The sequence below is a fragment of the Saimiri boliviensis genome, chromosome 8 (genome assembly GCF_048565385.1).
Source record: "Saimiri boliviensis isolate mSaiBol1 chromosome 8, mSaiBol1.pri, whole genome shotgun sequence".
NCBI classification, from domain to species: domain Eukaryota; kingdom Metazoa; phylum Chordata; class Mammalia; order Primates; family Cebidae; genus Saimiri; species Saimiri boliviensis.
Window position 1 is genome coordinate 120639655 of NC_133456.1, and position 576716 is coordinate 121216370.

A 576716-nucleotide genomic window follows, 5' to 3' on the forward strand; every position below is an offset into this window, starting at 1 on the left:
CTCGCATTCACTTTCAGAAGCTAGACATTTTTTGAAAGAAACCAGTCATCTTCCGTGCACGTCATCTCGATAATAGCAAAAGAACATTGACTACAAAAAGCAGAAGGATCAGAGAAAACCTTGCGAACTAAAGAGACTGGAAGATCAAAGAATATCTATTTAAAATTCTTTCCACCTTAAACCCCTCTCAAATTGGAATAGCCATCAGTCATCCATTACTAACAGAGCATGCTGTATTCCCTCAATGTCCTGGGGGAGAATAAAGCCTAAAAAAGAACAGTGTCACCAAAAACTTACAAAGAATTAAGACTGTCAGTCATAAATAGCCAAAAATAAATGTAACAACAGCAACAACAAAAAACTCATACAAAAACTAGCAAAATAGAGTACTCACACAGTATGGGGTAGCAAAACAATGGTGTGATCATCCATACCTACGTTTTCTGAAAGCTGAGGGTGTTTTCACTGGCTTTGACATTTTTCTAGCAAGACCAGAGTTTTCTGTGATGCCATTTCACAAAAATAAGCCAAAAATGGACCTTTAATTTCAACTTCTCATTTGGTTACTCTAAAATTACTACATTTCTGGTGTTTAAGAATAAAAAAAAAATTAAAAAGAAGAATTAATATTCCTACTTAGAAATATACAAGACAATCTTAACGTTAATTTTCTCTAAAATGGTACCGTTGCCTTTCTTCAATGCATTTATTAACCATAAAAACAGAAGCCCCAAGTTTTCCTCCTAGCAAGTGCGTGGTAAAGAAACGATCCTTCCTTTCCAACATTCATACGGTTCTTTCTGCTGTTTTACCTGTTGCTTTTTTTCACTCCTGGGATCACTATTGCTTCAAGAACATTTTAAAATCTGAGAATATGGTAGAAGCTTCCTCTAACAATACTGCAACAGCAATATGTTTATTCACTTCCTGTCACTGTCATAATCTGTGGTTTCTAGATGTATTTTTAATGCCTGATGAAACAAAGCTAAATGGTGACTTTAGCATTAGAAATCTTTACTGTTGAAAGCTAAGGGATTTCCTCTATTATTTACATTACAATTTTTAGTTGACATTAATACCATGTCCTTGTTCTTCGCATTATCGTCTTTTAGAAAGAAACTCCTTTGAAAAGTCATGATGAATTGTTGCTTTACAAAACCTTAAAATTCTCAGAAGGGCTTTATCTTTTTATCAGAGTATCTATCCCTCATAGGATTTTCATTCTGCACAGGCTTTTCATTTCATACAAATAATTTATGTTTAATTCAATTAAGTTTATGATCTTGAAATCATGACAAACATATCCAGTATCTAATATTTTTCAATAAAACTTCCTTGATTGCTTTTGTAAAGCATTAACTGAGATTGTCAGTTTATGGCACTGATGAATACAAAGCAATTTTTCTGGCGAGTGTTACAATACTTGGGACAGTGAGTTCCCAAACATTTCAGCACACTGAGCTTACATATGTGATTCTTCTAAGTGGGCTCTAATGTTTCTATAACCTGATAAAATGCTATTAGTTTTTTTGTAGCCACCTTTTAAAAAGTACTTCGTGTGCTGAAAACAAGTTCAGAAATTCAAAGCAATTTTATGTGAAGTCATGTTATCCTTACATCAGTATCAATTAATTGCTTTCAAGAAAATGTTGGTAAATCTCTGTGAGATATAAAACATAATTGTTTATGCTCTGTAAATCCAAGGGTTAAAAAAACCTCATTGCTTATGTTCGTGTGATTTGCATTATCTGGTACAGTGACAGTTACATATTGTCCTTTCAGATGTTTGCTAATATTTAGGAGAAATTTGGGATGACCTTGGGATGATCTCTCTCAGTCCAGCTGCTTAACTCTAAATTCTATTTAATAGCAGTTTGTGAAATCAGCACATCTCCTCGGAACTCTCCCGTGGGTTGCAAGTGATCAAACAGACAAAGCCATAATGACAGGATGGTTAGATTGGTTTAACAGAAAGGGAATTGTAGAGACATTCATGAACAACCATGAAACTACACATTGGAAAGGCCGTATCCTTTATTAAAACCACCACAAATACAAAAGCATCACTGCACTATATATGTATACTGTATATGTATATTCTCAAATTCTCAGAAACTTATCACAGATTTACTGGCTTTCCACCTTATTACATGTCATATCCCTCAAACATTAAATAGAAGCAAAAGTCTCCATGCAATTTTCAGATGAAAAACATCCTGTGTGTTTTCAATTTGTGTGTTTTCATTTAGACGGTTGAAAGGATTTGCTAATAAATGTTTCCCAATTTAGGCTTCCTGGTCATGGGAGTGACATGTCCTGTGCCATGTAGAATTTGGTAGCTTGTAATGTCCATTTAAAGTTCAAGTGTATCTTGCCTTCTCGGTAGCAAGAGCCAGCCTGCGGATATTGGATATACAACCAGCTGCAGCTTCCTGGAGATCCTGGTCAGGGGACCCAACCATATCCAGCAGAAGCTGTCACACATAAGGAGGAGGAAAAAGGACACAGGAACACAAGCATTAATCTAAAGACATAACGTTAGGCTCTGAAAATAATTTTCATTAGTAAATATTTTTTAAAGCCACCAAAAAGCATAAGAAATTCCATTTGAGCAAATGCAAATGCAAACGGTGCTTAATCAGATGCAGGAATTCCTCATGCACTTCTTACTTTTCTGGAGCTGAATTAGACTCCTTCCTCCCCAGTTTCTTTGGGTATCTAACTGCTATTTTGGGGTCCCGCTTCTGAAATTTCTCTGGCATCCTTTCTGGCTTTTCCAGCAATCAGAACAAGCCAACAGCATACCATGCTTAGACTAGTAGGACACCCACTTACGTTTAATCTCTCTGAGTTCCAATCTGCCTGATCATGTCACAACCTCAATTTACCAGTCACTTACTAGGGACTTTTAGTGACTTCCAGTGCCAACTACCTAGAGCTGATCTATTAACTGGTGCTTGAGCGTTTGTGCCCTCTGGCTTCAATACCTTTGTAGCTACTCATCTTTCTCCTCTTCTCCAAGATCATACTTTCCCATTTCTCTTGACTTTATTGGTGCTATCCCCTTTCTAAAATGCCTTCGCATCCCCTTCTCTGGCTTGGTAAATTTTATTCATCTTTCAAAACAGACCTAGCCAACTTTTCCTCAAAGCCTCCATGATTTCCATTAAAATGCCATTTATTCCCCATCAGGCTCTCAGTAGCAGTTTACTCAAATGTCTGTCGCTACACATATTTTTCCTTTTTTAACAGATCTTTGGCTTAATGCTTTCTGTCCTTCTTTAGATAGTAAGTGCTTAAAGAAACTTACCGAATCTAATGCATAGAAGACAAATAAATGAATTAGAACATTTAAAATCTACCAATTATGATTCTAATTAATAGTCCTGGTAAAAGACTTTTTAAAAGTAAATTTGAATTACATATTTTTCTGCACGGTAGCATTTGAATGCAAATGTGATAACGCCAGAAAATGAGGATGATTTGATAAGCAAAGAAATCTTAGAAAAATATCACGAAATGTCTTACGTATGCCAAGCTTAGGGTGTGGCTTTTACTCTGTAGGTAATAAAAAGAAGTTATTTAAGAACTTTAATCAGGGGAGTGACATAGTCATATTTGTAATTTAGAAAGGTAATTTTTACAGCAAATTATAAAGTATGGACTGTAGAGAAAAGAGGTGGAAGGGGACTGTATATTACTTCATGCAGAGGTGACAGGAAAGAATAAAAGACAAGGATCACGAGGAAGGAACAAATTCAAGGGATATTTTGGAATGAAATAACTGTTCAATAAATGGCCCCAGAACACCTGCTTATACAATAGAAGAAAACAGAAATGGTAATCTCACATCATACTTAAATATCAATTCCAATCCTACATTAATGATGCTGTAGGACTCTCTTCTTAGTTCAGCTAAAGACAGGGTCCTTGTCCCAAGGCCATGAAAAATTAGGCTCACAGACAATTTGAAGGGGGAGAAAAATGGAATTTATTGGGCAAAACAGGGGGAAAAATAGAAACAGGGACACTGCAAAGCCAGAGTCCCTGCTGGTGTGCTTCCTGCTTCGAAGATTGAATCCCAGTTATCACCCAGAAGAAGGAGGGGCTGGGCTCTCCCTGCTGCAAACAGCAGGAGCTTCTCTGGCTCCACCCCAGTGAGCATTCCTCTCAGTGCTCAGGCCATCTGAAGTTTCTCTGGGGACCCCTTCCCACCTGGCTGTCTCAATAAGATTAGATAAGAAAGAGATAATGCAAAACATTGAGAAGGTTGTATATAAGAATATCTTGTTGTTCAAATTGGGGCAGTGAGGAATGTCTGCCCTCTCAGTTCCTTGACCTCCCATTGTCACTGATCTTCACACTTCAGCCCTCCACTTTCAGGGTCACACCTGGGTCCTGATTTTTCATCACTTTTATTTTTATTTATTTATTTATTTATTTATTTATTTATTTATTTATTTTGAGATAGAGTCTTGCTCTGTCACCAGGCTGGAGTGCAGTGGCACAATCTCAGCTCACTGCAACCTCTGCCTCCTGGCTTCAAGCGATTCTTCTACTTCAGCCTCCTGAGTAGCTGGGACCACAGGCGCGTGCCACCACACCTGGCTAATTTTTGTATTTTTAGTAGAGATGGGGTTTCACCATGTTGGCCAGGATGGTCTCGATCTCTTGACCTTGTGATCTACCCAGCTCGGCCTCCCAAAGTGCTGGGATTACAGGTGGGAGCCACCGCACCCAGCCTTTTCATCACTTTTTTTTTTTTTTTTTTTTTTTTTTGAGACGGAGTTTCGCTCTTGTTACCCAGGCTGGAGTGCAATGGCACGATCTCGGCTCACTGCAACCTCTGCCTCCTGGGTTCAGGCAATTCTCCTGCCTCAGCCTCCTGAGTAGCTGGGATTACAGGCACGCGCCACCATGCCCAGCTGATTTTTTTGTATTTTCAGTAGGGACGGGGTTTCACCATGTTGACCAGGATGGTCTCGATCTCTCGACCTCGTGATCCACCTGCCTCGGCCTCCCAAAGTGCTGGGATTACAGGCTTGAGCCACCGCGCCCGGCTGCCTTTTCATCACTTTTAACAATTTGACCTCCAAACTCTGCAACCACAATGTCTCCTCCCACGATTTGGCTATGCAACCAACATCTTACTTGTTTGTTCTCATCATGATCTCTTCTTCATGGGCTTATACACTTTTTCTTTAACCATCTTCTGTCTTCATTTCCTCCAACCAGCTTAGATGGCACAGTCCATCTTTTGAATCATTCTCATTACCAGTTTCTTAAACCTCCTTACGACATCCATCCAGGAAAGCCGTAAGTGTCCGTAAATCCAACTCTGTTCTTCCCTGTGCCTTCACCAATAACTGAGCCCGTGGAGGGCTGTATGTCAACAAGGCAAATCAGTCCACTATCAGTTCAACCTCAACTGGATTCTCATTCACTGCCCAGGAATCAAAATTTGTGTCTCTCTCATTAGGTTACTTTCCCTTTCCAATGCCTCTTTTAAATCTTCCTTCTTCTTCAATCTCCCATTCTTCCTTCCAGCCCCCATTTCCAGAAGATGACCAACAAGGTCTCCTCCATAAACTCAGTAGAAGCCATTAGATAGAAACTACTCTTCCTAAAACTGCAACTATGCCAGCATCTGAGCAGATCTTTTTATCCTAACTTCCAGTTACAATGGCTTTCTCCTATCCAAGGCCCACAATCCACTTGTATTCATCCATTCTTATTCTTAGGACATTTTACTACCAAATACTCCCTGTCTCTCTTCTACTTCAGCTTTCACCTCTTCCTTTCTAATGATTCCATTATTGAAACACATGTCTTACACATTAAAAATAAAACAAAACAAAAAGACACCACTTTGACCCCATTTTCTTCTCTTTCTAGCCAAATTTCTTTAGAGTTGTTGTCTGGAATTCCTATCTCCAGTCTGAAATTCCATCCCACTCACTCCACGCTGCTTTCTGCCTTCGCCTCCTCTGAAATGACTCTCTCAGAGGATGTCGGTAACTTCCTTCCATGTGGCCAGCAGTAGTGGACACTTAGGAGTTCTCATCTTATCTGACCCCTTAACAGCACTTGATATCATTGGCCACTTCCTCCTTCTCTACCGTGCTCCCCCGCTTTTCCTCCTATCCATTCATTCTCATCTTCTCAATCTGTATCGATGGCTCTTTCTGTTTCTTCCAAACAAAAATTGCGAGAGTTCATCAGCACAAATTCCTCTTCTGTTTTCACTCTGTTCTCCTTCCCTAGATGACATCTTTCACTACCTGAATTCAAATGGCATTCATATGGAACCAGCTACTAAATTTCTACCTTCACCCCAGAACCTTCTTCGGAATGGAAAACTTCATATCCAACACTTCTTAGCCTTCTCCACTTGAAAGTCTCACAGCTACCTCAAGCTTAACAGATTCCAAATGGAATTTTTAATTTTTTCTATATAAACATGAATCTCTTTCCAAGTATTTTCCTGTAGCGATAATAGATGTTATCACTTAGTTGTTCAAGACGGAAATCTCCCTGCCTCACACTCACTCCCACCCTCATCTCCCTGTGCTGCATCCAACTGATTATCATATTCTTGTGATTCATCTGCCTACACATCTTTCAAAGTCATTCACTTCTCTTCATTACCGTTGTCATTCATCCCAGCAAAGCCTACAACAGCTTCCCGCTGTCCTTGCACCCTGTCTTGTCCCTGTCTGATTAACTCTTCATGCTGAATCTAGAGTAATTGCCTCAACTGGGAAATTTACTAATAAGAGACAATGTTTTTGAGAAACAGGAGGGAACAAGACATGATCCATCTTCTGAGATTCAAGAGAAAGATTCTTTTCTGCATGAGGGAAACAGGGACATTTGAAGGGGCTCATGCCTCGAGAGTTTTGTATTATTATTTTTCTCCAGCATCATTCAATATCCCCGGAATAAGACAGAGGAAATAGATTATAGGAGTGTGATTCATTTGAACAGCCATATGGTCTGTGCTGGGCTGGAAGGGAAGTGAAAACAGGAGGCTACTGATTGCTGGGAGAATTAGGAAGTGAGGCCTCAACGATGCAGGAAAACAGTTTGGTGGGATCAAAGCATAGGAAAAGGGCGAAAACAAGACATTCTAGTCAGCAAATGAGATATCTGGAGATTTTACAGATAAAGTTGCTTTGAGTATTGACAGGATCCAGGCCATGGCCATGGAAATGTAGGTCAGTATAAGATTGTTATGCAGTTTTGTTTTTGTTTTTTTGAGACAGAGTCTCGCTCTTTCACCCAGGTTGGAGTGAAGTGGCGCGATTTTGTCTCACTGCAACTTCTGCCCCTGGGTTCAAGGGATTCTTCTGCCTCAGCCTCCCAAGCTGGGATTACAGGCATGCAGTACCACGCCCAGCTAAGTTTGTATTTCTTAGTCGAGACAGAGTTTTGCCACGTTGGCCAGACTAGTCTCGAACTCTTGACCTCAGGTGATCCACCCGCCTCCGCCTCTCAAAGTGCTTGGATTACAGGCTTGAGCCACCACACCCGGCCTGTTACACAGTTTTATACATACACACAGATGGATGCGTGTACCCATACACACTTAAATATTCTCATTCTCTCTCTCTGTGTGTAGGAAAGGGAAATAATGGAAAAATAATGGGCGGGAAGAACAGAGTAGCCACTCTCTTTGGTTATCCTCACACATAGCTTAGATGTCTTCGTATAGCTATTCACACTTAAATCCCTTTCCTAGCTTGTAACTTTTAACTCATGATCTATAGTTCAGAATTTTTATTAACCTCTTTTTTTATACCTCAATTTGCTATATAGTCAGTTAAAGTTATTTTTTAAAAATTTGTATCTATTTAGAGGGTACAAGTGCAGATTTATACTCTTCCTCCCATTTCCCATCTTTTGGAGTCTCCAATGTTTATTATTCCATGTGTACCCACTTTTTGGCTCCCACTAATAAGTGAGAACATGCGGTTTTGACTTTCTGTTTCTGAGTGATTTCACTTAGGATAATGGCCTCCAGTTCAATTTATGTTGCTGCCAAAGACATGATTCATTCTTTTTTATGACTGAGTAGGCATTCCATGGCAAATATATACCACATTTAAAAAAATCCAATCCTCTACGGACAGGCACTTAGGTTGATTCCATATCTTTATTATTGTGAATAGCGCTGCAATACACACACAAGGCAGGTGTCTTTTTGACAAAGTAATTTCTTTTCCTCTAGGTGTATATCCAGTAGTGGGATTGCTGGTCCAAATGGCTGTTTATAGACAGTCTTTAAGGCAGATCTAACTTTATAAAATTTAGGCGATTTCTTCTACGTACATACTTCACACCATTCAGACACCATTTTTCGTACTCACACAGATTTTACTGACCTCCTTATTGCCCATATCCACCATGGTCACCTTTGTTATCCTGGAGTATGACGTGCCAGCTGTAAGCCTGGAGATTTCACTCCTCCACACCACCACTAAATCATTGAATGTGAGTGCTGCCAGCCTGGGTCCCAACGGATCCTGATATTCACAAGTCTCTGTGCCCAATGGGCCTGTTATTTTCCTCACTTCTGCTTTCTGATCTTTATTTCTTATATCAAAGCAAAACGTTCCAACTAATTTCTTGGTAAATTATATAATCAAGGGATTGACCTGATCCCTCGATTACGTAATTGTACAACCCCTTGATTATAGGATTTTAAAAAGTTATTAATTTCCCTTTACATGACTTATTTTCTCACTTCTTTTCCCAAGTAGATGGTTCATAAGGCTTCATGAGTCCCTGTGTTGACTTCACTGTTATACAAAATATAGTACAAAAACTCTCCCAACAGTCAATCACTTTACTAGACAAGAATGATTACTTTATGAATTTTGTCATTATAGCCAGGTCATCACAACGAATAATGCCAGTTACCTGTAGGTGTTTCTGGGTCCCAGATTAGAGGACCTAATGCTACACTAAAAGCTTGATTTACACAGTGAATGAAATTTAGAAAAAAAATCCAGTCTACAATTGCCCTATATTTGTTGTTTAGGTAATGGGAAGAAAATAGATTGCTAGCTATAGCAATTCCGTCTCCCTCCCACAGCCACCTGCCTTGCTTCCGTTCCAGTCCCTGGCCTCCCCTCTCACACGTCTTGTCATTGTGGCTTTTTAAATCCAGAAAGAAGTGAAATAGAGTCCTAGCTTCGAACCCCAACTACCTGAGAAGGAATCTAGATGCCTTATGGTGTTCACTCCTTCCCAGAAAAATCAGTATCAAACTGTAGTCAAAGGTATGGGTTTTGAGGTCAAAGCATCTTGGATCTGTACCCTGACTCTCCCAGTTACTGGGCACATTAGTGAAACCCTTAACCCAACCTTCTCATATGTGTAAAGAGATCACCTACCTCTGAGTGTCATTGCAAAGATGAATTAAACATATAACTTCGATAGATGTTTAAACACCTGTATTCACAGCCTCTTCCTGTCTTTATGTCCTTTGGTCTTTCCCCTTCTCATGTCATCTGATGATTTCCCCCAGCCTGCTGTAAACCCAAGTCTGCAGTGTGTGAGACAAGCATGGAGGAGCACAGGTGGGGGAAATTTACACTGGCAAGGGCAGAGGACTCCTTATGGGACAGAAAAGAGCAACCGAAGGAGAAGGAATGAGAAAGGGAGAAAGAGAGAACTTTTGTCCTGTTTCAAAGAGTTTGAGGGGCTTGAAGCAGAAAGGTTGCTTTAGAAGCAACTCTGAGGTGAGAGAAATATACTGAGTATAAGAAAGATTAAGGTCTTAAAGTTTAATAGTACATGATTGTACACTATCTTCAAGAGAGAGTGAAACTAGGATTCAAATTACTTTCAGGCCAGGTGCCGCCTATAATCCCAGTGCACTGGAAGGCCAAGGTGGGAAAATGGCTTGAGGCCAGAAGTTCAAGATCATCTTGGGCAACACAGCGAGACCCTGCCTCTATCCAAAGGAAAAAAAAAAAAAAATTAACCAGGCATGGGTGTGGTCAGGTCCACCTGTAGTCCAAGTAGCTGGGTGGGTCTGAAAGGCTGAGGCAGGAGGATTGCTTGAGCCTAGGTCTTTAAAGCTGCAGTGAGCTAAGATTGTACCACTGCAATCTAGCCTGGGTGATACGAGACCTGGTCTCTTAAAAAAATATATTTTCAGTTGCTATTGGGTTTCTAGGCTTTCGTTTCTCTGACTGCATTTTCAGGTCACGACTGGACCGTGAGGCAGCCTGGCTTCATATGGGTCATACATTTCAATCACATAGTTCATTGCCCAGTACAAAGCAAATGCTCCATGAATGCTACTCATGTTCATGGTGATTATTTTGCCGGTTCAGAAGTCTGGTTCTGGCATTTATTTCCTGGAGGGTTGGGCTGGTTAGTCTGGAAGAAAGGAGGAATTTTGGCCCTGAGGTCAGTCTAGCTTCTGTCAGCACCTGCTCCAGGCCCTGCCTTGTCGCTGGTTGACCTCCATGGATACCGATGGCCCAGGCTCCACGTGGCACTGGCTGCTGCCACCCTGTACAGCTCCCTTGGAAAGGAAACCCTTGATCTGATGTCTGTCAAAATCTAGCCTGCATTTTGCCCATCCTCTTTTAAACCTGGTCATTGTTCTGCAGTCTCTGCTTGGGCTTTCCAAGAGTCGGTTATATTTATTCCCAAACTCTTGATCCAGTTATATAATTTCACATTGCATAAACCAATGGACTGTGAGTGTCGAGTGTCTGAGTCATAATGTTTGGCATACAGAAAGCTGCTGTGCGGTGGCTATTCTCAGAGCCAACCAGATAAGGATTGCTGGAGAGAGCATCTCCTGTGTGTTCACAGGACTTAGTGAGAAGAAAACATTAAATCCAAGCAGGTACATTTTTTGACTCTACTCTATAAATAATTTTTTTTTTTAAATTTGAGTAACTTCTAGTCCTGAGTATACCAAGAGGGCTACTCTTTGCTGGGGAATTTATTTTGCCTTAAGTTTCTTACGTTAACCACAAGGCTTCATGCTATATCCCATATGCTGGTTGGTTGAATTTTAGCTTAAAAATTAAACCAATGTTCAACACCCGCCTATGAGTGAGAATATACGGTGTTTGATTTTCTGCTCTTGTGTCAGTTTGCTGAGAATGATGGTTTCCAGGTTCATCCATGTCCCTACAAAGGACGTGAACTCATCGTTTTTGATGGCTGCATAATATTCCATGGTGTATATGTACCACATTTTCCCTATCCAGTCGGGTGTTGAACAATGAGAACACATGGACACAGGGAGGGGAACACTACACACTGGGGTCCGTTGGGGGGAAATGGGGGAGGGACGGGGGGTGGGGAGGTGGGAAGAGATAGCATGGGGAGAAATGACAGATACAGGTGAGGGGATGGAAGACAGCAAACCACACTGCCATGTGTGTACCTATGCAACAATCTTGCATGTTCTTCACATGTACCCCAAAACCTAAAATGCAATTAAAAAAAAAGAAAAAAAATTAAACCAATGAAATCCAGCAGCCAACTATTTTTTTTTTTTTTTTTGAGATGGAGCTTTGCTCTTGTTGCCCAGGCTGGAGTGCAGTGGCATGATCTCCACTCACTGCAACCTCTGCTTCCCAGGTTCAAGCCATTCTCCTGTCTCAACCTCCCAAGTAGTCAGGATTACAGGCGTGTGCCACCACACCCGGCTAATTTTGTATTTTTAGTAGAGACAGGGTTTCGCTGCGTTGGTCAGGCAGGTCTCGAGCTTGTGACCTCAGGTGATCCGCCTGACTTGGACTCCCAAAGTGCTAGGATTATAGGCATGAGCCACTGTGTCCGGCCAGTAGCCTACTATTTTAAAGAATTATAGGGCCACGCGAGATGGCTCATGCCTATAACTCCAGCACTTTGGGAGGCTGAGGCAGGCAGATTACTTGAGGTCAGGAGTTCAAGACCAGCCTGAGCAAAATGATGGAATCCCCATCTCTAGTAAAAATACAAGAATTAGCCAGCTGTAGTGGTGCACACCTGTAGTCCCAGCTACTCAGGAGATTGAGGCAGGAGAATTGCTTGAACCCAGGAGGTGGAGGTTGCAGTGAGCCAAGAAGTTGCCACTGCACTCCAGCCTGGGCAACAGAGTAAGACTCCATTTAGAAAAAAAAAAAAAAGAAAGAAAGAAAGAAAAGAAAAAAATTATAGGATGGGCAAGATTGAATTTTAAAAAAAAATAAAGAGAGGAAACGTGTGGCTTAGAATGGTATATGAGAGTTGCTTCCTTAAATTTACCTTGAGTGACTCATTAATGTCAAGCCCACAGGTTACCTAGCATTTGCATAACATGAAATGATTTCATTAGCTACCAAGCTTACTATGTGCCAGGCACTATGATTTATTCTCTACTGCTGAATTTAGCCTGCTTTATTTTACTTAGTTAAGTACAGGCTCAATCAAAGGTATAATTGGAAGTCAGAATTTTCTGTGTGCTCAGGGTCTGAATGGCTTAATATTGAGAAGTACCCCCATGACCCTCTTTGAGTTTTGCTGCTAGCTCACTGTATTGTTTTTTCCTGAGTTTTACTTTATTGTCAGTGAATGTTACTCATTGCTTTGTTATACACCCAGAGGCTATGCATCTAATGCTGTTTTACAAATTGAATAAGGTTATGCTACTGTCCCAAACCACCATCTGAAAAATATGTAACATATACGTGTCTTGGTTTTGAATTGGGCTCAGAAATATGTTTCTATTTTCCTAAGAGGCTCACAAGCAAACTAAGGCATTAATTTCTTTAAACTAAGGCACTAGTTTCTTTAAAACTAATAGAAATACTAGCAAAACAGAAACCCAGTACAAAATCCTGAATTTGATGTACCACTGACAGAAATGAAAGTACAGTGTGTGTTTTCAAATCACTAACACACGGAGCAAGGTGAGGGTGGTTTCTTATCTTTTGGTCATAATTACATAAAAGGAATCATTTTCTTAGGAATGTGAGATACAAATTTGGTACAAATGAGTATGAAATTGGTATACTTTTTTGGTATCTGTTTTTTGATCTATAGACTTCCTTTCCAACAATACAGACATTTTAAATATTCTAAGGGGCTTACCTTTTTGAAGTCCTTGTTCCTTTCAAATGTTTCTCTTTTTAATGCTCCACCTCCCCTAAAACACACCCGAGGACTTTAAATTTATTGGGAGTTTCATATATACATGGAAGGAAAACTAGTCCCCATGCTTTTGAAAATTTAATTGCACAGAGCACTTTAAAACATCTTTCAAACAAATAACTTTTTACAATGTTGGAGCGAATGAGAACGTGGGGACAGGCATAAGGAGTGGTTTGTAGATTGGGTTAACACCAATGCTTCCTCTGGTGTAAAGGGCTTTGATCTTAAGGTTCATGCCCTCGGCATGCAGCTGCGACCCACAGTTCACATCTCCTGGAAGGTGTGGCAAAGGTAGCATGGGAATCGGGTCTGCATTCAATTTTTACATTTCCCTTGAACAGTTTATGATTTTATATAAGATTTCAGTTGCATGAAAAATATGTACCAATTTGAGTGATAACAGATTTTCTTGTGGTTTGACTTGACATTGTTTGGGTGAACATAGCCTGGAAATAGGAGTTTTAATTAGAGCCGGATGAGCTCTGGAATACCAGCCTACATACCAGGCTGAGGAGTTTTCCCAAAAGATCTTAAGTGCCCAGAGCTGATTTGAACTGCGAGCCCTTCTGACATTCTCCTGTTTACAAGGCTTTGTGATGATGTCATAGCACTCATGCACCACCCCATAACAAGAAATGATTGTGTCTACCTACAGAATGGCTTCCCAACTATTCGGGTTGGCTGGAGTTCTGCTCTAATGGAGACTCCACTGCAGTTTCTTGCACATCCAGACTGAGCCTTAGTAATTCATTTCATATGACAGCTCACCAGAGCCAGAGGCCTCAAAGCAGAGTTAACATTTGCTGGTTGGGGCAAAACCTTTGGTTCTGTCGGTCAGTGAAGGGATTCAAGGGTCTTGCCTTTATTGGTGTCTGTCCTCCTCAAGGTGATAGGTGTGCATGTGATCTGAGGTCCATGTCTGCACAACTTGGATCTGCTTATTTGATCCAGTGCTATGTGCAGACATTCATAAGTGTATCCTCTGGGTTTTCTTCCATGTTTCTTCATGAATTTTCCACCAGAGAGCTATTGTGCCCAAGCAGACAGACAGGAGATTCACACATTGGGTTTATAGCACTGGGAGCAGAAATGGGATAAATAAGAGAGAGAACCTTATTGACTTTCTTCCAAAAATGCTAGAAATGGAGAACGACTTGATGACTGGCTGGGTCAGGAGATTGTGGGATATTGCTCAGTACCCTATATCAGAGGAAAAGGAAGTGACAAGTTTCTGCCTGCCCAGGGAAGAAGCTGATGGTATCATCTGGAATGGCTTCAAGTTGCTCTTGGATTTTTATTCCTATTAAATACAAAGAATATCTGTGCACACAGGGGCTTCTTATATAAGAATGCTAAAGAAATAATAGGATAAGGCTGGATTAAAAACACCTATGTGGACAAGGTTGTTTAGAATTGCATTTTGCTATTGGCTAGATCAAAGTGTATACGACAATTTTCTGTTCTCATAGACTATGCAGTAAAGTGGCTATGAGTTTACGCTTTGAGTTCAGACTCTGAATTTGAATCCTGACTTTACGTCCTCCTAACTGTATGCAACCTGAGGTAACTCTCTCTAAACTTCAGTTTTCTTATTAATAAAATTAGGATTTTTAATGGTACTTTCCTAATAAGATAGATGTGGGATTAAATGGGAAACTTAATGTAAAGTGCTCATGCTATGTGCCTCTAAATTATGGCTGCTATTATTATTGTTATTGTTATTTTGAGTTGAAGATTGTTGTTGACCAGAGACATTAATATTTGCTGATAGCTCGTTTTCTCTGCTATAGTTCCTATTGGATTGATCCAAATAAGCATAATTTTAATCTAGTATGTTGAAAATGAATACATTAACAGAAGGTTTGTGGGTCCTGTTAGATGGTCAAAAACAAAAGTCAAGGCATTAGAAATAACACATCCCTATGTTTATTAAAAGAGATCAATAAGTTCTTATTCAAATTACTGTTTTCTCCTGTATCAGTCTCTAGGCTAGGAGAACGTCAAATCCTGCTATGGATTGAATGTATGTTCCCTTCTAAACTCATGCTGAAATTTAATTGCTAATGTAACAGTATTAAGAAGTGGGGCCTTTAAGAAGTGAATAAGTCCAGAGGGCTCTTCTCTTATGAATGGATTAATGCTGTTACAGAGGGATTGGGCTCCCAATAAATGGGTAACTTTGTCCCCCATCTGCTCTCTGTCTCATGTACTTGCTCCCACCTACTGTACCTTCTGCCATGGGATAACTCCAGATGCTGGTACCATGATCTTGAACTTCCCAGCCTCCAGACTGTGATAAATAATTTTTTCCTTATTAATTACCCAGACTGTATTTGGTTGTAACAGCAGAAAACGGACTAAAACTCCACTAGTAAACAAAGACATGAATTAAATTATATGGAACAATTCATAGATCTCCTTATTTGGAACAATCCATAGGTTTCCTCCAGATTCTAAGAAAATTGGCATCTTGATATAAACTCAGAATACAGTCTCTGGATTTAACTGGGATTATCTTCCATTGGTATGAGATTGAAAATCTGTGGGCTGTCTGTATTATATTGTTAGATCCATTTTCTGAGAGACTATTTGGAAATAAATTTCTTGGGTAAACAGTCAAACAGTGGAACAAGCTGGATTTCACTGTCACTTCTCTAGAATTCTAAGTCTCCAGCCCTAACGTGATCTCTAAGCCATTCAGCTTCCTACTTGACATTTCCACTTGGATATAAAAATGCACTGCAAAAGGGACAGAGCTGAATTCCTGATCCTCTTTTTTCAAGCCTTATTTCTCACAGCCTCCCCTACTTAGCTAGTTGGTTGGGCTGAAAATCTTGGCATATCCTTGACTCCTCTCTTTCTCTCATAGCCTTAATCCAAGCCATGAACAAAATTCGTTGACTCTACCTTCAGAATAAACCCAGAATCTGTGGTTATATCTTCTCATTACCTTCACCGATCTCACCAACTACTCTCTCTTGAAATGAATTTAATAATTAGACCAAGTTTTCAATATGCCAAAAGACCTAGAGCTGACTTTCAACGTGCAGCCTAGATAAAACAAAAATGCTCAGATTCAGAATGTAATAAAACCTTTCTTTCTCTTCAAGGGGAGACAGCAGAGAAGAGAAAAGACAGCTTATCAATCTGGGCAAATAGTAGCCATGAGTCTTTTTAAGAACTGACATGCTTAATACTCAACTTGAAAGTTCCTGGAATTGCTGCAACATATATTTCATTCCAGCACTCCAAAACTTTGACTATTTTTGCTTTGCACACAATGACCTTATGAAAATGTTTTGATTTGGTTATTGTCTTCATGACTAGGCCATTAATGAGGAGGACAGGTAAAAAGAGTTGAGTTCCAAATCTAGGTCAGCTTCACATAGGATAGGGACGACATGTGTACAGGAGCAAGACGATCCATAGCCTGGGTCAGGTTATCAGAAGCTGAGATGTCTGTGGCAATATTTGGAATCCTTCACAAATTAGACTTTGCCCAGGGTATGGAAAGCAAAAGGTGACTTAAGTCAATGTTTCCTACACAGTAAGTGGAATAGCAGCCCTTGTTAACACCTGAACCACTGAATGTATGTTTTTCTAAAATATGAATAAAATCATGGCTAAAAATGACACCTCATCCCCATAGGAAACAAACAAGACCAAAACGTTTTCATCCAATCAGTAACCTCTACTCTAACATCGGACCTTGACCTCCTCAACTCCATCGATCTTCACTTCAATTTCACGTTAATTAATCAACCATTCTTATGGTCACACCCGGACCTTAGTGATACCAATGACTGCTTCACCTCTGCCTCTCATTGCTGTCTATCATAAATTCCAGATTCTGGAGGAGGCAGAATGGGATCAAGAAAATGGGAGGCACTGATCTACCAGTGCAGTCTCCCGACTCTGGTCTACCATGTCACCTGCTTTTCTGTCACCAGGTTTAACTCTCTGTTCTCTATCATTCTTCTCCTATAGTGACATTACGAGTTGAAATCCTGGCTCTGAATCAGGCTTCTGGATCATGTACATCCACTGCAGCAATGGCACACACCTTATGATCTCCGATTTCCATTGGTTCTCCATGCTGCCCCGCCATCCACCCAGGTGTCTCTCTCATCAACTTTCTCCACACCAGCTATTTAAAACCATCTCCACTCTCCTCAAATTACCTAACCCACCACTTCAGTTCCCTCACTTTCAAGCATATGTCTTTGCCTCCTACTTAGTGGGGAAAATAGAAATCACGAAAAGGGAAGTGGCCCAACTGACTGCCACCACACGCACAGATTCCTGCTGCAAGTGCACCCATCCCTTCCTCCTCCCATCTGTCATGTGGAAGAGGTTTCTCCTCCTTCCCAGGCTCATCTCCTTGCCCTCATGCTCCGCATCCACCTGCCTCCCTCTCCACTTCCTCTGGAAGCTGTCTGCACCATTAGCCCCCAGCTTTCCGGTATCTTCACTGTTTCTTCCACCCTCCTTCCTGCTCTTGCCAGTTAGCATTTAAACATCTCTGCTGTCTCAGAACAGAAACATAACAAACAATGGAAAACCACCAAGAACTCCTTTACCTCCTCTGCCAGCTAGCATCCTCACTCCTTCTCAGCCAAACTTTTCCAAGGGTGACCTCCATTTGCTGCCTCTATTTCCTTACTTCTTATTCAAGGTCATCCATATTCGCTTTGTTATGCATCCAGGGGACATTTTTGGTTCTTGTCTTATATTACTTTTCAATAACACTTGTCCCATTGGTCATGCTCTTGTGCTTAAAATATTCTTTTCTTTTGACTTTGTGAAAATAACACTTTCCTGATTGTTTGTATTTTCATCTCTTTAATACTTTAATTGCTTCTTTTTTGGAGTCCTCTTTCTTAGCCCATTTTGATATGACTCAGGACATCATGGTATGTCTTTCAACTTCCTCATTTTTTGTCCATACACCCTCCAAAGGAACTGTCCTTCACTCTCATTATTTCATGAACTACTGCTCTCAAATTTGTGTCTTTAAGGACATATACACAGAGCAAGCACACACACACAATATATACATATATATATATGTGTATATATATATATATATATATATATATATATATATATATATTCCATATCTCTACATTGTTTTCCAAGATATTCAAGGCCATTGTGTCCCAAATGAGCTCTCATTTCTCCCCACAAGCAGATTTCTTCTATGTCCTTAAATCCTGTTGTCCAAGCCAGACATTTAGACATCAACACTCTGCTTTCTTCCCCAGGCATCACATCCAAAAAGTCACAAACCCCTGTTGTTTTTATTTCTCAATTATCTCTTGAATCCACCCATTTCTCTTCATCTCCAAGGATATCGTCTTAGTTGCAACCACCATTCTCTCTCCCTAAACTACTGCCGAACTCATCTTCCAGCACTGTGCCCATCCACTCTCAAATCAGAGTAACTTCTAAAGGGCCAATGGGACCCACTGATTCTCTAGCTCAAAATATTTTAATGGCTCCCCAATGCCAAATTTTAATTCCCCAAAAGGGTTCACCGGAGTTTTCAGCAGGCTCCAGTTGATATTGCCCTCTTCTGTTCATCTTGAGCTTCTATTCTTTTTTCTGTGACTATATATTACTCGTGCTACTTTAAAAGTTCTAACAAGTATATTGGCCAGGAGGAGACGCAGAGGAGATGAGAAGTCATCAGAGAGGAAGGGGAGGACAAGGAGGTCATGAAATCATAGAAACCAGTGAAGGGCCACATTTAAAGGAAACGGAGATGTCAATATTATACTCTTTCTTGGGGAGGTTAAGTTCCTTGAAGGTTGAAAAGAGTCTCTTGGAATCATGGATTGGGAAATCTCCGGTTTCTAAGGCAAAAGCCAGAAGACAGTGAGCCGAAGAGCCAGGAGCAGCTGGGACAAGGAGGCTCTTCAGAGGATACTACATCTCTGATATGGTGATTTTCACAGTGGGTGTGATCAGTTGATAGGGAGTTAGGAGCTGAGCAAGTAGGCAAAGGAAGATTAAGAGTAAATATGCAGAAGTGAGAGGGAATAGCCAATGTCAGAACTTCCAGCTTCTGGAGAAGTCAAAATGATATCACCATTACAGAGGATGGAAGAGGCCAGGAGAAGGACCGGCGGGAAGATGTTTAGACTGAAGGTAACTACGGGTAAGTCTGTACGTATGGGACAGGAAGTTGAGGTATTTTCTGCCTTTAACTTCATTTTTTTAAATATCAAAGGCAAGTTCATGTGAGTAATATCCCTACTTAATGCAGACATAGGGTTATTGTTCATAATTTAACATGGAAGTATTTAAAAAGTAACAAAAGATATGCAACATTTATTAGAAAGTAATTACCTTAATTACACAAATAAGTTTTTCACGGAATAATTTTGTTTTGGTTTATAGCTTTACACTAGGAAATGCTAAGAATTTGTATAATCTGATGCAAAACTGTCAAATTAAATCTTACCAAGTAAGAAAAATTCAAAATTCTTTAATATAAGAAAAACACCAAACTGAGAATTATCTAAATTATATACATATTTAAAATGAAAAATTAGTTCCACAGTATTCCTTAACATTAGAAAAAGTATAAGTTTTTGATGTTATATTTGCCTTTATATTTATCTGTCTTCCAAAATGGACACATGATTAGAAGAAATTCAAAACCAAAGACAAGGCAATATTTAAAATACATGATGGAATATAGAATTCATCCTCCATGTGGTTAAAGAAAGAATAGGTAATATCCAGAAGAGAGGGAGCCAAATAATTAAAAAGGAATAAAAAAGGAACAAAATCCTTTTGTTAGGCTATTTTCCCAATTTTATTTTGATTTTGGTTCAGCTTTCAAAAGTAGATTAATATAGAAAAAATAAAGTACAAGGCTGGAAAGAAGAGTACAATTTTTCTTCTTCGATGTCAAAGAAATAGCTTTCCCTGCTCCTACTAAATTGGAACTAAGCTCATAAGGATGAAAATAAATGACTAATTTCTTGGGAAATAACCTTAAGTGAAAGATTCATTTGATCCAATAACTGCTTTTTTCAAACTCCCGTTGACTTAACCTCATTCTCAAGGCCTCCTCGGCCTATCCTTCCTTTGTACGCTGTTGATATCGAGTGTACCTTAAGAGTCTGTCTTGTTATTTGCTACCAATTTGAGGAATGTTTTCCTTGTCTCATGTAATTTTTTGGAAGGCTTATGTCAAATGTGGTTATTTCTTTTTTAAAACTTATTTCTAATAGAACTTGTCTAAGACCTTTAAAAACGAAACCTATAAAATATTACAGTAAAATCTCACAAAGCAATGTTTCTACCCACTCTGAAAAAGTCCCGATAATCTCCTAAACATTTTTAATAAGCAACTAGTTATTAATTTTAGTCTTTTTGCTAAAGTGATATAAAATGATGCCTTTCAATTTCATCTATACAAGAGTTTCACATTTCAGTGAAGAAACAGAACTGTAGAACAGAATGATCCTTCTTCCTCTCTGGCAAAGACTTGCGTTCATTTCAGAGCCTGTCTTACATGATTTTTGCCAGCTTAGGTTTTCAGAATTTCAGGGCTGGCCCTAAGCAAGGTATTCAGGCAGTGATAAAAATATTTTTTCTTTAAACAGTGGAACCCGTTTTTTTCCCCAGATAAAAGTTAATTTTTCTATGAAATCCATATATATGTGAATACACGTATGCAAGATAAAATGGAACATCTGAACAGAAAGTAGAGCACAGGGTCTTGGAACTTTGCTGTTCCTTCTTGTTCTCCCTGGAGATCCTTGAAGTACTTTCTCCAACTCCGCGATACTCTAAAAACTGTTTATCTGCATAATAGGAGCATGGCCTAATCCTTGGTCTCTACACCTCCTGGTTTCCTGGATAGTCTTTCTCACCACATAGCACCTCCCCTTTCTGCTCACTCCTACCTGGTGATGGTAGCTTCCTCATGTTCCATTCATTCCACACAGATGCTCAATCCGTACTTACTCTTCTAACAATTGCCTCAAACTACTGCACCACAGTCCCCAAAGCTCTCATTCTCTCAGAGAGTCTCAACTCATGTTTGGAAGAACACAGCTTAAACACATTCCTACTGAGTTTTAAGTGGCTGATAGATAGCCTCCTTAATCTTCCCAGATTTAAAATGTATATTTACAAATTTTAGAGAAGATAGTTTTTCAGCCAAATCTTTAATTTATGAAATTTCAAATTATGTGGCAATATAATATGTACATTTCAGGCAGCCCAGTGAAATAGTTCTATTTAGGAAGGTCTTTTAGGGTCCCCTAAAATGATATATGCAGAGCATAGTTTTTATGTTATACTGACTCTTCTTAATATCCTCCCTGTAGCATTGGAGTGGATTGCATCTCTAAGCCTTTTCCGGAACCAACCCAGAGTGCCTAATGGAGATTTAATAAAGTCATTCTTTTGATGGTGATCTTACTTTAATATCAGTTTGGATCTGGGGCACAGAAATGGCTTATTTATGCCAATAGTTATTTTGCGTTAACATAGCTGTCTTCAGTGCACATATTATTCATCTGGCAAGATTCTTTAAGAATTTTTTTTTCTTTAGTGCATCTTTTGGATAAGTCGGGCTGGTGGGCAGGTCCTTGTTTCATTTGTTCCATCAGGTAACAAGATGCAATGTTAAAGTCACTAAGAAAAACACTGTCTAGCCCTAGAGAAGTGGATTGGGGAGCGAAGAGTCATGAGGTGGGATCTGGAGGCCAGTGGCCCAGGGCACAGTGCTCCCAGAAGTTCATCTGCCTTTTGCTTGGATGCATCTTTACCTCTGCAGATAATGCTACCTCTGCCTGCAACATTGATGGACTCTAGTCTATCACAACAATTCCTTGTTCTTTTCTGATACTAATTCAAATGTTCTATGCATTGGAGGTAACATTTACAAAATATTAAATCTGTACATTTTTTCATCATCTCCCAAAATGACATTCCCCTGCCCAAATCCACCATTAAAGACCCAGGAAAGGCACAGGGGATAGAACCTTCAAGAATGAAGAGGATAATAGGAACAGTAGCTAACACTTCCACAGCAAGTGCATACCATGTATCAGGCACTACTTGAGGTGCCTTATACGATACTGATTCATTTGAAGTTCTCAACAAACCTAGCTAAATTTAATTATTAACATTCCAATGTATAGATGAAGAAACTGCTGCATAGAAAGATTAAGCAATTTGTCCAAAGTTTCAGAGCTTGGCAAAATCAGGATCTGAACTCAAGCCCTAGATGCCATGTTCTTATCTTCATGCAGATGGCCTCCTTTGGCATAGGTGCCCACACAGAAGCAGCTGGTCTGGCCTGGTTCCTGGATGCCTGGTGTTGGCATTTTCTGAGGCATAGCTGGTCCTCCCTGGCCCTTTGGCCATCATGCTCATACTCTGTAGTCCCAGCCATTTGCCTTCATGTTTGCAATTGTTCCACTCAATGGAGCCTGTTTGTTTCTGCAAACTCTCCCTGTGGGTCCATGGGTATACGTGGTTCCCCTTTCCCCTGCATACCATATGCAGCCAATGAGGGCACCAGGACCTACCTGAGGCTCACCCCTCTAGGTGCCTGCCTTGACCCACAGTGCGTCACTGCTCCTGCATCATATTGGACTCATAGTCAAGCACAGTCATGGCTTCCCCTTAAGGTTGGACCCCATACTTTCATCTTTGCATCTTCAGGGGCCAACGCAGAGATAACTCAATAAACATGATTTTGAAGTTCAGATGCTTGGCATATTTCAACTGCAGCAACAAATGAGACTGAGAAGATTTAAAAACCACTCATCGGAAACCTTCCACTGATTTCAATTCAGAATCCTTAAAAAATATCCTTGAATAATTCTCTGGTACACAATAAAGCTTATTAGCCATTCTTTTGCCTGGACACAATGTTTCTGGGTCTCTCTGGTTTGTTTCTCACAGCCTACTTGTACACAGACTTGATTTCATCATGTATGCCCTCTTTCAAATATCTTTAACTTCTTCAGTAAGATAATTCCTAGTGCTGACCCTAGAAGCATACTGTCAAGGAATATGCCACATGCTGCTAGCTGACTACTTTCTCTCTTGTCCCTTGTAGCACAGCCAGGTTCTCTAATTATCCACAGCTCAACTTTTTCCACCTTCTTTCCTCATGTTGTACACACACACACACACACACACACACACACACACATACATTTCTTTTCAATTACTTTGGTATAGAACTTTGTCAAACACATCCTGGAAATCTACATAATGATCTGACTGGCTCCTTCTGGTGTTACAGCATAGGCTACCTGTTAGCACATTTCCTGTATTACCAGAGCACACATGACTAGGAATGCTATTTTTTTCCCCTTAAACTTTATTGCTCAACACATATGGCAAAAGAACTTAATGTTGCATTTCAGCAGGATACACTCACAATGCATATCTTATTTATTATGATCCCACAGTATGCTAAGGCTCTCATAGGTTAGAACTAAAGATCTCTTTTTCAGCATATCAATTTACTTTGACATAAGCAGCTACTGAGAAAATTATCCTACTTATCATGAAAGGAATAAGTAATGAGAATAATTTTTTTTTCAAATTATTTCAGTAAAGTTAAAAGGTATATGAAGAAAATATCAGTACAATATGGCTTTTCAAACTTGGCAGGGGCAGGTGGAATCTATGATGAAATTGTTACCTTAACAGATTGGCTCTCTCCCTTGCCTGGCCACACTTTTTGAAGTTTTTCACATACCACAAAATACATGATAAAGAGTAGTTCAATTTACTCTGAACCCTAGCTACATGGCCACGACATATTTAGAGGTGAATCCAGGGTGCATTCTCAAACACGGTGCATGCTTTCCAAATTTACAGTCTGATTTACTGCTGCCAGTTATGACTGCCAAATGCTTCTGACAGTGTGGCCAGTTTGTGGTGTCCCTAAAAATCATCAGCAATTTGAAAACATTAGCACCCGGCAATAGTCATACTTTGCAATGATTGTCTGTATTTATCACCTTACTTTTCCAGGGTACAAACTGAAAAAAAAAATCAAGGAGAGAAATTGAACTTCTCTAGCAGCAGAGAAAATACAGCACTGGAAATAAAATGTATTGTAGGAACTCAGCTCCTCCCTGTAGTATTTAAAAATTAAAATAAACAATTTAAACTCTGTGGCTTACGTGGCTACAGAGAAGAAAAATATTGTAAGTATGTATCTCTCCTCAAATACTTTTTATTTTGTCTTCACATTTTAAGAGTATTTTGATATGAGGATATTATGGTTATATGTGGGACAAAAAAATGGAGAGAACAGTTCATTGCTTCATTCAACAAATATTTGTGATGTTCTGCTCCGTGCTGGGCCCTGAACTAGTTCCTGGAAATGCAGGAGTAGACAAGAAAGGCTTGACTTCCACAGGGGTCTTGCAGTTTACTGAGATGCACGAGTATGGTGTTACAATTGGGGAGAAGAGATGTGCGTTTCCTACAGACAGCAAAGCAAAAGTAGGCGTCCCTGGAGAGCAAGAGCGAATCTGAAACCTGAAAGATGGTTATGAACAAAGTACTGTGTAACATGGGGATGCGGAGAACATTCCAAGCCGAGGAAGAACAGTGGTAAAGGTTCCACATGGTGCCATCTTACAGGGATTTGCAGTGTGTGCAGCACCAAGGTGCTGTCCAGAAAGGTGGCATCCAGACTCTGCTCTGCTCTCCAGCTTGGACATCCTGGCATGTCACTAACACCCCACCAAAAGACACAAAAGGAGCAGATGATTGCCGAGACAAGTCCTATGAATGCATTGATTTGAGTCCCAGATAAACTATTTTAACCTAAATACTCCAAAATGCAGTGATTGAAATAATCTGGAAGTTTGTTTTCCCTGGTGTAACATTATATGTGCATGTGGTCTAGGGCTGGTAGCATCACTCTGCCACCTTCATTGTGTTGGCCAATCTCAATGAGTCCAAAGCTGCTCCAAAGGCACTATCCCTCAGCCTTCTGGAATAGAGATGGAACCAATGAAGACACAGGCCTCACTTATATAGGGCAAAATACACAAAAAGCACACGCCACTTCTTCTCACTTCCCATTGGTGAGAACCTAATCACATGACCACACCAAGACTCAGGGGAAGCCAAGAAGCATCTTCTCCAGCTGGTTGCCATGTGCTATCATCAAAGAGGGGAAGATGAAGGTTGATGGATATCCAGGAAGTTGTGCAGTGAGGAAGGATAGGGGGCAAGGAGTGAGATAATGACGGAGAAGCAGGCAGGGGACAGATCATGAAAGAGCTTGTTTAAAGCAAAGGGAAACCATGCTAGTGTTTTCAAAAGAGCATTGATTTATGGGGATATACTTGCAGAAAAGGCTAGTACAGAGAAGGCTTGATTAGGGTAGATACAAGCTGAGGCTTCTCAGTGATTCTCTCATTTAATTCTCAGATGTCCTTGTTTACCAACAGTCCAAATTCTGCATGCAGATGACACTTATCTAAGTCACAGGGTCTCCAAAGAAATTGCCTGAAAGCTCTGATTAATGGAAAGTTCTTCTGTAGTTGTGGATGGAAACCTGATATATCCTATACTGTGCAACTTTACACTGTCAGTGACCTTGTGACATGGCTCTGAGTTTTCACAAGATCACTCAGGTCCCAACAGAACACATCTGTGCTTGTAGACATTGCACGTCCCTGCATCCTGGCCAAGCCACAGAGGACGGCACAGCCCCACCAGCATGCCCTTGGAGAAGCATCAGATCCCGTCACGGACACAGGGTCCATCTACATGGCCTCTTGGCTCTGAGGAGATGGGCTACTGAAGCCAGCACCTGCAATTCTGTCTATAGTGGAAAACAGAGAGGCCGAGGACTGAGTAACTGCTGTCTGAGTTGGTTCAATGGGACTTTAATCCAGGGAGGTTAGATGTGAGAAGGAACAACTTAGAAAGTCACCCATCTCACACTTTAGCCTGAACTTGACAATTCTACTCCTGTAACAACAACAGCTGCAGCAACATTTCAGGTGCCACCACTGTGAGGCAGCTGTGTTCTCTCTCTCTCTGTACAGTCAATCTTTGAACAATGTGAGGGTTAGGGCACCACACCCTTATGCAGTCAGAAACCCACATGACACTTTTGACTGCCCCCAAACCTAATGACTAATAGCCTTCTGTTGCCCAGAAGCCTTACCAATAACATAAATGGTCGATTAACACCTGATTTGTGTATCGTGTATATTACATACTGTATTCTTAAAACAAAAGAAGTTACAGAGAAGAAAATGTTACTAAGAAAATCATAAGGAAGAACCAGCCTGTCCAACATGGCGAAACTCCATCTATACTACAAATACAAATTAGCCAGGTGCTGGCAGGCACTGGTAATCCCAGCTACTCGGGAGGCTGAGGCAGGAGAATCACTTGAGCCCGGGATGCAGGGGTTGCAGTGAGCCGAGATTGCACTACTGCACCCCAGCCTGGGTGATAAGAGTGAAACTCCCATCTCATAAAAAAAAGAGAGAGAGAGAGAGAAAGAGAAAGAAAGAAAAAGAAAAATGAAAGAAAATAATAAGAGAAAATACATTTATTATACATTAAGTGGAAGTGGATCATCATAAAGGTCTTAATCCTTGTCATCTTCCCATTATTGAGTGGGCTGAAGAGGAGGAAGAAGGAGAGGAGCTGGTCTTGCTGCCTGAGGGGTGGCAGAGGCAGAAGGAAATCTGCATAAAATTGGATTCATGCAGTTCAAACTCCTGTTGTTCAAGAGTCAACTACATATAAATGCTGAATATATAATATACAGTTGAATACATATGTATGTATGTATGTATACAGAAAGGTATTTCATCTTTCCTATAACTCTTTAAGGAAAATACTATCATCCTTATAGAAGTGATAAGGACACAGAGCCCAGGAGAGCTGGGTGACCTGACAGCAGCACTGGTGGCCAGAATCCAAACCCAGATCTGCTAACACCAGCACACACTCACTTCCCTGCATCCTGTCTTTTTTACTTCATTAAATAAAAAAGATTTATCAGTTTTCTAAACTTGATCAATGAGAGAGTTTTGGGACATCTTCCTAAATTACACTAATATGTAAACATGTATCTATACCATCTAAAGTTATTATTTGCAAAGTCCATCTAAATTTGCAAACAAGTCATTGCTACATCCTATAAAAAGTATATTAAAAACCTCTAATGTTCTTATTCTTGAAAAATGGCCTGTGGCAGCTTTAGTGCTGATGAGCTGCAGGGTTCTTACCTTTATGGGTCACTCTCAAATCATTTGTTTTCTGGTAGGACATAATTTCTCTTACGATTTAAAAGAATGTGAAAAAATAGAGTTAAGTCATATTAGTGGTTTTGACTTAAATAATTATAATAATTACTATAAATGATTGATTAACAGCGTTGGTTAATAATCTTAATTATTTATTTAACTCAATAATTATCAGAGCAAAAACTTGAAATGGTGTTGAAACACAGAGGGCTGATTTCATAAACATCAAACCTAAAGAGTATAGCTCATCAGTTTAAAACTAAGCCTCAAAGATATAAATCAAGACTTGCCCTGACTTTGCAGGGAATGTCGCTTAAGTCAGGCTCTTCAGTTGCCTTTCCAGATTCTAAACTGCCCACTGTGCGGATTTCTGGGATACGTAGGAACATAACTGAAGACAAATTTTGATGCAAGAAAGGTCGTATTCATCCCGAGGGAAAACTTGTTGCCCACACTATTCCACTGTAAAAGACACCAGCATCTCTGCTGCCTTTCTGGGTCACAGCGAGGAGGCTCCCATCCCCATCTACGCTGTCCTGTGACCACATGGTTCCATGCTGGTCTCACTCAGTGAGACCTATCATGGTGCCATCTTGGCCACACATCTTAGATGAGTGTCTCTGTGCCTCTTTGGCAAAGACAGTTAATTCCCAAGGAGGCTTTTGTTTTTACTTCTCTGCATGCAAAATGGAATGAAAGGAAGGATTAGGCTGACATTCTGGCAAGTAGTTTCCTAGGCAAGTGATCGTCTAAGAAAAATACCTTAGAAATTTATTTTCACAGAAATTTGATCAGATTTCCACACTCAGAAAATCATGGGTCTAGAGAAAATACCAGCATTTTCAGTCCTTAGTGTGTATATTTCATGTTCTTACAATAAGCAGAGGTATAAATACAGACTGTAAATACAGACTAAGGCATCAAACTGAACGATGGTTTTCATTGCTGTAAACGGAACATTAGGGTGCTTTTCTAATTCCCCCTCTCTATTGGGATTCAGAATTTAAATGTGAGTCATAAAGAATGATAATAAAATTCACAAATATTTTTCTTACTTTTGCCCATGGGTAAACAAAGACGTAGAGAATAAAGTACTTTTCCCACAAGCATGTTGTAAACTAGCATAGCATGAACAAGCCCTGACTTGTTGGCCGTAAGGGTAAGCCACTGTGCTTGATCACTCGTGAACATCTATAGTTGCTCTGATTGACATTTGCATAAGCTGTAATTAATTTGATTTTTAATGTAACCTTTTTTAGTTCCGTTACTTTTATTTCTGAAGACATTTCAAAGAGGGACATCTTACCCCACAAAGATGGGTTGAGAAACAGAGAACGAAGCTCCTAAAAATCTAAGATTTTTGTATTATTTTTAAACAACAAAAATGGATTAATCCTGAAGAAACTGGAGAAAAAAAAAAGGAGTCTTAGAAGGAAATGTTAATGTATGCATATTTTTGGTACATTAAAAACTCCAACATACTAATTCAAGCACTGTTTACTTTTTGTATATAACAGGATTGCTGCTTTCAAGGGAAAAACAGAAGGTATTTTCTTAGTGCCAGAAACGACTTACTCATGAAGTTTGAAATACCATTATTATTAGTTGTAATTCTTACATTTAGCATCTGTGAATAACTTATTATATGAGAACACTATTTTGGGTCAGCTGAAGGCTAAAAATAATGAGTTGGCTTTCTGCCTTCGTGTGTTGAGTCCAATAGCTGCCAATTAATATAATGGATTTTTTTTGTTCCTATGATAAATTTCAGCAAATGAGAACAAACAGTCGTTGGTGTGTTTCATAAATTTCCAATGGAAAGAATATGTTTCTCACAAGTTTAAAGACTGACTGCACTCTAAGTAACCAAACAATTACAAGAAGCTGCCGGTGTATTTCTGTGGTTTAGCTAAAGGGCCAAGTCGGAAGGGAAAGACATTCCCAGCATTTTCTAGAGCTAGATAAATACAGAAACGAAATATAGATGAAAGATGGAACTGCTCTCTATAGCATCTGCCAGATTCCCCAACTTTTTGGCATACTGATTGAATTTGGCAAAGGTATCCAGTAGCAATCTTTTCCATTAAAAGGAGCAGCATATACTTTATTTTACCATACTGTTTGTGTATTTTTGACCCTCCAAAACTCTCTTTTTTTAGAAGGCAATTATTTCTGCAGACTTGGCTGCAATTACATTTATTTGGAACGGATGATTTATCAACGAAAAAAGCTGCAGGGCATAGCTACTGTTGAACAGATCCAATAGACCTACTGCTCGGCAAGAAAGCGTCTTTCTCTGAAACCAAAAGATGCTTTAACATGTGCCAGCATCATCTTACGCCAATCTAACACTTTTGATATCCAAACCTATTTAAATTTGAGGAATCCTGGACTGTTCAATTTAGGCAAGATAAGCTACCCAGCACTGTCGTTTTCTTCTATTTGTGACCAGAAAAACCGTAATGTAGTCCAACATTCCTAATTTTGGTAACGTGATGATGTTAAGAAAAGGAATAACTCTCCAGTCCAAAATCAAATTTTTGTGGAATCCAATACTTCTTAACCCTGAATTTTTTTCTGAGCTGGCAGTGAATCTATAGTAAGCTTTTGAGGATATATAAGTAACAATCTCTAAAAATATGACATGCAGCAGCAAGTAGGAAGGCAATGATTTCTGGCTTCACTCAACTCAGGAAAGAGAAGCTCACACTTGATGAGCTTTTTATGTAACTCAGAGGGAAATTATATTTTGTTTTCAGATTTTATTGGTTTCTTCCAAACCAAACAAAAGCAAAAGATGAGGGATGCTCACCTGTTGCTATGACTTTTTGAGTGCAACATTATGGTCAGATGTTTGTATTTTAAACAGCCCCAAATTGAGGCAGACTGTATAGTTGACAGCGACTTGGATATATTATTGTTACTAATGTTATTTGCCATCTAATGCACTCTTTCTTAATAATTAAGTAGCAACTAATTTAAAGCAATGGAAGAGTATTGGCTTCCTGTGAGTGCCAGAAAAACGCTGTGGTTTCAACATCAAGTTGGGAGCCAACAGCGACAGATATAAAATATCAAGATGTATAATTTGCCAAGTTTAAAATCCCAAAACCAACATGAGAATGCTTCACAGGTTTATATGTGCATAAAGTGAAGACTGTTTTGCACAGATTTAAAACGGTGAAGGAGTGTATCTTTTCTCAAACTTAGGTTGACAGTATAATAGTACACCTCATATAATCACAAAGTATTTGACAAAAAAGAGCCAACTGTTATTCTGTTTAAATTTCAGTAAACTAAATCCATACCAGCAGTTGGCAGTAGTGGAGTCTGGAATATTTTCAAAAATTATGAATAATTACCTTTCACATTTATAATTTACATGGATTTAACTCACAAAGAATGCCTTATGAAAGAGTTCTTTAATGAAAATAAAACAATAATAATAAATAAAACTAGCCAAAGCTGTCAGCAAGAATTTGTCATTTTCACAAATGAGGCAGAATATTCTACAAGTTAAATATTTGGTAAAATATCCTCTGCACATCTTTTTTTTTATTTTTGTTGATCTATTTGTACATATTTATGTACATCTTTAAAACAATTGCAGCAACAATCTCATGATAAAAGCATATATTTGACTCTAAAACAGCCTAAATAACAGTATTTCAAAAGCTCGTGAATATCAACTGACCTAATAATTTCTCAGGTCAGTTGGTTCAGAAATTTAAATTCTGATTTGTCACATTCGTGGAAATCTTTTGGAGTGCCTTTCCAGAGAATCATAAATGTCCTTGACTGTCCTTGTGCTCCACTGCCAATGGCAAGTCTTGGAAGCCGTCTTGTAAAGCATCACGTTTTCTTGTCCACCACTGATTGGACAAGGGGCAGGTACTTTTCCTAAACTGGGTCAATCAGCTTTCCTTCTCTGAAATTTTTGAACTGAATTTGGGGGTGGGGAAAATAAGTGGCCTCTTTGGGTGGCTGGATGCGTAAATCCAGAAGTAGTAAACAGTGGAAAAGAAGAAAGGAGGAGAGATGGCAGATGGAAAAAAGATGCTAAAGGCTTTGGAGTGCCTTGTCTCAGCACCTTCTTCGGGCTCTGCTGCTTTCTTTCCCATGGGAATTCTCTTTGCTCCGTAAGTTTGAGTTATGTTGCTCAAATATGGGTTATGAAGCAATTTATTGATATCTAGCAGATACTGCATTGTATCCATGGGACTTTGGATGCAGGACTTAGACTTTTGAGCTAAAGCTTCCCAGTCTTTAAAATAGGAGGATAATAATGGTTATAGTGAATATTAAGTAAAATAAGAAATAAAGCACATAGCCCAGGGGTGAATGCTCAGTAATTGATGGTTATTCTTTTTTAAATAGATCAACCTGAAATACACATTTTGTAACATACATATCAGCTATATATATTAACTATTTGCTAATGTAATTATTAAGCCTAATACTGGATAATCATTCAATATTAATAATTATCACTTAATTAAGTGATAATTATTAAGCAATAAGTAATAATTATCACTTAACGTGATAATTATTAAGTGATAATTAATAATTAAGTAATAATTATCACTTAATTATTGTAATATTAATAAGTAATTAGCACTTAACAGATGATTCCAAATTAATAAAATTTAAAAGAAAAATAGGCATGCTAGCAACTGTTATTACTATGATTATTTCTCTCTTTGTAGTAGAAAAAAGGTTTGTGAATGGATTTTTAATTCTTCATGCTCCCTTAATCTCTCATTTAATCTGTAATCAAGCCTTGTCTGGACCACCATGTCTCATGTGCTTACAGCATACCAGCCTTATAGACAGATCAGCTTCTAGTTTTTCTTTTCTTTTTTCCTTTTCTTTTTTTTTTCTTTTCTTTTCTTTTTTTTTTTTTTTTTTTTTTTTGAGATGGAGTCTTTCTCTGTCACCCAGGCTGGAATGCACTGGCACAATCTCAGCTCACTGCAACCTCCACCTCCCTGGTTCAAACGATTCTCCTGCTTCAGCCTCCCAAGTGGCTGGGAATACAAGTGCCTGCCACCATGCCCAGCTCGCCCAGATAATTTTGTATTTTTAGTAGAGACAGGGTTTCACCATGTTGGCTAGGCTGGTCTTGAACTCCTGACCTCTGGTGATCTGCCTGCCTTGGCCTCCCAAACTGCTGGGATTACAGGCATGAGCCACCACACCTGGCGGATCTGCTTCCAGTCTTTCTGATCCTCTCCCTACACGCCTCCAAGAATGATCTTCTATTTTTGTTTGTTTTTTGGTTGTTGTTGTTTAGAGAAAGAATCTTGCTCTGTCACTCAGCCTGGAGTATGGGGGTGCATTCACAGCTCACTGCAGCCTTGAGCCCCCAGACTCAAATGATCCTCCCACCTGACCCTCCTGAGTAGCTGGGACTGCAGTTATGCACCACCATGCCCGGCTTACCTACTTTTATTTTTGTTACAGATGGGGTCTCCCTATGTTGCCTAGGTTAGTCAACAGAAAATCTAGGCACATTCCTACCCTATGGCTGCCGAACAAACACTTTCCCTCTGGCTGCCAATTCTTCTTACTTCATCCTTCTTAGTTAAGCTGCATCTCCTCAAATATGCCTTCTCTGACTTCCCTGTCAATAGTGGGTTGTCCCTTCATTAGTCTTCATTTGACCCCCTTTGTTTCCTTTAGCACTCAGCACACTTTGTCATTATTTTGTCCATTTACACGTTTTTGACCAGTCTCTTCTTATAACTGTTGAGAGAGTTATGAGACCTTTGGGCTTGCTCTCTCCTCCTGAATTCTAGGGATGGTGAATAGCAGAACAGCTCCTGCCCATGTGGAGGATATCTACCCTGTATCTTTATTTCATTCCTTTAACAAAATGGTACCTTTGTGAAGAATGTCATTTTCTGGATAGACACTAAACATGATCATTCTTGACCATACTTTTCAAGAGATTGTGTATCCAATTAGCAAAACATATTTTCCTCTGATTACAATAAATTAATAATCAACATATGGGAATGGAGTGGATAACTATTTTTCACAAATAGTTGTCAATATTCTACCATTTGAAAGATGAATTTGTTAAACAGAAAATTCAAAAGTATATAAAATTGTTTTTAAGAAGCTTCCATAAAGCCATGGGTCATGTCCAGATCAACTAAAAGTAGAAGCCAAAAATAATTCCCTGTAGTAAAATCTTTAAATTTAAATAAGCTGAAAGAAAAAGTCAAGTCAGTTGATTGATTAAAATTCTGAACAAACAAAAATATTTATCCAGGTTTTATACCTGAACTCTCATCTGGCATGAAAGCAATGGAGTAAAAATAATAATTTAATAATAATTACTAAAGCTAATTGTACATATACCCTTGATCCAGCAATTCTGCTCCTGGGGATATACCCAACATCAGTCAATGCTTATATGTACAAACATACATGTCCAGAATGCTCATAGGAGCACTATTTGTAATAGACCCTTTTAATATGTAGAGGGTCCTAAAACAAAAGTTTCGTGTTCAAATTATCCTTCATAAATTTCTCAAGATGTTGGATAAGTGTTGTATGATTTGTAAACAATGTCTGTGATTACACTTAAGGCAATATGTTATATATTCCCTAGAATAAACTAGAAACTGCTATCTAAAATAAATTAGAAAACCGTATCTGGGACAAATTAGAAACTGGTGTCATTGTTCATTTTAAAAAATAGGCTGAAGTCACTTACTGTGGAGTACAAAATCTTAAAATAAGAACAGCCTATCTGCAACAAATCTGTGCATGAAAATCCTGAAGGTTTATAAAAGATTGAGCTGAATCAATAGTAATGTACAAAGCATTCCAGTGATCTATAAAAATATACAAGGCTTGCATACAATTGTAGCGGATGCTGTAGCGTGCTATGGGTAGAAAAGCAACTGGCTAATGCAGAGTGGCTCTACATATTCATGATTACCTGAGAGGTAACTGTAAAACTTAGCAGTGAGGGCTAGGGATAGTGGCTCATACCTGTAATCCCAGCATTTTGGGAAGCCGACGCAGGTGGATCATTTGAGGTCAGGAGTTCAAGACCTGCCTGGCCAATATGGTAAAACACCTTCTATACTAAAAATACAAAAAAATTAGCTGAGAATGGTGGCACGTGCCTGTAATCCCAGCTACTTTGGAAGCTGAGGCAAAAGAATCACTTGAGCCTGGGAGGCAGAGGTTGCAATGAGCCAAGATCACGCCACTGCACTCCAGCCTGGGTGACAGAGCGATACTGTCTCAAAACAAAACAAAACAAAAAACTTAGCATTGAAAATTAAGAATATTAATAGCCTGAATATGTAATAGACATAAATATAAAGATTTATTTTGTTAAAAAATCACAAAAGCATCTGGTTTTAACTTCATATACTATAACCGTTGCTAGTAGCAATGTTTAATTCTGCCCAACATACTCAGACCTGTAATCCCAGCACATTGGGAAGCTGAAGTGGGAGGATCACTTGAGGATGAGTTCAAGACTGGCCTGGGCAACACAGCAAGACCCTATCTCTACAAGCAATAAAAAAAATTAGCCAGGTATGGTGACATGCACCTGCAGTCCCAGCTACTGGAGAGGCTTAGGCAGGAGGATCACTTGACAGGAGTTAAAGGCTTCAGTGACCTATGACCATGTCACTTTACTCCCACCTGGACAACAGAGCAAGACCCTGTCTCGAACCAAAAAAAGTTTAATTGTGTATATTCTTAATGTATATTAAGAATTAATGAATTAAAAGCTTGTGTATAAGAATATACACAAGCTGCAAGGGCAGCAAAGGAGATTGGAAAATTGTTAAAACTAATGAGAGAAATGGAGTCTTTGGGATGGATTTTCAGAAGAGGATGTGAGAGTTGCAACAGGAAAGGTAGACATCATTCCTCCATAAAGCAAGCAACCTCCCTGCCATGTCCCCTTCCTTTTTGTGCTCTATCCTGTAAAGCAGAGTTTCTCAACCAGGCTCAGTCCTTCAGAAACAACCACAAGCATACGAGTCCCCACATACATGTGCATTGGGCACTTCAGCTTTCCCTTCCGATGGCGGTTCAGAGAGCAGCCTCTAAACCCACGTTTCCTAAGTCCTTTCCTTATGATCTGGGTCATTCGGGAAAAGTTATTTAATCTTTATGAGACTCAGCTTCTTTATCTGTAAGATAATAACAATTTCCAACTCCATAGGTTATAAAGAAGATTGACTCAGTGTCAATGTGCTTTTAGAATAATGTCTGGCAGGTAAGAAGCTGGAAAAACAAAAATGATATGACTTTCATTATTATCTAGCTCTTTTTCCTACACTTAACAGGCTTTTCTTTTTCATTTTTTCTCACTTGTAGCTCTAAGAAGGGAGGAACATTTATTTGGCTAGCAATGGGGTGGTGGGAAGGAATTGGATTGGACTTAGCAGAAGCAAGGTAGATCCATTACAGTGAAGCAGAGCTTGCTTGGATGAAGAAGACAAGTATTCTATTAGCTCAGCCGCTCCTAGGCACATTCAATTTTTCCCAAGTGCTCCTGGATACTTTAGAAGTCAGCTGAATCACCTCAGAGGCAAAAGCATTGCCTAGAGCTCCCCAAGGAAAACTTAACAAGCGAGGGAAAAAAGTGGCTTTAAAACATCCTGTTGTATAAAAATCAAGATGAGAATTCTTAATTCCTATTGAAGAGAATGTGTTTTTGCAAACTTCTCCATCATAGAGAAGCAAAGTGCTAAATAAATGTGAAAAAACCAGCTCCTAATGGGTTTCATAAACAGAACTATTAAAGGGCAGCATGGCCAAGTGCTGCAATTTTCAATTCCTTTTAAAGTTGCAAAAGCTACTCTAAAATTTGAGCTTGTACACAATTCTAATGTGTAAAATAGAAAACGTAGCTGCTCTAATCACAGTAGGTAAACCACACACAACAGATCTCAGTACTAGCCCCTGATCTCGGTTAGAGGGACCCAAAGTTCCATGAGTCACGGTTTGAAATCTACTAATCAAATGGACACAGAACTAAACTGAACATTACAATAATTTATGATATTACATCTTATATTGATTGTGTAGGTTCAGATATTTCACTTATTTGGGCCTTAGTTTCCTCATCAGCAAACTGTGTGTTTAACATGAAAACATTTGCTGGGCATGGTGGCTCACACCTGTAATCCCAACATGTTGGGAGGCCAAGGCAGATGAATCACTTGAGGTCAGGAGTTTGAGACCAGGCTGGCCATCATAGTGAAATGCTGTCTCTATCAAAAACACAAAAATTAGCCGGGCGTACTGGCAGACACCTGTAATCCCAGTTACTCGGGAGGCTAAGGCATAAGAATTGCTTGAACCAGGGAGACAGATGTTGCACTGAGCTGAGATTGCATCACTGCACTCCAGCCTGGGTGACAAAGCAAGACTCTGGCTCAATAAATAAATAAATGCCTACATAAATAAATAAATAAAATGGAAACCTTGGCTTTGCCAGCTCTTTCTATAAATTTATTCTCTAAACGAAAATATCAGAAGACAAGACTGCTTCATGTTACGATGGAGTAACAGGGTCTTGATTTACCTTCCTGTCTAAAATAATTTAAAAAAGAAAACATATGTGAAACAATAACTTTCAAAACATTGGAAATCAGACAACAAAAAGACAATGATTCTTGAGAGAAGGAAAACAAAAAGGTAAGCCCTAAGACTGACCTAGACTCACTCGAAGGAGAATGTTTATAGGCTACAGCACAGGAGGGAGAGCCCAGACAAAGCTTGACAGTCTCTCTGAGTTGAGGAGACAGAGCTGGAAGTCTGGGAGAAACACAACCATGGGAATCTTCACGGCAGATAATGGAAATTGGGGAGCAGAACAGAGAGCCCAGGATCTGCAGAAGGTTCCTCTTGAATCTTTGGCTCAGTACTGATTAGCACTTGTATGAGAAGAAACTGTTTGAGGGCAGGAAAAGAACCACCTGAAAAGATTAGATGGAATAATCTTCTAAACTCCTACAAGGGGAGGGACAGTGTCAGTCTACCACTCAGAGTGGAAGACTTCATAATGCACAGGGATCAGATAGAGTAGCTAGAGACCTTGCCTCAGTAGTGAGAAAAAATTATCCTTACTCTAGCCTTGCTGCTAACAAAGCATAAAAGTAAGAACTGAAAGGATCAAATTGTTTCAAAATAGCGATCTATATCCTAGAACAAAGCTTGGAAATATTTATAGATATCCTGTTTCCCCCGAAAATTAGCACTTAACATGTTAATGTTCAAGGAATTGAAAGCAACCCAGAAATGATATTAGAATTGGATTACATATGAAATTAGAGAAAAGAATTAACATGTCAAGTAGAGATATGAAAGATGTAAAAGGAGATCCAAATCAAACTTTGATATCATTGCAGATGTAAAACACACTAGATAACAATGCAGGCAAATTAAACATTGCATAAAAAAATATTAGTGAACTTGAAGACCGAGAAAAAAAGTCCTAATTTAAAAAATAAAGAGAGAAGAAACTGAACAACATAAACAAAGTCTCAGGGAGCTGTGGGAAAACTTTCAGTAGCTCAGTGAGCTGTGAAAAAACTTTCACCAGTATTTTCACCAAAGATAAGTGAAAGTGGAGTTTAAAAAGATAGTAAAAAGAGAAGAGGATGGAAACATATTTGAAGAAATAATGGCTGAAAAAATTCTAAATTTGATGAAAACCATAAGCCCACAGATCTCAGAAGCTTAGCAAACTCCAAGCCCAAGAAACATGAAGGAAACTACATGAGGCCCATCATAATTAAATTTCTCAAAACCAGTGAAAGTGAAAAGATCTTAAAAACAGCCGAAGAAAAAGATACATGACAAATAGAGGAACTAACATAAGGATGATAACAGATTTCTTCTCAAAAACAATGCAAGTGAGAATAAAATGGAGCACCATCTTTAAAGTTGGGAAAGAAAAAAAGTCGACATAAAATTCTATACCCAGCAAAAATATTTTTCTAAAACAAATACAAAATGAAAAATCTTTTTAAGACATATAAGACCTTAAATAATTCATCATAAACAGAATTGCACTATCAGGAATGTTAAAAGTCTTTTAGGCAGAAGGAAAATGCCTAACAAGAAAATCCGCATTTACAGAAGGAAATAAATAGCACTAGAAACAATAATTATAAAGGTAAATATAAAAGACATTTTCCCATTTATTTAAATCTCTGGGAAAGACAGTTGTTTCCAGTCAAAAACAAAAACAATACAGTTGAGCTTATAACACTTGTAGTAATCAAATGTATGATAAAAATAGCATAAAAGTGAGGCAGGCAAAAAAGGAAGCATATGGTCATGCAATTCTTAAGTTATATGTTTATATGTATAACATTACTAGAAGGTAAATTATAATGAATTAAATACATATGCTATGAATTCTAAATCAACCACTAACTGATAACAAAGAATAATGACTAATAAGCCAAAAATGAGATAAAATTAAGTGATAAAATATTCAATTAATCCAAGAGGAGACAGAAAAAGAGGAGTAAAGAGCAAACGGGAAAAATAGAAAACAAGAAGATGGTATGTTTAAAGCTAACTGTGTTAACATCACATTAAATGTAAATAGTGTAAACATTTCCCTTTCCAATAAAGACAGAGGTTGTATAAAAGGTTGAATAAAAAAGTAAGCCCTAACTATCTGCTGCTTACAATTATCCACTTTAGATAAAAAGACACAAATATGGTTAAAGGATTGCAAAAGCTATAAAACTATAGTATGCCAATATTAGTACCCCTCAAAAAACAAAAACAAAAACAAAAAAACCCACAAAAAAAACAAGGGTGTCTGTATTAGTATCAGAAAAAGATTTCAAAACAAAGAATATGACCAGGAATAAAGATTACCATTTTATAACAATAAGGAGAGAGCATAATATTTCTAAGTACATATGCACCTAATAAAATAGCTTTAAATTATATAAAGAAAAAACTGTTATAACTGCAAAGAGAAATGGACAAATCCACACTAATTGACAGAACAAGTAGGAAATCAATGAAGATGTAGAATGATTGAACAATATCAACCAACTCAATCTTAATAAACTTCACAGAACACTGTACCCAACCATATCAGAATACTCATTCTTTTTCAAGTATATGTTGAACATTAACAAGATAAATAATGTTCCAGGCCATAGAACACATTTAGAAAAATTTTTAAATATTCAAGTAATACAATGCATGTTTTCCAACTATAATGTAATTAAATAAACCAACAGCAGAAATGTCACTGGAAAATCTCCAAATGTTTGGAAAGTAAATGACACAGTTTTAAAAAACATACTTCTAAATAATTCATGGGTCAAAGAAGAAATCAAACAGGAAATTATAAAGTATTTTAACTGATTGAAAGTGAAACACAACATATAAAATGCAATAGCCTATCAAAAAGCTTATCCATCATCATCAAGTAGGCTTCATCCTGGGGATGAAAGGCTGGTTCAACATATGCAAATCTAAAACATAATCCAGCCATAAACAGAACCAAGACAAACACCACATGGTCATCTCAATAGATGCAAAGAAGACCTTCGACAAAAATTCAACAGCCCTTTATGCTAAAAACTGTCAATAAACTCGGTATTGATGGAACGTATCTGAAAATAATAAAAGCTATTTACAACAAACCCACAGCCAATATCATACTGAATGGACAAAAACTGGAAGCATTCCCTTTGAAAACTGGCATTAAACAAGGGTGCCCTCTCTCACCATTCCTATTCAACATAGTATTGGAAGTTCTAGACAGAGCAATCAGGCAAGAGAAAGAAATAAAGGGTATTCAATTAGGAAAAAAGGAAGTCAAATTGTCTCTATTTGCAGACAACATGATTGTATATTCAGAAGACCCCATCATCTCACCCCAAATCTCCTTTAGCTGATAAGCAACTTCAGCAAAATCTCAGGATACAAAATAAATGTGCAAAAATCACAAGCATTTCTATGCACCAATAACAAACAAAGAGTCAAATCATGAGCAAACGCTTATTCACAATTGTTACAAAGAGAATAAAATATCTAGGAATACAACTAACAAAGGACGTAAAGGACCTCTTCAAGGAGAACTACAAACCACTGCTCAAGGAAATAAGAGAGGACACAAACAGACGGAAAAATATTCCATGCTCATGGTTAGGAAGAATCAGTATCGTGAAAATGGCCATACTACCCAAAGTAATTTATAGATTCAATGCCAACCCCATCAATCTACCATTGACCTTCTTCACAGAATTGGAAAAAAACACCTTAAACTTCATATGGAATCAAAAAAGAGCCCGCATAGCCAAGACAATCCTAAGCAAAAAGAACAAAGCTGGAGGTATCATGCTACCTGACTTCAAGCTACACTACAGGGCTACAGTAATTAAAACAGCATGGTACTGGTATTAAAACAGAGATATCGACCAATGGAACAGGAGAGAGGCCTTGGAAGTAATGCCTCACATCTACAACCATCTGGTCTTTGACAAAACTTACAAAAGCAAGTAATGGGGAAAGGATTCCCTGTTTAAACCTGGCTAGCCATGTGCAGCAAGCTAAAACTGGACCCCTTCCTTACACCTTATACAAAAATTAACTCCAGATGAATTAAAGATTTAAACAGAAGACCTAACACCATAGAAACCCTAGAAGACACCTAGACAATACCATTCAGGACATAGGCATAGGCAAAGACTTCATTGCAATGGCAATGGCAGCAAAAGCCAAAATAGACAAATGGGATTTAATTAAACTTGAGAGCTTTTGTACAGCAAAAGCAACAATAATTATCATGGAGGTGAGACATGAGTCTAAACACAAAACTCATTTATGTTTATATGCACCTTATACACACCTAGCCTGAAGGTAACTTGGTACAGTATTTTAAATAATTTTTTGTGTGAAACAAACTCTGACTGTGTTTTGACTACAATCAGTCACACGACATCATGTGTGGAATCTTCCCATTGTGGCATCACACTGTCACTCAAAAATCTCAGATTTTGGAGCATTTTGGATTTCAAATTTTTAGATTAGGGATGTCCAACCCTTAAGAGTTTCCAGCCAGTGCAATCTGGCAAGAAAAATAATTAAAAGTTATTCAGGTTGAGAAAGAAGAAGAAAAACTGTTTATTCACAGATGACATGATTGCTTATGTGACACACTGAGAAACTACAATGTGTTTTTGTATAGCTCACAAAATGAAGAGTGGCTTTTACATTTTTGTGCTGCATAAATAATAATACAAATAACAACAGTAGAAATAAAACAAAGAAGAATCTGCAACAGAGATTCTATTGATCTATAAAACCTAAAATATTTATTATTTGGCCTTTTAGAGAAAAAGTTTGTTGATTCCTGGACTAAGTATAAAATTTGATGGAATCTCTAAAGACCTACTAGAATAAGTGAGTTTAGCAAGATTAGAGAATACGAAATTAACATACATATTCTATTTCTACACCATACCAATAAACAATCAGAAACTGAAATGTTAAAAATACCATTTACAGTAGCATCAAAATGTTAAATATATGTGGATAAATCTGACAAAGATTTGAATGACCTGTACACTCTAAAATATAAAATGTTACTGAAAGGTAAGACCTGAATTAATGGAAATATCCCTTGTTCATGATTCAGGAAAGTCAATATTGTTAAGATGGTGATATTCCCCCTAAAATATATCAATTCAACACCATTCCAATCAAAATCCAAGAAAGCATTTCCTGTATAAATTGGCAAACTGATTTTAAAATTTCTATGGAAATGTAAAGGCACCAGAGTAACCCAAACAACTTTGAAAAAATAATTAGGTAGGAAAACTTATCCTACCTAATTTTACTTTTGTAAAGCCACAGTAATTAAAACTGTGTGGTGCTGGCATAAATATAGACAAATATGACAATGAAACAAAACATATATCAAATTGATTTTTATTTTCGTTAATTAATTTTTCACTCTGTCACCAAGGTTGGAATGCAGTCGTGTGATCACAGCTCACTACAGCCTAAACTTCCCAGGCTCAGGTGATCCCTCCACTTCAGCCTTCCTGGTAGCTGGGACTACAAGTGCATATCACCATGCCTGGCTAATATTTTTATTTTTTGTAGGGATGGGGTCTTGCTATGTTGCCCAGGCTGGTCTCAAACTCCTAAGTTTAAGCAATCCTCCTGCCTTGGTTTCCCAAAGTGCTGGGATGACAAGTATGAGCCACTGAGCATGGCCCAGTTTTTTTTTTTTTCCATTGCAAAAAAAATACAGTGAGAAAAGGGCAAAGTTTTTTAAATAAATGATGCTAATATGCCTTCCAAATGAACTTATATTCATAATTAGCATCATAGAAAGTTTACTCAAAATGGATCATAGACCAAAAGTGTAAAACCAAAAATTATAAAACTCCAGAAGAAGGCATGAAATCCTTGTCACCATGTGTCAAGGAATAATTCTTGGATATGCAACCGAAAGCACAATTCATAAAAAAAAAATAAATTGGACTTCCTCAACATTAAAAATTTCTGCTTCTCAAAAGACACAGTTAAGAGAATGAAAGACTAGCTACAGACTGGAAGAAAATATTTGCAAATTACACATCTGGTAAGCAACCAGAATGTATAAAGAACTCTCAGAACTCAATTAAAAAAACAAACAAACCAATTAAAAGTGGTCAAAACAGGTGAACACTTTGCCCAAGAAGTCATACAGCTGATATACAAGCACATAAGAAGATGTCCACATCATTAATCATTAAGAAAATTGAAATAGAAATTATAAGACACCGTGACATACCTATTAGAATATCTAAAATCAAAAACACTGATCATGCCAAGTGTTGGCAAGGATGCTGTCCTATACAGCTGGTGGAATGCAAAAATAGCACACTTTGGAAAACAGTTTGGCAATTTTTAAAAAAGTTAAAGGTGCACATACCATATGACCCAGCCATTCACTCCTAGGTATTTATTTGAGAGAAGAGGAAGCAAATGTCCACCCAGTGACTTGTACATGAATGTTATAGCAGCTTTATCTGTAACAACCCACGTTGGAAATAACCAAAATTTTCATTAACAAATGAAAGGAGGTTCGATACAGTGGCTTATACCTGTAGTCTCAGCACTTTGGGAGGATGAGGCGGGCAGATCACTTGAGGTCAAACGTTCAAGACCAGCCTGACCAACGCAGCAAAATCCCGTCTCTACTAAAAATACAAAAATTAGCCTGGTATGGTGGTGCACGTCTATAACCCCAGCTACTTGGGAAGCTGAGGCATGAGAATTGCTTCAGCCGAGGAGGTGGAGGTTGCAGTGAGCCCAGATCGTGCCACCACGCTCCAGCCTGGGCCACAGAGAGAGACTCTGTCACAAAACAAAACTAAACAAAACAAAAACAGAAAGGATAACCAAATTATGATATATCCATACAACAGACTACCACTCAGCAATAAAAGAGTTAATTAATCCACATAAGAATATGAATGAATATGAAAATAAGTAAGCTGAGTGAAGGAAGTCAAACATAAAACCGAGCACTTATGGTAGGTACCCATTGTTCTTAAGTTTTAGAAAATGCAAACTTATCTATGTTGATAGAAAGCAGACCGTGATTGGCCTAGGCCAATGGGGTAGGAGAGAGGAATTATAAAAGGATACCAGGAAACTCTGGGGGATCATCAGTTTGGTTTGGTAATAGTTTCATGTGTATGCGTGGGTGTATGCATATGTCAAAACGTATCAAACTGTACAATTCAATATGCACATAGTTATGTCAATTATCCCTTAAAGTTGTCAAAATTTCTAAAAATTAAAAAAAATTGAAATAAGAAAAACCCATTTGATTTACATATAATATTAACGTTAAACATGATGAATTAAACTCTAACTTACTGGACCCCTTAAGTAATCATGAACTACTTTCTCACTTTACAGGAGAAATACAAATAAAAATAAAAAAGCCAATCAGAGACAAGTCGGTTTATTACTCTATATCCAGCAAATATTAATCGATACCAATTAGTTCTATTAAGTTGTTTAATAGCATATCACCTAGTAAACTCTTCTCAGTACTCCAAGGAATGTCTGGAATGGGAGAAAAGTACTCAAAACTACAGTGATATTAAGAGTTTTAATTAACAAAAAATGTATTTAGATAAAACATTAAGTATATAGGCGCTTAGTGAGTGTTCCTACGTGACCTTAGTCTCTAAAATCCATTTACTTGACTCACAAACATTAGCAGTACTTTTTTTTCCTGTGCTAGGCTTCAAAAACGATGGGTGTGTTTGCCTCTGGGTTCATCTTTCTGGCTCCCTGGAATGCCAGTACATGTACTGAGCTTAGGAGGCAGCTAGCCTGTTGGCTGTACCAATTCAGCAGTTCCAATTGAACTGCTCTCCGCTCACTCTGCCAATGCTGGACATACTTCTGGTTTCATTTGTCTGCAATCTCCTCAATTTCCTGCCTTTCTGAAAGTTATAAGCCATAATGTAGCTTTCACTTGCCTGGTATAGACATTTACAAAAACAAATCCAATGTCACCATGGGGAAAGAAAGAAGCTTGATGCCTTTTATAGGTGCTCATCAGTTTGCTACTTAATCACTTTTTCTTGCCTAGGAAAGGGCTTGCCTTGATGATTTTTTTTCCTGCAATTTATTCTTCTTCATTACTCTCCTATGTTACAGTTTCATTATAACTAAAAATTAACTTAGGTATCTCTTAGACTTCTCATATAGTTTGCAACAAATCTGCATTTATATTCACAAGATTTTGTAATGGTACAAATCCCTGGGCTGATGCATTTGAAAAGGATGTCTGTGCAAAATCATAAAGAGAATGGGATTAAATATTCCTATCACACTATATTGTAGGGGATTGATTAACACATTTAGAAGAGATTCTTACCTCTTCTAAAACACAAGATGATTTTTCAACATAATTGGATCAGGAAACCCTTGTTGACCTCTTAGCGTTACTTAAACACAAACCCTTTTGAAAGTTGCTCTTTTTTTGGCTTCTAGAACTCCTGGTTAACCTCTTAACTTCTCCAGTCTAGTCTGACAGCTCTTCTTCCTAATTTACGTGACCCGAAAGTGAAAATGTATGTATTTCCTGGGCCTCTATAAACTTTCTGCCAAAAATGTCATCCACCCTCATTAATGGCTTAATACCCCCTGCTGATAATTTCCAAATCTCTCCACCCTCCTCTCTGGAATTATACGGTCCTGCAAGGAAAACACTAGCCACTAGTGAGCACTTAAAATGTGGCTTGCACAAACTGAGATATACTGAAAACACACAACAGATTTTGAACAGTTGGGTACAAAGGCGGAGGTAGGTGGATCACCTGAGGTTGGGTGTTCAAGACCAGCCTGGCCAACGTGGTGAAACCCCGTCTCTATTGAAAATACAAGAATTAGCCGGTTGGAATGGTGGGTGCCTGTAATCCCAGCTACTCAGGAGGCTGAGGCAGGAGAATCACTTAAACCCAGGAGGCGGAGATTGCAGTGAGCCAAGATTGCGCCACTGCACTCTAGCCTGGGCAATAAGACCAAAACTAGGTCTCAAAAATAAATAAACAATGATAATAATATAAAGTATCTTTTAAGTAATTTTTATATTGATTATATGTTGAAATAACAATATTTTGGGTATACACAGTTTACCCTCGAACAACAGAAGTTTAAACTGCAAGAGTCCACTTATATGTGGATTTTCTTCTGCCTCTGCCACTCCTGAGACAGCAAGACCAATCCATCTTCTTCCTCCTCCTCTTAAGCCTACATGAAGATGACAAGGATGACCTTTTGACGCTCCACTTCCACTTAACAAGCAGTAAATATATTTTCCTTATGTTCTCTTAACATTTTTCTTCCTCTAATTTTACTGTACTAATACATAAAACATATGAAATACGTATTAATCAACTGTTGATGTAGGCTATTAGTAGTTAAGTTCTGAGGCAGTCAAAAGTTATATGTGGATTTTGATAGTGTAGTGGGTCATTACCCCTAACCACTGCATTGTTCAAGGGTCAAGTATATCGGGTTAAATATATTACTAACATTAATTTCACCTGTTTTCTTTTATCTTTTCTTAAAATGTGACTGCTGGAAAATTTAGTATTACATACGTGGCTCATGTGACATTTCTGCTGGGCAGCACTGCTCTACACTTAAAATTCAAACTGACTACTCAAACCGAACACATTAGAAACTGAACTCATTATATTCCAGATCCTGCTCCTTCACTCAGGACAGAATAAACCTCAGCCTTTGGGAGACAGATACACTGCATTACATTGGCCATTGCTGTTGAGGAAATTGTCTAACAAAGCAGCTAACCATAGGATCAATCGCTTACGAATAGGTGACAGGGTGACTCTGGTTGTTGTGAAAGAGCCTGTCAACATTCACTCACTGGCAGCTGCAGCAGGAATGTTTGTACGACGGGAAAATAACACAACAAGCGTTTGACTAGAAGCGGGCAGCAGCAGTAAGGAACAAAGACAGCCAGGGTTTTGCCAAAATACTGTATAAAGTTTACATGCATTCAAAGTCAGAAATGTTAGAAGTCACACATTTAGTTGTGACACATTCTCTGCAGGTAATTGAACCACCCCGATGTGCCAACATTTTTTTTTTTTTCGTTACCTGGCTCATGAACTCTTCGTCTTCATCTAGGTTGAAATCTGGAATAATTTTTTACTAGGCTTTCCTTTATTCCCATGTCCAAGCAACTATCAAATTCTGATTCTACCAACACCCAATATGCCACATTTACATTTTTTTTTCTCCTTAAAGAAAACTAGAGAAAGGAAACAGAGGTTCTTACGCTTCCCTCATGACCTCATGAGTTCTGGGGCTCAGAAAAGTAGGAAAAAAAGGTTGAGAGAAGCAATTTCCACGTTGCATATTTTTGCTGATAACACACCATGGCAAGGGCTGCTATGTTACTGCCAAGTAATTTACCAAAAAAAAGTGCCCTGTTCTTACAGTTATTCTCCAATAGAAGTAACAAGTGGTTTGAAATGCAGACTAAATAGAAAAGTCTCCAAGAAACCCAAAAATAACCCAAGAAAGGCTCTAGAACATGACCGAAACAATCTTCCTTCTTTGCTTTTTTCTTTTCTGTCCTTCACCTTAATCTTTCTTACTGCTTTTCTTTTTCTAATTCTAAAGTTTCTCTTTACAGAAACTTTCCTAACTGTGTGGGTGGGTGAACACAGTTTCATCACTTTACAAGGTACAATAATATTCATAAATGATTTTGGATTGTCTATTAGTTTACATCAGAAGAAATAATTGCAAGTTGCATATATACCAGGCATTTATGTCAACTGAACCATTACAAGTACACTTGAATACATTTTAAAACTTTTTGAGCTTAAACTAACTGGCAATTGTCTTATGCATATGCTATATGTCAGACCTTTTTCCTGGCTGCTTAAATTTTACAGTTTCTTTTTTATTCTTTTTTTTTTTTAAGGTTGTATACTTAGGTTGTGCAAGTCCCTGTTCAATAAAAGTATGTATAATTTTAAATTAGAAATACCTTCTTTTTTGAAAGGGGAACACAGTCATCTTGAGATGATGGCATTTTTGTCATTCCCGAACAACTGGAAGTTAATATTCCAATATATTTTTTATAATTTACTTTTAAAAATTGTTACTTAGTTTAAAAGATTCTTTTTTTTTCTCCAGAATTTTGCTTGAAGAAACTAATCTGGCCTAATTTACATGCCATAAAAACAGATTTACAATGGAAAAGTTGACACATTCAAACATAAATTGAGTTTAATTTCAGAAAAATTAACATCATATTCTTCCACTGGAATAGATTTCAAGAATTAATTAAAAATAATTGCCTCAAAAATTACCAATTGGTATTTTAAGAGTACTATTCCTCCTAAGATGTTTCATATCTGGTATATCTAGATTTGACTAGATATGACTAACTGGGATTTTTAACTCTTAGCTAAAACAACAAGTCTATTTTGGGCATATATTTTAAGATGTAAATACATCTGGTTGTCATAGGCTCCAAATGAAGGTAATAAACAGTAAAATTATATTGTACAAGGAAACAGGCTATAGAAAAGAACTAATATTTTTAATGAATTTTTCCTAATACATGTAAGCTGTTCATGTACTGTAAGTATTTTTATATTGCCAGTAAAATATTCTAGGCAGTTTGCAATGTGTAGATAAGTTAGAATCTCTTTACAGAAACTTTCCTAATGGTCCCCTGATGCTCAGATTTAAACAAACAAACAAATAAACATGTCTTGGAATCTATCCATTGTTGTTATGGTTTAGCCTGTAAAGCTCCGTCTAGTTACTGTTTCAGCCAGTTCCTTTGGTGTTTAGTTGGTGCCTATGGTTGTCTCTATCCTTTATTATTTACGTGTTAAGTAAACACTATAGCCAATAGAATTATGAATACTACTTCTTGTTCATGTGCTGTACATTTTCTTTCATCAAAACCAAATTATGGAATGATTGTTTTACTAACTACGTTTCCATCCTTTAATTTAGAAAAATTCTGTCTCCATATAACTTTTCTGCAGCATAAATCATTGCAACATACGGGCATGGTGGCTCACTCCTGTAATCCCAACACTTTGGGCGAGGCTGAAGTGGGAGAATCACTTGAGGCAAGGATTTCAAGACCAGCCAGGGCAGCGTGGTGAGACCTGTCTCCATACAAAATTAAAAGAATTAGCCAGGTATGGTGGCATGCACCTGTTGTCCTGGCTACTTGGGAGGGTGAGGCAGAAGATCACTTGAGCCCAGGAGTTCAAGGCTGCAGTGAACTGTGACTGCACCATTACACTCCATCCCTGGGGAACACAATAAGACCTTGCTAAAAAAATTCACAATAACACACGGCTTGAATGTAGCTGTGACACAGCAGGCTGGCGCTTCTGTGTGTCCGAATACCTCCTTTAGCAAAATCTTAGTGATGCCTAAGTTTCTTTCCAGGCTACATCAAGCAAACTTGGACTAAACCACGAAGTCATTCAACTGTACCTTTACTGCACCATTTTCATGCATGGTGATGCAGTTATCAGCATCTTCTGAGAGTTGGTACAAGGCCTGAGCTGTCGCCCGATGGACGTTGGTGTCATTCGATTTCAGGTAACGCACTAATGGAGCCACTGCTTTGTGTTCACCAAAGGCCACTCTATTCCTGCCCCACATACAACAACGTGAAATAGCTTCTGCTAGATGATGCCTCAGTTTATTGTTATTCTGTGCAAAGAAAAATGAATCAGGATCTGTGCATCACAATGACCCTGCGAGATCATGTCTATAAGCACTTTATGTTTATTAACCATTTCGACACCACTGAGTCTAGAGAGAAGGGCCAGCTGGCTGGTCACTGAGGTGACGTCTTGAAGGAACTAGTCTTTTTTAGATGGAATCTCACTCTGTTGCCTAGGCCTGAGTGCAGTGGCACAATCTTAGCTCACTGCAACCTCTGCCTCCTGGGTTCAAATGATTCTCATGACTCAGCTTCCCAAGTAGCTGAGATTACAGGCGCCCACTACTACACCTGGCTAATTTTTGTATTTTTAGTAGAGATGAGGTTTCACCATGTTGGCCAGGCTGGTCTCAAACTTTTGGCCTCAAGTGATCTGCTCACCTTAGTCTCCCAAAGTCCTGGGATTACAGGCGTGAGCCACTGCACCCGGCTGAAGGAACTAGATTTTTGGTGGGTTACCAATTGACAAACATTCAATCTTGAGTTTTTTTGTTATGAAATGAATGTAATGAGTGCACTGAAAGGCAACCAGGCATCAGTCATTTGCTCAAGGCTAGCTTTTCTTTCGAGTAAGTCTACTAGACAACACAAAATTACAGATCAGCAAGCTGTTTTGGAATGCAAATATTTAAAGAATATTGGATATTCTTAAAGGGATACTGCACTTAACTGGGATAAGTAGATTGACTTGATTTTTCCACCCTAGGAATACCTCTATATATCATTAATACACCTTGGTTCCCTTGACTCTTAAGAAAGAGAAGAGAGTACAGCAAATACAATGACACATTTTGGGTCTTCCATTTTCCGTTCTGTATTTTTTGATGCAGACTATATCCTTCTTCATATATGTAGTTGCCTTGCATAGGCATACTATAACTCCATCGGATGGTTTTGTGCTTATTAAGAGTACTGTTCTTTTGATTCAGGCAATAACTTGGTGTCCTTAACTGAATCTGACAGATACTCTTAGCAACTTGAAGTCTGCTAGTCCAAGCATCCTTCCAGTGTTTGAATTTCTGCTCTACTACTTTTCTGCCAAGTGGTAGTCCAAGCTATGCTCAAATACCTCTGGTCATGGTGAAGTCATTGTCTCTCAAGGCTGCTTATACTGTCTGGCACCGCTCTGGATAAACAACACAATGATTGCCAAAGTCTTCTAGCTCAAGAATGCCATCGATCGAAGCTTGCTAAGCTGGGGAGGCACATTTGACTTCTAACGTTGGCATGAAAAACCAGCAAGAATCATAACCACGATGCTGGTAGTGAAGATGATAGTTAACACTTACATAATAGCGTCTGTATTTGCCACTTCGCTTGCCAGTGGCAAATAAAGAACAGCTTCTATTTTATAAGGATCTTGCAATATTAACATTTTATAGTTTAAAATATACTTTCACATATATTAGTCCCAGAGAAACTAAATGAGTTGACCAAATCTCATACCTCATAAGCAATGGGTATTAAACTTGAATCCAGGTTTCTGGACTAAAAACGCATTGTTTTCATCATGACACCATGATATTTTACGACAATAGGCATTTAAAACAAAAAGATATGTTACTTACTGTATTTGCCAGCTTGGACAATAGAGGAACAACTCCATGATCTGTAATAACAGCTAAATTTTCTTGATCTTTTGCTATGTTGGTAATGGCAGCACATACACTTGCCAAAACTTCTTTGTTATCTGATTTCAGTAAATTGACAATAAGTTCCAAACCACCAACAAAGGAACGAACCATTTCCCCAGCATCCTAGACAAAAATAAAAATAAAGATGCTATCAAAACTAAGCCCACGTTTAGGCATTTTTTAAAGAGGCAGAATGTAACAATACAGCTGGTGAGGTACATCTTTGGCATGAAAGACAACTTTAGCTTAATTTATTTCTATATTACATATTATTTCTACATATATGTATAAAGCATGTGTGTGAACATATATATATGTCTATATAAATATATAACATACAAAAATTCTGTTTCAACAAATATTTATTGATTAACAATTACATGAGAATCACTGTGTTAGCTACTGAGGATAGCAAAGTTATTAAAGTACAGTTGAGGTCTTAATATTTGCAGTAGTCTTGTTCTATAAAGGAACTGTAAACACTGAATTAGCCAATACTAAACGGTTTCTCTTAGGAGAAAAATAGGATTAGGTTCCTGCAAGCCTCTAGCTACAAATTTTCATCAGCTGATGGATACATAACCTTGTTTTATGTGTATTTCTGTTTGAAGACACCTTATTTCATATATATGGTTCATTCTTTCACATCGAACTCATGACCAAGAGCATATAACTCATGAATGGAACTTATTTAACACAGATATTTTCTCTTTCAGGCACTCCACAGCCTTCTTGCACTTACAAAGCACAGGTAGCACTTCAGCATCACACCTGGGGGACATTGAAAACAGTGAAATAACCAACAAAAAGCACAAAAATGCAAAAATTATGACATTAAATGGACCAAAAAATGGACCCTTGCTTACAGTATGAGAACTGAAACAAGAAGGCAGAGAATCGACTTCATCAACCTCAGCTGAGAACATGTGCATTGGAAGACTCAAATTTTTCACTTCTCTGTGCATGTCCAAGAATGACTGTATTGATTAGGGGGTTACAAGTAAACTTGAACAAGTAGGCAAATTCCCAAGGAGAATCTGTGAATAATGTGGATCGACTCTATATATTCTTTTGCCACCATGTTGCTTACAACTGGTGGAGAAGATGGGGCATTAAGAAGTTACAAATATAACAAATAGCACTAGAAGGGGGGGGAGATGAAGAGACTACAAATCCATAAATGAAGGAACCTCAACTAATATAAAGGTTCAAGGGCTGATTCCCCAAGGCCTAAGGGACAAAGAGTTATCTAGTGTGAAAGGGATTCTCGTTGGACAAATCATCATGTTGCATAGATCTGGGAGTGAGAGAGAAGGTGACTTTTTTTTTTTTTTTTCTAGTTCAGAATGACTGGAGCATCAAATAAGAAAGGCAGCATGGGAGAAAGAGAGACTTAAGAGGTGAGAGCTTGAAGGATCTTACCTTTAAGATCCTTCAGGAAGCATCTTGGTAAAGAGTTTGGAGTTCATTTTTAAGGGCGTTAGAAAGCCCCCTTAAGAGGCTGAAGTGTTGTGGGGGAGGAATTTTTATCAATTTTGTATCTTAGGAGATTTCTCAGAATTACAGGGTGCAGGGTTGGGGTGGGCGCAAAGAATGGTATAGGAAACACAGAGGCTATTTCACTAGTCCTCATGGGAAGAAGTGGTGATGGTCTGTATGAGGGTGGTGGTGGTGGTGTATGCCTGGAAAGAAGAGTGTGGATTTGGGAAGCCTGATTGGAGAAGACAGGAATGAGTGATTCAAGATGATTCCTATGTCTCTGGCTTAACTTAGTAGGGCTAATGTTGGAGAAGGGGGTTTGGTTTGGCTTAGTTTGGTTTTCTTGGGGTGGTATATGGTATTAGAAGACCTAATTTGAATGAAGTATCCATAGACATTTAAATGAAACTATCTAGGTTGCAGATGAATGTATGGATTTGGAGCTTACCAAAAAAAAAAAAAAAACAAAAAAAAAAAAACAGTCTGGAGTGGAGATTTGGAAGTCATCAGGATGAAGACTGCAACTAAAGCCATGCAAATTAGAGAGTGGGGAGTGAGATAAGAGTGGGCTCTTTCTGGTGTCCCAGGTGTGGGCCAAGAAAAAGGATTTGTTAGAAGATTCTGGAACCAGATCTCCTCCTTCTCTGAGGTTGTATGGCAGTCAGTGTGTAATGTCCATCAATTATTTGGCTCTACCACTTTCTCAAATAATAGTAATTCACATCTTTTGAGTTCCAACAGTGTATCAGGCATGGTACTATGTACTTCATATAAGTTATCTCAGTTAAACCTCACAGGAACCATGCAAAGTAGGTATTATTTCCATTTTAGATTTTTAAAACTGAGGCTTAAAGAGGTTGAACCTTATAAATTAGATTGTATCCCCCATGAAGGTAGGCACTATGTCTTACTCAACTGAGTGATCTTTAGAAACCAAAAATCTGATGAGCTCATCTCCGTACTCAACAAATTCTTCCACAGCTCCCCCAGCCCTTAGGATAAAATTCAAACTCCATAACGTTGTTTGCAGACCCTTCAAGGTGCACCCCTGCTTCATCTCTCCAGCCTCAACTTCCCTGCCCTTGACACCTCTTCTCCAACCTCCCCCCGACACACCCTGAGCCAGTGGCTCCCTATATGAGCTAATAATAAGAATCCTGGGACTCATTCCCTGAGAATGTGATTCATTAAGTTTGGCGTGGGCTTCCTTAAAATATTTATATTTTTAAAAACTCTCCAGGCAGTATTGGGAACATTACTTTATGAATTAGTCCTTCAGGTTTCATGTCCTCAAATGTGCGTGTCTCCACAACTCTGCAAAAACCTTTTCTCTCTATCTTCCTCTTAGCTTGGGAATTCCTACACATCTTTAGCTACCAACTAAGATATAATTTTCTTCAGGAAACCTTTCCTGAACCTCATGTCCGAGTTAAGCAGCATCTTCCATATTACCTGGTTCTTCTGTATTACAGCACCTATCACTCCAGGTAGTTGTGGTTTCTTTGTTTGCCTTTGACCCTGAACTGTAAGTTCCAAGAGGGTGAGGACTCTTTTTGTCTTGTTCATTGTTGCATGCCTTGTACCTGTGCCAGTTTCTAGCAGTTAGTAGATGCTCAATAACATTCCTTAAATTTGATTGTTTGCAAACTCACGGACTTAAAAGGAAGCCTTCACTGTGGGTACAACAAATCAATCCAAACTCTTAATAAGTAATGAAAGCAGGACATAAGTCAGGTTCTACGCAAGTGTGAGGACAAAGCCACCTTCTCTCCATAATGCATTGCCTTACCTGATTGCTGTGAATAGTGACAGCAGCAATATTGGTGACCTGGTTCTTAATACTAAATCTAAATACAATTTCTGATAGTTAGGACATACTTTTAAATTCTGATGTGTTCATAAACTTATTTGGAAAATATTTAATTGACATTCTTTGTAAAAATTTTTATGTAATGTTAAAGAAATGATTGTAGAGTGGGACTTTCAAGATGGCCGCCTAAGAACAGCTCAGGACTTCAGCTCCCAGTGAAAGTGCAGAGGGTGAGTGGACGCCGCATTTCCAGACGAACTCTTATTGCCCACAGCCCAGGAGATACCCAGGCAGAGGGGTCGCCAGCGTCGCAGTCCCAGCCGGTGCGGCTGTTTTGGCCCCCGTGGGGCTGATTCCGCCCGCGCGGCTGCTGTGACCACTCCCTGTTGCTGCAGTTCTCCGTACAAAAGCCACTGGGCTGGGAGCCCTCTTAGCTGGCGAGCAGAGCCCTGAGACGGCAGAGTTGCCCATTCATCTGAAATAGTGAGTCAGGCCAGGAGATTCCTAGGCAAAAAATCCGCCAGGAGCCGGCGCCGCGGTTCGAGCCGACTCCGTGAGTCGCAGCACGGGAGATCCCGGCGCCTTTTCAACAAGCGACCGGAACGCGGGGTCGTTCAACTTAAAAGAAAAGACTCTGAGTCAGGGAGCCAGGTGATCAGGCTCGGTTGGTCCCACCCCTCCACCCCCAACAACAACGAAAACAAAAACAGTAACTGGAAACCCTCTGGGTTGAGCCCTTCAAACCAAGCACAGCTGAACCGGGACTGTCCGGCTCCGTGGGGGAGGGGCTTCCGCCATTACTGAGACTCTCCACCGCTACGGAGGCAGGCTGCCGTTGCCGAGGCAACCCGCTGTTGCCGAGGCAACCTGCCACAACAGAGAGAGTCCGCCATAACAGAGGCGGGGCCACCATTGCCCAGACAGTTCTAACTACGCCCATATAAAAAGGACTACAGGGAAGAGCTCAGGGCAGCTGGGCGGAGCCCAAAGCAGCTCAGCAAAGCCCCTGCGGGCAGGCAGAGGCTAGGCGTGCTGCTAGCTGGGCGGGTCCGACCTGAAAAAAAAAAAAAAAAAAAAAATCAAAAAAGGCAGTAGTGCAACGGAAACTCATAAAGCTCCAACTCCCTGGGACAGAGACAGACAACAGGTGGATAAACCCACAAAAATGGGTAGAAACCAGCGTAAAAAGGATGAAAACTCCCGAAACCAGAACACCTCTCCTCCTAAAAGTGATCACAACTCCTCACCAGCAAGGGAACCAGACCGGATGGAGAAGGAGGGTGATGAAATGACAGAATCAGACTTCAGAAGATGGGTAGTAAGAAACTACAATGAGCTAAAAGAACATGTTCTAACCCATCGCAAAGAAAATAGGAACCTTGAAAAAAGATTGGACGAACTGCTGACGAGAATGGACAGCATAGAGAGGAGAATAAGTGAATTGATGGAGCTGAAAAACGCAACACGAGAACTTCGTGAAGCATGCACAAGCTTCAACAGCCGAATTGACCAAGCAGAAGAAAGGATATCAGAGGTCGAAGACCAACTCAATGAAATAAAAAGAGAAGGCAAGAACAGAGAAAAAAGCGCAAAAAGGAATGAACAAAATCTTCAAGAAATGTGGGACTATGTGAAAAGACCTAATCTACGTCTGATAGGTGTACCTGAATGTGATGAAGAGAATGAATCCAAGCTGGAAAATACTCTTCAGGATATTATCCAGGAAAACTTCCCCAACCTAGCAAGGCAGACCAATATTCAAATCCAGGAAATACAGAGAACACCACAGAGATATTCCTCAAGAAGAGCAACCCCAAAGCACATAATCGTCAGATTCACCAGGGTTGAAATGAAAGAGAAAATGCTAAGGGCAGCCAGAGAGAAAGGTCGGGTTACCCACAAAGGGAAGCCCATTAGACTCACAGCAGATCTCTCAGCAGAAACCCTACAAGCCAGAAGAGACTGGAGGCCAATATTCAACATCCTTAAAGAAAAGAACTTTCAACCCAGAATCTCCTATCCAGCCAAACTCAGCTTCATAAGTGAAGGAAAAATAAAATCCTTTGTGAACAAGCAAGCACTCAGAGATTTCATCACCACCAAACCTGCTCTACAAGAACTCCTGAAAGAGGCTCTACACATATAAAGGAACAACCAGTACCAGCCACTCCAAAAACACACCAAATGGTAAAAAAGCAGCAACACAATCAAGAATCTGCATCAACTAACCAACAAAACAGCCAGGTAGCATCAAAATGACAGCATCAAATTCACACATAACAATACTATCCCTAAATGTCAATGGACTAAATGCCCCAATCAAAAGACACAGACTGGCAAATTGGATAAAAAGCCAAAACCCATCAGTGTGCTGTATCCAGGAAACCCATCTTACATGCAAGGATACACAAAGGCTCAAAATAAAGGGATGGAGGAAGATCTACCAAGCAAATGGAGAGCAAAAAAAGGCAGGAGTTGCAATTCTCATCTCTGATAAAATAGACTTTAAAGCAACAAAGATCAAAAGAGACAAAGAAGGACATTACATAATGGTAAAAGGATCACTGCAACAAGAAGAGCTAACGATCCTAAATATATATGCACCCAATACAGGAGCACCCAGATACATAAGGCAAGTTCTTAATGACTTACAAAGAGACTTAGACTCCCACACAATAATAGTGGGAGACTTTAACACCCCATTGTCAATATTAGACAGATCAACCAGACAGAAAATCAACAAGGATATCCAGGACCTGAACACAGACCTGGAACGAGCAAACCTAATAGACATTTACAGAACTCTCCACCCCAAATCCACAGAATATACATTCTTCTCAGCACCACATCACACCTACTCTAAAATTGACCACATAATTGGCAATAAATCACTCCTCAGCAAATGCAAAAGAACAGAAATCATAACAAACAGTCTCTCAGACCACAGTGCAATCGAGTTAGAACTCAGAATGCAGAAACTAACTCAGAACCGCACAGCTTCATGGAAACTGAACAACTTGCTCTTGAATGTCGACTGGATAAACAATGAAATGAAGGCAGAAATAAAGATGTTCTTCGAAACCAATGAGAACGAAGACACAACATACCAGAATCTCTGGGACACATTTAAAGCAGTCTCTAGAGGAAAATATATAGCAATGAGTGCCCACATGAGAAGAAAGGAGAGATCTAAAATTGACACCCTATCATCAAAATTGAAAGAGCTAGAGGAGCAAGATCAAAAAAACTCAAAACCTAGCAGAAGACAGGAAATAACTAAGATCAGAGCAGAACTGAAGGAAATAGAGACACAAAAAACTCTTCAAAAAATCAATAAATCCAGGAGCTGGTTTTTTGAAAAGATCAACAAAATAGACAGACCACTAGCCAGATTAATAAAAAAGAAAAGAGAGAATAACCAAATTGATGCAATAAAAAACGATAAAGGGGATATCACCACAGATTCCACAGAAATCCAAACCATCATCAGAGATTATTACAAACAACTCTATGCACATAAACTAGTAAACCTGGAAGAAATGGATAAATTCCTGGACACCTGCAACCTCCCAAGCCTAAACCTGGAAGAAGCCGAAACCCTGAATAGACCAATAACATGGTCTGAAGTCGAGGCAGCAATAAAGAGCCTACCACCCAAAAAAAGCCCAGGTCCAGATGGGTTCACAGCTGAATTCTACCAGACATACAAGGAGGAGCTGATACCATTCCTTCTGAAACTATTCCAGACAATCCAAAAAGAGGGAATCCTTCCCAAATCATTTTACGAGACAAACATCATCCTGATACCAAAACCCGGCAGAGACTCAACAAGAAAAGAAAATCTCAGGCCAATATCCATGATGAACATAGATGCAAAAATCTTCAATAAAATACTGGCAAACCGATTGCAACAGCATATCAAAAAGCTCATCCACCATGATCAAGTAGGATTCATCCCGGGGATGCAAGGCTGGTTCAACATACACAAGTCCATAAACGTAATTCACCACATAAACAGAACCAAAGACAAAAACCACATGATTATCTCGATTGATGCAGAGAAGGCTTTTGACAAAATTCAACAACCCTTTATGCTAAAAACCCTCAATAAACTAGGTATTGACGGAACGTATCTCAAAACAATAAAAGCTATTTACGACAAACCAACAGCCAATATCATACTGAATGGGCAAAAACTGGAAGCATTCCCTTTGAAATCTGGCACTAGACAAGGATGCCCTCTCTCACCACTCCTATTCAATATAGTACTGGAAGTTCTAGCCAGAGCAATCAGGCAAGAAAAAGAAATAAAGGGTATCCAAATTGGAAAGGAGGAAATCAAATTGTCTCTATTTGCAGATGACATGATTGTATATCTGGAAGACCCCATCATCTCAGCCCAAAATCTCCTGAAACTGATAAACAACTTCAGCAAAGTCTCAGGATACAAAATCAACGTGCAAAAATCACAAGCATTCCTATACACCAGTAATAGACTTCAAGAGAGCCAAATCAAGAACGAACTGCCATTCACAATTGCTACAAAGAGAATAAAGTACCTAGGAATACAACTAACAAGGAACGTAAAGGACCTCTTCAAGGAGAACTACAAGCCATTGCTCAACGAAATAAGAGAGGATACAAACAGATGGAGAAACATTCCATGTTCATGGTTAGGAAGAATCAACATCGTGAAAATGGCCATACTGCCCAAAGTAATTTACAGATTCAATGCTATTCCCATCAAGCTACCAATGACCTTCTTCACAGAACTGGAAAAAAACACCTTAAACTTCATATGGAACCAAAAGAGAGCCCGCATAGCCAAGTCAATTCTAAGCAAAAAGAACAAAGCAGGAGGCATCACACTACCGGACTTCAAACTATACTACAAGGCTACAGTAATCAAAACAGCATGGTACTGGTACCAAAACAGAGATATAGACCAATGGAACAGAACAGAGGCCTCACAGGAAATACAACATACCCACAACCATCTGATCTTCGACAAACCTGACAAAAACAAGCAATGGGGAAAGGACTCCCTGTTTAATAAATGGTGTTGGGAAAACTGGCTAGCCATGTGCAGAAAGCAGAAACAGGACCCCTTCCTGACACCTTACACCAAAATTAACTCCAGATGGATTAAAGACTTAAACATCAGACCTAATACCATAAAAACCTTAGAAGAAAATCTAGGCAAAACCATTCAGGACATAGGTGTAGGCAAGGACTTCATGACCAAAATGCCAAAAGCAATGGCAACAAAAGCCAAAATAGACAAATGGGACCTAATCAAACTCCACAGCTTCTGCACGGCAAAAGAAACAGTCAGTAGAGTGAATCGGCAACCAACGGAATGGGAAAAAATTTTTGCAGTCTACCCATCTGACAAGGGGCTGATATCCAGAATTTACAAAGAACTAAAGCAGATCTACAAGAAAAAAACAAACAAGCCCATTCAAAAATGGGCAAAGGATATGAACAGATACTTTACAAAAGAAGACATACAGGAGGCCAACAAACATATGAAAAAATGCTCATCATCTCTGGTCATCAGAGAAATGCAAATCAAAACCACATTGAGATACCATCTCACACCAGTTAGAATGGCGATCATTAAAAAATCGGGAAACAACAGATGCTGGAGAGGATGTGGAGAAATAGGAACACTTTTACACTGTTGGTGGGAATGTAAATTAATTCAACCATTGTGGAAGACAGTGTGGCGATTCCTCAAGGACTTAAAAATAGAAATCCCATTTGACCCAGCAATCCCATTACTGGGTATACATCCAAAGGATTATAAATCATTCTACTACAAGGACACGTGCACACGAATGTTCATTGCAGCACTGTTTACAATAGCAAAGACCTGGAACCAACCCAAATGCCCAACGATGATAGACTGGATAGGGAAAATGTGGTACATATACACCATGGAATATTATGCAGCCATCAAAAACGATGAGTTCACGTCCTTTATAGGGACATGGATGAACCTGGAAACCATCATTCTCAGCAAACTGACACAAGAGCAGAAAATCAAACACCGTATATTCTCGCTCATAGGCGGGTGTTGAACAATGAGAACACATGGACACAGGGAGGGGAGCACTACACACTGGGGTCTGTTGGGGGGAAATGGGGGAGGGGTGGGGGGTGGGGAGGTGGGAAGAGATAGCATGGGGAGAAATGACAGATACAGGTGAGGGGACGGAAGGCAGCAAAGCACACTGCCATGTGTGTACCTATGCAACAATCTTGCATGTTCATCACATGTACCCCAAAACCTAAAATGCAATAAAAAAAAAAAAAAAAGAAATGATTGTATTTTCAGTTGTCTTCTACAATGTTACGCTTCTATGCATTAGCGTGCTCTCAAATTAAAATATTATAAACAGGAATGTATTAACCTTAAAATATCCAACATTATTTAATCCTAATTACCCTTTGAGGCAGTTAGTGGTGGTAATTGGAGCAGTAGTTGCATGTCATAGATGAAGAAAATGCAGAGGAATAAATTAATATGTAAAAGGTAAAATGACAGAGTGGTAGAAGCAGGATTTGATTCCAGAGGTCTGACCCCAGAGCCCCTTCACAATTCTGTGATTTGCAAATCTTAACCATATACTTGGCTTAAATGCAGGTGTCAATTCAAAAGCAAAAACAGTGGCTCTTAGAATTTCAGGGGACTTCAAAAGCCTAGCCCCAAAGCTCAACTTTTCCAAGGATCATCTTGGTCCATTTGTGTTGCTGTAAAGGAATACCGGAGGCTGGGTACTTTATAAAGAAGAGATGTTGATTTGGCTCATGGTTCTGCGGGCTGCACAAGAAACATGGTGCCAGCATCTGCTTCTGGCGAGGGTCTCAGGAAGCTTCCACTCACGGTAGAAGGTGAAAGGGAGTAGGTAACATAGGGTGAAAGGAAGGAAGCAAGAGGGGGGGGGAGGTGACAGACTTTTAAAAAGACTTTTAACAATCAGTTCTGGGTGGGTGGGGGAAGCTAATAGAGCAAGAACTCACTTGTTACAAAGATGGTACCAAGGTATTCATAAGAGATCAGCTCCCATGACCCAAATTCCTCCCATTAGGCCCCACTCTAACATTGGGGATCAAATTTCAACATGAGAGTTAGAGGAGAAAATATCTGAACAATCTCAGTGATCTTATAGGTGTCAATAGTCTCATACGTTTGTCAATAACAAAACCACAGAACTTTTTTTTTTTTTCAAGAAAAACAGGAGAAATTCTGGACAGATGATAGTGGCAAAGTATTTGAATTTTACTCTCCCTATGAAAACAGCGCAGACAGTAGAGCAAAACAAGAACAAAAAACTTGTTGTTGTTGTTATTGTTGTTTGAGACGGAGTTTTACTCTTTTGCCCAGACTGGAGTGAAGTGGTGCGATCTCAGCTCATTGCAACCTCCACTCCCCAGATTCAAGCAATTCTCCTGCCTCAGCCTCCCGAGTAGCTGGGATTACAGGCACATGCCACTATGCCCAGCTAATTTTTGTATTTTTAGTAGAGATGGAGTTTCACCATGTTGGGCAGGTGGGTCCTGAACTCTTGACCTTGGGTGATTCACCTGCCTCAGATTCCCAAAGTGCTAGGATTACAGGTATGGGCCACCATGCCTGGCTAAGCAAGGCACTTCTAAGGGAAAGAATAAGACATTATCATTAGACTTTCCAATAGTGATCTTTTATGATGAGAAAAAAGGAGTGATACCTCTAAGCTACTCAAGGACAGAAAATGCAAATCAACATTCTAATATTGAATTAAAATGACTTTCAAAGTAAAAAAAAAAAAGTATAGCTCAAAGTATAAAACTTTTGTAAACATGGAGGGTTTCCAGGAATGATGTTAACACAGGCCCTTCACTTGAGAACAAATGTCAGATCTCCAAAAAGACTAGAAGCACATTGACAAAAAGGCTGTCAGTGTCTTAAAATCCTATATTGGCTTCATTTTCCTTCAGAATAACCATTAGCATGACATTCAGGCATTTTCCCAATCTGACCTAGCCTCACTCTCTTCTTTCCCAGTCTTCTCTTTGGCATAATCTACACTTCAGCCTCCTGGGATACTGTATCCTACAGTGCCATGTACCTGTACACCTTTGAATCTGTTATTTTCTTTACTGGGAAGGACTTTCAAACTCCCACAAACTCCTACTTAATCCTGCAAACTCGAACTCAACTTTTAATAGCAGCCAATTATTTGCTTAGGGCCTAATTATGGCCAATGAGGTCTGAGATGATGTCTCTTAGGAATCCTCTGGGAGTTCTCCTACTTAAGAGGCAGGAATCATCATGGGTCACACCAAGGAATGGCAAAAATAGAAAGGAAAATAGTGGGGGTCAGCTACACTTTGGTTTGTCCAAGCATACTTTCCAGTACACTTACCATGTTACAACTTATCTCCTCTATACGAAGTGTTCCCTGATGACCCTGTTGAGCTGCGGAATTGATTAACCTAAAATCTGATGTGGTCATTCACAGCTAAAGGCATCTGTAGCCTTTTGTTGTTTATAATGTAATAATTTTCTTACAGATACTTCCCCCATTAATTCAGGAGCTCTTCTAGGACAAAGATACCCAGTCTTCTTATTCTTTGATTTTTCCCTGGGGATATAGGCTCCTGTCTATCACTCAGTGAACATTCAATAAATATTTGTTGAATTGTGAAAAATAAAAAAGGGGGTTTTAACTTTAAGATACTTAGCCATAGTTATAAACACTTAAAAGGAACAGAGTATTAACGATGTCTGATGGAATATAAATTGATGAGATCAGTTCAACAGGCCAAATTCCAAATCAGTTTTGCTCCTCTGGAGTTGGCCTCACAGTGTCTAAAGACTTCCCGATTCTCCGGTTGCTTCATCAGCAGGGACAGTCAGCCACAGCTCTGGGGCTGTACTGGGAAAAATGACAAAAGTGATCACATCTACCTCCGATCCAAGAACTTCCTAAGGTGCATGGTATGAGATACCAGGAGCCAAAGTCCCAATGAGATCATGGGGACATCTCATCAGGGTCCCATAAGGTTCCTAAAGGTTCCTAATCTGTGGGACAGGAAAACGTTAGGCTCAAAAGCCTGCAGGTCCCTCCAAAGTTTATTTGTTTTGAAGGTGAGATTTCTTTCTTTTCTTTTCTTTTCTTTTTAGATTTAAAGATTTTAAACATATGATGTCTTGCCTCGCATAGTTTCTATGGAAAGGGAGGCAGTATATTTGAGGATGGAAAAAGTAATTATTCTGCCAAAACTGTCTTTCACTAATGCTGAACGACTGGGCAAATTCACCACATTTTCCACCTTCTCACATGTCTTAGAAACCAAGTCTTTGCCAGTTTCACCACTGGTACAATATTGGTTATGCACAATTCAAATGTTCATCTGTAATGACAAAACCCTTAATAATAACAATGATAGTAAAAACAACAGGCTATTTTTTTTGCAATTTATAAAGGACTTCCACATGCATTATCTCATACAATCTTCACAAAGTTGTCTTAAAGAGGCATGGTATTTTTGCTCTATAGACACAAAGGCTTCAGATTCATGAATAGTGGCAAAACAAAAAACTGACCTTAAATTTTTGGAAATCTTGTTTAACATTTTTTTCTCTACACTGTGCACTTAAGACTTGGAAGCACCCACAACTATTTATTAGATTAAACCTAGTTCATTGAGTATCAAAAGAACCTTCACTACTTAGGAGAGTAATAATTTTTTAAAAGATGAAGTTATTTTACCAATATTATTCCCTAAGACAAATAAAAACAGTCATTGAGAAAAAGAATATGAAACGCCTTCATAATGCTACTAAAGTAAAGGTTGGATGGTTAAATAAGTCGGAAAAGGTGTCAAGTTCGAAGTAAACAAAATCAAGTAGAATACACAAATAAGATGAAAAACAGAAAACAGCAAAATACGTTTGGTTAAAATTCAGCTAGTGGAAAATATTAAGACATTATTTATAGATTAATGAATAAAACAGAAAACTGGGTGTTTTGACATAGAGCAATTAAATTAATGGGTATGAAATTCCTTCTCTTGCCTCCAGTGAAAAGCACTGGCAGTTTTCTGATGAGGTGAGATATACATAATGCAACTTTAAAACGCATACAAGGAAAGCGTAACATGACTCAAGACAAAAATTTTTAACCAGAAGAGCTATAAAAACACCGCTCTGGGCCATATAGAACACAGTATGCATAATACAGTATTTTTAAAAGATTTTAAAATAGCACATCACATATGAAAAAATTTTTTAATCCTGCTCTCACATTAGAATAGCATGTCAGAAAAGTGAAAACTGGACAGGCAAATCTTGTCCTCGAAAGTATGTTTAATAAACTAAATCCTTTAAAATTCTCAGTACAGCCTATATATCCTCAAGCACACAGAGCTTGTTTGTGTTTCTCTATCACAATAAGATCCTTGTTCTATTCCCAGCAGTTAACAAGTTCAACAACTTTAAAAAAAAATATTGCTGATTTAGACTTACCTTACCCTATCAAATGCAGTACTTCAAAAATCAAAATTGGAATATCAATTGTGACCCTTGCCCTTGTGAACCAAAGGAAATGAAAATTAGCTTGGGTAAAAGAAATGACATAGCCATTACAGTCTAGATACATAGCAAAAATGCATTACATGTTGAGAGTAGCTTTATTCAACTGAATCATGAGAAAAACAACAACAACAAAAATAAATGGAATGATTCTGATTCGTTTCTGCTTCCCTAGACTGATTCAAGATAATTTTCTTAGATTTCACAGATAACTGTGATTTTTCTATTTTACCATGCCCTGTGTTGATTCTGCTTTAGATGCAATATTCCATTAATGAGGAGGTCTAAATTGTGAGGTACCATTGAGTAACCAGAGGCTTACAGAGTTAATTACATGACATTCTTAACCAATGATGTATTTCAAAGAACTTTATAACAAGTATAAGGTGTTAAACAAATGTAAGTCATATATTATCATAAAATAGCAATTATTTATAAAGCAATGTGTGTATATCTATGCATAGGTCTTTTATATAGGAATTTATGTATATATTAAAGAGTTTTAAATGTACATATTTAAATGTTTTTCCTGCTTATACTCAGTAACTCATAGATTAAGAAGAGTAAAGTAATTTCCTCTTCAGATTCAGACAGATGCTTCTAAACAGTGAGTTGTATGGATCAGGCTAAGAACAACAATTGAAATCATAATTACAAGAAAAAAAAATCTAACTGTATAATGTATTATACTCCAAAAACAAGGAGTCTTCAATTTACAAAGAGATTGCTTTCCAAAATTTTACTTGTTGGATCTGTTACATAATATTTTTCTGTAGATATGTGGTTAGCTTCTGAACTTGGTAGATAAGAGTCTACTAACTTACAAGAAATGTAAACTATAACATGATATTAACTGTAACTAATCTTTGTCTTTATGAATGCTTTCCTAATATTGGAAGCCAGCTGTCTCTTCTCCCTCATCCTTTCTGCTGTGTACCTTTAACCAATTTTCATATTAAATAGTTTGCATAGGCCTACTCTCTCATTTATCAAAGTTCCTCCAAAAATAAACCCAGAGTTTAATATGGAATTCCAGATGTGGTCAGACTAGAGCCAAGTGTAGTGGAGTTCTTATCTTCTGTAATCTAGACATGGTACTCCTGCTGGTGTGGCAAACTCCATGAGCTATTTCAGTGGTCATGTTACTCTATTTGCTCACATTAAGCTTTAAAGTCAGCTGAAATCCCTGTATCTTTTACAAATGAATTACTATAATTGAGACCAGCCTGGGCAACATAGCAAGACTGCTGCTTCCTTAAAAAATTAAAAATTAACTGGGCATGGTGGGCACCTGTAGTCCCATTTACTTGGGAGGCTGAGGTAGGAGGATCACTTGAGCCCAGGAGTTTGAGGCTGCAGTGAGCTATAATCATACCGTTGCACTCCAACCTGGGCAACAGAACAAAATTCTGTCTGCAAAATAAAAATAAAAATACTAAGAAGAATGAGTTGGCGAAACATCCAGAGCACAGTGTAGCTGAAGTTCTAAGCATGTTGAGTTTAGGTCCAGAAACAGACAAAGCAGCATTTAGTTTAGATTTTACAGGACAATAAAACAGAAGTGTTTCAGGCAGGGGAGCCAAATCTAGTTCACTTCCTGAAAACAGGTATACAAAGGAGCTTCCACATTCATGAAAGGAGACAGAAAAACATATTACTAAAGGTTGCCTGTGGCTATTTCTCATATGAAGCTGTGTGCCTAGAGAGGTCAAATTGGACCCAAACTTTCAACCAGAAACTGAGCAAGGAATAAGGAATATTTCACACTTGGGGCAGTTGCTAAAGCTGGGGCTTGCTGGGTAGAGAAGCAAGCATGCTGGAGAAGGACAGTCTGCCTGAGAGAAGAGAAAACAGCCAGACTTGGATAGACACAGCATATCAAATTTGAATCAGAATAATTCCCAAGCACAGAGATAATCATCATGAATGATTCTCTCACACAGGAATTTTGCTCAGTAAGAAACCCGGGGGCCAGGCTGGAAAATGGAGAAGTATCTTCCAATCCCACTGTCTCTTAGTCTTATGATCTCATGGGTTCTTTACTGGTGGTGTTGAAGCTCCACAACCTCAAAATCTCTGCTGTCCCACATTTTGGTGTGCTCTCAGTCCCACTATCCCATATTCCGATCTCACAGTCTCACATTGACACTCCCACACTCTTCAAGTCTCCCAGCCCTGAGTGCTCAAAGATGATTGCAGCTTTGCAATAATGCATTCTCACACTCTCATGGTTAAGCAGTCCCCTGGTCTCAGTTATGTTGGCCAATTTGAAATTGGTGATCACGGGTTGATAATGATGGTATCTGGCCCAATTACATGATTTTCTTCTGCAACATTCACCTGCCAGACTATAGTCATGAACAAAATGGATGAATGCTCCTTCCAGGGTTGAGAATTCATTAGGCAGATTCCAGGGAAAGAAAGAGAGTAGATGGACTTGAAGGTATTTAAAATGCAGTGCGTGCTGTGCAATATATCTTTGGAACACAACTGCACTTGATCCCCTTGCATTTACACAAACAAAAAAAATGCATATCCAAAAATATGGAGTAAGTATAATGATAGATCATGGAACTAATGTGTGCAATAAGGGAACTGAAGATAACAAAAGGCTGGTGGATAGAAAGAACAGTGAGATCAATGGGCAGGGAGCCAGGTGGGGTCACAGTGCAAGTGGATTGGAAGAAGAGGCCATCTGGGATCCCAGTCAGCGTCTGAGACAATGAATTTTGAGACGGCACAGTTTCTGTTCATGACAGAGAGCATTGTTTGATGCTAGGCATTCTTGGCTGAGGTGAATATAATGATATGATTCCTTTAAAAGATGAAGTTATTCATTTAATAAGTAACTAATAACCAACTGTGTTTTCAAAATGAAGTGGTTAAGTGGTTTCATAAGTAGCTAGTGGCTGGTCCATAATTTTGTACATTCCTGGCCCATTGGGCAGCTGAAGTTAAACAGGGGGTGATGTCAAATTCCTGTTCTGTTTGATCAGCTGTGTTCTGTCACACCTGTGGTCAGGAAGTTGGCCTCATCCATACTCAGTCCTGCTTTTCATTGTAAGCTATCATTTTGTACACTGTGTTACCCTTCTGTCAATGTAATCCCTTGGTAGACGAGCAGCCTCCATCGTAGCTCTTTGTGGAGTAGGGAATGGGAGGGCAGTAGTGGGGAGATGGTGAGGAGGGAGGAAAGTGATAGATTTTAGCTATGGCCAGTGATTCTTTCAGCTGTGCTCTGAGGACAGGCTTTTTAACGTCCTGACTTTTGTTTGGACCCCTCATGTCCCCACTTGAAAATCTAGTATACAAAAAACCTTGTATTATAGTTTGTTACTCTAATCCTTTAGAATTTTAGGATCTGGGGGCCAGATGGGGTACATGCATAGAACTATATGGTGACTGAAAATGACCACTGACCTCAAACAGGCAGGCAGAACACAAACACGAATTACATTTTAAAGATGTTTTGGATTTAGGGGGGGGAAAAGTTGATTCTTTGGCACCATGTCGGACAGCAATACATTTGACGGCCCAAAACATGGCTAAATTGGAGCTTGTGTTTACAGCAGTATTCCTGGTATGAAACTAAACCCCTCCACAAGCCTTCTTCTCAAAGTTCTCGCTGGCTTCCTGAATGGGCATGGCCCGTTGGGCAGCTGAAGTTAAACAGGGGGTGATGTCAAATTCCTGTTCTGTTTGATCAGCTGTGTTCTGTCACACCTGTGGTTAGGAAGTTGGCCTCATCCATACTCAGTCCTCAACATTCCTGGCGAAATTGGCCAGGCATGTATTCCAACCTCACAGAAATTAACTTTTCTTCTCTTTTGGGGAATCATTCTCAAATTTCTGATTGGCTTCTCAGTTTGGAGCAGAACTCTAGGTCACTGGTTTTGAAACTACTAGTTTCTTTTTTTCTTTTTCCTTCAAGATCAAAACCAGAAATTGTCTAAACAAGTAACAAAATTAAGTTTAGGAAGGTTACAAGGCCAAATGAGATCATGGAGATATATTACTGATTTGGAAGACATATTGAGTTTTTTCCTAATACAACAACTGACTTATTATACATTCAGAATATTTATTCTAAAATAAGAATACCTGTTTCCTATCTAATTCATAAGGAAATGTTGATCATACATTAATATGAATTACACTAATCACTTCTTATGAAAATGCAAATATAGCTGAATGTCTTTTTTCTTAATAAAAAGTTTTAAAAAGTTATTAATGAAAGGAGACAGAATTAAGGAAATTAGTCACTATCTTGTGATATTCACAAAACAAATAATATTAAAAATGCAGTGATTAAGAAAAAATGATTCTTATAAATGTTAGCAAAAGGTATGAAAATAATTGTGTGATATGAGACAACTATATCTTTATATAAATTTTCATATTTTTCAGTATCTTCATAAAGCACAAATTTGAGTTTACTTTCTGCAGCAGAGAGTTTTGCTTCTTAAGAACAAAGAATTTAATACATGGATTTTTGCCAGATTCAGATGTATCCTTTACATCACACCTGTTCAACTACCCTTTTTCTCCAAAAATGTGTTTGATCATTCAGCTTGAAAGAAACAGCTTTTCACTTCCATTTACAAATCTCTCACATTTTTCACAAAGAAGTTATTTGTCTGCAACTACACTTACAGCTCTTGAAATTTACTGCATAACATCACTACAGAGGTCAAATCTTAGGATCTCTGTCCTTTTTAACAATCTTAACAGGGAAAAAGAGTTTTTCTTAGACTTTAATCCAGAAAAAAACTGGTAAATGCTCAAATAAAACTTCTCAAAAATATGCAGATCATTTTTTATGATTAGTTCACTTTACTTTGACCTTTTGTTCTTGGGTTCTTGATAGACTAAAAAAGATCGTGTGGCTTTCTAAGTGAAGATGCTTATTTTCTGTCTCAAATTCTTTCGAGTTTTATAAAGATCATGAAACAGACTCACATTTCACGCTCCGATTTTCCAATCAGATAATGAATGGACAGATAATTTTTAAGTTGGAAAAACATATCTGTTTCACCTAGGACATTTTATTTATCAACAATAAGCTATCAATAACAATTACATACTTACTTTCTCCAAAATGAAGTCAAGTTTTAAACTTTTTAAACTGAAACACTAATCTACTACCAAAAAGGTCACTATTTCTTATTACAAAAATCCTACAGTTCATTTGTTTTATGCATTTAATAAAAAAAAAATTTCAATGCACATGCAGAGCCAACTTGTGAATCTTTATTTCTCTCAATTATCACATAATTCGTTACTGAAGTCTTTGATTCTGCTACTTGGTTGCCTAGCTCAATCACTGGTAGGTAGCTTTAAATGTTTCCCAGCAAGAAAAAATATACCAGGGCTGAGTGTGGCAACTCACGCCTGTAATCCCAGCACTTTGGGAGGCCAAGGCGGGCAGATCACTTCAGGTCAGGAGTTCGAGACCAGCCTGACCATCATGGCAAAACCCCATCTTCACTAAAAATATAAGAATTAGCCGGGTGTGGTGGCACATGTTGGTAATCACAGCTACTCAGGAGGCTAAGGCAGGAGAGAATCATTTGAATTTGGGAGGCGGAAATTTCAGTGAGCCAAAATCTAGCTACTGCACTCCAGCCTGGGCAACAGAACCAGACTCTGTCTCAAAAAAAAAGAAAAGAAAAAAGAAAGGCTGGGCACGGTGGCTCAAGCCTGTAATCCCAGCACTTTGGAAGGCCGAGGCGGGTGGATCACGAGGTCGAGAGATTGAGACCATCCTGGTCAACATGGTGAAACCCCGTCTCTACTAAAAATACAAAAAATTACCTGGGCATGGTGGCACGCGCCTGTAGTCCCAGCTACTCAGGAGGCTGAGGCAGTAGAATTGCTTGAACCCAGGTGGCGGAGGTTGCAGTGAGCTAAGATCGCGCCATTGCACTCCAGCCTGGGTAACAAGAGTGAAACTCCGTCTCAAAAAAAAAAAAAAAAAAAAAAAAAGAAAAGAAAAAAGAAAAGATGTACCACATTCACTAGAAGCAACTTTCACAATCTTTTTTTTTTAAAACAGATACATCTGAAACATGTGTCCTAATGCGTATGATAACAATATAAAAAAAATGGATAACATCTGTTTTTGAACAGTTGACATTTCAGCATGTCCACAGCACACGGACACATATACACATGGCGTACTTAGGTTTCATGATGCCTGATAGACGTGGCAGGGGCCCTGAAGTAGCAGTAATTTGTCTAAAGGCATTAACTGGTGCTTTCTTCCCTTTCATGTGGCTCTCAGCTATAATTAACGATGGCCGGTTCCTGCAGCATTATTGCCAGTGCCATTAATCCACACGAAGATGTCATTTATTCCAAAATGATGCCAAATCCTATGACTCATAAGTTAACAAGTCTAAAGTTACTTGCAAAAGCATTGTATGTGAAAACAATGTAGAAATGCTTCCGTACAAAATAAAAGGCAATTCCTTCCTAGAAAGCTGAGTCATTAACTTACCTAAACAGGAAAGGGGCAGTGACAGGGAGAAAGAAAGGGCTATACTATTAGGTATGATCTCGTCTTCTAGTTCCGCTGTTTTATTGCAAGCTGGATGCTCCAAGATATTCAAAAAACATTTCCCATCCCTACTCTCCCTCAGAATTTATAACCTTATTAGAAGGCTAGGTGTGGTGGCCCAGGCCTGTAATCGCAATGCTTTTGGAGGCCAAGGTGGGAGTATCACCTGGAGCCAGGAGTTTGAGACCATCCGGGGCAACAGAGCAAGACCCTATATTGATCTGAAAAAATTAGCCAGGCATGGTAGCTCAGGCCTGCAGTCCTACCTACTCTGGAGGCTGAGGCAGTAGGATTGCTTGAGCCCAGGAAATTGACATGGCAGTGAGCAAATATGCCACTGTGCTCCAGCCTGGGCCACAGAGTGAGACCCTGTCTCCAAGAAACACATATATGAACAAACTTATTAGAAAACAATTTTAATGTATCTAAAAATAATAGAACATACAAAATATTCATTGAAAATGCTAAATTTAATATAACCAAGTGGGAAAAGTTTTGGACAGGAATATAAACACAAGACCATTAAAAAATTCCAAGTATACATAACCTCCATGGATATACATTTACGTGTATTTTTGGCCATATTATTTTCCACTAATCCAAAAGGCAGTTGGTTGTAAAATAAACTATTATTTTATGTACCACCAAGAAAATTGCCACTGATTAACCTATGAATAATGTTACTGATAAAACAAATCCTTGAGGAGCTATGCTAAAATTTCTACCAAAGGGTTAGAGATAACTATTTTCTCTCCCTATGTGAAAGAACATTTTAGAAAGGCTTAAGTAGATTCATTTTGAGATAGGGTCTTGCTCCGTTGCCCAGGCTAGAGTGCAGTGATGCAATCACGGCTCACTGCAGCGATGCAATCACGGCTCACTGCAGCGATGCAATCACGGCTCACTGCAGCCTCAACCTCCCAGGCTCAAGCAATCCTTCCACCTCAGTCTCCAGAGTAGCTGGAACTACAGGCATGCACATTTTTTAAAAAAAACCATTTGCGGTAGATAAGGGGTCTTCCTATGATCCCCCAGCTAACCTCAAAATCCTGAGCTAAGGCAATCTTCCCTGCTTGGCCTCCCTAGTGCTGGGATCACAGATGTGAGCCACTTTGCCCAGTTTTGAATGAAATTTTTGTTTCACGCAACCTCATTGTTTCTTAACACTGGAAACTTAATTGCATAAATTATGATATATCCATAGAATATAATACTATATAGCCAAAGAAAACTAGAAAGGGATATGGAAAGACAATATAGAGAGAATTAGAGAGAGACTCACTAGTCATTGGTAGGAAGAAGGAGGAGGAGGAGGAGGAGGAAGAGGAGGAGGAGGAGGATGAGAAGAAAAACAACTTTTGGCTCTTAATAGCAGTTATCCAAGTGCTGAAATTATAGTGATTTTTCTTTGGTTTTCTTTAGTTTCTAAAACTTACATAATGAATATGTAAGCACACACAAGCTCATTTAATTCTTGAGGTTTACAACTTTTTGTAGCAGATGCCTTTACAAAAACAACTCTCTGTTACTTGCATTTCTCAAACCTGGGCACTAGCCACTAAGCACATGTAACTATTTAAACTCTTTTTATTTTTTATTTTTTATTTGAGACAGAGTCTCTCTCTGTCTCCAGTGAGTGGAGAAATCTTGGCTCGCTACAACTGCAACCTCCTGGGTTCAAATGATTCTCGTGCCTCAGCCTCCCGAGTAGCTGGGATTACAGGTGTGCACCACCATTCCTGGCTAATTTTTGTATTTTGCAGAAATAGGGTTTTGCCATGTTGGCCAGGCTGGTCTTGAACTCCTGGCTTCAAGCTATCTACTTGCCTCGGCCTCCCAAAGTGCTGGGATTACAGGTGTGAGCCACCACACCTGGCCTAAACTATAAAAATTCAGTTCTTTGGCCCTACTAGTCACATTTCAAGCACTGAGCAGCCACATGTGGGTAGTTGTTGCTATAACTAAACAATACCTATTCATCATCATGCAAAGTGCTGTTAGAAAGAGTTGCCCTAACCATGGTTTGACTGGGATCTGTGTAATGAGATGCTATTCATAAACATTATAAATGTGCTTTCTTTCCTCTTGCCTTTCTGAGCACATGATCTCCATCATATTCTACTCCTGAAGTACCCTCTGCCTTGAAAGAATGAGATTTGTTGTAGAAGGATGCAAGGTGGGAGACGAATATAATATTCAGCTTCTGACCCTGGAAAACAGGATTTTTTTTTTTAACAATAAAGAGCCTTGCAAATCAGGCCACTTTCTTAAGGAAAGATGCTTTAAATTTCCCTCACTCTCATTTCAAGCATTTACTAGACAAGTGTCTTCAACATTTTGCTCACATATCCCAATGCACTTTTGAAAAGCTGTGTATCTTCTTTGCCTATTTTGAATTGGCATCTAAAAATGTTCATCATAAATTTAGCCTCAAAGATTTACTTTCTGATATTAAACATATCAACAAAATTTTGACCCTGCATATTTAGTTCATTCACTATATGGAAATGTCTTTCTTACTACCTAATCAGAAAAGCCAGTGCTCATTGTTAAAATAATCAGTCAAATTAGTAATCTGCTAGGAAAAATCCAACTTTGACTTTTAAAAATTTATATCCAGGTATTAATCAGGATCCCTTTGATAACTTTCTCACTTCTGGATTCAAATTCAAAGATATCAGTGGGTAGGTAATATTCAAATTCAAAGATATAGATTGATAGGTAATAGATGGATGACTGATTGAAAGATAGATAGACAGACAAGCAGACCATGTGTTTTTTTGTCTGAATGAAACAAAGAGGTGCCTCTTTCAGTATTCCTTTCTATTCTTGTTCTTCTAGTTTTGTTCTTTCTGGACTCACCCTCAGGAATTATGCATTCTAGAACCATCCTTTTATTTAGCACTCTAGAAATCTTTTACTGTACAGTACTAAGAGTAATGTGCTTAAAGGATTAAGGAGCAGTGAGAGCCATGCCTGTCTTTTCTTCTCCATCTGTGCTTGTGTGTGTGCACTCTCTCTAGACAGATATAGGTATAGAGATACAGAGATATACATACCTACACGCACACAATCACATACACATACCTCTTCCATATTTATCATTTCCTAAACTTGAGCTATCTTCTGGATTTCATAATAGCCTCCTTCTCTTAATAGCTGAGCTTCTAAAAAAAAACTTTCTCTACTTCCTCCCCTCAATTCATTTCTCACTCCACTGCCATCCAGCTTACACTCTCATCCCTCAGTGGAAATGGCTATAACCATGATCAACTAATTTCTGTATTTAATGTACTCTTTTCACTTTTCAAGGGAAATTTTCCTCTTAGGGGTAAATAATACTGTTGAACATTCTCCCTCTCCCTTGATTTCTCTCCTTTCTTCGTTTTTTTTTGTAATCAAGTTCCCCTGGTTTTCCCTCCCCACCTGTCCACCTTCCTCCTTTACTTCACTCTGTCATGGGGGGGTCTCCTCTCGTTCCACTTCCTCTCCCTTCCATTTACTCTCAGACCTCCACTACCTCCTGCAGACTGACAAGCCCTAAACATATATCTCCATCCAGAATTCTCTCCTGACATCCAGATTCATATATTCAGATGACTGGACATCTCTACCTGGATGAAGGCAACTCTACCATGTTTTCTCCAGACCATGTTATTCCCATGTTTGGTAAAAATTCTATCATGTTCCTAGCTGTCAATGTTAAAGAAAAAAAAAACCCAAAATTCAAACATCCAATCACTCACCAATTCCTGATTCTACTTTTCAGTTGTTTCTTACATTCTCTCTTCTCTCCATCTACACTCCTACAGTGTTAAGTCAAATTTCAATCATTTTCATCTGAACTACTGTAATAGCTGAATTTACCACCCACTCTTAGATGGTTAATTTTCTAATTAGCCATGTGGCTCACATCATTTCCTTGTTGAAGATTCTTCAAAAGTTCATGTTTCCTCAATGATAAATGCATAGGAGACAGGGAAGTTCTTAATGAGAGATGTGATCAAGCAGAGATCGTCTGCAGGAGCTTGTCTTTCCCTCAAGACAAGTAAAAAGAAGGCTGGAGTCAAGGAGTATTCAGAGGGCGGGTGAAGTTCAAGAGAAATGGAACAGGAAGAGCTCTTTTGGGAGCCTTGGATCTAGTTTAGACCTTGGGGCCAAGGACAAAGAGAGAGATGGGCTGGGTTATGTTTTAGGGTGCTTGCATAGGAGACCAGCCAGATAGATATTCAGGAAAGAAAGTTTATGTGAGAATAAATATAAAAATACTGAAAAATCTTTTAAGCCCAATAATAATTAGAGAGATTTGGAGTTGAAATCCACAGCAAGACAAGACATACTTCATATATAATAACAGCACTAAGTAGAAACAGTATCTATCAAAATGGCTCACCAGTATCAGAACTCACCAGTGATAATATTAAATTCTACATTTAAATATAGATTTTTCAATGACTATTGAGAGTTAATCAGTACCTATAGCATCCTTTTCTAGGAAAGAGAAAAGGTCTATAGTTATGATTATATTAGTTACAACTATTTAGCAATATTCATCTTAGTATTCATCATTTCTACCAAATTTGTTGATTTGCCAAATATCTTCTCAATTTCCAAAAAATACTTTTTAAGCCTATGAATTTTTAATAACAGTTTATGTAAATGCTTAGGTGTTTCTGAGAGTATTAATTTTTAAAATGTTATGTGATATTTCATTCCTTACATTATCTCTGTTTAAGTCAGTTCTGCTAGTTCATGTGGGTGTGTGTCTTTAAGATGGTTAGTATTCCTTAAATATTTAGTGATCTTTGATTGTTTAAATTTGTGAATGAAGGACTGGGCTGATTAGTTGAAGCAACTGATGGAGATTATCCTTCAAGGATTTGTAGCAATCTTTCCCCAGTTGGCTTCTTTCTTTCTTTCTAAACAATATTATTTACATTTTGTACTTTAAAAAATATATTTGAACTTTAATAAAAATTGTATATCTATTTCTGCAAGTTTTTATTTTGTTCAATATATTTGTGATATGTATTGATAGTGATGAATACATTGCCAAAATACATTGATTTTTTTTCACTGCTGCATTGTATAACATAGTGTGATTCCTGTAGATTGACATTTGAGATCTTTTAAATTTTTTTGCTGTGATAAATTATTAATGAGTTTATAATAGGTCTCCTTTATTCCAAACACATATTAAAATTTACTTTTTAAAAAATACTATATTTAGGATGGTATTTAGAGTCCAGTTAAATTTGTTATAGAACTGTCCTTTATATAAAAATATACGACAGGACCTGGGCAAGATGGCCAAATAGGAACAGCTCCAGTAGGCAGCTACCAGCTAGATGAACGCAAAAGGCAGATGATTTCTGCATTTCCAACTGAGGTACCCAGCTCATCTCATTGGGACTGGTTAGACGGTGGGTGCAGCCCGCAGAGGGCAAATAGAAGCAGGGTGTTGCCTCACCCAGGAAGTGCCAGGGGTTGGGGAACCCCCTCCCCTAGCCAAGGGAAGCCGTGAGGAACTCTGCCCTGAAGAACCCTGCAGTGCACTCTGGCCCAGATACTATGCTTTTCCCATAGTCTTCACAACAGGAAGACCGGAAGATTCCCTTGGGTGTCTACACCATCAGGGTCCTGAGTTTCAAGTACAAAACTCAGTAGCCATTTGGGCAGACAGTGAACTAGCTGCAGGAGATTTGATTCTGTTTTTTCATCCCCCAGTGGTGTCTGGAATACCAGCAAGACAGAACCCTTCACTTCCCTGGAAAGCGGGCTGAAGCCAGGGAGCTAAGTGGTCTAGCTCAGCGGATCCCACCCCCACAGAGCCCAGCAAGCTGGGCTTGAAATTCTCACTACCAGCCCAGCAGTCTGAAGTTGACCAGGGATGCTCAAGCTTGGTGGGGGGAGGGGCATCCACCATTACTGAGGCTTGAGTAAGCTGTTTTTCCCTCACAGTGTAGATAAAGCCACCTGAAAGTCTGAACTGGGCGGAGCCCACCACAGGTTAGCAATAAAACAGTCATGTTTCCCCCATGGCTGCACTCTTTCTACAGAGCAGGCAAATGCAGACAGTTTTCTTATCCCTCAAGAGACAAGAACAGTCAACTTGTCCTCACTTTGATTTACCTGAGGTGTTTGCTTCAATTGTACCGAACAGTTAGAACTTGGTAAGCACTGCCATCTTCGACTACTTTTGCTTGGCAGTTTAAAACTAACCAGAAGAAAGGCGTTGCTCCAAAATTATTTTGGCATAAACACTGTGCACCACTCTCTCCCACCAGATAAATCTGACTTTCAATAAATCAACAGCAATTAGTAACCTGTGGTGGCATTTTTCAGTATAGTATTAGAGACTCTAGAAGAGATGGACTTGCCGTCTGTTCTTACCTTGGCATTTTCGATGCATGGACAAAGCGCCCACGCTGCGCTGGCCTTCACGTCTGGGTGAGGATTTTTCAGCAGGGACCACAACAAACGGACTCCATCTAAGCGATCAATTATCCTGTTGTGGAGCCCAAAATCATGATACAAACTGTCATTAGTGTGTGAAGACAAACATTTGAATGACCCACTTATTTACACAATTCTAATTATTTTTTCTCCCTTCGATATTTTGCTTAGTATTATTATTATTATTATTATTATTATTATTGCAAAACTTCATCAACAGTAGGGAGGTAACATGCTGTTAAATTGTCAGGCCTCTGATTTCAGTTTTAAATCCATTACACAGAAAACAAGTTGCATGATGATTGCGATTCACATAAACTGAAAATCAAGCCACGTAATTTTTAATTAGCTGTACACAGACTGTTACCTAAATGTAAAAATACTGGTTTCTTTCATATAGTAACATCTAAATACTTTCCAAAACAAATATTTATGCCTCAAAACTGTGCAGTTCCCTTTTTTATTTGGTCTATGTTTAATTGACTTACCTTACTGTATGACATACTTTAAACGCTTTCAGTCCTAATCTAGCATTAGGAATTAAAATCATTACACCACAGTGCATCCTTTGTTGGGCATGAATAACACGTAACTTGTTTTCCATGTGCAGCCTTCCCAGCAAGACTAACATTGCAGACTGTGTTATAATTACTTAAACACACTGTAATCAAAATATCTTCATGACTAGCTGAAAAATGAATTATCATCAGAGCCATCTCTACACCATCTGTCTTCTGTTTATATATCAATCAGTCCAGAAGCATAACCTCGCAGTAAGGTCCACTGGGTACTCACAGTGGAGAAGAAGGCCAAACAAAATTTAATAACCTTTACAAACATGGCTTTGTTCGGAAAGGTATATTAAACTCAAAGCAGATGAAAAAAGATAAAGGCCATCAAAATTCCTTTGATTTTTTAATCTCAAGTTGAATTAAACACATGTAGTATTGAGCCACAGACAGAATAAATACAAGCTTAAAATGCCATTCAAATTCTTCCTTGAAAATCGACATAAAAACATCTACATGTCTTGATTACCTTAGATGAGTTTACCAGTGGGGAAAATGTATTATTCCAAAGTTTTCAAGTAGGATATCAGTTTTGCATAACCTTATAAAATTGGTGATGTTGAAAGAGCATTGAAAAAAAATGGTGAGGCAGATAGCCTATAGCAGGATAAAAACTGTCTAAAAAAGGACTTCTAACAAGAAAAAAAATACCTGTGAAAACTATTTTAAAGCAAATCTTAAGTAAATAGATCTTCAAACCTTAAACTTTCATACCATGCTGAGAGAAAACAAAGTTTTATTTCTCAATTTATGGAAACTCTAAAGAAACATACTGGCACTTCACAATGAGGGATTTGCTTTTCAAGTTTAAATTAAAAAGGCATAGTGCCTTCCGTATGCTACTTAAAATATAACTAATGCCAATCTCTGAGTCTGGTTTTTTTTTCATATAAAATTTCACAATGAACAACAGTGAATAATAGTCTGCCCCATCTTCTTGCAATTTCGCAGCACATTTGGCATTAGTAATATTTAACTGTATACTGCTGGCTAGAAATAACTCATCATTATAGTGGAAGTCATTTGGATGGCACAAATTTGCAATAAAAATATTATCATTCAATCTTGGACAAAATTTCACAATTAACTTTAAAACAAGTTCCAGACAAAATTTCACAATTAACTATAAAAATTCACTATAATTGTTAAAATTAGATCTATCATTTCCCATTTCCACCCAAACCTAGGCAATTCATCAGCGACTTAGTTATAATGAGTGAAGTTTTTGATCCCATTACTGGTGTCTTAAAAGAAGACTCAGAGGCAGGGCCCAGTGACTCACCCCTGTAAGACCAACACTTTGGGAGGCCAAGGCAGACAGATCACTTGAAGTCAGAAGTTCAAGACCAGTCTGGCCAATGTGGTAAAATCCTGACTCTACTAAAAATACAAAAATTAGTCAGGCATGGTGGCATGCGCCTGTAGTCCCAGATACTCAGGAGGCTGAGATAGGAGAATCGCTTGAACCTGGGAGATCACACCACTGCACTCTAGCCTTGGTGACAGAGTGAGACTCCATCTCAAAAAGAAAAAAAAAAAAGAAAACAAAACAAAACAAAAAAAACTCAGAACAGTACAAAGTGATAACTTCCTATGAGGAGAACATGACTGAAAAAAATTTGCAAACATAAGAACCAACAAACTCAGGAGTAGTAAACTTCAGAGTTAAACTTTATCCCTTCCATCTCCCTTGTGCCCTGCATGAATTCATTTGTCACTGATTTTTACTTCACAATAACTCAAATATCTGTCCATTTCCCTCTTTTCTATTTTAGCACCCAAATCCCAGTCTTTACCATTTAATATCAAGATCGTTGTGTGGGTGCATAACTTCATTTTGTGCCTTAAATTTTTCTCAATTTCAATCCATTTTACAAACCCCTGCAAAATTAATCTTCCCAAAGACACTTTTAGAGTTTCTGCCATGACTCCTTGAGAGCAGAGTGCCAGGGATATTCATTCTGTTCATAACACTAGCTAGCATATTCAATCAGACTTGTTAAACAATTTACAACTCAAAGATCACCCCTAGGGAAAAAATTCTCCAGTGGCTTCCTGTTGCCTTCATGGTATTAAACCTGCAATTCAAGAGCTCGGTATTTAAATTTTTTAGGGAGCTGGAATTTCTCATAAGACTCCTTAACTATCTACTAAACACTAAGTACTAGGCATACAGATACAAATAACAGATACACTTGGGCTGGGCACAGTGGCTCACACTTGTAATCCTAGCACTTTGGGAGGCCAAGGTAGGTGGATTGCATGAGCTCAGGAGTTCGAGACTAGCCCAGGCAACAAAGGATCCTGTCTCTACAAAACAAAAACAAAAACAAAAACAAAAACAAAAACAAAACAAAACAAAAACAGAAAAATTAGCTAGGTATGATGGCACATGCCTCTAATCTCAGCTACTTGGGAGGCTGAGGCAGGAGGATGGCTTGAGCCCAGAAAGCAGAGGTTGCAGTAAGCAGAGATTGTGCCACTGCACTCCAGCCTGGATGAAAGACTCCATCTCAATCAATCAGTCAATCAATCAATCAATCAAAAAAACAGATACAGTCAATTCTCATCAGGGGAAGTTATGTTCTATCAAGTCACTGCAAACCTTAGGTGAACAAATACGGAACCGCTCTCCCAGGGGAAATACAAAGTGAGTTTCCATGAGCCTCTGGTCAGAATGTTTTCATCAACCCATCAACATATAATGTGGTTTCACATGTATTTCTCTTTAAAGACACCTTAAACCTTATTTAATATAGATTGTTGAATCATGAATATTGGACCTACAGCCAATAGTTCTATAACTTGTGCCTGAATGGCGTTTAGAGAATACACAGATTTTTTCCAAAAGTAACATCACAACCTTCCTGCACTTAGGAACACTGGGCAGCATGTCAGTACTATGCTTAGGGACCAAATTAAAACAGCAAAATCACCATCCCAGAGCACAAATGGTAAAAAACATGTCACTAAACAGACTGCCAAATGGACGACCTGTTCGCTGTGTGAGAGCTGGAATGAAACGTCAGAATGTCACCTTTGTGGACTTCAGCGGAGAACATGTGCACCAGGTGACTCAAAATGTGTCCCTGCTCTGCACGTGTCCAGGAATGACAGTGCAAGTGATGTGAGTATTGATTTGGGAGTAATAAATAAAGTTTAGAGACTGTATGAATTCATCAACTCAGAATCTGCAAATAATGAAGACTGACTGTATTTTAATTAACCATTGGGAAACTGCAGTCTCGTGAGGGTGATAAACAGACCATTATAATCTGTAATAAATGCGCAATAAATGTGAGCGTGGGGTTTCTCATGAACACAGAGAGAAGACACCGGTTTACTCATAGACCACAGAGGCTCTCCCCTGTCACGCACTTTCCAACTGTAGCTGTTTCCCAGCCATGTCCGTATTTTACTATAATAATCCATCACTTAAGGTCTACAACAAAACCTCTGTCACAAATCCTCTGGCATCCTCCTCCTTTAAGCTCCTTTTTAATTTTGCTCTCCCTTTTCCTGCCCCTCACACCATGTTACTTTGCCTTGTAGTCATGTGTTGTGTGCTTCTTATCTCCCCAATTACCATGTAATCTCCTTGACAGCAGGAATTCTGTATTTCCCACCACACTCCCGGCAGGCTACCACACCAATGAATATTGGTGAACTGGATCTGAAACAAGACAGCCTTTGCTTACTCTTTTTCAATGAATTAAAAATCTCTCCCAACACAAGTACATTCCTCCTTAAACCTCATACTTGCAAAATACATGTTCAAATGCTAATTCTAAGCAGTAAAGTTTTCATTTGAAGTTGTCTCTAAGTGGAAGGTGTATTTTCCTAGATTTCTTGACAATTTCATTGCTTTCTGCATATACAGTGATGGGCTTACAGGTGGTGTTGATTTATAGCACTGTTGATTTTCAACAAGTCTATCCCTTTTATATGGTTCTTTAATTTGATTAGCATCTTGCTCTGAATTCATTTCCAGCTACAGTATGGTAGCTTTTCTCATTTTGGATGTTAATAGAACCCTACATTAATTTCTTGAAATTATAAAAACAAAACTGAATTACATTTTGTTTTTTTTTTTTTTTTGAGACAGAGTCTCCCTCTGTCACCAGGCTGGAGTGCAATGGTGTGATCTCGGCTCACTGCAACCTCCACCTCTTCGGTTCAAGCGGTTCTCCTGTCTCAGCCTCCCAAGTATCTGGGACTACAGGCACATGCCACCATGCCCAGCTAATTTTTGTATTTTTAGTTAAAGACAGGGGTTTACCATGTTGGCCGGAATGGTCTCTATCTCTTGACCTTGTGATCCACCCACCTCAGCCTCCCAAAGTACTGGATTTACAGGTAACCACACCTGGCCTGAATTAGATGCTTTCGAGATCTTCAACTTTATCCCAGAAATCAAACTGCCTGGCTGGCAAAATAACAGCTCTAGAAACATGAATACATGTACATATTTTGACTATTAAAAAAAGTAAACAAACCAAAAAGATGCAGCTGCTTGCTATGTTTCTCAGGCTCTTGTTATATTAACATTTTCCAGGACTGCTATGAAGTTTGGCTGGCTCGCCTGCCCTTTGAGGCCACGTATATGAACAAATGTGAACAGTCTGTGCCCATACTGTGGGCACAGGCAAGGTTGTAGGGTTTCTTTCTGGCAATATCAACATATCTATTTTGAAACCATAATTTTGCATGTTTTCTAAAAACTTCACAGTATTTGCTGAAAATTACACTGATAAATACTATTGTATGACAGTGGCTCATACTAAGTGTGGTTAGCTTAAAAGAACATGACGTTCTTAAACCACAACACTAAAAGATGAGACTGTCATCTACAAGTTTTGAAACCAAGTTGGCAATTTAGTAAAATGGGAAACATTAACATATGTTAGAATTGAAACGATCATCCCTGGGAAAAACAGATTAGAAGAGAATTTTACCTTTTAAAAAATTCTCGAAGTTTTTACATTTCTACCTCTATGTATTATTCTAAACAGGCTATAAGACAACAAATTTGGAGAAAAGATATGAATATGGCAGTCTTGGGAAAAGTATGTCAAAAATTCTTTGGGCTTTGGAAAGCAGGAGGATAGTCTATACTTTTTTTTTTTTTTTTGTGAGATGGCAGTGGTGCGATTTCAGCTCACTACAACCTCTACCTCCCAGGTTCAAGCGATTCTCCTGCCTCAGCCTCCGAAGTAGCTGGGACTACAGGCACGCACCACCATGTCCAGCTATTTTATTTTTATTTTTATTTTTAGTAGAAATGGGGTTTCACCATGTTGCTAGGATAGACTCCATCTCTTGACCTTGTGATCTGCCTGTCTCAGCCTCCCAAAGAGCTGGGATCACAGAAATGAACCACTGCATCTGGCCCATCTATGCTTTTATAGATGGCATAAACAATATGATTAGAAAGACTCTAGAAACTGTTTTTTGTCAGAAAAATTATTCATCCTACAGTAAACATTTTTTTCTTTATTTTTCTAAACTTTTATTTTTGTTTCAGGGGTACATGTGCAGGTTTGTTATACAGGTAAATTACATGTCATGGGGGTTTGGCGTACAGATTATTTGGTTACCCAGATAATAAGCATGGTATGTGATAGGTAGTTTTTTAATCTTCACCCTCCTCCCACCCTCCACCTTCAAGTAGGCCTGGAGTCTATTGTTTCCTTCGTTGTGTCCATGTGTACTCAGTGTTTGCTTCCCACTTATAAGTGAGAACATGTGGTATTTGGTTTTCTATCCCAGCATTAATTTGCTTAGGGTAATGATCCCCAGCTCTATCCATGTTGCTACAAAAACATTATAGCAAAATTAAAATGGACAAATGAGACCTAATTAAACCAAAGAGAGCTTCTGCACAGCAAAAGAAACTATCCACAGAGTAAACAGATAAACCCACAGAATAGGGGAAAACATAAGCAAACTATGCATCTGACAAAAGTCTCATATCCATGATCTATAAGGAACTTAAATTAACAAGCAAAAACTGAAAAACCCCATTAAAAAGTGGTCAAAGGACATGAACAGATACTTCTCCAAAGAGTCTTCTTTTGAACATAGCCAACAAGAATATTAGAAAATGTTCAAAATCAGTGATCATTAGAGAACCGCAAATCAAAAACACAAGGAGATACCATCTCACATCAGTCATTTGATTATGCTGGTCACCACCAGATCTTTCCATTGTAAAGATGTCATTTTTTCTTTTCACTGTATAACCATCTGTGGGGTCATATTACACTGCCTTTATGGAGGAACTCTAACCGAGCTCTAGCTATTGAAAGAAAAGCTCTTCTTCATAGAATAATGCCAACTAACAAATTGAGAAGATGAACAGAATTAGAAAAATCACTATTTTACAACTCCAAATAAAATAATTATTTTAGGAAAAGATAATTAATGGATGCTAAAACTTAAAGTAGGGAATGATTGTTGGAACAGGACTTTCTCAGGGTAGTGTAATATGACCCCACAGATTGTTATACAGTGAAAAGAAAAAATGACATCTTTACAATGGAAAGATCTGGTGGTGACCAGCATAATCAAATGGCCAAACTCAGCATTGCTAAAAGTTGGACAACTAGATATTTTGCCCCTCTCAACGTGTTGCAATGCCTTGAATGTAATAGGATCTCACTGATATTTATTGTATGATCTCATTCGTTTCTATGGCTGCATAGTACTTCATGGTGTATATGTACATTTTCTTATCCAGTCTACCATTCTTGGGCATTTAGGATGATTCTGTGTCTTTGCTACTGTGAATATTGCTGCAATAAACATATGCATGCATGTATCTTTATGGTAGAATGATTTATATTCCTTTAGGTATATATTTTATACCTAAAGGTATATATTTTATACCTTGTATATATATAAAATATATTTATTATAAATATATGTATAAATATAGCATTTACATTATATATTATATAATATAAATATATATTATATAACATAAATATATATCATATATAATATATAATTATATATATATCACACACACATACTATATATATATATATATATATATATATATATATATATATGGTAAATGCTATATTTCTCCCTTGCCTACAGAGGGACAATGAATGAATAAATGAATATATAACACATACATACATATAAAAATATATACATATAAATATATGTATACACATTATTTATATATGTATATATGTGTTATATATATATAAAAAACACACATACATATATAAATAATATATGTGTTATATATGTATATATATTTATGTGTGTGATATATAATATATATTATTATATGTGTGATATATATATTTATATATTGTGTGTGATAAAGATATAATATATATATCACACACTATATATATTATTATATATTATATAATATATAATACATATAATTACATAATCACAAACATACATATATACATATGTAACACATACATACATTATTTATATATGTGTTTTTTATATATATATAACACATACATATATAAATAATGTGTATATATATGCATACGTATATATTTATATATGTATATATGCATTATATATTCATTTATACAGTTGACCCTTGAATAACATGGATTTGAACTGTGTGAGACCATTTATGCGTGGATTTTCTTTCATCTCTGCCACCCCTGAGACAGCAAAGCCAACACCTCTTCTTCCTCCTCTTCCTCAGCCTGCTCAACATGAAGACAACCAAGATGAAGACTTTTATGATGATTCACTTGCACTTAATGAACTATTTTTTCTTCCTTAGGATTTTCTTAATAACATTTCTTTTCCTCTAGCTTGCATTATTGTAAGAAATCAGTATGTAACATACAAAATATGTGCTAATTGCTTATGTTATTGGTAAGGCTTCTGGTCAACAGTAGGCTATTAGTAGCTAAGTTTTGGGGAAGCTAAAAGTTATAAACAGATTTTCAAATTCATGGAGGGTTAGCATCTCTAACCTCTATGTTGTTCAAGAGACAGCTCTAGGGAGAAAAAAATAGAAACAAATTTACAACTATGATTGAAAATTTTCACACCCCTTTCTCAGGAGTTGATAAAATAAAATTTAAAAACTGGTAAAGATAGAAAAGACTGAAAAACACACTTAACCAGCTTGACTTACTCAACATCTTAAAAGCATTGCATGCAACTACTGCAGAATACACATTTATTTCTCTCAGTGCAAATAGAATATTGACAAATACAGACCAGATGACTGAGTCATAAGCCAAATATGAAAGAACTGAAATCACATATAATATGTTCCCTAACCGTGTGGTTTTAAACTACAAATCAGTAACAATATCGGATCTGGAAAATAACCAGTTTTGGAAATTAGGTAGCACTTGTAAATAATCCCTGGGCCCAAGGTAAATCACACAAAAAATAGAAACTATTTTGAATTAAATAAAAATGAAAACATAACTTATATTTGTGGGATGAGGCTAAAACAGTGCTTAGAGAAGAGTGTATGCCAGGTATCCCCAAACTATGGCCCGCGGGCCGCATGCAGCCCCCTGAGGCCATTTATCCGGCCCCCCGCCGCACTTCAGGAAGGGGCACCTCTTTCACTGGTGGTCAGTGAGAGGAGCACAGTATGTGGTGGCCCTCCAAAGGTCTGAGGGACAGTGAACTGGCCCCCTGTGTAAAAAGTTTGGGGACGCCTGGTGTATACCTTTAAATAGTTATATAAGAAAATAATTTGCCTATAATACCAATGAACACAGCTTTTACCTTAAGAAGCTAGAAAAAGAAGCAAAAGTTAAACACAAATAAGTATAATAAATAAAATTTAAAATAAAGGCTGATATTAATGAAATAGAGAATGGACAAAAATAGAGAATATAAAGTCAAAAGTTAGTTCATTTGAAAGATGAATAAAAATGGTAAACCACTAAAGAAAGGTTGGCAAACCTTTCCTGTAAAGGTCCAGATAGTAACTATTTTAGGCTTTGGAGGTAACATAAGCTCTATTGTATAGTCTTCTTCTTTTTTTTTTTTTTTTTTTTTTTTTTTTTTTTTTTTTTTTACCTCTATTGCATAGTATTGTTTTGTGAAACCAACTGAAAATGTAAAAATCATTTTTAGTTCACAGATTATTTTTTAATGGACCATGATCCTTCCATAATTGAGATTGATGGAGAGAAAGAAAAATGAGAATTTCTATCATTACAGAATCTACAAAGATTAAAAGAATAATATAATGGATAATATAAGGATATTACAAATAATTTTAGGCTAACAAATAAAATAAAATGAACATATTTGTTGAGAAACACAAATTACCAAAACTGACCCAAGAGGGAGTAGAAAACCTACATAGTGGCATATCTTTAAAGAAATTGAATTTGTAATTTTAAAAACCAATTAAACAGGGATCCTTTTCACAAAGAAAATTCCAAACCTAGAAAATTTTGCTAAGTAAATTATATCAATATTTAAGAAAAAATAATCCTACGCGAATTCTATCAGAAAACAAAGAGAAAAAGTAATTTCTCAACTTATAAGGCCTGCATAACCACGATACTAACACTTGACAAAGATATTACAAGGAAACTACAAACCAATATAGCTCATGAACATAAACACAAAATACAAAATACCAGCAAGATGAATGCAAGAATTCATGAAAAAGGTAATACAACACGATCAGAGTGATTTTATCTAAGGAATGGAAGGTTGGCTCATACTTTCAAAACAAATCATGGTAAGTCACTTTATTAATAGAATAAAAGAAAAATCATCTGATCACCTCACTAGTATACAAAAGCATCATATAAAATTCAAAAAAATCCATTTTTTATTAAAATACAACTCTTACAGCAAACTAGGAATAGAAGGAAACTTTTCCAATCTGATAAAGCATCTACAAAAAATCTAAGACTAACATCACACTTAACCGTGAAAAATTGAATGCTTTCTCCCCAAGATTAGGTACAGAACATACATGTTTGCACTCATTTGATTGTAACAGAGGTCTTGGCCTGCTTAATAAAGCACACACACAAAAGAAATAATAGGCATAAGGATTGTGGGGCAAAGTAAACTGTCATTATTTGCAGATTATGTAATTCTACACATAGAAAACTCTATGGTATCTACAAAAAAATTATTAGAAAAAATAAAGTTAGCAATTTTGCCAGCATACATAAAAGTATATTTGAATATACAAAGGTACATTCAAAAATTAATTATATATCAATTACTTGTAATAAACAACTGGAAAAAATAAAAAATAATTATCAATTATAAAACCATAAATAAGTAGATAACTAGAAAAAGTATAATGCAAAATGTGCAATAGTCTACATTGCAACTATAAGGTATTGCTGAGAGAAATGTAAGACCCAAATAAATGGTTATACATACCTTATTAACGTATTGGCAGTCTCAATATCATTGAGATTTCCATTTTCCTTAAATTAGTTCAGAAATAGACCCATTCATTTACAGTCAATTTAATTGCAACTGAGATACCAAGATAAGGAAATGAAAAATAATGTTTTCAATAAATGATACTGGGACAAATGGATACTGTATGAAAAAATCAATTTTGACCCCCTTTCATTCCATACTTAAAAACTAGTTTGATCACAGACAGGACAGAAACCCACGAACCTTAAAGGACAACTGAAAAATTGACCTTCCTCAGATTAAAGATTTCTTCTCAAAAGGCAGTCTTAATGCTTATTGGGGAACAATTACTCCACAGCACATATATCTAATAATGCATATGTATTCAGCATAGGTAAAGGATTTCAACAAAAGAGAAACAATCCAATTGAAATGGGCAAAAGACTTTAACGGGCCACAGAACAATATATACAAATACGAAAAGTCATTCAATACCATTAATTACTGAACATGAAAATGAAATCTACAATGACCTACCATTTCATCCTATTAGAATAAATTAAAAAAAAAAAAGACTGACTACACTAAGTATTGGCACTGGTAGGAGTGTAAAACTATACAATCCCTTTTGTGTACTATTTGGAAGTTTCTGGTAAAGTTAAACACATATTCTATGATGATTCAAAAATTCCAATGCAAGATATGCACTACTAATCTAGTGATGGAAATAAAAAAGTGGTTGCTTAGAATGGGCATGAAAATTGATTGAAACATAACATGAGTAAACTTTCCTGGATGACGGACATGTTTTATAATTACTTTTGGCTGCTGGTTATATGGCTGTATACAATTATGAAAACTCACCAAACTAAACAATTAAGTGTAAAAATAACCCATAATTTAGAACAAAAACATCAGACAAAACATTCTTTACTTAATTCAGATACATTCCAAGTAGAAACAAAACTAAGCTATAGTTTAGAGGGATGCATTCTCAAAATTATGAAAATGAAGCAGAGTCCTAATTACTATAAAAGGCAAAAAAGAAGCTATCTCCAGAGTAAAAAGAGGTGGCATTGAGTGGGCTGTGAGGACTGACAGCCAGGGGGGTTTATAGTAATGACAGAATTCTACTTCTTGACTTGGATGGCAGTTACATAAGTGTTTCCCTTCCAATAATTTAATAATGTGTTAATTTTCATTATGGACTTCCTTTATGTATATTTTACAAATTAAAAAAAATGTAAAGGCTTTTTACTTTATTGTGAACACACATACAAATATGCACTCTCACAGTAAATAGTACTGAGAAACCCATTCTTTCAGCTATTAATATGAGCACAAATCACCACTGGCTGGAGGAGATACAGAATGTGGAAAAATAAAACCCACATAATCCTCAAATTAAAAAATCCTTAGAGGCTGTTTTAAAATGAGAAAACCAAGATTCGGAAGATTAAATGATTCACATAATTACTCTCCATTGACATTTTTATAATCTCAGTTAAATCTACATGCTTGTAAAAGTATGCAGATGAAAAACAAAAATGAAAACGTGAAAGAAAAGAAAATGTTCTTGTTGATATAAACATATAAAACATATATTCTATGTTTTGCCTAAACCCTGAAAGGTCACAAAGACTGGTTCTGTGGCAAAATAAATATCTGGGCAGCCACAGAGAGATTAAATCTCTTCTGTATACAAACAAGCATGGCTTTACTTTTTTCCCTCTTTTTACAAAGAACAAATAAACCCAATGTAAAAGCTGAAAAAAAAAAGTATGTAAATGCAACATAATTATGTTTAAACCACAGGAGAGAGGAAATTTAGAGTTACAGATTCCATGGTAAGTTTTAATTCTATCCTTGTGTATATGAAAGAGTCTTTCATTACACGATCACGTAACACTAAGCCATGTAACAATCAGTCCAACAAATGTTTACTTTACAACGTGTGGAAGGAAAATATTTTATAAGAGAAATTGTAGGAAATTAGTATATTATTTATGTAAATTGTTAGGTAACGTTTCTTAGAATCCTGGGCATTTGCAAAGTATTAATAAAAATACCTGTTCTTTAATTTCCATGATCTAAGGAACATTAAATTTGGAGGATCACTTAAGCCCAGGAGTTAAGCTGCAGTGACCCCTCATCATGCCACTGCACTTTAGCCTAGGTGACAGAGTGAGACCCCACCTCCAATGAGGAAAAAAAAAAAAAAAAAAAAGGGAACATGAAATTTATAGGTAGGCACTTACTTATGTTGAAAGCTAACCTTTAAATTTTAAGGCTATTTTGGAGTAATGGAAAATTTAGAGCATTAGACTTTTAGTATGTTTTGAATCATGTATACGGGGTAATTTGTATAAAAAAAAAAAAAAAAGCAGAGACTGAGTAACTCATGAAGATCCATGAATTCAAATAATTTAAAAAACCCACAACAGTCCTTATCAGCCTTGGAGTTTGCTGGGATTCCTGACAACTCATATATCTATAAGTATATATAAATGAATTTTTTTAAAAAAAGGAATCAATTATTTATCCTGCCTTATTTGTATGAGTTATACTTCAGCTTAACAAACAGCAATTAATTCTGAGACAAATCTAGCAAAATTATTACATTACAAAGGTTAAGAAAAAAATCCCCATACCAAAAAAGAAATCAAGTAATTTACAAAGGCAAAATAATTAGATTAGCATCAGACTTTTCAAAAACATGTTATGAAGCAAGGCAATAGAGCAGTATTTTTCTTTTTAATTTAATGAAAGAATGTGAGAATCGAGAATTTTGGGCTGGGCATGGTGGCTTATGTCTGCAATCCTAGTACTTTGGGAGGCCAAGGAGGCTGGATTGCTTGAGCTCGGAGGTTTGAGACCAGCATGGGCAACATGGCAAAACCTTGTCTCTACGAAAACTACAAAAATTAGCTGGGCTTGGTGGCATTAGCCTGTAGTCTGAGCTACTTGTTAGGCTGAGGTGGGATGATCACTTGACCTCTGACAAAAAAAAAAAAAAAAAAAAAGGAAAAGAAACAACGACAATAAAAGAACTTTATATCTAGCAAGGCTGTCCATTGAGCATTTTGGGAAAGTTTTAACATGTAAGAATTTAGGGAATTCTGCACCCATGAGCGCTTTTTGAAGATTCTCCTAGAGGATGAGCTCCAAACTAAAAGACTATAGAACATAAGCTAACTGAATCACATATGCATAGATCATATAGACAAATATATATGTAACTGTTGATCTACGTTTGAAACAAAGGCAGTGTCAATGGTGGAATAATAGTGTCTGATGTTATATATAACAAAACAGAAATAATGCACTTTGAAATTGGGAGGAAAAGAGAGAAAAAGAAAAATAGAATGATCCCATTGATTTCCATACAGGCAATAGGTGAGAATTAAAAGAAATCAATAAAAACCAAGAAACTAAATAGTGAATGGGCTGGGCAAGGTGGCTCATGCCTGTAATCCCAGCACTTTGGAAGGCTGAGGTGGGTGGATCACTTGAGGTCAGGAGTTCGAGACCAGCCTGGCCAACATGGTGAAATCCTTTCTCTACTAAAAATAAAAAAAAAAATAGCTGGGCATGGTGGCAAGTGCCTGCAATCCCAGCTAGAATGGTGACTGAGGCAGAAGAATCATTTGAACCCAGGAGGGAGAAGTTACAGTAAGCCAAGATCACACTTTGCACTCCAGCCTGGGTGATGAAGTGAGACTCTGTGTTTAAAAAAAAAAAAAAAAAAAAGGAAAGGGAAAAAAAATAAAAATGCAAACCTTTCTAAAGAACAGGAAATTAAAGAGCAAGCAATAACAAATTAAAGAACAAAGACTACAATCTTTTAGCAAATTATAACTATGAAATATGACATTGTTGAAACTAAACATTATTCATATCAATGAATGTGAATAGGTTTAATTCACCAAAATAAAAACTATTTTTAATTGGCTCACAAAGCAAGACCCAATTTATATACTGTGTTCAAGGGCACATCTAAAACAATGTGATTCAGAAAGACTAAAAGACTATAAAGACTATCTATCTATCTATCTATCTATCTATCTATCTATCTATCTATCTACAGAGAAAACAATATTATTTAAGAACAATAAAACAGTATATATGTTCTATCATTCTATTGTTCTTAAATTGTCTTTTCTTCCTAATTAGACAATAAGGAGTAACACCATCACTTAAAATCCTTCTCTCTTCCCTTCATCAGTTCACAGTTCTTGCTAGGTGCTCAAAATACGTTTGCTGAATAGGTGAGAAACAAGACGACGACTATTATGAGAATATGCCTGTAACTCTCTAGAAGCCTAGTTAGATAGATGTGTAATACTTCCCTAGGAGACAGAGAAAAGTATTGTTGATTGAATAAAGGTTTCCACCTGAGAAATTGATTACTGTGTATTGTAAATCCTTCCGATATGCCCAACTTAGCCTTTCATCTCATATAAGGCAACATTTTGGCTCTGTAAGTCATGATTTAATAAACTTATGATTATTTATATGACACATTGTATTTTTTCATCATTTGTGCACATCAATTATAAATGATGACACTATTCTGTGACCTCCCAAGTGTTTTCCCTAACACTTATATAAAATCTTTCCACTTCCAGGGCCACTTACATCATACTTTCAGGTTCTACTGCACAAGCACCAACTGCTTTTGTAACATTCACAAGAAGAGCTTGGTTTATTCCAACAAGGAGGTTCACAAGTGGTTGAATGCCACCACATTTCCGGATAATGACTCGATTTTCATGTTCTTGGCAGCATTCTCCTAAGGCCCCAACCACATTCACAAGTACTTCTTCAGGCTGATCTGTTAAAAGTCCCACCAAGGTTTCAATGGCTTTATATTCCCGAAACCTAAGTCCATCATAAGAAAGACAGAGAGAATTGTGTTTTGTGTGAGGTTAGCTAAAAATTACTAAATATTCATTCAATCCTTACAACAACCCAATGATGCAGCTATTATTCAATCCCCATTATTGGATGGCTAATCTGAAGCTTGGTAAATAGCAGAGCTGACGTCTACACCCAGCCATCTGTTCCAGACCTTCACCCTTAATCACCATGCAGTACAGTCTCTAAGAAAACCACAGCCTCTTCTAAACCTGAGCCTCTAATATTCCACTTTGTTAGGGCTTTTCCCCCTATCTTACAGAGACTACTTTACCTGAATGAAGTCTTCTAAATGTTTAATAAAAATAAATTATAAGTTATATATTTTTGTTTTTAAACACATCAAATATGGCTCTATTGTACCTATTTGTGTTTAGGTGGTTCCTTAAAAGGAGTAGTAACTTGTGCTACTTAGATTTTTTAAAAGTCACTCTTGGGTAGCTTCCATATTAACCACTAATACATTTGAGCATCTCTCTTGTTATAAAATTTCACTCTGATATATATATGTATATGCATATGTGTGCATATATACACACACAAATACATACACACACACATAAAGGTAAATATCTGAAAATTACTAGTTTCTATACAAAACATTTTTCCCTTTCTAATACATTTCGGCAGTATTTAAGTACAATGATGCAGCAGAGTTTTTAATTAAGATGAAAGTTCCATTAGCCAAGGTTACTTTTAAGCTAGTCATGACTTCACTTTGCCTTATTTATTAAGTAAACTTATTTTGTGTTAGATGGTCGGAGATGTGAATTTCTTGTTAAAGGCAGTAATCAGATGGAGTCTAGGAGAAATTGCCTCAGAATACCCATCACTGAGAATGGAAACTCTAAAAAATATGAAGAGATAGATTTGAAAATTAAGATAAATCAAATGATTGTAAAGTTTATAAATACTTTAAAATCAAACCAAATCATATTTTTAAATGACCACTCTTTAAAGAGTAACTGGTTAGTTGACATTTAGCTGATTCATCTTGTTTCTCTTCAGAAAAGAAAAAAGAATAAAATCACTCCCATATCTAAAGATTCCATGGGAAATCCACCCAATCACCTTGATAGGTCCCCACGGAAAATGTCAGAGATATTTCTAATTCAAATGGCTGCCATGATATGATCTCTCTATGTAAAGTAGAGAGATCATGTCGGCAAGCGTCTTAGTGCCATTGAGGCACAGAAAAAGTCATTACCAGGTAGTGGACAATTTCTATTCTATTCTATCCTACCTAAGAATCCCGTCATTCCACTAACTTCATCCAGAATGTACCTCCACCACTAACATTAGAATCGACTCCTTCCTAGAATGACATTAAACGACAAGAAGGTGTTTCAGAAGCCATATCTTCATTTCAGAATATTGAGCTCCTTCTCTTACTTGGTCACATTCTCTTTGCTGATGGAACATTTCCATATTGCCCCTGTGACGGCGGCTAACCGCTCTTTATTGTCAGTCTTATTGAGTAGACTGGCCAAGGGTTTAAGTCCTCCATGCAGCCTAACGAGGTCTCGGGTTTCCTCATCTTCAGCACACTGCACAGAAAGTCAAATCAGAGGCTGTCAGTGATCAAGGAATACCAAGCTTTCGATGATTGCTAAAAAGGCTGCCACTCTAGTAGCTATGAAACTTCTTTCTAGAGAGATCATTTTCTGAAGGTGCCTCAAAGTAAAATATAATCCATCTCTCTACTGGTAGGTTTTTGACAGTATGTCTCTCTCCTTACATGGCTTTGGGAACAGATAGCAGTTTCTACATACTCGGCAATTCTCCCGAACCAGTTTTGAGATAGCCTGGGCATCTCCTGAGGCAAAGGTCAGTGAGAAACTTACAACTCCACATGCAGGGATGGAGAATTTCTGCAGTGATGCAACTCAGAATTTTGGGGAAACGTAGAAGAGAAGACAGATTAGTGATAGGGATTTGGTCAGCTCTTCAATGGCCCCTGAAATCTAGAGACAAATGTATTTTCTTTTCTTTTTCTTTTTCTTTTTCTTTTTGAGACAGAGTCTCACTCTGTCGCCCAAGCTGGAGGGTAGTGGCACGATCACGGCTCAGTACAACCTCCACCTCCTAGGTTCAAGTGATTAGAGACAAAGAATTTCTCCAAGTCTTCATGCCCAGAGCAGTGGGTGATATCAATAGTACCTGACATTTTATTCAAACATGCTTATCTATGTTTGTGTCATCCTTTGAAGTAAATCTTTACTGCACAGATGGTCTCAACTGATCATTCTTCCCGGGCTCTAGAGATGATACAGATGTATCATCAACAGACGATACAGTTAGCAGAGACTTGGCTATTACCCCAAGTACACAGTTGTTTTTTGATGTCATGTGGTGTAGATATGTGTCATGTATCACCCATGGAGGCCATGGAAGAAATCCTTATCACAAAGCACCAGATAGGTACCTGCCATGTTTATCTTCTGCATGTGATTTTCAATTCTGGATTAGAGGTAACTTCTAAAAATGAATCCCTATTTCTAATCAACTCAATGGTTACTCCAGTGAGGCATATATACAAGTCGGGGCTATATACCATTGTTATGGGCCAAATTGTGTCCCCTCAAAATTTATATATGGATGTTTTTTGTTTTTTAGATGGAGTCTGTCTGTTACCCAGGCTGGAGTATACTGGCACAATCTCAGCTCACTGCAACCTCTACCTCCTGGGTTCCAGCAATTCTTGTGCCTCCACCTCTGGAGTAGCTGGGATTACAGGTGTGCACCACCACACCCAGGTAATTGTTTTTGTATTGTTAGTAGAGACAGGGTTTTGCCATGTTGGCCAGGCTAGTCTCAAACTCCTGACCTCAGGTGATCCAGCCACCTCGGCCTCCCAAAATACTGGGATTACAAGCATGAGCCATTGCCCCCAGCCCATATACTGAAGTCTTAATTCCCAGTTCCTCAGAATGTGACTGTATTTGGAGACAGAGCTTTTAAAGAGGTCATTCAGGCTAAATGACCTTTTAAAATTACTTGGGTGGGCCCTGCTCCAACAGGACTGCAGTCCAAGAAGAGATGAGGAGGCTGGGGTACACCCAGGAGACGGTGGGAGGACACAAGCTGAGGAGAGAGGCCTCAGAAGAAACTACTTCTAGTCTCAGACTTAGAGTCTCCAGGGCTGTGAAGAAATAAATTTCGGCTGCTCAAGCCACCCAGTCTGTGGTATTTTGTTACAGCAGCCCTCCCTCACAACCTAATACAACCCTCTACTGAAATGAATCCCTTGATCTTTTTGTTGATGTTTTTGCTTGTTTGTTTTTGAGATGGAGTCTCACTGTCACCCAGGCTGGAGTGCAGTGATGCAATCTCGGCTCACTGCAACCTCCAACTCCCAGGTTCAAGCGATTCTCCTACCTCGGCCTCTTGAGTAGCAGAGATTACAGGCACATGCCACCATGCCCAGCTAATTTTTGTATTTTTAGTAGAGATGGGGTTTCACTATGTTGGCCAGGATCATCTTGAACCTCTGATCTCCAGTGATCTGCCTGTCTTGGCCTCTCAAAGTGTTGGGATTACAGGTCTGAGCCACCGTGCCCGGCCCTTTGTATCTTTTTGACATACTCTCTGACTACACATCTTAAGTGCATTCCTCCAGCAAATCTTCTCTGATTAGGTAGAAGCTAATGTGCACAGTAACCAGCCATTCACTACCTTGTCAAGGCCATTTTTCTCCCTTTACCATTCTAATCTGTTTTCTGATATACTATAAAATGTATAATACACAAAAAGTTAGTGTAGACTACAATAAGTAAACCAGTAAAAAGATAAACCAGAAACACACACACACCCATTCCTCTGGCTAGCCTTGGTAGGCGATAAATGCCCCAAGATTATTTGAACAGGATATATTAAAAGCAATATAGAAGCACTCATCTACTTATTTATCTACTTTATACTAAGTACATGATTTTAGGAAACAAAGATGCATAAATGTCTTCTAGAAACAAATAGTCACAGATGTCAAAGCAGGTTTCTCTGACCTATACACCTTCTCTCTCATTACCACAGGACAATGGTTCTTAGACCTAACTGTGTATAAAAATCCAATGTGTTACTTGTTAAAAATGCAGACTGGGCACAGTGGCTCATGCCTGTAATCCCAGCACTTCAGGAGGCTGAGGAGGGAGGACCACTTGAAGCCAGGAGCTCGAGACCAGCCTGGGAAACATAGTGAGGCCACTGTCTCTGAAAAAACAAAAATAAAGAATATTAGCCAGGCATGGTGGTAAATGGCTGAAGTGCCAGCTTCTTGGGAAGCAGATATGCGAGGATCACTTCAGCCTGGGAGACTGAAGTTACGGTGAGCTATGATTGTGCCATTGCCCTCCAGCCTGGACAACACAGCAAGATCCTATCTCTAAAAAAAATAAATAAAACTTAAAAAATAAAATAAAATGCAGATTCCTGATTATAAATAAAACTTAAAAAAATAAATAAAATGCAGATTTCACAGGAGGAAAATACATGGTTAGAAAACTGCCTTAAACAACATGAGAAAGAGCTGACACCTGCTAAGAGAGTTCATCGCACCTGGTAAATGGCCATGGCGCAGTGCTCCTGCAGCTGCTCGTTCTGACTACTTAGGTTCTTGACGAGGCTTTCAATGATCCTTCCTGCTTTGATTGCAGCCCGGTAGTTTTCCTAGGAATAAAAACTTACATATTTATGTGTCTAAGGCATGAATATAAGTATCTGTTTACATTTATTAATAAACATGCTAAACAAACTTTCTTAGGAAATAATCACCAAAGTTCTAGCTTGACATATCCCCACATCACTAAGAGAATCAACTGAGTAATATATAGGTATGTGTGTGTATATATACATATATATAGTATGTATATATGAATATCAGTATATATATGTGATTATAGATAAAATGTGAGTATATATATGATATATATATGTCACTGTCCTATGAACTGATAGGACACTGATTAAATCAGTACCTGTGTGATATATATATATAAAATACACAGTAATCAGTGTACAGGTACTGATTAAATCAGTGATTAAATCAGTACCTGTGTGATATATATATACCTGTGTGATATATAGATATATATAGTATCTGTGTGATATATATATATGTATATATAGTATAATACACACACATTATATATATATATATATATATATATATATATATAAAGAGAGAGAGAGAGAGTACACAGTAATCAGTACACAGATACTGATTTAACTAGTGTCCTATCAGTTGGACCTCTCTTTCTCATAGAATGCTGACTTCTTGGAAAATAAAATAAAATAAAATAAACTCCTTGAGCCATCATGATAACCTTAAAAACAATTTTTGAGCTAAAGAAAGTCAAGTTAAGAAGTCAAGGGAGGCAGAACTAGCGTGGGTACCTCTGATGCACATTCTTGCAATGTCCCCACCACTGGAATCAGCATATTTTCATAAGAAGTCTTCAGCAGCCGAGCCAGCAGAGGAAAGCCCCCCGCTTTGCGGATGGCTTCTTTATTCGCGTGACTCTTACTGCAGCTCCACAGGGCCAGTGCCCCACAGCGAGCCACTTCCACATCTCTGGCCTCATACAGGCTCAGCTGGGTGGGTTCTGTGGAATCATGTGCACAGTCTAGTAGAGCAACCTACAAGAATAGATAAATCCGGTGTTCATGGAAATCTTAAAAATCTTAGGCATTCTTCAATAGCTACCAAGGTTGCTTACCAAGCTCACCTCCATCAAAAACAAGAACATTTTAAAAAATCAATTTTCATACTCCATAGCAGCCAGGGAAAGCAAACAAAATCCTACAAAAAGTCTTCCTTCAGATTAGGGAGCTTATACATTTCCTTTTCATAAGAAATGTAAGCCCACCAAGATAGTATTTTCTTAACATGGCTCTAATATTTACATCAATAATATTTGTAAACCACATCCTCAGCCCAAACATCTCAAAAAACTAGCCCCCCCAAACATTAGCACTTTCTAAGGAGAACAGAATGGACTTTGTACTCTTAAAGCCACAAGCCTGACCAGGAACAGTGGCTCATGCCTGTAATCCCAACACTTTAGGAGGCCGAGGTGGGAGGATCACTTGAGGCCAGGAATTAGAGATCAGCCTGGATAACACAGCAAGATCAAGATCCTATTTCTAACCAAAAACAAACAAACAAACAAAAAAAGCTGGATGTGGTGGTGCACACCTGTAGACCCAGCTACTCCAGAGGCAGAGGTGAGGTGGGAGGATTGTTTGGGCCCAAGAGTTCAAGCCTGCAGTGAGTTACAATCACTCCACTACACTCTAGCCTGGGCAACAAAGCAAGACCCTGCCTGAAAAAAAAAAAAAAAAAACCAGAAAACAAAAACCATGAGACCTCTTTGGAGGACATAGCCTTCCTCGTGTGCTACTGAAGCCCACAAAACCAGACAGCACAACTGGCAGCATCCACTTTTTTCTTTGAAATAACTAAAATCACTGAAGATCTTAAGGGAAAGGCAATTTACCATAAGGATTAAGCAGGATGTCAGGTTGCCCGATGGAGGAAGGGAAGCCAGACCTCCTGAGAGTTGTGATTGGTTGTCAACCACCCTTCCAGGCTCACTGTCTCTGTCGGGGGCTTAGGAGACAACATCTATGCATGTCTGCTCCAATTCTTCTCTCCCTGATGGTCAAATTCCGCAGATGCTGCCCATAACCACCAATCTCACATTTAGGAGGGAATAATAGCCCAGGCTAAGTAGAGTCTCTCAATCCCAATTCCAGGTTCCTGGGAGAGAGGTCAAGTGGGACTGGCTTGAATCAGGTGGACAGTCCTGGTCTAATTAGATATGAACCCAGGAAAAATGGGGAGGAGGGAATGGAGGCTTCCAGGTGCTGACTGTGGTGGGATAGCCATGTAGGAGAAATTTGAAGACCATGGGATTGAACACAGATGCACAACAACAAATGGTGTGGTATGGAAGTGCTCAGAAAGCCCACAGCATTTGTGACTGTTTTGGAACTGCCTGGTGGTTAGGAGATGCTCCTCACAATCTTTGCCTTGCGAAAATTTATTCCTTGATTTAACCCATTGCCACCATGTCCAGCACTATTGGCTGATTCACCAAAGATTGATTAAATAATTGTCTTACTTGTTTTAATTAATCTTTCTTAAATGTGTGTATAAGTCATAGTTATTTCCATTTTTAATGTTGGTAGTGTTGGGGTCTTCATTTAGAAGTCATATTTTTGTGACCAGAAATATGCCATAGGAACTTAATTCTTGTTTATGTCAGTAAGTCTAGAGGAAAACTGGTTTTGTTACATGTTTTTTTGCTTAAAGTCACAATTTTTGAGAAGCTGTTGATGATATTAAATGAGGACCTACTGCACTAGATTCTTGAATGTGATGCATAAAACATATTTTAATTTTATGTTACATTATCCATTATTACAGTTTAATGGGAGTGGTGTCAGTAGACAGTCACATCAACCTGCCAAATTATTTCATTATTTAAGCAGAATAATGATAATCATAGTAATAACTACATTTTCTCTGGCATTTTTAATGAAAATTTTCAAACAGAAAATCTTAAAGAATTTTACAGTGATTACACAACAGACTTCCCTACATCCACCATCTACAGTCAATAATTAACATTCTGCCACTTCATTTTATTACGCATCTCACCAACTAGTCATGCTTCTATCCAGTCATGATTCTATCTTATTTTTGAAACAAATACATTTATAATGCTTTAAAGATGACAAGTGAAAACACAGAATGTCTTTTGGCAAATTTCTGAACACATTTCTCAGTGTACATATTTATATTAAAATCCATATTCACCCAATAGATACGTATTAACCCTTAATATGGGTAAGGAACGGGGCTACATGATGTGAAAGACACAAGGATGAGTAAGTCCTGTCACTTAAAGTGCAGAAGTGGAAACAATACAGTAAGATAATACTTCTGGGGGAGACACAGATCTACTGATCCTTACTAAGAAGGTGAAAACATGTTTACTTTTAAAAATTCTTTCCTAATGATGGCAAAGGTGGTAAGCAGGATTCTGGTATTTTTATTTTGATTCTAGCTATTGAGAAAATTACTTTTTCTGATTATAAGAGCAAGACTTAGACATAGAAGACAAATTGGCAAATGTAGAAAAGTAGGCAGAAAAATTAGTCATCACTTCAGAGAAAACCCTTGAGAGCAATTTGTGTGTTTATTTCTAATGGTTATTTCTAAAAATTGGGATCATAGATAGCAACAGTTTTTAATCTTGCCATGATTTTATACAATATTAAATATTATGCATTTTATTTCTTGCTATTAAGTTTACTTTCAGGCTGTGTGTGGTGCCTCACGACTGTAATCCCAGGACTTTGGGAGGGCAAGGTGGGTGGATTGTGTGAGCTCTGAGTTCGAGACCAGACTGACTGATAGAGTTAAATCCTGTCTCTACTAAAAATACGAATATTAGCCAGGCTTGGTGGCATGCACCTGTAGTCTCAGCTACTCGGGAGGCTGAGACAGAAAAATTCCTTGAATCTGGGAGGCAGAGGTTGCAGTGAACTGAGATCACAGCACTGCACTCTAGCCTGGGTGACAGAGCGAGACTCCATCTCAAAATAATAAATAAACTTTCAACACAATAGTGATAGCTGTCTCAGTAGCTATTTCTTGTGGATACACTGCAGACCGTTTTACTGAGCACACACTGCTAAACACCCAGGCTGTTTTCAGCTCTCAGTCTTCTAACAATGAGATGAACAAGAGCCTGCAGATCTGACTGTCCACTTGGAAGAGCATTTTCCCAGTAAGGTCACCACATCAGAGGCCATGGGCCACCAGTAAGACTTACACATCACAGGCAAATTGGCAAATGCAGAAAAATAGGAAGAAAAATCAGTCATCACTTCCGAGAACAATTTTTTTGTGTTTATTTCTAGTGGGTTTGCTCTCTATAATGGTGGGTAAATCTTTACAATCTATTGGTGGCATCATAGGCTGGGCATGGTGGCTCATGCCTGTAATCCCAACACTTTCGGAAGCCAAGGCTGGTGGATCATTTGCAGTCAGGAGTTTGAGACTAGCCTGGCTAACATGGTGAAATTCTGTTTCTACTAAAAATACAGAAATTAGCCAGGCATAGTGGCAGGTGCCTGTAATCCCAGCTACTTGGGAGGCTGAGGCAGGAGAATGGCTTGAACTTGGGAAGCAGAGGTTGCAATGAGCCAAGATCACACCACTACACTCCAGCCTGAGCCACAGAAGTGAGATCCTGTTTCAAAAAAAAACAAACAAACAAAAAAAAAAACACCAAAAAACAATGGCATCATCGACGTCAACAGCTTTTCAAGTTGTAAAGCTTTTTATGTTTTAAAGTTTTCAGCTTTCCACTGAGCAGCAGGTCTCACCATGTCTTACATCTATACGTGAATCTATACACGAATGCATCCCTACCAATGTACCATAGGTGGTGACCATTACATCTGCTTTAAACATTTTCTATTTCTTTGAAAAATAAGTTTGAACATGTTTTTATTTTGGACACTCAGTAATATAAGTATGCAAAAATAATTCTTAAGGACAAGTGATACAGAAGGCTCCTGGAGCACGCTCTCATGGCTGTGGAATGTCCAGCGTGGCCAGGAAGGACAGCTAGGAGCTGTGTGTGGTGTGGCTGGCGCTCGATGGCGATGATGATGTCAGGGCTACTCACCAGTTTGGTGATCCCCCCGTACTGCCTCACCACCCGCTGTGCTCTTTTAAACTTGGCGACATTCGCGATGGTCTCAGCTGCCAAACACTTCAGAATCTTGTGTGGAGAATCAAGTATATTCACCATAATTGGTAAGCCCCCAAGGTCAACAATATTACGTCTGATTTGCGGATTATGACTGATTTCCTTCAGTATTTTTAATGAACCAATCTGCATGAGAAAAAAAGAAAAAAGATGAGTAGTGAATATGTAACCCACGCTATGTTTTTAAAAATTCCAAGTGTACCTAAAATCCTTCCCCAGTTAAGTTTTGCAAGAAATAGTTTCCATTCCCAGAGGTTACACACATCCTGCATATTCTCTTTCATTTATGTAAACAATCCTCATTCAGGAAGCATGAGAGATGAATGGAGAAGAGCAAAAGAAAGAAGAAAAGCAGGGAAAAGAGAAAGTGCAGTGAACAGAATTAGCAGGTCATCAGCAATAATAGCAGATAAAGAACCAGGCAGCAAAGGAATGGCAGACACCTAGAGCTAAGAAGAGAGCCCCGGGAAGGTGGGAACAAGACTCCGCATCCATTGTGACCGAGCCACTCACCTTACATTTGACTTCATCGGTTTCAAGCAAATTTATCAGCACTTCTAGGCCTCCAACATCTCTGATGGCCAACTGGCAGGTTTCTTGAGCTAAGTTGAAATCCCTCATTGAACACAACGCAATCACTGTAGCTGTCTGATTTCCTCCCTATAAAGATGCAATGCCAGAGAAAGGTTAAGTAAGACCATGTTCCCATAGAAATGCACTAAATAGTTACGAATCCATGAACTAGGAAACGTGTCTCTGAGTAGGCTAGAATTTGTTAAATGGATCAGGTAGAGTTAAAGCATGGAAAAGCTGTACAGAGCATCGTAAAACATTGCTCCAATTAAAAGTCAACATTAAAGGTGGGCTGTCTCCTTTAAACAGCCATAACATCAGGCAGTATTCATCTACTAAAGAGAGTCATGGGGCCAGCCTTAAGAGGCTGACTGAGGAATGGAAGACGTACATGGAGCTAAGAGATGGTCCCCCCAGTTCTTGAACATGGTATTGCGTGATGCAAAGCACGTCTGAAAATTATTCCTACAGATGTGCATAGAACACCCTGGAATAGGGAGAACCCAGAGAAAAGGAAACCATGCAGGAAGCAGCACTGCACTCCATACTGGAACCTAGAGTAGGTGGTGTGAGGGACGTGCAGTTGGGAAAAGAGAAGCAATTCCAATCGGACCTGGAAATCAATGGGATGGGCAGGACAAAGAATAAAGAACGCATCAATGTGGTGAGCAAAATCCTGGCCCAACACAGAGTCTTGCAAGCCAATGTCTTCTTTGTGAATCACTGTATGTAAAGAGTAGTGGTGAGATGCTCCTTCGGGATTCAAAAAAAGAAAAAAATCTGAAAGATTAAAAACAAAACAGAATGATTGACCAGTGAACCAGATCTGCCAGAGATTAAAATCAGAATTCACTGCAGGAATTCTTAGACAACGTCCACGGGTCATTTCTGCTTTGAAAATCTTCTAAGGAGTAGTACATAGTATTGCTACTGCTACTCAGCTGGTTGATAAACAGGAGTTCTGACGTCGGCACTGAAGTAGCTCATCACACACAAAAGCAAGATTGCTGTTCATTTTTGCAAAGGTATTGGTAATAGACAAGCCTTTGATTCCTGCTTCAAAACATAGTAATGATGTGTTAAGGGAATACACCTTCAAATTATGTTTATTTCCTTTTATTAAGCATTATAATATACTGCCATTATTTATCTGTATATATATAATTATGTATATAGATTATATATACATAGTAAATAAGGTAAACATCTATTTTATAAATTTATATATTATCTATTATACATTACCTATTTTATAATTTTAAAATATATAAATATATAAAATTTATACATTATGTTTATATATAAATTTAACATTTTAAATACATTATACATAATAAATAAATATAAATATAAAAATGTAACATTGAGATACCATCTCACGCCAGTTAGAATGGCGATCATTAAAAAATCAGGACACAACAGATGCTGGAGAGGATGTGGAGAAATAGGAATGCTTTTACACTGTTGGCAGGAGTGTAAATTAGTTCAACCATTGTGAAAGACAGTGTGGTAATTCCTCAAGGATCTAGAAACGGAAATTCCATTTGACCCAGCAATCCCATTCCTGGATATATACTCAAAGCATTATAAATCATTCTATTATAAAGACACATGCACATGTATGTTTATTGTGGTACTGTTCACAATAGCAAAGACTTGGAACCAACCCAAATGCCCATCAATGATAGACTGGATAAAGACAATGTGGCATATATATATATATATATATATATATATATATATATATATATACACACACACACACACACACACACACACACACACACACACACGACATGGAATACTATGCAGCCATAAAAAAGGATGAGTTCATGTCCTTTGCAGGGACATGGATAAAGCTGGAAACCATCATTCCCAGCAAACTGACACAAGAACAGAAAACCAAACACCACATGTTCTCACTCATAAGTGCGTGTTGAACAATGAAAACACATGGACACAAGGAGGGGAAGAACATCACGCACTGGGGACTGTTGAGGGGTGAAGGGGTAAGGGAGGGATAGCAGGGGGTGGAGGGACAGGAAAGCGATAGGATTAGGAGAAATACCTAACGTAGGTAACAGGGTGATGGATGCAGTAAACCACCATGGCACGTGTATACCTATGTAACAAACCTGCACATTCTGCACATGTACCCCAGAACGTAAAGTATAATAAAAAAAGAGAAAAAAGTATATTTCTATACATAAAATAGATAATATATAATAGACTTAGCACAGACCATGGAAATTACATACCAGCTGCCAAACTCCCTCCTCCCTAGCACAAGATTGTGCGTACACAAATCTTCTTGTGAATTCAATATAATAGGTTATTTTTAAAAATATCTTTAAATTTATATATAATAGTTGTATGTATTTTGAGACTACATGTAATAATCCTATGTATGTATAAAATGTGTAGAGACCAAATCAGGATAATTGAGATATTTATCACCTCACACACTTTTGTTTGTGGTGGGAACTTTACAATTCCTCCCTTCTAGCTATTTTGAAATATACAATAAATTATTCTTAACTATAATTTCTTTACTATAATAGGGAATAAACTTAGTTGTACTATCTCACTTATTGTTGTACCTCTTAACAAATTTATCTTCATCTCTTCATGCCTGTGTCTTAAGGTTAACACAAAAAATGGAAATTACATACAAGCTGCCCACACCCCTCCTCCTTCATATCACACATGTACACATATGCAGATCCTCTTGTGAATTCAACACAAGACTTTTAGAATAAGAATCCAAAATAGGATTACCAAGGATCCAAAGTGAAAACAGAAAGGTTGAGATGTCAGCCTTTTTTCTTACTCCTTTTAAGAAAATTCCTTCCATGCCTCTAGAAATGTTCTCAACAACTACCCCGTGAAGATGTCACTGACAATTTTCATTTTCCACATGAATGCTCCCCGTGGATGCACCAGGCTGTCTTCTACATTCACAATTTAGAATGACTAGAGTTTTAGTTTTACTATTTACACTTAAAATAAGTCATGTTCTTACAGCTTTTCGTGTCTTTTCTACTTCCTATCAAGGAGAAAAGTAACCAGCACCAATATCACCAATTTTCACACATTAGTTTTGACATATGAAATTTAAAAATCCTCTCTATAACTGTCACATTCATAAACTCCCATATTTGGGTGCACAAGACTCCCATAAGCCAATACTTCCATTTCCTCTTTAGAAAAACAAAAGGCAGATATTTTATAAGCCATAAAGAAGAATCTAGTCTGAGTGTGCACGCATGCACCTGTAATCCCAGCTACTTAGAAGGCTGAGGTAGAAGGATTGCTTGAGCCTAGGAGTTGGAGGCTGAAGTGAGCTTTGATCACACCACTGCACTCCAGGCTGGGCTGAACAGAGTGAGACCCTGTCTCTAGAAACAAATTTTTTAAAATAATAATAAAGGAGACTCTAAATGCTAACCATAATTAAAGGAAATTAAATCATGCACAAGAAGAAAGAACAAAGAAAATTAGAAAAACAATTCATTTGAACAAAGCTCCTCTTTTTCTGAATTTAAAGGTTAAATGGAGCCAGAATCCTCCCCAGAAGTGTCTGAAGGAGCAGAGCAGTGTTCCTATATTAAGGGTTTTGAAATCCAAACCAAGTGCTTCAGCTAGGGAGAGTTCTTTAGGCAGAAGCTTCAGACTTAAGCATGACCAGAAAGTGCAAGAAGACACGGCACAGTGTGCTATGCCTCGGTTAAGCCAAGAGCCTCCTCCCACCCCAGATCCACTCTGTGAAGAAGAATGTACCATCCTGACATTCTTAATCGTGCATGCTGAGGACTTTCTTGACTGCTATTCTTGCATTATAATATTTTCTTTGGTAGCAATTTTTGGGCTTATACACTCAGCATAATCTTTGTTTCCTATTTCAAATTGTCTTAATTTTTCTCTTCTAGATGATTTCCCCATCTTTTGGGCTTTATTTCATTATTTACACTATAACCAATGACATAAATTCTTAAAGGCCATTTAATTGCAGCAGATGTCCCAAAGGTAAGAGTTTACATTTTTCTGAATTATCTCTAGGCTAATTTGTAATGCAAAAGACTGACAATTTACGGTTATCATCAAGAAGTTAGATACTTATAGAAAAAAAATTCTGTAAATCATCAGCTTTTTTTTCTGAAAATCTGGAAACATATTCATAGGTTTGAGGGATTTTTTTTTTAGAACAGTTTTATATTAGGGAAAGTTAGTTTTTCCACATTTCAGGATTTAGTTCTACTCTTGTCACTGACCACACTCCCAAAAGGATTATAAATCTTTCAGAATGAATACCAGAGGACAGGAGCCAAAATATTCAACATACAGAGCCACAAAAGTTAGCCAATTGCTATTCTTTAAATACCAGCTATGTCAAAGGATTTTTGAATGTTCGTTCCACTTTGTCCAGATGCCATAAACATTGAACTGAGAAGAAAACGTGCAAATACACTCCTTTGTCAACTAAATCTCCCGAGAATTAGTTACCAATACTTATTTTCACATTTTATCATCATTTGCATTTGTGAGGTTTTAAGAGCTAGAGAAAATACACTAAAATATGATTTTACTAGCTTCTGAAGAGCTTTGAAAAATGCTTCCAATAAGCTTTTCCACTTCTTAAATTAATGCAATTCTTTTGCTAGTTGTCTGCCTGCCCCTGTTTCTTTTCAAACATCTGCAGGCTCTGTTGGTCTTTGGATTTTTTTTTTTTTTTTTTTTTTTTTTTTTTTTTTTTTTTTTTTTTTTGCAATTGGCATTCCTTCCAATGATCAGGAGGCATTGGTTCACTGCCACCATTAGGTTTTAAACATGCAGAGATTAAGTGAAAGTGGCTCTCTCTCACTATTCTTAAGATTTCTTTTTGAAAGACAAGATGAATTAAAGTTATTTTCCTAAATGGTGGTGATTTTTTAAAAATCACTTCAAATAAAATCTTTGAAATAAGCAAGTAATACTCCATCTGGTATATAGAGCAATATCCCTCCCTTACTGCTGATAAGGAAGAAACAAACATTTGCTATGTGGAAATGAGCCATGTATTCAGGAGTAAAACAGAGAGTGGGCTGCCTCAAATCACTTTTGTGTTATTTTGTTATTTCATTCAACAAATGTGTTACCATGCTGGATGGTCGACACTAGAGACATGCCTTCATGTCATATCTGAAACAGACACTATCCTTGCCTTCATGGAGCTTATAGTGTAGTGGAGGAGAAAGGTTTTAACTTTATTAAGCTCACCCAAATAAACAGAAACTATGAAGCTGAGAAGTGCTACACAGGACAGGGTATGGAGCTTTGGAAGCACATCACAGGGAACTCTGACCTAACTTGGAGCGTCACCCATTGGGAAAGAACATCTGAGTTGAGATCTGGGCAGATAATAGGTGATTTCCCAGGTGAAGAAGGAGGGGATGTGATGAAATATCCACCTGTAAGAGCAAACAGTATATGCAAAAACCCAGGGGAGGAGAGCATGGCATGTTTAGCACCTAAAGAAGGCCAGAGTCCAGGGTGGAAGCATTGGTGCAAGATGAGTTGAAAACCAGCTGGGCTGCTGGGCCCAGAGTCTGGGCTGAGAATGTTCATCTTTATTTCAAGATTGGCCAATGTAATTTACAATGATGCCATTCGTAAAAGATCACTCTGGCTGCAGAGGGCGCTGGCTGGAGGGGGCAAGTGTGGATGGATGCATGGACACCTGACTGGTGTCCAGGGAACAGAAGATGAATTGGAGTAGGAGGGAGAGGTGACTCATCATGAACCATAAAGAAACTTTTGAAAGGTTTTTGTCAACTTTGTTCAAGAAAGAATGCTATAAGCATAGATGAAACTCCAACTCTGTTGGGCAACATGCTTGCAAGGACATCATTTGAAGTTATTGTCAGAGCCCCACATGACAACAGTGACACCGGAAGGCAGGCAGGGAATAATCAGGATCAGAGGCCTCTTGTCCTGTCCCTACCTCACATGGCTTCTCCATCTGCAATCAGAAGGCAGCTGGTGAGACTTGAAGAAGTGGCACAATTATCAAGTGGTCATGCAGCTGGCTTCAAACATCCTCAGCATTTTTTCCTTCAAACATGCCACTCAGAGAGCAAGAAAAGCAAACCCCTGCCAGTAACTGCTCATTAATGATCACAGAGGACCTGGTGCCCAACATGAAGGTTGGCTTAGAGATACTCTTCTTCGCCCAGGATCAGAAATGGTACCAGGTGGGTACCCACAGTGAGTGGTATATAACCATGTGAGTCAACACAGAAAAGGACATCGCGTTCCTTCTGTTTATTTGCAAGTCTATTTTATACTGATGACTTAGCACGCATAAACCTAAGACTGAACAGAACCCAGAGGAGAAAAAGAAAATACTGTTTCCAGAAGAAAAATATACATATATTCTCAAATAAATTAGACTTCAGGTTGCTGTTTTACAAGCTTGCTGAGAATGTTTTCTTAGGAATGGGTAAGGAACCATGCAAGGATGGTATATACATTATTTTAATTGTATTTGTTTATTTATTTTGAGACAGAGTCTGGCTCTGTTGCCCAGGCTGGAGTGCAATGGTGTGATCTCAGCTCACTGCAACCTCCATCTCCCAGGCTCAAGAGATCCTCCTGCCTCAGCCTCCCAAAGAGCTAGTACTAGAGGCATGCACCACCAGGCCTGGCCCATATACATTCTTTTAAATTTGCCATGAAACATTTACAGGAATTTAAAATTATTGGAACGTTCCAGTCATTGCAATGAGAAAAAATTTATAGCAAATATAATTATTTTACTAAAAAGACTAAGCATGAGCTGAATAATTATAATTAATTTTTAAAAGTTCAATAAAGTTGCTGGATACAAGAGCAGAATTTTAAAGTGAGTAACTATTTATGCACTAACAAGAACAAATCAAAATATTTAATTTGAAAAAGTTCCCATGTCAGTATTAGCAACATAATAAGAAAAATACCTATGACAAGTTTCATAGAAAATGTTTTGGATACACATGAGAAAAAGCTACTAAGTATTACTAACGTATGTAAAAGACTAAATGGCCTGAGCAGGAAAATTCAATTTTATTTATTTATTTATTTTATTGTGTTTATTTTTTTGAGACAGAGTTTTGCTCTTTTGCCCAGGCTGGAGTGCAATGGCACGATCTTGGTTCACTGCAACCTCCGCCTCCCAGATTTAAGCGATTCTCCTGCCTCAGTCTCCCCAGTAGCTGGGACTACAGGCATGTACCACCATGCCCGGCTTTGTATTTTTAGTAGAGACGGGGTTTCTCCATGTGGGTCAGGCTGGTCTCAAACTCCTCATTTCAGGTGATTCCCCCCACCTCAGCCTCTCGAAGTGCTGGGATTACAGGCATGAGCTACCATGGCCTGCCTTAATTCAACATTATTAAAATTGCAGTTTATCAAAAAATAATTTATAAATTCATGTAAACCAACCAAGATGCCAACAGAATTTTAGGGTTTTGTTAACTTGATTTTCAATTTATTCTAAAGATGATCCAGAATGAAAAATCCAAAAAATAAGTTTTAAAAATGTTAAGGTACCTATCTGGTCTACCAAATATCAAAATATATCAAAGCTATGGTAATTAAAACAGCATGGAATTGGCATGGGAACATCCAAATAAGTTAATGCAAAGAGAAAGATCCAGAAACAAACTCTCACACGTGAGATGGCAGAATTTTATGAAGGTGGTATCCCAGATCATTGGAGGAAATAGCAGATAGGCCAATTGTCTGTATTGATACAATTGACTGTCCCTCTAGAGAAAAATAAGTGAAGTTAGATCCTTACCTTACGTTATACATAAAGTGAATTTCAGAATGATTAAGAATTCGAACTTTAAAATTTTTTTAAAAAGCTATAAAACTAATACAGGGAACTGGAAAGTATTTTTGTCCCCTTGGAATGACTTCAGAAAAGCCCAGCCTATATTAGAAAAACAGATATTATTTTTCTCTTTGTTTTAAAGAGCTTTACTGAGGTATAATTGATATAAAAACTGCACTCCTAGTTCCTAAGAAACAAAACCTATAAGCCATGAAGAAATAGTAAATATTTATTAATGTATAAAAGAGTAGATAAAAAGACATCCAGCTGGGTGTGGTGGCTCATACCTGTAATGTCGGTACTTTGAGAGGCCAAGGCAAGTGGATCACCTGAGGTCAGGAGTTTGAGAACAGCTGACCAATATGGTGAAATCCCATCTCTACTAAAAATATAAAAATTAGCCAGGCGTGGTGGCAGGTTCCTGTAGTCCCAGCTGCTCAGGAGGCTCAGACAGGAGAATTGCTTGAACCAGGGAGGCAGAGGTTGCAATGAGCCAAGATCTTGCCACTGCTCTCCAGCCTGGGCAACAGAGCGAGATTCCATCTCAAAAAAAAGACATCTGACATGCTAAGAGAAAATAAGTATTTGCAATTAGTATAACAGACAAAGGTTTAATTTGCATCATCAAAAATTAAAAAGACAAACAACCGGCCGGGCGCGGTGGCTCAAGCCTGTAATCCCAGCACTTTGGGAGGCCGAGGCGGGTGGATCACGAGGTCAAGAGATCGAGACCATCCTGGTCAACATGGTGAAACGCCGTCTCTACCATAAATACAAAAAATGAGCTGGGCATGGTAGCGCGTGCCTGTAATCCCAGCTACTCAGGAGGCTGAGGCAGGAGAATTGCCTGAACCCAGGAGGCGGAGGTTGCGGTGAGCTGAGATCGTGCCATTGCACTCCAGCCTGGGTAACAAGAGCAAAACTCCCCCTCATAAAAAAAAAAAAAAAAAAAAAGACAAACAACCACACAGAAAAAGTTCCAAAAGATCCAAAAAATGGCTATTTGACATGTAAAAAATTGTCAACCTCACTTGTAATCAGAAATATGAAAATTTAGACTAGATACATTTTGCCCCTATGAGAATTGGCCAAAAGAAAAAATAACAAAAAGACTGCACATCAATGAGAATTTAAAACAATGGATTTAAATCCAGATTAACAACCTTTTTTTAAAATTTCTTTTTTTTTAACTTCAAGTTCCAGGATACATATGCAGAATGTGCAGGTTTGTTACATAGGTAAATGTGTGCCATGTGGTTTGCTGCACCTATCAACCCACCACCTAGGTTTTGACCCTCACAAACATTAGGCTCTTTGTCCTAATGCTCCCCTGTCCCCTTGCCCGTCTCCCCTGACTGGCCCCAGTGTGTGTTGTTCCCCTCCCTGTGTCCATGTGTTGGAACACATTTGATGAACAATTTTAATACCATGGGGAGATTCAAAAGTCTATCAATGCCTAGATTCCAGATTGGACCAATTCAATCAAAACTTCCAAAAAACAGTACCTGGGCATCAGGGTCTTTTGTTTATTTGCTGCTTTGTTTAACAGCCTTGGCTAATTTCACTCTGAGGTTAAGGGTCCAAGATTGAAAACCATTGGTATGTTACTGGCGGAGTGTAAATTGGTGTTTGCTTTCTGTAAAAAGCTGTGAAACATTTTTTTACATAAACCAAGTTTGTTTTGTTTATCACTCTTCATTATTTCTCTTTTAAAAAATTTAATGCAAGGCTTCTCAAATTTTAGTGTGCACATATTATTTTTCTCTTTGTTTTAAATAGTTTTACTGAGGTATAATTGATAGTAAAAAACTGCACATCTTTAATGTATACAATTTCATGAGTTTGGATATATGCATATACCTGTGAAATCATTACTACAGTGAAAGTAATAAATATATCCATCACCTGAAAAAATTTCCTTCATCTCTGCCTTTCTTGTGGTGAGAACACTTAATATGAAATCTACTTCTTAAATGTTTTAAGTGCACGATATATATTGTTAACTATAGGTACTATGTTGTACAGCAGATATCAAGAACTTATTCATCTTTCATGAATAAAATTTTATACGCATTGAACAACTAAATAAAACTGCCTTAGCTACCATGGTTCATTCCTATCAAAAATCTTATAAATATATTGGCATGTGTATAGAACTCCCTATTAGTGCTATCAAAATGTAAATGTGCATTCTCTTTGACCCAAGTAATTTTATTTCAAAGAACCCATTCTATAGAAATAATGTACATATCTAAAGAATATGTAAAAAGTTTTAGCTGCAGTATTGTTTGTAGTAACAAAAACTGAATTGAGAGGCAACTTAAATGTTATCAATAAGGCAACTGTTAAATACATTAATGATATACACCTTTAATGAAATACTATGTAGTAATTAAAAGGAGTGTGGTAGATATAAAAGATCACCAAGACAGCATATTAAATATAAAAAGCAAAATGTAGACTAAGAAATAAGATTTTATTTATGTGAATAAACTACATAAGTATATGTATATAAACAGAGAAATATCTGGAAGGGGGCTTCTACTTTGCATGGCTTGAAGTTTCACATTAAGCATATATGAGTGTACAATTTGTACAATATTTAAAGTTTTTAAACACAGAAGGGAGTAAGGGAAATAGGAGAAGAATAACACATGCTTCTGTTATGCTCTATGTCACAGGATCAGCAGCCACAACCAGATGGCCATATGCATCCAGGGAGCAAGGGCTGGAAGGAACCACAGCCCTCCAACAGAAATCTCAAGGCCAATTTACCAAAAAGGGTCATGGAGTTTAATATGTTTCCTGCAAATATGCAATTTTAGATAACGACAATAGATTTATAGAGAGATGTAAAATGAAAAATCATTTATACCAAATCTGATGCCTCTTATTCATGCCTTAACTCATATGTTTAGAAATTCTTCAATATGCAGACTCTGTAACAGGACATGAGTGTGTGTCTTTAAAACAGAAAGCAAAGCAGCCTAGCACATTATGTAAACTGGGAACTAGCCAGTACTATTACTCTTCTCCAATAGGTACTTAGCTTTTTAAAATTGATTTTAGGGGAAAAGCATATTTTAAGGAACAAAAATAAGTGTTGCTGCAAATATATGGGGCAAGAAATTCCCCTAAAAAGATCTACTACATAAAACTGCCTTAGATATCACAGTTCATTCCAATAAAAAAATCGTATAAATAACTAGATGAGTGTGTGTATCATATTATGCTCTAGCTGTGCTGGCTCATAACACACATTCATGAATAAACACATGAGTGAATGAATGAACGAGTTAAAGCTTAAGGAAACTCCCCTAAGCTTAAGGGAACTCCTCTGAGATTTTTCATATTGTCACTTTTCAGTCATTAAGTTGATGTGGTAGCTTAGTGCTAGCTAGCAGTCATATAAACTGTTGTAAGTCAGTAGCATTGTATTATCATACTGATCTAATTGTCTTTACTCTGCTTTTTCTCCACAAATATTTACTTATAACAACCAAGAGACAAAGAGAGCTTAAAGCTCAAAAACTTCAGTATAGATTTCCCTTTGGGAACGATGGAGATGAGCCTCTCCATTTCTTCCACAATCTCCCTTATAACAAAAATAAAAGAAGACAAATTCTTCTTTTGTGGGCAATATAAGCATACAAGTAACATACATTACCAGTAATCCAAATAAAGTACATTCATTTCTTACACTACAATATTTATGATAACATGAATGCAGATTATGAGTAGACATTTTTTAGCTGATGGAATTTAAATATCTTATGATTTCAAACAGGCAATTTAAAAAAATAGTCACAAAAGTTCTCCTATTGTTTGTCACTGACTTTTTAAAAAAAGTCAACCCACATCGATGTAGCAACACATGTATTAACTTAAAGTTTCTCAGGAACATGGTACTCATTTTCCTTTTTAACTACTGGAGTTGATTTGAGTGGATAAACAGTGACTATTGTTTTCCATTTTTGAAAGACTCTTTTTAACAAGAACAACTCTGTGCCATCACAATAGTTTCCATTTTTATTAGTAAAAATTTAGCAAAGGGCACAGTCTAATATGGCCTTCCAAACATGAATACTGAGTTTCTTTATAGAAAGGGCTCCCTGTTGACTCTCTTACTCAAATAAACAAATCCAAACAAGAGAAAAGATAGGAAGGTACAACAGCAAGCTCTGCAGGCCTCCTGGGTCCTGAATTTCTTGACAGTCAAACAGAACAACCAGGCAATGGGCAATAAAGATAGAAGCCTGGACTTGGTCCCAGCCTTCTGTGTGGCCTGGAGCAAAGAATTTCTCAGCGTTTCCACCAATGAAACAAGGATCAAACTACCTGCCACTCTATACCCAAAACTCAAGTAATGGGAAAGGAATTTAATTAACTGTAATTGATTGCAAAGTACATCAAATTCCTACAACAAAAACTCATACAACTTCCAATTACCACTCAAAAGAACTCTTTAAACAATCAAGGTGTGTGTGTGTGTGTGTGTGTGTGTGTGTGTGTGTGCGTGTATCAGTTTATGTAAGATCATTAAGGAACTAAGCCTCACAAATGGAGTCCTTAACAAAGCTTTTCAGGTCTGAAAAATGTCTTTGCCAAGAATCCCCCTCCAGAGAAGAAATCCAAAATATGCCAAGGAAAGAACTCTGGGGGTCCCTTCTGAAGCTGGCAGCCCAGTGGCATTTCTGATGTGAATGTCTTTTAGATGTCACTCTGCAACGGAGTATTGGCCACTGCTAAGCTGAGATCCACCAGGCATCTTCACTTTTCATGGCCTGAAAATTCTCAATTCGTAGTTACAGAGCAGAAGCATGGCAAGCAATCTGGCTCATGTGAAAGGTGAAATCGACACTAATGTTTTAGGAATTTGATGATGTAGAATGAACACATCAGCCCACCCCTCACCAAACCATCGTGGGTCAGGGGAGAGGATGAATGTGTGGTAATGCCCATCCCTTCTACCCATGTAATCCTGTTGTCACTGTCTTCTCATCCCTTCCCATCAGATTCACATGGCATATCACCTGCTGCTGGATTCATCTTTCCAAATCAATGCTTTCAGCATCCTTTTCCCCATTCTCCCACCTGGACTCTGATCAAAATCCCAGGTACAGAAGCTGGCATCCCACAGGGAGGAGGTACCCATGGAGAAAAGGCCCTGGGAATGAGCCCTAGAAGGCTCCATCATTGCAGCAAGTACTCAGGAATAAAACCGGCTGGATGAAGCAACTCACAGTATGGGCAGATGTCCATCTGTGCTTACCAATATAATCCTTGTGGAGCCTAGAGCTGGTACCTGGATAATACGGGCATCTTATCTTCTAGTGACAGCTCTAGGAAATATCTTCAAGGGAGATAAATCAAAATGCTAGGCCCAGCCTCTGACATGTCTCTAAACTACCAAAAAGCTGACCAGCCAACCACGTGCTTGGCACTATTCTAGTCTTTTCCATTTGTTCTTGGATTTACTGATCCTATAGTATTAAGTACCATAACCATTCCAACTTCAATCCACATTGAAATGGATTTCAACATGTTTTTGACCTTGGGTCTAGAAATTCTTTTTCATTACAATGTGTATAAAATGCAAATCTACTTATAATTATTACCTTTCAACATTTTACCCCTCTCTACTGAAGAATCCCCATTTGTATCAATTTATAGCATACAGTACTTGTAACTAATATTTATTTCCACATTTCCAAACAAAGGAAATATCCTACATCCCTTCTCCTATTTTACAAAGGGGATCTCCACATACCTTATTTAGAAATGAGCACGATTTCACTCAAGTTGTAGAGAGACTCATAGAATTAGTATGGAGCATAGAGACATTAACAAATCATCTCCTTTAATCGCCAAAATTGATCAAAAGCAAGACATTTTCCTTGCAAAATTTTTAAACAATCCTGGCCAGGGAAGAATATAATATCCATATAAAGTCAGCAAATAGAGCAATCAACTGGAATGTCTACAAGAAAAAAGGCAGGAAAAGGAAGAGAGAAGGATGCAAGAAAAGTGGGAAAGAAGTCAACAGCAGAAAGAAAGGCAGGCTCAGGGGCAGGAAGAACTGCTTTCAGGGAGCCGAGAGTGAAGAACAGCAAAGCCCTGCCACTAAGGAACCTCGTCATCTCCCATTTGCCCCATAGGGGCAGAGGTGGGGAGGCGAGCTTGTACACATTAGCAAGATGCTCTGCAAGATACAGCAATAAATTTAATCTGGTATCTCTACTCAAGAAGTAGGTATTAAGACAGACAACCTGAACCATCAGAATGGCAGAAGGCAGAACACAGGTGCTTATCAGTAAGGTAGCTGAAAACGGGGTTCATTATTTCCTTTAGAATTAGGATACAGAGTCATCAGCTAGGGGAGAGACAAGAAGCTGGATGGTTGGTGAGTAAAAATATGATATATTCATTAATTTAAAAACTACATTGTGTTCAAAAACTCTGATGAAAAGAATATATACATATATAAAACTTGCAGATTGAAATTAACATATGTCAAACCAAATAATTAAATACAAACTCCATATATTTGCCAAGATATGAGCTCATAGCTCCAGACGAATAAGTTATGGCTCACTGACCTGTGTGGGTATTAACGAGCTCATCAAATCTTTTTTTCCCAACAATCACAGACATTACACTACTTGGAAAATGGTAAATAGAAAGTCAGGTCAACATGAACATTTCTCTGCTAGCTTAAATCTACATTTAAGTCATAATTTCATAAATTAAAATGTCAAGTATATTTATTTTGAGATTACCTAGAGACATTCAATTTTGCATTTCAGAGACTTTTAATAGCGTTTTGTGTCTCCATATAAAACATTTATCTGTGTCAAAAACCTTGAAATCATTTATAGATATACTTTTCCTTTTATTGGCTATGTTAAGAAAATTTACCTGTGGGAACTATAAGAATTCCAAGCAATTTACTGTCTGGCCAAGAGTATCACATTTGCACATGATTTATTGATGAATAGCTTGTGCAAATTTAAGTAGCACTTCATCAATAAATGTTTTCTTTAGCTGTACTGGGACAAAAATAGTGCATCTCTTTTTTGCCTAATGCTACATGGAGTTATCCTAAATAGTTGAAAAACTCAAGATAGTTATCCAGTAATTAGGCTATTCTGAGATACTCTCTTTGCGATGCTCACTGGGAGGATATTATTGAGGCTGTTCACTCTCTCACTCCATGCCTGCCCCCATTAAATCCTAAGGGAGAAAATTCTTTCTGCTCTTAGCACCAGGATCAGTTATACTCACTGGCAACTGGTTTGTTTTCATTTTAAGATGATGAGAGACTTCCCCTTTCTGTATTAACTCACTTTATTTCCCTCCTTTTATTGGTTGCTAGAGAACTGAAAGTAAAAATTGAAGGCCACCTGTACAAGTCAATTAAGTCTCCATGCCACACATTTTCTACAATAATAATAAGCAATAGAAATAATTCTAATTGCCAACAGTTACTAAGTACTTTGTGCTAAGCACTTTACATGTGTTATATTTCATTTAATATTCTTCATAATCCTAATATGAGAGAACTTTTATTTTTCCATCTTCACCAGTGAGGAAACTGAAGCTTAGAGGGGTTAGTCAACTCACCCAGGGCCACTGAGTAAGCGGCAGAACTTCAACTCAACTGGTCTTTCCAGCATCAAAGATCATGCTTCTAATTACTCTGGTATTCTGCTTCCTGGCCCATCTTTTGTTTCTGCCATTTTGACTATGTTTCCTTTTGCTAATGAAATAAAGATAATGGACCAGGACTCTTGAGAAAAACTCAGGACTCTCTTAACTCATCCTCTGAAAGGCTATGCCTTGGACAGTCACAGAGGCTTATGGCTGTAATCCCAACACTTTGGGAAGCCAAGGTGGGAAGATTGCTTAAGGCCAGGAGTTCAAGATCAGCCTGGGAAAGAGAAAAAGAAAGAAGAGAGGGGAGGGGAGGGGAGAGGAGAGGAGAGGAGGGGAGGGGGGAGAGAGAAAGGGAGAGGAGGGGAGGAGAGAAAAAGAAAGAGGGGAGGGGAGGGGAGAGGAGAGGAGAGGAAGGGAGGGGGGAGGGAAGGGGAGGAGAGAGAAAGGGAGGGGAGGGGAGGAGAGAGAAAGGGAGGGGATGGGAGGAGAGAGAAAGAAGGGAGGGAAGGGGAGGGGAGGGGAGGGGAGAGGAGAGGAGGGGGGAGGGGAGGGGAGGAGAGGAGGGGGGAGGGGAGGGGAGGAGAGAGAAAGGGAGGGGAGGGGAGGAGAGAGAAAGGGAGGGGAGGGGAGGAGAGAGAAAGGGAGGGGAGGGGAGGAGAGAGAAAGGGAGGGGAGGGATGGGGAGGGGAGGGGAGGGGAGGGATGGGGAGGGGAGGGGAGGGGAGGGAAAGAAGGAAGGGAGGGCCATGTCTAAGCCCCAGTGGGCCCGTCTAGAGCTGCCCACCTCAAAGAGAGGGAGTAGTGTTGGCAAAGTTCTCCACTGTCAGTTCCCCCCTCCCTAGATGACATGCTTTTCAAGAGTCCAGGAGAGATGATCACAGGAGGCTCTGTGGTTCGGCACAGACGCAGAGGCACTGGTGCAAGGGTGTCCTAAATGCCCCAAGGCTGCATATCGTCACCGTGCATGCCAGAGTGGGCTGCTGTGTTGAAAAATGTGGTTTGTGCACAAGTACTCTTGGCAAAGGGGAGTGCAGGGGCATGTGGCCTGAATCTGGCCTGTGCTCCATGCTAGCGTTTCCAAATTCCCAACAGATTAATCTTCAAGATCCAGGAATATGCAATCAAAATTCCTAGGAATTTTCATGAGTTGCCAAAGTTGTATTATTCTGTATTTTTCCTAACATTTCATTTACATGTCTTTAAATAATAATGAATGCCTGTAATAAGAGTGAATCATTTCTATCATAATAAAGAGTGAATCATGCTTTTGTGGTAGAGTTATGCTAAAAATTTCAGAGGTTTTCTGTAAAAAAAAAATCTTATATAATAAATGCATGACTTATTATTATGAGCCAGAATATGTGACATAATTGTATACTGCAACAACATGTAAAAACAATGTGCACTTGATATAGAAATTTCATAATACAAAACACTAAATGAGGAAAACATTAACACAAAATAAATGCCAAATAAAAACCATTTTAAAAATTGACAGGTGCCATAAAAATATTTAATATTTATAAAGTATTATGCTTAAAAATGAAATTTTAAAACTCACAAAATATTAACTATCCTCTCCAATAGTCTAGAGGTTTCTTTCATGACAAACAGTCCAAACTAAAAAAAAATTTTTCATTTGTTTTGACGTTGGTCAAATCATCAAGAGCCTGCCAAAAGAATCTCCAAGTTGAGCATTAGGGCTTCATATAAGCTCATACCCTTTTTGAGATATGAAAGTATTTATTTATTTATTTATTTATTTATTTATTCATTTTGAGACAGAGTTTTGCTCTTGTCCCCCAGGCTGGAGTGCAATGGCATGATCTTGGCTCAACCTTCGCCTCCAGGGTTCAAGCGATTATCCTGCCTCAGCCTCCCATAGCTGGGATTACAGGCAACCACCACCATCCCTGGGTAAACGTTTTTGGTATTTTTCACAGAGATGAGATTTCACCATGTTGGCCAGGCTGGTCTTAAACTCCTGATCCTAGATGATCCAGCTGCCTTGGCCTCCAAAAGTATTGGGATTACAGGCGTGAGTCACCACACCTGGCCAAAATATTATTTATTTTTAATTGGCCAAGAATAATGGTATATATTTATGGGATACAATGTAGTATTTTGATAAATGTTTACATTTTGCAATGATTAAGTCAAGGAAAGCCACTGGCACATGCCCTTGGTTGATTTGACCAAAGACACAGAAAACATGAATTAAGTCAAATGTTTTTTCACAAATACTTCTGGACGTTTGGCTTTACACAAGGCCTAAATATCATCAATACCTGCTATCTGACGTCAGAAATAAATATTAATCTGGGTTTTGGTGAGCCATTTCCCTTGCCCTCCCGCAAATTCAAGTACTTAAATACATTACATGGGTCAATTATTATGTAAAATATTCTCATATATGCTATCTGACTTAAGAGAGAAATGAAAACAGACCAATCCACACTATAAGCACCCACAATGTCTCAGAAACCATGCTATACGTTTCAAGTGTGTTTTAAAAACTTTATAATAATCCTGTGGTACAGGTATATTAATTTTATTCCATGGGTTGAAAAAATTAGGGATCAAACTGTAATGTTTCAACAGCTACATTACTAGTAAATGAAACAGCCTAGAGTTTAACCAAAGTTCAGCTTTAAAAATCCATGTTATTTCTTCCACACCATACTACAAATCATAAAACAACAGCAAGTCACAGTTTCAGCTGTTTACCAGGCCCACTCTCCAGCAAGAAGAGATGGTTGGTACCAGGCAGTCTAGTTGGTCCATGAGGATGAATCTTGCATCCTCAGGGTAATAAGACCTTCCCCTGCACACACTTAGATAAAACAACAGGAATGTTTGCTACTCTTATTTGAAAGAAACATAAAGTAAACTTGGAAGCAGCGTATATATTTTTGGGAAAGTATTTTAAATGAACATTGCCAACATAGTACCGTAGACCTTTCTTACCTTTAAATATTTCACCAGCTTCTGAATTTGCCAATATTCTGATGGCAAATCTGCATTTGCTTCCTGACGATGGTCAGGTGGTTCTTCATCTTCCTCACTTTCTGAGGAGCTGTCACTAATGATTTCCTCAATCTTTTCAGCACTCTTTCTAGGAACAATGACAACACATAAACACATGTAAGCTATAGTGTGGAGACGGTTATAATAACATTTTGGCAACACGGGCACAAGCAATGGATCAGATACCAACACCTTCTGAGTTCTAGTAGATCTCTATTAAGATCTGCATGAGGCCAAGTGCAGTGGCTCATGCCTATAATCCCAGAGCTTTGGGAGGCTGAGGTAGGAGGATCACTTGAGGTCAAGAGTTCAACACCAGCCTGGACAACATAGTAAGACTCTGTCTCTACAAAAATATATATATATTTTTTTTAATTAGCCAGACATGGTGGTACATGCCTATAATCCCAGCTACTCAGGAGGCTGAGGCAGGAAGATCACTTGAGCCCAGGAGTTTGAGCCGCAGTAAACCATTATTGCATTATCACACCACTGCACTCCAGTATGGGAGACAGGGAAAGACCTTGTCTCAAAAAAAGTAAAATAAAAAAGAAATGGGTGAGATGAATAAACCTGTGTCTACTGCAGGTGCAATTGCTCTGGGTGCAATAATCATAATAACGAAAACAGTGAGAAATAAACAAGGGAATTCAGTAAATGACTTAAGGCTATGCTTTTTAGTAAGACCCCCACTCATTACATGTTGTCATCTATACTTACAGGTATTTCAACTTACTTATTTAAGTAAAATTAAAGAAAATTTTAAAATTCAGTTCTCCAAGCACACCAGCCACATTTCAAGTGCTCATGGCCCCATGTGCCTGGTGGTTACCACACTGCACAGCTCAGATACTGAGTATTTCTATTATTCCAGAAAGTTCAACTGGACAGTTCAAAAGGCCCTCAAGTGAAAGAGTCTCTGTTACCAAAGAGAGTCAATATTCAGCACATATTTCCAGAATGCCTACACTGAAGTACATGGAAAGCACAAGGTGCCAAAGAACAGCAATGACATGAATATAATCAGGTTCAGGACCGAAGAGTTAACCACCGACTCTGAGAGGCATTAGCATGCAAAGTGTTGAGTTCCACAGAACATTACATTCTATGGTTTGATGCATGGACAACAGTATTATAAGAGCCTTCTGTAATCCCTATGTCCCTGCAGAGGTCTCTCATGCACAATCATCACACCAGCCTGTCTCCACCTCCCACTGCCAGATGCAAGGTTATTGCCATTGGGTCACCAAACCCTCAATGATGCTTCAGGAACTACTCATCCATCACTCACATCCCAGGATGTTTATCCTGATATTGTTTCCCACATGTTCCTGATCTCACAGGACAGGAGCAAACTTTTAAATCTTCTGGCTAATTTTAATATTAAATAATACCAACAGCAGCCACCAGTTCTAAATGTCAATTTTTGTCCGAGGCACTCATTATTTCTAAACCTCACAACCCGCTCACAAGGCAGGCTCTATTATCCCCATTCTACAAGCAAGGAGACCTCAGAGAAATTAAGAGGAAAGAAAAAAAAATCATCCATTTTGAAGGATCCACAATTACTTAAAATATGACTCTTGCCAATCACATATTAAGGTGTCCTTAAATATCAAAGTCACAAGGTCAGTGACCACTATAGAACACACAAGTCCACAATACTTTTCCTCTAATTCTGAAATCCAAAAAGCTCTGAAAACTGATTTTTCCCCCCACTGGACTTAACTTGTTACGGAGGCCTTATATGAATTGATACGAGACTACTTATGGCCTTTATTGCTCTCATTCATTGTGAATATTCATGTTTCACTACAGAAATGCTCATGTTTTTTATTGTAGGGTGTTGGCTCACAGTTCAATAGAGGTCATTATATAATATACATTATATGAATTTCATCACCCTTTTTTAAAGTGAGTTTTTCAGAATCCTATGAATTTGGTCACAAGAATTCGGGACAACAGACTATAGATAAAATGTCTCCTTTTATTCTTTCAACAATATATTAGGCTGTTATTACTCTCATTATAGAGACGATGAGTTAAAAAATAATTTGGGCCAGGCATTGTGACTCATGCCTGTAATCTCAGCACTTTGGGAGGCCAATGAGTGGACTGCTTGAAGTCGGGAGTTTGAGACCAGCATGGCCAACACGGTGAAACCCTGTCTCTACTAAAAATACAAAAATTAGCTGAGTGTGGTGGCACACACCTCTTGTCCCAGTTACTCAGGAGTCTGAGATAGGATAATCACTTGAACCTGGGAGGCAGAGGTTGCAGTGAGGCAAGACCGTGCTACCGCCGCAGCCTGGGTGACAGAGCAAGACTCTGTCTCAATAATAATAATAATAATAACTATGAAGAAAACTCCATGGTTAGTAAAGTGGCTGTGTTAAAACAAATAGTTGTAATGGGAGCTGTTCACGGTGGTTCCTACAGGAATTGGTGTAGTCATTTAACTTACATGTGCCTCAGTTTCCTCACCTGAAAATTGGGGATGATAATAGCAATTAGTATGTAAAGAGCTTATTACAGTGCCTGGCATAGAGAGAGCATGAAATACATGTTAGATACTTCTGTATTATCATGCATATTCATGCAACAAACGTCCATGGAGGGCTTGTTGGCTACCAGGTATCAAGGGAATGCTGCTGAAGAATGCTGTCTTTCAGTATCTTTCTCAAACTCCAAGGAAAAGCTGTGGTTTTGCTTTTGAAGATCTGATCTGTTTTAATCTTAGGGACCCCATCAATTAAATCGCTTGTTAGGTTTTTGCCTTCCTTGATCTTCAGCAATGACAGAATCAAATCTGTGGTCTATGAGTAATTATCTAAAGTTCCCATTATTTTGCAGCTTAGCACCTTGTCCACTTTGGTAACTATCAGAAAATGTTTATTTCTGTGTTTTCTTGTATTAGTAAGTTCCATAAAGGCAAGGACCATTTCTGTCTTTTTTTTTTTTTTTTTTTTTTTTTTTTTTTGAGACAGAGTTTCACTCTTGTTACCCAGGCTGGAGTGCAATGGCGCGATCTCGGCTCACCGCAACCTCCGCCTCCTGGGTTCAGGCAATTCTCCTGCCTCAGCCTCCTGAGTAGCTGGGATTACAGGCGTGCCTCACCATGCCCAGCTAATTTTTTGTATTTTTAGTAGAGACGGGGTTTCACCGTGTTGACCAGGATGGTCTCGATCTCTTGACCTCGTGATCCACCCGCCTCAGCCTCCCAAAGTGCTGGGATTACAGGCTTGAGCCACCGCGCCCGGCCCATTTCTGTCTTTTATACTGTCTCACCTAGCACAAGAAAGGCATTCAATAAATATTTGCTAGAAGAATCAATAGATTAAAGCATGTGTAAATAACAATGAATAACAATGTGTAAAAAACAAATGAATTCAATCTAGGTTATGATTATGAAAGGAGGATATTTCTGGTGATTATTCCAGGAAGTGGCAATAGAGGCAGGTTGATGGAGAGGAGGCAACAGTCAGTGAGACTGAAACCAGGGAGTGCAAAGGCCAAGATTTGGTACTGGTCTTCCTCTTGGGGTTTCAGGTTTTTCAAGATGATGACTGGATATAGGATGAAAGTGAGAGCAAGTCAATGTTAACATCGTCAGTGATCATGGATCCATGGAAAACAGCAAAGACAGAGGGTTACATCAGCCTCATGGGAAAGGAGGTCTAATCTGAAGAGTAAGGTAGTTTGAAGCAATAAAGAGGACATTTCTGTCTCCGTGGTTATACAGGACCTTCGGAAAAGAAGACCTGAAGGAGAATCGCTGTTGTCATGGAAAATTTTCAATAAATGCAAGAAAGAAGAGAGTGGAGGCTTCAGTGTGACCCTGTCACACTGTCAGGCTGGTATCAGCAGAGTCATAGGTGGAGCATGAACTCCCACTACCCTCCAGAAACAGTGAGGACCCCCTGGCCTGTCCCCCTTAGGTGTCGATGAAGGCCTATGGGAAACCCTGCTCTTTCTATTCCTCACCAGCCTAGGGAAGCAGTACACACCTCAACCTGCAAATATAGTGGCAGAGAAGGTTTTCTAAAATCTAAGATTTAGGCCAGGTGCAGTGGCTCCCATCTGTAATCTCAGCACATTGGAAGGCTGAGGCGGGTGGATTACATGAGGTCACGTGTTCAAGAGAGGAGGGTGAGGACATAAGGAAATTCATTTCCTTGTAGTATGAGGAGGCCCAAGTCAAAAGCATAGAAGAAAGAGCAAAGTGGAAGAATGATTCAGATGGGATATTGTAGAGCAAGACAGGGATATTGTAGAGAGTCCAGGAGGAGACAGACTCAATTGGGTTTGCATTTAAAGTGGTGTCCGTGGGTAAAAGGAATCCCAGGACCCTACCAGCCACTCCCTGGACTCATGTATTCATTCTGGGCTCCCATTAATCTTTTAAAAACATATCTGGGTCCCAGGTAATCCATAAAAGGGTTACTGACACCCTACACAGTGCAAACCTGGAGTGAAATCAACGAGGGCTCAAAATGGGCCATCTGCAGAAGTGTAACTTTGATTTACAAAAATAGAATTAGTGGAATCATGATCATCGTGCTCTAATTATAAAAAGTCTTAAGAGAAAGTATACTTTATTCCTCATTGCTCTAGAAGCTTCTAACTCCACATTAAGCTCATGGGCAAGGAATAGTCCATTCAAGCCTCATGCTCGTATCTAATTCCATTCTCATTTTCTTTGTTTCTCTCCCTCCTCTCCTCTCTCCAACTCTCAGTGGGTTCTCGTCTGTAAAAGTCTTTTCTGCTCTATTTCATTTTGGAGCATAGGAAGAGGATGGGCAATTTTTAAATTGTATTAATTTGCAAGATTCCATGATTCTCTTTATTTCTTACAGGTTTTTTGGCACAGAGAGCCCCAATTTTTACACTTCCAAAAGCCAATTTGTGTGTAAAATACTATGATTGTGCTCTCTGGACCATGGTGGAGGGAAAGCCTGAATTGAAGCATCTGTTCCCATTTAACGAGTCTCCTGAGTGAAGTTTCCAGTAGATCAGGTCTATTCAAGAAGTGGCTTACATTTAACTTAAAGATTCCAGATTGAAGCATATACTAGAATAAGTCTAAATTCTTTGGGGAAAGCCTAAATTTACTTTCTCTTAGCCTAACAAGCTCCTGGAGTTGAGGGCAGAATGAAACATGTCTACCCAATCCCTCCACAACCCATTTTAAAAAGCAGCACCCCAAAGAAAAGCTTTTCTTTCCAGTCAATGAATCCTTTGATAGCTAACTTCAAAATGCTTTTCCTATTTGACATGATTCCTTCCTATCCTATCCCATAACAACTGCATATTCAGGAGGTAAAAAGAAGCAAACGCCAATGTTGAATTGATCTACAAATTCTACTTTAAGAAACACTTCTCTACCACAGCATTCTATCTATTTAGGCAAGATTAGACACAGAGGACTTTTCATTTTTATCATTGAATAATAGTTGTTGTTTGGATACATTATGACTTTACCTTAACCTATTACCTTGAAGTTCTCTAACTCGCTAAAAATTGAAATACTTTGGCCCAATACCTATTTCAGGAAAGATGAATTAGATATGCTTTTCTTTATTTCTCCCACCAAGTACAGCTAAAAATTTGGATACTGTATATAAAACAAACATAAGGTGAATCTGAATGATAGAGAGGGGGAAAAAGAGGACTATCTAGGGATCTAAAGACCTGTGGATCAACACAGCAGTGCATTCCCTGGGTTTTACTTTTGACTCATTCATCCTAGACTGGGCACTGGAAAAGCCAGCAAAGCAGAAACTCCAGTGGGTGCAGACAAAAAAAACAGGACTTAAGAAAGTCACGCTCTGTCTCATTCAAAGGGCCAGAAAAGGAAAGCCTAGTAAGACAGAAAATGTTTAGATAACAAATGATCTATTTCAGTCAACACTGCAGAAAACAGTGTGGCCCAACTCTACCTCTTACAGCAAAGGCCAAGTGAAGAGCCTCAGGGTCTATCTTTATCAGACTGTAAGAAAGCACTGCAACCCCCCTGCTGGGGTGGCATCAGAGAAGGCCTGACAGAGAGTCAGATGCTCACTGCCTCTCAGCAAAAATGAAGCCACTCCCCCGAACTGTGATGTCAGTAGAGCCCACTGACAAAGTAACCGAGGACTTCGCTGTCACACTGTCAGGCTGGTATCAGCAGGGTCATAGGTGGAGCATGAACTCTCCCACTACCCTCCAGAAACAATGAGGACCCCCTTGCCTGTCCCCCTTGGGTGTCGATGAAGGCCTATGGGAAAACCTGCTCTTTCTATTCTTCGCCGGCCTAGGGAAGCAGCACATACCTCAACCTGCAAATGTAGGGCAGAGAAGGTTTTCTAAAATCTAAGATTTAGGCCAGGTGCAGTGGCTCACATCTGTAATCTCAGCACATTGGAAGGCTGAGGCGGGTGGATCACATGAGGTCACGTGTTCAAGATCAGCCTGGCCTGCATGGCAAAACCCTATATCTACTAAAAATACAAAAATTAGCCAGGTGTGGTAGCACATGCCTGTAATCCTAGCTTCTCAAGAGGCTGAGGCAGGAGAATTACTTGAACCCAGGAAGCGGAGGTTGCTGTGAGCCAAGACTGTACCACTGCACTCCAGCCTGGGTGACAGACCAAGACTCTGTCTCAAATAAATAAATAAATAAATGATTTAAATAACAGACCAAGACTCTGTCTCAAATAAATAAATAAATAAAAGATTTAAATAAGATCCAGAGTTTCATAATAACCAAAATGTCTACATTTCAACTGAAAATTATTTGTCATACCAAGAATGGGGAAGACCTCATCTTGAATGAGAACAGACAATTGAAAAATGCCAATATCAAGGAGATGAAGATGTATGAATTATCTGTCAAAAATGACAGGCGCCATCATAAAAATATTTCAATAAGCAATATAAACATGCTTGAAACAAATGAAAAAAAATAGAAAGTCTCAGCAAAGAAATAGAAGATAGAAAAGAAAAACCAAATGGAAATTTTGGAACTAAAAATTATAATAAGTGAAATTAAAAACTCACTGAATAGAATTAGTTGAAGAGTAGGGCAGAAGAAAAAATAAATGAACTTGAAGATAGAACAACAGAATTTACTCAATCTGAACAACTTAGAAAAAAAAACTGAAAAAAAAAAAAAAACCAATGGACACAGCCTCAATGACTTTTATGAGGTTGTAACAAAAGCACTAATATCTGCCGCTCTGAAACTCATAAAAGTGGCTGATCCTTATCTTCCAGACATGTCACTTCTTTTGTCAAACTGAAAATCAAGTAAGAAGTTTACTAGTTGCCCTCATATTTAATTGTTTTCATTAGCAATGACGTAGACCATTTCAAAATCAGCAGTCATTTTTAGCAAAGGGACGCTCAGACAGATAACATAACTTTGCCAGGACATGACTGTTCAGAGGCAAGACATCATCAGTAGGAGCCCAGTGTTCCTAAAACTTAGTTCACTGCTCTTTGCATTAATTACATTTCTTTTCCCAGAGTCAACTAATACCAGTAAATCACTGTATTTCGGGTAAATCTGCATAAGAAGAATATCTTGTAAAAGTATTTAAAGAAATCCAGTGTTGTCATTTTTACTAACACTCCTAGTAACTGTCAGTGTAAATATCTTGGGACCCTGATAGTAAGAATGCCATTAATTTGCATGCTCACCAGCACACTGTGTGAGGTAGCTTTAGGGAATTTGTCATGTTGACCAGAAACATACCGAAGTAATTGTGTTCTTGCAAGTGAAACAGATGGTCTTGTTTTCTCAAGTTTTCCTGTGTGTTTGTCCTCTTGGATTTCTTTCACTGAGCTTTTGCTCCTAAAATATATATATAAATATATTAACTTTATTGCTTTATAATGAATAAAAAATAAAAGATGGCAATGTAGATATATAGTCCATTATTTCCATGCACTCCAATGATGTGTGTTCCTGACAGAGTTCCAGCCTCATTCTGACACTTGGAGCTGTCTCTTTCACTCTTTCAGCACAGCCCTATGTTTTACATATTGAAGAAACATTCTGTCCAGCACCTAGTAACAGGTCTTCATAGGCTGCCACTGTTGGTATGAATCCTTCATCCAATGCCTTCTATTCTAAGTATGTATCGCCCTCAATTCTAGTTGTCTGTTTTCTTATCTTCCCCATCCAACATTGCAACAGAGCCTGTGCCTGGTTTTCCGAGTATTCTCAGGCTTTGCATAGTCCTTGGCACATTCTGTGTTCTCCCTCAAACACCTGCTAAGGAATCTCATAGTTGAAAGTGTAAGCATACGGAAAAAGCAGTAGCTTAAAAGTTGCTTCTCAGTTAACAGAGTTCTCCATACATTTTTCATTTGCACACTGATTCTTTCAAACAGAGCCACAAAAGTCGAATGCCCCAAAATTGATGAGAATCAATCAGAGGAGCCAGAGTGTCCCTCTGTTCCATAGGACTCCTTTCTTCAAACAGTGCTCTGGTTTTGCTTCCAAAACACAATCACCCTGTGGTTCTCAGAATCCCTGCAAGAGAAGGTCCCTGTGTGATCGTCCAGGAGCCAGTTCTTAACCCAAAAATGGGACAACATAGAACATCACTTACAGGCCATGATTTGTAAACTATCTGTTAAATTTTTTAAAGTGGGCTGGGTGCAGTGGCTCACACCTGTAATCCCAGCACTTTGGGAGGGCAAGGTGGGTGGATTACTTGAGCTCAGGAGTTGGAGACTAACCGGGCTAACATGAAAAAACCCCATCTCTACTAAAAATACAAAAATTGGCCAGGTGTGGTGGCACACACCTGAAATCCAAGCTACTCAGGAGGCTGAGGCAGGAGAATTGCTTGAACCCGGGAGGGGGAGGTTTCAGTAAGCCTAGTTTGTGCCACTGCGCTCCAGCCTGGGTGACGGTGAGACTCTGCCTCAAAAACAAATAAATGCATACATATATAAATAAATAGTGCTCTAGGGGTTTTGGACTGCCCCAGCATTTAAGTAACATTGGCCCTCAATTTTTGCTTTGACACCTATTCATGGAGGGTCCTAAATGGTACTTGTTTACTATATTTCACACATTCATGAAGCCAGTGTCTACTTTATATAGACCCATTCATATTTTTCAGACTCTAGCCTTTTTAAAGTATTAAAATTCTGTTAAAAGAGAAGACATTATCTCTATGACAGTTTCCCTGATTAATTCCATATAATTTTCCTCATTCCACATTTTCCCAGTGCTTAATCAGGTCTCTGTCATGGTTTTTGCATTTCCCCTGTGATTTCTCCATGTGTTGTATCATCTTTTCTGTGTATTATTTGTCCTGACTCACCAATTATATGAAAGTGAATTATGTTCTTCCCTTCCCTCCATGGTGCTCCACACACAAACTCTACCAAATCTTTCTTCTTAGAATACAAAGAGGAGCAGAAAGGAATCAACTTGTGGCTTAGAGGGACATGTAAATATATACCCAGTATTTTTCTATTATAAAAGAAGTTCTGGTCAGATGCAGTGGCTCACATCTGTAATCCCAACACTTTGGGAAATCAAGGCAGGCAGATCACTTGAGGTTAGGAGTTTGAGACCAGTCTGGCCAACATGGTGTAACCCTGTCTCTACTAAAAATAAAAATAAATAAATAAAAAGTTAGCCAGGCATGGTGGCATGTGCCTGTAATTCCAGCTACTCAGGAGGCCAAGGCAGGAAAATCACTTGGACCTGGGAGGCAGAGGTTGCAGTGAGCCGAGATATATCACTGCACTCCTGCCTGGGCAACAGAGCAAGACTCCTTCTCAAAATACATACATACATACATACATACATGCATACATACATACATAAAACAAAATAAAGTTAAGTAAAAAATTAGGCGAATATGGTTACTAAAGATGCATCTGAAAACAAATGCAATTGTCTACATACTGTTTGTAATTAACAGTGGTCTTCCAGTTTAAGCTTGGTTCTAATCTCTTGGTCATTTGATTCCTCTCGAAATTAATTTGGTTCTTCTCCAGTGACCTCTTGTCTGAACCAGAAATGTCTTTGCGAAGGGCAGCTGCTTCTTCCTTCTTGGGGACTTCGACAAGTGGATCCTTTTCCTTTTGCTGTTCTTCATTGAAGTGAATCCCCTTTATTTATATAATGAGAATAATTTTTAATGATATCTGAATTATCTAGGGTTCTCTGAAGATTAATCCTGGTGGAAAATGCAGGAAAGGAAGTCTCAGATGCATCTAACTTGTGGTGCTTAGTAACAGCTAAATAAGGGCAATATCAAGACTAAGGCCTCTTTTGGAGGTAGGTAGACAGTAACGTCACACGCACCCTCCCAAGACTAAACCAGGAAGAAGTTGAATTCCTGAATAGACCAATAACAAGGTCTGAAGTTGAGGCAGCAATTAATAGCCTACCAACCAAAAAAAGTCTAGGACCATTTGGGTTTACAGCCAAATTCTACCAGAGGTACAAAGAGGAGCTGTTACCATTCCTTCTGAAACTATTCCAAACAATACAAAAAGAGGGAATCCTCCCTAATTCATGTTATGAGATCAACATCATCCTGATACCAAAACCTGGCAGAGACACAATTAAAAAAGATTTCAGGCCGATATCCGTGATGAATATCGATGCAAGAATTCTCAATAAAATACTGGCAAACCAAATCCAACAGCATATCAAAAAGCTTATACATCACGATCAAGTTGGCTTCATCTCAGGGATGTGAGGCTGGTTCAAGATCTGAAAATCTGTAAACGTAATCCATCACATAAACAGAATCATAGACAAAAACCACATGATAATCTCAATAGATGCAGAGAAGGCCTTCAACAAAACTCAACAACCTTTATCCTAAAAACTCTCAATAAACTAGATATCAATGGATCGTATCTCAAAGTAATAAGCCATTTATGACAAATCCACAGCCAATAGCATGCTGAATGGGCAAAAACTGGAAGCATTCCCTTTGAAAACTGGTGTAAGACAAGGATGCCCTCTCTCACCACTGCTATTCAGCGTGGTATTGGAAGTTCTGACTAGGGCCATCAGGCAAGAGAAAGAAAGGGTATTCAAACAGGAAGAGAGGACATCAAATGGTCCCTGTTTGCAGATGACCTAATTGTATATTTAGAAAACCCCATCATCTCCAAAAGCCCCAGATCTCCTTAAGCTGATAAGCAACTTCAGCAAAGTCTCAGGATACAAAATCAATGTGCAAAAATTGCAAGCATTCCTGTACACCAGTAACAGACAAACAGTGCCAAATCATGAGTGAACTCCCATTCAAAATTGCTACAAAGAGAATAAAATGCCTAGGAATACAACTAACAAGGGGTGTGGAGGACCTCTTCAAGGAGAACTATAAACCATTGATCAAGGAAATAAGAGAAGACACAAACAAATTAAAAAATACTCCATGCTCATGGTTAGGAAGAATCAATATTGTGAAAATGGCCATATTGCCCAAAGTAATTTATAGATTCAATGCTACCCCCATCAAACTACCAATGACTTTCTTCACAGAATTGGAAAAACCACCTTAAACTTCATATGAAACCAAAAAAGAGCCCATATAGCCAAGACAATCCTAAGGAAAAAAAAAAACAAAAAACAAAGCTGGAGGCATCATGCTACCTGACTTCAAACTATATTACAAGGCTACTGTAATCAAAACAGCATGATACTGTACCAAAACAGAGAAATAGACCAACGTCACACAACTACAATCATCTGATCTCTGAAAAACCTGACAAAAACAAGCAATGGGGAAAGGATTCCCTATTTAATAAATGGTGTTGGGAAAACTGGCTAGCCATAAGCAGAAAGCTGAAACTGGACCCCTTCCTCACACTTTATACAAAAATTAACTCTAGATGGATTAAAGATTTAAACAAAAGAACTAACACCATAAAAACTCTAGAAGAATACCTAGGCAATACCATTCAGGACACAGGCATGGGCAAGGACTTCATGACGGAAACACCAAAAGCAGTGGCAACGAAGGCCAAAATAGGCAAATGGAATCTAATTAAACTTAAGAGCTTCTGCACAGCAAAAGAAACTATCAATAGAGTGAACTGGCAACCCAACATAATAGGAAAAAATTTTTGCAATCTATGTATCTAACAAGGGGTCAATATCCAGAATCTACAGAGAACTTAAACAAATTTACAAGAAAAAAAAAACAAACAACCCCATCAAGAAGTGGGCAAAAGATAAGAATAGACACTTTTCAAAAGAAGATATTTATTCAGCCAACAAACATGAAAAAAAGCTCATCACTGGTCATTAGAGAAATGCAAATCAAAATCACACTGAGATACCATCTCATGCCAGTTAAAATTGCGATCATTAGAAAATCAGGAGATGACAGATGCTGGAGAGAATGTGGAGAAATAGAAATGCTTTTACACAGTTTGGTGTAAGTGTAAAGTAATTAAACCATTGTGGAAGACAGTATGGCAACTCCTCAAGGATCTAGAACTAGAAATATCATTTGACTCAGCAATCCCATTACTGGGTATATACTCAAAGAAGTATAAATCGTTCTATTATAAAGACACATGCACACATATGTTTACTGTGGCACTGTTCACAATAGCGAAGACTTGGAACCAACTCAAATGCCCATCAATGATAGACTGGATAAAGAAAATGTGGCACATATACACCATGAAATATTATGCAGCCATAAAAAACGATGAGTTCATGTCCTTTGCAGGGACATGGATGAAACTGGAAACCATCATTCTCAGCAAACTGACACAAGAACAGAAAACCAAATACTGCATGTTCTTACTCATAAATTGGTGTTGAACAATGAGAATATGCAGACACAGGGAGGGGAACATCACACACCAGGGCCTGGGGGGTGGGAGGCTAGGGGAGGAATAGCAGGGGGTGAGGGATTTGGGAAGGATAGCATTAGGAGAAATACCTAATGTAGATGACAGGGTGATGGATGCAGCAAGCCACCACCATGGCACATGTATACCTATATAACAAACCTGCACGATTTGCACATGTACCCCAGAACTTAAAGTATAATAAATAAATTTAAGAAAAAAAATTTTTTTAAGTTGAATTTTATCAAAATTGAAGACATTTGCTATTTGAAAGACACTGGAGAATTAAAATGCAAGACCCAGATTGGGACAAAATATTTATAAAACAAATATCTGACAGAATATATAAGCCAGGAACATATATAAAGATCTATCACACAGAATGTATAAGCCAAGAACATATATACAGATCTGTCACAACTCAATAAGAAACTGAACAGCCCAATAAAAAAAATGGACAAAGAGTCTGAATAGACACTTTACCACATAAGATATGTGAATGGCAAATAAACACAGGAAAAGATGCATTCAAAAAACGCAAATTAAAACCAAATGTGATACCAGTAAACAACTATTAGAATGTCTGTTGTTAAAAGAGCGACAATACCAGTTAACGCTGGGTATGTGGAAGAACTGGGACTCTCATACATTGCCAACATCAATGTATATTATTGCAACCACTATGGAGAGCAGTTTACCAGTTGCTTAAAAAGTTAAATATACAACTACCATATGACCTTACCATTTTACTCTTAGGTTTTTATCTAGGCATAATGAAACTATTTGATCATACAAATCCTGTACAAAAATGTTCTTAGTAGTTTTATTTGTAATAGCCCAAAACCTGAAATGATCCTACATTCATTAACAGGTGAGTGGATAAACAAATTGTGGCATAGTCATACAATGAAAGAATATACATCCATACAAGCAATAAATTAATGATAGATGGAAAAGCATAGATGAATCTCCAAAACAAACAAAAATCTGCATAAACTATACCACAAAAATTACAGAAAACCAAGGAAGATCCTAAAACCTCCCAAAGAAGGGAAAAAGCCAAAACAGTTCACATAGAAACATAAGCCTTTGAAATGCTAACTAAAAACTAAAAATTTCAAACCATTACCCTAGAAACAACCATGAGAAAATAATAAAGGTATTCTCTAACATGCAAATCCTCCTTTTTTCCCTCCCATGTGCATCTTTTTCTCAGGAAGGTCTACCAAATTTTGGGTGCACCAAGAAAAGGAAAACTGGGGCTGGGCATGGTAGCTCATACCTGTAATCCCAGCACTTTGGGAGGCAGGTGGATCACCTGAGGTTAGGAATTTGAGATCAGCTTGGCCAACATGCCAAAACCCCACCTCTATTAAAAATACCGGGTGTGGTGGTGTATGCTTGGAATCCCAGCTACTAGGGAGACTAAGACAGGAGAATTGCATGAACCCAGGAGGTGGAGGTTACAGTGAGCCAAGATCATGCCACTGCACTCCAAGAGTAAGCCTCTGTCTCAAAAAAGAAAAAGAAAAGAAAAACTGAATAGAAGGAAACTTCCTCAACATGCTAAAGGACATATAGGAAAATTCCGCAGCTAAAATCAGGATCAATAGTGAAAGCCTAAAAGCTTTTCAAATAAGATCAGGAATCAAGCTAGGCATGGTGGCTCAAAGCTGTAATCCCAGCACTTTGGGAGGCCAAGGCAGGCATATCACTTGAGGCCAGGAGTTCGAGACCAGCCTGGCCAATATGTTGAAACCTCATCTCTACTAAAAATCCAAATATTAGCTGGGCATGGTAGCAGGTGCCTGTGATCCCAGCTACTCGGGAGCCTGAGGCACGAGAATCACTTGAACCTGGGAGGAGAGGTGAAGGTTGCAGTGACCCAAGATCACACCACTGCACTCCAGCCTGTGTGACAGAATGAGACTCCATCTCAAAAAAAAGATCAGAAATCAGAAAAGTATGCCAGCTTTCACCACTCTTATTCAAGATAATCTAGGAAGTCCTAGCCTCAGTAATTAGTCAAGAAAAAGAAATTGTAAAAGCATCTAAATTGGAAAGGAAGAAGTAAAACTATCTCTGTATGCAGATGGCATGATCTTGTATGCAGAAAAACCTAACAATACACACACACACACACACACACACACACACACACACACACACACACACAGAGTTAAATGAATTCAGTCAAGTTGTGAAATCCAATCTTAACTTTAAGACTCAGAAATTGATCTGATTTGAACACTCAAAAAGTTGTATTTCTATACACCACCAGTGAATGATCAAAAATGAAATTTAGAAAACAATTTCATTTACAGTAACATCAAAAATAATAAAATATTAAGTAAATGTAACAAAGGAGAAAAACCTGTACACTGAAAACTACTAAACAATGCTGAAAGCCATTAAATATACAAATAAATGGAAATATATCTCCTGTTCATAAACAGGACTTTATATGGTTAAGATGGCAATACTATGTAAAGCAATTCATAAATTTAATGAAATCTCTGTCAAAATCTCAATGGTATTTTTTGCAGAAATGTAAAACCAAGCCTAAAATTCATATAGAGTGTCAAGGAATATCAAATAGCCAAGGCAGTATTTAAAAACAAAGTTTGAGGATTAACACTTCCTGATGTCAAAACTAATATAACTATAGTAATCAAAACAGTGTGATACTGATAGAGAGAGACATACAGACCAATGGAATAGAATTAAAAGTCCCCAAGCAAACTCTTCCATCTATGATCAACTGATCTTCAACAAGGAAGCCAAGACCATCCAATGGAGAAAGAACAATCTCTTCAACAAATGGTGCTGGGAAAACTGAATATCCACAGGCAAAAGAATGAAATTGGAGCCTTATCTTACACCATAGACAAAAATCAACTCAAAAGAGATCAAACGCCTAAATTTAAGAGGTAATACCATCCTTAGAGAACTATACAATTCTTAGAGAAAAACATAGGGCACATTTTCATGACCTTGGATTTGGCAATGATTTCTTAAATATGATAATAAAAGCACAGGCAACATAAAAAAAAATAGGTAAATTAGGCTTCATCAAAATTAAAAATGTTTGTGTGTCAAAGAACACTATCAAGAAAGTTAAAAGGCAATCCACAGAATAAGAGAAAACATTTGTAAACCCTCTATCTGATAAGGGGTGGATATCCAATATATACAAAAATGAAAACTCAACAAAAAGAATCAATTTAAAATATAGGCTAAGGACTCAAATAGACATTTCTTCAAAAAAGATAAACAGACAACCAACAAACACATGAAAATATGGTCAACATCACGAATTGTTACGGAAATGCAAATCAAAGCCACAATGGGATACCTCTTCACACTGGCTATGATGTTTGTCAGTAAACAACAATCTAGAAAATAAGAAGTGTTAACAAGGATGTAAGGAAAGTGGAATCTTTAGATATTGCTGGTGGGAATGAAAATGGTGCGGCCTCTGTCGAAAACAGGTTGGCAGTTCCTCTAAAAGTTAAATACAGAATTACCATATGACCCACTTTTAGGAACACTTTTAGAACAGACCCAAAAGAATTGAAAATAAGAACTAAACAGATACCTGTACCCCAATATTCATAGTGGCATTATTCACAATAGCCAAAAGGTAGAAATAAGCCAAGTGTCCATCAGTGGATGAATGCATAAACCTAATGTAGTCCTTACATAAACAAAATTTTATTCAAGTATAAAAAGAATGAAATTCCCAGACATGCCATAGCATGGATGAGCCTCGGAAACACTATGCTAAGTGAAAGAAGCCAGACACAAAAGGACAAATATTGTACCATTCCAGTGATGTGAAATATCTAAAATAAGAAGCCTCACAGAAATAGACAAAAGATCAGAGTTAACCAGGAAGTCGGGGGAGAAGAAATGGTGAATTATTGCTTAATGGGTGTAGTTTAAGTTGGGGATATGAAAAAGACTTAGAAATCAACAATAGTGATATTTGTACAACACTGTAAATGTAATTAATGCCACTGAACCCTGAACAATGGTACATTTATAATATTTTTATATTATGTTGTTAAAAAACACTAATAATAAAAAGTATTCAAAAATAGGCAAAATTACTGTTTTTCTTCTACCATAGAAAGTTGTAGTTTAGTAACATAATGCTATGAAAGCTCAAAAGAAACCATAAAACTTACCTGTTTAGACATATTTTCTAAAAATTGTGGTGATTTTTCTCTTAAAAATGTGACAAGATCTTTATAAATGGAACCTTTTCTCTCATAATTAATGTCCTCTTCATCATCTGTTTTGCCCTTTGGGAAAAAAAAAAGTTTAGTTCTATGATTAACATAAGAGCAATTATAAGAACCTGATCAATACATCACAAGCTAAGCACGTGTATTATTTTCATCCCTAAAGAATCTGTATGGTAGTCTTTATACATGGAATGTATAGGCAAAATCCTTCCTCCTTAATCTAATGTTATCTATTTATCCATTCATTCACTCATTCCTTCATTCACTGAATTGTTTATTCATTCAGCAAGCATTTACCGAGTACCTCCTATACACATGTAAGGCACTCTGCTATTCAGCAGAGGAGTGATAGCTTCCTTCTCTCCACTCTCCTCTACTCTGAAAATGCATTATGACTTCAGGAGCCTTAGTTGATGAAGTCATAAAGGGCTTCAAGGTTAGAATTTCACCATGAAAAAGCCAATGTTCCTGTTTGTCACACTCTGCTCTTCCGTCTGCAGCATGGTTGCTACAGGCTTCTTTTCTAGATCTCTATGAACGATCTGTCCATACACCCATGTGTCTCCCTCTCTCTTCTTCTCTTTCTTCATTTTCCTTTTCTTCCCTACATTTCCGGTTCCTCTATAACACAATATATATATATATATATATATATACATATATATATATATACATATATATATATGTATACATACACATCACTTAACTGTATCTATATAAATATATATAACTGTAGTGTGTTATATATAACTGTATACACAAAAACATTTGTATACATATGACTAGTGTGTTTTAAATTTAGTTATAATTATTGAGTAGTTTTATGGTCCTTGTCTTTTGCTTTTTTAAAACTTAAAGGGATACTTAGATATTTCCATGCTAAATAAGTCATAAGTACATAGATCAATAATAACCTTTGATAGAAATAAAGACTCCCTGCCCACCTCCAGAAGGTCAAAAAAAAAATCATTTCTCCTTTTGTCTCTTTATTCCTAGAGATTTCGTTTTTCTAAGCTATCATGACAAATCAAAGCAAAATCTGATTTTTCTACTTCCTCTTTGTAGAAATGAGCTCAATGTCATGCTAATAAGAAAAGCACCAAAGGCATGTGAGAAAGATGCCTACAGGGAATCAGGAAAGAGGCTCCAGCATTTGGTACCCACCCAAGCCAAGATGTCACAACCCTCCCAGCAGTGCCCTGTGATGGCTGGGTCCCCATTAAGGACTTGGGTGCTCCTTGTAGAATTTTGCTTCTGAGTTTCAAATTTGTGTTGAAGATACTGAAGGCAGGATGTTGCAGAGGTGAAAGCTAAGCTCCTTCTAGCTGGTTCTATGAATAGGGATGAGTCTAAAAGTGTTTTAACCTAGAACACTGTGTGCTGTTTATCACTCAGCTCAAAGCCCAGCCACCCAGCCTCTACTTTGTGCTACTCAGGCAGGGAATCTGCTGGCCCACTGTCCCTGCTACAGTCACCCCAGCAACGGCCCTTCCTTCCTTGCAGTGGCAGTTGCTTCCAGTAGAAACAGTTGGTTCCAGTTTCCAGGTTAGTTTCTTTTTCACAGTCCCAGAACCAGGCTCACCACACCCCCTGGGAAATATCACTGTCAGCAATCCAGTGCTCCATATTCAAAGATCTGGGTCCCAGCTCTGCCAGCTCTACAAGGATCCTCTTCCCGAGGTACCAGCATTAACTGGGCAGTGCCCACTCTCCAGAGATCTGGAGCCCATCTCATGGAGATGGTCTGAACTCTGTGGGGACCAGCACAGCCTGGAAGGGGGCCCTCCCCACAGGTCTGGATCCTGGCTTCATGGGGCACTGTCTCCAACCTTCTACATTTAGATTAGCCCCTCTCTGTCCCTTTGTCCCTCCATCTCTTAGGATGCAAGCTGCAGTTATGACATCTGTATTACCTCAATGTACCTTTTTTGTCCTTTCTATCCTTTGGTAGCTGTGTAATGAACAGTGAATTAATTATATTAAAAACCTTTCTAATGTGGAATGGGTCACTTGGAAGTCCATTTCTTTCTTTCTTTCTTTTTTTCTTTTTTTGACATTTTTTTAAAATTGTACTTTAGGTTCTGGGGTACATGTGCAGATCTTACAGGATTGTTCCATAGGTACATACATGGCAAGGTGGTTTGCTGTCTCCATTCCTCCATCATCTATATTTGGCATTTCTCCCCACGTTGTCCCTCCCCACACTCCACAACCCCCGATGTCCCTCCCCTAGCCCCTCTCAACTGACCCAGTGTGTGATGCTCCTCTCCCTGTGTCCACGTGTTCTCATTGTTCAACATCCACCCATGAGTAAGAACATGCAGTGTTTTATTTTCTGTTCTGTGTCAGTTTGCTGAGAATGATGGTTTCTAGATTCATCCATGTCCCTACAAAGGACACAAACTCATTGTTTTTTTATGGCTGTATAGTATTCTATGGTGTATACGTGCCAAATTTTCTTTGTCCAGTCTATCATTGATGGGCATTTGGGTTGGTTCCAGGTCTTTGCTATTGTGAACAGTGCCACAATGAACATACATGTGCATGTGTCTTTATAGTAAAACGATTTATAATCCTTTGGGTATATACCCAGTAATGGGATTGCTGGGTCAAACAGAATTTCTACTTCTAGGTCCTTGAGGAATCGCCACAATGTCTTCCACAACAGTTAAACTAATTTACACTCCCACCAACAGTGTAAAAGTATTCCTAATTCTCCGCATTCTCTCCAGCATCTGTTTATGCCATGCAATCTCTTTCTTTAGACTTCTACTCAATTAGCACTTCATCAGAGGCACTACCTGCCCACTAGATTTATTTATTGTATACAAATTTATGGAAGTCCATTTCTTATCAGATTGGCTTAATGACCCACAGTGGGGAATAAGAGAGCTAATTCTGAAGCTATTTTGGATTTGCCCAGCAGCATATATCAAAGGAATCAGCTTCCATCCCACAGAACAACAATTCATTCTCTGTGGTCACTGGGACACAACCCTTGAGACATTTACAGCTCACAACCAAAGTCCACTGGTTTTAGTTAATGTTTTTAAAAATTTACTTACACCATTTAAAAATACTCCTTCTGCACTGCAAGTAATGCATAGAGTCTCACTATCGTGAGGTTTCACCAGCACATAACAAATTTCCCCATGAATTTGTCTCCAAGGTGGGGCTCGACATCCATTTGAAAATTCATAATCTGAAACCAATCATCAAGCAATTAACAAGAGTTCCTTAAGCTAGAGTTTGGTAAAAAGTGTTGCCTTCCACAAAATAAATATTGTGGAAATTTCAAGTTTTCCCCTTCTTAAGTCCTCTCTTGTAATGTAGACATTGAAAGCATTTTGAAAATATAATTAGAAAAATGTAAATAACATAAAATGAGCCCGAGAAAGCATCAAACCTGAAGTATATTCAATAGATTCCAAGACCGTTTGGTCTCCTTTTCCTGAGAAACGTTTGAGCAGTTCTACATCCTTCTTCACTGTCATGGGATTTAAACTTATTTCTCTGAAATAAATGTTTAAAATGTCAGCTTAAATACTTTAAACAGAATCTACAGGAAAAACATGAACACATTTCATTATATCATGATAAATATCTTTTTATAATTAAAATTGCAGTTAATTTTAGCTGTGCTATAATTTTATAGCAGCACTGTCAACACATCAGGACATTAGTGATTCATGTTTAATGCAACATTAAACGTACTCCATTAAATATTCACTGTATTTTGTACTGATAATATTCTAACAGTAAAAATATTAGAAAAATGAACATGCTTTGGACTATACAAAGTCTACATGATATTGCCATTATAATTTAATAATTTGCATAATAGTCTTAAGAGCCTTTGAAAATAATAAGGCCACCTGATGTCTTCAGAATTGCATGAAACCCCACCAGAATGTTTTAGCGATGTTACCTGCAACTTTTAATTTTTAGAACTAGAATAAATTAATCCCAAGAAAATTGTTTGTTCCAATAAAATGTAAAGTTAAATCCATAGCAATAACTTCCATACTTCATTTTTCTTATGTGTTTTTTCTAAAACTCTAAAAGCAACTTCGTAACTAATTTTTAAAGGTTCTTTTTTAAAATTTAAATTTATTTATTATTTATTTATCCATCTATTTTGAGACAGAGTCTTGCTCTGTCACCCTGGCTGGAGTGCAGTAGTACAATCTCGGCTCAATACGATAGAGGTTCCTTTTTAAAAAAGACTCACAACGAAATATGTTTTAGAGAATGATTGAGCAGGTGCTGGTCCAATTGCTTAAGCAGCATAGCAATCTTCTTCTTAATGTCACTTTCAGGATCATCATCTCTGGTAATTTTATCAAGAATATTTAATGCAATTGAGTCTTCTTTCATTGTATTATAATCGGAGCCCAGGATTTTTACTATGGGGTCTCTGTTAGCTGACAATAACAACAACAACAAAAAAAGGAGACAAATAAAAATTACCCTTTTGTCTTCTAGCACAACAAACATTAAGACTAATAAATCCTTCAAAGTCTATTCAAATGTGTTTCTTTCATCAAGCTTTTTCTAATCAACCCAATTAGAATTCATCTCTGTCTGAGATTCCATTGCTTTTAGGAACTTTCTTCTATCTCATGAGATGCTCCAGTTAATATTATAATATCATCTACATATCTCCCTAATAGCACAAAGACCAACACCTTCATTCATTATTACTTTTTTCATCGGCTGTGGGGCATTGTTCAGAATGTACATTCAATTAGTATATCAGGAATTTATTTGAAGATAGAGAAATAATGTTCTCCTTAGAAGAATGATCACAGAACTATATGTGCATGTTTGTATGTGTGTGTGTGTACCAGTGCTGGGTATTTATAAAGGCTTTCTTTCCAAAAAAGCATGCTTTCCTAAGCCTACAGACCCACTACCAGTCTTTTGCACCGATTCAAACTGCTTCATATTCACAATGCCATGTGATCTTAGAGTTGGAAAACACATCTAGCAACATATACATATATACATACACATATATTAAAATTATATTGAAAAACAAACACTACTTCATCAAGGTTGATACATGTGAAAGTTGAACCTAGAGATGCTGAAAATAGAATTTGGTAAATGTCAAAACCCAATATGGTTGAAAATGAGGGAGAAAGGGGAAAACCCTTGTTTAGAATGAAAAAATTTGAGAAAGATGAAAATATATATACACTGAGACAGGGTTGGGGGAGGAAGGCCTGTGAGACTAATTTAGACAGCCTGACTTAAATGACATGAAGAAAAGTGTAGTGATGGCATTGACTTTCCCATGTGGCCATGGGATATGCCACAGCCTTTGGGCTGAGAAAAGGGCTTCACTGGGGGAAAGAAGAGCAGAGCAAAGAATACCAAGGAATTAACCATTTATTGAGCATCTCAACTTAACAGCCTTATGGCTGTCATCACATGGAGATTTACAAAAAGATACAGCTGTTGAATTCTGAGGAATGACATAAACCTGACTACCAAATTGCCATATACCACGCAACAAGGACCTGAAACTAAGGCAAAATTCTTGCAGAAACAACAGAATGCAGCAAAGGATAAGCAGTTAGCTAATGGATAAGCATTTAGCTATATAGAAATCTACGTATTATGTCTATCAATTAAGTTGAATTAAATGAACAATCTATTAACGATCTTCTTGAATTCAGCTTTACTCTTCAAGATTTGATACTCTCACCTAATAAGGAATAATAGGCAAGACTTAAAAAAAAAAAAAAAAAAACTACCATCTTCCCATCTCATACAGAAATGGGCAGAATTCAAATACCATGTGCCAGAAACCCACTGGTCACATAATTCCAAAAAGAAAAACGCATACATTATTACCTTTGATTAGGTATTTCTACTCATAAGAAACATTTACAACATGATTATAGCAGGAAAACACATTCATTTTTGCATGTTAGATGATTAGGTGACAGCGCAAACATCACATATCTTTAAGAAGAAGAAGAATATTTGCCACAGTGTTGAATGACTGTAACTATTCACAGAAGGCTGTGAGGTCCACAGTGGAATACGGCTGAGAAAAGTGGAAAGAGAGATTATTAAAGGCTGTCTCTGCTAAAGGAAGAGTGCACATTCATTTTAAAGGAAATAGATTTTCATTCATCATAGCAGTATGCCGAGGGAGAGAGTGGATTCAGAGGCCGGCCCTTGTCGTCTGTCTTCTCTCCTGACACTGACCTAACAGGCTACAGCCCCCTGTGCTGTCCAGAAGCTGAGAAGGTTCTCTTTCAAACCACATGCTAAAACTAGAAACCTGGAAACTTACTAGTGGTAATGTAGCAGGCCTTTCATTTTAAAGCAGAAATTTGATAGGAGCATAATATTGCAGCCAAGGAAAATTAATAACGTTTTCATGAAGTTGTACATTTGACTTTCTACCTTGTAGATTGTAGAATTTTTTTCAAGAGACTCTAACAAATGACCTTCCCACCTTTCCCCAGTTCCCCAGCAAGACTGTTTCTACAAGTACAAATTACAGACTGGAGGACTAAGATCACCTTCAACACACGCTTGTGCTTCCTTTAGCTTCGCAGTTTTGGCCATAAATAACAAGCGTGACAGCTGCCCGAAGCTCCTAATTTTAATTTGTGGTACAGAGAGAAATAGCAAAGGCTGTCCATTTTTATCAACTTCTTCTGATTTGACTGTTGTTTCACTAAAAAAATAGAAATAAAAAATTGAAAGCTTCATGCTACCTGAAGGTCAGTAGAAATTAAATTTAAGACATTTAGACAGATTATTCCTATATCTCATTATAAAATAGGGAAAACACAAATACATCTGGTTAGTAGCTCATCTATTTTCCCACTTTCTTCCACACTCAAACTCTTACATCCTCAAACTTACCAGCAACCATAGTGACCAGTAGGATATATCCAAGGAAGAATTTTTTTTTTTTTTTTTTTTAGCAATTTCTTGAATTCACAATTAAACTCAAATAGTCACAGTTTTTGGTTTTGTTTCTCTAAAACGTGTTGATATCTGGCAAATTTAAAAATCGTTGGTTGTGCAATATCGTTTATGCTTTGGGGATTTCTAATGTTACTTTATTTATAAAAATTTTTACACCACAGTAATTAGTGGTTAGGGGTTTTCTTGGCTACACTGTGTTTATGAACAAAAAAAGCTATTAAAAAAAAAGCAAACTCAAGGCAAACTAGATCCTCTCTGTGGATTCCTTTCCCACTCTGAACTCCTTCATTTAGTTTGCCTTGGGATAACAGGCAGTTTTTCTAAATGGCCTCTTCCTGATCAAAAGTTATTGAGTCTCCTAGCTTAACGTTTCTATCCATTTTCATGATTTTTTTCAGGTTGACATTTAAAAAATATTAAGATGTTTTTATGAAAGTAATATTTCTATAGATTTCCACCACTGACAACATTGACTAAGCAGTCCAGGTTTTGTATTACAGGAGGCCATCTCCGATGAAACTGCCGACACCTTGACACCTGATCTAGCTTTTTTTTTTTTTGCTTTTTTTTTTTTTTTTTTTTTGAGACAGTATCCCTCTGTCACCCAGGCTAGAGTGCAGTGGTGCAATCTCAGGTCACTGCAACCTCTGCCTCCTGAGCTCAAGCAATCCTCCCACCTCAGCTTCCCAAGTAGCTGAGACTAGAGGCGCACACCACCATACCTGGCTAATTTTTGTAGTTTTAGTAGATATGAGGCTATACCATGTTGGCCAGGCAGGTCTTGAATTTCTGAGCTCAAGGGATCCACCCGCTTCAGCCTCCCAAAGTGCTGGGATTATAGGCGTGAGCCATCACGCCTGGTCTAATCTAATACATTTTGAAGTGCGTTTAGATGTATAGATGTAAAATGTTACGAATTCATCAGAAAAAGTAGATCTGACTGACCCACATTACTTACTACTGATGATCTCACTAGAATAGAAACGAGAAGAGAGAACCTATGGGAGACACAGTAATGGCCATATCCTAATCCCCAAAACCTATGAACATGTCACCTTACGTGGCAAAAGGGACTTTGCATGGAAATTAAGTCAAGGATCCTGAGATGGGGAGACTATTCTGGGCATCTGGAGGGAGCCAAACATAATCACCAGGGTTCTTAGGAAGACAGGAAGGACAGAAGCAGTGACAGGGATAGGCCAATGGAAGCAATGGTGGGAGTGATGTGGGGCCATGAGCCAAGGAGCCATAAGCCATGAGTCATGAGCCAAGGAATGGAGGGGCCTCTAGAAGCTTGAAAAGCAAAGAATAAATTCTTCTTGAGCCTCCAGAAGGAATGCAACCCTGTCAATACCTTGCTTTTAGCCCTTCAGATTCCTTTTAGACTTCTGACCTCTAGAACTATAAGATAATACATTTGTGTGTGTTAAGCCATTAGGTTTGTGGCAATGTGTTACAGCAGCGAAAGAGGGCTCAGAGAGGGACTTTATCAGTCCGATTCTGCTGGGTGCGGATAGGGACTACCCTATCTCTAGGACTTCAGGTAGGAACTGCACATAGAAGGCATTTAGTAAACGTCTGTGGAATAAATGAATGAATAAAATATGTAGACTTGCCAATGACATGCATTGTGTACAAAATGTATATTTTCTCTAAAATTAAGCTTCTGGAATAATGTCCTTAAGACTGAAGAGATTTCTTAAAGGCCTGTTACCTAAAGGTTCCTCACATCAAGGGCTAGCCACTTAGGCTAAGTGGATGGAAAGAGGGCTAAGCAATAGGCTGACCGAATGTCATAGATACCAAGCTACTTAACTGGAAAGAGCGAAACTCTTGATGAGAAACCCAAGGGCACAGGTGACATTTTTTTCATTGCTCCTACCAGTTGAAGCCTGTAACTTAACAGAGAAGTAAGAAATAAAATGCCAGCTACATTAACCAGGCGTGGTGGCACATGCTTGTGGTCCCAGCTACTTGGGAGGCTGAGGTGGGAAGATCACTTGAGCCCAGGAGGTGGAGGTTGCAGTGAGCTGACATCACACCACTGCACTCCAACCTGAGTGACAGAGTGAGACCCCATCTCAAAAAAATAAAATAAAGATAGATTTTTTTTTTAAAGGCCAGCTATACTCAGGATTTTGAAGAGGAAGTTTCAGTTTTCAGTCTCACAGTTTCTAACACCTAGAGAATGAGCTCTTGGAAAGGAAATGCTGCACCCACTTTGTGAAGTTCAGAAGAATAAGCCATTGAAAACTCCAATGGCCTGATGGAGAGACTTTTAAACCAGAATTGTCAAAAGGAGCTAAAAATTCTGTTTATATTCTAAAGCAAGAAAGCAGGAAAATGTCTTTTTTATTTAATCTCCAGTGTATCGAGTTTAGTGGGTTTTTTTTTTGTTTCTTGTTTTTTTAAGAGCTAGGATCTTGCTCTGTCACCCAGGCTGGAGTACAGTGGCACAATCATAGCTCCCTGCAGCCTCAAACTCCTGGGCTCAAGGGATCCTTCTCCCTCAGCCTCCCAAGTAGGCATCGGGACTACAGCCGCATGCCACCACTCCTGGGTGTTTATTTGTTTCTTTAGTTATTTATTATTTATTTTTTAGAGACAAGGTCTTGCTATGTTGCCCAGGCTAGCCTCGAACTCCTGGGTTCGAGTGAGTCTCCCATCTCCACCTCCCACAGTTCTGGGCGTAATGGTATGGGCCACCACACCTGGCCTCATTTCATGTCTTATTACTTAATAAATGCAAGTCTAAATAGTAATACAGAAAATAAGGCTATAGCTAAGAAACTATTTAGCAGTTTTCAGGGACAAAAAAATAAATAGCTCAATAACAAAACTTATGGCACTGATCCTACTACTGTGACTTAGAAATTTTACCAAAACGCCATAATCATTGTCTCATAAAATAATACTATTTTATAGGTTGAGTGTAACCTTGGAGATCATGTAAATTCCGACTTTCATGATATTGATCACAAAACTAAGGGCCAGAAAAGTATGAACTATGTGTGAATTGTGCATTCTTGAGGGGAAGAGAGCCATTGCTCAGGCGACCTGACTTCCTTTCCCAACTCCTACCAGAATATATTTTTATCTCAATGTATACATATCACTGAGATGCGGTGGAGTCAGAATTTAAAACTAAAATATGGCAACATTATCGCACATTTGATTCAAAAACATACTGTAGTTCTACCAGAGAAGGAAAATAATCAGGTAATAGCATTTTCATGTGATTCTGGACGCTTATCCAATTTATAAATTTCCCAAGCCACAGTCAAAAGAATCAAAGTGCCTCCGTTCTGTGTGCTACAGATGGTATTGCCATTGAGTGGTGTAATTTGTTCTTAGTTTACAACAAATTTAGGCCTCATTCTGAGGTGTCTTAGGAAGATTATGATTTTCATCCTGTCTGATAAGAACAAAAGCAATTGTAAATGATAATAAAAAAGAGACCTGGCTGAGTGCCGTGGCTCACGCCTGTAATTCCAGCACTTTGGGGGGCTGAGGCAGGCAGATCCCCTGAGATCAGGAGTTTGAGATCGACGATACCAACATGGAGAAACGGTGTCTCTACTAAAAATGCAAAGATTAGCCCGGTGTGGTGGCACGAGCCTGTAATCCCAGCTACTTGGGAGGCTGAGGCAGGAGAACTGCTTGAACCTGGGAGGTGGAGGCTGCAGTGAGTTGAGATTGCACCATTGCACTCTAGCCTGGGCAACAAGAGTGAAATTCAATCTCAAATAAGTAAGTAAGTAAGTAAGTAAATGAAAAAGAGGTCTGTGATTTCCATGAAATGAAAGTAGAACTATTTGACCTCCAGCCCCCACCCCAAAACTGAGTGTGGACAGATGATGTCAAATGTTATAACAGGATGAAAACACTGAGAATAATTCTAAGGAAAAGACAAATCATGTAACATGGACAGTGCTATAATCGGCACAAAAGTAGAGAAGGCAGTTGATGAAACATAAAACCTTTCTAGTGTGTGACTAAAGTATCTATTTCAATATCAGATGCTCATTCGCCTAATCAGAAAAAGGATGATCAACTTTTATTGACTGTTTCCCAGAGTGCATTTGGAATGTACAACATCAAATGAGAGCTAAGGCCACAAATATAAATATAATCCCATCAATGTCTGCAGAGACCAACCAAAAAAGGGTGACTTATCTACTTCGGCAGAATTCCAGTGTAGATAAAACTTAACTTGTTTTGAAATAAGAGGCCTGAGAGGTCTTCCCACAAGGAGAGGCATCCGCCTTTACTCTAAAACATCCAAGGACATATCTATTTGGTAGAAGCACATCTGGAGACTCCAAGCTCAAATCCTTCAGGATAATCTTGGCCTTACACATGGATGCCCAGACCTGAATCCTGTCTGGAAGGAAAGTAGCTTCCCAATTTTCAATAAATGTATAAATAGTGTACTAACAGCAGAGAAGCCGAAAGAGTGTGCTTGGTCTAAAGGGCAATGAATGAGGTCAAGGGGACTGTTTTGATAATCAATCTCTGGGCAATGGAGAATATCTCTGGTTGACATCACCGGTTGATGTAGCAAACGCTGATTGGCTATGGCTTACTGAACTTTCTTTGGTTTGGGGAGTAGACCAGGAGTATAGTCAAAACCTGGATGTTAAAGCATCTGGTATTTTCCATGATGACCAAAATCTCAGCTGTACCCTTTGCCTTCTTCAAGGCAATCTTGGTTTTCATCAGAGCCAGGCAAGCATGGTTTCCTTCTCATACAACAGCAATACCTCTCTCTATCCTTCCAACATCAAAGATATCATCAATAAAAGTCAGACAAAAAAGGAATGGATTGAGAAATTAGCCCAAGGAAAAGCTGCATAGTAAACATGACCAAAGTATAAAAATCAAGGGGTAATTGTTTCAAAATGTCGAAATGCCCTTCTTAGGAGGGAACATTGTGCATAAAGACTGCATGCAGAACTGGGCACAGTGGCTCAGGTCTGAAACACCAGCAGTTCAGAAGGCCAAGGTGGAAGGATCTCTTGAGGCCAAGGGTACAAGACCAGTCAGAGCAACATAGTGAGACAGCGTCTCTACAGAAAAATAGAAAAATTGACAGGGTGTAGTAGCATGTGCCTATAGTCCTAGCTGCTTGGGGGGGCTGAGGTGGGAGGATCCATTGAACCCAGGAATTGGAGGCTGCAGTGAGCTATGATCATGCCACTGCACTCCAGCATAGGCAACAGAACCAGACCCTGTTTCAAATAAATTAATAAATAAATAAATGTGTGCTGAGATATAAGAATAGAAATAAAGCAAAAAGAATCTGAACAAGAATAGAGGAGAAACAGTGACAGATTTGAGTCATGTATGTCACAGACCGGGGGAGCAGATGTGGTCATGTTTGTGCTTGGAGCAAAAATTCGTATAGAGGCAAAACAATTACAATCATGATATTCTTTTCTATCATCTGCTTTAAATGCATTTTTATAAAAAATAGTAATTAATATATTTTTCTGACATTGAGTTTTACTTTTTCCCCCAGGCTAGAGTGCAGTGGCGTAATCTCAGTTACTGCAACCTCCACCTCCCAGAACCAAGCAATTCTCCTGCCTCAACCTCCAGAGTAGCTGGGATTACAGGCATGCACCATCACACCAGGCTCTGCACCATCACATCATTTTTGTATTTTTAGTAGAGACAGAGTTTCACCATGTTGGCCAGGCTGGTCTTTAAATCCTGATCTCTGGTGATCTGCTCACCTTAGCCTCTCAAAGTGCTGGTATTACAAGTGTGAGCCACCTTGACCAGCAGAGTAGTTAATATGTTTTTAATTGGTTTTATGTAGGAGATCACATTTCAAAGCTGAACAACACAGAAATGACAATCACTTCTGGAGAAAGTTACCACTGGCATAGTTAGAAATAAGAATGCACAATTTAAAAAAATAAGATTTCAGGCTGGATGTGGTGGCTCACGCCTGTAATCCTAGCATTTTGGGAAGCCAAGGCAGGTGGATTGCCTGAGCTCAGGAGTTCGAGACCAGCCTGGGCAACATGGTGAAATTCCATCTCTCCTAAAATAGAAAAAAATTCACCAGGCATGGTGGTGGGCACACGTAATCCCAGCTACTAGGAAGAACTGAGGCAAGAGAATTGCTTGAACCCAGTAGGCAGAAGTTGCAGTGAGCCGAGATCATGCCACTGCGCTCCAGCCTGGGCAAAAGAGCAAGACTCCGTCCCCAGAAAAAAAAAAAAAAAAAGTAAGGTTTCAAACAACTCAGAGAGAAGGCTGACCAATATAAGAATTAAAGAGCTCTTGAAATGCAGTTTAAGAATGGTTTTGCTGCAGTTCTAAAAATGAAATTCTGACTTTATTCTCACAAATAATCCCAAAGGGAGGAAAGGGAAATGGCAGCTACAGGAAGCTTTGGCTAGCTAGGGAACTGCTTTTGACATGGTCAGACTTGAACAGCTCATATCCAAACCGAAGAACAAGGCAGCAAAAAACAGAATGCCTGAGGTGTAAAAATAAACTGGGGCTGGCAAAATATATATATAGGGGTGTGTGTGCACACGTGTGTGTGTGTCTGTGTGTACCTATATATGTGTGTGTATTTGTTAGCTTATTTCTTGTATAATTATAATGTGTAATGAAATAATACATTCTTATATGAATATATTTATGTTTATATAATTTGTGTGTATATATATATATATATATATATATATATGCCATGTTTGAATGAGATAGATTCACTGTTTGAGACAAAAGTAAATTTTTTTTTCATCTCAGATTTGAAAGGCTCTCATCTGAAGACAGTACTAAGTCTTAAGAATTCTCTCCCTTATATTGAGCAAAATCAAAATTAAACCTTTATCAGTCCCCCACCCCACCTCCTGCTGCTATTCCCAGGAATTGATCAATTTAATTACCAGAAGAGATTTCGTCTACATCAGAGGTCATGAAAGCAATGGCTCCTGGAATCCGGCAGGCAACACATTAGTACCCCACAAACTTACAAAAATAAAATTCAAAAGAATATGGATGACCCGGTATGGTGGCTCATGCCTGCAATCCTAGCGTTTTAGAAGGCTGAGGTGGGAGGATCACTTGAGGCCAGGTATTTGAGACCACCCTGGGCAGCATAGTGAGACTCCATTTCTGAAAAGTGTGTGTGTGTGTGTGTGTGTGTATATATATACACACATATATGTATATGTATATATATACACACACACGCACACACACACACACACACACAAACATATGGGTGGAAAGGCCAGGCAGAAAGCAGCAATGAATGTTGGCAGTGTAGTGACCTGGATAATGTCAAAAGAAATTCACCCACAAAAATTAAAAATTAAAATTTTGTTTAAAAACTTCAGATTTAAAACTTAGATACTGTGTTGGTCAAGCCAAATCTCCTCAGACTTCACCTGTGTCTCTGGTTCACAATCCCTGGTTTAGAGGACTTCTGAGATTCAAAGAGGTTAGGTGACTTGCCTCCAAACCTACAGCCAATCGATGAATATGTGTACAATGAAGATATCAAATACTAGAAGCAATTAACTGGCTTACCTGACAACATAACCTGATCCAAATTCTGAAGGTTCCAAACTTGTATTCCACTCAAGTGGTTCCACAAAAACAAATTTAGCCTCTTGTGGATATTTATAGATAAAACTCCCCACAAATGTAATAATTTCTTTCAATATCGCTTCATTTAGAGGGGTGATTTCCAGGGTTCCAGCTCCATGTCCAGCAGCAGTCCACTGCGCCAGTTTCGCCAGAGCCACACCCATGGGACCCGCCAGTGCTCAGACCTGCTTAGCACAACCACTACATCAGAGTAGAAAGAGAAAGAGACAATAGCATCCACCTTTTCCTTGAAACATTTTCATTTTCAAGACTTTGCGTTAGTGCTCCCCACCTCACATTCTGCTTATTAATCTTAGAAGAGTGATTTCTTTAAGATTATCTAATTGCTCTTCAGTTCAAGAAAGTAGTAAACCAGCACTAGGTAAAACTAACTGGTATTTAAGAACTTTCTGGTATTTGCCTGCCCTGAAATTAATAACGTCTTTCTAATTCCCTAGGGCCTAAGAGAGAGCATTCAAACAGATAGGCATAAAACCCAAACAAAAAAACTCCAAGAGTGGAAAAAAGAAATGAAAGAGGTTGGTATTCAGGGCTTTGGTTCACAGTTCTGTTGGGAGCCAGCATTTTCAGGGACAAATACTCCTTTGAACCAGGACATACATTGTTTAGAATTATACTATTAAATGGAATACTTTATCCCAAGTATCTTAGAGTGATAATATCTGCATCATCACAATGATGATGGATTAACATGATTCTGATAGCTTTGGGTTCCCCGAGTGCCTTCTCAGTTAAAAAAGAAACAGAATAAGAACAGTATTGAGAAATATAATTTTTTTCTGAAAAATGATATAGGACACATTGATCCTATTACCAGAATATCTGGACAATCCAAATACTGCATTCCCTGCCCATATATCCTGCCCAGAATGACATTTACTATAATTCACAACCTTCTTAAGAGTTAATGTAAGAGACGTAGGAATAAGTGAGAGTCTTTCAGCCTTTTTTTCCAAATTAGTTATCAGAAGAGTCTAGTGGTAAAATTTAAAACAAATTCAAGTGAAACAAATTTCACGTTGGCTAAATAGAAATTAGTCTATAAAAGGAGATCTTTTAAAAAATAACAATACTGTAACATAAATAAGAACCTATTAGAAAACAAATTCTGACTTTATAAGGAAATGATAAGACATTTTTTGCAGATAATCTATACTTGTTTCTCATTTGTAATAACACTTACCAATAAAGTTTTTCTTCCAGAATATTAGAAGAATGGTCATAAAGTTAAATATAGAATAAAATTAGCTTTTTTCTTCCATCATTATTAAAAGGTTCAAAGTACAAAGATTAGACTTGTAGATTTTACATTCTGTACTGTATTAAATATTAGAACTATTAAATTCAATCACAGGAGATCATTGGATCACAAAAGGTCAGTACCTTCTGCTGATAAAGAGTGCAGAAATATTATAGATATGTCTAGCTATCAACATGATAGGAAAGGGGGCCTTATCAGCCTTCAGTGTTGAGGACCAAGGATGTAAAATATCCTTTTGTGCAGGACAGTACCTCAGAAGGAAGAATTCTTCTGTAACCTCCAGGCATCTGGTAAGTGAAAAACTTTAGATAAAGAGTATCTGAGCCTAGAATTTTTCTGCACTTTGCAAAAATTGCAAAGTATTTTGTTACAGTTTTAATACACCCTGAATTTCCCAGAACTGTAGCTATCATAAAGGAAAGAAAGGTTGTACATACTTTGTTTTACATGGAATTTTACCAAGAGTTCAGCATTTTGGAAAATGACACCATTGATGGCAATGTTATTTGAGAAATTTAAGTTGGAATGACACGTCTGTATCAGTCTGCATTTGGGGCTGCTGTGTTCACAGTAATTCTGTGTAAGGCTGGGAATCTGACTATTTCCTTACATACTTCAGTGTAGTGGTACTCTACATGCTGATATTTTGTTTAAATTATTTTCTTTCATTTTATAGTTAGCAAGCTATAGATATTTAAAACTATATTAAATATGTAGGATTATAATCTGTGATCTTGATTTCAGGATAGTAAAGCAACATTCCAAAATATTTATTATAAAAAACAAGCATTGGATCAGATAGGGTCTAGAACAACTGATCCAGACATATATACCAAAGTGTTCATGAAATAAAATGTAGAAGTTAGTGCACGAATTTGTTCTGGGCATATGTTTTAGTATTCCAGCATTTTGTTTCCATTGCTAATTAATGAGAAAATCTTTAGATTTAAACACATAAACATATTTTGATTTGTATGTGTGAGACTCTCAAGTTTCCCAATGTTGTGTAAAATGAGTGCAAATAGCTTTATCTTACACAGAAAGGCTTAGGTGGACAGTTCTGCCTTTCGTCTTAAACACAGCATTTGTGTCGGTGATCTTATAAAGATTGCTTCTTGCACATTTTTAAAGAAAAAATGTGAAATTAACACAGATTCTGTTAACGCTGTGGTAGTCAACATACCATACAGTAACTTCTCCAAGGACCCTTAACAAAGAACTAAGAAATGCAAAATCGTTCTCATTTTCGTCAAGATAAATTTTGACAGAAATGTAACCTTTGAATCTATTCAAATTGTATTTCCAAGTCTAGTGAACCGCAGCAATGCGCAAGATTTTTATTCAAGAAGGTTGGTCGGCTTAAGAAAACCTCAGCGTGGCCTATGACAATCCAGAAGGCAAGTTCAATGTTATTAGAAAATAAATAAATAAATGGTGTTCAAACACGGTTAGTACAACTCGAAACTAAGATTTAAAAATCAAGACCAGTTGCTCTCCAGTTTCTACCCATTGCCAATCCCCGTTAGCTCTTTTGGCTTAAGAACCGTAGTTAAAATGAATCCATATAAATACATAGCACATACCTTTGAAGTAAAGAAAATAAGTTTAAAGATTAAAAGGGGAAAAGTTTTTGGTTACGTGTTTACATAAACTGGGATGTTTACATAAACTGAGAATCACTTCACACTAATTTTTCTCTTTATCCAATAGATAGCATAGATTGTTTTTCTTTTTAAGGGTCAGTTTCAAGCTTCCAGCATCATTAGTGAAATGAAACCCATTCTGGAATCATGTCGTTAACACTTAAGCAGAAGCACAACCGAATTCTTTAGGGGGCGATGGAAAGGCAGTCATCAGCTCTGAGATCTACAAACGTGGTTCTAACATCCACCCGGAGCCCGCGCATGCTCGGCTTTCTGAGAATGCCGAAGTTACTCAGTAAGACTTATGAAAAATCGAACTTTCAAACTGACATGAACAGGGCCCTATGTCAAACCAAAGCTAAGCCTAGGCCCCCACTAGACTCATTACAAGAAGGGGGCGTCAGAGCTGGAATCCAGGTTTCCAGGGACGAATTCGCTGAGGGGACGAGGTGGGAAGGGACCCGGAAAACCACGCTGAGAGCGGGAGGCAGAGCTGCAAGGGCGGAGAATAAAGACCAGCCGGGGGCAGGAGAGGCCGGGAAGTGGCGTGGGAAGTGGAGAGCGGATCCGGGAGGTGCTGGTGCGGGGGTGGGGCAGAGCGGGGCGCGGGGACCAAGGCGCAGAAGGTCCGCGAGCGGGGGCCGAGGCCAGGCCTCGCGTGGAGGAGTCAGGCTGGGGGAGAGAGGGGGAGGGAAAGGGGAGCTGGCGAGAGCAGCAGCGGCGGGGCCAGACAGCGGCCTCGGTTTCCCCATCCACGCGGCCGGCTGCAGAGCCCCCGCGGGGGTGGGCGTGGGGACCCCTGGCCGCACTCACCTGCAGCCAGCGCCCTGCCTCGCCGCGGTCTGCGCCCGCCTGTTGCTAGGACGCCGGTCAACACCGCGCGCCCGGCGGCCGCGCGCGGTTGCGCCCTTGGCAGAGGCCTCCCCGGCCTGTGCCCTCCCCCGGGCGCCGCAGCCCTCGGCTCCCAGCCTCACCTGACCGCGATCGCAGCCGCGTCAATCACCGCGGTCCCGGGACCTCTGCGCCTCCGAGGATCCTGCGGACCAGCTGCTCCGAATACCCGCGCCGGAGACGCTCTGAGCCCGAGCTGGGTTCCACCAACCCCGGCCACCTGCTGCTTTCCGCTCGGCCCCTCCCGGGAAACACTTTTACTCAACCCTGCGTCTCCCTTTCTCAAACACTTTTATGCAACTCCGAGTAGGCATCCCAACTCACTCCAGGCGGTGGGAAAGGCTGACCTTCTCCAAGGTCGTGAGAAGTTGCGGGGTCGGGGGCAAGTTGGCAGAAACTTAAAATGGAGCAGAAAGGAAACAGAAAATATTCCTTAGGAACTCCGTTTTGCATTTCTCCACAGGCTTCCAGACAAGTGCATTGTATGTACCTGAAATCTTCACTGAGTACCCCCAAATAGCGTAAGGCCTCTCATAGGATATCGGAGGCTTACATGTTTCTTTCCAAAAAGCAAATATGGTAGAATACTCTGATACTCACCGGAGAAGCAGAAAGTGCTCTTCAATAGGGCGGGGGATGGGAGTGAAATGAAACCATGTCCCCCATCTCTTTTTTAAATGGCTTTTACCTTTGTCCATAAAGATGATTTTGACCCCACCTGGAGACACCCTACCAGCAAGAATTTCAACTGGAAAACCCGTGAGGGATAAGGGATTGGGCGTATTGGGGGCAGGGGAGATGACGCACTATCTTGGGGTGGGGGCCCACAGTGTTTAGGGACCAATGCCGGGCGATTTAGGATGATGGAGTTTCGGAATTAAAACTGGATTCTTTTCCAGAGGCCAAAGAGGCAAATGTGGAATGATGTTAGGATCACCCGTCATAATATCATACGGATCCAGCTCAAAGCAGAAACTTTGTATAAACATGTAGGGATATGAGGTATAGATATTTGTCCTTGGTTTTGGGTATTTTGGAGGGTGGGGGACGGAGTCTGGCTCTGTCACCCAGGCTGGGGTGCAGTGGCAGGATCTCAGCTCACTGAAACCTCTGCCTCCTGATTCAAGAGATCTGCCTCAGCTTCCTGAGTAGCTGGGACTACAAGCATGCACCACCACACTGGGCTAATATTTGTACTTTCAGTAAAGATGGGGTTTCACCATATTGGCCAGGCTGGTCTCAAACTTCTGACCTCAAATGATCTGCCCACTTCTGCCTCCCAAAGTGCTAGGATTACAGGCATTGAGCCACCTCGCCTGGCCAGTTTTGGGTTTTTTTTTTCTCTTTTTGAAAGTGCACAAGTTGTTAGGAATGGAATAGTTTCGCCTAAAGGAGGCTCTACCCTCAGAGAACCCTAGACTTGCAACCAGTGAGAAAGGGGCTGATGCTAATAGAGGAGCCTTTTTTAAAATGGGTGGATTACAGTCTGAGACAACAGCATCGCACCTGTGGTGGGAATGCAGCTCACAACCTGGTGAGGAGCAGAGTGCATCCTTCAGACGGGCCCTGGGGTAGGCCTGGAAGCAGGGAAGCTTCTGTGGGTTCTTTAGTTTCTCTGCATGTTTTAATCAGCTGTATGACATGAGGGAGGATTACTGGGTCCAATGTGGACACCAGCCAGAGATCTTCCAAGTTCAGGACACTTGACCTTGGTTTGCAAAGCTGGAAAAAGCCATCATCCACCAAGATCTAAGCAAATTTATCTTCATTTGCCAAATTCAGGCCAAGTGTCAAAATCTACCATCACTTAATCTGATGGCGAAATGTGAATTTATTTTACCTGAGATTTTTCAAGCAAAAAGGACTTAATAATACTTAAATTTGAAGACGTCCCCAGTTACCTTTTTCCAGTTTTTCCTTGCCATGATGAAACACTAACTGGACCAAGTCACTTCCTAAAGTACTTATCATGACTTGTCTTACTCTGTCACCCAAGCTGGAGTGCAATGACATAATCATAATCATAGCTCACTGCAGCCTCTAGTTCCTGGGCTCAAGTAATCCTCTAGCCATGGCCTCCAAAAGCACTGGGATTACAGGCGTGAGCCACTATACCTGGCCATAACTTGTCTTTGCCTTCTTGCCCATCTGCTACCCCTACAAGCTAAGCTTTATGAAAATAGGGAGCTTTTCTGCCTTCTTCAAGTCTGTACTCCTAAGATCTAGAAGGATGACTGACACATAGAAGGAGCTAAATTCAAGAATCGCCTAGTCAAAGATGCCTTGCTTCCAGACACCCTTTACCAAGCACCAGAAAGGCGAGGCCCACATTTTCTTAGAGTTGATAGAACCAGCCTGAGGATTCTAAGTAACTGTGATCTTGGAAAGAGATTTCATCACTGAGCGCATGCCCAGGGTTTGCTGTGCCAGTGGCCTTTGCCAGCCCTGCCCATAGCTAGAGCACAGGCACAGGGCACAGTGATGTCCACTGAAACTTTAGAGAAAATCTGCCATGGGCTTCTGGGAAAAGTCTTGAAAGCTTTTGCTCCACCTCTGCAACATTATGTCATCTACAGCAGGGGTCCCCCATGCCACACCTGTCAGATCAGCAGTGGCATTAGGTTCTCATAGAAGCATGAACCCTATTGTGAACTATGCATGCGAACAATCTAGGTTACAAGCTCCTGTTGGGAATCTAATGCCTGATGATCTATCACTATCACTCATCATCCCCAGATGAGACCATCTAGTTGCAGAAAAACAAGTTCAGGGCTCCCACTGATTCTACATTATGGTGAGTTGTATACATATTTCTTTATATATTACAATGTAATAATAATAGAAATAAAGTGCACAAGATATGTAATGAGTTTGAATCATCCTGAAACCATACCCCTCCTCGCACCCTGTCCATGGAAAAATTGTCAGCCACAAAACTGGTTCCTGGTGCCAAAAAGGTTGGGGACTGCTGTTCTACAGGGATTCTTGTGAAACCATCCTCCCTGGCTTGAACAAATCTGTTCCTCTCATGTGTCAGAGAGTTCAGACACAGATTGCACATATTAGTTTGCTAGGGCTTTTGTAACAAGGTACCACTGGGTGGCTTAAACATCAGAAATGTCAGTGCTGGAGGCTAGAAGTCCAAGATCAACTGTTGGCAGGATTGATCCCTTCTGAGAGCTATGGGGAACAGATGTATTCCAGGCTTTTCTCTTCAGCTTGTAGATGGCTGTTTACACATTCATACGATGTTATCCCTGTGTGCTTGTCTCTGTATGCAAATTTCTACATTTGAGACAGGACCCAGGCTGGAGTGCAATAGCACAATCACCGCTCACTGTAGCCTCAACCTCCCAGGCTCAAGTGATCCTCCCACCTCACCCTCCCTAGTAGCTCAGACTACAGGCATGCACCACCACAGTCAGATAATTTTTTAAAAAATTTTTTGTACAGATGGGGTCTTGCTATGTTTCCCAGGCTGGTCTTGAACGCCTGGGTTCAAGTGATCTGCCTGCCTCAGCCTCCCAGAGTGCTGGGATTACAGGCATGAGACATTCCTCCTGGCTTATTTCCTCTTTTTTTATGAACACCAGTCACATTGGATCAGGGCTCACCCTCAAGAACTCATTTTAACTTGATTACTTCTATAAAAACCCTATCTTCAATATGGTTACCCTCTGAGGTACTGGAGGTTAGGACTTAAGCATGTGATTTTATGGGGACACAATGTCACACATAGCATACTGTAAAGACATGATCAGCAGGCTTCCAGGGCCCATTCAACTATGTTAGAATGATGCTAAGAATTTGTAGGCCATAACCAGGGAGAAAGTAACAGGCGAGGTTGGTTTAAGTGTCCAGTACCTCAATCACGAAAGAACTAAGACAGATGAAATAAACCTCATGACGTTTGCAGGGAATTACAGTCATTTACATTGTGTCATAATGGGGGTAAAGTCTCATTATAGGTCCAAATTGCCTCTCTGTGGATTTTTTTCAGGAGTTTTCAACAGAAATTCCAATGGAAGAAAATTACATGAAATCTTATGAAGTCCTGAAAACCAAATTCACCAGATTCTACCTTCTCTCATAGACAGAGACCAAAAGTCAAAGAAGTGCAGCCTCATTTGCCTCCCTGTGCCCTTCAATATTTCTCTGTGATGCACTGTGGATCCAGGCCCATGGCCTGGAAATGAAATGTCTCCTTCTCCTTCGATTCTAATCTCCTAGACATTCATTTACTCCAAAATGCTTTTTGGATGCCAATTTGTGGCAGGCACTCTGTTGGCAGAACTCGATTAATCAGTTCAGGACCTGGGCAAAAAAGGAGTCAACTAAACTCAACTCAAAATTCCTGGACCAGAAGGAGAGCCATTGGCATGGAGTATGGTAGCAAAGCAGAGAAAGGAGAAAAGACAGACTCGGTGGGTAGGATTGCATGAGGTAGTGCCATGATAAGGATTGAAATATTCTTCCGAGAACAAATGAAAGTTACTGGAAGAGTTTAAGCAGGGATTGACATGCCCTGATTTCTCTTGTTAAGAAGCTGTTCTGGTTACACCGGGGAAGTAAATGAGAGAAGTGCGTAAGTAGAAGGAAAGAGACTATTAACAAGGCACCTGGACTCAGGTTTCCCCTGGAAAATAGACTGTGGGATACAGAAGGGCATGTGAGGCTGGGGGCAGTGGCTCACGCCTGTTATTCCAGCACTTTGGGAGGCCGAGGTGGGCAGATCACAAGGTCAGGAGATGGAGACCATCCTGGCTAACACGGCGAAACCCCATCTCTACTAAAAATACAAAAAATTAGCCAGGCATGGTAGTGTGTGCCTGTAGTCCCAGCTACTCCGGAGGCTGAGGCAGGAGAATCACTTGGACCTGGGAGGTGAAGGTTGCAGTGAGCCGAGATTGTGCCACTGCACTCCAGTCTGGGCAACAGAGCGAGACTTCATCTCAAAAATAAAAGAGAGGGGCATGTGAGAAATGTATTGAGATGTGCCTTCAGGAGAGTGAAGGCAAGGAGTTTAGGCCAAGAGAGAAACTGAACTGTCGTACAGTCACAACCGTCCCATGGAAAACCCTAGAGGTGGGATGGCCCAACAATTTTCCCATATTGAGGCAAAGGGGCTGGGCCTTTAGATCTTCTCATCAACTGATCATTATCAGCCAGCCCCTGGATGCAGGCTGTCCCAGGGAAGAGGGCATTACCTTAGACTTTCAGTTGAGGGTTGTCAGCTGCCCATATTCCTCAGCAGCTGAGGGCAAGAGTACTTCAGTCTTGGAGAGGTGGGATGGGGTCAGGCATCTGGACAGTCCACAGCATCCCCTACTGTCCCCCCAACCTTGCATAGCTGAGATCACTAGCATCATGCAATACAGCTCTGAGAGCAGTATCTGGGAGCAGTTCCTCTGGGATCCTGGTGGTCATCTTTCCCTGGGGAAACTTACAAGTGAAAGATGCCAGACAAGATTGCAAGCTCTGGTTCTGCAGTTGGTCTCCGAGCCAAAACGTATTCATTTCTACCCTCCTCTTCTGCCCATTCCTGATTCCCCACATGTTTCACTAGCACTTTTGCTGATCTATATGGTTTCCTTGGTGGGGAAGATCCTAACCCTCACTGCTGAGTTTCTGGTATGATACCCTTCTCAAGTGGTGACTACTCTATACCTTTACCAACAAAACTGGGCAAAGACATCCTTACCCCACTTTGCAACAGCAACCTCCCTCTTCCTGAAGACCTGGGTCAGTTTCTCTGTTGGGATCATGACTCCTTTACGTGCCTGTTTGTCTCTTTCATAAGGAGCCCAAAGTTACAAAATAGCCACCGTAACTTAAAGTTGTATGTCCCCTGGTGGAACATTCTCCTCTAGGAGCCAGGACCTCTAAATGTGCAAAATGGGCACCAGGTTCACTGGATCCTGAGTGCATGACGCCCTGCAGAGTGGAGACTTAAATCCAAGGTCATGGCAAAACATTTGAAGTTCATTGCCTGGACTATGATGGTACAGGAAGGGCCATGGAGGGTACAGGAACCTCAACAGAATCCTCACCATGGGTGAACTCATTAAGGACATTAAGCTTTGAGGATACCATCAGGAGTACAATGAGAAGCCATGACACTGGTGACGACAAGAAAGCTGTGACACTTGCTGCAGTCCCAAAGGACTGAAATCACTCACGAGATCAAATTCCTGATGCAAAAGAATTGGACGGATCTGTGGCAGGACTGCTGAGGCCTTTGGATAGGATGTTCAGCATGAAAACCCCTGAACAATTTGTTTCTTCTCCTGTTTTCTTTCTACAACCCCATTTTCTGGTACCTTTTTCTATACTAAACTCAATCACATACATGCAAGAAGGCCTGCACATAGAGAACAATCCTATTAGCCAGGAGTGCACCCTCTCTTTCACTAAGTGAAAGAAGAAACTGTGTTTGAAATTAGTCTGGGAATAGAATGGTGTTTGCCAGGGACTGGGAGAGGGGGCTGTCGGGAGTTATTGTTTAATGGGTACAGAGTTTCAATTTGGGAAGATGAAAAAGTCCTAGTAATGGGTGGCGATGATGGTCACACAAAAATGTGAATATACTTAATGCCACTAACTATAGACTCCAATGGTTAAGCTGGAAACTTTTACATTTGTGTATTTTACTACAATAAAAATTTTTTATGTCTAAAGAAAATATAAATTTGCAGAGCCCAGATCTGTGGTGACAGGAAGTTCAAATTTTCCCAAATGATGGGTACATCTGGCCACTTATTCCATCTCTTGGTTCCAGAATCAGTGCAGTTTACCCTTAGGAGTCATTGCCCCATAGAATGGCTATTGCTTTCGGGTGCACACAGCCTGGAGAACAGCATCCCACCCTCATGGGGCCCCATCACCAAGCTGACATTTCAGTCACACCTCCAAAAAGCCTCCATAGTTCTATTAGGGTAGTAGTCAACAGTAGAAACTGTGAAGATCTCCTACTTTGGAGGAGATCAGGCTAGAGTGTGGTGGTGCAATCACGTCTCATTGCAGTCTTGAACTCCTGGGCTCAAATGATCTTTTGCATAGCTAGGACTACAGACATGTGCCACCATGCCCAGCTATTTAAACAATGTTTTGTAGAGAAGGGGTCTCACTATGTGTCCCAGGCTGGTCTCAAACTCCTGACTTCAAGTGATCCTCCCATGACTCAGGCATTTTGATGGTGATGCTGGTGGAGGCACTGTGTCCAGAGAAGGCAAACTCACATTTGGAAGACATGTCAGCCCCGGTAGGGAGGAAGTTTTTGTCACCTCCAAGGTAGAAAGGGTATGATATAATTGACCTGTTACCAGAGCCCAGTTGATCTCTCCAGGAACGGTGCTATGCCAGCTTGGTGGTGGGGCCCCATGAGGGTGGGAACAACAGAGAAAGCCTGAGCAACAGAGCAACACCCTGTCTTGAAAAAAAAAAAAAAAAAGCCTGATTCACCCTCATTATTACCTCAGATTTACCACAACAATGATTATCTCAGAAAAAGAGATTCATTTGAGAGCAGCAAAGATGAAACAATGAAAGACATGGAATCAACCTAGATGGGCATAAAGATATGGATAAAGATGGTTGGATTGAATGAAGAAATGTGATATTTATATACCATGGGATACTACACAGCCACAGAGAAGAATGAAATCATGTTCTTTGCAGTTGCAGATCATTATTCTAGGTGAATTATTGCATAAACAGAAAACCATGTAACACATGTTTTCACTTAGAAATGAGAGCTAAATATTGTGTCACACAAACACAAACTTGAGAATAATAAACACTGGCAATTCAAAACTGGGGAGGGAGAGGGCAAGGGTTGGAAAACTACCTTTCAGGTACTATGTTTACTACTCGGGCAATGGGATTCTTAGAAGCCCAAATTTCAGCATCATGCAATATATCCATGTACCAAACTCTTACATGTATCCTCTGAATCTAAAATAAAATAAACAAAAACAAAAAATGCAATAATAGGCTCATGACTGTGAGAGCCACCAGACTTACCTTGGACCATATCACCCAGAGACAGCCTGATAGCACAGCAGAATAATGTGTTGAGGGCTCAGGTAAGGTGCTAGTATGGCAGAACTCCTTTTAGGGCTGGGTCTCCATCTTCTGAGATGTGGCATATGCTCAGAATTAACAGTGGAGGTGTGATACGCAGTGCTGTTTTCCTTCATTGCTAGAATTCCTAGGTGTGCAAAACGAGTTAATCTCACTGAAGCTCTCAGTGATCTACCAACTTGTGGAATTTGAGCTTCCAATGATCACTAACCTTGAGCTCTGCCAGACTAGAGGTCCTACTTGCCCTGGGGAGACTCCATCCGTCAGGGAATAGAGAGGTGTTCCATTGAACTTGAAGCTGTTATCATCACCTGGCTACTTTGGGCTCCTCATGTAAGTAAACCAGTAGGCCAAAAAAAAGAGGGGGGAGTTGTTACACCCATCAAGTCGTGATGGGCCATGATTGCATGGGAGCTAGGGTGCTACCACCAGGAAAGAGGATGTTTAAAATCCAGGAACCCTTGAGAATTCACTTCATTCCTCCTCCATGGCTTACATCACAGTAACCACAGCCTCGTCAAGGCAAGCCAGCTAAGGGCTCAAATCCCTCAGAAACAGAGGTCTGGGTCATCCCATCAGGCAAGCATCCGAGACTAGACAAAGTACCAGCCTGAGGGCAAAGGACACTTAGAATGTGTGATCACTTTCTTCTTTCTACGTCTTCACCATTTCCAACCTGGGGGTTTACTCTAACCCTTCTGGTGAAAAAGGATAGGAAAGGAAAAAAGAAAGGACAAGGAACCTGTTTTTATCTGGTGTCCCGACCTGCAGGACAACAACAGGAGCCCAAAGGGAGGGTGTGGGGATGGATGGGCAGGAGACGCGAAGAATGGAGACAAGACAGGAGTCTGATCAAGTCTCGTTTATTGTTGCTGAGCTCACAGCTTAAATAGGCCAGGCAGGGAGGCGGGGCAAAGGAAGCTTGCAGTTGGGAAATTCCGGCCAGGTGTGCCAGGTGCCGCTACCAGCCTCGTGCCGTCCACGGGCTGGACCTGAATCATCAGGACTTGAGCCTCCCACAAGCGGCACCTGGGCTCTCTTGGCCCCAGGATTTGGCCTGTGCTGCTGCCCACAATCTGGTCCTTCCATAACCTGGCTTTACGTTCTCTGAACAAAGCCTAGGCTGGCTGTCTTTCTTGTGGGTGTTCTTCTTGGCTCTTCAGAAACCTTGTCTTGTTGCTGTCCTTTCCCTTGTGTTCTGCTCCATCCCAGAACAAGCTTCTCTATTCTGGCTGTAGTCTTGGGAATCTGACAGTTCACTACATCTACTGTCTGCTGAGGTCCTAGAGCTACCATGCCTCCTCCATCTCCCCCAACCAGTGAATTCCCCTCCCCCAACCCAACAGCCTAAATCTGGTCCATGGGAAGCACTCACACATTATTTGCCCAGCAAATTCTGGCAATGCAGGTCAATCCCATCACTATAGAAGCTCTCCTGTTCTTTTCCACCAAATCTACCAGACTCAGCCTTTCCCTCAACCCCAAGACTCCTCAGCTGGGAGTAAGACACTTGTTCACTCTGTTCTCCCCCAGCCCCAACGACACAGGACATATATTTTGCTCTCTGAGTGGTCCCTTGAAGTCTCTCTTCTCCCTTCCCCTCTGAATTAAGGTTGGGGGCCCAAAGGGCAGCAAGTGGAGAGGCAATGCCTAGTACGACTCTCCAAAGAGCTCTTCCCTGGAAATCCATTCATTTCTCTTCTATAACTTTAGTGTGAGTGAGTCAGGTAATTGACTTTCCACTTAGAGCTTTTACAGTTTAATATCTTAGCCTCATACCCCGCGGTGGGATACACTGTCTACTGTATCTTAAACTAGTGAAACAATTCTAACATCCTATTTCTTAGGTGTATGTACAAACTGTGGATGGTTACACAACAGATCGATAATTTGTATATATATATATATATATATATATATATATATATTGCCTTAGAAAGTGAATGGATGGGGAAGAACTGTTAATTTTTAAATTTATTTACCTCTTTATTTTTTAACATATTACAATGCTCCTGTGTTCCTGTAGTAACAAAAATTAGGATGTTATAAAAGACAATGAACATAGGACCTATGAGTAAATTTAAATTTTATATATGATTAAAATTAGGCCATATATCAAATATCCAAGTATAATAGGTCATTGCACATGTATCAAACACAATGATTTTGGTTCGGAAATAAAGCTGTAGAATCGTCTTAAACATCTGGCTCGAAGCAACTTCATGGAGAAAAGATGTTCTCTCCAATCCTTATCTAGTATTTACATGTAATGCAGTTGGCTGACCATCTGACTGGAAAACTTGGGCAAGAAAACAGTCAAACTGACTGGAACCTCAAATTTAATTTCAGGGGACAGAGTAAGCCTGTTTTGAGCTTCAGTACTCTACTTAAAAAAAAAAAAAAAAAGAGGGAAATAAATCCAGGATAGTATATTCTCTTCTCAGTTTGGTCAACACCTCTAGAAATGATGGAAGTGATTATGGGCTCAATGGTATTTTAAACCCACATGCAACATTACGAAACTTCCAGTCAAATACAGTCATTGGGCACATCCCAGAAGTTCACTAAAATGACAGTAGAGAAAGAGAACGGGAGGAAAGAAGAAATAGGCAAAACATGTCAACAAAATGTGAATAATAGAAAGCAAAGGCGTTGAACTAGCTTAGCAGATCAGAGAGACATGAAACCTAAACGCTTTTAAGCCAACGAAAATATATTTGCAAATCAGACTCTGGGAAGACTCAGAACTTGCAGGAATCATTTTCTTTTCCAGTTAACTGAAAATTAAATTTTCTTTGCCCAGTCATCAAGTTTGACATAAACAATTTTGATATTTACAAAGATTATTTCATACAAATGTGTCATAATTTACTATTGCTAGACATAGAATTTAGTTGATTTTTATTAGCAATAACCCAGAAATGAGTATATTTATTCTCACGTATTTATTAGTATTTGAAAGTGTATGATCCTAGAATTTATGTTGGGTCAAGGGATATAAATACTTTTGAAGTTTTTGATGAATTTTACCAGATTGTTTCTCAGAGTTTTTGTCTACTTTTTCTCTATCTCTAGTGTTGGAGACTTTTTTTTTTTCTCACCATGAACTAGCAAGCACTGAAGGAGTCTGCTGAATTTCAGAGCTCATTCTTGCCCTAATTGGAATTTATTTGATTGTATTACTGGTAATTTTTAGCATTTCAATATACTTTTAATTTTAGTATTTTGTCTTCTGTATATTTTCTGTTCACGCTTTTGGGAATCATCTCTCAAGGCCAGGATAGAGGTGGGCTGAAAACAGGAAAACTGCTTTAAAGCCTTGTTCAAAAGGTAGCTGGACCCTGTATGCTTTTTCTCGACAGACAAGTTTATAACTCAGGGCACCAGGCACAGACATGAACACTCTACTAAAATAATGGGCATGCTAAATGCTGAGAACCCCCCTCAACCCCTTCTCTTGGTCAACTTCCTCACACTAGAAACCCAGTATACATCAGCAGGCAGATCTGAGACTGACCAGCCTGAAAGCAAAGATCTATAGGTGCTCACATTTAAGAGTCTTTTCAATCAAATATGCAGGTATTAGAATAGGGCAAGTATGTGGGTAGAGTAGGGAAGGAGTGATGGAACAGAATTATACCTTCTTCTTCTAGAGTAAGAAGTCAATAGTAATCTCTTAAAAGGAAAATTCAGGGCTGGGTACAATGGGACATTCCTGTAATCCCAGCGCTTAGGGAGGCTGAGGCAGGAGGATCACTTAAGCCCAGGAATTCAAAGCTGCAGTGAGCTATAATTGCACCACGGCACTCCAGCCTCGGCAACAGAGCGAGACCTTGTCTCTTAAAAAAGATTACCCCCAACAGACCCCAGTGTGTAGTGCTCCCCTCCCTGTGTCCATGTGTTCTCATTGTTCAACACCCACCTGTGAGTGAGAACATGCGGTGTTTTATTTTCTGCTCTTGTGTCAGTTTGCTGAGAATGATGGTTTCCAGGTTCATCCATGTCCCTACAAAGGACACAAACTAAAATGCAATAAAATTTTAAAAAAAAAGATTAAATTTAAACAAATAAACAGTAGCAATTTAAGCATGTAATATATAGAAATGTAGAAATGTTTGAACTACACTGAAGACAATGGAAAAAGTTGTTGCCCATCACTATGACTTTTAAGAAAAGAACAACCAGGAGTAAATCAACTTCTCAAGAAGCAGCAGCATCGACCACCTTGTGGACGGCTTGCTCTCCATTATCGAGGCCTGGTTAATCATCACAAAGCCTTAAATAGATTCAGTCCTGATGAGCACACCATCAAAGGAGCTGAAGCTGCTGTGACAGTCAATGATAGCCACAATAATGTTGCATAACACTCTGTACCAAAACTCAGTGGCATGTGTGTATTTATGCTCACACTCCAGAATCTGCAGGTCATTTGGAGTTTCAATTGCAGTTTAGCTGATCTAGGCTGGGCCTGACTCAGAGGCTCTGCTTCGGGCTATATTTCTTACGGGCTTGTTTGCAGGTTGTGAATCAGCTACACGGATCTCATTCTGGAACCCAGCTTAGAGGCAGTGACTACCAGTGACATGTTCTTGTAATAGTGGATCATTTCTATGGACATTCCAAATCTCTGATTGCATCATATCCACTGACATCCCATTGACCAAATCAAATCATATGGTCAAGCCCAAAGTCAAAGTGTGGGGAACTATTGTTTGCCCACCACGAAGCCATGGCAAGGGTGTAGAGACATGACATCACTAGGAGAGAGCGAAGAAATCATTGAGATCAACAATTCAATTTGCCAAAGCACCCTTCTTCATCATGTCATTCATCATTTATCAAATATGATCTGATCTTGGTCATCATTTCCATTACATTACCATGGTGATCTGGTGACTTCAGACTATTCCATCCTCTTAGCAAAAATATCTAGGATGAATAGCAGAATTAATAACTAAGTGTATAAATTTGCTTGTTTTTATGCAGTTATTTAAAATCTTATTTCATATTATAAACGGTATTTAAAGTCTCACTCTTTTATTCTAAGCTTTTTTATCCAAATAAGAATAAAAAGGAATATAGAATTCTCTTTTAAAATGTTTGAACTCATTTTATGTCAAGTGGCACTTGTTCTGGATTTTTTAAAAGTCAAAACTCAGAGCAAAATACCTTGGAATGCAGGAAAAGTTATTTGATATAGAAAATGTGTAGTCTAGCCAAGAAGTGATTACTTCAGAAAACCTCACGGAGGATAAAGGATTTAATGTGAGATTTGATATTTTGGAAAAACAAACTGAGGATTAATAATATCCGGGTGATGTCTCCCAATAACACCAAAGGAAGCACTGAAGACGTCTTAAAAGAATGGCTTCCAGATGCCTAGTAAATCATGTGTCCATACCAAATGAGAACATGGCTAAGAGAGAATGTTTCTTATTTTGAGAAGGGATGCATTCTTTGGGTGACTAGTAGTATTTTGCACTTCAACTTTGTAATATTATTACAGAGATAAAAGCCAAGGGCATTATCCTTTTCAAATAATGAAATGATGAATAAACTAGTTGCAATGAAAATCAGTTTTACCATTCAATGTGATTTATTCGTAAGAGCATATGTAAATCAGGGTTTACAGTGAAACGATTTTTTCATTGACTGGAATATAGTTCAAAGTCTTGTACAGCAGGAAGAGGATGATTGTAAAAAGGAAGGAGAAAAAGAAAACCAGGATGATGCTTTGCACAAAGGAACGTTCTTAGAAACATAAATTTTTGAAAGAGCTGGAATCTGGAAATTGATTTCCCATAAACCATCTTATACCCACATACCCTTTGAAAACAGTTCACACGTACTGCAGTTTGGAGACCACTTACATAGTTCATTGAGTTCCCGTATTTCTATGGCCTTCGAGGTCTTAAGTCATTTCCTCCTACACACTCCATTATGGATTTGCACCAATCAAAATGTACCAGAACCTATTAGCTTTCAGAGCTAGCATCATGAAATGCATTTAGTGAGGTCACTGGCTTTTAGTTTTCTATATTGAAATCTTCCTTTGACTTACTCTGTGGTTAATTTTCAAATCTCTTTATTACCTGGCAAGAGTTTGCGCTTGAGCAATTTTTTTCTGGTCTTGTCACTGGATTGAAAAGCAACAGCAGCAGCAACAGCAACAGGGGCAAAACGAGTTTCTAAGGAACACACACAGATTGTAATCCGATGTTATACAAGAGAAATTCAAATGTGTGCATTCTCTGAGGGATATTTCTCTTAATCAATTAAATTTCCTGTAGAGGATATTAAAAACAAATGGACCATTTGGCAGTTTCCATGGATATTAAGTGCTTGAAGAAGAAAGAAAAAAATGGGAGTCTAAATGAACCAAACTAATCTTCTAATTTTCTATTTCCTTAACTGGCCAATCAGCTGAAAGTAGGAGGCAGAGCATAGATTAATAACCATATGCAATATATTGCCAGTTGTCATTTGAGGGAACTATTTTTATTCTGTCATATGGATTACGTAAGTGTTATAATAATGTCTCAGGAGTACTTTGGGATTAGGAAAGCAATGATGGTTTTTTTTTCCTTCCTTTGCAAAAGTGTCTACTTTCTTGGCTTCTGTAAACTCACTCTATATTAATTAAGATTAGCTTCCAGTGTGAGAAACAGACTCTAAAAGCAGAGACTTACAGAAGACAGAAATTGATTATTTACAACAATAGTCTGGAGTGAACAGTTAAGGTTTGCAGCAATGGCTGGACTCTGCAGTCACAAGAGACCTAAGCTCCTCCTGCACTGTGCAAGACCCAAAATTCCAAGATGTACTTTGTCTCCAGCCACCATGACTATATTCCAGCCAACCAAGAGAAGGGTAGTCTCAAGAGAAGGGGCAAAGGTCACAAACTTTCTTTCTGGAAATTACCACACCACAGTTCTATTTGTATCTCTTTGGCCAAAATTAAAAAGATAAGAGTCTTTTTGAAAAATTATTTGTCTGATCTTAATAGAGATATACCAGCTTTCTTTTTGGTGTTTTCCCAGTATATCTTTTCCCATATTTTACTTTTAACTTTTCCAGAAACTTCTATTTTAGACATGTTTATTGTAGCAGAATATAGGTGCTTTTTAAAAAATCTGGTCTGACAATCTTGGTGTTTAATGTTGTTGTTAACTTACTTGTATTAAGTGCCATCTTGTTATGTGCTATTTGAATTACCTTTTCTTTGATTCTTTTTCTCTCTTCTATTGCCTTCTGTTTGGATTGACTCTTTTTTTCTAAATTCTGTGTTGTCTGCTACTATTTGGAAGTCATACACTCTGATACTATTCTTTTAGTGTTAACCACCAAGATAACATGCATTATTAATTTATCAAAGATTCAAGTTAATCAGTACCTTTACCTACCTCGTGAACATTGCCTTCATCCCTATTAGAATTATGTCTCTGGAACAAGATGCCATTGTGATCATGCATATAAATTCTTTTTTTTTTAATTGAAACACAAAATTGCTGTTTTCTACAATCAAATTTTTTATGATTATCCATATATTCTCCGAATTCTCTGGCCTTCCATTTCTTTCAAAAATAGAATTGTTGTGGCATGAATGGCATACAATAAACTGCACATATTTAAATTGCACAATTTCCCAAGTTTTGCTACAGTCATGAGACTGATCATATCCTTACCTCCAAATGGACCATTTGGATTTCTTAGATCCTTTTGTAATCCTTCACTGCTGCCACTGCACTTGACCGTTAGCAGTGGTGGTGTTTGAGCTAGAAGCCTAAGGTCAAATCCTGTTACTCCATCTTGGCTGTTAGTGAAAGTGCCTCTCCATTATTGTTTGTATCTCAGACTTGGAATATGAGATCACTTTCTGTGTATCTCTAGTACACTCTTTAGATTTTCCTTTAGCAAAGATCTGCTAATGGAAAACTCCCCTAAGTTTTTGATGGATTTAGAATGTCATCAGTTTGGCTCTATGTAGAAAAAAAAATGTTTTCTAAGTATGGAGTTTGGATTGAAAATGAAAATGGTTTTTCCCTTGCACATTGAATATGTTATTCCACAGTCTCTTGGAGACTTCCCTTGTTGTGGTCAAGAAATTAGCTGTCCTTGTGTCGGTTTGCTGAGAATGATGGTTTCCAGGTTCATCCATGTCCCTACAAAGGACGTGAATAACACCGCATATTCTCACTCATAGGTGGGTGTTGAACAATGAGAACACATGGACACAGGGAGGGGAGCACTACACACTTGGGGCCGTTGGGGGGAAATGGGGGAGGGACGGGGGTGGGGAGGTGGGAAGAGATAGCATAGGGAAAAATGACAGATACAGGTGAGGGGACAGAAGGCAGCAAACCACACTGCCATGTGTGTACCTATGCAACAATCTTGCATGTTCTTCACATGTACCCCAAAACCTAAAATGCAATAAAAAATAAAAATTAAAATTAAAAAAAGAAATTAAAAATAATAAAAATGAAAATGAACACACAAAAAAGAAAGAAATTAGCTGTCAGTTTGTTGCTCCTTTGAAGGTAACGTGTCTCCTTTAAGACCTCTTCATCTTCGTGCCTCCTCTGTTTCACTATGATTTATGTAGTTTTTGCATTTCTTTATATTTATTCTGTATGATTTTTGCTGTACTCTTAAATCTAGAATAAGATATTTTTGATCCATTCTGAAAATTTTTCAGTCATCTTATTCTCAAATATTACCTCTGTCCCCCTTTTCTCTTTTCCAGCTAAAATTTCATTTGGGCACATTTCCACTTTATCCACCATGTATCTTAGCTTTTCCCCACCCACATTTTGCATCTAATTTCTGTGCAATATTTTGGATAAATTCTTCACACCTCTTTGTCTTCAAGATCACTAATTATTTCTTCAGCTGCATCAGTTTGACTCTATGTAGAAAAAATTTCTACTGCCAAGTCCGTCCATTGAGATTTTTGTTCATTTTAGTTAATATATTTTTCATTTCTAGGTGCTCCATTTGGTTCTTTCTCAAATGTGATTGATCATTCTATATAGTTTATTATATATTATTATTAATATATATTAATTATATTATTATAAGGATTTTTAAATTTTATTCATTAAAACATGCTAAACGAACTTATTTTATCATCTACATCTCATTATAACAACAGCTGAAGTATTTTTTAGTTTGTTTCTGTTATTTTTATTCTTGCTGCTTCTTACTCTTTGTACCTTGTTTCCCTATATTTTGAATAAGGTTTTGGCTGTAAGGAAATTTGTTTTTCAAGGAAATTCCTTAAGAACTGGGAAAAATAAATTGCCTCTAGAAAGGATTGGCATTTGCTTCTGCCTGACACTTGGGGCCACTGTATATTTAGGACCACTTTAAACTACTGGTGTCATTTTATGTATGTGGTCTGCAACTTTTCACTTAACAATATATCATGAAATGCTTGTCATTGCAAATAAATTTATCTACTCATTTTGACTGCATAGAATTCTATAATAAAGATACATTGTAATTGATTTAACCCTTCAACTGCTGATGGACTTTTAAATCATTTCTAAATTTTTGCTATAAAAACAGATATTACTTCAAATGTGCATTTCTTCTTATAGACACATACACACATATATGTCTGTATACACATTTTTTAAAGTGAGAGTGCTATGGCAAAGAGAATGTGTGTTAAAAACTTTAATACAGAGATCCAAGATGGCTGATCACTAGCAGCTCGGGATTGTAGCTCCCAGTGAAAGCGCAAAGAACGAGAGGACGCCACACCTTCACATGAATTCTTGTTGCTCATGCACCAGGAGAGTCCCAGCGGAGGAGCCCCACGGGTCGCCAGCGCGACTCTTGTGACTGGCGAGGCGGTTTTGCCGGCGCCTCGGAGCGTCGGTTCTTGGTGCAGAGTCAGAAAAGCACCATCAATCTTATGCCGCTGATTGAGTCGGCGCAGTGGGTTGCTCAGATTTCGGCGCTGAGAATCAATAAGTCGGACGTCCACTCAGAAAACCAATTACAAAGACGGTAAATACAAAGACCACAGATGGATAAATTTATAACGAAGGGAAGAAAACAGCCAAAAAATGCTGAGAATGCCCAAGATCAGAACGCCTCTCCCTCAACGGGGGATCACAGTTCCTCATCAGCAACGAAACAAGGCTTGATGGAGAACGAGTGGGTTCCAATTACAGAAGCAGGCTTCAAAAGGTGGATAATGAGAAACTTCTGTGAATTAAAAGAACTTGTTTTAAACCAATCCAAAGAAACTAAGTACTTTGAAAAAAGATTTGACGAAATGTTAAAAAGAATACACAATTTAGAGAGGAATATAAGTGAATTGATGGAGCTGAAAAACACAATACGAGAACTTCGTGAAGTATGCACAAGTTTTAACAGCCGAATTGATCAAGCAGAAGAAAGGATATCAGAGGTCGAAGACCAACTCAATGAAATAAAACAAGAAGACAAGATTAGAGAAAAAAGGATAAAAAGGAACGAGCAAAGTCTCCAAGAAATATGGGACTATGTGAAAAGACCTAATCTATGCTTGATAGGTGTACCTGAAAGTGAGGAAGAGAATGAATCCAAGCTGGAAAATATGCTTCAGGACATTATTCAGGAAAATTTTCCCAACCTAGTAAGGCAGGATAATATTCAACTCCAGGTAATACAGAGAACACCACAGAGATATTCCTCAAGAAGAGCAACTCCAAGGCACATAATCGTCAGATTCACCAGGGTTGAAATGAAGGAGAAAATACTAAGGGCAGCCAGAGAGAAAGGTCAGGTTACCCACAAAGGGAAGCCTATCAGACTTACAGCAGATCTCTCAGCAGAAACCCTACAAGCCAGAAGAGAGTGGGGGCCAATATTCAACATCCTTAAAGAAAAGAACTTTCAACCAAGAATTTCACATCCAGCCAAACTAAGCTTCACAAGTGAAGGAAAAATAAAGTTTTTTGTGAATAAGCAAGCACTCAGAGATTTCATCACCACCAGGCCTGCTTTACAAGAGATTCTGAAAGAACCACTACACATAGAAAGGAACAAACAGTATCAGCCTTTCTAAAAAAATACCAAAAAGAGCATCAATATAATGAAGAATTTACATCAATGGGCAAAATAGCCAGCTAATATTAACTGGCAGTATTAAACTCACATATATTATTATTGATTCTAAATTTAAATTGACTAAATCCCCCATCCAAAGACAGGCAATTTGAATAAAAAACTAAAACCGATCATTATGCTGCATCCAGACCCATCTCACATTCAAGGATACACAAAGATTTAAAACAAGAGATGGAGAAGGATTTACCAACCAAACAGAAAGCTAAAATAAATAAATAAAAAGCAGAAGTTAAAATTAAGCAACAAAGATCAAAAGAAGCAAAGAAGGATATTATATAATGATAAAAGGATCAATGCAACAACAAGAAGAGCTAAAGATCCTAAATATATACGCATCCAATACAGGAATACGTAGATCAGTACCACATCATATCAACTTAGAAGTTTAAACGAAATGCTCGTTGGCTCCTTGTTTGTTATTCTTTTCCCTCATTTTCTTTTATATCTCCATTATTAAGGACAATTATAGGCATACCCATATTTAGATTGCATTCTAGCCCGGGCAATAAAGCAATACCCCCATTCTCTCTCCCTTTTCCTCTTTCTCTTTCTTCCTCTTCTTTATTCTTTTTCTTATTAAAAAAAAAAAAAAAGAAAAAAAAGAAAGTTAAATGCCCATTAACACTGAGTTAAAGGGGAGGAGCAAAAAGGGGAAAATAAAGTTACTTAAAAATTAATAATGCAAAAACCATGCCTTGCTTGTAGGATTAAAGAGAAAGTGGTGTTAACAGAGCCCATGACTGCTACATCACTGTGATAGCTGGAGCATCTGCTACTGTTACTGCTGCCTTAGGAACCATGGCCGCATCCACCTTGCAGGAAGCCAGAAGGTCACACTTCCACTAATGTTGCAGGATTCTGGGGAACCCAAAATTGTCTGAGAGGTAGAGGGTCCATTATACCTGTGGGAGCCAGGACCTATGAATTCTGTGCTGCTGAGACTATAGGAATGCCCACTTCAACCACCACGCCACATGAGAAGGAAATAATAAATTGTGCACATTGCCATCCCTGCTGTTACTGCTAATGCTATATGAGACATCTCTAGAAGCAAAACTTGTCTTTTTTCCTTCCATTTGTTTTCCAGTATTCTGCCAGGACCTCCTGTGGGTGAACCTAACTGGAAAACCAACTGGCCAAAGATTCTGGGAAATGTAGTTTTCAGACTTCCAGCATCTTGCAATTCAAAGGAAAATATGAAAGAGTGGAAATAGAATCCAGAAGAAAGAAATGACTGATAGTAGCTATCACAGGAATCTAGTTGAGAAAGGATGGTGACTTGGACCAGGCTGTTAGCAATGGGACTGTGAGTCAGTCAGATTCAACAATAGTCCCCGTTTATTCAAGAAAAAAAAAAAAAAAAAAAAAAAAAAAAAACTTTAATACATATTACATGCATTTTTTTTTTCAGAAAGACTCTATCTTTTTACAGCCCACCAAGATATAACCATGTCCTTGAAAGCAATGGATGTCATCAACTTTTAAATTTTGCTGATCTGATGAGAATCTTATTGTTTTAATCTGCTAATGTCTTACTACCAATGAGGTTGAACATATTTGCATATATCCATAGACCATTTGTTTATCTTCTGTGAAATTGCTGCTCATTCACTCTGCCCATTTACATAATTTTTTTCTGGACTATTTTCTCATTAATTTGAACTTTAAACTTAAGAATTGTAAAGTCTTTCTTTTAGATGTTTCACTAAGGAATAACTTTTAAAATATAAAGATGAGCTAGTATAAATTAGTGTTATGGTTTTTTTCTTAATAGATACTGTTTTGATGCAAAGATAAGCATTGTGTAATTTTCTTAACTGGTGAATATTATAATAGTTTCCTCCATTAGTTCTTTACTATTCTTCTCAAGTTTTTTAAGAGTGCTTTTTATGACTACTTTTGGAATTGATATTTTAAAAATTCCTGTTTCTGAGTGCTTTACTTGAAATATGTGGGTATTCTAGTTGAGGCAAAAAAGTCTACAAGTTAGTAGTGATTGTATATCTTATTGTTGAGAAAAATTCAATCTAATTACTTCATCAATATTTTTAAAGTGTTGGAGATCTACATACTAATAATCATAATTAGAGCTATTTCTAATCATGTTTCTAAGGTATTACTAAATGAATACTTATTTTCAAAGAGATGTTAATTTTTTTATTTCAAGGGCTTAACATATAACCAATTTTTACCAGCTACTTCCATCTTCTTCATTTATCTAGAGCAATTATATTTATATTTAAAAACTATGCAGGTGGAAGTTAATAGCACTGTTGAAATTTGAAGTTTTACTAATAATATTTTACTGTTTTAGAAAATTTGTATGACAGTCAGCCCTTCATATCTGTGGGTTCCACAGATTCAACCAACTGTGGATCAACCAATTGCAGATTGAAAATATTAAAAAAAAAAAAAAAGTAAAAAAAATGATACAAATAAGGTCAGGCACAATGGCTCATGCCTGTAATCCCAGTGCTTTGGGAGGCCAAGCCAGGGAGATTGCTTGAGCCCAGGAGTTTGAGGAGAACCTAACCAACCTAACAAGGCCCCATCTCTACAAAAACATTTTTTAAATGAGCCGAGCATATACCTGTAGTCCTAGGTACTCAGGAGGCTGAGGCAGGAGGATCAATCCCAAGGGTTAGAGGTTACAGTAAGCTATGATTGCATCACTGCAGTCCAACCTGTGTAACAGGGCAAGACTCTAGATCTAGAAAAAAACATTAATTCAATCTGATCAAGAATCAAAATACTAACTTTTGTTAATATAACTGCAAAAGTTGTATCTGCAAAAGTTGAAGGAATAGATGTTTCCATCAATACCACTTTCTATATTTAGAACTGAAAAGTGGCATCAACAGCCCTCAGCAATGTAGTTACTGTCATATTTTTAATTTCTGAACAAGGTTGTGTAAGGTAAGCACTGAACTTCCAGCACTGAGAACAGAATCCCAAACATTCACTATATACGTATGTCTATAATTACTTCTGGGTACAATAAAACCTACAAATAAAAGTGAAAAATAAGAATATAAAAAGTTTGTTTATTCATCTTGTAATTTTATTTTATAAGTACACATATATACAAATAACAATAGCAAATTTACAAAGCAAGGTGCAAAATTGCATATAGACTATGATTACAACTATGTAAAAATGCATGTGAAAATAAATGGATGGCCAGGAACCCAATAAAATTGCAGTCATGGTTATGTTCAGGTGATAGTAGCCTGGGTGTTTTGCTTGCCTTTGTCTTGATTTCCCAAGTGAAATGCAATGTAGTCAAACTACCGTAATGCTGATGCCTACTGTTCCTTTGTCTTTTTGGCTGAGCTCTCTCAAAAGAATTTACTGAAAAAGTAAGTTAATGATGAATACGAAGCTTATTGACAACTTGGTAAGGGAGTAGAGATATTTAACATCATCTTCTGTGGGACAGAAGAGCTGTCCCACATCAGAGAATTGGAAAGCCCCTTTGACAGACTTTTCCCAGAATTTTTTCTGTGCTGCAGGGCCATGAAACCCGTTGTTTCTTCATTCCTTTAAGCACCACGTCAGCACAGGTCCAGGTCTTACTCCAGTTTTTGACCTCCAGAATTCCACCTCTCCCTTTGGGTTTCTCTCTCCTGAAATTAATCAAGAAGATTTAACTGTGCCTTGGCTCCTGCTTCTAAACTTGCTTACCAGCCAGGTGTGCTGATTCATGCCTGTACTTCCAGCACTTTGGGAGGCCGAGGCAGGTTCATCATTTGAGGTCAGGAGTTTGAGACCAATCTGGCCCAACATGGTGAAACCCCATCTCCACTGAAAATACAAAAAAAAATAGCCAGGCATGGTGACACATGCCTGTAGTCCTAGCTACTTGGGAGGCTGAAGCAGAAGAATTGCATAAGCCCGGGAGGTAGAGGTGGCAGTGAGCCAAGATTGCATCACTACACTCCAGCCTGAGTGACAAAGCGAGACTCTATCTCAAAAAAAATAAAAAGTAAAAAAATAAATACTTGCTTACCAAACCAATCCCACAAGGCACTCAGAATACAAAAGGATTCTGCAGTTTCCAGGAGCCTCTCTCCTTTAAAACTGATTTTAAATAACCAAGCGATACAGTTTTAAAGACTGAAAAGAAATAATAATTTTTACAAACATGCTATGTTTATGTGAGTATAAAATGGCATGATATGCCAAGAATATACTGCACAATATCTATCAAAATGTGAAATGTTTATACCCTTTGACCATGAAATTCCACTGCTAGAAGTTCACCTTGTAGAAATAGTCAAGAAAGTCCACTGAAGAAGGATGTTCATAGATATTTACTGCAACCATTGTCTGTAAGAGTAGAAAAAATGAGAAAATCCTAAGTGTTCACTAAAATGCCATGAATTTAAACAAATCCCTTATATCCGGGTGAAAAATGATTACACAGCTATTTTAAAAGATGAGAGAAATCATAGACTAATGAAGAACGCTGGCATATATATTTATATTTAAGTCAAGATTAACAATCTTAAAGTATTTTTAATTTTTTAATTAATTAATTAATTAATTTAAAGACCGGGTCTCACTGTATCACCCAGGCTGGAGTGCATTGGTAGAATCACAGCCCACTGAAGCCTTGTTTTCCTAGGCTCAAGAAATTCTCCTGTCACAGTCTCCCAAATAGGTGGAAGTACAAGTGCATGCCACCACGTCCAGCAAATTACAAAAAAAAAAATCTTTTTTGTAGAGACAGGGACTTGCTATGTTGCATAGGCTGGTTGAATTCCTGGCCTCAAGCAATCTTCCCACCTCAACCTCCCAAAGCACTGGGATTACAGGTGTGAGCCACTGGTGAATCTTCAAGTATTTTTTAGAGGGTGAAGTACAAACTATCTACTAAATCAAAGACGCTAGAGAGAAAAAATGGTCTATGGAGGAATACAGTTGGTCCAATGGCACAAATCAATAAGGATGTCTCTTGGTATTGAACAATAAACAGAATGAAGAGAACAGCAAGGCTTGAGGGGTTTCCTAGCCTTTTTGGCCTAATTGATGTGACCATGTGATCTCTCTTAGGGACAATGAATAGCATTGTTGGTACAAGTGGCTGATGTGTAGTCAGAAAAGGTAAGAAAATCCCACCCCCGCAGACCGCTGTCTGGCTGCCCTGTGGGGACTCACAGAGAGGCACCATGGCCAGCATGGAAGCAGATTAAGTCCCCCAGAGGAAGGGTCTGCTGAATTCTGCCACGCTGTGCACTTTCATTTCTTTGGCGGCCTTTGGACATTCCTGTTTTGTGCAGAGGCCAGATGGGCTTGATTTCTCTGGTGAGTTACCGTCAAACATGTGACCTATGTTCTTTGGTTTCTTTCATTTTATCCCTTTGAGATGGTGAAACATCAACCCTCTACTTTAACAAATAGCACCTGGACTTTCTCATCTTGTTTCTTTCTTAAGCAATCACAAAATACTTTAGTATAAAAGATTTATGACAACTCTTCTATTTTTTTCCGTTTTATACGTCTGCTAAATTCCATTTTTTAAACATTATGGAGAAAGCCACTGGTGGAATCACCATGTCTAGAAATGTTAACTTCTCTGTAAAAAATAAGGCCACTCAAATCTTGTTAAACTGATATTGTATTCATTGTGCCTCTTAATGCCCACGTTCATTCCAAAGGACTTATAAAATGAAATCATCAAAAAGTTCCCAGCTGCACAAGTCTTTTGAAACTGTTCTGTCGTAACAAAGCCTGCGTTCCACATTACAAAAACACACAAGGGGGCTTAAAGATAGTTTAACAAAAAGACTAGAAAGGGAGAATATCCAGGTGGCTTTTTAAGTGTGGAACATAATAAAACAGTGTTTGGAAACTATTAGGCCAAGATGTAATAACTAGAAAACAAGAAAGTCCATTTATAAGCTGAAGTGCAACTTCAAGTCATAAATAGAAGAAATGTTGAGAATACAAGGGGGAAAATAATAACATGAACACTTACGAAACGGGAAACAGACTGAAACCTTCAGCTTTAGAACAGCGACATGACAATATATTTTGGACTCATCCCTTTGAAGCGCTGTACTAAGGTTTTGCATTATCTACTAATCAGTCAGGGTCTGGTGCAGGAACCTGATCACCCAGGAGAAGGAAGAGCTGAGATGCTTAGCAGCCGAGAGAGAGAGAAAACTTAGAGGTCAACACTACCAGAAAACCACAGCCTCCTCTGGGCCAGAGTGAGGAGGCAGAGAGCTAAGGTCCTTAGATGAGGCTAGAAGATACTCAGCTATTGCATCAGATGTTGCCAGAAACAGATAGGGAGTGAGAAAAACCCTGGCTTCTCTCTCCTGCCTCCTCCCCCATCTGCCTCTAGTGTCTGCCTGGCCATTCCCTTCCTGGAAAGTAGTCTGTAGTGTACTTTCTTTGTGCAGGGGGCCTGGTGAGGAATGGATCCAAGGGCAAATAGGCCCGGGACCAGCACAAATATTGTCTGCATGAGCAGAGGCACAACTCTGTGTTCTGATGAGGACATCTGCCTGGGAGAGCTTGCATCATACCAGGATGACTACAGGACTCCCTCCAATGCACAATGCCTTTGCTCAAAGCAAGTAGGTTCAACCCAACTGCTCCTTGTGATCTTGACAGCATTGGTCTGCTGCATTGCTTAAAGTAATATTTCATTTTGTCCATACACATTTTTAAAGGGCCCATGAGGCTGATAGTCTGGGTGTCCTGCTATAATTCATCCACTGGCCTTTGGGCAGAGCAAACTTTATAACAACATCTGACAGGTCAAGTGGAAGTCCAGCTGGGCAGTTGTCCATGGTACTAACCTGTGAAGGGCACTGAGAGATCTATGGGACATTAAAAGATCTCTGGAAATGTTTCTAACTGGCAACAAACAAACAAACAAACTTGCATTTCTTAAAATTCCCCTAAAGGAGATACGCATTTTATCTGATTGGACTTTTTAATCCACTTTTAGTCACTTTCTCCCCACCATGCCCCAAGCCAAAAAATCGGCCCTTGTATCTGTTTAGAAACAAACAGAAAACCAAATCCAAACAGTGAAGCAAATATGTTGGCTCATGTAATTTAAAAAGCAAGGATCTTGGTTAATTTCAGGCTGGTCTTGATCTGCAGCCCAATGATGTCATCAGTGTTCCTGCCTTTGTTTTTGGCTTCGTGGTTTTAGGATGGCTCCCAACAGCAAGCTCAGGAGGAGAGAGAAATGTCTCTTTCCTCAACACTATACCTTGAAGATCACCAGTATTTACTGGTCAGGCTTGAAATTCCTTTGAAAATAACATTTTCTTAGAAATTCAGCAATTTCCTCCCTCTGCCATTCGTATGATCACTAATGTATAACCTAAGGATTTTGAAATGAATGTGGGGCCTGGAGGCATGGGTGTTTGGCCAAAGTAATTTGCTATTATAGATAATTCCCACCTTTCTGCTTTCTCAGGGACCAATCTTAGTTTGTGAAGAAGAATTAAGCTTTTCCAACCTTGAAAGCCTTCAGATTGCTGGATCCCCAGATGCTATGAATGGCCAGCCCCATAGAAAGGTACCTCTTAGTGAAGCCACAAAGTAGAAACCTCTTTTCCAAAGTGGTAGAACTACCTGTTGGTCTGTTTAAGCTCCAAAGGAAGCATAAAAGAGTAAACATTTTATTTTAACTCATGTCCTATTCACTAATATTTTGGTATGGGACAAGGCCTTTTCTTTGAGCATGGGTCTTTTTCACATAAACTTTCGCCACAATACATCAAAGTAAGATTTCTAGTTTCAGTTTCTTTTTTTAATTGGAGTGAGAATTTAAAGCCCCTTGTGAAATACATGACAGTAGAATCTTTTAACATTTACATAATTTCTCTCCAATTTCTATAGTTCAAGAGTAATTTTTAAGCAACTGATGTTTATCAAGTCTTTCAAGAGCATTTACTTCAGTTTTCATGGAAAAAAACTTCCTATTTTTATAATCATAGTTCATTGGTTTCTGTAATATTGAATTAAATTATATAATTACAATAAACATAATTGGTATAGATAAGTTTGGAAATGAAGACAAATAAAGTAGCTAGTCATAAAACTCAGTTTGTGGGAACAGATGTACTTGGTAGGTTGAAGGTGGTACCCAGAGCCAAGAACATTCTGAGGACCACGGGATGTAGTCAGGATGTTTTATAGAAACATGGCGCACATTAAGTGGCTAAGCAAGTCAGTTCAACAGAGATTGGTTAAGAAAGTAACTATTAAATTAGGTTCTTTTCTGCTTTCAGAAGAGGCACTTGCAGTCTAAACTTGGATTGCTTGCATAAGACCTAAATCAAAGACAAAAGATACATTCAAAATCTCCAAATCCATTTTTTTTCCTCTTTCAGATGCCTTAATGCTATTGCCCTGGTAGAAATGTGGTCAGAATTCCAAAGTATGATAGAAAAGATTTTAAGCAGCTTTTTTTGTTTGCAACATACAAAGCTTTTTTGTTGCAACATACAAAAGTCACCAACTTCCCAGTTGGGATATATACTCAAGAGGCAAATAAATCATTCTACAAAAATGACACATACATTTGTATGTTCACTGCAGCACTATTCACAATAACAAAGGCATGGAATCAATCCAGGTGCCCATCGATGGTGGACTGGTTGAAGAAATGGGGTACATATACACCATGAAATACCATGCAACCATAAAAAAGAATGAGATCATGTCCTTTGCATCAACATGAATGGGATGCAGCTGGAGGCCATTATCCTAAGAGAATAACATGAGAATTAACACAAGAACAGAAATCCAAATACTGTGTGTTCTCTCTTATAAGTGGAGCTAAACATTGAACACAGAAGAACATAAAGATGAGAACAATAGACACTCCGGACTACCAGAAGCAGGAGAGAGAAAGGGCACCAAGAGCTGAAAAACTGCCTGCTGGGTACTATGCTCACTACTTAGGTGATAGGTGATAGGTTCATTCATAACCCAAACCTCAGCCTCATGCAATAAACCCATGTAACAAACCTGCACGTGTACCCTCAAATCTAAAATAAAAGTTGAAAAAATTTTAAAAGCTTACATAATATAAACTTGAAAAATTATTTTTGTACACATAAGGTATTAGAACAGCAATTACAAGTACAGAATTTGTAATAACTCTCATTTTTTAAGTAAAAATAAAACTTCTGTTCTCTAATAGTCTCAGTTGCCTTTTTCTGATACCAGGTCTTGCAGATTCTGTTCTCTTGTTTCTGGGTTGCTAGCTTCTTCAGTTCCAAGTCTGGGATATATGAGACAAAAAGAAAATTTAGGGCTCTCACCACTGTGCCACTTCTCAAGTCCCCTGGCCAGTCTGTCTTCTTTCCAACTTTTAGAGTCTTGTAATGTTTGCTATGTATGTGACATCTAACATTGTTAGTTGTACTTAGAGGAACAGGGTAAAATATATCTCCACGTTTCAAGAAGCAGAAGTCTCCATAATTTTCATTTAAATTGGATAGGAAAAAAAAAGTTACAAACAAAAATCTATTTATAGCATTTTTAATATTTCCTTATGCAATTACTTTTATCAGTGCTCTTTTATTTTTTCATGTGGATTCAAGTTATTGTTTAGTGTACTTTAATTTCAGTCTGAAGGATTTCTGTTTGCATTTCTTATAGGGCAGTTCTGCTAATATAAAATTATCTCCAGCTTTATCTAGGAATATCTTGGTTTCTTCTCTTTTTTTTGAAATATAGTTTTACTAGATATGGGATTCTTGGTTAACATTCTTTTTTTTTTTTTTTTTTTTTTTTTTAGCACATTGACTAAGTTATCCCACTGCTTTCTGGCCTGCGTGATTCCTAAGTGAGCTGTGAATCGTATCAAGGCTTCCTCTTTATATAATGAGTCCTTCGCCTCTTCTAGCTTTCCAGATTCTGTTTTTAATTTTACAATTTGATTATTATTTGTCTAGATGTGGATCTCTGAGTTTATCTTACCGGGAATTTGCTGAGCTTTTTAGATGTGCACATTAATGTTTTCTATCAAATTTGGAACTTTTTTCTGTTCAGTTCTGTTTATCCTCTCATTAATGGACTTTAATCGACACAGTTAAGCATGTGTTAATATTCCACAGGTCTCTGAAGCTCTTTTCCTTTTTCTTCATACTTTTAAAAAATCTAGCCCTCAGACTGGAAAATCTCAGGTGACCTTCAACTTTGTCTGTTCCTTATTTTGATAGCTCAAACCTGCTCACGAGATCCTGTATAAACTTTTCATTTCAGTTATTGTACATTTTGATACTTTTGGAATTTCTATTGGATTATCCCTTATAATTTCTGTCTTTATTGATATTCTCTACCTCATAAGATGTTGTTCTGATACTTTACTACTTTAGATATAGTATTCTTTAGTTCTTTGAACTTATTTAAAATAGTTGACTTAAAGGTTTTATCTAGTAAATCCAATGTCTAGGCTTTCTTACGTACAGTTTCTACTGTTTGCTGTGTGTGTGTGTATCTCCGTGTGAGTGTGTGTGTGTGTGTATGTGTGTTTGTAGAGGGGAGCATATTTTCCTGTTTCTTTCCGTCTCTGTTTGTTCATGAAAGCTACATAGTTAAAATAACATGATGTGGAAACTCAGAAAATCAGATGACCTGCCACCTCCCCAGTTTCTGGCATTGTTGGAATTCATTGCGTTATTGCTGCTTACTTGTTTAATGACTTGCCTGGACTAATTTTGTAAAATCTGTATCTCTCTTGTGCTTAGCAACTGAAGTCTGCTCAGTTAGCTTAGTGGTCAGTTAATGATTGTGCAGAAATTCCTTAAATGCCTTGAACCAATAAGCTTCCCACCCTTTACTGAGGTTTTTCTGTTTGTTTGTTTGTTTGTTTGGTGTGTTGAGTTATGCCTTCAATGCTCTGGCATGCAAGTTTTAATTCTGACTTAGCCTTGGCTTTCTTCTTGTGTAGAGTCTTAAGTTCAGCTGAAGTGGGAGATTAGGTCACCTCTTCTCAGTTCTTTCCCAAGCATGTGCACAGCTCTGCATATGAGGATGGCATTCTAGATTTCTGAGAATATCAGAGCTCCTGAAAGCCCCATGTTAACATCTGATTTTCCAGTTTTTTCTTTTTATATTTTCAGGTCAGCCTCTTCTCATCCCAAATGGTATTGCTGCCTCAGACAACTCTAGTGTTGAACAATTTCCACTAATTGTTCTACAATTTCATGGGAATATGGCCATTCATATTAAGTCAGTTCTGAGTGGGTTAAATAAAGACAAGATTCACAAATGAAACTGTTGAGGGAGCTGCCAGGCAGGTCAAATGGTGACAGTTACCTTGGAAGCTTTCAGCCCATTTTGCCCCTTCCTGTGGCTGCTAGGCTGCTGGTTTTCAGTGCAATTGTGGGGCTGTTGTTTTTCCAGTTCCCACATAATTACAGTGGAGTTGTTATTACAGAGGTGGGAGAGGACAGTGGAAATAGCACAAATCATAAACCTTGCTACTTTACCTAGAATCAGCTGCTTTTTCTGAATAAATTTTCTTTAGTTTGTTGCGAGTTGCAGAGTTGTAATAAAGTTGATTTTAATCACTTTTGCCAGTGTCTCATTGTGGATTTAAGAGGTCCTTATTCTACCATTCCATAATGCTCTCAATGTTATTTTTAATACTTGTTTATTATATGCATGCTTTAGACGAGTCATTCTCCATGCCTGTCTAGGTAGTTGAACTCTCTTCCTACCTCAGAAGAAATGGAATGGGAACCTCCTTTCTTTAGTTTACAAATTCTTAAAATTCTCCCTACCATTATACAAGAGATGTCTTTACTCCCAAATCCAAATCATCACTTATCTGCTAACCCTTCCAGTGATTTCCCATCTCGCTCAGAGTAAAATCCAGAGCCCTTGCCATCTAAGAGGCCTTCCAAAATCTGCCTCCCACTACCTCTCTGATCTCATTTTTCACCACTTTCATCTTGTTCATTGTCTTAGTCCATTTTCTGTTGCTTATAACAGAATACCTTAAACTAGTTCATGTATAAGAAACAAAATTTGGTTTTTACAGTTCTAGAGGCTGGAAAGTCCAAGTTGAGGAGTGATATCTGGTGAAAGCCTTCTTTCTTGTGGGGACTCTCTGCAGAGTCCTAAGGTAGCACAGGGAATTATATGTTCCCCTTCTTATAAGTCCACAAGTCTGGTGTTCATGGATAACCCATTAATCCATTAACCCATTAATTCATTAATTAACAAATCAATTAATCCATGCATGAGGGGTCTGCCTTTCAAAGGCCCCATCTCTTAAATGTCCCACCTCTCCATATTGCCACATTGGGGATTAAGATTCTCAGAGTCTCGGAGGCTACAAATATTCCAACCACATCACTCTACTTATTCTAGCTATATTGGTCTTTTGCTATTTCTTGATCAATGATGTATGCTCCTCCCTTAGGGTCTTTGCATTTGCTGTTTTCTCTACTTGAAACACTTTACCCGCAATGTCCACATGGCTTACTCCCTCACTTCCTTCATGGCTTGGCTCAAATATCTTTTATCAGAAAAGTATTCCTCAAGAATTAATAATTTAATTATTTTTCACCTTATCAGTGTCTCTCTTAAATATCTCCTCTTTCTCTCCTGTATCTTCAACTCCTCTCTAAAAAGTCTTTGCCCTCACTATTTTTGAATGCTTAAGTCTTTCTTCTTAAACTCTTTTATCCCCATTTTCCTGTCTAGTTTACCTTTCTCTCTCTCCTCTACTTCAGAGCTTAATTTTTTGAAAGGCTTACACTTAATTCCTAAGAGGTTTAATGCTTACAGCTTTTACCTTCTCAGCTTCCACTCACTTCTTAACCTTCTATAACCTTACATTTCTTGCTCAGCACCTCATTTAACCTCTCAAGATCACTAACAGGCTTCTTGCTGCCAGATGCAATAAATGGTTTTAAAATTTGACCTTTTACCAGCATTTGGCATCGTTGGCCACCTCATCCTTTAAACATTCACTTTGGGAGCTTGAAGGATGCTGTGCTTTTCTGGTTCCCCTATGCTTGTTGCTTATATCCCTGTGTCTCCTTTGCCACACTTTATCTTCTGTCTGTCCCTTAAATTCAGGCAACTCTCAGAATTCCATCTGGAGCTTACTTTTCTTCTCATTCTACACATTATCTGGGTGATTCTCTATCGTTCGATTTCTATTTCCATGATGATGACTCCCACATGTACAACTCCACAGAGTTGTAGATCTTATTTCTCCAGAGCTTCAGATCCATATATCCAAGTATCACCTGGTTCCTACGTAGACCCCCTCAAACTTAACCATATTTAAACTTGAACTCATTTCTTCCTACCTACTTTAACCTGTTTCACTACCATCCAGATAATACCTGCCTTCTACTCAACGACTTACACCTTCAAACATCATGATCTGTTGATTCTAGCCAAGATTCTACAGTATCTATTGACTTTGCTCTATTTCCATGACCACCACCCTAGTTTAGGCCACCATCATTTCTCATCAACATTATTTCTTTTCTCTTCATTTTAAAAGAGCATGTTAACCTCCATCAAGTTTATGAAGCTCAGCAGAATATGACCCTTGCTTATTTTTTCAGTTTCATCTTGTGCTGCAAAACACAAAATTCCATAAAATCTGTGATCCAGTCATGCTGTGAGAAAAAGTCCAGCTTCTCGTTCCTGAATCTTCAACCAGTTGTCCTTCCCCTCTGGTTACCTCTGCTGACTGTATTCAGATCTTGAGTCAGCCTACCTTCAGGAAGCCTTTTTTACTCCACATCTGGATTATGTGTCATGTTGTTGTACAAAGATAGCTGTGAAATGACCTTAATTGGGGTGGAGAAATCGTTATTATGTAGAACTAAAAATCTGATGGGAGCAGATTTTAAAAACCCCAATGGAAGGAATCCAGACCCTGCTCCTTAAAATAAAATGTCATCAGCAACTATTCAGATGGACTGGGTTGGTTATGCCTAAGGTTCATTGGCAGAAAATGGAAAAGAGGTTTCAGATTTATGGTCAATGTAAAAACGAAAAATTAAAAGGATCAGTAAAGGGACCAGGGCCCCACGTCAAAGGGCAAAAGGAGCCTATCAAGGAACTAATGAGGAACTATGTCATTCCAGGCACTTGACTTTTGATTTGAAAATCCAGGGCACACAAACCTCCCAGATCTCCACAAGGAGCTGGACCTCCACCATCACAATAATCAAAATTAAAACACAGGTTCCATGTACAGATTTGTACTCATTACTAGACCCACCAGCCAAACTCACGTCTTGCACATGGACTGGTTACCCGTGCATGCCCAGCTCTCCCCTTCTATCCACACCTTCATGCTCCTGCTGCGTGCCTGTCTAGAGAATTCTGCCTTAGTCAGAAATGGACCCCAACCCTACAGAAGTGTCTCTGGCTACCAGTCTGCTGGGAGCTGTCTTATCTTTCATTTAGCATCCAGTGGTGATAATTTGACTATGGAGATACTGGTAACTGGGATTTTGTTTGAAAATTGGGGATTCAATATTGTTATAAGGATGGAAGAAAATATATTCAAATATGAGTAAAAAATATGGAGTTAAATTTGTATTAGTTCATCTAGGGGGTGTGTGTGTGCGCGCATGTGTGTGTGTGTGTGGGGGGGTGTATAGAAGAGAGGGCTTGAAAATGCACATAGATAAGACATAAACTTCTGGAAGTCATTCAGCCAACCAATATATTTTATTTTGGACTGTTACATAAACTTAAAATATGAGGTTGGTGAAATGTAAGAAGACGTGAATAGTATATATCATGTATAGGAATGTCAACATTTATAATCTAAACAGGAGACTTTTTAACCTGACTTAAGAGCAGAAATCCACACATCTGGAGTTCAACAACAAGAAGAATCTTTTCGTCCTTGTGCTGCTAGCAAGCAGCTTGGAAGAAATCTTCAAAAACTACAGCTGTGAAGGAAGCCACTGAGATGTCATTTGAGTCGGGGAGCTGTGCTTTGTGCTTTGGCACTTCTCATTGACTTCTTTTTTAATTTTTAACATTTTTAATTTCCATAGGTTTTTGGAGAACAGGTGGTGTTTGGTTACATGAGTCAGTTCTTTGGTGGCGAATCGCAGGATTTTGGGGCACCCATCACCTGAGCAGTATACACTGAACCCAGTTCGTAGTCTTTTTTCCCTCACCTTCTTCCCACACTTTTCCTTAAGCCCCCAAAGTCCGTTGTATCATTCTTATGCCTTCGCATCTTCGCAGCCTAGCTCCTACTTAGGAGTGAGAACATAAAATGTTTGGTTTTCAATTCCTGAGTACTTTACTCAGAATAGTAGTCTCCAATCCCATCCAAGTTGTGTTTTTTTTGTTTGTTTGTTTTTTGGGTTTTTGTTTTTGTTTTTGTTTTTTGTTTGTTTGTTTTGTTTTTTTTTGAGATGGAGTCTTGCTCTGTTGCCCAGGCTGGAGTGCAGTGGCATAATCTTGGCTCACTGCAACCTTTGCTTCATGGGTTCAAGTGATTCTCCTGCGTCAGCCTCCTGGGTAGCTGGAATTACAGGCGCATGCCACTACCACCCAGATAATTTTTGTATTTTTAGTAGATATGGGGTTTCACCACATTGGCCAGGCTGGTCTGGAACTCCTGACCCTGTGATCTGCCCACCTGACCTCCCAAGGTGCTGGGATTACAGGCATGAGCCACCATTTCTTTATCCACTCTTTGACTGTGGGCATTTAGGCTGGTTCCATGTTTTGCAATTGCAAATTGTGCTGCTATAAATATGCATGTGTAAGTGTCTTTTTCGCATAATGGCTTCTTTTTCTCTGGGTAGCGACTCAGTCATAGGATTGCTAGAAATCTACTTCAAAAGTAGATCTAGTCCTGAATTCTGACTCCAGCACTCCCACCTCCAGTCTGAAGTAATTGCTCCTTTAGCACTTGAAGCAGCTTTCAGAGAGGATACTTTAGGAGTTCTAAGTTCTCGTACTTTGGCCCGCAACTAGCTCACGGCTACGTAGACACCACACTGACTTCCCTTGCCCAGTTTTCAAGGCAGGCCAACACGTCCCACGCAGCTACCCGGTTCAGCAGGCTGAGCCATCCTCCAGGCCTCTGGTTCTCCTGCTTCCCAGGCCAGCCGCATCAAGTGGCCAGGTGTGTTATCAACTTCCCCAGGTTACCATTGTGCACTAAATTTAGGCTTTGTTTGCTTCTCCAAAGCCTTCAGCCCGTTTGAGTATAATACTGGGACCCTCCAGATTAGCTATACTGCATTAGGACTGTGCTCTAACCCATTCCTGGGAGCTGCCAGGGAGAGTACCCACGTGTAGCTGTTGACTGGAGAAACACTCATCCAGGTAGAGGATAACATGCCAGACCATCGCTTACAGCTGTGATGTGGATGTCAAGCTCCTCAGGTGAGGTCGATGAGTATGGCATCTCAGGGATGTTTCTAGAAGCCATCCCTAAGCCATCAAGGAGTTTCTAATTTAGTTTAGAAACTAAATTAGATAGTTTAATTACTATCCTATTAGAGAAATTCCTGCCAGCCCAGTTCCTAAAGATGATCTATATCCCAGGGTAGTGTCTAAGGAATTTGAGCTACATCCATTGGAGAAAACCTTAGTTTTCAAGGTTGATACTGGAACTACCATCTGGTGTTCCAGTTTAACTCACACTGAGGAATCTGAGGAATCTCCACACTGTTCATTGACCTTTCTAATTGCCTCAGCAGGCCTTTCATTCCGTGTGGAAGAACTGATGCTTCCATAGTCTCCTTTCACAGGACAAGACAAATATATACCCAGAGACGGGCTCTGGAGAGCAGAGACTAGATGTAGTAGGCATTTCCCCTTCTTGGATAGCTGTATCTCAACCTCCTCTAGGTACGTGCTTCCCACATTGAGCTCCCAGAACTGGAAGCCTCAGCCTCAACTGGGAACTTATTAGAAAGTCTCACACTGTCGCCCAGGCTCGTACGCAGTGGTGGGATCTCAGCTTGCTGCACCATACGCATCCCGGGTTTAAGCAATTCTCCTGCCTCAGCCTCCCAAGTAGCTGAGAGTACAGGTGCCTGCCACATGCCCAGCTAATTTTTTGTATTTTTAGTAGAGACAAGGTGCCACTATGTTGGTCAGGCTGGTCTCAAACTTTTGACCTTGTGGTCCACCTGCCTTGGCATCCCAAAGTGCTGGGATTAAAGGCATGAGCCACCGCTTCCGGCCAATGAGGATATTTTTAAACCACGAAATGAACTCTGAGAACTCACTTTAAGCAGAAAATTCTGCCTTCTAATTTATGAAGAAAATTAAAGTCACTTGAATGCTCTTATCAATACCCTCCTTCCACTCCTCCACCCTCAGATGCAGAGGCGGCTCTCCTGTGCCCTCGACCTTCCACCTTCTCATACCTTACAGTCTCCTTAAAACGCTCCATTATCCCCTGCATCCTCAGCCTCTCCCTCTCTACACTCTCTTTGCCTTCAATCTGTAAATATGTTCAAATCTGCTATCCTAAAAATCCTCCCCGACACGCAGCTTCCCTGGAGTACGTTCGAACCTTGTGATAAGTGGTGTACCTTTAAAGTTTCCATTGCCCCACCCCCCATTAGCCTGACTTCTCCCTTCACCATTTATCTGGAAATGTCTTCATTAGAGTTGCCAGTGGGCACCCATGCTGAATCCAAGGGACGCTATTCATCCTTACGTTCCTTAAGTTCTGTTATATTTGACATCATCAGTCATTCCTTTTTTCTCAGTCTTCTACTCCTGTGGCTTCCATGGTTCCCTCCTTTTTTCACCCTTCTAGCTTTTCCTTGACTGCCTCCTTTTACCTCTTCTCCTCTTGGTACCTCCTAAAAGTCAGTGCTACCTGGGATCCTGTCTTAGCATGTTGTGCCTTTCCTCTCACACCGTCTCCACGGATGATATCAACCACGCCCCACAAGGACCTGTGTTCCATGGACCTCAGGATCTGGATACCCATGCCAGATCTACCCCTAAGCTTCAGGCTCATATATCCAACTGCCTCCTGGACATTACACTTCATGTTCAATATGTCTACAACTGACCTAATAATCTCCCCACCTTCATCAGCTCTTGCTTTTATTTTCTTCTTCTTCAATGGGAAAGGGTATCCAATCATTCATGTTAGAAACTTGTCTCTTTCCTCCTTTCACCTCTTTAATCAAGCATACAGCCTACAGATTTTGCCTACCAAAGAGTTCTAGACTCTGACTTCTCCTGTCCATCTCCCTCACTAGTTTGAATCATTGTTCCTTTCCCCATGGATTAGGCCGTTCTTTTCCTCTTCAAATTAAGCCCCTTATAAGCCTCCACAAGGCAAAATACGTAAAAACATAGCAAAACACAATTCCACCACCTCCCGCTACGTTCAGATTCCTTCATTGTCTCCCCATTGCTAACTACAGTGTTTCTCAAATTATCAACCAGAGAGCATCTGCATCAGGCTCACCTAAGAGTTTGTGACAAAGCTGATTTCTCACACCAGTCTTATCAAATCATGGTCTCCAGCCGGTTCCTGGAAATCTGACTTTCCCATACATATCTCATGATGCACATGTTAAAGTTTTGGGCACTCTGTATACAGCAGAGCCTCCTGATCTTGGCTCTTGCCTCTCCAATCTCTCTTTGATTTGTTTGAGACAAGGGTCCCGTGCTGTTGCTCAGGCTGAAGTGTAGTGGTGCAATCATGACTTACTGCAGCCTCAACCTCCTGGGCTCAAGCAATCCTCCCACCTTAGGTTTCTGAGTAGCTAGGACTACAGATGAGCACCACCTGGCTAATTTATTATTATTATTTGGTAAAGATGGGGTCTCACTACATTGCAAAGGGCTCGTCTCAAACTCCTAGGCTCAAGTGATCCTGCTGCCTCCACCTTTCGAAGCGTTGGGATTGGAGGCTTAAGCTACTGCATCCAGCCCAATCTCATTTCTTTTCTTACCAGTTCCTGACTTTAGCTCCAGCCTTTGATAATCTTAAATGCCTGCATTTTACTACACTAAGTGCGTCTCACTTCCATGCCTTTGCTCATGCCTCTGCATGAAATACTCCCTAGTTCCTGCCTTTCACCCCCACTCTCCCTTTCCCTGGCAAATTCCTATCTATCCACTGACAGCTCACATCTCTCTTGCAACAATCCTTAATTTTCTAGCTTCCCACTTCTCTTCTCTCCCACCTCTGACCCCTTTGTTCTGTGGGTTAGATCCACTTTGGAGCTTCCACATGCACATCTCCATTATTGCTCTTACCACCCAATCTCATTATTCTCAATCTGGGTGCCTATTTCTCCCTTCACAATGTAAGCACCTTGAATCAGGGACTGTCCGCCAGTCAGCTCACTAATCCGCGCCCCAGGCATGGACTGGATGCATAGCAGACACTCAGTAAATGTTTCTTCCATAAATGAAGTGTGCACACTTGCTCTACCGATCCCTGTTAGCTGTTAACAATGATCCTTGTTAGCTGTGTGTTAGCTGAAGTGTGCACACTTGCTCTACCGATCCGTTAGCTGTTAACAATGATCCTTGTTAGCTGTGTGTTAGCTGAAGTGTACACACTTGCTCTACCGATCCTTGTCAGCTGCGTCTTTGCCACAAAAATGGGTAACTATTCAGAGTGCCAACAGGCAAAGACACCAAGATAGAGCCAAATGGTAAGACAGCAAGGGGGACATGGAAAGTGAGATGTATAGTGGTGGTGTTAAGGATGAACAAAAGTGTGAGATGCTCAAAAGGAACATAAAGCTCATTGCACTGGTTGAGGAAAGAGATGATGAGCTTTTGCACAAAGGCAGCAGAAGAGAAGGTGGAGAGGAGAGGATGGAGCAAAGAGACTTGTAGGATTTGGTGGCTGAATGTTTGCAGTGAGTACTGGTTTTCTACTGCTGTGTAACACGTGACCACAAACCTAGCAGTTCAGAACAACATTCATTTTTAGCTCACAGTTTTGCAGGGCAGAAGTCCAGGCATGGCATGACTCAGTTCCCTGCTCTGGGTCTCACAGAGATAAAGTCAAGGTATGAGCATGGCTTACTGCTCATTTCATTTGGAGCTCAGGGTTTTCCTGCAAGCTCATGTGGACATTGGCAGAATTCAGTTTCCTGCAGCTGTGGGACTGAGGTCTTAGCATTCTTGCTGAATGCCAGCAGGTGGGAAAATAAAGGGTCTTACCTCCTAGAGGCCACTTGTATTCCTTGCATGTGACCTCCTCCATTTTCAAAGCCAGTAACAGAGAATCTCCCTAACATCAGCTCTCTTTCATCCTTCCAATTTCTTTCTTTAGGAAAAGCCTGACCCCTTTTAAGGTCTCACCTGATTGGGCCAGGATAATCTTCCTCACTTAAGGTCAACAAGTTTGGAAACTTAATTGCATATGTAAAATGTCTTCCTAGCAGTATCTAGAGTAGTGCCTGGTTAAAAAAAAACTGGGAGAAGGTGTGTGTACATCATAGCAGGAAGATCCTGGAGGTCATCTCAGAATTTTTCATCCAAGATGAAGGATAGGTAGTGGTTGGGTTAGACTGTGAGTGTTTTAGCTGGACACATTGGGAGGGACAATGGAGCCTTTGCAAAGCTTGAGAATACAGGAAGTGGAAGAGTTTTGGTGGGAAGGTGAGATAGAATTTAGATTTGTGAAATGCAGAGCTACAGAGAAAAAAAAAATCTCAACTGAATAATTTTGGATTATAAGAAGTGCCTCCTGCCAGCCTACTTTATAAGGGCTGAGCTCCAAAAGTATTATTTTCAGGAATATAAAATTATTGGTGGAAAAAAAATAAATTGTTGAAGGGAACTGATCTTTAGGGATTATGAGGCTAAAAGAAGTATACTTTATAAAAATATTTTGCTCAGCTCAGCTATCTAAAAGTTCTTAGGAATATCCATGAACTCATAATGGGTTGTAAAATGTGCCCGAAAATTGGGGGTCAGATTTTTATCCCCTAATTTTTAAGAGGTCCCAAGTTTTCATTACAGTTGGTATTTCTACCTCATGGCAGGAAATAGCAGTCGGATGAATAATGGCCTTGCATATTTCCATCCACTGAAGACCTCAACGTGAAAAGTTACAAGGTGATTTTCCTTCTTCCTCAAACCTACCCATAAGTCTAAAATACCAAGGTCACACGGCAGCACTTCCAGAGACTATCGATGGTCTTGCACTGTCTAGTTGAATACGTTTCCATGATTCCACTTATAATTCCCATGAATTATCCAGTCCCAGGTACTGCAGGCAGGAGAGCAGAAATCAATATAATGAAACATTTTCTGCATTCATTTTGCAGGCATGGGGAGACAAGGAAGACAAAGTTAAGGTCAAATAATTAGATGCAATCTGACCTGAAGCTAATGGAAATATAAATAGGGTGCTGGGGACCTCCAAGGACAAAGACGAGGCTCAAAATCCTGCCAGAGAATGGATTACAAAATACTTTTAAAAATATCAGGTTTGGGTTGTCTTGTCTTGTTTTGTTTTGTAGATGTCTGGAAGCCAAGTCTCTACATGTTTTTACTCTTATTTTCAGAATGTTTATCTCATTTTAAAAAACTTTGTTAAATTTTAAGTACAAGAAATTTCAGGCCGGGCGTGGTGGTGCACACCTGTAATCCCAGCACTTTGGGAGGCTGAGGCGGGCGGATCATGAGGTCAAGAGATTGAGACCATCCTGGCCAACGTGGTGAAATGCCGTCTCTACTAAAAAAATACAAAAATTTAGCTGGGCATGGTGGCACGCGCCTGTAGTCCCAGCTACTCAGGAGGCTGAGGCAGGAGAATTGCTTGAACCTGGGAGGCAGAGGTTGCAGTAAGCCAAGATGGCGCCACTGCACTCCTGTCTGGCACCTGGTGACAGAGTGAGACTCTGTCTCAAAAAAGAAAGATTGAGACAGGAGAATTTCTTGAACTTGTGAGGAGGAGGCTGTAGTGAGCGGAGATCTGCCACTGCACTCCAGCCTGGGTGAGAGTGAGACTGTCTCAAAAAAAAGAAACTTCAAGATATTTAAAATGTATCATTTGATCAGTTTTGACAAGTGTATACACCTGAGAAGTCACTGACAATTAAAATAATGAATATATTCATTATTCCCAAATGTTTACTCGTACCCCTCGGTAATCCCTCTTTTTCTTTTCATCCCCTCCCACATGTCCTGGCAATTACTAATCTACTTTTGGTTATTTTAGGTTGCTTTAAATTTTCCAAAATTGTCTGTAAATGGAACCATAGAGTATGTGCTCTCCTTTGGTCTGGCTGTTTCCTTCAGCATAATGATTTTGAGATTCATCCATATGATTGCATGTTTCATTAGTGTATTCCTTTTTATTGTGGAGTGCCATTCCATTGTCTGGATAGACCACGATTTGTTTACTGTTTAGCTTGTTGACAGATATTTAGTTTGTTTCCAGTTTGAGGCAATTACAAATGATGCTGATATGAACATTTGTGTACAAGTCTTTAAGTAAATGTGTGCTTCCATTTCTCTGGTAAATGTTTAGGAATTAAATAGCTGCATTACATAGTAGTGTATTTAATTTCAGAAACTGCAAAATTGTTTTCCAAAGCGGTTGCACCATTTTCCTTCCCTACAGCACTTGCCATGATCAGACCTTTTAATTGTAGTCAACCTGATGGGTGAATAATGGTGTCTCATTGTGATTTCAATTTGCATTTCCCTGTTGACTAATGAGGTAATGAGGTCGAACATCTTTCTAAATATGCTTATTGGACAGTTATAGATATACATATGTGTATATGTGTATATAGATATACACACATGTGTATATCTATATACATATGTGTATATGTATATGTGTGTGTGTGTATATATATATATATATATATAGGCACACACACACACATATATATATATATGTATTCAAATCTTTCATCCATTTGTTTACTGTAAGACACCAAAGAAATTTAAGCAAGAGAGTATCATAATTGAATTTATGTTTCAGAAAAATCACTCAAGTAGGAAATATTGAAGATAAAGGACACCAGGGCAAAACTGCAGAAGAGGAGCCAGTTGGAGGATATTGAAATAGGTCGAGAAAGATATGATGAGTTAGTGGCAGTGGGTGAATAAGAGACATCACTAGTACAAAACCAACAGGTACTGGTGGCCATTTTTGCATGTGAGAGTTAATCAAGAGAAAGAAAATCTAGGGGCTGGGTATGGTGCCTCACACCTGCAATCTCAGCACTTTGGGAAGCCAAAGCAGGGGGACTGTCTGAGGCTAGAAGTTTGAAAAAAGCCTGGGCAACAGAGTGAGGCCCTGTCTCTACTATGTATATCTATCTGTCTACTATCAATCAATCAATCTATCAATCTATCTTCTATGTAGATAGATATATCTATGAAAAAATTTATCTACACAGAAGATATATCTACATAGTAAATATAGATACATATTATTTTTAATTTTTCTGAACTCTAGATCCTCATTTCCAAGTGAATCAGATTTCTTAATTTTTTTAGAAACAGGGTCTTGCTCTGTCACCCAGGCTGGAGTGCAGTAGCACAATCACAGCTCACTGCAGCCTTAAACCTCTGGGCTCAAGCCATCCTCTTGCCTCAGCCTCTTCCACCATGAGCAAAGCTCCCTGAAGCCCTCACCAGAAGTAGATGCTGGCACCATGCTTCTTATACAGCCTGCAGAACCTCTTTTCTTTGTATTATAAATTACCCAGTGTCGGGTATTTCTTTATAGCCATGCAAAACACAATGCTAAATAAAAACCAATTCAAATAACAGAAAAGTACATACTCATCAGCACCTCCACACTCCCAGGTGTATATACACTATTAACAGTTGATTTGTATATTTCCATACTATTTAATATGTATCTTCACACACGAGAATGTAACATCCTTCCATACCAATATATTCACGCAATTTTTATATACATTATAATGATGTATACAATGTACATAACACATATTATATATATTACATATAATATACATATTGTATACATTCTAATAATATATAATTGTATTTTTGATATATTACTTATAAGTAATACTATATATTGTAGTATAATATATATTATATACCTTTTTGCACTGTATTCCAGTACAATAATACAATGCAAAAAGAACCACCCCATATTTTAAAACAGTGGTATAGTAGTCAAAACTATATTACACCATTGTTTATTATTCCCTCACTAACAAGAGATTGATTTAAATTTCTTCCACAATAAATTTTACTGCTACTAACATTGCTACACAAATATGAGTGTACATGGAAGCTGTTTGGTTCAGGGGCCTGGCGTTTGGTTCAGGAGCATGGCATAAGTAATTTAACATTTGATGGAAATGCAAACTTGGTCTCCAAAAATATTTTAGCCATTTCCATTCATTGATTATAATAATAGCTAATATGTACGGAACATTTACCAGATGCCAAACACTGTCCTAAGGGATTTAGGTAGAGTATTTTAATGAGCCCTATTGTATCCATCTTATTATTACTTCTGTTTTATAGATTAGGAAATGAAGGTTCTAGAAGGTTAAGTGGTGTGCATGATGTAATAGCTGGGAAGTGGTATAGCAATGATTTGAATATAAATCTTTCTTATTTAGTATTGTCTTATGTTTTGCTGATTCTTTCACTTTTTTGGCTTTTATTCATGCCCTCTTCATTCATGAATTTATTTTCAATGCTGAAGTGCATCACTGAGCCTTTTCTTCCAGGAAGAATATAGGGATGGTAAAAACATCTGAGCTTATTTACTGTTGCTCTTAATGATAGTCTGAATGGTTACAGAACTCTAGGCTTAGACTTATTTTCCCCACAGTATATGATATGGCTTCTGTCATCTACTATCCCATTGCAGATGAGATGTTTGAGGCCTAGCAGATTTTGTATTTCTTTTCAGGTAACATCTCTCTTTCCTCTCTCTTCTCCCTCTGACCCTCTATGAGTATAGATATATATGATGCATCAGTGGAGACTCAAATGCCATGAGTTGTACTGCAGTTGGTGGCATGATGTTCCAAAACTGGGGGGGGAGGGAACTCTTAGTAAAGTTCTGAAAAAAAAAAAAAAAAAAAACATGAAGTACAATCTCCCTTTGATTTACAAGGTAGTGCATTCCTGGAAAATTCAGTGTATATAATAACCTAGCCAAAACACAGTACCACTCATGTTATTCTTTCCCGAGTTGCTTGTGCCAATGTTTATTTTTATTTTTTTCTTAGAACAGTTTTTAAAGCGACAAATTTTCTTGAGCTCAGTTTTATTCATATTCCATAGGTTCTGATTTCAGTGTTATTTTCTGGATAATCTACAATCTTATTTTTATTTCCTTGATGATCCAAATGCTCTAGAGTTCTTATTTCTAGGCCCTTTTTCAGTTTATATTTGCTATTTGTTCCTAGGACTAGGGTCATAAAATGTAATTTGAGGTATTTAAATATTTTGGAGTTTAATGAGGCTTTCCTGTGGCGTACTTTAAAATTTTGTTTTATAAATGCTCGATGAGATGTAATCTCATTTTCAGGACAAAATACTCTTTCCACAGCTCTGACATAGCTATGGAAACAATTGCTTGTGAGACTAAAATTAAATACAAAGAATCTAAAAAAGAATCCATAAACTGCTTGATATCAGCCTGAAAAATTATGATATTCAGACCCTCTTAACCATTTTTCTTCAAGGTCTAAGAGATGTGTTTTACAGATTATCAAATAATGTGGTTTTGTTGATTATGTCTCTCATGTTTTGTTTTGGGCCTTCAGTGCTCTTCCTGCAGTGGCTCGTAGCATTAATTACGAAAGAACAACTTTTCGACTCAATTAATAAGCATCGATTTTAACTGTGGTGTTATTATTTTTGTGTTCTCTGCTTTCTGTTTGCATCTGCCTGGCATATTGTAGCTAATCCTCTCACTTAAAATCTTTCTCATGTGGAAGCATACAGTTGGTTACATTTTTCAATATAGTTGAAATATCTCAATACATGAATTTATGCCATTTACATCCCTTGTTAGAGATAGTTAGTCTTGCTTCTGTCATCTCATTTTTTAAATTCTCTTTTTGGTTCTTTATATTTAATTACAGTCCCACTGGAAATTGCTTTCTATTTTTCTGTTTTGTTATGTTTTGTTGTTTTTTTGAGATAGGGTCTCATTCCATTGCCCAGGCTGGAGTGCAGTGGCACGATTACAGCTCACTGCAGCAACTTCCCAGGTTCAAACAATCGTCCCACCTCAGCTTCCTGAGTGGCTGGCACTACCAGTGCACACCACCACTTCCGGCTCTTTTACTTTTTTCTTTTTTATTGGTAGAGACAGGGTTTCACCATGTTGCCCATGCTGGTCAAATTCTTAAAAAATAATTATTTAACTGATAATAACAACATTTATGTTGCTCTCTCCCTTCTTCTATCCTCAGTTATTTTTATATCTTCTAGATTCCTGATAGTAATATATTTTCATAAGTTTATGCTACACTGTGTTCTAACATTTACAGCAATAAATGTTTTGTAGCTATAGTTTATAGTTATTCAAATATATTTCTATTTAGAACTTTTCTATGTTTAAGTGAAACTGAAGATCACAAAGAGCTGCTATCTACTACTAAGTGGCAATGCCTGGCACAGAGCAAGGGCTTAACAAATGAAACCTTGTGGTATAATTCTTGCCCGAGTCAAATTAAACAATAAAACAGGCATTACTTTGTTTGAAATGGTAGACTCTGCAGTGTTTAGTCAGCCTTTTAATTTATAATAAATTTTGAGTGACTAATAGAACACAACCATCATACATTTGTAAATCCAAAAACATTAAGAGCAACTTTTTTCTGAACTGAATTTTAAGGTTAAATTCTTATCCATATTGAGCAGGAAAAAAATGAAATCCTAGAAAAACAAAATTTAAATGGGATGTCTTGCTTTGGACCATTCTATAGAGTGTATTAATGCTCAGTAATTGTATCAATGCAGGGCATGTGACTGCTGGGCAAAAGGACAGCTTCTGCTAAGTGAAAAGTAGATATTGAGAATAGCCTGAGTGGCTCATGAACACTGTTTCAAATTAGGAGTGATTTCAGCAGCAAGGAAGCAGTGACTTAAACCATCAGAACATTTTTTTTAAAAAAATTTAACAGTTAGGGGAAGTCCCAGGATTGGCTCAGCAGTTCAATATTCTGGATTTAGGATCCTTCTCACTCAGTCATCCTTAGTTGATTGGCCTTTGTCATCCTCTGATGTCAGGTTAGGATTATAGCTGCCATATTGATAAGCATCTCAAGCAGGAAGATGAGGACAGGACTATAAAGGATTTTCATTTCATGCAGTTGTTTTAATTAAGGAAATGTTTCTTTCTCATAGCTCCTCCAACAGACATGACCTCGAATTGGTAGCATGACCAGCCCAGATAAATCACTACAGAGAGGAGATTATCATGATTGACTGAGTCCAATCTTGAGTAGGGTCTGGAACTCAGACAGACTTAACATAAAATTTCATAGTATGCTAAGTTTTTAATACATTTCTAGTAATATCCATTGTTAGAAAATTAACTCCTAGATACGGGTACAGATACATCAAGTTGTACCTGACTAAAGCAACAGTGTTTTGAGAAAATTCTTTGCCAACTGCATGTGCATTAAGAGTGAACAATCATTCCTCTGATTACTCAAATCTTAACCTGTTTCCAGCTTTAGCTCAAGTTACAGAAACACTATTAAGTGCAATGCAGTGGAAACAGTACGGAGCTGGAGGATGCCAGACGACACTCCAACCCTAAGTCCACTGCTCATCACCTGTGTCACTGTGGGCAAGGTACTCCAGCCCTGCGGCTCAGTTCGCTCCACTGCAAAATATGAAGATAATATCTTCCAAATAGTCGTGGGATTAAATAAGATCATGTATGGAAATTATAAAGACTTTCTCTGATTAATAAGTACAATTTTGCCAACCAGTGTTTAGGCCTGTATAAGATTGCTGTTACAAAAGTAAACTATTTCCTGTCCTCCAGAAGCTTAATTGTAACTGAGCATACATTTGGGGAGAAAAGGGTGGCAGCAGAGGAAAGGGCATTAATACAATTAAGGGACATTTCTTTCTGTTATCGGTTACATTGCATACCTAGTGGTTAAAAATAAAAATTGGTTCACTTCCTATTGGGGATTACCTAATTAGTTCCTAATGTATCACTTGGTAGGAAGCTATGAAATTTTTTTTAAATAATAAAGCTGCTAATAAATTATTTATTGTAAATCTCCAGTGAGTATTAATAGGGAAACTGTTTATGTAGGGTGATTGAAAATATTTATACAGCTATTTTTAAACTGTGTGATGTCATGATAATGACCATTATAAAACAGGAGCTCACAATTATTGAGCACTTCTGTTCCAGGTGTTGTTTTAAGAATACATGGATTCTTTCATTTCATCCCCACCCCATACCATAAGGTAATCACTGTTCTTCTTATTTATTTATTTTTTTTAAGAGAAAATGAAGAACAGAGAGGTTCAATGTTTTTCTCAAGGCTGCAGAGCTGGTAACAGGCAATACCAGAACATGAACTAAAGAATTCTGACTCTAAATCCCACGCTCTTAAATGCTTTTAAATGCTCTTAAAGACAACCTTTCTGTGGATGCAGAGCTGGGGCTGACTGGCTCGAGGACTGAAGCAAGGCCAATGCTAGCTAATTTGCATAAGCAGATGCCAGTTTGTTCCCATATGCACAGCTGGAAAAGTTGAATTTAGCCTAACTTGAGTTCAGGAAGAGGATGCCTGTGACGCTGATTCCTAATGGGGAGGAGGGGAAGGGGTGGGGAGTGGGGGAGGGATGTTCCCACCATTTGATGGTCCTAATTCCTTCCCCCTGTGGTTCTCGACGGTTTTAAATTGCCAGACTATATGGGTGAGAACAACACTAGTGAATTCCATCTCTCCAACAACCTTGATGAAAGCAGTGTTTGACTGAAAAAAAATGTTGAATTTAATTTTAGACATGGCAAGTTCAATTACATCACTTCATATCACAGTAGAAAATAGAATTTGTTCTACCATGGGAAATAGTATAATAGAACAGATCAGAACAGTAGTATAATAAAATATAATATCCAAGTGCAAAAACAATTTTCAAGTACACACATTGTTTGAAGGTACTTTATTAAGATCAAAGATTTTCCATTACATTTATAAATCCTTCCTAGTCAAAAGAAAATAAATAATAAAAATCTGTATCTTTAGAAAGATTTTAAGAACATAGTTTTGTAAGTCTGAGAAGGTTACATTTGTCAATTTCAAATTATTGCAGTTTAGATACATTAAATCATTACACAATACCAGGAAGATCAGCCTTAAAGATACCAAGAACTTCCATATTGCTCAGTAAAACAAGGGTAAAAAATTGAATTTTAATTTCACCTTTTTATGTTTAACTAACTTTAGTCAATTATAGAAGTACAGAATTTCCTTTTTGGTCTTGGATTTTAAATATACAAACTTTAAAAAGTGAACATTCCTATTCTCTTACATAGTGGCTAACACTCGAACTTGAGAGCTGACTTCTAGAGGGAGGAGTGCTATTCTTCTTGCTAGAGAAGGAGGCTGGAGGAAGAAAGTATAGAATTCAGGGCCTTTGGGCTGCAGCTATCAATGAACTCTTGGAGTTGGCCTTGCCTCCTTAAATTTTAATCAAATATCTTTCTAAGCACCAAGGTGGCCATGTAGACACTATTTTTAAGACTATGTCTACTGGCTGGGCATGGTGGATCACACCTGTAATTCCAGGACTTTGGGAGGCCAAGGGAGGAGGACTGCTTGGGCCCAGGAGTTCAAGACCAGCCTGAGCAACATGGCAAGACCCTGCCTCCAATAATAATAATAATAATAATAATAATAATAATAATAATAACTATACTGATTTCTCAAATTGCCAAAGTGCCCCTGTTTTCTCCCCCATTATTTAAAACATATTGTTCTAGCTCTGGCCCTAAATAAAGGTCTGGACCCTTCTTTTTTAAAACGTTATATTTTTATAACATTCCATTATTGCCACCACCAAAAAAAGCCTGTTTCTTTCACTTTATCCTTTATCTCTGTCCCCAAAGTAAAGAACTGAAGTAATTATCTGCATTTATTTTTTAATGTGGGTATTTCAGGGCAAAAGATTTGGACTACCTAAATGACTCTGGTGATTGCCTGAATTATTACTTAGTTCCCATCATTGTTTGTACCAGAAGTCTTGATTTATAGACACTTTTAGACAACGTTTAAAGAAGGGAATACGCTACCCAAACAATCTACTTAAGACTTCAGATTAGCAACCCTCCCTCTTTCATTTTTTAAAAACAAAATCGATGCTATATAATTAATACACTTAGAACTCACTGTCTGGATCATGTTGTTGTATAATACTTAGTCTGATCATCTGTTTTGGTGTGACTATGTGTCAAGGCCACAGGAGTGGTTTCTGTCTCTGTTTCTAATATGAACTTCAAAAGTCTGAAGGAAAACTAGTGAATCATGCTATCTAATGTGCTGTGCACAGATAGCATACTTGGATCTACCTGTGCAAAGCTCAACTATTCACATGGAATGTGACCTTGATTTACAAAACTACTCTTTTAAATTAGGACATCTTGACATACAATCAACTTATTTTATGAATAGCCCCATTTGATATTTAAAAAAATATGCCTTTCAAATATTTCATAAATATATAAAATTTTTCTACATTCTATTTTTTTTAACATGACATTTAAACTCTCTTTACAAATCAACAAAAAATAACATTTTTTTTTCTCTTTGAAAAGTCACAAATGCAATGATTTTCGACTGGCAGGGCTTCACTGCATGCAAGAATGGCAGGATATGTTCTCTTATAGAACGTACAGTCATTTCTAGCATTTTGAAGTATATAATTCACTTGCTGAAAATCAGTAGTATCAAAGAAAAGTGAGAGCTCCCATCTAAATATTTACAATGTAAGAGTCTTTCTTAAACTTCTTTAACAATGGCAAGGTTAGGATGGTGCCTGGACAGTATTAAGAATCATTTTGATGACAAATAAATAAATTAACATTACATGAAAAGTTTTCTAAAACATATCTTAGAGCAACTTAAAGAGAGGGTGATCTATTGCACAGATATGAAAAATAATCTTTAGTTTTTCTTTAATTGTATAAGTAACATGTAAAACATGTTTTACATGTTTTAGAATAGAAATTCTTCTTCTAATTTATTGGGAAAATCCAAAAACAGCTAAAATACCATTTTGGATGACTTCATAAATGTCTTCTGAGGATTTACAAATAAAAATATCCTTTGTAATCATTTCTTGCCACAAGACTCTACCATTGGTACTAATATTAATTCCACAAGGAAAGGCTTTTAGTTACTTATATAATAACTGTTAAAAGGCTACTTTCCCTTATTAAATATTTGTTGAGTCATGACAGGTACTCAAAAGGACTTCTCAAGCTATACTATGGAGGCCATTCACTCAAGGTAAAATTTCAGTTACTCCTTTAAGAAGGATTTTAAAATGCACACACTGTGAATGTATCGCGAGTAGGTAAGAAAAAGTCTGCACTTTTGGAGGATGCCTTACTGCCAGCCCAGCTAAATCTGTGATGATCCACTGGAAACAGCAAAACTGTCCTGTCTGTCTGGAGCTGCTCATGGCTACTGAATTGATACCTTCAAGGGCTAACATTCGAACTTGACAACAGCAGCCATACCTGAGACCAGCTGGAGCACTGAACTCCAATACCTACTAAGCCTCTACCTAGGTCTCTCTGAAAATCTCAGCCTCATCTTGGAGATAGAGCTGTATTAAAGACAGCCAGAAGGTTTGAGGTTTTGCTAAGCATACAGTACTGTGCACATTTTGATTGCAGATCTCATACTCACATATGGGATTTGAAATAAGGCTGTAAAAAGATGCAAACAAACAGCATTCAACCTGAACCAAAATTGTACATCTATGACAGTGATATAGATTTTAAAGCCTACTACCAAAACAGTAATTGATTTCATCATGCACTCTATAAAAAAGAAAATTATGGAAATTTCTCTTAGTTATGAATGTAACCAGCTCACCGGTACCCAGTGGGTCTCTGTCTCTAATTTGTCAAAAGTTGTTTTGAGCTCATTGAATGCCACAGTGAGGTCATCATTTATTATGATTTTGTCAAAAAGATGACCATATTGACTTTCCATTATCTGTGCAGATTTAATCATTTCTTGAAAATCTTCTTCCTACGAAAGGAAGTATTAAAAAAATAATTGGTTAACCAGGCCATTACCTCACTTCACATCAATGCAAACATTCTACAATTGGTTTACCTAATGCTATTCTGTGTTCAGTCTTTCCCCTTAGCCAGAAATAAAAGTCATCCTCTTTAACCACAAGTGCTTCAGAAGCCATAATTTCTAATACTATTTCTCTGATTTGCTTGTAACAAAAACTACTCTGGCAAGAGTCAAAACTCCTGCCTTAACTGAATTGCAGGATAATGAGTCACTAACTCATCATTATGGGGATACATCAGTATTAAAATAGCTATTAGAGAAAAGAATTGTTTACTCTGATGTTTTGGCTGCATTATTTATGCTTATTCATAGGAAGGAATTTATAATATAAACTCCTTTTTCAAAGTTGGACACATTTGTAAATGGATGATTACCATGTTTTTTATTTTGATACGAAGTCTCACTTTGTCACCCAGGCTGCAGTGCAGTGGCGCAATCTCAGTTCACCACAACCTCTGCCTCAATGGTTAAAGCAATTCTCCTGCCTCGGCCTCCTGAGTAGCTGGGATTACAGGCACATGCCACTACACCTGGCTAATTTTTGTATTTTTAGTAGAGACAGGGTTTCTCCATGTTGGCCAGGCTGGTCTGGAACTCCTGACCTCAAGTGATCCACCTGCCTCAGCCTCCCAAAGTGCTGGGATTACAGGCGTGAGCCACCACGCCCAGACAATTACCACGTTCTTTCTATGTCTCATTAGAAGTGTTTCAGGAGCCTTCGTGTCTCACATTTTTAAAACCAGGAAGTATTTTAGTTGGCTATATAACATAAATGTAAGAGAGCCAAATCCTATGTTATCCTTTCTTATCTTCATTGAAAAACCTTTAAAATGTCTAAATAGTACAATATATCTTTATGTTGCAACATGCTGAAATAATTTGAGTCTGCATTTCATTGTCACATAAGATTTCACAATAACAGAAAATTTAATTTTAGTGTTGATCAAGAGTCTAAGTAACTAACATCACATGACAGTACCTACTCAGAACGAATATGTACTGTTGGCATGTGAAAAAAGGTATTTATCAAATATACTGGGAATCAGAAATGTGATCTATATTTTGTAACCACAATGAACAGTTCATAAATTAATACAGACTAAAGTTAACGATGAGCTAATTAAGAGAGGGAAGAAAGAAATAAGCTTTTGACATTTAATTTCTTTGCTTTTGATTTTTGGTCCAAAGGTAGACTATATTATCTTAAGATTAAGAACAAAAACAATAAAAGGTCTTGCCAGAAGCCATTATATTCATGAATATATCACAATCATCATTTCCAATAACACTCATAGAAAATACAAATATTATTGCTGAATAATATTGGTCTACTTATGTTATACCCAAAATAGTGATTTTCTTTTGCTGTGCTAAATGTAATTATTGACCCAAGGAGACAGGCAAGGCAAGTTATTAAATTTTTCATTTGGACTCTTAATGAGTAACAGTAACTGATGGTATTTTTAGCTTCAAAATAAGCTGCTCTGTAAATTAATTGGTCTAGATTTTATACAAATGTTTGGCCTACAGTAGTATGAAATATATGCATAACAGCATATAAAATAGCTTTGAGTCAATTGAATATGAAGATCCATTCACCAAAGCGCAAAAAGTGTAACTATTCAAAAGGTATGTACCTAAATACAATTCTTTGACTGATTTTTTGATCTACTATACTCTTCCCGAGTACTTGCAGCTGTATGTACGTTTTCAGACATACGACTATATCTTATGTCTTATCTACTGCTTATATCTACCGCTTATATCTTATCCCCAAGCTTTTTGTGGTTGTTGTCGAGACAGGGTCTCACTCTGTTGCCCAGGCTGAAGAGCAGTGGTGTGATCTCAGCTCGCTGCACTCTCAATCTCCTGGGATCTTGTGATCTTCCCACCTCAGCCTCCCAAGTAGCTGGGAATACAGGTGTGCACCATCATGCCTGGCTAATTTTTGTATTTGTTGTAGAGATGGGGTTTCACCATGTTGGCCAGTCTTAAACTCTTGGGCTCAAGTGATCCTCCTGCTTCAGCCTCCCACAGTGCTGGGATTGCAGGTGTGAGCCACCACACCTGGCCCCCAAGTATCATTATACTTACTGTGAAGGGCTTTGCAGCACTTTGGTCATCCCTGCTTGAGATAATCTTTGCATTTTTTCTTGTTTCTCTCAAACGCTCTATTGATGGAGGCTTTATAAATATCACATAGGGCTTAAATTCTAGTGTCCTTAAATGCTTCACTGTCTACAAGGAAGAAAAGAAAGTTTTCTCACATTTCTCCATAGCATCATGAATTACTGAATTTTCTTTCTAAGGAGAAAATTCCTTGAAATTATTCTTTAAGATCAGTAGTCCTCTCAATATATTATTATTCAATTAACTATTGACAATTAAATGTAATAAACACCTATATAAAAAGCTGAGGAATGTAAGAGCATTTAAAAATGTTCCAAAATATATCATAATTAACATTGAACAGAAGTGGCTAAAAATATCACAAAACTGGTTTTTAGATCAAATATCCCAAAGGTGTGATGAGTTAAATCAACTTCTGTCCATGAACGTCTTCCAACCATCCCTTATAAGCCCCTTCCTGATTTCAGGCAGGAGTTCTCCTCTTTCACCCTAAGCTACAGACTGCCCTGCAAGGGCAGCCTCCTGCTCTCCCTGAAGCCTGTTCACATTGCTTCATCAAACAGTCGATGTTCTATACTCTATGCTTCTGGGAACCCATCGATAATCAACGGTAGGAGCTGAAAGTTATCCTTGATGAGCTGAAACTACACTGTGGGAGTCTGAGAGCAACTGTACCTGGGACACCAGCAGAGAGGCTCTGCATAAGCAGGACTGTCCCGTTCACTGTTGGTGCCTGATATGGTTTGGATCTGTGTCCATACCCAAATCCCATGTTGAAATGTAATCCCCACCGCCGGAGGTGCAGCCTGGTGGGAGGTGACTGGATCACAGGGGCAGTTTCTTAGGGTTTAACACAATTCCTCTTGGTGCTGTCATTGCAATAGTCAGTTTTTGTGAGATCTGGTTGCTTAAAAGTGTGTGGCGCCTCCCTGCTCTCTCTCTTCCTCCTGCACTAGCCATGTGAAGTGCTCACTCCTCCTTTGCCTTCCGCCATGACTAAGTTTCCTGAGGCCTCTCCAGCATCATGCTTCCTGTATAGTCTGCAGAACCATGAGCCAATTAAACGTCTTTTTTTTTTTTTTAAATAAATTACCCAGTCTCAGGTATTTCTTTATAGCAATTCAATAATGGACTAACATAGTGCCCAAGTCAGGAGGCAGCCTCCCTGATGACTGTTGAAACCCTCTTACTCCAGATTCATCTTCCTTTAGAGGTGCAAAGGGCTTCTGCAGGTCATTCTAGTATTTGGAGGTTTTGCACCGCAGAGTGCAGCCATCAGAGGAAAGATAAACCATGGTCCCTGGGAAATGAGGAAAATGCTGTGGGCTGGGAGTCTGCTGGAAGATACATGGTTTGATAGGGGATTGAATGGCTTCATACACTGACATTCTCAGTTCAGAACGTTCATAATGGAGTGTCCAGGATGACAGGTGCAGATCTGGCAGTTGCAATGGGGCTTTCATTCAGTACAGTTCCTGTAAAACGCCGTTCAGTTCTAGTGGGGGGTATTTGCTAGGATATATACAGAACCGAAGTCAAAGACCTGGAGCCAAAATATCCATTTTTAAAAATTATAGACACTGATACCAATACATAACACATAAGAATGCATTATGCATGTCACAATGTGATATATTTTTTAAAAATACAGAATACATAGAAATATCTAAGAGCTGCTTTACTTGACAAAAACTGGATATAAATAGGTGTTACAAACGCAGGTCTTGGAGCTTCCGCCACTTCTCTTTTCTAATAATATTATGGGCTTTTCTTTTTTTCCACCAAAGATGTCTCAAATTACATTTAAATGCTTTTGCCATCTCAGAAAAGCCAAATATATGCCAAAAGCGAGTTGATTTCATATGTATTTCATATTGAAATGCTCACATAAGGTGCTGTACATGACGTGGGTCAGAAGGATATTGAATAGTTCATTGTTTACTTACATGAGGCTGAACATCCAACAAACAAACTTTGTTTTTAGCGAGGACAGACCGAACTGAGTCTATACTTGTGCCATAGTAGTTGTTTTTATATTCTCCATATTCAATAAACCTGTAAAAAATTAGATGCATCAGAATCATTTGTGAATTTAAAATAATTATAGGTGGCAAGATAAAATTCATAAGTAGAAGTCGTTTCTGTTGAACATGTAATTTTTTAAAACTATGTTTAATAAAATAAACAGAGCCAAGTATTTCAAAATGTCAATTTTTAGAAAATATTTTATTTTACATTTTCAAATCAGTAACACTTGCTTAAATTACACTTAAGCAGAAAAAAAGTACTTTAGTCTAGTAGGGCTCTAATGTTTTCCATCACCGCCCCCCCGCCACCTTTTTTTCAGAACTAATGCAGTGCAATAAAATGGTGAATAAGCCAAACAATAGAAACTACTGGAATTTCATTGCATGCTACAGACTAACCCAGCCCAGCTTCAGAACTAGAGGCACTGGGTGGTGGCTAATGGAGCCAGGGCAGCCGATCATGTGCTATAAAAACACAGTCACTGCGCCAAATTCGAAAAAAGCATTTCGATGTTTCAATAAAAATCCACGATCCTGCATTAAAACACATATTGCTTCTGATAGCCTAAAATATTCATGCCTCAGCAGATGGAAAACCTGGATGGGAAGCAATGGGGTGGGCTTGGAGCTAGCTAGAGGAGACGGCACCAGAAAGTTAATTACCATCATTTCAATTTTTAGAAGAGCCAATGAGAGAATGAGATGCGGGTGTGGAAGCAGATGCTGAAACTAGTGATATACTACATAGTTGTTCATTAGTTTTTGAAGTAAAATTCTATCCAAATTGTATGTTAAGATTCAATTAGTGGGCTGGCAGGAGGTCAGAATAAGACACTTGCAACCTTCCCTCATTCTGGAAAATAATGCCTACATATTTTATAGAAATGAAGCAAATCCAGGTTACTAAAAAATTAGAGGTGAAGATTAATAATTACCAACCAAAGTATTACCTTTTCATCTGTTTCAAATATTATCATGATAACTAAAATACATTTCAAATGGAGGGGGACTCTCAGTTGTCTAAAACTGAACAGGCATGTGCTCATCAAAAACAGTCACATGAAAATTCTCAAAAATGTCCACATACTTGTTATTTTGTACATCTGTCTCAAACAAATGCTTGGAAATGAAAATGTATTCAACACCATCACTCTCCTGGCTTCTTTTTGCTCTGGTAGTATCTGTGATTTAATGAAAAGGAGTTTAGAAAAGCCCATATCAGCCACCTTAAGGAAAATATTAAAAAAAGAAATCAAGCATAGTTTTTTCAAAAGGATTTAAAAATCTATTTAAAAAGCGAATTAGCTAATAAAATATAGTAAGCTGTTATAAATCCAGATTTTCCACTGTTATTAAAATTATATTGACTTGAAGATGGATAAAAAAGTTAATTGCGTTGTATGTCTGTGCTATTATTTGCTATTTTGCAGGCTCTCTAACCTGATATAAGAATGATATTTAAACTTGTGTGGAAAAAAACCTTTCTTTTGCAAATAGTATGCTTATTAGCTTTATTGATCGTTACTCATTAAAGCAAATCTAATGACCACTAAGTTGTTAGGAAAACTCTGAAATTGTTTGACTCTCCTCCTCTCATGAGACATGGTGGCTATGCCATCAAAGTTTTGTTTTACTAGCCACGTAAAGTCAAATACTTCTGTGTGCTATTCATTCCTCCTTTGCGAAGTTTTAAATAGCATCATTTTAGAATTCTATTGAACTTCTAACCTTTCCGTAATCTTGCCTAATTATTTATTAATAAATTAAAATGGAGCAGAAAATATAGGATTCATTAAAAGGACAACAAGAACAAAGCCTAAGACACTCCAGTGCTGACATGGCAAATGTAAACCCACTACAAGCCAACCTTCTTGCAGATCCGAACTAAAACTATGGATGCCAATAAACTATCTGAACATTTTGAAAATAAGGAAAGCAGGTAGACTGTAGAGGGGAGTACAACTGCATGGCGAGAAGTTTGACTTTATTTTCCTCTTAGGTTTGCCCCAAGGGTGGGAATCCTCCACAGAGCAGCATGGTAGAATTTGCAGCTAAACACTAATAGAAGCCCTAATGTTTTGGCTCAAAGATCCAGGAAGAAAAAAAGTCCCCATGGTTTGAAAAGCGTGGAGGAAATCCAGGAGTGGAGAAAGTTGAAGAAGAAAATACTTTAATTCTGTGTATGAACAACAGTCTAAGAATCGCGTCTGTGCTATATACATGCAGTTCAAATTCAGACCATCATGGCAAAGGCCTTATGAAGTGAACTGAGAGTGGAATGTCCAGGTCTCAGCCTAAGCCCTGAATAGCAGTAGCGCAAAACATATCTAAGCTAATGAAGAAAAGTCTTAAAGAACTGAGCTGAGATCTGAAGCATGCACACAAGTCTTAGATTAATCTTTGCACCAAAACAGGCTCAAATCAATATAACAAATGAGATAAAAGCAGCTGACAGCAAAAATAAAAATACCAATTCTCCAGAATATTGTAACAGGACCTAGTGTTAATACAACATTACATTCACAATGTCCAAAATGCAATCTGAAATCATTTAACATAAAATAACAACAACAACAACAACAAAGACCAATATTTAAGGGGAAAGAAAGCAGATGGCAGCTCTGAATGACCTGGAAGTCAGATTAGACAAAGGCTTTAAAGCAGGTACCATAACTATGCTTGAAAAGGTAAAGGAAAATATACTTGAATCGAACAAAAATATAAATTCTTAGCAGAGAAACAGAAACTATGAAGAAAAACCAAATAGAAATTGTAGAACTGAAAAATATAAATAATAGCAACAAATCACTAGGTGGGCCCAGTAACAGAATGACAGAAAGAAAAGCCAGTGAACTTAAAGACAGGGTGATAAAATTGTATCTGAGCAACAACAACAAGATTTTAAAAATATAGATGGAACTCCAGGGACCTATGAGAAAACATGTATGTCACAGGAGTGCTAGAAGGAGAGGGAAAAAAGAGGTTAGGCCAGAAAAATATGTTTGAAGAAATCAAGGCCCCAAACTTCCGTAATTTGGCGAAAGACATAAACTTATAGATTTCAGTAGCTCAGCAAATCCCAAACAGGATACACTCAGAAGAAAATATTATGCCCAGATATATTATAACCAAACTATTAAAACCCAAAGATAAATTTAAAAATCTCAAAGCAGCTAGGAAAAGGCACATAACACATAAGTGAATAATGACTTAAACTGTCACAGATATGTTAACATAAATCATAATAATAAGAAATCAATGAAATATCTTTAAAGCATTGAAGGAAAAGACTTAATCAAAATGGGTTTCAAGAATAAAGGCAAAATAAAGACCTCCTCAGATGAAGAGAAACTAATAGAATTCCCCAGCAGACTGTTCTAAAAGAAATAATCAAGGAAGTTTTTTAGGCTGAAGAGAAATGATGAGGAGGAAATTTCTATTTTCAGGAATGAGGAAAAAACAAATAGCTGTGTAAATGTAAAAGTCTACTTTTTTCCTCTTAGGTTCATTAAGATATATATGATCATTTTAAAGACAAGTTATAATATTGTCTGATAGAGTTTTCAATGTATGCAAATGTAATACACTTGACACCTAAAACAAAAAGATTAGGCTGGGGGAAAGGGTCTTAAATGGTTGCCAGGTTTCTATATTTTATGTGAGTTGACACCAAGTTAAACTCCAAGCAGACCACAAATAGTTAGATATACATACTTTAATATTTAGAACAACCAGTAAAAAATGAATGCAGAGATACCACCAGAGAGTCAATGGGTAGACTAAAATGGAAACGAAAAAGGATTCAATCCAAAAGAAGGCAGAAAAGGAAGACAAATGCAATAAAATACAGAGGAAACAAACGGAAAACAAATAAGAAAATAGTAGCTTAAATTTAATCATTTCCATAATTTTATATATATATATTTACTATATATATCAAAGGTTGGCTTTATATATATAAATTTATTTATATATAACATATACATTTAAATATAACATTTGTTTATATATAAATGAAAATAAATAGAAATATATATAAAATATATAATATAAATTATTTATCTATCTATATATATATACCAAAGGTTGACTTAACATTAGAAAAGCAGTAGAATTCATAAAATTAAGAAATTAATGGCAGCCAAGACAATCATTTCAATGCATGCAAAGAAAGCATTTTTTAAAACTTCGACAGCATTCACAATAGTCTCAGCAAAGTAGGAGTAACAGTAATGTCCTCAAACTGATAAAGGACCTCAATGAGCCAACATTATATTAATGGTAAAAGATGGAGCTGTTTTCCCCTGAGATCAGGAGCGAGGCAAGTGTGCTAAATAACAACATGAAAAACAAGCTTGAAATGAGTCAAGATCTAAATGTAAAACCTAAAACTGAAACTTCTAGAAGACAACAGAATATCTTTGCAACCTTGAGATAGCAAATAACTTTTACATAGAACAGGAACATTACAAAACATAAAAGAAAAATTGATAAATTAGATTTCATCAAAATTAAACACTTTTGCTTTTTAAAAGACACCATTAAAAAAAAAAATGAAAAGGCCAGTCACAGACTGGAAGAAAATATGTGTAACACATTTATCAGATGAAGAACAGGTATCTATGAGTAGAACTCTCAAAACTCAGTAATTAGACAAACAATCCACTTTTTAAAAATGGGCCAGACATGGTGGCTCACACCTGTAATCCCACCACTTTGGGAGTCTGAGGCAGGTGATCACTTGAGGCCAGGAGTTCCAAACCACCCTGGCCAAAATAGTGAAGCCCCATCTCTACTATAAATATAAAAATTAGCTAGACATGGTGGCACACAACTGTAATCCCAGCTACTCAGGAGGCTGAGGTGGGAGAATCGCTTGAACCCAGGAGGTGGAAGTTGGAGTGACCCAAAGCACACCACTGCACTTTAGCCAGAGCAGCAGAGCAAGACTCTGTCTTAAAAAAAAATGGTTAAAATATTTAAACACACACTCTACCAAAGAAGATATATAAATGGCTGAATTCATAAAATCAGGAGTCCCCAACCCCCAAGCAACACTGGTCTATGGCCTGTTAGGAACCAGGCCACACAGAAGGTGAGCAGCAGGTGGGCAAGGGAGTGTTATCACCTGAGCTCCACCCCCTTATGGCACTGGTTTCCCATAAGACCATGAACCCAATTGTGAACTGCATGTGCGAGGGACCTAGATTATGCCCTCCTTATGATAATCTAATGCCTGATTATTTGAGGTGGAACAGTATGTCTGACCTCATCCCCTCCTGTCGTGTCTGTGGAAAAATTGTCTTCCATGAAACTGCTCCCCGGTGCCAAAAAGGTTGGGGACTGCTGCATAAAATTACGCTAGTCATTAGTTAACGCAAACTGAAGTATGAGATACCACTACATACTGATGGTGACAAAAATTTAGAAGACTGACTACACCAGGTGTTGGCAAAAATGTGGAACACCCAGAGCTCACATGTGCTACTAGTGGTTTGTAAGATGGTATAACTACTTTGGAAATCGGTTTAGTAGTTTCCTAACAAATTAAACCACATGGTCTTGTCATTCCTCTCCTACTTATTTGGCCAAAGAGAAATAAAAACACATATGCATCAAAAGACTTGTACAAAAACCTTGTAATAACTTTATTTATGATAGCCAAAAATGGGGATAGAGGGAGAAACCCCTAAATATTCATCAACAGGTAAATGGATAGACAAATAGTGGTATTTCTATACAATGGCATGCTATTCAGCATGAAGAGGGATGAAAAGGAATGAATTATTGATGTAGGAAACAACAAGGGTGAATCTTACATTCATTATGCTGAGTGGAAAAAGTCTGGCAAAGAAAAAAATGGATGCATACTGTGTAATCCTATTTAGGTAACACAGTAAATCATTTCAAATAATCAATAGTGACAGAATACAGATCAGTGGTTGCTTGGGAACAGGTTGCAAGACTAGATTACCAAGAGCACAAGGAAAGTTTTTGAGATGGAAACATTCATTATGTTGGCTGTAGTGATGATTTTGCATGTGTATGCAGATGCTAAAACTGATCTAATTGTGTATTTTTAAATATATGCAGTTTATTCCAATTACATCTTGATGTTACAAAAAATAATCTGAGAAGCAGTGGGTGGGGGGGCGGGATGTAACTTAATAGAAAATGTAATGGATAAAACTCAACTAATTTAAATTACATCCCAAAGTTTAATTCCCTTTTATTTAGTTAGCAAGAATATTTTAATACAATGTTCAGATCTCTTTAAACAGTTTTTAATACCTGCTCTGCAGGTGGCACACCAAGAGGTAGTGCTACTCTTTGAAATGAAATGTCATATGCTTTATAGGAACAGCATGAAGTACTGGTACACTGTATTCTAAACTGGTACATTGTATTCTATCATAAAGCCTAAAGCTTTACAACAGAAAAATACCCTACTGAGTGTATATTACTCAATTAATATCCAAGAACATGAGCAATATTAAAATTAGTATAATGCTCTGCTTTGGAGTTTAGGCTTAATGTTCATTTATTACTTAATCAGTTTTGTTGTTGCTATTTGCTAGTGTTCCTTCAGCAAATAGTTGGCCTAAGTAAAAAGTATTGCTGACAATCAAAATTGAGAATTTCTGTGCATTGATTTCTTTCTTATGGACAGAGAAAAGATTGTCTTTATTCAATTGTGATGGCAGGACATTTTGGTTGAAAATCTGCAACACATGGTTGAAAGATTACTTCCCTGATACATAGCATCCCACAACAGGGTTAAAATATTTTTAGAACCACATCAAGTGGTAATTGAATAAGACATTGATGACATCACCAAATGCATTTATAATGTGTCTACAACCAAATTGTTTGCTTATCATAATCAACCTGAATTACCCAGGTCTGATGTTATTTTACTGATGAAGAATGTCAGGGCCTAATTATAATGAGTTTCATAGGAACCTCATGACCTCATTCACAATGAGGAATCCTGAATAAGAGATTTGAAATCCTTATGAGAAGGAGACTCAAAGGGAAAGATGTGCACGTTAACCACAAGGCAGGCACAACTTTGTCACAGCTCACTGAGTACCCAATGTGTTCCCAGATTAAGGCAAAATAGGAAACAAAATAGGAGCCCTTTCCCCATTTCCCCAAAATATCCCAAAATGGCTGTCCTGGGGAGATAGGAAAAAAAAATTTTTAACTGGTACCCTACTTATACTATCTTTTTTAAATTTTTTTTAAGAAAATGCAAGTGAGGTATCCTATGGACAAAGAAGTTTTCTAGAGCATGGATGCTTGAAAACCTACAAAAACACAAAAACTGCAATAGATGTCTTTCTGGGAATCATAGAAAGTGATTAACAGATGTGGTTGACTCAGAATGCCCAAATTCTAAACTACACAGACTTTGGAATCCATCAAATATATGATGTCTACTGTAATACTTTTTGTTACCTGTTTTATTTTAATGTAATGCACACAAGATCCTTTTGACTGGTTGTATTAACAGTCATTCAGATTTACTGATGATAACCTATGGCCTTAAAACGATGTTGATGTTGCTTTTCAAGGAGGAAATTTCCCACAAGCTGGGCATGGTGGCTCACATCTGAAATCCCAGCATGTTAAGGGGCTGCGGCAGGAGGATCATCTGAGGCCAGGAGTTTGAGATTAGATTAGCCTGGGCAAAGTAGTGAGACTTCATCTCTACAATCAATCAATAAGAAACTTCCCACAGAGAAGCAAAACGCAGAAAGTGAGAGTTTCAGCCACCACTTTCTTGGAAAGCAACTTTGAATGTTTAATATTATTACATGGATAATTTTTAAAGACTTCATATAGCTCATTCAGTCATTTTAGCTCGGGTATTTACCTGATTTAGCATCTATTTAAATAATTTTTTTTAAATTAAGGTAATTACAAATTCACAAGTAATTACAAAAATTGTACAGAGAGGTCCCATGTAAAATCACTCAGCTTCCTCTTGAAATATTTACATAACTACAGCATTTTTAGGAAAACCAGAAAATCAGCAAACTACAGTTAATAAACTATTATTTCTTTTTAACATTTAAGAGCCTGAGTATGATACAATAACTCATATATACACATAAAAGTGTATATAACTTCCTTACTTTTCACAGGTTTAACACCCCATGCAGCCAGCACTCTAACAAGAAGCAAAAAATTGCTAGCACTTCAGAATCACTTCTTGGGTTCCTGTTCTAACCCAACTCCTTGACATTTCTAAGAGCAGACATGAATGTTGCTTTTATTGCAATTATAAAAATGAAATCATACTGCCTCATTATTCTCTTGGGTCTGCCTCCTTTTGCTCAACACATTTGTGGGATTCATTCTTACTGTTGCATGTAGTTGCAGATTGTTCTTTCTCATTGCATTACAGTATTCCATTGTATGCATGTACTAGACTTCTTCATTCTACTTATTCAAGTGATAAGTATTGGGTAGTTTTCAGTTTTGAACTTTTATGAATAGCTAAGAATATCTCAGTACGTGTCTTTTGGTGAACGTGTTTATGCATTTCCATTGGGTAGGCAGTAGGAGCAGAATTGCTGGGTCACAGGGTATGTGTTTGCTCAGCTTTAGTGGATACTGCAACTTAGTTTTCCAAAATGATTATGCAGCAATCCCATCAGCAATGTGCAGGAGTTCCTTTGGTCCATACTTTTTTCTGGTGGATATGTAATACATGCTTTCAAAAACAAAATTATGGAAATAAACATCAAACAATACTGGTGGTATAATCAAAGCAATCATTTTTCTCCAATATTCAAGACTCTGCACAAAGTATTTTATAAAGCAAAACTATCTAAAATTCTAAAATTACTCTTAAAATATATTCTAATTTATTAAATCACCTTGGCTTGATGCTGTGTTTTCCAAACATGTCTGATACCAGGAATCATCTGCTATAAAGACAGATAATCCGGCATATCTTTTTATAGAACTCCAAGAGATTCTTTTCATCAGGCAAGCCTGTGAAACATTGCTATATGAAGATCTTTTGACATTAACATCTGTCTAAAAGTAAATCAGAGTAAAAAATAACTTTGGGGATTTCTTTGGAGAGTCCCAGCCCCACAACGTTTCTAGAATATTGTCAACTTCTATAACAACTTGAGAGGCAAACTTTTAAACAGCTGGGTAAATTGAGACTCAAGTGCCTTGCCCTAGGTCCTTCCATAATACCACATCTATCACAGAGAGTTAGTGGGATAGATTGCCTTATGGATATTTCTCATCTTCAAAAGAAATCCTTTTGACTACTTACTGGAATACAACCAGGAGAGTCTGTAGTTTTAAAGGACAGCTAGTAGTATAGAAGAGGAAGAACATAGGAACTGAGAAAAAAAAAAAAACAAAAAAACCTGGTTTTAAATCCAAGTCCACCTATCATCTATGGAACTCAAGTCAACACATCCTTTCTATCCCAATCTTCTTCTCTGTGAAACAGAGATAATATCAACCTTCTCATACTTTGCTGGGAAGGCTACAAAATTAAGAAAAATCAAAGAGAAGAATACACAGTAGGAAGTTTAAAAATTTGTTTTTTTCTTTGTAATCTGTTTTTGCATCTTCTACGTCTCTTATATAATTGCTCATTTGTAAGCTTAAAAATTATTTTGTAAAATTTTCTAACAACTTGCATATTGTAATTCAGTTTTTGTAAGAGAAGTGAATAATTACAGGAAAAAAATAAGAAACTGTCTAGTTCCACATTTTCCTTTCCTTTCATCTTGGTAATGTGTGCTAGAAAGTAGCAGTCCTATAACTTATGTCTGAAAATGATTACAAACAATAATTTGGAAAACGTAGTATAAAGAAGGAAGTTGAGGTCATAGAAAACTATAATTTTAAAATGAAGCTGAACTCTTCCAAAACTAGAGAACGTCGCTAAGGGCAATATACAAGCAAAATTTTTAAAACAGTACTAAAACCACTTGAAAAAGCCAACATTTCAATTTAGGCTTTTAGACAGCTTTCTAATATCAACATATTAAGTAGTCAAATGGCATTTATTCTGCAGATCAAAATGTTTCAAGCATCACATTTTATTTGTAAAAATGCCTATGAAAACCAGTTTTATAAAAATAAATCTAATTCTGTGTACTGAAAAGAAACATACCATATTTAAACTATACAGCCACGAAAAGCCCATTTAACACTATCTGCTATTTACTACATATAAAAGGTAATTAAGAAAGATTTATATTATAATAAGTCTCCTTCAGCTCTCTATCATTTGATTCTTCTAATCTTAAAGCTGCTGAAAAACTCTGGAAAACATTAGCACTTATTTTAGAAAACAGAATTGTTAGACTTTTATTTAGAAGAAAATTTGTAAGTAGTAATTTGATGTCATATATGTACTAAAATTCACCATACAAGCCTAAGAGTAGGGACGCTGTGATTAATAAATATTCTGCCGAAAATCTGTGTAATTTAGGGCACATTTTTAACCACTTTTGCCTTGGTTTCCTCCTCTGTAACATGGGGATAATGTCGCTGTATTCTTCTTCGGGTAGCTAGGAGGTCTAGATGAGTGAGTGCTCAGAACAGTGCTTGGAAAGTATTACCCATTCGTTATTATTAACGAACACGAAAAGAAAACAGTTACAAAGAATGAAGGAGATCTGCTATTTGATAGCACAACAGGGTTACTATAGTCAATAACAACTTAATTGTATATTTTTTAAGATATTGAGTGTAACTGGATTGTTTGTAACTCAAAAGATAAATGCTTGAGGGGATGGATACTGCATTCTCCATGATGTGCTTATTTCAGCATTTCATGCCCATATCAAACATCTCATATACCCCATAAATATATACACTTACTATGTACCCACAATAATTATAAAAATAATTTTAAAAAATTCTAAAAATTATCGTGTGTAGTCATGGGAACACTAGCGCAGAACTCACGGGGCACTGTCACGCCATAGTGCTGGGTGTCACTGATCAGCAGCTTTCGTTTCAGTTCATTCAGCCCTACTCCCACAGGACCTGAAAACAGAGTAACGGAACTTCATTATCAAACAAAACACCACAAAAACATTTCTGTCACTAACATGAATCTCTAAGACAGATTGAAAACATGGATCCAGCTTTGTATTCTAAGTGAAGAGATTATTTCCAGTAACTTGGAGACAAGAAAACCCTAGATTTCTTTTGTTGCTTTTTTACTTTTTCCAATTGAAATCCTCACCTTTTCCTTAAAAAGGATTTATATTTAAATGAGATATATTCAAGAGTATCTAAATATTACCAAATAATAAGCTCCCCACAAGAGCCTAAAGTATATGTGCACCTAAGGAAATGAGATTGCACAATCCACATAGGGATAATGTCCATTTTAATTGTTTTTAGGTCTTAATCAAACAAAGTCTTTCACCCTGACTTTATTTGGGATGCAAATTCAGTTTTGCATTTTACATCTGCAAAACAATCAGCCACATTTACATGTGCTGAGACCTTTTCCTGCGCTATAGACTTCCTTAAGCATTTGAAAACTTGCATAGACCTTACACACTTAACTCAACGTATACACACTGAACACCTATAAGGAGCAAGGCATACAGTAGATTCTGTGGACAGCAAAAGATGATAAATGAACTCTGATCTTAAAGAAACTCACTGGTTAACTAAGAGTCTGGGGTCAGAAAAACAAAAAACAAAGAGCAGTTTCCAACATGAGTCTGAAACCAAAAGTTAGACAGGCATAAGTCTCCCCTTTCCAGTGTGGCTTTCCATCTAAAAGCTTCTCACAATGCTGCCATCAGGGTCCATGTAAGCATGGTGTGGTTCAGCGGGTGACACAAGCTACAGGACCACACTGCCCTCAGGTAGAGTCCCATCTCTTTCCATGTGCTATGCCCTCATCTGGTGACACTGAAAGGGAAAGCCAGGGCGTCATTAGATTTCATTTTCATTCTAAAAGTGTACGCGTTCCCTCTGCTTCTTGGGCGGAATGAATAAGAACTGAGAGAGAGCTCATGCACAGTGCCTAGCACAGCATCCAGGTACTTGACTGTTCACTGCCTTGCCTATGTCTTCTTCCACCCTGAGGAGGTCACAGGAGGCTTTGAAAGAATAAGGTTTTACACCATACAATGGAGCACATGCAGGTGTAAAGAGAAGTAGGGTGGGCATCCCAGGTGGAGGGAAAAGGATGGGCAAAGACAAAGACGGGGAAGTTAGTGACTGTGCCGTTCTTGCTCTAATACCATTTCTAGGTCCCTGATCCTTCTATAAAAGCATTTGTCCCCAGGTGGTTGTTCATGACCACCTTCAACCTTTCTCTACACTCCTGTCTAACACCAATTCTCTGGCAACTTTCCCTTGTTCTGTAAGATGGCAACTCTCAATTCTCCCTCTTATAATAAATATGCCATAATATCCCATTTACATCCTGAAATGGAATTAATTGCTAATATAACTTATAATTCCCCCTTCCAAATTAATACATTGCCCTAACTAAAAATAATACATGAAAGAGAGAAAAATAATTTATAATAAAGCAATATATATTTCAATATGTAAATGCTTGACATGACTACAGCAGAAAACCTAACCAAGTCAGATATCTGCACCTACTTATAATAAATAAGTTTGGATTTAAATGATCAGGAGCTATGGTGCACAAGAAAGAACAGGAAAACAAAAGCCCAGAGGTACATGTAAATCCAGGAATAAGAAATAGAGTTTGGATATAAACCACAAATCAGAGTTCCTTGAATATGATAAAGAGAAGGAAACAACCTAAGATAACATGTCAAGGCTATTGAAGTGAAGAAAATAATACAAATGACTTGGGCTTACCCAAGAGTAATGGGGCCCAGTGCCATGGCTCATGCCTGTAATCCCAATACTTTGGGAGGCCAAGGTGGGCAGGTATCACTTCAGGTCAGGAGTTTTGGACCCAGCCTGGCCAACATGGTGAAACCTTGTCTCTACTAAAAATATAAAAATTAGCCAGAGGTGGTGATGGGCACCTGTAGTCCCAGCTACTCAGGAGGCTGAGGCAGGAAAATTGCTTGAACCCAGAAGGTGGAGGTTGCAGTGACCCAAGATTGCACCACTGCACTCCAGGCTGGAAGGCAGAGAGAGACTCCGTCTCAAAAAAGAAAGAATAGTATGTGGGATGAGACAGTGCTTCAGTGTTCCCGAAGACAGTTCACTTTTCTAGAAACCCCACCACATGCTGAGTCATCAACTCAGTCCTTGACTGTCTAGCACAGCACACGGAAGTCTTGTGGGATGCAGTCAGATCTTTGTTTTATAGAAAGGCCAAGCCTACATCCCTCTACCCAGCAGCCATTTTGACATAAAAAAGTGCCCTCACAATGTCCATAATGTGCCCCAGTGGGCAGTCTTGCCCCTGTGAAAACTACTTTCTGTGACTTCAGCACCTGACTCTTGTCATTCCCTGCACCTCAATTCCTGCTATCATCTTGGGTGACATCAATATCCACAGAGAAATTGCTTCCAATTGCAGCCGTTGACTTCCTGATCTCTAGTGACCTCCCTCTCTACTTCACTTCAACCATGACATGGCATACCTGGCCTTTGCCATCACTAGGAGCTGATTTACTATGAAAATATTAAATCCACATTCTCCAGCATGACATCATTCTCTGATCTTCTTAGACTGCTCACTCAGTTAATTCCTCCCTCACCCATGGTCACAGTGCCTTTATTTCTCTACTTTCTAATCTCACAGCCCTTCACTTCTACGATTTTGTTACTGTCTTCATCTCTCTTACACTTGTCCTTTATCACACTTGCCAATGATACCTCCATCTAAAACCAACCCAATGGTCTCTCTCCATACCCACAGAGGAGCTAATGAGTGCAGAAAACTCATGCAGCCCCTGGACAGCAGTAATACCATGCATTCCTGGTTGCCACACATAAACCAGAACCTTCGTGTGCTCCAGCAATTATTTTTGTTTTCCTTATCAGCTGGATTTCTTAGATGCTCATGATGGCAATTTCAATGTTTCTCCAGGCTCTTCTCTATTCACACCTGGAAGCCTCCTTGTCAGTTCTCTCTTGTATATCCCTAGAATCAACTGCCAAAGGGTGGCAGACCCCACCTCCAACCCTGGGGATTACATTTCAACATGAAATTTCGATGGGGACAGAGATCCAAACCCTATCACATGCCAAGGAAACCTCCCATCTAAGATCAACCCATCGGCCCCTCTCCATACCCACACCTGAACTACAAAGTGCAGAAAACCCACACACACAGTAGTTCACTCTTCTTTCTACCATCCTGGCTTATCGTTCCATAACTTCTCACCGGCACCTCCCACTTGTCCTCTCCTGCAGCCACAGTTAAGTGTAAATTCTTTTACAGGGTTATATAGATTGCATGATGCAAGTTACACTTTAATCTCTCATCTTAATTCTTCCCAATCCTTTCTGGCATCGCATGTTGCAACTACATGAGATTTCTCCTGCTTCCTGACACGCGGCCGCTTCTCTCGGTGTGTTGGGTCTTCATCACATGCTACTTGCTCTTTCACGCATACCCCTGTCTTCTCACCTGACTAAGTCTTGCTTGTTGTTTACAATTCAGCTCAGACACACCTTACGGAAATATTCTCTGATATTCTTTGGATTAGGTCCCTGAGTTCATGTTTCTTGTACTCGCACTTCAAAGGAATTAACACACTCTACTGTACCTGCCTGTTTCCTTGTCTTGATCGTCCAACAGACTGAGTTCTGTGAAAACAGGAATGCCTTCTGCTTTGTTTAACAACTGCTTCCCTAGCTGGCAAATTGAAGGCCCTAGTTAGATTATTTATTTAAATTATATTCAATAATGACACTATTATGGAGGTGAAACTTTGTTGAATGAACCAAAGGAGTGTGAGAGAAAGTTGGAAAGTATTTGCCCCTAGAACACATAGACATGATTAGATAATGTGCTCAAGTTCACCAATAGAAGTTGCTGGAATTCACATTTAAACTTGGCTCTTTATCTTAAAATAAAATGGAAGGTGATGAATTCACTCTAGGTACAGTGAGTTTATGGGAAGAAAATCTTGCTCCCTAAACTCAGACAAGAGCTGCAACGTAACAGAGAGGACAGGGCTAGGATTCCATCGTGAATGTATTCACATTGAAGTAAAACCTAAGATTTCAGTGACAGATGAGAGTGCTAAGGGGGAGGGTGAAAGGGATACACAGTTACTGGTTGTCTATGATAAGCCCGGCACCACAGAGGGGCTTGCATATTTATCTACCTTAAAGGTTCAAAAAGTATTCAGAGTAAGTTGCAAAACTCACTTTTTAAAATAAATAGAGAAAATGCAAGGAAAAACAAGTGGTATTGCAATGAAGGTACCTTCTAGGTACAAATGATGTAAACCCAATTATATATGCTTACACGCACAGAGAGAGAGAAGTAAACATACCAAAACACTATTATAAAACACAAATGAAGTGTCCCAGCCTGGCATGACCCTCAAGACACTTAGAACTACAGGAAGGGATGTGAATTCACCATTTCCTTAGGAGGTCTCAGCTCTGGAGTGATTCCTAGAGAATGAGATACTTTGTCAAGTGAGATTCTAGCATTTTTTCTTATTCTTAAAAATCTTACCTAATTACAAAAAAATAATAATAATAACTCTTTAGGAAAATAAATTAGGTATATTTGAATTAGTGGGAAAAATACCATCTAAAATGTGATATTCTTAAATTTGGACTATATTCGATTTTGGCTCTCTGTGATAACTTTATAATCTAACCCTTACAAGCAAGCTCTCTTCACCTCACACTTGTGTAGCATACACTTATGTAGGGTGTCAAGAACATTAGAAGGCCAATGACTTTATTTGGAAAATTCTCCCTAAATTAGGTTATTCTAGGTCATTGTCTTCAAAGGTAGAAGTATTCTCCCAAGAAACATTATAAGTAGAGACATAATTTCAATCATTCTTACTGCAAAATTGTCCAGTAGGCCTACAAACAGCATTTTCTTAGTCAGGCCCTTGGATCCATTCTGCCATCTCCACTGGAGATGTTCTAGAGTCTCCCCTTGACTTTAAAAGACCACAGCTTGGAGGCACCATCCTGACCTGTATCCTCCTTCTAGGGTTAGGCTTAAATTCAAATTTTTAGTTGGCTGGTTTGCACTGGAAGCCTATTTTGCATTGGAAGCAATTTAGGGATGCAAACTGAGTTAGGTTTATTCATATACCTCTGCAACAGAATAGATTCATTTTTCCCTTTGATATAGAAATTTTTATCACAATTGGTGAAATACACTTACATGTGCATATATAAGTAGATTACTCTGTCGTTCATTTTCAACTGAGCTTGCTAATGATAAAGTGAAGAAGAGAAGAGAATCTCAACAGCCCATCTTTAAATCACAGATGATAGGTTGTGGCATAATTATGATGATGACATAGTGAGTTCCTTTTACATGACAAACTTGTGTGACATGGTTTCCATACACTGTTACTCATCCTCAAAACATCCCTGCAAGAAAGGTATCATTATCCTCATTTTACAGATGAGAACACTGAGACAATGAAAGGTGAGGTAATTTCCCAGAGGTCACACATCTGGCATGTGCCTTAGCTGGTGTTCAAAAGCCTGTCTGTCTAACTCAAAAGTCTGCATTCTTTCCACTCTACCTATGATCTTATCCAAAGAATGCCGACAAAACATGAACTCGAGTAGCTGTTGCTCTGCTGTCTGTTTATGGCTGTGAACTGGAACTTCACAGACTCTCTTACCCCCAGTCCATGCTATCCACACTTCATGATGAGTAATTATGCTCCTGGAATAGGCAGAGATGTAGGCTACAAAAAGTGACAGAAATCAAATCTGGTGATTTCAAAAGTCACTCTGTATAGAATCTCTGAGAAATCTAACATAAACTGAATGAGGGTGATGTGTATACCAGGCCTGGGCCATAGACACTGGGCATATCTGTTAGGATTCTCAATTCAGGATGAAGGAAAATCAAACACGAGGATGATATATGTAAGTAAAAGCCAAAAAAGCATATTAAAAATGATTTTGGAGCTTACTGATCTGCAATTCAAGCAGTGAACTGAAGTTGGTGTGACTCCTAGCTTTGAAAATAAAATAATGTTTATAGCCAAACCAGAAATATAAATAAGCTTTTACCTGCTTCATTTAAAAAACATTTCACAAGAATTCATAAAACCATGTTGAAAAGGAAGAATAAAACTGTATGTATCAATTTGTAGTAGGTGAAGGTCTTGGGAAAAATGTGTGTCAATTGGATAATTAAAATAATTAGAAAAGCATAATACAATTTAAAATTCCTTTTTATGCCTTTAATTAGTAACTCCTTATTGAAAGTAGGCAAATGTGGTGCACGATTTTATAAAAAGGTTCTTTCATTTAATCCAAAAAAATAGCCCACTTAAGGTGTCAATAAAATGTTAATAAAGTTTCTATTTAAGATTTTACATTTAAGAAAACAGTCACTGTTAACTGCATGCAAAGATCCGTTTATGTTTATTTAAAAAAAAGGTTAAAAAAACCCTATATGCAAATTTTCAGCTTTAATTTACACATAAGAATGTAGATATATATGACACCTTTTCCCCAAATGATCCTGAAATTGGTTGACATTATTGCTTCATTTCATGTAATGTAATTATGAGATGTATTTTCATTCTTCTGTTTCACATTTTCTTTTTATTCCACAATATGTTTAAGTGTTTATGATTTGTAACAAATGTTCATGTATCAAAAACCAAAAGTATATTTTTATTAGAATGCTAGCACAGTATACTTTCAAAATTAATTCATAGTTGATGCATACAAGTTTTTTATTCTGTACATATGGTCCTCCCAAATAATCTACTTTTTTAATCTGATACAGACACATACAACAACAACAACAAAAACAAAAAAACAAGCCAGGTGCCTCGGTTTGAACCTGGCATCCCAGTTAGTTGGGAGGCTGGGACAGGAAGATCACTTGAGGCCAGGAATTTGAGACCAGCCTGGACAACATAGCAAGACCCTCTCTAAAAAACAAAACAAAAACAAACAAAAAAATAAAACAAGCGAAGTAAGTAGAAAAAGATTTGAGGAATAATATCAGTGCATAGAAGAGCACCCAAAATCATACGTGCACTGAAAGAATGATTTAAAATATCAGATATGATGTTCTTATATGCATCTTAAAAAAGAAAAAAAAAACAACCCTGTTAATGGCCATGCTCTCAAGTGTGGCTAAATTTTAGGTATAAATTTAGGTATTTTGAACTGTCAACTCTTTACTTATTCACAAATTAGTGCACATTCTGAGCGAATGAATAAACATTTACTTGAACAGCAATATGTATTACTATTGTGAAAACAATTACTGAAGTCAATGAAATGTTATATATGTATATTTTAAATGACAGTCACAAAGAATAAGCATATGGCTGGCCATAAACCTAGGATTCAAGGAGGCTGAGGCGGGCCATCACCTGAGGTCATAAGTTCTAGAACAGCCTGGCCAACATGGTGAAACTGCATCTCTACTAGAAATGAAAACATTAGTCAGGTGTGGTGGTGGGTGCCTGTAATCCCAGTAGGAGAATGGCTCAAATCCAGGAGGTGGAGGTTGCAGTGAGCCAAGATCATGCCACTGCACTCTAGCCTGGGCGACAGAGTAAGACTCCATCTCAAAAAAAAACAAAAAAAAAAACAAAAAAAAAAAAACAAAAAAAAACAATAAGCATAAAATAATTTTTATTCTAAATGCGCAACATAAAATTTAGGTATAATTTTTAAGGCTGATGACTATCAGATGGGTCTTAATAATTTAAATATGGATAGGTGGTACCTTACACATGAAAAGACAATCTGCTGAAGATGAATGCTCATGATATGTTAGAAAAAAAATCTTTACAAAAAAAGAGATATAGGTAGGTGGAGATTTACCAAATTAGTTTTAACACACTACATATTCATGTAACAGTCATAATGCATTAATGGTAAAACCAATTCTTATTTGAATTTATGTCTAATATTTGAATTAATGTCAAATATTAAATTAGATATTGGAGAGACATGCGTTGTTCTGACCAACTACTATCCACTTTTGCTACTGATTTTTGTACATATTGGCACAAACATTAAAATGTCCTATCACGTAGAAAGTACTGAATGGAGACAGCTTTTACTGTCTGCTGTACTTCTGGTGTATCTGTACTGCTTCACAGGAAAGTTCCTTCCATATTCCCCCCAAACATTTTTATGGTATTGGCTAGATTTCTTACTCTTACTATCCTGAGAAAAATATCAGAATTACTGAAGTCTGTAACAAATATCCAAACTGCTTTTTGTTAACTGAAAAAAAAAAAAAAAAAAAAAAAAACACTTATGAGTCCAATGAAATCTTTAGGTATTTTGGCATCAGACACCAGGTATAAACAGATATCTACTTATCACATTGTAGCACCACTATTTTGTTGTTCTAAGCATAAGATGAAAACAAATATGCTATTATGTTTGTCCCATAATCTTAGAATTATCATATTATGATCTGGATTTTTATGTTTGAGTGATAAATCTGTCTATAAAACTAAAGTTCACTTGAAATCAAACTATATAAAAAGTATAGCAACTTAGAAGTTTGTAACAATCCCTGACTTGGGTTCAGATTTCCTTTCTTCTATGCTTTTGTAATAGGCAAAAAGTGTTATTAATAAAGCATCAATTTGTGTGAGAGAGAGAAAGAGAAAGAAAGTAAAAAAGAGAGAAAGAAAGAGGAAGGAAGGAAGGAGGGAGGAGGGAGGGAGGAAGGGAAGGGAAGGAAGGGAGGGAAGGATGGAGGGAGAAAGAGAGAAAGAAGGAGAGAGAAGAACAAAGGAGGGAGGAAGAGGGAGAGAAAGAGGGGAAGGGTAGGGAAGCATAGAAAAAAGAAAGAGAGAAAGAAAGAAAAGAAAAGAAGAAAAAAGGAACAGGAAGCTTATTGAAAGAGCACCATTTTTTCCAGGCAGCTATTTACCCTACACTTATTTTGACTGACTAAAATACTCATCTCACTCTACTTGAAAACTATGATGAGTGCAATAAAATTAAGCAGTCAAAATAAAATCATCCCTGAGGGTTCCTTAGCTAAGTAGATGGGGGTATGGGGAACTGCCTTAGTTCAAGGTTTGCTAATGGAGCCACCATGTTCCCAATTCAAAACGTATCCTGTCCATGTCCCCAACGCTCCATTCCCCTTTTCCTGCTCCACTTTTACTTTCTCCCATAGACTTATTGCCCTCTAACAACTACACAAGTGATTTTTATTATGTATTTTTAATTTATTATAAATACGTTTTTGGTCCATCTTCTCCAACTAGAATGTAAATGGCACAAGGGCAAAAAATGTTTCTGTGCTCAGAACAGTGCCTGGCATAGCTGGTACACCATAAAACTCAGTTGAATGACCAGATTTGTGATTTATGCCCAGAAAAGAAGTCTGAAAATAAATATTTAAGATTGACCAACGGCATAAAAAAGCTAACTGTGATTCCAGTAAAGATCACATTTACCTTTTACATACAAGGGTTATAATTTTAAATCCATCACATTCTCATGAATTTCATTATGACTTTGGTTTTACAGTTATCTATATAAAATCCTCCAGAGCCAATTCTAATTCCTACAAGCCTTCAATCAAAGCGCAACAAAAGACATGAGAATTTTAATAAACACACTAACATTCACATTTAGTTTCCAGCACTTACTTTTTGCTTTGCTTTATGTGGGAGGCTTTGTGTTGTGCCACGGTTTTATGGAAAAATAATGACAGTCTTATAATAAATGCCTATTTATTCAAATTATCTCTACAAGCAGAATTTGAGCAGTATGTAAGATTCAGCACAAAGGAGGGGAGAATAGTACTGAAATGCTCAAGCTAAAAATGTGAAATATACAGAAAGATTTATTATAAGTTTCCTCTTGTACCTCTAGCCAGACAGAACAAGTCACAAATTGTCTGAATATCCACAAGATGAATTTTTGCTCTTGTTTTGGCTTAAACCATGACAAACGTTTTCGTTGCTTTTTAACACCCAAGTGTTCTCCCCATTCCCTCCCTCACCCACCCACACATTATTTTGACTTTATTACTTTACTTTTCAAAAAGTTGGGTTTCACTGAAGACAAAACTTGTCATGTAGGAAAATGTACTAAAAGCCTGACATTTGGTTTCAACATACTTTGAAATGCAGAAGAAAATTTAACAGAAACTGCCATTGAGATGTTTTGGTGGCTAAAATGAGGCTTAAGAATAGCACGTTTTCAAAATGAACAGAAAATTACTTTTGATCAAAGCTCAAAGTCTTTCATTGTTGTATTTTTGCCATGGTAGCAACCTGGTCTATTATTATTTCTTGAACATTAAATACAAGAATAAAAACCATATAGCATTTGATAATACAGAAAAATCAGGTCATTCTAAGATTTTTGGCTGACAATGGAATGTGGTGATACATAATTCTGGAAGCATATTTTGCCTCAAAAGGTAATCTGAGTCAAACCAAACAATATTTGTGAAAATATCCACATTCATTTATTAACTACTTTTTTTTTTTTTTTTTTTTTTTTTTTTTTTTATGAGACAGAATCTCACTCTGTCACCCAGGCTGGAATGCAGTGGTGTGATCTCGGCCCACTGCAACCTCCACCTCCCAGGTTCAAATGATTCTCCTGGCTCAGCCTCCTGAATAGCTGGGACTACAGACCTGTGCCACCACACCCAGGTAATTTTTGTATTTTTGTAGAGATGGGATTTCACCATGTTGGCCAGGCTGGTCTCAAACTCCTGACCTCAAGTGATCCTCCTGCTTCGGCCACCCAAAGTGCTGGGATGACAAGTGAGAACCATGGCACCCGGCCAATTATCAACTTTAAAGCAAGTGTGCTGACTCTCTAGGTTGAAATATTCTAGAACTCTGCTGTAATACTTTATTTCACTGAAGATTTGAATGCTATCTGAAGTTTGTACCATGCTACTGCCTCAAAATGCTTTGAAACAAACTTGTATTGTGTTCAAAGATACTCATTTCTATTATTTAATTGCCCTGATGTATGATTCATATATTACAACAGTGTTTGCTATCCCCACTTTACAAAGGTTCCAGTAAAGCAAGAGTACCGTTCTTCAGAGATGTCTTAAAAGTCTCTGCAAGTCAATTAAGTACAAAAAACTAAGGATTTTGTTTCAGAGACCAGATAAAAGGTGTTCAAGAGGAGAAGATTTTTAGCTTGAAAACGTCAAGTATGATTCACTTTGAAGTTAAATTCTTACTACCTGACTTAGTTCCTCAGAATTATACACAGAAACAAACACTTACCAACCAAGACAACGAGTCTGTATTTCTCATTCGTTTGTCGCCGATACGGTGTCACTTCTTCGTACGTGGGTACGTCAGCTGTGTCGTACTGATCACTCTTCTTGCATTCATACATGGATTTATTTGTTTTCTTATCTTTTCTACTAAGACGAAAACTTCTTCTAAAACCAGCTGCAAATATTAAAATAAATATATTTTTAGTAAGATGAACCAAAAAAGAAACCCTCAAGAAACAAAAATAAACCCTCAGAGTTGAGTTGGATTTTATTTACCATAATATTGTATTTTTTAATGTTAAAACCCAAATGTTTCAGAGACAAGGTCTCACTCTGTTGCCCAACCTGGAGAGCAATGGTACCAGCAGAGCACACTGCAGTATTGAACTCCTGGGCTCAAGCAATCCTCCCGCCTCAGCCTCCCAGGCAGCTGGGACTACAGGCACGCACCACCATGCCCGGCTAATTTTTAAAATATTTTGTAAAGACAGGGTCTTGCTATGTTTCCCAGGCTGGTCTTGAACTTCTGGCCTCAAGCAATCCCCCTACTTTAGTTTCCTAAAGTGTTGGGATTACAGGCATGAGCCACTGTGCACAGACTATTGATCATAATATTGTTATAAGTGCATTCAGTGAGAAAAAATTAATAGTATACATTTTTATTAAAACAATAACTTAGAATTAACTAGCATTTATTCATGTAGTTATAATAATGTAAAATTTGATTTAAACAATAGAGAGCTTTGTTGAAAAACATTAATGAGTAAAGTAGCTGTTTAACAAAGCAAAATAAGCCAGAAATCATAATTTATCATGAACTGATTGGTAAACACATTTGATATGAAAAAGTTAAAAACACATTTAAAGTGTAACCAACAAGTTTTCTCATTCATAAACATTAACAAACTTTATACTACTTTCTAAGCATAATCTAACAACGTACCATAGCACAGATGGCATCTATTGTTAAATAAAAAGAAAACTAAATTAGGGAGCATATAGTGTATGACTATGCATCAGTCAGGCAGACAGAACCAGGCTCACTTGGTCAACAATTAGTTGGTATTCAGCAAGTCATTTAACTTTAACTGGACTCCAGCGGATGGAATAAATGATCAAGTCTCAGGTTCTCTCCTCTAATGGAGATGCTATGCTTTCACAATGTGACATACACAAAATTAAGAAATAGGGTCAGGTGCAGTGGCTCATGCCTGTAATCCCAGCACTTTGGGAGGCCAAAGAGGGCAGATTGCTCGAGCCCAGGAGTTCAAGACCAGCTAGGGCAGAAACCCCATCTGTACTAAAAATACAAAAAAACTTAGCTAAGCATGGTGGTGCACATCTATAACCCCAGCTACTCAGGAGGCTGAGGCAGGAGAATCGCTTGAACTTGGAAGACAGAGGTTGCAGTGAGCTGAGATCACAGATTGCACCACTGCACTCCAGCCTAGGTGACAAAGTAAGATTCTATCTCAAAAAATATTTTTTTAATTTTAAATACCCCAAAACCCATACACCCATACACACACACACACACACACACACACACACACATATATCAGTTACATAGTTCAAAATAAAATGCAAGTACGTTTTGAAGGTATAAAAATACATTCTCCTCAAAAAGAATATTCATTCACTTCAATAAGTAAAATTTTTTATAAACAAATATTTTGAAACAAAATGAAAAAAACGTAATAACTCATTTGTGTGGATTTTAGGGAATATAGTCAGCTGTCTGAATCTGTGGCTTCCATCCATGTAGATTTAACCAATTATGGAATGAAATTTTTTTCACTGCATCTGTATTGAACATGTACTGAGTGTTACTGCATCTGTATTGAGACTTTTTCTCTCATCATTATTCCCTAAACAATAGAGTATAACAACAATTTACATAGCATTTACGTTGTATTAGGTATTATGAGTAATCTAGAGATGATTTAAAGTATACAGGAGGATGTGCGTAGGTTACATGCAAATACTACATAACAGGGGCTTGAGCATCTGCAGATTTTGGTAACCAAGGGGGTCTTGGAACCAATCTCCCATGGGTACCATGGGATGACTACATAAAAGAAATGAATAATTGTTACCATTGGGTTTAAGAAATTAACAGGATTCAAAATAAAGAAAATATAAAACAATTACCAATGGCTAAAAATGGCTTTATCTGACTCACCTTATGGATTCAGAGTTTAATAAAAATCAATCAAGATATTAAGGACAGAGTGACTAAAGTTCATCTGATAACATGCTTCTGTGGCCCTCTAAGAGTCACTCTGATTTTGAGAAGATATTTGGGTTGAGAGAAAAGGTTATTTATAAAGGATCTGAAACAGTTGCTCTAAAGTTCCTTTAAAAAAGTAAAGAGGAGAAGAGAACAGGATAAGTCATAAACACATGGGTTTCCTATAAGACAGAGATGGCATCCGAGGGAAGCTGGGAAGCTAGAAGGTAAATGCATCCCTCTGGCCCTCAGATGAGAAAAAGAGGTGGAATTCTAACATCATATGTGCAGAGAGGATTCAAACTTCTATGTAAAGAGTCAGAGAAAAAATTGTCTATTATTCTTTGTTCATCTTGTTTTGTAGGTTATAAGGAAAGCTTCGTAGAACCCAGAAAAGGGGACCCGTTTTTTGTTTTTTGTTTGTTTGTTTTTTTTGAGACAGGGTTTGGCTCTGTTGCCCAGGCTAGAGTGCAGTGGTGCAATCTCAGCTCTCTGCAACCTCTGCCTCCTGGGGTCAAGCCATCTTCCCACCTCAGCCTCCTGAGTAGCTGGAACCACAGACATGCACCACCATGGCTGGCTAAACTTTTTTGTGGCAGAGATAAGGTTTCACCATGTTACCCATGCTGGCCTTGAACCACTGAGCAAAAGTGATCCACCTACCTGAGCCTCCCAAAGTGCTGGGATTGTAGGCATGAGCCACCAAACCCAGCCACCTCCCTGTCACAGCCATCACACACCACACCAGAAGTAGCCAAAGTCCTCACAACTACTCCTCGTGCTTTGGCACAGTGGTTTTCAGACAGTTTCTTCGTAATTGCAGAATTTAGTTATCGCAAACCGCCCCAGCACCTACTCTTGTCACTGGTGCATGCTGGCCCAGACTGGAGCCCAGTATAGCAGGCCTTCTGGTGCAGCACAAAGATGATACATGAGCTATTCTAACAACAAGTTAGAATGCGGGTATTTCACAGCATTCTGATTTCATGATCTCACAGCTCTTGCCTCATCACAGGCAATTACAGGATAAGCAGGTAGCCTTTACAATTATTCCTTCTATGGAGGGAGGCTTGCCGTCAAGTCTACAAACTTTTGGCACAGGAATGGATATAACAAGAACATAAATGTTTCATCCATGAGAAATAACATCCCAAAGTAATAACCTGACAAATTTCTGAGGAGCAAATCTCAGCTTAATCTTGAATTTCAATGTGCTTACCAAATTTAGTCTTTACAATTCCCTCAAGTTTTTAATTTCTTTCTTTCTTTTTTTTTAAGACAGGGTTTCACTTCTGTAGCTCAGGCTGGAGTGCAGTGGTGCCATCTTGGCTCACTGCAACCTCCGCCTCCTGGGTTCAAGTGATTCTCATGCCTCAGCCTCCTGAGGGACTACAGGCATCTGCCACCATGCCTGGCTAATTTTTGTATTTTTAGTAGAGACATGTTGGCCAGGCTGGTCTCGAACTCCTGACCTCAGGACATCCACCCACCTCGGCCTCCCAAAGTGTTGGGATTATAGACGTGAGCCACTGCACCCAGCCAAGTTTTTACTTTCATCCTAAACAATGAAGAGTTAGTGAGAAAAAGAGAGAAGTTAATCAGATCTCCTAAAGTGATGTTGCATGAGCGTCAAAGATGGATACCATGTCACACAGATGGTTTGGTGATGTCAGTTGCACAAGGCTTGCTACAGAACAAGTGCTTGATAAATGTTTACTGAATGGAAGTAATTTTAAAAGGTAGCAAAAAACCTCTATGATCATTCCTGTTTCATCTACTTCATGTAAATTTCAATGACGAAAGCATGACACATTTGGCATTTTCTAAGAGTTAAAATTCTAAGAGGTGTCAAAGGCTAATGCTCCACAAACAAGCAAGCCTTAGAGCTGGAAGAAGCTCTGGAGGTCATCTAAGCCTGCTCCCCACCATACACTGCACTTGTTCACATCGCAACACCAATCAATTCGCACAAGTTACGAAGCTTTGATGCCTTGAATGATACGTTACAGTGCAAAGGAGCAAAGGCACTCAGGTCACCACAGGGGTTCCATGGGAGCAGCCGCTCACTGAATGGCAATCTGGACCAGGACCTAGGCTCTGCTGACTTACTTCTCAAAGCTCATTTCCTCTACTTTACAATACAGATGATAGTAGCATCTGCCTCAAAAGGTGGTTAAGGATTGAATAATTTATGTAAAGCTTTCTGTCCATCTCTGGCATACGGTAAGCACTTTATATGTTAGCTACAGATTCATGCTACAATGCCTCCAACTACTTAAAAGAACCTTAAAGGCAGGCACATGTATCCCCTGTAGTCCCACAGCACAGAGTCTAATACAAATTTAAAAAGCAGGACGAGGAGGCAGAGCTAAGAGGCTCATTAATAAGTTTTAAATTGACTAATATATAAAACAAACAAAACGTTAAAATTAAATATGTTAAATATTGTAGATGCCCTAAAGTACCTTATTAAATATTAAGACATTTTAAATACAACAGAAATAGCCAGGTGTAGTGGCGCATTCCTGTAATCTCAGCTACTCAGGAGGCTGAGTCATGAGAATCACTTGAATCCAGGAGGTGGAGGTTGCAATAAGCCAAGATCCCACCACTGCACTCCAGCCTGGGCAACAGAGCAAGACCTTGTCTCTAAATAAATAAATAAATGCACGCAGTTGCAGGAAAGGATTAGTATGTATTAACTATTTTTTCATTTCTCTTCACAGATTCTCTTTCTAGGAATATAGCTATTTATTACCATATTTCTATCTAAAGAGAGTATACTTTCCTTTGGTCTTTTTACTTACTCCCCTGATTCACAAATACATATAAATGCTCTGTGTTTAAATACACACACATCTGATATATATACATACATATGCACATATACAGACACATATATACATGTAAATACATATATATGTATACACACACAGAGTGAGAAACAAAGAAGGAAAAACTGCCAGCCCAGACAACCAATAAAATAGCCAGAACAAAGGATATAGCAAGAGTTATGAAATTCAAAGTAATTATTTGTGATGAGTTTTCAGCCTTCCCCAAACCCCTAAGGGCAATTTTTCTAGATTTTGTCCTCCATGGGGAGTCAGAGGTAACAGCACACTTAACATGTCCTTCCAGGCAGTATAGAGACTGTAATTTTCAAATTTCAGTAAAATAATGAGTGATGTGCCAGTACACCTTAGTTAAGTCTAAGCTTACAGGAGAGTAATCCTGTGTCGGGAAAAGGGAGTTAATCGTTTCTTACCTTCAGATATTACTTCCCTTATTAAAAGGCAGACCAAAAAAATGTGACCCTAAACTGAAAGTACACAGAGGATTCTTTTAGATAACCGTGAACCTGTTTGATTTCAGTTCACTTTCAGTGCAAAAGTCTTAGCAAGAGCTGGCTTCAAAAAAGACAGAAGGAAAAGGGATCCATTAACAAGGAATTTAGAGAAAGGGAACAGGTTTACATAAAAAATATTTTTCCTTACATTTCATGTTTTCGCAATTTATAATTGGCTCAACATTTTTATGGACAGGCTTTTTCCAGGGAGCTTACCCACAGCTGCTAGAGATTTGTGTTTTTGAAAGGAACAGCACGTTTAGTTTATTACAATAGGAAAGTGACTTCAGAGTAAGACTGCAGTTGCAGGTCAGTCCCTAATCACAGGCACTGCTTATCTAATCTTTTCCAGTAGAAATAATTTATGATGACTTATTCATTTATCATTTAATTTATAGCTTTGTTTAAAGTTAAAAATTTAACTGTAAAGGGAAAGATCTGAGTTGCTTGTAGTTGCTTCTTAGTTCAATAAGACTGCAATAAACATCCCTTTATTCCATGTCACTGATGATTTCATTAGAGCAAATTGCTAGAAGCTAGACAGATCCTGTCCAAATGCTTCTTGGATTCGTTATTATTAATGTCCATTCCCACCAGCAGTATGTATAGTGGCCCATTTCACCATTCTCTCAGAAAATGACTTTTGATCTCTTCTTTAAAATCTTTAGTGATTTGACAAGTGAAAACTGTACATCACTGTTATTTTAACTCTTAGTGGGGTTGAGGGTTTTTTTTTTTCATGTTTATTACTCACTTGCATTTCTTACTTCCTCTGTAAATTGTTGGTTTACACATTTTGATCTCTGTTGGATTAGTCTTCATAAATACATATACACAGGTGTCTTTTAATAAGGTCATGAGCCCTTTGTTCTATTTGTTAAAAAGACATAAGGTTTTCAATTTTCCTTTTAACCGTTATTATAAAGAAATTTAAGCTGTTTATGTGTTTGAATCTATAAATATCTTTCCTTTGTGATTTCTTCCACTGTTTCTATAACTTTTCCATCTTAGTTCTAATAAATATTCACTGATATTTTCTGAAGTGTTAAAAAGTGGGCTTCATGGCTTTTACACTTAATTTTTTAATTCCATCTGGAGTTACTGACATGTAGACATGATGAAATCAGGCCTGGAATTGTGCCTGTAACTTTATATTTTTCTAAATAATTAACCAATGGTCCCAGAAATGCTGAACAATCCTTTTACTACTTTATGTTGACACATACGTTGTATTGAAATACCAGATTGTACATTATGCCATGAAAGAAAAAGATGATTCTTGGTCTAAATTGAGTTTATTCTCTTTTTATTTACTTATTATTTTGAGAATGAGTCTCATTCTGTCATCCAGGTTGAAGTAAAGTGGTACGATCATGGCTCAGTGTAGCCTCAAACCCCTGGGCTCCAACGATTCTCCCACCTCAGCCTCCCAGGTAGCTGGGCACACAGGAACGTGCCACCACACCCAATTGTTTTTCAAAACTCTTACTTTGTAGAGATGGGGTCTCACTACGTTGTACAGGCTAACTTCAAACTCCTGGCCCCACCTCAGCCTCCCAAAGTGCTAAGTTTACAGGCATGAGCCACCAAACCTCACTTTTCTTTCTCTTTCTAATAATATCAATACCAAAACAGCAGTGTAAGTGGTGGTAGTGGTTGAAAGTTGTTGGGCACATAGTAGATGACAGACACTACTCAAAGCACTTTATGTGGGATGAATTTATTGAATTCTTACAGCAACCCTAAGAGATGGGTATAACGATCCATGTGTTTAAGCAGATTCTTCAATGTAATAAACAATGATGGCCAAGGCTTTGGTTCAAATTTCAAATGATAACATGCAGTCAAGAAAAAAGACAGAAATATTATCCTACATACATAGATGGATAACAGAAGAAATGAATTTAGCTCATTTCTATTACATTATGTCAGGGTATGAAATAATTTAATAGAAAAAATTAACAAAGAGGAACAGTAGTTTAACTTAGCAATTAAAAACATAAAGGTTTTCCTGTTAGAAGACATTTTCCAAGTATAAGGAAACATATTTTTATACTCCCTTGTATTTGAAATGATATGTAAAATGCAGAAATATGTAAGGCAGTGTCACTGGCCCTCAACCACTAGGGGACACAAAACTTATTCTCAAATACTTGCAGTTTAAGGTTTTCACATTGCAGAACCATGACTAGAAAATAAGACTTTTTGCAAGTATTCCGATCGGTCTAATTTCTCTTGAGTAAAAAATTCTAAAGCTTGGGCAGTTGCGATTTGGTCACTTTCAAAGCTACTTCACGACATTGCATTTGAAAAACATTATTCATTAGTAGAGTATTAATCTTAATGCTTACATAAATTAAGAATCATTTGTTACCAAAATAAGTTTCATATTGTAGATAAATATTATAACTACCTATCCTATAATTTCAAATGTTAGCGATATTTTTTAACAAGAAAAAAACTTGGAAGCAACCAAGATACACAGAAGTATGGAGATTATTGATTAAATTATAAAACACCTTAAAGAAATGGAGTTGAAACTATTAAAATTATAAAACTATATAATACTATAGAAATGCATTTCTTATAATAAATGGAAAAAAGACAGAATGCAATCATCATACTTAAGAGTTTTACTTTTTTACTAATATAAAAACTGTTATGGATACAGAAATATAGAAGAAAATATATTTTTTAAAAAGACGATGGTTGTTTTAAGTAGAGAGGGCTATGGACAATTATTTGTTCTATTTTTCAAACTTTCTATATTACATACTTTTATAATTTGAAAAATAAGACACAAAAACACAACATTCATAATATATGAACAAACAAATGAAAACCATATTGGCAGATGTAGTTATGGGATTATATCAACATATAACACAAAATACATACTGGTTATGTCTTAGAGGCAGGTTTTAACTGTCTATATTTTTCAGTGTTAAGGTAATAGACCAAATATGTATATTAACAATAGTTAGGAATAGCCACATATATTCAAGCACAAAGCAAGCAACAAAAGCAAAAACCATGGAAAAGTATAAAAAATGAGAATATAATATAAGAAGTTAAGATTAAGGGCAAGGAAGAGAGAGAACTAGAAGTCTTACCTAAGTAGTAATGATAAAATAAAGAAAAGTACTTAGTGTTTTGAAACTTACAACCAAACTAATAAAATGGATAAAAAAAGTCTTTTCTAAAATCACAAATTATTATATTCTTTGGCTCCCACAAATACATAATGTCAATGTAAACTTATAATGTAAATATTTATAACTTTAATGATCTCACTTTTTCATAAAATGTTGACCTTTAAGATGGTATTTGATTAAAAATACATGATCATTTTAGCTACAACCATGCCCACTAACATAAAAGGCCCTGAAGGAAGGTCAAGATAACTCACCACCCATACCAACAGCCTCCAAAAATCCCATAGGTGAATGAGAGGGAAATGGGACTTGGTTTTCTGTTAACTCAAAGTAAATCGGTATTATTATGTTACTACCTGCAATTTTTCAAATGGGACAGTTTCAATTGTTGATTACATTTCCAACCTGGTCTAATAACATCAGATATTATGCATGTCTAATGTTAAAAAATAAGCTTTTAATATGTTTAAATTTTGTACATGTTTATACCATGGGAAAAGAAGTCCTAGTGAATAGTCTTGAATCATAGCAGAGGTTTAGAGAAGGAGCCACTCTAAAGTTCCTAAAGTTTTAAGAAATACATTTGTTTGTTGGAAACACGGTCTAGAAAACTGCTTAATTTTTCAAAGGAGAAAAAAAACACTTAAATTCTTTTTTCTCACCTTAAAATTACTAAAATGTGGATTTTATGTTTTTAATCAGAAGACTTTTAAAAATCATTTCATGAAAGTTATTTTTTGCATCTTAACAATCACATTAATTTGACCAAGCAAATATTTAACTGATTCACTAGGTACCTTAACTATAAGAAGAAAAAAAAAAATCACTATAAGTGAACTTTTTAAGATTTAGAAAAAAAACATATAGACAATAAAAACTAAGCAGCTGGAAATTATTACAATATTAAGTTTCTGACAACAAAACATTAAACATTTCTACTAATATGAACATTTTAAATATAATCCCAATGCTGTTATAATAGTGCAAATTATAATCGACATGTGAAACCAATGTAGTAACAAGATATTAACAGAAAATTATTATTGAAATGATGCTTTCATATTATGCCAGTCATAAAATTATTCCAAAGATTATGGAGGATAATTAAGAACATCTTACAGTAAAAAACAAGTAAAAACCTTGGGAGGAGGTTTAAACTGAGAAGAAATCCCAGTACAAAATTATAAGTTACTGAAATCTAAAGAGGCTGGGTTAGTTAGCTTCCATATTTACCCTACAAAACAATGTCAGAAAAAAATCACCAAAGAAACATGAACATTTTCACAGATTATACTAGCCAACTGTACATACGCTAATTCTGTAGATAAAGAGGAAAAAGGCTTCAAACATACTATTAGAAAATTCATTTCTGCAATGTTGCAGGTTCAAAGTTACTGCTGTCAGTAAAATGGAAAGAAATGTTCACATGCCATAAATACACTGAGTGTTTCAGCTCATCTCAGGCTAAAAATAAAAACAGAAACTCAAAGTAGCTAATGAAACCACAAAAGTTAATAAACGATATCAATTTGCAACTTGCAAAGAAAAATATTACTTTGGTCTTTAAAAGTTTTCCTGATACCACTGACAATTTATTTTTAAAGGACAGCACAGAACATCATCATAAAAAAAGAGAGAAGAAACCATATGAGTATTTAATTTTTTGTAAGCCAGCTAATAAAGAAATAAGTTCTTACTTATACCTTCAAAATTATGAGAAAATACAGTATGCATATGTAAAACAGCATATAAAAATATAGTTCTGAACAGAGAGAAAAATTTATTTGAAATTTTAATATGTTTTTTCAGTTGAGTCCATGCAAACTAAAATTCTCCAAGCAGAAATGGTTTCTTTCTGTCAGAAAAAAGTTTTTCCAAGTAGTATTCCAGACATGTTGAGATTATGCACTGTTTTTTTCGTGCTTAAGAAAGAACCTGTGCCACTTTTGAAAGAATGCTTCTAAATGTTCTCTATGCATACATACTATATTTTGGAAAAATATTAAGGCAGTACATTTAAACATAGCTGTACCTAACTTGCATTACATTCTTTAATAAAATGATTGAATATTGGATAAATGGGAATTTTTACTGGATTTATAAAACATACAGATAACTTGTTGAAGATTAGTGCTGCTTCAGCATAGGAGGACAGAGAGAAATTAGAAACAGGATGAGGAAAAAATACCTAAAAGTAAGAGTAAATGTGGGTAAACAATAATATTTGAGAGAAATAACAAGAAATGGACAGTTTCATTTTTATTTAACTTTATGGCAAACCCCTTTGGTCAAATAGAAAGAACACTCTGAACCTACATTAAGTCCCCAAACTGATCTTGTTTTAAAAGAATGCATTAAGTACTCCAGAGCAAGCAGAGAAAAAGTGATCTTCCAGGAAATTATTTGTAAGAAAATATGTTAGAAAAGAGATGCATGGTAAGTGACGCTTTGTGAATGGATTAGAACAAGTTTTCTATTATGAACTAACGAGAGGAAAACACTCTATGCATCTGACCAATGTTAAAAAGAAATTACTCTTCATATGGATTATTTTGTACCACAGAAGGAAAAAGGAGAATTTTTAATGCTGACTGTTCAACCATCGAGAAGCAATTATACTTTGGAAGCAAACACACTGTTCTAGAAGACCAAAAATACACTAACTTCTACACTATCCACCAAAGCTAAGCAAAATTTTCAAAAGTCTATAGGAAGAAATGAATTATTCCTAAGAATTCAAGTATATGCAAATATATACATACATAAACATATATGATTTGACAATCTATATACAGGCAGCCCTTGACTTACAGGGATTCAACTTTAAATGGTGTCAATTTCTACAATTCATATTTACAGCATACTAGCAATTTACGTTCATGTTATTATTACAATTTAATTTTCAAAGAGATAGCATCCCATTCTGTCATCCAGGCTGGAGTGGTATCACCGTAGCTCACTGAAACCTTGAACTCCTGGCCTCAAGCAGTCCTCTCGCCTCAGTCTTTGGAGTAGGTAGGATTACAGGTGTGTGCCACCACACTCAGTTTATTACAAAATTTTATGCAAACTATATACAACTTACATTGCCCAGTGAGTTTTTTCCTTTCTTTTAGTAATAATAGTCAAACCTCTTTTATTAATAAAGAAGCTAACCTCTAAGAAATGAGGTAAGTTACAGGTCTGTAAGGATCATACCATATAGTGTACTTTCACATCAGTGATAGCTTATGAAATACGGTTTTAAAGTATAATTCTCATAAAATTGGCATTTAAATCTTGGAATGTCACAGATCTCTATTTGGATGTCAACTCAGTACATCTCAAATGAAATTCCTGATCTTTCCTCAGCCCAACCTACTCCTCCACAGTCTTTCCCATCTGAGTAAATAGTAACTCCCTCTTTGCAGTTACTAAATTCAAAAACCATACACCCATCCTTGGTTGGCCACTTTGTCGGGAAATCTCGTCAGTTCTACCGTCAAAATATACCCAGAATGGGACATCCTCTCACCACCTCCACAGATAACATCTGCTTCCAGTCACAATCATTTTCTGCCTAAATGACTACAGGAGCTCCCTGCTTCTGCCCCGTCTCCCTTACAATCCATTCTTAACCAATCAGCCAGCGTGACCATTACAAAGAGAAGGCAGTTCATGTTACTGCTCTGCTTAGAGCCCTTCAGTAATCTGGAGACGAAGGGCCAAAGTACCTCCTCCCACAAAGATTCTGTTATCTCAACAACCTCCATTTCTATCACTCTCCCCAGTCGCTTTGCTCTGGTCTCTTGACCCATCTTCAGGGCCTTTGCACACACAGTCAGGGCTTGTGCACAGGCATCCCATCTCAGGGCCTTTGCATGTGCTTGTACCACTGCTTGGAATGCTTATTCCCAACAAGGCTCACTTTGGGTTTTTGCTCAAACATGGCCTTCTCAGGGAGGCCTTCTCTGACCACCCTATTTTAAATTTCCCCAGCTCCCTCATCACCCCATCTCCACTTCCACCTTACTTTTCTTCTTAGCACTTATTACCATCTAAGGAATTATTTAGTAATTTGTCTCCACTCCTACTCCCAACACAAAAGTGCTCGTAAAGGAGGATGTTTGTTTTGATCTCTGTTGAAACTCCAGTGCCCAGAACAGCATCTAGAATGTAACAGGCACTCAAAAATATTTTTTAATAAAATCCAGAAGTAGCATTATAAGAAGGATATATTCTATAAATACCAGAAGAAAATGCCAACCAGAGTTAAGGTGGTTCTCTCTCCAGGGAGGCCACAGGAATGGGTAGGAAGAGGAGGAAAGGAGACTCCAGCTTGGGGTTGCCAGACTTGCAATACAATATCAAAATAGCAACTTCGTCTGCTTCAACCAAATGCATATAGTACTTTGAAGAAAACATAGAATCTTAAATTATTTTAAATAATTTTGGTATGGGGGATACAAAAAGAAAACTCAGAAGACAAAAGGAAGTGATTCACAGATTTGGCTATATGAAAAGAAAAAAATATCTATGTGCTCTAAAATTTAGCACAGAAAAAATTAACACAACCAAAAGACCGGAAGAACATGTTGGCAACAGAGAAGTGATGAATATTCATAATATAAGAAGAACTCATCAAATTAACAGAAGACTGATGAATAATCTAACAGGAGAAGGGGGCAAAGAAATGGTTAAGAGGAAAGAGAAAGTGAGAGGGGAAGGAAAACTACTAAAAAGTCCCACTATTACAATAAGTCACAGAACATTTTAACGCGTTTGCTAAATACATATGTTTCTCATAAAATAGTTTTGCCATTTACGTTAGCATGTTGCTTATGAGCCTTGTATTAAAAACACATAAGATCTGTAGGCATTTTTAGGATTCGGCTTTTGGGGAAAAAACAGAATTCCACAAGATAATCTACTTTCTCAGGCTATTTGTAACAAAGTAACTTTTAGCAATATATGCTTTTTAAAACGAGAGGCCATGATCAAACTTGCTTATTCTACAAAAGAACTAATGTCAAATCTCTGGTCAGTAGTCGAAGTGTTTCCATAAAAGACGACGCTTTTATCAGTAACACTATTTATTTATCTGTCCTATGATTGCACCGTAGGACGTATTCTTTTTAAAAGTCTTTTTATATTGCATATCTCTCTTTTCAGGTATCCTCCTAGGTTTCTTTATCTTAGCAGTATCTCAAGGAACTTCTAGGTGCACAAACCTTGAGTTGTCTCTTGCACACATTAGAATACACATTTAGACCAGAAGACATAAAGAAAGGCTGTCATGATGTACATCTACTAAAACACACTAGCCACATTTTTCCCTTTGCCATACTCAAGGAAGGAAATGAAACTATTTTTTTCTAAGATCAAGAGTTGAATGGAGTGAACAGTATACTTTATAATCAGGGCTGGCATATTTAAAAGTCCATCAAAGCCAAGTAGGCAGAAAGACCTTAAGCTATCCATCTGCCAATAGGAATACATTTTACACAACAGCCCTTGAAGAAACATGTTATCCATTTTTCTCAAAATACTTTTGAGTCACTTTTACTTCCCCCTGGTTGAGAATACGGATACAAAGAAATACTGTACTATTACAGCACCAGTACAACTTTTAAGAGAATGGTACAATCTATCTTGGAATTGGTAATGAGGAATGGTGTGGACTATAATGAACTGGAGTGCTCTAAATCTCTCCATTAAGGAATCAGTTATAATGCAGCTCAGCTAATAATAGTAACTATTGTTATTGTTATTTTGAGATGGAGTCTGGATCTGTCGCCCAAGCTGGAGTGCAATGGTGCCATCTTGGCTCACTGCAACCTCTGCCTCCTGAGTTCAAGCGATTCTCTTGCCTCCACCTCCTGAGTAGCTGGGATTACAGGGGCCTGCCACCACATTCAGCTAATTTTTTGTATTTTTTAGTAGAGACGGGGTTTTGCCATGTTGGCCAGGCTGGTCTGGAACACCTGACCTCAGATGATCCACTGGCCTTGGCCTCCCAAAGTGCTGGGATTACAGGCATGAGCCACCTCACCCTGCCTCAGCTAATTATTAACAACAGGAAATGAAGGCCTATTTTGCACAAACCTTTTGTTCTGCCAAAGAAGCCAGAAATTTTCATATGAAATTTCTCAATTTCTAGGTCTAACAAAAAGTATGGATCTTTGTCCAAACACAGTCTGCAGAGTGTCTGGGAGCCTTCAGAATATCTATGAGCCACCAGTCTGATATGAACTATTACATGATTCATGCTATTCTCATTCTGCTTAGATGGTCCCCTATTTTCATCTCTAATTGGGTGATGTAGATGGTCTCTCGGAAGCACAGAGCTCACCACCTTTTCCAAACAAATAATTTTGCGGGGCCATGGGATATCTGTATGCTTAACTTCACCTGCTAATGCCAAATTATTTTATCTAAACATTCCCATTGTCTTAATTATACCTAATCTAGTCTTATTTGGGTTTTTTTTTCTCGAATGCAATAGATCACTAAAACAGTGTTTCTAAACTATTATCTCTCACTACTAAAAGCAGAGAACTTATCAGGACACCTATCTACAGTAATGGGGAAAAAGTAAAAAGAGAAATATAAGTAAAGATAAGTTTGATGCCTTTAACAATTTCTAGATAGTCTTGCTTTTGTTTATATTAATAACATACCTTGGCATCTATGAACTGAAGACTTCCTTAGAAAGTTAGTCATAGGTTGATTATATTGCAGGCTGTTCAGCCACTTATTTAGAGGAGTTATGGGAATAATAAGTCATAAGGAAACATAATCAAAATGATATTTGAAAGAAAAAGTTATTTAGAAGCTTTGAATCATTCACAGTAAATCACAATTAATTATTTCCTTTTTCAGATATTCAATTATTTACCGTTGGCTCCATCTCTGCCTACGAAAATGATTGTATTATCCTCTCTCCTACTGGAATGCTCCTATTTTCAACTATAAAAACTGCCTTGGACTCAACTGCTATCCTTCTTCTGCTGTCAACTCTGTCACTCATTGACACCTTGCAATTTGGCTTCTGGTGAAAATGTTTCTCAGATGTTATCAGTGATTGCATGTTGCCAAATTCAATGACATTTTGTCTGAACTCATTTTCTTTATGTGCTCTCAAGAAGCCTGTATTTCTGATCACCCCTTGCTTCCGCACATCAGTGTATAATATATCTACTGATTAATACTCATTTTACAAAACTTCTAAATGCTATAAGAGAGACACAGATTTAATATCCATATTTTGTTCTTTGGACAAAATTTTGTACAAAGAATAACACTGAGTGCCAAAATCAGGCAAAACTTTAATAAACGTGCAAATTACTTAGCCTAACACTTATGATCTCACATTATCCAGTACCAATCTAAATTTCTGCATACACCAAACTTAAATATGCCCAGTGCTCAGCAAGTCATTCTTTCCATGCTATTTTCTTCTACTTTATCCCCCACACTAACTGGAATTATACCTAACCTTTACGGTCCCTGGTTGATTCAGGCTGAGATGATCACCTCCTTCTCTGAATCGCAGTGTTTTATGTGACAGTCATCAGATAGTGTGTTAGGCCACAGCTGTCTATAATCCCTACTGTCTGACTGACCAACTATAAGCCCTTAAAGGTAGGGAGTAGGTACCTCTCTTTCTATCTCTGAGAGAAGTAGAAGCGTGCAGTGATGGCCATCCATGTCTTCACACCTCCCTGTACCCACGCTGTCAGGGGTTCTCCTTCCACAGTAACCCTGGCTTGACCATGAAGTTTGTTTCATCCAATGAGATATTAGCAGATCTTATGCAAGCAGAGGCTTCCTGAGCATTTACATCCTGGAGACTATTTTCTCTCGCTGTTCTCTGGAACTCTGAGACCACTGCATGGGCTAGCTTTGCAGGATGTAAAAGACTCCATGAAATACAAACAAGTTCACCCACCAGAGGAGCCCCAAACCAACCAGCCCCTAGCCAAGACCCCAGACTAAACAGATCCACCAAGCTGACCCAGGCCAGAAGAACCACATTGCTGACCACCGCATCACGAGAATAAATGCTTCTGTTTTAAGCCATTACAGTTTCCGGTAATGGAGGGGGAGGTGTTAATGGATGTACAGGGTATCTGGTACACTGTATTATTCTGAGATGAGTAAAGAATTACTATAATTTTAATAAAATCTCTCTCATCATTCAATTCTTACTTAGTAGATTTTCTCTAGCCTAGAAACTGAAATACTCCGTATGTCTGCAAAGGGCTTTCTAGTTCGTTTTGTAAAATGAAAAATCAAAGGGTAGCAATTATAAAAGATACAGTACAAACATTCTGTCTCGGCAGATGGGGATGTAACTTCAGGATGCTCCATTTACCGTCTTTGAGTCCTCAGGTAAATACTGTAAACTTTCTAGCCCTTTGTTTCCTTTTCTTAAAATAAATGCAATACCACTAACCTCACAGTATTAGAGAGAATACACAGTAAATACCAAATACCATTTCTGGTGTATTTCTTGAATAACCAGGAAATATTATCATCATACATAATTATTAATCTTAAAATAAGAGAGCTGAAGCCGCTGTTCTCTAAATGTGTTTCTGGCTGGGCATGGTGGCTCATGTCTATAATCCCAGTACTTTGGGAGACTGAGGCAGGTGAATCATTAGAACTCAGGAGTTTGAGACCAGCCTGGGCAACATGGTGAAACCCCATCTCTACTAAAAATACAAAAAAAAATTAGCTGGACATGGTGATGCAGGCCTGTAGTCCCAGCTACTTGGGAGGCTGAGGTGGGAGGATGGTTTGAGCCTGGGAGGCGGAGGTTGCAGACAGCCGAGATCATGCCACTGCACTCCATACTAGATGACAGAGCCAGACCCCATCTCAAAAAATAATAATAAAATAAAAGTTTGTTTCTATACCATTCATTCGCTCTCACTACTAAAAGCAGAGAGTTTATCATAATGCTTGTATGTGGCAAGAGTGAGAAAGTTCGAAACTAAAACATCTGGGAAGATCATTTTAATGCCTTGAGCAATTTCTAGTTATTTTTGTATATAACAACCCTTGGCATCTCTAAACTAGAAATTTTTTCTGTCAATACAGATCAGAAAGCTGGTCCAAGGCTTCATTATATTTGGGGCTGCTCGGTCAATCTTTGCTTAGGAGGGACTGTGGGAATAATAAGCCATAAGAAAACATACACAAAAAATGGCTGGGCATGGTGGTTCACACCTGTAATCCCAGCACTTTGGGAGGCCAAGGGGGGCAGATTGCTTGAGGTCAAGAGTTTGAATCCAGCCTGGCCAACATGGCAAAACCCCATCTCTACTAAAAGTACAAAAATGAGCCAGGCACGGTGGTTGGTTCCTGTAATCCCGGCTACTTGGGAGGCTGAGGCAGGAGAGTCGCTTGATGCCAGGAGGCAGAGGTTGCAGTGAACTGAGAATGTGCCACTGCACTCCAGCCTGGGTGACAGAGTGAGACTCCAACTCCAAAACAGTAACAATGAAAACAAAAAATAAGCAGAAAATTGTTGGGAAGAAAAAGGTTATTTAGAAGTGTTGAATAATTCACAATTAACCAGGCAATTAGAAAAGTCCAGATGCTATGAATTGCGTAAAACTGCTTAGTGCCAATAGGATGCTTTCCCATCCTCTATCAGAAACTATATAATTATTTTTACCTTATATCAAAAATATAAATTAGATAATATAAAGATAGGGCATCTGGAACATTTCCGGAATATAATAACCAAAGCACACTAGGGTTTCTTTGTGTCCAGCCCACTGAGCCTGTGTAACGTGAAGGTGCATGCCACCCCCACTGAACCTCAGAGCATGCAAGTGCAAATGCGCTCGTTTCAGATAAAACAAGGTAATGACTTCAAGAAACGCAACAGAAAGAAAGAGATCCTCTTCCGTAGCCAAGTGCTCACCTATATAGGTTCCACTGTTGTTACCAGCATAGTCAGCATCTTCTGGATGGAGTGCAAAAGCATACAGAACAAAAGCCAAGAAATAAAGCAGAACAGTTAGACGGCCAGCCACAGATGCAAAAAATAAACCACTTAAAACAATTAGGTAAAGCACAGCATAGAACAGCCCTTGCAATGCCACTCTTAAACATAAAACGGTTTGTTTTATATTTAAGTTTAAAGTGATATTTTGAAATATCATGCAGGGTTTTTTTTTTAATTCCTCCAACTTTCTTTGATGGTTCTTGGTGCAGTTCCAAGAAAAATTATACACTTCTCCGATATATATATATATATATATATATATATATATATATATATTTTTTTTTTTTTTTTTTTTTTTTTTTTTTTTTTGAGATGGAGTTTCGCTCTTGTGGCCCAGGCTGGATTGCAATGGCATGATCTCGGCTCACTGCAACCTCCACTTCCTGAGTTCAAGTGATTCTTCTGACTCAGCTTCCTGAGTAGCTGGGATTACAGGCACACACCACCACACTCAGCTAGTTTTTGTACTTTTAGTAGAGACAGGGTTTCGCCATGTTAGCTGGCTGGTCTCAAACTCCTGACCTCAGGTGATCTGCCTGTCTCGGCCTCCCAAAGTGCTGGGATTACAGGCATGAGCCACCATGCCCAGCTTATATTTTTAAAGTTAAGAAAATGATGCCACCTGATCCCCCAAAGTAAATTTATTTGTGTAAATCAGGCTGTTTGATAAAAGGTAAAAATACAGTACTTATTTTGGCTTATTGGATTAGACAGAAAGGTTAAGATGAAAATATGTCCTTTCCATTGATAAGTAGAGATTTCATGTGGGAAGTAACATGGGAATGATATTGCTTTTATAAAAAAGAACTGATAAAAACATATGTAAAGTAAGCAATGTGCTAGTATTTTGAAGTTAAATAAATACTGGGTGGTAACTATCTTAAAAACTTTAAGTAGTTGGGTACTTATTATTTTAGGCCTCTTTTTTCTGGAACTAGCAGCATAGACTGCACAAAATTCAAATAATTGAGAAGATGCCCCTAGATCCTACATCAAAATAAATCTGTCAATGTATTTGAATACTGTTTATTTCATTCATATTTGAGACTACTGACAGAAGAAAAATATAATGTACTATTTTAGATTACATTCTATATTTCTGCTGCATAAAGAAAAAAAAACATGTATCTCTTTCTAAAACACAGTCTAGCCACAATTTTTGGTATTGTAATATCAAGATGGAAGTTTAGAGGTACAACAGAGTATTTTTATAAGTTGCTTGCTATATTCCATTTAATCCTATATATATGCACACTAAATAAAATTACTAGACTATGCAGGGTAACTTATACATGTACCTTTAATTTCCTCTGAGAAGCACAAAGAAAATGAGAAAGGAAATTATTACATGTGCAGAAAATACAATTAAAATAGGAAGATGTCGCACCCAAGAAAAAACAAAACAAAAAAAAAATCCACCTACCACACTCAACTGTTTCCTCATCTTAGAAAAGCCAAAGGAAAAAACAAATGTATTTTAAATGTTTCAAAATTATCAGTCAACAAATAAACAGAATTGATGTAAAACTACATTTTAGGCTGCACTGCAGGTTTGTTTTAAAAAGAATGCATACACTTGAGTTGTCAAAACATAGTCCTTACATAGCTTATTAAATAACCAAATGGGAAAAATAACCAGAACATAAATCTTTAGCATTTTTTTCAAAATACTATCTTTAATAAGGGGATTATATTTATTTTCATAGAACAGTTTTGGGTTTTTTTGTAAATCAATTTGTTCAATACTTAAAAGAAATTTCTTGACAAAAATAGTGCAAAGAAGAAAGGATATTAGAAACAACAAATTTTGTCCTTAATATATTTAAATATCCTGTAAATTTAACAATAACCTGACAATTATCAATGTAATTATACATATCCGATGAGTTATGCAAAATCATTTCTTTTCATTCTGTCTATATTATCTGATGAAAGGCATTTTAGAAAGTAATCCTAAACAGTTCCTAAATTACTAATAGGATAGCAATTTAAAAGTTAAATAGGACTTCGGAGACCCACTTTAAGTTAAGGATGGAAAAAGTAATGGCAATATTGCGGAAGCAAATCGAACTATGAGTCAAGGTAAAACACATTTCACTACGTGACCTCAGAGGAAACAGGAGTGATCAGAACAGTTCTCCTCTCCCTTATCCATCCAAGCTACAGAACAGTGGCCAAAGAAAACACTTCCGGGAAAGTGTATACCATTGTATTTTCATTTTCCAAATACCTATGGATCCTTAAACTATGTTGGCTTGGTTTGACCAGTATTGGCAAATATCACAAGCAAATAATTATTATTTAGGCTCGTATTTTGAATCACCAAGTTGTGACTTTATTTATGCTCATGTTTTAGTAGCTGTACCTGTCATGTGGATCTAAAACAAATTGTTAGAAAACAAAGCATAAACTATATGTGGTTTATGCAAACAGGTAGGCATGATGGACATTGGATGGATCATTTTGAAATCTCATGTACTCCGTTATAAAGTGAGTTGTTAAGCATAGAGTCTATTTTTTGATAGAACCAATAGGATAGATTGAATACTGCACCCTCAATTAAAGACTTAGCACCATGGAAGTCAAATGATAAAAGCCGTATCACAAAAACCAACAAAAAATTAAAACACCCATGCCAATTCACAAAGAAATCTGTAATTTATATTACATATAGTATATATGTAATATTCTAATAAAATGTCATGAATATGCTGTATAAGTTTGTAAAAGAATGTTTCTCCATAAAATTTTTAAGTAGAAAGAGAATGAGATTTTTTATATTACTGATACAACCCCACACATATATTCAGTAGCAAGTATCATGCTTAATAAACATCCAGTAAGAAAAGGAAAGGAAAGGAATATCTTAGACTTAGCAAGTTTGAAGAAAGAGGAAAAAATATACAAAAGGTTGATCTCAGAAGAGAGTTGGGACAGTTGTGTGATTATTACTATATAGAGAGCACAGTATTTACTGTGTACAGTAAATACACAAAATTATTTAATTCCCAAACAATCTATGAAGTCAGTACTATCATCCCCATTTTTTCAGATAGGAAAGAACCCTATAGTGAATTCTCATAATTTTATGTTGCTTTGACATTCATTGTGAATCTAGGCTTAACTTTCTCATACCAGAAACAGGGCTTAGTCACCTTTGACATAGCTTCAGCTCTCTGCCTCCTTCCAGTTCTTCAAGGCAGTCCATCCAGAAATCTGCCTCATACGACTGCCTGCTGGCGACCACCTCGCTATGGGACATACAGATACAGCTTATTTGACTCTACACCCCATGTGGACCGTGCAGATATGCTACAGTGACCACCTCTCAGTCACAGCGTAACTCCACGGAACTCATGCCTGCTTTCTTTGCACCCACTAATTAGAACTCCCAGAAAGAAAACTTGCTTGGGTAATGCCCTGGACCCCAGTGAAGGTTTTGCCCCCTCCCCGATCTCTCTTGCTCCCCACACACTGGTTGACTCTGTGTCCCAGACAGCTTCCCTCTTCCTGTTGGCCCTGTGAGGCATGCTGCCCTCCTGTCCAGGATCTGTGAGTAACACACTGCCTCTGCTATTTCATGCACTCCTGCTATTTCATGTTGCCTCTTCTGTGTCTCACCTGCTGAACACGCCTGAATCTAAGGTTTTTCCTGGTCAGGACATTCCTAGAGAGTGAGTGACACAGCTCAGACAAGAGCCCCAAGAGTGTCTGTCAATATAATCAAGTCCCTGTGAGAGAGGACATCTGGTCACAGGTGGACACTTAGGCATTAGGCCTTCCACCAGGAGAAAGAAGTATCCCATGAAAGACACCACTGTTGACAGCAATGTCCACCTCCCCTGCATCAGGGCAGGGCTAGAGTATATAGCCACTTCCTAGGGAGAGCTCAAGAACTAATCAGAAAGAAAAAAAAATACAAACGACTTGTACATGTTAAAAATGGGATTTGGACCTATGCCATCTGGCTCAAGTCTTGAGTTTTTAATTCAATGCTATGCTAATCATGGCAAAACCACGTTTTGATTACTCAAGTCTCTCATTAGAAATGGGCAGGAGAGAGGTCGAGGAACATGATGTTTCTTCCAAGTTTCCTATCGACTTGGCATGACCTCCCACTGCCCCACCAGCCCATCCCTCCCCAAAGCTTCAATATGCAAAGGGAGAGTCTCCCACCAGGAGTAGCTGGGGAGGGCCAGCTCCTCTCCCCAGTGTTATCAAGAGTCCACCGTCTGCCATCTTCAAGCACATTAGAGCAGGAGAGGAAAGTCAGAAAAATCACAAAGGGGAGGCCAAGAAGGTCTCACAAAGATGAACGTGGCTGAGCACAGTGGCTCATATCTATAATCCCAGAACTCTGGGAGGCCAGGGCAGGAGGATCACTTGAAGCCAGGAGTTTGAAATCAGCCTAAGCCACATAGTGAGATTCCATCCCTAGAGAAAATTTTAAAAATTAGCTCGGTGAGGTGGTGCACATCTGTAGTCCCAGCTATTCAGGAGGCTGAGACAAGAGGATTGCTTGAGTCCAGGACTTTAAAGCTGCAGTCAGCTATGATGGTGCTACTGCACTCAAGCCTGGATGACAGGGTGACAGCCTGTCTCAAAAATGAAAAACAGACAGAGAAAAATATGCTGTCTTCAGAGAATGGACTAGAAACGTTGTTGTGAAAAGCAAGTGGTGAGCCCTGCACAGTGGACAGTAGTAAATGTCCCATTCCACTGGATATCATTCTGCAAGGGACATGTGTGATACTCCTTGACAAGTGGAGAAACTGTGTCTATACTAGTGTGCTATTATTCACATGGGCAAATTCCCATACTAAAAACCACTTTCCTAAATGTCCCACCCCCTGCTGCAATCCTTCCTAAAAGTCTGCAATAATCCACAACCACAGATCAGACCCCTAAGAGTTAACCAACGCTTTCTAACCTGCATGGCATTGGGTCTCCAGAACAAAATACAAGATACAATAGGGCTGAAAACCCTTCCTATGGGAAGACTAGAAGCATCTACCCTGAGAGAGTTTCAGAAGCAACATCTTCAGGAATACCAGGGGAACACAGTTCACTGAGATGAAGCGTGAGCAGTAACAACGAGAAGGTTCTGAACCTCAACCACCTAGCGATGTAAGTGACTGGATATGAAATTTACAACTTAGACCATCTACAACTCTTTCCACACAAACTCTGAACTCTGGCATCTTCCAAATAGTATTAGTATTAGGGAAAAAATACGTTAGGTATTTTTTAAAACCCCATGTGTTTCTGTTTGTACAAGACCCCACCAATATTAAGAAAATATTTGACAATGTTTTAGACATACAAATTTCATGTAACGGCATAAGCAACGTATTTGTTTTTGAATTAACTTTATGCGTGAAAGCAACAAATAAAATTACTTAAGAATCCAGGAAGAAGGAGCTTACTCAACTTGAAAAGCTTTACTACAATGATTTGTAGCATCCTGTGATATATTATTTTTAACTGTTGGACCTTCCAAACTACTGGTACCATGTGCAGTGAATTAATTTTTTTACTCAGTATTTAAATTCGTTTGTTGCCTATTGTGATTATCAGCTGACAAATGCTTATCTTCTAACAAACTAGGTTACACCTTGCTTAAATGGATACCCTTTGGCTTCAGTTAAATATTTTGTTTTGGCCAGATGTGATGGCTCATGTCTGTAATCCCAGTGCTTTGGGAGGCTGAGGCAGTTGGATCATGAGGTTAGGAGTTTGAGACCAGCCTAACATGGTGAAACGCTGTCTCTACTAAAAATACAAAAATTAGCCGGTCATAGTGGTAGGCACCTGTAATCCTAGCTACTCAGGAGGCTGAGGCAGAAGAATTGCTTGAATCCAGGAGGCGGAGATTGCAGTGAGCCAAGATTGTTCCATTGCACTACAGCCTGGGTAACAGAGCAAGATTCTGTCTTAAAAAAACAAAAAAAACAAAAAAATTCTTTTTACCTGCATAATAACAATAATGACTGGTTAAAACTAATTCTACAACAAAATCTTTTGTGTTTTGCTTTCTAATCTTTAAATGGTTGAAAAATTGTATATTTCTGTTTCTTTGACTACAAAAATTCTTTAAGAGTTATTTTATAAAACAAAAATTTTGAATTAAGGTTATTCAGTCAGCAATATTAGACACTTTTAGGTTCTTATACTTTGATAACTACAAAAGGAAACAGCACTATAAAAATCATGCTTGAATATTCTGTTGTAAAATATATTACATAAAGAAGAGATTTTTCTTGCTCCTTTCTGAAGACCATATATACTGGATTTAAATATTTAATATAAATTACATCCTATTGAAGTTAAAGCTAAATTAATTTTACGTCATTAGGAAGACAATTCTTAACTCATAGTTAAATTTCAATAGAAAAGAAACAAACAATACTTCAAAAAAATTCGTATTTCTTTCTTAACGGGTAGGTAATATATGCAACCAAACTATAAAAAGAAGCTTTAGAAAGAAAATTAGAGTACTTTAAATTACATTGACACAAGAAATGCCAAGTTTCTGTCAAGCAAAACTACTCCTACATGCTATCTGGGACATAAGATTCAGTTTTACTCACTTCCAGAACACTTAAGCTACATCTTTTACATAATAATCTAAAAGCTGGTCATCTAAAAGAAAATTTATCAGACTTCAAGGTCTGCATTACTAATACAAATCCATTATGTGGGAACCTATCATTAGATGACGGAGAGGGGGGAAACAAATTTCCATTACAAATATCGTTGTTGGATAAGCAATTCTTCCAAAAAATAGGAGGAGGAGAAAGAGGAGGACACAAGTCCTTATATCCAGCTACTAAGACTTAGAAAAATTTTAGGTTTAAGAGTTCATGTTTTAGTTTTCAGGAATTTTTTATTTTAAGAAGTAATTTTTGTTTGTTTGTTTGTTTGTTTGAAAGACTTTTTTATTCTTCTGGGTTGATATTAGATACACCAAGATACTTAAGAGGAAGAAATAACCAAGCATCAAAGATGAATCTGACTTACACTCATGAATTTTGCATAAGGAGGTTGGTTTTAAAGCCTACAGCGGTTGTTATTATCACAGCTCCTTATTTTACTTGTCTTGGAGCCAAGAACTAGAGCTCTAGCAGAAATACAAATATGCAAAGATAGTAAGATTGGGATGTGCTCTTTCTTATTTACTTCTATGTTGATATTAACTGATACCCTATAGTTCCAGAGCCATCTTCCATGAACTCTTCCTCCACGCAAACTTAAGTTATGGTGATACACTACAAATAAAATAAAGAGCAAAATAGAGAATAAGAGAGTAATACAAGCAATCATGTGTGAAAAAAGTTAACTGGCTAATTTGGTAAATGTTATTAGATGACAAGATTCATTAATTCAAATCTGATATTACTAATTTCATCCTAGGTTTTAAGTACACTTGTAAAAATTAGTGGAGAAAGTCTTTATCATTGTATTTTAAAAATAAATTTATAAACATCTACATGATAGAATTATTCTTCCTTTAAAAATTTTACATGAAATCAGAAACTTTTTTAAAAACCATATTAATATTCAAAATCATAAAAACAAATGATTTTATGCCAATTTGCTGTTTTTCTTCATAGCATTTTCCTATAATTCAGCAAAGGGCATGATAACGAAAGTTTCCATTTAACATAAGTATTCTAAAACCCTAAGTACCAAATACTGAAATCCAGAAAGTAGTTAATCAGATGGCCTTTACAAGTTTTAGTTATGTAAAGAATCATCATCAAAACATAGGTTAAAGTGCTTTTAAATGCCATTTAAAATGTTCAGAATCTATACAATGATTTATGCATAATTTTTAACTTTATGTGAGACAATATTCAAGAAAATTTCAAGTAGAATTTCAATTCTTAATGTAATTGTCACAGAAATATATTGTCCCTCTGAACAAGGCCATGTTTGTTAGATGCTTATGCTTTAAGAATAACTTTGACCAGATTTATTTGAAAATAAATAACATATATAAAAACAAATAATGCGTCTCTCAGTTTGAATCAAAAGCTAGTTTAATAAAAAAGATAGAGAGAGAAGAAAGAAAGAGAGGAGGACCAGGAAACATTTCTGAATGGAATTCAAGAGGCAGGAACAGCAAAAAAACAAATTAGTCAAATGAGGACACTTCAGTAAAGATAAATGCTAGAATAAATATTTATCAGATGCAAATACTGAAGTATTAACATAAAAAAGAAATTATACAAATCAACAGACAAAATGACTGTTACAATTAATACTTCTACACACACACACACACACACACACACACACACACACACACACAGAGGCAGACAGACACTCACACACCCCTCACCTTCATATGCTATACAGAAACCAGTTTGGAAGAGCTATTAAAAAGCAATGTATCCCTTTTGCATAGTTCTTTTAAAGAAACACATATACACTTATCAAAACTTTTAAATCAATGTAAATTCATAATATCAAACAGTAAATTTCTAAGTTGCCTAGGACTCAGAGTTAATCCAGATTCAAGTATAACTATATTTTTATTTCATCTTTAAGTTACACATATCTTATCCCACATATTCCAAATATATTAGAAATGTGTAAGCCTCCTATTTAAAAATCCCTTAAAAAGCAAGTCTGGTGGATACGTCAAAACTCCTTTCTGTTGTTGAGTTGGCTAGTGAAAAGTCATCACGCTTACGAACAATGTAATATTCTCACGAAAGCTTTAAGCTTTCTGATGTCAGAAGATGTGTAGCATTCTGTGACAAGGGTTTTTTCCCTTGTGCCCAGACTTAATGTAGCAAGAACAAGCAGGCTTTTGAATCAGTGCTCCACTTTAAGCATTTGCCTGCTTGTGAGATTTATACTCAACTACAGTTTGGCTCCCTTCTAATGTGATTCCTGAGCTATACGCTTCTGCAAACTGACAGAAATCACAGGAGATGTGAAAAATGCAACAATACTAAAAACAGATGTTGGTGTAAAATTCCAGGGCCATTTACTTGGTCATTTCACTATTTAATGTACAACTTCTATGCTGAAAACAAAGGGCTGGTTTTTTCCTCTTAAAATACCTAGAACCATGAAATATCTAGAGGAGGTGAAATAGGAAATTTATGGGATGGGGACTTGAGGAGGTGGGTGGTAGGAAGTAAAGAAAAGCTGACAGAAGGTTAGGTTGAAAGAAGAAAAAAAGTGCTGAAATCCACACTACGTTTTTCAGTGGTCATAGAGTAGCCATCCTTCGTCTTTCTCTCATTTTCTTTTAATCTAGTCCAGTGATACCTCCAAATGGATAGGCTACAGGTCAGAAGTATTATGATCTGGGGATGAGACAGGAATTAAGAACAACTGGTCTTGAGCATAGTTGCTTTCATGCCAAAGAAAATGGTAGATTTTGTTTCTCCCTAATATTTACCAAGAAATACCTAACCCAAACCTCCTGCCTTTGAAAAAATAAAAGAGCTGCATTTAAGGTGACATTTAATAAAATACCTACATTTGGAAATCAAGGAGAGTAGTAATAGCAGTTACTTTCTTAAAGAGTGAGTCACGGATTTATTATTAACCACCTCAACCACACTTTTCTTCAAAAGATTCACATTAATACTCCAAATACGAATCTCCTATTTGTTTGCTCCTGAGAAATGATGATCCCAAAGTTATTGCTAGGGTAATATAGGACCCTTTGTTCTGCCACGAGCACCTGCTTTAATAGTAAAAAATAAACAGCAGGGTTTGGTTACTCTATATTCTTATTAACAAACTTACATGACTTCCTGTTGGAAACTTTCAGGGGCTGAACCAATATTTCTGGTCGTCTCAGAGCCAGTCTCCTGGGAGAAAGAAGTCAACATGCCTATCAATTTTCAGCACAGGTCCAAGGTGAATACAACATCAAAATATTTAGTTTTAAGAAAAAACTCAAAGGTTAGATAAAAAATGAATGCAATGCAATCTATTCAAATTAAGAAACAAATCGTCCACTTTCCCATTTTTGTAAATTATCTTCCCTCCCTCCAAAACCAATGGTCTTTTTTTTTCCACCTTTCACATCAACATGGTTTCAAGATATTAATGTGCTATTTTCCATTTGCTTCATAACAAAAAATCTAATATGACCCGGTACTGTCATATTATTTTTGGTCATTCATCATACTTAGTTAGACAAAACAGAAATCCAAACCCAAGGGATAAAAAAATTCTACGGCAAGGTTTTATAGCATATTTTATCACATCAATGCTAGAATGATATTTTGCAGAGAACAAAAGGTCAGCTGGAGAAAAGCCATTATTATGTACCAGCAGCTCACCTTTCCTGGAAATGCTTTGAAGGGATCAGGCCTGCCCTGGGATTGGCGTCACCTTCGTGTTTCGCTTGCCACCAAGTTGCATCATCTTGGCTCATAATCTGAAGAATATCTCCCTTTTTGAAAGCAAGCCCAGCTTCCTTACATGGAATTGCCTTATCCTCATTAGGATTATAGTCAAAGAGGGCTTTGATAAACATCTGGAAGAAAAGTTTCACTGAAGATGAATAAATGTAAAAAAATATACAAGAAATGCCCTATATTCTCTTGACTCTGATTCAAAACATAATAATTTTAAAACTAGAATATTAAAAGAAATGCGTTGTGACAAAGTGGATATGTGTTTGATGAAAAAACACGACTTCCCTCCCACACACACACACACAAAAATGTTTTTAAGCAATGATTACCTTGCCTTCTTTTGATGGTGTCTCCTCTTTGATGCCAGGTATAATCTTAAATGTAATTGCTCCCTGAGACTGAGCCTGGTATCAGATGAAAGAAAGAGTTACAGGAAAACCAGAGCCAAGGAAAAATAAGGTAAAATAGGTAGAAACTGAAATGCATCTGAAATTTACAAGCTTGAGGTTTCTACTCTTAGATAGACTAAACGGAGGAAACCGTTTTTTGTAGAAATTCCTGTAATGTGAGAAAGAAAGCTCTAAAGTTTGTAGGGTAAGTTAAAAAACATTAACTCCTAAATCCACTTTTACTTCCTGTGTACTTTTAAACTGTCACTAAATAGATTCTCATCCAAGATTCCTCAAAATAGAAACACACAAAATATGCACAACACCTTAAATAAACACGGTATTAAATGACTAGAATAGATCATGTATAAAGAGCTGAGGGCAGTGGCTCATGCCTGTAATCCCAGCACTTTGGGAGACCAAGGTGGCAGGATCACCTGAGTCCAGGAGTTCGAGGCTATTCTGAGAAATATGGCAAAACCCCAATCTCTAGAAAGAAAAATAAAAATTAGCGGAGTGTGGTGATGAGGCTAAGGTCTCCTGAGCCCAGGAGTTCGAGGCTGCAGTGAGCTGTGATCGCACAAGTGCGCTCCAGTCTAGGCACAGAGCAAGACGCTCTCTTAAAAAAAAAAAAAAAAAAAGGAATAATGTACAGGATGGTGCAAGCAGTTACATTTAAGTATCAGCATCCATGTTTTGGGGAACAAAACACCTATATTGTTCAACAGTGTGGTTATAAAACACATTATTCAATTAGTGGCAATGCCTATCAAAAAAAACAATAAAGAACATTCATATCTATTGTATTGTGGTGAGTAAAATGTAGAGATTTACTGCAAGATGAAATGATTGAGTATCTATTCTAACTTCATTAAAACAAGTACCAGCACCCACAAACTTTTGTTATCTCAGACAAGATCTCTCTTTAAATATACTCTCATGTCATTTTCTGTCTCTCTCTTTTTAGCACTTGCTGTAGCCATATTTAATTATTTATGCAATTATTTCTTAAGATATGTTACTCCTGCCAAATTGTAAGCTCCACAAAAGCACTAAATACTTGGCACATTTGAAAGATATGTACTGCCTGTCAATTTCCATGGTAGAAATACTTTCACTATAGCCAATTTCGATTCACCGGCATGAAGTTGCTGAAAGCTGAATTGGGAAATGGTGCATGCAGTCACCTTTGGCATCCCTTAAGAAGGTAGCTCTAGTGTAACACAGTAACTTAAGTAAAATGGGATTCTGTATACATAAATAACAGAATTTTATAAAGGGTTGATTTATTTCGAAATAGCAATATCATTGCTATTGCTTATCATAAAAGGCACTCACAAATCTTATTAAGAATTTTTATACTGTAATACTGAATTGCATTGGTAGAGAGAAAACAAAAGTCTTCTCTGTAATCTCCTCTTACTTTTCTAGTTTTTGTATGTGTGTGTGTTTTTTTTAATGGATCTATGGTCCTCACGACAGTGTCATTTATAAAGAACTCAATCTATGGTAGCAATTGTTATTATTATTACTGCTAAGCCATATAGGTCTATCTCTCATTGTGATTGCCTCACGATAACCTAGCATATAGATGAATGATTACATAATCAATGTAACTTTCTTCGTAGTTTCCAAATGTTTTAAAAGTATTTTGTTTATACACATTTACCAAATTATTGCTTGAGGATTAATTTCCAACAGTTGAATTTCTTGATTAAAGGGTATGCATATTTAAAATTTTGATAGTTTCAGATCTCAAAGTGTTCTACTAATAATTTATTCCAACACCAAATCATTAAATATATCTATTTTCCTATACCCTGACCAACTCTAAGCATCATAAAGCTTTCCAACCTCAAGTAACCCGACACTTTCCAGATATCTATGTTTCCTTTTGTAAAGTATTTGTCCAAATACTCTCTTGATTTTTCTGTAAATGTTTTGCTTATTGATTTTTATCATCTCCCTCTATGCTGAAATATTACCCTTTTATTATATATATACAGAAACTATTTTTCCTACAATCTCATTTGTCTTTTATGTTTCTTTATGGCACCTTTTTTCTGCAAAGAAAGTTTTGAATTTGAGTAGACACATCTGATATTTTTCTATTTAATTTTCATATCGAGGTTAAAAAGTCTTTTTCTACCTTGTAATTATAAAACTTGTATATTACATTTTATTGTGCAATTTTTGTGATAATTTTGTACTTAAATATTTAACTTGCTGGGAATTTGTTTTTATGTATAGTGTAAAACAAAAATTGACCTTATTTTTTTTCTGAGTCATTAACCTCATACCATTTATGAAATGGTTCCATTGTCTTCCCACCGATTTAAAATACCACCTTGACCATATACTAAATTTTCATTTATACAGAGATCTGTTTTGAGACACACTCAAACCTCTTCTAGTTGCTATAGGTTTCCAATATGTTTTCATATATAAAAGAGTTTCCCTTCCTTTTATCTCACAAATGAACTTTAGAATTAATATTGCCGAGGCCTAAAATAATTTTATTCAAATGTCAGATTTCAAAAGACATCGAAATTAGTTTGACTAATTTGCATTGCTATGATCCATAGACTAGATCAATGGGAAGAAGACAAAGATAAATGCATCACCAACCACAGTGTAGATGTAATCTGTTAAGTACAGACTCAGGACAGGTACTAAACTTTTTTTATTTATTTTTTTTTTTTTGAGACCCAGGCTGGAGTGCAGTGGCTTGATCTCAACTCACTGCAACCTCCATCTCCCAGGTTCAAGCAATTCTCCTGCCTCAGCCTCCAAAGTAGCTGGGACTACAGGCGCCCACCACCATGTGCAGCTAATTTTTTTTTTTTTTTCCTTTAGTAGAGACAGGTTTCACCATGTTGGCCAGGCTGGTCTTGAACTACTGATCTCAAGTGATCCACCTATCTCAGCCTCCCAAGTGCTGCAAGTGGGATTACAGGCATAAGCCACTATATTCAGCCCTAAAACTCTTTATATATACTACCTCATTTAATCCTCAAAACACTTCATATGGATAGTTACCACTTATTCCCATTTTGTAAATGGAAAACACTGAGGGATGAATAGATTAAGGTATTTTTCAAGGACACACAGAGATTAAGTGATGGAGCTGGGATTCAAACCATGCACTGCTTAATCCAAATCCTGTATATGTCAAACCAAGTCTAAAAGTCTGAAATATACTGATTCAATTTTATTTTTATTGCACCTTTAAAAGGAATTTACAGCTTACCAAAATCTGTATTATTTCCTCAGGACTTTTATCCTTAACTGGTATCCCATTCACTTCCCTAAGTTCGTCACCAACATGAATAAGACCTGAGAAATAGGAGATTCGGTAAATTAGCAGTGTCACCCACAACAGAAACTGTAATTTGCAGTTGTTTCCATAATTAAAGCATTGTCAGGTACGTTTAATACACTTAATGATTGGAAAGGAGACCTTCACACGTCTCAGGTTTCAGCCTCTACGCCTCTCCACGGCAATGACACAAGGATCACAACATAGTAACGCTGGACAAGAAATGGTAGCAGCAGCTTGGTGTTTGTCTAGAAATGCACGTTACTGATATCTGATCCTAATAAAACAATTTTCATTTATCTTAAAGGTTGCATGCTATTAGCAGTATTTTTCAATTGAGAAACACAGAAACAAGTTTTAATATAGCTTTGGATGCTTGTGTACAAGAAGACTAGAGAGTAATATTTATCTATCATTTATTTAAATAGGCTCTCACATTTCAACACAGAGAACAAAATCATATTACTTGTTTTGCTGTATTAGATCCAAAGATGATCATCCTCTTAGTTAACTATTGGAAATGCTACACACAAAATACGTGACTTGTCTGTATTCCGTTAACATTTAAAGTCTCACCACTTCTATCTGCAGCTCCTCCTCTCATGATTCTGGCCACAATGATCGCCCCAGTCTGCTCATCCTTCTTAATCGTAGCTCCCTTTTAAGACACAAGCAAAAAGCATTTGTGAGTTAATGTGTGTATTGGGTGTTAGAAAAAGGGAGGAAATAAAGACATTCACCTGAAAAAAGGGGAAACAACTACAAAATAAATAAATGAGGCAGGAAGAATAGACATCATGACATTTGGCTTATAATATCTATTCTCATGACTAGATAGAGGAAATTCTATCTACACAGCATCTAAGGGTTTCAGCCTAATTTAAAGATTTTGAAATCTTCGACTTCCTTAAAATTGTGTAAAATAAACATGTCTTCTTTCCATTATAAAAATACCTTGTATTTGAATGCTGTTTGGTTTTTACTCTTTTAAAGCACTTCTTCATTTTATCCTTGGAGTATCTCATCAAGAAAGTGGAATAGTGATAATTAAACTAATAGGCAAAAGATTCTCTATGTTAGAAAACTAAAACCCAGATCATTTGACTTTCAGTCAGTTCAGTGATCCTTCTATCATACTGTTACCATAGTTAAAAAAAAAAAAAAAAAAAAAAAAAAAAAAAAAAAAAACCAAAAAAACAGGCCAGGCACAGTGGCTCATGCTTGTAACCTCAGCACTCTGGGAAACTGAGACAGGCAGGTCACCTGAAATCAGGAGTTTGAGACCAGCCTTGCCAACATGGTGAAACCCTGTCTCTTACTAAAAATACAAATTAGCCAGGCATGGTGGCAGGTGCCTGTAATCCCAGCTACTACAGAGGCTGAGACAGCAGAATCCCTTGAACCAGGAGGCAGAGGTTGCTGTGAACTGAGATCATGCCATTGCACTCTTGCCTGGGTGACAGAGTAAGATTCCATCTCGAAAAAAAAAAATAATAATAAATAAATAAATAAATAAATTGGTGAGAATTGTAAAGAAAAAGAAAAAAGTTAAAACCCAGATATTAGTCATATTTGTTGCCTGAGTCTAGGACAAATGATTAGAAGAAAGAGCTCTTAGTCCATGGTTTTAGTGAACTAGGATTGTACCTAGTACAAATAGAACTAAGTACTGGCATAAGATTAGGAAACAATCTCAAAAAGAAGCCAAAAATTCTTCACTTACAGATATTCAGAAGCAAATTAACTGCTGCTTCGTAAGAACGACAGGCATAAGTGGTTACTTTGAAAGCCTTTCCATGACTTTCCTTTTAAGAATTTGGCATTGGTTTTGCAAAGCCATCCAACATTGCATAATACTGCTAAAAAGGTATGCTTTTCAGTGGCAGCAGAATTCATCCCAAACAAGTGGAATTTTTCTCGAGTTTGTCAGTAAACACATTTATATCATCATTAAAGAACAGATATGTGAGCAAAGTAACAGTCCATCTGTAATAAATATCTTTATGTGAAACTATCAAATACATAGCTTATAATAGTAAAAAAATCAAAGAATTAAGTGACAGGCATTTTGCAGCATTTTCCATCACCTATGCATGCATTCAAAGCCAAAGACTTGAATGAACATTTCTCCATGGTCATAAACCTTAGACCCACCAATTATTGGTACTTTCTGCTTTTATTTCAATTTCTAACTTGTTGCCAAAATGACTGGAAATGTAATATTCTCAATATAACTAATTAGTTAGATTAGATCAACTTTCATTTTCCTTAATAATGTCTCAAATTTTCCCACCAAATATGCCCAATGGCAGAAAAGCCTAGTAATCTAACTCTACTTATCCATAGTTTCTGGACGAGAAATTGAATATCAAATGGCCATAATTTGTCTAAGATCAGACAACTAGTACATGGAAAATTCAGGACTTGTTTATGGCAATCTGACCAGTGACACTGGACATTCATCTTAATCATCATCCAATATGGTTTAACCTCTATCTTCCCATAACCTTGTATTCATAAGTTCATTCTGTCCATGAGTTCATTACTTTTGTGGGAAATTGCATGCCATATTCCCACATTAAGTGTTAAAAATGGTTTTGAGGCTTCAAAGGCTATAAGAAGATCTGTAGCTGCCATTGACTCCTCTGGAAACATCTCACTGCCATGTAAGAAATCATGACCATGGCTATGTTATGAGGAAGCCCAAGCTAGCCAAGTGAAGATGTCACTTAGAGCAAGAGATACTTGGCCAGCCCCCAACCTTCCAGCTCCAAGCCCAGGTAACAGCTGTGTAAATGAAGGAGCCCTCAGTTGATTCCGGCCACCACCATCTGACTGCACGCATGAGGAACTCCAAGTGTGAACTTCCCAGCTGAGCTCATCAACCCCCAAACTAATATTGTTTTAGCTACAACAAACAGGAGTGGTTTGTAACACAGAATTAGTTAAGTGGAACGAATCTCTGTCCACTGTGGACTGTGCTGTTTTTCAGTATAGGGCTATTTTGTTTGTTGTGCTTAATGCTCATCCATTTGGTTTCTTCTGTATTCAATGAGGGCTTATAATAAACGGAGGAAAAAATGTCTGTTTTCTCATCCTAATGGAGAAGACAAGACAATAAACAAGAGATGGAATAATTGCATACATTATACAGTGTGTTAGAGGGTGGTAGATTAGCCTGTTTTCACACTGCTGATAAAGACATACCCACGACTGGGCAATTTACAAAAGAAAGAGGATTAATGGACTTACAGTTCCATGTGGCTGGGGAGGCCTCACAATCATGGTGGAAGGCAAGGAGGAGCAAGTTACATCTTACATGGAAGGCAGCAGGCATGTGCTATAGAGTTTGTGCAGGGAAACTCCCATTTTTGAAACCATCAGATCTTGTGAGACTTACTCACTATCATGAGAACAGCACGGGAAAGACCTGGCCCCATGATTCAGTTATCTCCCACTAGGTGCCTCCCATAACACATGGTTATTATGGGAGCTATAAAATGATGTTTGGGTGGGGACACAGAGCCAAACCATATCAGGTGGTAAATACTGTAGGGGTACGAGGGGATGTAGGGCAGGAAATAGAAGACCAGGATGTCAGGGCAGGTGGAGGAAAGACAATGAGAAGACACGGGACTCACTGGGAATATGACATCTGAGTGAACAAAGACTGGACAGAGGTGAAAAGGTTAACCAATGGGAAGGAACAGAAGACAAAGCCAATGCAAGGTGCCAAGGGGGCTGTGAATGAAATGCTCAAAGGAGAGCAAGGCAGCCAGCGTGGCTGGAGCCCAGTAGAAGAAGGACAGCAAGAAGAGAAGAGGTCAAAGGCAGAAGGGAGTCAGCTATGTGCTTTCTGTGCTTTATGAGTCACTGTAAGGATGCTGGGCTTTACTCTGAATGAAAAAGAGGAAACATGCAAGGTTGTGAACAGCAGGAGGGACACAATCTACAGGCATCCCCAAACTACGGCCCGCGGGCCGCATGCGGCCACCTGAGGCCATTTATCCAGGCCCCCGCTGCACTTCAGGAAGGGGCACCTCTTTCATTGGTGGTCAGTGAGAGGAGCACAGTATGTGGCGGCCCTCCAACGGTCTGAGGGACAGTGAACTGGCCCCCTGTGTAAAAAGTCTGGGGACGCCTGATCTAGAAGGACCACTCCACCTACTGTGTTAAGAGTTGAAGGATGGCAAGGACTACAGCAATGAACTTAATGAGAGGTTAACACGTTAGGAATTCCTTATCTGAAATGCTTAGATGTCTCAGATTCCATATTTTTTCGGATTTGGGCACATTTGCATTCTTATCGGTTGAACATCCGAAATCCAAGAATAGGAAGTCCAAAAGCTCCAATGACTATATCCTTGGAGCTTGTGTCTGCACTCAAAGTGTTTCACATTTTGGCACATTTTGGATTTCAGATCTTCAGATTTGGGATGCTCACTCTGCACAAAAATTCAAGGGAATGATGATGGTGGCACAGATCTGACTGGCAAAAGTAGAGGTGATGAAAGAGAATCTGCATATATTATTGGTAGAGTCAAAAAGGATTTCCCAATGGATTGTCTATGGAATGCAAAAGAAAGAAAGGGATTAAAGACAGGCTCAATGTCTTTTGGCTGAGCAGCTGGAAGGGTGGAATTGCCATCAACTAAAAGGGGTTAAGACAAGGGTGGAACAGATTTGGGGACAAAGATCAGTAGTTTATTTTTAGATATATGAAAACTGAGATGTCTATTAGACCTCCAAATGGAGATAACGAATAGACAGATGGATATATGAATTTAGGGATTAGAAGAAAGAACTGGAAGAGAAATAAATAACCTTGGGAGTCTCTGGCACATAGAAACTTTTTAAAGCCATGGGCAGGATAAAATCACTTCTGGAATGTGTAGATAAAGCAAAGCAATCCAATGCGTAAGGGTCTCATTATAGACAGAGATAAGTGCCCTAATAGAGTATTCTTGTATCCCTTGACTCTACTTTGCTTGGAGGGTAAACTACAGACCTGAAGAACAATCTCCCACTTTCTACATGGTACTACCACTTGAATCAATCTTCATTTTGAACCCTTCATTCTAAAAGACTTCTATTTCCACATTGCTTTCCAAACCTCTCTTACCACACTTGTTTGATGTATTCTCAGTGCAACATATTTGCATGAAAATATGATCAAATCTCAAAAACACAGAGCACATTACATGTGATACTGTAAAAGTCATCAATCCTATGGCATAGTCTGCAAATGCAAAATAAATTAAAATTGGATCTAATATGATAAAACTGACATATTTTCATACATACTTATTTTGAATTTATTCTGTGTGATTTTGGTTTAAAAATTGAGCATGGAAAATTTCAAGTTAGATTGAAAAAATAAATTCTGGTTAGATTTTTGTTAATTATTATTTCTGCAAAATGTTTTATAAAAGGGACTGCTTACTGAGTTGTCATAATTTCCTTAAACAAAAAAATTGATCTATAGAATTGCTTGAACCCAGAAGGCAGAGGTTGCAATGAGCCAAGATCACACCACTGCACTCCAGCCCGGGCAACAGAGCAAGACTCCATCTCAAAAAAAAAAAAAAAAAAAAAATTATCTAATTTATCTCCTATTAATTGCCAATATTGCAAGGTCTCCTCAAGTAGGTGACACAGTGAAATTCAGGCTGAGCCTTTGAAATAAGTGTTTTTAAAGTGTGATTTACCAAAAAACTTGCACCACGAACATCTAAGACACTTTTTTCAAGGGAGCTTTCCCCTCAAGTGATCATCCTTTTTCTTATCCATTATCTAATACCTATACCACCTGTGTTCACAGCCTGTTCTCTGAGGTAACCATTCTCTCCTTGATCAGATCCGATCTAACTTTTATCTTTACTATTCTAATATTTACATAATGTTTGCATATTGCTTCAGAACTCATAAAGCATTCCAAACACATCATATCTTAGCTGATATTCAAAAATACTTGTGAAGAAGTATATTTCCTGATTTTCTGATAAGGAACCTGAGGCTGAGATGGCGAGGGGTTTTCTCCGTAGGACACAATGCAAAGTGACAGAATCCCAATTCCTACTTAGGTCATCCAATGCAGGCTCAGTATTCATGACATCACATTATGGATCCCAACAAACAAAACTGCATTTTTAGATAACACTGGTAACCTACACCTTGGTTGCCAAATGTTACAGCCTTTCTTCATGAATCACTTGCCAAGCAGTTCCTGAGCATCCACTTGCTAGAATTTTGTTTCAGTTTAGCTTCCCACACTTTGCCTACTTCTGATTCTCATGACTGGGACTCATTCTCCTAAAGATATCTTTGACTCTTAATCTTCTCTCTGTGTGTTTTTCATTTTGCTTTGACAGCCTTGTGGCTTCTCCAATAATCTCCCTGAACTAACAAATGTCATTTAACTGATGTTAAATAACAAATCTGTTGAAAGTATTTTCTATTTTTCTAGGTAGTTTATTTTTTGAACTTTAAATTTGTTCACACAATAATCCTATTTTACCTTAACAATAATTGCAAAGATAATACACTAATTATACATTTGAATAAGAAAAATTTCAAGACAAGTAATTCTATTCATTTGATTTCATATTCCAATATTTAAAAATCATTGCTATTTAAATGCAGCAAATAAATGCCTATTATTTTATTTGGCTTCATTTTTGTTTTCCAAAAGCATGCTCTTTAGACATCAATGTTCCACTTCTTTTAGTTTGAGAACATAGAGGAAGCATATTTTAAAGAGTTATACATGGTATGCACCATCAGATTTGGCCTTATCATGACACCAACTCATATCTGAGCATTAAAACTCACCAGTGGTTCTCTATTTTTGACCAGACGGATTATTTTTACTGAGTCTTCCTCATCATCAATATCTTCAGGCATAGGAGGTAACACAGGATCATAATTCTTCTGAGCCACAGTATCATGTACAGAGAGCAAAGCCTGTAACATTCAAAGGTTTACTTAAATATATATGTGTGTATAAATATATAAAATTTTAAACACATCAAACTATGAAGAAAATCAAAACAGCATTACAGTTTTGACATAGTAGTGGTAATAAGGCAATTACCACATTTTTTTTGTAACAGGTGCCTCTTACAAATTGAATGGGAAACAGTACTTGTCCATAGAGCAGATGGTAGCTTTACTTAGCAGCCACCTCTGTCCCCAGTGTCACTAATCTATGTAAAGAATCAACATATAATCTCCTCTAACCTGTACATTCTCTGGTTTATCCTTATAGGGGTAGCAATTTGGGGCAAGAGTGCAGGGGATGTTACCTTTGGAGGAAGAAAGAACATGTGGGCTAAAGATGTATAGTCAATGAGAGTCTGAGAATATTCTACATTTTTTTCTTTTCTACTATTTTTTCTCCTATTAGCAGAAAACATAACAATGATCACTATGATGGATTCTTTTTTCCCCCTCACTTTAATTGTTTGTGTAATTGCTGACTACTATGTGAATAAAAGAACAAAAGTAATTCTAGACCAAAAATGAGGAGAACACTGGAACTTTGACATGTCACTATTCACTATTTTAGATGAATGGGTTTTGGACTTTCAATGAACTTGACCCCTAATAAGCAACACTATTCACAAATTACTTGAGCCAAAAGCATATAAATCATTCTTGAATCCTCTCCTCTTACTGATATTCTCAACATCCAATACATATACTGTTTTTTAAAAACTTTTTTTTAGACACAAGGCCTTGCTCTGTTGTGCAGGCTGCAGTTCAGTGGTGGTATCATAGCTCACTGCAACCTCAAACTCCTGGATTCAAGCAATCCTACTTCCCCAGCCTCCTGAGTAGCCAGGATTACAAATGCATGCCCCAAAGTCCAGCTAATTTTTTTTATTTTCTGTATGAATGGGGTCTCCCTATGCTGGTCTCGAACTCCTGGCCTCAAGCAATCCTCCCACTCAGCCTCCCAAAGCACTGGGATTACAGGCATGAACCACTGCACCCGGTCCATATTCTATTAAATCTACTATATATCTAAAAATTTTCTTTTCTTTACTCTAGATCAGAGATTGGTAAACTACAACATCTATTTTGTAAATCAGGTTTTACTGGAACACAGCCATGCTCGTTCATTTATACATTGTCTATGGCTGCTGTCCTGCTACAAGGGCAAAGTTTAGTAGGTGGAACATCCACTTTTTACATAAAAAGTTGGCAGGCGTAAACCCAGCACTTTGGGAGGCAGAGGCGGACAGATCACAAGGTCAGGAGATCGAGACCATCCGGGCTAACACAGCGAAACCCCGTCTCTACTAAAAATACAAAAAATTAGCCGGGCATGGTGGCACATGCCTATAGTCCCAGCTACTTGGGAGGCTAAGGCGTGAGAATCGCTTGGACACGGGAGGTGGAGGTTGCAATAAGCTGAGATTGTGCCACTGCACTCCAGCCTGGGTGACAGAGTGAGACTGTCTGGAAAAAAAAAAAAAAAGCTAGCAAGTCCCTGGTCTAAATCACGGATGCACATTTTTTGCCTGGAGCAGTAGTCTTTACATGGTCCAGCGGCATTCAACTCAGGCCCATTTTCAAGTCAACAATTCACAGTGTAGAGATAGTGATTATTTTTAAAACATAACTAGCCCCTTAATAGCCCATCTAAAGTTGCTCATCAATCTTAGGATGAAAACCAAACTCTCCTGAATGTCCTAAAAGTCCTGCATACTGCTCCAACTTTATCTTACATTGCCTCTTACTCATTCAACTTGAATAACTCTTTCTCATAGAGGTCTGGCCAAAACATCCTAGAAAAGCAGATCCCCTGGTGACTCAATCCCATAGCACGTTGTTTTTTGCCTTTATACATGTCCATCTTTTATAATCATATGTGCATTTTATGTTTATATCATAAATATTTGCTGTCTACTGAAACAGAAGCTCTAAAATGGCAAATAGTATCTGTTTTTAATCAAACTTTTGAATTGAGTATAATATATATACAAAAAGTACAAATCATAAGTATATAGTGTATAGTATAAAATTTCAAAAATGAATATGACCCTATAAACATCTGCCAAACAAGAAATACAACATTAATCAGACCCCAGTGGCCTCTCTTATGATCCTTCCTAGTCACCATGCTTTCTATACCCCTCGGCGTGTCAGTCTTTGCCTCTATTTGAAAATCATAGAATTACAAGTGTGTATTCATTTTTCCCTAACATTAAGTTAGCAGAATTCACCCATGCTGTTACTGATGTTAGAAGTAATTCACTTTTCTTGTTATATAGTTTTCCAACACATAAATATCCTACAGTTTCTTTACCCATTATGCCTTTGAGGGGAATCTGGGTTGTTTTCAGTTCTTAGCTAGTATAAATAATGCTGCCATAAACATTTCAGATCTTTTGATGTACATATATATATGATGTTGGTTAAGTATTTTAAGAGTAGAATGTCTGGGTCACAGGTTATATAATAGTACATTCAACGTTAGTAGTGTTTTTCAACTACACTTCCACCAACAACATATGTGATTTCTAGCTGTCTAACATGACCTCAAACATTTTACATTATTAGTTTAAATTTGGCCATTCTGAGTGTATCGTGGTATATTCTGTGGTTGAAATGAATGAGACTGAAACCCTTTTAGTGTTTATTGGGCATGTGTGTCTCTTTGCGAGCTGCCTCCTCAAGATATTTGCATGTTTTTCTACTGCATCTGTCTTTTCCTCATTAATTTGTAAGAACTCTTTCTAATATAATAGACCCAAGTCTCTGTCGGTTATATGTACTACAAAAACACCCTCCCTTTTGGTAGCTTGTCCTTTCACTCTCCTTCTTGGTGATTTTTGTTCAATAAAGGATCCTAATTTTAATGAGCTTAATTAATTTTTTTTTCCTTTGTGGTTCATGCTTTTTGTATGCTGTAACAGTTTCAAAGGGGAAAAAATAAACAAAATCAAGATGATAAAATATCTGAGAGGATAATGGCTGCAAAGTTTTGATAACTGATGAGAGAAAGACTCTAAAGGTTCAGAAAGCCCAATATACCCTTTAGGAACAAGGAAAAATAAAAAGAAACCTATGCTTAATACGTCGTAGCAGAACTGCAAAACGGCAAAGGCAAAGAGAAGATCTTAAAAGTACTCAGAGCAAAAAAGGCAGATCATCAGAAAGGAAAGAAGAAAATTGATTGACAGCTGATTAACTGCAGCAGTAGACACCAGAAGACATTTCAAATACTTTCAAAGTGCTTAGAAAAAATAAAAGCCAGTCCAGAATTGTGCATCCAACAAAAGTATCTTTCAAGAATAAGATGAGGACCAAGATGAGGTTAACAGGAATCCACCTGAAAAAAACTAAAAACTAAAAGTAAATAAAAATAAAGGATAATAAAACAATAGTTTTCAAAGATGCTGGACATCAAGCAACAAAGGATAGAGATCACTGAGAGATAGGAAATAATGTGAGTCTATGATTGCCCCAGCATTACAGCCTAGAGTTTCCAGGCTGTGATAGGGAAAAGAAACACAGACAAACTCAGTGGTCTCCTTAATCTGAGAAAAGAGAGCTGAGAATCCAGGGAGGTAAAGTGACTAAAGTTCCCAGAGAAGACTATAGAAGAGGAAAGGGTGGCAGATATAGAATCTGGGAGATCTAAAGGAGGTCTTCCTTGAGTTCTGAGCAAAGTCCTTAGCCTTAGCCATGGAATCATATAAGAAAACTACCAGAAAGGATTAGAGCAGTGGTTCTTAACTGAGGGCAATTGTACTCCCTTGGAGTCACTGGCAATATCTAGAGACATTTTTTGGTTGTCACAATTTAAAGGATACTACTGCCATCTACTGTATTGAGGCCAGGGATGCTCCTAAACATCTGATCATATACAAGACAGGTCCCTCACCCCCAGAAACAATTATCCAGCCCTTAAATGTCAATAGTTCTAAGGTTGAGAAACTCTGCATTACAAGGAATAATCCTTGAAGCTTGCATAAGGCAGGAATAGTTCTTGTTCTTAACAGTTAGCAGGAAATACCTCATAATTCATAGACACTGAGAAGAGTTATGGGATGGGTATTGTCTCAATAATGGAAAAAATAAGCCCAAGATTTAATGCTGCTATGATCTCACCTAAAAAAAAAAAAAAAGCTTAAAAAAATAAGCCTTTGAAAGATCAAAATATTTCCAATAATTTAACTGTATAACAAAATAAAGCTCAAGAATACTATCCATAGCCAGGATCTTCAACCTCAGGCCACAGACCAGTATCCGTTTATGACCTGTTAGGAACTGGGCCACATAGCACGAAGTGAGTAGTGGCGAGAGAGCAAAGCTTCACCTGTATTTATAGTTTTTCCCCATTGCTTGCATTACCACCTGAGCTCTGCCTCCTGTCAGAAAAGTGGAAGCATTAGATTCTCATAGGAGCATGAACCCTATTGTGAACTGAGTATGTGAGGATCTGGGTTGCATGCTCCTTGTGAGAACTAATGCCTGATGATCTGTCACTGTCTCCCATCACCACCATTTTGGATTGTCTAGTTGCACGAAAACAAGCTCAAGGTTCCTACTAATCCTACATTATGGTGATTACGTAATAATAGAAATAAAGTACACAGTAAATGTAATGCACTTGAATCATATGAAATCACTCCCCAATCCCCATCTGTAGAAAAACTGTCTTCCATGAAGTCAGTCCCTGGTGCCAAAAAGGTTGGAGAAGGCTGATATATAGACACAAAAATACCCAGCAAAATAAAACTCATAGTAACTGGTAGTCGATTGAGATAAAACTCACAATGACTCAAAATTACTAGGTATGCAAAGAAAGCAGAAAATACTGCTCATAATGAAGAACAAAAATAAAACAATGAAACAAAATCCTGAAATTGCACAGATAATAAAACTAGATAAAACCAAACACTAAAAATCCACAAAAAGCAGATAAGAAAGTCAAAAGTCATTATTATAACTATATTTCAAATGCTCAAAAAAGTTAAAGACTAAACATGAGCTATGGACTATATAAATATTACTCAAATCAAACTTCTAGAGATGGAAATTATGAAATAAGAAAAAGGTTCACTGAATGAGATTAATATAGATACTGCAGAAGGAAAAGTAATCTTGGAGAGTAAGCAACATATGCTGTCCACAACGAAACACAAGAAGGAAATATCCTGAGAAATTATGAACAGGACTTAGTGATTTGGGGAACTACTTTAAATGGCCTAATATACATGTTAACAGGCATCTCCAAAGAAAGGGGGCAGTTGCTGAAAACTATTGAAAGAAATATGGCAGAAAGTCCAAATATGATGAAAAAAGCATGAACCTACATGTTCAAGAAGTTCAATCTCAAGCACAAACAAAAAACGCCACCAAATTGTTTAAAACCAGGAAGAAAATATTAAAATCATCCAAGGGAAAAAAACATTATATATAAAAGAATAAGGATTAAGAACAATAGCCCACTTTTCATCAGAAACAATGTGGGCAACAAAACAATGAAGCAACATCTTGAAAATACTCAAAGAAAAATACTGTTGACTTACAATTCTATACCCAGCAAAAATATCTTTTAGAAATGAAGGGGTATTGAAGACTTTTGAAATATACAAAAGCTAAAAGAATTCATCACCAGTAGACTTACATTGCAATAAATGTCACAGAAGTCTTTCAAACAGGAAGAAAATGTTGGCAGATGGAAATGTGGGTCCATACGGAGGAATAAAGAACACTGGGAATGTCTACTATCTGTGTATCTGTGACAACTATCTTGCACATAGTAAAATAGAGATAGCTAAATAAAATGTTTTTCAATAAAGCAATTATGATAATTGACAAGCAATATTAAGAATATCATTAAATATTTTTTCTCCTTAGCTTTGTTCCATGTCTGCATTCCAAAGTAATTTCATAAGCATTCAGTTCATAATTTTTAATAGCCTTTGTTTTATGACTATTGTTGGATAACAACATTTTTAATTTTAGACAACTAAAACAAATTTTGCATTCCATTATCCCATTTTAACTGATGTGATTTTATTCTTTAATATACAGACTTTCCTTTCAAAAGGCAGTACTTAAATGGAAATTGTGTTTCCATATGCCAGAATCACCAATCACAACTGATGGGTTTACCTGTTGCTCAGAAGAATTTGCAGGAAATTGAACACTAGCTTTGTAACTCATCAGGCTCACAAGCACTCACTGCACTGGACCCCCTGGAGTCAACTTTATGTTCTAAGTATCTGTCAGGTTCACAGAATTAAGTGTCTAGCTTATAAGGATGAGTAACATTGATTTATCTCTCCAAAAGGAAGCTTAACTTTTTCCTTCAGCTTGCTTTAATGAAGCCTCATCCATCTTGCATGCTCAGGCAGTGAGTAATTTCTGTTAAGTGAATATTTGGAAGCTAAAAATTACAACAAATCTTCTTATTTTATTGCCTTTTTAAAAATCTACCAAATTTTCCCTGACTTCCTAAATTATAATGTCACATTCTAGAGATGATGTCACTTCATTGTTTTATCAAAAGTCAGCCCCTGGAATGATGATTCATACAGGTTAATTTGCCTTTAACGTGGCAATTTGATGGCTGAAGTGGTTCTGATTTATTAATGACTGTCTTTGCTTTCCCTAGAAACAAAGTCTCGGTATAGAATAACATCCTTCCATGAATGCCCCTAAATGATACCAACATTATTGCTTTTGCCTATTTCATTATTGCAGGAAGTATTCACATTCAATTAATTTAGTTAGGACTTTGGCTACTTACTTTTACATTTTCAGACATCTATTGTTTTTTATACTGCATTTATTTTCCTGACCTGGATTTTGTAGACATTATTGACTAATAAGAATAATCTATTTTTTTTTTACAATGGCAGCTGACCAATTCATTCTGGGTTTAATCTTTCCATTTTTGACAGTTCTCAGGTGATCCTGTTGTTACAGAATGACAAGTCATTTCCTAACTATCAACTACTTGAGGGCAACAAGTTACGTAAGAAAAGTGTTAACATTCTTCTGAACAGAGAAAGAGATTCCTAAAGAGTAAAATGAATAAAATTACAATCTTATGATATTATGAATTAAAGAATATGAAAGAAAAGTTTGAATGTCATATAAATGTACAAAATTATCTTATATGAAGAGACAAAGAAGGCTATAATAGAATAAAAATTCCACCAAACATTTAATAACTTACATTGAATTTGGCTTATTGAGAATCCCAGTGTTGCAAGCACAGTGCTGTGTGCTAGAAACAAAGAAGACCTTCCTGTGCATCAGTAAGAAAAACGTACTTGTGTTCTTTATTAGGGAGAGAACACAGAAAATCCCTGAAACATACACACACACACACACACACACACACACACACACACCCCTGTTAAATGTCCAGTTTAGTTTCTGGATACAAGTTTTTGAGCTTTAGTTTTCCTAATCTTTAAAAAGAGTTAATATTAGTACCTACTTAATAGGGCTTCACAATTATTAAAGAGATATTACATGAAAGTGCACAGCAAAAATGCTATGCCATAGTAAAGACCTAGTATTATTGATTCATAAGCTCTTACAAAAAAACTTTAATGATTATCTTATTTCAGGAATAATCACTTTGTATATTAACTTTGTCTATAAGCTTGTAGAGAAGCATATATAAATTTAAAAAAATTGTTTTCATACAGCTATTATTTTCCTTCATATATTTGCAAAAGTTGGCCAAACTAGCAAACAAACATTTTTAACAAATTTTACATTAAAAAGGTTAACAGATTGCATAGTGTGATAAAAATGGATCAACCTAGAAATTAATACCTGTAAATACAAAAAAAATGAAACCCAAAGAATCTTGCAAATTTAAGTCAGGATACTGAAGTTATCAAAATTTATTATAGACAATCAAGAAATTAGTATTATGCCAATATGACATACACAATGTCCATGGGAGGTGAACAAATTTAAAAGAAAGCCACATACTCTTAAATGTGTTTGTAATTAAACAAGTCTGAAAGCTAAGTATTCCACTAAATAAAATCAAAAATAGGTATTAAAAAAAAATTAGATCGGGTGCAGTGGCTACAGCCTGTAATCCCAACACTTAAGGAGGCCAAGGCAGGTGGATCATCTGAGGTCAGAAGTTCAAGACTAGCCTGGCCAAAATGTGAAACCCCATCTCTACTAAAAATACAAAAATTATCCAGGTGTGGTGGCAGGCACCTGTAATCCCAGCTACTTGGGAGGCTGAGGCAGGAAAACTGCTTGAACCCAGGAGACCGAGGTTTCAGGGAGCTGAGATCATGCCAAGGTACTTCAGCCTGGGTGACAGAGTGAGACTTAGATTCAAAAAAAGAAAAAGAAAAACAGAATGATAATAAAGAGCCAATTATTTTCAGAGACTAGACAATTAGTCATTTCTGGTATGCACAGCAAAAAACTAGAGAAAAAAATATGTATATTGATAGCACTGAGGAAAGGGACATAACTTCAGATAGAAATCAACAGATAAATTGAACACCATTCCAACATGGTTGAAATCTTAATAAAATGTTAAATTTCCCAGGAAAAAAATAAATAATGAAGTAATTCTAGAAGAGCTCGAAAGCTGGATTAAATAAATAACTACAGAAGAAATTGAAAGCACTATCAAAAAATTTTCCCCAGAGATGGCATTTGAACCAAATGAAGGGTTGTATTAAAGTTTTCTGTACTATTTATAGCATTCCAACATGTAATAAAACATAACATTTCTTTCTCAAAGGTCTCACAAGCCAATGGTAAAACCTAACCAGAAAGTATAAAAGGATGATAGCACAACTTTGGTCTCAGGATGATTTTTTAAAATACCAAAGCAATATATTATAAAATAAGATATAAAAGTCTTTTATCAAAAAGGCTTAATCCCAAGAATTTAATGTTTTATCAATATAAATATCTACACATTACTATTTGTACTAACAACTAAAAAAGCCCCTATGATCACTTCGGTAAGCACCATAAAGGCATCTGACAAAATTTAACATAATCCTGACTTATTTTTTTTTAATGACAGAACAAAACTTTGTAAAATATTCTATCAGAATCCAGGAACAAACACCATATTTATTAATACAGGAAGCACAGAAGTACCCCCATAAAGGTACAGAAAAACAAAGGCATATCCTTTATTTACAAGTTTTGAGCATTTTTTCCTGCAAGTCATATGAAGGCAATAAGGTTAGGGGGGAAATGATCTACAATTACTAAAAAGGAAAAGATTTTTTAAAAATTTTTGTAATATAACATTGAAAATTAAAAGATATGAGATACTTTGGTAAGGCAGTATAAAATAAGTATTATGGAAATTAACATGTTTACTGTATAGAAACAACATACTTGTTAGAAAATAAAAAATAATATACATGGGGAACATTAATTTATACATATTATTAAATTATACAAAATTAATTTATACATATGTGTGAATACATATAAACATATGTGTATGTGCACACACATGTACACATCAGGCCTGGGAATAGACTTAGCAGAAAATATTCCAGGCTTACACAAGGAAAAATTTGACCTAAATAAATAAATTGCCATGTTCTTTGATTGGAAATTCAATTGCATCCCAACGGGTTTATTTAATGACATGAAAAGAGAACTCCCAATTTCTTCTGGAAAAATACATTTGCAAGAATAATGATAGGAATTTGGCCTTACCGGGTCTCATGCTGTAATTACTAAAACAATAAGATAACTAAATTAACAGCAATCAAACCAAGAGTTCAAAACAGATTCAGATATATAATAAAGATGCATCAAACTGTGAGAAAATTGCTATCCACTTGAATAAAAAACACTAGAACCATATCTTATACCATACAACAAAGTAGCATATCAATTATTTCAAACTTTAAAAAATCAAATTTTTAAAAAGCCAAAAGAAAATAGGAAAGACAATTTTAATAAACTTGTCATGAAGAATGTCAGTCCTTTCTAAGCTAGCTCAGTGCCCAGAAGTCATAAAGAAAAATGCCAAATTCTACTACATAAAAGTACATATTTCTACACAGTCCTAGAAAATGCAAGTAAGATTAAAGGAAAGTAACTAAAGAGAAACATATATATATATATATATTTTCTTTCATCACTCACAATGCATCAGGAAAAACAAAATTTTTACTACCCATTATTTAATCATACAGTACTTACCGAAAGCTTGCCATACATCTGCAATTTTTATTCCCTACTCTCATGTAGCTTATATTCCCTACTCTCATGCAAATTTTATTCCCTACTCTCTTATAGCAAAGCTAAAAGAGAACATTAGTTGAGGCTGTGCATGGTAGCTCATGCCTGTAATCCAAGCAATTTGGGAAGACGAGGAGAGTGGATCACTTGAGGCCAGGAGTTTGACATGGCAAAACCCTGACTCTACAAAAAATACAAAAATTAGCCAGGTGTGGTGGCATACACCTGTAGTCCCAGCTAGTTGGGAGGTTGAGTCAGGAGAATTGCTTGAACCCAGGAGGCGGAGGTTATAGTGAGCTGAGATTGTGCCACTGAACTCCACCCTGGATGACAGAGCAAGACTCTGTCTCAAAAAAAAAAAAAAAAAAAAAAGGAATATTAGTTGAAAAGAGCTTATGCAATTAATTGCATATAAATTGCAACTGCATAGGGAAACAGGCCTTCTCATGCACTATACTGCAGGTGCTCGAGAAGATCTGTCTTAACAACAAACTGGCAATAATGATCAAAAGTGTAAAATGTCCAAATGTGATTTATGCCCCAATAATGTACTGCCCTCATTAAAATATATTTTGACAAAACATTCCATAAAATTCCCTAATATACAAAAGATGTGCATCATAGTGTTATTTACATAGCAGAAAAACAGAAATAACAAAGATTCATCTGCAAGGATTAAGTTAAATAGATAATTTTGTTGACACAAAGAGAAGGCTACAATATCTCAAAAATATCAAAAGTAAAAAAAAATAAAAATCACAGTAAGTAATGTATTCTATGATCCCATAGAATATACTGGGGAGAAAATCATGTTTAATATTTACATATACAGAAAACGTTGAAAGGTAATGCAGCCAGCCAATAGCAGTTGTCCCTAGAGGTATATGAACATACAATTCACAGAAGAAATAAAAACATACAGGCATAGGAAAAGATACTCATCCTCACTAATAAAGCAATGAGAATAGGGGCTTCCATATTCTTTATAATTTGAAGGAAAAATACAATTATGTATTATCAAAAAAGATTATCTCTGTTTCCTTTTAAGTTTTTATCAAGTCACTTTGTAAAAAGTAAAATAAAGTGAATGTAATAAATTGTCACATCTTATTAAGGACAAATATCATAAATCATATATATTAATAAATGATTCCTACTAATCTCACTTACGAATTTTAAAATATTCTTTCCTTTATGGGTGCATGCTTGTGTTTGTATGTGTGTATTCCTGCTTTTTTTTTGGTTCAAATGCTTTTCTATTCCATTATCATGTAAATTTCAAATTTTCTTCTAATATATATTTTTTCAATTAAGAATATTCTTATGGCTCAACTTTTTACACTTTAATTTTTAATCTATTTGGAGTTCACTCTAGTGTCGAATTTTCTTATTTTTTTCCCAAACTATTAGTTATTCCAAGACCATGTATTGAAGTTGTCCCTCAAGCTGCCTATCTCCCATGCTTCCTCTCACCCATCCCACACTCTTTCCTTAGAACCTCAATTGGGTGTGTGTGTTGTTGTTTTTTTCCACCCAGGATCTCAGCTTAGCAACCTCCATCTCCTAGGTTCAAGTGATTCTCCTGCCTCAGCCTCCCTAGTAGCTGGGATTACAGATGCCTGCCACCATGCCTGTCTAATTTTTGTGTCTTCAGTAGAGAAGGGGTTTCACCATCTTGGCCAGTCTGGTCTCGAACTCCTGACCTCAGGTGATCAGCCTGCCTTGGCCTCCCAAAATGCTAGTGTTCTATCTGAACTATTTCTACAGGCTCACACTGGCCTTCCTTTATTCAGTATTGCATCCCTCCCATTCTACACCATCCAATGCCTCAAAAGCCTGTTCCCATAGACGACATACGGAGTGATGTATCACTTCCTGGTTCAAATCATTTCAATGGCTTCCCACTTTTTGAGAAGCTCCCAATTTCAGGTGTGGCCATATAATTTATCACCCAAATAGGAAAACAGTTGAAAGTGGGAGAAAGGCTATTACTAATAATGCTGGAACTGCAAGCATGAACCAGACTGTCCTGGGCAAATCCAACTCAAAAGGCTTGACTCCCCAGCTCCAAACTTTTACCCCTTCCTCCTTCGCAAGCCACTGTTTGCCCGTTCTGTGGCTGGTTTTGCATTTTTACATCTTTAAAGTTTTCCTTTATGGGACTTTACATGCTCTTCCCTGTACCTGAATAATTTCTTTTTCACATCCCACCCCCAACCCGTCTCCCACTCCTTTGTCCCCTTATGGTTTCCTCCAACTCCACAATGAAGTCTCAACTTACATTCCATTTCCTCTGTAAAGGTTTCTTTAATATTCTCCCCTTGCCCAAGTCTGGGTTTAGCACCATTCCTGTTCATTACACATCATATCCATGTGCTCCCTCTTTTAAATCTAGTATTTCTCCTATCAGCTTCACTAGTGTGTGTGTGTGTGTGTGTGTGTGTGTGTGTGTGTGTGTGTAATCTTCTATATTCTGCATCCATAGAGCCTGGCACACACTAGACATTAAAAGAAAAAAAAATCTAAGAATAAATGAATGGATGAAGATCTGTCTCTGGTGACTTTTATAAACTGCCAAAGAAAGTTATAAAATTTTTCAGAAAGAATTGGCAGATGAGTAGAACATGGGTATTATCCACATAGCTTCCCAGAGTGGGTGCATATTTGGGTGTTTGTGTCTGTGCATGTCTGTGTGTCTGTGTATCTGTTGTGTTTTTTTTAAAGTTCTATTACTTTGAAGATATACATCAACTTTCTTTTCAGTAAAAGGAATAAAGCATTGAAAATGAAATAGCAAATCTTTAAAAAGTAAATAACTTCCCTAATCCACCAGAAATTAAATATTCAAATTAACACACTAGAGTCACATTTTTCATATTTTAACTGTCAGTTCAACTAACAATCTATATACCTTGCTTCTGCTTAAAAGGGAAACAAACAAAGATTTTAGTTTACTCTCAGGACAAAAATTGATTAACTGATTATATCCTGAAATAGTCTAAAATCTATTTGGGGGCTTAACTTCTTAAAGTAATAAGGAAATGAGGCCAAAGTGATGGTACATAATATGAATGACTTCAAGAAAAGCAATGTTAAATGTTAGATCCAAAAGGGAAAAAAGATATTTTATTCCCAAGACTAGTTAGCTACAAACTGACATTGTCAAATGAAAGAATACGTATCCTGGAATATTAACTATTTTCTACACATATTTATTAAATATATGTCTTTCATGCTAACTTTACACCATTCTTCAGTCACACCACTAGATAAATATGAAAAATAAATTATCTACCTAAAATACTTTTTACATAATAAAATGTAACTAATTATTATAAAATTTATCAAATGGCCCTTCTTAATACTGTCTAAAGGCATACCTCCCGCTTGAGCCAAATACCATTTCTCATCCAGTATATTATTGCATAATTATCTATTCCATTTGAAACACTCTTGAACCAAATACCATATAATCAGGGATTTTTTTTTTCATCTGAAACACGCTGCTTTCATTTCTAATACCCTTGAACCAACACGATAATCTCAAAAAGGAGTTTAACAAACTTCTCATAGCTAACCTCACCCTCCCTTGGGTGATACTAACTTTTCAGGTAAAGTCTAAGACCAAATGAAGAAATCTTCAGAACATTCTCTCACTAAAAATCTTCTTCTCTTAATGTTTTTACAAACTTTGTCTTTAACATCAAGGAAGTTTTCTGCTCTAATCTGATCCTTGTTCTTTTAGAACAAAAATTTAATGAATTTCCTGAACCACTACAAATCAATTACCCTCACATCATTAATCATAGCCTGTTTAGCCTTTACAGCAATACATTTATGTACTTATATTTACATATAGGGATTAGGTTTTATAGTCCATGCATGTTTTTAACCTCATCTTTTATTTAATACCATCTCTCTTTTTATAAAAATAAATTTAAGACCAACTACAGCACAATTCAAAAAGCTATTTCTCAAAAAAGGTAGAAACCAGCTTTTGTACCTTGGCAGAAATTTTTATTCAACACTTTACATATGCTCACCAGTAATCATCTCAAGCTAAATGGTCATTTTAATTATGTAATTATGTAATCCATATGTAATTCTGACTCATAGAACAATATCTGACACATAATTGCCACAGTGTCAAGTCCAAATGTATACAGTGCAGAATTTAGTACACTAATAACCTCAGAATAACTGCAGAAAAATTCTGAAATGTCAGCTATAGACTGATCACGTTTGGAGGAAAAATAAGTGATAAACTTAAGAGGCAATGGGAAAGGGAGAATTGAAATCTGTCTGCCAATATTTTATGGGTATTTTACACTGGAAAAGTGCTCTTCTCTCTAAAATGGAATTATATTTTGCAACGTAAATTAGTAAAAGGACAGGAAATGGGGAGGGGAAAGGGGAAAGAAAGAGGAATGCTGAAATGATCCTACAGAGAAATAGGTGTATTTGTCAAACATATTGGAATTCCGTTAACTACCCAAGTAAAATGGGCCTAAACAAAATTACTAGTAGGTTCTGTATAGTGTGCTCTTATTTAAAAGGAAAATGACCTTGAAGCTACATTATATTTGTCAGAACTTAAATTCTGAGCTTCCAAATTAGCATATTTTGCAGTTTCTCATCACATTATAATCAAAAGCTCACCTCTTTCTCATTAATAGGATTTAGGCTATTAAAATACTGTGCCCTGTTTGAAACACATTTACTTGAGAATTGATGCTTGAAACAAAATTCATCTGAAGGCTCAGAAAGTGGCCCTGTTTGAAGGTATTTATTACCAGTGTAACATGTCCTCACCTTCACATTGGGTTTTGACAGTAGTTTCAACAGCTCTCTGATCTCACTGTTTAATGGCTTGTTCTGAAGCTCTTCGGCCAGCTGCAAGGGAGATTACATTGACGTAAAGAACATTTAGTAAGAGCATTGTGAGGCTGGGTGTGTGACAACTAAAGATCTGTCTGCTCAAAGCTATTACTTTCCAATGTTTAAGGAGAGGTCGGCATAAAAGAAAACAGATCATCAATCATTGCTCTTCTTCTTAGGCCTTCGGTAGTCCAGATCCGAGCCTAGGTTCTTGGCTGAGAACAAATCAAGTAATCGTATCAGCCAGATCACCTTCTGATTTATTGCAAGGAGAGCAAACCCCAGCACTTCATCTGTGTGAATGGTCTTTTGCACCTAGACAAAGGACCACTTGTAAGAACTGGATAAAGCTTTGACATTGTAACCTCTCCCATCCTCCACAAAAACAGAGCTTCTGAATGAGGTGGTGAAATCCACAGAGTTTCCAAAAACCCATGGGGATTCCAAAAACCCACAGTAGCTGTGCTGTTTAGAGCTAGGGTAAAAATAATTAGAATGCCCCTAATAGAGCAAATGGCCTGAAACTTTTATTATGTTTACCCACACAGATGAAGAAATCTGTTAAATACCAACCAATCATAATACCAATTGAAAAATGAGCTATAATGGGTTAACAGCTACCCTGGTACCAAAAACGCTTACTGTTCCCTACTATAATAACCAAGAATTGCCATTTGCGTTCTACATAAAGAAAGCGTTAGAACTGCGAACCTGCCTCATGTCTTCCATAAGAGATAGTCTTATCAAATTCCAATTCAATTTTAGGGTATAGGAAAAAGCACATAATTTTCATAAGAAGAAAAACAAGATTCAAACAGGAAAAAAAAGATTAGAATTATGAAATATGTGGCATATATAAATGCATCTTTATTTAAAAACCCTTCTTAAAACCTTGCATGAAATTTCCATTTGCTCCTACTTTTTCTACCAAGCTTAAAAATATTGTTCTTATCTCTGGAAAAGGACTTTTCTCTAAAAGAAGGGCATAATATAAATTATACACAAAAAATAAAATCATAGAAAATTATACAGTCATTAATTACCTTTCAAAAATTGCTTTTACTTTTCTGAGGTAATAGTTCTACAGAATTTTTAACTTACAAAAAGACACAAAGGTCATTTGCACATTTTAATCACTTAAAACATAATACATTTTAACATTTAAATATACTGCTCTGACAAATTATAAGATACTATGGTTTATCATATTTACATGGCAGTTTCTAATTTTTTATAAAGCAATATTATTGCAATATGATTGGGTCACAACAACATTGCTTTATAAACAAATGTTTCCCAAAACTCTGAATAGTAAATGTTTTAAAACTGGTTTTTAAGGCTTTCTTGGGGGGCAACTGTGCCTTATTTCAACAACCATATCTATATCTTTATTCACCTTCATTTAAAATTTTTTGGTTCAATAATGCAGAAGTAAGCTTCCTGATTAAATAGATATTAAACACACTTGTAATCTTTGTAGATAAAAATAGAAAGGAAGATGTTTGGGAACTAAACAAATAGCATGCAGCTTGGATATTTATACATATGCGTATTTTCTAAATTAGAATGCAAAGTAGGTCAAATAAAATCAACTTCTCAAAATGGCCAATTTTTTAATTATATTATGGCCCAGATATTTTACCACATTGAATTATAGATTATTTTATAAAAAATAAAGGGAAAAATATTAAAAGCAACAAATAAGCTATGGGATATCACTAAAACCAGCCCTTTGCACTAAACGTATTTCTCTTCCAGCTTCGTGTCCTTTATAGTTTATCCAGGTGTGTTCTCAATTCATCCGAGTCCGAAAGTTAACAGAAAGAATCAGTGAGTTAGTTCCCTTCCCCCAAGTTTAAAATAAAATTATAGCTACAGGAAATTAACTACTCCATCAATGCCAACTGCTTCTAAAATTTATTTTTTGGTTATGAAGGTAATTTGGAAAAGTCTAATATCCATAAATCATTACTATGTTTTATAATCCATTTTAAAAACAATCCTGTCTTTTTACATATTTCATATGCCTCGTTCGTATCTTAGTATCTGTCATTTTTTAGTACTGTCAGCAATATAGCTATCTCATTTGTCTTTATTTCTCCAAAGCATTCCTCTTGTCTGTGACTTTCTCAGAACACCAGCAGCTGACAGCTTCTCTCTCTACATGAGTTTAAAGCCTAAAATTTCTATTACGTAGTTACGAAAGCAGAACAAGAGAGTAGCTACATATAAAATTTTTAGAACAGGAAAGTAAATGGAAATCAACATAATATTAACATAAGCTCAGTGATGACAGGACTTCTGGAAATATTTGCAACCTCTTCTGCTTTTCCCTCATAGGGTCACACGCATCTGTCTGCACTAGGACAGGTTCTGCCTGGGCCAGGTCTGTGGCAGACACGTCCTGGTAAGCTTGGACAGGCACACTTACGTCATCGGCCAAGGCTGCCGCACCATGGAGGATGGGCACTGGACTCTGCTTCTCATAATAGTGTAGTTTTTCATGAATCTGGAAGAAAATCAAATGCATGTAAGTTCACCTGCTAGCAAACAATCTCAGACAGTTGCACATTTTTATACTTGAAAAGAGAATCTGAATCCTTGAATATTCTACAGTTATATGTTTGTATATGCTCATATAAACCCATAGGTGACATGTATGTGTGCCTAATTCATCTATTACTACGGTCCAGTGTTTACCACATGGCGTCAGATGGAAAAAACAGTCTGTATCAAACAGAATCTAAGTGAAAACTAAGAATCTGTCTTTCCCCTCAATAAACATGTAAGTTTTGTGACGTCTCTCATACCTAAAATCTATTGTTGCAATATTTCAAGTATCAGTTGCAGTTTATATTCCTGCCAAAAACATAAATTATGATTAAAGCAAAGCAATAAACTGCCAGCCACAGTTTGGCAGTTTGGCATGGAATCGCTGTCAAGAGGGAGGAAGCTGGCACCGTTTGTGCCTGGGTGCCACATCCAGGAGCATCTGCCTAAGCACACTGTTCCTTTTATTAAACTTATTCATTCTTTCTTAGAAATTGCCAACTTTCTCCTTCAAATTCAAATTTCTAAGAAATGAAGGGATGTCTCATAACTAGTGACATTTCTTTTAATTATTTAGCATAAATGAGATCATTTTTCATATTGCAAAATAATTATAGTAATTTAAAAAAACTGGTCCTTCATTTCCCATTATTGTGACCAAAGAAACACAAAAGCAAGGATCTACATAAATGCCATATAAGACAAACTGAGTTCCTCATAAAATCTAGCAGAAAGTTGAGAAACAAAAGACATGTTGACAAACACATAACTATCAGTACTTAAGTGACATCTATTTTGGCTCTTGTACCGGTGTCCTGAACATTTCACACTTGAAAACTTACCTTAGTTTCTTATTTATAGTTGAAGAAAAATGTCCCCCATTATATATGAAAAACAGTTGCACCTCACAATTTCCTGTCTTTAATAGGTATCAAGTAATACACTCTTTAATTATACTCAAAGCTAACCAAACTCGATTGTAAAAGTCTGGAAGATAAATTTATTCTGATTAGCCAGATGCTATTGCTAAGAGAGGATTCTATTACCTTTCTGGCAACCTAGTACACAATGTAAAGCTTCAGGGAAAGAATTTTGACACTTATGATATTACCAGAATGATCAGAGCCATATTTTTACTGGATATCTTGGAACCTTTAAAGATGTATCATATCAAGGTAATAAACAAACTTTGAAGACTGCAAGCTATAAAAAGAGTTAGATTTAATTTGATAAACTATGAAAGTATAATTTAAAACAAAAAACAATCATACTAAGAGCTAAATTCACTGTTTAAATAATTATCAAGAATTAAGTCACCTCAATATATACTATCATAGAATACTTAACTTACCCCACCACAAAACTCATCTAATTCACTGCTGAACTTACCCTATCACAAAACTCATCTAACCTCACTGCAATTACTTGTTTAAATGTCTGGTTCCCTATTATAATAAACATAGAGATTTATTAAGAACTTACCATGGGCCTGTACTACCCACCTTATAGCTGACAGTAATAGGAGTAACATAGTCTTTAATGAGTTTAATATTTTAATTCCTCAATTCTCACAAGAACATAAATAGGGAGATAGCATGACCATCTCATTTTACAGATAAACAGGAGTTAAACAAGTTGCTATGTTCTTGCAGACAGTAAGAGGCAGAGCCGAGATTTCAAGCTCAAGCCATCTGGCTCAGTGCTACAGTTCCTAATCACCCACTTTTCCTCTCAGACTAACATCACATCTGTGTTCTTCACTGCCATCCTCGGCTGTCTAGTGAGTACGGCCTGTCTGTAGGGCATAGAAAGGAAGGCTGGATTAAGTACCTAACAAATTGCCGTGATTGTTTTCATTGACTAGAGGATCACTGGTGGTTCCTCTCCATCCCTTATGTTTTCTTTCTGATGGCTTCTAATTTTCCCAGGTTAATTTCTATGAATACTCTAAATATAACCTAAAATCACGTGCCCCAAATAAAGATGGTATTTCTCCATTTCATTTGCTTCTTCTGAGTGTCTTTTACAAATAGTCAGTTTCTCTTCCATCATCTTCTCTAGATCCTGACCCAATTGATGAATACTCCACCCCTAGCCTGCCCACTCCTGGACTTTGTACCACATCAAACATTTTAAAAATGTTCTCCCAGAATTTCAAAAGGCTGGTTATCCTGTGTCAATATGTATTTTACTTCACTGCATCATTTTAAAAATTAAGTTGGTAGGAAAGTAAAAATTTACTCTAAATAATTTTGAGCCGTTCACTGTTCCCAAAAATACTGACAGAAATTCTGCTTTTTATTAGTATTTATGATAACCAAAAGGAAAAAATAATTTCTAAATTCTAATGAACAGGCAACACATATAGACTTCACCCCAAGTCTATCCAGCAGAACTGCCTGTGATGGTAAAAATGTTTTATAGCTGTTTGTTCAATATGGTTAGCCACTGGCCACATGTGGCTTTTGAGCACTCGAATGTGGGTTGACTTGAGGAACTGAATTTTTAATTTTATTTAATTTTATTTACTTTACATTTAAATACTCGCATGGTGCTTATGCGGAACATGACATAACTTTATGTAGTCTATAATTTCCCTTTATATCCCAGAAAAATTTACTCCGATACAGTGTGGCAAATTTCCAAAAGGGGGAACATTTTGAGATCTGATAGACAAATATATAACCAAAGATGTGGTTTCATCATCAGTGAGCAAACTAGCATCTAAGTATCAAGTACAGCCAAACCTGCAAAACCTTGTTTATTCTAACTAACATTTATTTCCCTATGCAGATTCAATCACATAATATAAGTATACTTCAGGCCAGGTTCAGTGGCTCACACCTGTAATCCCAGCACTTTAGGAGGCTGGTGGGGGGGGATCACTTGAGGTCAGGAGTACAAGACCAGCCTGGCCAACACGGTGAAACCTCATCTCTACTAAATATACAAAAATTAGCCAGGGGTGATGGTGCATGCTTGTATTCGCAGCTACTTGAGAGACTGAGGCAGAAGAATGGCTTGTACCTGGGAGGCAGAGGTTGCAGTGAGCCAAAATTGCACCACTGAACACCAGCCTGAGCTACAGAGCGAGACTCTGTCTCAAAAAAAAAAAAAAGAGAGAAAAGTGTACTTCGTTTTTCTCTCCTGAGCAACTAGAAGAGGAGGAAGCAGAGAAGGTGATGAGGGAGGAAAGGAGTTAGGAGTAAAGAAATCTGGAGAAAAGGGGAAATCTGGTTAAATTAATTTTATACAACAGTTATTCAAAAGCAAAATCCTAAAAGTCAGGACATGCTACAATATTTTAAATGCACTATTAAGAAAAAAGAACATTTCAAAATCTATATGCATTATTCTCTATGTGTATGTCCATAAGGGTTTTTTTTTCCATAATTACATTTGTAATCAGAAAAAGTCAGTAAAAATAAAAATCATTTCAATATGTAAGTAGTTCTCATAAGGAAGCCATAGTTACCTTCATTTACATAGTTCTTAAAAATAATTGTTTAATTTTAGTGAGAAAATCTGTTTTACTTGCACATACAGTAGAACTTTCAAAAATAAAGTTTCAATAATTAAACTATGAATAAAGTAGCCCCCAATATAGTCATATGTTTTATACCTCTCAACATGTGCAGACTTCACCATGGTTATCTGAATTATATTACATTAAGTAAAACGCTTAATCCTTTTATTGGCTTCTATTAAGAGTATAAAAAAGTACTGAAAATTACTGCTCAGTAGTTTGACTCTTCAGCATGTTCATTCATATTACCAGATGTAGAATTAGCACATGCATGCATACACCTATCTACCTCCGTATTTAAAATACTGGGGATGTGGAGAAGATTCTGGGTACTGAAAAAGAAAATCCATGGGACACAATCCTTTCAGAAATATGTATTTATGACCAGGCGCAGTGGCTCACGTCTGTAATCCCAGCACTTTGGGAGGCCAAGGCGGTCAGATCACCTGAGATTGGGAGTTCCAGACCAGCTTGACCAACACAGAGAAATCCCATCTCTACTAAAAATATGAAATTAGCCATGCGTGGTGGCGTGCGCCTGTAATCTTAGCAACTCGGGAGGCTAAGGCAGAAGAATTGCTTGAACCCTGGAGGTGGAGGTTGCAGCTAGCCAAGATCGTGCCATTGCACTCCAGCCTGGGCAACAAGAGCAAAACTCTGTCTCAAAAAAATAAATAAATAAATAAAAAGAGGGGGAAAAAAAAGAAATATGTATTTACTTCTGATGTGTGACCTTGCAATATCACCAGCCACTTCGCTAACTTCACAGTGTAGGAGTCCTGGACTTGGTGGATAAAACTCTCAACTCCTAAGCCATGAACCCACCAATCCATGGGTTGTTACAAATTCTTAAAGCAGACGCCCTTTTGTTCCTACCTAATTCCAGGAAGAGCCAGACCAGCTTCTTTGTCATCTCCCTAGACAGGCAGTTGAAAGTTTTCTCATCTTCCCATTCACTAACAAAGTAGCCCTAGAAAAGTAGCTATTTTGGGTGTGTATATCATAAAGCCTAAAATCTTGGAGGCTGTACCTTTGCTCAAGCTACACAGTCAGAAGTTAAAAACTAAATAAATAAAGCCTTCCCATAGGAATCGCTGGGAGCAACTGGTACTTTGCCTTCAACTCAGGCCAGAGTGTTCGCAACATCTCTTCATAGATGGATAATTCTTATAAGGAACATGTCAACATGTCCATAAAGTCTATAAAATACAAAGCATCAAAAACAGGTTTTAGGCTTAAATTAAATTAATAAAAAGCAAAAAACCATCAACATTTTCATTTTGGTTGAAAATGTGGCGATTCTATTTGAAATCACTTCTCAGAAAATTTTCAACAGATCAGATTCCCTTAGTTCCCAGAACAGTATTCTAGAAAAAGTAGCCAGGGCATTAAACAGTTCTTTGGAAAGTTTGAGTTTGTTGGAAAAAAAAAAAAAAAAAAAAAAAGAACTTGAGTTCTCTCATCCAGAGATATATAATATGTTCCATTTGGAAACAACCCCGCAGTTGTACACACATTTATTTTTCACTCCCCGCATGTTACAATTATAAGATTTGCCATTTTTCAAAAATCTATATTTCAGTAATTGTTGAAGAACTGGAAACTATGAAATTTTTGATCAGGTGGATGTTATTACAGATGATGTTATGGAACTCACACAGGTTTCAACCTACAAGTAGCAATCAATTACCTTCTATACTTGCTTGCAGTTTACATTTTAACAAACATTAAAACTGTAACTACAGCTTGAAAACTAGTTTTGTAAAAAAAGATGGAATAAACCATCTTAAAACGTGGCAAGTCTGGGATCTATGGCTAGGAGAGTTCATGGGTATCTCTCAGCTGATTCATGAACGCCTGGAAACTATATACGATGCAGATGGGTGATTTATGTTAAAGAACTTACGACTTTACTCAGTAAATAAATAAATAGCTATTAAAGGCCAGGTGCAGTGGCTCACACTGATAAGCCCAGCACTTTGGGAGGCCAAGGAAGGCAGATTGCTTGAGTGCAGGAGTTCAAGACCAGCCTAGGTAACATGGTGAAACCCCATCTCTACAAAAAATACAGAAATTGGCCAGGTGTGGTAGTGTACACCAGCAGTCCCAGCTATTTGGGAGCCTGAAGTGGGTGGATTGCTTGAGCCCAGGAGGCAGATATTGCAGTTCAGATTGTGCCACTGCACTCCAGCCTGAGTGACAGAGCCAGACACTATCTCAAAAATAAATAAATAAATAAATATGAAGCAACCATTAAAGAATAGGAGACTCTTTGGCCAATGTGTGCTTTACTCCCTTTTCCATGGACAGATTTGGGGGAGGAAGGGAGGTAGCAGGTAAGACTACGAACAGAAAACCTGTTAGGAGGATATTGTTCTAGTGATAAGAAATCCCACCCCCCTCAAAGAAATAATTGGTCACTGCTCAGTACAGATTATTTTGGGGTTCCTCAGCTTCCCTTTCTCTGCAAACACAATGGACTTAAGCAGTTCCATCTCCTCTCAGCAGCCACCAACTGCCTCTGTCCCCAAACCTGTTGTACAATCAGTTGTACTCTTTCAGCTATTGTCTTACTTGCTGTCCCCAAGATAAGCAGATAGGCCCATTATAGTTTAGAGATTTTACTTCTATTTCTATAAAGAAAAGGAAAAGAATCCCCCCCCATGATGAATTTATAGTATTTTTACAGTTTTAAAAAATGAATTATCAACATAATTTACTGAGAGTCTTGAAGTCAAATACGTGAGTTTAAATCCCAGTTCTGCCCCTTACTTACCCTTAAGCAACTTACTTACCTTTCAAAACCTTAGTTTTCTCATATTTAAAATAAGACAATAATCATGCCTATTAACCAGGGTTACTGTGAGAATTAAAGTCACCATTAAAAGAGTTGCATGCAAGTCCTGGAAAATAGAAAACACCTAACAAATAGTATTTATTTCCAATTCCCCTGCTTGCTTCCACTGGTGCTTCTAATAAGAGGAGATAATTGTCTCCCTTTGACTACACCATGTTGCATATACATATGACACAATCAAGACCTAAAGATAAACATCAAAGTTGATCATTTGGAAAATACTCCTTCACTGAATTACACAGATTTTCCAAACATTTACACATTTCATGGTACAACAACAACAAAATATCACACATTAATATCACCAACAATCTCATCAAAAAAAGCTTTTAAGTACTAGAAAGCTGGCAATCTCAAAGTGGCAGATACAGCTTTTTCAAAATTCTAATACTTGCTCGAAGGCTTGAATTTTATTCATTGGCAACAATACAGTTTGCTGTTAACTTTTTAATGACAGATAAACTGATCATTTGAAAAAAAAGATGTCTTCCAAACATAATTTGCATAGACACAGTTTCTAATAGTTTCCTATGAAAAACAGCAGCTAGTTTAGTTCACAATCTCACAATCCTACAACTATTTGTCCTCTGATAACCAGAAGTTTGGTTTGCAGCCAAGTGCTTTCTCAGTACTCTTCTCTTTCTTTTAGATTAAAAAGACTTAACAGTAAAGAGATATGTACCATGGTTAAGATTTAATGCAGCTGACTGTTTTTAATTGTGAGTATGGGATGGTGAAGAACATGATGACTCACTAACTAGTACCACTTGGTGCCATAGCCTTGGTTTGTGTGACAACACGAGCAGTTTTACCTGTCAGTGTTTTTACCATCAGTGCAGATGCCAACCCAGTGAAAAAAGCAAACAGCATCATAATATTATCATGAAAATAGTTTAGACCTTGAAGAGCCTTCCCACAAAATAGTCTCAGGGACCTCCAGGGGTCCAAAAGCCACACCTTGGGAAGCATGACTACCTACAATCTCTAAATACATGAATATAACAAATAAAAGGAAATCTAATATTTCTTTGTGGCTGCAGAACTCATGGTGAATTGTATGACTCTAGTATAGGAATATTAATACTTTTTTTCTCACACACACATTCTTTTGAATCTGGCAGTTTACCTGAAACCACTGCTCCAGGCTTGTGATGTGTGTGACTCTCAAGGCCAGGTGGTACTTTTCTATAAAGCCATGATTTGGAGGTCTGAAAAGTAGCTTTAAGGAAAAGACTAGTATATTTTTAAAGAGTTCACTTAAACAGAAACACAGAATGGGTTTTAGCATTTCATGAAACCGAAGTTTGCTCAATCCCTTAATGTTTCATTATTCACATTTTTTCCAAAGTTCTGCCTTTCATGCTTTTCATGCTGGCTGATTGCTGCCACCGTTAGCACATTTAAACCTCAGCAATTTATAACATGGTCCCAGACCAAGAGCCTCTGGCATTGGCCCAGTGCTGCTATTATCATCTTCTTTTATTTATGGCACTATTTCAAAATCGTTCTGTCTTTCACACATTTATGTACATTTTTCAACTATTTTTACTTTCATACACATTTATGTTCTAAAATGCTATTCTACTTGTCTGCTTTATATAATAACATAAAATGTAATTTGCCTATACTGCTACCATCACAGTTAGGATATTTTAATGCACTCAAATATATATGGTATCATGTCCAAAAAATATCATTCTCCGCCCCCTCGACCCACAACATGTTTTATTTAATACACAGCTTCCATTCCCTTCTTATTCCTATTAATGAGGGAAGGGAATGGCAGAGTTACCTAAAATGTTTATCTTCCTATGAAAAACATTTTTCATTATGAATTCATTTTTTAATAGAAAATGAAAGCTGCTATTTTACAAGAAACTTTGCAGACATGAATAATCAAATATACCCCTTGGTCAGTAAGAAATAAAAACTTGGAATCATTCTGCACATAAGAATACAGTCCCTAAGTGGACAGAGGAAATTTAGACCAAAGCTGAACATTTCATTCCTATTCCTGAACGTTTCCTACCACCTCAAAGCTAAACATCCTTGGATTCTAAAGTCCAAGTGAAAATATTTGCAATTTATTTTTAATGAAAAATAAAACCTTTATTTTCTAAGAAAATTATTTCCCCAACTTTTTACTCAATAGAAAATTATAATTTAAATAGATTCTAAGTCCTTAGAATCATATGAGTATATGTTAAAACTTATTTACAGAAAGGAAATTGTAAAAATTGTTATGACTTTCTTCTAACTTTTAAACAATCTCTTGGTTCATTCCAACAGATAGGTAAAATCTGATTACTTTCAAATGACAGATGGTTAATACATTCTTATTGATATACTTTAGACACCCAGAAAATCCAAGTCACAATTCAGAAAGCAATTGAATTCAACCTTCAGGGTTGAATCTGTCAAATCCTACTACCCTGAAATCCGGCTGTAGTTTCCTCTCAGATCAGTTATAATAAAGCACTGCTTAACAATAAAACATAAATAAAGCTTTGGACCTCAAGGATGCAAAAACAACTCTCGGATGAAGCAAAGGAAACACTGTTTTCCACCAAATTTTACATGTGGAAATATCAACAATTCCACTACAGGAGAGAAGAGCTTCCTTGAAAGCAGAGAACAAGGCTTTGGCAGATGGAGAATTGAGCCCACAAATTGATCATGCTCCCTACTCAGAATCCCACTGAAATAACCAAATATTATAGAGTACAAATTTTTCTTTTTAATGCTTGGTATTAGCAAAGAAAAATGCCACCCAAGGATCAGGAGACTCTGAAACATTTATAAAAAATACAAAGATAAAAATACTGTGAAAAGTCTATCTGAATCATCGTATTCTACTACACTCACCAGGAAAGGGGAACCTGCTTAGGAAAGAAAGCGGACAAGTATGACCACCAAAGGACCAAAGAACTCCAAGTTCAGAGAAGTAGATGTTCAGAAAAAGAGTGGGGAGCAGGCTATTAATCAACCGTTCAACAGTCATCTGCTAGGTTTGCAGCAGGTGGCTCTAACAGGCTCCCAAAGATTCTCCTTCTCAGAATTTACTTCTTGGTGCCATCTCTCCTCCTTTTTGGGGGTTGGACCTACTGACTTGATTCTAATGAACTGAAATATTCAGGCAAAAGTGATGGGATGTCCCTCCTAAGATTAGGTTATAAAACACTGTGACTTCAATCTTACAGGTGCGTGCCTATGACCCCTCCGTATTCATTCTCTCTCTCCCTCTCTCTCTCTCTCTCTCTCTCTCTCTCTCTCTCATCTCTGCTTCCATTTTCTAATCTCCTTCCTATGACCCTCCTACTTCCCTGTTACATGGAGCTTGTGATTATATTGATTGGACCCACCTGAATAGTACAGGATAATGTTCTTTTCTCAAGGTCCTTAACATAATCACATCTGCAAAGTCCCTTTTGCCATATACGTTGATGCAGTGACAGGGTCCAGGGAGAAGAACATCTTGAGGGTGGTGTGGGGATGGAGGAAGGCATGAATCCACATAGCACAACCCACCTCCGATCCTCCCTGTGATCTGGCCCCTCTTTCATGTCTGAACATGTCCCTCCCTCTCCCTCCATTCATAACACTCTGGCCACCTTGGGCTTTGCAGTTTCTTGAATCTAGATCCAGAGCCTTTCCCAACTTAGGGACTTTGTGCTTGCTGTTCCTACTGTTTAGAACACTCTGCCTCTAGACCTTTAAGACTGAGTCCTTGACATTAGGTCTCAATTAAAATGTTACCTCTTCAGAGAGGTCTCTACAATCCTGTCTTACTGTTTCCACAAAACCCTTGCTATTGCTTTCATAGCACAGTACCAAAGAAGTTGTCTTGCTCATTTTTTATTTCTTTAACATAAGTTCTCTCAGAAAAGAGGGCTGCCCTGGTTTATCACGTTCACACCTACACACCCAGGGCCTAAGATAGTGCAAAAGACTTAGTACATACTCAAATATTTTCAAATAAATAAATCAGGGGGGAAAAAAGTACTTGGAATTTGACTGCCTGTAGTGAGAGAAAGAAGTGTCTTTCAGCCACCAGCTGAAATATAGTACTCACTCTGCTATATTTACAGCAGTGGCCCACCCCTGTAATCCCAGCACTTTGGGATGCCGAGGTAGGTGGATCACCTGACGTCAAGAGTTTCAGGCCAGCCTGGCCAACATGGTGAGACCCCATCTCTATTAAAAATACAAAAATTAGCTGAGCGTGGTGGCAGGCACCTGTAGTCCCAGCTACTTGGGAGGCTGAGGAAGGAGAATTGCTTGAACCCAGGAAGTGGAGGTCACAGTGAGCCAAGACCACACAACTGCACTCCAGTCTGGGCAACAAAACTCCATCTCAAAAAAAAAAAAAAAAAGAATGAGTACTGTATTTCTATAAAAACTGGAGGAACGACATTGCCATTTACCAAAACACAGAATTCTGAAGATTAGAGGAGATATATTGAGCATAAAGCCTTGTGAGACAGCCATGTGGAGAAGTGGAACAGCCAGTTGATGACACAGGCCTGGCTTTAAAAAGAAAGATCATGACTGAAGGCAAAGATTTAGAGAGTCAGGGAATATAAATGGTAACTGAAATGAACTGAAGAGAAGAAAATCACCCAAGGAGAACTGACCACCCACAGTTTGAGAAGGGAAGTAGGGCAGAGGAGAGGCCCAGGAGATCTGAGAGGAGACCCCGCAGATGCTGGCATCTCAGAGTTCTGGGAAAGCACATTTTTTTTTTTTGAGAGGGAGTCTCTCACCCTGGTGCCAGGCTAGAGTGTGCAGTGGTGCCATCTTGGCTCACTGCAACCTCCAACTCCTTGGTTCAAGTGATTCTCCTGCCTCAGCCTCCCAAGTAGCTGAAATTACAGGCATCCACCAGCACGCCCAGCTAATTTTTGTATTTTTAGTAGAGATGGGGTTTCACCATGTTGGCCAGAATGATCTCAATCTCCTGACCTCATGATTCACCCACCTCGGCCTTCCAAAGTGTGGAGATTACAGGCATGAGCCACTACACCTGGCCGGGAAAAGCACTTTTTAAAGTTTCATTTATCATGAGGTAAAATGTAGACGTTCCAGAACTGAACTGTACCTCTTCACACTGTGTAGCTAACGATCCACTCCTAGGCTTTCCTTGATGAGAACTACTTGGTAGCTAAGTGGAGTGCTGCAACAGCAGACTCCAAACCTAAGTAGGTAGAGAAGGCAGGTAGTCACCTGACGGTTAGAAGGTTACATTAAAAAAATGTGGGCAAGCACTCACTTATGAATCATGTGTACACAAGGACACGGTGTGGAATAATAGAACAAGAGGGTAAATTTCTTCAAACATTATGAGATTTTTATTTTTATTTTTTAGCTCATCAGCTATTGTTAATGTATTTTATGTGGGGCCCAATACAATTCTTCTTGCAGTGTGGCCCAGGGAAGCCAAAATATTGGACATCCCTGTAAGAGACATTGGAGACTCAGAAGTGGGGGAGGGCTGAGCGATGAAGAATAAGAAATTACTAAAATGTGTATTACTGCTTGGGTGATAGTTACACTAAAAGCCCAGATTTCACCACTATCAATATATCCATGCAATAAAACTGCATTTGCATCCCCTAAATCTATGCCAAAACAAAAACATGGGGGAATATGAGTTAATGAATGGCTCAACACAATAATGGCATTTTAAATGCCCTTGGCCAGTCTGGTGATTCTCTTATCCTCACTAATACCCATGGCTCCAAATGAACACAGAGATCCCACCATTTCCCGCTGCATCAACAATATCAGGGCATGTGGTGACTGAGTAATGGTCCCTAAAGATTTCTGCATCCAAATCGCCCAAGCCTGTGATTATGTTACCTCACATGGTAAAGAGACTTTGCAGATGTCCCTTTAAAATAAAGTTATTGATTGGGCACGTGGTTCACTCTTATATTCCCAGAGCTTTGGGAAGCCAGGGCAAGAGGATCAGTTGAGGCCAGGAGTTTGATACCAGCCTGGGCAACAGAGTAAGAATTCTATCTTTATAAATTATTTATTTATTTATTTATTTATTTATTTAGGAGACAGTCTCACTCTTATTGGCCAGGCTGGAGTGCAATGGAGCTATCTCAGCTCATCACAACATCCACCTCCTGGGTTCAAGCGATTCTCTTACCTCAACCTTTTGAGTAGCTGGGATTATAAGCATGCATCACCATGCACAGCTAATTTTGAAGTATTAGTAGAGACGAGGTTTCTCCATGTTGGTCAGGCTGGTCTCAATATTAAAAAAATTTTTTAAGTTAGCCAGGCATGGTGGTGGCCACATATAATCCCAGCTACTCAGGAGTCTCAGGTGGGAGGATTGCTTAAGCCCAGGAATTCAAGGCTGCAGTGTGCCATGATTGCACCACTGCACTCTAGCCTAGGCTGTAGAGAGACCTTGCCTCAAAAAAAAAAAAAAAAAAAAAAATTAAAAAAAAATGAAAAGAGCCTCATTTTTGCTGTATGGACCAGATGACTTTAGCCTCAAATATTTTCAAAGGCAGCCATGGTAAGTTCATCACATCAAACATGAAAAAACACGGGCATGACATCTTCTAAAAGTTATTTTTATAAGCACTGACTCCTGTCAGGCCAACTAGAATAAAAGCAAAATTTAGAATTTAGCTCATGCCTGTAATCCCAGAACTTTGGGAGGCTGAGGCAGGCAGATTACCTGAGGTCAGGAGTTGGAGACCAGCCTGGTCAGTATGGTGAAACCCCGCCTATACTAAAAATGCAAAACTTAACTGGGCGTGGTGGTGTGCAACTGTAGTCAACCTCTCCATCCTTCAAGAAGTAACCATTACCCAGATTGCTTTTTATCTTTTAATTTTTTAAAAAATCTGGTTTTCTAATGCCTGTGTGAATGTTTCAACAATATATTGTTCTGTTCTGCTTGTTTTTGATCTTTATAAAAATGGTATCAAGCTGTAAGAAATTTTCCAAGACTTGCTTTTTACCACCTTCAACATTATGGTTTTGGAGACCAACCATTTTGTTCCATGTCATATAGATCATTTCTTTTTCACTACTGCATAATACTTTGTTCTGCAGAAAAAACACAAATTATTTACCTATTTTGCTATCAATAGCTATCCCAATTGTTACAGCTTTTCTGCTATTAAGAACTCCGCTAATGGGGCCAAACGCGGTGGCTCATGCCTGTAATCCCAGCACTTTGGGAGGCTGAGGAGGGCAGATTACTTGAGCTCTGGAGTTCGAGACCAGCCTGAGCATCATGGCAAAATCCCGTCTCTGCTAAAAATACAAAAATTAGCCAGGCGTGGTGGCGTGCACCTGTAATCCCAGATACTCAGGAGGCTGATGCACAAGAATTGCTTGAATCCAGGAGGCAAAGTTTGCAGTAAGCTGAGATTGCACCACTGCACTCCAGCCTGGACAACAGAGCAATACTCTGTATCAAAAAAAAAAAAAAAAAAAGCAAAAGAACTCTGCTACTGAAACAGAAAGCCAAACTGTATGTTCTTGCTTGTAAGTGAGAACTAATCAGTGGGTTGGGTACACAGGGACATAAAGATGGGGACAATAGATACTGAGGCCTCCATAAGGGGAAAGGAAAGCAAGGGAACAGCAGTTGAAAAAGCCTATTGGATACTATGTTCACTATTTGAGTGATGTGCTCAACAGAAGCCCAAACCTCAATATCACACAGCATACCCATGTAACAAACCTGCACATGTACCTCCTGAATCTAAAATTTAAAAAATAAGTACTCTGCTGCTAAAAATACTCTTGTAAAAGTTCCCTGGTACGTATATGTAAACAGCTTCCTAAAATATATTCTTAAGAGAAGAATTGCTCGGTCACAAGATCTAATTATTTTTACATTAATGTGAAACTGTTTTCTAAAATTGTGTTACCTATTTGCACTCCACCAGAAAAATGTAAAAGTTGTTCCACATACTCACCAATACTTGAGATTTACAGATCTCCTATATTTTGCCAACCTAGAGGGCCTACATGAATAGCTAGCTCACTGTGGCACTAATTTGCATCTCATGCTCACTGGTTAGAGTATATTTTCTAGGCTGGGGATGGTGGCTTATGCCTGGAATCCCCGCATTTTGGGAGGCTGAGGTAAGAGGATCATTTGAGGTCAAAAGTTCGAGACCAGCCTGGGCAACATGGTGAAACCCCATTTCTACTAAAAATACAAAATTTAGCCAGATGCGGTGGTATATGCCTGTAGTCCCAGCTACTCAGGTGGCTGAGGCATGAGAATCACTTCAACTCACAAGGCAGAGGCTGCAGTGAGCCTAGATCATGCCACTGCACTCCAGCTGGACAACAGAGCAAGACCCTATCTATAAAAAAGGATGATATTTTCTAGATCTAATGGCCCTACATGTTTCTGATGTTTTTTACGCATTTTCTCTTAAACTGTTTTTCTTCACTCTTTTGTAGATGTGCTTTATATTTTCAGGAAGCTAAATCTTTGTCGACTATATGTATTATAATTATCTTCTCTCAAATTAGGGCTTCTTTTTTGTCAACTATACGTATTATAATTATCTTCTCTCAAATTAGGGCTTCTTTTTTCACTTACTTATGGAACCTTGATGAACTGAAGTTCTTAGCTTTAATGTGGTAAAATTTTCACACCATTTTTTATAGTGAGTAGATATTCTTTCATCTCACCTTCTAAGAGTTTTCTAGTTTTGCTTTTAAAATTTATACTTATAAGCCATCTAAAATTGATTTTGTTTATGATGTGAGCTAGGGATCCAAATACTTTTTTATATGTATCAACGATTTCTTTTAGCTTCCTACTTTTTCTACAGTACTGTCCCAGTTCCATAGACTTGTAAGTCTGTAACAAGGAGTTCTTTTGTTCCATGTGTCTACTCCCATGTCAATACCATGCTATCTTCACTGTTGAGACTTTATGATAAATCTTGATATCTAGTGAGAAGAGCATCCCCTACACCATCAGGTGTTTGTTGACTTGTGGTAGCACTTTGCTGGTATATATAATCCAAAGCTCCAAAACACATTAGAGGCCAGGCATGGTGGTTCGAGCCTGTAATCCTTGCTACTTGGTAGGCTGAGGTAAGGGTATTCCTTGAGCCCAGGAGTTCGAGAACAGCCTGAATAACATAGTGAGATCCTGTCTCTAATAAAAAAATTTTTTAGTTAGCCAGGTGAGGTCCCCAGCTAATTAAAACAAAGACTGATATGGGAGGATATCTTGAGCCCAGGAGTGAAGCTGATGTGGGAGGATCTCTTGAGCACAGCAGTTTGAGGCTGCACTGAGCTATGTTTGCACCATTGTATTCCAGCCTGGGCAACAGAGCAAGACCCCATCTCTTTAAAAAAATTAATACGCATTAGAGAAGTGGTATCTTTACAATACTGAGTATTCCTATTCGTAAACAAGTATCACTCTTCACTTGTGCCTCAGTAAAGTGTCATAATTTCCTGCCTAAAAGTCTTGAACATTTTTGTTTCATTTACACCTAGATAACTCACGGTTTCTGCTGCTATTTTTTTTTTTTAAGGTTATTTTATTTCTTGTTGGTTGCTGGAGTTAGAAACACCATTGACTTTCATATACAGACCTTGCAGTCAGCCACCCAGCACTGACCACTCTATTAACTGGCCTGTAGATTCTTGTTAGATTTTCCATACAGGGAGAATCATATCACCAGTGAATAGCAGTTTTGCTTCTTTCTTTCTAATCCTTTTCCCCACTCCCTGATCTTACAATGGTGATTAGGACCTCCATTCCACGATTTTTTTAAAGGGGTAAAAGCATTTTTTTAATTTCCTTCTAACTTTTAAAGGAATGCGTTTCATTTTTCCCATTAAGAATAATAATTACTGTCGATTTCAGCAGATATCCATAAGAAAGTTTCCGCCTTTTACTCCCATCCAATTATCCAAGAGTATTTTTCTTCTTTTAATTCAAAAATGAGGGTGCTCACAACATTCTAGTTCTGACTTTATGTACACACACACACACACACACACACACACACAGAGACACGCTTATATTAATGTGTATGTTCTTTTTATGTATATGTATATGTATATGTTCTGTTTGGGGTATATTGTGATTCCTGAATCTGTGGTGTCATGGTTCTTCTACAGTTCTGGAAAGCATGTAGCTGTTCTCTCATGAACATCACCTCTCCTCTATTTTCTCTTTCTTGAAATTTTTTTGTGTAGAGATGGGGTCTTGCTCTGTTGCCCACGCTGGTCTCAAACTCCTGGGCTCAAGTGATTATCCCACCTCAAAGTGTTGAGATTACATGGGTGAACCACTGCATCCAGCTTCCTCTGTTTTCTCTATCATCTCTTTCTGGCTCCCCAGTTGAGCACATGTTAGACTCTCTCATTGTAACTTACCACTGGAAATTTTTTTTGCATTATCTATTACTCTTATTATATAATATTTATAATATATAATTATACCTGAATTATCTGTCTACTTTCTTGTTCTTCAGATTTTCAAGGTCGCTAATTCTTTTCAGCTGTATCTAATTTGCAACTGACACCATTAGATCTACTGAGTGTTTTACTTCCACAATTAGATTTTTAGAAGTTCCATTCACCATTGAATCTGTCGGTTTCTTCCCAATGTTCATTTGATGTCAATTCATAGCTCATCTCTGTAACACCAACCCATATGTCTTCAGTCATTTCTTCCCTTTTAGTGTCAGACTCGGGTAACAAGTATAGAAAAGCATTCTCTCACATCACGACGTAACAGTGATATAATAACCATATCACTATATCATATGACAGTTCTATAACAACCTACACATTCAGAGGAATTGCTTTATACAACTTCAGCATTCTGCAAAGGGTTCCAAAAGGTAAGTTAAATTATAAAAATTCTGAAAACGTCACATCACGTCCAAAAACACAAATTAATAAGTGTCTATTAGGTGTCAAGTAATGTGCCTTGTCAGCATCAAGGGTATAGAAAGGATATACACACCGTCATTCAGTCCCTCTGTTCTTAAAGTTCATAGTATGCTTGGTGAAGGTATTGACATTAAACAACTAACTACAGTTGTTTTAACCTGCTTTTCAGCCAATTTTCTCAAAAAAGAAAATAAACAGATGTTCTGTGAGCAAAATAAAACAGAAATTGATGAAACTAATGAAAACCAGAAACAGGAAAGTAAATTTTTGTCTATGCCACCTCTACGTCCTTTTTATTCTTAACCTTAGAATTCTATGCTGTGGGAAAAGTCTGTTTTCTTTACAGTTGTACATTTTAATAGCTGAAGAAAAAAACTGCTGGTTAGTCTTGGTTGGCAATATGGGAGGGAGGCCACCCTATGGGGTCAATAGCATTTCAAATGAGCCCAGAGATTTTTAAAAAGTAAAAGTATGCTAAACTCACTGGAAACAGAAACTATAATTTAGCTGAGTCTTCTCCACACATATACTGAACCTCTTTCACAGGTATGTTGTTAAAAGTTTATGCTTGCGACCAAACTTTTTAAGTGTACCATATCTGAAACTTGGCAGGCAGAGCTAGTATTTTTCAGAATCCTCAGATAAACAAATCACGGGTAACACAAGCACATCTTCTGTGTACATCTGGATTTATGGTGTCAAACGCCTGCACCGTACTTCTCTAGTTTTGTTCATTCTTTGCCTTTCTATACAGCAGACTTTCCACAGGTTTGTTATGTCTTTACTTTCTGCTCATGCCATGTTCCAAAGAGGAGAGGGGAGGGTGGCTGGCCTCTTGGTTTCATGAAGTTAGTCGAAAGCCAAGCCTCTTTCCATCTAAGCAGCTCCTCTCTACCCCAGGTCCTCACAGTCTTTCCCTGGCTACCCTGAATAATGTTGCTAAAGCAGCAGTCATCATCATCCCAGCAGCACAAGAGCCTGTACTAACGTCTTCGCAAATCTCACAAACTGCTAGATCTAGGATGATGCAATGTACTTTCATTGGCCTATGGAGAAGGACGATGTCATGAACTTTGGCAACACATTTTCATGAAGTTGCAAGATACCAAATCTAATTGTCCTATTAATTTCAAGAGGATATTTTACTAAAATGTCAGGTAGGACCTCAACATACTAAGAATTTTTTAAATTCAGTACAAACAAATATATTGTTAAGTAAAATCTATGATTTAGAAATAGGTACTGTTGGAATGGTATGAACAAATCTCAAAAACAGTCAGACACTATTCAATCCACTGCTGATTTATGTAGGAAGACTAAACAGCTCCACGTGGCACATGCAGAAGTCTTATTTCATTCTAGACACTTGCTGTACCCTAAACATACATGTATTCTATTTCTATTCCCGGAAGGCAGTTACTATGGAAATTTCAAGACTCTACTACACCAACTCAGACTGTGGGTATAAAAAATATTTGACAATGAGTAGCAGCAGAAAGTTGATTTTCCAGCTAGGACAAAATAATGTTTTTCATCAAGTTCCAAAGAAGAAAGATAAATCTAATAAAGCATGAAAGAACTCGATATCCAAAAAACAGACTTTCTGAGCTACAGAAATTATACTGAGCTATAGAAATTACACCAATTACACTAATGATTGCTTCTCCTGTATCTGATTATACATTTGTCAAGAAGTGAGTCAGACAAGCAATAAATTAGTCTTATTCTTTACATTTTTCTTTCCATCGCTACCAACTTTAGTATTATTTATTGAAATGGCTATTTGTTTTGTTGAATTAATGCATATGGCATTTTGTAATTACTACTAATAATTACAACATGAACAGTGAGAGCTTACTACGGCCAGATACCAGGTACTTCATGGGGACTGGCTTCTTTAATCTATTCAGCCATCCTATGAATATCATGATTTTCATCCTATAGATATCACAGGTTTGGTAGAGATGAAATAAAATGTTTCAGCAATTCCTCAAGGATCTAGAAATAGAAATTCCATTTGACCCAGCAACAATCCCATTACTGGGTATATAGCCAAAGGATTAGAAATCACTCTGTTTTTTGTTTTTTGTTTTTTGTTTTTTGTTTTTTTGAGACAGAGTCTCGCTCTGTTACCAGACACCAGGCTGGAGTGCAGTGGCACGATCTCAGCTCACTGCAACCTCTGCCTCCAGGGTTCAAGTCATTCTCCTTCCTCAGCCTCCTGAGTAGCTGGGACTACAGGCGTGTGCCACCATGCCCAGCTAATTTTTGTATTTTTAGTAGAGACGGCGTTTCACCATGTTGGTCAGGATGGTCTCAATCTCCTGACCTCGTGATCTGCCCGCCTCAGCCTCCCAAAGTGCTGGGATTACAGCTGTGAGCCACCGTGACTGGTCTAAATTGTTCTATTATAAAGACACATGCACATATATGTTCACTGCAGCACTGTTTACAATAGCAAAGACATGGAACCAACTCAAATGCCCATCAATGATAGACTGGACAAAGAAAATGTGGTACATACACCATCGAATACTATGCAACCATAAAAAACAATGAGTTTGTGTCCTTTGTAGGGACATGTATGAATCTGAAAACCATAATTCTCAACAAACTGACACAAGAACAGAAAACCAAATGCCACATGTTCTCACTCATAGGTGGGTGTTGAACAATGAGATCACATGGGCACAGGGAGGGGAACGTCACACACTGGGGTCTGTTGGGGGTTGGGGACTAGGGGAGGGACAGCAGGGGCTGGGGAGGTTGGGGAGAGATAACAATGGGAGAAACGCCTGATGTAGGTGATGGGGGGATGGCAAACAACCATGGCATGTGGGAACCTATGTAACAATCCTACAAGATCTGCACATGTACTCCAGAACTTAAAGTACAATAAAAAAAAAAATAGAAACAGAAAAAAAGAAAGAAAGAAAATGTTTGATCAACGTTTAAATAAAATGTAAGCCAGGGGAAGGCACAATGCTGGCAGAACTTGCTTTCCAAAAGGAGAGGTTCACCAGACAGGAAGGGAACTGCTGAAAGGAGAACCAGGGTGAGCAGGGCAGGAATACTAAAGCACAGGAGAGAGAAGGCTCAGACTCAATAGGCGAGTAGCAATGAAAAAAAAAAAAAAAAAAAGATGAAAAGAATTCAGAGTCAAAGAGATAAACAAATCCACTATTATGGATCTACCATTATTATGGATTACCCATTACTATAGATCTACCCATTTGTCAATGTACTTAGATGTCCTAGACTCAACAAAAAGACAAACATACATAGATAAATGGATGGATGGATGGATGGATGGATAGAGAATTGTCATGGAAGAAATAAAACTGCCATTATTAACAAACAAAAGAATCTACACATAAAGAAATAAGCGTTCTAAATGCACTATGCTGCAAAAACAGGATGCATTTCTATGTACCAACAGCAAATAATTAAAAATCATTTTCTCAATACCTAGGAAAAACACTAATGAAAGATATGTAAGATCTACAGAAGAAAATTAGAGAGTGTTACTGTTACTGGGAGAAACTGAAAACCTACCTAAATAGAAAGATAGGCCATATTTGTGAATTAGCAGACTCAGTATTGTGAAGATATTCATTCTCCCCAGATTAAACTATGAATTCAGTGCAATAATAATCAAAACTCCAACAGATTTTTCTGCAAATAAGACTGTGGTACTGACATGAAGAGAGAACAATAGAAAAGAGCAGACAGTCCAGAAACAGACCCATATGAAACATATGAAAAAGTACCTCATTCGTCATCTGGGGATCCAAATTTAAAATCAATGAGATACCACTGCAACCCTCAATGTGGATTCAAAAACAAAAAGCGAAAACCAACCCTACTATACCAAGGGCTATCAAGAATGTGTGTGTGGAACAGCAACGACTGTCGTACACTGATAGTGGCAATACAAACCAGAACAATGCCCCATTACCCAGGGCTATGGTTTGGATATGGTGAGGTTTTTGGCCCCACCAAGTATCGTGTTGAAATGTTGGAGGTGCGACCTGGTGGGATGTATGAGGGTCATGGGGGTGGATCCCTTGTGAATGGTTGGTGCCATTCTCTAGAGAGAGTTCTGACTCTTAGCTCCCATGAGAGGTGGTCAATGAAAGGAGCCTGGCATTTCCCCTCTCTCTTTCTGGAGCCTGGCACCTCACCTCTCTCTTTCTGGAGGCTGGCACCTACCCCTCTCTCTTTCTTGCTCTTTCTCTCACCATGGGACATGCATATACCACCTCTGCTTTGCCTTCCACTGTAAGTGGAAGCATCCTGACTTTCACCAGATGTTGGCACCATGCTTTTTGTATACGTAGTCTGCAGAACTGTGAGCCACATAAATTTTTCTTTATAAATTACCATCCTCAAGAATTCCTTTGTAGCAACACAAAACAAAGACAACCCACAACTCTATTCTTAAGTCATACCTTATGAAAATATGTATACAAAGAGTTGAATGAAAATCCAATTTCCCAACATTTCCATTGCTTAGTATATACCCAACAGAAACATACAACATTTAGGCAAAGACTTGTACAGGACTGTTAACAGCAGCAGCATTATCCACAGTAGTCAAAAATTGGAAACGGTAAAAATGTCCATCAACAGTTGAATAGATAAACTGTGCTATGCTTACAGAATAGAATACTCTTTGGTAACAAAAATGAATTAATCTAGTCACAGCATAAATGAGTCATATAATTTGAGTGAGAGAAGAAGGACATGAACAAAATACATCCTCTTTGGTTCCATTTAAAGAAATTTCCAAGAATATGTGCGGTGGCTCACACCTGTAATCTCAGCACCTTGGGAGGCCAAGGTGGGTGGATCGCTTGACGTAAGGATTTTGAGAACAGCCTGGTTTACATAGCAAAACCCCCTCTCTACTAAAAATACATAAATGAGTTAGGTGTGGTGGTGCGCGCCTGTAGTCCCAGCTACCTGGGAGGCTGAAGTATGAGAATCACTTGAACCCAGGGGGCAGAGGTTGCAGTGAGCTGAGGTTGCATCACTGCACTCCAGCCTGGGCAACAGAGTGAGAGTCCATCTCAAAAAAAAAAAAAGGAAAAAAAGAAACTTCCAAGAACAGGCAACTTTTAAAGTGAGCTGAGTGATTTACTTAGGAAGGAGAGTTTGAAGTAAAGGAGCAAGAAGACAAGGGGAAAAGAAGGGACATTTTGGGGTCCTGCAGGAATTTTTTTAAATGCCATGAAATTAAAGTATGTGAACATATGTGATTAAAAGAACATACTGAATAACTGGGAAAACCGATACTAAACAGTCAACACTGAGAAATATTTTTTAAGGATCTGAAATTTTTAAGTATTCTTTGAACATCAAGACAAAAATACTTATAAAGGAAAGAAAGTTACATTGACACCACACTTAGGAACACTTTATACCAGAAGAGTTATGATACTTAAAATATTCAAAACAAGAAACTATGAAGCCAGGATTTTAACTTTAGACAAACTGATCCTCAACTATTAATGTAAAGACCACAAGAAAAACTTGTAAGAGCTCAGGGGAAATTGTTCCCTGAGCCCTCTCCATGGGAGAACAACTACAGGATGAATTTTTGAAATAGAGAAGCTTTTGAACAAGAACTGATAGTGACCAATCAATATACTGCATTTAACTAAAGTTAAATAATGGGACAGAGTAAAAAGTAGAATGCAGCTTTTTTTTTAGGAGTTAGGAATGCAGGTCAAATACAACTATCAAAACTTAAGAAGAGAAGGAAAATAATATATGTAAACTAAATAAGGTCACTGATTACCTTACTGGTAATAATTGGAAGTTTAGAAAAAGTATATAGTAGTTTAAATCAGAAGTTGGGAAGAGCAGGGAAAGGAATTTCTATTGGTTACTGTTAGGAACCAATAGACAGTATCTAACAAGAAGCAAACCTCAATTCTAGAAATCTACCTTAAAATACACAGGGGCAGGAAATGTGTAAAATAAGCATGAGAGACCCCGTCAGGCCAAAAAGCAAACAAGCAATCAAAGTCCAATGGAGTTCAGTCAAAAACAAAACAAAACAAAACACAGGAATCAATTTGAAGACATTCCCACTGGCCAAAGCTGGGGTCATTTGAGCATTAAAAGGAATAATAATTGCACTGGCTGGGCATGGTAGCTCATGCCTGTCACCTCACCTCAACACTTTGGGAGGCTGAGGTGGGTGGATCACTTGAGGCCAGGAGTTTGAGACCAGCCTGGCCAACATGGTGAAACCTATCTCTATTAAAATTTTTAAAAATTAGCCAGGTATTGTGGCACATGCCTGTAATCCCTGCTACTAGGGAGGTTGAGGCAGGAGAATTGCTTGAACCCAGGAGGCAAAGGTTGCAGTGAGCCGAGACTGCACCACTGCACTACAGCCTGGGTGACAGAATAAGACTCTGTCTCAAAGAAAAAAAAAAAAGAAGAAAGGAAAAGAAAGAAAAAAGAATATTAATTGCAGTAGACTAAAACCCATCAAATATACAAAAATCTTTGCATTCGTACTGATACTAAAAAGAGTTCTTACTGATTCACTTTGGAGGATGTGAGAGCATCAAAACAATATTCTGAAAATTAGCAGGTTAAAGGAAAGACAAGCATTTACCTATTGCTCCTACCTATATTAGCTGTGTTTCAAAATAACCTAAGAATTTATTAAGGAAAAACTGTTCTATACAATGATAAGAAAATGATTAAATAAATCATTTAAAAAATACAAAAAAAATAGCTGGGTGTGATGGCGAGTGCCTGTAGTCCCAGCTACTCGGGAGGCTGAAGCAGAGGAATCACTTGAACCCAAGCGGCGGACGTTGCAGTTAGCTGACATTGCACCACTGCACTCCAGCCTGGGCAACAAAGCAAGACTCCATCTCAAACAAAACAAAACAAAAAACAAAACAAACAAACAAACAAACAAAAACTAGAAATGAGGCAGTCAGAGTTCAAGAAATTTTTAGAAAAGGGAAGCCACAGCATAGAACCAAACAAAGCAGGAAGTAGTTGAAAAGAGACAGTTTGACCCAGGGAACACTGTCATGCTGGGGGACCGGGGATGCCAGGCATGCAGGTGCTGAACTCCTAAATACTGCGAGGGGCTCCTTTCCCTCAGCTGACCCAGAATGCCGAGCAGCCAGCCACCTAAGTCCCAGGGAGCAGATTCTAGGTCTCTCTGATGAAAAAAACTGAAAAGACATGGGGAAATATGGCTCTCTACTCTGGGATTTGTATTCTCTCCTCCTGTAGCCAACAGTAGCTGATTTTTCATCCTTTCCCTCTGAAGGAGAGTTTTTCAATTCGCACCATTGACATTTTAGGCTGAATAGTTCTTTGTTTGGGGGGCTTTCCTGTCTATCACAAGGTATTTCGCAGCAACTCTGAGCCTCTACTCCTAGATGCCAGTAGTACCCCCTCCTCAAGTCATCAAAATCAAAGATATCTCCAGACTTTGCCAAATGACCAGGAAGGGGGAGAAGGAATCTGACCCAGTTGAAAACCACTTTTCTAAAGAGATTCCACCTGTCACCAGACCCTGCTCCAACACATAGATCTTCCAATCAGCTCTTTTAACAACTCACTATCAAACATAGGCAGACAACCAAGAATAAGTAGACATTTGAGGAAAGCCTCCAACAGGATAAACACAAAGTAGGCAAAACAGGAAAACAAAAAAAGTCCCAGAGTAAATAAAAATTGTGAACAAAACGAAGAGAACTGAAAATGAAACCAAAACCATTCTACTAAGTACCCATCAACAAGCAGAGTAGCAGGATGGTAAAAATGTAGAACTTGAGTCAGATCACCTGGGTTCAAAGCCAGCTCCACCACCTAACTGGCTGTGTAATCAAAGTGGTGCCTCATTCTTCTAATCTTTACAAAGGGGTAAACATTAATATCTATCTAAAGGGTTGCTGGAAGAGAGAAACAAGGTACTTAGAACTTTGAAAATCTCATGGAACACAGCATCAACAAAAAAGGGGTTTGGTTTTGTTTGTTTTAATTATCCTCAGAAAGATTCTATAGTGTATCAATGGAATGAGACTAGGGTGTTACCAAAAAAGAAACAGGCACATTACTTTCAAAGGTACTGGAATTAAAATAGTGACAGTGAATTTTTAAAATTTTAAAGAGAAAGGTTGTACAAGTTGAAGAAATCTCTTAAAAAGCAAAGGCAAAATCCAGAAAGGCCAGTATCCACCTAAAAGAACTTCTAGAAAGATGGAAGAGGAAAGAGCTGAGGGAAGGAAATTAGTAAAGAAATAAAAGCGGAAGAACAGATGTCTCCAGAACTGAAAAGGTCCATTGGATTCACCCATTACAACAGCAGGGTTGCAGACGAAGAACTCCCTGCAATCTCACACTAACCTCATCACTGTGAAATTTCTCTTCCAACACACTCACATCGGTTAATTCTTAAGCAACCTGCAGACCCCATATAACTAGATCAGTGATCACTTCTTCAATAAACGTCCCAGATCTGGGCAAATACCCACTTCTCTGTCCATTACACACTCGAAGCACCAAAAACCTGTCCATATCTCAGTAATAATTTTACACTTATTCAAGTGATTACTTGAGTGTTGATTCCAAGAGTCACATGGTTTAAGACCACCATGTCTGTTTTTCACCATTGCATCCCATCACCTAACACAATCTATAATAACCATTTAAATACATTTTATATAAATGAGCCATATAATAAAATCACTAATTTCTTGGAAATATCATACATTATTAATAATATATACCTTACTACAGAGTTTCACAACTCTTTACATGAAATTAAAATAAAATCACAAGTTTTTTCGTACTGCTTTGACCTGAATTTGCTTCTTTTATCTTTAACCCATCAGTGACAGAACTAAGTTCCCTGAGCTAGGTCTCAGATGTCCTGAAGGAATGAGCACCACCTAGTGGAAACACATAATATTAAAAAGTGGCTTGAAACACTACCTAAATTTACTAGGCACACAATCATGGCCAGCCAAATATTTATTCAAATTGAAAGCCAAAGATGCATGCCAACTTTGTCAAGTAATGAAAATCAAATTTTTACCATCTGTGTAATTTATAACATACCAATTTAAACAAATGAAATTCACAAATAAAATGTATTTTTAAAGTTGGCAGTTATCGTTTCATTGAGCTTTTAACTGAACTAAACACAGAAATAAAAACAATGAGGGAAAAAGCAATTATAGATGCTATGCTTCCAAAGTGAGAAAGAAAATGAAGTTACAATTAAAACACTAATTGCATATAAAAATACACCATTTGATATACTCAAGCCTTTAAAAAAAAATAGGAAAGTTCTTTTTCAGAAGGGAGGGAGTGTATTATACTTCGGTATTGACAGCCCTTGCTTGCTAAACAAAAATAACTGAAATGTAGTAACAAAACAGGGAACTCTAAAAATGATGTAGGTACATTTGTCTTCTAGTTTTATTAGTGATGAAAGGAAACACAAAATCAAATGAAGTATCTAGGATAGCACGCTCCTGTGCTAATACATGAACACCAAAATGTAATAATCAAGTAAAACAGGGACACCTTACAAGTCCTTATCACCTTTTCTCAAGCCTTTCCACACAGTGGTTGTGAGGTGGGGGGGGGGGGGGGGAGATGCATATCGATCAAAGAAGAAAATGTAAAAATTACCAAGTTTTGATGAGAAAATCAATATGAACTTTCTACAGAGCAACTGTCAGATCAGTAGCAACCACCTAAAAGTAACAAGTCTCATGAAATGTTAATAACTACTTATTTTAACTTCTCCATCACTCAGCCATATTTGAAAAATAGATTTTAAGTGTAATATAGTGAAGAGACTTGTTAGAATTAAGTTATAAATAAAATTATGGAAATAAGCAATGCCTAAATCTTAGCAGCGTGTAACAACGAAGTTTTATATTCCCCCAGAAGCTCTCTGTCTACTGCATTTCCTCTGGGAACGCTGCTCCACAAGCCCACGTGCTCAGACCCAGGTGGGGAGAACTCTCGCCACCTGGAACATCAGCAGTCAGCAATGGGGGCTAGAGGGCAGGGAGATGAGAGGCAGAGTGCACTGGCTCTTACAGGCTTCTGCCCAGCAGTGACGCATTCCACCCCCACTCACATTCTTTTGACTAAACAAGTCGTGGCCATGATTAACATCAAGAGGTGGAGAAGTGCAATCTTACATGTACGTGTACATAGCACTAATGCAGGATATACTGATGGACAGACGGACGGACTGATGGATGATGGATGGACAGACTTGTGGGTGGGTAGATAAATAAAAAACATGAAATACTTTTTTGATTCAGAATGAATCATCTGCAATTAATTTTATATCTACAAAAGCTTATAATTTCACTTTTAGGTTCTTTATAATAAATTTACATTAACATCTTATAGAATTATAATAAAGCATTTTAAATAACATTTTGAAACATTTAAAAATACTCAATTTGAAAATGTCAAAGATTTTCTAAGTATTTTATGTGAAAATGGAAGGAACAATAAAACCAATCTAATTCAGCAATTTCCTTTGATAGTATATTATTGCTAAACCATGATTATCATGGAACATTCCTAATTACTCTAACCTTTATTGACATGCAGAAATATCAACAATAAACTTCATTTTAAACCAGGTGGATAAAAGTATCTTTATTAACTATCATCTGTCTGTAATAAAGATTATGCAACTTATGCCACAAATTGAGCTCACTGAAAAAAAAACAAACTACATTCATCAATTATTTGTGGATAACCATAAGACTTCAATAAATGAATTTAGTGGGATGTGAGCATCTATTCTCATGTCCCACAGTGGGCACTCAAGTATTTGTGAAATGAATGGAAAATCAAATAGGGCAAGATAAAGCCTGGAAGGGCAAGTTATTCAGTATCCTTTAATCAGGGAATCTCCCTCGAACACCTACTATGCTTTCAGGTAATGCAGAATTAAATACACACACACACACACACACACACACACACACACACACACACACACAGATTCTGCATGAAAAGAACTTTACTCAATGAACAACTATACCCATAATTAGAGCAGGTGCTAAAAATACATTCTGTAGATGCTTACAACCAAATGAGAATATTAGATCAGTTCAAACAGTCCCAGAGGACCCCCCTAGAGACAGCATATAAAAATAAACCAGACCTCAGACTTGGCCAGGAGCTACATACACCTCCTACTCATACATGCCTTCAGTAAGACCCAGTGAGCTAATAAGGATTTTGTGTGAAATGGTGTGTCTGTAAAGATGCCTTTGCTTCTGCATTTAAGACAGGGAGAAAACTTTCTGCATGGATGTATGTTTTAACACTTATGATACTTATCGGAAAGACTGGAGTGAGCCCAGACCAGGAGATAATTTACAATACATATAAACAAGGATCCAGCATTATAATGTACAAAATAATTCCTACAAACCAACTAGAAAGAGACAAATAACCAAAGGAAAAAAATAGCAAGCAAAGGACATAAAAAGGAAACTGGAATGACTCATAAACATATGTTCAACCTCCAATATTCAAATAAATATAAACTAAAACAAGGAGATATTATAGTATTTCAAATTAATCCTGTTGGTAATTTTTTTAATGAATGGTCTGGATTGGAAGTTGGTAAAAATTAGTCTAACAATGCCAAGTGCTGAAATAAATGTGAAGTAATTGGAACTCTTGGATTATAATATGATACAATCCATTAGAAAAGTAATTTGGCAATATCTATGAAAGCGTAAGATGTGTATATCTACGGCCCAGCAACTCCATCCTTAGGTGTTTCTCCATACTTAGAGAAAGGACTGCATATGTGTACAAGGGGAATCTGCATAAAAGTTATCTCCTACTGATCCCAACAGTTGCATGGAGATAAAGATGATTTCCAGGCATATGACTCTTGTACTCACAAGCCAACTTTCAAAGCAAATATTCATCAACAGGAGAATAGATGATTTGTTATCTAGTCACATAATGTCATGTATAGCAATGTAAAGAAATGAATTTGACCTATTTATATCACCAGAAATATAATAAATCTCACTAACAAAGTGTTAAGCAAAAGAGCAAGTTGAGGAAAGAGGAATGTGTTAAATGATTCTATTTATAAAATTTTAAAACAGACGAAATAATATCTCACGTTGTGAGGACAAATTCAAGATGAAGATTATCACTGGCAGGAGAAGGAAAGGAATGGGAACAAAGAGATATGTTCAGATGTCAGCTGATCTGTCATATTGTCTCTCTTAAGCTGTGTAGTGGAACACATGGGTATTCAGTACATTGTTCTCATTTTTAATGCCCAAAATATTTCATAATATTTTAAGATGAAAGAAAAGTTAGAAAACACAACCAAGAACTTTTGAAAGAATTTCTAATCACAGACTATTAATTTTCACTGTAATTTTAAAACAATGAGAGCAAAGAAATAAAAAAGCCAGAAGTTTATTAAGAGGCCAGGTGTGATGGCTCACAGCTATAATCCCAACACTTTGGGAAGCTGAGGCAGGAGGGCAGCTTGAGTGCAGGAGTTCAGGAGCAGCTTGGGCAACAGTGGTGGGAACAGTGGTGTGCACTCGTAGACCTAACTATTTGGGAGGCTGAGGTGGGAGGATCATTGAGTCAGAAGGTTAGGACTGCAATGGGCTATAATCATGGCACTACACTCCAGGCTGGATAACAGAGCAAGAATCTAGCTAAAAAAAAAAAAAAAAAAAAAAAAAAAAAAAGTTTGTTAAGACAAGAAACTATCATCCTGAAAAAACAGCAATGATGTAGCCAAAGGGATACTGAAAATGATGCAAACCCTGGCACATAGCATGAACACATCTAACAGAAAGAAAGACACTGAGGATGAGGATGATGATGATAACGATGATGACTCCCAGACAGTATTTAAAGCACATTTTATCTATCAGCTCATTTAATCCTCATAACAAGCACACAAAGTAAGAACTACTATTAACCTCATTTTATATTTATATATAAGGAAACTGAGGGACTGTGAAGTAAAATAATAAGATATTTATATATAAAGATAATACATTTGGATATATATTTTACATATAAAGACATTATCTTAGTATATATTAAGACATATCTTTTCATATATTAAAATACATCTTTATATATTAAATATATCTTTCTTAACATATAAAACATATAACTGATATATTAATACGTTAAGATATATATCTTATATATAAAATATATATAGCTATAAAGATATATATAATATATTAAAGATATATTTAATATATAAAGATATATATCTTATATAAGATATTATTAGTATATTACAATATTAAGATATTATCTTGGCCAGACATAGTGGCTCATGCCTACAATCCCAGCACTTTGGGAGGCCGAGGCCGGCAGATCACCTGAGGTCAGGAGTTTGGGACCAGGCTGACCAACATGGTGAAACCCCGTCTCTACTAAAAAGACAAAAATTATCCAGGTGTTGTGGGGGCATCTGTAATTCCAGCTACTCAGCAGGCTGACATGTGAGAATCACTTGAACCTGGTGGGCACAGGTTGCAGTGAGCAGAGATCAACCACTGCACTCCAGCCTGGGTAACAGGGTGAGGCTCTGCCTCAAAAAAAAAAAAATTACCCTAATATATAAATATAATTATTAATATATATCATTAATATATTATTTACATACAAAGATATTGTCTTAATCTATTAATAATATATTAATGTATTAAGGTAAATATACCTATTTATTTTATCTTAATATATTATATAATTTATATAATGTAATATGATGATAAAATACAATATTTTAAATTATTATAAGTTATATTATTACATTATCTTAATGTAATAATAGAATATAGTAATATATTTATGTTATATTATTTATTAATATGTAATTAATATATATACAGTATTTATAATCATAAATATATCATTGGCTAGGTATAGTGCCTCATGCCTGTAATCCCAGCACTTTGGGAGGCTGAGGCAGGCGGATCACTTAAGGTCAGGAGTTCAAGACCAGCCTATATTTTTTATAATTTAATAATAATATATAATGATGACAAAACAAGTCATTATTTTAAGTTATTATAAGTTATTATATCATTGTATTTTAATATGATAGAATATAGGATGATATATTAAGATAAATATATATTATATTACGATGATAATAAAATAAGTTATTATCTTAGTCTTGGCACAGCCTGAACCTGAGTCCAAGCAATGTGGCTCATAATGCCAGCTACAAATTTGGACTATAGTTGCCTCTTTGCAAAAGGGAGGGACATGAGTTTCTGGAAACACAGAAAAGTACTCAATATACCTGATGGTCCATAAGTGAGACAACACAGAAAGGTGAATAGACAAACTCAATGAGAAGCAAATGATCACTAGACTGAAAGAAAAAGGGAAAGAAAAAAGGATGGAGGCAGCGAACGGTCCCAACTTGATGTGAAGGAATCACAGAAGACACCATCCTGGAGGTACAAGAGTCTTCTCTCTAGAAATTACCTATCTCCTTCAGCCACACATTACATTCACACTTCCATTCATTTCACGATGATTAACCAAAGGCCTAAAGTACCAAACTACACTTCAGTAAATATTATCCAGTTCCTCCACTCCAAATCAAACAGAATTTACAAAAAAGTGCCCTCATAATTCTAATTTTTTCTTAGATCTTGAGACACTACCGTAGAAATATAATTAAATATGGGGGTAGCTAAGCCTCCAAGGCAGCCCACAAAAACATGTTTAAATCTATCATTTAAATCTAACATGAAAGCACGAAATTCCATGCTCTTATTGAGTTTTCTTTATGCAGAATGTGTATGCCTTTGTACCTTTTTACACAACCACAAGAAGTGTGAACTAACTAGCCTCCACGGAGCCTTGCCACAGCAGATCTCATCGCGCTCCCTTGTTCTATTTGAGTTCTTCTTCCTGTCATTTCTGAAGCTCTGATGGTCACTTTCATGCTGACTTCCATCAGAAATATACTGTATTGGCTGAGCATGGTGGCTCATTCCTATAATCCCAGCACTTTCGGAGGCTGAAGCAGGTGGATCACTTAAGGCCAGGAATTCAATACCAGCCTGGCCAACATGGGAAAACCCCGTCTTACTAAAAATACAAAAATTAGCTGGGCTTGGTGGTAGGCGACTGTAGTCCCAGCTACTCAGGAGACTGAGGCGGAGAATTGCTTGAACCTGGAAGGCAGAGGTTGCAGTGAGCTGAGATCACACCACTGCATTCCAGCCTGGGTGACAGAGCAAGACTCCATCTCAGGGAAAAAAAAAAAAAAAAGAAGAAGAAGAAGAAGAAAGAAAAGAAAAGGAAAAGAAAAACAAAAGAAAGATACTGTATTTTTTCATACTATACACATTAGAAATTGGTGCCTACATAGCCTGTGTTGAAATTATTATAATCCAGTTCTATATTTTAAAAATAATTTACACAAAAAATAATGTAAAACAAGGATAGCCTCCATAAAGTTGTAGATGGCAAGAACTGTGATTTAAAATCATTTTACTCTAGACTAAAACAAACATTGGAGGTTTATTTGCTGCCAACAGTTCCGCAATTTGCTGTGGGAAATGGACTTTGAGAACCAACTGGGAATGTCAGCACCACACCTCACTACCCAACATCTCTGTGGCAATAAAGGACATGAACTGCTGCCTGCCATGGCATTAAAGCCAGATATCCAAAATCAGCACAATCCAGAAATGGAGGTGATAAAGGAAGATGACCCGATTCAGTCAAATCACTTAGTAGCACAATTTGGTCAAGACCTACTTCAGCGGGAAATGCACATCTCTGTAGCTCAGCGACACTGCTGCTGGGTATAATACCTAGAGAAGCTAGATGCTTCCCTGCTGGAATTCCTATCCTCTGGAATGAGAGAACAGCAAGCATTGTCCAAAAAGGGAAGTAAGTGTTACAAATATCCTGACTCCACACATTCTAATGAATGAATTGTTCTTAAGTCAGGGATTTCTAAGTAAGAAATTCCCCACATTTCCTCTGGTAAAGAATATAGACTTCCTATTATTAAATTATGAATAAACATAAGATGGTTGTTCTGAAACAAAGTATATTTGAATCACCATGTAAATCTCACAATAAATTCCACTGTTACATTACATAAACGCAGACGACGCGGGAGGGCAACAGCCGCACTAAATATTCACAAACCTGGCTCCTATTTTCTCATCCCTATTCTCAAGGAAATCTCTAAAAAGGGCTACATATGGCCACCATTTTGAGAGTATGAATTACAAAGGCAACAATTTACTCAGGGTCTCAGGAATTCTTCAGCAGATTTTACATGTTTCTGTGCCTCAGAAAAATGTAAACTATAACGTAAGAAATAACTTCATCTGGCTTTTCCAACAGAGCTGGCCGGACAATTACCTTTGATTGGCCAAGGAGCGTTACCAGCTGCTGCTACCCAAGTCTCCACTCTGTCATACCAGGTGGCCATGGATCATTCACAATGTCTGGCTGTCTTTTTCTTTTTCCTCCCACCCAAGGCAAATGATATGTCAGAGGCAAGTAACATAACCTCCCCAATGGGTTTACTCTCTAAACTTAATACTGCCTCTCCCTTCCCCAAACAGCACTATTTGTTTCTAAGGGGGCCTATACTATGAGTCTCTTATAAAATACTGATAGTTCTTCAGCCTTGAATCTGATTCACCACTATGTAAATATCACCTTTTCCCCACAAGTATGATTATTTTCATGGCTTCTATATTAAAAGAAGAGAGGAACTTAGACGTGCTTGAACCGAAAAGAGTTTATAAAACCATCATTCAATAAAATTATCCCTCTTTTTAAAATAGCTTGACTGGATCAATTATCCTGGAAAAAACTACTTTTGATGCAAATCTGATAGTGCTAATTTTAGTAAGAAAGTCTGAGTTACAAAAGATGAAGATCAAGAATTACGTTCAAACTGGTTTTTCATTTTCTAAAGTTTCCAGGTTGGAGATATGAAATTTTAAAAGTATGTTCTTCTTCACAGGTTGCTCTATGAGCCTCCGTTCAGGATTTATTTAGACTCAAGATTAAGAAGATTTTCCCTTTCAGAATTCAACCTAAATTCATGAGCATTAATTTGAGTTTACAAATTCATATTAATATGGAGTGTGAAGATAAACTCCCACTGTCATCTCTCAAAATTCACTTCTACTAGGTGAGTAATATGCCCACGACTTCATAGGTTTCATTGAAAACAAGATTTCAGGACATGTTTAAGAAGATAAATTGTATATTTTGAATTTAAAATTACTCGATATTAAATAGTGGGCATATCTTTTAAATTATGGATAATAAAACTATGGAATTTGTCTTACCTTAAAAAAAGTGTTCATCTTTATTAAGGCGAAGGAGTAGGCAACAAAGAGATTATCGTGGCACTTCCCAGTGCCATGATATATACTTCTGTGGTTTATAGTAGGCTGGTAGACAAAGGATTTGTCTATTTGCAGGGGAAAAGAAAAAAGATGAATCACAACATTATCATGGTGCCATCTACTAAGGAATGTCTTTGAGTGAAAAGGACCAAAATAGTAAGCAAAGTTCACCTTAGTTGAATTGTAAAGTTTTAAAGTTCAGAAGTAAAGCCCATTAAAGGCTACTACTAGAAAGAAAAATCTTGAAAGAAGCTTGAGGGGAAAAAAAACTTTACCTCTAGAGGACAAGGATAAGCATAACTTCAGGCTTCTCATCAGAAACCATGCAAGCAAAAAGGGAGTGGACTGAAATATTTTAAGTGTTGAGAGAAAAAAAAAAATGCCACTCTGGACTTCTGTATCCAATGGGATTACATTTCAAAACTGAAGGAGAAATAAAAACTTTTTTAGCCAAACAAAACTCAAGGAATTTGCCACTAGTCAACCTGCCTTGCAAGAAGTGTTCAAGGAAGTTCATCAGAGAGAAAGAAAATTATGTAGGTCAGATCCTCAGATCTACATTTTAAAAAGGGAGGGGTCAGGCACAGTGGCTCCTGCCTGTAATCCCAGCACTTTGGGAGGCTGAGGCGGGCAGATTGCCTAAGCTCGAGAGTTCGAAACCAGCTGGGGCAACACAGTGAAACCCCATCTCTACTAAAAATACAAAAAATTGGCTGGGCATGGTGGCAGGCACCTATAATCCCAACTACTCAGGAGGCTGAGCTAGGAGAATCACTTGAACCTGGGAGGCAAAGGTTGTAGTGAGCCAAGAGCATACCACTGCACTCCAGCCTGGGCAACAGAGCAAGGCTCTGTCTCAGAAAAAAAAAAAAGAAAGAAAGAAAGAAAAGGAAAGGAAAAAGAGGCCATCAGAGAAAAAATAAAGTTAAGGCAAAATATTTTATTCTTAATTGATCTAATAGATAACTGTTCAAAGTAATCATAGTAGCAACATACTAGGAGATTACTAGATAAGTAAAATGAATGACAACATACTAGGGGATTAGGGATAAGTAAAATGAATGACAGCAATGTTACACGAGATGGGAAAAAGGGAATTGAGGATATTCTGTTATAGGGTACCTGCACTAACTATGAAATGACAGTGTTATCTGAAAATAGACCTAGGTCAGGCATGGTGGCTCATGCCTTTAATCCCAGCACTTTGGAAGCCTTAGGTAGGAGGATCACTTGAGTCCAGGAGTTCGAGGCTAGCCTCAGCAACATAGTGAAACCCTGTTTCCACAAAAAATACAAAAAAAGTTAGCTGGGCATGAGGTGCACACCTGTAGTTCCAGCTATTTGGGAGGTTGAAAGGTAGGAGGATTCCTTGAGCCCAGGAAATTGGGGCTGCAGCAAGCGAAGATAACACCATTGCACTCCAGCCAGGGAGACAGAGCAAGACTCTGTCTCAAAAAAAAAAAAAAAAAAAAAAAAAAAGAGACCTGTGAATCACCTGAGGTCAGGACTTCAAGACCAGCCTGGCCATCATGGTGAAACCCCACCTTTATTTAAAAAAAAAAAAAAAAAAAAAAAAAAAAAAAAAAAAAAAAAGTGTGATGCAAAATAACTGCAGGGTAAGATCAAGAAGAAGAAAAATAAGTATAATTGACATGGTAAAAGAAGAGAGTAAATGGAATAGTATAAAATGGTCAACTAAAAGCAGGGAAGGAAGGAAAAGACAAGGGAACGAAAAGTTTAAAAAATAAGTGCAGTGAACAGAATCAGTAAACACGGTAAATATTAACCAACTATATTAGTAGACACTTCAAATGTGGATGGTCTAAATATACCAATTAAAAAACAGAGACTAACAAAATGGATAAAAAGAAAGACCCAACTATATATTGTCTACAAAAAAACACACATTGAATATAAAGACACAGACAAATTAAAAGAAAAAAATAGAGAAAGATAGACTAACATTAACCCAAAAAAAGGTGGAGTACATGTCAGTTTCCAATACGGCAAACTGACAGAACTAGAAAAATTACCAGAGATAAAGAAAGGTATTACACAATGAAAAGGGCATCAATTCTCCAAGACAACTTAACGATCCTAAATGTGTATGCACCTAACAAGAAAGCATCAAAAAACATAAAGAAAAATAGATAAAACTGCAAAGAAATGCACAAAGCCACTTTTATACTTGGAACTTCAATACCCGCTATCAGTCAGTAATTGACAGATCCGGCAGATGAAAAAATAATAATAATCATCATCATCATCATCAGTAAGGATATAGTTGAACTGAGCAGCATCATGTACCAACTGAATCTAACTGACATTTATGGAATACTTTATCCAATTATGGCAGTATACACATTCTTCTCAAGCTCATATAGAACATTCAGCAAGATAAACCACATCCCAGGCCATTAAACACAACTTAAATCTAACGAACAAAAACCATACAGCATGTGCTTTCAGACCACATGGAGTTAAACGAGAAATCAATAAGAGAAAGACAGCAGGAAAATCTCCACATATTTGGAAATTAGACAAATTTTTTTTTTTTTTTTTGAAGCGGAGTCTTGCTCTGTCGCCAGGCTGGAGTGCAGTGGCATGATCTTGGCTCACTGCAATCTTCACCTCCTGGGTTCAAGCAATTCCCCTGCCGCAGCCTCCCAAGTAGCCAGGACTACAGGCACACGCCATCACACATGGCAAATTTTTTGTATTTTAGTAGAGATGGGGTTTCACCATGTTGGCCAGGATGGTCTCAATCTCCTCCTAACCTCATGATCTTCCCGCCTCAGTCTTTCAAAGTGATGGAATTACAGGCATGAGCCACCATACCCAGCCAAGACAATGTTTTAAATAACATGTGAGTCAAAGAAGAAATCTTAAGGATATTTTAAATAAGTGGAAATGAAAATAAAACTTATCAAAATTTGTGAGATGCTGCAAAAGCAGTGGTTAGAATTTGTAGCATTGAAAGAATATATTCAAAAGAAGTAAAATCTAAAATTAATAATCTAACCTTCCAACCTTTGGAAACCAGAAAAAGAAGAGCAAGTAGAAGAAATCAGACAATAAGAGCAGAAATAAATGAAACTGGAACAGGAAAACAGCAGAGAAAAATCAACAAAATCAAAAGCAAGTTCCTTTACATGATTAATAAAATGATAAATCTACAGCCAAGGAAAAAAAGAGATGATACAAATTACAAATATCAGAAATGAAAGAGGAGTCAACAGTACTGATGCCAAGAACAATAAAAAGACAATAAAGAATTGTGATAAACAATTCCATGCCCTGGAATTTGAAAACTTAGATGATACACACAATTTCTTGAAAGACAATAGTGACAAAAACTCACAAAAGGAGAAACACAAATATGAATAAGCCTACATTTATGAAAGAAATTGAATCAATAACTAGTTAACTTACAAAACAGCAACAACTAGGTCCAAATGGCTTCACTGGTGAATTCTACAAAACACTTAAGGGAGAAATTATACCAGTTCTCTGCAATCTCTTCTAGAAAGTAAAGGAAAACAGCAAGCAGAGTACGCTTCCTTCCTCATTCTCTGAGGCGAGCATTAGGTTATTACCAAAACCACATAAAGACATGACAAGGAAGGAGAACTACAGACTAACTCTTCTTCTTCTTTTTTTGTTTTAAGGCAGAGTTTCACTCTTGTCACCCAGGTTGGAGGGCAGTGGTGTTATCTTGGCTCACCGTAACCTCTGCCTCCCCAGTTCAAGCGATTCTCCTGCCTCAGCCTCCTGAGTAGCTGAGATTACAGGCATGAGCCACCATACCCAGCTAATTTTTTATTTTTAGTAGAGATGGGGTTTCTCCATGTTGGTCAGGCTGATCTCGAACTCACAACCTCAGGTGATCTGCCCAGCTCAGCCTCCCAAAGGGCTGGGATTACGGGCATGACTAACCCTTCTTATAAACAGAGATGCAAAAATCATCACAAAATATTAACAAATTGAACCCAATAATAGATCAAATTAATTATATACAGATTGAGTATCCCTAAAATCTGAAATCCAAATGCTCTGAAATCTGAAATGCTCAAAAATCTTTTGAGTGCTGACAGGGACATGATACTCAAAGAAAGGCTCACTGGAGCACTTCAGAATTTTAGACTTTCCAATTAGGGATGCTTAACTAGTTAAAAATCTGCAAATATTCCAAAATCCAAAACAATCCAAAATCTAAAACACTTCTTTCTGACCCTTCCTTATCCTTTTGGATAAGAAATCCTCAACCAATATCATGACCAAGTAAGATTTATTCCAGGTCTGCAAAATCTAATTAAACATTCATAAGTAAATTAATGTAATCTATTATATCAATATGCTAAACAAGAAAATCATATGATCATATCAATAGAAGCAAAAATATTTTTAAGGCTGAGCACAGTGGCTTACACCTGTTATCCCAACACTTTGGGAAGCCAAGGCGGGTGGATCATTTGAAGTCAGGAATTCAAGACCAGCCTGGCCAACATGGTGAAACCCCGTCTCTCCTAAAAATAAAAAAATTAGCCAGGTGTGGTGGTACACACCTGTAACCCCAGCTACCTGAGAGAGGCTGAGGCACAAGAATCACTTGAACCCAGGAGGCAGCCTGGAGGACAAAATGAGAGTCTGTCTTAAAAAAAAAAAATCCAAAAAACTCAGTACCCATTCATGATTAAAAACTTTCAGCAAACTGGAAATAGAAATAACTCTCAACTTGATGAAGGACATGTATAAAATACCTACAGCTAACATCTTACTTAATAATGAGAAACTAGATTGTTTTCCCTAAGGTCAGTATAAAGGAAAGATGTTCCCTTTCACCACAGGTATTCAATACTATATGAGAATTCCTAGCTAATCCTATAAGACAAGACAAAAAAAAGATACATACAGATTTAGAAAAAAGAAATAAAACTGTCTTTGTTTACAGATGAGATGAGTATCTATGTAGAAAATCCCAAAGAATCAACAACAGCAAAAAACCTTTGGGCATAAGTAAGCAATTAGAGCAAGTGTGCAGAATAGAAGCTTAATATCCAAAAATCACTTGATTTTCTGTATACCAGCACTGAACAGCTGAAATCTGAAATTAAAAATATAATACCACTTAAAAGCCATAGCACCAAAAATAATAAAACATTTAGGTATAAATCTAAGAAAATACAGTGTGTACAGAATCTAAATAAAGAAAACACAAAACTCTGATAAAAAAAAATCAAAGAAAATCTCAATAAATTAAGGAATATTCCATGTTCAGTGTCAGGAATAAACAATATAACTAAGGTGCCATCTCTTTCCAAATTGATACAGTCCCAATCAAAATCCCAGCAGATTATTTTGTGGATACGACAAACTGATTATTAAATTTATATGACAAGGCAAGATTCAGAATAGTCAACACAATACTAAAGAAGAACAAAGTCCAAGGACTGACACTACCCTACTTCAAGACTAAATACAAAGCTAAGGTAATCAAGACAGCATGTGTTGATGAAAGAATAGACAAATAGATAATGGAACGTAATCGAGAACCCAAAAATCGACCCATCCAAATAAAAGCTAATCTCTGACAAAGGAGCAAAGGCAATTCAATAGAAAAAGAATGGTCTTTTCAACAACTCATGCTAAAACAATTGGATATTTATATGCAGACATTTTAATATAGACACAGAACTCAAGTTGGATAATATAGCTAAATGTAAACACAAAACTACAAAACTTCTAAGAGATAACACAAGAATATCTAGGTGACCTTGGGTTTGACAATGAGTTTTTAGATATAACTCCAAAAGCACAATTCATGAAAGATAAAAATCTATAAGTTACACTTTATTAAAATGTGGAACTTCTGCTTTGTGAAAGACACCACTAAGACAATGAAAATACAAGCCACAGACTGAGAGAAAATATTTGCAAACACCTATCTGATTTTTAAAAACTTGCATCTAGAAAATACAAGGAATTGTTAAAGCTCAACAATAGGAAAAAAATTTAAAATAAGCAAATCTGAATAGACACCCTACAAAGATGTATAGATAACAAATAAACATGCAAATATATGCTTAAACCACCACGTACAAATTGACACAATACTGAGATACTACTATACACCAACTAGAATGGCTAAAAAAATGGCCATACCATATCCTGGTAGGAATGCAACATGATACAGTCACTTCAGAAGACAATATGGCAGTTTCTTAAAAAGCTAAAGATAGTCTTATTATATGGTCCAGCAATTGTGTTCCTTGATATTCATCCAAATGAGCTGCAAGCTTATATCTACACAAAAATCTGCACACAAATGTTTATACAAGGTTTACTTGCAACTGCTCAGAACTGGAAGCAATAGACATGCCCTTCAAAAGATGAATGCAGAAATAAACTATGGTGCATATCTACAACTGAATCCTATTCAGCAATACAAAGGAATGAGCTATCATGCCGTGAGAAGACTTGGTGGTGCCCTAAATGCATATTACTAAGTAAAAGAAGCTCATCTGAAAAGGCTACATAATGTATGATTTCAATTGCATGACATTCTGCAAAAGGCAAAACTATACTGACAGTAAAACTCTCAGTGGTTGCTGAGCTGGGGAGGGGGAACAGGTAAAACATGTGAGATTTGGAAAGGTGAAACTATTCTTCATTACAATGTAATAACAGATACAAGACGTAATGCATTTGTCAAAACCTAGACAACTATACAACACAAAGAATAAACCTTAATGTACACTATGGAGTTTAGTTAATAATAACATATCAGTATTGGGTGGTTAATTGACAAACGTACCATGTTAACACAACAGGTAAATAGTAAGAGAAACTGGGAAGGGGAGAAGGGTGATATGGGACCTACCCGTGCCACCTGCTCAATTTTTCTGTGAATCTAAAACAATTCTACAAAGTCAAGTCTATTAATTAAAAAGAATCCAATGGGAAAAATAATGGGCAAAGGATCCAACTGGCCATTTCTCCAAAGAAAATATACAAATAGCCAATAAGTACATGAAAAGATGATTAACATCATTTAGACATCTAGAAAATGCATATCAAAATCATACTGAGGTATCATTTCATACCCACCAGGATAGTTAGAATCAAAAAGTCAGATAAAAACAAGTGTTGGTGAGGATATAGAGAAGAACCCTTATACACTGCTGGTGGGAATATAAAATGGTGCAGCCACTTAGGAAAATAGTCTAACAGGTCTTCATAGAAACTTGGAGTTACTATTTGACCTAGCAATTCCTCTCCTAGATACATACATACCCAGGAAAACTAAAAATATACAGCTATATAATAACTTATACACAAATGTTCTCAGTAGCATTACCATAATAGTCAATGGGTAGAAAAAACCCAAATGTCCATCCATGGATGAAAGGATAAACCAAGTGTGGTATATCTATATAATGTTATTCAGTCATAAAAAATAATTAAGTACTGATACATGCTATAATTTGGGTAAGCCTTGAAAACATTAAGCTAAGTGACAGAAGCCAGTTACAAAAAAAGCCACATATGATATTATTTACATGAAATTTCCAGAATAGATAAACATACAGAGACAGAAAGTAGATTAGCAGTTGTTTAGGGATGAGATGGGAGGGAGAATGCAAGGACTGAAGAGCAATGGCTAAGAGTGAAGGATTTCTTTTTCAGGTGATAAAAAGGTTCTAAAAATTGATTGTGGAGATAGAAAAAGAAATAAATAAAATTGATGCTGACAATAGTTGCACAATCCTGTGAATATACTAAAAGCCACTGACTTGTACGCTTTAAGTGAATGATTGCACAGTAGGTGAATTACACATCTCAACTAAATCTGTTCCCAAAAGAATGTTACTTTCTAAATGTTGACGACTCCCAAATAGTTGCCAGATTTCAGTAACAAAAATATAAATATTGTATGGTTCATACTTATAACAAAGACTATTTATTACATATCTGAAATTCAACTGTAACAGGATGTCCCACATTTTATCTGGCAGCCCTACTCCCAAATCTATTCTCTCCAACCCAGAACATAATTATCCTCAGTTCAAGATTCACTTATAAAGGCCAGGTACAATGGCTCACTCCTGTAATTACAGCACTTTGGGAGGCCAAGGCAGGTGGATCATCTGAGGTCAGGAGTTTGAGACCACCCTGATCAATCTGGTGAAACTCCACCTCTATTAAAAATGCAAAAATTACCCAGGTGTGGTGGCAGGTGCCTGTAATCCCAGCTACATGGGAGGCTGAGGCAGGAGAATTCCTTGAACCCAAGAGGCACAGGTTGCAGTAAGCTGAGATCGCACCATTGCACTCTAGCCTGGGCAACAGAGTGAGACTCCATCTCAAGAAAAAAAAAAAAAAAAAAGACTCACATATCCAATAGGTAGTTCTATTTGATTATGCCCCAAATATCAAACAAACACAAAACTAAAATCACCTCTTATCTACTCTGAGGAAAGTCAAAATATGTGAGAACTGGTAGGTGTTATCTTATGACTTATACAGATCTCCTGGTGCCCTCTCTCAACCCCCAATGGCCTGGCATAAACAATAGCTGGTGGTTTACAACAGGAGAGTTTAATATTTTAATGAACAGCCCACAGGAAGGTGAGAACAGGCTGAACATCAGCCTCCCTCTCTCAAACTAAAATCAGTCCCTCTTCCAACACTTTGCCACCATCATCTCTGAGCTGGGAATCTCATGTCTATCCAGTCTTCAACAGCTTACCACTAAAAGGAAAACCTAGCATCTTCACTCTCCTTGAAACCTTTCCATGCAATGGCTCCCACTGTCTTAGAAGAAAGTTCACTCATCTTCTGTGGTTTACAAAGCCATTCAAGAATGGGTCGCTGTTCCTCTCTCCTGCCACCCTCTGCTGCCCACAGCCTTCCTGGTGTCACAGATCAGCCAAAACAATCTATTGACCTCTATCCTAAAGGTAGCCGCTCGCTCTTGCCTCCAGGTGTTCGAATCTATTATTCCTTCTGCCTGACCTCCCATGCCCTGATTCATCCCATAAACTCCAACCTGAGAAACTTTTTTTTTTTTTTTTTTTTTTTTTTTTGAGACAGAATCTGTCTCTGTCACCTAGGCTGGAGTGCAGTGGCATGATCTTGGCTCACTGAAAACCTCTGTCTCCTGGGTTCAAGCAATTCTCATGCCTCAGCCTCCTGAGTAGCTGAAATTATAGGCATGTGCTACCATGCCTGGCTAATTTTTGTATTTTTAGTAGAGATGGGGTTTCACCATGTTCACCAGGCTGGCCTCAAACTGCTGACCTCAAGTGATCCACCTGTCTAGGCCTCCCAAAGTGCTGGGATTACAAGCATGAGGTACCTCATCTGGCCTAACCTGAGCAACTGTTATTCCATATGCAGGTTCTACCTCAAGATACCAAATCCTCCATGAACCTCCCTCTGAGGCCAGTGTAGAGTGAGGCACCTCGTGTCTCTCCTAAAAATTTCCAAATGAGACCTATCTTAGAATATTGTAATCATCCATCCCTTTATTTATAAACTCTCTGGGAGACTAGAGGCCCCGTAGGCAAGGGATTATGCCCACCAAGTTGGATGTCTTAGCCCTAGTGGTCCATATAGTAACTGGCATGAGTACATACTCAACAAATAGTATCAGTCAGTCCATCAAAACTCAAAGTTAAATAGATGCTTGAGGTGATGGATGCCCCATTTACCCTGATGTGATTATTATACATTGTATGCTTGTATCAAAATACATATACTCCATAAAAATATATACCTACTATGTAACCTCAAAATTTAAAAATAGGCAAAGTTAAAACAATGTCACCAGATGTTATAAAGACTGAGTATTTATCATTATAAGCCTGCAATCACAGAAACTCACACAATAATTCAATCATTTGAGGAAAATTATCTGGAAAATATCAATTTGGGTTTGCTGAAATACTTCAAAATACCAAAAAGTATAAAATTCAGATGGCGATGTTTTTTCCTCCTGTTCCCAAATATACACACAATTATTTTAAAGGGTAGGGGAGAACATAACACAACAATTTAAAAGTTACGAACAATTCCATATTCTTATCCTAGAAATCTAACACAGTTGTGGGTTAAAAACAAAGATATCTGGAGGAAACAGAACTACAGCCTTATTTAAAAGAAACAGAGGCTGGGCACAGTGGCTCACATCTGTTGTCTCAGCATTTTGAGAGGTCAAAGCAGTCAGGAGTTTGAGATCAGCCCGGCCAACATGGCAAAACCCTGTCTCTATGAAAAATACAAAAATTAGCTGGGCCTGGTGGCAGGTGTTTGTAGTCCCAGATACTCAGGGGACTGAGGCATGAGAACCACTTGAACCTAGGAGGCAGAGGTTGCAGTTATCCAAGATTGCACCATTGCACTCCAGCCTGGGTGATAGAGAAAAACCCTGCCTCAAAAAATTTTTTTAAAAAAGAAAGAAAGAAAAAGGAAAGAAGTATATATAGTAGTTAAGCAAATTTTTATGCCATCTCTTGTTCTAAAATGAACTTAAACGAGATCATGAAAGCACACACAAACAATTTTAAAAAATAAAATGTAAAGTAAAGAGTTCTCAATAGGGAAAAAAAACCCCACATGAGTAGAAACTAAATCTAGACATGAGGTTGGGATACAAAATATATGGTCCTGTGTATTTGCAAGAGATGGGTCTAGGAGGCAGCTCTACCCTTGCTGATGGTCTATTTCATTCCCTGGGTCATATGAATTCTGATATTCTTGTATTACCACCCCTCATAAACAATGTATTTCCATCCCATAGATATGTGTATTAGTTTTCATGCTGCTGATAAAGACATACCTGGGACTGGGTAATTTATAAAGAAAAAGAGGTTTAATGGACTCACAGTTCCACATGGCCAGGGAGGCCTCACATCTTACATCGTGGCAGGCAAGAGAGAATAAGAGCCAAGCAAAAGGAGTTTCCCCTTATAAAACCATCAGATCTCATGAGACTTATTCACTACCATGAGAACACTCCCAGGATTTAATTATCTCCCACGGGTCGTTCCCACAACATGTGGGAATTACGGGAGCTACAATTCAAGATTTGGGTGGGGACACAGCCAAACCATATCAATATGAGACTTTCCTGGTATTCTTTCAGTATCATCTTCCCTCTGATACTTCTAAGGTCTCATGCTCACTGTTTTTATGATTTTTCAACTTTTCTATTTAGGGCTTTTTCTTTTAATAAGTATCCTCAGCTAACACCCTATAGCAGGCGTCCCCAAACTTTTTACACAGGGGGCCAGTTCACTGTCCCTCAGACCGTTGGAGGGCCGCCACATACTGCGCTCCTCTCACTGACCACCAATGAAAGAGGTGCTCCTTCCTGAAGTGTGGTGGGGGGCCAGATAAATGGCCTCAGGGGGCTGCATGTGGCCCACGGGCCGTAGTTTGGAGACGCCTGCCCTATAGGATCACCATATTTCCTTTTTAGTGACAAGCTCATAGCCTACGTATACCTACAGTGTAGCCCAATACCCCAAGGTGGCTGAACCTGTCACAGAGACTGTATTACCCAAACATCCTCTTTATAAGTATATTTTCCCTAGTCCAAAGAGGTCTATATATTTAAAATTGTGTTGTGATTTACAACCCACCCCCAACCTTTTTTTTTAAGAGACGGGGTCTCTGTCATCTAGACTGGAGCACAGTAGTGTGATCACAGCTCACTGCAGCCTTCACCTCCCAGGCTCATGCGATCCTCCCACATCAGCCTCTTGGGTAGCTAGGACTACAGGCATGCACCACCATGTGTGGCTAATTTTTAATTTTTTTTTTTTTTTTTTTTTTTTTTTTTTTTTTTTTTTTGTAGAGAGAGAGTCTTGCCATGCTGCCCAGGCTGTTCTTGAACTCCTGGCCTGGGATTACAGGTGTGAAACATTGCACTCAGCCAATTTAAAACACACACATATACACAAACAAAAGATAACAACTATGAAAATTCTGTGCTAGAATAAAATCAAGTTTTGTGTTCACCCCATTCTAAATCACATCCTAACAGCTTCAACGGCAGGCAGAAGAGCATAATACCAAAGCAATTTTGATTCACTCTACCACAAATCTTTTCAAACAAATTCTTTCAGTTCTACCAAGATTTATGTACAAAGGCTGAAGGCTCCTATCCTTCAAGATTAAATAGACGTGCTTGAAATACAGCTAAGTGGTTTGCTCCAGCTGTTTAAGCAGGAACAAGCTGTTCCAGCAGTCCCAGAAGCCTGCCTCCTAAAGGTGTTGTAGACTTTGCATACTTGAAAACTAATAGAACGGGTCAAAGGACACACTTGAGGTCTGTGTCTGATAAAACTAGGGGGTGAAAGGAACTACTAAGATATTGAGAATAAACTAGAGATATGTAATAAAACTAATTTTGAAAATACATTTTATAGCAACTACTGGAAAACATTTGGAATAGTGTATGTGTTATCGTGCTATCTAAATACTAGCAACATGAGTTTATTTGCTCCACTGTTTTTAAGAAATCAGATATCAGGACCCTCCGGTATGCTTTCTAACTACTTAGTATTGACACAGTCTTTGAAAAACAGCCTCAGCTTAAACTCAAGCCAGTGTAACTAAGAATTTGTTTTATACATTAGTTTCATTCTTTTAATAGAACTAACAACCATCTCTGCAGTTCTTTTTTGGTCCTTAGCATGCTACAATAATTATCTTTTTCCTTAATACTTAATAATGTCTACTTAAATTTGCCTAACAACATTATATAAGTATCAAAAAACTTAGATCTTTGCTATTTGAAACTCACAAACAACCCGTAAACGGAGGTTATAACTTTTATTTATAGGTAAGGAAACTAAGATAGTAGCTATGTTGTAAATACACACAAACAAATACACATCCATTGTTTGGAGGCTTGCTGATTTAATGATGCCACCGCAAATATATTTTCTTCTATCAAGAGGTCAACTCAATCTAAACAAACCCATAGCTATCCAACTTGTATACATTCAGCATAAAAATATTTTTATGATTGTATTACCAAGTCATAAACTTCATCAGTTATAATCCCAAGACCATGCCTAATAAACTCCCAGAGAGCAACTATTATTTAGAGCATAAGGATGCCTTGGAAATTACATTGTTATGAAAAAGAAAGAAATTAACTAATAAATGTAATATTTAAGGGTATTGCTAGGGAAATGCCACATTATCACACTTCTACTTCGTAAGAATTGTTACTCCTGGAAGTACACAAATTTCAGCAAATTTGACAAGAAAAAAATATATAGGAATTCTGTTCTGTAAAGCAATTGCAACTCAGAAGTTGCTCATTTTCAAATACTCTATATTAATTTTAAAACTCTTATCATGACATGCAACCATAACAAATTTAGCTGAATTAAATACAGGTCCAGTTATCATTGTAAGGAGGTTTCTACCTCCTTACAAACTCCAGAAAGACTCTAAATTTCTTTTAGCTTGAGTTAGATGAGAGAAAATGCAATTCATATTTCCAGAAGCACAAGTGGCATATTTTCCAGTAAGCTTCTTGTTCTCATTTTACTATTTTAAGAGTTCTGATCACTCCCAATGTTGCTGTATGGCCAGACCCAATTTCTGCTGGCTGATCATTTTCATGGCGTGATGCTTTACTAAAACTGTCTCCAAAAACTGTTTTTATTCGCATTCAGCTTCAGTGTATTTATATACAAAATACCACTTCAATGGAGTTCTGCCAATAAAAGAAACAGCTTACTAGAATTTCAGTTGACTTTGTTAAAGGAAATTATTTTAAATTAATGTGGCTACTGAACTGCTGCCATCCTTGACCTCAGAAAATAGATTCCTTCTAATTTTTGCTGTGAACATTTATTTAAGTTAAATTCCAGCTCATGAATGTTCACCGTAAAAGAGTCTAAACCTTCCTGCTACTATTTCATATTCTTTTTCTAAACAAGGGGGTGACCACATGGTTGCTACATTAGTATACAGAGCCAGCTCACCACCATTAAGTGAAATCATCTATGTATTTTTGGTAGAATCTTTAACAACTTCCACGCCCGTCAGTGAATGGAACAAGGCTGTTTTGTTTTCAGAGAGCAACAATTTGATCTCTGGTTTACTTGATGGTGCCCCAAATATTTTTCCATATGCTTTTTGCAAAGAGAATCTGACATCAGCATGGTTTACCTTTACCAATGAATGCAGGCTTTTTTCACCAAACATATCCCAGAGGAAGGTCAGGTCTTCCTGGCTATCCACATGTGGCTGCAGCTGGGCTGGCAGAGCAGCCAACAGCTCATACAGACCTATAAAATGAAAATAAAACACAAAGCGTAATCTTAGAGTGATCTCATTAAGTTCGCCTAAGGTGTGTGTAAATGACAGCTGGAACATGCCGATTTTACTGGATTTGTATTCTGGGCCATCAAGCTAAACACTTCGGTAAAGAACCAAAGGGAAATTTTCTGGCTTTTAAATTCCAACACAGTGGTATGTATTAACAGACTCATTTTTACCTCTCACACTTGTCAACATTCTACAGCCATCCAAGTTTACATAACCTGAGACAGAAATGTGTACAGGTTTTCAGAAAAAAGAACAAAACGCATACATTCCTTTCCTTAATCATTATTACATTTCCCTCAGTATGAGCCAAAGAGTGAAATGAGTCATGAATAGGAAAAACTTCCTTAGAAGAGCAGAAAATTGATAGGGTAACCCATTAAAAGGGTTTTGTAGTGTCCAAATAGTTCCTAATAACATATAGTTTCAAAAATACTTGCATTATCTAACATCCAAAAGAAAGTTCTACAAAGTATGGGAAAAGAAATCATACATGGTTCTGCATTACTATAGTCAGCTATTTTTTTAAAAATGCTACATAGAACTTAGTTTAAAATTGGGGGATGTAAAGTTTATGTAATACCCTCTGAAAGCTTTAAAGTAACAGATGCGGGTTACTTGTGGCGTCCTCACTAGACACTTCCTAGGGACAGACAGTAGTTCAGTGTTCCACGGTAGCATGATACATAAACCATCCATCTCCATCACAGCCCGTCACACTCCTGTCCAAGAAATGTTGCAACAGTGCTTGCCCAAGACTCTTTAGGGAGGTGACCTGGCAGGAGTCAGTATCAACTCATAGCACATGTTTCATTTTCCAGTGGGATTACATGAGGTAAAAAGGACAAAATTCCTTTTATTTCTTGTCTGCTGTCTACAAAAACACCAAGACCTCCTGGGACCTACAACACATGGGACTGTTGTTATTTTTGGTCTGAATAAGTGCTGCTGTTCATCACAGGGACAGCTTTACAAGAGATTTAACTAGCAAAGAATAGTAAATTATGAGCTGGTGATTAGTATATATGTTATCTTCTTGAACCATGTTAATATTCTGCTAATCAGTGATAACTCATAACCAAAGACATTAGGTATCACATTGAAAGTTAAGAGATGTAACTTGGGAGATCTCATTAAATTCAAACATTTCTGGGGCCTTATTTGGCCAAAAAAAAAAAAAAAAAGCTAAAACACTCTACAAAAAAAAAAAAAAAAAAAAAAACTTCTCTCAATTACATTCTGAAGTATTCTTGATGTTTTACATCTATTCCCTTAAAAATCTGGCATTCTGCCTACACCAGCTCTTATTTACAATTTAGTAAAATTATGTAAGGTATCTGAACCTAACTAAATCTATAATAATATAGGTCTCATTATATATATATGAAATTAATCAACAATGGTCATGATCAGTGGTTAAAGTTGAAAGTCAAAATGTGAAATTATGTAAAAAGAGGGTGGAATTTCATTATTTTATTATTGATCTGGGGAGGTGTTAAAATAGTTACCCGTTCCTTGGTAATGTGACTTACAGTTTAATTAAGGAAACTAATTCAACTGTGATACAATTTACATGCTAAAAGTTGTCAGGAGGATTAAATTACTCAATATCTTAGAATAGTCCCTGTCACATGAAAAGTACTCAATATGTTTCATATGAAACTCGGTAAGGGTCAGCCATTCTCATTATTATTACTGTTATTAATCATATCCTTACTGAAAAGGCAAAAGTATAGATCAAACAGAACTAGATTCAAACCCAAAGTTTACACTTAGAGCATTTCACATAACTTATCTGAGCCTGTTCCCTCATGTGTTTAAAAAGAAATGGTAACCTACAAGTGTGGTTACATAGCATGGCCAGGTGTAGTGGCTCACGCCTGTAATTCCAACACTTTGGGAGACTGAGGTGGCCGGATCACTTGAGGTCAGGAGTTCGAGACCAGCCTGGCCAACATAGTGAAACCCCGTCTCTACTAAAAATACAAAAATGAGCCTAGTGCAGTGGTGGGAGCCTGTAATCCTAGCTACTCAGGAGGCTGAGGCAGGAGAATCGCTTGAACCCGGGAGGCAGAGGTTGGAGTGAGCCAAGATAGTGCCATTGCACTCCAACCTGGGCAACAGAGCAAAACTCCATCTCAAAATAAAAAGGTTGGGCACAGTGGCTCACACCTATAATCCCAGCACTTTGGAAGGTGAAAGCAGGCAGATCATAAGGTCAGGAGATCAAGACCATCCTGTCTAACATGGTGAAACCCTGTCACTACTAAAAATACAAAAATCAGCCCAGTGTGGTGGCAAGCGTCTATAATCCCAGCTGCGGGGGAGGCTGAGACAGGAGAATCGCTTGAACCCAGGAGGCGGAGGTTGCACCATTGCAGTCCAGCCTGGATGACAGCAAAACTTCATCTCAAAACAAAACAAATTGCATAGCACTAAATACACAAACACATGGAGAAACACACAAAAGAGTGCAGATAAAATGTGAAAACTGAATCAGATCAAAGGACTGTACCAATGACAATTTCCTAGTTGCAATACTCTATTATAATTATGCAAGATGCTACCATCGGAAGAAAGTGGGTGAGGGGTGCATGAGATCACAACATGAATCTACAATTATCTCAAAATAAAATGCTAATACGAAAAAAGAAACTATGGCAAATATAGTTGTTGTAAGAATTTGATGAAGCAATGCATATGGCAGCATTTAGCCCTGTGGATGGCACACAGTAGGCACTCCGTTGCTTAACATGTCTTCTTCTAGAATGAAAATGTCATTTCAATTCAATGGTTCAAAGTCAAAACAATAGCTTAGCTGTATATTGCAACTGGATACAATATCATACTCAGAAATAAAACCACCCCAGTCTTTTACATATGGAAAGTGTTAACTTTACCCAAGTACTGCTAACATTTTGTAGGAATAAGCCATATTATATTTAAGTTTTTATAAAAAAAAAATCCTGTTAGCAGAAGCTCATAAACCAGAGTTTTCTGGTTTTCACTAGTTTTATGCAATCCTAACTAATATCCCACCACAGTTTGGCACTCTAGTGACAACAGCAGTCCCCTCCCTTCAACTACCACATCTTGTAACCATGACCAAAGGCAGAAAAGACAGGACAGTGCCAACCAGAAATTAAAGACGATTAAAGGAGTTACCAGGCCAGAGCTGTGTGCAGTCTCCATGAAGGTAAGTAATACAGACAACTACTTCCACTCAAATGAATTATAAAGGCTCCAAAAACCATCTTGGCCATGCACAAAATGGGGCCTGTGTTTTAACATGTTTTTTAAAATACTCCTATATTCAGTTCCTAAAGTTCTAATGGTGAAGAATTTTGTGAAATCCAAATGGCTTGGCTCCTGGAGAGTCAAAGGGCAAATGATGAGAGTTTAGATAGCAAAGATATTTTTAAAGAATTTACCTAAATCTACTTAGTCTTTGAGCAAGAACTAAGACAATGAGATACTCTATACTCTGTAGTGATTCAAACTCATTGATTCCAATAAACATTTATGGTAGCTATGAATCAAGCGCTCCTCAAGGCTCTAAATATCTAAGACAAATCAATTGCAGATCCTGTCCTCAGATTTTGCAGTGCAGTAGACAAGCACAGGCAGGTCTATTAGTAAGTCCAGGACAGGGTTAGAGTGTTGTGGCAATAGCAAGGGAAGTGGTCAATTCCTGCAAAAGAGGAAGAAGACATCAGGAAAGTCTTCAGAAAAGAGGTAACACTTGAGTTAGGTCCTTGCTATGGTTACATTCAAACCTGAATGTATCCCCTAAAAAGCATGTATCAGAAACTTAAACCCCAATGCAAGAGTGTTGGGTAGTGAAGGCCAATGAAAAGTGATTAAGCTATGAGCTAATATATCCCTCATGGATATATTAATACCATTATTGTAGAAGTGGGTTCATTATCTTGAGAATGAGTTTGTTATATGAAAGTGAGTCAGTCTTCTACTCCCTCTCTTTGCCCTTTTGCCATGGATGACACAGCAAGAAGGCCCTCACCAGATGCTGATTCCTCGATTTTGGACTTCCCAGCCTCCAGAACTGTGAGCCAATAAAGTTCTGTACATTACGAATTGCCTAGTCTGTGGTATTCTGTTATAGCAGTACAAAACTGACTAAGACCCTGTTTAAAGGCAAAGTTCCTAAGAATCAACATTTACTGACTTCTTATATTCAGAGTACTATGCTTGTCATTGGATATACAACTTATAGAATATACGACTATCTCTGCCCCCAGAGACCTCATAATCTTAGATGACACAGAATATGCGCCAACATAAAGCAATCCTAAATAAAAGGCTCTCTTATTTGCCTAAGATCCAAAATACATTTTCTTCCCAATAAATACATAAACATTTAGTGTGACAATGAAACACATATCTAATTATTAACATCTGTTTTTGTCTAATTAATAATTCAAACATCTAATTAATTTTTACAGATGTTGATAAAATGCTCACCCCTGCTTCTAAAATGTAAATTGCAGTTTAGTTAGGAACACATTACCTATGAGGCAAAATAATATATGTTAAGCCCCACCTGCATATTATGGAGTTTCATAATATGAAAGTTTCATATTAATATGAAACTGTTTAAATTATTTATAATGATTTTTTAAATAATTCAGATTTCAGAGTTAAAATACATTACTTTCATTTCTAAATAAGCTGTTTGAGATGCAGCATATTTTTGATTATTTGTGAGATGCTGTCATGGGAAGTCTGCATGAAGTTGATTGGTTTTTCATTTGCTCTGTAACTGCATAGTTTTTATCTCTACAACAGAACCACTAAGCTACTCTTTAAGTACCTTTAACATTTGCAAATATGAGGTCACAACCTTTTCCTAAGGAATAATAATTAAATCTGATGTAAACTTCTTTGCAACCTTCTTTTTCTCCCATCATCTTGAATAGTGTCCTTTTAAAAAAAAAAAAACAATTCTGTCAGGTGGCCTCTAAAACCATGCCCCAAAATTTTGAATTTAGGTTATACAAGAACGATGTGCCTTCTCCATTCAACATATTTTGGTGTAAGTGAAATAACTGAGAAAGTTACCTGTAAGAGATTTAAAAAAAAAAAGGGGGGGGGGGAAGTTTGTAAGAACTTGAATATAAAGCAGCCCTCTCTTTTGTGAGAAGGAATTTTAAAGAGGAAAAATATCTCACCTTATATTTGGGCACATGCAATAGATACTGTCAAAGATGCAGGTGAAGCATTTCAATAAAATTATTTCATAAAATTTTTCGGTAGATAAAAAGCAGTAATTTTTAATGCACGTATTTTATAACTGAAAAAAAGAAAGCACCACAGCAAAACTAAAATATGTCCAGGGTCAGTTGATTGATATGTACAAAAACTATAATAATTAAAAGATGACAGCAATCAATGAAAGTTGGAAAAGGCTATATTGGGGTCTGGGCATGGTGGCTCACTCCTGTAATCTCAGCACTTTGGGAGGCCAAGACAGAAGGATCGCTTAGGTTAGAGACCAACCTGGGCAACATAGTGAGACCCTGTGTATGCAAAAAAAAATTTAAATTAGCTGGGCATAGTGGTACACAGCCTCCTGAGTTCCAGATACTCAGGAGGCTGAGGCAGGAGAATCACTTGAGCCCAGAAGGTAATGGTTTCAGTGAACTATGATCACACCACTTTACTCCAGCCTGGGCATCAGAGTGAGACCCCCATTTCAAAAAAAAAAAAAAAAAAAAAATACACACACACACACACAAAAGAAAAGAAAGAAAAAGAAAATGCTATACTGAAACTTGCAAAATTTGAGCTAGGATCTGAAAAAGGACAACAGAACCTGGAAGGGTATATTCTAGGTTAGAAAACACCCAAGGTGGAAAGGCAGTTATAATCACATAAATCTATAGATTTTTAAGTACACTAAATGTCCATAAAACCAAAGAAAACACTAGTGATTAATCAAACCCTAATTTCTGCCTCAGAAATTAGGCAGAATGACTATGTTTGCATCAGTCATGGTCCAACCTAGAGACAGGAGCTCTTCAGTAATTTGAACAGAGAAGCTTAATATAAATAATTATCACCTATAAAAGGGGCTTATCTGTAAAGTCACAGAGAACTCTAAAGAATACCTAGGACTGAAGGAGATTTTTTCCTGTTTTCCAAGGAGAAAACAACCTTGGAAGAAAACTCCTTCCCCAAAGCAAAAACTCAGAGCTCACAGGAGAACATGTGTTTGCAGCTCATAAGATAGTTGGGTTCCTTGGGCTAAAACTTCTCCATTATCACGGGGCAGGCAGAAAACACCCATTTCTAGGATGCAAGTGGCCAAGAAACTAGGCCTGGGACTAGCAAGCAAGAAAAATTTCTCCAGTGTACAGATGGTTTGAGGCTGGCAGGCAGGAAACCACTTTTAGTCCTGGCATAGCAGGACAAAAAAGTCAGAAATACCCTAGGGGTGTATAAAACAGTGACAGGAACTGTCAAGAAAACACCCCCTCTAGTAAATAGGCAGGGTGAGGCTAGGAAGTTGAACTCTGGGATGCCCACGATACTCACTGGGAGTCTGTCCACGGGCATGTCACTAAAACTCAAAGAGGGTAAGTACCATTGGATATTCCCACATGTGCTATGAGAAATCCTATGAAAGGAGGAATAAAAGGCAAACAAGAAAACACAAGAGTAGGGAAGAAATGCCTCCTCCTCCTCTTGCATTGTCCCCTCCAGTGCCCTCTTCTAACAAAGCTTCACATCAGGCCAGCAGCTAAGGAGAAACACTTGAAGGGCCTAGCTCTATCTTCATAGAGCAGGCAATGAAGTACGAATTTGGAGTTAAGTGGCAATAAAACAATAACTGGCTCAATCTTCTATATAGAGGTTTACATGTGTACATATGAGGCTGATATGTCCCCTCTAAATCTCATGTTGAATTGTAATCCCCAATTGGGACCTGCTGAAAAGCAACTGGATCATGTGGGTGGATCCCTCATGGCTTGGGGCTGTCCTCAAGACAGTGAGTTGCAGTGAGATTTGTTTAAAAGTGTATGGCATGTCCCCCTACCCATTTCCTTTGCCCCTATTTTTGCCATGTGATATATCTGCTCCCCATTTGCCTTCCACCATTATTGTAAGCTTCTTGAGCCCTCCCCAGCAGCAGATGCCAGCTCCATGTTTTTTGTACAGCCTGCAGAACTGTGAGCCAATTATACCTCTTTTCTTTATAAATTGCCCAGTCACAAGTATTCCTCTAGAGCAATGCAAAGAATGACCTAACACAGAGGCCAAAGCAGGAAGATCACTTGAGGCCAGGAGTTACAAGCCTAGGTAACTTAGCAAGAACCATCACTACCAAAAAACTTTTTAAGTTAGCTGGGCATGGTGGTGTGTGCATCTATAGTACAAGCTACTTGGGAGATTGAGGAAGGGGGATCCTTTGAGCCCAGGAGTTCAAGGCTGCAGTGAGCTATGATCGCATCACTGCACTCCAGCCTGAGTGACAGAGTGAAATCTTATCTCAAAAAAAAAAAGGGTGTGTGTGTGTGCCTCTTCCTGGGGGAGAGGAATGTTGTCTTTCTGCTTTGTTTTTGGTTCTGTTGTTTGGCAATGGGGAGACAATAAAAAATATTTAACTAGAGATTAGTGAAAGAAAGGTTTTCCTAATATGGATTTGAAAGGGAAATACTATTACATCAGAGGCTTGTACTGACAACATTTGTCTGTCTTAACAATAAACTAAGCCTGGACCCAACAGCTCAGTTGGAGCACGGAGCCAAAGTTCTAAGTTCAACAAGTAACAAATGAAGTTTTGAGATGGTTAATTTTATGTGTTAACTTGACTGTGCCAAGAGATGATCAGATAGTTGGTAAGACATTATTTCTGGGTGTGTCTGTGAGGATGTTTCTGAAAGAGGAGATCCTTTGAATTGGTAGGCTCAAGAAAGAAGATCTGCTCTCACCAACATGGGCAGCATCAGCTGATCTGCTGAGGGTACAAACAGATCCAAAAGGCAGATGAAGGGCAAATTCTCTCTCTCTCTTGTTGAGCTGGGACACTCACCTGCACCTGCCCTCAGACATCAGACTTCCTGGTTCTCGATCCTTTGTGTTTTGATACCTACTTACACTGCAGCCTTTTCTCCTCCACCCCACAATCTTGGTTCTCAGCCATTCAGACAGACTGAATTATGCCACTGGCTTTCCTGGTTCTCCAGATTGCAGATGGAAGATCATGGAACTTCTTGGCCTCCATAATCATGTGAGTGAAGTCCCATAATAAATCTCTTATAAAAACACACACACTTATTCAGTTGGTACAAAAGTAATTGTGGTTTTTACTATTGTCAAAAACTGTAATTACTTTTGCACCAATCTAATATATACATGTCTGTGTTTGTGTGTCTGTGTGTATATGTGTATATGTGTGTGCATATTATGTTATCTCCTATTGGTTCTATTTATTTGGAGAATCCAAACACAGCTCTTTTCTATCAAAAGAGCACTCTTTTAATTTCAACTCTCAAAAATATATGAAACTTAGAAGATCAAGATAGACTGTGGTTCTCCAACATTAAAAAAACATAAAACCCCTAAACGTGGAAAAACATACAAAGTACAAAGTGGACAAAAACTTTCGGGGCTAAGAAAGGTGCTTAAAACTAAAAGAACTAATTGCAAAGGCACACAAAGATGTTTTGAGATTTTTAAATAGGTTACCAAAGCCTGCTGTGTGGAAACTAAATGTTGTAACCTATTCTCTCTTTCCAGAGGAATTTTATATGGCAAATTTTGGCTGTATGAAATCATAAAAAGTAATATACTAATGAGAATGCTTTCAGTACAATATAAATAGCTCACTCTGTGAGCCAGTTCATTAAGCCATCACATATGTAAGACCATAATCTTAATTTAACTACACTGACATATTTATTTGATGGGATTTAAATGTGCTGTAGCTGGCTTCCCTCTACTCATACTATAATAAAGGATAAATACATGTGTCACTTACATTTCCTTAAAGATAAAAACTATATGCTTTGAGATCACTGAGTTATTTAATTGGACTTAAATAATATGCTGTGGTCATCTACCTGAACCCATACTACACTGCAGGAGAAACATGTCACTGTCTCACTGTTTTTTTCTTTTTCTTTTTCTTTTTTTTTTTTTTTGAGATGAGGTCTCACTCTGTCATTCAGGCTAGAGTACAGTGGCACAGACACAGCTTACTACAACCTCGAACCCCTGGGCTCAAGGGACAGTCTCACCTCAGCCTTCTTAGTAGCTGGGACTACAGGAGTACACCACTGCACCTAGTATCATTGTCCCTACCGATAAAGAACTAGGTGTTTTTCCCCTCTAACAACTTACAATCAGAGTATATTCTTGAGGCTTTGGTAGCCCTGGGCAACACACTGAGATGGTATGTATTTTACATACAGTTTGAAATACTTCGAGCAACTTCAAGTTGTCTTGTAGTATATTTTTTGCCATATATATAAGAGCATTACTATAAAACTAAAGTCATGTTTTCTATTAGAATCATATTACCTTTATGTAAGATATATATAAGTAACAGGCAGGTGAGTTGATCAAAGATTGGGGAAGGTAGACAACCTGACCTAATCCATAAGGGAATGTAATCATGTTGAGTAAACAATTCACTCCAACTTATAATTCGTTAATCAGAAGATAATTACAAGCTGTCATCATCTTGAATTAATAAGATTACATTAACTTTTATGAGTACACAAACCACAGAATACATCAGAACACTTTTAACTGAGGAAGATGATGGTCAAGGAATCCCACATGACAGGGGCAGAAGGAGCAAGAGGAGGATTAAAGAAGGGGATATAAGGGAGGAAAGGGGAGCCCAGATCACCCAGGGCCTGGGAGGGCAAACACTGGAAGGAGCTTCACTTTTATTTTAGAGTAAAAGAGACATTGCAGAGTTTTGTGTAAAGGAGTGATCAAATCTGACTTACATTATAAAAGCATCACTCAGCCTGGTACAATGGCTCACCTGTAATCCCAGCACTTAGGGAAGCTGAGGCAGGAGGATCATCTGAGCCTAGGAGGTCCAGGCTGCAGTGAGCCGTGACTGTACCACTGCTCTCTGGCCTGGGCAACAGAATGAGACCCTGTCTCATAAAAAAAATAATAAATGAATGAATGAATGAATCAATCAATCAATCACACTCTGGCAGTTGAATTGAGAAGACTGCAGAAGCCAAGGGCTGAGGCAGAGAACTATATTAGAAGATCAAACGCAGCAAACCAGGCAGAAGGTGTAGGTGGCTTGGGTTCCCATAGTAGCCAGGGGAAGTTGTGAGAAGTACGCAAATTCAGATCCATTTTGAAGGAAGAGCTCAATATGAATTTCCGTCTGACTGAATGAGGGACACAGAAAAAAAAATCAAACATGACACCAAGAGTTTTTGATGTTGCCATCACCTACAATGGAGAAGTTTAGCCTCAGACATATCAATTTGAAATGTCAACTGGATACCAGCGGAGATGTAGTGGGCACATGAATAGGCAGTCAGCAGTTCAGCAGAATGCTCTGGGCTGAAAACTTAACCCCTGGGAGTCATTGGTACATAATTTGTACTTAAAGCCATGAGGCAAAATGAGATCTCCAGGGGCATAAGTGTAGACACAGAAGAGAAGAGGAGATAGGGACTGAGCCCTTACGTCTCCCAAGTTAGGTGATGCAGAAGAAAAGAGGGATCAGCAGCCACTCAGAACGCTATAATCTCATGTCCTGGAAACAGAGTGTCATGGAAGAATAAACCATCCACTAGGTAAACGCCACTGATAAATGAGTACAATGAGGACTGAGAACTAAGTGTTGGATTTTGCAATGCATAGGTTACTTACTACCTTTGGCAGAGTGACAATGTAGAAGACTGAATGAGGAGCACTAAAATATGGGAAGATAGAGGAGAGAGCAAATACAGACAACTCTCAGAAGGAGCTGAGTTTGGTTTTTTCCAGAGATAGGGTCTCGCTCTGCCACTCAGGCTGCAGTGCAGTGCCATGGTCAGAGCTCACTGCAGCCTTGACCACCCAGGCTCAGGTAATCCTCCTGCCTCAACCTCCCAGGTAGGGGACACTACAGGCATGCACCCCTACACATGGCTAATTTTTAAATTTTTTTGTAGCAACAGGGTCTCGATGTTGCCCCAGGCTGGTCTCAAACTCCTCAACTCAAGCAATCCTCCCACCACGACCTTCAGAAGACTTGGCTCAACAGAGAATTGATCTTCGGATGGAACGGGGTGGGGGGGAGGGTAAAAAAGTTTTTTTAAGATAAACAAAATAGTTTATTTGTGTGCTAATGGCAATGATCCAGGACAGAGTGAAATTCTGATGATGTCACGGAAGGAGGAATTAGCTGGAGCTCTGTCATTCAGTAGATGCGAAGGAACAAGGTCAAGTGTGCAGGTGGACGGATGGATTAAATCCAAGTGGGCTCCTCTATGGTCCCAAGGAGGAAGGCAGAAGGCAGCAGATGCCCATGTGGGGCAAATGTGGTTGAGAGAACACGTGGTAATTTCCTGAAGATTGCTTCACTATTTTCAGTAAACTAGGACACTGGATTTCATGCTGAGAATGAGGACCTGGAAGAAAGGGTTTGCATTTAAAAGAGAAGGTTGGCCTGGGTGTGGTGGCTCACACCTGTAACTCCAGCACTTTGCGATGCCAAGGCAGGTGGATCACTTGAGGTCAGAAGTTCAAGACCAGCCTGGGCAACATGGTGAAACCCCATCTCTACCAAAAATACAAAAAAATTAGCCAGGCATGGTGGTGCATGCCTATAATCCGAGCTACTCAGGAGGTTGAGGCAGGAGCATTGCTTGAACCTGGGAGGTGGAGGCTGCAGTGAGCCGAGATCATGCCATTGCACTCCAACCTGGGTGACAGAGTAAGACACTAAAGAGAGGGAAAGAGAAGGTTAGTCAGAGCACTCTGGGGAAAGGCAAGAATGAAGAAACCAGGGAAGTCAAAAATTGATATAAATTGGTGTCAATTGAAAGCTTGCATTCTCTTTGATCCTGAATTCGTCTCCATTCACTCATTTGTTACAGTTCTAGGGGGCCTAGAGAGCCTTCTATTGGAGGATCTATATCTAACTGTTATCAATTTTTAATCTGGAAGAAGAAACAGGAGACAATTACTCTCATTTTTGTCACATATATTTCTGTACCGCTTGAGTTTTTACAAGACAGACATCAGTTGTGTAATTTTTGCAAACTGCACTTTTGGGTAATAACCTGCTGGATAGTTCACAACTTCTCCCAGCCACAGTGGATTGTTATTTGCTGTACCCTGAAATTACAACTGTATCCAGGAAACGTTATGCCAATTCACGAGATAACTAATTTGCTGATGACTGCTACTGCTGTCATGCTCCCATTCTTCAGGATCCCTGAAGTTCTGTGAAAGACGAAACAAGCATGGTAACATGCTCGCATCAAAGATTCATTAACAGGTTTAACTGAACACACTTGCCAACGTTTCAAGAGGGGTATGTAGGAAGCCGGCACGCTCCCAAGTCCCTCCACACCTCGAAAGGCCTCTTGAGCCTTTCCTATCCTCATCCCACAAACACCAAGTGCTTATCTCTGTGCCAGGCACTATGAAGGGCTGGAGATGCCATGATGATGAAACTGCCTTGGCAAAATTATAACCAAGGAAATGATGACAGTGAAAGGAATCAGACCTAACCAACTCCATCTTGCTTCTAACCTTTAAGGTGTCCTTGTTTGATTATGGATATGGGCTGAACTAACTTTGGGAAGGAATTCAGTTCATGGTTTGACTCTGAAACAAAATTAATAATAGCCCTTTCCCAAAAAGACCCCCTTCTTGCCTGGGGACCAGTCTGCCTTTGCAGGACTAACAAATTAGCTACAAGATTAGAAATTACAGTTTAGGGGTCATGCAGCCTCTGGCTCCAAGAGTCTGAACCTCCCCAAATTGCTGCTGGGGATAACATCACTATGGTAAAACCTAAGATCAGTGCTTGAGATATTCTGCAGACCCTGCACTGGATGGATCAGCTGATTACCAACCAGACTGGTAATCCAGCTCAACCAGTTCTTTATCCCACCCAAGAAGAGAAAACATCAGCCATCCCACCCAAAAAGAGAAAACAGCAGGAAAAGCTCACTTTGACCCTCTATGATTCCATCTCCAACCTGACCAATCAGCACTCCTTACTCCCCAAGACCCCACCTGCCAAATTATCTTTAAAAACTCTGCTTCCAGATGCTCAGGAGACTGATTTCAGTAATAATAAAACTCCAGTCTCCTGTATAGCCAGCTCTGCAGGAATTACTCTTTCACCATTGCAATTGCCCTGTCTTGATAAATCAGTTCTGTCTAGGCAGTGGGCAAGGGGAATCCATTAGGTGGAGAGAAAAAAAAAAAAAAAAAGCAAACACAAGCGTTTTCCCCAGTATAGGGTAGGAGCCAAATATCAATAATCATGAAAATAAATGCCAAGTAACAACTCTGAAAAGCGCTATACGAGAATAGGTTGTTGGACAAGGAAAAGTATAAGAGTGAGAGACGTGAACAACTCAAGGACAGCATTCTTGAGGAAGCAACAATTAGGACAATTATGCTGGCATCTGAGGGAAGCACAGACATTAACTGGGAGGTGCTAAAGTGAAGAACAGAAAGAGAATCGCACTTACAAAGGCCCTGGAGTGGCGTATTTAGACTCTAGAGCCATGCGGCATAATTACAAATCCCAACTCTGCAACTGAGCATATTGGTTAACATCTCTGGGCATCCATATTTTATTATGTAAAACAGGTATAGTCATGCTAACCTTACAGAATTGTTATAAGATTTAAGTTAATTATTTCTAAAGCTTACAGTGATGCATCTCCTTGCTGAACCACTTACGTAAGCATCTTTTAAATAAAAATAAAATTTCAAATTAAATGCTATAACATATTAAGCATGTCCAGCCATTAAGGAGACATGAATAAGTTTATCCTATTGGGATGCATTAAGGGGAAAAGAAGACGTTTGCAAGAGGCATTAAATAGAGGTAAAAACAAACTCCATGTACTGGGTAAAGAGTGAACTGAGAGGTGAGAACTTAAAAATGTGATCACACCCCAACATCGACCTTTGGCAAAGCACAGTGGCTTATGCCCATTAAACCCAATATTTTGGGAGGCTGAGGCAGGAGGACTGCTTAAGACCAAGAGTATGGGGCCAGCCTGGGCAACACAGCAAGACCCCATTTCTTTAAAAAAAAAAAAAAATGGAGAAATGGAGGATCGCCTGAGCTGCACCGCACTCCAGCCTGGGTGACACAGTGAGACCTTTCCTCAAAACACTAAAATCAAAATTAAAAAACAATTTTCAACATAAAGATAATGTAACATGTATTTGCAAGAACCATCAGTAACTATAATTTTGGTAATACCAATATTACGTCCCTATTAACAATATACTGACAATATTGGCTGATGTAAACTGTACGCCAATGCACATTCTATATCAAAATCCAACCTGAGACTTCAGGGACCCAATCATTTGTCATTAACACTAACCACATTAAAATAGTTACGAAATCATTTTAGACAATGTTTCAAATGATACAGAAAAATAGTATTAATCCCTTTATTGAGATAATTAGAAATAATTGGCACTTCCCTCCAGACTACCAGGGCGAGACATAATAAACACACACTGGAGATGACCAGCTACGTCATGCAGATGTGGACTTACTGAAACAATTATCACTCAGAACAGACTTGTTGACAACAAATGTTTGTTCAAATTATTCCATCCATCTGGATCTCTGGGTCTCGAACTCTTGAAGTGACAGTGCAAAACAGTTCATTAGATATAGGGTAAGTGTTGTCGGTAGTAAGCACTGTTATCCTCAATTTTTTGGCAGAATGAAAACTTGGAAAATCGTGGTTACATTCAGAGATGGTGGCAAAAAGAGTCAGCAATATAATTTATATCAAAGTATTTTTAACACTCAAGGTCTTGATTTTGAGCCTTTTAACATTAATTCTCCCAGCAATTTTTCTAAAAGTTCTAGATGTAATTAAGATATTCATAAGAAAAATGTAGAGAACTCCTGCCTGCAGGTTCTTGTTTATAGTTCCAGTGCTTTAAAGTTTTTAATACATTTTCCTCTTTCATTTCAAAGGCTATAGTAATTACATAGGAAAAAGCAGCTAGAATTTACAACTCAACAAGGCTATCCTTCACACAAGGATATAACATACTCAAAAGTCAGAAAAGCCACATCAGCCTGGGCATGGTGGCTCACGCCTGTAATCCCAGCACTTTGGGAGGTTGAAGCAGGCAGATTGTTTGAGCCCAGGAGCTTGAGACCAGCCTGGGCAACATGGTGAAACTCTGTCTCTATTAAAAACACAAATACTAGCTGCGTGTAGTGGCATGCCTGTAATCCCAGCTACTCAGGAGGCTGAGGCAGGAGAATTGCCTGAACCCAGGAAGCAGAGGTTGTAGTAAGCTGAGATCACATCACTCCACTCCAGCCTGGGCACCAGAGTTAGACTCCATTAAAAAAAAAGAGAGAGAGAAGGAGAAAGAAATAAAGGCAGAAAGAAAGAGAGAGAAAAGAAAAGAAAAGAAAGAAAGGAAAGAAAGAAAGACTGCATCAATGAAGAACTTTAAAAAAAAAAAAGTCAAAAAAAATTTACCATTTGCTAGGAACCATTTCACAAAAACCACCTTTATTATAGAAATTATCTTCTGAATCATTAAGATAGGGCAGGGGAAGAGAAAAGAAAGTAGTAAGAAAAAAGAAGACAAGAAACATATTTTCTTCCTACACGGATGAAAATAAAGTCCTAACACTTTGTAAAAGAGGAAAATTACCAGGGTCGTCATGTTTGTCAAACAAAAGAGAACCATCTTTTCATCAAGTAAACTATGAAGCAAGCATACACCAGCTGGACTACATCAAAAGCAATCAAAGGCAAGGCAAAAAATAAAACCTCTAACTTACCCAAATGTCTGTGGTTCAGAATGCCTAAAGAGAATTAGGCAGACAAAGTACGTGAGCTCTGATTTTACTACTCATATTGGGCTGATGATTCATATCTCCTCATGGAGACTTGGTGCCTAAATGAAAATACAATGTGTCATGCAATTGAAAGTTACTGGAGAGCCTAATCAAAGTGATGAGTGGATAACAGTTGAAAGTAGCAATGACAGCTAACTTCAAATCAGTAGGGAGGAGGCCGAAAGAGACTGATGGAGAAGTGGCTATGGTTCAACTGAGGCTGTGTGATTAATAAAACTCGATGCTGGAAAGGGGTCGGGGGTAAGGTAGCGGTGGTAGAGAGGTGGTTGGGGGAGAACTAGAATACAGAGCAAAGGGATTTAGTAGTAAAGGAATGAATCTTCAGATTAAAGGATCAATATGCACTAAAACCATTCATGCATTTGGCAAACTGTGTTCCTGCACACTTCAGTAACAAAATCATGCCAAAAGAAATGCAGCTTTATCAGCTTCGTGTTTAGTCTCAGCAACATCAGGTGAGATGGATAGGTATAAGATGGACTAAATAATGCTAAACAGAGGTGGAAATATGTCCTTTAAAGTAAATAACTGACTTTCAAACATATGTTACATAGTTACATGACACGAAGACACTAGTAAAACCTAGTAAGAGGCTTTCTAATCAAACCATCCAGCCCATATTCTAGGCAATGATACCTATGGCCATGTGATGATACTGTCTCCAAACGTAAGGAACCAAAAACAGAAAATCAAGATTCAGGAAAGCCTAATTCAAAGTAAAAATTCACTAAATAAAATAGAAATTCCTGCTGTCTAAAACAACAACAACAATAAAAGAATTTTTTAAAAAATAAAACAAACATGTAACTTACACCACAGACACTTATTTTAAATATCCAGCATGATCCAGGGATGATTAGAATCTCAACTCCTCATTTCAGAAATGTTTGAAACAAAACTAATAGAAACTAGAGAATTTCACATATTCCTTCCCTTCACCTCCAGAGCACTTTTTCAAGAAATACATTTATGTCACAATCAAGGGACAAGTATCTCTATCTATCAATCTAGCTAGCTATATATTATAGGTATTCTGAAAATTCAAGGAAAAAGATGACAGAGTATGGAGTATAGACCCACCCATACAAACTATAAAGAGCTTCATTTAGAACAATTTATTTCCTATTGCTTTCTCACTGCATTTGAACAAATATCTTGTTTTTACACCTAAAAAATTAATTCAATGCTAAAATGTGACACTAAATTTCAAAACAATGACATATCTAAAATGTGAAAGAATTAAAAAATACAGAAACATAAGAAGGAAAAAATTTTTTCCAGTTCCAGAAAACTGCTTCTATAAAAATATAATATTCTATACAAGACAGTAGTGGTTCCTAAGAGAATAAATGGCTCAGAATTTGATGAAAGTGTTCCCGCAGTGAACAATTCACTCTGCTTGCAGATTCCAGATGCTCAGCATTCCTGACATCAGAACGGAAAAATTTACTGTTAGTCTAGAGAAATTTAATATCACCATTCTTGTCATATCCCTCATAGCTTCATTATTAGTACAAGTCTGGGGAAGCCATAAACCTATGTTAAATGATAAAAAAAGATGTTCTCTGGGTTCAATTATATTCCTATAAGCAACCAAAATACCTAGAAGTCATATGGAAAAAGACTTGAGAGACAAAAAACAAATATGTTTACATATTTTTTTGTCTTTGTTCTCATATTTGCATTCTGTGCAGTATGGTCAGGCATCAGACCAAAACCTTTTACTATAACCTAGGGGTAATAAACACTAAGGAACATATATCAACGCCCAGAACAACACTATAAAATTTTATTGTATTAATAAATTGGGATACTCCAAGCTTTAAATTTTCCACTTTGTCAAAGGTAAAATAATCAGCACTATTCGGTGCCATTCATAACAGGCTGCAATTTTTCTCATTTAAACTATGTTTTATTTCCAGAAGTACCTATGGTACACTAAAATACTAACACAACCCTGATAGAGGCATTCTCTTTCTGACACTTTCCCTCAACTGCAAATCACTTATTAAAGTATCAGGCAAGCTGAGTTTTTAAATATGCAAAATAATCTAAATAATTATAATATTATAGTTTACTTGGTAACACTTTATACAATTATCTTAAAGTCTATAAATTCAAGGTGAGTTAATAGGGGAACATGAATACACCTGTGCCTAACTTTCATTTTTACATGCCATCTCTAAGCTTTAAATAGGTTCCAATTTGTAATTAACTTTCAGTAGCCTGCAGCTTTGCACAAAGTATTCTCTACCACCAAATAAATATGATGGCAGTGTGATTTTTAGCAGTATTCACCCAAAAAATAAAGCCATAGCAAAATAAAAATTATTTCTAAAGCTCATAAATTATGGCCTATAGCTGTCCTTTCCAAAAATTGATTACATTTACATTACATTAGAACAGTTACAGAGTTTACTACTTGGAGTAGTTGACTATAAAAGCTAAAATGCAGTATTGGCTTTATGGTATTAATAAGATAGGACTTATCTCAAGCATAACATGTAGTTTAACCAAACTGGCAGTAAATATGGATTTTACATTACATTGCAAGGCAGGAATCTATATCTTAACTCTCATCACACTACTGTAGCCACCATTCATTGTATTAAGTGGTAAGCAATTGACCAATCAGTAGGTGCTAATCTTAATCAGGAAGTACTGATCATGGCAACAGAAACCATGGAAGCAGAAAGTGGCCTATTTGGTTGTAGAGAAGATATAGTAGAGAGGTAGGCTTTTTTCTCAGAACTGTTTTCATCATCAACAGAGATAAAGGATGAGTATGTAGCACCTAATTTATGCTTCCCAGTTTTGCAACGGGACAAGAGCATAGAAAATACCGAGTACATGGTTGGCTCTTAATAAGCAGTAGCTGGTATTGTCATCTTTGTCATATCCTCTCAGAAGCTTGTTAGTGAAATAAAAAGCATTTAAGTGAAAGGAAAGGTCTTAGCACAGTTCAAGAAATAGAACTATCTTAAACGGCTTTCTTTGCAAGCATTCTCTAAGATGAGTCTGTTACACAATAATGCAGTGGCTGAACTCCTAAGAAACCTCATGCTATCAAAAAGATAAATGCTTGTTTCAATAGAGGAAAGACATTGTAGGTTAGAGAGTTTGCAACTAATAATAATTCAGATCCTTCCACATATGAATTTTAGAAAAATAAATAATCTAAGCTGTAAATATATTTATTTTAGCTAAAAATAACAAACTGGTGGTTCACTACTAATAACTACCAAGCTAAATGTTTCCCGGACTTTCAACCCACACTCAAGTTTTCTTTAAACATGTGACACTTTGTTAGCAACAGAATTCATAACTATTGGAATTAAATACTTCCCACCCAAAAGAACAAAGCAGCATCCAGCAAACTTCCGAAAACATAATGAAATATCCAGAAACACACTGGTGATGCATAAAGAACTGAAAACAAGATAAGAATGGCATTTCAAATCAGTTATGTGGTGAGGAATTATTCTACCAAGAGCAGTGAACTGCTGGTTCATCATTTCAGAAACAAGTGAAATCAAATAAACTAGATCCCCACATAATGAAGCAAATCCCAATAATCTCATTACATCCAAATTATGTTACGAAAATTCAGTCTAAGAGAGATTTACTAGAGTAAAAATCTAGGAAAGATTAAAGATACTTACGAAGGTGATTTTTCTACAACCCCTCAATTTGTCAAGAAGAAACAAAGCAAAATATATACACTTAGGTAGTCTGTGCCTTATCTTAACACATGTTGGCCAGGCGCAGTAGCTCACAAAAAATAACTATTTTTCTGACAGTGAATATTACAATTTTTAAAACCTAGTTATTTGACTAATTTTACACAATATTATATACATACAAGCATACTGGAGATCTGGGCTATAAAAATAGCCTCCCAAGTTCAAGACCAGCCTGGCCAACATGGTGAAACCCTGTCTCTACCTAAAAAATACAAAAATGAGCCAGGCGTGGTAGCAGGTACCTGTAGTCCCAGCTACTTGGGACGCTGAGAAGAATCGCTTGAACCCAGGAGGCGGAGGTTGCAGTGAGCCAGGATCATAACACTACATTCCAGCCAGGTGACAGATCAAGACTCCGTCTCAAAAAAAAAAATAGCCTCCCAATATGACTATACAAATGTATTAATATTTTATAAGACCACCAAAAAATACTCTCTTAAATTTAAGAGTCACTTGTTACAGCACTTTCTCCTGAGCAAGATACTGCTAGGAAGCGAGGAAGAGCATTTTCCATACTGATCACTGACCCCCAGTCTTCTGAGGAAACAGTGCAAGAGGCCAGATTAGTTCTTGATCCTTAAGGTGTGGTCTGCCAAACAACACATGCTCCCAGTGATCTTTCAAGTGATCCACAAGCTACTTCAATCAGTAAGATTTTGTTCAACTATGCTCAAATTTGCAACATGATTATAATTTTTGTAGAAATCTTGTCCCATCATTGTTGCATAAGGCTATACAAGTACTGCAGAGATTATGTTTGTCAGAATTCTTCCACTGGCATTGGCTTATTGCCATTTGTGTTTGGAGAATTAATGCTTTACAAAATTACAATGATATTGGGCCATATAATCTATTGAGTAAAATTGATCAGAGATGTAGAATTAGTTCACAGTAATTAAAAATAGTAATGCAAACATTGAGGCTCCCAATCTTCTGAATATTTCTGTTCTGAGTCTCAAGTGTTATAAATCTACAAAGGAAAGTAAACATAAGGCTATTCACTTATAAACTGAGAATGTTCATTGCAGCACTGTTTACAATAGCAAAGACCTGGAACCAACCCAAATGCCCAATGATGTTAGACTGGATAGGGAAAATGTGGTACATATACACCATGGAATATTACGCAGCCATCAAAAACGATGAGTTCACGTCCTTTGTAGGGACATGGATGAACCTGGAAACCATCATTCTCAGCAAACTGACACAAGAGCAGAAAATCAAACACTGTATATTCTCACTCATAGGCAGATGTTGAACAATGAGAACACATGGACACAGAAAGGGGAGCACTACACACCGGGGTCCGTTGGGGGGAAATGGGGGAGGGGCGGGGGGGTGGGAAGGTGGGAAGAGATAGCATAGGGAGAAATGACAGATACAGGTGAGGGGATGGAAGGCAGCAAACCACACTGCCAAGTGTGTACCTATGCAACAATCTTGCATGTTCATCACATGTACCCCAAAACCTAAAATGCAACAAAAAAAAAAAGAAGACAAATGGCCAAAAAAGTACATGTAAAACTGCACAATGTCATCAGTCATTAGGGAAATGCAAATCAAAATCACAATGAAGTATCACTCCACACTTTCCTACAATGGCTATAATTTAAAACTATGGAAAATAACAAATGCTGATGATGTGGAGAAATTGGAACCCTCATACATTGCTAGTAGAAATGTAAAATGTTGCAGCATCCATGGAAAATAGGTTGGTGGTTCCTTAAAAAGCTAAATACAGAATTACCATATGACCAGGAAACTACACTCACGGGGATATATTCACTTATTTTTGTGACAATGAATATTACAATTTTTTAAACCTAGTGATTTGGCTAATTTTAGGCAATATTATATACACATAAGCATCTAAATCAAGGACTCAAAGAGATACCTGTACAGCAATGTTCATTGCAGCATTACACACAATAGTCAAAATATAGAAACATCTCGAGTGTCCACCAACTGATAAATGGATAAGCAAAATGCAGTACATACATACAATGGAATATTATTCAACCATAAAAAGAAATTAATTTCTGACACATGCTATAACACAGATGAACCTTGAAAATATTATACTAAGTCAGTGAAGAAAAAGACAAATACTCTATGATTCCACTTACATGAAATATCTAAAATAGGAAAATTCTAGAGACAGAAAGTAGAATGGTGATTGTTATGACCTGGAGGGAGAGGGACGGGTAAAATTACTCCTTTGTTTTTTTGAGCCTCGCTCTGTCACCCAGGCTGGAGTGCAGTGGTGCAATCTCAGCTCACTGCAACCTCCATCTCCTAGATTCAAGCTATTCTCACGTCTCAGCCTCCCAAGTAGCTGAGATTACAGGTGCACACCACCACACCCAGCTAATTGTTGTATTTTTGGTAGAGACAGGGTTTCACCATGTTGCCCAGGCTGGTCTCAAACTCCTGGCCTCAGGTAGTCCACCATCTTGGCCTCCCAAAGTGCTGGGATTACAGGAGTGATCCACCACACCCAGCCAGGTAAAGTTATTCTTAATAAGTACTGAGTTTCTGTTTAGGATGAAAAGAATGTTCAGGAAGCAGATAGTGGTGATGATCATGCAACTTTGGAATGCAAATAATTACATTGAATTTTACTTAAAAATGGTAAAAATGGCAAATTTCATATCATACATGTTTTATCTCAATTAAAAAAACTTAAAAATGAAAAATAAACTACACAGACATCATTAAAGGTTGCACTCCTTATAGCAAAAACAGAAGTTACACTATTGCCATAAAGATTCTAAAATGAGCAACGAAATGAAACACAAATATTATACACTGAATAAAGATTACTGGTAAAATTCCTATATGAAAGGACTTTTTTAACAGCAAAGGCATGCAATGTAGTAAACTAATCACTATCATGTATGCTTGCTAGCAGATATTTTACCTTACTATTAAAGGAAGCCACTGATAAGACAAACATTGAGACATACTCTCTGCCCACAGGAGAGACAATGTAAGAAAAGAGTACTTAGTGATTTTTCTTTTATCACTGAAAACCCCAAAATACCTAGAGAGGAGGACCTTTACACTTAGCTCTAAATATTTTGTGAGTAGTGAGAAAGACAAGAGTAAGTGTACTGATTCAGTGTTAAAGAACACAAGCTCTGTGTATAAGGAAGTACATTACTCCCAAAAAGAAGCTTTACTCAAATGCCAGTTCACACACTGCTTCTTGTTAACAGAGAACAGCTTGTAGTCAACTACATGCTTAATGATCTTTTCTGTATTTAATTTTTATTTTCAGTTCGGGGATACATGTGCAGGACGTGCAGGTTTGTTACACAGGTAAATGTGTGCCATGGTGCTTTGCTGCACCTATCAACCTATCAGCTAGGTTTTAAGTCCCACATGCTTTAGCTATTTTTCCCAATGCTCTCCCTCTTCCCACCCCAGACAGGCCCCCATGTGTGTTGTTCCCCTCCCTCTATCCATGTGCTCTCATTGTTCAGCTCCCACTTAGAGAACATGCAGTGTTTGGTTTTCTGTTCCTGTGTTAGTTCGCTGAGGACAATGGCTTCCAGCTCCAACCATGTCCCTGCAAAGGACATGACCTTGTCCCTTTTAAGGCTGCATAGTATTCTATGGTATATATGGACCACATTTTCTTTATCCAGTCTATCACTGATGGGCATTTGGGTTGATTCCATGTCTTTGCTATTGTAAACAATACTGCAATGAACACATGTATGCATGTATCTTTATAACAGAATGATTTATATTCCTTTGGGTATCTACCCAGTAATAGGATTACTGGATCAAATGGCATTTCTGGTTCTAGATCTTTGAGGAATCACCACACTGTCTTCTACAATGGTTGAACTAATTTACACTCTCAGCAATAGCATAAAAGCATTCTTATTTCTCTACAGCCTTATCAGCATCTGTTGTTTCTTGACTTTTTAATAATTGCCATTTTGACTGAACTACATGCCCAACAATCTTAACGTGCTCTGAAGGGAAACTAAAAAGTATGTATATGATCAAGTCAAATCAACAAAGTATATTTTGGGTGGGGGAACCTTAGAGAGAAAAAGCAGCAAGTTCAAGACCTTGCTTTTCCACAGGGAAACACATGAATTACCAATAAGAAAAAAAAATTAATATGAGGTTTTTTTAATGAAAGATGAGAACAAAATAATTTCATGACACTGACAGTATCAGTAAAATCCACTTTTGTTTTTTCAAATGGATTCCTTGAGTGGTGAATTTCAGTGATATATTCATTACCTTCAGTAATCTGAATCTATCACCAAAGGATCATGATTTTGGTACCAGAAGTGAGGTTAACAGGATTTCCTTAGCAAACTGATCTATAGTGCAAACAACTTGAACATTGGCCAAACATTTTTAAAAGAACCGAGCAGTACTTCTTGACCGAACACAGTAGCTCATGCCTATAATCCCTGCACTTTGGGAGGCCAAATCGGACAGATCACCTGAGGTCAGGAGTTTGAGACCAGCCTGGCCAACATGGTGAAACCCTGTCTTTACTAAAAATACAAAAATTAGCGGGGCATGGTGGCACGTGCTTGTAATTCCAGCTACTTGGGAGGCAGAGGCATGAGAATCACTTGAACCTGAGAGGTGGAGGTTGCAGTGAGCCAAGATCACACCACTGAACTCCAGCCCAGGCAACAGAGTGAGACTCCATCTCAAAAACAAAAACAAAAAAAGAACTAAGTAGTTGCTTCTTATTAAAAAAAAAAAAAATCATTGAAATTGAAAACTCAATGTCAGTATGTAAAGGAGATCAATAATGCTCAAAACAAAATTAACCAAAAAGAAGATAGGTGAGAATTACTCACAGGGCTGATGGACAGACCAAAAAAGACTGAAATAAATAAGAGGGATAAGAAAGATAAGACATAGAAGAAATATCTTATGCATATTTAACTGGTATACTAGAACAATCGGAGAGAGGAAGAATGAAGTAAATGAAATATGGGTATCATTTTAAAATATTGCCAGCTGAAAACTTTCCAGAATTCATGGAATACATGGATATATATGCATTCAAAAAGCCAAATGAATACTGGATAAGGCATAGAAAATGAAATTCCACCTAGACACAGAATAGTCAAAGTGCAAACATCTAAGAAAAAAAGAAAACAGCCAGAGAAAGGAGCCAAATTACTTCCAAAGAGGGAGCCTGACAAGTGACTTTTAAATAGCCACTTTGAATATATAATTTCATTGCCTCTTGCTTTCAGCACAGAGGAAAAAATAATAACTGCTAACCTAGCGTTATGTGCTTGGTAAAAACTACTTCCAAGAATGAATGCAAATAAAAACATTTTCAGCAATAACAGAGACAGTTTGATAGCCACAGACCTTCAAAATAGGAAACTCTAAAGATTTTTACTATCAGCAGATGGAAAAACCATTGTGGATGAAAATGCTGAACTGTGACTTGGAGGTAAACAAATAAAACGGTAATATGTGAGGAACTCTAAATGAATACTGATAGTATAAAACTGTGACAATGATGTCTTCAAGGTCTGGGGTTTTGTTTCTTTGTTTTTTCTTTTTTTTGAGATGGAGTCTCACTCTGTCACTCAGGCTGGAATGCAGTGGTGACATCATGGCTCACTGCAACCTCTGTCTCCCAAGTTCAAGCAATCCTCCTGCCTCGGCCTCCCAAGTAGCTGGGATTACAGGCATGCACCACCACGCCCAGCTAATTTTTGTATTTTTAGTAGAGACGAGGTGTCACCATGTTGGTTAGGCTGGTCTCGAACTCCTGACCTGGTGATCCGCCTACCTTGGCCTCCCGAAGTGCTGGGATTACAAGCGTGAGCCACCACACCCAGCTGGTCTGGGGTTTTTTAATTTAAAATAGAGAATGAAAATGCAAGGCACAGTAGCATGTTTAAGTTGGGAACATATGAAGTAGAAGTCTCATAAGGTCCTTGACTCGTCCACGGTGACAATAAAGGTAGTGATTAATGTTGAATTTTTACAATAAAGGATTCTGATAGTAATGTCGAAGGAAACGACCAAAAGAAGAGAAAGAGAACGTATAACATCCAGACTGTTAGAGGGGAAAACAAAAATGATAGAAATATTCTAATCAATTCAAAAGGAGACATAAAGAATAGAAAAAAAGAAAGAAAGAATAGGACAAAGAGACAACACAATATGGGATGGTAAATTTTAAATTTTAAAAGTCAGTCATTATGTTAACTGTAATGAAAATACTCTAGTTAAAAGCAAAGATTGTCCGAACCCAAAAAGCTTCAATTCTAAGCAATTCACAAGAGCTCCATCAATACATAGCTGAAAGTAAAAGGATAGAAAAAGATAAACCACTCAGTGCTAACAGAAAAAAAAAAAAGTATACATTTCAATATAAAATGCATTTAAAAGGCTTAATTTTCCAACAAAACGACACATTTAAATATACAAAAGAAGGCCAGGTGCAGTGGCTCACACCTGTAATCCCAGCACTTTGGGAAGCTGAGGCAGGTAAATCACTTGAGGTCAGAAGTTCTAGGCCAGCCTGGCCAACGTGGTGAAACCTCGTCTCTAAAAAAATTAGCTGGCGTGATGGTGCATGCCTGGAGTCCCTGCTATTCCAGAGGCTGAGGGAGGATAATTCCTTGAACCTGGAAGGCAGAGGTTGCAGTAAGGCAAGATAACACCACTGCACTCCAGTCTGGGCGACAGTGTGAGACTCTGCCTCAAATAAATAAATAAATAAATAAATAAATAAATAAATAAATAAAACAAAAACTGACAGAACTACAAGATAAATCTATACTTACTGAGGGAGACTTTTAAAAATACTTCTCTTGGTGACTGAAGGAATAAGCAGTAGCAACAACAACAAAATTAGAATACAGAATATTTGAATAACTTAATCAATAAGCTTGACCTAATAGACAAATACAGAAAACTACACTAAATAATTGCAGAATACACCTATTGTTAAACACATTCAGAATACTTACTGAAACTGACCATATGTCTAGCCATAAAATAAGTCTAAACAAATTTCAAAGGACTAAAATGGTGCAAATTCAGCTTTCAGACAACAAGCAATTAATCTAAAAAATCAATACAAAAAAAAAAGAAAAAAACTCTTGTGAATTTTTTTTAATTCTAAATAATCAATTACAAAAAATTCTAAAGCAAAGCAAATACTTAATAAAATTAGAAAATATTTTTAAATTATAGCACAAATAAAGCCAATACAACTTAGGAAGAAATAGTTTTAAATGGGAACATCAGGAGAAGGGAAAGATTAAACATTTATGAACAAAGTATTTCTAGAAATTAGAAAAATAACAGTAAAAATGAATGAAATAAAAATGAATGTATAACAGAAAATAAAATCATAAGTTTTATATCTAAAAAGACTACTAGAATTGATAAAACTCTGGCAAAATTAAGAGGAGAGAGGAAGAGACTGCAAAAATTACCAATATCAGGACAAAAAAAAAGCAACAATATAGAAACTACAGGCATGAAGTAATAATAATATGGATAATTCTTCAAATCTGAAAATTCTCATAAAATGGACAGCCTTAGAAAACTATAAATTACCAAAATTGACTCAAGAAGAAACAGAAAGCTAGAATATTCTTATAAACTTCAAAATACATTAATTAGTTACCAAAAATCTTATCAAAAAGAAAATTCCCAGGCACAAGTGACTAACAGGTAAGTTCCACTCAAGTAAAAGTTAATTTCAATCTTTCACAAACTCTTCCACAGAAGAGGAAAGGCTCCTCCCAATACACTACATGAGACCAGCATGAATTTGTGAAATTTGGTAAAGAATGAAAAAGTGAAATTACAACTGAACTCATTCATCAACACAGATCTTAAAATTCTAAACAAAATATTAGCAAACCAAATCCAGAAATACATAAAAAGGATAATAAGTTATGACCAAATTGGGTTTATCCCTAGAATGCAAGTTGGTTTAACATTGAAAACTAAGTATAAGGCCAGGCACTGTAGCTCATGCCTATAATCCCAGCACTTTGGGAGGCCAGAGGTGGGAGGATCACTTGAGCCCAGAAGTTTGAGACCAGCCTAGGCAACACAGGAAGACCCTGTCTCTACAAAAAATAAAAAAATTAGCCAGGCATCCTGGCAGGCGCCTGTAGTTGCAGCTACTTGAGACACTGAGGCAGGAGGATCCCAGTACTTTGAGGCTATAATGAGCTACGATTACACCACTGCACTCCAGCCTGTGTGATAGAGACTCCGTCTCTTCTTTTTTTTTTTTTTTTGAGACGGAGTTTCGCTCTTGTCACCCAGGCTAGAGTGCAATGGTGTGATCTCGGCTCACCGCAACCTCTGCCTCCTGGGTTCAGGCAATTCTCCTGCCTCAGCCTCCTGAGTAGCTGGGATTACAGCCATGTGCCACTATGCCCGGATAATTTTTTGTATTTTTAGTAGAGACGGGGTTTCACCATGTGGACCAGGGTGGTCTCGATCTCTTGACCTCGTGATCCACCCGCCTCGGCCTCCCAAAGTGCTGGGATTACAGGTGTGAGCCACCGCGCCCGGCCAAGACTCTGTCTCTTAAGTACACACACACACACACACACACACACACACACACACACACACACACACACACAAATTGATTGGTAATGTAAGACGGATTGGATTGCTTTTCTCTTAAAGAAAATACTATACTTGAAGAGGCAAGCAAAGAGTAGACAGCCAAAAATATAGACGAAAAAGCTTTATGAAGGTGTGTCAGGGAGTTAATTTTTTTTTTAAATATGCTTTTCCCCTGGATTCTATACTTGTTATATGTAGCCACTTCTTAAAATTCACAATTTGTTGTAATTTTTTTTCATTCTAAATAAATATTCACTTTCAAACTAAAAACTGCTTATGGTATAATTCCATTTATAAAGTTCAGCCAGCAAAATTAAACTATATATTGCCTATGAATGCTTACATAAATCATAAACTAGGTCTTATGTGTAGTGTGAGGCAGGAGTCATTAAGGAGGTTGGGAAGATTGTGATTGAGAAGAGATACACAGGTTGCCTTCAAGGTGTTGGAATTTTTGACCTAGATGGATGTTGTCACATGGATATGATCAGGTCACATGGATGCTGGCTTATAACCACTTTTAAAACTGTAGTTATAAAGGTTTTTTTATATGCATTTCTGTACCTATATTATATTTCACATTATATGATGCTTGTAAAATTCATAATGAAATTATAAAACTAAAACTAATATAGGTATTATGCAGGAAAGGAATGATTCCATAAGATTAAAAACTATAAAGATAGTATGGCACTATCCTGGGAATAAAAATAAAATCAACTCTCTAGCTAATAAAAATTGTTTCCCATGGATTAACAACTCTGATACTGCTATGTTGCTACATGTACACTGGAATTGAACAATTAAGTAAATCAATGGTGGATGGTAGAAGCAGGTTTTCCACTGTTGGAGGGGAAGGGGCTACAATGATCCATTTGCTAATGATTAGAGTTGAAAACATCAATGAGAACTCATATTTAGTTTAGTATAGTTACAGGTGATTGCACACAGAAATCTTCATATATGTGTATGTGTGTTTATGCATGGGTTAATTTACACACGTACATTTCCATGCTTTGTCAGCTAAAAGAGCCTTAAAGAAACAAAGCTGGTGCAGTGCCTCATGCCTATAATCCCAGCACTTTGAGAGGCTGAGGCAGGGGCACCACTTGAGTTCAGGAGTTTGAAACCAGCCTGAGCAACACAAGGTAACCCCATCTCTAACAAGAAGAAAAGAAATGAAAAGAAAAAAGATAAGAGGGGAGGGGAGGGCAGGGGAGGGGAGGGCAGGGGAGGAACACTTCAGTAGCAATGAGCAAACCTATTGCCCAGATCTTGGTTTCTCAGCCGATTCTCCAATGAAAGGAACTAGAGCCCCTTAGAGAAATGTCTATTTCTACATCTGGGGCAGGAAGTGTACAAGATGAGCCAAGAATATTTGTAGTACCAAAAGTAATCAAGCGCTAAAAACAAATGAGCCCACGTTGATGGGGGTTATCAAAGAAGCCAACTCAAAGAGCTCCCAAGGGCCAAAGCTGGAACAATTTGAGCAACAAAATTAAGTAGTCATGGCTTATAACCCAAAATACAAAATAAATATCTATGACTCCATATTGATATGAATGATTGAATAAATAAATGGAAGAGAAAAGACAAAGAATTCCAACTAATTTAGATAGCTCCTTTACCCTAAGGGAGGAGAAACAAAACATGTCACTCTAAGTGTGGACTGTACAGAGAGACTTTTTTCCAAAGATTAACAGTATGGAAAGGATGAAAAAAGGAGTAATCTTACAGTGGAGAAACCTGACAAACAGTATGTTAGGCAGATCACCAACATTAATGCCAACAGTTATAAATTGAGTTGATAGAATGTACCCTCACTATGATATGACGACAATCGCCCTTCAGTGCTGTGATTTTACCCCCACAAACACATAACCCCAATCTCTTCATAAGAAAAACATCAGACAAATTCCAGGAGAGGGGAATCCTTGCATTATACCTGATCAGAACTCATCAAAACTCTTAAGGTTGCCAAAAATCAAGGAAAGTCTTTTGGGTTGTGTTCGTTTTTGTTTTGTTTTATTGTTTTGTTTTTTCGAGACAGGGTCTCACTCCATCACCCAAGGTAAAGTGCAGTGGTGCAGTCACTGCTCACTGCAGCCTGGACCTCCCAGGCTCAGGTGATCCTCCCACCTTAGCCTTGCAAGTAGCTGGGACTACAGGCACATGCCACCATAGCCCAGCTAATGTTTCGTATTTTTAGTAAAGACGTAGGTTGCCCAGACTGGCATTAAACTTCTGGGCTCAAGAGATCCACCTACCTCAGCCTCCCAAAGTACTGGGATTGAGGTGTGAGCCACTATGCCTGATTTCTAGTCTTAGAAACCATTATAGCCAAGAGAATGAGAGATGACAACTAACTGTAATACGGTATTACGAATGAGATCCTGGAACAACAACAAAAAAGACATTAATGGAAAAATTAAGGAAATCTGAATAAAGGATAGATTTTAGTTAATCATAATCATGTATCTATGTCATTTCACCAATTGAAATGAATTTATCATACTAATGTAAGATGTCAATAACAGGGGAAACTAAATGTGAGGCATATTGAAACTCTCTGTACTGTCTTCATAATTTTCCTGTAATTCTAAAATTGCTCTAAAAAAATCTATTAAAAACTTTTTAAATACAATCAACAGATCATTATAGCCAAGAAAGAGAACTCAGAACATATATATAATGCTGGATTATGATAAAGGAGATATTAAAAATATGCACGAAAAGAACTGACTGTTATTAAATAAACGATCCAGGGACTACTTGCTAGACCACATGAAAAAATAAAATCAGGTGAGATTAGACTACTGCCACACTCCACATACAGACTGCAGTTGGAGTACAATTTCAAATGTGTAAAAACAAATCTTTAAAATAATTATAAAAAATCTTAGAGAGTATCTTCATAGTTTTGGGATAGGAAAGGCCTTCTTAAGCAGAAGAAAAGCAACATGAACCATACAGAAAATATTGATTTTACTACAAAAAAAGTTTTCAACTACTATAGAAAAAATGTTACTATTTAAGGAATTAAAAAGCACAAGTGACTGACCAGAAGAAATGGCACTCAACCTATAATGGCTCAAAAGATTACTATGTAAAATATATATAAAGAAATTCCGTAAGTAAATTTGAAAATGATAAACCAACACAAAAATGGAGAAAAGATATGAATAGATAAATCACAGAGGAATGACCACTAAACAAATTACAATATGCTAGATATCACTAGCAATGCACATTTCACACTTAAGATTTTATATTTTTCCCAAAAGATTGGTTTAAAATTATAAAGATTGACAATATTGAATATTGCCAAGAATGGAAAAGAAAAGATATTTAACACACTGAGTGCAGATCATTCGGTGCTTTACCCACTCTAAAGGACAATTTGACATCACTAAATGTGCACACCTTCCCTTCCAAAATATTTACAAAAGGAGCAAAGCCAGGCTTTCGTTAACAGCAATATGGTTCACTGAATAGCGATATAACAGAAAAGTACGCATTAGTTTAAAAGAATGAGATGACTATATAGAGGTATAGAGAGACAGATTACAGATAAACATGTGTAAACACACATACTTGTTTCTATATATAACATGGAAATAGCTCTCCAAGAATATAGCTTAGTGTAGAAAAAAAGTTGACGAATAAAAATTAGGGCATAACAAAATCTGTGATTAAAAAGAAAAGAAAAAGACTCGAAAACAACATATTTATGACATATACATGCAAGTATTAAATGCACAGGAAACTCTTACAGGCTACTTATCAAACTGAGAAAAAAATGAGATTGAGGGAAAGCGGTATGATTTTATACATTACTTGTATAATTAGATTTTTTTCCTTAGTGAAATAAGCAAGACAGGAAAGAAGCGGTAAAAGTTTTACACGGAACGTATTTTCCCAAATGAGCAATCCATATGCATCTAGGCTGCTATAAGTCGGGTGCCTGCTCCTGTGGCATGAGGGTCTCACCTTCACTTACACGCTAACTCTGTTCCCCTGGAAACCTGATAATGGGATGACATCAGTAATACTGCTAAGCAACTGCTGCTTACGAGAAAAATGACCCGACTGGCCAGTGCATCCGGACTGGGAGGGACTACGAGAGGGCAACAAACATCTAATGCATACGCTGTATTTTGTGGCTTCTGTAAATGCAGAGATGCTTGTCTTCTGTGCTTGGCTCAAGCCTTGTGGGGACATAAGGTCAAAAAACACCATAAAGCAAGGTGTCATTCAGATAGGCACTTTAGATTTGCAGTAAGCGAGCTGGCTACGTGTGGAAAAGCCCTTTTTAAATTCTTAATAGCCTATGCTATTTTTCATGACTGACACCGAAACTGCCTTATAAACTATAAATACTCCATTTTAATCCTCCTTCAAGTTATATGTAAGCAACAATATTTTGCATTCAATTAAACTAAGGCATTTTGGGTGAACAGCAAGGTTTAAAACATATTCATTACACAACTGTAGTAAATTTATGGTTCACATAAATTTTATCCATAATTTCCCAAAGCACTATGGAAAGTTAAATCATTCATTTTTATAAAGTAGAACACAATGTGGGACTATATAAAACCTAAAAAGAAGAAAAAAATTTCCAAAGGGGCTGGCTTCCAAGTTAAGCGCTTGAGAAAGAAAAGCTTTATGTAATTTAACAATCAAAACTTCTTCCTGACAAAAATGAATCCTCAGTGTAAATCAGGGTGGAAGAAAAATCATTCTTGATTGATAAAGATCAGACAAAATTTGCCAAAATATAACTATGGACATGCTTGAAATAGTGAAGAATTACATTTGCAAATAGTGCAAATGGAAATGCCAGTGTCAAGTGATACGAGATAAAAGTGACTTTGCGTTTCAGCGTTTTTGAAGTGAGAGCAGCAGTCATTGTAATTGTCCAGTCTGAGATAGCCATTTCCGACGGTTAGAGAGCTGTACCAACCAAATTCAAGATGCCCATATGAAACAGAAAACATTCCTTTTCATCATAATATGGTATGACTTCTTTCAAGGGACTTTAAAAATGACATAGACCCCCATCCCCATTTGCATTTTTTTTCTAGTTCTTAGAGGCATCCAGGATTCTACACTTTGAAAAAGTGCTGATTGAGGCATCTACCACCATACCCCTACTTCCTGAATCAGATCAGAAGAGGAGGATTTCATGTACACATGTGTGCATGTGAGGGTTTTTTTCCTTTCTTATAAGTATCTGTTCTAGGTATCTCAAAGTCTTATAACTGATAATCATGAAATATGTTTATTTGTTAGTTTTAATTGAATCCCTTAATGTCATATATCAACTTCAGGATATGTTTTACCTCTGACAGAGAGGAAACAGAGAATTGGGGTAAGGATAATGTTTTACTTCTTAAAGAAAAAAAAAAAAAGAGAAAGATCTGAATCAACTGTGGCAAACAGTTCCTGTTTTTACATCTGAGTGAAGGGTAATATGGGTATTATGGTATTTGCCATACTTTTCTGTATGTTTCAAATACTTAATTTTTTAAATTAAATACAAAGAATTATTCTAAAAGCAAGACAGTATGAGAGCATCAGTACACGTCATCACTACCTGGAGAGAGGCAGTCAGCCCATATCCTCCAGTGACATTTACCTAGCAAGGCATCCCTGAGTCCATCTCATGCCCCTAGTGTTGGTGACAGAAAAATAAGCATGATCTGCCTGCATTTGCTTAAAGCAATGCTGTATTTCACTGTGAACAAGAAGATTTAAGCAAAGATGGAATGAAAAATGCCCCTCTTGGGTTCACATACCGGTGTCACTCCCGGATCCCGTTGACAAAGCTGGCATGATGCAAGGTGCAGGAACAGGTCAGCCCACCGCTCTGCAGACACCCTGCCCTCAGAGAGCCACAGGGAATTCCAGCTCAACTGCCTGCAGCCACAGTGTCTACCAAGATCTGTGTATCTTGTAAGCCGTTTCTAGAAAGGAAAGAAACATTCATATTTTTTAAAAAGGGACCATCACCAAATCACAACATTCTGTAACTAATTCAAAATTCTCATCCCAATCACTACCCGAGAGATCACAAGTCTTCAGAATTTTTTCTACAGACCACATGCAAATATGAACCGTGAGAGTTTCTGATCTTGATGAGTGACTTCTAATTGAAAACATGAATGTTCTGCACGCGTGTGTCAAGGCTTCCTTAAAGATTTTTACATTTGGGTTGGGGAACGCTGATTGGATACATGGATAATTTTAAGAAGCTTCTGTACGTCAATGCCATTCTCAACTTCCTTCCCTGTGTTACCATAATTCTCAGCTATATTTCTAAGTGTATAACAGAGACTATATAAATTGTCAGCGACTTATAATTAATTGTATTTTTTTTATATGGAGTCTCACTCTGTCGCCCAGGCTGGAGCACAGTGGTGTGATCTCAGCTCACTGCAACCTCTGTCTCCCAGGTTCAAGCAATTCTCCCTGCCCCAGCCTCCTGAGTAGCTGGGATTACAGACACCCACCACCAACCCTGGCTAATTTTCCTTTTTCTTTTTTTTTAATAGAGATGGGGTTTCACCATATTGGCCAGGCTGGTCTCAAACTCCTGACCTCAGGTGATCTGCCTGCCTTGGCCTCTCAAACTGCTGCGATTACAGGTGTAAGCCACCGCACTCAGCCTAACTGCATTTTTTTAAGTAGCTCATCCTAATATGACAAACACATGGTTCTCTAACTGAAGACTGCAACTAATCTTGAAGGAATACTTACTAGAATGAAAGCAAGATGTTATTATAGATTTATAGAAGTGTTAGTAATCCAAAGTAAATCTAACAATTCGAGCCAGCATACATAAGTAAATTCTTTTAGTAAAAATTAACCTTTGTTGTATCTGGAAAAATATTAACTTCTTTTTAAATAACTACCTTAATTAATGTTTATCCTGAAATAAGCAGTAAAGGCCGTACAGCATAGTGGTTAAGAACAAGGAATCCAGACTTTGACCTAATCTCTAAAGCTGCTAGTTCTGTGATCTTCGACACAGTATTTCATCTTCTTAAGCCTTAACTTCCTTACATGCAAATAAAGACAACAGTAAATTAGAACTATTTGGTAATTAAATATACTCAGATATATAATGCAGTGTCTGACACATGGTAAGTAAACAAGAAACGCTGGCTATTATGACTGGGCTTTTTTAAATTCAGGTAATGAGATTATAAAATGAAAACATAAAAGAAAGTAGCAAGATTAAAATTTACATTGGCCTAACACCTAGAGGGAGGCCATCTGGTTTAAATTTGGATCACCCCTGGCTAATAACGGAAAAAGTACTCCATTTACATTTTTGTAGAAATCAGAAGAACCACACAATGTGTTTTAAGTTCATTTTTAACACACTTTCCTCAATTCTCTATAAAGCAAATTCAGTCATTTAGAAGCATATTTTAACGTGTATTAACAACAAGAAAACATTGGAAACCTTGGAAAAACTGGCTCGCATCAATTCTTAAAGCCTTTAAGTTGTTCGATCAAATTACAGAAAAAAAAGAAATGAACTTGCCGAATTTTATTTTTAAAAATCCACACTGTAAGATTCTATTAAAGCCTTCTAAATTAGCGTTTTAATTGTTAAAGTGAAAATCAGTATTAAAAACACCATTATCAAACGAATTATTTTAGATCAGACTATCTGCTGCAATGGCTTGAATTTTGCTTTATGTTACTGCAAAGGCTGACATAGTTAAAACATGCATACAAATCCATACAGAAAAGAGTGTTCATTTAAAATATGAGGACTGCTATTTTAAGGACCAAATGAAAATACAGCTCACTAAGCTAAAAATTAAAAATGTGAGGCAAGATTTCACTAATGCACATGTCTGAAGCTGTTTTTTCCTAATAATTTTGAAAGCAATTTTGCTTTTTCTTCATAGATTATTATAAAAATCAGGATGAAGATTCAACTACAGGAAAATGTTCCTTATATAAAGCAAGGTTAGAAACGAAGTCATTCAAAGTCAAAAACAGACTGTATAATTTCAAGAACACAGTCAATTAATAGACTTTTGTTTTGCTAATAGAAAAAAAGGAAAACAAATTAAAATTTGTAAAACGTCTGCAGACACATTTGTACCATTAGGGCAATATATATGTACGTATGTTTGTGAGTAGGTACTGTGTGTGTGTGTGTGTGTGTGTGTGTGTGTGTGTGTGTGTGTATGTAACTTAAGTTCTTTACGCCACAAGAAAAGCCATTAATTATATGGTATAGACTGTACATATGCTATACAATCTATATCATGCAACCTATCACTTTCTTCACAGCTTAAAGAACTTACAAAGTTTCACATTTATAAACCATACACACCATATGATAAGACAACATATGCTTACAGCAATTAAAATTTCATATAATCTGAAACATTCACATTCCATTAACACTAAAAGCCTTACATTCCACATCAAAACACCCTTTTGAGCTGATATTGCTGCTGTTCATCTATGCCACATAAGGAAAGCCCTAGCACTTCTTCTTTATTTCATAATGAACCCTCAAGATGAAATTTTTCCAAAGCTGTATTATTTACTACAAAGCAATTCCCTCTTAAGTACATATACTACAAAGTAATCACCTTCTCAGAGCATATGCAAGAATATGAATTTTTAAAATGGTTTGACAGAATCCTAACCAGTAATATTTTGTATTAGTGGAGTAAAGCACTAGGTTTAACTTTCGAACTGAGTTAAACTTTTGTAGTAATGATGTTATTTTCTTTGGCTAAATTCATTGAAAATGCTTTGGAATTTGTCGGAAGGCAGCCACAATTATTACTGACTGTTGTATGGAATCAATTTACTACAACACAAAAATACCAGCTGTTACAGTATGTCCTGAGAGGGATTACAGAATATTCTTAAATTGAAGTTCAATCCAACTTTCCATAAAAAAGAGAAAGATCCAAAAGCCAGGAACATAACAGCAGTATCAAGTGCACCTGAAGCATTTACAATACCCAATAGAATGATTACAACCCTCCTTTAAAAGGGCTTATTTTTGAAATTTCATTATTCCAGTTGTACCTTGCTTCTATATATCACACTGTATCAGGTTCCTCTGGCATTGATCATGTGGAAACAGTGAAGTATGTGAAGGTCTATGAGTTTACAACGTTCAATTTCTACCCACCCTGGGTAAATCTTAATGCTCCCGTGGCACTCATGACATCTAGTGGTCAATCACAAAAGTGCAAGTGTTTACAACTTGTTTTCAGTAATTAACTTACTTCCATCGTCTGCAACATTTTTTATTAATGTAAACATATACACACACACACAGTTAATATATATGAATAAGAAATCAAGTAATTTTCAAATACATTTCCTCTCTATTTGTAAGTGTTCAAAAATATGAAAATTTGTAATTCACTGTCATCATAAACTATTTTAATAAATGTTAGCAATCTCTCATTTCAGAATAAGTGTGCTCAGACATCCAACTGTAGATTATTTCACCAGATGCACATACTCAAAAGTTACATTTTCAAAACCTAATAGAGCAATAAAACAACACACACAGAGTAAACTTTTTAAAATAAATCTAATTATCACAGATATTTTTAAAGCTCAATCTGAAAGACTCATTAATTAGCCAGTGCAAGACGCAGACTTATATCTGTTAACATTATTTGAACCCTCATAAATTATAATTGTAAGAATAAAAAGAGGCAACATATATCTACTTATGTAAAATGGTACTTGTATCTTTTATACCAGCTATTCTTAAAGTGTGGTCCAGAGATCCTTAAAGGTCTCCAGGACCCTTTCAGAGGGGTCCATGAGGTCAAACTATTTTCATAAAAATACTGAAGAAAGTACTGAGATGTTATTTGTCCTTTTCACTGTACCAGCATTTGCACCAATGGTGAAAAGAAATAAAGCAATGGTCACTGTTGGTAAAACCACTGCCATCTGAGCATGAGTCAAGATAATGGCACCAAATTGAAATTATTCAACATTGTCTTCTTCACTGCCAAGGATGCTCATTCAAAGGAAGAGGAGGAAGAAGAAAAGCAGGAAGACGAGGAAGGAAGAGGAAAGGTTCACTATAGAATATCCCTAATGAAGCATTAAAAATTAATATTCATTGACTCTTAAGTACTCCTCTTTTTAACACCCTGTGTGAATAACGGGAAGAACACATAAGGTACTACTGCTATAAACAAAGGAAACACTGTCTCAAAAAAAAAAAAAAAAAAAAAAAAAAAAGTTGTGCTGTGATTTGAATTGTGAACTGTATGGGCTGCTTTGATCATGGAACATCATTTTTTTTTTTTTTTTTACTTAAAAGAACAGAAGACAAACTATGGTCATTCAAGCTTCTCAGTATTTGGCAAACGTTTTCTTGACAATAAATAGAGTCCATGTTTTCAAGAAAAACCAAAAACAGTATGTGTTGCTAATGATAAAAATGAGCTTCCAAGCAAAAATTAGAATTTTATAAAACTTGCACCCACTAGAGGCTCATTTTGCATGGTGCTCTGTTAACTGAAACACACACATGGCGGAACCAAGACCACACTTCGCACTGGTTCTATTGGCTTCCCAATGCCTAAAGGCTTTTCTGGGAAGATCCATGGTGATATTAACAAATGTGATTATTCTGGCATTCTGTATCAACGTTGGGAAGATCTGCATGATTCAGTGAACCAATATTTTCCCATTTTCTACTAACGCATTAGAAAATCATGCATGAACAACATCCATTCAAAGCTCAAGATCCATTTAAAGTTCCAATACAATAACTTTATTTCTATATTTTCAGATTCTACACTGAAACTTATCTTTAAGAAATTGCCATATATCTTTAGTGAAACAGCAAAGAATATCCACACTTAACTGAATAGCCTATTAAAATATTCCTCCCTCTTCCAACTACAGATCTGTGTAAGGTCAGTTTTTCTTCATATCCTTCAATTAAAACATACAGCAACAAAATGAAAGTAGACACAGATGCAAAAATATAACAGTCTCCTTCTGAGCCAGGAATTAAAGAAATTTGCAACGGATTCATGTTTTTGTTTTGGGGGTAAAATTATTTTTCATAAAAATGTGATTTGTGTTAACATGAAGCAAATTTAATACTGTTATTTTTAAATGAATTAAACCAATATAAACCACATAATCAAAACTCTTTAGAGCCTTCAGTAATTTTTAAAGAGTGTAGATCTAAAAACCAAAATTGTTAAGAATTGCTTCTCTAATGCCAAGCTTTGGCAAAAATTTTCTGTAAAGTCCATATCGTCTTAACCTAAACAATATGTACATGAGTATGACTGTGTTCCCATAAAACTTGATTTCCAGAAATAAAGGAAGGCCAAGCTTGCTGACTGCTATTCTATACCTTTATATCCTATCTGCTACTGACTTCAGGATCTAGAAGTAACATTCTTTCTAGTAACACTTTTACTGGTCATCATTTAAATATTCAAAAAAAGAAAGTTAAAAAAATTCATTTTATTTTGTTGTGCAAGAGTATGAAAATTTTTAAAGATTCAGTTCTTAATCATAAACAAAACTGTATTTCAATTCTGGCTATCCCAAGTATCTCAAACTCTGTCACTATACATAAAAAACTTAAAAACAGACTTACAACTGGTTGGGTATTAGGATGTTGTATGTAAGAAAAAATGCTTTATACAACCAAAACCAAAAATTCCTAGTTTTTAAGAAAAAAAGGAATGAGTAAGAAAAATCAAAATGCCCCACATTTTACAAATCCAATGGGGTTCAATGATTATATTAATATAAAATCAACAATGTCCTTTCCACATATGGCAAATGCTGAAACAACAGAAAAGAATCCCACTAAAAGAATCCTATAAACCTTTAAAGACTTCAGAAAAGAAACAAGAGAACACACTGCTTTATAATTCCCAGGTGAAGAGACCCAGGCTTTAAGGCTGCTAGGAAAGTCTGCCGGGAATCCTGGTCCACTTGCCAGGAAGGAGTATTAACCACAAGATCCTTAGGGCCTCATCTAGTGAGCGCTCTTAGAAAGGCACACAGTCGCCTCTTTGGAAGCACAGGTGTAATGAACAAACTATCACTTGCAGGCAATGACCTCATTCCAGACTATCCGAACCATCTACAACAATGAGGGCACCATGATCCCATTTTCTTTTTTACTCCCTTAAAGATAGCAGCATTTATAGTGCAGGCACATCTTCCACACCTCTCCTCTGGGACACCTCTCTGATGATGACTCTTTTCTCATTGCATTTATATTCTACCACTTACTACTAAAAAGTCTTGGCTAAATCTTAAAGATTACACCACTGACCATCAAGGACCCACTATTTTTGCTCCCTGTCTCTTTCCTCTAATTGTTGCAGGCAGAGAAGAGTGATACAACTTCTTCATTACGTTTTCCTTAACTAATTCTCAATTCCAGATTCATCTCGGCATTCCACTGGCATTCCCGTAAGTCCTCTACCACAGAAAACAATCTCATAATCCTTTTTTATAATTAAGGTGCATCAATGTAATTTTATATTTTTCATTCAATCAATGTCCCCCACTAGATTCCTTGAGAATGGAACCCATATTATCGTATGTCCCTAAAAACTAAATAATAAAATGGTCTGCTCTCTTTCCCTTCCAAGTCAGAGTCACATCACCATTTTACCTATGGGAATATAGCGCAGCCTAATAATGAAAGCACAGATTTTGAAATCAGACGGACCTAAGATCACACCCAAGCCCAGCCTTACTGACTCTGTGATCCTGGCCAAGCTACTTAATGAAATGAGATTAAATGAAATAACAAAAGTAAAACATCTAACCCTTATAGCAGCCAATCCACAGATGACCATTCTGATTAATTTTTGTTTTGTTTTGTTTTGTTTTTGTTTTTGTTTTGAGACAGTTTTGTTCTTGCTTCCCAGGCTGGAGTGTAGTGGCATGATCTTGCCTCACAGCAACCTCTGCCTCTCAGGTTCAAGCAATTCTCCTGCCTCCGCCTCCCAAGTGGTTGGAATTACAGGTACCCATCACCACACCTGGATAATTTTGTATTTTAATAGAGACAGTGTTTTGCCATGTTAGTCAGGCTGGTCTCAAACTCCTGACCTCTGGTGATCCACCTACCTCAGCCTCCCACAGTGCTGGGATTACAGGCATGAGCCACCATGTCCAGCCTTATTAACACTTTCCAATCTTGTTTTCATCACTCTCTAATTTCTTATTTCCTCTAATCTCGCAAACTTCTGGTGATCCCACAACAGGCGTCCCCAAACTTTTTACACGGGGGGCCAGTTCACTGTCCCTCAGACCGTTGGAGGGCCGCCACATACTGTGCTCCTCTCAGTGACCACCAATGAAAGAGGTGCCCCTTCCCGAAGTGCGGCGGGGGGCCGGATAAATGGCCTCAGGGGGCCGCATGCGGCCCACGCGGCCGTAGTTTGGGGACGCCTGTCCTACAATGAAAAGAAAACATGCTTCAGTAGGACAAAAAAACAGAGTTTAAAATCTGAAGGATCTTCTACTACTTACCACATGCACAATTTATAAAGCATGAGACCTCAAAAAGCCACATAAAATAACGAAAATAAATAAATAAGAATAATGTTCAGGATGGCTCCTATTAACATTAACTGAGTATCCACAATTTCCCAGATAGTAGGTTAAAAATGCAACATGCACTGTTTCACTGAATCCTAACAATAATCCTATTTCATAATCACTATTACCATGTCTTACAGATGAGGAAACTGAATTTTAGGCAATGTGTCCTAAGTCCACAGCTTGAAGGGATTCTAATGTATGAGTTCCAGGCCCGCTCTGTGAATCATTCTACACAAAGCTGGCTCTTAACTACTATTAACCTCTCTCAGTTTTCTCAGTGGTCAAACAGAAAGGATACATATATATATATACAATTCACTTTTTGTGACTGGTTAAATGAAACAACATATCTAAAACACCGGAAACACATCATATGCTTCAATTTTAGCTCTCCCTTTCCCTCAATCTTCCCCTTAATTTTCTTGACCTACTTGATTCCGTTTACAAATCAGAAAATTGCCTGCTTCATAGCCACATCCTCATGTTGGCTCTTCAGTCACATAACACAGTGCCTTCTCTGATATACCCAAAACATCAAGTAGGTTCTGAAAACAGTATTCTTAGCCTTCAACATATTGATCACCAATTCTTAGGTCTAGGACATACCTACAAAATTCACAGCCTGTAAAAGCCACAGATCTTTCTAAAATCTACAGTAGCATTTTACATGATAGTCAGAGATACTGTCTTTCTGTTTTATATGGCTAAAATAAATGACAGAATATATCTGAAGCTCAAGAATACAATTCAGACTCTATTAAACCTTCCTTATTAACGAAGTGTCACTATAGCATTACCCACAATTCATAGTCACTAATTTTAAAAATATCTTGAGAGGTCAAAAATAAACCAGTCAACAAAGCAAGTCTGATTAAAATTATACTCCCTGTTCAACCTCCATGCATAAAAACAGAATAAATTTGTGTACTAAAAAGCTACATTTAACATTAAATTTTAAGAGTTACCAAATATCTACCTATTTATTAATAAAACCTCTTATTATAACACAGTAACGATTATTGTGCAGGCATAGCAAAATATCCAGTGAAATATTCTAGCAATGACTGGAGGTTTTACTAAATATGTACAGGGAGTGACGTCAGCAAGACGGTGGAATAGAAAGCCTCAAACCCTCTTTTCCTTGTGGAAACACTGACTTAACACCATACAAACCAAGTTACCTCTGTAAGAACTGCAGAAGTCAATTAATTATGCAGTACCCATGCAAGTGAAAGCTAAGGAAGGTGGCATCAGTGCATGTAGGAAAGTTCATTGCTTTTTGCCCACCTTAGCTCCTCCTTGACCCCAGTGCAACATGGAGTAATTCGGAGGAAAATTCCCAACTTCCAGCTTTTCCCTCAAGAAGAAAAGAGAAGAGGAAAATGTGCACCCAATGTTCTGGCTTATGGGGGCTGCCCAAGCAAGTAAGTTGGAGTGCTAACAGGAAGATGATATATTCTGGATGCCAGATTGGGAGCCACGGAGAACAAAGGAGAGCACAGGGGCTTGTTACAGCATCAGGAAGACACAGAACCTCAAATGCCATGAGGAGGAAGAAATTACTGTATAGACTTCTGAGAAGAAAACAGGAGCAAGTCCTATTTCATTAACTGTGAAATTACATGCACAGGCCCAGAGAAGTTGCATTCCCAGCAAAGGTTTGAGAAGTCCAAAAAATCACTATTCAGGCTTAGTGGAAAAGATTTTCCCCTGCATGAAGCCAGTCCGTAAACACTGAGAGAAGCTCTCTTTTCAAATGCCCAGATCTCAATGAAAGAACACAAGGCATCAAAGAAACAGTAAATATAGCCCAATCAAAGGAGCAAAATAAAGCTCCAGAAATGAAGAAAAGATCTCCAAATTACCTGACAAAGAATTCGAGATAATCACCTTCAAGATGCTCAGTGAGCTAAAACATCACACAGACAACTTAAAAAAAAAAGTCAGGAAAGGGATTCATGAACAAAATAACAGAATTAGAGAAATAGAAACTATGAAAACTTTCTATTTCTAGAAACTTTGGACCTTACAAATGCAATAACTGAACTGAAAAATTCACAACAGCAGACTTGATCAAGCAGAAAAAAAAAATCAGTGAACTTGAGGCAGATCCTATGACACTATCAAGTCAGAAGAGGAAGAGCAAAACAGAGTGAAGAAAAGAGACGAGCCTTATGAAACGCCATCAAGCAGATGAACACATGCACTATGGGAGTCTGAGAAGAACAGAGAAAACACGGCTGAATATTTCCCACATGTGAGGAGATGGACATAAGAATTCAAGAAGCTTAACAAACTCTGAATTGGATAAATCCAAAGAGACTCTTGCTAAGACACATCATAACTGAACTGTTAAAAGTCACAGAGAGAATCTTGACAGCAGCAAGAGAAAAGTGACTCGTCATATACAAGGGAGCATCCACAGAGGATCAGTGAATTTCTCAGCAAAAACTTTGCAGGTTGAAGTAAGATGATAAATTCAAAGTGGTGGAAGAAAAAAAGTCTGCCAATCAAGAAGACTACATCTGACAAAACTGTCCCACAAAATGAAAAATAAGTTAATCCCTTCCCAAATAAACAAAAGTTGAGGGAGTTTGTTGACACTGTACCTGTATTAGTCATACTAAAGGGAGTCCTTCAAGTCTAAATGAAAGAATGCTAGACGGCAACATGAAACCACATGAAAATATAAAGCTTTTTGGTAAAGGTGAATCTATGAACAAATATAAAATACAGTAATATTATGATGATGCACAAATCACTTTTAATTATTTCATAAATTTTTAGCCTGGGCAACAAAGCAAGACCCTCATCCATACAAAAAAAAAAAAAAAATGTTTTAATTAGTTAGGTGTGGTGACATGCATATGTAGTCCCAGCTACTCAAGAGGCTAAGGAAGGAGGATTGTTTGAACTCAGGAGGTCAAGGCTGCAGTGAACTATGAGCACACCACTGCACTCCAGCCTGGGTGACAAGGTGAAACCCAATCTCAAAAAAAAAAATTTATTACACACACATAATTATATTAAAATATAAAACACATAACATATACCTGCAATTTATATACACATAAATTATATATATACATTTTAACAGACAAAAGCATAAGTGACTATAAATCTATATTAATGATTTATAATAATATAACACAATATAAAAAGATGTAATCTGTGATGTCAATAACATATATGGGGGCACAGAATTATAAAATGCAGTCTTTATATGTGATTGAAATTAAATTGCTATTAGATAAAAACAGATTATTACAACTTTAAGATGATATGCGCAATCCTCATGGTAACACAAAGAAAACATCTACATAAGATACACAAAAGATAATGAGAAGAGAATCAAAGAATGTCCCTACAAAAAAAAATCTATAAAACACAAAGGAAGGCTATATGAAAGATCCTCAACATCACTACTCATTACAAAAATGTGTATCAAAACTACAAGATATTACTTCATACATATTAGAATGAATACTATAAAAAAAAACAGAAAATAACAAGTGTTGACAAGGATGTGGGGAAATTGGAACCCTTCTGCATTATTGATGGGAATGTAAATGTAAATTTCTGTAGTATGGCCACTACAGAAAATAGTATGAAGGTTTCTCACTTCCGGGAATATATCCAAACAAAACTGAAAGCGGGAACTCAAAGAGATATTTGCATAGCTACATCACTGCAGCATTATTCACAACAGCCAAGGGATGGAAGCAAATCCAACATCTATAGCCAGATGAATGGACAAACCAAATGTGGTATATATATTCAACAGAAAATTATTCAGTCTTAAGAAAGAAGGAAATAAGCTAATTACCAAAAATCAAATACTTTATGGTTCCATTTATCAGCAGTATCTAAAATAGTCAAACTAATAGAAACAGTAAGCAGAACTGATGATTGCCAGGAACAGCGGGGAGAGGCAAGTGGTTATTGTTTAATAGGTATAGAGATTTTGTTTCGTAAATGAAAAACTTCTGAAGATCCATTGCATAACAGTGTGAATATACTCAACACTACTGAACTGTACACTAAGAATTAAGACAGTAAATTTTATGTGATGTTTAACACGATTTTAAAAAACGAGTATACAACTTTGAAGATAGTGTAAGGAAGAAATTATGTAACTACAAACTAATAGTAGCCATAAAAGTTCATCAAAAACCTAGTAAGTAGCTCTCAGACATGGGCAAGCTTATTCCAAACAACAAGCAAACTGATTTAAGGGGCAGTTGCAAATACAAGCCTGCCTATTTATAGTATAGCATGGATAGCAGTCCCGTAGATCAAGTCTGAAACACATAAATCATTTAAATTCACAAACACTGTCAGAGGGGAGGGACTAATATCAAGTGATTTTGCTATATATTTAGTATATAATAAATGGTTTCAACCAGCACTACCAGTTACAAATGACAACTCAACTGTTATATCAAAGTATATAATGTAGGGAACTTGACCACATTCATTATTTTAGAAAACTTTCTAATTATGGCTAGACAAACCAGAAATAAGCCCTTCAAACAATTCAAAACCCTAATGTTATATTGTAGAGAACAGTGCATCCTTTATGAACTAGAAGAAAATCTATTCTGTATTAGCCCTTTATGTATTCAATGGTAGAGACTCTTACATTTGAAGTCAGCTATACCCAAGAGAAACTTTAAGAGCATTGTGCTGTTCATAGGCCTTTTAATGTTACTTTCTTCACTAACCTCAATATTTACACTTCATTAATATTAGCTGCTGGAATCTATTGACTATACTTTGTAAATTTTTACTTTGCATGTCATAGCTCCGAACAGGAGTATTTTAGTTTCTATGGTGAAACGAATGAACAGAAAAGGGGAAAAGTTAACATTTCCAAAGAGTTACGTAAAGACAGAACAAAAATTAAGTTGCTAAGGAAAGTAACATGCCAGTCATTGTCCAAAAAACCATGGGAAACAGTTACACAAAAGAGCATTTCACAGAGCTATGCACAGCCTGTTAGTGGACTGCTAGACAAACTGTCTTAGATTAACACACCCTGGAATGAATCTATCTGATAAGGGGAACTTGCTTATGATCAATTTAACGTCAAGAGATCTGAAGGTTAGAAGAGGAAACTGGGAAAAACAGAGCATGCTAAGACCACATGGAAGCCAGCTGTCAGCCACTTCCTATTCATACACTCTCTAGAGGAGACATGCTCTCACAAGAAACGGAAAATGATGTAAACGCCAAGCAGGAGGCTTTGTGCACTCTGACACAGCTCAAGTGGTTCAGGTTTCCGGGTGTTTCCCCAGACAGCATCTTCTCAGCCTTCCTGGCCTCCATTTCTAAAATCTCCCTCACCCATGCCTATTTCCACTTAATGATCTTAGTCTGTGCCTATCCCAATTTCATGAGCTGTGCGTATTTCACTCTTCTTGTCTACTGTCTGTCTTTCCTACTAGAACACGGTCATGCAATACAGGGCATAATGATGTTTCTGTCAAGGAGACGCCACCTATATGACAGTGGTCTCACATTTTTACTCTACCCTTTCTATGTTTAGATACACAAATACTTACCACTCTATTCCAACTGCCTGAAATACTCAGTGCAGTCACCTGCTGCACATGTTTCTGACCTAGGAACAACAGGCTGCACCAGGTATACAGCCTAGGTGTATAAAGGACTCTGCCATTCTGCCATCTAGGTTTGTGTAAGTGCACTCTAGGATGCTCCCACAAAAACCAAGTCACCTAACAAATTTCTCAGAATGTCTCCCCATCGTTAAGCAACATATGACTTACAGAAACTACGTGAGAGCAGAGACTTTAGTCTGCGTTATTCACTGCTGAATTCCTAGTGTCTTAGAATAGTGCTTGCCACAATAATAGGTGGCTCCAAACATTATTTGTTGAACCAATGAAAAAATGAATGAGAGACTACTGGAACCCCTATCAACTTTAGCTATGATAATATTATGTATTATACATTATGTATTTTGTGTTTCTGCCTGTCCTCTTTTGAGCCCGCCTGTCCAATGGAGAAAGGCTAATCTCATTGATCACAATCGAAAACCTTTACTAGACTAAAAGTATAATAGGCAAACTGTCAGCAAGTTAAAGATGTTAAAATGTCACCATCTGGCTGGGCATGGTGGGTCACGCCTGTAATCCCAGTACCTTGGGAAGCTGAGGCTAGTGGATCACTCGAACCCAGGAGTTGGAGACCAGCCTGGCCAACACGGTGAAAACCTGTCTCTAGAACACAAAAATTAGCCAGGTGTGGTGGGTGGTGCATGTTTGTAGTCCCAGCTACTTGGGAGGCTGAAGCAGGAGAATCGCTTGAACCTGGGAGGCTGAGGTTGTCGTGAGTTGAGATTGCGCCATTGCACTCCAGCTGAGCAACAAAGAGAGACTCTGTGCCCCCCCAAAAAAGGTTCATCTGTCACCTGTGAGCAGTCCTCTTTGACGTCTCCTGCTCCCTCTTCCCCAAGTAAGTGGACTCTGCTAGTGCCAGTCAGCTCACCAGCTGCCCACTCTCACCACTGCTTGTGGGCCACACTTGTGCTGGCTGTGTGCCTTTCTCACACAAACTTCTGCTGACCTGGGCTTCTGTTATAATAAAAGAGCGTGCTCCTTCCCCCGGTGAGAGAAGCCTGGCCTACTTCTCTCTGGAATCGTTCCACTTCTCTTCTCTTCTCACATGGAGATGCCTGGTACGGGCCATTGCCTTAGCCAAGAATGATGTCCTCTTCAACTTTTGTATGTATTTGAAACTTTGGCTGATCAAAAAAGTGTCCTTTTCAACATTTTCATTTAAAATGTAATAGCATTTACTATATATCCATCTCTTGAAAGTCTCAAACTATAGAAAGAAACTCTTATATAATCACAAATTAATAACAGCAAAAGCAAACCTTTGTGGTTCTCCTATTGGATGTAACAGAAGTCATTATCTATACCACCAAGTTCTAACTTTCCTGATTTCATCTCCCTAAACATCTCTCTCCTAACATCCTTTATTTTAGAGAAATACTTGACAAAGTATTTAGGGGCGTCGAGCACTGGTGTCTGCAATTTACTCAAAAATACTTCAGCAGAGAAGAGGAGGAGAGGGAGAGAACAAATGGCAAAATGTCATCAGCTGCTGGGTCTAAGGTGGACATATGGATGTTCATTGTACTATTCTTTCTACTTTTCTGTATATCTTGAAATTTTTGTGCTAAAACATTTTTAAGTGGGGGGGGAAAGAACTTACCCATCTCCCAGCCTCTCGCACCCCAGAACCATGTGTCTTTTGAGAACCCTAATAAGCCCACTTGGCAAACGCAATAATCCTCAAATTGGTCTGTCCCCACCTCCAACCCATCCTGCACATGCTGCCAGCGTCATCTCTCAAAGATACTTACACGATGGCTTGACTACTCTAAATAAACTAGCTGATGATTCAACAGCACTTTGATGATAAAGTTTAAATTCCTTAAAATGAGACATGCTCTTGGTCCTTTCTTGTTACTTTCTTTGCAAAAAATCACACCAACACCCTCTCTCAGGTTTTCTATAAAACTACAACCCTGCGAACACACTATGTTATTTCATGCTTCTGTGAATTTGCTCACTCTAGTTCCTCTGCCTGCTTCAAAATATGGGTTTAATTGCACGTATGTCACCAACTGCCTCAGGAGGAGCCTGTGAGCAAAAAGGATCACCACAGCAAGTAGAGGTGACAACAAAATCTAATCTATAAAGTGATACAGTCTCTTTTTCAAACCTGCATATGACTATTCAGCAATTCCTTTCAAATTCAGTAGAGGGTGCCATAATTTAATTTTTAAAAGGAAAATGGAATTCATGTTAACAAAGGCAACTTTCATAATCTTTAGGTGATGTGTTAAAGCTCTAAAAAATATATTTCTAATAAGTAAGGAATGTGAAACTAAAACATCCAACATTGTATTAATCTGAATAAATACCATATTTTTAATTTAAGAAACAACTACATAAGAATACATCACAATTCTGGCTGGGCACAGTGGATAACACCTGTAATTCCAGCACTTTGGGAGGCTGAGGCAGGCAGATCACTTGAGGTCAGGAGTTCGAGACCAGCCTGGCCAGAGTGGTGAAACCCCATCACTACTAAAAATCCAAAAATTAGCCGCGTGTGGTGGCACATGCCTGTGGTTCCACTACTCTGGAGGCTGTAGCACAAAATCACTTGAACCCAGGAAGCGGAAGTTGGAGTGAGCCAAGATCATACCACTGCACTCCAACCTGGACAACAGAGTGAGACCCTGCCTCAAAAAAGAAAAAAATTCTAACTGTGATTATACCCTCTGAACCAACACTAGCTTGTAGGAACATACCCTAAGAATCATACAAGCATGCCACAATGAGCCAACTGATCTACTGTAAAATACAACAGAAAAGTGTTCAAGTTTTTAAAGAAAGTATCTTCGTTTCAGAGTTACTACTTCACTCACAATATCAACACAGAACTGATGCTGGCACAGGCATTCTGACTTCAATACACCTTTACCAACACAGGAGGCCTTTATTCCCTGGCACCTCTTCATTCAAACTTTTGCAATTTAGTCAGGCACAATAGCACACACCTGTAGTCCCAGATACTTGGGAGGCTGAGGTGGGAGGATTACTTTAGCCCAGGAATTCAAGACCAGCCTGAGCAACATAGTAAAAACTCCCGTATCATATGTGTGTGTGTGTGTGTGTGTGTGTGTGTGTGTGTGTGTGTGTGTGTGTGTGTACTCAGAAAAAAAAACTTTTCCCATTTGTTTCACTTTGGATCTTCTAATCTATAATTTCCCATGCTAATTCCTGGTCCATTTTTAGTTTTGCTTTTGCAGTTTCAGAAAGATGCTAACAATAAGGAGTGACTACACTTGAGACAAGACAACAGACCTCAAATTATCTGGTACTGTCAAAATTTATCTTTTCATTTTGTGATTTAGCTATACATTGCTTAGTTATCAAATACTTACCAAACTCCTATAATTAGTGCAGTACTCTGTCAGGAGTATAACAGAAAATATCAAACTATTAACACAGATTTCATTATCTTAAGATGAATTTCACTCCCAAAATTCAGAATCTATGAGTCTAGATGGCATTCTGCAGTTTTACTCATTAACTTTAAGAATTCAGGTAAATGGGGACATGTCACATACTCAGCGTATTCCAAAGTAGGGCATTCCTCTACGGTGGAATCATTGCTCAATTTCTTCCTTATCTGAAAGGAAGCCAAGATGGGACTGAACAAGAATGGAACCCCATGGCCATTTACTCAGCTTTCTGCCAGGCATTTAAAAAACCAGATATTGCTCAAGCCTGGGTTGTAATATGAGGACACTGGCATCAGCCCTCGTGCACTCAATCTCTCCATCTAGGCCCCCATTTTCTGGACAATCTGCTACCTGTCACTGTTTTCTTCAATATATGAAAAGGTAAGACGTACACCTGTGTCTAGCATCATACAGAGGTGTTAAAAAGCAACCAGACAAGATTTTTTTTCCATGTCGGCAAAATCAACTCTTGATAGTGGAAACTCAGTAGGCTCTTAGGACTGTGTGAAATTCGAACCTATTTAAGCAACATCAACCAGCAACTATTCTGATAATAAAAGCTTCCATTTCTGATATCCATGCAGAAACTCCCAGTTTCTAACAGCTGCAAGTTTATTCTCTGTGTCCTACAAAGGGTCTTTTCTCATCTACTTTTTTTTTTTTTTTTTTTGAGATGGAGTCTTGCTCTGTCATCCAGGCTGGAGTGCAGTGGTGCAATCTTGGCTCACTGTAAGCTCTGCCTCCCAGGTCCAAGCAATTCTTCTGCTTCAGCCTCCCAAGCAGCTGGGACTATAGGCACCCGCCACCACGCTCAGCTAAGTTTTCTATTTTTAGTACAGATGGGGTTTCACCATATTGGTCAGGCTGTTCTCAAACTCCTGACCTCGTGATCCAACCACCTGAGCCTCCCAACGTGCTGGGATCACAGGCGTGAGCCACTGCACCCAGCCTCATCTGCATTTCTTTAAGAATCAGATGGTTTTTTATTTTTGGTAAAGATGAGCAGGCAAAGGGGAAATTGCTGAAATGCCAAGTAGAGTTGCCAGCCAAATATGAACTGGGGAATTTAAGATTAACTAGGATTTAGAGTTTTAAAGGTTGCTGAGCAAGCTCAAATGGTTAGCCCAACAAACAGAAAAGGAACCTATAGAAGATGGATTGACTTCTCTGCAGCCTAAAAAACAGGGCCAGACTCCAGGTTTGGATTAATCAGAAAGAGGAAAAATAATAAATCTGTGCTACCACTATTTCAACATCAAGGAAACCTGCAAGTATCAGGATGTAGAAATAGTGTTTACTAATATGTTTCCTTATCAGTTGACAGGTCCTATGGATTCACAGTGAAAAATCATCTTCATTAATTTCTGCACATTACACAAGGACAACTAAGTAATTGTCCCTCCTCAACTGCTCAAGGAGTCATTTCTCAATTTTTAAAAAGACAGACTTTTGGCCAAGCACGGTGGCTCACGCCTGAAATTCCAGCACTTTGGGAGGCTGAGGTGGGTGGATCACTTGAGCTCCGGAGTTGGAGACCAACCTGACCAACATGGCAAAACATTGTCTCTACTAAAAATACAAAAATTAGCTGAATATGGTCGGGGGCGCCTGCAGTCCCAGCTACTCGGGAGCCTGAGGCAGGAGAATCACTGGGTAGATCACCTGAGGTCAGGAGTTTAAGACCAGCCTGGCCAACAGGCTGGTAAAAGCTGCTTTAGTAAAAGCAAAATCCTGCTTTTACTAAAAAGACAAAAATTAGCCGATCATGGTGGCATGTGCCTGTAGTGCCAGCTACTCAAGAGGCTGAGGCAGGAGAATCACTCAAACCCAGGAGGCAGAGGTTGCAGTGAGCCAAGATGGCACTATTGCACTCCATCATCTCAAAAAAAATTTTTTTTTTAATTAACATGTTTCTTCTGGTACAATTTAAAGTAAAAGTGAAAAGGCTCTGTTTTCTACATGATGCATTTCAACTCGGTGTGAGAATTATTCTACGCCCAGTTGTTGTTACAGAAAGAATCTAAACGGTTTTCCAAGTATATAAGGTGCCTACAAAATAGCAATATAAAAATTATTCTTTAATAGCCTAGTTCCTTACCAAAGCAATTAGTTTTCTTAAGTCACTCCAGCAAATCACAAAGCCAGGTGGGCCCCCAATTCAATCATTTATCTTTCATTTTTCAAAGTTGCTCTTTATCCACTTCGTCTCCATAGTTCTCTGTCCAGAATTAACCATTTTGGCAGTGACATATGCTTGTTAGCAAAAGTAGATCCTACACGTAGGTGAGAAACTACAGAATTACTATGAACACTTTCCTTCCTAGCAAGGTGAGCCATGACACTGAACCATGACTTAATGAAAGACTGCCTGAGTCATTTACTGGGGTGGAACCCTATGGTGTTTATCACAAACATCTTTAAAAATCAGAGGCTATATTTAACTATGTGCTAACCAAATATGTTTCTGACTGGGCACATTGGCTTATGCCTATAATCCCAGCACTTTAGGAGGCCAAGGCAGGCAGATTGCTTGAAGTCAAGAGTTTGAGACCACGCCAACATGGTGAAACCCCATCTCTACTAAAAATACAAAAAATTATCCAGGCATGGTGGCACACACCTGTAGTCCTAGCTACTCAGGAGGCTGAGGCAGAAGAATCGCTTGAACTCGGGAGGCAGAGGTTGCAGTAAACTGGGATTATGCCACTACACTCCAGCCTGGGCGACAGAGCAAGACTCAGTCTCAAAAAAAGAAAAAAATAATTAAATATTATGATTTCTGACTGAACTAGTAAATTGTGATGAAACCAAAAGTATATCCCACATATATAAATGGACTTTGGCCCTTTGGGAGCCACAGACATTTTTGAATCTGAAGAAAACTATGGACCCTTTCTTTCCTAAGAAACACTGACTAGTTACACAGATGGCTACACCTAAGCAGGCTATACATTCATTAGACTCTAAAGTCCAATCATGTACCCAGCTCATGAACTCTTGCTTTAGTGGCTAGAGAAGGCTAATACAAGGCTAAATCTCATATTTAGCTGGGCATGGTGGTTTGGGAGGCCGAGGTGGGCAGATCATTAGAGGTCAGGAGCCTGGCCAACATGGTGAAACCCTGTCTCTACTAAAAATACAAAAATTAGCCAGGCATGGTGGTGCATGCCTATAATCCCAGTTACTCAGGAGGCTGAGGCACAAGAATCACTTGAACCTGGGAGGCAGAGGCTGCAGTGAGCCGAGATTGCACCACTGCACTCCAGCCTGGGAAACAGAGCAGGACGCTACTTCAGAAAAATAAAATTAAAATAAATCTCACATTTAAAAAGAAACACAATGAGTCTACCTGTATTCAAGTGTCTAAGGGTCTAAGTACCTGATCACATATAAACCAGAGGCAATTATAAAATATTTTAAAGAAAATCCAACTTTCTCTGGTGGTTTTGTATTCAAATTGCTTTCCTCTAAATCCACTGAATGGAAGGGCCACTACCATCTGGTAGCAGCCAATCTTGAATTTAAGAAATGAGGAATGTGACCTGATGGGCCAAGGGAGGGGAAAGTCACAAGGTTTGAAGCTGTGCGTGCATAGTTCTGCGAATAAATATTCAGAACGTGGAAACTGTTTGCGTCAAATAAAGGGGATGGGGTATTACGGAAGGGATAAAGCCCCAAAAGCATCCCCCGATCTTGATCCACCACTGCCAGTTGGATCTTAAAAGTATTACAGAGCTACATTTTTCCCATCAATGTGGATTGTGATGAAAAATTAAATTGGCTCATGAGCCACATACAGAAGACTTCTAAAATCAACACTGAAATGTTTCCCTTTCTCAGGATTTGGCTGTGAAGCATGACCAACCAGCCAGGAGGATGGGGAGGGATCTTGGAGCTGGCCCACAATCTGCAGACAGGAAAGGATGGCAGGGGAGGGGCGGAGAGGAGCGGGCTGGCTCAGCTCGGAAGCAGATGGAGGAGCTGCAGCTGAAGGCGCCAGGCGAAACATCCACATCCGACACATGTGGGAACCTTCGTGGTGATACAGGCGACAGCAGGTATGAGAATTTTCAAGACACAGGAATAGTATCCAAATCTCACAGATGGAAGAAAGCAATGGGAAGTGTGGCAGCACTTGGGAGTCAGGTAGGGAAAATGTTCTAGCTCTATACCCAATTCCAGAAGCAGAGCTTCAATCCCTAGAAAAAAGAAAGTTTGAGAGACAGGCACACTTTCAGGAACCAAATAAAAAGCCCCATTCTAGGCCAGGCACAGTGGCTTATGCCAGTGATCCCAGCACTTTGGGAGGCCAAGGCAGGAGGATCACTTGAGGCCAAGAGTTGGAGACCACCCTGGACAACACAGGGAGACCCTAGCTCTATAAATTTTTTTTTTTTTTTAATTAGCCAGTCATGATGGCACTCACCTATAGTCCCAGCTACTCGGGAGGCGGAGGTAGGAGGATGGCCAGATGTTCATGGTTACAGGGAGCTATGATTGCACCACTGTACTACAGACTGGGTGACATAGTTAAGACCCTGTCACTATTTATTTTAAGTCTCATTTTAGCTAAAAGTTGGGGCAAAACACAGGAACAAAGAGGAACACCAGAGCCAGGAATGGCTGGCAACAAAAATAAGCCAAAAATGCAGGAAACCTAGTGCCCAAGCCTGAGACCACAGATGCACAGGATGGGGCACTGGTGGACCAGAAGCCACACCATGTCAGGAGGCTGCACCTTAAATTCCACCATCCTGGCATCTGCCTTGGTCACAAAATTAGAGTGGAGATAAGCAATGCAGACACCAGCCCTGTCTTCAGGGAGGTTTTTTTGTTTTTGTTTTTGTTTTTGTTTTTTAATAAAATACAATCTCAAATAAATAAAATCACAAACGATCAAAGAAAAAGCCAGAGAGTCTGACTGAAGAGCCCAAGCATTAATTTCTACCGTCTCTTAACAGCTTGAGCAAACATATGGAAGTGGGAAGCACAGAGCATGTTAAGGAAACTGTTTATTACAGTTGGGATAAAATAAAAGGTAAGTGTTGGAATAAAATGGGAGATGAAATTAGGAAAGAATGATTTCCAGTGCTGGCCTAAGGATGTTATGGTGGCAGGAGGTAGAAAAAACAGGTCCAGAATGGTGTCTTGGAAGATTAATTCACTAGCACCATCTTAGAAGCCAAGGAAGAGAGGCATAATCATCATCTCCAAATGCTGCTGATACTGAGAAATATAAGGCATCCTCTCTACCAGTTTCATTAGAGTGGAGGTTATGGGGTGGACAGACGGATCAAGGGCAGAATCAATTCGAGAGATAGAACAGTACTCAGGATGCACCTCCCATTGAAGAAGTTATGCATAAAAAGAGACAAGAGATAGGTCCCTGAGTTCCCATCAAAGGTACTGCTTTTCGTGTTGTTGCTGCTGAGCCATCAGGTTAAAGATGCAAGAAATGAGATGCAGTAACTGACAAAGAATGTTTGAAAGGACAGAATTACAAGCTCAGCTCATATCAACATGCCGTAACGCTGGGCATGGTGTCTCATGCCTGTAATCCCAACACTTTGGGAGGCTAAGGCAGGTGGCCTGCTTGAGATATTCAAAAATACAGAAATACTAATTAGAAGGCATCCTCTCTACCGGTTTCATTAGTGGAGCTTATAGGGTGGACCGATTGGTCAAGGCCAGAATCCATTTGAGAGCTAGAACAGTACTGAGGATACCCACCTCCCATTTAGGTTGTTCTGTACAAAAAGAGACAAGAGATAGGTCCCTGACTTCCCATCAGAAGTTTTACTGTTGTTGATGCTATTTTTAAAAACAGGTAGACCTGAGCCAACAGGTTAAATACACAAAAATGAGACGGGGTAATTGATAAAGAATGTTTCAAAGGACAGAATTATGAGCTCAGCTCATATCAAAATGCCTTTACACTGGGCATGGTGACTCAAGCTTGTAATCCCAACACTTTGGGAGGCCAAGAGGGGTGGACTGCTTGAGCAGATGAATTCAAGACCAGCCTGGGGAACATGGCGAAACCTCGTCTCTACAAAAAAAAAAAAATACAAAAATTAGCCAGGCATGGTGGCACACGCCTGTAGTCCCAGCTGCTTGGGAGGCTGAGGTGGGAGGATTGCTTGAGTCCAGGGGGTCAAGGATGCAGTGAGCCAAGATTGTGCACTACACTCCAGCTTTGGCAACAGCATGAGATCCTGTCTCCCCACCCTCCCAAAAACTGCCTTTACTTCTAAAAAAATAATTCCACTTTGAATCTCTTTTTTCAACAAATAGTTTCTCAGCATGAAATGTCTACAAATTACTCAATGTTGATAATGTATCTGTTCCGTTGTTCAATAACCAAGAAATACATATCATAGCTTTTTTTAAACTTTATCAAGTTAATTAATAAATTTTGGCACAAACTGTGCTTCCTTCTAATGAAATGCAATAAGCAGAGTAAATGCAGAGGAAAGAGAAAGAATGGGTTTTAGAATTATCCAGACTTGGGTTTAAATAATATTTTTAAGAATAATAAAATTACATCATAATTTGAATATTTAGGTAAGCATAAGTACTTACATATTAAGGGATTTACAAAGGACCTTCTTTTTTTTTTTTTTTTTTTTTTTGAGACAGAATCTCACTCTGTCACCCAGGCTGGATTACAGTGGTGCCATCTCGACTGCATGCCACCTCCACCTCCCAAGTTCAAGTGATTCTCCTTCCTCAGCCCCCCTAGTAGCTGGGATTACAGGCTCACATCACCATGCCCGGCTAATTTTTGTATTTTTAGTAGAGACAGGTTTCCACCATGTTGGTCAGGCTCATCTTAAACTCCTGACCTCAAGCTATCCACCCACCTCAGCCTCCCAAAGCACCTGGCTCACAAAGGCCTTTTCAATTCAGAGGTTCAACAACTCACCCTAGTTAATAAAGAAGTAGAGCAGGGACCTGAACTTAAGCCTGACTCTATAGAGAAATGCTTTCACTGTCTTCGAACTGTGATGTCAAGCTCTGCGACCTCCCGCAACGTCTGTGCTTCAGGTCCTCATAACACCCTCTTTATAGTTGGGCATGAATAATTAGAAAGAACAAGTTAACATGTAAGGCAGGAGGATGACTTGAGCCCAGGAGTTGGAGGCTGCAGTGAGCTATGCTCGCGCCACTGTACGCTAGCCCGGGTGACAGAGCAAGACCCTGCACCTGACTTTAAAAAAATAAAAGTGAGCCGGGCGCGGTGGCTCAAGCCTGTAATCCCAGCACTTTGGGAGGCCGAGGCGGGTGGATCACGAGGTCAAGAGATTGAGACCATCCTGGTCAACATGGTGAAACCCCGTCTCTACTAAAAATACTAAAAATTAGCTGGGCATGGTGGCGTGTGCCTGTAATCCCAGCTACTCAGGAGGCTGAGGCAGGAGAATTGCTTGAACCCAGGAGGCGGAGGTTGCGGTGAGCCGAGATCGCGCCATTGCACTCCAGCCTGGGTAACAAGAGCGAAACTCCGTCTCAAAAAAAAAAAATAATAATAAAAGTGAATACATGGATAACACAAAGAGAGAAGGTCCTCAATAGATGCTGGTTTCCTTAGTTCCTTCCTATTTCATTATTGTAATCACTTTCTTAAAACCTTGAGCTTACCACTCTATGGTGCCGTCTCTTCTATGTTCCTCAGACATCATATGTATACCCCATCAGCACTTTGTTCCCATGTTACAACTGTTAGCTTACTTGTCTGTTTCCCAATAGTCAGTAAACTCTTCAAGGACCAAAGCCTTTGCATATCATTAACTTTATGACTCTAGTTCCCGGTGAATCTGGCATGCAGTAAGTGCTCAATAAGTGTTCCTTGTTTCATCTAATTCTGGTTAATATTTAACCCAAGTGTGCTATCTGTTTAGGTTGCCTCTGTCTGAAACCTTAGTCATTAGGCCCATCAACATTGTCCCAGATGTCAAAGAGCTAAGGTTTGCCTGCCATGTGCCATCTGTTCTGCTATATGCAATAATTAGTTCAGGGGCCAAAAAACTACATCAAGTTGGCCCACCACCAGTTTCTGCAAATAAAGTTTTACTGAAACACAACTGTGCTAACTCATTTATATCTTGTCTATGGCCACTTTTATGTTACAATGGCAAAGTGGAATATTTGAAGCAGACACCACTGGGCCCGCAAAGCTTAGTGAATTGCTAGCTGGCGTTTACAAAAAATATTTGCTAGCCTCTGCATTAGTTGGACTCATTCAGTAAATTAACAAATATTAGAATATTTACCATGAGGCAATCGCTGCCTTTAGATGTTGGATATAGTGTGGTGAACAAAACAGGCACATATCTGACCTTCACGGAGCTTATAATCTAGCAAGCAAAAAAGACAAAACACTCAGACAGTCAAATAAATAAATAAATAAGCAATAATACCACAGGTTGAGCATCTCTAGCTCAAAAATCTGAAATCCAAAATGCTCCAGAATCCAAAATTATCAACTTGATGCTCAAAGGAAATGGTCACTAGAGTATTGCAGAAATCAGATTTTCAGATTAGGGATGCTCAAGCAACTAATATAATGCAAATATTCCAAAATCCAAAAGAAAACATAAAATCCAGAACACTTCTGGTTCCGAGCATTTCAGATAAGGGATATTCAACCTGTACAAAATGTGATAAACATGGTAAAAGAAAAGTAGATAAAACTGTTTGAAAGAATAATGAACCAGCACCGTGGCTCATGCCTGTAATTCCAGCACTTTGGGAGGCTGAGGCAGGTGTATCACTTGAGGTCAGGAGTTTGAGACGAGCCTGGGCAACATGGTGAAACCCCACCTCTACCAAAAATTAAAAATTAGGCAGATGTGGTGGTACATGCCTGTAATCTCAGCTATTCAGGAGGCTAAGGTGGGAGGATAGCTGGGACCTGGGAAGTTGAGGCTGCAGTGAACAGTAATGTATCATTGTACTCCAGCCTGGGTGACAAAGCAAGATCCTGTCTCAAAAAAAATTTTTTTAATTAAATTAAACAAATGAAGAATAATAAATGTGAATGCAGAGGAGGCATAGTCTATAATGGGTAAAAGGTGATGTTTCTCTAAGCAGGTGCAATTAAGCTCAGCCCTGAATCACTGTGGGGCAGGGAACCACCATGTGAGAGGCAAGGGCATCCAGCAGAAGGTCCAACAAGAATTCAGGCTGGGAAGAGGGAAAGAGCACAATATGTTCAAAAGAAGGTACAGCTGGAGCAAAACGCGCCAGAGAAAATCTGATAAAACAAGGAAGGAACTGTAGGCAAGGGTTAATACAAATTTTAATTTTTACATTTCTAAAAACTATTTTTATTATAAAAACAATTGTGGCCGGGCACGGTGGCCCACACCTGCAATCCCAGTACTTTGGAAGGCCGAGGCAGGAGGATCACTTGAGGTCAGGAGTTCGAGACCAGCCTGGCCAACATGGCAAAACCCCAACTCTATCAAAAATACAAAAATTACCCAGGCATGATGGCACACCCCTGTAATCCCAGCTACCCAGGAGGCTGAGGCAGAAGAATCATTTGAATACGAAAGGCAGAGGTTGCAGTGAGCTGAGCATATGCCACTGCACTCCAACCTCAATGGCAGAGTGAGACTCCATCTCAAAACAAAAATAAAAAGGACAATTGTAGAAAAGGGGCCAATATTTTAGACTCATGAAACTACTCTTCCTTCAGGAATATTCATGACAAGCAAATCCACCTGTAATTACATATACCTTTTACTCAAAAGTAAGGACTTTCTTTTCCCATAACTATTTCTGTTTCCTTAAACATTTTGATTACTTATGACTGAAGCCTTGGGTTCAGTGTGATATAAACACTTTATATTTCCAAAACCCTGCTCATCTGATTGACGTAGGACCTTAGGGAGAAGCAGGTGAGGGACGTGCCCTGCTGGCCTAACGCCAATGCTCCAGCAATAAGAAAAGAAAAGGAGTGTAATCCCAGCACTTTAGGAGGCTGAGGCGGGTGGATCACGAAGTCAAGAGATCAAGACCATCCTGGTCAACATGGAGAAACCTCGTCTCTACTAAAGATACAAAAAACTAGATGGGCATGGTGGCACGCACCTGTAATCCCAGCTACTCAGGAGGCTGAGACAGGAGAATTGCCTGAACCCAGGAGGCGGAGGTTGCGGTGAGCCGAGATCGCGCCATTGCACTCCAGCCTGGGTAACAAGAGTGAAACTCCGTCTCAAAAAAAAAAAAAAAAAAGAGAGAGAAAAGAAAAGGAGAACAAATTAGTGTATTCGATGCCATACCCTCAATGCCCAGACAGTGATGACAACAGTGAATGCTCAACAAGTTGTGGTCAATTTTAACTGAATTCTCTTCAAATCCAGTCCAACCTTATGTAAGCATAAATTAGGTAGTGATTCTGTCCCAAACTCTTCAGCTATTACCATAAAAGACGCCAATCCATCGTCATTCTAAAGTAAATCTCCACCAACATTAAATCTTCGATTAGCCAGATAACTTGGTCTTCACAGTTTGAATATTTGTTTTTATATTTTATTTTGTTTAAGAGATGAGATCTTGGCCGGGTGTGGTGGCTCAAGCCTGTAATCCCAGCACTTTGGGAGGCCGAGGCGGGTGGATCACGAGCTCAAGAGATCGAGACCATCCTGGTCAACATGGTGAAACCCCATCTCTACTAAAAATACAGAAAAACTAGCTGGGCATGGTGGCACGTGCCTGTGGTCCCAGCTACTCAGGAGGCTGAGGCAGGAGAATTGCCTGAACCCAGGAGGCGGAGGTTGCGGTGAGCCGAGATCGCGCCATTGCACTCCAGCCTGGGTAACAAGAGCGAAACTCCGTCTCAATTAAAAAAAAAAAAAAAAAAAGAAGCCAATCCATCGTCATTCTAAAGTAAATCTCCACCAACATTAAATCTTCGATTAGCCAGATAATTTGGTCTTCACAGTTTGAATATTTGTTTTTATATTTTATTTTGTTTAAGAGGTGAGATCTTGGCCGGGCGTGGTGGCTCAAGCCTGTAATCCCAGCACTTTGGGAGGCCAAGGCGGGTGGATCACGAGGTCAAGAGATCAAGACCATCCTGGTCAATATGGTGAAACCCCATCTCTACTAAAAATACAAAAAATTAGCTGGGCATGGTGGCACATGCCTGTAATCCCAGCTGCTCAGGAGGCTGAGGCAGGAGAATTGCCTGAACTCAGGAGGCGGAGGTTGCAGTGAGCTGAGATGGCGCCATTGCACTCCAGCCTGGGTAACAAGAGCGAAACTCCGTCTCAAAAATAAAAAAGAGAGATGAGATCTTCCTCTGTCACCCAGGCTGGGTGGCATGATCAAAACTCACTGCAGCCTCCAACTCCTGGGCTCAGGTGATCCTCCCAGCTCAGTCTCCCAAGCAGCCAGGACAAGAGGCATGTGACACCACAGCCAGCTAATTTTACTTTTTATTTTTTTGGAGATGGGTTTTCACAATGTTATCTAGGCTGGTCTCTAATTCCTGGCCTCAAGCGATCCTCTTGCCTTAGCCTCCCACATATACTGTTTGAATATTTTAAACATAAAATTAATAAGTAGTACTTCAAAGTACGAAAGATTAGATCATTTTCCTTTAAACTCTGAGGAACTAATAGTGCTTAAGATCAGGGTATTCTGCAAGGATAGGATACTAGAGACCTGAGTTGGAGTTGGGAGATGTGAAGTCTAGACCTGGTTTTACTGGTTCTCTTAGTAACAGCAACATGGCAGCAGCCAGTCCCAGAATCCCCTAGGCCTCCGGGTGTCCCATCTTTGAAGCTTCATCAATGAACCAGATGATTCCCAAGACCCCATTGCAACTTCACATGCAACGACTTATAGGCTGGTAAATGTCACGAGACTGAGAACTCAAGTTAAAAGAGTGACTTGAGTGACGAGCTTCAAGGACGAAGAGTGGTTTGATGCAGTTCTTGAGGAAAGGGAAGCCTTCCACAGGCATAAAGCTAAGGTCAAGGCAAATCTCGGCCAAGAGAATTGCTGACTATGCTTTCATTCACCAAAACATCACAGTGGTTCTCCTCTAATGCCTAATACATCAACATGGTTATAATCAAAATACACAGGAGCTTTAAATCATGTTTAAAACCATTGTTTTAATGGGTGGGGGAGGAGAGAGCCAGAGCAGTGGCACCCACCTGTAGTCTCAGTTTCTTGGCAGGCAGAGGCAGGAGGATCACTTGAGTGCAGGAGTTTGAGACCAGCCTGGGCAACATAATAAGACCACTGTCTCTTTGAGAAAAAAAAAAAAAAAAAAAGTTGGGGGGGGCGGGGAGGGGGGCAGCGATTTACATCTAGTGCTGGGTGAGGAGGGGCATGTGTGCCTACTTCAGTTCTATCTTCAGGGCCTGCTCAACATCAATGTCCTCCATCCTGGTTTTCTTAAACATGCAGCAGGAAATGGAAGTAAAATATTATTGTTAAAGATGTACGAAAATGTTAAAATGTCTTTGGGGAACTTGTTAAATCGGAGTTCATCAGATACCTCTGGCTGTAATGCTTGGGCTGCCGTATTCGAGGAGTCCTGAAGCCTGAGAGCTCTTTTTGAAAACCACAGTTCTTCGAAACAGAACGTGCTGCCTTTCCTCCAGTGGCGTTAAACGATGTTGGGATCTCTCCGCGGGACTGCCCCAGCCATCTGTTTTGTGGACTTTTTAGCACAATAGTAAGCTAAATAAGTAGCTGGTGGTGTCCACTGACCCACACCCATAATTACATGCAGAACTGTTCTACTTTGTCATGACCTGCAACTGATGTTTTAATTTTTTTAAGAATTATATCAATCAAAACGGTTCATGTGCATAGTTCAAAACAACACAAAAGGGGTCCCAAATGTGGTTTCTAGGCAAAATTTGCAATGTATCTTTCCATTTTTGCAGATGTGCTGCCTCTCTTTTTGGAAGGAGCAGAGAAACCTGAGGAATCCCTTTTCATTTAAGGTCAGATAACAGTCACATGCTCTGAAAAACATTTGTTTTACTTGAGAAGAAATTAAAATATTAGGTGGTGGGGCCACAGGATTTATAATACTATTAGGGGATTTCTGAGGTATTAGCCATCACAGCACCCACTAATATCACACCAGCTAAAGATTCAGCAAAAGCTTATTGGTATGCCAATCAAACATGATATAAGGACACTGTTCTCTTGCTAATCTGGCTTGATGCAGGAGCATATTTGAACTATCTTGTCTAATTTATGATCTGCATATCCTTCAGGCACTCCTCCCTAAATACTGCTTCTTTCAGGCAAGACTTTCATAAATTTTGAAAGGTAGGGAGCACCTGTTTGCATTCCCTGGGAAATGTCTGCAGAGTACTTATCTGAAGTTCACAGATACACAGACAGATCCAGCTGCCTTAACATGCAGTTCTAAGGGCAGTTAAGATTCTTCTGTGAAAGCTGGGGTACTTACAAGGATGCAGATTTGAATAAAAAGCCAGCTCGCTGCAGCTTCTGAGAAGCTGAAGGAGACAAGGTCGATATTCTCCTCTGAAAATGAGGCAGACTAATGAATGATCAAGACCCAATGTGCTATTCCACGTAATTTGACCATGAGCATCTAAACCTGAAAAATACCTGAGGTAAGAATACTCGTATATCTTCACTTCAGCCAAACTAAAATGCACTTCTACATTCATGACTTTACAGCAATGTTTCTTCCTGTTACATAAAATCAGAGAAAATTATTTGTAATATGTACACTAAAATGTGCTATTTACACAGATGTGTCCAATTTGTGAAAATTCATCAGGCTCTACACCTAAATGTGCACTTTTTGGCATGCATTTTATTTTTAATAGTTTTATTTATATCTGTACATATACTGCATGTGCATATATATAGACATAAGTATATAAAATAATAAATGAGGTAATTAAGGTATTGCTAGAACCCCAAACAATGAAAAGAAGTGCTTTTCATTGGGGCTTTTCGTTTAAAGGCTAGCAATGTCTTCTAGAAGATAATTTCATTCCAGTAGCAATTGCTAATGATAATCAACAGATATAATTAATGACTCAGTCAACTAGATTTCACCTTTTCATTAACTGAGTTTTCATAAAGATTTGCTTGGATCCTAATTTTATACGTACTCTTACTCCTACTTTTAAAAACATGTATACAAACTCTCACTTTTAAAATAAAGAAAGAGAATGGGAAAGGGAAAGTATCTGTGGATACTGAAGCCTGGGGATGTTGGAGTCAAGTCATTTTTTGAATTTAATACACTTACCTATTAAGTCTTACTCACTTGTTACTACTGTCTATGAAGAATAATGATTTTATTATAGCCCAAATAGAACAACCCAAAATGGTTTGTTTTTGGTTTTTGGTTTTATGGGTTTTTTTCAGATGGAGTCTCACTCTGCCATCAGGCTGGAGTGCAGTGGCACAATCTTGGCTCATCATAACCTCCACCTCCCAGGTTCAAGCAATTCTCTTGCCTCAGCCTCCCCAGCAGCTGGGATTACAGGCACGCATCACCACACTCAGCTAATTTTTTTTATTTTTAGTAGAGTCGGGGTTTAACTGTGTTGGCCAGGCTGGTCTCAAACTTCTGACCTCAAGTGATCCACCCACCTCAGCCTCCCAAAGTGCTGGGATTCCAGGTGTGGGCCACCACACCTGGCCCCAAAATGTTATATTAAATCATAAACAATATTAGCTGATATTAACAGTTCAAAACCAATCTGGAATCACCAAAAAGAGACTGCAAGTCAACGTGCCCTAAATTAACCAGGAAGTTTTTCCCATGTCTTATGGTACAACTACAAAAGAATTCTGTCTAGAAAAAGAACACGACCCAAAAAAGATTAAAGGCATTCATATCAATGTATTTTGTCAAGATTTCTTAGATGACGTCTTTGTTGGTGCCGTTACAAGATAACTGAAGACAGACATAAGCTATTGCTCAGCACAGCCTCTCCTACAGAGGAGTAACCTCAATGAACTGAGAACATTCTACCCACTCTTACATTCCAGCTCACTCATCCACACCTACCTTCGTGCTCAAGAGAAACGTTCAGAGACTATAAAAGCAAGGAATTTAAGGCTTCTGCTACTTTCAGGCAAATCGCCATCAAAAGAGCTACCATCAAATGCAAACGCAATGAAAGAAGTTCCTCTTCTTTGCAGAACGCAGTTATTCTTTGCAGTAACAATGTCAAGTTCTGCATCCACCAGACCTCCCAGGTTTTTATTCCTGTCCCTGTACAAATAATCAAAGATGCATATATCTCAGAATGTGGATCAGAAAATACTATAAGCTGAGCATGTTGGTGCACACCTGTAGTCCCAGCTACTCAGGACGCTGAGGTCAAAGTATCGCCTGAGCCCAGGAGTTCTAGTCCAGCCTAGGTAACATAGATTCCATCTCTAAATGAAACAAACAAAAAAGGCTGTGCACAGTGGCTCGTGCCTATAATCCCAGTACTTTGGGAGGCCAAAGCGGGCAGATGGCTTGAGTCCAGGAGTTCGAGACCATCATGAAACCCCATCTGTGTAAAATAAAATTTTTTTAAGTACTACATTTGTAGTCACCAAGGCTTCTTAAACTCTGCCCCACATTCTTCAACAACCACAATAATTTCATACAACATTAAAACACCACAGAAACAAAATAAATAACATGGTTTCGTAAAATGTACTAATTTTCTGATAGCCCTCTCATAAATTAGAAGATTCTTTGGCTCCCAGAACCAACAGAACAAATGAAACAGATTTATAGGGTAATCATATCCATCCACCCAGTGTTTACACAGTCCCTATACTACCAGACTAAAGTATAACACAGCTCAAATCCTGGACCACATAGGAGGCTGCCTGGATGGCTTTCTCTCTACTGCCTGCTACAGAAAAGGTTAAAAAAACCTAAACACCTCTGAAAATAAACTATCTTCATCACCATCCCTTCCTGGTTTTTTTGTTTATACCATCAAATTCTATATCACAAATAATCAGCACAAATAAGCAACTCTGATTATGTGACTTTCTAGCCATATTTAATACACTTTAGTTCAATTTTATCCTTAGATTCGAAGGTCTCAAGATGGAAACCAGACAGTATTCATCTTTGTAACTGCCCAGAGCCTAACACAGTACCTTTAAATTCTGTAATCAGAATTCAATACATCTGGATGAAATCAGCTTAAAATGTTCATAATCCAAATTTAGTAAAAGGCATTGTTGAACGTGAAAATGTTCCCACTGAAGAACAAGACATTTGGCTGCAATTATCACCTCCAAGCTGACATCTCCAGTTCTGTCCCTACGCCAGATCCACCATATAACCAAATATTACCTTCACTTAATGTGTAGGCATCTCAAGCACAACATGTTTGAAAATGAGCATGTCTTTCCACTACCTCCCCAAGCCCTACCCCTCTGCCAACATACCTTCTTCTCCCTGAAGAGCATGACCGTCCACCTAGATGCCCAAGGCAGAAATCTTAGGCATGCTGTTGAGTCCTAACTCTCCTTTACCTCTTATATCCAATCAATGACCATGTCCTGCCACCTTCCTTATATATATATATTGAGATGGAGTCTCTATTACCCAGGCTGGAGTGCAATGGTGCAATTTCCGTTCACTGCAACCTCCACCTCCTGGCCTCAAGGGATTCTCCTGCCTCAGTCTCCTGAGTAACTGGGATTACAGGTGTACACCACTACGCCTAGCTAATTTTTGTATTTTTAGTAAAGACAGGGCTTCACCGTGTTGGCCAGCCTGGTCTCAAATTCCTGACCTCAAGTGATCCACCCACCTTGGCCTCCCAAAGTGCTGGGATTATAGGCGTGAACCACCTCGCCTGGCCTTGTTACATGCTTTTTACAACAAGCATAAACATTACCAAGTAGCAAGATGTTATGAAGACATTAATAAATATTTAGCACTCGTTAGGCTACCAAAGCAATCTAAAATAGCCCAGTCCAGATGGGACTTACAGCTGAGATGAGATACAAGGTAGCAAACAAACAAGATAACATTACATAAAGATAAACAGAATGCTATATCACTGTAAGAGTCTGTGAGTTAGATACAAGATGACATTACATAAACAGAATACTATATCACTGTAAGTCTGTGAGTTGGATCACTAAAGGATGAGTAGAATGTAAGCAAAACAGAAGACACTACAGATGAAAAACTACGGAGGCATCCACACATGGGCATGTTTGCTTGTTTTCAGTCATGTTCACATAGGTTTGATATGAGGGGAAAGGAATCAAAGGACAAAGCCACTGATCTGATCACAGAACTGGTTTATGTTTTGAAAAGTTTAAAGCTGACTATTTTAGAGCAGCACCTAGGGAGAAAAATGGGATCTGGGTGATGGGATTAAGACTTGATAGGATAAGGAATAATCGCCTTATCTTTGACTGTGCCAGCTACAGGACTTGACACATATTGTATGAATTAAAACCTACTACAGGCCAGGTGTGGTGGCTCTTGCCTATAATCCCAGCTCTTGGGGATGCCAAAGCAGGAAGATCACTTGAGTCCAGGAGTGTGAGACCAGCGTGGACAACATAGTGAGATGCTGTCTCTACGATTTTTTTTTTTAATTAGCCTAGTGTGGTGACACCCATCTGTGCTCCCCGCTATTTGGAAAGCTGAGGATAGCTTGAGTCTGGGAGGTCAAGACTGCAGTAAGCAATGTCACTGCACTTCTACCTAGGAGACACAGCAAGATCCTGTCAGAAAGAAGGAAAGAGGAAGGGAGGGAGGAAGGAAGGAGAAGAAAAGAAAGGAAAGAAAAGAAAGAAAGGCAGGCAGACTGGTAACTACAACCCTGTAGAGAGAGAGAGAAAGAGAAAGAGAGAGAGAGAAAGGAAACGAAGAGGGAGAGGGGGAAGGGGCAGGGGGAAGGGGGGAGGAGAGGGGGGAGGAGAGGGAAGGAAGCCTACTACAACCCTATCATCTAAATACTATTACTAGTGTCTTATTTTACTCATGAGGGAACTAAGTCCAATCTTTTTGCTTCCTGGGCCACACTGGCAGAATTATCTTGAGCCACACAGAAACCACTAACACTGATGACAGCTGATGAGCTGAAAAAAAAGAATCACAAAAACAATCTCATAATGTTTTAAGAAAATTTAGGAATTTGTGTTGGGTCGCATTCAAAGCCATCCTGAGCTGTATTCGGTCCATGGCCACAGGTTGTCTAGGCTTGATTTACAACATATTTAAGGTCATACAATTGGTAGAACTACGGTTTGAATATAGGAACTTCAGAGCCTTTACAAGTCCACGAGGAAGTCCTCTGTAAAAATGATGTTATGCAAGGAACGCTTTAAAACCTAATAACAGGGTACAGGGTAAACTGAAGGCTGCATAGATACTCGGCAAATCAGCAGCTGTAGTAATCTAGGTCAGAAGTGAGCATAATTAGACTAGAATGATAGTGATGAGATTAGAATACAAGAGATTAGTGTGCAAGAGAATGTTAAAGGAAAAAAAGCAGGTCCGAAAGTGAGAAATTAAAGAGGTGTTGGGATTCAAAGGTAAGTCCACAGTTCTGAATCTTAGATATGAAAAGAATAATGGTACCCTAAACAGAAAAGGAGTCCATGAAAAAGTGGACCTATTTTTCCATTTTTGATCTTTTAAGTGAGATGAAGAGCTATCCACATAAAAACGTCCAACAGACTACCAGGCAATGAAACCAAAGCTTGGCTAGAAGAATAGGGCCAGGCTGGTCACGCCTATAATCACAGCAGTTTAGGAGACCAAAGCAGGTGGATCATGAGATCGGAAGTTCAAGACCAGCCTGGTCAACGTGGTGAAACCCCATCTCTACTAAAAAATACAAAAATTAGGCAGGTATGGTGGCACGTGCCTGTAGTCCCAGCTACTCAGGAGGCTGAGGCAGGAGAATTGCTTGAACCAAGGAGGCGGAGGTTGCAGTGAGCCAAGAATGCACCACTGTACTCCATCTTAGACAAAAGAGTGAGACTCTGTCTCAAAGAAAAAAGAAGAAGAAAAAGAAGAACAGAGCCAGACTAATATTATAAATATCAATTTTATATCCATGCATATTTCTTAAACCAAAGAGAATATTGTTTTAATATAGAAAAGTAACACTGTTACCAAAAAAAGAAAAATAAAACTTTTAATAGCATAACACTTTCCCACACAATAACAAGTTCCCAAAGTGGCCCTAGCAACAGCACTTCTATGTATGTTAGTACAAGTCAAAAACTCCCTGCCTCCTACTCAAGTCCTTTGCAAACGATTCCACACCCACTGCATTATCTTTGCAGTATCTTTTTGGAACACAAAATATTAAGACAGCCTGCTAAAATGCATATGGAAGTTTCTGCCAAACATCAGGCTTTCAACTTACTGGGGGTATCCATTTTTAAATTTCTAATCAATTTAAGACATAGAAATAAAGATTTTTAGGAAACGTTAGGGGTACTGATGGATTTACATGAGCAACCAGGTACTTAAAGAGGGTACCTGCAAACACCACAAAAAAACTAAAATGTCATCTGGTTTCTGTATCATCATGGCTAGATATTATCAAAATAGATAAAATTTTAAGAGCAAGTAATAGAATGAAACATAGTGTATCATTTATTTTAATGAACATATAACACTGTACAGACCCTTAATATAAGGAAATATTCATATATAGCAAAAGTAAATTTAGAAAAAGATAAAAGGATATATACAAATTCATATTAACAATGCTTCTAAGAAGAGAAGGGAAGAGAACTGGAAAGGGGAACAAAGTATATTTCAAACATTATTTGTAACATTTCACTTATTCCATATTTTTAAAATCTGAAAAAAAAAAAAACACCAAAATGTTAGCGTCTGTTAATTGGAGGTAAAAGTCATAGGTTGTTCATTGTATTCGCTTTGCCATTTATTATTTCTGAAATGTTACCCAAATTTAAAAAAGAAGGAAAGAAAAGGATCCATATCTCTCGTCTAATGAAAATATCACATGAAACATATCTGACATATTCTGCCTGAATAACTCCAGGGTGAACAGGGCGAAGCAAGCAGCCAATTTCTATTTTGGACTCGACGTCTATTTCTTGAAATAGAAATGGCATAATTAGCAGATCTAAATGCTGGTTTGATCTCCCGGAGTGAATCTACAGGGTGGGGCTTAACTACGGGCAAGTTTTCCAGTGGCAGCAGCTAGGCAAGGGCACTAAGCCTCAGTATCTCACTAAGAGGAAGATTCGCGAAAGAGGAAGCTGCTAAAAGTTCTCCCAAATAAATCCAATGTCTTCCCTCCTACCCCTAATCATTCCCTTTCCAAGTCCTTCCTCAAGTCACCGATAGAGACATTCTGCAGGTTAGTGGATCTTTTCGCTTCTAAGAGGTGAATCTCTGATTAGTCCTTTGGGTTTGTCATTGGCTCACTACAGAAATGCACAGCAAGTTCTTTAAGCACTCCGCCGGACACAGTGGCTCCCATCTATAATCCCAGCGCTTTGGGAGGCCGAGGCAGGTGGATCACCTGAGGTCAAGAGTTTGAGACCAGCCTGGCCAACATGGCAAAACCTCATGTCTACTAAAAATATAAAAATTAGCTGGGTATGTGGGGGGGGGCACCTGTAGTCCCAGCTACTCAGCAGGCTGAGGCAGTAGAATCGCTTGAACCTGAGAGACAGAGGTTGCAGAGAGCTGAGATCGTGCCACTGCACTTCAGCTTTAGTAACAGAGCAAGACTCTGTCTCAAAAAAAAAAAAAGAAAAGAAAAAAGAAAGAAAAAGAAAAGTTCTCACAATATCACTTTTTTCTGTACAGGCATCAGGGATGTAAGTTTAAGGACAAAAATCCCTGCCCACAAAGACATGTCTATTAATTTTTCTTTCACTTAATTTCTTAGTCTTAAAATGTTCCCACCAATAAACCCAAGAAAAATCAAGTCTAAACTGTGGCTAAGGGATTCCTTAGAATTATTATGACCATCATGAGCCACAGTAAGAATGAGGTGTGAGACGAGGCTATTTGAACAGGGCAACCACTTAGGAAGGTCTGTGTCTCGCTAACATGCCCAAGCCACCCCTGGTAAACCAGGACAATGGGACCTTACAAAGAACAAGGAGGAATGCATGCTCATTCATGTGTGACTGCACTTCTTCTTACCAGAGATTAAGTGCAGCAACTGCCAAGACTGCTACACTTAAGAGGACAAAAAATAAAGGAAGCATACTGTGTACCCGTTCTATATTTGTTTTAGGAACAACACGATGTAACGAAATTATATAGTCATTCCTCTGTATATGTGGGAGATTAGTTCTAGGACTTCCCCTGATACCGAAATCTGCTGATGCTCAAATCCCTGACATAAAATAACCCAGTGTTTGCAAATAACCTGTGCATATCCTCCTGTACACTTTAAATCATATCTAGATTACTTAGAATACCTAATGCAATGCAAATGCTATGCAAATAGCTGTTATACTGTTCAGGGGATTATGACAAGAAAAAAAGTCTGGACATGTTCAGTACAGAAATGGCCATTCATTTTTTTCATATTTTTGATTTGCCATTGGTTGAATTCAGATGCAGAACCCACACACACAGGGGGCTGACAGTATAGTGATGTCATACGCAGTCCAAACTTCAGGAACAGAATTCCTTTCAACAGGGTTTAGGCATTAAAAAAAAGTTGGTGTGGTTTCTAGTACTCTTGACTCCAGATTAATAACAGCAACAGAGTAATAAAGTTTCCCAGAATCAAGGACTCCTAAAGGCAGGCTAGGGCATGGCCTAGAGAAGATGCAACAGCCAAGACCCCGATCATCTCAGACCCTGGGAAAGCACAGACCAGACAAAGGTCACAGGCGACCTCCACATACGGGGTCAAACTGTGCCACGAGAAACAAGTGGGCATGTGCCTGGCAAAACAATACAGGGTGCCAATTTAGACAAAAAGAGAAAGAAAATGCATGCCTTGAACACATTCCTGTGTCTGACTAGAGTGGCGGGTATGTAAAAGAAAAATAAGAGTAATGGAAAATATCATATAGAGGCCTCAATATGATAGGCTTAGAAAGGCAAACTGCGTAATTTAGATTCAGTGTAGTACATCCAAAGAATCAATTTTTTTTTTTTTTTTTTGAGACAGGGTCTCACTCTGTCACCTGGGCTGGAATGCAGTGGCACACTCTTGATTCACCACAACCTCCACCTTCCAGGTTCAAGCAATTCTCCTCCCTCAGCCTCCCAAGTAGCTGGGATTACAGGTGCATGCTACCACATCTGGCTAATCTTTGTTATTTTTAGCAGAGATGGGGTTTTGCCACATTGGCCAGGATGGTCTCAAACTCCTGACCTCGAGTGATACACACACGTTGGCCTCCTAAAGCGCTGGGATTATAGGCATGAAACACTGCACCTGACCCAATGGTCATTTCTAAAAACAAAGATGACTTCTATACCAACACACACAACGAAGAGGTAATAAATATCTCCTCAAAGAAGGTAGCAGCAGTAACTCAGTAGAAGAATGACAACATGAGACATTATGAGTAGGAAGAGATGACAATATCAGGTTACTGACCAGATAGCAGAGATGGAAAAAAAAAAAAAAAAAAAAAAAAACCAGCTTTTCTCAGGTATTTAACCAACAGTACTGTTAATTAATAATGAATAGCAACTCCAATTTACTGACCTTTGGTATGTGCCAGGCACTACATTAAATAGTTCTTATGTGTATTTAGTGCAGTACCTGGCACATACCAAATGTGGCTTTAATTCTCACTACCAACTTTTGTGGCAGGTACTCTAATTAGTCTGTTTCAGATTAAAAAATGGAGGCTTGGAGAGAATAAATAACTTGTCTAAATTCATTAGACCAGCAATAAGCAGGGCTGGAATTTGGAAGCCAACGTGTTTAGCTTTACAGTCTACATTCTTAACCATATGGCCATAAGGTTTTCAGTTGCATGCCCAGGGCAATGTATACCAATTAAGCAAAGAAGAGAGCTGTGGAAACTGACCTCCCAGGACACTGGAAGGCTACAAGCAGAGTCATTGCTAAGAACACCCAACCCTTCTATCTCTTCACAAAAGAGTTTTTGGTCTTGAAGAAGCTAAATTTCGTTCAAAGCCTAGGAGAACCTGCTGTTCATGAACATCCCCGTAAAAGGAAGTGCACAGATGGTTCCTGTTGGTTCCATTGGCACTGTGATGTAATCTGCGACATTATCACAGGCAGTTGTGTGCCTTACTGGGCACCAAGGGGCCAGAGAAAGGTACACCTCAGTATATTGTCTCTTCTCTAGCGAATGTGGCTGCCCTATTCCAGGGTTGTTCAGGACCCTTGGCTAATTAAATAGGAACTTGAGCCTCATCGACAGCGGATGTGGGAATGTTCTCTTCCTATCAATCTGCGTACCACTTAAAAATGCTTATAGCTGGCTTTGGAGGAAGAGCAGTTAAAATCAAATGTACTCACTCTGAGATATTCACGTATCCAGGATATAACTACTGAGCAATGCAAATCTGCTACAGCAAATTAGGACTCAGGTGGATTCACTGAACTGGAGCTCATTAAAGCCACAGACAGTTTAGAAGCCACTCAGAAATGATAACTGAAACCAAGACAATGAGTAAACACACAATTGGGAATGTGGGGGTGAGTAACTGGATCAAGGGCTAAAGTCACTCCCACAATTAAGGGACAGTAACATAAAGAAAATCAGTGGCAGAAACCAAGAAGAAACCAGAAATGGAGGAACTAAGTTCTCCATCACCAGTCATCAAATCTTCTCCCTTACACTGTTCAGATCTGTGTTAAATCTATCTCTGCCCTACTACCCCTTACTCCTTAGTTCAGTTCCTCACTATTGCCTGCCTGTTCTGTCAGTGATCTCCTCTCAACCTGACCCCACTACACAATTCAGTGAATTAACTAAATTCCATATATGATCATGACTGGAAAGTCCTATAGCCTGTGTCTCAACCTGAGGTAGTGTGTGGATAGGGGTAGGCATTAAAAAAAGTTACCTCTTTCTGGTGTGTCAATTGCACACAGCGGAAAGTGACTTTTAATCTTTTACATGAAACATACAATTTCATGACAATTTCGTGCCTGCATCAGGCTACTTTTCAATGTGTCCCAACCTTCTCCTGGGAAGAGGTACATGTTGGTAGAATAACTTAAGGCACTTGTCAAAATAGGTGGGACTTATGCTTATCCAAATTATGTGAAGGAGCCAAAGAAAGATTAAAGATGCATAAAGGAGAGGAAACTTCCAATATGAATTCAAATCCCACAGTTCTCATGCATTGGTCTCTGATGTACAGAAGAATGGGTAACCTGGGTTTGAATCCTGGCTCTACCAGTTCCTAGTTATATGACCCCAAAGGGAAATCACCTAACTTCTCCCTGACTCTGCTTTTCTATTTGTAAATGATAATGGCAATACTCAAAGGACATCTAGTGAGGGTTTGCATAGCACAGTACCTGGCATAGAGTAAAGAACCAAGAAATGACAGCTCTTCTCTGTAAACACCAAGCTTGTACCAATCTATTAAAGCATTCCAATGGCCAGTGCTTTATTTTACTTTGAGACGGAGTCTCACTCTGCTGTCCAGGCTAGAGTGTGGTGGTGCAATCTCAGTTCACTGCAGCCTCTGCATCCCAGGTTCAAACAATTCTCCTGCCTCAGCCTCCCAAGTAGCTGGGATTACAGGTGCCCACTACCACACCTGGCTAATTTCTGTATTTTTAGTAGAGACAAGGTTTTACCATATTGGCCAGGCTGGTCTGGAACTCCTGACCTCAAGTGATTCACCCACCTCAACCTCCGAAAGTGCTGGGATTACAGACATGAGCCACCACACCCGGGCCCCAAAGCTTTCATTCATTCCAAAACTGTTATTAGACAGGAAAATGTCTATTTTGATAAGCAGCCTTGCCATATCATTCATAGCCTGTCCCAAAGGGTACTTTTAGCACCATATGCAAAAATAAGAGTAAATTTAAATACCCAGTTCCAGACCCAAATGGAAATTAGAAGCACCCAGGAATAACAGAAGCCAAGTCAAAATCACTTTAGTTATCATTTATTAAGTGAAAGACACTGAACTGAAAACAACTGAACAGATCTCGGTAGTGAGATTCATAGTCGGTACAGTCACCAATGATTAAATAAAGTACTTTACTGAAGATACTGCTCTGAAATGCACATGAGAGGAAGCACACAGGAAAAGCCAGTGTCACCACAATCCCTGCTGATCAAGGACAGCTGCTAACCGGTTCCCAGGAGAAGTACACAAATATACACAGACACTTAAATAATCTTTTCTTGTCTAGGCACCAAGTCTTGTGTATTCAGCAATCACTCAAATTATGAGAAGGAATTCAAGGAGGGAGGAGCAGCTTAAAAACAGGTCTGGCCTGAAGCAGGAGGACCTGTTTCAAGCTACAGGCGGCATTAACAGGAAGAAGCCAGTGAAAAGCCTGAAGCTGAAGGCTGAAGAAAGTTGCCTTCCCTTCCATTCCTCTCACCCTAATTCCAATAGGACGTCTTCAGTCCCATCTGACTGCCTTCTACATAATAGGTTTCACTGATTGCTTCCCTTTTTTCTAAAGGAAACTTTACCTGATTTTTTATCAGCCATTTCTCAAAACTATGAATTTTAAAGAGGGGGGAACATTGGAGTAAATAGAACTTTTGTTTGTCATTCCACCCATGGAATGATTGTAACAAATCTGTGTGATAAGGACAGAGGTCAACTTTTTACCTACTCTATTGTACTACAAGAAGCTTGAAGGCACAGATGCTTTATACATTTTTTAATCAGCTCTCAAAATACAATATAAGATACATAAAAGGATAATTACATGCAATGAATACCTCATTCTAAAAACAAGAACAAGTGTTTTAAATTGTATTTGTTTTTTGATTTTTGTTTTTTTGAGACGGAGTCTCGCTCTGTCGCCAGGCCGGAGTGCAATGATGCAATCTTGGCTCATTACAACCTCCAACTCCTGGGTTCAAGCCATTCCCCTGCCTCAGGCTCCCAAGTAGCATGGGACTATAGGCCGGTGGGACTACAGGCATGAGCCACCACGCCCAGCTAATTTTTTGTATTTTAGTAGAGACGAGGTTTCACTATGTTGGTCAAGATGATCTCGATCTCCTGACCTCATGATTCACCCACCTCGGCCTCCCAAAGTACTGAGCCACTGTGACCAGTCAAATGTTTTAATTGTTTAAAATTTCAATTTAACAGCTCTGAGATGTTTCTGCCATTATTTTTTTATTTCAAGTGAATTAAGCTACTTTCAGAATATAACAAAAGGACTTTTCTATTCATAGTTTCCTTTAGATTTGCTTCTAAAAACCAGTGCAATTTAGCTTGATGTTTCCAAGAAAAATGATGTAGAAACCAGTTTAATTCACACATCCTGAACAGTCCTGTTCTATAATCTAAGGAACCAATTCGTAATATTGAAAACTGATTTTAAAAACAAACAGAAAGAATCAGGCATCGAACCTACCTTTTCTGTACTAACTAGATATCAAAGAGTTTATGAGGGAAAGTTTCTCTTTATAAAAATATTCTAATAACTAAAAAAAAACAATAAAAATATCATCATCTTGCAAACCCTTGATAAAATAATGGATCTAGGCAATGGTTATCAATGGTCATGAACACTACAAAAATCAAGACAATCAACATCACCTGACAGTGGTGAGAAGTACAGGCCACTAGCTACAAAGCAGTTTTGCTGAAAAAGAGAAATTGAATCAAATCAAGATCTGATTACTATTTACAGGAAATAAAAGAACATAAGAACATGTTAAACCCTTCATTAAATAAAAAGCATTACAACTGGTGGTAGCCTGGTTTTGTTTTTTGTTTTTTTTTTAATTTAATTATGATGACCAAACAAATACTTCTTGATAAATAAACAGAACATTTCTTCATGTTCTCTTTGTGATTATCTTCATCTTAAAAGATGAGGAAAGTCTATCAAGTGTAAGTATGTTTATGGATGTATTTATTTATTGTGATAAGACAAAATGTACAACTTTGTACATGTCAGGAGTTGCCTATGTCAAAAACATTTTCTTTTCTAGTGTTACTAAACTTCCTTTCACTTGGAAAACTACAGCACAGCTGAGCCAAGAAGTAGCTGGTCCCGGCTTCTAAAAGGACAACTTTTGGAGTGATAAGCAAAGGAGAAGCTGGATGCAGCTGAGCAAGAGACAGATCACTGTGAGGAGCCCACCTTCAACTGAACTGGCAAGCCAGCTGCTCTCAAAGTGCTTCAAGACACCTTGGGGGTCCTCAGGCACCTTTTGGGATGTCCATGACATGAAAACTATCATTATAATGGTCATTCACAACTTTCACAGATCGACATGAAGCACTGATGATGATCAAAGCGAGGGTGTGTAAAATTGCTGGTCCCTTAGCATGAACCAAGGCAGTGGCACCACCAGTATAGGTCATCACGACCACTGTGAGCTCACAGTGGAAAAAAAAAACGAAGGTATAAAAATATCCTTGATGAAACAGTGAACATTAGCAATTGCGTGAAATCTCAACCCCTGAGTATGTGCCTTTTAAAAATACTCTTTGTGCTGAAATAGAAAGTTTACAGGAAGGAGTTGTGTGGCATACTGAAGTATGGAGGTTGTCTCAAGGAAAAGAATTTATGCCAACTGATCAGCAAGCTGAACTAGCAGCTTTTTTTGTTTACAGAATACGATTTTTACATGAAATAAACACTGAAAGTATTATTATTGAAAGTTACGTATTTGGCAGTTTCTCAAAAGCAAAATGAGCCTGTTGCTTCAAAAAAAAAAAAATCACTAACATATTTGTTGCCAATGATAAAAGTCAAGCCTTCAAACAAAAATTAGACACTTAGAAAAATTGTATCTGTTACCAAGAGTGTGACAGCTTTCCCAATATGCAGACAGTTAATAAGATGACATCATGTACTTTAAAATTTGTGAAGGGTAGATCTTGTGTTAAGTGTTTTTAACACACACAAAATAAAAATAAAACACAAGGACACAAGAAAACTTTGGAGGTGATAGACATGTTTATCACCTGGATTGTGGTGATGGAAAATGTAATATACATTAAAGTTTATTTGCAGTGTGGAATCTGAAACCATATCAGTAAACTTTTCTCACTTTGTTGTATTTAAATCCATTGGTCTATCTTTCATTTTGGATCTTTCTTACTCATGCATAATTTGGAAAATATTGGCTTATGGACTTAAATGTTAGCATATTTTATAATACCAAATATAGGAGTGTATACTTTTGTCCAAACTCACCAAATTCTATACGTTGATTATAAAAAATTTTAAAGAAAATATTTGTGTACATCTATACAATATGCTTGTGTTAAAAACCAGCCAGGCACAGTGGTTCACACCTGTAATCCCAGCACTTTGGGAGGCTGAGGCAGGCTAATCACAAGGTCAAGAGATCGAGACCATCCTGACCAACATCATGGCTGTACTAAAAAGACCAAAATTAGCTGGGTGAGGTGGAGCACGCCTGTAGCCCCAGCTACTCGGGAGGCTGAGGCAAGAGGATTGCTTGAACCCAGAAGGCAGACACTGCAGTGAGCCGAGATCATGCCACTGCACTCCAGCCTGGCAACAGAGTAAGACTCTGTCTCGGAAAAGGAAAAAAAAGAGTTAAAAATCACTGAAAAGTTTATAAAGCAAAAAAGGTAAACTAAGCTTAGTTTATTGTTAAAGGAAAAAATACTTTTTAGATGAATGTAGTGTCACCTAGACATAATGTTTATAAAGTCTATAGTAGTTAGAGTACAGCCACGCCTTAGGCCTTCACATTCACTCACCACCCACTCACTGACTCACCCAGAGCAACTTCCAGTCCAGACACATGCAAAGTGTCCTATGCAGGTGGACCATGTTTAATCTTTTCTACCATATTTTTACTGTACCTTTTCTATGTCTACAGACATTTAGATATACAAATACCATCATGCTCCAGTTACCTACAGTATTCAGGACAGTAACCTACTGCACAGGTTTGTAGCATAGGAGCAATAGGCTATCCCATATACCTAGGTGTGTAGTCGGGTATGTTATCTACATTTGTGTAAGTGCTGTCTGCGATGTTCACACAAGGACGAAATCACCTAATGACACATTCATCAGAACATATCCCTGTTAAGTAATGCGTAGCATATGTGTATATATGTAAGATTCCCCTACACCAGGGGAAATAAACAATAGAGAATAAAACAGGGAAAAAATGGCATTCACAATAGAAACAAAAACTGAAATAACTAGGAATTACTGTAACAAAGAAGATGAGATCATTACAGAAAAAGAAATTTGACCTCCATTGAATAAAACATAAATACTACTGATGAGTGAGTTCCACTCGGATCATAGATCAGTATCTCTGGAGGAGGCTTTAAGAAATACAACTGCTGGACTCCACTGCCTAGAGATTACAATTCAGTTCCTCTGTGGTCAATGGGATATATGGTTTTTAAAAGCTACCTAGTAAATTCTAATATAAAACCATGGTTGAAAACTACCAGGTTAAATATATTTTTAAAAGAACACAGGAGGGACTCATTCTTCTAGATATCAAGATAGACAGGCTGGGTGCAGTGGCTCATGCCTGTAATCCAAACACTTTGGGAGGCCAGGGCAGGCAGATGGCGAGGTCAAGAGATCGAGACCATCCTGGCCAACATCGTGAAACCCTGTCTCTACTAAAAATACAAAAATTAGCTGGATGTGGTGGTGTGCACCTGTAGTCCCAGCTAATCAGAAGGCTGAGGCAGGAGAATTACTTGAATCTGCAAGGTGGAGTTTGCAGTGGGCAGAGATCATACCACTGCACTCCAGCCTGGCAACAGAGCAAGACTCCATCTCAAAAAAAAAAAAAAAAAAAAAAAAGATACATAAACAAGTTGTAGCAATAAAAATAAAAGCAAAAACTACTGTAAAATTAGAACAGAAACAGACAAATTGATCAGAACAGAGCAGGGAGCCTAAAAAGGTGAGACAGACAATATGTGTATGTGTCTGAGTGTGTGTGTATACAAGTATGTGGATCTTAACATATGGGGCCGGGCACGGTGGCTCAAGCCTGTAATCCCAGCACTTTGGGAGGCCAAGGCAGGTAGATCACGAGGTCAAGAGATCGAAACCATCCTGGTCAACATGGTGAAACCCCATCTCTACTAAAAATTGAAAAAATTATCTGGGCATGGCGGTGTGTGCCTGTAATCCTAGCTACTCAGGAGGCTGAGGCAGGAGAATTGCCTGAACCCAGAAGGCAGAGGTTGCAGTGAGCCAAGATCACACCATTGTACTCCAGCCTGGGTAACAAGAGCGAAACTCCATCTCAAAAAAAAAAAAAAAAAAAAAAAAAAAAAAAAAATATATATATATATATATATATATATATGATACAGGTAGCATATGATACAGGTAGTATCACAAACCACTAAGTTATTTAACAAATGAGATATGGGAAAATTGGCTTGTCATAGAAGAAAATGTAGAAACATAACTTTGGTAAATATGAATGGATAGATATTTCCTATACAAGATTCTGAAGGTAAAAAAAAAATGGATGGATCATAACAAAATTAAAGATTCTATCTAAAAAAATATTTCAAAGAAAAAAATCTGACAGGTAAAAAACTAAGATGTATATACCATTTAAAATCTAACGAGAAAAAGAAGAAAACTGCTAAAATTTTTCTTGGAAAAAGAAAACTGCTGAAAATTAGGGCAGATAAATGGGAAAGAGATACGAAAAGCTAATAGTAAAAGAGGCAAAGGACATATAAATGCTCAGCTCACCCAAGGAAAAACCCACACAGTATACAATAGATACCGCACTGCATTAGTAATCAGATGCTTGCAATAAGAACAGTAACATATCACTTTGTGCTGGATTGCTCCATCTGTCGCATCAGATCGGAAAAAAATTATAAGGTCAGAAAACGCCACATGCCAGCAAGAATGCAGGAAGCAGCAGCTAGTGAGAGTGTCAACGAGATAACAATCTGGCCGTCCTTAAGGGAATTATGCACACACGAGAGAGAGAGGGTCTCATGGGGCCAAGGTAGAACATGAATGGGGACAGGTGATGAAGGGGAAAGATACAAATAAAATAAGGTAGGAGACTCTACATTGGCCAATCATGACGATGTGCCATGAAGTGAGTGCTAACTCCAGCCTGAGCCCCTGAGCTCAGGAGGAAGCAGAGAGGGGCAGCTCCGCATCAGAGGTGCCTTCACCGAAGCAGCAGGTATTCAGTCTCCATAAACCAGGAACTCCATCCCAACCCAGGGACCCAGTAGCAAAGATCAAGTCCTTACCCTCTTAGGGTTGATGTCCTAGTGAAGAAAACAATAAGAAGTAAACAAATAAGATGATAATAGGAGTGTGATAACCACTACAACAGAAATAAGACAGTGATCGTGACAAGACAGTAAAGGAAAGAGGTTTCACTAATGAAAGGATAGCCAGAGGTGAGCTCCTGCAGGTCTGTGGAAAAAAACGAAACCAGGCATTCAGCAAGTTGAGAGAAGAGATCTCTGAGAACCATATTCAAGGTCATCAAATACAAAGTTGTCATAGTACACGTGAGAGTATGTTCTAAAGATGACTTTCAGGTACTTCCTGTCATTCAGTTCCCAGAAGCAACTTTTAAAATGCCTGTTATATAAAATGTAAACTATGAGGATTATTGTGAGAGTCCAATATACCGTGATCTAAAAATCCAAACTTTCTGAAGGGAAGAGGGAGGAGGCAGCACCAATATGAATATTCTATATCTCTAAAAAAATGTTTCTGGAAAATTACTAGGATCCACAACTTTTCCTTCACTCATTAAAAAGTAATTGAGTACTCATATTTTTTTTCACCAGCACAGTGCTAGGAAATGAGGTTAAGTATTAAATTTTTTGTCTTTGGTTCAATGGTATAAGATGCAGGATTCTATTTATCTTATATACTTATGTTTTCTATGGATAAAAGAAAACATTTATTCCATGCTTGCAATCTACAAAGCAGTTCCCTGAGCTTCTATTCACTGAAACTCACTTACATTCACAACAGCAAAATACTATATTATTTCCACTTTAGAGATGGAACAACAGAGGTTAGAAACTTGCCTGAAATCAAAGCTAGTAAGCAGCAAAATAGGGATTCAAACCCAGATCTTTCAAACTTCAAACGCTGTGTTAACCACTACATTTACGTTTCCCCCTAGAATGCATTCAGTTGCTTTCAGGGAGTGGCCCCTGCAGTGGGTGCAGCACAAGACCTTAGAATCTACTAGAAATGCAAATTGCCAAGACCCGCCCCCACCCCCTTCCCTCCCAGACCTACTGATCAGAAACTCTGGGGCTGGAAGGCAGCTACCTAAGGTTTGACAAGTCCTCCACGTGATCCCAAGGAATGCTAACGTTTGAGAACCAGTGGTAGAAATTTTTCATATTAAGCTTAATATGAAAGGTGAAATCACTACATTTTGAAATTTCTAAAATATAAAATTTGTATCCTATTTAAAATGACTATAAAGAAATCAAAATAATGTTAATTTATTTCATCACTGCTCAACTTCCTTCTCCCAAACTTGACAAAATGCCTAATCTGTATCCTGATTGCACTATGTACAAAAAGGATACTCTGATGGACTTTAGAGCACAGAGGTCTGAACTCACTCTTCAGACGTAATCAGAAGCCATCACAGGAAGAGAAAATTATTTTGAATGTCAGCAGTAGAAGCTTGATAGATCTTGGACCATAACTCCAAATTTTGATCACAGGCTCAACTCCAAATTTCTATATTATCACTTCAACAGTCTTCCCGTTGCCAAAAAAGAAGTTACAATCCTGAGAAATATTCGATTATCAAGATCCAAACTGCTTTAAGTACACATACAGAGAAACCATCCAGGAGTGTGTTTTTATCACAAGTAAAGCAAAGTGATGTCTAATCACACATCAGACCCTCTGACAGTATTCCCTACAGCAAAAAGGGTTAACATTATCCCTGTCTCTACCCGCACCTGCCGTGTACAGCATCCTACCTGACCATTCTCTTTTCAAACCTACACCTAGACCAGGAGTCTTTTCTCTCCAACTCAAGTCCTCAATTTGAGCAGTACACCTCTATATGTATTCAAGTTTGCCTATTTCTAATAAGGCCTTTTTTTGTTCTTAAAAGGATGGAAGAAAGAGTATGAGAAATAAGCATATTCAAGCACCTACCATAATCTGAAATCTACCATAAGCCAAATAACTCTATGAAGCTATTCACTTGCACACTCATCAATTTCATAAAGTTCAGGTTTCTACTTATTTCAAACATAAATTTGAAGATTAAGGAGTACTTAGTCCAAGCGTGGACCACAGGAGAGCTATAAACCTATCTTAAAATGCTTAATGACTTGATTAAGGTCATCAAAGGTGAAGAGAGCTCTGGGAAGCCTGGATAAGGGCAGGCTTTTAAACTGCCTGGCTACTTACAACCAACTGCCCACACTCTCCTAAGGGCTGAAGGCACTGCCAAGAACAACCTTCCTAGAAGGGCTGAATCCTATTCATTTTCTCTCCCCCAAATCTCCATCAAATCCCCTGAGAACTAGCAGCGTTCTAGTAAGAAACAAATTACTACTGCTCTCCACCCCACCCACAGTTCAACAGAACTGAAATAAACACACACACACACACACCCCAACTACTGAAATACTTTCTCACTTCAATTCCTATCCTACATTTTCAAAGCCCAAAGTTGTCTTCAAAACATCTTGCAAAATGCTATCGTACCAGCTAGTCTTTATTCTCCACTAATACTGTCATTTCTATACCCAAAATAGGTATTGCAACCACTATGCTTTTTCATCTCCCTTCTCAAACAATCAGTAACAAGCAACCCAATCAGTAATAAACAAGCCTGACAAATAGCTCCTATCTTCAGAGAAAAAAAGAATGCTCTCCTCTCTTTCATAAGTAAAGCAAGCTGATAATGTTCTCCTGCATAGAAAGACTAAATGCCTCTTCAAGAAAAAATTTTACATGCCTGGAAAAACATCTTATTTGGGGATTTTTTTTTTTCTTAAGCATCTGTTCATAGTAGGTAGCAAATAACTTTGCCACACATATGCTCTGTAGTTCTTATTTTAAAGACTCGGTAATCTAAGAAAGCAAAGCGTTAAGACTAGGCTCAAAGAGCTAAGTCCTAGCTAGTTTACATAAAATTTAAACAAAACACAACCCATTAAAAAAAAAAAAAGTTCAACTACTCATAAATAAAGACCAAGAAATCTACACTTTGGTCTGGGCTTCTGAACACAGGGAAACACAGAGGGTCCAATAGGAGGATATTTCTGAAATCATAGGCATACCTTGAAGATACTATGTGTTCCATTCTAGACCACCTTAGTAAAACTAACATTGCAATAAGGCCAGTAACAGAAATTTTCTGTTTTCTTAATGCATATACCAGTTGTATTTATAGTATACTGTAGTCTATTATGTGGGCAAATAGCATATGTCTTGATTTTAAAGTGCTTTATTATTTTTAAGAAATGCTAGTGATCATCTGAGCCTTTGGGGAGTTATAATCTTTTTCCTAGTGGAGGGTTTTGCCTTGGTGTTGATGGCTGCTGACTGAACAAGGTGCTGATAGCTGAAAGCTGGGATGGCTGTGGCAATTTCTTAAAATAAGAAAATGATGAAGTTTGCCACATTGACTGACTCTGCCTTTCACAAAAGATTTCTCTTTTGGTAGCATTTTACTCACAGTAGAACCTCATTCACAACTGAAGTTAATCCTATCGTGCCCTGTCACTGCTTAATTAACTAAGTTTACAGAATATTCTAAATCCTCCATTGTCATTTCAACAATGCTCACAGCATCTTCACCAAAAATGGATTCCCTTTCAAGAATCCACTTTATTTGCTCATCCAGAAGAAGCAACTCTTCATCCATTCGAGTTTGATAATGAGATTGCAGCAATTCAGTCACATTTTCAGGGTCCACTTCTAATTCTAGTTCTCTTGCTATTTCCACCACATCTGCAGGTACCTCTTCCTCTGAAGTCTTGAACCCCTGAAAGTCATCCATGAGGGTTGGAATCAACTTCTTCCAAACTCCTGTCAATGTTAATATTTTGACCTCCTCCCTTGAATCACAAATACCCTTAATGGCATCTAGAACTGTGAATCCTTCCCAGGTTTTCAATTTACTTAGCCAAGACCCATCAGAAGAATCACTATCTATGGCAGCTATAGCTTTACAAGATGTATTTCTTAAATAATAAGTCTTAAAAGACGCAATGACTCCTAGATCCATGGGTACAGCGTGGATGTTGTGCTAGCAGGCATGTAAACATTAACTTCCTTTCCTTGTACATCTCCGTCGGAGCTCTTGGGTGGTCAGGTGCATTGTCAATGAACAGCACTGTTCCAATGACACCTTTTTTTCTGAGCAGTGGGTCTCGACAGTGAGCTTAACAGATTCAGTAAACCATGCTGTAAACAAATGTATTGTCATCCAGGCTTTGTTGCTCCATTTATAGAGCACAAGCAGCATAGATTTTGCATAATGCTTAACGATTTTTGGAATAGTAAATGAGCACTGGCCTCAACTTGAAGTCACCAGCTGCATTAGCTCCAAACAAAAGAGTCAGCCTAGCCTTTCAGATGAGGCATTGACTTCTTTCTAGCTAAGAAAGTCCAAGTAGGCATCTTTTTCCAATAGAGGGCTATTTCATCTACAGTATGGTTCAGTGTAGCCACCATCAGCAATGATCTTAGCTAGATCTTCTGGATAACCTGCTATAGCTTCTATATCAGCATTCGCTGCCTCACCTTGCACTTTCATGTTAAGGAAGTGACTTCATTCCTTAAACCTCATGAAACAACCTCTTCTAGCTTCCAACTTTTCTTTTCTCTCTCTCTCTCTCTCTCTTTTTTTTTTTTTTTTTAGATGGAGTCTTACTCTCTCACCAGGCTGGAGTGCAGTAGCATGATCTCAGCTCACTGCAACCTCCACCTCCTGGGTTCAAGCGATTCCCCTGCCTCAGCTTCCCAAGTAGCTGGGACTACAGGTGAGCACCACCATGCCCGGCTAGTTTTTTGTATTTTAATTGAGAAGGGGTTTCACCATGTTGGCCAGGATAGTTTCAATCTCCTGACCTCTTGATCCACCAGCCTCTGCCTCCCAAAGTGCTGGGATTACAGGCATGCACCACCACGCCCAGCTGCTTCCAACTTTTCCTCTGCAGCTTCCTTACCTCTCTCAGCCTTCGTTGAATTGAAGAGAGTTACAGTTTTGCTCTGCTAGCTTAAGGGAATGTTGTGGCTGGTTTGATTTTCTACTCAGACCATTAAAACTTTCTCTATTTCAGCAATAAGGCTGTTAAACTTTCTTATCGTTTGTGTGTTCAGTGGAGCAGCACTTTTAATTTCTTTCAAGAACATTTCCTTTGCATTCAGAGCTTGGTTGTTTGGTTCAAGAGGCCTAGCTTTTGGCCTGTCTCGGCTTTTGTCATGACTTCCTCACTAAGCTCACTCATTTCTAGCTTTTTGATTTAAAGTGAGAGACATGCAACCCTTTGATTCACTTGAACACTTAGAGGCCAATGTAGAGTTATTAACTGGCCTAATTTCAATATTGTTGTGTCTCAGGGAATAGGGAGGCCTGGAGAGAGGAAGAGAGATGTGGAATGGACAGTTGGTGGAGATATCAAAACATATGCAACATTTATCAATTAAGTTCACCATATTATATAGGTGTGGTTCATGGAGCCCCAAAACAATTAGAGTAATAACATCAAAGATCACCTACCACAAATCACCATAACAGATAAGATAACAACGAAAGGATCTGCAATATTGTGAGAATTACCAAACTATAACAGAGACACACAGAATGAACATATACTATCAGAAGAATGGCACCAATGGAGGGTTGCCAACGAACCTTCGGTTTATAAAAAATAGTATCTTCAGTGCGCAAGCCTCACTAACAATTCCCATCACTTTAAATTCAAAGTGAAGGAATATCCTTTCCTTCCAAATGAATCTCATTTAATAAAATCAAGACTTAAGTCATTCATTGCAATTCTGTCTGAACTGCAATTAGGAAAGAAACAGTTGCAGTACCTTGTGTCTTTGTCAGTGAAATGTTTATAATAAGGAAAACCAAAAATCTGTTTGAAATCTCCAATAAGCAGCTCCCAGTGGAAAAAAAGAAAAAAGTCACAGAAACTCTGAAAACCATGGGCGAGGAGGAGGAGTCAAAGCTTCAGGTAGGAATACAGGCAAATACTTCACACACAGCCAACATATCTTTCCAGTGTCCCACACTGCAGGAGGACTGGGCTTATGAGAATAAATGATTCATTTTCTATATAATCAACAGATGATAAAAGGTTCCTTTATGAAAATTTTTGCTTGGGTGCTAGGAATTTTAATTTGACAGAGTAAAAGTTAAATAAAGCCACTAAAACACAGATAAATAGAGTGACAGCCTTGTGTAAGAGTTGCCTTTTATGTTACATGAATATGTTAAAATGTACATATGCAACAGAGGTATTAGCCACAAAACAAGAGATAACTTCATGTTTAGAACAGTTCCATTCAGGCCAGGTGCGATGGTTCATGCCTGTGATCTCAGCACTTTGGGTGGCCAAAGCGGGCAGATTACTTGAGGTCAGGAGTTGGAGACCAGCCTGGCCAACATGGTGAAACCGCATCTCCACAAAAATAAAAAATAAAAAAATTAGCTGGGTGTGATGGAGGCAGAGGTTGCATAAGCCACTGCACTCCAGCCTGGATAACAGAGTGAGACTCCATCTCAAAAAAAAAAAAAAAAAGGAGTTCCATTTAATAATCCATAAGACATCTTCACATTCCTGACAACTTGTAAATTTAACATAACCTAACAATTCTCTAAAATTCCCTAAGCCTTAACATCGTACAAGAGTTTACTCCCAACTACCCATTTCAGCTTGTCTCACACTAATGCCCAAAATCCTTTGGTCGAGTTATTCTAATTAAGAAATTATTTTTCAACCCATCTATAAATTTACAGTAAACACTTCCCAAAACAAAGTCATAAGTCAAAATGCATTTCATTAGTATTTGCCTTCTGCATATCAATTATTTCAATTCAATTCAAAAAACTGTACCAAAATTCAATACTGCACTAGAAACGCAAACATAAATAAGGTTCTCTAATTTGGAAAGCTTCCCAAAATTTAAAATAAGAGATTTTCACACAGCACTACTAACTTTTGTTTTACCTGTGTGGAAAATTGCCTTTCCCCTGAAATCAAACTAGCTTAGCAACCTGGATGGAAAGAAAAACCTTAGAGATAATATTTCTTTACTTGAAAATAACCATCTCCACCTCTGACCTGTGTACACGGGATCGAATTGGTATGCAGAAGTTGGCTTGATGGCGGGAATCTTATCCAGATTTTTTAATTAAATCCATCCATTACAAGTATAAAATAAAGTAGGAGCAAAGTGAGGCAGGATTCCTTTCATCTCTAGGGCTTTCAGTTTATGTACCTGTAAAATGGGCATGCTATGCACAGCCTGCCTCAGACGCATAAGAGGGTGACATACTATACAACTGATAGAGTGCTATGAGCTTCACAAGTAAATGGACATACTGTTTTTGTAGAACCAGAGTGAACCTGAGCATAGAAAAATCTCCAAGGGCCATCGCTGTGACATTATCACTAAAACTCAGTAACCGTCATCAATTCACTTGTAAACAAACAATATATTGGCCATGTCAAAGGAAAGGTAGCAACAATTGAGGATACTTCTTTACAAGTAAATCAAATCACGTAATTAATTGCCCGGGATTTACCTGCAAACTATTACTGCCTGAATAAAGCAGGTGCATCCCTAAAGCCTCAGTCCAGAGACTGCTTTTAGGGAGCCCTTTTTTAAACGTAAATGTTGTTTTTAAAAATTAGAAAGAGAAAAAAAAAATCACAATTCTACTCCTACCCATGGCACGGTAACAGAAACAAGGTTCCACCCCCACAATCCTTTCAAACCTGCACAGGCATTCATCACGAACACTCCTCCCCCTCACTCCCTCACTCCTACCTCACCGCTCCCCACTTCAGCCCAGACAAAGGTGAGTTACTCTGCTGGGTCTACCTGCCACTTAAGCAAAAGCCCCCAAATGCATTCACGCTAAAGGATGCTTTTAATTTTTTTAATAGTAAATAAGTAAATGATGCTATCGTGTAGATTGCACGCCCAAACGCCCGTTCTCAGAAAACATGTAATTAACATGACCCAAGTGAAGACGCCTTTCTGGCTTAGAGGAAGGAAAAAAAAAAAAAAAAAAAAAAAAGCCACCCAGCTTATTGCTCCCTTTCAGTTGGTTCTTCTTCCCTGGGGAGCCGGACTCTGACTCAACTCTGCAGTTTTCCCCCCACCTGCCGGTCCTCCCCGCCCTGGGTCGGCGCCGCCGCCGCCCCCGCCAGGAGTCCCGCGCGTCCCCAAGGGTCCCCAGGGGTCTCCAGGGATCCTCAGGGTCCCTCCCGAGGCGGCCCCGCCCCCACCTCCCCGCAAGGTGCCCGCCGCGGGCTCCAGGGCGGAGGCGCCTCGAGGCGGGCGGGAGGCTCTTGAGCACCGCGGCCCCGCGCGGCCCCGCTCGGCCCGCTCGCCCGCTCAGCGAGCAGCTTCGGGAGCCGACCCCACCACCCACTCCGAACCCGGGACTCGACAGGCGCTCTACCGCGGCGCCCCATTACCTGCTCCGGGCAGCCGCGGTCCGCGGGCGGGAGGCGCACTCGCTCTGGCCCCTGCAGCCCCGGGCCCAGAGGCAAGGAGGCAGCGACCGCCACCGCCGCAGACGACAATCTGGAACCAGTGGGTTAGACACCGCCGCGGCGGGCGCAGAACGCTCGAGCCCAGTGGGAGCCCGGCCTCCGCCTCCGGCCCGGCGAGTAACCTCCACAGCCCCTACCCTCGGAGGGGCGGGGCCGCGGCTGGAAGGCGGGGCGGGGCCGCACCTCCCGCGGGGTAAGAGGCGCCTGCTGATAGGCTGCGAAGGCGGCGGGCGTCTCAGACTTGAAGACAACCCCTCCAGCAGAACTCCCTCATTGGTCGGCAAGAGAAAACAAAGCTGGGCTCTGATTGGTGACAGCGCTGTAGCTCCTCCTCCCACTCGCAGTCACCGCAAGCTCCGCCCCCGCCCGCCCGGTTCGCCCGCCCTTGGTGCCACACTTCCAGGTGGCTGCAGAGTGGGGTGTGTGTCGTGGACGAGCAACCTCCCTGAAGAGAACCCCGCACACGCGGGCTCATTCGCCAGATGCGAGTTTTCTCACGCCCCTGCGATTTGCTAATTTCCGTATGAACTTGGTGAATAACAAATCTTTAACTTCGTTTGCATTTGGAGAGCTCTCCTAGGTTTGAAAATGCTGCATAACCTTGAGAGGGGTACTGTTATGCACGAAGAGAGACAGAAGCTGTTTTCAGCCTTCGCGGCACTGTAGGTGACGTTTTTTATTACCTTTTTATGTTACATGTTGAACATGTATTACATAATTCGAAAAAAAAATCTTAAATAGAAAAATAAGTAGGGTGCGGAGAATGGTAAAGACAAGCTTTACGGAAATCCAGAGAACTGATTCTTTCACAATAGAAGAAAATACAGTAAACACGCTCAATATGCGACGGCTACCCAAAAACACATGAACTGCTATCAGCGCCCTTCCCCTCTCTTAAAGAACTTTACAGATATGACCGAGGTGCCCTTATACTCCTTCCTGAGTAACCATGATGTAACCAACACATAGTGCAGACAGCACTACACTGCAAACAGAATTATGGGAAGACCCTGATGGGAAGAATTAGAATCCAAAGTACACACTCAATAAAGCTTTAGGAAAAAAAAAGGGTTTTTTTTTTTTTAAAAGCAGAAGACAAAAAAAGAAATCAGGTAATATAAATTGGAAAACTCAGCTAATGGAGGGAATTGTCAGAAAAAAAAAACAATACTGTGACAACGCTTCAAGATGTGATACAGACTTTGAAATGGAAAGCTGAAGGAAAAGGGAGGGGATTGAGATAAGATTAATGACCTGCAGTTAAGGTAACCTGAGCCCTCAAAACACATCCTCTAGGCCTGTTGTCAGCCTAGAAGGCAGGGAGCATATTTCGCCTAGGGATCACTCTCACTTTACTCTCTCTAGCTGCTTACCATTCTGTTTGTTCTTGTCATTCTGGTGAAATTCTAAAACAGACTATTTGAAATTAAGCACTTCCGCCAGCAATTCCATGAATTACATAATAGTGAAAAAAGGAGATAGACAAAAAGCAAACCTAAGGAAGGAAAAGAATGTTAAGGTAAACATAAAGTAAGGGCAAAACACCTGGTACAAAGAGGACAAGAAATTCTTTTTTCTCTCTTACTTGCTGAGAATAAGGTAAATCTCTTTGAAGGACAGAGTAAACTTATTGACTAACAAAAAGAGTTTTTATCAAACATTTTTAATAACTATAATTCTAAACTGTAGTCTAAAGTAAGTACTTCAAGCAAGTAGTTTTGAGATGTAGTATTTTTAAATTGTGTAAAAAAAAAAAAAGAAGGAAAACTTAGCCTAGTATGAACCAACTGGAAGGAGTACCTTCAAAAGTTTCTTCCACAGTAACGCCCGAAATTCCACCACTTTCCCTGAAATTAAATAATTTATGTCTAAGATTATTCTTTTATTCATTTACTCATCAAACGTGTAATCAGTATTAATCATCAAATACTAGATGCTGCAATGAACGAGGCATTCTACTAAGCACTCAGAGTTGTAGCCTTGAACAAGACAGACTTGCAGCTATTTTTATCAGTAGAAGATGGACAATGATCCAATAAAAAGATAAACTTGCAGACCGGGATTAGGGCAAAGAAGAAAACAGTGACCAGAGGGATAGGAGACACTCTTAATTTTGGGAAGGGAGAAAGAAATACTTTAAGGAGAAGTGATCTAAGAGAAATGCTCTAAGATTTGAGGCAACACCTAAATAAGGAAACCAACTTAGCAAAACTCCAGGGCAGATAAAACGGCAAGAACAAAGGCCTGGAAGTAGGAAGAAAAGTGATGTGTTGGAGGAAGAGAGAAAGCCACCAGCATGGGTATCATAATGCATAAGGAGGGTGTTACTAGACAGGTCAGAGAAGGAAGTTAGGACCTTGTAGGCAATAATAAGTTTGTATCCTGTTATAATGGGCAGAAACAAGTTGCTAATCGTGGAGTAAAATCATTAATTTTTTTTCCTTTTTCAGAATCACCAGTAAAATGAGCATTTATTCACTAAGCCAGTCCATCAGAAATAGATCTAGGAAGAACCTGCTATTTACCAGGAATTGGTTAGATCTGTGGATATAACAATGAATAAAACAAGACTAGCCAGGCGCAGTGGCTCACGCCTGTAACCCCAGCACTTTGGGAGGCTGAGGTGTGTGGATCACCTGAGGTCAGGAGTTTGAGAGCAGCCTGGCCAACATGGAGAAACACTGTCTCTACTAAAAACACAAAATTAGCTGGGTGTGGTGGCACATGCCTATAATCCCAGCTACTTGAGAGGCTGAGGCAGGAGGATCACTTGAACCTGGGAGGCAGAGGTTGCGGTGAGCCAATATCTTGCCATTGCACTCCAGATTGGGCAACAAGAGCAAAACTCCATCAAAAAAAAAAAAAGAAAGAAAGAAAGAAAGAAAGAAAGAAAAGAAAAGAAAAGAAAAGAAAAGAAAAGTCAAGACTCTGGTGGATCTATAGAGAAACAATTAATGTACAGGCAGTGGGGAAATCAAGAGTACTATAGGAGGAAGGAGATTGTCCTGTAGAAAAAATGAGGAATAAGCTGAAGAATCAGTAGGAGCTACCCCGGAGAAAAGGAACAGAGTTCTAGACCCAGAAAACAACAGAAGAGCATTTGGTGCCTGCAAGGGAGCAGGGGATCTAATGCAAAGCCGCGGAGACCATTGCATGAAGAGTCAACTTTCCCCACATCACAAGCTTGCCTAGCCTGGAGGGGCCCAGAATATTGAAACAAATGTCTAATTAGTAACAACATCCTGAATGCTTGGGAGCTGATCAAAATATGAGGAGAAGCAGGCTGAATTTTGTTTCATATTATCATCTCTTTTATTCCAGCAACAAAAGTCACTGAAAATAGTAAATGCCCACTATTAACCATGACAATCCTTTTAGGATAGTAACCGTGAGCAGTATTAATCCTATTTGACCAGAACTAGGGCAGAGTTGAAGGCCCTGGAGTAGCGATCTGTTCTATTAGCTCCAGCCTTTCCATCTGCTTCTTGGCATGCCTGTCTTTTCTTTATCACTTGAGCCTCCAACTTTATCAGATACCTATAAGGGAAGGGAGCAAGCCCTCACTATGGAGGGCAAGAAAGAGAAAATGCCGAGTATTAGGAAAGATCCAAGTATCTCAGTACATCCAGCTGATTAGTGACAGACCTGTCAAAATTTGCAGCAACTAAATAAATCAAAAAGTAGATTTTAAAATGTGATTTTCGAAATATTTGGCACAATGCTTCAAAGCCACTGAAAAGCTCTCTCTGTACCCTAGTAATAGAGGATGGAAAATTCATTAAACAGATAAAAAAGGCTTCACGCAGTAGCCCATGCCCAAAATCTCAACACTTTTGCAGGCCAAGATGGAAGGAGTACTAGAGGACAGGAGTTCAAGACCAGCCTTAGCAACATAGCAAGACATCTTTACAAAAAAATTTAAAATTAGCCAGATATGGTGGTATGCAGCTGTAGTCCTAGCTACTCGGGAGGCTGAGGCGGGAGGATTTCTTGAGGCCAGGAATTTCAGGCTGTGGTCAACAGAGATCGTGCCACTGTGTTCCAGCCTGGGCAACAGAGTAAGACCTTATCTCTAAGATAGATAGATAGATAGATAGATAGATAGATAGATAGATAGATAGATAGTTGATACATGGTAGATAGATAATAGACAGTTGATAGATTAGATAGATGTGTAATAGAACCCAAGGGCAAAAATAAGTCAGTCCTAAGGAAAACCCAGAAACCAGACCTGAAAAGCCAGGAGGAACTCAACGGAATTTTTTCTCCATAGCAGGTGCTCTCTCTATCCGTGCGCTCTATTCTCCTAGTCTGACAACCGGCTTTCCTGGCTCCTATGTTCCAAGTGTCAGAGAAATGATGTTACAGAGCTGCACCCACAGGGACTAAATCACGAGCCTAACCCTAACCCTTAATCATAGATGATGGGGGCTGCAGGGGGCCAATATGGCTGCCAGGGCCATCCCTGTTTATGAGCAGAGGTTTCCCAGAGAAGACACACTGGGCGGATTACTAGACAGGCATTCATTGCACTCCCCAACAACATTTTCAATCGCCAGTCAATGAGGCTTCATTTCTAGTTACTGAAAGTCTTCACCTGCTGTTTACAGTAAACTGGAGACCTACAGGACAAGGCTTCATTTGGCTTCCAGACACCCAGTACCCTTGTCTCTTCCAGTTTCAACCTGCCATCTTGTTCAGGTCTTCTACTAATTTCCTATTTCTGAAGTGTACCTCCTGACCTCAATGTATTTAAGGAGCAAACACTGCTGCCAAGTCGGTGAATGTCAGTGAACTAGCGTGCTGCCCCGGGCTCAGATGAGACCAACCTGCAGAACAAGCAGGACAGAGGTGTGAAGGGAAGCGGATGGCAAACCTGGATCCGCCACCGTCCCCTCCACAGGGATTCAGGGTGCGGAGATCTGTCCCCACCCCTGGATGAAAACTTGGGTGATCCCGAAACTTTTCTGATGGCTCACAGGTAATAAAAATCATTTGGTCACTTTAAATCACAATATACAGCTTTAATCGAGAAATTTAAATGTGAATGCCATGGATCAGCCCTTGAACACAGTTCAGCTTTCCCTCCACTTCCCCAGAAAGGGTCCCTTGCAGGCAAGCTATGGAACTCCAGAAAGGGGGAAAGGATCCTTCTGTCAGCCTAGCACCGCCTTCAAATTCGGGTTGCAAAAAGAGAGGGAAGAGTCCAGGGCTAGCGAGTTCATACTTAACTGGTGCATTGCTAGCAGGACTGCTCTCCAAGCCTGAACAACGACTGAAGAGTACGCTTCCTTCTTGGGTGCTTTCTTGGGTTCTTAGAGACCCACACTTGATACATCCAACTTACTTCTCATGACCTGAGCAATGCAATTTTCTCTAACATGTCCCCTTGCTTCCTCATTCGCCACAAGCCACTTTATAGAGTCTCCTGTTGCAAGGGAGGGAAATGGTCACTAGGCTTCTCCAGGTGTTCCTTGTAGGCAAGATTTAAACACCTTCAGCCCAGCTCTCTAACAAACAGCTGTTATCTTGTCCCCCATACTTGACTCCCATGGGAGTGCAGCTGGCTCTGTGCAGACTGGTCTTCAGTATCCTCTCTCTTTCTCCACCCCTGCCCCACTGCTGCCTCAAGCCAATACCTTCAGCCTCTCCACTTGAGACTTTGTCTCCAGTTACCAGGGGACACAAATCAAGTTGCCCTCATGGTCCTACTGACACTGCTTCTCTAGTGAGTTTAAGGAGAAAGGTCTCAAAGAAGTAGAAGTTACAGAATTGCTTTCTTCAGAGAAAGCATCTTCATAGATTCTTTCCTGAACTCTACTTCCTTTGAGTGAGGCACTTTTAAAAGTCACCAAGGGGCTAAGATGTTTCCTTTGAAGATTTGCTTCTTGCTCTGACCACATTTTAGAATATCACATCTATTAATTATCTCAGTCTGGTGGTGCACACCTATAGTCTCAGCTACTCAGGAGGCTGAGGCAGGAGGATTGTTTAAGCCCAGAAGATCAAGACTGCAGTGAGCTATGATCAGGCTGTTGAACTCCAGCCTGGGCAACAGAGTGAGACCCTGTCTCCAAAAAAAAAAAAGAAAGAAAGAAAGAAAAGAAAAAAGCCAACAACAACAAAAAAAGAATTTTATATCCATTGTTTCTTGCTTCAGTCAAAACTTCTCTTTTTTTTTTTTTTTTTTTTTTTTTTGAGACGGAGTTTCACTCTTGTTACCCAGGCTGGAGTGCAATGGCGTGATCTCGGCTCACCGCAACCTCCGCCTCTTCGGTTCAGGCAATTCTCCTGCCTCAGCCTCTTGAGTAGCTGGGATTACAGGCACGAGCCACCATGCCCAGCTAATTTTTTGTATTTTTAGTAGAGACAGGGTTTCACCATGTTGACCAGGATGGTCTCGATCTCTTGACCTCGTGATCCACCCACCTCGGCCTCCCAAAATGCTGGGATTACAGGCTTGAGCCACCGCGCCCGGCAAAACTTTCTTTTTACATTTTTTTGTATTGATGTGAATCTGTAAAAACTGCTTTTGTTCATTAACACCAAGGACACAGGGCTAAGAAAACTGGAAAACGCTAAAACCAATCAGAAACTACTATTTGATTATCAGTAAGAATGGAACACCCACTCTTGCCTGGATGATCCGAGCCTGAGGGTCACTTGACCCAAGGAAGCAGTTTGGATTTCCAGCCTTCAGTTCAGAGATGTAGGGATGCAGCATTCCACATTTAACTTTATAGTCTCCAAGGAAACAGAACTCTGAATCTGTCTGTTACACCAGAACACATGTTAATAAAAATACTGCTAAATGTTAAGAAAATACTACTCACATCACCTGAGGTTAGGAGTTCAAGACCAGCCTGGCCAAAAAGGGGAAACACTATCTCTCCTAAAAATACAAATATTAGCCGAGCGTGGTGGCAGGTGCCTGTAGTCCCAGCTACTTAGGAGGCCCCAGCTACTCAGGAGGCTGAGGCAGGAGAATTGCTTGAACCTGAGAGACAGAGGTTGTAGTGAGCCAACATTGCACCACTATACTCCAGGCAGCGCAACAGAGTGAGACTCCATCTCAAACAAAAATGCTACTCACAGCCTTGCTCTACTTTCAGTCTATCACAATACTGTTTCCTTCCAATTTCACCTAAATTCCACTCTTCTCCCAATTCCTCCAAGCACCCTGCTTTTTTCTTTGGTGAGACCCTCTGTGGGTCCCTTGGAGCACTGCCCATTGTTACGAGCTCATGAACCCAACCACGTTAGACTACAAGTTTGTCTCTGATGGTGTTTGGCTGTTGAACTTTATCATTAACAACCTGACATCATCTGGATGTTTTTCCTTGAAAATCTCACACTGAATTGTGATCCCCCGTGTTGAAGGTGGGGCCTGGTGGGAGGTGTTTGGGTCATGGGGTGGATCCTTCGTGACTTGGTGCCACCCTTCTGACAGTGAGTGTGTTCCCCGGAGATCTGGTTGAGTAAAGTGTGTGGCACCTCCCCTCCCTGCACCCTGGCTCTGGCTCTCATCATGTGATGTGCCTGGTACCCCTTCCCCTTCCACCATGAGTAAAAGCTCCCGGAGGCCTCCCAGAAACTGAGCAGATGCTGGCGCCATGCTCATCCAGCCTGCAAAACTGGAAGCCAATTAAACCTGTATTTTTTTTTTTTTTTTCTTTTTGAGACAGAGTCTTTCTCTGTCACCCAGGCTGGATTGCAGTAGTACAATCTTGGCTCACTGCAACCTCCACCTCCCGGGTTCAAGCGATTCTCCTGCCTCAGCCTCCCAAGTAGCTGGGATTACAGGTGCCTACTGCCACGCCCGGCTAATTTTTGTATTTTTAGTAGAGATGGGGGTTTCACCATCTTGGCCAGGCTGGTCTCGAACTCCTGACCGCAGGTGAGCAGCCTACCTCAGCCTCCCAAAGTGCTGGGATTGTAGGTGTGAGCCACTGCACCTGGCCTTAAACCTGTTTTCTTTATAAATGACCCAGTCTCAGGTATTTATTTTGAGCAGTGCAGAAATGGCCTAACACACAGGCAGTCCTTCCCAGCTCAGGTTCCTGCTCCACTTTCCCACGTTCTGTCTTCATGTCTCCATCTCCTTCTGTTACATTGTCACACAAACTCATTGCCACCACGGTACCATCACAAGTCACCCAGAATCCTGCAACTACAATTTTATAACATTCAAAATACTGTAAACATATGCATATGCAGGAATAATCATATTTATAGTTTCAAACATAAGAAAAAGCTGATTTCCTTATACCATTAATTTGCAACAGTGGCCGGGTGTGGTGGCTCATGCCTGTAATTCCAGCACTTTGGGAGGCCAAGGCGAGTTGATCACTCGAGGTCAGGAGTTTGAGACCAGCCTGGCCAATATGGTGAAACCCCGTCTCTACTAAAAATACAAAAGTTAGTCCCAGCTACTGGGGAGGCTGAGGCAGGAGAGTTGCTTGAACCTGGGAGGCGGAGGTTGCAGTGAGCCAAGATCATACCATTGCATTCCAACCTGAGAAACAGAGCCAGACTCTGTCTCAAAAAAAAAAAAAAAAAAAAAAAAAAGAAAAAATTGTAACAGTATTAAAATTACCTGAAGAGTCTTTTCAAATTAATAAGCACTGAGATGCTAATTCAACTGCTAATTCAATCCTTCTTAACATTCTCTCCCCCAAATACACACACCTGGATCTACCTCATTACAGCAGTGATCTTGTGTCCCTCAGTTATGTTTGGGAAAAAGCTATAAACCACTTTACCCCTCACTGATCTGATAGACTCCTTATCAGAATTCTGAGTCTGTAAGTGTGGGGAATATATTAGGTTGGTGCAAAAGCAATGGCTTTGCCATTTAAAAGTAATGACAAAAATTGCAATTAATTTTAAACCAACCTAAAATATTTTTTTCTTAGCTAACATTACAGATTTGAGCTTGCTTATAAATAAAAGAAAACTGTCTCCATGATATCAGAGGCTTTGTTTGACTTATTCACTGTGGGATCCCCAGTGGCATACAGGTTCCAGACATAAAAGAATCCATTGAAGATATACTGAACTAATTCATTTGGAATTTATTTTAAAATGGAAGAGTTTTCATCAACCAGTGGTACCTGAGCAAGAAACATTTATCTAAAGTATTAGCAGTGACTTAATCCATTATATTTATTTTTGTCTATTTGGCAACACTTCAAGATTGGTTTTCCACATGGTTTGCAGTTGGCTGCGTAGTCAAGGACTTCTGTATGTAAACTGAGCATGATCTAATAACTCTGAGGCATAGGGGTGATGAATGACAGCATGATGTATGGGTATCTGAAATTGAAATGCTAGCAACCCCATGAATACCTCTCTACCAATTTATACGTGGCCCCCAGCATAGTATGTGATCATATGTGTTACAGTAACATAGTCAAGAACTTGAATAAAACACATTAAAGAAACTGATAATTACTTAAATGCTGGTATGCTAACCTAAGGAGCTTCTGCCTGTTTGTGATTTAGTCTTTGATTATTCAAACAAGTTGTCTCCTGTAATACGTATGACCATTTGATTGAAATATACATATAGCTGAGCATGGTAGCTCATACATGTAATCCCAACAGCTTGGAAGGCTGAGGCAGGAGGATTGCTTGGACCCAGAAGTTTAAGACCAACCTGGGCAACATAACAAGATCCCCATCTTTACAAAAATAAAAACAAAAATGTTTAGAATGCATAGATATGTGAATAGACACACACACACGCACACGCATACACACTCTCTCTCTCTCTCTCTCTCTCTCTCTCTCTCTCTCTCTCTCTCTTAGATTCTCATGTCAAATAATGCTCCATCCTCCCTCTTGCCCATGTCTGGAAATCTATAAATTTGAACCAGTTTTGAGTACTTTTAAAACACTCTTCATATCTATAGTGTTTGAAATGGGATTATAAAATAATTTTTTAACTTGCATTTAGCTTTTTTTTAAAAAAAAGATCAATTTTTTTCTGGTATGATTATAAATTAAGAAAATTCTACATAGTACCAAAAAAACAGTCTCATCACTTTTTAGCCATACTCATTATGTAAGAAAAAATACGTGAACACTTTGTAACATGTAAAATTGGAATAAGCATTTTATATTCAGAAAGAAGGCCAGTGATGGAAACATTGAGAAAAAAAATACATAGTAAGATGAGTCATTCAGAATTTAGATTTAATTAAGCTCAGTCATCTTTGTACTTACCATGTTAATCTCCCAAGGGAGCATTGCAAGCAAAGTGACTCTTGCACTTCTTATGTGATCCTAGAAACTATGCCAGCAGTAATTAATTTGTGCTGACCTGGAAAGCAGAAGCTTCCTTATCTAACTCCTTGAAAGTTGAGTAACTCCTTGTTCCACATTGGAGATTAGGAAACTTGTAAGGATGAGCTATAGCAAATTAGAAAACAGTACCCCCATAGCGGGAGGGGCAGGATAAGGGTGTGCACACAAAGAGGGTGATTCCAGGACTCCAGCTGCACTCCCAGCAAAAATGTCACTTTGGGAGATGGGACTCTTTTGCTTAATTATGTCTATTTTCATAACTCATAGCTTTCTTCTATCACCTTTATCCCAAAGTTCCCTGTCCCTGGTATATGAGCAGGAAACAAAGGAACTTAATAGTTAAGTTTCTGATGCTTATGAGTGCAATTTCTACCATCAAAAAAATGAATGGTTGACACCAGCCCACATTAAACTTCTCTGTCAAAAAGCAATAGAGGCCAGGCGTGGTGGCTCACGCCTGTAATGCCAGCACTTTAGGAAGCCGAGACAGGCAGATAACTTGAGGTCAGGAGTTCGAGACCAGCCTGGTCAACATGGTGAAACCCCATTTCTATTAAAAATACAAAAATTAGCCGGACTTGGTGGCACACCTGTAATCTCAGCTACTCAGGAGGTTGAGGCAGAAGAATCACTTGAACCCAAGAGGAGGAACCTGCAGTGAGCTGAGATGCTGCCACTGTACTCCAGCCTGGGCAACAGAGTAAGACTCTGTCTCAAAAATAATAAAATAAAATAAAACTGAGAAAATATGAATAATGTATGGACTTTGGTTACTAACAATGCACCAGTATTGATTCATTAATTATAACAAATGCACCATACCAATATGTTTATAGTAAGGTGAACTAGGTGCAGAGCACATGGGACCTCTCTGTACTAGCTTCTCGATTTTTCTGTAAATCTAAAAAAAATAATAATAATAATGTCTATTCTAAACAGATGATACATATGTATGGACTTGTATATGGACACCCATACAAAGGATACTAGTGTATCTCAAGGAATCAGTGGAAGATTTGAAAACTCAAGACTTGAGTAGGAAAAGTTACGTTTTCAGCAGCTCTTTCCTGTACCTTGCTGCCTTTAACGTGACTTGGCTCTGTCCCGTCTCAGGCTTTGAGTCTCTCTGCTCCATATTTCAAATCTGTCAAAGAGAAAAACTTATTACCTGAGCCTCAGAAGGAGTCAGAGCCTTGATCTGTGAGTCCTGGCCAGGGTTCTGTGGGAGAATCCTGCTGCTGTACCCGTTGCATGTGTGTAAGTGACCATTTTCATGAAAGCGGGGAGAATTGAGAACCAGAAAGTCCTGAAATGCCAAGAAGGTGATGCAAGGGAAAGGTATCACTGACGAAGTCAATACCCTAAAAGTTAAGGCAAGATGTTCCAAAGCGAAGAACATCCTTGTCATTTTCATCTGCCATTTATACATGCTAGAAAAACTTCTATGCTAATCCCAGAATTTACAAAATTTTAAGAAATCAAAATATATGAAAACTGTTCATTTGGCTGGACACAGTGGCTCACACCTATAATCCCAGCACTTTGAGGCCAAGGTGAGAGGTTTGCTAGAGACCAGAAGTCCAAGACCAACCTTGGCAACATAGGGAGTGCCCATCTCTACAAAAAAATAAAACAAAAAAAAAACCAGGTGTGGTGGTGCATGCCTGTAGTCTCAGCTACTTATGAGGCTGAGGCAGGAGAATTGCTTGAGTTCAAGAGTTTGAAGCTGCAGTGAGTTGTGACCACACCATTGCACCCCAGGCTAGATGACATAGCAAGAACCTGTTTCAAAAAATAAAGAGTAAAAAATTATTTTCGGTGAAGACTGATTTAGCTCCCAAGTGGCCATGTCAACTCTCCTGACTTCTAATCACAACTTCTTTTATTTTTAAATAAAATCATATTAAAGGAAAAGTCTAAAATAGTCACATGGAATAGTAACCTTGGAAATTTCACCACATTGATACAGTGGCAGGAAAGTGAGTTAAATGCAGAACACCTAGGAGAGGCATGGGGTAGGTCACGATTTCAGGGCGGCTACCATGCCTGGTCTGTGCAGTTGGTGTCTTGGCACTAATTGGGAAAAGGCACCCTTCCTCAAGATGCTTTCCTTCCATTTGTTGAAAAATTGTTATGCTATGCTGCTTTGATTAGAACAAGACACTTCATAGACATCCGCCAGGAATATGTCATAATAAAAATACAAACGTGGTGCTTATGCCATGCTACAGTGCCCTGTGCACAAGCCACACAACCATATGCTGTTGTTCCGGGTGCCATCGCCTATCATGAGAATGTGTCATCTATTTAGAGCCTTGGCACCCTCAAGCTTACTTTCATGCCTCACTATGTATACTCCCAACAAAGCGGGCATTCCAACTACCACTGATAATCATGATTTTGTTTACCTTGGACTGAAATAAAGAACCCCACTCTTGGACTGATCTATAATTGCAAATTTCTCAACCATAACAGAGGAGATAATAGCACCTATGGCACAGGGATGTTACGATCTTTAAATGAGACGACACTTCAAAGCACTGAGCACATTGCCTGACAGATAATGAGGTCCCCACTGATGTTCTTCTTCCTTCTCTGCACAACGTAACGTGGCACACCAGCCCACGTCAAGCTTCTCTGTCAAAAAGCAATAGCGACCAGGCGTGGTGGCTCACGCCTGTAATCCCAGCTCACTGGGAGCCCGAGGTGGGTGGATCACTTGAGATCAGGAGTTTGAGACCAGCCTGGCCAACATGGTGAAACACTGTCTCTACTAAAAATACAAAAATTAGCTGGGCATGGTGGCATGTGCCTGTAATCCCAGCTACTTATGAGGCTGAGGCAGGAGAATCGCTTGAACCTGGGAGGTGGAGGTTGCAGTGAGTTGAGATTTTGCCACTGCACTCCAGCCTGGGTGACAAGAGCAAAACTCCATATCAAAAAAAAAGAAGAAGAAGTAGAAAGAAAAGCAATAGGATTATTCTTGTAAAAGTTCCCTTAGATAGATAACCCTGCCTTTCTAGGTGTCAGATGATGGAAAGGTTTTCTACTTGACTTCCTTAAGTGAAGCCAACGTGGAGAAACCCCATCTCTGCTAAAAACACACAAAATTAGCCGTGGTAGTGCACGCCTGTGGTCCCAGCTACTCAGGAGGCTGAGGCGGGAGGATAGCTTGAGCCCAGGAGGCAGAAGAAGTTGCAATGGGATAAGATAGGGCAACAGAGAGAGACTGTCTCAAAAAAAAAAAAATTACATATTTTATTCACCCAAATTATTCTTTCGGTGCCCCCCATTGCCTCAGTCAGGGAAACTGCTCTATTGAAGTTCCCATGGGAGGCGCGTTACTTGTATTCCCCAGCCACACACGGAATGTCTCTATGTAAGGGAGTCAGCTAGTATCTCTGGAGAAGACACGTGTGAGAGATCAACAGGAATTGAAGAAAAGGAAACTAGTTAAAAGAGAGAAATGAGCCAAGAAGCTCCCTAGAGGAGAGCATTCCTTCTGGAATGCATCATGAATAAAAGGTTGGCAGCAGCAATGTGCTGTACATGTCTGGAGGAAAATGAGGATGCCGGCTGGAACAAAACATTTCTGTAGGGAAGGGTTGAACAGCCGTGGAATGACCTAGATTGTCAGGCTGGGAAATTTGGACCAGATCCTAAAATCAATAGGAGTTGCTGAAGATTTTTTTTTTTTAGCTTGCCAGGAAAATGGTATTTTAGGACAATTAATCTGATGGGGGGAAAAAGAGACTATTTCCAAGTCAAATAATTAAAATTATTTTTTTTGCAATGATAGTGAAAGGAGGACATTGAGAATAAACCTTCTTAAGAAAAAAATAAAAATTAAACTATTGAAGTGGCCAAGTACTTATCAACAGTGGAAGGGGGGTCAATTTGAAATCACTGCACATCATTTCATAACCATTTTGTTTGACATAACTCTTCATTATTTAGGGTGGGGGGTCCCACATCTGTTTCATAATCAGTGAGTTTCAGTTGTCAGTTTTCACTAATTTAGAATAATTACTTAATATCTACATCAAGTCTACATCTCCTATTCCTCCACTTCCAATTTTTAAAAAACTAGTGCAGATGTTTGTTTTGTTGGTTTGCTTGCTTCTTTGCAGTGGTTTGGAACAAAAGGCAGCACTGATAATAGCCCCTGATGAAGTTCATCTTCTTAACTATAACTGTGAGGCAATTCAGGGGCAGGCAGAGTGTCCCTGGAGCTATGCATGGCATAGGACGTGCTCAGGCTCCGTGCCCACTCTGACAATGTGCGGTGCTTGGAGGAGCTTCCTCCCACTGGGGAGATAGGCAGCTCCTCAATCCCAGAGCCCGAGCTCAGGCCAACACTTGGATCTGAAAGGTTTGAAACCTTAATGGGCCTGGTAGAAACCAAGGTCGAAAGAAAAGCTAACATCTCAAATATGTAGGTATCCTCGCCTACAAAAAACAGAGACCAGGATATATTTTCGGGACAGATTGTTCTAGAAAACAAACAAAAAATTTTAGATATGAAAATAGACACCAAATGAGAAAAGCTCTTTTCATGTTATTGCTCCAAATATCTAAATTATTCCATATTAACTAACAGTAACAGAGAACACCTGATACACATCTTCCTGGATTACTTTATGCAGTCTTCACAGTAAACATCATGGGATATGTTATTCCTATTTTATAGGTGAGAAAACTCGGGCTAGAGCAATTAGTTTAATTGCCCAAATTTAGATAATGAATAAATTGGCAGAGCTGGGAGTCAAACTGGTTTGCCACATGTGAAGGTCAAAACCCTTCACTGTCATTCTAAATCCTTCAGATTAGGGTATTTTTTAACAGAATTTTTTTTTGTTTTTGTTTTTGAGTCAGGGTCTCACTCATCACCCAGGCTGGAGTGCGGTGGTGTGATCTCAGCTCACTGCAACCTCTACCTTCTGGGTTCAAGCAACTCTCCTGCCTCAGCCTCCTGAGTAGGTGGGACTACAAGCATGTACCATCATGGCTAATTTTTATATTTTTTAGTAGTGATGGGATTTCACCATGTTGGCCAGGCTGGTCTTGAACTCCTGGTCTCAGATGATCCACCCATCTTGGCCTCCCAAAGTACTGGCATTACAGGTGGGAGCCACAGTGCACAGCCAAAAAATGTTTAAATAATTTATTTAGACTGCATTATACCTGTAAGCCATGACTTGGTTTTGTAGGGGTGTGTGTGTGTGTGTGTGTTTAGCTGTACAGATACTCACAGAAGATAAAAACCAGCTTTTCTGAGAAACTTGGAAAGACGTTACATACATTTTGTGCCACTTCAGGGCCATGTGACAAAATGAATCACAGATCCAGGGAGGTGACAAGTGTTCCATTTATATAAGGAGCTCTGCACTCCAGGACTTGCAATCAACTTAGCAGGCAATTGGCCATGGCAAGAAGTGGGAGTAAGAGATCAGGCACAGGTGGAGTTTGTGTGTTGCTGAAGCGGATGAGATATTATCCATATAAAAGCTGGATGTCTTGTGGTTCCTGCCCTGAAGAAGTAGTACTAAACTAAACATTAGATCAGAGGTTGTCAAGTTCAAGTTATTTACATTTTTCCTGTTTTTCTTAAAAATAATAATAATGCTCATGACTTTGGAAGGATCAGAAGAATTGCAAAAAAAAAAAAAAAAAAAAGTAAAAAATAAAAAAACTTTGAAAAACCCTCTCTCTCCATCTGAAAACCCACTCTCCACAGAATGGCAGCCAGGTCCCAACCTCATTCTGTCACTTTTGGCTCTCATTGACACCCCATTCTTGTGGGTCTTGTCTTTCCTTGCCACTGTCTCTTCCCTTTGATTTCTACCCTTTGGCCTTTGCCATGGGTAAAACTCAGTCCTTTCTAGAGCACAGCCACACTCTGTCACTTCTCCAGTTTCCCCAAGCCCAGATCCTGCACTACAGAAGCCCAAGAACCAAGCTAAAGAAGACAAAATTTCCTTTAGCAGCTGTGCGAGGGGAAGGCTAGGAGCACTCTCATGTTAATATGATATTATTTGTGTTAAATTATTGATAAGACCTGGTGAGATTGGGGTTGCTCCGTTCTGTACATCACCTTCTGCCTCCATTCCTTCATTAAGAAGCCCCCTATATACAGTTCCAGCACTTTGGAAGGTCGAGACAGGCAGATTGCTTGAGCCAGGACTTCTGAGACCAGCCTAGGCAACATAATAAGACTCATCTCTACAAAAAATAGAAATAAATTAGCTGGGCATGGAGTTATATACCTGTGGTCCCAGCTACTTGAGTGGCTAAGGTAGGAGAATCGGTTGAGCCCAGGAGTTGGAGGCTGCGGTGAGCTGAGATCGCACCACTGTATTCTAGCCTGGGCAACAGAGTGAGACTCTGTCTCACAAAAAAAAGAAAAAAGAAAAAAAGAAATCCCAATCAAAACTGGGCTTTGTTTTCCCCAGTATACAAGTTCTAGGCTTAGAAAAAATTGCTTCTCTAAGAATTGTGAAATAGGCTAGCCACAGTGGCTCAAACCTGTAATCCCAGCACTCAGGGTTAGTTGAAGGGATCATTTGAGGCCAGATGTTCTAGACTAGCTTGAGCAACATAACAAGACCCCATTGCTAGTGAAGGGGAGAGAGAGAGACAGAGACAGAGAGAGAGAGAGAATGATGAAATGACCAGGAGACAATGAATGAAGTTCAGTCTCCAGGCCTGGAGCCATATTAATGGAGCTTGATGACTTTGATGCGGGGTGACTGACTATGGTATGATATGCCACCTCTTCAAGCCCCGGTGTCCTCTTTGAAAAATTGGAATCTGGACATTCATTAGACATTTTAAAATATCTACAATATGCCATGCACATTTTGGGTTCTAGGGATACACAATGAACAAAACAGAAAAAACGTCTCCCTTCATAGCTATATATCCTAGTTGGGTAATAGCCATAGTACCCGATTAAGTTCTTATGAGGACTAAAATGAGATAGTAACAATAGTTGTGACAGTCTGAATGTCTACTTCTAAAATTCATAGGTTGACATCTTAACCCCCAAGTTGATGCTATTATGAGGTAGGGTCTTTGGGGTGTGACTAGGTCATAAGGGCTCTGAATGGGATTAGTACAATAGAGAAAAAGGCCCCAGAAATCTCCCTGGCCCTTTCTGCCATTTGAGGGCACAGATAGAAGACGTTGTCTATGAATCAGGCAGGAGGCCCTCCCCAGACACCAGAACTACCAGCGCCTTGATCTTGGACTTCCCAGTCTCTATAACTGCAAGAGACAAATTTCTGTCATCTAGAAGCTACCCAGGTTATGGTATTTTGTTATAGAAGCTCAAACAGACTAAGATAATAGCAAACACAGATAGTATGATTATTATGTACCAGGAATGATTTTAAGTACTTGGCATGTGTTTGCATTCAAGGATTCTTTAATTTTTCTGCACTACAGGCCCTTTTGGAAACTGAGTGGAGCCTCTCCACTCCTTCTCAGAATAAGAATTCCAAATGCATAAAATAGAATAAGTGGGAAAACAAAATATACTGAGACAGTTTCCGAAAGAATAAAAAGTAATATGGTAATAAAGATGCTTCTTTTTAAATAGATTTAATAATGAGAACTGGAGACAGATTTAACGATGTCAAAACTTTGAAAAACTGATGAGCATAGGTTTAATTAATTTTTCCCATTCAAGTTTGCAAGTATCCAGAACTCTACCCACTGGTTTATACATCTCAGAGTGAATCTAATCTTCACTATATATCCTAGGAGAAGGGTTATTAGCCCCTTTTTAACTGATAAAGAAACAGAGGTGCAGAGAGATTAGGTGACTTGCCTAAGGCTGTAGGTGATAGAGCTGAGATGTGAACCAATAGTCCAGCTCCAAAACCTGTGTTCATGGCTCACTGCACCCTTGATCTCCCAGATTCAAGTGATCCTCCCACCTCAGCCTCTCAAGTGGCTGGGACTATAAACATTTGCCACTATAACTGCCTAATTTTAATATATTTTGTAGAGCTGGGAGTCCCACTCTGTTGCTCAGGCTGTTCTTGAACTCCTGAGCTCAAGCGATGCTCCTGCCTTGGTCTCCCAAAGTGTGGGATTACAGGTGTGAGGCTGGGATTACAGATGTGAGTTACTGTGCCAGCTACCTGTGTTTTTAACCACCATATAGTAAGTGGCTTAGCACAGAGCTTGCCTCATGGTCACAGTCAACAATATTTGCTAGTAGTTGAAAATAGTATTGTAATAACTAGTAGAAGCATTTGTAATAGAAGATATCTAGGGAATAAGGAATGACTTGTACTAATATTAAGAACCTCCTTGGCCAGGTGTGGTGACTCATCCCTGTAATCTCAGCAGTTTCGAAGGCAGAGGCAGGAGGATAACTTGAGGACAGGAATTTGAGAGCAGCCAGGGCAACATAGCAATACCCCATTTTTATTTATCTTTCTTTTTTTGACACAGAATCTTGCTCTGTCACCCAGGCTGGAGGACAATGGCATGATCTCAGCTCGCTGCAACCTCTGTCTCCCAGGTTCAAGTGATTCTCATACCTCAGCTTCCCAAATAGCTGAGATTACAGGCATGTGCCACCATGCCCAGCTGATTTTTGTATTTTTAGAAGAGACAGGAGTTTCCAAATGTTGGCCATGCTGCTCTCAAACTCCTGGCCTCAAGTGATCTGCCCGCCTTGATCTCCCAGAGTGCTGGGATTACAAGCATGAGCCACCACTCCCAGCAGCAAGACAACATTTCTCAAAAAAAATTTAAAAATTGGCCAAGTGTGGTGGTGAACAGCTGTAGTCCCAGCTACTCTGGAGGCTGAACTGGTAGGGTTGCTTTAGCTCAAGAGTTCAAGGCTGTGGTGAGCTATGGTCATACCACTTCACTCCAGCCAAGGTGACAGAGTGAGACCTCATCTCCAAAAAAAAAAAAAAAAAAAAAAACAAACTTTAAAAAGTCTGGCGTGCAGTAATAAAGTTAACTTTATAAGACACAGCGTAGCCCATTCTTCTCCATCTACAGGCACGTAGAAGCTTGCTGCTTTCTGTATGTGGTTACCCTATTCTGGAGCTGCACACCGAAGATTTGGAGTAGACGTGATAATGCAGACGAATGTTTTTCAGTCTGCGAAAATCTCTTATTTTTATCTATATAATCCCGTATCAATTATTGGGGTTCTTCTGTACTTCTAGGAGGCACTGTCACCAAAAGACCCTTAGGAAATCAATCAGTGTGGCAGAATAAAAAGCCCACTGTTCATCCCGCAGAGAAGGGCTGCTATAAACGAAGGCAGCTGCTGTTCCTCCTTGCTACTATTCATAAACGTGAGAAGTCAGAGGTGTTGGTACGACATCGATCCTTCAGGCACTCTATAAATATTAATTGAAGGAAGGTGTTGATAAGGCAAAGAAACTTACACTTCTACAAATGGTGACAGCCAATGCTCCAGGCTCAATTTTTAAAAGAAAAAAACAAACAAAGGAGAGTCAAGATCATTAGAAGGGCTTTCTTGGCAGTGCTGGGTTGCAGCCATCAGCAGAGCAAGCCCTGGCTAAGGCTAATGTCACATGGTAAGATGATTTATTCTTTCCCCTAAGTCAGCCTTGAAAATACATTTTTTAAATTGCCTGTCCACAGCATAGTTTTACTGTGGCAAGGCACTCAGTTCCTTAACGTTCACCTGGCACACTGCAATCAACAGCAAAGCCAAGTGACAGGAAGTGCTGGGCCACATTGCCAGGGCAAATGCCAGTTGGTTCACCAGAGTTTGCAAACCCCAGCTCATGGGCTCTGTCTGCTGCATTGATATTCTATTAAATTCCATAGAAGAGAAACGGCTTCAATGCTTAGATGCAAGAAAGAGTTGAAGTGTTAGTGGCCGCTAAGCCCTGGACTCGACCATGAGGATGAACGGTATCGATGACCAGGGAGGGATATGGCAAGGATGGAGATTGCCATGACAGTCCCCCCCAGACAATGGGGACACATTCCTCCCCAGGACACTAGCTTTTACTTGGGAAAGTAAAGCACATGTGACCAGCTGCACTGAAAAACGCCAACATGAACCTTTGAGGGGAAACCAGATGGCCCCACGCCGGGGGTAAAAATAGCTCAGCATCCAGCACAGCCCAAACTGGGAACTGGGAAGTCTGAGAGCTTCTCAGGTTTTGATTTCAACTTGTCAAAGAGGGAAGAAAAAAAAAAGTCTTAACTAAACTGTGAGAAGCTGTTTTGGGAAGAGATATTAAGAACGCAAAAATTACTCCTTCTACCTACCTTGTTTCAAATTAATTGGACTGTCATTAGCAAAAGAACTGAAAAAGATTTGCAGCTAGAAAGAAAAAAAAAAAGAATTTATGTTTCTTCTTATCTGACCATAAAAAGAAAAATTGGCAAACCAGCTTAGAAACTTGATAAAGAGCTTCTTCAATTCATGGATAATAGGAAGAGCTGAATAAAGAGAGACATAAAAGGCTTTGTTTTTTGTTTTTGTTTTTGTTTTTGTTTTACTGTAATGGTTTTTAAAGACCCAAATATATAGATCTATCTGAGTTCTAATTTATTTATGTATGTGTTTATTTTACAGAAGCTGTTTAATCCAGCTCCCTTTGTTCCAGTGAGGTTTCTATTTTTAACCAGTGGGGGTGAATCATTCTGAGACCATTTAGGGACATGTTTCGAACATGAATATTTGAGTCAAGAACCAAGTGAAATTTTTATTCCCAAATCAGGTCCTGGCTGCTCAGCACACTAGCAGCTATTGTGCTCTGACATTATATTCGTGAGTGTGCACTGACTGTATCATTCAGAACAGAGGTGATTGGAAGAATTCCATGAACCAAAAATAACACAGATAATAACTCCTTATAAGATAAGAGGAAATAAATGGCATTTGACTTGGGGTTTCCTCAGTTCCCTGACCTGTTGAACAAGAAAATGCTTTTGTATCTTTCAGTTGTTGAAATTGATGCAGTCTTCTGTCTCCATCCAATCGGCAAAGACGTTTTTGTCCTCATGTACAGTGTTGTTCTGTGCTGAGAACCATGAATGCTTTTCTTATTTGACTCAAACTTCTAGTGCTTCATTAATAAAATAACAGTCTTGATGCTTGGCTAATAAAAAATCTCAGCTCCATCAGATTTAATTCTGATTTTTTTAAGAAAAAAAAAGTAAAATCTAATCTAATCAGAACTGACTTTTACCTACATGCAAAGGTTCGATGTTCAAATTCACATCTTAAAAAGTATAGAATAGGGCCGGGTGCGGTGGCTCAAGCCTGTAATCCCAGCACTTTGGGAGGCCGAGGCGGGTGGATCACGAGGTCAGGAGATCGAGACCATCCTGGTCAATATGGTGAAACCTCGTCTCTACTAAAAACACAAAAAATCAGCTGGGCATGGTGGCGTGTGCTTGTAATCTCTACTCAGGAGGCTGAGGCAGGAGAATTGCCTGAACCCAGGAGGCAGAGGTTGCGGTGAGCCGAGATCGCGCCATTGCACTCCAGCCTGGGTAACAAGAGTGAAACTCCGTCTCAAAAAAAAAAAAAAAAAAAAAAAAAAAAAAAAAAAAAAAGTATAGAATGACTGTTCTTTGAGGTCTATCTTACAGTTTTTAAATTTTGAATCTTTTGAAATTGAACATTAACTCTAATAGTCTCTCTTTTTCAGTAGGGCAGAATTTTAAACATGGCAACAAGGAGATTAGTAAGCTGTAGTAGAATAAGGTCTAGTAGAGTTTAAGTTTATAAGCACTAGTTAAGTTTATAAGTTTAAGTTGTGAGCTCTAGTAGAATTCTTAGCTTTTTCTCTCTGGGTGTCAAGAGCTTCCTCATAGTTCAGAGAGAGGAAAAAGTGCTTCTGACTTGAGACTTTACCTTAACTAGCAAGCGCTTTTTTTTTTTTTAGTTAAAAGTTTATTTACATTCCAAATAGAGTTGAAAGGCTTAAGTGTTTTTCTGTTACATTAGAAAGATATTATACCAGAATTATAACTATATTGATTCATGTTTTCTTCTAATACCTTTTAGTTGTATTTTCAGTATAGCTAGCACAGGTTTTGACATAAAAAATATAAATACAGCTTTGTTTAATGTCTTTCTATTTGTCCAAATACCATGTGACACTGATTTGAAATACTTTTATTATATACTAAACTTTTAAACATATTGTCCTCACTATACCATTATGATGTCTCTTTCTTTTTATTGCCCCACTGTTTTAACCATTATGACTTTTATGTTGCCACACTGTTTTACCATTGTGGTATATTGTAACACATTTTCTTTTTATTATGCTACATAGTAAAATGTATTGTAAAGATACTGATATTTTCTATTCTTTTCTAAAATGGTCCTGGCTACTTCTTGAACCTCTTAGTAACCTGTAAACTAATCTATCAAGTCTCCTTCCCCACTTCCTTGCCTTCAATTGAATGGAATATCTTTTGATTTATTGGTTAATTGAGATAGTATCAATATTTCAAAACATTGCTTGCTCTAAAGCATTAAAATATTCAACATTTCTTGAATATTGCCTTATTTATTCTCAAGGATTTTATGTTTCTGGTTTGATGTTGTAACTGAGGGAATGCTGTCTCTCTTACCTGATATTTTCATTTTCTATTCTGAGCTTGGAAAAGTATTGATTTTTGCATTTACCTTAAAAACCACTACTTTACTAATACTTTTCAAATAGCTTTTCAGCTGAGAAAGTTTCCTTAATGGATAATGAAAAATTGAGTCTCATTTGAAAGTTTAAATTAAAGGATCAAAATGTAGAATTTGAAATGAGGATTTCCAGTAACTGAAGATAAGCACATTTCTATAAATCTGATTAGCTTTAATAGCTTTATAGATTTTAACCTTGTCCAACAAGAGCAATATAAATATGAAGGCTTAGGGTCTAAACCCAATTCGTTGACTAAAATGCTCTAATCATAAATGCCTTTCTTTCTCTTTTCTCTTTATTATGAGTTTTCACATTTGTGCAATGAAAAGAGTAATACTTTTCCTTTTATCCCTACTTTGAGGTGATATAAGGATCAATGAGACAATTCGTTGAACTGCTGTTAATAGCTTCCTAATAGGTACCACGTAGCATCTACCAAAAACACCTGTCAGTATTCACTAACAAGAATACTACTTGCAGAGTTTTCATGTTAGTATAGTGGAGTACCTTGTTTCATGCTGAACTTCCTTTCAACAACAACTATAAATGCTGAAATAGTTTTTGAAAATGCTTTGAAGGCAGTAGACAGTGACTAAATGGCACACACCTATAATCCCGGAACTGGTGCAATGGCACTCACCTGTAATCCCAGCTGCATGGGAGACTGAAGGAGAAGGATGGCTTGAGCCCAGGAGTTGGGAAGATAAGAAATTCCAAAATGTCTACAAGAGGCTCAAATGGTACACTGTGATCACACCATCACACCTGTGAATAGCTACGGTGCTCCACCCTGCACAATTTTTTTTTTTTTTTTTTTTTGAGATGGAGTCTCCCTCTGTTTCTCAGGCTCTTGGAGTGCAGTGGTGTGATCTTGGCTCACTGCAACCTCCCGCTTCCAGGTTCAAGCGATTCTCTTGCCTCAGCCACCTGAGTAGCTGGGATTACCAGCGCCCACCACCACGCCCAGCTAACTTTTGTATTTTTAGTAGAGATGGGGGTTTCAACACGTCGGTCAGGCTGGTCTTGAATTCCTGACCTCATGATCTGTCCACCTTGGCCTCCCAAAGTGCTGGGATTACAGGTGGTGTAAGACTCTGAGCCTGATCTTTTTTTTTTTTTTTCTTAATTTTTAAACTTTTTGAAAAGCAGGAAGAAATTGGGTAAAAGCTTCACTTTATGTGGCTTTTCCTCTAAGAGCACTCTCTGGCCCATACAATATGGGGTGGCTAGAACTCAGGAAGAAGCCACAGTCATTGAATTGTTGGAGGCTCAGAGAATAAACTATGAAGTTGCTTTTTTTTTGTTTTTTGGTTTTTGTTTTGGTTTTTGTTAAGATAGGATCTTGCTTTGTCACCCGGGCTGGAGTGCAGTGGCGCAATTATAACTTGCTGTAAACTTGAACTTCTGGGCTCAAATGATTCTCTCCCCTCAGCCTCCCAAGTATCTGGGACTACAGGTGCACATCATTATGCCTGGTTAATTTTTTTAAATGATTTTTTGTTGACACAGAGGTCTCACTATGTTATCCAGACTGTTCTCAAACTCCTAGACTCAAGGAATTCTCCTGCCTCAGCCTCCCCAAATGCTGGTATTACAGGTGTGAACCAAAACACCTGTCCTGATCCATCTTGTTATTCTTCAACAGAGCACCCTATTCATTTTGCTGCACCGAGGACAATTTGAATTTATGTTTCTCTTATTTATTTGCCATCTACCCCATTAGAATATAAATTCAATGAGGGCAGAGTCATATCTACTTTGTTCACTGTTTACCTAGCATCTAGTAGGTGCTCAACAAATATTTGATGATTAATGAATGAAGGGAAACATCTTCAGAGTCTGTTTAGGCTTTCTCTGGCTTCCCATCTCAGTGGCTACTCACTGAATGGGTTCTGCCTTCAGTGAACTTTCTGCTTCTCTTCATTTCTACAGTAATCTCACTGAGGGGAGGAGCCTCAAGAAAGTTAGAAGGATATGTTCCTAATGTCAAATGCAGGAAAAGTTCTTAGAAACTATTTTAACTATAAGTATGAATTATGATATGAATTGTAAGGCAAGAAACTCCATATGCAATATCATAGTACAATGTTTAATCCTAATTGTTGGTCTTGCTCATATTTTACCCAGTCAGCCATGATGACAATTATAAAACAAGTGAGAGAGGATTTTTTTTTTTTTTTTTTTGAGGAGTCTCGCTCTGTTGCCCAGGCTGGAGTTCAGTGGCATGATCTCGCCTCACTGTAACCTCCACCTCCCAGGTTCAAACAATTTTCCTGCTTCACCTTTTGAGTAGCTGGGAGTATGGGCCACCACGTCCAGCTAATTTTTGTACTTTTAGTAGAAACAGGGTTTCATCATGTTAGTCAGGCTGGTCTCAAACTCCTGACCTCATGATCTGCCCACCTCGGCCTCCTAAAGTGCTGGGATTACAGGTGTGAGCCACCACACCCAGTCAAAAGAGGATTTTTTTTTTTTTTTTTTTTTTTTTTTTGAGACGGAGTTTCACTCTTGTTACCCAGGCTGGAGTGCAATGGCGCGATCTCGGCTCACCACAACCTCCGCCTCCTGGGTTCAGGCAATTCTCCTGCCTCAGCCTCCTGAGTAGCTGGGATTACAGCCATGTGCCACCATGCCCAGCTACTTTTTTGTATTTTTAGTAGAGACGGGGTTTCACCATGTTGACCAGGATGGTCTCGATCTCTTGACCTCGTGATCCACCCACCTCGGCCTCCCAAAGTGCTGGGATTACAGGCTTGAGCCACTGTGCCCAGCCTAAAAGAGGATATCTTTAAAAAGTAATTTTCAGTTTGTGGGTTTTTGAAAAATTATTATTATTATTATTATTATTATTATTATTACTTTGAGACAGTCTCACTGTCACCCAGGCTGGAGCACAGTGATTCAATCTCGGCTCACTGCAACCTCCGCCTCCAGGGTTCAAGTGATTCTTGTGCCCCAGCTTCCTGAATAGCTGGAATTACAGGAGCACACCACTATGCCCAGCTAATTTTTGTATTTTTAGTAGAATTGAGATTTCACCATATTGGCCAGGCTGATCTTGAACACCTGGACTCAAGTGTTTCAGCCACCTCGGCCTCCCAAAGTGCTGGGATTACAGGCATGAGCCACCATGCCTGGTATAAAACATATTATCTTTACATAGAAAATGAGAACAATTTTTATTCCTACATTTCATCTCCTTGATATTGCTGAGGTCACAGGCACTAATTCCAGGTTTTAGACATTTAGAAATTGTATGTTCTGCCCTCTTTAAGGGAATATAAAGCTACTGACTCACTGGTAATTAAACAAGTATTTGCTTTGTTTATTCAACTGTGGTTCTAGTGGGGGTTATTCCTTCAACCACAGTTCTTGAGCTCTTTTTCCAGCCACCAGAAGACATTGGAGAGTTTTTATTTTTATGAAAGCCTGCAAATCTTCATTTCATTAACACCGTGTTTCAAGCAACTTAGATAATGTTTGAGACATGTACATTGCCAGTTTGTCAAATGTATGTGTGTGTGTGTTTAATAAATTGCAAGTGGCTAATCTTGGGTGTAGTATTTCCATTTCTCATCCATTTCTCTAAGTGCTGTCCTAACTATATTCCCCTCTTACTTGTGATATAACTTAAAGTTGAAAGAATATGATTCAAAATTTTTGAAGCATGGAAGTTTTTGTTCTGTTTTGGTTTTTTGAGACAGAGTCTCACTCTGTCGCCAGGCTAGAGTTTGAAGTTACTATTTTACAGTTGGCAGTTTATACACATTTTATGATCTAAATAGCAATTTAGAATATGAATAGTATAAACTTGTTAGAAGTCATCATAGCTAGAAATTTTGTTATGGTGTTGTGTATGTGTATTAAATCAACAGGCTTTGAGCATTTAAACTATAGCACTTATTCTTCAATATGTTACTACCTTTACAACTCTGTAAGGCAAGTTTTTATTTGCCCCTTATTTTCTGAGATAGGGTCTCACTCTGTTACCCAGGCTGGAGTGCAGTGGCATGATCATAGCTCACTGCAGCCTCAAATTCCTGGACTCAAGTGATCCTTCCATTTCAGCCTCCTAAGTAGCTTGGACCACAGGCACGTGCCACCATGCCTGGCTAATTTTTTTTTTTTTTTTTTTTTTATAGAGATGGAGTCTCGCGATGTAGCCCAGGCCGGTCACAAACTCCCAACCTCAAGCAATCCTCCCACCCTAGCTTCCCACAGTGCTGGGTTTACAGGCATAAGCCACTGTGCCTGGCCTTATTTACTTTGTACAGAGGAAAGAAACCATGTCAAGTATCAAACAGCTGATACACACATCCAAGATTTGAAGCCATTCATGTTTGGGTACACAGGTTATACTTATGGCACTGCAAGAATTCTACTTAATCTAATGTGTTAAAACTGTAGTATTCTGCAATACACATTTTTTTTTCTTTTTTCCTTTTTTTGGACGTGGGGTCTTTGTTGCCCAGGCTGGAGTGCAATGGCATGATCTCAGTCACTGCAACTTCCACCTCCCGGATTCAACTGATTCTCCCTGCCTCAGCCTCCTGAATAGCTGGGATTAGAGGTGCCTGCCACCACCCCCAGCTGATTTTTGTGTTTTTAGGAGAGATGGGGTTTCACTATTTGGCCAGGCTGGTCTCAAACTCCTGACCTCAGATGATCCAACTGTCCCGGCTTCCCAAAGTGCTGGGATTACAGGCATGAGCCACTGTGCCCAGACACTATTCTAATTCTTGAGTTCTTCAATTATTCTACTCCGTTTAGCACACATCATAAATTTTCAACTGAAGTAATCACTCAGAAGTAACAGGAAAAGGATACATGCAGGTCTGGGATGTTCCATTATGCAACATTGTACATTTGTGAAACTATAAAAGCAGGAAATAGTGCAACTAAAGTCTGATGCACAGTTGGCAGGCAGATAATTACAACCTAATTTTTACAATGTAATTTTTTCAAGTATTTTCAAAGAAACAGTTTCCACTTGAAAAGAGATACATGTAGCCACATTTTTCCAGTGAGTCTCCTATAAAGGAGGTGGAATTAATTTTTTTAAGTCTATCTAGAAACAAAGGAGAAGCAGCGGTTTCCTCACAAACATCCAAACTCAGATGTAGATCTCAAATTTAGGCTGAGAAATTTTTGTGTGGGCTGCACAGTGGAGACAATAGTAGCCAACGGTGCCAGGCCTGGTGGCTTATGCCTGTAATCCCAGCACACTGGGAGGCCAAGGCGGGTGGATCACTTGAAGTCAGGAGTTTGAGATCAGCTTGGCCAACATAGTGAAATCCCGTCTCTACTAAAAAAAAGAAAAAAAAGAAAAAGAAAGAGAAAAGAAAAGGAAGAATTAGAAGAAGGAGAAGGAGAAAGAAAAAATTAGCCAGGCATCATGTCACATGCCTGCAGTCCCAGCTACTGGGGAGGTTGAGGCAGGAGAATTGCTTGAAGGAGGCAGAGGTTACAGTGAGCCAAGATCACGCCACTGCACTGCAGCCTGGGTGACAGAGTGAGACCCTGTCTAAAAAAAGAAAAAAAAAAAAAATAGTGGCCGAGTCATCAAGGAGGTGAGATGAAGGAGAAGTTGAAAGAGGAAAAATTTCTAAAACAAAGTGTTAGAACAACTAACGGAGAGAAATAAGAGTAAACATTTGAATTCAAGATATTATATGTAAGAATAATGTGATCTAGACAAAACAAGAGAGAACATGATGGTTGACCCCCTCAGCACTAAATACTCAGCTGCCAACCACAACAATTGAATCCAGGGTGAGATGGTGGTTACGGCGTCTGAGTGAAGCTGCTGTTTTGTTTCTTCTTTCTTTAGTTGCCAAGCAACCTGTTGACCTCAATGTTCCCGTGTTTATACTCAAGTCAATGTGCTTAACGTTTATTTGTTCTGATATAAATTGTGTGCCTTATAGAGATACAAATGTACAAGAGTTAAAATCCTTTGTGGAATTTAAATATTAACACTTTCACTTTCGGAACATCTATTCCTCCCAGTCTTTTTCTCTTTATGAATAGAAATGTTTTGTTTACACAGTTAGGACCCTGGTGATGGGAAATACTTTAAGCTAAAAAAAAGAGTGGGATTCTGGTTTAGGGAAACAGACTGATCCCATACTTGTTCTTTCTCTCCCTTCCAAAATCCTATTGGAATGAGATAAAATATATTTTAAAATTATATTGCTTACCTATTGTTTTGTAACAAATTACCCCAAAACATGGGGACTTAACACAACCAACATGTTTTTGAATCTCACAGTTTGTGTGGGTCACAAATGAGGGGGCAGATTAGATAGAAGTTTCTGTTTTAGGATCACTCATGAGTCTACCATCAAGATGCTGCTGGGGCTGCCATCATCTGAAGATTTCACTGGGCTCTGGGATCCACCCTCCAGTGCCTCATGTGGTAGGGGACCTTAGTCCCTCATTGCACTGAACTCTCCACAGAGCTCTTTGAGTGTCCCCTTGCCGTGACACCTGGCTTCTCCCAGAGGAAGAAGACAAGGCAGAGACAGAAGACAAGGCAGAAGCCACAGGTCTTTTATGACCTAGCCTCAGAAGCCACATGCCACCATTTCTGCCATCTCGTATTAATCAGACTAACTTGGATGCAGTGTGGTAGATGACTACATAAGGGTATGGGCTATCTTGAAGTGTGGCTACCAAAAACCTAAATCCAAAACAGCCTAGTAAAAGGGAACTGGTAGCCATCAGATCTTTTGAATGAGAGAAAGCAAGTAGAATTTCTAATTTTATTTCTAATTTTTACTAGAAATAAAAATGAGAGTCCTAGATCTAAAAACTTGTAATCAAATTAATTCTCAGTGGAAAATTTATAGCCTCAATTTATTATTAGAAAACCTAAAAGATAGGAAAATATATTATGTAAATATTCAACTCAAGTAATTATAAAAACTTTTACTGGCCAGGTGTAGTGGCTCATATCTGTATTCCCAGTGTTTTGGGATGCCTGATGGGAGGATCATTTGAGCCCAAGAGTTTGAAGATACAGTGAGCTGTAATCACATCACTGCACTCTAGCCTGGGTGAAGAGCAAAACCCTGTCCAAAAAAAGGGGGCCAGGCGCGATGACTCATGCCTGTAAGCTAAGTACTTTGGGAGGCTGAGGTGGGTGGATCACCTGAGGTCCAGAGTTCAAGAGCAGCCTGACTAACATGGTGAAACCCCCATCTCTACTAAAAATACAAAATCAGTTTGGTGTGGTGGCACATGCCTGTAACCCCAGGTACTTCAGAGCCTGAGGCAGGAGAATCTCTTGAACACTGAAGGCGGAGGTTGCAGTGAGCCAAAATCATGCCATTGCACTCTAGCCTGGGCAACAAAGGTGAAACTCCATCTCAAAAGAAAAAGAAAAATTCTTATTAATTTCTTCTTTTATCTGAAATCAGAGTTTTAGAAAAATCTGTTTCTTTTAAAATGACAATAAAATTAGCAATCCTTTAAAAGTCTGATCAAGAACAAAAGAGAAAAGATACAAATAAAAACTAAAACCAGACAGGGGGAAATAATACTTTAAAATCCTAAGACAGTGCTGGGTATGGCAGCATGTCACTGTAGTCCCACCAGCTCAGGAGGCTGAGGTGGGAAAATCACTTGAGCCCAAGAGTTCTAGGCTGTGGTGAGCTATGATACTGTCACTGTACTGGGTGACAGAGAAAGACCTTGTCTCTAAGATAGATAGATAGATAGATAGATAGATAGATAGATAGATAAAATGAAAAGAAAGACTATGTATATCATTATGTTAATAATACATTTGAAACTTTAGTTGAAATCAATTACTTTTTAGAAAAATATAAGTAATCAAGTTCATTTTAAAAGACACAGGAACTCATTAACAAAAGAAAAACACACAACCCTAGCAGTATTTGAAGAAGCAGCAAAACAACACACACACACACCCCCAAAAACTCACAGAAAAGAGCACCACATTATACCCATTCTGGTATAAAAGGCCAGTGTTTTGAGGAAGATTTATTCATTTACTCAATAACTATTTATTGAACTCCTTTTATGTTTTAGGAGCTGAAGATACAGCAGTAAGCAAATAAAGTTCCTGCCTGCAGAAATTCTTTCTTCTAATGCAGTGAGCATAGTAATAAAACTTTCTGATTCGTTTTTCAAATCAAGCTAAGCCTGACACCAAAACAAGACAAGCACAATCTTATAGAAATCATGAAGGAAGGAGGTGAGAGGTAAGAGACGAGAAGGAAAGGGTAAGGAAGGAAAAAGAAAAAATATAATGGAATTACAGATTAATATTTTTTTAAACTCAATTAAGGAATTTATTTAAAAACCATAGCTAACATCATACTTGACCACGAGACTAAATGGTTTCTCCATCAGATTAGACACAAAATATTGTGATATCACAGGTCTATCCTTAATTCGAAATGAACTATCCAAATAATACTCAGAAATAGGGACAGAAAATGAGGGACAACAAATGAAAATGACTCACATGAGACAATGCTGTACGATAAACTTTACGTACTTACAAATGGATGCCAGCTCTTCATTAGCAAAGAAAATGGAATAAAGAGTCATGTCAAAAACAGTAGTTTCCCCAGAATAAAGGAAAATGAAATACAATGAGATATATACAGAACTTGCCACATAGCATCAATAAGAAAATCTCAATTAACGAAGTCTAATTTTTCAATGATCCACCAGTCACAGAACAATTAAACACTACACAAAAAATAAATTTTAGCCGGGCGCGGTGGCTCAAGCCTGTAATCCCAGCACTTTGGGAGGCCGAGGCGGGTGGATCACAAGGTCAAGAGATCGAGACCATCCTGTTCAACATGGTGAAACCCCGTCTCTACTAAAAATACAAAACATTAGCTGGGCATGGTGGCACGTGCCTGTAATCCCAGCTACTCAGGAGGCTGAGGCAGGAGAATTGCCTGAACCCAGGAGGCAGAGGTTGCGGTGAGCCGAGATAGCACCATTGCACTCCAGCCTGGGTAACAAGAGCAAAACTCCGTCTCAAAAAAAAAAAAAAATTTTTAATTCACCTATAGATCCAACACACTTTCAAATGAATAGAGAAAATTTTATTAACTGTCTTAGGACAAAAACACTTCTTTTTAAACCTCAGGTACCATGGCTTAAAGAGCATGAGAATTCCCAGCACAGTGTTTCCTTGCAAAAGTAGAAATCTGGCCAAGCCCGGTGGCTCATGCTCGTAATCCCAGCGCTTTGAAAGGCCAAGGAGAACGGATCACCTCAGGTCAGAATTTTGAGACCAGCCTGGTCAACTTGCCGAAACCCCATCTCTGCTAACAATACAAAAAGCCCATCTCTACTAACAATACAAAAACTAGCTGGGCATGGTGGTGGGCACCCGTAGTCCCAGCTACTTGGGAGGCCGAGACAGGAGAATCACTTGAACCCGGGAGGTGGAGGTTGCAGTGAGCCAAGAGTTTGCCATGGCACTCCAAAATCGAGACTCTGTCTCAGAAAAAAAAAAAAGTAGAAATTTATTGTCCAGAAATCCTCTTTAAGAATGAGCCACTGATAAACATCATATATTGATAACGTTGTATAATAATTCATGTTGGAGTTTTGAACATTTTTTACAATAATTAATTTGCATCCGGTTTTCCAAATTACTGACATTTGTAGGATTTCTTTCCAGTGGGAGTTTTCTCATGATTTTTAAAGTAGTTACTAAACTGGAAAATTTTCCCATATTTTCCATACTACTAAGGTCTCCACCCAGCATGCATTCTTCTATTTGATAATCTATCTCCAGTCTGTGTTGCTGTGTGTTTTTGAATGGAGATGACAGCAAGGAAAGCATCCCCAGATTCTGTATATTCACAGGATTTTTCTCCAGAATCCTTTCCCATGTTAGAAGGCAACTGGGAAAATTAAATGCCTTACCATATGCTTTACATTTCGGGGGGTTTTCTCCAGTTTGAGTCATTTTATGGTTTTGAATGGAACTGGGACATCTGAAGCCTTTACCACACTTTTTATGTTCTTTGAATTGTTTTCCAGTGTGGGTCTTTTCATGTCTTTGAAGGAAATAAGGAAAACTGAATGCATTCCTACATTCCATATATCCACAAGATTTCTCTCCTGTATAAATGAGAGTTCTTTCTTTATTTTTTTCTTTTTCTTTGAGGCAGTCTTGCTATGTTGCCCAGGCTGGAGTGCAGTGATGTGCTCACAGCTCACTGTCACCTACATCTCCCAGCTTCAAGCAATCCTCCTGCCTAAGTTTTCTGAGTCTTGAAACTACCAGCACATACCACCCCACCCCATCTGGTAATTTTTTTTTTTCTTTTAGATACAAGGTCTTGTTATGTTCCCCAGGCTGTTATGTTCCAGTAGTCTCAAACTACTGGACTCAGATGATCCTCCTGCCCCGGTTTCTCAGAGTACTGGCTGCACTGGCCAAAATGAGTGCTTTCCTGTAGTCAAAGGTCATTATAAAAGCTGAAGACTTGCCCACATTGTTGACAGTCACAGGGTTTTTGTCCAGTGTGAGTCCTTTCATGTCTTCCAAGGGAACTGCACCACCCAAAGGTCCTACCACACCCTTTACATTCATAGGATTTTTCTCCAGTATGAGTTTTTTCATGTCTCCAAAATGAACTGGGGTAAGTGAAGGTTTTGCCCCGTGTGTTACATTCCCAGGGTTTTTCTTCAGTATTAGTTCTTTCTTGTGCTCAAAGGGACATGGGACATCTAAAGACTTTGCCACTTTTTTTTTTTTTTTTTTTTTTTGAGACGGAGTTTCGCTCTCGTTGCTCAGGCTGGAGTGCAATGGCGCGATCTCGGCTCACCGCAACCTCCGCCTCCTGGGTTCAGGCAATTCTCCTGCCTCAGCCTCCTGAGTAGCTGGGATGACAGGCACACGCCACCATGCCCAGCTAATTTTTGTATTTTTAGTAGAGATGGGGTTTCACCATGTTGACCAGGATGGTCTCGATCTCTTGACCTCGTGATCCACCCGCCTCATGCCCAGCTAATTTTTGTATTTTTAGTAGAGACGGGGTTTCACCATGTTGACCAGGATGGTCTCGATCTCTTGACCTCGTGATCCACCCGCCTCGGCCTCCCAAAGTGCTGGGATTACAGGCTTGAGCCACCGCGCCCGGCAACTTTGCCACATTTTTTACATTCATGAAGGTTTCCTGCACTATGAGTTATTTTGTCTTCAAAAAAAAAAAAAAAAAAAAAAAAGGAACAATTGAGTCTTTTCCCACATTCCTTAAACTCATAAGATTTCTCAAGAGCATGAGTTCTGGTGTCGTGCATCCAAAAGTAAGCTGAAGAAATGAATGCTTTACCACAGTGTTTGCATTTGTAAGCGTTTTCTCCTGTGCAAGTTCTAACATGTATTTTAAAGGAACTGGGACCATGTGTATTGGCTCACACCTGTAATCCCGGCACTTTGGGAGGCCGAGGCACTTTTGGGTGGATCATCTGAGGTCAGAAGTTCAAGACCAGTCTGGCCAACTTGGTGAAACCCCGTCTCTATTAAAAACACAAATATTAGACAGATGTGGTGTGCATGCCTCTACTTCCAGCTACGTGGGAGGCTGAGGCAGGAGAATCACTTGAACCCTGGAGGCAGAGTTTACAATGAGCCAAGATCATGCCACTGCACTCCAGCTTGGGTGATAGAGTAAAACTCCATCTCAAAAAAAAAAAAAAATTAAATTAAATTAAAAATTAAAATGAAAGGAACTGGAACAAACGTTTTTCCACAGTGTTTACATTCATACCATTTTTCTCCATTGTGAATATTTTCATGTATTTGAAAGTAAATGGAAACAGTGAAGGCTCTCACAATGTCTCTACATTTATAGAACCTCTTTCCAGTGTGAATTTATTGTGAAATAATCAGGGAAAGTTAAGGGTTTTGTCACATGGCTTGCATTTATAACATCCCCAGTGTTGGGGGGTAGGGGCTGGTGGGAGGTGATTGGGTCATAGGGTAGATCCCTCATGAATGGCTTAGCACCATCTCCTTGGTGATGAGTAGGTTCTCACTCTGTTCACACAAAATCTGGTTGTTTAAAACAGCCTAGGACCTCGCTCTTCTCTCTTGCTCCTTCTCTTGCTCCTACTCTTGCCCTGTGATGTGTTCACTCCCACTTTGCCTTCCACCATGAGTTAAAGCTTCCTGAGGCCTCTCCAGAAGTAGGGCAGATGCTGGCACCATGCCTGCACAGCCTGCAGACCCACGAGCACATTAAACCTCTTTTCTTTATGAGTTACCGAGGCTCTGGTATTTCTTCATAGCAGCACAAGAACAGACCAACATAGCAAGTAAGGAAAACTTAAAAAGGAGGGGTCAATGAAGCAGGAATAAGGTCAAAAGAGTGTGATGCCCCAGATGCCAAGCAGAGAGGTGGATTGAAGGAATATGGTTGAGTGGATAATGGTGATTAATGCTCTGAGATGAGGACAGTGAATTACCATGTGGACTTGGCATAACAGAGGTCTCCGATAACTTTAGCAAGAGGAGTTTTAGTGGGGTGGGTGGGTGCAGGGGACAAAAGTATGTATGGCATAAGAGTGACATAAATTGACATATAAGGATGGGCTAGGAAGTAGAAACAAGAAGTATAGGCATGATTTTTCAGGGAGCCATCAGAGGTGCTTTTTTTAAGTGTGAGATTGTGCTAAGTGTTGCAAGGACTCTGGAATCCATATGGTCATATGATTTGGAAGGAAAATAAAGGATTGTAGAAAATGGAAAAAAAAATGTAAATAGGAAATTTTACTAAGAACCAGCAGCAGAAGTTTTCTATTAGTATGTAGGAAGGAAAGTATTCAAGTGAAATGCCAGAACTCTAACTAATGTCTACCAGAAATCCTGAACAACATCCTATTTAATGATGAAATCGAAAGATTAAAATTAGGATCAAATCAAGAATGTCGAGAAACACTGCTGTTATTCTGCATTGTATTAGAGTCCTAACTGATGCAGTCGATGCAAAAGTAAGATGAGATGTGATATTTGATAGAGAGACTTTCACTATTTATATGCTGTAAAATCAGTCGTATGATGATATATGATAACCAACTGGTTCTGAGTGTAGTTCCCAGTATGAATGTTGGTTGTTGGTTTTGTTTATATATGAACAACTTAAAGTGAAACAACTTGCCTGAACTACACTTGTTAGTCAATGATATGAGCAACTTCTTGGATAAATTGAAAAATAGTTTTCAAACACTTCAATAGTATTTATTTCCTCAGTTTTTTGTGTTATTCACAAGGTAATGACTATAAATATAACACATTCATAAGTTTATAAGTTTTGCCATACTAACAAAAAACCTAAGACTGGGTAATTTATTTAAAATAAAAATAAAAAGTTTTGGCCAGGTGTGGTGGTTCATACCTATAATCCCAGCACTTTGAGAGGCCAAGGCAGGTCAATTGCCTGAGCCCCAGAGTTCAAGACAGCCTGGGTAACATAGTGAAACCCTATCTCTACAAAAAATTGCACTTTTGGCTGGGTGCTGTGGCTCACACCTGTAATCCTAGCACTCTGGGAGGCTGAGGCAGGTGGATCACAAAGTCAGGAGTTCAAGACCAGCCTGGCCAATGTGGTGACACCCTGTCTCTACTAAAAACACAAAAATTAGCCAGGCATGGCGTTGGGCAACTGTAATTCCAGCTACTCGGGAGGCTGAAGCAGGAGAATTGCTTGAATCAGGGAGGCAGGGGTTGCAATGAGCCGAGATTGCACCACTGCACTCCAGCCTGGGAGACAGAGTGAGAAAAATAAATAAATAAATAAATAAATAATTTAAAACTTGCCCTTTTACAGTGTTTGTTTAAAACATAACTTAAGACTGGGTGCAGTGGCTCAAACCTGTAATCCTAGCACTTTGGGAGGTGGAGGCAGTTGGATCACCTGAGATCAGGAGTTCAAGATCAGCCTGGCCAACACAGCAAAACACCATCTCTACTAAAAAGTCCCTAATGGCTTGTGAGCCACTGAGAACCCTCGCTGGAGAACGCATGTGTTGTGGACACGCTCCCGGAATATACGCAGCAGGGGTGACCCTGCCCCATCCTGTGTGTGACAAAATCGTGTGACAAATGAACACAGACCTGTGCCCCCGCCGTGAGAACCTGTCTGCTCTCCACAGAGGCTTCCTTTTGAAGATTCAAGCTTCTTGCCAAGCTATCTTTCAGCCATAAACCATTTTCCTCTCATTTACAGGAAAAAGAGGAAGAAAAATCCCACCCATCCTTTTCTGGGTTGATTATTTTCCATTTGAAATTAATGGGCTTCCCACAATGAAGCCAAGTTGTTTTGTTTGGATAATGAAATTGTCCTTTGGCTTCACACGCAGCAATTCAAGCTCACGCGGGCTTCAGCCATTCAGGGACCAAGTCCTTAGTATGGCTAGAAAGAAGGAATGCTATTGTTTTACAGGGATGAAAGATTCAAATTCCTTGCTGAATTTCCCTGCTTATCATGGACAGGCAAACTTACAGCAAGACTTTGTTTGTTTTTTGTTTTTTGAGATAGTTCTTGCTCTGTCACCAGAGCTGGAGTGCAGTGGTGCAATCGTGGCTCTCTACAGCCTTGAATCCCCAGGCTCAAGTGATCTTCTCAGCTTTCTGAATAGCTGAGACTACAGGTGCAGCACCATGCCTGGCTAATTTCTTTTACTTTTGCAGAGAAAGGGTCTCACTATGCTGGCCAGGCTGGTCTCAAACTCCTGGCCACAAGTGATCCTCCCACCTCAGCCTCCCAAAGTACTGGCATGAGTCACTTTGCTCAGCACAGGAAAACTTTTAATGTTCACCCAGGATATTTCAAATGTGAATCCGTCCTTGAGTGCCTACAAGTGACTGGCCAGTGTTTCCAAAGAGGCACTAAAAACGTTGAAAAAATAAAATGGTGACTGTGGATAAGGTATCTGTCGCCGTGCTATGCTGCACAGAATGCTCACAGGAAAATCCACACTGCTCTGTGACACCATTATCAAGGCACACGTGCTGAGAGGAGGCTCAGACCATATGGGCCTGTGCATATGGTAATCATTAAAGACTCACAGCTTACAAGAGTAACTGACAGAAAAAATATATATAGTGAGAGTCTCAGCGGTATAAATGCCTACCCAGACCTCCCACCATATGGGGATCTTTAAGTCAAAAGAATTAAGCCTCAGAGCTAGAAGCTATTCCTGCACACAAGTAGAAACTGCTTTCAGTGAGCAGAATCAGGAAATGCGATGACTTGTCTACTCAGGCACATACTTAATGGGAGTACCCAAACCAAAGGAACTAGAAGGACTTTCGCTTCTTTTGGAAAGAAGGGAGGTGGTGAGTGAGCTTCCACATTCAGCCCCACCCAAAGAGCTCCCCAGACCTGGGCCACAGGGTCAGGAAATTGCAGCAGAGAGTTCAGAGACAGGACGAGGGCCAGCAAAGGAAAAGTGATTAAGGGGTCAAAGACCGGCATAAAAATGGCTTCTTTCCAAATATTGAGTTGGAGACTTTTATTTATTTATTTATTTATTTATTTTGAAATGGAGTCTCACTCTGTACCCCAGGCTGGAATGCAGTGGCACAATCTCAGCACACTGCAACCTCCGCCTCCCAAGGTCAAGCAATTCACCTGCCCCAGCCTCCCAAGTAGCTGGGATTGCAGGTGCATGCCACCACACCCAGCTAATATTTGTATTTTTAATAGAGACAGGATTTCACCACATTGGCCAGACTGGTCTTGAACTCCTGACCTCAAGTGATCCACCTGCCTCAGCTTCCCAAAGTGCTGGGATTACAGACGTGAGTCATCCCATCTGGCCAAACGGGAGTCTTGAATGAAAAACAAGAGATACATTTTCAAAGGATTCATGTACAGGGGCAAGCATTTATCATTGGTAAGCATGGGTTTGCAATCTGAAGAATGTGTAGATTTTCCGGTAAGGATGAACAGAGCAGGAAGCAAATATTTTACTTTGACCAATTTGATTTTAAGCAATAGGTTTCATTTTGTTGTATGCCTCATTGCAGAAGATGGTGACACCACAAGAAGGGGCCAGAACACATCCTGAAGCAATATTCTAGTCACTCTTACCTTCCCCTCCATGCCCCAGAAAGTAAATCTACACCCCACCAGAAAGCAAAGTTACACACATGCACAAAACATAAAGCGCCTACACATCCTATTGTAGAAGTCAGTTTTAACATAAGAAAAGTCCATGCCTTCAAGAAATATTTATTAGGGCTGGGGACAGTGGCTCATGCCTGTAATCCCAACATTTTGGGAGGCCAAGGTGGGAGGATCACATAAGACCAGGAGTTTGAGACCAGCCTGGGCAACATAGCAAGACCCCATATCTATAAAAAGGAATTAAAAATTAGCCAGACATGGTGGCGTACACCTGCAGTCCCAGCTACTCAGGAGGCAGAGATGAGAGGATTGCTCCCACCTCAGCCTCCTGAGTAGCTGGGACTACAGCAGCGAGCTATGATCACAGCACTGCACTGCATTCTGGGCAGCAAAGCAAGGAACTGTCAAGAGAGGGAGAAAGAGAGGGAGAGAAGAAGAGAGGAAGGGAGGGAGGGAGGAAAGGAAAGACGGAGGGAAAGACAGGAGTGAGAAGGAAAGAGGGAAAGAAAGGAAGGAAGAGAAAGGAAGAAAGAAAGGGGAAGAGAGGGAAAGAAATAAAAAGAGAGGAAGGAAGGGAGAAAGAAAGAAGGAAGGAAGAAATGAATGAATGAACAAAAAAAGAAAGAAAGAATACTTATTGAGCACCTACTATGCCCACAGGGAACAGGTACTAAGAAAGAAAGAAGAAAAAGAAAAAAGGAAGGAAGGGAGGGAGGGAAAGAAAGAAAGAAAGAGAGAAAAGAAGGAAGGAAATAAAGAACGAACACTTAATGAGCAGGTACTATGTGCACAGGCAGTAAGTACTAAGGGAGGCAGCAGCAGATGAAACAGTGTCCTTGGACTTATGGGGCTTTTATTTTAACAGGGCAGATGAATAGTAAACAAATAAATACTACGAAGTTAGTTAGAAGAAATATGAAGAAGGTTAAGCAAAGTAAGTCAATGGAGGAGGAGGCCGATGCTACTCAAGAGGATGATCAATGGAAGGAGCCTGTCTGAACAGATGCTCTTTCAGCAAGGGCCCGAACCAAGGAAGGAAGGAAGCCCGGTGCCGGGTACTGGAAACAGTGAGAGCAAAGGCCCCGAGGTAGGAGCTGTGCGCTTCAGGAAGAGCAGGAAGGCATGCAGGGTGGGAGTGGAGTCAGTAATGAGTTTGTTTCACCTGAAGTCTCCCTTTTGAGCAATAAAATTGGGTGCCAAAGTCGTGAATTACCTAATTAATTGTAGCTTCCATCCAAAGTGGTAAGTGGTAACCAACCTGAGCTCACCCCCTCTGCCCTTGGCAGAACCATGCTGTCTTCTGGGACAGCTGCTAGTCCTCCTGGTGCCTGTGGGCAAGTTAGAAAACAGTGCTCCTTCCTCCAGGCAAAGGCCGCTCCATGGCTGGGTGCACTACCAGGCAGATGGTACCTGGTCTGGACTTCACCTGCCATTTGCCCCCACCGTCAGGCACTCAGCAACGTGCACTGGCCAGAATCAACTGCATCTTTTCCAGAGCGTGATACCTCCCCGACTACCGATCGTAGAGTTCCCCACGCCAATGGTTTCAAGTGTGAACTGTGAGTTCATTCTCATCATGTAGTTCATTTTGCAACAAGCGTGAAGCCATGCTCCTCTGAACCATTTGGTAGGTGTTGCAAATAGCTGAATGATGGAAAAGATGAATCTGTTTGGCCATAGATGGACTGTAAGATGTATATTGGATTCCCCTTCCTGTTGTTAAAAATTAATGCAAATTTAGTTATTTAAAACAACACAGATTTTTTTTTTTTTTTTTTTTTTGAGACGGAGTTTCGCTCTTGTTACCCAGGCTGGAGTGCAATGGCGCGATCTCGGCTCACCACAACCTCCGCCTCCTGGGTTCAGGCAATTCTCCTGCCTCAGCCTCCTGAGTAGCTCGGATTACAGGCATGTGCCACCATGCCCAGCTCCTTTTTTGTGTTTTTAGTAGAGACGGGGTTTCACCATATTGACCAGGATGGTCTCGATCTCTTGACCTCGTGATCCACCCGCCTCGGCCTCCCAAAGTGCTGGGATTACAGGCTTGAGCCACCGCGCCCAGCCTAACAACACAGATTTATTATCTCGTAGTTTTGGAGGTCAGGAGTCCCAAATTCAAGGTGCTAGCAGTGGCATTGCTTCTGGAGGCTCGGGGAGACAATCCATGTAGCTGCCTTTTCTGACTTCTAGGGGCGCCTGCATTCCTTCACTCCTTGACCCTTCCTCCATTTTCAAAGGCAGCAATGTAGCACTGTCAAAGCCGTCTCTCTCCCTCTCTCTCTCACGCACACACACCTGCTTCCATCATACGTCCCCTCCTCTGACTCAGACCCTCTGCCTCCCTCTTGTAAGAGCCCTTGAGATGACACTGGGTTGGCCTGAGTAATCCAGAAAAATGCAGGATAATCTCTTCATCTGAAGATCCTACATCTACAAAGTCCTTTCGTCCCGTTTAGTGACATGGGGGCATCCAGGGATTAGGACATGAACATCTTTGGGGGTCATCGTTCTGCTGACCACAAGATACAAAAAGAAAGTACACTCCCTGAGAAGGCCCCGTGTCTGACACTGTTCCTGGCCTTCAGAATTGTTTTAGACATTCACTCTTCACCTCCGGAAGGCTTTCTAATTTTAAAGAATTCATTGATATAACACGAATGCTGTTGGGAGCACCATTCACAGTAGCAAAGACATGGACTCAACCCAGGGTGCCCATCAGCGATAGACTGGATAAAGAAAACGTGGCGTGTATACACCAGGGAATACTACACAGCTTTAAAAAAGAATGAGCTCGTGTCCTTTGCATCTGGAGGTCATTACCCTAAGTGAGTTAACACAGGAACAGAAAACCAAATACCACATGTTCTCACTTACAAGTGGGAGCTAAACAGTGGGCATATGGGGACATGAAGACGGCAATGACAGATACTGGGGACTGCTAGAGAGAGGAGGCACGAGGGGACCAGGAATGAAAAACTAACTATTGGATGCTATGCTCACTACCTAGGTGATAGGATCAACTGTACCCCAAACCCCAGCATCACACAATGTACCCAGATAACAAACCTGTACATGTACCCCCTGAATCTAAAACAACAGTTGAAATTTTTTTTAATTAAAGAAAAAAACCAAATGCTGCTAAGAGGGAGAACATGCTAAGTATTATCTGTGAAGATATTAGAGAGAGGATAAAGACCCAGGGAAATAATTAGAGAATGTAAGGAAGGGTGTTCCGGCACTACAGGCATTAAAAAAAAAAAAAAAAATCGTGATTTTTCAGTTTTAGCCAAGACCTAATTTGCCCCCTTAGAAAGAGCAGACAGCCGGGCACAGGGCTCATGCCTGTAATCCCAGCATAGGAGGGAGGGTGAGGTAGGTGGATCACCTGAGGTCAGGAGTTCAAGACCAACCTGGCTAAGATGGTGAAACCCCATCTCTACTAAAAATACAAAAAAAAAAAAATAGCTGGCATGGTGGCACATGCTTGTAATCCTAGCTACTCTGGAGGCTGAGGGAGGAGAATCACTTGAATGTGGAGGCAGAGGTTGCAGTGAGCCAAGATTGCACCACTGCACTCCAGCTTGGGCAACAAGAGCGAAACTCCACCTCAAAAACAAAGAAACAAAAATTTGTTAACCACAGAAATTGCATTTAGTATTTGGTATCTTTGTATCTTACTTTCTTCACAATGAACTGAGAATAACAGCTAATCCCTTGGGTCAGATGACATTTAAAAACCCTGTATGTAGAGCTGGGCACAGTGGCACATGCTTGCAATCTCAGCTACTTGGGGGGCTGAATCAGGAAGATCCCTTGAGACCAGGAATTTGAGACCAGCCTGGACAACAATGTGAGATTCTGTCTCTTAAATTTTTTAAAAAACTCACCACGTGCACTGGTGCACAGTTGTAGCGCTAGCCCCTTGTTAGGCTAAGGCAGGAGGATCACCTGAGCCCAGAAGTTTGAGGCTGCAGTAACCTATGATCGTGCCACTGCACTTGAGCCCAGACAACCGAGCAAGACCCTGCCTTAAAGAAGTAAACAAAAAAAGAAAGCAAGAACAACCCTGCATATAAAAGCCCCTAGCTTAGCAAGCTAGTGAATATTCCTTTTGTGGTGAGTCTTGAACATGTCAGCTCCTTTAATGCTCAGAACTGCTATTTGAAGCAGGTGCTATCATTACCCTCAATTGACACGTGAGGAGACTGAGGCTTGGGCTAAATAACCAGAGAAAGGTCATTCAGCTAGGAAGTAGCAGAACTGGGTTATGAACCTGGAATCATGTAACTCCAGGGTCACTACTTTCTATCACTATAAAGTATTCTGCCTGCAGGCTGGGTGCAGAGGCTCACGCCTGTAATCTCAGCACTTTGGGAAGCCAAAGCCAGCAGATGGCTTGAATCTAGGAGTTTGAGACTAGCCTGGGCAACATAGCAAGACCCCATCTCTACAAAAATACAAAAATTAGCCGGGCATGGGGGCGCATCCCTGTAGTCCCAACCACTTGGGAAGCCGAGGCAGGTGGAGGCTGCAGTGAGCCAAGATCACACCACTGCACTCCAGCCTGGACCACAGAGTGAGACCCTGTCCCAAAAAAGAAAAAAAAAAAAGTATTCTGCCTGTAAAACCTAGGTGGGAAATCTGGGTACAGTATTTGGGTGAGGTTATGGTAAGGTGGTGGAGAAAATAAAGCAAGCTCATATTTTAAAATTGCAAAAGGAGGCAATTCCAAGGTGATTGAGGTTTGAACAAATAATTACAGTTTAGGATTTGGCATTGTGAGCCATTTTAAAATTCGGGCAACAGAGATGGAAATTAGCAGCACCTGCCCTTCCCTGGGTCCCCTGCCTCTCTCTGAAGCCTCTGAAGAGACCCCTGAAAAAGGCCAATTTCAGAAGCCGCACAGTTATTTTGTCTGTTAAATTATCAAACACTCAACTCAGGAATCTAGAAAAGAAAATAATAAAATCTTGAAGATATCAGAAGAATTTACGAATGAACAAATTACAAACCAGGCCATCATTTAAGTAAACGAATACATTCAAATGGAGTTTTTTGAATAAGAAAACTCCCTCACCAAAATAGTCTAATTTCTGAAATTGTCATTGAAAAAAACATAAATGAAAGAAGAAAAATAGTAAGAAAAAATCAGAAAATCATTGGAATAGATGAAACAATTTCACCCATATTTTAAAACAGACAAATGTACATTTTCAGAAAAGAGAAACAAAACTGGGGAAAAAAAAAAAAAAAACCGACAGGAATGTATTTTCCTGACCTGGGTCCTACTAAGCCCTCCCACCGACATTCCAGTGAGAACGCAGCTTCCATCTCTGCAGCTTGATCTCCTCCCCTCAGCTTCCTCCCTGTCTCCATCCACCCTCTCTTCCCCCAGCACGGACCCCACCTCGCGCCACAGCCCTTCCTGCACCGCCACTCCATCCCATCCGCCCCCCACAAGCTACTCTTGCATCTTGTGGAACTCAGGCTCAACTATAAACAAGCTTCCTTACAAGTTAATCTATTCGAATTAGTCATTTACCTCTTAAACTATTGTGTGAATCATGAATGAAACAGAGCAAGATCTTTGTTCTCTGGTAACTTATATGTTTAGTTGTGAAAAGCTGACAATTAGGATATAAATATATAGGTACAAACACTATACATAAAATACATAAATATAATATAATGCATAATACATAAATTCATAATCAATACATTTGCAAATGGTTAGCACTTCACCATTCAGGTGCACTCACCCTTCTGAGACCTTACAACTACACCAGGTCTGTCTGAACACAGGAGAAATGAGCTCCAGAATAAAAACACTTTTTCTTTATTTACTTTTATTATTCTTTCTTATGGAGTCACTCCAACACCCAGGCTGGAGTACAGTGATGCTACGTTAGCTACTGCAATCTCTCTGCCTCCCAGGTTCGAGTGATTCTCCTGCCTCAGCCTCCCAAGTAGCTGGGATTACAGGCATGTGCCACCACGCCTGGCTAATTTTTTTTGTATTTTTAGTAGAGACAAGTTTTCACCATATTGGCCAGGCTGGTCTCCAACTCCTGACCTCAAGTGATCTGCCTGCCTCAACCTCCCAAATTGCTGGAATTACAGGCATGAGACACCATGCCCAGCCTAAAAAACTTTTTTTTTTAAAGGCGCAGTCTGCCACGTGACTTTCTCTTAGTATTGAATATTTTTGTTGCATTAGTTTTAACTTGATGTGGGAATTCCTGTAGCGAAAAATACTACATAGTCGTCAACTGTGTTCATTAGTTCCTAGCCAGAAAGATATTTGGAGGCTATTTCAAAAGTCCTTCTTGATTTGTGGCTTTGCTGATCAACTTTTCAATGAGCAACTGAAATTATAGTTTCCAATGAAGGGTGGAGGGGGGGTAAAGTGGTGGGAAGAAACCCATCTAGATGTGCAATTATATCAGAAAGAATTTTCGGACACTTTACTTGGATTCTGAAAGATAAACTGTCTTATTCGTATTCAAAAAGTTTCTCAGAACAATGAAGGCTTTTAAAATATATTTGTTTCTCTCTCCCCTACAAAAAAATAAATAAATAAAGTTGAAAAAGATGATAATCCGCTGGTGATAAGGCAACCAGAGAAAAATAAAACAGGCCCTGAGTCTCCCCAGCTGTACATTTCTGGCTGCCTGAACTGCAGTCAACAACGACTAGATGGAGTTTCCTCTGCCTCCGCCCCCCGCATTTTCCCAAGGTCACCTGTCACACTTTTATCTAATTTTCTAGAAGAAATATAGTTAACAGGCAGGTGTAGTAATGTATTTGATCTTTATAACAAGTATATGAGGTAGATAGTGTTAATGTCAATGCCATATATATATATATTTTTTTGCATATACAGAAACTGACGTACAGAAATTAAGGACATTTCTTAAGGCCTCACAGATAGAAAGTGGCTGAACTGGAATTTCAACCCCAAGTGTCTGTCTCCAGGGTTCCTGCACTTGACTGCTTCAAACTTGTCCACACTCCTGCCCAGAGTCATCGCACAGGAATTCCTTCAGCTGATCTCCTCTGCTTCAAAATGTCAATGAATGTTCAGTCTTCCCCCTATTTAGAAATCGTCATTTTGTTTTTCCAGGCCTCTTTTCCTGTGCCTGTACCCTGCTTTGTACCTCCAATTATATACCCTTCTTTTGACTTTTAAAAATAAAGAAACCAGGGCACTATTGTAAAAATTAATACACCCTGTTTTTGTGATCTGCTTAGTACACAGACCTTTGCTTTAGTTGTCCTGAGGGATCTGTAAACCCAAAAGGAGATTAAGATTGTTGTCACCTACAGGGTGCTGTAGGCTTTTTTAAAAAAAATTAAAAAAAAAAAAAGATTGTTGTCACCATAGCAGGCCAGGCATGGTGGCTCATACCTGTAATCCTAGCACTTTGGGAAACTGAAGCAGGTAGATCACTTGAACCCAAGGGTTCAAAACCAGCCTGAGGCAACATGGTAAAACTCTATCTCTACAAAAACTACAAAAATTACCTGGGTGTGGTCATCTGTGCCTGTAGTCCCAGCTACTTGGGAGGCTGAGGTGGGAGGATCGCTTGAGGCCAAGAGGTAGAGGCTGCAGTGAGCTGTGATCATGCCACTGCACTCCAGCCTGAGCAACTCAGGGAGACCCTGTCTCAAAAAAAAAAAAAAAGTTTGTGGTCATCAAAGAAATGGCAACAATTTCTAAAGAGTCATGGGTCATCATCCCCTGTAGCCCTCCTTCATCCTGCATTTAATCAGCGAGGCTCTATGGAATCAGCAAGGCTCTGTGGAATCAGCTCACATAGTTGTATTGTGCGAGAAAGCCCTAAGCAATGTCAGGTTTAGCAGAGCTCCAGGGGACAGAGCCAGGAAGTAGAAGGGAGCAGTGGGTGGGGAACTGTGAGAAGGACCAGAAAGGCATAGGGCTGGGTGGTTCCATGTCCTCATGCTCCCTTTCCAGGATCTGCCCTGGAAAAGGGGAAGAGGTCAGAGGAGGGGCTCCTGCCCACTGCCCATTTAGGACTCCAGAGGGTCACCTCTGTTACATTGTAGGGTTCAGCCACATCGATTGGATTCCGTGAACAAACTCCATCACACCCTCCCTAGCTTTCTCATTTCCCCTTCTGATTTTTTACCTCTTCTTTCATCTCTCCTAGTTCCACTTCTTTCATTCTTTGAATGTGAAAGTTTTGAACTCAGCACTTTTCTTCCCTTAGGGATCTCATTTTTTTTCTTATGATATGAACTGTCACCTCTAGACAGACATTCCCTAAATCCAGATGCCTGGTTATAACTTTTTTTTTTTTTTTTTTTTTTTTTTTTTGGTGAGACAGAGTCTTGCTCTGTCTCCAGGCTGGAGTGCAGTGGTGTGATCTCAGCTCACTGCAACCTCTGCCTCCTGAGTTCAAGCCATTCTCCTGCTTCAGTCTCCTGAGTAGCTGGGACTACAGGCACACGCCACCACGTCCAGCTATTTTTTGTATTTTTAGTAGAGTTGGGGTGTTTCACCATGTTGGCCAGGATGGTCCTGGTCTCATGACCTCATGATCCACCTGCCTTGACCTCCCAAAGTGCTGGGATTACAGGCATGAGCCGCCACACCCAGCCGTAAAGTCTCTGTATTGTAACTCAAGCCCTCCCACATACTTCCACCTGTTCCTTTTGCCTGTAACTTCAGTTTGCTACAATTAAACCTAAATCTATTCCTCCCACCTTTGAAACCATCCTTTCTTCTTTCCTATAAAAGTTAAAGACACTACCACTCTTCGTAAATTTCCCTTTCTATGTTGAGTGAAAATCTTAAAACTATTCAAACACACATTTATCATAACTTACTAACATGCCAAACACACATAATTACTACATGCCAGAGGCCAAAGGCTTTCCTATAGTAATTCATTTAATTCCCACCACAACTCTATGAGATTCCTATTGTTATTACTACCATTTTATGGCTAAGGAAACTGAGGCACAGAGGCTGTCCCCCAGCTAGTTCATGGCAGATGTTGGCATTTGAAACCAGGCAGCCTGCTTCTGCTGTCTGTATTCTTAATAGATGTCTGTATTCTTAATTCCTATTAGATAGTAAGACTGTGTTTAAAAAAAAAAAGGATATAAAATTGTATACATAACATAATTGCTAGCAAAACATACAAGGAAAAAACAATGTAAATAATTAGGTACAGAAAAAAGACAAGAACAAAATATACCAAGATATCAATAGTGGCTATACTGATGCAAAAAGGACTGAGACCAGTTTTATTTTTTACCCTCTACATTTTTCTATTTTCCAGATTTCCTATTATGGGTATAATAGTTATAATGAAAAATAAATTAGTACATTTTACATTTTATTTTTAAGTGACTGCAATTAATTGAACATGGAAATACAATACCAGCATACCTCCCTCTCTCCAACAAAAAAATAACTTATACATCTGAATCTTCCATGCAACTTCACCATTCTAGCTCTGACCATTATTCTCTTCCACCTACTTATAGACTCTCATATTTATAACCATCATCCTACAAGCTAGGTTAATCTCTTTTTTTTTTTTTTTTTCTGCGACAAAGTCCCAGTCTGCTGCCCAGGCTGGAGAGCAGTGGCGTGATCTTGGCTCACTGCAATTTCTGCCTCCTGGGTTCAAGCAATTCTCCTGCCTCTGCCTCCAGAGTAGCTGGGATTACAGGCGTGTCCCACCACACCCAGCTAATTTTGGGGTTTTTTTGGGACACCAAGTCTCACTCTGTTGCCCAGGCTAAAGTGCATTGGTGCCATCCTGGCTCACTGCAACCTCTGCTTCCGGTTCAAGGGGTTCTCCTGCCTTAGCCTCCCAAGTAGCTGTTATTACAGGCACACGTCACCACATCCAGCTAATTTTGTATATTTAGTAAAGATGAGGTTTCACCATGTTTGCCAGGCTGATCTCAAATTCCCAGCCTCTGGCGATTCACCGGCATCGGCCTCCCTAAGTGCTGGGATTGCAGGCATGAGCCACCATACCCGGCCTAATTTTTGTATTTTTATTAGAGGTGGAGTTTTGCCATATTGGCCACACTGGTCTCACCTGACCTCGGATGTTCCACCTGCCTCAGCCTCCCAAAGTGCTGGAATTACAGGTGTGAGCCACCATGCCCAGTCTGGATTCATCTTTTAAAGGCAATATTTTCTTTATATTACTCCCCTATTCAAGAGACTTCTGTCTTCCTATTACACATGGAATTCCACTCAGACTCTTTAACTTGGCATTAAATTTGTCTGCAAGCTGGCCCTGCAAACTTTTCCCCCAATTTTTTTCCTGTATGTTTCCTATGATGCTATCAGTTTCATTTCCTTTCCTTTGCCTTGGTCTCTTCCGGCTCCTTGCAGCTCCTAGGGTAGCGAGGTAACCCTGACAGATGTGAACCAGCAGCCTGCGCCCAACTTCTAGAGTGGTTTGGATTGGCTCGTGCTTTGCAGGGACCCATGTCCACTGGCCTGGTCAGATCTCCTGGGCTCCTGAGCACTGCCCTGCCCAAGGGCCTTCTCTGCTGGTCAGTGCTGGGAGCCAGGAGTGAGTCCTCTGGAGCATCACCAACTCCCTTCTAGATGAGCGATTAGCCTAGCCTGTGGCTCGTTCTGCTCTTTGGGGTCTATTCTTCATGTTTTCCTGGCAGAAATAATGACTTGGTGCTCTGCACACATCTGGCGAGGTTCAAGCTGGATCCTTCCCGGCCCTCTTGCTTCTGTGTTGGACTAACAACTCAATTTCCAAAGCACAGGACTCTGCTCATTGAATGACCCGACCCATTCCCAAGGACACTGGGTCCTAGAGATCGCATGACGTGAGCTACTCAAGTGTCCGCACTGAGCCCAGACTCTCTGCCTCAGAACCTCTCTTCCTCATCACCCTTCCAGCCTGCATTGCCAAAATTGTACATAAGGTAACTGGGAGCTTTTCTGAGATTGAAGTTTCTCCCAAAATACATCCTCCTCAATCTTTCCTGCCCCTTGAGCCTTAGATTATGTTGGTCCTTTTGCTCAGAACTCTCCAATGAACACTTAGAAAGTTTCTGCCTTTAAAAAAAAAAACTTTTCTTGAGACAGGGTCTCACTCTCTCCCAGGCTGGTGTGTGGTGGGGTGATCATGGCTCCCTGCAGCTTCAAACTCCCAGGCTCAAGCAATCCTCCCACCTCAGCCTCCCAAGTAGCTGGGAGCACAGGTGACATGTGCTACCATATCCAACTTTTATTTATTAATTTATTTAAGCTATAGGGTCTCACCATGTTGCCCAGGCTGGTCTTGAACTCCTGGGCTCAAGTGATTCTCCCGCTTTGGCCTCCCAAAGTGCTGGGCATGAGCCACTGTGCCCAGCCTAGAAGACTTTTTTTATTGTGGTAAAATACACATAACATATAATTTACTATTTAAATCATTTTTAAGGCAGGGCTCAGTGGTTCACACCTGTAATCTCAGGGCTTTGGGAGTCCAAGGAGGGAGGATTGCTTGAGGTCAGGAGTTGGAGACTAGCCTGGGCGACATAATGAGACCCTGTCTCTATTATATATAAATGTTAAAATAAAAGAAAATTAGCTAGCACGGTGGTGCTACCTGTAGTCGCAGCTACTCAGGAGGCTGACATGGGAGTATTGTTTGAATCCAGGAGTTCAAGGCCGCAGTGAGCTACGATCACGCCACTGTACTCCAGCCTGGGCAGAGTGAGATCCTGTCTCAAAAAAAAAAAAAAAAAAAAAAAAAAAAAAAAAAAAAAAAGGCGGGGTGGGGGGCGCAGAAACAAAAATAAATCATTTAAAAGTATACAACTCAGTGGCGTTAAGTACACTCACAATGTTACACAACCAACCATCACCATATTCATTTCCAGAACATTTCATCATCCCAAACAAAAACACTGTACACATTAAATACTAGCTCTCCATTTCCTCTCTCCGCAGCTGCTGTTCACCTTTAATCTACTGGGTTTTTTTCTTTTCTTCTTTTTTGGAGACAGGGTCTCCTCTGGCCCCAGGTACCCACTGCAACCTGTGCCTCCCAGGCTCAAGCGATCCTCCCACCTCAACTTCCCAAGTAGCTGGGACTACAGGCAGCCACCAACACATCCAGCTAATTTTTGTATTTTTCATAGAGATGGGGTTTCACTATGTTGTCCAGGCTGATCTCGGACTGATGAGCTCAAGCCATCTGCCCGCCTCAGCCTCCCAAAGTGCTGGGATCACAGGCATGAGTACCATGCCTGGCCTTTAATCTACTTTCTGTTTCTATGAATTTGCCTACTCTAAGTACCTCATATAAGTGGAATTATACAATATTTGTCCTTTTGTGTTTGGTTGTATTAGGGTTCTCCAGAGAAACAGAACCAATAGTAGATATATAGGTATAGACAGAGATAGAAAGAAGATTTATTATGAGAAATTGGCTCATGATCTTATAGAGGCTAAAGTGAGTCGTTTGTTATCTGAAGACCCAAGAAAGCTGACATGTATTTCCAAACTGAGTTGGAAAGCTTGAGAACAAGGGGAATCAATAGTGTAAATTCCAGTCCAGGGACAGGAGAAAGACCAATGTCCCCAGTGCCCAACCCAGAATAGACACCCAGCAAATATTTAATGTATTGAATACATAAATGAGTAGTTAATGAGTGACTCTAACAAACACAAATCAGAATCCTTTGTTTTTTGACATTTTTATTGACAGCGCCTGGTTTTTACTTACTAATTTCCACAATTTAATTATTTTTAAAACTCTTTAAGGAAGTACGTGTATATTATCTGAAGTCAGTTTGCCAAAAATAATAATCAATTACAATCCTATAATAGGTGAACTATTATCTAATTACTCTATTAGGTTGAAATAAGCCAATGTTGTTTGTCAGGAGGAAAAACGGACCCATGTAAGTGTTTATTTCAAGGGTTTTTCTTACCTACAAATATCCGATCTTTGAGAGCTGCTGGTTTTAATTCTCATGCATCCTTCTGAGAAGTCACATTCTCAGAAGTTATTTACTTATGGAAAATGAAGAAGCCATAGGCTTAGAGAATGAAATTCTAAACCTCTCCTGACATAAATGTTGCTCAGCCAAAGTTTCCTATTTTGCAAACCAGGTGTTCCTCAGTAAAACTCAACTACGTAAGTTAAACATTTGTTTATGCTTGTTAGAGAGCTAATGGCATGGAATAAAGAGGAGAAAAGTGAGGATGATTTAATAATAACTGGAAATGGACATTATTTCATGTCTTTTTGAATTCTGATTCTTTTGATCTGAAAAAGTAAATGTGAAAAAAACAATCCAAAAAACAGTCTGAAATATGTTAAAAGTGAAGACAGAGTTTTATATTGGAATACCCACCTCAGCCTTAACTGCATGGTCTTTACCACAATCCTATAATTATCTCATAAACTCCAGGCAAAGACCAAACGTTGACCACCGTTTTTCTCAGCAAATACAATGGCCCTAAGTGTACGATGCAAGGTATTCCACTGCCACCTGCTGGTACTCCAGAAGGCTGCAACACGGGGCCTTTTTCCTCGTGCTTTCTCTCTTAGGGGTCATCTCCCAGAGGAGACAATAGTAAACTAGAAGAAGGGGAACGTGAAGGCCATTTTTCTTCTTGGTCCTAGCAGTATAATCCAGACTCTGAGTTCTAGAAAGATTCTTTTTTTCTTTTTTCTTTTTTTTCTTTTTTTTTGACACGGAGTCTTGCTTTGTTGCCCAGGCTGGAGTGCAATGGCATGATCTCCGCTCACCACAACCTCTGCTTTCCGGGTTCAAGCAATTCTCCTGCCTCAGCCTCCCAAGTAGCTGAGATTACAGGTGCATGCCACCACGCCTGGCTAATTTTTTGTATTTTTAGTAGAGACAAGGTTTCACCATGTTGGCCAGGCTGGTCTCGAACTCCTGACCTCAGGTGATCCGCCTGCCTCAGCTTTCCAAGTTGCTGGGATTACAGGCGTGAGCCACTGTGCCTGTCTAGAAAGATTCTTAAGTAAACAAATGATACACTCTAACACTACTGAGTGGTACCACATTCCTCTAACACTTAGAGAATTCAAAAAACAAACAATCCAGTTCTAGTTTCACAGCATTGATATAAGAATTTCCAGAGAAGGGGCATGGGATGTGGGGAATATGAGTCAAACTATAGAAAATGACTTCACCCTTACAGTCAACATTGTTTCATCTGCAGCTCTTCTGTAAAACAGGATTAGCTGTAGGGCATGAAGTGCTTTTCCAGCTTGAGTCCATCTGTGCGACTGCCAGAGAGGAGCTTTGTGCAGTTAGGGGGTCATTCGATGGGAATCAGAGGCAGATGTTAGACCTGTGCTATCCAGTACAGTAGCCACTAGCCACAGGTGGCCAATACACATTTGGAAAGTGGCCGGTCTCAATTGAAACGTGCTGTAAGTACAAAATACTTGGTGGATTTCAAAGACTTTGCATAAAAAATATATAAAATATCTTGTTAATTATTCATGATGATTTTATATTGAAGTGTAACATTTGGAATATGTTGAATTACATAAAATATACTATTTAAAATTAGCTGCATCTGTTTAATTTTATTTTTTTGAGACAGGGTCTTGCTCTGTTGCCCAGGCTGGTATACAGTGGCACAATCACAGCTCACTGTAGCCTCAGTCTTCTGGGCTCATGTGATCCTCCCCCCTCAGCCACCTGAGTAGCTGGCATTACCTGTGCACACCACCATGTTCAGCTAGTTTTTGTTTTTGTTTTTGTAAAGACGGGGTGATCTAGGCTGGTCTGGAACTCCTGAGCTCAAGCTATCCACCACCTTAGCCTCCCAAAGTGCTGGGATTACAAGTGTGAGCCACTACTCTGGGCTGTTTAATTTTTTTTTAAATGTAGCTGCTAGAAGATTTGTAAATTACATATGTGGCTCACAATATTCTACTGCACAGGGTTGAGTTTGATGAGCAATTATGGTTAAGGTTGATTGAGTGTTTACTATGTAGTAAGGGTTACCTAGTGGATATACTATATCAAGGGTTTTGTGCACACTGGTTTTTTTATTTAATCATCATAATAGCATTATTTAAAAATATGTATTATGCCGGGTGCATACTATGTAGTAAGGGTTACCTAGTGGATATACTATATCAAGGGTTTTGTGCACACTGGTTTTTTTATTTAATCATCATAATAGCATTATTTAAAAATATGTATTATGCCGGGTGCATACTATGTAGTAAGGGTTACCTAGTGGATATACTATATCAAGGGTTTTGTGCACACTGGTTTTTTTATTTAATCATCATAATAGCATTATTTAAAAATATGTATTATGCCGGGTGCAGTGGCTCATGCCTATAATCTCAGCATTTTGGGAGGCCGAAGCGGGCAGATCACCTGGAGTTAGGAGATCGAGACTGGCCTGACCAACATGGAGAAACCCCGTCTCTATTAAAAATACAAAAAATTAGCTGGGTGTGGTGGTGCACGCCTGTAATCTCAGCTACTTGGGAGGCTGAGGCAGAAGAAGTGCTTGAACTCGGGAGGCAGAGGTTGCAGTGAGCTGAGATCGTACCTGGGCAAAAGGAGTGAAACTCCATCTCAAATATATATATATACACATATATATGTGTGTGTGTGTGTGTGTGTGTGTGTGTGTGTGTGTGTGTATTATTATCATTCCAATTTTACAACTCAGAAGACTGAGATTCAGAGAGAATAAGGAAGAAGGTACCATAGTTGGTGAGTGACAACACCTGGACTTGCACCCAGATGCTGAGAAATCCAAAACCAAGGCTCTTACCCACAACGCCTGCAGGCCTCCCGCGAGGCTCTCTTTGGCTCTCCCTCTGTAAGGTCCTTGCCATGCTCCTGTTCTGTAGCTTTGTCATGGAATTATTTTCCCTTCTCTATAAGACCACTTTGCTGTAAATTCTGTAGTTAGGTAACGTATTTTCCTAGGCCCATATTAAATAACAAACTTAGAGGCGGAGAGGTGGAATGGTATATAGGGGTAGAATTCTTTCCAACGACTTCTTCTAATTTTTGTCCATCTTGGCTTTCACTGTCTTGAAGTATAAACTTTCTCAGACATCATAAATCCTTGAGAAAGTGCTCTAAGAGGTTTTAGACAAAAACAGATTTTCCAGATTTGCCTGGAATTTTTTTTAGCTTTTTGCAAAGAAGGAGAGTTCTGTTTATACAAAAGCACTGGCAAAATTTCTGAGTCTCAAATCCTTCTGCTATTTGGGTACATGGTGGTTATACATGCACACAAACACATACATACATAAACACTCCCGCATGCGCACAAACACAGAAAGCCACTTATAATCTCTTATAAGGAAATTCGGCTTTTGATCTTTGAGGTTTTTGTGAGGCAAGTTGCCAATTCTAAAACAAATAAGAGTTGTTATCTCTGAAGTAATGATCCAGGAATGAGTAAATGTGACCTCTCCTTCATGTGTAATTACTTCCTGCTTTGTCTCACATTGTTTTGGTTCTCTCCAGTTGTGAAAGATCAAGAAATTTTTAGTGGTGGCTAGCAGAACAAAATCCAGATGAATTATATGTTAAATAACATCGTGTTTTAGTATAGGCAGAAAACACAAAGGCTAAGTTTTGGAAAACTTAGCTATACATCCACCTATCCATACACCTATCCATCCATCCATCCATCCAGCCAGCCAGCCAGCCAGCCACCTAGCCATCCATACACCTATCCATCCATCCAGCCAGCTAGCCAGCCAGCCACCTAGCCATCCATCTACCTGTCCATCCATCTATCCATCCATTCATCCATCTGTCCATCCACCCACCCACCTATCTTTCCATTCATCCATCCAATCATCTATCTATCTGTTCATCCATCCATCCATCCACTCATCTATCCATCTCTCGATCCATCCACCCACCATGCCAGGTATGGGGAATACAGATTCAACAGTAAATAAACAGAACTCAGCCCTGACCATATGGAGCTTGTGCTCATGTGGGAAAGGCAGGCAATAAACATGTTAAAAACTGTTCATTGCAAAACCAAACTCTGTAAAATATTTTTAAAATGGTTATTCTGAGTTAATATGAGTGTCCCTGGCTCAGAGAATACAACAGTCTCAGAGGTCCTGAGAAAGTGCACTGAGGCAGTCAGATTACAATTTGGTTTTACGCATTTCAGGGAGACAGTAATTGCAGGTAAAATCATAAATCAGTACGTGGAAGACATACATTGGTTCAGCTTAAAAAGGCAGGATATCTCGAAGCAGAGGACTTACAAGTTATAGATGCGTTTTAGGGATTCGTAAGTTGGCAATTGGTTGAAAGGGTTAAGCTTTGTCTAAAGACTTTAGACAAAGTCTTTAGAGGAATGCCTAGCATTCCCTTCTACTGACTTCGAGTTAACATAAGGAGGTCTGTTATCTGCCATGTGATGCTATACCAGAGACAGGTTGGAAGGCAAGCCACGTTATACCAGGCTTATTCGAAAAACAAAAACAAAAACACACATTTAAGGAGATTTTGTGGTTTGTAGGGCATAAGTTAACCCTTTCCTTGCATGGGCTTAGTTCTTCTTGATAATTTGGTTGTCATAACACAGAGTCCATTCTGTCAGTCTTACAATCTCTATTTTAACACTAACGCTTGTCAGTTGCACCTAAACTCCAAAAGAGAGTGGGCATAACAAAGCATGTCCAACCTCCCTTCCCATCACGGCCCAGAACTCAGTGTTTCAAGTTTCTCTGGGGTCCTCTTGGCCAAGAGAGAGGTCTGTTTAGTTGGTTGAGGGGCTTAGGATTTTATTATCAGTTTACAGAAGCAAATAAAAACTATGAACTGAAATGAGTCTTATGAAGGAAACAAACAGGGTGTAGAGCTAGAGGACAGCCTGCCTTAGAGAAAGTGGTCACGAAGGCTTCAGCTCATTGGGAACTGGTGAAAAAAATGATTCGGCAGTGCAGGCAGAAGGAAACACAAGCGTCGGAAGCACTTGAACCAAAGCGACTCCATTTTGAATAAGGGCTGGGTAAAATAATGCTGAGACCTACTGGGCTGCATTCGAGACAGTTAAGGCATTCTAAGTCATGGGATGAGATAGGCGATCGGCATAAGGTACGGGTCACAGAGACCTTGCTGACAAAACAGTCTGAAGTAAAGAAGCCAGCCAAAACCCAACAAAACCAAGATGGCGACGAAAGTGACATCTGGTTGTCCTCAGTGCTCATTATACGCTAATTATACTGCATTAACATGCTAAAAGACACTCCCACCAGTGCCACAACAGTTTCCAGATGCCATGGCAACGTCAAGAAGTTACACTATATGGTCTAAAATGGGGAGAGGCCCTCAGTTCTGGGAATTGGGAATTGCCCATCCCTTTCCCAGAAAACTCATGAATAATCCACCCCTTGTTTAGCATATAATCAAGCCCAAGCCGCTGCTCTGCTTTTGGAGTAGCCATTCTTTATTCCTTTACTTTCTTACTAAACTTGCTTTCATTTTACTCCGTGGATTCCCCTCCAATTCTTTCTTGCGTGAGATCCAAGAACCCTCTTCATGGGGTCTGGATCAGGACCCCTTTCCGGTAACACAAGGGCAACCATGCTGAAGCTATCAAGAGCACGCAGCTTTAGGGAAAGGATAGTGAATAGCGACAGAATGCAGTGAGCTAAGGTGAGCATGTGGGTGATACACAGGTGGCAGAAGTCAGCATGGAGAGATCATCCAGGGATTCTCAGCAGGATGGAGCTCGGGTTTTGTTCAAAGTTCACTGGAGAGCTACTGAGAGGTTCTAAGGACAGGAGGAACACGTTCCGATCGATATCCTTTTGAGAAGCTCCTCTCACTGCTGGGTAGAAAGCAATTTGAACAGGCAGCACGCAAAGTTAAAAGCATTTCCTGTCGCGAAGTATTCTTTTATCTCCTGACATTCCTGTTCTCCAGAATTGTGCTGTTGACAATTTCATGTTCCACTTTAATTCCCAAAATGCTGCATCCTTTTTACAGGTTAAAACCTTTTTTACTTTCTTTCTCGCTATTTTTGTTTGTTTGCTCACTGACTGCATTTCCAGGATCTTAAAGCTCCTGAGAAGAATGTTTCTTTCTTCAGGGCATCCTAAACATCTGATAGAATGGAACAGCCAAGCGTTGCCCGGGCCCAGGTGGACTCACAGCACCGAGGACTCTGTCCTCGGCCCCCACATCTGTTTGGAGATCCATAAAACACTCTCCAGTGAGCATCTCAATGCTTCTTTTCTTCCAAGCACTCTAGTTTGTCAGCAAAGGTCTTTTCATAGCAATGATGAAATACTGTCTGTGACTTCTTGACAAAAGTCTCGGGACACACCCTGCCCTGCCTTAGGGATGGGCACCGACTCTCCCTGAAGCACAGCGAGTGTGCACAAGCCCTGTCAGTGATCTCCAGGAGCTTACTTGGCTCTCTTCCTGTGCTTCTCAGTGTGCTGACCTGGTCTACTGGGCTGCTGGGATATCCTGATTGCCTTGTTCTCCTGGCTGGACATTCTTGGATTGACATCCCTATACCACCTCTTTAGGACACATGAGTTTACTTGGTGGAGGGCAGAGATGCCTTTCTTAATGAGTGAAAATGTCTCTCACCCTGGAGATCTTCCATTTGCCCCTCCAGACCCATTCGCTACCCTCACGAGCCCTCCTGAGTCCACCGGAGGCTCTCTGTGGGCACTACACAGTTGTCCTTTAGCATCTAGCTGGGATAAACTAATGAGGACCCCAACAGATCAGTGGGAGCAGACTGGGGTCGGAGTTCTTATTCCCTGTCCGAGCACAGTGGCTCATGCCTATAATCCCAGCACTTTGGGAGGCCGAGGTGGGATGACTGCTTGATCCCAGGAGTTCAAAACCAGTCTGGGCAACATATGGAGACTCTGTCTGTACAAATAATTAAAAATACATTAGCTGGGCGTGGTGGCAAACACCTGTAGTCCTAGCTACTTGGGAGCCTGAGGTGGGAGGATGGCTTGATACTGCAGTTGAGGCTGTAGTGAACCATGATTGCACCACTGCACTCCAGCCTGGGTGACAGAGAAAGACTGTGAGAAAGAAAGAAAAGAGAGAGGAAGGAAGGAAGGAAGGGAGGGAGGGAGGAAGGGGATTATTAAATCTCTTAGGATGCTCATCTTTAAAAAAAAAAAAGCATATAGTTATTTATAGTAATGATCCCCAAACTTCAGTGCAACACCCAGCAGGGACTTTGTCAGATATGAAGAGAACTGGGCCCAGCACAGAATTACTGAAAAGAAATCCCTAGGGCATCATAGCAGGTGGAATAATGGTCCCTCACAGATGTTCATCCTCAAAATGCATGAACATATTTTCTTATACGGTAAAAGGGACTTTGGAGATGTGATTCTGTTAAGGATGTTGAGATGAGGCCAGGTGCGGTGGCTCATGCCTGTAATCCCAGCACTTTTGGAGGCTGAGGTGGGTGTATCATCTGAGGTCAGAAGTCCGAGACCAGCCTGGCCAACATGGTGAACCCCTGTCTCTACTAAAAATACAAAAATTAGCCAGGCGTGGTGGTAGGTGCCTGTAGTCCCAGCTACTTGGAAGGCTGAGGCAAGAGAATCACTTGAACCCAGGAGATGGAGGTTGCACTGAGCCAAAATCACACTATTGTACTCCAGACTGGGTGACAGAGGGAGACTTTCTCTCAAAAACAAAACAAAACAAAAAGCGGGGGGATGTTGAGATGAAAGTGTTCACATGCGTTATCTGGGTGGGACCAATGTTATCATAAGGGTTTTTACAGGTGAACGAGGCAATCAGGAAAGTCAGAGGCAGAGGAAAAGGTGTGAGCATGAGGATGGAAGCAGAGAACTGAGATGAGACCTCTAGCAAAGGAATGCTGGCAGCCTCCGTGGGCTGGAAAAGGCGAGGAAACAGATTCTCCTCCAAACCATGAGGAAAGCAGACCCCCTGACCCATTTGAGACTTCCGACTTCTGGAACTGGAAGACCATGAACTGCTGTTGTTTCAAGCCATTAAGTCTTCTTCATTACAGCAGCAATGGGAAACTAATGAAGGGGTCAGTTCAGAAATCTGCATTTGTAACAAATCCCCTAGATCAGGGGTCCCTAACCCCTGGGCCACGGATAGAGCAGGCAACCAGTCTGTGGCCTGGCAGGAACTGGGCCGCACAGCAGGAGGTGAGCAGTGAGCAAGCAAGTGAAGCTTCGCCTGTATTTACGGCTGCTCCTGGTTGCTCATATTCCCACCGTAGCCCCACCTCTTATCAGATCATCAAGGACATTAGATTCTCATAGCAACACAAAACTTCTCGTGAGCTGCATGTGCCAGCAATCCAGGTTGCGCACTCCTTATGAGAACCCAACGCCTAATGGTCCGTCACGCTCCTTCATCACCTCCAGATGGGACCATCTAGTAGCTAGAAAACAACCTCAGCGCTCTCACTGATTCTACATTATGGCGAGTTGTATAATTATTTCTTACATATTACAATGTAATAATAATAGAAATAAAGTGCCTAATAAACGTAATGTTTTTGAGACCATCCCCAGTCTGTTGAAAAATCGTCTTCAACAAAACTGGTCCCTAGTGCCAAAAAAGCTGGGGACCTCAGCCATAGGTGATACTGCAATAGTTGGTCTTTGAAGAACTTTGCCTCATAGGAACAGCCTAGATACAGGCCTCTGACAACAGGATTAAAAAAGGGATTGATGCTCATCTGGCGTTTCCTTTTTAAAGTGTTTTAAAAATAATATTCTGGTCAATTGTTTTATTTCTTTTGTTTTAAGAGCCATTGGTTTACCACATAGGTTGGTAATTGATCATGAAATAGTGATGAAAGGAAGTGTAGCTGGAGTCGAATAATCATGGCATTTCCAGCCAGTGGGACCAGAACCATCCATCACTCCTGAACTGTGTAAGCTTGTGCAACTGTAATAGGTTTGTTGCCTGATGCAAATGGAACCAATAAACCAAGACTCCAGGGTTCACAGCAGAGAAAGTTTAATAATCACAGGGCCGCTGGATGAGGAGATGGGAGCAAACCCCAACCCCACTTCCCCAGGAGGTTTGGGTATGAGGTTTGTAATGGGTCTAGACAGGTGATGGGCTAAAGCAGGCGTCCCCAAACTATGGCCCGCGGGCCGCATGCGGCCCCCTGAGGCCATTTATCCGGCCCCCCGCCGCACTTCAGGAAGGGGCACCTCTTTCATTGGTGGTCAGTGAGAGGAGCACAGTATGTGGCGGCCCTCCAACGGTCTGAGGGACAGTGAACTGGCCCCCTGTGTAAAAAGTCTGGGGACGCCTGGGCTAAAGTATCACCTAACAATTAGCCAGTCTAACGCCTAATGGTTTGCCATTAGGCGTTAGATTGGCTAATTGGAAGGGAAGTGAGGGATGAAGTCATGGGGCGGGGGAGATGAAGAAATTGCATTCCCATGCTGAGTTGGTTCCTTGATGGGGGTATTCAGACCGGATGGTGTCAGCTATTTTGCTGGAATTCAGGATCAGAAAAAAATGCCTTAAGAAATTCTTAGGTAAAAAGGTCCAGTGACAGCCAGGAGTCATGGCTCATACCTGTAATCCCAGCACTTTGAGAGGCCAGAGCAGGAGGATTGCTTAAGGCCAGGAGTTCAAGACCAGCTGGGCAATGTAGTGAGATGCCACCTCTAAAAAATTTTTTTTCTTTTTAATTAGATGGGTGTGATGGTACACACCTGTAGTCCTAGCTACTCAGGATACTGAGGCAGGGAGATGACTTGAGTCCAGGAGTTATGGGCAGCAGGGAGCTATGATTACACCAGTGCACTCCAGCCTGGATGACAGTGAGATCCTGTCTCTCAAACATAAAAATAAATAAATAAATAAATAATTTTAAAAGGTTCAGTGCCAAAGATTCTATCTATAGGGAAAATGGGAGCAGGTGGTCAGCAGGCTACATGCCTCTCGGATACACAGCAGCTGCAGGGAGGTGGTTTGAAGTGCACCAGAACACCCTGGCCAAGGCCTAACTATAATTCTGCCTAGAGCTGGCTTGCAGTTCTCATTAACCCTGTGATGGCTGCTTCACTTCACTTTCATGAGCTTCAGTTTTCCCTTTTGTAAACTCTAGGATAATATCATGCCAAATAGGTATATTTCAAAGAGCCTGGCATTTCGGCTGTCATTGTTTAATATAACTCATCTTATTAACAGATCAGGAACAAAGTCATAATCTCCATTGACGCAGAAAAAGGCATCTGAGAAAATAGAACATTTCCTGTTTTTTCTTTGTTTTTGAGACGGAGTCTTGCTCTGTCACCCAGGCTGGAATGTAGTGATGCCATCTTGGCTCACTGCAGCCTCCACCTCCCTGGTGGAGCAATTCCCCTGCCTCAGTCTCCCGAGTAGCTGGGACTACAGGCACACACCACCACACCCAACCAATATTTTTGTATTGTTAGTAGAGATGGGGTTTCACCATGTTGGCCAGGCTGGTCTCAAACTCCTAACCTCAGGAAATATGCCCGCCTTGGCCTCCCAAAGTGCTGGGATTACAAGGGTGAGCCACGGCACTCGGCCAAGATATTTAGATCAGACATTCCCAATCTATTTCTACAGAGCCCCCAAGACGATGATGCTAGCTCCTTCCTCTTTGCAAAGTGAGGTGCCAGGACACACAGTCAGAACTTGCAAAGCAGATATTTAAAAACAGTTGTGTTACCCTTAACCCAGATCCCAACTAGAAGGCATAAAATGTTTGCAGGTGAAGATTAAACAAGGGTTCTCTGGAGGGTATAATTGATGTGCTGTAAACGTCTCCCCACCAGATGGGAAGCTTGACAACTGTCCTATACAGCTGGAGCCTGATGTGTGCCTCAGAAATAATCTGCAGGCAGCCGCGTGGCTGAAAATCCTTGGCAGGGGAAGACGTGAGTTTCGGCAGTGACTATGCGCCCTCTAGTGGCAGATCGAAGGGGAGCGTATCCTATGGCCAGATGTGGCCACGCAGAACGGAGCTCCCGTGGAGTTGCCTTAAATCCTTTGTGGGCAGGAGATCTCAGCAGAGGGAGGCTGGAACTGTCCTCCCAGAATCAGAGACCAATGAGATCCAATTTGGCTTGCATCTAAAGAACGGCTGGTGAGAGGGGGTTCTGAAGAACCCACAATTACCCCACAGAATGGGCGGGAGCAGATGGTGTGGGGGATGGGAGAAGGACAGTGTTTTCAGATCACACCCCATGAGTCTTGCTTGTTCAACATAATGACTTTTTTTTTTTAACTTGGTGTAAAGGGAAAGTTATATAAGATCATAAAAAATCAGTCTGAAGAATCCTTTTTAATTCCTGGGAAAATGTAAAACCTGTTTAATTCACCCCGTGACCCATGCAGAAGTCATCTGTTCACATTTTTAATGCTCACATTTGCAGAGCCCTTTCCCTTCCTCAGAAGGAAACCACTCAAGTGATTTTCTAATTGTAAAAAAATTCACCAAGTATAGAAAAAGTCTAAATAAGAAAGTAAAAAGGTCGGGCGTGTGGCTCGTGCCTGTAATCAAAGCACTTCGGGAGATCGAGGTGGGACGATCGCTTGAGGCCAAGAGTCCAAGACCAGCCTGGGCAGCATGGCAAGACCCCGACCCTACTAACAAAATAAAATTAATAATAATGAAGGAGGTGAAGGAGGTAAAAATACATTTTAACCTTAACTCTCAGTGTTAAATACATCCTGCAACATTTGCTTTTGTTTGGGGGGGGGGGGTTGTTGGTTTTTTTGTTTTTTGAGTCTTGCTGTGTCACCCAGTCTGGAGTGCAGTGGCTCAATCTCGGCTCACTGCAACCTCTACCTCCTGGGTTCAAGTGATTCTCCTGTCTCAGCCTCCCAAGTACCCGGGATTACAGGTGTGTGCCACCACATCTGCTAATTTTCGTATTTTTAGTAGAGACAGGGTTTCACCATGTTGGCCAGGCTGGTCTTGAACTCCTGACCTGAGGCGATCCACCTCCACTTCCACCTCCCAAAGTGCTGGGATTACAGGCATGGGCCACCTCGTCCAGTTGAATTTCTCAGATTCTAAAGTACATTTCTTATAACAGATTTTGGATGGAAATAATGCATTAAACATATACATTGATTTTCTGGTTCTTCCTGTCTTGGCTTGTGCTGACTTATGGCGTACTCTGGCCACACACTTTGTGGCAGAAAATGCCCACTCTTAGCTCTCATGTTTATATGATACAGATACAAGTCACATAAACAAACTAAACGAATCTTTTTCTTTTTATCTTCCACCTTCTCCTCCTCCTGCTCCTCCTCTTTCTTCTCCTTTACTACGTTATCTCCCCTGCCCCCTCCCCTCTCGCTTTCCCAATTTAAATTATCAGCAGGTGATTCTGGCAGGCTTCATTTGAGTTAAGTGCCCACTCAGTCCAAACTCAACCAGGATGCCGGAAGCCCCCCCCCCCCCCCAGGTATTATGAGGGGTAGGCAGAGTGGCAGAGGGCATTTAATTTGGGAATGAGGCAGACATCCTGAAGTCGTCTGCTATGAGAGCTGTGACTTGCACTTGACTGATGCTCAATACTTTTAATTGATTTGAACCAAGTCGAAAGCTTGCAAGAGTTTAATAATACAATGATCTAATTTCAGGGTCAATTTCATTTTGGACAGTTATGTGATAGGAATACTAAATAATCAACTTTTTTTTTTTTTTGAGACATTGTCATGCTCTGTCACCCAGGCTGGAGTGCAGTTTCATCATCTCGGCTCACTACAACCTCCCCCTCCCGGATTCCAACGATCCTCCTGCCCACCTCTCGAGTAGCTGGGACTACAGGCATGTGCCACCATGCCTGACTAATTTTTGGTATTTTGAGGAGAGACAGGGTTTCATCATGTTTGCCAGGCTGGTTTCAAACTCCTGGCCTCAGGTGATCCACTCACCTCAGCCTCCCAAAGCGCTGTGATTACAGGGTTGAGCCACCTTGCCCAACCAATAACAACATTTAATGCAGCTATATTCATGTCATCATTTCCACCACTCATCATCTCAAGTTGTAAACACTAATACAGTGATAAGTAGAAAAGTCTATGTACTTCCTTGAAACAATTCTCAGAATGTTCGGTGAACAAAACCAAATTTCCTAGTTCTTGGGGAAAACAAAAAAACAAAACTTCAGAGTTTGTTCGGAAATTTGCAAGATTCTTGGAGTTCAAATCACTCGCACAAAGCAATAGTGGGATGAGTCAAGTATAATTGAATCAGGAGCATATGGATTAAATTCTCCCTTAAATACACATGGATATGAAGACGAGGAGAAAGACAACCTGCCAAGTGTGTTACCAAAACAAAATGCTTTCAAAATAACTTGAGACAGTCAACAGACCACAAACACAGCTGTGTTCTCTTATGTCTAAAAATATGCATTTTCGCTTCAATATCTTGTTATGTTAATTAGATTTTTGTTGAGTGACTATGGCGTGTTAGGTACCTTTGAAAGCTCACCAAGTCATGTTTCCTATTTGGGAACGTGAACTCTTTTTTAAAAAATTCAACTTATTTTAGATTCAGGAGGTACGTGGGCAAGTATGTTACCTGGGTATATTGCGTGATGCTCACAGTTGGGGTGTGATTGAGTAGTTTTTCAACCTTTGTACCCTCTCTCCCCCTCCCTGCTCTGTTGGATCTCAGCATCTATTGGTCCCATCTTTATGGCCACGTGTACTCAATGTTTAGCTCCCACTTCTAAGTGAGAACATGCAGTATCTGGTTTTCTGTAACTGCATTATTTAACTTTGGATAACGGCTTCCAGCTGTATCCATGTTACTGCAAAGGATATGGTCTCACTCTTTTTTATGGTTGCATAGTATTCCATGGTGGCTATGCACCACATTTTCTTAATCCAGTCCACCTTGAATGGGCACCTAGGTTGATTCTATGTCTTTGCTGTTGTGAATAGTGCTGCAATGAACATACGAATGCGAATATTTTCTCCCATTCGGTAGGTTGTCTACGGAAACATGAACTCTTAATGAAATGATTAGCATCATTCTCTTTCCGGTGTTAAAGCAAACTAAATATGGCCTGAGAAGGACTCTGTACTTCTCCTTTTTTAAATTTGAGATGGGGTTTCACTCTTGTTGCCCAGGCTGGAGTGCAGTGGCATGATCTTGGCTCACTGCAACCTCCGTTTCCTGGGTTCAAGTGATTCTCCTGCCTCGGCCTCCCAAGTAGCTAGGATTACAGGTATGCTCTGCTATGCCTGGCTAATTTTTTTGTATTTAGTAGAGACTGGGTTTCACCATGTTGGTCAGACTGGTCTTAAACTCCTGACCTCAGCTGATCCACCCACCTCAGCCTCCCAAAGTGCTGGGATTACAGGCGTGAGCACCCAGCCAGGACACTGTACTTCTGTATTTGAGTCCTCGTGGATGAACTGTAACCTAGCTTAATAATCAGACAAGATTGAAAACCTAACTTAGGCATATCTGCCTGCAACAGTAACTGAGTCACGCCCAATCCCAGCGGCCACACCTCAATCACACAGACTGTTATGTGTTCCAACTGTGTTCAAATAAGGCGAACACCAACCTGTAACCCACCCAGCTGTTTCTGTACCTCACTGCCGATCTCTGTACGTCATTTCCCTTTTGTCCATACATCTTCTTCCACCATGTGGCTGCACTGGAGTCTCTGTGAATCTGCTGTGACTCTGGGGGCTGCCCGATTCACAGATCATTCATTGCTCAATTAAACTCCTTTAAATTTAATTCAGCAGAAGTTTTTCTTTCATCCCTGGTTTTCCACATCTATTTGAATAATTGCTCTTAAAATCTGTTCAGCAATAGGCATTGCTGTCAGCCTTGCTTCTGCAGCTGATATTTATGGCCTTCACCAACTTGATGAGCATAAACTTCCTGGAGAGGGCTCCCTTGGATTTGGTGTTAACTAGAGAAGTGGTGGCCGGTGAGCCAGGCTGGGCCATGTGACCAGAGGAGGAACCAGCTGAGTTTTACAGACACCAATTTGTTGGACTGTTTATTACCACGACAATGCAATCAGCTTGGCTGATTCATGTTGCTTTTTTCTTTAATTTTCTTAAGAATGGAGTTTTCATGGTCTGGGCAATTTTAGGAGGTTCCAAGTTTCTCCATCATTTCCATGTTTGTCTTTGAACAGAGTAAATGATGACGTAGGTCAGGTCACAGATGAGAATTAGCCAGCTCTTCTGGGTTATACATAGGTGGTGTGTGACCCACCCAGGCAGAGAGGGGCCTTGTCAAAGGAGCTTTCCAGAAGTGAAGTTCCTTCCTTCATTTTACTCACTATGATCACCAGACACCTGATGGCAACCTTCATCAGGAACCTCCACAGATGCTTCTAGAATAACCTCTCAGGGTGTTCATTAACTCTGAAGTTTGCAAAGGCAACAAAGATGAGTTGATTGCAACTGATCACTACATTGGATTACAGAATTACAATTAGCAGAGTGTTTGCTATACAGGAAGTAAGCAGAAGCTCCCATATCTAAGTATAGCTAGCAGGCAGTGGGGTCTAGAAAGCAGCTGGAAACCCTTAGTGAGTATGGGTGAGAGAACAGCTTTTCTTCTCAGCCAAAGCCCTTTCCCTGCCCTCTTCAAACTCTGCTGATGCTCGTCCGCCTGCTCCCTATTGAATCTGTGTGGAGGTGTCATACGGTCCTTGCAGCAAAGTCCCAACTACCATTTGCACAAAAATTTCAGCCTGTGTCTATCAATTTCCCAAAAAATGCAGTTGACATAGGCTGTATCCGTGATATCCCAATGCTATCCCAAGCATATTGCTCTCTATAAAATGACTTTCTGAAACGGATTTCAATAATCCTCTAACTCTGGGACAGTTTTTTCTTTCCATTAGAGAGGGTCGCGCACTGGCCGACTGCAACCTGAGGGCTCGGTGCTCTGTACAACTTGTTCTGCTCATCCTGGAGCAATGAACATTGTGATCCTAGAAAGAGTAACTTCTTGAACTGAAAGTAGATTGTTCCCCATCAACACTCCTCTTGCCCTGCTTTTCATACTGTGGGGCAGTTTCACTTGAGAAATATTCATGGGGTGCTTGTTACATCTGGCTAGGTGCCAGGGAGATAAAGAGGAACAGGACATGGCCCCTGCCTTCAGGCGCATATGACCTAATGGGGAAATAAGAAATGTGCAATTAGCACAATATGGTGAAAAGATGCTGTTGATGCTACGTATGCACAGAGGAAGGGTCATGGCGGGTTGTGCTGGGGAAGGGAGGGAGGTATACTGGTTCCCTACGGGCCATACAAAGAATCACAAACTTGGTAGCTTAAAGCAGCACACGTTTATTTTCTTACAGTTCTGCAAGTCAAGACCCTAAACGGGTTTCGCTGGCCAAAACCGAAGTGCTGGCAAGGCTGAGCATCCCTGGAGGCTCTAGGGGAGAAGGCATTTCTCACCTTTTCCAGCTTCGAGAGCTGCACTCCTTGGCTCATGGCCCCTTCCTCCATCTCCAAGGTCAGCATCTGCAAATTTCCGTCTGTTCCACCTCCACATCCCCTTCTCTTCTGTGGAGTCCAATCTGTCTCCCTCTCATAGGAACACTTCTGCTTGCGTTTAGTGTCCACCCAGGTAATCCAGGATAATCGCCCTATCTCAAGTACTTTACAACTGCAAAGTCTCTGTTGCTGTATACGGTGACATTCACAGGTTCCAGAGATCCAGACCAGGATTTTTGGGGGACCATGAGTCAGCCTTTCCAGGAGGTAATGTGAGGGAGACAGGAACAGCATTTCTGACAGGAGGAACAGCATAAGAGGGCACAGTGGCATGACTCAATACAGAGCATGCAGAACCTGTGTAGCTTAGAGTTGTGGGAGCATCAGGTACGAGGTGATAGGGAAGAGCCAGGCTGCAGAGGGTGTCATGTGCCATGCAAAATCATTTGGGTTTATTTCATAGGGTCGAAGGAGTCTTGGAAGGTTTTTAAGCAGGGCCGTGATGTGGTCAGCTGAGTAGTTTAGAGATCATTGTAGGGGATAGATTCATGCAGGCAGATACCACTGAGAGATCATGAGAGTCAGAACCAGGATGGGGATTAGGACGAGAACTGTGTTATTTAATGAAAGAAGTTTCAAGGTGAAATTAACAGGAATGATCACTAATTGGATGGTGGAGTGAAAGGGAGAGAGGAATCTGGGATGATCCCAAGCTTTTTGCCTGAGTCGACAGTGGCCCATTAAATGTAATAAGCACAGGAGAAAAAAATATACACTCAAGGAAGGAAAAACTGGCATTTAGTTTGAGTCTGTGGAATTTGAAGATAACTTGTGGGTAGGATTGGCTTTGCGGGTGTGTGATCTGTGCAGGCACTTAGGGCCCCACACTTAGGAGAGGCCCCCAGCTTAGCTAATGCTCTGCTGTCACCATCTTGAAAGTCCGAGTAGTTTATTAACAAAGGGCACCATATTTTTGTTGTACACTTGGTCCTATAAATTCTTGAGTCAGTTCTGCCTGTGAGTGATCTAAGAATCTAGGCAAGCTCCTCTGTCTTCAGAGGAAGTTTCCAGCAGAGTTTCCCTTAGGCATGTAGACTCAGCCCCTCCTGGATAGACTCTTCAGTCTCCTGAGCTGCAGCAGCTCAGAGCTTTCCCAATTAACACTTCAAGGCCAACGGTATGTGCCGTAAGAGAAAGCCAAATATCCTGAGTCAAAGGGCTCCTGATCAAAATTTAATAAACAAAAAAGGCCTTCATTTGGGCTTCTTTTCCACCAGCCTCAGCTCTGATGCTAACAGAAGTTAAAGAGAGCCTGAAGGGTTTTTATATGACTAACTTTGGTGAGCAGAGGAGCTAATTCTTGTGAAACTTGTTAATTCCCCTAGACTCAATACTTTCAACACCTCCCAAGACGGCAGGAGAGCAGACATTCACATTCAGAGGCGAAAGGCGCTAGATTTATCTTAGTGTAAACTGGAAAGTTCCTAGAATAAAAGGAAGAGGTACTATTTCCCTTCCTTACTGTATTAGTCCATCACACTGCTAATAAAGACACATCCAAGACTTTCATATTAGCTGACTCCACTTCCCAAATCCAGCCTGATAGTCATCTGCATTCTTCCTCCAATTCCTCTCAGTCTGAGGAAAGGAAAAAGTTTTTAAAATACAGATTATGGGCCGGGTGCGGTGGCTCACGCCTGTAATCCTAGCGCTTTGGGAGGCCAAGGTGGGTGGATCACCTGAGGTCAGGAGTTCAAGACCAGCCTGGCCATCATGGTGAAACCCCATCTTTAAATAAATAAATAAATAAATAAATAAAACAGATTATGAGGGACACAGAAAGAAAAGGTTGTAAAGGAGCACTGTGGGTGGTTGGTACTACATCAGAAATCAGGGCGGGAATGAGCCGTCACAAGCTGTGGGATGCCAACTTCCCAATGTCCCTCTGCCATTCTGCACTCTGCCCTCACCGACACACCAGCCTTCCTGGTCACCTGCAGTACCAGTCGGGTGTCTTCTTTTTACGTTTGTTGAGAAAGGGTCTTGCTCTGTTGCCCAGGCTGGAGTGCAGTGGCACAGTCTCAGCTCACTGCAACCTCCACCTCCTGGGTTCAAGCGATTCTCCTGCCTCAGCTTCCTGAGTCACTGGGGTTACAGACGTGCAGCACCATGTCCGGCTAATTTTTGTATTTTTAGTAGAGACGAGGTTTCTCCCTGTTGGCCAGGCTGGTCTCGAACTCCTGACCTCAAGCAATCCACCCGCCTCGGCCTCCCAAAGTGCTGGGAATACAGGTGTGAGTCGCTGCGCCCGGCCCAGGTGTGTCTTTATGATACTGAAGATACATGAGAAGGGCTTCATGGGCAGGGTTCAAAGTTCAGAATGAGAATTTGGATCTGTGCCTGGCCCCATGTTAGTGTTCTTGCTTTGTTTCATTGTTTGTTGTTTGTTTGTTTAAGAAGGGAAACCACTTGGACTGTGTCCTCCTATTCTCACTCTCCCGGAGGAAAAGAAGAACATCATCAATGCCGAATGGCGGGTGCAGCAAAGCACCTCCGAGAGCTGGCTGCGTGCTCAGGAAAGAACACGCCAGGTCCCGCTCCTGGCGTCTAGCTCTGCACGATCAGAGAAACCGCCCCAGCGATGAGCCGCAGACATGAACTCCGCAAGCACAGCCCTCACACACTCTCAAGGACACGGGCGACAGCCATGGCTGGGCCGATTGTGATGTGGGGAAAGTTGGCCTTCACGGCCTCCTCTCTCTCTCAATCTCAGTCTCAATCTCGATTTCTGTCTCTGTCTTTCTCTGTCTCTGTTTGTCTCTCTTTGTCTCTCCCTTTGTCTCTCTCTCTCTCTCTGTCTCTTTCTCTCTGTCTCTCCTTTTTCTCTCCTTCTCTTTGTCTCTCTGTTTCTCACTGTCTCCACGTGTGTGTCTCTCTTTCTTTCTGTCTATGTCTCCCTCTCTGTCTGTCTGTCTGTCTCTTATTCTGGTCTCTTACTCTATCTCTGTCTCTCCCTTTCTCTTTGTCTCTCTTCCTCTCTACTTGTATTTCTCTCTGTGTGTTTCTCTCCTTCTGTCTGTCTCTTTCTCATCTCTCTCCTTTTTCTCTCCCTCTCTCTCTCCCACTCTCTACTTCTCTCCTTTCTCTCTCTCTCTGTTTCTCTCTGTGTGTCTCTTTCCCCCCTCTCCTCTCTTGTCTGTATCTCTCTGTCTCTCTCTCTCTTAACTCTGGCATCTCCAAACCTGCCCACCTCCTCCAGCATCTTGCTCTCAGCTAACTGCTGTAAAACAACACTTAAGACTCTCCCTGGTAAAGACTTAAGAATCCATTCTCTCTTCAGAGGTAGTTTCAGGATTTTCTGTATATCTATCAGAACCTGTTAGTGAGAGACACTGCTTCCTGGCCAGAGCATCACCCACCTCGACAGCTACCTTCTCCAAGGAGAAAAACATCTCGAAAAATCACTGTATACATTTTTATGTCCAATGTGGCTGCTGCAAGGAGAATTCATCTTTATTGAATGTCAGATATGCAAATTCTTCTTAAGAAAGACTAGTGTTCAGAAATTAGGCTTGGCTTTTTAACACCTTCTGAATATGGTGCCCCAGTAGGACCAAGGGTATCTTCTTGGTTATTTTGATGGGGAGACAGAAATGAATTTGGACAAAACCTAGCAGTAGTGGGAGCTGGTGGATTCTGCAAAGCAGAAAGTAGGAGATAAAACAGAGTTGAGAAGAGCCTGGGAAGTGGAGTGATAGAAATTATGGGGTCTGCTTTGCAGAGGAGAAAACAGAAGAACGAATGAATGAATGAGTAAGATTATAAAGTGCTTTCTCTGGAAGACTTCAGATGATGGCTAGATTACATTTGCCTGAAGCCAAAATGTTAGATCCTGAACTAAAGATCCTGAACTAAAGCACACAGCTACTTTTTCAAAGGCTTCCAAACACAACTCATGGTCATGCCTCGTAGTCTTTGTGTAAAACATTCTCCTGCCGGAAATGCTCTCCTTGGGCTAGCTCTCTGAGCTCCTGAGCATCCTTTAAGAGTTAACCAAAATGTCCCTGCTCCTGAGATGCCTCCCTGACCTGTGACCCCTCCTCTCTTCCAGGCATTCTCTTTCTGCTGTGCTTTCAAAATACGGGATGTCTAGTTCTATTAATATCTAGCACTCTTTATTACATTGTTTATTTGGTTTATTTGATGTAAGCTCCTTGAAAGCAGAGAGAACACATATTTTATCTTGGAGTATCCAGCCCCTGGCATAATGCCTAGAAAGCAGTGAATGTCAATAAATTCTCCATAAATAAGGAGAAAGTAATACCAAGATCCCAGAAGAGAAGGGGAGATATTTCATTGACTCAATCCGATGAAAATTATGATACACACCTATCGTTTAATGCTGTGGAGTTGATACTCAGAGAATATACTGGGTATATTCTTATATTTTGATATAGTAAAAGACAAAATGCTGGGAAAGAAATCTGAAGGAGAAGAGGGAGCATTTGGCTTTGAATTGCAGGAGCCCCATATCCAGGGGGAAAACCTGTGTCCTCTTCCCCAAGGTGGTGATAGTGAGAAGTTATATAAGAGAAGAATTGGCTGATCAGGCGTGAAGACACCTCCATTGTTGGCACTTTTAGTACAAACAGCACTGAGAACCTGGGTGGGGCATCTCTGTGAATACCTTGCTCAAATGCCAAAGGCTTTCCCACCCTTCCCAAAGACAGGCAGGGCAGACCATTCCCAGGAATCAGAGCAGCTTGCACATTCCTGAGAAGTCGCCCTGGCATGCCGTCACTAACTCTAGCTCTAAATTGGTGGTTCTTGGATGGGCGCAGTAGCTCATGCCTGTTACCCCAGCACATTGGGAGGCTGAGATGGGCAGATCATCTGAGGTCAGGAGTTCAAGACCAGCCTGGCCAACATGGCAAAACCCCATATCTACTAAAAATACAAAAAATTAGCCAGGCATGGTGGCAGGTGCCTGTAATCCTAGCTACTCAGGAGGCTGAGGCAAGAGAATCACTTGAATCTAGGAGGTAGAGGTTGCAGTAAGCCAAGATCACACCACTGCACTTCACCCTGGGTGACGGAGTGAGACTCCATCTTAATAAATAAATAAATACATTGGTGGTTCTCGCCCAGAGAATATTTTGCTTCTTCCCCCAAGGGGTATTTTATTATAACTAGTGTGGAGGGAGTTGCTACTAGCATCTAACAGGTAGGTGCCAGGGATGCTGCTAAACATTTTATGATGCACAGGGCAGTCCCCTCTCCCTCTCCCAAATAATTATCTGGCCCCAGATGTTAATAATTCTGAGACTAAAAACCCTGTTCTAAATGATGTCATGGAAGATGTTACTCATTCTCAGAAACACCATGACAGAAACTCTCAGCTCTAAAACACTCCACCCAGTTCTTGGGATTGGTGTACCCTGAAGCATCCTTAAGCAACCTCAGCAGATTCTGGGTCAAGTGATGCAACCACTCCAAACAGTCACAGTGGTAATCGCGTCCCACTTTCCCCATTTACTTACTCTTATGTGGAGGCCTTGCCTTATGCTCCATTGAGAAATTATTGGCATGTCTCTCATCTTTCTTACTCTTTTTTCCAGTTCACCTGCACTGGCAACTGCTCTCACCTGTGTCTTCAGTCTCCATGGCTGAGATCTCCACTTGAACTCAAGCCCATCCTCTGTGGACTCCTCCAAGATCTTGCTCTACGAGTTTTCAGGTCTTTTTACATCCAACTTATTCAGAATCTTTGGCTCCTTCCCTTAGTCTATAAATATGCATTAGACCGCATCCTTTAAAAAAAAAATTAGCTGGGCATAGTGTTTCTCACCTCTAGTGCCAACTACTCAAGAGGCCAAAGCGAGTGGATCATTTGAGCCCAGGAGGTCAAGACCAGCCTGGGCAGCATAGGGAGACTCCCTAAAAACGTGATAATAAAGAGTAGAACATTTTAATGTTAATGGAGTCTAGCTTATCAATTCTTTCTTACATGGACTGTGCCTTTTGGTGTTGCATGTAAAATGTCTAGAGTCGTCTAGATTTTATCTCGTGCTGTCCTCTAGGAGCTTTATAGTTTTGTGTTTTACATTTAGGTCTGTGACTCTTTTTGAGTTATTTTTTGTGAAGGGTGAGGGGTCTGTGTCTGGATTCATTTTCTGCATACAGATGTCCAGTTGTTTCAACATTCTTTGTTTAAGACTACCTTTCTCCACTGAATTGCCTTTGACTTTTTGTCAAAGAGAATGTCTGCTGTCAAGAGGATAAAAAGACTAGCCACAGACTGTAAGAAAATATATGCAGAAGACATTTCAGATGAAAGACTGTTATCTAAAATATACAAATAACTGTTAACCTCAGCAATAAGAACACAAACATGACTTTAAAATGGGCCAACTAGCCAGGCATGGTGGCATGCTCCTACAGCTACTCAGGAAGCCGAGCAGGAGGATCACTTGAGGCTAAGAGTTTGAGACCAGCCTGGACCGCATAACAAGAACCCATCTCTAAAAAGAAAAATAATAGTAAAATATAAATAAACGTTTTAAAAATATTTTTAAATGGGCCAAAGACCTTAATGGACACCACACCAAAGAGGATATACAAATGGCAAATAAACATATGAAAAGATGTTTCACATCATATACCATCAGGGAAATGCAAATTAAAACAATAATGAGCTACTACAACACACCTATTAGAATGGCCAAAATCGAGAATACTGACAACACCAAATGCTCGTGAGGATGTGGAGCAACAGGAACTCTCATGCATTGCTGGGAATGCAAAATGGCACAGACAGTTCAGAAGACAGTTCGGCGGTTTCTCACAAAACTACGCATGCTCTTACCACACATCCAGCAACCGTGCTTCTAGGTGTTTGATGGAAGGAGCTGAAAACTTATATCCATACAAAAACCTGCACACAAATGTTTATAGCAGCTTTATTCATAACTGTCAGAACTTGGAAGCAACCAAGATGTCCTTTGGTGGGTGAATGGATAAACTATTACAGCCACCCAAACTTTCAGCAGCCGCCGCCCTGATCAGTCAGAAGCCATTAGCATCTTAGCAAGACCTCACCAGCAAAAAGATTATAGTTCACTGAAGGCTCAGATGATGATTACTATTTTTCTTAGCAATAAAGTATTTTTATTTAAGGTGTGTACCATTTTTTAGACATAATGCTATTGCATATTTAGTAGACTATAGTGTAAATGTAACTTTTATATGCACTGAGAAACCAAAAAATCCATGTGATTCACTTTATTGTGATATTTGCTTTATGAGAGTGGTTGGGAAACTCATCTGCAATATCTCTGAGGTGTGCATGTATGTATCCGTGGAAACCTGCAGTATATGTATGGAAATGAGTTTTAAGAGTGTTTGTGGCTGTTCACCAAATTCATTTCTCTTTTGGCTTCTTTACAACTAGACTACATTTTCCAGCTACCCTGAAATTAGACATGTTCATGTGACTGATTTGGGCCAATGAAATGCAGGCAGAAATGATGAGTGCCACTTCTAGGACTGGCCCATAACAATTTCCCACAAGGAATTCTTCCATTCTTCTCCATCTGCTGGCCAGCAGCAAATGCCCAGGGAGACCTTAGAAAATGTGACTGGAAAGTGACAGCCTAAGGCCCTGAGTGACTGCAAGGAGTGGATCTACCCTCTCCTTTACTGCAGACTGTATTTTTATGAGTAAAAAATAAACTTCCATTGTTAAGCCCTTGAGATTTTAATGTTTACTTGTAATACAAGTTAGCATTTCCTTAACTAGGAACTATATTCATTTAATTAATTTTTTTTTTTTTTGAGACAGAGTCTCACTCTGTCACCCAGTCTGGAGTGCAGTGGCACGATCTTGGCTCATTGCAACCTCTGCCTCCCAGGTTCAAGCAATTCTCCTGCCTCAGCCTCCAGAGTAGCTGGGATCATAGCCATGCTCCACCACGCCTGGCTAATTTTTGTATGTTTAATAGAGACAGTGTTTTGTCATATTGGCCAGGCTGGTCTCAAACTCCTGAATCTCAAGTGATCTGCTGGCCTCAGCCTCCCAAAGTGCTAGGATTACAGGCTTGAGCCACCATGCCCAGCCAGTATATTTATTTCAAAGTGTATCTTGGGTATCTTTTCTATCTCATACTTCCTTCTTAATTGCAACATAATGTTCGACAATATAGACATGCCATCATTTACATTACTATTTTCCTGTTTCCAACTTTTTGCTATCAAAATATTGCAAATAACACCTCTGTGCAGGCCTCTTTATACAGCTGTTTCTTCACATCTAAAGCAGATACAAAGAAATGGAATCACTTGGACAAACAGTAGGTTCGTGCTCAATTGTTGCCGATACTGCCAATTTGCCTTTCGAAATGTCCATATGATTTATTCTACCACCAGCCGTGTATATGAGCACCTGTTTCCCTGGCCTTCAACAATTTCAATAATGAGAATAATATTCTGAAAAACATGAAGCAAATATGTTTGTCCCTACATTTATTTCTTAAATCTCCTTGCAGACTTCCATCCCTTAGGCTGAGACATGGGGCTTAATATCCTAGGAAAGGGAGAGTAGGTATGATGGAAGAAAGGTTCATCAATTCTGAGTCTCACACCTGGCTTTCCTGAATCAGAAGCAAATTTCTGAAGCCTGTCTTTGGCAAGAGAGTTTTTTCATATCCTAATGACAGAATAAGAGCCAAGCCTAGAGAGTTACATTATCAGTTTGCCTTTGCTGCATGATAAACTACCCCAAAACATGATGGCTTTGAACAAACATTGATTTGCTCTTGATTCTGTGGGCTGGTGATTGGGATGGGCCGTAGCTAGGAAGACTTGCTTCTGTTCCATGTTGTACCAGTGGGGCTCACTCGTGCATTGGGGTTTCCACTGGGAAAGCTGGGATGGCAGAGGCCCTCTTTACATGCTGACATCCTCCAAGAGGCTAGGCTATGCTCTTCACATAGTGACAGAGGGTTCTTAGAAGCAAAGGAGGGCAAGTCTCAAGGCTCAGGCACTTTTGAAGCCTGTGCTTGCATCCTTTGTCTGTAGTCCCGCTGGCCAGAGTCACATGGCTGAGCCTAGATTTAAGGGTTGAGCAGACAGACCCTCATCTTTTACAGGAGGAGCAGCGAAGATTCATACAAAAATTGTCACACCCACCAGGAATGTCATTTCACATGCCTCTACTCTAGACTTCCACGTAACCAATCTTTCAGTCCTTTAGTTTCAGTCCCCTGGCAAACCAACCAGGCTATTCACCACACCCATTAGCTCTTTTAAATTCTCACCTTGGGCTACTTTTCTTTCTACATAAAGTGGATGATCAGGTGATACTCAAAGCTCTACCCATTGGAAAGATTTTTCTCTCAACATTTTTTTCATTTTTTGATTGTTTTCCTTGAGACAGGGTCTCACCTTGTTGCCCAAACTGGAGTGCAGTGGTACAATCATAGCTCACTGTAGCCTTGAACTCCTGGGGTCAAGTGATCCTCCAACCTCAGCCTCCCAAAGCACTGGGATTACTCAGCACTGTCTTTTAAAGTTCCCCCTGAGTGTGACTGCAGTGCATCTGCTATTCATTTTAAGCTTGCACCCACACAGCAATCTAAACTAATCTATCCATAAGCTGAGTTCAGGCGCTTTCTCCTCTTTCAGCATCTCTTCCTTTGCCCTCGATGGCCAAATGTGTGAGTTGGAGGGGGATAGGCTGGTACAGCTGTAAAGGAAAGGGCAGTCTGGACTAGCTTCTCACACATCTTACTGTGCTGCTCAGGCTCAGTCACTGACATTGCATTTCCATCTGCATATGGATGGCTGCTGGGACTCCCTGACTATGATTGGTGGGTTCAAGAGAACCCAGCTCAGGCCAGGCATGATGGCTCACGGCTGTAATCTCGACACATTGGGAGGCTGAGGAGGGTGGATCTCTTGAGGTCAGGAGTGAGACCAGCCTCGCCAACATGGTGAAACCCCTTCTCTACTAAAAATATAAAAATGAGCTGGGTGCGGTGGCAGGCACCTATAATCCCAGCTACACAGAAGGCTGAAGCATGAGAACCACCTGAACCTGGGAGGTGGAGATTGCAGTGAGCCAAGATGGCAGCTTGGGTGACAGAGCAAGACTCTGTCTCAAAAAAAAAAAAAAGTTAAAGCCAATGATTCGGTTTAAATATTCATCTGATTTATCAGTAGCCCTTTGCACTTCTGGAAACTCTCCTCTTTCTCAGCTTCCAGCACATGCTCTCCTGGTTGTCTTCCTACATCTCCGACAATTAGTCGTCAGTCTCTTTTTAGGGTTCTGCTGCCTTTGGCCGCCCCTTAAATGTTTGTATCTTCCAGACTCTGCCTTTGATTCTGTCTTCTGCTGTTATTCACATTGTTCTTGGGGAGCTCATCTAATCCCAAGTTTCAGCAACCACTTATACATTGTTGCAAACCAAATATATATTTGCATACAAGACATGTTCCCTAGCGACAGTTTTTTTTATGTGTGACTTTTTGGACAGCTACACTTTAACATCACAAAGGCATCTCTAGCACAATACGTCCAAAATGGAAATCTTACCCCTTCACAGCCAATCCCCTTGAGTTGCCTGCTTCTACCGGCTTCAATTCTCACCTCCTATTCATTCTTCAACCCACTCCAATCTGGCATCTGCCCCCACCACTCCTAAAAATATGCTTTTGGTAGAGTTACTAATAATCTTCTTGTAACCAAATCCAATGTACACTTTGATTATTTTTCTTATTGCTTTTTTTTTTTTTTTTTTTTTTTTTTTTTACTTAGAGACAAGGTCTCACTCTGGTGCCCAGGCTGGAGTGCAATGGTGCCATTAGCTCACTGCAGTCTCCAACTTTGGGGTTTAAGAGATCCTCTTGCCCCTACCTCCCAAGTAGCTGGGACTACAGGGGTGCACCACCATGCCTGGCTAGTTTTTGTAGGAATAGGATCTTGCTTTGTCACCCAGTCTGGAGTGCAGTGGCATGATCATAGCTCACTGCAGCCCTGAACTCCTGGGCTCAAGCGATCTTCCTGCCTTAGCCTCTCGAGGGGCTAGGACCACAAGTGCATGCCCCGCTCCCGGCCCTAGCCTCATCTTCTACTCTGCCCTGCAGAACTCATGTTCTACTCACCCTGATGTCTTGCCATTTTCCAGAACACAGCTTGCCTTTTTGTGGCTCTGTCTTCAGGCTGTTTTCTTTGCTTGGAACAATTTTCCCTCACTTGTCTGTTTAGCATGTACTTTCTCATTCTTCAAAACTCATCTCAAATATAATTTCCTATTTGAATTATTTTCTTTTTTCCCGAGAAGAGAGATACTTCCTTTCTCAATTCCTACTGCTTTCAAGTCATTTCTTTATTTACCACATACCACATTGCATGGTAATTATCAATTTCCCTGCTTGTGAAGCTTGTATGAAATTAATAGCCACAATTTGGATGTGTAGGAAAGGTAGCTTTCTTTATTTTCTGTAGTAAAACTCAACTAACTGTTGAGCCACATAGCCATACACAATAGAAAACACATATTCTGGCCACCTAGGAATCCCTTCTGGAGTGAAACAGTCTCTTTTGAGTAAATACATCCTGTCCATTTTCCTTTTGGCTGATTTCTCTCTGCATGTAATCTAAGTTTACGGGTGACTTTGGTAACATCTTGACATTAAAGGACGGAATGTCTGGACCATGAATCTTTCTCCAATTCTCTCTGGCCTCTGAAGAGGAAGGGACATGCAACCTGGTTTTAAGTGTTGAGGGCTGGCATCAGTTGCTGATATCCCAGGCCCGTGACATGGCCTGAGGTGAAATCACTGGGTCCATTCGTTCTTCACCTTCATCCAGGCTGCTCCCTTCCACCCTATACCCTTCCTCTGAGCAGTGATGCCTCCAGTTTCTCCCTGGGCTCGGGAACTCGGACCTGTTTTTTCACATCATTGCACGACATGCAGGACTCTACAGAGCTGCAGTCACGTCCATCTACCTGGACAATGCCTTGAACTATGGTTCATCTACTGAAGCAGCACAATACTTGATGAAATTTGTGGGCTTTGAAGACTATCTACATTTCACTTTAGGTCTCTTTCTGCAGCACATGTACTAAGTGAACTAAAATATTTTCTGTTGCCACCTTTGAGTAGGGCCCAGAGCAAGAGAAATCTATATGGAGGCTGAAGTTAACCTTGATTGGAGAATAGGATTTTAGAACAAAGCTATGCTATATTGCATTAGTAACAATTTCCATTTTGGGAGACAGCTGTTGGCTTGTTACTGGACCCTGGTAGAAACTGAATGCCTGGCCATGAGACCTGAGGGAACAATGTGACTGGGCTGGCCGTGACAAAATGGTAGTTCCTGATTCACTTCTCTATACAGTTGAGATGCCCAGAAGCAGTCCATTATCAAGCAGAAGTGTCAGACACCTAATCTGGACTCAGTAGGTCCTGAAGACACAAATGAATAGCATGAACAGGTGTCTTACCTTCCCCACAGGGCTGCTCCTGTCTACTGCTACTTCAATCAATCCCAAAACACATAAAGCCTCACAGGGAGTATATTATATTCTACTAACTAATGTGAAAAATTTGAACCTGGATTACAGATGGGTCTAAATAACATGCTAGCACCAGCTGGAAAGACATGACATGTTACAGGCTTGCTACATAATTTTGGTATAGACTCTGAACTGATACTCAATATACGGTATTGGTTTTTCCAAAGCCAAAATACAGTCAATCTTCATCATTCATAGATTTTGTATTTGTAAATGTGCTTACTTGCTAAAATTTATTTATAATCCTAAAATCAATACCAATGGCATTTTCATGGTTATTTGAGGACATGTGCAGAGGTGGCAAGAAATGTCAGTTGCCCTCTCTGCATGTTCCCAGCTCAGGCTGAGCAAGGAACGTAGTGTTTCTCGTTTCAGATCACATACTATAAATAAGCATTGTTTCCATAATCTATTTAGTGCCATGTTTCCCACTTTCCATGCTTTTTGGTGGTGATTCTGCTGTTTGAAATGGCCCCTAAGCGTAATGCTGAAGTGCTGTCTAATATTCCTAAAAACAAGAAGACTGTGATGCGCCTTATGGAGAAAATGTATGTGTTAGATAAGCTTCATTCAGGCATGAGTTACAGTGCTGTTGGCTGTGAGTTCAATGTGAATGAATCAACAATACAATACATCCAGGAAAAGGAGAAAGAAATGCACTGACCTATAAATCAGGCTGCTCCAGCAATAAATTTGTAGACACATTACCCAGTGGATTCGGGTTCTCTAGAAAAACAGAACCAATAAGATACACGTGTGTGTGTGTGTGTGTGTGTGTGTGTGTGTATGTGTGTATATATATATATATATATATATATATATATATATATATATATCCTTGCTATATATATCATTATTGTAAGGCTGGTTGCCTCATTGGGAGCTCAGACACACCCACTTCTGCACTCGGCACTTAGCCCGCCTTGGAAAACCCCTCTGCACTCAACACTAAGCTCTGCAACCAGCACCTAGCCCGCTGTTAGAAAATCCCACCTACCTACCAATAGCAGCCTGCCCCGACCATGCCCTGTTTCCTCACAACCAATCAAATGCCTTCACTTCTTATAAAACCCCATGCCCAGAAGAGTCAGGCGTGACTTCCCTGGCCTCTTTCCCTGGGACCACAGAACCTCACCCGGGAGCTGAATAAACTGGCATTTAATCTTTTTGTGCTGGCCTCAGTTTCCTCATTTTAAACTCGGCGACAACCCTTACAACTATGTAGCATATATATAGTATATGTATCCCATATATAGCATATATAGTGTCTATATGTAGAGACACAGATTTATTATAAGGAATTAGCAATAACCTAAGTTCTGTTTTAAAAATGTAATGGCTTAAATTCTAGTCCAAGCCCAAGGGCAAGAGACTACCAATGTTCAAGCTTGAAGACAATGACAGTTCTTTCTTACTCAGTGTTTTAATCTATTCAGGCTTTTAACAGGTTAGATAGGATCATCTGCTTTACTCAGTCTACTGATTCAAATGTTAATCTCATTCAGAAAGACTCTCGTATACACTCCCAAAAATAATGCTTAACCAAATATCTGGGCACCCAAAGGCCCAGTCAAGCTGGCACATAAAATTAACCATCACACCCAAGGGCTGGAAAATGTGAAACTTTTCTGGGCTAGTGCTGGCTGGCTTACACATTTCAAAAGGCAACAGAGCCTAAGAAATATTAAATTTGCTGGTGAGACAGGTTCTGCAGATTAGGAGACTGCAGAGAAATTTTTTAAAATATCTGCCAACTGTTATACAGGAAAGGGTTATGTACAAGAGTAGGTTTTTAATACTGATGAGACTGGCTTATTTTACAAGAATGTTGGCAAACAAACCTATACAATGCCAAGGGTGGCATTTTGTTTAGAAAAATTATTACGACCAGAGGCTCACAGGAACGTAATCTAGTCTTTCCCCTTGGAGCAATAGTTTATTATTCACCAATTCAGCATTAGAAGAAACTTTATAGAATGTAACCATCATTAATAATTTGAATAAACTGTATATGAATGGGAGAAGCAAGGAAGAAAGAGAGAGTAGATCCTCCACTTTATACCTAAAGACCCCTCAATATTTGTTGGGGGGGTTCTAATGGATTAGGAGTCAAAGACCTATTGAATGAATTTTTACACCAAAGGACACAATGATAGTCACTATTTTTTAAATACTCTGTCGATTGTGCTACTTGTCTGTACTCTGCGTGTGTGTGCATTGGGTGTGTGAGGGGCAGGAGGTCACCAGTTTCTCATGAACCCACAATGCCATCTGCACTGCTGGTCACCATCATTCCTTTTTAACCTTCTTCAAACTGTTATCAATGGAGGGTGTCCAGGTTCTTGGCATTTTGAACAAAGACTTAGGCAAAACATACAAACAAAGCAAGGGAAGAATGAAGCAATGAAAGCAGAGATTTATTGAAAATAAAAGTACACTCCACAGGATGGGAGCAGGCCGAGCATAGGGGCTCAAGAGTCCTGTTACAGAATTATTTTCTGGGGCTTTAAATACCCTCTAGAGGCTTCCCATTGGCCACTTGGTGTACACACCCATGCAAATGAAGTAGTGGCCTGTAATGAGTCTGAACGGTTGCAGAAGGCAACCAGCAGAAGCAGAAGTGAAGGTATAAAGATTACAGCCTATGCAAACATCTGATTGGCTATGGAAAGCAACCAATCAGAGGCTGAAGTGAAGTTAAAAAGTTACAGTTCTATGCAAAGAGTTGGTCCACAATCAGTCTGATTGGTTGCAGAACAACCAATCAGAGGGTGAAGCGAAGTTATAAAGTTACACTCATGCAAACATCTGATTGATTGAGGAAAGCAACCAATCAGAGGTACTTTCAATTCTCCATCTGCCAGGCAGAAAGAGGGGTAGGCAGTTGCAAAGGGAGTAGCCTCCTGTCCTTTTGTTACTTGGGTGTGGAAAGGTAGGGAGGGTTTCCTTTTGATTTAATTCCAGGAAGTCAGTGTGAATTGGCCTTAGGTTCCCTGCCTCCAGACCCTGTTCTCCTGCCTCAAAACTACTTTTCATGCCCATTACTGTACCAAAAATGCTGTCGTCAACTTCACCAATGCTGTGTATATTGCCATGTCCAATGAATGTGTCTCTGACCTCAACTTTCTCTAATTCTCATCAGCTTTTGATTGAGTCGACCACTCTTTCCTTTCTGACACCCTCATCTCCCCAATTCTGCGGCACCCTATTCCGATTCCACTTTTCCCACCTTACCAGCCTCTCCTGTGTTAAGTTCTTCTCTACTCAATCAGCAAAATTTGATTCTCCTCAAAACTTGGTCCTGGGCCCTCTTTTTAATATCCTCTATACCTAAATATTCTCATCCACTCTAATGTCTTTACATACAGTTTATGTCACAGCTTCTAAATTAATACTTCCAGCTCAGATCTTTTTCCCTTTCTCGAAAGTCACATATATAACTACACACTTGACATTTCCACTTGGCTATCTCACAGCATCTCAAAGTCCATATGTCCAAAACAGAACTCCCAATTGTCACCGCCAAGTTCTGGCTTCATCTCCAATCCCACTCCTGGTTCTCCTCCCATATTAACAAATGGCAACACATTCATCCGGGAACTCATTTAGAAATCTAGAAGTTATTCTTGACTCTTCCCTTTTGCATGTCTCTTGCCTCTGATTCAATCCTCCAGCAGATTCTACCTCAAAACACATTTCAATTGTATCTACTCTGCATGTCCATTCTCCTGAGCATCCACCATAAAGTCGGTGAGAATAGATGAATATCACAGACAGGTTCAGACCTTTATGACTCAGAGGTGTGACCCTAGAGAAAAGAGATAGATTCTCTCTTCCAGCATTCACGTAAAATCCCAGAAAAGAAGTGGCTAGGTTTGGCTCATCTGCCAATCATTCTGATCGGAGGGATGTAAAGAATGCCAGACTAAGAAAAACATCACCACCTGCTCAGACAGGAGGCTGGTGACCAGGCCCTCACCTCCCTGTGTGATGTCACCTCTCTGTGTGGGCTTTGCTGTCTTGTGTCCACTTCCCATGCAGGCCAGAACTCTTGAAGTTATGGGCTCTTCAATGAATCTTTGTCATTATAATGCCTAGAAGCTTTGAGGATTTCCTAGAATAAACCTTATACAGAACTTGTAAATTAAAAGGGGCCTTTTTGGCTGGACACAGTGGCTCACGCCTATAATCCCAGCACTTTGGGAGGCTGAGGAGGGTGGATCACCTGAGGTCAGGAGTTTGAGACCAGCCTGGCCAACATGGCAAAACCCTACCATACTAAAAATACAAAAATTAGCCAGGCGTGGTGTTGCATGCCTATAATCTCAGCTACTCAGGAGGCTGGGGCATGAGAATCACTCGATTGCTTGAACCTGGGAGTTGCAGTGAACCAAGATCCACCACTCATTCCAGCCTGGGTGACAGACTGAGATTCCTTCTCAAAAAAAAATTTTTTTAAGCCTTTTAGGGCTTGGAAAACACTTGATTATATTTGGTTGGATTGTTGGATTGAGGGGTCTGGTTATAAGTGGAAGGTGTCAATCCCCGTGTTCTTTTTCAGTCAGAAAGCTTTCAGCTCAGCAAGGTTCCAGAATAGTTACAGATATATTAATAGATGTAGATAGCTCATGTAGACAGAGATAGACATAGATATTGATAGAGATTCACATGTATTCTATTCTTTAAATATATGATGTAATATCAATTATACATACCAGAAAAATGCATAGTTGAAGAACTACACAGTAAGATATGTATAAAAAGTAAAGCCAGAGTTTTTTCCTATTCCCATACCCCATCTCTGAATGCCTACAATAATTCAAATTAATCTATTCCATTGAAATCTACATGTCTTCTCTTAACATTTTTATAGTTGCAGAGTTCAATTTGGATTTCCCAGAACAAAAATTAGCCAGGAAAACATCTCCCAGGGTCAGAGAAAGCCATTCTTCCCATTCATGTTCTTCTTTTGAAAAACCAGCAGAGGGCGAACAAGATGGCAAATAAAACCCCTCCAGCAGACAGGGCAGCCCAGAAAACTTCCCAAACAATTCCCACTGCATAGCAGCCAAATGTGGATTCCCAACTCAAGAATGTGAAAATGCAGAAATATGGCCTTGAACACTAATTTAGTTTAACCCTGGCGTTTCCAAGTTGTTTCCCTCTGATTTGGATCTGCCATAGAGGCAAATCCTTTACAATCTGGCTGCTCATCTCCTAGAGACCAATTTTGGAAAGACAGGTCTCAGAAAATAGAGGGCTGGGCTTGGTGGCTCATACCTGCAATTCTAGCATTTTGGGATGCCAAGACAGGAGGATCCTTTGCACAGAGCAGTTTGAAACCAGCCTGGGTAACATAACAAGACTCAGTCTCTACAAATATACATAAATATACATAGCTTTCAATTATTACCCCAAGTGTGGTGGCATGTGTCTGTAATCCCAGCTACTATGGGTCTGAGGTGGGGGGATCACTTGAGTCCAGGAGATTAAGGCTGCAGTGAGCCACGATCACCACGATCGCACCACTGCACTCCATCCTGGGTGACAGAGTGAGACTGTCTTAAAATACAAGTATATATATATATATATATATATATATATATATATATATATATATGCATTTTTAAAATACACACACACATATGAAAATGCACAGAAGAGGGCAGAGGATAACAGTCTATTTCTGATTTTAATGATAGGGTATCAAATGCTTGCAGCAAGCGGAACATGACTTCTGAGCACTCAAGTATTTCTCAGCAACTGTAGAATTTAAAAGGAAGGAAATCAAGGGAAGGAACATTTATTTTCATACACCCTCAGTGCAGAATATAGACACATAGAAGCATTATGGAGAGAAAACGTAGGAATTTTATAAGCCTTGATGTTGGATAGTGATAAGAATTTTCTATTGAAATGTTAAAATATGTGACGTATGGCCTCTGCCCAGTTAGGTCGCCTTGTGGGCCATTTGGGTAAAGCGCTCTTTATACTGTAACTCAGTGTGTCAAAGATCAATCGTTACTAGATGGGCACAATTTTTTTTCAAAATGATAAAATCCAGTTTGGGCAAAAGTCTGGGAATATGAACCATTTTGTACACTCTCGGCTGGAGGGTAAACAGATACAACTTTTGGAAGGCAATTAGGCAATGTCCATTCTAATTTTGTGTGAATATCCCACACGATCCCTCATTCTGACTTCCGTCCTGTAAAAATACTAGTAAACGTGTTCAAAAAGGTGTGTATTAAAACCTTCATTGTAGCACTGCTTGTAAGAAAGTTTAAAAAGAACTTAAAACTTCACTAAAAACAGACAGATTCATTATGGCTTGTTACATGCCCTAGTACCATTCTAGAGGCTCTATCTGCATTAATTTATTTCATCCCCACAACAAGCATTTTTTTCCTTTTATTTGTATAATTTTTTTTTTTATTTTTGAGACAGAGTCTCGCTCTGTTGCCCAGATTGGAGTGCAATGGCACAATCTTGGCTCACTGCAACCTTCACCTCCCAGGTTCAAGTGATTCTCCTGCCTTAGCACCCCCAGTAGCTGGGACCACAGGCACACACCACCACACCAGGCTAATTTTTCTATTTTTTAGCAGAGGTGGAATTTCACTACATTGGCCAGGCTGGCCTCAAACTCTCTACCTCAGGTGATCTGCCCAATTTGACCTCCCAAAATGTTGGAATTATAGGTGTGAGCCACCACACCCAGCCTATTTTTATAAATTTCAGGGGTACAAGTATAGTTTGATTACATGGCTATATTGCATAGTGGTGAGGTCTGGGTTTTGAGTGCATCCGTCATCTAAAGAGTGTGGATTGAACTCGTTAAGTAATTTCTCGTTGCCCACCCTCCTCCACCCTCCCACCTTTCCCGGTGTCTCATGTTTACCACTGCACACTCTCTGTCGATGTATACACCTGACTCAGCTCCCACTTATAAGTGAGAACATGCAGTATTTGACTTTCTGAGTTGTTTCCCTTAAGATAATGGCCTCTAGTTCCATTCATGTTGCTGCAAAAAACATTTGATTCTTTTTTATGGCTGAATAGTATTCCATTGTATATATACATCACATCTTCTGTATCTGATTAGCCATTGGTGGATACTTAGGTTGATTCCATATCTTTGCTATTTTGAATAGTGCTGTGATAAACATACGAATGCAGGTATCTTTTTGATATAACTTTTATCTATTTTCCTCTGGGTAGATACGCAATAGTAGAATTGCTAGATCAAATGATAGCTCTATTTTTAGTTCTTTGAGAAATCTCCATACTGTTTTCCATAAAAGTCATACTAATTTACATTCCCACCAACACTGTATAAGCATTCCTTTTTCTTTATATCCTCAACATCTGTTGTCTTCTTACTTTTTAATACTAGCCAATCTGTTATATCTCATTGTGATTTTAATTTTCATTTCTTTGAGGATTACTGATTATGAGCATTTTTCATATGCTACTACAAGCATTTTATCAGAACACGTTTTACAGATGGAGAAATTAAGACCAAGAGAGGGGAAGTCATTTGTCCAAGTTCACACAGAACCTAAGGAGCACAAGTTAGTATCCAATCCAAGTAGTCTATGCTTTTAATTCCTGGGTTCTACTGTGCCGGTAAATATACTCTGGAGGCTAAGGCAAGAGAATCACTTGAACCCAGGAGGTGGAAATTGCAGTGAGCCGAGATCCTGCCACTACACTCCAGCCTGGGAGACAGAGTAAGATTCTGACTCAAAAAAAAAAAAATTAGCTGGGCATGGTGGCACTGTGACCAAGGAGGAATTTCACGGCGCCTGTAGTCCCAGCTACTCAGGAGGCTGAGGCAGGAGAATCGCTTGAACCTGGGAGATGGAAGCTGCAGTGAGCTGAGATCATGCCACTGCACTCCAGCCTGGGTGACAGAGCGAGGCTCTGCCTCAAATAAATAAACAAACAAATAAATAGATAAATGAAAAAGAAACGTGGAGAGATAGTATAATCTCATAAAAACTGTTTATGTGTCAATATATAACCTGTTACATTATTAGAAGTGGTTTCCAGCTGGGCATGATGGTTCAACCTGTAATCCCAACACTGGGAGGCTGGGGCAGGTGGATCATTTAATGTGAGGAGTTAGAGACCAGCCTGGCCAACATGGTGAGACTCTGTCTCTACTAAAAATACAAAAATTAGCCAGGCATGAGGGTAAATGCCTGTAATCCCAGCTACTCAGGAAGCTGAAGCAGGAGAATCACTTGAACCCAGGAGGTGAAAGTTGCAGTAAGCCAAGATCCTCCACTGCACTCCAGCCTGGGCAACAAGGTGAGACTCTGTCTCAAAAACAAAATGAACAAACAAAAAAAGTGGTTTCTGCTTTCCATGCTACCCACAGAGGGGTCCATGCGGCATTGTTCTGGATTCCCATCATAACTTAAAGGGAAACTTTCACAACGTCCAGAGTCCTTGATGTCCTGCAAATGAAGGAGGATGTCCTTAAGTTCTGCAGCAGGAACCCACTTAGGTGGCACCAACCTGGGCTTGTAAATGGAACAGCACATCTGCAAAGGAAAAGTGATGGCATCTACATCAGAAATCTGAAAAGGACCCGGGAGAAACTTCTAAGAGCAGCTCATGCCATTGTTGCCACTGAAAACCCAGCTGATGTCAGTGTCATATGTTCCAGGAATAATGGCCAGAGGGTGGTGCTGGAATTTGCTGCTGCCACTGGAGCCACTCCAATTGCTGCCGCTTCACTCCTGGGACCTTCACCAACCAGATCCAGGAAGTCTCCCGGGCGCTACGGCTTCTTGTGGTTACCGACCTCAGGGTTGACCATCAGCCTCACACAGAGGCATCTTATGTTAACCTTCCCACCATTGCTCTGTGTCACACAGATTCTCCTCTGCGCTATGTGAGCATTGCCATTCCATGCAACAAGGAGCTCACTCAGTGGGTTTGACGTGGATGCTGGCTGGGGAAGTTCTGTACATGCGTGGTACCATTTCCCACAAACACCCATGGGAGGTCATTCCTGATCTCTACTTCTACATAGATCCTGAAGAGATTGAAAAAGAAGAGCAGGCTGCTGCTGAAAAGCCTGTGACCAAGGAGGAATTTCAGAGTGAATGGACTGCTCCAGCTCCTGAGTTCACTGCTACTCAGCCTGAGGTTGCAGACTGGTCTGACGGCATGCAGGTGCCCTCTGTGCCCATTCAGCAGTTCCCTACTGAAGACGAGAGCGCCCAGCCTGCCACGGAAGACTGGTCTGCAGCTCCCACTGCTCGGTCCACTGAGTGGGTTGGAGCAACCACTGAATGGTCTTAAGCTGTTCTTGTACCGGCCCTTCAGCAGCATGGAAGTAAGGCTGATGGAAAATAAACATCAGTTTCTAAGAATAAAAAAAAGAAGTGGTTTTCTCTGGGCAGAAGGATTCACAGAGAAGAGGTAAAGAGAAGCATGGTCACTTTTTACCACGTGTAAGAATATGTATTTTTAATTAGTTATAAGCATAAATTCCTTATGTAAAGACTTTTTAAAATTTTTGTAGACAGGGTCTCATTCTGTTGCCCAGGCTAGGGTACAGTGGCACAATCACAGCTCATTGCAGCTCATTTCCCTAATATAAAGCCACATTTATTCTGTTCTCAAATTCCTGGGCTCATGTAATTCTCCTGCCTTTTCCCAAATAGCTGGGACTATAGGCATGGGCCACTACGCAGAGCTAATTTTTTTAAAACTTTTTTTCAGCCGGTTGCAGTGGCTCACACCTGTAATCTCAGCACTTTGGGAGGCTGAGGTGGATGGAGTGCTTGAGCCCAGGAGTTCGAGACCAGCCTGGGCAACATGGCAAAACCCTGTCTCTACTAAAAATACAGAAATTAGCTGTGTGTGGTGGCACATGCTGTAACCCCAGTTACTCGGGAGGCTGAGGCAGGAGAATTGCTTGAACCTGAAAGGCAGAGGTTGCAGTGAGCAGAGATTGCATCACTGCACTCCAGCCTGGGCAGCAAAGTGAGCCTTGATCTCAAAAAATAAAAGATTTGTTTTTTCACTCAACGTTTTCCCATTTTCACTCCAATCTGATTTTCTTTTGCCTTCGCGCCCAAGTCAGCATGATAAACGGGCATCTGCTGTGTACCAGGCACTGTGCTTGGTGCTTTTGTACTTTTTATTGCGTAGTTCTCCCAACAACAAACTCCGCAAGAGAGGTGCTAGATCCTTGTATTCCACTGAAAGAACAGATTCAGAGAAGTTAAAAACTAGATTCAGGGCCGGGCACGGTGGCTCAAGCCTGTAATCCCAGCACTTTGGGAGGCCGAGGCGGGTGGATCACGAGGTCGAGAGATCGAGACCATCCTCATCAACATGGTGAAAACCCATCTCTACTAAAAATACAAAAAATTAGCTGGGCATGGTGGCACGTGCCTGTAATCCCAGCTACTCAGGAGGCTGAGGCAGGAGAATTGCTTGAACCCAGGAGGCGGAGGTTACAGTGAGCCGAGATCGCGCCATTGCACTCCAGCCTGGGTAACAAGAGCAAAAACAACTCTATCTCAAAAAAAAAAAAAAAAAAACAAACAAACAAACAAACAAACAAAAAAAAAAAAAACAACTAGATTCAGGTTGTGCCACTTGTAAGTGACGGAGCTGGAGCTTGACCCTGTGTCTGACGACCTCTAAAGTCTGCATCCTTTCCAATAATCTGCACTTTCTCAAAACATGTATTTATATATCTCATATCATTTCCATCCAGGTCGTTTCATAGTAAATGTTTGGAATTTAGAGATCAATGAAGTCTGGTACGCAAATGTTACTCTAATTCCATCACCTTTTTCTTCAGTTGTGTTTAGGGTTCAAACAGCAAGCAGTGCCGTTTTCTGAACATGAAGATTTCCCTAATATAAAGCCACATTTATTCTGTTCTAGTAGAAAGAACATTTGTGTTACAGGATGACCAGATACAGCAGTGGTAGCCAAAAGAAGAGGCACGAGGGGTGCTGAAATCTCCGTTGCCTGTGTGGTGCCTGATGTTCCTGAAACCCTCACTTTGGTCAGCTTTCCATTTCCTTAGAATGTGAAGTATTTTTAACCTGCTGGTGGAATCCCGTTCATCTCACGAAGGAAGACTCATCACACTCTTAGCTAGGATGTGATAATAAACCAGAAGAAAGACTGAATGTGGTGGCTCATGCATGTAATCTCAGCAGTTTGGGAGGCCAAGGTGGGAGGATCACTTGAGCCCAGGAGCGACCAGACTGGGCAATGTGATGAGACTCTGTCTCTTTAAAAAAAATTAGCTGGGCATGGTGGCACAGGCCTGTAGTCCCAGCTACTCTGGAGGCTGATGTGGGAGGATCACTTGAGCCCAGGCGTTGGAGGCTGCAGTGAGCTAGCTATGATCGTGCCACTGCAGTCCAGCCTGGGTGACAGAGCAAGACTCAGTCTCTTAAATAAACAAGTAAATCAAAGCAGAAGGAAAGAATTGCTCTGATGAGACAGCACTGGAATACTCCCACGGCTAGATTTGCTTGAGTTTAGCCAAGGAAACGAATATATTTCCCAAATTTAATAAGAGTATAAAAAGAGTATCAAGACATGCTTATTGGAAAGCGATAAAGTCTTTAAAAGTCTTTAGAAATGCAAAACTTTCTGTGAGATCTTCCTACTTTCTCTCTCTCTCTCTCTCTCTCTCTCTCTTTTTTCCCCCCCCTGAGATGAGGTCTCACTCTGTCATCCAGGCTGGAGTGCAGTGGCACAATCTCGGCTCACTGCAACTTCCAACTCCCAGGCTCAAGCAATTCTCCCAACTTGGCCTCCCAAGTAGCTGGGACAACTGATGCATGCCACCATGCCCAGCTAATTTTTCGTATTTTGGTAGAGATGGGTTTCACCATGTCGCCAAGGCTGGCCTTGAACTCCTAGCTCAAGTGAACTTCTAGGCCTCCCAAAGTGTTGGGATTACAGGTGGAAGCCAGCATGCCAGGCCCCTACCCTACTTTTCTTTCTTGCTTGCCTTTTTTTTTTTTTTTTTTGAGACAGAGTCTCACTCTCTCACCTAGGCTGGAGTGCAGTGGCACTGTCTCAGCTCACTGCAGCCTCAACCTCCCAGGCTCAAGCAATCCTCCCACCTCAGCCTCCCAAGTAACTGGAACCACAGGCGCATGTCACCACACCCAGCCAATTTTTTATTTTATTATTATTATTTTTGTTTTACTTCTTATAGAGATGAAGTCTCACTATATTGCCCAGGCTGGTCTCCAACTCCGGGTTCAAATGATCCTCCCACCTCAGCCTCCCAAAGTGCTGAGATTAAAGGGATGAGCCACTGTGCCTGGCCTGATCTTCCTACTTTTCACGTTCTAGATTAAATACCCTGCATAATTCAACAGAAGCAAAAGAAATAAGATTGTTCATTCGACAGAAACAAGGATTGCTGCTTTCAGCTTTAGGATTATTGAAGTACTAGTGGATTCCCAAGTCTCTGCTTGGGATATGAGTTTAACTGAGAATTTTCAGTAATAATGAACTAAGAGACTGGATTTTTTATTGCAAGACAACATTTTTTTTCTACATTTTCCTTCAAAATAACTTCTATTGCTTTTGCTGCTGTTAATCTCTAAGTGATGAATGTCTATTGGGAAGAGGTTGAAAAACATTGAATAAAGACAAATATAAAAATCACGCTTATTATTACTAGTTACAAATGACCACTCAATAGCTTGATGTCACCTTCCTAGGTCAATGTGTATGTGAATATATTTTTAGGGTTCTTGGCTTGCTTTATTAAAAGTGAGATTGTGCTGAATCTACCTTTTTTTACTTTTTTGCTTAAAAGTTTGCTTTTAGTGTTCTTGGCTTGCTTTTTAAAAGTGGGATTATGCTGAATCTACTATTTTCTACTTTTTTGCTTAAAAGTTTGTTTTGACTATTCTCTTATGTTATTAAGTAATCTCCTTTAATGTTAAAATAATCAATGGAAGAAATGAAGAAATAAAATGTTTAGTATTAACCATAAGGCTCATGTTAACTGAGCTACATCCAATTTCACCAACTTCAGGACACAATGAAGCCAAATATTTCCTTTGGGGTTTTTGGTTTTGTTTTGTTTTGGAGACAGAGTCTGCCACTCTGTCACCCTGGCTGGAGGGGCAGCGGCACAATCTTGGCTCCCTGTAACCTCCGCCTCCCAGGTTCAAGCAATTCTCCTGCCTCAGCCTCCCGCATAGCTGGGATAACAGGTGTGCACCACTACACCCAGCTAATTTTTGCATTTTCACCATGTTGGCCAGGCTGGTCTCAAACTCCTGACCTCAAGTGATCCACCCACCTTGGCCTCACAAGGTGCTGGGGTCCCCATGCCGAGCCATCACATATTTCTTAATAATCGAATCAAGGTTTTCTGAAACCTCATCTTGCCAGTTGAATAATTTTTTTCTCCTCTTTGGGGGTCTTCTTTCTCATTATGACTTGAAGAACCCCAAGAATGCTTCAGGTAAGAGATGAGTCTGGCTTGCCACCACCTCAGGTGAAAAATAGCTGAAAGCTTTACCTGAGCTAGGGATTGCCAGCTGCTATAACAAACCTCCAAATTCCAGTGGCCTAACACAGCAAAAAATTATTTCTCACTTGCTTAAGAGTTCAAACTTGTGTCCCCTGCTGGGTGGGGAAGGTGATGGGGAGCAGCTCAGATTTTGCTCTCTCTAGACACTGGCATCCAGCCAGCAGAAAAGGGAAATGCCTGGAGGATCCCCACATGAGATCCTCATGGGGCTTCCACCATCCCCCACTGGCAGGAATCAGTCCCACGGCCATACCTCACTGCCAGGCTGCTGGGAAATGTGGTATGACTCTGTGCCTAGGAAGAAGAGAACAGATAAGTACTATTTCTATTGCTATTTCTGCTACCTTCTACTCTTTGGGCACCAAATGCAGACAGTCCTTATTTGTAATTTTTCAACTAGTAATTTTTTTACTTTATGGTAGTGCAAAAGCAATATGAATTCAGTAGAAACAGTACTTTAAATACTCATACAGCCATTCTGTTTTTCATTTTCCATATGGTATTCAATAAATTACATAAGAGATTTAACACTTTCATACAAAATCAGCTTTGTGTTAGATGATTTTGTCCAACTGGGACAAATGTAAGTGCTCTAAGCATGTTTAAGGTAGGCTAGGCTAAACCGTGATTTCTGTAGGTTAGTTCTATTCAATGCATTTTCAACTTGCAATATTTTTCACTTGCCGCAGGTTTACTGGGATGTAGCCCCATCGTAAGTGAAGGAGCATCTGTTCTTGTTTGCAGCTTTCCACCTACACCAGAGAACACACCCATTCCTCCACTGCCTGCAGCTCCTACTCCAGAACCTTGCTCTGATTCACAGTTTTCGTCCGAAGGTTTTCACAGGGACTTCTGCAGTCCAGCGAGCTGTGAACTACAATTCAAGTCATCGCTCCTTCTCTTTTTCCAAGCACTGAGGACAAAGACAAGTAAATCACAGTGCCAGACCTTGAGGGATCCAAACACACATATCTATGTTCAATCATCATGAAGTATCAAAACTCTTCCACTAAAAGCATGTGCCGGGCTCAGCTGGAGCTCCAGGGAGAAAAAATACGTGCCTGAGAAGGTCAGAGAAGGTTTTCTGAAGGAAATGACATTGGAGTTAGGCTTGAAGACTGAATTGGGGTTTTCCATGAGGCCACAGAGCCAAAGGATTTTCCAGCCTCAATAAACACTATGTAGAAAGTAGTAACAGATAATTACAGACAACTTTAATCTCTCTCTTGCCAATTTCTCAGTGCTCAAGTTTTAAGTAGTGAGTGAACATAAATTATCTTTTTGACAGGCAGGCTGCTTCTGCATCTCCTTTGGTTCTGCCTGAAGCCTTGGAAGCTTTACCTACCTACACTCTTCCACACAGTTGCCTCTAGAGTTTACTAGAAGGTTCTGGCAAGGGGTACAGATATGCACCCTAGACTAAAGAAAGGTGCTCTTCTGTCTGGGAAGGCCAGCCTGCTCTGCCAACGGGCTGCTTAAGGAAGGAAGCGTGTGCAGCAGTGACGTGGATCAGAGGCTACCCGGAAGGGCAGAGTCGACCCTGGCCGTCAGCGGGGTGATCGGCATTGCAGCCATATCACCCTTCCATCCAGCATTCTTCTTTGGCTTTAGCTGTCTTCCCTCTTAATGGCACAAAAGTTGACAGCGTCTTTTCCAGACTAGACTGAAAACTGTCCATTGTTTGCCCAGTATGGTCACCCACACCTATAATCCCAGCACTCTGGGAGGCCTAGGAGGGAGAATCACTTAAGCTCAGGAGTTCCAGACCAGCCTGAGCAACAGAGCAAGACCCCATCTCTTTAAAGAAATGTTTTAAATCTATTTATGGTGGTGCATGCTTGTAGTCCCAGCTACTCGGGAGGCTAATGCAGGAAGATCATTTGAGGCCACAGGTTTGGGGGGGCAGTGAGCCATGATCTCGCCACTGCACTCCGACCTGGGTGACAAAGTGAGACCCTGTCTCAAAAACAAACAAACAAACAAACAAACAAACAACAAAAAAAAAACCCTGTTCTTTGGTAAGGCATGTGTGTGTCTCACACTGAGTTGCCACCAGCTCTCCATGCAAGACTTTCACCCGTATCTCTGCCCTTTATCCTGTTACAACAGGGAAAATGGCTTTTTTTGAAAGAAAAAAGAACCTACAGATGGAGGATGGTGGGCAGTCTTTGACAGAAATACATTTTTCACCCAAACATTCTCTCTGGCTAGTGTAGGCTGGAGTTTGATTTTCAAGCTTTCACTTGTGAATGCTGTAAATGCACATTACTTCACAAATGTCCAGATATTTTTTAGCAGAGGAGAAACTAGAGGGTTAGTGTTTACCTAGCAATACCTAAGTATTTTATTCATCTTTTAATGAGTCTGGATAAAAATTTTTTTAAGAGACAGGTCCTTACTCTATCACCCAGGCTGGAGTGCAGTAGCACAATCATGGCTCATTGCAGCTTTGAATTCCTGGGCTCAGGCGGTCCCTTCACCTCAGCCTTCTGAGTAGCTGAAACCACAGATGCGCCACCATACCTGGCTAATTATTCTTTGTTGTTGTTTTTGTTTTTTTTTTTTTTAGAGAGATGAGGTCTTGTTATGTTGTCCAGGCTGGTCTTGAACTTCTGACCTCAAGCGATTCTCCTTCCTTGGCCTCCCAAGATGCTAAGATTACAGGTGTGAACCACTGTGTTCAGCCTAGAATCTGGATAAATTCTTATAAGGAAATAAATGACTGAGCTGAAATCAGGATCATTTGGGTACAAAGAATAGAGACTAAGGTACTTGGGGAAAAATAGGATTTAATGAAAGGCCACTGATCACAGGAGCACAAAAAAAGGTTTCAGGCAGGGCAGGAACAAGGGTTTCTTTTATCTTCCCTTATCTTCCAAAATCAGTGTTTCCGCATTCCAGATTTTCAGGAGAGGAACTGGATTGGCCCAATTCACTTTTCCCACTAGGGCACCAGATTTTAGGTCTCAGGCCATCCAGTGGGTGGCAATCCTGACAAGTCTTCTCCCTTAGATACTCAGCTGTGGTCAGGGGCATGGGATCCAGACTGCCCCTGCCCCAGAAGGAGAGTGGGTGAGGGAATTACCCCAAAATGTATCTAATACATTATGAGACTTAGGTCAGTAATTAAGAGTGGATTCTGGACCTATACTCCCTGCTTCCACTATTGGCTACAGCCCTTACTAGCTGTGTGACTTTGCCCAGGTTGCTTAACCTCTCTGTTTTTCAGTTTCTTTACTCTTAAGGCAAATAAATGGTACCTTCTCACAGGATTGTGATAAAGATTAAATGAGACAAGGGGCCAGTGGCTCATACCTGTAATCCCAGCACTTTGGGAAGCTGAGGTGGCCAGATCACCTGGGGCCAGGAGTTCAAGACCAACCTGGCCAACATGGCAAAACCCCATCTCTACTAAAAATGCAAAAAAGTTAGCTGGATGTGGTGGTGGGCACCTGTAGTCCCAGCAACTTAGGAGGCTGAGGCAGAAGAATCGCTTGAACCCTGGGAGGTGGAAACTGTAGTTAGGTGAGATTGGGCATTCTGCTCCAGCCTGGGCAGGAAGAGCAAAACTCTGTCTCAAAAAATAATAATGATAAAATAAATAAATAGATAAAGGAGACAAGGCATTAAAAGCACTCGAAATTATACACAGCACACGGTGAGTGTTCAGTAAGTATTGCTATGATCATGTTTTGCCAAAAAAAACACAAGCAGTGCTTCCTCGGTGTTCTGTTAAGGGTGCCATCATTCTCCCATACAGAAAAGTAAAGTCGGCCGGGCTCACGCTGTAGTCCCAGCACTTTGAGAGGCCAAGGTGGGCGGATCACCTGAGGTCAGGAGTTTGAGACCAGCCTGACCAACATGGAGAAACCCCCATCTCTCTAAAAATACAAAAATTAGCCAGGCGTGGTGGTGCATGCCTCTACTCCCAGCTACGCGGGAGACTGAGCCAGGAGAATCTCTTGAACCCAGGAGACAAAGGTTGCAGTGAGCCGAGATCACACCATTGCCTTCCAGCTTGGGCAACAAGAGTGAAACTCCATCTCAAAAAAAAAAAAAAAAGAAAAAAAAGAAAAAGTAAAGTCACCTGTTGACCATTATGTCCTGTTCATTATTTCTTTGCTAAGCCTTTTACTTTATTCACTGATTCATTTATTTATCCGATTTACAGTTTTCAGCATTTGTTTGCTACATAAAATTTTTTTCCTCTCCGGCTTTGCTGGCATCTGTCTAACTTAAGCCCTTACTACCTCCCACTTGGACTGCTGCGGTTAGCTTCTGCACTGGTCTCCCTGGCTGCTGCATACCACGGCCAGATTAATGTCACTAACACACATTCTGATCATGTCATCCCCCTGCTCAGTGGTTTTCCGTGCTTCCCTACTGTCTGTGGTATAAAGTTCACATTCTGAAACTTGACATTAAACATTCTGCAGTTTGGATCAGATCTGCCATGGCAGTTCATTCCCACGGCGTCCCCAGCTAGAGACCACACTCTGGCTGACTGCACTGTTCTTGTTCCTCTCCGCATCACAGCTCCTATGATGTTTTCCCACCTCTGTGCCTTTGTTCCTGTCGTTCCGCCCACCTGAAATGCCTGACCAACCATGTCAGCATCGCATGGGGGCTTGTTCGTTAGAAACGGCGTGCCTAAAACTTACTGCATCAGAACCTGCATTTTAACAAGATCCTTGGATGGTTCATAAACATGTCTTTTTTTTTTTTTTTTTTTTTTGAGATGGAGTCTTGCTCTGTCACCCAGGCTGGAGTACAGTGGCATGATCTCGGCTCTCTGCAACCTCTTCCTCCCAGGTTCACACAATTCTCCTGCCTCAGCCTCCTGAGTAGCTGGGATTACAGGCATGTACCCCCACACCCGACTAATTTTTTTTGAGACAGAATCTCACTCTGTTGCCCAACTGGAGTGCAGTGGTGCAATCTCGGCTCACTACAACCTCCACTTTCTGAGTTCAAGTGATTCTCTTGGCTCAGCCTCCCAAGTAGCTGGAACTACAGGTATACAGGTGGGCAGCACCATGCCCTGCTAATTTTTTTTTTCTTTAGTAGAGACCGGGTTTCACCATGTTGACCAGGCTGGTCTCAAAGTCCTAACCTCAAGTGATCCACCTACCTCAGCATCCCAAAGTGCTGAAATTACAGGTGTAAGCCACTGTGCCCAGCCATATACATGAATTTTTCTTATATTTTACAAGATAAAATATCTTTCTTTAAGGGATGAGGTCTTACTATGTTACCAAGGCTGGTTTTGAACTTCTGGCCTCAAGCAGTTCTCCTGCCTTGGCCTCTCAAAGTGCTGGGATTGTAGGTGCAAGCCACTGCACCCAGCTTAGATAAAATATCTTGTAAATTTATGTATCTTGCACATTATGAGTTTATCCACTCCATCCCCCTCCCTGTTAAAATTCTACCCTTGCCTCAAGGCCTAGCTCAAATAATAATGCCTCATACAGATGTGTCTGTTGACTAAAGACAGAAATAATCTCTTTGTTCTCTGAATTCCCATAAACTGCTTTCTGAATTCTCTGGATTTCTCCAGCTGCATTCTTTACACTTGTTTCTGGTAATCATCATCAGACATATGTTCTCTCCTCCTAGACTCAGTTTCCTTGAGTACAGGACTTTCCGTAGGAAATATCCAATAAATATCCAGAAATAGATCATAGGGTTCAAAATACAACAGAAAGGCTAGGCACGCCTGTAATCTCAGCACTTTGGGAGGCCAAGGTAGAAAAATTGCTTGAGGTCAGGAGTTTGAGACCAGCCTGGCCAACATGGCACAACCCCATTTCTACTAAAAACATTAAAAATAGCTGGGTACAGTGGTGCACACCTGTAATCCCAGCTATTCAGGAGACTGAGGCACAAGATTCGCTTGAACCCAGGAGGCGGAGGCTGAAGTGAGCTGAGATCACTCTAGCCTGGGTGACAGACTCTGTCTCAAAAAAAAGAAAGAAAAAGATGTCATTTTGCTGGTCAATTAGAAAAGATGACATAGGAGGTGACATTTTATCTATCGGCCACTCTAATTGAGGTTTCTGGGCTGATGAGATTTTTTTTCAGAGACTATAAATACATTGAAATCTGAAAAAAATATATTGAATACAAGATATGACCACAAAATTAAAATAATAAATATTGAAAACCATAACATCCCAAATTTCTTAATCGCTAGAGATATGACGATAACATTAAAATTAAAAAGATGAAAATAAAATTAAAAATTAATCAATGTTAGAAATTATAACATACCAAATTTTTCTTTTCTTTTTTGAAATGGAGTCTCTCTGTCACCAGGTTAGAATGCAGTGGTGCGATCTTGGCTAATTGCAACCTCTGGGTTCAAGTGATTCTACTGCCTTAGCCTCCCAAATAGCTGGGACTATGGGTGCGTGCCACCATGCCCGGCTAATTTTTGTATTTTTTTTTTTTTAGTAGATACAGGGTTTCACCATGTTGGCCAGGCTGGTCTTAAACTCCTGAGCTCAAGTGATCCTCCCGCTTTGGCATCCCAGAGTACTGGATTACAGGCATGAGCCACTGCATCTGGCCCCGAATTTCTTAATTGCTAAATTTAGGATTCAGAATAATCACATTATCTTGAATACAATTTTTATGGATTTTCTTACTTTACAAGGATTCTCAAGCATGCACAATGATTCTCCAGAAATCAGAATAGTAAGGAAAAACAAAAAAAGGACAGATAATGACAAGCGCCACCTGGCTCTAATATATGACATGGGGTAAGGCTTCCAAAAGATTGTCTCAGCTTATAAAGACCTAGAAATATCCTTGAACATAAGTGCACCCAGCCAATGCTGGTGAGAGAATAAATTACTGCAAATATCCTAAAAGCAATTTGTAAGTGGGTACAGGGGCTTTAAAAATGTTAAAACCACCTGTAATCCTAGTACTTTAGGAGGCTGAGGCAGGAAAATCAGTTGCACCCAGGGCTCAAGACCAGCATAGGCAACATAGCCAAAGATTATCTCTACCAAAAATTTAAAAATTAGCCTGATATGGTGGTGTGTGCCTGCAGTCCCAGGTACTCAGGAGGCTGAGGCAGGAGGATCACTTGAACCCGAGAATTGAAGGCTGCAGTGAGCTGTGATTCTGTCACTGTACTCCAAACTGAGCCACAAAGCCATGCCCTGTCTCAAAAAAAAAAAAAAAAAAAAAAAGAAACAAAATTTATCATAACCTTTCGACCTGATGATACTCTTTTCAATACTTAATGTTCTGGAAATAATCATACGTCCTCTGCAGTTAGCAATTTTCTATCTTTCTTTTTTGCATACTGTTTTGTATATTTTTCAAATTTCTCACACAATAAGTATGCATTTTATAACAAGAATGTCTTACAAGAAAAAAGTAAGTATTTAAAAAGAAGCCAATTAGCTGGCACAGTGGCTCACACCTGTAATCCCAACACTTTGGAAGGCTGAGGCAGGTGGATTGCTTGAGGTCAGGAGTTCAAGACCAGCCAGGCCAACATGCTAAAATTCCATCTCTACTAAAAATTAAAAAATTAGCCAGGCACGGTGGTACCTGCTAGCAACCCCGGCTATTAGGGGGCTGAGACAGGAGAATCACTTGAACCTGGGTGGCAGAGTTTCCAGTGAGACAAGATAGCACCACTGCTCCCCAGCCTGGACGACAGAGCAAGACTCCAGTTCAAAAAAATTAAGTATAAATAAATAAATAAATAGAAGTTAATTAAGAGGAAGAAGAAATAAGAGGAAGGTACAAAGAGGCAAGAAGGCCAATTTCATGCAGTGGCCTCGATCTCTCAGCTTTCCTTTGCCTCCCAATCTGCTCTGACCCACAATGCAGACATTTCCCTTGATCCACACTCCCAAACCACAGGCCAGCCTTTCTGTCCTGGCACATGATCCCAGCTCCCAGAGAACCCTAATCACCCCAACTGTATGAGTGTTGAATCTTCCCAACATTTAATCTTTCCAACAATTCTAAACTGTGGGCACTATTTTTCTGCTTCTCTAAATGTGAAAACATACTCAAAGAGGTTAAATCACTTTCCCAAATACCAAACAGTGAGGAAGTGGCAGAGCTGGAGTATGGATAAATATTGTCTACTTTAACAATGGGTCCTATTTCAATTATCCCAAGCTGCCCTTGGTTCATACTTTATTATGGACGCTCATTATCTCATGGTCCAAGTTCAACATTCTCACCCCCTTTTCCATTTCAGATCTTTTTATCAGAGAGCATCTTTCCTTTCTCCTCCCAACACGACCAAATAGATGTATATAGACACAGACCAATCTAACATATGGAGTCATTTTTTCTCTGAAAAACAATCTCAATTTGGAAGCCAATCATAGTGGGGAAGGGATAATGTTAGTATTTCACCTTCCTATCATATATTGGTTTAACATTTTTATTCTGATGTCAATGTACCCTTTTCTGGGTATCTGTTTTAACAACAGACATCTCTAAGGTAGAGACTGATTCTGCATAACTCTCTTTATGTTCTACTCAGCAAAACGCGGTGGTCAGTTAAATATTTAAAATTGTTTTGCATAAAGAAAATTTTGACATGCAAATAAGTAAGAAAAATCTGTCTTATATTGGAAGGCAATTATCCTTAAAACATAAAATAATCACACATTGGATTAGAAGACAGAAGGAATCACAAAAATATCTGTTTGAACAATCTACTTTAATCTGAAAAAAGATTTCACTCTCCAGGGAACAGAGTGTGATGAGAATGGCCAGAAGGTTCATTTTGAGCTTTTGATCAGCTCTCTCTTGCAAGTGCAGCCAGAGAAGACATTTCCAGACTGTACAGGGTGCTGTATTTACCAGCTTTGGAAAACCAAGGAATACAGGCCATTTTTAAATCAAAGAAATGTTGAAGGCTCATTCATGAAAACAAAGAATTTAGGATCTGGAAATGAACATTTTAAAAATATTCAACCCCATTTTACAACATGGAATGAATTAGCTCCATTCTAGCAAAACTATGTATATATGTAACTATTCAACAGAACAGTCTGCTTTTTACAAAAACATTCAGATTTTACACAAAGAATAATTCAGAAATGGGCAGGAAGATGTATATTTAGTCTATACTGAAATATCAGAGAGAAACAAAACTTATACCTGTTTTGAAGACTGTGGTTTGATACTACACAGCACACACTGTCAGTGTAAAAGTGGCCTTTTGAATTAAAAAACACATAGTGATCTAGGCTGAAAGTGTGGTCAGGGATGGTGGCTCATACCTGTAATCCCAGCACTTTGGGAGGCTGAGGCAGGTGGATCACCTGAGGTTGAGAGTTCAAGACCAGCTTGGTGGTCAATATGGTGAAACCCCCATCTCTACCAAAAATACAAAAAAATTAGCCAGGTGTGGTGGTGCAATGTCTGTAATCCCAGCTACTTGGGAGGCTGAGGTATGAGAATCATTTGAACCCAGGAGGCAGAGGTTGCAGTGAGCCAAGATAGCACCAGCATGGGCAGCAAATCGAGATTCCATCTCAAAAAAAAAAAAAAAAAAAGAAGAAAGAAAAATAAAGTAGACAGTCATATACCATATAATATTTCAGTCAATGATGGACCACATGGTGATTGTTTCTCAAAATTATAATACCTTATTTTTGTATACCTTTTCTATGTTTGGATATATTTAGATACAAAAATACTTACCATTGCATTACAATTACCTACAATATTCAGTACAATAACAGGCTGTACAGATTTGCATCCTAGGAACAACGGGCTCTACCAGATAGCCAAGGTGTGCAATAAACTCTACCATCTAGGTTCGTGTAAGTACACGCTGTGATGTTGGCACAATGATAAAATCACCTAAGAACACATTTCTCAGAATGCTTCTCTGTCATTAAGCAATGCATGATGGTACACACTTTCTTCAGTCAGTTCAAAGATCTCTTGACTTACTAGGTAATATTTATGCACCATAGCAAGAAAAATGGAACTTGATCTCAAAAGATGTGACTCAATTTGAGTTAGCCACACTCCAAATGTTAAATAAAAACTTCTGTTCACAATTTCACTCTTTGTGTTCAAAATACCAACTATCATGGTCGGGCGCAGTGGTTCACACCTATAATCCTAGCACTTCGGGAGGCAGAGGCAGGTGAATCACCTGAGGTCAGGAGTTCGAGATCAGCCTGACCAACATGGAGAAACCTCTTCTCTACTAAAAATACAAAATTAGTCGAGCATGGTAGCAGGTGCCTCTAATCCTAGCTACTCAGGAGGCTGAGGCAGGAGAATCCCTTGAACCCGGGAGGCAGAGGTTGCAGTGAGCTGAGATTGCACCATTGCACTCCAGCCTGGGCAACAAGAGCAATTCTCTATCTTAAAAAATAAATAAATAAATAAATATATATATATATATATATATATATATATATATGTGTGTGTGTGTGTGTGTGTGTGTGTGTGTGTGTGTGTGTATTATATATGTGTGTATATGTATGTGTATATATATGTATAAATAACGTTTCATATATAAATATATTATATATATAACTATCACAAAATAGCGCTAAGCTGAATACACTATAAAAATAATAAACAGGCCAATAGTTTGCAATGAAGGTAGGCTAGGGAAGGGTAAGTTACAGGATGCAAAAATCTGGGCTCTCTGATGGACAATACAAACTTTCTGGGCTTTGCTTAGTTTTGTTTTAGAATTATTCCTCCTACTTTATTCTTCTTTTCCAAAATTGTTTTAGTTGTTCTAGTTCCTTTGATTTTGCATATAAATTTCAGAATAATCTTGTTTATACCTACAAAAACACTAACTAGGGTTTTGACAGGCATTGGGTTAAACACATAGATCAATTTGGAAAAAAATTGAGACCTTCCTCTACCATCTCAATATACATCTCTTCATTTAATTTAGATTTTTGATTTCTTTCATCATAATTTATAGTTTTCAGCACATATATGTTTTGTTAAATTTATACCTAATTACCTCATTTTTGGGGGAATTGTAAATAGTATTCAATTTTTTAATTTCAGTTTATACATACTTGTTGCTAGTATATAGGAGTAAATGATTTTTTTGTCTAGTAATCTTATATCCTATGACCATGTGTGAATAACGCGTCAGTTCTGCATCCTCATGAGCATTTGGTGTCATCTCTATGTTTTTCTTTTCTTTATTTTTCTTTTCCCTTCTTTTCACAGGTGTTGATGGTCTTTGTTTTTTATCTTAGCCTCTACGGTAAGTGCATAGTGATATATCTTTGCGGTTTTCCCTTTTTTTTTCCAACAGATTGGCTAAATGGGTGTTTCTTAATGGGTGTTAATAAACACATGATATGAAATCAAACCTCTTAACTTTCTAAGTGTATAAATATCATAGTATAGTATTGTTAGTAAAATATTATAGTTAATAAGTTGGTGCAAAAGTAATTGCAGCATCAATGGCAAAAACTGCAATTACTTTTGCACCAATACAATATAGTTATTATAGTATTGTACTTAGTATAGTATTATAGTTAACAATAGTACATTATGGTGTGGTGTGGTGTGGTGTGACGTGGCATGGTATTGTTAACTACAAGCACATTATTGTTAGGATTTTTTTCATCTTGCATGACTGAAACTCTAAACGTTTTGAATAGCAATTTCCCACTTCCTTCTTCCTGAAACTCCTGGGAACCACCATTCACCTGGCTCCTTCTATGAGACTGAATATTATAGATACCTCATATAAAGAGAATCATGCAGTATTTTTCCTATGGCTAGTTTATTTCACTTAGTATAATATCCATAAGTTTTACCCATGTGGTTGTGTATGGCAGGATTTCTTTCTTTTTTAAAGCTGAATAATATGTCATTGTATATGTATATAAATGTCCATTTTGTATATAGGTACATTTTGGTTATCCATTCATCCATTAGGTTTTTTCTACCTCTTAGCTGTTACGAATAGGCTGCAATGAAGATTCATTGTAGATCTTCAATCGAAAACAGAATCTTCTTTAATCTTCTTCACAAAAGAAGAATATTCTGATTTCAATTTTTTTGGTCACATACCCAGAAGTTCCAGGATTGCTGGATCATAGGTAGCTCTATTCTTTATTTATTACAGAATCTCCATACTGTTTATCATAGCAGCTGCATCATTTTACATTGCCATCAATAATGCAAAGGGTTGCAGGTTGTCTCCATTCTCACCAACACTTATTTTCTGTGTGTGTGTGTGTGTGTGTTCTAACAGATGTAAGGTGATAGCTCATTATGGTTTTGATTTGCATTTCCTTGATGATCAGTGATATAGCATCTTTTTATATATCTGTTGGCTATTTGTGCATCTTCCTTGGGAAAATGTCTGTTTAAATCTTTTGCCCATTTTCAAATCAGATTATTTATCATTTTGTTTACTGAATTGTAGGGGGTCCTTATATATTTTGACCGTTAACCCCGTATGAGATTTATGGTTTACGAATATTTTCTCCCATTCTGTAGGTTGCCTTTTCACTGTATAATTGCTTCTTTTGAGCACACAGCTTTTTAGTTTCATGTAGTCCCACTTGTTTTTCCTTTGTTGTTTGTGCTTTTAGTGTCAGTCCACGATATCATTGTCAAAATAATGTTATGAAGGTTTTCCCCTTTGTCTTTTTCTGGAAGTTTTATAGTTTCAGGTCTTACATTTAAATTTTTAATCCATTTTAACTTTTTCGTATGGTGTCAGAAAAGGGTCCAACTTTTTTATTTTGCTGTGAATATCCAGCTTTCCCATTGCTGAAGAAACTAGTTTCCCTATTGTGTAGTCTTGGCACCTTGTTGAAGGTCATTTGACCATATATGTGTGGATTTATGTCTGGGGTCTCTATTCTATTTCATTGATCTATATGTCTGTTTTTATGCTAGTACCATACTGTTTTGATTACTGTAGTTTGCAATATGTTTTCAAGTCAGAACATGTGAGACCTCCAGATCTGTTTTTGTTTTGTTTTAAGATAGTTTCAAGAATCAAGGTATTTTTATCAAAGGATTCTGATTGTGTTCAGAGTCCTTTTTGGTTCCATAAGAAGTTTAAGATTTTTTTCTATTTCTGCAAAAAATGCCATTGAGATTTTGACAGGGATTGCATTAAATCTGTAGGTCACTTTTAGTAGTATGAACATTTTAGCAATATTAAATCCTTCAATCCATGAAAATAAAACATTTTCATTTATTTGTATCATCTTTATTTCAACAATATTTTGTAGGTTTCACTGTACAAGTCTTTCACCTCCTTATATATATTCCTCAATATTATATTATTTTTGATGCTATTGTAAATGGAACTGTTTTCTTAATTTCTATTTTGTATTGTTTTTTAGTGTATAGACCACAACTAATTTTTGTATGTTGATTTTGTGTCCTGCAACTTTGTTGAATTCATTTATTAGTTCTAATAAAATTTTTGGTGGAAGCTTTAGGGTTTTCTATGTATCAGATAATGTCATCTGTTATTTTTTCCTTCTCTTGTTCACATATTTCTTCCATAATTTTTATTATTTCCTTCCTTCTGCTGAGTTTGTGCTCACTTTGCTTTTCTTTTTCTGGCTCCCTGAGGTATACAGTTAGGTTGTTTACTGGTATCTTTCTTCTTTTTCAATGCACCCCTTCACTGCTATAAATTTCCCTTCTAGTACTATTCTTGCAGTAGCAAATAAGTTTGGGTATATTTATTTTCATTTGTCTAAAGATAATGTCTAATTATCCTTTTGATTCTTCTTTGACCCATTGGTTGGTTGAGAGCATGTTGTTTTATTTCTTCGTATTTGTAAATTTTTCTGTTTTCCTTCTGCTACTGATCTCTAGTTTCATCCCACTGTCAACAGACAAGATACTTGGTATTATTTCGATATTCTTAAATTTGTTATACTTATTTTGTCACCTAACACGTGGTCTATCCTGGAGAATGACCTGCATATTCCTGAGAAGAATGTGTACTTTGCTGCTATTGGATGGAATATTGCATATATGTCTCTTAGGCCTGTTTGCCTATAGTGTTGTTCAAGTCTTTTGTTTATATATTAATTTCCTTTTTTTTCTCTTGTGATGGAGTCTCTCTCTGTTGCCAGGCTGGAGTGCAGCGGCACAATCTCAGCTCACTGCAACCCCCGCCTCCTGGGTTTTAGCGATTCTCCTGCCTTAGCCTCCTGCGTAGCTGCGACTATGGGCACATGCCACCACACCTGGCTACTATTTCTGTATTTTAAGTAGAGATGGGATTTCACCATGTTGGCCAGATGGTCTCTATCTCTTGACCTTGTGATCTGCCCACCTTGACCTCCCAAAGTACTGGGATTATAGGTGTGAGCCACTGTGCCCAACCTATATATTAATGTTCTGCCTTGATTGTCTATCAGTTGTTGATAGTGGAGTTCAAAATCTCCCACTATTAATGTGTTGCTTCTATTTCCCCCTTCAGTTTGGTCAATATATGCTTCTTATATTTGGGTACTCTGAAGCCAGGCACATACATATTTTTTTTAAAATTTATATGTTTCTAGTGAACTGACTCACTTGTCATTATATAATGTCCTTCTTTATCTCTTGTGACAGCTTTTGACTTAAAGCCTATTTTGTCTGACATAAATATGGTCATCCTTGCTCCCTTTTGTTTAACATTTGCATGGAATTTTTCTTCCATTCTTTCACGTTCAGCCTATGTGTGTCCTTAAGTGAGTCTCTTATGAACAGCACATGGTTGAATCTTAGCTTCTTTATCTATTCATCTACTCTTTGTCTTTTAATTGAGGAGTTTAATTCATTTACATTTAAAGTCATTACTGAAGGGAAGGATTTACTATTGCCATTTTGTTAATTGTTTTCTTTCTTATAGAATTTCATTTCTCTTTTCCTTTTTGTTCCATTGATTATTTATTGCAGTGGCATGCTTTGATTCCTTTCTCATTTCCTTTTGTGTGTCATCTTGTAAGTATTTTCTTTTTGGTTACAATGAGGCTTATGTAAAACATCTTGTAGGCTGGGCATAGTGGCTCATGCCTATAATCCCAACACTTTGGGAGGCCGTGGCAGGTAGATCACTTTAGGTTAGAGTTCAAGACCACCCTGGCTAACATGGTGAAACTTTGTCTCTACTAGAAATACAAAAATTATCTGGGCATGGTGGCATGCACCTATAATCCCAGCTACTCAAGAAGCTGAGACAGGAAAATTGTTTGAACCTGGGAGATGGAGGTTGCAGTGAGCCAAGACCCTGCCACTGCACTCCAGCCTGGTTGACAGAGAGAGATTCCATCTTAAAAATAAAAATAAAAAATAAAATAAAACATCTCATCCTTGAAACACTTTATTTTAAACTGACAACTTAACTTCAGCTGCAAACCAAAATAACTCTTTCACTTCTTCCCTCCCCATATTTTGTTATTGCTGCCACAAATTACATATTTTATATAGTGTCTGCATTAACATATTTTTCTAGTTATATTTCTTTTTTGTACTTTTGATTTTCAACTTCTACACCAGAATTTAAGTGACTTACATACCATAGTTACAATACTGCAGTATCCTATACTTTTCTATATATTAACTTTTACAAGTTAGCTTTATACTTTCATACCCTTTTGTACTGCTGTCTAGCATCTTATTGTTCTAATTTAAGGGACCCTCTTTAGCATTTCTTGTAAGGCAGGTTTGGTGGGAATTAACTTCCTGAGTGATTTATTTGGGAAAGTCTTTCTTCTTTATCTATGAAAGGCAGTTCAGCCAGTGACAGAATACTTAGTTGGCAGGGTTTTTAAATTTTATTTTATTTCAGCACTTTTTTTCAGACATCCCATTCTCTTCTGGCCTGCAAGGTTTCTGCTGAAAAATCTCCAGTACTCTTATGAGGGCTACATTGTCCATACAAGTCATTTTTTTCTTGCTGCTTTTACAATTTTCTCTTTGTCTTAGACATTCAATAATTTAACTGTAATGTGTCTTGGTATAGACGTCTTTGGATTTATCATAGTTGGAGTCTCTTGGGGTTCTTAAATCTTATGTATTTCTTTCCCCAGATATGAGAAATTTTAAGCTATTTTTTTTTTCAAATAAGCTATCTGTTCATTTCTCCCTGTACTCCTTCTGCAACTCCGAAAATGTATACAGAGGCTTGCTTGATAGTGTCCTGTAAATCTCTTAAACTTTCTTTACTCTTTTTCTTTCTTTCTTTTTTTTTTTTTTTTTTTTTTTTTTTTCAGAGTCTTACTCTGTCACCCAGGCCGGAGGGCAATGACATGATCTCAACTCACTGCTACCTCTACCTCCTGGGTTGAAGCAATTCTTCCACCTCAGCCTCCCAAGTAGCTGGGACTACAACTGTGCGCCACCACACCCAGCTAATTTTTGTATTTGGCAACAGAGTTTTAACCATGTTGGCCAGGCTGCTCCAGAACTCCTGACCTCAAGTGATCCACCCATCTTGGCCTTCCAAAATGCTGAAATTACAGGCATGAGCCACTGTATCCAGCATATTCTTTTGCATTCATCTTTCGGCCCCCACCACCCCATTGAATAATTTCAAACATCCTGTCTTTAAGTTGACTGATCAAGTCTGAAGCTTAACCCCTTTAATGATTTTTTTTTTTTTTTTTTTTTTTGAGACAAGGTCTCACTCTACTGTTGCTCAGGCTGGAGTGTAGTGGTGTGATCTTAGCTAACAGCAGCCTCAAGCTTGTGGGCTCTAGTGATCCTCCCTCCTCAGCCTCCCAAGTAGCTGGGACTATAGGCATGTACCACCATGTCTGGCTAATTTTTTATTTATTTATTTTTTTTGTAGAGATGGTATCTAACTATGTCTCCCAAGCTGATTTTGAACTTCTGGGCTCAAGTAATCCTCCTGCCCCAGCCTCTCAAAATGCTGGGATTACAAGTGTGAGCCACTGCACCCAGCCCTTTTAGTGAATGTTTGACCCTTCTAGTGAATTTTCCCATTCCATTAATGTATTCTTCATCTCCAAAATTTCTGTTCGGTTCTTTTCATATTTTCTCTTTGTTAACATTCTCATCTTTTTTTTCTGTATTTTTTGATAGAGAGGGAGTTTCACCATGTTGGCCAGGCTGGTCTTGATCTCCTGACCTCAAATGATTTGCCCGTCTTGGCCTCCCAAATTTCTGGGATTACAGATGTGAGCCATTACACCCTGCCAAAATCTCATTGTGATTTTAATTTGCATTTCTTCAGTGTCTAATGATGTTGAACAGCTTTTCACATGCTTGTTTGCCATCAACGTGTATGTATATATGTGTGTATATATGTACACATATGTTTTACTCTTGAGTTTTGAGAGTTCTTTATATATTCTACATACTAGTCCTTTGCTGGATATGTGATTTGCAAATATTTTCTCTCAGTATGCAGCTTTCTCTTCTTCCTTATGAATCACTTAATGATGGGGATATGTTCTGAGAAATGCATTGTTGGCTGATTTCCTCATTGTGCAAACATCATAGAGTGTACTTACACAACTCTAGATAATATAGTCTATGATACTCCTGGGCAACATGGCATAGCCTACTGTTCCTAGGCTACAACCCTGTATAGCATGTTACTGTATTAAACACTGTAGGCAGCTGTACCACAGTAGTATTTGTGTATCTAAACATGTCTAAACATAGAAAAGGTACAGAAAAAAATATGATATTATGGAATCTTATGGAACCACCATAGTATATGTAGTCTATCATTGACTGAAATGTCATTGTGTGGTACATGACTAATTTACAAAGTAAAAATGTAAACATTTTGATAAAGTCTAATTTATCAACATTTCCCTTTTTAAATCTTGTTTCTGGTGGCAAGACTAAAAATGATTTGCTTATCCCTAGATCATGAAGATTTTTTCTTACATTTTTCTCTAAAACTTTTACATTTTCATTTACAAGCATAATCTATTTTGAGTTAAATTTTGTATACGGTGTAAAACTAGGTCACAGGTCACATTTTTTGCTTCTGGGTGTCCAATTACTCTAGCACCATTTTAAAAGGCCATCTTCCTCCACTGAAATATTTTTAAAATTTATTTTTCTATTCATAATTTTTAACTTTCTATGAAGATGACTTATAAAAGTCCTATTTTAAAGTCTTTAAAAAGTGAGGGTTTTTTTATTTTTTATTTTAAGCATTCCTCTTTTGGTTGTTAAGTTAAACTAGTACAAATATCAAACAATTGTATAGCACTTAAGATGTACCAGGTATGCCTCCCAATGCATCCAATATATAAATTCATGTAATCCTCGCAATTCTATGTAGGAATATCATGCTATCACATTACAATAATACTATGATATTATACTAGTCTGTTTTATTCTATAGGTGGTAAAAAGCCATTGGAAAGTTTTCAGAAGAGTTATGGAATAGGTCTGGTATGCATTTTTAAGAATTTTTAAAAGACAGCTTTATATATAAAAGTAGAGAGGAAACTATAATAACCCTCATTTATGCATCACCAACTTCAACAATGATTATCATTTTACCCATCTTATTTCACCTGATTTTTCCCTACATGAACATAGTTTTTCGAGAGTACTTAAATTTCAGAGAGTGACTTATTCATTAATACTTCAGTAGGTATCCCTCGAAGATAAAAAGTTTTTTAAAAACCTAGCCACAATAGCCTTATCATGAAAGCAAAAACTATTTCTTAAAATATTTCCTTAACAAATTTCCATTTCTGGTTCAAATTGCCCCATTGTCTCAAAAACATCTTTTTCCAGTTGGTTTGTTCAAATCACCATATAATCACATTATAGTTCATACATTTGCTTCTTTCCTATGTCATTTATTTGTGGAGTAAACTGAGCCTAATACATGTCTTTAAAATTCGCTATGGATAAGCAAAATGTGGTACCTACATACAATGGAATATTACTCTGCCTTAAAAAGGAAGGAAATTCTGACATATGCTACAACAGAGGTTGAATCTTGAGGACATTACGCTAAGGGAAACAGACAAGTCACAGACTATGATTCCTCTTATTCACGTGAGATACCTGGAGTAGTCAAATTCATAGACACAGAAGGTAGAATGATGGTTGCCAGGGACTAGGGGAAGAGGAATGGGGAGTTAATGTTTAATGAGTAGAGTCTCAGTTTTGCAACAATAAAAGGGTTTTGAAGATTGGTTGCACAATAATGTGAATGTACTTAACACTACTGAACTGCCCACTTAAAAATGTTTTAGATGGTAAACTTTATGTTATATATATTTTGTCACAATTTTAAAAATTTTAAAACATCATTCTGATTGTCATCTAGAGAACAGTGTGTAGAGTGGAAGCAGGCTGACTAGCTGGAAGGCTATTGCAGTGCTCCAGGTGAGATGATGGTGGCTTGGATTAGGGTGATAGAGGTGGAGGTGGTTGAGAAGAGATCAGATTTGGGGTCTGTTTTAAAAGTAGACATAATAGGACCCACTGACAGATTGGATATTGAGTGTGAGAGAAAAGGACAAATGACAGCAAAGTTCTGGGATTTTGGCCCGTTCAGCTGTGTGACTGACTGTGCCATTGAGTGGAATGAGGAAACTGGGGGAGGAGCCAGCTACCAGGTGGCAGGTTGATTACATTGGACCTCTTCCATCAGGGAGGGGGCAGCTATTTGTTCCCTTTGGAACAGGCACTTTTCCGGATTTGGATTTGGTTTCCTTGGCCGTTGTCCTGCTGCCGCCAGCACTCTCTTTATGGTCGTGCTAGATGGCTCGTATCCTGTCATAGTCTCCCACACAATATTACTTTAATGAAACATTTTGCAGAGACAAAGTAAGCCAAGAGACTAATGTCCATGGGACACACTGATCTTGTCAGGATGTCCCATCTCCAGAAGCAGGTGGCTGAGGAGAACAGAGGAATGGTCTGTTGGCAGCCAGTTCCTGTGCCAGCTGGAGAGATACCTTACAGGGACACTGCGTATGTTCTGGTCGGTGCTGCTGTTTCTCCCGGAGACAGGATCTACTTGGCTGAGGAATCCAAGCAATAAAAGCAACAGTATATACCACTGACCTACCTCAAACTATTTGTTTCCTTTACCCAAGATTCCGTTTGGGAGATCTGGGTACCCAAAGGAGAAATGCCTTCATTTGGAAACATAGTCTTCCAAAAATGACTTCCTGATTGACTCCATATCATGACTATTGTGACTAGTGCTGCAATAAACATGGGAGTGCAGATGTTTCTTCAACACACTGATTTCATTTCCTTTGCAAATATATCCAGTCATGAGATTGTTGAATCCCATGATAGTCCTTTTTTTGGTTTGTTTTGAGACAAAGTCTCACTCCGTGACCCAGGCTGGAGTGCAGTGGTGTGATCTCTGCTCACTGCAACCTCTGCTTCCCGGGTTCAAGCAATTATTTTGCCTCAGCCTCCTGAGTAGCTGGGATTACAGGCAAGCACCATCACACCTGGCTAATTTTTGTATTTTTAGTAGAGATGAGGTTTCTCCACGTTGGCCAAGCTGGTCTTGAACTTCTGACCTTAGGTGATCCGCCAGCCTCCGCCTCCCAAACTGCTGGGATTACAGGTGTGAGCCACCGTGCCTGGCCCCCTTGGTAGCTCTGTTTTTAATTTTTTTAGGAATCTCCATACTGTTTCCTAACTGCTGTACTAATTGACATTCCCACCAATAGTGTATAAGTGTTCCCCTTTCTTCACATACATGCTAGCATTTGTTATTTTTTGCATTTTTTTTTTTTTGAGAGAGGGTCTCACTCCATCACCCAGGATGGAGTGCAGTGGCACAATCACAGCTCACTGCAGCTTCAGCAGCCTAGGCTCAAGTGATCCTTCCACCTTAACCCCTCAAGTAGCTGGAACTACAGGCATGTGCCACCACACCTGGCTAATTTTTAAAGTTTTTATAGAGATGAGGTCTTGCTATGTTGCCCAGGCTAGTCTTGAACTCCTTGGCTCAAGTAATCCTCTTAACTTAGCCTCTCAAAGTACTGAGGTTATAGGCATGAGTCACTGCACCTGGTCATTTTTTGTCTTTTCAATAGTAGCTCATCTAATGGTGAATAAGAAAAGGAAATGTGATATAGGCTGGGCACCGGGGCTCATGCCTGTAATCCCAGCACTTTGGGAGGCCGAAGCAAGTTGATTACCTGAGGTCAGGAATTCAAGACCAGACTGGCCAAGATGGTGAAACTTTCTCTACTAAAAATATAAAAGTTATTCGGGTGTGGTAGCACATGTCTGTAGTCCCAGCTATTTGGGAGGCTGAGCCAAGAGAATTGCTTGATCCTGGAAGGCAGAGATTGCCGTGAGCTGAGATCATGCCACTGCACTCCAGCCTGGGCAACAGAGCAAGATTCCATCTCAAAAAAAAAAAAAGAAGAAGAAGAAAGAAAGAAAATTTGGTATAAATATAAACACACACATGTGCACACATGCAAATGGAATATTATTCGGCCATAAAACACAATGAAATCCTGTCATTTGCAATAACATGGATGAACCTGGAAGGCATTATGTTGCATGAAATAAACCAGACACTGGAAGACAAAGGCCACATGATCTCACTCACATGTAGAATCTTTAAAAAATCATTTTGCAGAAGTAAGGAGTAGATCAGTAATTACTAAAGGCTCGGGAGAGGACAGGAAAGGAGAGAGGGAGAGACCAGGAGATGTTGGTCAGTGCATACAAAGTTACAATTACATAGAAAAAATAGTTTTTTTTGTTCTATTACTGTACTAGTCCATTCTCATGCTGCTATAAAGATATACCCAAGAATGGGTAATTTATACAGAAAAAGAGGTTTAATGGACTCAGTTTCATATGACTGGGGAGGCCTCACAATCATGGCGGAAGGTGAAGTAGGAGCAAAGGCACGTCTTACATGGTGACAGGCAAGAGACAGCATGTGCAGGGGAACTGCCCTTTATAAAACCATCAGATCTCATGAGAACTCACTATCACAAGAACACCATGGAGGTAACAGTCCCCATGATTCAATTACCTCCCATAGGGTCCCTCCCACAACACATGGGGATTATAGAAACTACAATTCAAGATGAGATTTGGGTGGGGACACGGCCAGATCGTATCAGTTACACAGTAAGGTGACTATAGCAAATAGCCATATATTATACCTTTCAAGATAGGTAGAAAGTTTGGAATGTTATCACCACAAAGAAATGATAAATGCTTTAAGTGATGGATACAGTAATTACCCCAATTTGATCATTATACCATACATGCATTGAAATATTACATTGCTTCAATTATATGCATATAATTATTAGGTATAAATTATAAATTTTTTTTTTCAATGACTGACTGGAATATCCTATTAGCCAGGCCAGTGAATGTTGTGCCAGATTTGCTTTCACTCAGAAAAGTAAAGAAATGTGATATTCTTGCACTTAATCTTTATGGAGCTCTTCACACCCATCATAGGTAGCCCACACTTCTGAGTCTCAGCATCTTTGCTTTATATACAAGTCTTCCAGGCATTACCTTCCATGACTCCCATGACACAGCCATCCTGCTGCCAGGCTCTTTCTGCCCAGCTTCTCCCTCCTGCTTGACCTCTACTGTCCATCCATGAGGCTGCTCGAGGAAGGGTATCTGCTGCCCTGACACAAAACCGCCAGTGTCTCTGCAAACAGCCCTTTAATACAATGCCCTTGGTGCCCGACAGTGAAGGGATCCACCCTTCCACTATCATCTGAGCCCACTGCAAAGTATGTTCCTCCAAGTCTCCCAAAGTCTCTCTCAAAAACAGACACTTATCTTTCTCTGCTTTGATTCTTGCCTATAAGCAACAATCAGAACGTAAGCAAGACCGGGTGAGTGCCTCATGCTTGTAATCCCAGCACTTTGGGAGGCCAAGGTGGATGGATCATGAGGTCAGGAGTTCAAGATCAGCCTGACCAATATGGTGAAACCCTGCCTCTGCTAAAAATACAAAAATTAGCTGGACATGGTGGCAGGCGCCTGTAGTCCCAGGTACTCAGGAGGCTGAGGCAGGAGAATCGCTTGAACCTGGGAGGCAGAGGTTACAGTGAGCCAAGATCGCACTACTGTACTCCAGCCTGGGCAACAGAGCGAGACTTCTCAAAAAAAAAAAAAAGTGAGCAAAACCCCTTTTTATAGGAACTGACATTGTCTTCGTTCAGACAGAGCCACAACTCTCACCTCTCACATCACAAACAGAATCACCACTCGCTGGAATGCACAAACCAGAACTCTTTCATCTGCCTTCGAATTAATGGTGACTCCCTGGTTTCTTTAGGAATCTCAGGTGTTAAGGCCAGCATAGTGGCTCACACCTGTAATCCCAGGCCTTTGAGAGGCCAAGGCAGGAGAATTGCTTGAGCCCAGGAGTTCAAGACCAGCCTTACCAACAAAGCAAGATCTCTACCAAAAAAAAAAAAAAAAAAAAAATTCTCAGGTGCTACTTTTTTAGTTCAATAGGGCCTATGCTAGCAAACTTCCCAAAACAAACAGCATGGATATGAGTTATTTGGACCTTAAAGCCTAGAATTGGAGCTTTACTTTTTTATATTAATAAATACACTATTTATATTAAGAAATATCACCGCCACTCACCAACAATCCTTAAGCTGGAGAGAAAATTAAATCTTCGCCAATTCAGGCCAGTCTCAGCCAGTTTTATAGCTTCTTTCAACAGTTCCGGGTTTTCCCTCTTCCTTTCCTGGAGCTGCATCTAAATTCTGGGAATGGAGAGTGTGGGACTTGCGACATCCGTGGGAAGAGATGCCTGGTCCCTCAGGCCTCCTCTCAGGCCCTGCATCCCGAGTCAGCCTCTGGCTGGGCTACAGCTCCCTTTAGCCAAGCTCTGGCTTTCTGTGCTGCATCCGCCCTGTGCTCAGCCACCACAGGAAATGCTCAGCTACAGCCTGTGCCTCATGGGGTGCACAGGGACCTCAAGGTGGTCGCAGGTCCAGGGGCCCAGACATCCTTTGAGGTCATCTCTCCTCTCCTGCTCCCAAGCCCTGCTGCATGGGAAGGCCTGAAGACCTGCCGCCACCCCAACCACAGCTGTCTCTCTCCGATCTCCTCAGCTACCTGGGGGTTATTATTAGTTTGGAGCGGGGAACTACAGGTGGCTGCCTGTCCTTCAGGAGACCATGTGATGCGAGTTAACTCCCCAACCTGCATGCCCAGCCCCGCCTCTTCTCCTCCTCGCTTCCTTCCAGGCCTTGGCTGTCGAGCAAGACGAAGAACAGGGGACAGGGCCAGCCTAGACTCTTGAAGTTTGCAGAAGTCCCCCCCAACCTCACCCAACTTAGCATGTATGTGACAGTCTACCATCAAATGTTTCACTTCCCACTGACAAAATCAGGGGAAGCTGCTCTTCCGGGAACTCTTAGAGGTTGTCTCCAAAACAAAACAGAACAAAACAAAACCCTCATCGCCTTTAGGATGAGTGCATTTTTCCTCTGGCCACGAATCTGGAGGCACCTCCAAAGCACAGCAGCTCTGCGGTGGCTTAAGGAATTCATGGCAGATTCAGGTCTGGGATCCCTCAACCTGAGTGGCCAGGGCTGGGGTCACTGATGTGGGGCTACAGGCTACAAGGCTTTTCCTCTTCTAGGACAAATCTTAGTTCACTTCAAAATTCCCAGAAGAGCTTGCTTTTATTTATTTATTCATTCATTTATTTTTGAGACAGGGTCTCTCTCCATCACCCTGGCTGGAGTAAAGTGGTGTGATCATGGCTCACTGCAGCTTCAACCTCCCTGGCCCTGGTGATCCTCCCGCCTCAGCAGAGACAGAGGTCTCACTGTGTTGTCCAGGCTGGTCTTGAACTCCTGGGCTCAAGCTCTCCACCTGTCTTAACATCCCAAAATGTTGGGATTACAGGCATGAGCCACCACACCCAGACACAGAAGAGCTTTAAATGATCCTTTCCTTGCCCCTAAATTTCTTCCTTGTCCCAGCTATCCTGCATGTACCCAGAAACTGTAGTTTTGGGTTGTTTTCACAGTGCAGTCGTTATTACGAATGTAAGTCGCACAGGAGTTCCTGCATGTAGCAGGGGTGAGTCAGAGGCCCCAACTCAGATATGCAAAAAGTGGAACTTGCTTTATTTTTCCATGGCTTTATTTAGTTTCTATTCTGTGTGTCCATTCCCATGGGCGGCAGAAACTTCACTTTAGTAAATTCAGGGAATTTCACTCAGTTCAGACTCCCCTTTCCCTGAGGTTGTGTCTAACTACCAGACCTTCAGGGATACTTGTGATCAGGATGGACGTCTGGCCTGTCATTGGCCAAAGTCACCCCAGATGGTCCTAGGTCAGCAAACCACACGGATCTTGCATGGAGACTCTGCAGATCCCATAGCTGAGAGCCAAGATCTTATCCCACTTCCTGGGGAGTCGGGTAGCAGAGAACACCTCTATGAGAAGTAAACTTTCTTCGTAAAGGCAGGAGGGATTACAGGAGAAAGATGTAGTAAGATAAGTTTTTAGAATCCTAAGCAATGTGTTTTTCATTAGTGGTCATTTCTTTCTACCCCATAGCCCTTTTACCAGGCAGAGGAGACTGTGAGGTGTCCATCGTACAGCCCAGGAAAGGGTTATTACATCAGGAAATCAGGGGAAATGGCTTTGGAGCTGCAAACATCTGGGTTTTCAGTGTCAAATGCCTGGCCTTGAAAGAGTCACAGCATGAATCTTACACCGTAAACAGTCGATTAGAAAGAATATGAGGAGCTTGCTAAAAGCCAGGTTTTTCAAAGCAAAATGAGATAACAGTTCTCAAGGCTGTAAGAGGGGAAAATTAAAGAGAAACCAGATAAACTAGATTCTGTGTGGGTCGGGTGATCACATAGTTTACTGTCTGTATCAAGACTCTTCTGAAAGTGAAACAGAGCATTGTTAATGACTTCTTTGGACACAGACACGAACCAGCACTGGTCCAGGCCAACCGGCACTAATACATCTTCACCCTTCCAATGAGTCCTCCTCTGTTCTCCCTATACCTGGCCTGGGGCCAACAGAGGTGAGGATTTCTAGAAATCATAGATCTGCTTGGGGAATCTAAGAGAAGAGGTCCTATTCCTCTGTGCTTATGTAAAGCCCAGGGTGTGACAAAGTTCCCCGTGTCCACCTCACCAGCTCAGGGTCAGCGGTGTGGCTACAAAGCATGGCCACACAGTGGGGATGGAGAGAGTCGGATACAATTCCCTGCACACCAACCTGTCAAGGAAGTACAGCCAAGCATTTTCTCTGCCTCCAAGAGGTGAGAAATAGCAGAGAAAGAGCCACGTCTGGTGAGTCCACACAGCTGAGACACATACAGTCCAACAAGGACCAGATGGGAGCGCCTGCAGTGGCCTCTGAGAGTAACTAACAGCAAGAAAAAAAGAAGACAAGCTCATCCTCACCCCACTCCTCACCAGTGCCTCTTTGTCTTAAGCCATAACCAAGCAACCAGGCCTAGGGGGTGCAAACAGACCCTACGCTAAGAAGTGGCACATGAATTCACCGATAGCCCCTAATTTGACTGAGGCTTCGTTTCAGGTGCAAACAAAATGGTTAGGAATAAGGTGATCTATCTGGCACATCTGAGTTGGTGACGTGAGACTCACACCCACTTTTCAATGAAATAGAGGGCCCCAAAGTTAGTTTCAACTTCCAGAGGCAAAATTCAGCTTGTCACTTTTAAATAAAAGTTGCTCCTTTAAAAATATTGCCTTGTCTTCTAGGACAGCCCCTAACATATACAAGAAAAGGTCAGGACTTCAGGGGAGGCATTTGGACAGGACACGCAAACACAGAAACAAAAATGCACTTAAAATTCAGCCCCGTCGGTCAGGTGCAGTGACTTATGCCTGTAATCCCAGCACTTTGGGAGGCGGAGGCAGGTGGATCACAAGGTCAGGAGTTCGAGACCAGTCTGGCCAACATAGTGAACCTTTGTCTCTAACTAAAAATACAAAAAAATTAGCTGAGTGTGCTGGTGTGTGCGTGTAATCCCAGCTACCTGGGAGGCTGAGGCAGGAGAATCACATGAACCTCGAAGGCGGAGTGAGCTGAGATGGCACCATTGCACTCCAGCCCGGGCAATAGTGTGAGATTCCATCTCAAAAAAAAAAAAAAAAAAAAAAAAAAATTTCAGCCCGTCTTTCATTTCTCACCATCTGCCTTAGAGAAATAATTGCCCATCTGGGTTAAAAGAGAAGTACAAGGATTTGCAGAGTTATGTTTTTTATGATAATAAACTATTGGAAAGACCCTAAATTTCAGCCAACAGGGGAGGGGTTAAATCAACAGCTGTGTCTCCACTTACAGAATACTAACCAGCCTGTTTTTTAAAATGTGTTAAATCTATGTTGTTCTGAAGCGAAAATTTTCTCAAAACATAAATGTTTAAAAGCAAAGTATGAAATAATTCATACAATGTGAAACTCACTTATATAAACACATATATACACACACCCCACAAACATAGACATAAAAAGCTGTGTGTGTGTATACATTTGTCTTTGTAAGTAAATATGAGAAGTAAAGACCTGGGAAGATATTCACCAAATTGAAAGCAGTAGCTACCTCTGAGATGGGAACTACAGTTTTGAGATTGAAGGATAAGGCAACTTTTTTTCACATCATACATACTGTTCAGTTTTTTTTTTTTTATAGCAGGAATATATTCATGCTTTTTACTTGTATACTTCTTCTTCTTTTTTTTTTTTTTTTTTTTTGATGTGAAGTCTTACGCTGTTGCCAGGCTGGAGTCAGTGGTACTATCACGGCTCACTGCAACCTCCACCTCCTGCGTTCAAGTAATTCTCCTGTCTCAGCCTCCCCAGTAGCCAGTAGCTGCGATTACAGGCATGTGCCAACACACCCAGCTAATTTTTATATTTTTAGTAGAGATGGGGTTTTGCCATGTTGGTCAGGCTGGTTTCAAACTCCTGACCTCAAGTGATCCCCCCACCTTAGCCTCCCAAAGTGCTGGGACAACAGATATGAGCCACTGCGCCCAGGCTGCATAATTCGTTTTTAATTGCCCTCTTGAAGCAGTCTTGGTGCGACAGGACAGAGATGGTACAAATTAGGAAAATTGGAGGAGAGTTTAATCAAGGGGCAATTAATAAAGTTACATAGAGGCCAGGCATAGTGGCTCACATCTATAATTCCAGCACATAGGGAGGCCAACACAGGAGGATTGCTTGAGGCCAGGAGTTCAAGACCATCCAGGGCAACATAGTGAGACCCTCATCTCTACAAATAATTTTTAAAAATTAGCTGAGCATGGTGGTGTGCACCTGTAGTCCTAGGCTAAGACAAGAGAATGGCTTGAGGCCAGGAGTTTGAGACAAAGCTGGACAACGTAGTGAGACCTCATCTCTACCAAAAAAAAAAAAAAAAAGGTAGAAAGAATAGCCAGGCATGGTGATACATGCCTGTAGTCCCAGTTGATTGGGAGGCTGAAATGGGAGGATTGCTTGAGCCTGGTGGGCTGAGGTTGAAATGAGCTGAGATCATGCCACTGCACTCCAACCTGGGTGACAGAGCAAGACCCTTTCTCAGTAAATAAATAAATAAATAAAGTTATGTAAAGTTCAGATAGGTACCCAAGAATGAGTAGCAGTGGATCTGTTATCCCCCTCCCAAACCCAAAGGGATAGTGGGTAGCAGGGACAGGGTAATTGCAGAAGCCCAGAGGAAGAATGCCATGTAGTCAGGTTTCCTGCAAGAGCACCAGGACCCATAGTCTTAGGACACAGCCCATCAGCAGATTTAGGAAACAACAAGAGAGTCTGAAAATAAAATTCCCTGACCTCATTCTCCTCTTTCCCCCAATCACCTACTGGAGCTCCCCATTGTCCAAATTTAATGGGAACGCAGAAAGTAAGAAAACTCATTGTTGAGCCTCCTAGGACAGACAGCAGAGTGGAAAGGGGTAGAGAGTGAATTCAGAGGGGTAAAAGGAAGAAAACAGGCACACATTCCTTGGAAAATAGTAGAAAGAAAAGGAAAACATCTAGAATAACATAAACGCTATGATCACTTTTCAGTGTTGGGATAGTGTCTGTTTTAAATGTCTTTTGTTTATCTGTATTTTCTAATTTTCTATAATAAATATTTACTGCCTTACATTTTTAAGAGCTACAGCTATTTGAGAACTTTTAAGAAGTTGTGTCTGGAAATATGAAACACAAGCACTGAGGTGGAGGTACCTTTAATTAAAGAATGCAGAAAAGGGGTTAGGTGCAGTGGCTCATGCCTGTAATCCCAACAATTCGAGGGTCGGAGGCAGGCGGATCACCTGAGGCCAGAAGTCAAAACCAGCCTGGCCAACATGGTGAAACCCCATCTCTCCTAAAAATACAAAAAACAAAACAAAACAAAACAAAACAAAACAAAATTAGCCAGGCGTGGTGGCACATGCCTGTAGTTCCAGCTACTTGGGAGGCTGAGGCAGGAAAATCACTGGAACCTGGGAGATGGAGGTTGTAGTGAGCCAAGACCATGCATGCCATTGCACTCCAGTCTGGGCAACAAGACGAAACTCCATTTTAAAAAAATGCAGAAAAGGGAACAAAGTTAATGAGCCGATGGAGTTGAGGTTGGGGTGTCTCAAATATAAGGATCCTGTTGGATATTAAAAAGATATTTAATCTGGGCATGGTGGTGTGCACCTGTAATGCCAGCTACTTGAGAGGCTGAGGCAGGAAGATCTCTTGAGGTCAGGAGTTCAAGACCAGCTTGAGCAACATAATGAGAACCTGTCTCTACAAAAAATACAAAAATTACCTGGGCATGGTGCCAAGCTCCTGCAGTCCCAGCTACTCTGGAGGCTGAGGTGAAAGGATTGTCTGGACCCAGGAAGGAGAGGTTGCAGTGAGCTAGGATTGCACCTGTGAATCACCACTACATTCCAGTCTGGGCAATGTAGCAAGATTCTGTCTCAAAATTTTTTAATTAAGTAAAAAACAAAAAGTGAGGTATCTATTAGGGAAAGTTCGGTTTTTATACTAAATGGTGCTGGCATAACTAGCTGTCCATCTGGTAAAATATAAAATTGGACTCCCTAGTTTAAACTATATGAAAAACAAGTTTCAGATGTATCAATGATCAAAACAAGCTTTCAAACACCGAAAGAAAATTTTGAGAATATTTATATATCTTTTGAGTGGGAGATGCCAAAAAAGAAAAGGCCAACATATTTGACTACATAAAAATTAGAGACAGATACTCATCATAAGGGAGAAAAACTATAAACAAACTCATGAGACAAGTAATATACCGTGAGGCCCATGAGATGGAATGAGCGCCATCATGCCCACTCTACTGGATGAACAGGAGCGAACAACTTGGCTGGGTGTGGTGGCTCACACCTGTAATCCCAGCACTTTGGGAGGCGGACACCAAAGTGGGCAGACACCAGCCTGAGCAACATGGTGAAACCCTGTCTCTGCCCAAACTGCAAAAATTAGCTGGGTGTGGTGGGGTGCATCTGTAATCCCAGTTACTGGGGAAGCTGAGGCAGGAGAATCACTTGAACTCGGCAGGCAAAAGTTGCAATGAGCTGAGATTGTGCCACTGCACTCCAGCCTGGGCGACAGAACTAGACCCTGTCTCAATCAATCAATCAATAGAATAAACAACTCACCAAACGTTAGGATGTTTGAATCAGTGTTACCGGCTCTTCTCTCTAACCTGAATTCTGAACAAATTGAGATGTGGGACAAAGAGTAGGGAAAATGGGATCTCACATGTCACCCTCAGTCTGGAGTAGGGGCTAGGATGAAAGATGTAGTTTACTGTGAGAGGTGAGTGTCTTCCTAATACTGGATGAGAAATCTACAAGGTGTCAACCCCTCATAGCAGCACTGAAATGCAAAAGACCCCTCTCCAGCAAAGGTAGGGTTACCCCACTTTGAGAAACGGAGAAAGTGAGCTGAGCATGGCTGGGGGTCTTTTCATCCACCCTGACAGGTCATCTGCCTGCCCTGGGGTAGAATCGGCAAACAGGTAGAAAGAGTCCTGGCCGTTCACACTCCCTCAGGTGACTCGGCCATTGGGAGTAGGGAGGATCTGTTCTCTGCCAGGAACCAACAGAAACACAGAGGAAAAGACATGAGCAAGAAATGTAATCAACTGAGAGGAAGATAACAGGAAGAGAGGGAGAAGGAAGGGGAATGGGAAAGGGAAAGGCAGGAAAGAGGAGAAACCTCTCTCTGTGGGTGTGTTTGTATAGCATGGAAAACAGCTTCAAGAGAAAGATTGAAAATCCAGGGCGCCCACATTTTTCTTCAAAGATTTGTGTGTTGTTTAGTGCATTATGTAGAGTGACTGCAATTTTTTTCAATGAGAATCTCAGCTGGGCTCACGCCTGTAATCCCCACACTTTGGGAAGCTGAGGTGAGAGGATTGCTTCAGCCCAAGAATGTAAGACTAGCCTGGGCAACATAGCAAGACCCTATCTCTACAAAAAAACTTAAAAATTAGCCAGCTGTGGTGGTGCACACCTATAGTCCCAGCTACTTGGGAGGCTGAGGTGGGAGGATCACTTGTGACTCTGCATGAGCCCAGGAGGTCAAGCCTCTGTCTCTCTGAGAGAGAGAGATAGAATCCTATTAAGTAAAAAAGCCATCGTGTTTCTTTTCTAGAAAGAAAAGATGGAGTGTAAATTTTGACAAATGCAAATGCTATGAAGAGATGAACTGAAGCATAGCTTTTGGATCAGATCACAAATGAGAAGGTGCTTTTTTTTTTTTTTTTTTTTTTTTTTTGAGACAGAGTGTTGCTGTCACTGAAACCTCTGCCTCCCGGGTTCAATCAATTCTCATGCCTCAGCCTCCCAAGTAGTTGGGATTACGAGCACCTGCCACTATGCCCAGCTAATTATTGGATTTTTAGTAGAGACAGGGTTTCACCATGTTGACCAGCCTGGTCTCGAACTTGTGACTTCAGGTGACCCACCTGGCCTCCCAAAGTTCTGGGATTACAGGCATGAGCCACCGTGCCCAGGCTGAGGAGGTTCTTATAGACACCAACAAAGACAGTCCAGTTTTTTTAAGGTCAAAAGGCAGATGATGAGTGAACATGGTGCTTTCAAGGAATTGGGCCATGGAAGCTAGGTGCAGTGGCTCACACCTGTAATCCCAGCACTTTGGGAGGCTGAGGCGGGTAGATCACAAGATCAGTAGTTCAAGACCAACCTGGCCAAGATGGTGAAACCCTGTCTTAAAATATACATATATGTAATAAATAAATAGAACTGGGCTATGGAAAAGAAAAGAAAAGATGAGCTGGTAGCTTGGGGGAAGCCAAGGGTCATGGATAGATTTTGTTTCATCAATGGAGAGATGTGAGAAGGCTAAAACACAGACGGAGAGAGAAGGTAATCCAGGAGCAAGGTTTCAGGAGACGTAGGTGCAGGGAAAGCTTGGCCTCTGAAACAGGTGGGAAGTGCATGGGTGAGAAAGAAAGATGGTTTCTGAGCAGGACTTTTGAAAGCAAAGTCCCCTCCCAATCAAGAGGTGGGGGAAATTTGAGATGAGGGGTCAAGTTTTTCTGAGAAGTCAGGTAAAGTTTACCAATCTGGTAGCATCCAGCAGTAAGGTTGGCACCCATTCATCTCAGTCTGGTGGTTTGCAAGGCAGTTGTGTAAGGTGAAGTGAGAGTTTGTGGGAGTCAAGAACTTTTGGAAGAAGGTGAGTCAGTGGGAGTCTCGTCTGGATAGCAAAAAACCAAAAACCATCTCCCATATAGGGCGTCCCATACAATTGCAATAACTGCCTGTTTATTTTCTGCCACTTACCCCCATTAAGCAAGTTCTAAATGAATGCTTGTTGTGTGAGTAAATGATGAAGGTTTTCCTGTCTGCCGTCCAGTGGAAAATGATGATAGAATCAGAAAATGATTTGTGCGCTCCTTGAAAGAAACAGACCATATTGGGATTCAACGATGATTCAGGTTAGATTTCTAAGGGATTATCTAGCATTATGACTTTATAATTCTTTTCAACATTCAGTTTTCAACATTGAAAACTCAAAGAATTATCTTCATCTTTTATTTTTTTTTAAATTGTATTTGTGTTCTGGGGTACATGTGCATATTCCGCATCCTGCAGGATTGTTATGTAGGTACATACATGCCACGGTGGTTTTCTGCTTCCACCCCCCCACCTGCCGTCACCTACACCAGGCATTTCTCCCAGTGTTATCCCTCCCCATCCCCCCCACGGCCCCCTCGCTGTCCCTCCTCTCCCCTCCCCTCCCCTACCTAGCCCTGTGAGTGTTGTTCTGCGATCAGCAGTGTTCCCTTCAGTACCCCTCCCTGTGGTTATCCAATGTGCCTGTATCCTTTCCCATGTGTCAGTTTTTAAAAATTAGGCCCACCAGTCTGGCCAACACAGCAAAACCCCGGCTCTACTAAAAGTGTGGTGGTTCACATCTATAATCCCAGCATTTGGGGAGGTTGAGGAGGAAAGATCACTTAAGACTAGGAGTTTCAGACCAGCCTGGGTAACACACAAGACCCCATCTCTACAAAAAATGAAAATTAAAAAATGAGAGGGGCATAGTGATGCATGACTATAGTCCTAGCTGAGGCTGAGGCGGGAGGACTGCTCAAGCACAGGAGTTGGAGGCTGCAGAGAGCTATGACCACACCACTGCACTTCAGTCAGGGAAACAGAGCAAGACCCCACCTCTAAAACAGAAAAAAAAAAAAAAAAAAAAAAAGTCGTAAAATGTATGTAGCCCTTCCTAATGGGAGACAATGAGGAGTCTCTTCCAACTTCTGTGTATATTTCAGTCCCAGCTATTTCAGAGATCTGCAGTCCTCTCCATTCTGTTATTTGGATTTTATATGTCTTCTTATTTAGGAGTAGAAACAATTTTCTGAATTTTTACTCCAGAGAGAATTCTTTGCCTTGCACGTTTGAAGCTCCCTTCTTCCTATTCCTTCTTTTTCAGATGAGAGGCAGAATTCTTGCTCAGACACCACTGCATTTCTTCTTGCTTAGTCATTGTGAAGTAGCGGCAGTTCTCCATGGGGCTACTATTCCCCCTAAATAACACTGATATGGTCTCTTTTGCTTAGCTCTCTGTTTACCTGCATGCAATTTGCATCTTCCCGATGGAATATGAGCTGGGTCTTGGATCAAAATCATTGATATTTGTTGGTCCCAAAGCTGTCTGAGAAGGGTGAGGAAGGAAGTGGGTCTATGTGCAGTCAAAGCTGGGAAATGTTTTTCCATTCTGTTTTTTTCGGAGACAGAGTCTATTGCCCAGACTACAGTATGATCTCTACTCACTGCAGTCTCCACCTCCTGGGTTCAAGTGATTCTCATGCCTCAGCCCCAGCGTGCACCACCATGCCGGCTAATTTTTGTATTTTTTGGTAGAGACGGGGTTTCACCATGTTGACCAGGCTGGCCTTGAACTCCCGACCTATAGTGATCCACCCACCTCAGCCTCCCACAGTGTTGGGATTACAGGCGTGAGCCACCATGCCTGGCCTGTTTTTCCTTTCATCTTATTTCTGATTTTGATGAAACCCTTGACTAGGGTCCACATCCAATAGAGAACCTACCCTGTCCCATGGCTGGGTCTGGAGGGTTGGGTTTGTCTCGCCTCTCTGCGTATCAGATATGAGGCTGGATCCCAACCCCGCAGCATGTGAACGCCTTGTCTGTTGTGGCCACAAGCACTTTTCTCCAGCCAGCTTACTATGTCGCAGCTGCCTGGTCCTCGGGGACAATTGCTGCTGGAAGCCTATTTCTGGACTCCCTCCCACCACTGAGGCCTTGGACTGATGTTTATCTGTACAGCAGGGGAAAAGGGCCCCAAGCAGAACATTCCAGATCTTTTCTCTTGCCAGCTCAGGCCCCTATTTACTGTTCCTAGGAAATGAGAAGTATTAGTGGGATTTTTCAAACATTCAGCCTTCTCTCACCACACAGTGCAGCTCGCTCCAAAAAGGGAGTTGTGGGTTGGTTCCCAGAATTTTATTTCAATTCAGACCTAATTGTTTTTTATTTGGATGCATTCTGTGTCTTGCATTTGGATTTAGATTTCTTGAAGTTTGTGGTATGAGGTTGGGAAAATTTCCTAGATTCAGTGTTGGAGGATGTTTCTTTTGGTATATCTTGTTTTCTTCATTCCAGTCAGTGTTAGAAGGAAATTTTGTAAGCCTGTTAATTTTGCTGCCTTTACTGGATGATCCAATACCACTGTTTTTTTGTTTTCTTTTTTTAAAGACACGTCCTTGCTCTGTCACCCAGGCTGGAGTGCAGTGGCATGATCATAGCTCATTGCAGCCCCAGTCTCCCAGGCCCAAGTGATCCTCCCACCTCAGCCTCCCAAATAGCTGAGCTGAGACCACAGGCATGCACCCCCACACCTGGTTTTTTTTTTTTTTTTTTTTTTTTTAGAAAGACAGGGTCTCCCTCTGTTGCCCAGTCCTCCCGCCTCCATCTCCCAAAGTGCAGAGTTTACAGGCGTGAGCCAACACCCCTCTTAGTGGTTACATAGTATCCCATCACATGAAGCCTAATGTTCTTAACCAATGCCCAAGTGGCGTACACCTAGGTGATTTCCAATTTTTCATCATCACATAGATGCTGCAAAAACTTTGAACATAAATATTTGTGTATATCTCTGATTAATTCTAGCAAATGGTCACATTTCCAATGGCAGAGAGTTCAGCAGGACTTTACCCCTTCTCAGACTCATCTTCATTTCTCAGTCAAGTGGTTCTAAATAAAACCATCACAAAATCCTTTGCCATATTGTGGAATACTTTCAGCAAGTTCTCTTTCCACCAGACCATATGTTGACCCAGATAAGTTAATTCCTCTCTCCAGCGACATGGTGGGTCCACCAGGATGTTTGTTACCCTCATTTACATTCTTCCTCCGCACCCGCCCGTGGCCTTTGCATCCTCCACAGCTTCTTGCGCTGTGCTTCTACTTTCTTTCACTTTCAGCTGCTTCCATCCACACACCTTTGAAGCCTTGGGATCCATGTCCACTGAGGCTTTCAACTTGTGAAGACCAATGTGCTAGAAGTAACAGCCATCTGCTTCTTAGCACCCCGCTCGTCAAAATACCACGCACACACACATGCAGAACACTTGACACTTCACTGTCAGAAGGCAGAAACCTGTGCTCATGTGTTTATCAAACCCTGAAGACCACTTGCGTGAAAAACCCCAGAAGTGCTTGTTAAAATTTAAATTCCTGTGCTGCACCTCAGACTCACTGTGTTAAAATCTTGTGGGACAGGGAACAGCTTTCCAATGACTCTACTACTTATGAAAATGTACAAACTTCTACAATTACAAAAGTAATTTTTTTCTTTTAGAGACACGGTCTTGCTCTGTCACCCAGGCTGGGGTACAGTGGCACTCATAGCTCACTGCAGTCTTGAACCCCTGAGCTCAAGCAATCCTCCTGCTTCAGTCTCCCAAAGTGCTGGGATTACATGCATGAGCCACTGCTCCAGGCAAGAATTCTTATATCGAAGCTCAACTCTGCATAAGTTAAAACTGCAACCCTCTTCCCATGATGACTTTTTTTTTTTTTTTTTTTGCCAGAGTCCCGTTCTGTCACCCAGGCTGGAGTGCAGTGGTGCAATCTCTGTTCACTGGAACTTCTGCATCCGAGGTTCAAGTGATTCTCATGATTCAGCCTCCCAAGTAGCTGGGATTACAGGCAGGTGCCACCATGCCTGGCTAATTTTTTGTATTTTTAGTACAGGCAAGGTTTCACCATGTTGGTCAGGTTGGTCTCAAACTCCCGACCTCGAGTAATCACCTGCCTCAGCCTCTCGAGCGCTGGGATTACAGGCATGAGTCACCACACCCAGCCCCACCATGACTTTTCAATAAAAAGTCCATTAAGCATGTTTCTAAAATGATAGCAACACTCATACAGCCTACACATAACACAGATTATTTTTCAAATGACATGGTGTGGTAGCGATGAGAAGAATCACTAGCTTCTTTCTTTGTAGTTCTTGCTGTTAAATTGGAGCCATGTGACTAGGTCTGGCCCCTGGACTGTGAGAGGATTTGGTTTGTGGGTCCTCCACACCATGCCAGGCTGTAATGTCCTTTGAGATGTGTGCTAACAAGCTAGAGAGCCAATGTCAGCTTAAGTCTCTTATGGTCTGAGGATCAAAGCCCCTGTCAACCGTCAGTGGATGTATAGCATGAGCCAGTAATATGTCACGGAAATTTTAAGTTTATTTGTCATTGCAGCATAACCTAGTCTCATTCTAACTAATCAGTTGGAACTCCTATTTCTTGTTCATGCATCAGTGTACCTGAGTGTCTTCAATTAATTTGACATTAAGTAATTGTAAGTGTACAGTTCTATAATCTGAGCTTTATTAGAATATTGGCCTCCTAAAATTAACTCCTATGTTTGTAACTAATTTTGCCACATTTGAATTTGTGCAAAAAAGAAGCTGGGTGCAGTAGCTCACACCTGTAATCCCAGTACTTTGGGAGGCAAGTCAGATGGATCACTTGAGGCCAGGAGTTCAAGACCCAGCCTGGTCAACACAGTGAAATCCTGTCTCTACTAAAAATACAAAGATTAGTTGAGCATGGTGGCTGCCTGTAATCTCATCTATTTAGGAGGTTGAGGCAGGAGAATTGCTTGAATCTGGGAGGCAGAGGTTGCAATGAGCCAAGATCATGTCACTGCATTCCAGCCTGGTTGACCAAAAAGAAAGAAAGAAAAAGAAAGAAAAGAGAGAGAGAAAGACAAAACTTTCCGTGGGTGAAATAAGAATATTACAAAATCGAATGACCTGGAAAAAGTAACCAAGATAAAAAGTGAAACAGTTAGTGATTGACCAGAGAAAAAACCCAAAACTTGTACTGCTACCTGTTTTGACAAGAATTCACTTTTTAAAAATTCATATCCCTACCATTAACCATGATAGAAAACCTCAAATTTCTCTTAAATCCTAAATACATATGTACTTTAAACAATGTAGGTTGCGATATTATTTACTGTTGAATCAGAATCTCATTTTGAATTCCTGAGGATCTTACACAGCTCTGGTTGCGGCTCAGTTCTGCTGCATAGGCTGATGTTTAACACAGGGCTCATCTTAAACATAATGCCAACACTTCCATCTTCTGACAGTAGATGCGCCTCTCCTACTCTCCCAACCCATCTCCAATTCCAAGAACAATTCCAGTTTCCTTTTGAAGAGTATTAGCAAAGACCAACTTCTCTTGGATGTAAAAGTACATGTTTTTTGGCTGGACGTGGTGGCTCACGCCTGTAATCCCAACACTTTGGAGGCTGAGGTGGGCAGATCACATGAGGTCAGGAGATTGGGACCAGCCTGACCAACATGGTGAAACCCCATCTCCACTAAAAATCCAAAAATTAGCCAGGCTTCGTAGTGGGCGCCTACAATCCCAGCTACTCGGAAGGCTGAGGTATGAGAATCACTTGAACCAGGGAGGCAGAGATTGCAGTGAGCCAAGATCATGCCACTGCACACCAGCCTGAGCCACACAGTGAGACTGCCTAAAAAAAAAAAAAGTGTGTGTGTGGTGTGTGTGTGTGTGTGTGTGTGTGTGTGTATTGTGTTTTGTTTTTTAGCAACAAGGTCTCATTATGACTCTCAGGCTGGTCTCAAACTCTTGGGCTCAAGCAATCCTCCTGCCTTGGCTTCCCAAAGTGCTGGGATTACAGGTGTGAGCTATCATCCAGCCAATTTTTTTAATTTTGAAGATCTCGCTATGTTGTCCAGGCTGGTCTCAAACTCCTGAACTCAAGTGATCGTCCTGCCTCAGCCTTCCAAAGTCACTTTGTGGTTGTTAGTGTTGTTGTTGTTGTTGAAAAAGGATTAATTGTTTCAGGCTAGTAAATGAGTGGATACTGTTTCCTTACGCTAGAATCATATTCTAGTCTTCTAGAATTATCTAGTATCTTCTATGATTCTTGAGATTCATCTCAAAGACGTAACGTTATAAGCAAAACAGAAATTCAGATTATAAATATTATGAATTAGTGTAAATAGATTGAACTGATGCCTCCAAAGGATTATTTCTTCTTTCCCATCTTTTTCTTTGAGAGATCCCTTTACATAGCTTACTGATTTTTTTTTGCATCTTTTTATTTCTTCCTATCATGCAGTGCTTGCTCTCTATGCTTTCCTTTCTTCCTCATTACTTTAAAATTCCTTTTAAAATGGAAAAGAAATTGGCCAGACATGATGACTCATTGTCTAATCCCAGTTCTTTCGGAGGGCAAGACGGGAGCATCACTGAGCCTAGGGGTTCGTGACCAGCTGAGGTAACATTGAGACCCTGTATATGCATATATATATATATATTTATATATATATTTTTTAAAGTAGTCATGCATGGTGGCACACACCTGTCCTCTCAGCTACTCAGGAGGCTCATGTGGGAGGAACACTTGAGCCTGGGAGGTGGAGCCTGCAGTGAGCTATGACCGTACCACTGTACTCCAGCCTGGGTGATGGAGTAAGATCATGACCTAAATAAACAAATAAATAGAAGAAAACCTTCTGACTTCAACATCATATAATTTGTCTCATCAAAGGTCTGCCAGCCCCTCTCAATTCCTTATCTATGTAAGAAAATAGAGAAGAATCTGAACTCCCAATCAGCTCCTCCTCACTGACTCAGGCCAACTATTTTCCCACTGTATACACATAAAGCCCTATTTGGTTCTAGTCAGACTAAAATGGCAGGTAGCGATATGTCATGATTCAGTGCTGAAAGCCAAAGATTTCAAATAAGATATAAAGTTAGAAGATTTTTCTGTAAATATAAACAAGTCACAGAACTAAACTGACCCAATAATCCCATAGACAGTTTTTTGGTTTTTGTTTTTTTTTTGAATGAACAAAAATTGACCCTTCTGGTCTTAAACTTTGAAACTTACATTTGTTTTGTGTGAGTTACTTCCTTAGGAAGTGAACTTCAAGTCTCTCAAAAAAAAAAATTGTCAAAGAACTTAAACTCACCAGACAACCACATCCAATCATAATGGACCCCTCATTTGTCATGATTTTTTTCCTTGCCCTTCCCTAGTTCCTGTTTTCTTACGCATTGTGACATTTCTTCCCTGCTACATAAACCTCTACTTTTAGTCATAAGGGAGATGGATTTGAGAATGAGCTCCCATCACTGATTCATTGCGTCAGTGATTGGCTTTCTGTGTGACCAGCAGGACCTAGACGGAATTCCTGAGGTTTCCGTAGCAGAACCTGTAACATATTCCAATTGGCATGTTTACAAAGTTCCACTCTGAAAAAGAACTTCAAAGGGAAATATGAATACATTCTTTTGTCCTGACATAAAGGATTTATCATGGTTTTGAGGTAGTTCTGCTATATTCCTCTATTTACCTTTGCGAGTTTAACACAAATCATTCCTGAATGTCAGAAGGTGGTATCTATTTTTGATATTGCTTCTCCAAAATGACATTAGAAAAACATAGTGCAGGTGGGGATTCTTAACAACCATATTCCATTAAAAGAGTGTTAATAAGGGTATTTATTCCCTTAAGAGGAAAAAAAAGGGCCAAGGGGAATTATAGTTGCAGAAAAGTCACTCCTTCCTCACATTGGCCTATATTTTTTTGAGGAGGGGGCGGTTATCACAAAAGGAAAGTGAGTAGGAGTTAAGTATGAGAAAGGGGAGGGATTTGTTTTTGGTTGACATCTGAGGACAGTGATAAGACTTGGAGAGCTGGGGGTGGTGACCGTCCTGAGTACTTTGGAGGCTGAGGCCAGAGAATTGCTTTGGCCCAGGAGTGGGGGACCAGCCTGGGCAATGTACTGAGACCCCGTATTAAAAAATATATTTTAAAAAAGAAAAAGACTGGAAGCGGTGTGAATGCAGCCATGCTGTCAGGTCTTAGTTCCAGCTAGAAAGCCAGCTCTTCCGCCGCTCTGGGGTGAGAGGTCGATGGTCAGCTCAGTGGCTGTTGGAAAGTTAGAATGATGGAAGAGACTCAGAGGCGGTGCAGGGGATTATAAACCGCTTTCCCTACTCTTCTTTCTCTGACAGCTATGATCAGAGCTTGACTGGTGACTATGGACCAGCCCCGGAGCGTAGAGGCTTTGCCTGCACCGCAGAGGTGACCTTGCTGCAGGTTCCTGTGCTTTCTCCACTTTCAGACTCACAATTTGGTGTGCTCTTCTTGCAAAAGGGCAAGCCAGGTGTAGTGAACTCTGTAATGTACCACCCAGGCTCCCCTTCAGGACAGAAGACCTCAGTTTTAGAGCTGTGGGGGAGGAGGAGCACTGCCAGGAGACAGCTGTCATTTTGGGCCCCCTTGGGAATTGCCTCAGCTGAAAACCTTACCCAAGGCTATTCGCCCTTCCTGGGGTGGCCCCTGTCCAGTGACTAATTGACGGAGCCTCTCACTCAACTGGGACAGCTCTGAAAGGCCTTCCTGGGTTCAGAGCTCTCCGTGGGGCTGATTACAGCATTTGTTAACACTCCATCTGAGCCCAACTTCTCCTTTTGCCGAATCCTCCCTGTCCCCTCCCCTTCCTTCAAGGTAAGCTCCAGGAACACTCCTTTAAAAAAATGATTTTATGCCGGGTGTGGTGGCTCACGCCTGTAATCCCAGCACTTTGGGAGGCCGAGGCAGGTGGATCACGAGGTCGAGAGATCGAGACCATCCTGGTCAACATAGTGAAACCCCGTCTCTACTAAAAATACAAAAAACTAGCTGGGCATGGTGGCGCTTTCCTGTAATTCCAGCTACTTAGGAGGCTGAGGCAAGAGAATTGCCTGAGCCCAGGAGGCGGAGGTTGCGGTGAGCCGAGATCGCGCCATTGCACTCCAGCCTGGGTAACAAGAGCGAAACTCCGTCTCAACAAAAAAAAAAAAAAAAAAAAAAAGATTTTATTCAGCAGAACGTTTTCCTCAGTGGTTAAAAGGAAAAGAAAAAAAAACAACAAAAAAAAAGAAAAAGAAAAAAATTATTTTAAAAAATGTTATGGGTACATAGCAGGCAGACAGGTGTATATATTTATGGGGTACATGAACTGTATTGATGCAGGCATGCACTCAATAGTAATCATATCATGGAAAACGGGGTATCCATCCCTCAAGCATTTATCCTTTGTGTTACAAACAACGCAATTATAGTCTTTTAGTTATGTTTAAATATACAATTAAGTTATTGTTGACTCTAGTCACCCTGTTGTGCTATCAAATTATAGGTCTTGTTCATCGTTGCTATTTTTTTGTACTATTAACCATCTCCACCTCCCCTCAGCCCCTCACTACCCTTCCCAGCCTCTGATGACCATCGTTCTACGCTCTATGTCCGAGTTCAATCGTTTTGATTTTTAGATCTCACAAATGGATGAGAACATGTCATCTTTGTCTTTCTGTGCCTGGCTTATCTCACTTAACATAATGACCTTCAGTTCTATCCCTGTGGTTGCAAATGACAGAATCTCATGCTTTTTTTAGCTGTATATGTGTGATGTTTTCTTTATCCATTCATAGGTTGAGGGACACTTAGGTTGTGAGCAGTGCTGCAACAAACACGAGAGTATAGATATCTCTTCAATATACTTCAGTATGTCCTTTCTTTGGGGTATGTTACAGCAGTGGGATTGCTGAGTCATACGGTAGCTCTATTTTTAACTTTTTGAGGAACCTCCAAAGTGTTCTCCAGAGCGGTCAGGAACACTCCTGAATAAGGGTCGTGCCCACTAGTCTCCATCTCAGAGTCTGCTTCCTGGGGGACCCAACCTTAACATTCGTATTTACTCTACTGTACTAAAAACAATTGCATCCACTTCCAGAATTATACATGTACAATTTCTTGAGAGACTTCTGATTGTTGACTGTTAATATGGAGCTAGTGTGATAAAATAATTAAACTGGTAATTATTGCTGACTTTCATTTTGAAAATGACAAACTTTTAAAAAATGGAGCCAGGTGTGGTGGCTCACACCTGTAATCCCAACACTTTGGGAGGCCAAAGCGGGCAGATCATGAGGTCAGGAGTTCAAGACCAGCCTAACCAACATGGTGAAACCCCATCTCTACCAAAAACACAAAAGTTAGCCAGGCACGGTGGTATTCACCTGTTGTCTCAGCTACTCAGGAGGTTGAAGCAGGAAAATGGCTTGAACCCAAGAGGCAGAAGTTGCAGTGAGCTGAGATGGCCCCACTGCACTCCAGCCTGGGTGACAGAGTGAGACTCCATCTCAAAATAAATAAATAAAATAAAAATGGAATACTTAGAAATATAGGAAAGTGAACTTGGAGTCTGAGGGGCCATGTCAGTTACACAGCACAAGTCTGTCACCTGCCAAGCAAGAGGTGATGTCAGGGAACAACGCTGGTCCTTTCAGCCTCAGTTCATTGCTGGTCAATGTTAAGCGTTCTATTGGTACTTAGTTTAGCTCATGTACTCCATAAATATATACGCCTGTATTTCCTCCTCCACTAGCAGGGGAGTGGGAAAATACATATGAGCAAACTCAAATGAAACTACAGCTGCCCCACCCCTCCAATAAAGAAAAAAAAAAAAAACCCCTCCCAACTCATAGGCACCTGTGTTAGCGTAGGAATGGAAGGGAGGAGGAGGAGGAATTGTACAGTTACTCAGCAGTGAAGGTAATGCTGATGGGAGAACTGCCAGTGACCGCAGAAACGGAAAGAAGAATGTCAACTCCTTTAGCCCCAGTAGAGAGATGGAGGGAGGGAGGGAGGGAGGGAAAGAGGGAGGGGGAGGAAAGGGGAGGAAGAAGGAAGAAATTCTGAAAGAATATGACCTGGTGGGTACAGTGGCTCACACCTGTAATCCTAGCACTTCGGGAGAGCAAGACAGGTGGATCACTTGAGATCAGGAGTTCAAGACCTGCCTTGCCAACATGGTGAAACCCTAACTGTACTAAAAATACAAAAATTATCTAGGCATGGTGGTCTTCGCCTGTAATCCCAGCTACTTGGGAGGCTGAGGCAGAAGAATCGTTTGAACCTGGGAGGCAGAGGTTGCAGTGAGCCAAGATCCTGCCACTGCCACTGCACTCCAGCCTGGGTGACAGAGCAACGCCGTCTCAAAAAGAAAGAAGAAAGAAAAAAATTGGATGTAATTTATGTGCAATTCTTTTGACAAAATGCTGTGGTCTCCTGGAGGAGGCATAACCACAGGCATCTCAAATAACAAATAAAACAAATAAAAAGCAAGAGAGAAGGTGTTAATTTTTTTTTTTTTAAGTTTATTTTCTGGCTGGTTTGTTTCCCCAGAAAGCAGCTGTTTAAAATTGAGAAATAGCTATAACTCTTCTGTAATACACTCTGGGGAAAGAGAAAATAAAAGGAAGGAAAGCAAATACAATCTTACAAAAAAGCCTGTGCAGTGTTAGCTTAAATTGGAAACGTTCTGCGGGTTTGTTCTTCCATCAGCAAGGAACATATGAATATATCTGAGAAGAAAAAAATTAAATTCTCATTATACACAGGAAAAATTAAGCTACTTAAGAGAACTTATTAACAGTGTGTATGTTAGCATATTGCTTTGGGAAGAAGTGGAAAATGCTCTTTTGAGTATTCTCTACTTGATTATGATCTTGCATAGAATTTTGGGGGCATTAGTAAAACAACAGGTAGATGCTTATTATCTGCCACACCTGCTCTGATCAGCTCGATGACCAGCCCCATTCCATTCTGTGACTGAGAGGACCAAGGTGTTAGTGCATAGAGATCACAAGGGAATCCATGCAGAAGCCTCTGGAGAAGGGGCCCAGTGGCTCATGCCTGTAATCTCAACACATTGGAAGGCCGAGGCAGGAAAACTGCTTGAGGCCAGGAGTTCAAGACCAGCGTAGGCAACACAGCGAGACTCCATCTGTACAAACAATCTTAAAAATTACCCAAGTGTGTGGTGGACTGAACCTGTAGTCCCAGCTACTTAAAAGTTTGAGGTGGGAGGATTGCTTGAGCCCAGGAGTTTGAAGCTGCAGTGAGCTAGAATGGTGTCACTGCACTCCAGCCTGGGCGACAGAGCAAGAGTCTATCTCTAGAATAAGTACATAAATAAATAAGAAGCCTCCGTAATCTGCTCTCTATACACATTCCAGCAATTCAGCAAACATGCAGGTTACAAATTGTGTCACGAGCTTTGTATATTGTGGGGCTGCAATTTCAAATATAGCCCTTCAGAGAATTACTATTTATTTTAAATCATTAAAGGTAGAATCTCGTTTTTAAGGAATATGTTGCATGGATGCCAATCTCTTTACCAATATTTTAATCTCTGTAGTAAACCAATTCAGATTTCAAGACCCCATGTGTGACAGGTCAATGCTAAGCACTAATGGCAGTGGAAGGATAAATACAGTATTACCGGCCAGGTGTGGTGCCTCACACCTATAATCTTAGCACTCTGGGAGGCAGAGGCGGATGGATAGCTTGAGCTCAGGAGTTCAAGACCAGCCTGGCCAACATGGTGAAACCCCGTATCTACTAAAAACACAAAAAATTAGCCAGTTGAGGTGGTGGGCACCTGTAATCCCAGCTACTTGTGAGGGGGAGGCAGGAGAATTGCTTGAACCCAGGAGGCTGAGGTTGCAGTGAGCTAGGATCGCACCACTGCACTCCAGCCTGAGAGACAGAGACTCTGTCTCAAAAAAATAAACAAAACAAAAAAACCGTCCTTGCCTTCTAGATCAGTCTTGGCATGAAGTCTATCCACAGAAGTAATTATGACAAGTAAGTAATTGTGGCAAGTACTTGAAGAAAGTAGTTCGTGCATTTTGCTACATTTATGCTAATTGTGTCTATTTCAGAAAGGAAGTCTTTCAAAATGGTACAATGGTTTTAAAGATATATCTATAAATCCTGTGGTACTGCCTCCCTTAAGAGAAGAAACTGAATTCCTCTCTCTTGTGTAGGGGTTAGGGTTAGGGTTAGGGTTAAGATTAGCCAATAGAATATGGCAGAAATGATGAGACGTCACTTCTGTTTTTTTTTTTAATTGTGGTAAAATATACATAACAAAATTTACCATTGATACCATTTTTAAACATACAGTTCAGCGGCATTATATACATTCACATTCTTGTGCAGCCATCAACACCATCCATCCATCTCCAGAACTTTTCATTTCGCAAAATCTGTACCCATTAAACATAAATTCCACATTCTCCTCTCCCCCAAACCCTGGCAACCACCATTCTACTTTTTGTCTCTATAAGTTTGACTACTCTAGGTACCTCATATAAGTAGAATCATGCAGTATTTGTCTTTTTGTGACTGGCTTACTTTACTTAGCCTAATGTTCTCCAGGTTCATCCACGTTGCATTGTGTGTCAGAATTTTCTTCCTCTTTAAAGCTTAAGAGTACTCGATTGCATGTATATACCATATTCTGTTTATCCATTTATCTGTTGATGAACCCTTGAGTTCCTTCTGCCTTTGGTTATTGTGAATAATCCCGCTCAGAACGCGAGCTTAGAGAGATCTCTTTGGGGTATATACCCAGAAGTGGAGTTGCTGGATCACATGATCATTCCGTTTTTAATGTTTTTAGGAACTGCCATACACCTGCATCATTTTACATTTCCACCACCAGTGCCCAAGAAGCCCAGTATCTCCACACCCTCACCAGCTAGAGCAGACTAATACAGTCTCACAGGCATTATTTGTAAAAATTATAAGAATAAAAGCATGGACTCTGGAGTCAAAATACTGGGTTTGAGTTCCGGTTCCAGCACTTACTAGCTCCGTGACCAAGGGATGTTATTTAATCTCTCTGTTCCTGTTAGGGAAAAATAATTGTACTTACCTTTTGGGATTATTATGAGGACTACATTCGTTAATATTTGTAAAGCAGTGTGCATGGCTCATATACAGTAAATGCGGTATACATGACAAATAACTAAGAAACTGATCCGGGCACAGTGGCTCATACCTGTAATTCCAATGATTTGGGAGGTTGAGGCAGGAAGATCACTTGAAATGAGATGTTCAAGGCCAGCCTGGGAAACACAAGACTCTGTCTCTAAGAACAAACAAAAAGGCTGGGTGCAGTGGCTCATGCCTGTAATTCCAGCACTTTGGGAGGCCAAGGCAGGCAAGTCACCTCAGGTCAGGAGTTCAAGACCCGTCTGGCCAACATGGTGAAACCCTGTCTCTACAAAAAAAAAAAAAAAAAAAAAAAAAAAAAAAAAAATTAGGCTGGAATGATGGCAGGTGCCTGTAATCCCAGGTACTTGGAGGCTGAGGCAGGAGAATTGCTTGAACTAGGGAGGCAGAGGTTGCAGTGAGTCAAGATTGCATTATTGCCCTCCAGCCTGGGCAACAGAATGAGACTCTGTCTCAAAACAAACAAACAAACAAACAAACAAACAAAAACCCACAAAAACTTGTCGGGCATGGTGGTGCATGCCTGTAATCCTAGCCACTTCAGAGGCTGAGGTGGGAGGATCGCTTGAGCCCAGGACTTTGAGGCTGCAATGGGCTACGATCATGCCACTGCACTCCAGCCTAGGCAACAAAGTGAGACTCTGTCCCTCAAAAAAACAAACAACACACAACACACACACACACACACACACACACACACACACACACTGATGAGTCACATTCCATTAGTCAGGAAAATAAGAGCAACCTAAGAAACTTGAATAAGGAGTTTATTATTGGGAACTAGGGACTTACATGACCTCTTAAGATAAAAAAGGCAGGAATGGCAGAAGACAGGGATCACAGAGAAGCCACCACCGATCCTCGGCACTGACGTGGGTGATTCTCAGAGGACCATCAAAAACCTCAAGCCCACACCAGTGTCAGCTGTCTGCCTCTGCAGATGTCCACGTGTTTCTGGGGAAGAACAGTTACTCCCAGTCTTCCACCCACCACTTGCCTCTCAGATGTCTCTCTGTGCACCGGGGAGCCTGGAAAGTGGGGGTTTCAGGCTTTCAACAGCTCCCGGGAGGGTTCAGAGAGGTAGGGCTGACACCAAGTTTGAATAGAC

At 39.1% G+C, this 576716-nt stretch overlaps 2 protein-coding genes, 1 non-coding gene and 1 pseudogene across 11 annotated transcripts; 1 reads left to right on the top strand and 3 right to left on the bottom strand.

Moving 5' to 3' along the window:
- Positions 1 to 2008: 2008 nt before the first annotated feature.
- Positions 2009 to 158635, bottom strand: ODAD2 (outer dynein arm docking complex subunit 2). Of its 4 annotated transcripts, none has more exons than XM_074405155.1 (20): positions 158529 to 158635; positions 154570 to 154830; positions 146598 to 146755; positions 144287 to 144479; positions 143462 to 143568; positions 143121 to 143257; positions 139996 to 140112; positions 132885 to 133090; positions 130707 to 130805; positions 122912 to 123059; positions 104377 to 104523; positions 103780 to 103989; positions 99470 to 99712; positions 98633 to 98743; positions 95471 to 95625; positions 93800 to 94042; positions 78168 to 78282; positions 51279 to 51467; positions 49476 to 49697; positions 2009 to 2474 (listed from the first exon to the last, which is right to left on the bottom strand). In XM_074405155.1, exons 2-20 carry the CDS (start codon positions 154791 to 154793, stop codon positions 2361 to 2363), a joined length of 3138 nt encoding a protein of 1045 aa, XP_074261256.1. In that variant the 5' UTR covers positions 154794 to 154830; positions 158529 to 158635; the 3' UTR covers positions 2009 to 2360. The 4 variants fall into 4 exon arrangements, with proteins under 4 accessions (XP_074261256.1, XP_039334928.1, XP_074261258.1 ...); XM_039478994.2 differs by lacking the exon at positions 158529 to 158635 and adding an exon at positions 158368 to 158434; XM_074405156.1 differs by lacking the exons at positions 2009 to 2474; positions 49476 to 49697; positions 51279 to 51467; positions 158529 to 158635 and adding exons at positions 51904 to 52115; positions 158368 to 158434.
- A 43064-nt stretch (positions 158636 to 201699) lies between these two features.
- On the bottom strand, positions 201700 to 434168 carry MPP7 (MAGUK p55 scaffold protein 7). 6 transcript variants are annotated; one of them, XM_074405161.1, is made up of 19 exons: positions 433954 to 434168; positions 409201 to 409407; positions 377281 to 377448; positions 342875 to 342993; positions 293816 to 293893; positions 291319 to 291399; positions 276106 to 276237; positions 269851 to 269932; positions 269206 to 269291; positions 265896 to 265970; positions 265489 to 265685; positions 264947 to 265011; positions 236446 to 236616; positions 225023 to 225103; positions 215154 to 215247; positions 213986 to 214094; positions 212004 to 212147; positions 209697 to 209855; positions 201702 to 202666 (listed from the first exon to the last, which is right to left on the bottom strand). In XM_074405161.1, exons 3-19 carry the CDS (start codon positions 377315 to 377317, stop codon positions 202553 to 202555), a joined length of 1824 nt encoding a protein of 607 aa, XP_074261262.1. In that variant the 5' UTR covers positions 377318 to 377448; positions 409201 to 409407; positions 433954 to 434168; the 3' UTR covers positions 201702 to 202552. The 6 variants fall into 6 exon arrangements, with proteins under 6 accessions (XP_074261263.1, XP_074261262.1, XP_074261261.1 ...); XM_074405160.1 differs by lacking the exons at positions 409201 to 409407; positions 433954 to 434168 and adding exons at positions 402437 to 402520; positions 404262 to 405263; XM_074405158.1 differs by lacking the exon at positions 409201 to 409407.
- A 70908-nt stretch (positions 434169 to 505076) lies between these two features.
- On the bottom strand, positions 505077 to 505289 carry LOC120367689 (small nucleolar RNA U3). Its single transcript, XR_005582008.2, has one exon. It is a non-coding gene; the product is annotated as a small nucleolar RNA U3 (small nucleolar RNA).
- Positions 505290 to 515658: 10369 nt separating this feature from the next.
- On the top strand, positions 515659 to 524508 carry LOC104652939 (small ribosomal subunit protein uS2-like; annotated as a pseudogene).
- The last annotated feature ends 52208 nt before the right edge of the window (positions 524509 to 576716 follow it).

Coding starts and splice junctions, on each gene's coding strand:
- ODAD2 (XM_074405155.1), bottom strand. CDS start 154,793: ATGGGTGTGGCTCTGGCGAAACTGGCGCAGTGGACTGCTGCTGGACAT. Junction 140,113..143,120: donor AAGGAGTATTTTTAAATGGT/GTAAGTAAATTT, acceptor TTTTTCCCAAAG/GGCAAAACAGATGATGAAGA. Junction 103,990..104,376: donor CCGATGAAGTCAAATGTAAG/GTGAGTGGCTCG, acceptor TTTCTCATGCAG/ATTGGTTCATTAAAAATACT.
- MPP7 (XM_074405158.1), bottom strand. CDS start 377,317: ATGCCAGCTTTGTCAACGGGATCCGGGAGTGACACCG. Junction 276,238..291,318: donor TGTCAAAACCCAATGTGAAG/GTGAGGACATGT, acceptor TGAATGTTACAG/GCTTTGCTCTCTGTACATGA. Junction 269,292..269,850: donor AGGAGCTGCAGATAGAAGTG/GTGAGACTTTAA, acceptor CCTATTTCTCAG/GTCTTATTCATGTTGGTGAC.